Source organism: Phycodurus eques, chromosome 6 (genome assembly GCF_024500275.1).
Source record: "Phycodurus eques isolate BA_2022a chromosome 6, UOR_Pequ_1.1, whole genome shotgun sequence".
In the NCBI taxonomy this organism is placed as follows: Eukaryota; Metazoa; Chordata; class Actinopteri; order Syngnathiformes; family Syngnathidae; genus Phycodurus; species Phycodurus eques.
The window spans coordinates 30,525,339-31,050,447 of record NC_084530.1 but is presented as its reverse complement, the minus strand read 5'-3'; the positions used below and the strand labels follow the sequence as shown (position 1 = coordinate 31,050,447).

The 525,109-nt window shown below is 46.2% G+C and overlaps 23 protein-coding genes, 2 long non-coding RNA genes and 1 other non-coding gene across 63 annotated transcripts; 13 read left to right on the top strand and 13 right to left on the bottom strand.

Annotated features, from left to right (window-relative positions):
• The first annotated feature begins 2,762 nt into the window (after positions 1-2,762).
• On the top strand, positions 2,763-18,822 carry ncapg (non-SMC condensin I complex, subunit G). Its single transcript, XM_061679221.1, is given in 22 exon segments — positions 2,763-3,117; positions 3,215-3,397; positions 3,400-3,459; positions 3,829-4,057; positions 5,472-5,617; positions 5,714-5,798; positions 5,865-6,057; positions 6,124-6,273; positions 6,580-6,720; positions 6,799-6,922; positions 8,000-8,089; positions 8,561-8,749; positions 10,539-10,649; positions 10,835-10,954; positions 12,621-12,854; positions 13,481-13,662; positions 16,250-16,415; positions 17,459-17,632; positions 17,709-17,832; positions 18,025-18,072; positions 18,145-18,214; positions 18,288-18,822. Coding segments are annotated over 22 exon segments (3,027 nt in total). The 5' UTR covers positions 2,763-3,027; the 3' UTR covers positions 18,406-18,822.
• A 2,219-nt stretch (positions 18,823-21,041) lies between these two features.
• On the bottom strand, positions 21,042-34,154 carry lcorl (ligand dependent nuclear receptor corepressor-like). 3 transcript variants are annotated; one of them, XM_061679218.1, is made up of 8 exons: positions 33,930-34,154; positions 33,106-33,171; positions 32,182-32,270; positions 31,963-32,089; positions 31,215-31,442; positions 30,972-31,056; positions 21,227-26,199; positions 21,042-21,131 (listed from the first exon to the last, which is right to left on the bottom strand). In XM_061679218.1, the coding sequence occupies exons 1-8, from the start codon at positions 34,021-34,023 to the stop codon at positions 21,124-21,126; spliced, it is 5,670 nt and encodes a 1,889-aa protein (XP_061535202.1). In that variant the 5' UTR covers positions 34,024-34,154; the 3' UTR covers positions 21,042-21,123. The 3 variants fall into 3 exon arrangements, with proteins under 3 accessions (XP_061535202.1, XP_061535203.1, XP_061535204.1); XM_061679219.1 differs by having other exon boundaries at positions 30,972-31,053; XM_061679220.1 differs by lacking the exons at positions 21,042-21,131; positions 21,227-26,199 and adding an exon at positions 28,359-30,220.
• A 57,268-nt stretch (positions 34,155-91,422) lies between these two features.
• slit2 (slit homolog 2 (Drosophila)) lies at positions 91,423-188,627 on the top strand. 9 transcript variants are annotated; one of them, XM_061679203.1, is made up of 40 exons: positions 103,374-104,109; positions 104,479-104,550; positions 105,190-105,261; positions 112,517-112,588; positions 153,778-153,849; positions 154,515-154,586; positions 155,970-156,041; positions 156,175-156,338; positions 158,055-158,190; positions 161,305-161,376; positions 161,506-161,577; positions 166,607-166,678; positions 166,848-166,991; positions 167,865-168,028; positions 169,858-169,875; positions 171,918-172,068; positions 172,165-172,239; positions 172,386-172,529; positions 173,188-173,331; positions 173,412-173,578; positions 174,086-174,218; positions 174,612-174,680; positions 174,956-175,027; positions 175,207-175,278; positions 175,349-175,420; positions 176,946-177,109; positions 177,952-177,984; positions 178,260-178,384; positions 178,482-178,579; positions 180,026-180,165; positions 181,460-181,483; positions 182,779-182,872; positions 183,004-183,141; positions 184,390-184,630; positions 184,706-184,836; positions 184,897-185,051; positions 185,706-186,039; positions 186,207-186,421; positions 186,613-186,656; positions 187,183-187,367. In XM_061679203.1, the coding sequence occupies exons 1-40, from the start codon at positions 103,919-103,921 to the stop codon at positions 187,273-187,275; spliced, it is 4,593 nt and encodes a 1,530-aa protein (XP_061535187.1). In that variant the 5' UTR covers positions 103,374-103,918; the 3' UTR covers positions 187,276-187,367. The 9 variants fall into 9 exon arrangements, with proteins under 9 accessions (XP_061535188.1, XP_061535187.1, XP_061535179.1 ...); XM_061679204.1 differs by lacking the exons at positions 103,374-104,109; positions 186,613-186,656 and adding an exon at positions 91,423-91,478 and having other exon boundaries at positions 187,183-188,627; XM_061679195.1 differs by lacking the exon at positions 186,613-186,656 and having other exon boundaries at positions 187,183-188,627.
• A 490-nt stretch (positions 188,628-189,117) lies between these two features.
• Positions 189,118-191,952, bottom strand: LOC133403771 (GTPase IMAP family member 9-like). Its single transcript, XM_061678979.1, has 3 exons — positions 191,878-191,952; positions 190,588-190,645; positions 189,118-190,502 (listed from the first exon to the last, which is right to left on the bottom strand). The coding sequence occupies exons 1-3, from the start codon at positions 191,950-191,952 to the stop codon at positions 189,283-189,285; spliced, it is 1,353 nt and encodes a 450-aa protein (XP_061534963.1). The 3' UTR covers positions 189,118-189,282.
• Positions 191,953-194,880: 2,928 nt separating this feature from the next.
• rhoh (ras homolog family member H) lies at positions 194,881-197,086 on the bottom strand. Its single transcript, XM_061679857.1, has 2 exons — positions 196,827-197,086; positions 194,881-196,224 (listed from the first exon to the last, which is right to left on the bottom strand). Exon 2 carries the CDS (start codon positions 196,059-196,061, stop codon positions 195,447-195,449), a length of 615 nt encoding a protein of 204 aa, XP_061535841.1. The 5' UTR covers positions 196,062-196,224; positions 196,827-197,086; the 3' UTR covers positions 194,881-195,446.
• Positions 197,087-198,805: 1,719 nt separating this feature from the next.
• On the bottom strand, positions 198,806-218,473 carry n4bp2 (NEDD4 binding protein 2). Of its 2 annotated transcripts, XM_061679563.1 has the most exons (16): positions 217,966-218,473; positions 216,368-217,346; positions 212,556-212,680; positions 212,371-212,459; positions 212,212-212,288; positions 211,936-212,076; positions 208,613-211,095; positions 208,419-208,504; positions 208,259-208,304; positions 203,902-204,005; positions 203,703-203,827; positions 203,474-203,600; positions 201,198-201,383; positions 199,801-199,969; positions 199,551-199,674; positions 198,806-199,464 (listed from the first exon to the last, which is right to left on the bottom strand). In XM_061679563.1, exons 1-16 carry the CDS (start codon positions 218,198-218,200, stop codon positions 199,419-199,421), a joined length of 5,142 nt encoding a protein of 1,713 aa, XP_061535547.1. In that variant the 5' UTR covers positions 218,201-218,473; the 3' UTR covers positions 198,806-199,418. The 2 variants fall into 2 exon arrangements, with proteins under 2 accessions (XP_061535547.1, XP_061535548.1); XM_061679564.1 differs by lacking the exons at positions 198,806-199,464; positions 199,551-199,674; positions 199,801-199,969; ... (2 more) ...; positions 203,703-203,827; positions 203,902-204,005 and adding an exon at positions 204,018-206,419.
• Positions 218,474-219,232: 759 nt separating this feature from the next.
• Positions 219,233-245,090, top strand: pds5a (PDS5 cohesin associated factor A). Of its 3 annotated transcripts, none has more exons than XM_061679167.1 (33): positions 219,233-219,340; positions 220,200-220,355; positions 229,673-229,876; positions 229,979-230,065; positions 230,148-230,245; positions 230,707-230,833; positions 230,956-231,036; positions 231,181-231,321; positions 231,525-231,640; positions 232,146-232,240; positions 232,352-232,497; positions 232,665-232,816; positions 233,012-233,125; positions 233,276-233,357; positions 233,451-233,499; positions 233,592-233,731; positions 234,050-234,165; positions 234,618-234,723; positions 234,818-234,978; positions 235,060-235,183; positions 235,267-235,425; positions 235,544-235,612; positions 235,995-236,131; positions 236,348-236,471; positions 239,116-239,320; positions 239,397-239,511; positions 239,598-239,730; positions 239,816-239,935; positions 240,143-240,205; positions 241,947-242,092; positions 243,313-243,400; positions 243,481-243,734; positions 244,736-245,090. In XM_061679167.1, exons 2-33 carry the CDS (start codon positions 220,242-220,244, stop codon positions 244,737-244,739), a joined length of 3,870 nt encoding a protein of 1,289 aa, XP_061535151.1. In that variant the 5' UTR covers positions 219,233-219,340; positions 220,200-220,241; the 3' UTR covers positions 244,740-245,090. The 3 variants fall into 3 exon arrangements, with proteins under 3 accessions (XP_061535151.1, XP_061535148.1, XP_061535149.1); XM_061679164.1 differs by having other exon boundaries at positions 240,140-240,205; XM_061679165.1 differs by having other exon boundaries at positions 219,233-219,550; positions 240,140-240,205.
• Positions 245,091-251,184: 6,094 nt separating this feature from the next.
• Positions 251,185-257,822, top strand: smim14 (small integral membrane protein 14). 3 transcript variants are annotated; one of them, XM_061680037.1, is made up of 4 exons: positions 251,185-251,261; positions 251,694-251,828; positions 253,242-253,343; positions 255,075-256,196. In XM_061680037.1, exons 3-4 carry the CDS (start codon positions 253,269-253,271, stop codon positions 255,531-255,533), a joined length of 534 nt encoding a protein of 177 aa, XP_061536021.1. In that variant the 5' UTR covers positions 251,185-251,261; positions 251,694-251,828; positions 253,242-253,268; the 3' UTR covers positions 255,534-256,196. The 3 variants fall into 3 exon arrangements, with proteins under 3 accessions (XP_061536021.1, XP_061536022.1, XP_061536020.1); XM_061680038.1 differs by lacking the exons at positions 251,185-251,261; positions 251,694-251,828; positions 255,075-256,196 and adding exons at positions 256,203-256,251; positions 256,335-256,492; positions 257,246-257,822 and having other exon boundaries at positions 253,147-253,343; XM_061680036.1 differs by lacking the exons at positions 251,185-251,261; positions 251,694-251,828 and having other exon boundaries at positions 253,147-253,343.
• Positions 257,823-259,194: 1,372 nt separating this feature from the next.
• map9 (microtubule-associated protein 9) lies at positions 259,195-264,524 on the top strand. Its single transcript, XM_061680035.1, has 13 exons — positions 259,195-259,468; positions 259,529-259,601; positions 260,183-260,653; positions 260,732-260,904; positions 261,168-261,204; positions 261,287-261,378; positions 261,448-261,509; positions 261,632-261,782; positions 261,904-261,981; positions 262,114-262,275; positions 263,291-263,436; positions 263,773-263,908; positions 263,995-264,524. Exons 1-13 carry the CDS (start codon positions 259,397-259,399, stop codon positions 264,112-264,114), a joined length of 1,773 nt encoding a protein of 590 aa, XP_061536019.1. The 5' UTR covers positions 259,195-259,396; the 3' UTR covers positions 264,115-264,524.
• Positions 264,525-265,551: 1,027 nt separating this feature from the next.
• On the top strand, positions 265,552-272,867 carry ugdh (UDP-glucose 6-dehydrogenase). 2 transcript variants are annotated; one of them, XM_061679160.1, is made up of 12 exons: positions 265,552-265,642; positions 267,112-267,273; positions 268,588-268,689; positions 268,763-268,963; positions 269,034-269,231; positions 269,693-269,840; positions 270,783-270,877; positions 270,965-271,095; positions 271,229-271,368; positions 271,520-271,611; positions 271,710-271,820; positions 272,368-272,867. In XM_061679160.1, the coding sequence occupies exons 2-12, from the start codon at positions 267,112-267,114 to the stop codon at positions 272,476-272,478; spliced, it is 1,491 nt and encodes a 496-aa protein (XP_061535144.1). In that variant the 5' UTR covers positions 265,552-265,642; the 3' UTR covers positions 272,479-272,867. The 2 variants fall into 2 exon arrangements, with proteins under 2 accessions (XP_061535144.1, XP_061535145.1); XM_061679161.1 differs by lacking the exon at positions 265,552-265,642 and adding an exon at positions 266,295-266,444.
• Positions 272,868-272,910: 43 nt separating this feature from the next.
• On the bottom strand, positions 272,911-279,861 carry lias (lipoic acid synthetase). Its single transcript, XM_061679162.1, has 11 exons — positions 279,706-279,861; positions 279,380-279,534; positions 278,763-278,856; positions 278,574-278,654; positions 277,293-277,449; positions 276,454-276,511; positions 275,785-275,913; positions 274,218-274,363; positions 274,075-274,145; positions 273,889-274,000; positions 272,911-273,779 (listed from the first exon to the last, which is right to left on the bottom strand). Exons 1-11 carry the CDS (start codon positions 279,853-279,855, stop codon positions 273,718-273,720), a joined length of 1,215 nt encoding a protein of 404 aa, XP_061535146.1. The 5' UTR covers positions 279,856-279,861; the 3' UTR covers positions 272,911-273,717.
• A 453-nt stretch (positions 279,862-280,314) lies between these two features.
• rpl9 (ribosomal protein L9) lies at positions 280,315-287,323 on the top strand. Its single transcript, XM_061679163.1, has 7 exons — positions 280,315-280,370; positions 280,895-280,941; positions 281,006-281,121; positions 282,993-283,088; positions 283,262-283,394; positions 286,130-286,210; positions 287,009-287,323. The coding sequence occupies exons 2-7, from the start codon at positions 280,896-280,898 to the stop codon at positions 287,113-287,115; spliced, it is 579 nt and encodes a 192-aa protein (XP_061535147.1). The 5' UTR covers positions 280,315-280,370; position 280,895; the 3' UTR covers positions 287,116-287,323.
• A 1,287-nt stretch (positions 287,324-288,610) lies between these two features.
• Positions 288,611-292,666, bottom strand: LOC133403833 (type-2 ice-structuring protein-like). 4 transcript variants are annotated; one of them, XM_061679154.1, is made up of 6 exons: positions 290,383-290,411; positions 290,198-290,298; positions 290,021-290,100; positions 289,820-289,936; positions 289,630-289,738; positions 288,611-289,473 (listed from the first exon to the last, which is right to left on the bottom strand). In XM_061679154.1, exons 2-6 carry the CDS (start codon positions 290,250-290,252, stop codon positions 289,406-289,408), a joined length of 429 nt encoding a protein of 142 aa, XP_061535138.1. In that variant the 5' UTR covers positions 290,253-290,298; positions 290,383-290,411; the 3' UTR covers positions 288,611-289,405. The 4 variants fall into 4 exon arrangements, with proteins under 4 accessions (XP_061535138.1, XP_061535137.1, XP_061535136.1 ...); XM_061679153.1 differs by having other exon boundaries at positions 288,611-289,080; positions 289,397-289,473; positions 290,198-290,396; XM_061679152.1 differs by having other exon boundaries at positions 290,198-290,396.
• A 2,290-nt stretch (positions 292,667-294,956) lies between these two features.
• Positions 294,957-296,298, bottom strand: LOC133403832 (type-2 ice-structuring protein-like). Its single transcript, XM_061679151.1, has 7 exons — positions 296,215-296,298; positions 296,041-296,140; positions 295,848-295,960; positions 295,649-295,765; positions 295,456-295,564; positions 295,176-295,253; positions 294,957-295,094 (listed from the first exon to the last, which is right to left on the bottom strand). The coding sequence occupies exons 2-6, from the start codon at positions 296,093-296,095 to the stop codon at positions 295,186-295,188; spliced, it is 462 nt and encodes a 153-aa protein (XP_061535135.1). The 5' UTR covers positions 296,096-296,140; positions 296,215-296,298; the 3' UTR covers positions 294,957-295,094; positions 295,176-295,185.
• Positions 296,299-299,438: 3,140 nt separating this feature from the next.
• Positions 299,439-300,764, top strand: LOC133403831 (type-2 ice-structuring protein-like). 2 transcript variants are annotated; one of them, XM_061679150.1, is made up of 6 exons: positions 299,439-299,522; positions 299,597-299,848; positions 299,931-300,047; positions 300,132-300,240; positions 300,443-300,520; positions 300,604-300,764. In XM_061679150.1, exons 2-6 carry the CDS (start codon positions 299,642-299,644, stop codon positions 300,699-300,701), a joined length of 609 nt encoding a protein of 202 aa, XP_061535134.1. In that variant the 5' UTR covers positions 299,439-299,522; positions 299,597-299,641; the 3' UTR covers positions 300,702-300,764. The 2 variants fall into 2 exon arrangements, with proteins under 2 accessions (XP_061535134.1, XP_061535133.1); XM_061679149.1 differs by having other exon boundaries at positions 299,479-299,848.
• A 2,280-nt stretch (positions 300,765-303,044) lies between these two features.
• rfc1 (replication factor C (activator 1) 1) lies at positions 303,045-321,007 on the top strand. Of its 4 annotated transcripts, none has more exons than XM_061679143.1 (23): positions 303,045-303,142; positions 303,528-303,647; positions 303,732-303,807; positions 306,199-306,300; positions 308,106-308,398; positions 308,513-308,575; positions 310,031-310,108; positions 310,190-310,519; positions 312,882-312,989; positions 313,069-313,248; positions 313,515-313,619; positions 314,772-315,189; positions 315,299-315,414; positions 315,515-315,629; positions 315,963-316,051; positions 316,131-316,268; positions 316,956-317,051; positions 317,134-317,387; positions 317,493-317,610; positions 318,817-318,962; positions 319,040-319,253; positions 320,455-320,643; positions 320,728-321,007. In XM_061679143.1, the coding sequence occupies exons 1-23, from the start codon at positions 303,140-303,142 to the stop codon at positions 320,767-320,769; spliced, it is 3,393 nt and encodes a 1,130-aa protein (XP_061535127.1). In that variant the 5' UTR covers positions 303,045-303,139; the 3' UTR covers positions 320,770-321,007. The 4 variants fall into 4 exon arrangements, with proteins under 4 accessions (XP_061535127.1, XP_061535126.1, XP_061535125.1 ...); XM_061679142.1 differs by having other exon boundaries at positions 308,504-308,575; positions 320,731-321,007; XM_061679141.1 differs by having other exon boundaries at positions 308,504-308,575.
• A 284-nt stretch (positions 321,008-321,291) lies between these two features.
• Positions 321,292-338,090, bottom strand: klhl5 (kelch-like family member 5). 3 transcript variants are annotated; one of them, XM_061679146.1, is made up of 13 exons: positions 337,502-338,090; positions 334,299-334,487; positions 332,773-332,909; positions 331,572-331,768; positions 330,725-330,937; positions 328,044-328,230; positions 327,070-327,294; positions 325,577-325,652; positions 324,792-324,878; positions 324,572-324,646; positions 324,359-324,496; positions 323,380-323,551; positions 321,292-322,852 (listed from the first exon to the last, which is right to left on the bottom strand). In XM_061679146.1, exons 1-13 carry the CDS (start codon positions 338,029-338,031, stop codon positions 322,796-322,798), a joined length of 2,283 nt encoding a protein of 760 aa, XP_061535130.1. In that variant the 5' UTR covers positions 338,032-338,090; the 3' UTR covers positions 321,292-322,795. The 3 variants fall into 3 exon arrangements, with proteins under 3 accessions (XP_061535130.1, XP_061535131.1, XP_061535132.1); XM_061679147.1 differs by having other exon boundaries at positions 337,374-337,593; XM_061679148.1 differs by lacking the exon at positions 337,502-338,090 and adding an exon at positions 335,422-336,742.
• Positions 338,091-347,230: 9,140 nt separating this feature from the next.
• On the top strand, positions 347,231-350,612 carry LOC133403825 (uncharacterized). 2 transcript variants are annotated; one of them, XR_009768737.1, is made up of 5 exons: positions 347,231-347,280; positions 349,791-349,955; positions 350,302-350,337; positions 350,417-350,458; positions 350,550-350,612. It is a non-coding gene; the product is annotated as an uncharacterized LOC133403825 (long non-coding RNA). The 2 variants fall into 2 exon arrangements; XR_009768736.1 differs by lacking the exon at positions 347,231-347,280 and adding an exon at positions 347,976-348,121.
• Positions 348,607-358,675, bottom strand: fam114a1 (family with sequence similarity 114 member A1). 2 transcript variants are annotated; one of them, XM_061679126.1, is made up of 13 exons: positions 358,376-358,638; positions 356,993-357,235; positions 356,736-356,820; positions 356,467-356,654; positions 355,754-355,888; positions 355,509-355,661; positions 355,299-355,434; positions 354,031-354,113; positions 353,677-353,862; positions 353,470-353,609; positions 353,049-353,121; positions 352,913-352,966; positions 351,193-352,045 (listed from the first exon to the last, which is right to left on the bottom strand). In XM_061679126.1, the coding sequence occupies exons 2-13, from the start codon at positions 357,227-357,229 to the stop codon at positions 351,926-351,928; spliced, it is 1,590 nt and encodes a 529-aa protein (XP_061535110.1). In that variant the 5' UTR covers positions 357,230-357,235; positions 358,376-358,638; the 3' UTR covers positions 351,193-351,925. The 2 variants fall into 2 exon arrangements, with proteins under 2 accessions (XP_061535111.1, XP_061535110.1); XM_061679127.1 differs by lacking the exons at positions 351,193-352,045; positions 352,913-352,966; positions 353,049-353,121 and adding an exon at positions 348,607-349,169 and having other exon boundaries at positions 358,376-358,675.
• A 17-nt stretch (positions 358,676-358,692) lies between these two features.
• Positions 358,693-365,834, top strand: LOC133403824 (uncharacterized). The gene is made up of 2 exons (XR_009768735.1): positions 358,693-358,861; positions 363,836-365,834. It is a non-coding gene; the product is annotated as an uncharacterized LOC133403824 (long non-coding RNA).
• On the top strand, positions 359,101-359,172 carry trnap-agg (transfer RNA proline (anticodon AGG)). The gene has a single exon. It is a non-coding gene; the product is annotated as a tRNA-Pro (tRNA).
• Positions 359,404-373,832, bottom strand: klf3 (Kruppel like factor 3 (basic)). 5 transcript variants are annotated; one of them, XM_061679130.1, is made up of 7 exons: positions 373,675-373,832; positions 369,968-370,141; positions 366,625-366,685; positions 365,648-366,218; positions 364,360-364,507; positions 363,027-363,193; positions 359,404-362,068 (listed from the first exon to the last, which is right to left on the bottom strand). In XM_061679130.1, the coding sequence occupies exons 3-7, from the start codon at positions 366,664-366,666 to the stop codon at positions 361,887-361,889; spliced, it is 1,110 nt and encodes a 369-aa protein (XP_061535114.1). In that variant the 5' UTR covers positions 366,667-366,685; positions 369,968-370,141; positions 373,675-373,832; the 3' UTR covers positions 359,404-361,886. The 5 variants fall into 5 exon arrangements, with proteins under 5 accessions (XP_061535114.1, XP_061535113.1, XP_061535116.1 ...); XM_061679129.1 differs by lacking the exon at positions 369,968-370,141; XM_061679132.1 differs by lacking the exons at positions 369,968-370,141; positions 373,675-373,832 and adding an exon at positions 371,264-373,668.
• Positions 373,833-382,989: 9,157 nt separating this feature from the next.
• On the bottom strand, positions 382,990-423,356 carry tbc1d1 (TBC1 (tre-2/USP6, BUB2, cdc16) domain family, member 1). Of its 4 annotated transcripts, none has more exons than XM_061679125.1 (22): positions 422,886-423,356; positions 412,491-413,093; positions 411,253-411,342; positions 411,068-411,172; positions 410,011-410,143; positions 409,792-409,883; positions 408,954-409,070; positions 408,685-408,807; positions 408,435-408,580; positions 406,936-407,202; positions 406,059-406,169; positions 403,550-403,663; positions 403,279-403,412; positions 399,026-399,223; positions 393,954-394,115; positions 393,205-393,363; positions 391,393-391,493; positions 391,143-391,286; positions 389,494-389,653; positions 388,279-388,448; positions 385,142-385,318; positions 382,990-384,008 (listed from the first exon to the last, which is right to left on the bottom strand). In XM_061679125.1, the coding sequence occupies exons 1-22, from the start codon at positions 423,339-423,341 to the stop codon at positions 383,673-383,675; spliced, it is 4,098 nt and encodes a 1,365-aa protein (XP_061535109.1). In that variant the 5' UTR covers positions 423,342-423,356; the 3' UTR covers positions 382,990-383,672. The 4 variants fall into 4 exon arrangements, with proteins under 4 accessions (XP_061535109.1, XP_061535107.1, XP_061535106.1 ...); XM_061679123.1 differs by lacking the exon at positions 422,886-423,356 and adding an exon at positions 419,957-420,236; XM_061679122.1 differs by lacking the exon at positions 422,886-423,356 and adding an exon at positions 419,667-419,932.
• Positions 423,357-425,273: 1,917 nt separating this feature from the next.
• On the bottom strand, positions 425,274-433,200 carry pgm2 (phosphoglucomutase 2). 2 transcript variants are annotated; one of them, XM_061679451.1, is made up of 13 exons: positions 432,989-433,149; positions 431,046-431,213; positions 430,578-430,769; positions 430,151-430,234; positions 429,877-430,070; positions 429,375-429,564; positions 429,190-429,287; positions 428,226-428,406; positions 428,041-428,134; positions 427,003-427,132; positions 425,928-426,123; positions 425,681-425,807; positions 425,274-425,592 (listed from the first exon to the last, which is right to left on the bottom strand). In XM_061679451.1, exons 1-13 carry the CDS (start codon positions 433,061-433,063, stop codon positions 425,576-425,578), a joined length of 1,746 nt encoding a protein of 581 aa, XP_061535435.1. In that variant the 5' UTR covers positions 433,064-433,149; the 3' UTR covers positions 425,274-425,575. The 2 variants fall into 2 exon arrangements, with proteins under 2 accessions (XP_061535435.1, XP_061535436.1); XM_061679452.1 differs by having other exon boundaries at positions 425,276-425,592; positions 425,674-425,807; positions 432,989-433,200.
• Positions 433,201-433,968: 768 nt separating this feature from the next.
• zcchc7 (zinc finger, CCHC domain containing 7) lies at positions 433,969-479,420 on the bottom strand. Of its 3 annotated transcripts, none has more exons than XM_061679863.1 (10): positions 479,315-479,420; positions 477,561-478,142; positions 476,227-476,422; positions 449,466-449,518; positions 449,246-449,383; positions 448,973-449,143; positions 446,321-446,356; positions 436,468-436,563; positions 435,314-435,464; positions 433,969-435,123 (listed from the first exon to the last, which is right to left on the bottom strand). In XM_061679863.1, exons 2-10 carry the CDS (start codon positions 478,065-478,067, stop codon positions 434,558-434,560), a joined length of 1,914 nt encoding a protein of 637 aa, XP_061535847.1. In that variant the 5' UTR covers positions 478,068-478,142; positions 479,315-479,420; the 3' UTR covers positions 433,969-434,557. The 3 variants fall into 3 exon arrangements, with proteins under 3 accessions (XP_061535847.1, XP_061535848.1, XP_061535849.1); XM_061679864.1 differs by lacking the exon at positions 479,315-479,420 and adding an exon at positions 478,218-479,263; XM_061679865.1 differs by having other exon boundaries at positions 433,970-435,123; positions 435,347-435,464.
• Positions 479,421-491,403: 11,983 nt separating this feature from the next.
• Positions 491,404-524,262, top strand: pax5 (paired box 5). Its single transcript, XM_061679468.1, has 12 exons — positions 491,404-491,446; positions 494,810-494,827; positions 497,122-497,287; positions 500,516-500,713; positions 501,185-501,249; positions 504,207-504,332; positions 510,964-511,148; positions 516,290-516,298; positions 516,751-516,883; positions 521,475-521,576; positions 523,130-523,216; positions 524,186-524,262. Exons 1-12 carry the CDS (start codon positions 491,404-491,406, stop codon positions 524,260-524,262), a joined length of 1,209 nt encoding a protein of 402 aa, XP_061535452.1.
• The last annotated feature ends 847 nt before the right edge of the window (positions 524,263-525,109 follow it).

The following is a 525,109-nucleotide window of genomic DNA, read 5'->3' as shown; positions in this document are numbered from 1 at the left end:
GTATTTGACACTTTCGTAATGCGCCTGCGCACATTTTCATACGGCGGTAAAAGTCTTGAACATTTGTTCAAGATCTCGACGTTGACGAGGTCACAAATGCAGAAGTTTGACATTTAGGTGTCCGAGTTGTCGCCCACACACGATGGGTGATTAATTGACCTGAAGCTTCGAACCGTCTAGCAGACTAGCATATCTCCGACGAGTTGCCATTTTACGTCTTTTTTTTTGGGTCTCGCGAGCCTCAAATTGCGACCTCCTGGTTCCGAAGCCCAAATCCGTCGCAGACGAGACCGGATGATGCTGCTCTACTTCGTGGAAGCAGAGCCCCGGGGGCGGAAAAAAAGTCTTTTTAACTCCCGGAGGCAGCGGTTCATATAGAGTGCAACCTCGGGCGCCGAGGAATTTTGTTTACGAACGATGTACAAAATGTTCATCGAAAACGTACCTCTCGTTACATATTATTCGGGGTTTGCGCACAGCCTTGCTCTGGAAGAACGGAAGGATCTGTGTTGTGCTTCTCCTCACGCTGTGTTTCGATCGTTGACTCTGCGCGCAGGGGAAGAGCGCGCCCCAAAACCGAAGGGTCACCGGTTCATATCCCCGCTGAGCGTTGTCGTCGTGTCCCCGGGCAAGTCAATATTACTCGGGCCAAACTTCATTCCTCTCCTTTCCAGCACCTGTAGATCACAATGTCATCATCCAGTCTAACCTCATCTGTCAGCCTATCCGTCGCCACTGCAAACAGGAAGGGGCTCAGGACACATCCCTGATGCACTCCCATCTTCACCTTAAATTCGTCTGTCACACCTACAGCACGCCTCACCGCTGTCCTGCCGCCCTCGTACGTGTCCGGTGTTATTCTAACATACTTCTCTGCCACTCCGGACTTCCGTATGCAGTACCGCAGCTCTTCTCTGGGTACTCTGTCAGAGGCTTTCTCTAGATCTACAAAGACACAACGTAGCTCCTTCTGACCTCCTCTGTACTTCTCCATCAACATCGTCAAGGCAAACAATGCATGTGTGGTACTCTTTCTTGCCATCAAAGCATACTATACTATTGATCTCAAATGCTTCTGTCCTGAGTCTCGCCTCCACCACTCTTTCCCATAACTCCTTTGTGTGGCTCATCAACTTTATTCTTCGATAGTTCCCACAGCTCTGCACATCACCCTTGTTCTCAGCCACCTCTTCTAGATGCTTCCATACCTCCGCACGAATGTCATCAGGACCAACTGCCTTTCTATTTTTCATCCTCTTTCGTGCCTTTCCAACTCCCCCCTTACTAATCACTGCAACGTCCTGGTCCAACACACTTGCCTCTCCTACCCTTCCTTCTCTCTCGTTTTCCTCATTCATCAAAGTCTTTTCTTCATCTATCCAGCACGCGACTGCCACCAGTCAACGCATTTCCATCTCTATCCTCAATCACCCTAAGCTGCTGCACATCCTTCCCATCTCGAGCCCTCTGTCTGACCGACATGTATAGATCCTTTTCTCCTTCTTCAGTGTCCAACCTGGCATACGTGTCATCATATGCCTCTTGTTTGACCTTTGCCACTTCTACCTTTGCCCTATGTCGCATCTCAATGTATTCCTTTCTCCTCTCCTCGGTCCTCTCAGTGTCCCACTTCTTCTTAGCTGACCTCTTTCCTTGTATGGTTTCCTGTACCTTAAGGTTCCACCACCAAGTCTCCTTCTCTCCTTTCCTACCAGAAGACACACCAAGTACTCTCCTGCCTGTCTCTGATCGGCTGTAGTGGTCCAGTCTTCTGCAAGATCCTCCTGTCCTGAGCCTGTCTCACCTCTTCTCAAAAAGCCAAACAACATGCTTCCTTTCTCAGCTTCCACCACGTGGTTCCCTGCTCTGCCTTTGTCTTCTTCATCTTCCTCCCCCACCGCCAGAGTCTTCTTCTATGCTGTCTAGCCACACTCTCCCCTACCACTACCTTACGGTCGGTCACCTCCTTCAGATGACGTCGTCCGCACAAGACGTAATCCACCTGCGTGCTTCTACCTCCGCTCTTGTAGGTCACCCTATGTTCCTGCCTCTTCTGGAAAAAAAGTTGTCTCTAGAAAGACAGTAACGGCCGCTTTTGATTGACAATGTCAGAGGTGTTGGTTGGAGAAGTTGGAGTTTGTTGTGGCGTAGCACTGTTTCTACAAGGGAAATTCACTTATTCAAAATATGTTCACAACTGCATAACTCCCCCCAAAATAATAAATGCATACTGTATAACAATATCCACCCATCCATTTTCTTGACTGCTTATCCTCACGCGGGCCGCGGGCTGCTGGAGCCCATCCCAGCTCTCTTCTTGGTACGCCCTGAACCGGTTGCCAGCCAATCGCAGGGCACATACAAACAAACAACCACTCGCACATACATTCACACCTACGGGCAATTGAGAGTCTTCAATTAACCTAGCCTGCATGTTTTGGGGACGTGGGAGGAAACCGGAGTGTCCGGAGAAAAGCCACGCAGGCACGGGGAGAACATGCAAACTCCACACAGGCGGGGCCGGGGATTGAACCCCGGTCCCCAGAACTCGGCGGCAGATGTCGGTCACCGTGCCGGCTGTATACCAACACATAAATAAAAGTTACGAACATAAAAAACGCCTAGAAAGTACTACATTCATTCAACTGTTGCAAAACGTTTGCGGGTTATTCCTTGAGTCTGTGCGCCTGCGAGACTAAAATGAGGGCACAATGAGTTCACGTCAAAGAGCGTCTGTTTTCCAGTTGTCGCGAGATTAGCACCGGATTTGAAAACAGGCGGCAGAGTCGCGTTCGCGAACAAGCCGGAAAAGTAGTTGACCTCACTTGGAATCACCACACGCGCGTTTATTGGACTGTGTGTATTATGCATGTTGCAGCTGTGTAGCGTCTCGTCAGAGCGAAGACGTTCATTTACGCGGTGTATTTCTCCCGGGGTTTTGTGAGGAGTGGCTTTGCTACATTTGCTAACGACGACAGAGAGGAAAGTGCCATTTCGACGCGCGCCGTCGTCGCCTTTCAAGGAAACATGGCCGTCAAGGAGGCGTTTCAATGCGCCCAGAAGGGCCACAACAACAAGGCCAAGCTGGTGGCGAGCCTGAACAACCGCTACAACGCTGTGAGTGTTTCTTGTTACACTTCCATCTGTTGCGGAAGGTTCGGGATACATTTGGGACTATTCGCTGTTGTCTGTCTCTCATTCCTCTCGCTATCAGCTGGAGGACAAGACCTCGTTCCATGAGGAGTTTGTCAGCAATCTGAAACACGCCATGATTGTTTACAAGCGGGAGCCCGCTGTGGAAAATGTCATCGAGTTTGCGGCGAGATTCGCCACAAGTCTCCAGTGTCCACCTAACGCAGCAGCAGCAGAAGCAGAAGCAGAACAACAGGAGGAGGAGGAGAGGAGGAGGAGGAGGAGGATCATCCATTTTTGAGTTTCCTTTTCAACTTCTTGCTGGAGGTGTGTGTGTGTGTGTGTGTCCGCGCGCATGCGCATATTACCCTTATACACTTATACAACTCAAAGTTTGTATGTACACTTCTGACTTTGAAGAACGTAATGAACAATTGCCTAAAAGCCCTTCTCATTATTCAGGCATTTAGCCAATGGAAATCATTTTCGATGAAACATTTCGGGTTTAGCTACACTTTTATTTAAAAAAAAAAAAAAAGTCTCCAAATTCTGAGCTCTGCTCCAGCATACATTAATGAGGACAAGAACTATAGAAAATAGAGACAATGCATGTACAAAACGTTCTTAGTTTTAATTTCATACAAAATGTCCCATTTGTCTGTTGTCTGAACCGACGCGTTCTCTCCGTCGTCTCAGTCTCACAAGGCGAGCAGCCACGCAGTGCGCTTCCGCGTGTGCCAGCTCATCAACAAGCTGCTCGGCAGCATGGCGGAGAACGCTCGGATCGACGACGACCTCTTCGACGGCATCCATCGAGCCATGCTGGTCCGTGTCACCGACAGGTTTCCCAACGTGCGCATCCAGGCCGCCTTGGCCATGACTCGACTGCAGCAGCCGAGCGATCCCGACTGTCCCACAGTCAATGGTGTGTGTGTGTATTCCCCCGTGCAGCATCTTTTCATGATATTTGAGAGAAAACATTGAACAGAGGGTCTTAAATGTTTTAGGTTAGAATACAGAATTCTTAAAGTACTCTTTTAATTTGTGGCTTAAAGGTATACTGCAAAGGTCTTGGCTAGGGTTGCTGTTTAATTACCTTTTTATGTAGTCATTTTGAAATAGTAACGCAGTAAATAATAGGATGGATGCATTTACCAGGGTTGCAAAAAAAAAAAAAACGAAACTATTTCCGTGAAACTTTGCTGAGGAATGTTGTACGGCTAAAGGAAGAACCCTCTTTCATTTTTTTTCCCCCATTTGTTTTGGCGCATTTGGACAAAGGTGCCCATACAGGAATTTATTTGAGCCGTTTAAGGTCGACATGGAAATTTGGCTTCTTTGCGTCTATGCCATGATAAGCAGCACAATCTCAGTGAAGTGGCTCACCTGGTAGAGGTGTTTCGGCCGCGTGTGCCGCATGCACAGTTTCGACTTCCCAAGTGAAAAGGAAACCCTTCCATCAAGCCATTTTCTTCCGTTTATCCGGGTTTGTGTGGCGGGGGGCGGAATCTTAAGCAGATAAGCCTGGACTTTCTCCCCAGCCACTTCGTCCAGCTCTTCCTGGAGGATCCGGAGGTGTTCCCAGGCAAGCCGGGCGGCATCGTGCTGAGCGTTTGTCCCGGTGGGACGTGCCCGGAACACACCCGCAGGTAGGCATCCTAATCAGATGCCCGAGCCACCCGGTGTGGCTCCTCTCGATGCGGAGGAGCAACGGCTCTGCTCTGAGCTCCTCCCGGAACACCGAGCTTCTCACCCTATCTCAAAGGGAGAGCCCGGACAATCTGCGGAGGAAACTCATTTCGGCCGCTTGTGTCCGTGATCTCGTTCTTTCGGTGATGACCCAGACCTCGTCACCAGAGGTGAGGGTGGCAACCTATTGCAGATTGACTGATGAATGGAGAGCTTCGCCTTTGGGTCCAGCGGATCCTTCTTCACCACATTAGACCAACACAGAGTCCGCATCACAGCAGACCAATCCATCCGCCTGTCGATCTCCAGCTCCGTTCTTCCCTCACTCGTGAACAAGATTCTGAGATCCTTGAACTCCTCCACCTGGCGCAGGAGCCCATCCCTGACCTGGAGAGGGCACGCCACGCCTTTTCTGACTTTTTCTCCTTGAAGTCCATGGCATTAATGGAACCCATCCAAAATTGAAATGGCACCCCACATATGTTTTTTTGTCATCCTCCATCAACAAGTAAGCCATTAACTAACAAAATGATGGACAATGACAGATAGAACATTGAAGTTATGTATAGAGGTGAAAGAACAAAGCTTCAAGCCCTTTTGTACAGTACTGTTCCTCCTAATATTTGTTTGTCTCTCTCTTCTTTGCTCAGCCTTCATGCAGATTCTGGAAAATGACACCAATGCTGAGGTGCGCCGGGCTGTCCTCTCTTGCATTGCCATGTCTCCTCGCACCCTCCCGAGAGTACTCAAACGCACCCGTGATGTGAAAGAAAATGTCCGCAAACTAGCCTACCAGGTAGCCACTTATGTAGTGGTGTATTGTAGCATTTTGCTATATTGTAATATATATTTTTTTCATTTGAGAACTCAGTGCGTGACTGTTGTTTGAAAGGTTCTGTCTGACAAGGTTCATTTTAAAGCTCTGTCCATTGCACAAAGAGTGAGTCTGCTGGAGCAGGGACTCCACGACACATCAGGTAACGGTGGTTTCGGCCTGCTTTCGGTTCATACGGAGCTTTAAAATGGTTTTGCGTGTGTTGCAGAAGTAGTAAAGGAGATGGTGTGCTCCCGTCTACTGCCTGCCTGGCTTTTTCGACTGGATGGAAATATCCTGGAGCTTCTCCACAGGCTTGATGTGGAGAACTGTGCCCAAACAGCTTTGGACATGCTGAAAGCTATTTTCAAAGGCTTGGACGCTGATGAGTTGCTGCAGAACAGATTGCAGTTGAACAGCAGGTACACTTATACGGGTTATTATATTTGAATTGGTAACCGTGATTGAATTTCTGTGTGTTTGAACAGGAAGCTCATCCCGGCGGAGGCACTGACATGCGAGAATGTGCTTTACTGGCGAGCTCTGTGCAAGTTCATCAAGGACAAAGGCGATGGCGGTGACGAAATGTTGGAGCAGGTCTTGCCGGACGCTGCCACTTACGCCGACTACCTCTATGGGTAGGAGAGACCGTACGCACACACACAAGTGCGTGTCAAGACACGAAGAGAAAAGCAACATGCTGAACAAAGTGTAGCATTTATTAATCAGGCGCCTCATGATTTAAAAAAAAAAAAAAAAAAAAAAAAAAAAGCTCATTTGTTTTGAATGTTTTTCTTTCATTTGCAGAAATTGTTGTAAGTTAGTTGGGCGCCATTCGTAATACTATAACCAAGGGCATGTGGAGACCTTTGGAAGGTCTCCACGAGGTATAGCTGCTTTTGTCCTCGTTTTAATTATCCTCTTGTTGTTCTGACGCGGCGCAGGTATTTGAAGGCGGTTCCGGTGCTGTCTGAGGAGCAGAGAGCAGACTTCAGCCAGCTGGAATTGGTTATGACCAAGGATTTTATCTCACAGCAGCTCATCCATCTCATTGGCTGCCTGGACACCAACGAGGAAGGCGGGAGGTAAGAGAGAGACGCCTCAGTGGAATGGTTCTATTTTTGTTTTCTCTTCTCGTGTGTGATATTTGTTCGTCTTTACAGGAAGCGTGTTCTGGCTGTGCTGCAGGAGATGTTGACTTTGCCACAGACGCCGTCCTCGCTGGTCGTCTTGCTCACTGAGAAGCTCCTCACACTCGTGCCCGATGACCACCGACGCATTCAGACCGTGAGATGCATTTCTCTCGTCTCTTTAAGGATACATAACGCTTACCCCAACATAATCAAATGAGATGAATTTGCTTTAGTTTTTCATCATGCATCCATTCATTTTTGAAGTGGCTTTAATAGTTCCCAGAGGATGTAACTGCTTCCACTTACGAAATGGTTGCAAACAGAGTCAGTGCTTTACTGCTATATTTAGGGAGTTTTGCAACCCTGTAGTGGCTATTAAAAATAAAATAAAATGCAATTAAAAAAGTGACTAGCACACTAATTCCAGCTAAGAAACTGACAACATGAGCAAAATCATTTTCACCGGAGACTGGTGGAAGGCAGTTGCAGAGTAAATCACGCTGAACGTTGCCAAAGATGATATTTTGCCAAGCAGTGAATTATTTTCACGTTGGAAGCTTTTTGACCCGAGGTGTGTGTGTCCAAGCCAATATTTTACCGAGGTCGCCTTGCCTCGCCTGTGCAACTCGACATGAGAAAAAACAGAGGCTCTCCCACGTGGGGGTGTGCCGTTATTCATGGCAACGGACAAATGGACCAGCCGAGCACTTTGGAAGCTCAATTGATTGTGTCAAATTGTTGAACATTTGAAATGTTGATTTTAGGAAGATTCGTGTTTACATGTTTTGTCAAGCAGGTCATTTTTTTCCAACAGAAAAAGCAGATGATCATCACATGATCATTATCTAATTACAAAAATATTTTCTGTGGAAAGTAGATTAAAATGTTAAAGCTTTTATTTCAAGGTCATATTGCCCAGCCCTAAAACAGAGTGTCGAAATTACATCTTCAAAACACTGATGAAGCGCAAATAAATTGGGAAATGTGCTAATTAACAGCCAGATTATTTATACAGCCCTGGAACTATGCAGTTGTCCCTAATGTTGTGGCCAGTGAGTGTATATTGCTGACCTTATGCATTACTTTTCCAGAAGTTGATCTTTGGGGGGAAAAAATAGGACAGACCTGCTTATCATCCAGGAACAACTGGCTAACACTGTTCTCAGGTGGCATGAAATGCAACGGGATGTCTGTCACTAAGCGTGAACCTATTTTGATTATTTGTCTCCAGGTGGCAGAAATCATCTCGGACGTGCGGGCACCAATCACGGAAGCGAGTCAGCCGGTGGACGAGAACGCCAGCCGCCGCCAGCAGGTTCAGGTCGGAGCATGCCGACAATCCTCCTCCAAATGTTCTCCCTCCAACCGGCAGATGGCTGTTATTTATTTTAGCAGGCAAAGTGTGTGTGTCTGAGTGATGAAAGGTGCATATATTCTGATTGCTGAGCTGCTCTCCGCCTGCTTGAATAAATAGAAAGTCATGGTTTTTCCTGTTTTTCCATCAGTGAGAACCTCTCTCAGCATTTATACTTCTTCCTTTCATCTTAATCTGAATACCCATCTTTCGTTCTCATCTGCTCCATGCACCTGTCCCCTCGGCATCCCTTTTATCAATTCTTCAGACAGTACTGTCTCCAGACAGCGGCAGCCCGGCCCAGAGCAGTAGCTGTTGCTGTTGGTGTTGGTGGTGGTGGTGGTGGTGCATGTCGTTGGCTCCTGTCAAGAATCCTCTGGAGTGCTCAGATGAGGAATAACCTCCCCTCCTCTCCTTGCTTTTCCATCTCCAATTCAGCTAGCAGAGGTGAAGGTGCGCATTATGGAGGCCAAACACGCCCTAGAGGAGTGCATCGCCGCTCAGGACTTCACCCGCGCCGCAGAATTGAAGGAGATCATCTCAGAGCAGGAGAACCAGCGCAACAAGGTCCTCCAGGAGATCGCAGCGAGCGTTCAGACGATCGACAATGAGATTCGCACTGAGAAGGTACTTGACGTTTCGGGCACCGCGTCAGGCTGTGTCTACACTACGCATACGTCATTTGTACAGATGCGTTCAGTTATAGGGTCTGGCTTGAATAGCGAAAAATGTGATTATTATATTTGTGATGCAAAAGCAAACAAACGCGTCAGATAATATCACCAATAACACTCACTATAAATAAACGGAAACAATTTACAGCTAATCCATATGATCGTATCGGCAGTGATGGGCAGATCTCACTCATGGGTTATCTGTACCGGAATCGGCAGCATAAAACCCTGATCGGAGCACTCCTAATTATACATAGTGTGCACAAGATCAAGACACAAAATAAAGCATTGTTGGAATGTCAGTGCTAAGTAAATATTTTAATCATTTTGTAATTGTTGATTTTAAGCATTATTATTCAGTTGTGCAATTGAAATGGTTAGTTAGTACAGTGTCACCGCCATGAAGGCATTTTGTACTAGTAGTTTATTAAATGGGGTTCAAATAAATTCAGTATAGAGAAATAATCACTAAAACCTAACATATAATATCATGAATATACGGCGCCAGTTCTGACAGCGACTGACTTTACATGGTGAATATTGCACCGCCAGCTTATTTTGAAGAAAATTGCGAATCTCCTAGAAAAATCGCAATTTCTTTTTTCCCCCTAAAATCGTTGGCCCTAGTAATGCTGACTTGCCTTTAATTTTGTTTCTTGGGGGGAGGGGGGGAGGGGGGTGTCTGTTTGAGGCGAGGCCTTTATTTCATCAAGTGGACAATGCACCCAGAGCTGAATTGAGTTCATGGCGTCTTTTTCGAGCAGAGGCCACTGTCAAATGAAATGTGGTATATGCAGAAGAAAAAGCAGGTAAAATATAAAGACCCCCAAAACAGACAAAAATAATGTCTTGTAAATTTGACGTCAGACAATGAATGAATGGATTAAGAAAATCGCTAAGTATGGTATGTGAAATCAAGCTTCAAAATGGTCAAGAATTGAGACATTCTTTCAGCTTTCCAGATGCTGTGGGCGTGTCTCTGAAAATCCCGCCTCCCCCTGTCAATCATTGACGTGCACTGATTTCCGGCGCCGCTGCCTCGCAACACAACGTGGCAGACACAAGACACGTCGCCCAAATAACACAAAACACATGATGCTTGAGGGAAGATCAACTTTTTCAAGTTGTGGGCATAGTTTCATGGCCAATTGCACGCTATACTGGTAGAACTAGGTGAAGTTAGTTATGAACAAGGAAGTGGCAATTTGGGGGCGAGGAGGCCCCCCCCCCCGTCATGCGGCAGGCAACTGTGAGGCTGACTGCTGCCTGTAAGGCTTCTCCGCCGCCTTCTCTAATTGCTGTCCGGCTTGCGATGGGTTCGGTTACCCGCTGCTACGCAACACAACAGAAGAAATGTCGCTCAAATGACGCAAAACACGTTACGCTTCAGGGTATTTGTTTGAGTTGTGGGCATAGTTTCATGGCCAGTTGCATGCTATACTGCTCGAACTGGGTTTATGAAAAAGGAAGTGGCAATTCCGCTGAATGGCCACTGCATGGAATATGGCTGTTTGCCGCATCGCGAGGTCACGAGGATACGCTTTAGCCCTGCCCACAAACTAAGGAGATTTTACAAGGTGAAAAGGGAGTTTTAAGCTGTATCTCAACAATTCAGTACCATATTGTTGTCAGTGTTTCCACAGGTTTTTCAGCACTTCTCTTCAAACATATTGAATGTGTTTCGAAACAAAACCCGCATTTATGGTTTGGGGGTCTTGAACAGATCCATTTTGTGTGTTTAGAATGACCCGGAGACGCTGCTGAGGTGTCTGACAATGTGCGCTGAGCTGCTCAAGCAGATGGACGTCAAGAATCGAAGCAGCCCGACAATAAGCGCTTTAATGTCCTCACTGGTAAAATCTACCACCTCAATGGCATTTTCACCAATAGAGTATCACCCATGTGACTCTTGGACAGCACATCTAATTCGTTGTGTCAAAACAACTAGCCTTGAGCATGTGTCGCTTAATGAATGCGTGGCCGTTATTTTTGAGGAGTTTCATAGATTGCTGGTTGAATGGAATTCTTTTCCCGTCAGATCCTGCCCAGCATCGCAAGCGCTCACCCCACTGTCCGAAGTATGGCTGTGGTATGTCTGGGTATATGTGCTCTGCACAACAGGGAGGTTGCCAAAATCCACATGGTCCTTCTGCTACAGGTAATGTTCTGCACATGTTTCCGTTATCTGAATGATGCATGAAACTCTCCAAGACACTCTAGAACAGACCTCCAACAAGGCTGCACAATCTAATTTGCATCAGCACCAAATTGTCTTGATAAATAGATTGCCACATGATTATTTATTTTGGTCTCTGACATTATTCGGTCAAAATATACAAAGGATAAAGAACTACAGCACACTCAATAGTAGGGCTGTCACTATTCTCCTGTTGATTATTGGTTGAATAATAATGCCCCGCCACTATTATTATTATTTTTTTTTAACTGCTACCATGCATTTTATTCTTATTTATGATCGATGGACTTCGATCCTTAAACTGCTTGAATTGATGAGTGTATGCTATAAATTTGGTGTACAGACTTTCAGACAGCAAAATGCTAAGAGCAATCGCCATTAGCGCTAGCGCTTACCAATTTAGGTTAAAAAAAATAAATTAAAAAATCAGCACATTATTAAATCATGTTATATGTACATTACACATCTAACAGAGTCTTAAAAATCACTCCTGTCATTTTTGGCAATGTTTATTAGTGGCCCAACACTGCGCCTGTCTGCAATAAATGTCCGTGTGAAACGTTGATTCCGACGCAAACATGTTTCCGAGCAGTTTTTTTTTTTTTTTTTTTTTTTTTGTCCCGGCGGAGCTTCGAGGCATAAATTTTGCGTCAACCTGTTTTTGAAGTCGACTTAGCCAAGTTGTTACCATGACCACTGGGGCAGAGCTAGAACAGGCGACAGAGCGGCTACTCAATGTTGTCTCCTTGGCGCCTTTTTTGGCCCCTCTTGTGATTTTAAGAAAAGAAAATGCGCACACACACAAACAATGGGCATCAAATCTAGCAAGTTCTTATAGTATAATTGGAGACTCTAGGACTCCCCTCCGGAGCAGGAGATATTCACAACTCCGCTTTCAGACTGCAAAAGACCGGTTCCACAGAGCCCCTGAACTGCACTAAGTCACCCCCAGCTCCTGTGAGCGCCACTAACATTGAGTGTTTTCATTTGTGTGCTCGCTTAAAAATGCAAATATCATGAATGTGCACGTGTTCATGAAAGTAAGGATGATTCCTCTTCGCGTCTTAACGTTTGGCTTTGACATGATACTGGATTCTGGTTGTCTCTTGACAATGGAGAATCTAGGAGCCTGTCAGCCCAATATGGGGCAGAGAAGCTCTGTGTGGGGTAGTTATTATTAAATTAAATTAGCCCGCTGTTAAGTAACAATAAGCTTGCTTAAATTTTCCAAAATAGGCAGATACCAAAAGATTGGCTTGGTTCTTCAATTCGCAGATACTCCAGAGACCCAACTACAGTGTTGCCTTGACTTTCTGAGTTGAATTAAATGACTACTTAGTTTATTTACGATTTTCTAATGTTGTGAGTGAGACCTGGGATGCCACAAATTTTGGAACACTCGTAAGTCAAGGTACGACAGTATTTGTCTACAAATGATTAAAAAGTCAAATTTCCATCTCTGACTCCATCTTGGGTGGTTTAATCTATTTCTTCCGTTCTGGCTATAATGCAGCAATTTTACTGGCTCTCTGTAAAAGCGGCTTGAACAAAAAAAATCCATTACGAGCTATTGGTAAAACAACTGCATTTTTATTCCCTTTTTTTTTTTTTTTTATATATATAAAAGATCGCTCAGCTGGACGAGGTCAAGATTCGCATCAGCGCTCTGCGAGCAGTCATCGACCAGCTGCTGCTGTTTGGCTTCCAGCTGCTCTCTGACACCGGCAGCGGTCAGAAGCCTCAGCCGCCGGGATCGCCAGACCAGGAGGCGGCGGAGGAAACGGCGGCACAGGCTGAAGTGAAGGGAGAGGACACCGCTCAGAGCATTTTGGTGATGCTGTCAGAGCTTCTGGACAGTGAGGTCCGCTTGCACACATCATGTCATAACTCTCACTATTCTTGCGACAAATTCCAACATACAATGGAGAGGATTGTCAAACGGGGGAGTATGTAGTATCTTTAGAGGGCTGTGGTACAGATGGGTGTGTTCAAGTTAAGGAACACAGATGCTGTTGGACTCATTTATTTAGCCGTGGTCTGTAATAATGTGAAGAATCATCAGGAAGCAAAAATAATCACGAAACTAAGTTTCATAAAGGAATGCTTAGTAGTCACCTTTTTCCACAACATAAGCCACCTTCACGTGAAGTTTATTTGGATTAGTATTCTAGCTTAAACAACACTCTAGCACAAATTAACGCTACGTTAATACATGAACGGACAAATATGCGCACTTGGCACAACCGGAATAATGTCAGCAGTATGTCCTTTTTCTCATTTACATGCCGCTATAAACTTTGGGAATATTGTACAGACTAATGGTGAAAGCAAAGGAAATTGTGAAGTGCGTTTAAGAACTATCAATAAAGTAGGACACCTCAAATTAAGATGGAAAACGCACAGTCAATGCAAGAATTGCAATGACAGCAACCATGTGAACAGTGTGGGCTTTCTAACACGACACACGTTTTTAAATGTTGCACGCAGGTGTCGGAACTGCGCACGGTGACGGCTGAGGGTCTGGCCAAACTGATGTACACGGGCCGAATGTCCAGTGCTAAGATCCTGTCACGTCTGGTTCTGCTGTGGTACAACCCGCTCACTGAGGACGACGTCCATCTCCGACACTGCCTGGGCGTTTTTTTCCAGCTCTATGCCAGGGAGAGCAGGTCCGGGGAAAAAAATACCTTCACTAATTTTACTCGTGCAGTCGAACCTCGGTTTTCATACGGTTTGATTTTCGATGTTTGTTGAAATGTTGTCCCAGGCTTCGTTCATTTGCTTTGTTTTTTTTCATACTAAAACCGCATTACCCCACATGTTCCTCCGAAAGCAATTGCACATTTTTTTTGGTGCTTATTTATTTCCTGCGACTGCTGGCGGGGCACAGAAAGTTGCGAGTGGCAGCCCTTGGATTAAAGAAGGTGACAAATATAATACCATAGAACTGAAGAAAGAACTCTTTGCGAAGTACAATCCCAATTCCAAGCAGAATACAATGATTTGCAAATCATGTTCAACCTATATTTAATTGCAGACGCTACAAAGACAAGATATTTAATGTTCAAACCGATAAACTTTGTTTTTGGCAAATAATCATGAACTTAGAATTTGATGGCTGCAACACGTTCCCAAAAAGCTGGGACAGGGTCATGTTTACCACGGTGTTACATCACCTTTTCTTTTAACAACATTCGATAAATGTTTGGGAACTGAGGACACTCATTGTTGAAGCTTTGTAGGTGGAATTCTTTCCCGTTCTTGCTCGATGTACAGCTTCAGCCGTTCAACAGTCCGGGGTCTCCGTTGTGGTATTTTACGCTTCATAATGCGTCACACATTTTCAATGGGAGACAGGTCTGGACTGCAGGCGGGCCCGTCTCGTACCCGCACTCTTTTACTACGATGCCACGCTGTTGTAACACGTGCAGAATGTGGTTTGGCATTGTCTTGCTGAAATAAGCAGGGGCGTCCATTAAAAAGACGTCGCTTGGATGGCAGCGTGTTTCTCCAAAACCTGTATGTACCTTTCAGCATGAATGGTGCCTTCACAGATGTGTAAGTCACCCATGCCATTGTCACTAACACAGCCCCATCCCATCACAGATGCTGGCTTTTGAACTTTTTGTCCATAACGGTCCGGATGGTTCTTTTCCTCTTTGGCCCGGAGGACACGACATCCACAATTTCCAAAAACAATTTGAAATGTGGACTCGTCGGACCACGGAACACTTTTCCGCTTTGCGTCGGTCCATCTTAGAAGAGATCGGGCCCAGAGAAGCCGGCGGCGTTTCTGGGTGTTGTTGATAAATGGCTTTTGCTTTGCATAGTAGAGTTTCAAGTTGCACTTCCGGATGTAGCGCCAAACTGTATTGACTGACATTGGTTTTCTGAAGTGTTCCTGAGCCCACGCGGTGATATCTTTTACACATCGATGTCGGTTTTGGATGCCGTGCCGCCTGAGGGATCGAAGGAAGGTCACGGGCATTCAATGTCTGTTTTGGGCCTCGCCGCTTCCATGCAGTGATTTCTCCAGATTCTCTGAACCTTTTGATGACGATATTATGGACCGTAGATGATGAAATCCCTAAATTCCTTGCAATTGTACGTTGAGGAACATTGTGTTTGATGAGCATTCCTCAACTTTCTCAGTCTTTTAGTTAACTGTGTCACGTGTGCGTATACACACACACACACACAGCGTGCCTCTTTCACAGAGACTTAAGGCTGCGTTCACACTGCAGGGCATGATGCCCAATTCTGATATATTTTTTTTTTTGTTAAATCCCATTTTTATGCAGTCGTTCACACTACAAAACCAAGTGTGTCATATTGTGGACGGAACACATCCGTGACGTCACACGCAGTGCGCAAAACCGGAAGTCATATTGTCCACGCGCACAACTGCGAGAACAGAAGTAAAGGCGCCCCCTCGCAGAAGTCTGGTCATGACGCATTTTGTGGCGATTTTAAGGAGTTTGTGCAACCAAAGCCTACATTTTCTTACATCAGTTCTAAAGCGTCTTCTTTTCGCCACTGATTGTTATTTCTGCTGGTTTGTCCGTCATTGGCGTTTTGCGTCGTGTCTGTTTTGTCAAACAATTTTGACGTTGGTTGCCCTTTGACGTATAAGCCGGATGCGCGCCCCGCCCTGTCAGCGTCCATACTGCACTCGCGTCAGATACATATTCGATTTCTATATCCTTGAAAGAGGCCTGGGTCGGATATGAAAAAAATCAGAACTGTACTGTTCGCGTTGATATGAAAAAAGCAGGTACGTGTCACATTGGGCAAAACAAATCATAATTGACCTGCTGTTTCTGTTCCATTTGGCGAGATCTCTGTACCTGTGGATTTAAAATGAATTAAACCGTTAGGAAATCACGCAGTCTGCCCCGATTTTCGATCACGTGATTGGATCGGGACATCCCTAGTTATTATTATCATCACCATTACTGTTATTATTTTCCGCTATTATCCATCCATTTTCTATGGCTCCTTATTAGGGTCACGGATAGAGCTGCAACTAATGATTATTTTAATAATCGTTTAATCTGTTTTTTCTTTTTTCCCATGAAACTGATTTGAAAAAACGTTTTCAATTTCCATCCCTTTCCGGTCGCCCAAAGTCAGCCGGAAAGCTGATGGGTTCCAGCACACCCAGTGGGCATGGGCGGCATAGAAGATGGATGGATGGATGGATTCTTGTTGTTGTTCTGATGTGAATGAACACGGCCCGCTGTCTTTGTGTCTCAGGGCCCACCAGGAAGTTGTGGAGGAGAGTTTCCTGCCGACTGTGCGCACGCTGATGAACGCACCCGCCACTTCTCCGTTGGCCCAGGTGGACATTAACAATGTGGTGGAGCTCTTCGTGGAGTTGACCCGTTCGAGTGCGCTCGTGAAGCCTTCCGTCAACACGGAGGTTAGCTGGCCCCCCCGCTCACATTAACTGTGAGATCAAACGCCATCTGTTCAAGAATCAAAGAGACTTAACTTCATTTGAATAATTTGAAGCATGTTTATTAAACAGCTTTTCAGATTTACAAAATATGGATGTTCATCAATAGACATTGTTTTCAAATTCTAAAAACTGCAGGATGAAAAAAACCAAAACAAGCAAGAAATGCACAAGAACCCACCCATCCCATCCCCACTTAAAAAGCACAGCACACAGTGATTAATAGTGCAAGGCACTGAGTAGTCTGTATTATTTTTATTGTTGTTGTTATAGGGAACAAATGTATTTTTGACTGCATATTAGATAGGTCTAGGTTTTTTTTTTTTTTTTTTTTTTTTTTTTTAATAGTTGCTTTTGTTTTGCTAGTCGCGTTCGATCTTTTTTTCTTCAAATAATCCTGTATTGCCGTTACCCGTGGTGTAATACTTTTAGGATGATAAGGAAGTAGAGGTGTAAGAGTAAATACGTTTTACTTCTTCCTACACCTTTTCGAATATGAATAATTTAACAATTTTTATTTCTTTATTGTTTTTGTTACTTTTCCAAGTTTGAAATAAGAGATTTTGTCAAATTAAATTTCTTTATCTAGCTGTCAAAAATATGTCGATGCGTCGAAATGCCGAGTACCGATCCCGACTTTTAACGTGTAGGTCTAGGAGGTGTCTCTCTTCACGTGAAGACGAAACGCTACAGTCCGGTCCTACATCTGCCGGACATTACTTGGGTTCGGTTTGGAACCTCGGTTCTGGCCTTTGCATATTTTCCCCCGAGCTAGTGTTGTTTTTTGCGGCTACTTGGGATTTATCCTCCATTTCAAAAACATGCTGCTTAGGTTACTGTAATTTGTGGACTTAAGATCAGGAGTGAACAAACTTTTGTCATCACTGTACTCTTCAGTGGTGCATCGCAAAAAGGCAAAGTGTTCACGGGCCTTTGAAGCGTCTTATCTGTGCCGCACTGCATCAGGTGCAGTGAGACCCTGACCGAATTGATGTGCGTTTGCGCAGCTCCAGGAAGTGAGCGTCCACGACTATTTGGCGGTGCGCGTGTGCGGCGAGATGCTGAGGGACCCGACCGCCCCCGAGGTGCGTCTCTACGCCAAAACCCTGAGCTACCTGGACGTGAGCGGGGACCAGACGGTCAAGAAAGACCTGCTGTCCCTTTTGCAGCAGCTCGTCCAGGTAGGCTACATCCTCGCGTACAAAAGCACGGCTGTCGACGACTTCTGCGTCAAGTTTCAACTTCCCCGTTCCTCAGGTGGTGAAGGACCGCGTGTGTCTTCGCGCTCTGGACAAGATGATTTCTCAACTAGCAGATTCTAGAGAGCAAGCAGAGCTCCTTGGCGCATCCCCGCTGCGGCCGCTGGATGTCAACGCAGACGGTACAATGTGCAAACGCAGACAATTTGTTTCCGCTGTGTGCGTTCGTCTCGTTCATGACAACAATTCTTGTATGAGCGTTATGCTTTTATTACCAACATGTTGATATGCAGATGAAACAAATGCATTGCCACACAGCAAGTGAAGGGGACTGACACATTGAACGCTACAGAATAACAATGTTGTTTCTCCAGAAACCGTAGCAGACGAGCCATCAAAATCATCCACAAGAGGCAAAAGAGGTAATACGGACTGTAATTATGACGCATTGCACAACTTGTATAGTCTCGGCATTAAAATGAGAGTGCGCGCAGGTCAAAGGAAGGCCAGCACGGTCAAAGGAGGCAGAAAGCCAAGCAAGAGGACAGAGTCCTCCGAGGAGAGGTGAGACCTGACTTTATTGCTTCAGATAGTCACGTCAATCTCCAATGTATTTTCCTATTATTCCTTTTGAAAGCAGTGATGGGGAAAATGTTCCTGCGGTGCGACCTTCTCGCAGAGCCAAAATTGCAGCTATAGAGAAGACAAAACTGGATCTCAATCCCCTCCTCAACCAGGAGGCCAACTTGTCTTGAAAGTATGTTCACTGAAGTTTGCTTCCGTCATCGTTTGTGCTGTCAAATATATTTTAACCATTTTAACAATAAAGATGTGGCCTGTGTAGATTGCCTCCTATATCTAGAATGATGGTTGTTGTGTTTTTTTCAAAACAAATATTGATTAAAATGCATTAGAAAAACAATGAACATTTAAGCAGTCTCGTTGGATGTTTCTCTTGGATCTGCGGCTAATGGTAAAGCAATTTCAATAGAACAGCATCTTTTATGTTTGCATTTTTTTTTTTAATACGTTTACACAGTGACTTAAGTGTAAGTGTGTTTAAAACACGGATCTGGGAGGAGTGCAACTACAAGGTCTTTTTTTTTTTTTTTTTGGTCTCACTGATTTTACCCATGGAAGGTGGTTCTGCTGTATTAAAATTGTGAAGCTCATGGGGTATTTAGGGGAAAACATCTTTATTTCTCCAAACACAGCCATCTATTGCATCTGTAAAGGACAGTATAAAACCACAAGAAAATATACAACATAAGTTTAGCACCAAGTCTTTTGAGTGGGTTATTTTTACTCAAAAATGGATCACGCCCCCTAAAATGTGACCGCAGTGACATAAATATATGGGTAGCCAGACACATGATGTTTTTACACAGAGAAAGTTAAAAAAAAAAAAAAACACTCACGAGATAGGAGGGCAGGGACAAACTTGAGCTTCATCCAAGATTAGTGTCAATTTATCATTCATACATCTTGGAGAAACAAATATAAGGCAAAATAAACAAGAACTTAAGAGCAACAGATCTCTCAACTGCATTTAAACCGGATATAATGCTAGAACATTCATTGAACACAAAACATTTAATGCTATAATGTGTATATTTTTCTGCTTTAGTTTGACTAGGGATGGGCATACTGATCTAAAATAAAAAAGAATGTGAAACTCAAGTTCAAAATGGAGTGCGCTGGTTGATTTATGCTGTCTGAAAGCGTTCACTCACTCACTACTCCCTACATAGCATTCCTGAGTTCCAGACGTTTTTCTGCCGAGAAGCCTGTCATCAGCTCAGTGGAATTTCTCCAGCTTATCTACGTCACTAGCGAAGATCTCCGCCTACCTCTGCGCTGTCGAAATGACAAACTCGTGCTCAAATGGCTCTTCTACACTGAGGAAAGGGGGCGGGCGGTCTTAGCCAAATCTGGAAAAAGCAGATATAAAACTGTCACAGAAGTAGCTGTCAGAGCCAAAAAAACTTTTTTTTTTTTTTTTAAATGTACAGTTTATTACTAAGTCCATGTGAGAGAGTCACTCTATGAAGGTCGAAATAGCCAAAATGAGAGGATTTTGTAACTGAATACTTGTCATGTTTTGTTTTTTTCCTTTGTTGGAAAGTTAAATTCGTACAAAAAATTCACTCCCATCTGCGACGCATGTCGCCCCGCCATTATTTTCTTCTCTGAAGACTCAATGCATTACGGCATATCACGACTCTGTGAGTGACCAGCTGTTGGTCACTACTTTTTGCTATGCTTTGTGGGAAATTTTGAGTGCACTATACAGGGCATTGAATTTGATCACTAAGCATTCAGATACCATTACAAAATGGCGTAACCACTACATAGTGATTTCGGACATAGACTTAGTCTACAACACGGACAACTGCCAGGCAGCATTATTCTACTCAACACTGGCATTGGGGAAAAAAAGATTAGAACATTCAGACAGCACTTCTTCCATTCCTTTAAAATAATTTGAGTCAGCCTAGGAAATCTTGTTCCAATGCCCATCGAGAGTCTAGTCAACTTGTAGGGCTACATGGAGACTTAAAGTGACATCCCGGGTCATTGTGTACATCCATCTCTCACTTACAAAATAATGACTAAATACTGATAGAAACCATCTGGGTTTGTATTGCACCACATTTGATTCTCTCGTTGTACAGTAGGTGTTGGTAGTGGAACATAGGATGTGCAAAATATGGGGGAGGAATTTTTGTGGGATTCTAAATCTCAAATAGTGCAACAAGTACATCTGATGCTGGCGGTGTTCCATTTGTAACAGTAAATGCTTTGGGTGAAAACGACAACACTTAAAAGAAAAAAAGTCTATACGCAAAAAAAAAAAAAACTGCATTCCGCCAATTCCGTCAAGTATTTTTCTTTTTTGCCAATTGTGGTTTGATGACGAAACCTACTAATTGTGTTTGACCTTCATTCACACAACAATTCCTCAGTTCCAAGTTGTGACCTGCCATCAGCAAACATAAAACTTTGGACAGTAGGAAAGTTTTTTTCCATTTCAATTGAGCTCAATTTAAATGATTTAAGAAAAAAATACAATAAGCATGTGTGCGCATCTAAGCAGTGCTACATTAACATTTCTATTTATTGTGTCGGAGGCATTTTTTTTTAAAACTATTTCAAGTTTGTTTGCAGAGTCTGAGGGGGAAGAGGTATGTCGAGGGCAGAGTACTGTGTTTATGCAATCGACCTTTGTCTTACAAACACGGCTCTTCAGACAAGGCTTGCTTTATGAAGGAAGGGTATTTCCAAAAAGTCTAATCTCTACATATAAAAATAGTGCAACATCAATATTTTCTTAAGTTAGACTGCTACATAATTGCTGAGGGCAAGACTGAACCGTAGTGTAATGATCAGTCCACACGGTCAGCTCAGTGTCCAAAGGCACCACAAAACACCACAGTCCATTTCCCACGAAGGATGGAGGCCTTCTGCGTCATCTAGCTTCCTGCCAGAGAAGAAAGACAATTCCAAATGACTTTGTTTGGCTTACAATTACAGTTCTGTTAAGTGAGATTCAGTAAAAGGAAGGAAGGCAGTTACCCAGCACAAAGTCACACCACCTTGGTCCACTTAAGCCCTTCATCCGCGATTGTCGTAGCTTTTTTGCAGGTGGTGGTTCAGCAGACACAAGGCCAGGACATTTGCCCTTCTGCCTCCCCAAAGGCATTTCATCCAGCTTCTGGAGTGATTTACGTGCCGAATCGGTCGGTTTTGTAGACGCAGCCATGCCATTTGTGCACCGTTTTCTTTTCACAGCTTGAACAACTCCAACCAGTTGCCTCTTCTTTCCAGCAAACACAAATGCAGAGGCTGACTTATCATCCAGTGTCACGGTACAGGAGTCCCACTCTTGGGCTGATTTGTTGTCTGGGGAGTTAATCTTTTTCAAAAATACCCGGCATTCCTTAATGGTCTCAGGACTCCAGGCTTTGGAGCAGATGTTTTGCTCTTTTGGTGTACCCACAGGCTCCTCGGATTGGGCTAAAGAACTAATCTTCGAACCTTCAGACAACTCCTCTTTAAACAGTTTCAAAGCTTTCCGTTTTGGTTTAAGTCCAATTAACATTTCTGGCCTACATGCGGTTACTTGGGTGTTTCTTACATTTGCCCACTTCCTTTCTTTTAGGGTTTGGAAGAGTCTCCTCACCCGGAGTAGTGTGGCCTTGTATTTGCTTAAGGGGCGCCTCCATGTAGTTCCTTGGTGGAGGCTACCCCTTACATTCTTGTGAACGAGGAGTTGTTGCCTAATGTTTTGGATTGATGGAGCTTCCTTAATTACCATCAACCTTTTTTGGGCTTTTTCATGTTGGAGGGGGCTCTTTGGCAAAGTTTTGGCAAACTTCTTGAGATGTCTGCGAAGTCGTTCTGCCTGAGGACTTTGGCACTTGCCACCTTGTTTGTTGACAGAGCGAGGGAAGTGCATAACTTCATAATGATTGCGAGAGCTTGTCTTCTTGACAATAGCCAGTGACTGTGTCTCTGTTGTCTCCATAAACCAGGAGCTGAGTTGCTGCATGCTACAGGATCTGGGTTTAGTAGGGGGGCAGCTGAACAATGTTTGAATTACTGAAGAATGTTTGGACTTGGTGAACGATGAACTACTTCCAGTGTTTACTTGGAATTGGAGGTCTACCCTCCGGTTCTCCACAGTGTCCGAGACCCAGGTGTCAGAGATGAGCTGAATGCGTCTGGCAAACTCTTGGTTCAAGGTCTTTTCTTCAGCCGATGCTGCCCACCAACAGAGTGTCTCTTTTGGAGCAAATCTTGAGTCTAAAGAAATACCTGCTATTCGAGTGAGATCCTGAGAGATGTTCTCGCTCTCCTGTTCACAACAGTGCCTTTTCAAGACCGAATGTTCTATCCTGTTCTGTTTTTCTTGTTTTCTTTGATTGCAGGCCTTGTTCAGCAGAAGTTGTTTGGAGCGTCGTAAGAGCGCATTACTGTGACTGTATGTTGGAGTTCTGGAGGTGGCAACGGCATGCAAAAAATACACTGAGGGCTTACTCACTCTCTTTGAATGACGTACAGCTAAAGGCTGATTTTGCACTTTACTGTTTTTACTCTGGGATTCTTTTTGTTCCTCTGGTTGCAGGTTTTCACAAACAGAGGGACAACTAACTGTTCTGGGCTCTTTGGCATGTTGAAATTGTGGCAGGAGTGCTTTCTTGTTCATTTTTCTTTTGGGAGAGTCCTTCTCAATCAAAATTTTACGTTGCTTTGGTGACACTGTGGTCACAGTGACTGAGATTCCAGAGATTTTAACTTTTGCTGGTCTACCTGGTTTCCTTGAGGGTAACACATTCTCGCTTTTCTGGCATTTGATCTTACTGCTAGGGTGGAGTGCGGCCTCTTTTATAGGGTTGGCATAATGTAAACCCTCAGGGAATTCTGGTGAATCCATTTTGGGATGACCTAAATTGATTTTATGGTTTTGTGTTACATTCAGGTCGTTTTTAAGACCTACTGCTCGACAGGCATCTCTAAACTCTGTTTGGAGCTGATCAAAGCTCTCCGATACCATTCGTTTGTTTCTTCTTGAACGGCCGTAGACTACAGTTATTTTGAGGTTCTTGTTGACTTTCTCCTCCATGTCTGTTGGTACATTTGCCATGCTTGTCCCTGTTGCTGCATGCTCAGGCTTCTGTTTACGTGGTCGACCAATTGGTCTCTTCACTTTTTGCTCCAGATGTGGCCCCAGCTTCTTTGGCCGGCCTGGGCGTCTTTTCAGGGGAGTGATTTCATGGAATGACTCCAAGTCCCCAGGTGATCTTTGATTCTCCGTTCCGAATGGATTCTTAGGTGGAGTAACTTCACCTGATCTCTTAGAGGCTATTTTGGGGGATGAAGACTTGGGCGAAGAAGTGGATTTTCGAGATGACTTGGGTGATGAGGAAGGGGACTTAGCTGGTGAAGAACCCGACTTAAATGGAGCAGGAGCTGACTCAGCTGATGAAGAACCTGACGTAAGTGATGAGAAAACCGTGGCAGGTGAAGAACCAGACTTTGGTGTTAAAGGTGGCTTGGTTGGTGAAGAACCAGACTTTAGTCTATGTGAAGGAGAAGACTTTATGTACCGTGAAGATTTATCAAATGAGGTAGTGGATTTGCAATTAGGCCTGATAAGTGGCACGGCACATTCAGTGATCTGGATTCGCTTCTTCTCAGGTGTCCCTCCCCATGAGGACTCTTTGCATGGGTCAAAAAGTTCCTCTGCTTGTGCATTTGAGCCAGACCTTGCTGATTTAAGACTATATATGACACCTTCTTTTAATGGTGATACAAACATTAACTTAATTGGGCTTGTGTACTGGAATAGAGAGGTACAAGTATTCTTAGCACAGGTAGCAGACCTGGTCATAACCCTGACATTTGGGTATTGGAGCCTTCTTGACGCAGTGTTCAAGAATGATGGTCTTTTTGGATATGGCCGTGTTTCTTCCGAAGGTTTGAAAGTGCACACAGTCTCTTTGACTGCTAGAGTTTGTTGCACATCCTGGTTTTGCTCTTTTGATTCTGTATGAAATGAACTGTGTCCTTCTCTACTGGTTAATGCAAAGGTGTCTGGGAGATCAGACGAATTGGTTTTTGATTCAAACTGAGCATTCTCAACATCTACATTTTGAAATAAGGCATCTGAGGTGGTAGACGTGACGGCATTTGTATTAGGAGTTCTCTGGTTAAATATACTTTCAGAGAAACAAGCTGCAAAGAACATCTTCCTGGTTTCTGTGACGTAAGAGGAGAATCTTTGTGGAGGGACAATGTTTCTCCGTGACCTCCTTGACTCAATGCTCTGGTTTTCTTGACCTGGATGACAGTCTGTAATGATAGTTTGTCTTTGATTTTCAACTGACCCATAATCACACTCAGGAGTGCCACAGCGTTGACCTGACGGGGCATATTCAAGAATCATGGCATCACAATTTGCACTAACCTTGTCCTTTTGGCAACGTCTGTCACACTGAGTCTTCACCTGTGGCAGTTCATTTGTATCTTGAGAACAATGGTTACAAAATTTGCTTTGCAAATCATGGGACATTGCTTGGCTCAGGTCTTTTTCCCTTTCCTCCCCCCCCCCCGTTTCATCATTTCTGTTACTTGCGGGAGTGATACTGAGTGGTACCCCGTTAACGCTTTGATAGTCCGTATTCAACTCAGTTTCTCTTTCCTCTTCTGGCATTATGTTTAAGTCAAACAAAGTGCTAGATGTATTTACAGCACCATTAGCATCGTTTAATTGTGATCTCTTTGCATGTGATGACTTTCTTCTATTGTATGACGCATCAAACATTGCAAGCTCTCGTTTAATTTTCAAACTTTGCCTTCGGGTTGTAGCACCATCAGCCTTTCTCGCCATTGCAGCAAGCACTTCCTGGCGACGACGGAAGCGTGTATTAGGCAACCTGGACTCTTTGCTATCATGTCGATTAAACAGCTCACTGAGGTTATAGTCACTGGGACTGCGTGTATGAAGCACAGTGGTGATAATTTCAGTCAGATGGGCATCAGCAGGAAATTGCAGGTTTTGGCTGGTTAAGGACTGTAGCTGCTCCTGTTCAGAAACAACGGCCGAAGAGGCCAGAGCTGGATCTTTCTCTGAAGGTCTGATGGTATCAAGTTTCTCACTAAAGCGGTTCACAACATCTTGCAGTAAAGTCCCACTTTGGTTCTTCTCAGCTAGACTACTTCTTGGAGTCCAAGACTCAAGTGCCTCTCTTTTTGCTGCATCTACAATTACCTCCTGGTGCATACTTGGAAGATCTTTAACCATGCGGGCAGCTTCTTCCTCTTGCTTATGGTGAAGCAGGGAAGGTGGCATTTCATCAGTTAATTTATGAATATCTGAGAGGATTGGCGAAAGCGGTGGAGGAGAAGGGCTCTGTTCTCTTTTCAGGACAGGAGGAGGAGGCTCACAATCTCCTGTTGCGTTCTTAAGCTGGGTCACACAGGTGTGATTTGTAACACATAAATAAGGGTGCGGATGTTGCTTACAGCAGATTGATGTGCAAGGACCAAAGGAACACATTATGTTCTTGATTTGATCTGCAGGCAGACCTTGACTAGACGTACAGTGGAGCCTCTTGGGGCAAATCAGAGTGTAAGTGTCCATCCTACAACTTTGCATACAGTGGTTGTTAAGGTCCAAGGGAGCTACACCTTTACAACCTTTTAGAGGCAAGTCTCTGGGATGGCACGTTGTGCTTCCGCAGCCTTGATGACCACAATCAGACGAAGGGTATAATGAACTGCTGTTACGAGCGCTACACTTATGAAGGATAACATTATCATCTGCATACAATCCACAATGACAGCAGTGAGCTTCTGTTGGAAAAACAGGTTTGTGGGCAGGGGAGGAGAGCAATTTTTCCTTGTGTGCCAACTTTAGCATCTGGTAGAGTAAGGAACGATGTGCTGGGCAGAGAGAGCTAAGGACAACATCCAGCGCAGATTGCTGGTGATGTGTCCCCTTTTCTATATTTCCCAATTCTTCTTTATCTGAAGGAGGTGGGCAGCTAGAGGCAAAATACAAAGAACTGAGTTAATAGTCTTGTTTTCTTGGCTGAGTAAAGTTTTGATTAGCAAAAGTATTAGTACAGAGAGTACGTAGAAAGTCTGACTATACTTACTGACTATAGGGTTTGTATTTGACATTTACTGTACATCTTTTTTTATTATTATTTTCATCCACCAGGAACAGATCTGAAACCTGAATAACATGCAACAGATTTTCTCTATCAGCTTTTCATTTACTTTTCACTAAGCTATTTTGAAAAAGTGTCAAACAGAAATGGATGATCGTTTTGTAAAATCATAACAGCATTTTCCCACTTAACTGTTCTTAAGTTGACGAACAAGTTGATCCTTTGTCGAACCACCGAACAATTAGTTGCACACAGGTGTAAATGGCACACAAATATATCACAAACCCAGACCCGCTCTCAAATTGAAAAGGTAAGATTGTGACAACTTGGCAATTTGTTGAGAGCTGTTTTATTGAGTCGCAGCAGGAATGATTGTAGAAACGCTCAAACCTCTTTTCTCTGTGAACAACACTTTCACAAACAATCTTTACAGATCAACGAAAGTCAACAATTAAATCAGGTCATGACAGTTTTAACAATAAACAACATGTTTGAAATGTGATGCCATTTCCAAAATCTTAGGTTGTGTTTAAATCAAGAACTTCTCTAAGTGTTGGGACTAACAAATAAATAAATAAATGTGTCACCACAAAAACCATGGGGCATAGTGGATTCACATGGTCTATTTCAACCAAAAGGTTTGATTCTAGTATTCCTTTTGATTATTATTATATATTTTTTAAACTAATCATGAAATAATCACAACATTCATGGGTGTCGTTTTAGGATTAAATTAAATATAGTGGGTTAAAATTTCAAAGCATTCATGCAATTTTCACATTACACATTATACATAGCATTTAAGTGCTCAATTACAAGTCAACAAGTACAACAGGCAAACCAGTAAAACTCAGCTTTGAAGCACAATAAATTAATTTGTACCACATAATATAGGTTTCCAAAGACACAATTTGAATAACTCTTAGTGCAATAACACTTATGCATTAACAGCAGAATTCTGATAGGATTAAAATATTTACCAGCAAGGAAGTGGGAAATAATTAAACTGGTGACCTAAAATATACTGAAATCAATCAATCAATCAATCAATCAGCTTTCTGTTTCTCAAGGTGTTTAGGCTTGTTTACAAAAAGAGCTAAGTAAATCTAAAAAAAAGAGACATCTTGTTGCAGCACTGTGCAGCCACAGCCACTGATGTTGAAGAAACATCAAAATTCAAGAATGGACACATTCGGTACCAGAGTATTTCATCATGCTTAATAACTTCAAATTTTAAGCACATTGAGAGATTAACAAGAATGTAAACCTTGTCACAAAACTAAGGCAGATCTGTAAATGCCACAATGCCCAATAAAACCAACAAATATTAGTTCATGTCAATGAGACACAAAACTCACGAAAGAGCGAGTTTATACCGCATGACACAGATTTTGGAGGGAGTGTGACACTGGGCTCCAGGCAAATGAAGTTCCGAGGTATGTACAGGTATATGTGGCTATGAGGTTAGATCGAGACACGTGCAGGCTGACATCGCAGCAAATAGTCATTTAGAAACCGCTTGTTGTTGGTAACCCTGAACTGCTGCTTTGGTATTAGCGCTGTTGGAATGGTTGTTGGAGATCAGTCCATCTCAAGGACAGACACAACAACAACCATTTCAGTGAAGCCATTTCCAAGACAGAAGCCTGTGGGCCCTTTGCATTGAGCCAAGCCACTGTCACACTGCCAGCCATCAACCACCACAATCAACTGTTAAGACTATTGATTTATACACAATACACGTACAGTCATTTTGTCTTTGCATGCCATCTCCAAATCACCTTTGTTGAAATAAACGCCACCATTTTATGGAACAAACATGTCCCGTAAAATAGACATTTCAAGCAGCAGTCATCTATGAGGTTGTACAGTAATGCAGATAAAGTAGCAACATTAGTAAATATCTGAGGTCATAAAACATCTTTAACAATACATACACAATAACATAGTACCCAAGTTGGAGTGCACATTTGAAAACATGCTACACAGATGCATTCCCGCTACAAATGGGGGAAATCAAAACTAAGGACAACAGATGGCTTTTTTTTTTTTTTTCTCCATATACTATTCAACAAAAATTCACATTAAAATAGTTATCACTGTAGTTAACAATAGACAATCTTCCTGTTTGCAGAGGTATATAACAATAATTACAATGAGAGTTTATTGTTATGATGGCTCTAAGTCACTTCAATGGCCTTGGTCAGATACCCAGAGAGATAGAAAGCTGCAAATGACAATCATCTTTGCTTCATGAAAAAGGAGTTTTAAGAATTAAGTCAAACCTGAAGAAACTATTTTCCTAACAGCTCACTAACACTGGAGTCATCTTTACTTTTTCACTGTGTTTCAATCATTTCATCCTGGGAAATCTAAGGTCATATTTTGTTGCTTGGTGGTTTTAGGACCCGAGTACCATAACCAAAGAAGACCTAGAAGATCAGCATTTCAGGTGATTGTAAAAGAGTTCCGAGTAATACAAAACATTGGAGTTACACAGATTCAAAATATGTTTCAGATCTAAAGCCAATCATTTATTACATCATAAATAGCTTTTTAAGAAATGGCTTAAGACATTACCAAAGAATAATACAAACCAATGGACTATATTGAAAACACCAGTCCCTGTAGACCTGCCCCTGCCTCTTGGTGATTCAATTGAAGTCCCGGACCAAATCAGAGAAACACAGCAGAGCGTATGACTATCAAATAGCGACTCACAGTTTAACCTGAATAATATAACCATATCATTGTAAAGGCATGTGTTGTGTTTTAACAAGATTCCACGAAAACCATCTTGTAAGAGGTGGTGGGTTCAAGAGTTGAGTTCTGGAGGTTTTGCTTTGTCTAGAACATGTTTGCAGCAGCAGGTGAGGCAAGAGGCCCTGAGTTAGTGGAACCTGTAACGGTTCCACAACCAGACAAATTGGAACTGGGCGAGCAAAAGCTGGCAGATTTCTTCTTGGGAGGATTTTTCAGCGTTCCAGTGCGCTCTTTGACTTTGTATTCCAGTGTGCTATGGGGTACCCCGTAAACTCCTTGGGCCTTCGATACGCTCATCTGGCCGCCCATCACCATAGCGATGGCTTCCTCCATCAGTTCGTGGTCATACTGGCGGTATCTTCCACGTTTCTTTCTCGGCGGCTTGTCTTTGTCACGGTGGTCTGCTCCCTCCTCTGAATCATCCAATGAGGAGCTGCGTTGTACCAGGCGAAGAGGTGACTGGTTGGCACTTCCTGCACAGCCACGTGCCAGGAAAGGTGATCTGAGTTTGAAGAAAGGCGAAGGTCTGGCAGTAGCTGTCATTAAATTGGCAGGCCCTTCTGTCGGTGAGGTACGGCGGTTTTCGGCGGTTCTGTGAATCTCTGCTGGGGCTAACCTGCTATGATTGGACATGGAACGGACCTGAGGAATACGGAGGGGCGTGGGGGCCTCAAGACTGAGAGTGGGGCTTGGCGGGGGCTGGGGAGCATCCCTGAGCTGGGGAGAAGAGTGGGGAAGGGTCTTTTGTGAATCGCTTGGCTGATAAAAGGGAAGGGAGGAGGGCGGGAAACCGAGCTCTCCGCTCTCCTCTGCATGTCCTCCTACTTCCGCCCGCTCGGCCCACGCCGCCACTTTCTGCAGAACGAGCCGGGCTTCCCCGCCCAGCGTCGATGACGTCATCTCCTCCCTGAAATCTCTGTTGCTTTGTGACGCTTGATGCGGCATCCCCAACCTTCCTCCTGACCAGTCTTCCAGGCCGTGCCTCAGGGTATGAAGGGGAATTCCATAAAGCAATGCAGCTCGCTGCTCTTGCAGCCTTCCTGAGTGAATATCCTTCAAGGCCTTGGACAGCAGCCCCTCAGACAGCTCCAAACTCCTCTCAATGTACTCCTTCTGCCTGAGCTGCCTCCTAGGGATGGGAGGACCAAACAGCAAGGTCAGGATGGAGGTGATGGAGAGGGTGTGATTTGGGCATAGGGGAGAAGGGGGTGTAGAGGGGTCCACTCCTTTATGCCTTGTTGGTAACATCACTGCCCGTTATTGCATGCCTGCATTCAGCCTCTGTCTGGACCCTCACACACAGTTGTGCATCTCTTACACACACTCATTCAATGTGTTGGGGCGATAAAGCCTTTTCACGTCCAGGTTGGACTGTCTGTGAATGGCTGGCGTTACTCACAAACAACCGCTGTAGTTTTTTTATTATCCTTCAGTGACAGTCTGATGTACATGTTAAGTGGAGTAACTGTATTCATAACTGGATCGGTCGAAAAGAAAATGAATTCATGATGGGATATTGCAATTCAATTCTTGTCAGCGTGCAATGCTGAGCTTTCGACATTTGTTAAAATACGGTGCCAATCCTGTGACGTTACTGCTCAAGAGATAGAAGAGTCAACCCCACTCAATCAAAATCCAAAAATGAAATGAGCAACAATCCACTCATCCTAAACACCGTTAGCTGCACAACCATAATGAACATGAGGAAATTGGGATTCTCTCACTTAGTTTTGGACATGGTATGAATCAACAAAATACATGTGTATTTTCATAGTAACTGTAATGTAATAGCAGAGCCTCTGCTGGTCTTTCACCACAAGGCTCCCCAATACCACCAGTTAAGCAGAAATAAGTAGTCTGATCTGTAATAAACTTCTTACCCTGAGGCTTTGACATTCGATGACAATGTTGATGAAGCCGTTGAGCTGACGCCGCTCTTTTTGGAGAGGTCAAGCACACCATCTGCTGCAGGAAGATTCAAGTTCAATTGGGATGGGATTACATATATTATACACAGCAGAGTGGTTTCATAGAGTTGATTTAAAAAGCCAAAGAATTCAAAATCTATAAAAGTGACACCCAGAATCACATCTCAAGTTTAATTTGTAAAGATCGCCGCTAACCTGTATCAGATTCCCTTTCCGTCTCCTCCGGAGTTCGGCTTACGGTTAGGTCCAAGGGGACATCTGATGTTTCAGAAGAAAAAGGCGAAGATGTTCTTATTGTAATATCCATCGAAGTGGTGTGGAGTAGGCACTTGGACGCATACTCCATGGCGAACTGGTGTATCATCTTCTTCATCAGCTCCTGGGCAATCCGAGGAATGTTGGCATCACAGCGTAGAGACGCGTCTGACAAAGGGAATGTAAAGCCGTACATTCATGTTTCCACAGTTGCACAGAACTGTCAAAGGTCAAACTGCCGTAGTGTGAGACTTCTGTAACTATTGTGAAACTTAAGCTCTGTGATCATCTACGTTAACTCCACAAATGTTTTGCTTTTTGGGCATGTTTTTATGATGCCACGCAAAGAGCAAGTGTGTGAGGATGATGACCAACAAACAGGAAATGTAATTTAAAATTCACACACTGACAGTTATTGTTAAAATGTTGCTTGAACAGTTCATACATTTTGCACAGTCTGACTCTGGGACACAACAAAATATTATTTTTTTTAAGGGTAAAAAAAAAAATGATCTTTAGTTTTTTGTTGTTGTTTTACTTTTACATGTAATCCTATGTCAGCACCATTTTGTCTGATCTAACCTTGGTAGGGCCAAACAATACACCAAAAGTCCAAAGGCACACACTATATATAAACTAAAATTTGGCTAGTTTATTTCTAATAATTGAATGAGAACGTAGGACTCACCTTTCTTGTGGAACACAGCTTGAAGGAACTTGTGAGCTGTCTGGCTGCTCTCAGAGATGGTTGGAACTTGACATAGAGAGAAAACCGAGGGTGAGGGGAGGGGTGAGGTGGTTGCAGGTGCAAGATCCTGTCCAGAAATAAAATAAAATAAAAATAAATAGTGGAAAATGTTGTATGAGAGCACAATAGTTCCAAACAAGACTCCCATCCGTTTCTTACACCGAGTTTATCCAGAGGAAGGCTGCAGAATGAGCAGTGGGAGCAGTTTGCCTCCGGAGACCAGTCAGCCACCTCTTTGGGTTCACAGTCTGAAAGGAACAACAACCCAAAAAGACAGAGGGCTTCATCTAACCATCTCCGCAGAGTTTCCCAACCTTTATTGAGCCACGGCAAATATTTACATTATAGAAAATCACAAAAACTGAAATGATGATCGTGGCTCAATTGAACCACTAATTTTAGATAATTATGTACCTTCTGTCATCGAGTGTAAGAAAATTAAATTGTTCTGCCTACCACTATACAGTACATCGCTGGGATCGATAGATGAACCAAGACATTACTTGTCCAATTAAGTAAAATTGGATACTTTCCAGTGGCACACCTGATGGATGACAGCTCTCTCAAGACACTAATGTGAGCGTTCGCAACAGACAACTAGGAGTATGACACAATTGTGTGCAATGCGCATGAAATTGGTTGGCAGAAACCCCGAATGCTTCCTATAACGGTGGTTGAGGAAGGCGCATTATCACCAAGTATTTGTGTCTTTTTAATCGCAGTGTGCAAGTTTGTGCCAGCTGATGCCAAGCAAAGATAGTGCAGCAATGTTTCTGTGCAACAGTGGCACCAAGGTTTTGCCTCATCAGTATACTTGCAGACATATGGGACCGAAATCAAAGTGTAAATACCCTGATGACTCCTGGTCCGTGGTTAATTGAAGACTTTTTGCCAACCAACACATCGCGTGACCATTTGGTGACGACACGGCGAACTCTCCTATAGGGTTGACTCCACAAGTGTTATTTTTCTTTGACAGATTGCGACATAAGAGTGTCTCGACCAAACTTGTACACAGTTTTAAAAGAATTACAACAGTTTGTTTGTGACAGAAATCATTTTCAAGTCAAACAAAGAACCCACCATCAAATAAGTTAAGGTCTCTTGTCAGCATACAACCATATATTCCCTCCAGGATGCTTTCAAATCCTGCAAGATAAAAACACACACTTCAAGGCCTCGTATAACTGACGAACAATCCGGTGCAACACCACTGCTAGTTTTCACTTAAACAATTTAACCAAGTCTTAATCAATTACATTTTCCCGTTTGTGAAACGACCCTGTTAAAAATTGAATATACTTATTGTCCTTAAACATTAAAAGTACCAAACCGCTAACAGGCGATGCATCGTTGCCAGCTTCCGATTTTTTTTCCCCCGAACAACTTTTTCAAAACGCTACAAGCCACGGACAACAACTGGCGTTGTCTTCACGTGCACCGATGATATCTTTTGCTGTTTCATCTCAGCCGTAATCCCCTCCCCCAAACTGCCTTAATAATTAGCAGTGTTCGCCATTTGATTGTTTATGTGCACAACGCCGCAATTAGTACATAGAGCTAATGGCACATTTGTCGCCACACATTAAAGCTGTCGTCTGTATAGCGTCCTCTCAAATATTTTAACAGGTCGAAAAGAAGCCGTGTTCAAGATGTTGTTGAGGGGGCACAAAGAGAATGTGTCAACTAACCACCTGGTTAATCCTAACCTGTCACTTTGGGCTGGAGTTGGACCTAGCTTGCTAGCCAGCTAGCTAGCTAGGTACTAGCTACCGAGTAACATAGCCGGGTGGAGCAAACCTCTTCATGTCGGACTAACGCTCCGTGGAGTGTGTTCATTGATTTTTTATGTGATGCTTTTTTATTTTATTTTAAAAGAAAGCAAGCAAACGAGCCCCGAATCATACCGACGCAGTGTATCAGCTTGTATCGCCAAGAGTCAAGTTCCCGCCGAAAGCCCTTTCTTTCTGCCGTGCATTTGGAGCACGGCACGGCCGCCATTCTGCGTCCTTCCCCTCTCGCTCGGTCGCTCGCTCTCTGTCTCTCTCCGTCGTTCCGTCGACTGTGTTAACAAGTGGACGCCGGAGCCTCCGGGACCGAAAAGGCAAGCTCGGCGCTGAGGTAGGTGGCTTCTTCTCACAGCTGCATTCTTTCACAATGCCACTTGGAGGCGACAGATACAAGCCTTTTGGTCCACTGGGAGGTGCGTCTGTGTCTGTGTTTGTCTTCGTGTGTGTTTGTATTCGTCTGTGTCTGTCTGTCTGTGAAATTGCAACAATTTATTGATTTCCACATAATTTTCCCGAGACAAATATTAAAGTTTTGACCCGTTTTGAAACCCGTGAAAATGCACCAATGGTTGGCCAACGTCTTAATGCAAAGAAGCTTGAGATTTTACATGACTTTTTGGCTCGGGGGTAGTTGCTAACGGAGGTTTGCCTCCTCCTCCCGAACCCCCTGATACGGGCTGTTCGGTCCCTGTACGACCGGTGTCAGACTTTGGTCTGCATTGTCGGCAGTAGTAAGTCGGGCTCGTTTCCGGTGAGGGTTGGACTCCGCCAAGGCTGCCCTTTGTCACCGATTCAGTTCATAACTTTTATGGACAGAATTTCTAGGCGGAGCCGAGGCATAGAGGGGGTCCGGTTCGGGGGCCTCAGTATTGCATCTCTGCTTTTTGCAGATGTTGTGGTTCTGTTGGCTTATCTCCAACTATCACTGGAGCGGTTCGCAGCCGAGTGTGAAGCGGTTGGGATGAAAATCAGCACCTCCAAATCTGAGACCATGGTCCTCAGTCGGGTCGGGGATGAGATCCTGCCCCAAGTGGAGGAGTTCAAGTATCTTGGGATCGTGCTAAAGAGTGAGGGAAGAATGGAACGGGAGATCGACAGGCAGATCGTCTGCAATGACGGTCCGTTGTGGTGAAGAAGGAGCTGAGCCGAAAGGCGAAGCTCTCGATTTACCGGTCGAGTCAAGCCGCTGTTCCTCCGCATCGAGAGGTGGCTGGGGCATCCTTGTAGGATGCTCCCCAGACGCCTCCCCGGTGAGATGTTCTGGGCACGTCCCACTGGGAGGAGACCTCAGGACGACCCAGGAGACGCTGGCTGGACAATACCTCTTTCGGCTGCCCTGGGAACGCCTCGGTATCTCCCCGGAAGAGTCGGACGAAGTGACCGGGGAGAGGGAAGTCCTGGGCGTCCCTGCTTAAGCTTGCTGCCCCCGCGAACCGACCTCGGATAAGCGGAAGAAGGTGGATGGATGGATGGATGAATTTTTCAGCAAGAAGATCCAGGGTCACATGCAGGCTTTTAGTCTTACGGTAGATTTTACATCTGCTTTTAACTCTTTTCAGCCACATATTTTAACAAATAAACTTATATTACATATTTTAATCGGCACGTTTTGTAGCTTGGATCATTGACTTTTTAAAAAAAGTAGGGCACTGAGTATAAGAGTAAATGGCTGTTTGTCTATCACTGCATTTCCTCAGGGCTGTGTGTCGTCCCCCTTGTTGTACATTCTTTATTTAGACGACTAGAAGCTTGTACAACAGTACTGTACAAGAACAGGTACATTATACAATTTGCTGATGACACAGTGATTATCCGTCTACTCGACAAAAACGAATCTCGGCATGGACCATTTTGTGAAATGCTGAGATGATGCTTTCCTTTTCCTAAATATCTCAAAAACAAGAGACATGATCATTGATTTCTGGGAGAATCCAAGTTGCTCACCTACTGTAAATGGAACCACATGCAATATGCAATAATGATCTGGGAACTGTAATTGACAGCAAGCTGAGGTTTGAGGTTAATACAAGAGCTGGCAGTTTTATAATATAAACTGAATTCAATTAGATGTCATCATTTTAAGATGATTTCCATCAGTGGGACTGCGGATGGTTGTTGTTGCCCTGCGATTGTCTGGCAACCAGTCCGGGGTGTACCCCACCCCCCACTCGCCCAGTCTGCTGGTACAGGCTCCACAGCTCACCCGCCACCCTAACGAGGACCGGCGCTCTTGAAAATAGATGGATTTGTTTCAAATTCATGCTAAAAAATCAAAAGCGAGAGATGCACAATTCAGAAGTGTGCCTGCTTTCAATGTGCCTCAATAAACCTCTTGCCAGTGCGTAAAACAAGCACATGGGGGCAGCAGAACACTTCAGGTTGTATTGCCAGAATAAACAACAATGAAGTTTGGGACGTCCACGGGAACATTGTTCGTCACACTTTTCAATAGGGCTTGGAACATACAACAGCACCCCGGTCGATCGCAGAACGTTCCACAGGAGGAAACAGCCAGCGAAAGCTCGCATGCTACTGAGAGGCTTCGTTTTCTCAAGGGCATAGAGGTGCTTGCTGCGGAGACGATCATGAAAAATCACTGCCGAGAACCATGCCGCTGATGTACCCTGTGGAAAGAGGGGTTAAAGGTCGCATCGGCAGAACGTGCACGTGTTCGTGTCCGTTGTGTGGACAGCGATATAGTGCCGTGGTGGTGGGCCACCGACTGCATCTGCTGCAGCCCACAGGAACATTGAACACCTCACCACTAGCATCACGCTTTGAAAAACTCCACAAAGTCCTGCTCGGGTGCAGGGACATCCAAAGTGTGTGTGTGTGTGTGTGTGCCCACACCTCGATCTTGTTGTGTAGTTAAAAAGGGAGAAACACATTGACATTTTCTTCATTTCCACTGCCTCGTCAAATGGGCGCGCTAAATCCTTGTCCACCTTCGAATTCGAATAGTGCTGAGTGTACGCACAGGACGTATACTGTATAGACAAATAAACATCCACACTCACATTCACAGCTAGAGACAATTTTAGTCTTCAATGACAATAGCATGCACGTTTTGGAATGTGGGAGGAAGCCCGACTACCGAGAGAAAAGTCACACGAGCACAGAAAGAACACGCAAACGCCACCCAGAACTTCAGAAATGTGAGGCAGACAGACATGCTAACCACGAGATCACAATGCTGCCCATGAAAGTACAGTGGACGCTCCGCTCTTCGCGGGGGATGGGGACCTGCAAATAGCTAAAATCTGCATTGACGGGAGAGTGACGGCAAGCTCAGCGTGTGTGGGCATGTGCGTCCATGTGTGAGTGAGACGGACTGAGAGGAGGAAGGAGTGTGTACAGTGGCAAGTGTAGTGACGGCGACCGGGGGAGAGGAGCGATTAGCGGAGGACCCGTGGACGTCGAATGTGCAGAGGAGCTAAGAAAGCCATTCGAGCAGCTTCGTGCCTTTATTGTTGCCGCCACCCAGCTCAGCTGTGCAACGAGAGATGGGAGTTAACTCCGAGGAGGACAACCTCGGCCCTGCAGAAGGCGTCTCGGGTGACCGTGGCAGGGAAGGTTAACACTATTCATTAAAAAAGAAAACACACGATCTTGAATAAGCGGGGATAAACTGCCAACAAGTGTTTTCATAATTGCCCCCCCCCCCCCTCAAAAAAAATAAAATCAAAAAGAAAAACGAAGAAAAAAAAAAACACCTAGAAATTGAAACAAAAATTGGAATAAAAGAAAAGTAATTGGAAAAAAAAATCTGTGAGGAGGTGAATCCGTGGGTGCTGAACCGCGAATATGCGAGGGTCCACTGTAATATATACAAATAAAATACAATGATAAAAAGGATTGAGGTTTGCTGAAGGCAGCCTTCTGAAGTCAACCACTTTCAATTTGATAAGATAAAAACAGTTCAAGGTGTATTGCAGGCTGCTCCACGTGAATATGGATGCAAATAATTGGCAATGTTTCTCTTTTCTCGAATGTGATGACGCATGATGAGGATGTGGATGCGCGCCGCATTGATGGAACATGCGCGGGGAGATTTCTGGGAGACTGGAAGGTGTTATTTTATTTTTTTTCTCCCAAAGAAACCTTTGGTGGCTTTTGGAGGACATTCTGATTTGGAGGTTCCACAGTCATCCCCTTAGAATGAAGTATTGATGATCGCTATCATTACAGGAGGAATTGTCCGGACATGAACAAGCCAACGAGCAAAACGTCCATCTTATTCAGCTCAGCAAATGCCCGTTTGTCAGCAGCACCATTCAAAAATCCTCTCTCGGGCTTTAACGGGCCTGTCGGCTGAAGGCCGTCAGGAAAGGGGCGTTTCATTCTTTTCCATTTGCAGGTGCATTCCATTGGTTTTTGAGATGATTACATCCAGATCTCCCTGTACTGTACCGTAAAAGAAACACCTCACACATTTCATCTAAACAGGATTCAGTGGCTTTAATTGGCTTTTTATGGCCCAATTGAACAATTAAAGTGGCTGAGTATGAAGCCTTCGCGCTCCCTGACTGTGACACGTTTGCGTTTGTTTTATTCTGCTTTCAATTAGTACGTAGTTTTACTTCAAGGCGCCTTGCTGATGTATACTGATACAATATTTTCACCTCCTCCGCCATGCAGCCAAATAAATGTCCCAGTTAAATGTAATTCACTGCGGTGCGTCGAAAGCAGCAGGGACCATGTTTAATCAGATGAAGCATGTTCCATTTGAAAAATGAGCCAGTAAAATTAAAAGCTCTAGATTACACCAGGGGTCTGGCTGTTTTGCAATGTATTTTTAGTTTTTGCAATTTTTTGAAAGGTGTTGATTGATGACACTTGATGGATTATGTATGATATTCATAATAATGATTGGAGCCAGTGTGTTTCATCATTTGTGTATCTCGTGAATCGAAATAAGCTTTTTCTGGAGTGTCGCCTCAGCCGCGGCACACTGAGCGAGTCCAAGGTCTCCTGTGTTTTTTGCGAGTGAATCCTTTCGAGTTGAGTCTCTGACATGATGCAGGCGCCCTTCACCCTTTCAGCGGGGCCTTTTAAAGGAGGTGTCCAAAAATGACTTAGTTCACTTAAATGGAAAGTTTGGCAATCATTTTATGCAACAAATGGATGGGACAGTAACATGAAAGAAGAGAAAAATAAATCGAATGATTACGTGAGTGTAGTATGTAAAGTGCATTGTGAGATCTTGGGGATGACTGTAATTGTTGAATTTTGGCCATAGTCTAGATAGGATTTTATCATCTCAGGAGAATTCGGTGTGTATGTTTTGCTCATATGAAACTATTTGATGGGACTCAAAGCACTTGAGCAGGCTTGATACCAAGAAAAGTCTCTCTTAATTCATTTTGTTTCCTGAAAACTTTCAGTGCACAGTATTTTCAAACAGGAATACAGTATACCACACAAACAGTACAAAACTCCTAAAATACAATTACAGGTACAGTTGCCCTGTTCATGTCACATATTTGACATCTGCCCCAAGGCCCTACATACGTAAAACGTCGTGCTATACTAGTCTCCCTTCTGGTTATCTTGGAAACCCTGTAAACAAATTGAAAGGTCCTGTATTTGGGCTATTTCGATCTCCTTAGAGTGACTGTCTAACATGGACTTAGTATGGAAGAGTCAATTTCCTTTCAAACAACGCCTTGGTTGTATCGTACATGTGTTCCGAAAAGGCCCCTCTGACAGCTACTTCCGTTTGACCCACTTTTGCATCCGCTTTGGCTGAGATCGCCCCCTTTCCTCTGATTGGCTGGCTCAGGAGCAGAGAGATAGACGGAGATCTTCGCTAGTGACGTAGACAAACTCGAGAAATTCCAATGAGCTGATTTAAGGCCTCTCGGCAGAAACATGTCGGCAACTCAGGAATGAGTGGACCATTTCAATTCATATTTCACGTTTACTGGGGCACCATAGAGACCATTACATCCCAAATATGAGAAAAAGATGGTTTGGTAAAATATGCCCCCTTTAAAATAAGAGTACAGTATTTGTATCTTTACTTAAATGTACCATATTTCCTCAAATGGCGTGAGAGAATGTTGATTTACTCAGCTGCAAAGAGACAGAGACTGACATGCTTTTTTGAATAAAGTATAATTCAATATACTGTGATGGGCGGCACGGTGCACGACTGGTTAGCACGTCTGCCTCACAGTTCTGAGGTTGCGGGTTCATCAGCGGGGATTGGCTCCAGCTTGCCCGGGAGCACAAGCGGTATAGAAAATGAATGATGTAAGTGCCATTTGCATAATAAAGCTTATTTGCGATCGCTACTTTTTGCTACACACCTTCATAAAGGACATACAGTACACCAACTACCCACAACATTATCACTCCTTTGACCGCTTAGGACTCTATTTTGTGACTTGCGTAAATCCGGCGACCGGGTGTGAAAAAGGGGCGGTCTGTGTCGTTGTGGGCGTGAACACAGCCGCCTTAATTAGCCGCCAATCAAAGCGGTTCCTCTCATTCCCTTTAAATGTGGCACAAGAAGTCTCAGATGGAAACGTCTCTGTGCGGAAGAGCGATCCGTGCGTGCCCGTGTGGCAACAGACAACATGAGCGGGTACCTTTAATAAACGAGCGAGCACGAGCTGGTGATGATAACCGCTGTGACTTAAATATGTCCCTGAACCTATGCCACCCTCGATCGGGCGTCTATTAGATGGCAGGAAGTAAATACGGTAATTAATGTATCCACTTTTTGTGACGTTGTTGTTTGTTGGTGTGCTGTGAGATTTTTCAATTGTAAAATATGTTCCTTGGCTCCATAAAAGTAGGAAATCACTCAATCTAGTCAGATCGTGTATTCTAATCAGTCAGGTCAAAGCAACATTACATGACAGAAATAATGGGTGCTAACTGACTGTAATTAAATGACTTTATTTTTAATGAAATTACTTGACCTACACCGAAGCTTTAGAGCATGATTCGACAGAAGGGCGCATGTTTACGCACAATCGTTAGCACTTCCACTAGCTTGCTAGGCTACATAACGTTTTGCTGCCTGCTTGCGAGCCGTATCGTATTCAAAGTACGTGAACGTACCTCAAGCGAGCCTTAAACGAACGTCCTCTCCTGTCCTGAGCCCCGGTGACTACCAACACACGTTTTCCCCCATTTTGTCCTTATAATACAAAGTCGGCGCACTCCACTCTTGTTGTCGTCGCCACGGTGACGAGTGTATCCGGTCGCATTTGAGTTGACAAGATACAGCCCAATGATCGTAAAAAACGGGATGCGGTGGTATCGGAATACAAGATTTTATTGCAATAGTCTGACTGTGCAATCGTGAAAGAGCAAATTTGTCTTGTAGTCTGATCCGGGCATTACGTGCTGTCTGTCTCAGACGTGTTGTCTGTTCTACATCGCCGACATGTTTTTTTTAAATAACTTTATTGGCCGTCAAATATTTACAGCACTACGCCAAAAGACACGCGACAAGGCTAAAAATAAACTAGCTTTTGGATTCAAATATACTGTACGCGCGGCGACGCGGCGTATATGTCTTTTGCGAAGTCGATCAATGACGTCATTGATCGGATCGCCGAATTATGACATTGAAGCCGATCAGCATAAAATCGGTGTAAAGTCTAACGATAACGCTTCGTTTTGATTGACACTCTCAGAGAGGTAATCATTTAACGTTTATTATTGTGCTTGTAGTTTACAGTGTTAAACGGCAGCCACTGCAGTTTCGAACATTATTTCTTCTCCGATTGCGAAAGATGCAAAACTGGCATGAGAAGGGCAAGTAAAGTGAGGAGAAAGCCCAGGTCCATTTGTGTGATGCATGTGCATTACACTGCTGTGCAGAGACGCACCAATCTAAAGAAAATTCTCATGAAGTCTCAGAAGTTGAGCTGCAACGGGCTGGTTTCTGCTGACCCCCTTCCTTCTCACTCTCTAAGATGTCTGTCTTTTGTGAATCTGGACAGCGTGAAGGTAATCCGGCGGGCTGAGGCTGACGTGTGTTCTGGTCCTTAATGGTGAAAAGGAGCTTGAGGGGCTTATGAGGCACAGTAGGACTTTGGAGGATTAGCATTATTTCTACACGCAATAACGCACGTGATGATCTCGCACGCACGCGCACATAGTAGTACCACGCGGGGATCGAGGTGTAGGAATGTACGCCGTGAAACTGTGGAGGCCGGATGGGAGGTGCAGGCTCATTTGAAGTGAGGGTGAACGGGGGCCAGACGTCACCCGAGGGAGCGCGGAGGAGGGTGGAAAGAGCTGAACTGAAAACACGCGCAAGGTCAAGCGCACGCAGGAGCAAAGTCCAATACGGCCACGCTGTTTTCTTTTATTAAGTCTGCTTATCGTAAGTATAAATAGTAAGTTTGAACAAGTTTTCTACTCCTTAGCTTAGAAATTGAACTCCAATCAATATGCGGAGCGACTTGATTGGTAGCATTCTTCCTATAAACTCTGACAATATTAATCATGACTTAAGGTGGAACTAGTAAACCTGTGGAGCAGATGTGGCATAGTTTGCTTTACTCCCCAAGCTTAACAATTGCTCTATAAGTAAAACTCTTTGTGTTCCGTTCTTCTTTGGATCAGCACCGAACTGTACGTCTTCATACGAGATATAGTATTACCTCCTGCGTATGCCTGAAACATCACTATGATTCATTATCGACTAACCTAGATAAATACAAAAATGGCCTCATCTTGACAGTAAGTGAAAGGTTTGACTACAACTACACAGTCATAGATGCCCACTTACTGCATGTTTGTATTTTATCATTCAGGTTATTAGGTCATTGAGAAACGAAGGTGACATTTTGCCGTCATACAAAAGATTATGGTGCTTCCTCACTTGTACCAATCCGCACCAAAATCGAATGATTTCCTCGTTCGCGCGTGCACCACCCCTCCACAACCCAACCCAAATCAAATAAATCAGCCATCCATCCGTCCATTTTCTGAGCCGCTTCTCCTCACTAGGGTCGCGGGCGGGCCGGAGCCTATCCCAGCTATCATCGGGCAGGAGGCGGGGTACACCCTGAACTGGTTGCCAGCCAATCGCAGGGCACATACAAACAAACAACCATTCACACTCACGTTCACACCTATGGGCAATTTTGAGTCTTCAATGAAGCTACCCTGCATGTTTTTGGGATGTGGGAGGAAACCGGAGTGCCCGGAGAAAAGCCACGCAGGCACGGGGAGAACATGCAAACGCCACACAGGCGGGGCCGGGGATTGAACCCGGGTCCTCAGAACTGTGAGGCTGACGCTCTAACCAGTCGCCCACCGTGCCGCCTCAAATAAATCACTTTTGCTTAATCCTTGCATACTAACAGATGAACAGAATCTCTCGTCTGGATTTAAAAAAAAAAATTATTACAGGTGGCAGGGGGAAAATATAGAATGCCACCAAGAATTTTCTCAATTTGTGCCAGCATTCCTGTTTTTGCTTGGCATCCAAAATATGGCAGAGGATTAGAACATATTCTTATGAAATTTAGAGAAAAAGAAAATAATCGGTGCCACTGTACCCAATAAAGACTTGGCATCCCTCAGCGTGGAAAATAAAGGCCTTAGCGCTATTTCAGGAAATGGAGTAATCAGCATTTGGGGCCGGTATCTGCTGAGAGAAAGGTGATAAATCTGGAAACAACGCAATAGCGGTTGCTACTGACAACACCGCGCAACTCACACCTACTGAAGTGCTCGCAGCAGAACAATATCCATCACTTTGTATAAGTGTGTCGTAAAACACCCTTGACATGTGTGTGCTGTTGCCGGTCTTGTATCTTTGTTCCACTAGCTGAGTGAAAGTTGTGTATGTCACGTAACAACCAGCTCTGCTTCAGCTGTGCAAGATCACTGTCACAGCTGACCGAATTTCTCACACGCTAGAAATGATTCCGATGGTTGCGAGCTTCCAATTGCTCCTCGTTCGGACAGACTTGAAATTGACCCAAAATCAAAAGTGAATCAGCAAGCTTTATGTGCTCGCTGTTCACTCAGTATTTCAGAATCTGAATCATCTTTATTTACCAATATATATATATATATATATATATATATATATATATATAGAAAGAGTTGCTTAAGTAACAGCTGTGTTTTGGAGCCTGAAAATGAGATAATTAAAAAAACGTTACCAAAATAACCGCATGCTTAAGATACAGTAATTAGCTAGATAAGACTTCTCCAGCTAAGTGTGTCCAACACTGTGACCAACCGACATTAGTTATGTCAAATTTTAAACCCACATCGTACATGCAGACAAAGGATAAAGCAACAGGTGCACATCTGTGGAGTTTTTCTTTGTAAAGGGGCATCGCCAGTTACTGCATTAGCCTGACTTGTGTTCTTTCCAGGTGTGTCTGGACAACATCTAATTGCCTGGACCGTGGACCCCCGCTATCCGCGGGGCATAGGGGCCGGGCTGGACCGTGAACAGCGAAAAGTCGCGGATGATTGACACCCATCGTATTTGCATTGAAAAGAAACCCCCCCCCAAAAACCTTGAATAAGCGCGGATGAACTGCCGATAGGTGTTTTCGGGCTTGGTTCCCCCCCAATAAGAAAAAACAACACACAAAAAAGGTACAATTTAAAAAAAAACTGGAAAAACAATTTAAAAAATGCAGATAGGTGAATCTGCGGGTGGTGGACTGTGAGTATGCAGGGGTCCACTGTACATGAAACTTCTTCATGTGTCTTTACGAAGTTGTAGTGTAAATGTAAGTAAAATACCCATAATGCACTGCTCCACCAGGTACTCACCTCAGACCTCCCACAACGAAAGTTGGGCCACACATGTGCACACATGGAAACACCTACTAAGCCTTTTTTTTTTTTTTAATACTAACAATCAAGTGGAGGTAAGATGAATTGAACAGATTTTTATTCATATAGAGTTATTTGGTGAACTGGGCCCATACACGTTAAATACGCTTTTGTGACTTAATGCGATACATGTGCACAAGTAGGCTTTTTTTCTTTGTCAAATAATATGTGTAACCATGCAGTATGTTGCCGTTTGTGGTGCACTTCTATGAAATCTATTTACCCTCTTACTACACTTGGACTGTATGTAAGGGTTGCTTGGAAGTGTCCGTGTTGTTGTTGTTGATGGAAACTTGCACCATCTCTTCCTGTCTTCCTTCCTTCCCTTTCTCAGCTCAAAACTCCTTCAATGTCTCTCTTGCTCTGTGTTTAAGAACAATGGTTACATGCTCAGCAGGCCTGGCTAATCTAACCCACATGCCAACAGTGCTGTGTCTGTTCTCTCATCTGTTCTGATGAAACGGTCTCCAAACTCTTTGTGTGTGCGTGCGTGTGTGTGTGTGTGTGTGAGAATACCAGACCTGCCAAAAGAAATTCTACCTTCGTCTGGTCCAACAATGAGATACCGCAGGGAGGGAAAGGAGAATTTTCTCACTGTAAATCGATTATGACTTACACACCCACATGTTTGCGCACTCACATACTCAAGCTCATCCATGCGCGCACACACGCACAGATGTTTCATCTAATTGGTTGTGAGCGCACGGCGGATAGACTCGACGGCTCACAGCGTATTCTTGGCTAAATAGACTGCAGCGTAGCACTTTCCTCTTTTCCGACCGGCAGTATATGCATTGACAAGACACTCACAAGTTGAATTTGACAGCAGCACCAGCAAGAATGTGTGTGAGCTTCATACAGGCAGCGTCTTTTCACACGTTGGTGAATAGCAGGAAGTGAGATCCAGGAAGGAGTGCAACAGCCAAGCGCAGTGTAGATGTACGTGTCAGTTCAAGAGTGACATGACACTTTCACCAGAGGAAGTGAGAGAAAAGGTTTCTGTGGAGATTACTCTGTCGGAAACAATATAGCAGCATGTGTAGCATTATTGTATGTATTATACTGTATGTCTGTGCGTGTGTAGGTGTGACAACTGCTGCATGTTTTTGAGCTGGCGTGACTTCCTCTTAGGATGGCCTACACGGTATACCGTACTCTATAGGGGAAATGTTTCAGAATACGAAACCTTTCCACAACATTTTGCACCGTGAACGTGGGATTTTCTTTTTTTTATGCGACCGGAGGTCACTGATGTTGAACCTGAGAGAAAATCTGTTTTCAAAAAGTCTTTCATGGGGTTGAGGTCAGGGCTCAAGTCAAGTTCTTCCACACCAAACTCCTCCAAGCATGCCTTTAAAAACCCAAATTGTTCCCACAAACTTGGAAGCGTAGAATTGTCAAAAAGACTGTGGTAAGATGAAGAATCTTAGACACAGCACAACCTTTGAAGGAGAAATGAATCGAGCCATCAGTATTATTAGTATTGTATGTGTGTAGTGGAGTGAATGTACAGGATTCATTTTTTGTCATGCCTTCTCATTTCCTAGACTGCTGATATGATCCTGAGATGTGACAAATCCTGTGGACACTATAAAGGTCATTAAAATCCATCACGTCTTGCTGGAAATAATCCGCATCCCCCACATGGACTACACAGTCTTCATCAGATAATAAAAGGATAAGAAGTTAGGACATCGGGTGCGTCACCCCTTGGAGCTTAGAAACAGTAGTTGACAGAATGATTTAGCCAAAAGAACTTTACCTTTATTCAGCACGGAGTTGTCACGGCAAGCCGATTTATGATCGCCAGTTTTTCTAAAGCACCTTGGCCACGTTAATGTAAAAAGAGGGACATAAAGTTAATTCTTAACCTTCCTTTGTAGCAATTTCTTGAAGAGTTGAGCAGAGACTGCAGTGAGATCCATTCCGAGGTCTGGTTTCACTGTCTATCACATACACACACAAAACATACTCTACAACCATCACGTTTCTCAGTAAAGTAGTCCAATGATCTCATCCTTTCTTTCATAGTAAAAGTGAGAAATATGTGAACATTACAGCAGGCGTACCATGAATTCTCATTTCAGCATCTGCTTACTTATTAACTTTTGCAAGATTGGATTTGCAGAGTCCTTTAAATTGGTTTTACTTTTGTTGGCCAATCCCAATTTGTGCAGGAAAGAGCCTGAGCTAGTTGAAGTGCCAATGAAAGCAAAGCTGTGAATGCAGCGAGCATATACGCACAGTACGGCAGCGGTTATAAAAAAATAAAAAATAATTCTTCGCTCTCCAAGTGCCACCATAATCACAACATAAAAATACAGAAACATAGTCGGCGCAGGTGTTCATAAAAAATGATGCAGAGGTTTATTCCTGTATTTATTAATGTAAGCCCACTCATAACAGTACGCACAGTTTGAACATGAACACTGTGCTTAAACATTAATTCATTCATTTTCCGAACCGCTTATCCTCACTAGGGTCGCGGGTGTGCTGGAGCCTATCCCAGCTATCTTCGGGCGAGAGCCGGGGTACACCCTGAACTGGTCGCCAACTAATTGCAGGGCACATGGAAACAAACAATCATGCACAGTTTTACCTACGGGCAATTTAGAGTCTTCGATCAACCGACCACGCATGTTTTTGGGATGTGGGAGGAGTGCCCGGAGAAAAGCCACACTGGCGCGGGGAGAACATGCAAACTCCACACAGGCGGGGCCGGGATTTGAACCCGAGTCCTCAGAACTGTGAGGCAGATGTGCTAACCAGTCGCCCACTGTGTCACCAGTACAGGATATACTGAATGCAAATATTCAATAAGATTTTTTTGTCTTACTCCTCAGGTAACCTGCTGATTGTCCTGCATTTGAATGTGTCTTGGAGGTCCGATTGAACGTGTGCTTCTACTAATATCCATATGGAACTCGAACTGCCTTCATCTGAAAAGAAGATAAGATGAAAAAGAGGGGGAAACATGCTTTTCAACCAGGACCAAGGACCCAAATCACAAAGGCAACCTCGAGCGTTGACACTGAAGCCTTCTCAATTCTCGTGTGACCATTTGCAGTGTCGGCATGTTTGCTTGTCTGTCCGGTTGTGTATTTAGTGGATGCGGCAGCGTGGGTTATTGATTCGCAAAGGGCGTGTTGAAACTCAAGATGGCTTTTCCCTCTCTGTCTTCTGTCTAACAGAGAACGTTGGTCTGTTTGCTCTCCATCCATCCATCCATCCATCCATGCATTTTTTTGTACCCATATGGTCTCAAATTCATTATCTGCCATGGGTGGAAGCGGCCGGGGAAGCAATGTCACCGGCAATGTCACCGACACAATGCAGCGTATTAAATGCCGTATTCCGCCTTTTTCCACGATTGAACCATGGAACATTTATTTTTGTTCACGTCCCAGATAGAATTTCCCTGTACCGATTTGGTGTTAGGTAATTAAAATCTTACACAAACATTCAATGAAGCTTGGGTTGTGAAAAGGTTAGGTCGATACTTCATCTCCCACAGGGATGACTTGTAACAACTTTGATGAGCCAGGGTCTTTCCAGCCAACAAAATTAACATTTGGCTCCAGGCACAGCTCCGTAAAGACTCACACAGCAGTCAACATGGCTGTAAATTCTTACCATTGTGTAATTGCCTGACCATCAACTATCCACATCAAGTGTTCACTGTTCATGTGAACTTGGCCTTCAATGATACCCCGAATTCCCATTTGACAACACAACTGCGTGCCAGATGAACGTCTTGCACTTTCTCTTAGTCAGCTGGATACATTTGTTGCGTGTTAAACCCCCCAAAAAAGCCGGATGAGGTCATAGTGGAAGGGACAGAATTAGCGGGTCTTATTGTTTGTCTATGATGTGACTCCACAATCTGAGATGGAACAAAAAAACAACCGAGTCCACTTGTGAGAAACCTCTTTGTATTGAATCGCAATCCATGGACTGTTTTGACTGCAGTGTAAAATTAATATATTCTCCAGCACGAATCTTAAAATTAAATGTGATCTAATCACACTGATTAAAACAAAATTAAGGGAGCACATATATCACATGTTCCATAGTTCAATGAATTCGATATTGCAGTTAAAAATCTTAGTACAATTCAATGACAAGAAAATAATGTAAGGAAAATCAGAAACGAAAAATAAATCACGACTCCCAATCAAGTCTGGGCATGTTCCTGATGGGACAGCGAATTATCCCCCGATCCCAAACGTGGATCCGAGCATCAGGCGGGTCTGTGTAAGGCAACGATCCATGATGTGTGCTCGATGGGATTCAGATCTGGGGAACCGGCGGCCAGTCAGTTACGTCAAGGCCTGTCTCGTATAAGAGCAGAACGTTCTCCGCAGCCTCTCTCGATTGGTCACGTGATCAGCGCTGACTTGTTTTCTCTGGGATCGAATGGAGCCCTGTTCTTAATCACCCTGTGATTGACTGGCAACCGGTTCAGGGCGTAGTCTGTCTTTTGCTCGTGTAATGGGTGGATGGAAGTGAGAATACCCAAAGTCATGTAACAGTTAATGAAAAAGAAACTCAAAGAGAACGCCATGAGTTGAAATCGACTGCCCAGCATTTAAGACAGTATAAATACATCTTATTCCGTTTGGTATGGTCAATTGTTCCGTCATTCTTGCAACAGATTCCAAAACCATCATTTTTATTCTGTTCTAGATGAAAATCAACATGGCACTGAGTTAAGAACACACGCCTGGAGCTGTTATAGCCTAATAGACTCAAGATTACTCTATAAGCTCTTTCAAGTGACACCAAACTTGAAAATGTTACAATGCCCAAGGGAAGTTGTAGCTCAACTTTGCCCAGAAATGTAGTCACTGAGCTCAAGGGCTTCGGGCGTGGAGCATCACACAGTGGTTGGATGAGATTTTGCAAGAAATGGAAGGAGCAAGCTCTGGACCAGTGGTTCTTAACCTGGGTTCGATGGAACCCCCGGGGTTCGGTGAAGCATTCGCAGGGGTTCGACTGAGGACAATGTATGTAAGTGTACTGAAAAGAAATCATAACCGATTTTCATGGTTCACTTTTTTGTCAACATCAAAGCATGTGCTATTAATGCAGAACATTTGAAAAAAAGACCTTCAAAATTACTCTTAATTGTGAACCCTTTTTAAGGATTGTAGAAATAACACAAAGTAAAGGAACAGACCTATTGTGAAAATGATATGAGTGGCACTTGCCAAGGGGAAACGCAACAGTAAAATTCACATTAATTTACAGTACATTTTCATTGAATTGAAATATCAGTTTTGTTTTCTTGTTTGAAATTCATGTTTTTTGGTTTTGTTCATTGAACACAGTGATTTTGTGTACAACTAATGCGTGGTTCATTTTGTGCACAAATAATATATATATCTGTATGTACCTGTTTTGAATTTGAAATAAACCATTCTAATTAGGAAGGGTTCAGTGAATGTGCGTATGAAACGTGCATATGAAACCTCCAACAAGGTTAAGAACCACTGCTCTGGACCAAAGATAAATAGGATCCTCAAAACTGTAAAGTCCAGAAGCCAAAATCTGTCACAGTGTGGGTTTGTGTCAGGGCCCTTGACAATATGAACATATAATTCTGTGATGGCACAATTAATGCTTATTATAAAATGAGATGAGAGCAATTTGGTGTACTGTATGTGTCACACCTTCATAAAGATGACTTTCTCATTGGTTCCCATACGCAGGCATGACAAACGTCATTTGGCTGCCACTGCAAAACACACAGTTGCTCTGGCTGTGGGTGCTGGACTGTCAAATTTCAATTCTTTTTTTCTTTTGGGGGGTCCCCTCCTTGAGCTGTCACCTTATCGTGGTGGAGGGGTTCGTGTGTCCCAATGATCCTAGGAGCTAAGTTGTCTGGGGCTTTATGCTCCTGGCAGGGTCACCCATGGCAAACAGGTCCTAGGTGAGGGACCAGACGAAGCACAGCTGCAAAAACCCCTATGATGACAGGAAGACGTTTTCCCTTGCCTGGACGCGGGAACGCCCCCCCCCCCCCCGATCACAACCCGAGCGGTGTTCTGTTATTGGAGTTCTATGTTCATCACGGATTGTCCACAACAAACACCATGTTCAAGCATAAGGGCGTCCACACGTGCACCTGGCACCAGGACACCCTAGGTCACAGTTCGATGATCGACTTTGCGGTCGTGTCATCGGACTTGCGGCCGCATGTCTTGGACACTCGGGCGAAGAGATGGGGCGGAGCTGTCAACTGATCATCACCTGGTGGTGAGTTGGCTCCGATGGTGGGGGAAGATGCCGGTCCGACGTGGCAGGCCCAAACGTATTGTGGGACTCTGCTGGGAACTTCTGGCAGAATCCCCTGTCAGAAAGAGTTTCAACTCACACCTCCGACAGAACTTTGCTCACGTTCCGGGGGAGGCGGGGGACATCGAGTCCGTGTGGACCGTGTTCCGCGCCTCCATTGTTGAGGCGGCCGACCAGAGCTGTGGTCGTAAGGTGGTCGGTGCCTGTCGTGACGGCAATCCCCGAACCCGTTGGTGGACACCAACGGTGAGGGATGCCGTCAAGCTGAAGAAGGAGTCCTATCGGGCCTTTTTGGCCTGTGGGACTCCTGAGGCAGGTGATGGGTACCGGCTGGCCAAGCGAAATGCAGCTTTGGTGGTCGCTGAGGCAAAAACTCGGGCGTGGGAGGAGTTCAGTGAGGCCATGGAGAAAGACTTCCGGACGGCTTTGAGGAAATTCTGGTCTACTATCCGGCGTCTCAGGAGGGGAAAGCAGTGGACCAACAACACTGTGTATTGTGGGGATGGGGCGCTGCTTACCTTGACTGGGGAGTATTCGAAGACCTCCTCAATTCCACCGACACACCTTCCCATGAGGAAGCAGAGTCTGGGTTCTCTGTCTGGGAAGCAGAGTCCGGGCTCTCTTATCTCTGGGGTTGAGGTCACCGAGGTGGTTAAAAATCTCCTCGGTGGCAAGGCCCCGGGGGTGGATGAGATACGCCCGGAGTTCCTAAAGGCTCCGGATGTCGTGGGGCTGTCCTGGTTGACACGCCTCTGCAACATCGCTTGGACATCGGGGACAGTGCCTCTGGATTGGCAGAAGGGGGTGGTGAAGCATGAAGGGGGACCGGAGGGTGTGTTCCAACTACAGGGGGATCACACTCTTCAGCCTCTTTGGTAAGGTCTATTCAGGGGTGCTGGAGAGGTTGGTCCGTTGGGAATTCAAATATCAGATTCAGGAGCAGCAGTGTGGTTTTCGTGCTGGCCGTGGAACAGTGGACCATCTCTACACCCTCGGCAGGGTCCTCGTGGGTGCATGGGAGTTCGCCCAACCAGCCAACAGGGTTTTGTGCCGAAATAAGTTTCCTCCGCAGTGTGTCCGTGCTCTCCTTTAGAGATAGGGTGAATAGCTCTGTCATCCGGGAGGATCTCAGAGTCGAACCGATGCTCCTCCACATTGAGAGGAGCCAGATGAAGTGGCTGATTCGGATGCTTCCCGGACGCCTCCCCGGTGAGGTGTTCCGGGCACGTTCCACCGGGACGAGACCCCGGGGACGACCCAGGACACGCCCGAAAGACTACGTCTCTCGGCTGGCCTCAAAACGCCTCTGGATCCCCTCGGAAGAGATGGAGGAAGTGCCCGGGGAGAGGGAAATCTGGCCGTCCCTGCTTAAGCTACTGCCCCCGCGACCCGACCTCGGATAAGCGGTAGAAAATGGATGGATGGGGGGGGTAATTTAAAAAAAAAATCAAATTAAAGAAAGTTTGACACATTTTTTTTAAGTGCACCTCAAAGTACTGGCACACAATTATGCAACTTTGTTGATAATATTTTGTTACACATATTACATTCATGAAATGACGTCACACGGTAGAAACGAAGGATTTTGAACATAGTGTGCAGTGAAGGTTGAGCATTTCTTGCTAAGGGTCTCATGTTGTCTGTTGTCTGTGTGTACACACACACACACACACACACACACAGAGACAATAGTTGATGGTTCCCATGGTGAGTGTGTTCCATTGAGTCGAATTTTCCAGGCGGTGTTCGGAACAGAGGACACTGAAGAGTTTGTCCTGGAGGTTGGCTTTGATCTAAGTGGGTAGGTCAGTGACAAGGGAGGGCAAATCCTGACCTGTAGCTCCCACGCTTACATACACGCTCGCAAACACACTTTCTTACACACATGCACAAACAATCGTTTCCATCACATCAGTGAGCATAACGCTGTTTTACAGTTATTTTTCTAGGGACTGAACCCTTAACAAAGTTTCCATCCCTACATCGAATACAATACATTTGAATTTATGCATAATAAACATTAGCAGATTGTGCTCATAGAGGACAAAATGTAAAGCTTCGAACGAATGAGCGGCAATTCGGATTCGTTCGCGAGTCCGACTGAAAAAACAAATCCCCAATCATAATTTTCACATTTGAATGAAAACGAATCAAAGTACATATTTTACAGATGGCGTCCGATGGCCGTGAGGAGCTGCACGGATGTTCATGGCAGGCTGCGACTGTGCCATATGAAGCGGATAAAGGTATGCAACATTCATTCAACACCTTGTGGCAGATGATCGATGTGAGCTAACCAGGTAGCGCTAGCTAGCTGCCTTAGTAGAAGCAGATGTTACCAGCCAGCATGGATTCACGCATTTTACGCCGCTTGAACAGACCACGGCCACGATGCGGCGAGGCATCCTGGTTCAAGGACGTCATTTTCAACGAAAAAGAAGCGTTTTGGCAACCGGAAAAGCGGTTGCTAAAACGCACTAGCCAAAACGCGTCAGCTGTCTTTTTTATGGTGTTGTGACAAACTCTGTGACCCCCCCGTTTGTCCAAAATCTAATTGGACAAACGTCCTTATTTTGAAATAGTACAAACAGTCACGATTGGATTGTGATTCGCTAGTCATTCGTTACTGTCGAAGCAAATAGTGATTGGAAATTTAGAAGGCGAGTCCGAGCGCGAATAAATAGATTGCAAGTTTAAAACTCAAAATTACAAATTGGTCTCTCCATCACTCGCTCACTCACACGCACACACATTCTTGATGACGTCCTTGATTCAAGGGCAGACTTGACATGATTATGCAGCGTCTCTCTGTGGCTTTTGTGGGGCCTGGCTCTGCTGTGTATGTATTTGCGTGTTTGAGAGTGAAAGTGTGGGCCTGACAGCAGATGTAATTCAACTTAATATGTTGACTCGCATTTATTTATTATCAGTCTGCAAATCTGTGCTGAGAATGTCGGCTTACGAAGCGATACCAAATACATGTTCATAATTTGACACTTTTGGGCAGCATCAGCAAGTTGTGACATTGGATTGTTTTCTTTTGAGTTGACTTAAGTGACTAATGTGAGACTAATTAGTACAGTCGCTACTGAGAACTTCCTTTGAAAGAATTGTGATGAACGCCGGCCAAAAGGTGGTTGACTTGAAGTCCTCAGACCAAACATGGGTTTTCGCTTCGTACATGTGGAAGGTGCACAGCGAGTCAATGCTCAGTTGGCACACAGACAGGACTCGGCTGGCGTATGACGTTTTCTACAACGGCTGTGGGGAAACACCCTATCAATGAAGCAACAAGAAACCTAATGAACATCTGGAAAAGAAAACATGAGCTGTTTGTCAACACTACCACCACTCAACTAACGGAAAGTTGTAGTCATAACATGCTTACAATTTCCCCTCGTTTGCAGTTTGTCATTAATCATTTCACCGTACGGAGGTCACGCCATTTCGCCAGACTCGACCAATGCAGACAATGGGATGAAGCCTATCACTGTATGTGGGCCCTACGTCATGCTTACACATAATCTTATAACGCTCACGCATTGTGAACATGTAGTCTGTTTACACTGGCACGTTACTATTGTGTTGGTCTGTTGTGTGTCAAGACAGGTGTCGCACAAGGCGTGAATCACACTTGAGTGCAGACTAAATACTTTGGTTTCTCACATTATTCTCAAACAGCATTCATATTGCTATGTGGCCTTTGCGCATTTAATGTTTGCATGCTTAGCCGATCGGTCTTGCAAGCAAGCCACCGTGAAGATCAATTGCTACAGTATATACCCCGCCTCTTGCTCGAAGTCAGCTGGGATAGGCTGCAGCAAGCCCGCGACCCAAATGAGGACAATTCATGGATGGCTAATAGGTATACTGAGGCATGGACGTACGGATGTGTTGACAGCATGAACACGCATCAATATCAGACGAAACTTCACAGCTGACATGAAAGTCTTCAATGCTACGTACGGCATGAACGTTCTACCCCCGAGTCAGTCTTTTAAAACTGAGACGCTAGGTTTGCTCTGCGACCCATCTCAGTCTGCTTCTTCCTTCCTGTTCTCACAACATTGGCAGAAGCAGATGTAATTAGAACGAACGTCTGAACGACTTTCGATCTTTCCATTATAGAGTGGAACTTCTTTCTGTTTTCTTTTGCTGTCATTGCGACACTAATTAGAACAGAAGCAACCTCAGCAAAGGGTATGAAGAGAAGAATCCTGTAAATAAAATAATAATAATACAAACATAAATAACCAAAGAAAATCTTAAAATACTCCATAGCTCCCTTCACATTGGCACGTCTCATACAGGAGGTGCCAAGTTTGATTCCCTTTTGTTGTCTGAAGCTGTTCGAGATGAGAGCGTAGCCAGCTAAAGACAACAGATTCACATTAAAGCAGTACCACTCCACCGCCATCACCTGTTGTCATAGTTACGGCGTTTTTATTGTTTTTACATTGTACTGTTATCAGCGCTTACCTTTTTTTCATTTGTCTGGATATTAAAATTGACTTAAAACGTTCCCTGTAAAAATGATAAAGCTTTAATAATCACAAGAGTTTGGAATGGATTTTTTCCATGTCCATGATTTCAAACTCTTTTGAAGGCATCCAAAGTCTTGTAGCGTTACAGAATGGACTGCATTTGACCTTAAAAATTCCATTATGTTTGTTTCACCCCATTTATCTATATATGCGTAAAACAGCACCACCCCTCCCAAAAAAACCATCTAATTACAGTATGCAAATTCATTTTTTGTCAGCGTTCCCTCCACCATAGTTGTTTATGTTTTGCAGTTGCTCAGAGAGCTGTCCCGCAGATTTATGGCTAAGAGGTGGCACTGAGAATACTTCAATTCAGAGTGTTCCAGACACTGTTTGAAGGCATCTCGGCAGACAGGAAATCGGCGTGTGGTTGCTTTCTGAGCCTCGTTAGACACCCTCATGAGAAATGCACCCGCCAGTATGTTTGTACTGGCAACATCATTTATAACCACTTTGGATACGGTGGTTTATCTATGACGAACTCTCCGGATATATGCGCAGAAAAAAAGACTAGTGTGCACAAAAATTTGCCACTTGGCATGTCAAGTTGTTCATGGGTCACAAGAGCTGCACAGTGTCCGATTCAACCTCCGTTTTCAACACTTTTAAGCATTGATTGACCATCTCCATGTATTGGTCATGACCACCAGTCGTTAGGTTATGCCAATAAATTCGACCTTTGACTGCGCTCACTCTCTTTTTGTTTACAACCGGTGACAGCCTTTATTTGTGTACAGCAAGCAAAAGGGGCGTGTTCACGTTTGAGTATTGTACTGGCACTTGTGTACGTGTCATAACCTCACCGTCTTTGTGAGAAACGAAGGGGAAATTTCCTGTAACGTTATCCAGAAAAACACACGTGACGTCTGGGAAAGGTTTTCCAAATGTCACTATTGCGGCTCGCTAGAGAAACAATTTCAACAACTGGAAATAAGAAAAGTCATACGATGGAAATGATAGAGCAGGAGGTCAGCGTCTATCTTTGTCCGTCTGTCCGCCTCGCCCACTTTCCCCCGTTGTTCAGAGAAAACAGATTCCTCTCATTCTGCAAGTGGTCATTTCCTCGTTGCTGACGGATGTTTGGACAAAAGAGCCTGCGAACACACAGTCACCTGGGCTGGCTGGGTGGGGGGAGGGCGGGAGGTTGGCTGTCACTCACTCACGCACGCGCACGCACACGCACACACACAGGCCAATGAGGAGGTGAACCAAAGGTTTCGCTGATTGTTTCTAGAAGATGGATTTGGTCAACAGACTTCTAAAAAGCCATACAGATTGTCTCAATTTCACTGTTTCACTGAAAAGTGAGTTAATTCAACAAATAGTTGTAATTTGATCTGAAAATAACAGTTTTAAAATATGATGGGCGGGCTGGCTTGCGATAGGGAGACTCGTGCATTTGTCACCGGCATAGCAACAAGGGACAGACGTAACGGATGGATTGACGGTAAAGACTTGGAATTGACTGAGTGCGCGACTTGGCTGCAACCAGTAAAGGCACTGTTGATTCGAGCTGAACTCGTTTGCTGTGTAAAGAAGTCAACATGACATCAGCTACAGTATGCCAACTTGATCCAAATCCACACAAACATTCAAATAACAAATATTGAAGCCATAATATAGTCATGATTACAACTGTAGAGTAATGATTATGTTGCACAATTGAACAGTATGCAGAATTATTTGTATCCTATTGCACAATATGCAGCAATAACTGTCCCGCAGTAATGTTCTTGACTTAATGAAAAAAATATGGAAATTCTGACAAATTGTTCTGGAAGTGAATTTCTATCGTTCAGCAGCTGTACAGTCATCGCCATAAATGGAATTTTACTAATAATAATGACATAATCATTAATCATCACTTGGGTTTCTCATTTTCTCAGTTTTTTTGGTATGTTTGTTTCGGTCAAGAATCAAGAATCGCTAATTTTAGGATTATTATTTTTCTAAATACCCGCAGGGAAACATTATTTCTTTGTGATGTTTATAATTATTAAATAAACCTTCTGCTTTCTAATGTAAATCAATTTGGTCTGGTCCAGTTTTATACATTTATAAACTATAATAATACAATAAATAATAAATAAATAATATATAATACAATAAATATCGAGTCATATCGAGTATTGACATTGAGGAAAAAAATCGCCCAACACTAATGACGCCCATTAGGATTGCATTGAGGGGGGGGAACAACAAACAAAAAGAACAACAAAAAAAAATATATATATATAAAAAACTGTAACCAATGAACTTTTGAATAAGGTAAAGCACCGACAAGTGTTTTTGAGATTGGTTCTCCCCCCCCCCCACAGAATAAACAAATTATAAAAAGGAAAAAAAAAAAGTTTTTTAAAAAACTGCAAGTCGGTGAATCTGCGTTTGCTAAACCGTGAGTATGCGGGGTCTACAACTTGATTTTGGATATTGGTAGGGCAGCAGAAGTTTTTATGATTGAATGGCTTGATTATGTTGTGTAAACTATTATTTCATGATCTCAGATTATTGTTCACTTTTGTCCAACTTTTAGCTCGTCTTTCCAATTTGAAATGGTTGATAAAAAGCATGAAGACTTGAACATGTTTTTCCGCTTAATTTGGCAGCAAAGTCCTGGCTCACATTTCCATCTATCCATCCATTTTCTGAACTGCTTTTCCTCACGAGAGTCGCGGGTGTGCCGGCGCCTATCCCAGCTGACTCCGGGCGAGAGGCGGGGTAGACCTTGAACTGGTCGCCGTCCAAGGCAGGGCTCACAGAAACAAACAACCATTCACACTCACATTCACAACTCCCGGCAAGTTGGAGTCTTCACTTAACCTAGCATGCTTGTTTTGGGGATGTGGGAGGAAACCGGAGTACCCGGAGAAAACCCACGCAGGCACGGGGAGAACATGCAAACTCCACACAGGTGAGGCCGGATTTGAACCCGCAACCACAGAACTATGAGGCAGGTGTGCTAACCAGTCATCCACCGTGCCGCGACTCAAATTTGCATGAATTAAAAAAAAAAAAAGACTTCTTGAACTAGAGAACTGATTCTCTGTGGAGAAGTGGGAATATGAGTATCCAAACTTTCTACAGAACTTCTACAAACTTTCTCTGCTGAGAATTATTATTATTACTATTGTTCTTTCTTAGGCCTGTCACGAAATTTTATATATATTTTCCCCAAAACTATCAAGGTAAACGATAATATTGTTGTTGTTTTTTCACCCCTCTGACATCATGAAAAATAAGGCCCGCCCTCGAGCTGCAAGATTGTGCGGCTGGTCCGCTGAAAGGGAGCCCTGTCGATCAAATAAAGGTTGACGTCCGCTCTAGTCAACTATTGGCTGAATAATGTGTGCCACTGAGATTATGCTTAATAATAAACAGTTAACGTTCCCGTGTTTGTGTTAATTGTGGAGAAACAGACACAACAATTCAGAGAGGTGCTGACATTATAAACAATGTTGTCGCGGTGGAGTTTCTTAGCTCGCTAGCTCGTTAGCTTGGGGCTAGCGAACATAATAACTGTTGTGTGAAACTACGCGCTGTACACGGGGCAAGGCTGCGGAGTATTGGACAGAGCCAACAACGTCAAGAGCTTACCGCGTTCCATGAGCCCGCTAGCGGCTAAATGACACAGCCGTCCACCTCTGTCGGCTCACGACAACAATGACAATGACAATTATCGAGTCTGGTAAAAGTAGCGTGTCCATTTTATTTATCGAACAATGAGTCGATGTAGTAATTATCGTGACAGGCCTCCTCTATCTCCTCAAGCTGGTATGAAAATCCACTTGTTGGACACGTGAGATCTTCCAGATATTTAACAGCTGTTTCATACAGTGATTTTCTTATGAACCAGATTCCTCATTTGTGGAACGAAACTAAGCATATAAATCCAACAACAACTCGATATGGACACGTACTTGCATGTTCTCATCATGTCTTAGTAGTTTTGAGTCAGGCGTGGATGTTATGAAGGTAACAGGAGATGGAGTCCCAGCGGTTTCTTATCACAGCTATCAGCAGGTGGGCTCTTACTTTTATATACCGAAACCTGTGCACAGATACCCCCAAGTTAAGTACCCGAGCGCAAAAGATTGCAATTTCAGCCCCCACCCCAACTCACACTCAAACACACAAATTGGCTCTCACATTCCTCGGAGTAAAGCGAGCGTAGCAGAGCACGCTGCCTTTCCCGGCTGAATCTGATTCCACATCAACAAATGCGGGATCAAACACACGTCACACGTATTCATATTCATGCGCACGTCCACTTCACATACGTACACAGAGGACGCGTCGGGTTGAAATGTTGAAGCCTTGCCTAAGTAACTGCCGCTAATCTTGAGATGAAACGGAACCTGCCCTCACTATTCTTTTCAGGTTGTTTTAAGCCTCGTTACCCCCGGGCAGTAGACCTTTTTGGGCATTGCCATTGTAAAATGTCAAGATATGCCGGTTTCATCCCACTGCTCAGCGGGCTTTCATTGGGGGGCAAGGCTGGCAGACTGTTGTTTGGGTGGCATGTAAGCGTAGAACAGGCGAACAAAACATTTTGAAAATGTGTATGAAAATGTACATGTTCAGTGTTTAGTGTAGACCATTGTGTGAGTATGTCACAACCAAAATAACAACGATGTACCGCAGTACTGGGTTGTTTTTGTGTTGCTCATTCTAGTAAGCGCAATGACTCTTCTCCAGCAAAGGCTGCATTTTCTACAGTGACATTGGCATCTCCTTGCGAGTCAAATTGTGGTTTCAGACCAGAGCCGAGATGCCAAGCAGTCAGAATGCATGTGCGCAGTGTTTCTCAACAAAGTAACATTGCCAACTACTAGCCTGGCATGCATATTGCAGCCTTGTAATTTGCCGGTCATTGTCAGAGGGGTGTAGTCACGCGCTTTTTACTCCGTTACGTTTACTCAAGTAGCATTTTCCATAAACTCTACTTGTCAGAGTACTTTAAATGCACCGTACCTTTTACTTTTACTTGTGTATTTATGTGAAGAAGTATCGATACTTTTACTCCGTTACAATGATCGACATGCCGTTCGCTACTTTTATTTATTCATTCCGTCGTGTGCGGGTCTGTTTTTAGACTCCATCTTGCACCAATCAAATGTGAACGCTAATGTCTTTTGACGCCAATTCACCAATCAGTCGAGACACATTACTGCGCGCATAGCCTTCGCGAGCCAATCAAAATGACTCATTTTGGGCGGAGAAACAGCTGCACGACTGTTTATTTTACAGATTCCAAAAAACAGCTTTGTCATGCGGCTCTTTAATTGTGACTTCCCAAACTTGGATAATTCACCCCACTTCTAACTTGAGAAAACATCTTGCGGTAAGTTGCAGATGTTTCTATTGTTGTTTTGGCAGTGGATATGGCAAAAATTAGCACTTATCCCTATGGTGTCGCACCCGCACACACAATCGCAAATAATGTTTCTGCCGGGCCCAATGTACGTGTTGTTGGTTTTTGGGCAGTGAAAAATTGAAATGGCGTCGACTCCCATATGTTATTATTTATTTTATTTTATTTGATTTGATGTTCATCTTCTGATTTAAAAAAATATATATCAGAAGTTACTCACAAGTTACTCTTTAGTTGAGTAGTTTTTTCATCGAGTACTTTCTTACTTAAGTAAATATTTGGATGACTACTTTTGACTTTGACTTGATATTATTCTAAAGTAACAGTACTCTTACTTGAGTACAATATTTGGCTACTCTACCCACCGCCGGTCGTTGTGAACAGGGTTAGTTTGAACAATGTTGTTGTCCGCAATTTCATGATTTCATCATTTGTACTAGGTTTCTGCTCTACGCTCTCAGGCTTCATTTTATGTTTAGCTCCTGTGCAAACTCAGGGATTTAAACGAGGCGCCACGTCATTGTTACGCATCATTCTGTGCCGCTACCTAACCCTCAAAGGAACTTGTGCTACCGCACAGGATGTAGGGTGGGGATTTTCTGCAGTGGCTACCACAAAAGCCCAGAGGCCGTGATTACAATAAAAGCTGATTTCATGCTCTGCATGGCCGTATTCCCGGCCTTCGGTTCACCAAAAGTATCTTAGAGCTCCTGGTTGTGGGGATATCTGAATATTGTGACACTCTTCAGTGATCTTACCTCTATCGAGTAGAATTACAACCCAAGAAGACCATGCAGTCGCTTTATCAAAATTTTGCCGTTACATAATGCTCAGTTTCGATTGACGCTGGCAGAGAGGCGTTCATTTATCATTTTTATTCCTGCGGTTGTAATTTTCTGTATTTTGGAGCTGCACTGCATCAAAATTAGAGAATTAATTTCACTACATATGGGGGCCAAAACAATACATTTCTAACAGGAAAAAGTCTGGCACTATTGTATTGCCTATTTGGACGATCCGGTATTTTGCGCAGAAAATTTGCAAGTATTATATGATGATAGATATACTGTATCGACATTTTACATATGCAGAGAATATTACTATATACTATATTTTTTTGGAAAATACATTTTTTATCTGGTCTGACATCGTCCTCACGAGTAAATGAATCTCGTGTGCATATTTAGCTTGACCAATCAGAGCGGTGAACAGTGTATTTATCAGAGGACAGAAAAATGCGGTTGTCGCTCAGCCTTCGTAAAGTGCAAAGTGGTTAAAATCTGATTGGTTCAAAAAAATAAATGACCATGATTTCATGATGACTGATGTGTATGTGTGTGTGTGTGTGTGTGTGTGTGTGTGTCCTCCCTCTAACTAATTTGAACTAATTTCATTTAGTGCTCTGGCCGCTACTGACCGCTACTACTGAAACATGGCGTACGCTCAAATCCAGAAAACAAAAATATCCAGATGTATGAATCTGTGCGTACGCATGAATCCAAGCACATTTCCTCCGTACATCCCAATCAACGTGGAAATGAGCGCACATGTTGGAGTAGCCGACCACTCCCTGTACACGTACGCATTTAAATATGCAAATCATATTTAAATGAACGCTGCACCTGAGATCCCGATCTCTGCACGTTCAGAAAAAAAAGGAAAATGAGCAAGGTAATATAGAGCACCCGCTCCTAATGTGAGCCACGCTAGCCGCGATGATCTCGCGACTGACCAAATTATTTTACAGCCTTTTCAGTGGAAAAAAGTGCTCATTTGTTTGTGCTTGTGCCACAAAGGAGACTGGCTTGAGCACAGCATGAAGGCCGATGCTGCATTTTGTTTCTGCTGTTGACACCTTTGCACCCAAAGGAAATATCAAGATGCTTTTGTAGCCAGTGGTTATCGGAACTGGAAGAAGAACGCGATGGAAAGAGGTCGGGGTTTTCAGAAAGACAATTCGCCAGATGAGCATCTGAAGTGTTGCGCACTGTGGAACGAGCGTGAGAAGCGTGGCTGGACCGGTAAAGAGACCAATTAAGAAAGATCACATACTACATTTTGACGCTCGTTGATGTAATTGGATTTTTGGTGGGAAAGCATTGCCTTTACGGGGAGAGATTGAGGCTTTTGACAACATGTCGGACGGGAGAAGTGGTCTTTCCTGATCCATTACTGGATTGTACAATTGAAAAAACGGACCCTGAACTGGTGGATATTGTTCCGCACAACGACATAGAAAACAAAGTGATAAATACACTCAGCGGCGTGGTGACCGATGCTGTAGTGGAAGACGTCAGTGGCTCATATTTCAAGCTGAAAGTTGATGGGAAATGAGGTATATCGATTATCATAAGATATGTAAATGATTCGTATGAGGTGGCAGAGCGCCTGCTAACGATCGCAACAGCTGATGGAGGTGAGGCACATACGCTGACTTTGATGGGTCGACTGATGTTTGGGAAATGATGTGTGATGTTGAACAGGAGCTTCCTTTTGGGGTTCCACATTGAGCAGCAGCACATACAATTGCTCTGGGAGGGCTCAACAATTAACATGAATTTTTACACATCTCTGCGATTTCCTTTGCCACCGTCTCCAGCTGCGCGCTTTGAATCTCGTTTTGTTCCGCTGCATGATCTGACAATTGCGGGGCATCTTTCTTTTAAAACCGCAATATAGCGGGACATCCTCATATATTTCGATGCACAAGTGTCACAGGAGAAGCTCTTGCTTTGAGCACCTTGTTGAGGTCACGATGTGCGTCTCGCCTTCAGCAACAATCTACAAGTGTCCGTCCCTTTCCTTGCACTCTCCTTGTCACTAGTTATCGGCCTTCACGTCCAGCTGTGGCCTTTTTCTGCTGGGAGCTGTCACACGCATGTCACACACGTGTCATGCCCATGTGACACTTCACGGGCTGGCTGGCAAATGTGCAACTTCATCCTGAGCGCTAATAAATCATTTAGCCTGGCACATGCAGGCAAACACGTTATTTCACCATAGATCTGAATTTTGCAGCTGCAACTGTTCACACTCGAAAATGTTTAATAATGACTCTTTAACAAGCCCGCAGCTGTTTGCTTTGTCAACTTTAATTTCAAATTTCAATGCTGACATTTCCACGTAATTCTTTTTTTTACCAGCCAAAAAATAATGCGGCTCACCACTGGTAACTTTCATATTTTCTCTTTTAATGAAGTTGGCCGTCAATAAATGGTCTTCATATCAGAGAGGAAACCGGAGTGCCCGGAGAAAACCCACGCAGGCACGGGGAGAACATGGAAACTCCACACAGGCGGGGCCGGGGATTGAACCCGGCCGGGTCCTCAGAGCAACTCCAGAGCGAAATAGAGTCCAACCCCTCTGTGTGTGGAGGTGAGCCCGACTATATCTGGTTGGAATGTCTCAACCTCACACACCAGCTCAGGCTCCTTCCCTGCACACTATTCAACTGCAGAGCTATAACTGAGTCTTCAGTAGATCAAAAATGCAACCTGAAAAGAACGTTAAGGGATTACCTTGTCTGTTTTATTTCAGTCCACCATTGTCACGTGTCACACGGACGGGACTGTCTGTCCATATGTGGCTGTCAGATTTATGGACTATAGTGCTCGTTTTGATTTTGATAGCGTCACTCAATGCATGCAAGCATGCCACAGTAAGAGCAGAGCAGAGTGCCAGTTTGACCTTGTGGATTCTTAGCTGCGCTTCCTATGGGCTGTGAAGCCCTTTGAGACTCTTTTGTTATTAAAGGCTATAAAAATAAACCTGACTTGACTTGAATAATGCTCAGTTTTGATTGACACTGTTAGAGAAATGCTTACTGAACAATTGTTGTAGTTTTCTGTTCTGTATCTGTTTGCGTGAAAAAGGTAGGTCAGCCACCTGGCGGTAATACGACGGTAACTACATTTCTCTCTCTCTGCCCATTCATCCATTTTCTATAACCCTTACTCTGTTCAGGGTTTGGGGAACTGAAGGCTATCCCACTTGACTACAGGAAACAGGCAAGTTACACCCTGGACTGGTCTCCATTCAATGCCCCCTATCCCCCACACACAAAGAAACACAGTCCATTTGATTCACTCGCAAACTTCACAAATGCAATCATGGCTTTTTCCTGGTCACTTTACATATTTTCGTGGCCAGTTCGTTGCTATGCAGGATTCCGAGCAAAATAGTAATTACTAGACTTTACACCGAATTTATCGGTCTGATCGGTATCGGACGATAATTAGCATTCTATGCCGATCGGCTTTAATCTCATAATTTGCCGATCCGATCAATAACGTCATCGATCGGCTCTGCAAAAGACTTTGACTCCACGTCGCCATCGAGCACAGTATATTTGAATCCAAAAGCTAGTTTATTTTTAGTCTTGTCGCGTGTCTTTTGACGTAGTACTGTAAATATCTGACGGCCAATAAAGTTATTTAAAAAAAAAAAAAACGTTAGCGGTGTGGCACAGACAGCACGTAATGCCCGGATCAGACTACAAGACAATTTTGCTATTTCACGATTGCACTATGTCAGACTGCTGCAATAAAATCTTGTATTCCGATACCACCGTATCCTGTTTTTTACGATCATTGGGCTTTATCTTGTCAACTCAAATGCGACCAGATGCACTCGTTACCGTGGCCACGACAACAAGAGTGGAGCGTGCTGACTTTGTATAATAAAGACAAAATGGGGAAAAACATATGTTGGTGGTCACCGGGGCTCAGGACAGGAGAGGACGTTCGTTTAAGGCTCGCTTGAGGTACGTTCACGTACTTGGAATACGATACGGCTCGCAAGCAGGCAACAAAAATGTTATGTAGCCTATCGAGCTACTGCTAGCACTGACGGTTGTACGTAAAGATGCCGCCGTTCTGTCGGATCGTGCTCTAGAGCAGTGATTTCCAACCTTTACGGAGCCAAGGAACATATTTTACAATTGAAAAATCTGACGGCACGCCAACAAGCAAAAATGTCACAAAAGGTGGATACATGAATTACTGTATGTACTTCCTGCCATCTAATAGCAGACCATTCATTGTTCTGTCTGTCACTATGCCTCACTGGCATAAATGGAGGAACAACGATACATTCTTTATTGTAAATATATTTTTTGGAGCAATTAAGTACACAAGTATATTCAGTAAACGAACAGGTCATTTACATAGACACCTTGCTCCATCTTGTGATCGGATCGGTGATCGATCATCGGTTTTTAAACTCGCTGATCGGTGATCGGCCTCAAAAATCCTGATCGTGTAAAGCCTAGTAATTATACTCACAATGCTATTTACCGCTGCCCTAGAAATGAAAGTGCGTGTGCATACCAGAGGTGGAAAAATAATATAAGTAATGATTTAACTGCTTTACTTAGGCAAAAGTAAAAACGTACAGGCTGAAATATATTTACAGTAAGTACAAAAGTAAAAATTAAGATCATTTGTACTGTACAGTGTACAATGCCCGGTTCTCTAACTTGGCACACAAAATAGTTTCCCTCTTTTATTGACTTAAATAGTGCTTTGTGCTGAGAAAAAATACATAAATCACTGGGCACAGCTTTGCTGCAAGCTAAATGCGGACAGAATAACCCGGACTGAACTGACCATGTCTTGCATGAGCACCTGGATATGTTTTAACAGCATTCTATCAGTCAATTAGCTAATAACAACTGAAAAAAATACACCTTACCTATACGTGTTTGCTGGTGGGTTTTAGGCTGGCACAAGACGTATTTGTCACAATTCGTTCTTGGAGCTGACAACATCAAACAACCTCTATCCACGAATCAATCAAGAGTTCAACCCCGGTTAACGTTACCTTATCATCCGCACAGGCTGAAAAAAGTAACGACCTTATCGTGACAAAGTAGGTTGGAGAAGCAGATTTTCAAATGTACCCAGGAAAAGTAAAAAAAAAAAAAAAAAGTGGGAAAAAAATACTCCAGTAAAGTACAGTCATATACCTGAAAAATCTACTTGAATACAGTCACACAGTGCATGCACCACACACATGCCACAGCCAGCTGTAGAAATTCAATCAGTGGGAATCAGCATCAAAGCGAATAAAAACAGCAGTCACCATGCCACCGCAAGCCCTTGGTCTCCAGCCTTCATAACTTCACACACCCCTTTTTCAAATGTCATCCTGATCAAAGGCATGCATCTGACAGAAGTTTTGGGTGGCGAAGCAGGCGGCTGGCGCTGCGTGTCTGTCGAGGCAACCCCGTAGCTGCACCGCTCCGCATGAAATGAAGTGCGGAGAAGGCTGTAACCTCACACGCTCGTACCGACACCCTCCCGACAAGAGGAAATCCTGTGAGCAATCAACCGAGTATTCTGATCACACTTCCTCGCCAAATGAAATTTTGGATTTGTATATTAAAAACAAGGCTGGCTGTAATTTTCAAAAATTACCCCTTTTCTTGGTTTCCAGACAAATTGATGTGAGGCAGGTTGTTGGCCCCAAACTGCCTCATGGGTGAGTCATCAGCACAGCCAAACTCCCAAATATCACTTGTGATTCATTTCGCTATTTCAGGATTCATCAATATTGTTCTTGCGGACACTCCAAGGAACATTGACTGAGTTGCTCTGATTCCCTTTTCTGGTCTTGTCATATGCTTGTTGCTAGGCAGGATTGGATGAATTTTACAACTGAATTCTTTCTCTTTTTACAACCCCAATTCCAATGAAGTTGGGACGTTGTGTTAAACATCAATAAAAACAGAATACAATGATTTGCAAATCATGTTCGACCTATATTTCATTGAATACACTACAAAGACAAGATATTTCATGTTCAAACTGATAAACTTGATTGTTTTCAGCAAATAATCATGAACTTAGAGTTTTATGGCTGCAACATGTTCCCAAAGAGCTGGCACGGGCTCATGTTTACCGCTGTGTTGTGTTACGTTACGTTTTCTTTGAACAACATTCAGTAAACGTTTGGGAACTGAGGACACTCATTGTGGAAGCTTTGCAGGTGGAATTATTTCCCATTCTTGCTCGATGTACAGCTTCAGCTGTTCAACAGTCCGGGGTCTCCGGTGTCGTATTTTACGCTTCATAATGCGCCACACATTTTCAATGGGAGACAGGTCTGGACTGCAGGCAGGCTCGTCTAGTACCCGCACTCTTTTACTACCAAGCCACACTGTTGTAACACGTGCACAATGTGGTTTGGCATTGTCTTGCTGAAATAAGCAGGGGCGTCCATGAAAAAGACGTCGCTTGGATGGCAGCATGTGTTTCTCCAAAACCTGTATTTACCTTTCGGCATTAATGGTGCCTTCGCAGTGCCATTGGCACTAACACAGCCCCGTACCATCACAGATGCGTCCATAGCAGTCCGAATGGTTCTTTTCCTCTTTGGCCCGGAGGACACGACGTCCACAATTTCCCAAAACAACTTGAAATGCGGACTCGTCAGACCACAGAACACTTTTCCACTTTGCATCAGTCTATCTTAGATGAGCTGGGGCCCAGAGAAGCTGGCGCCGTTTGTGGGTGGTAAATGGCTTTTGCTTTTCATAGTAGAGTTTCAAGTTGCACTTACGGATGTAGCGGCGAACTATATTTACTGACATTGGTTTTCTGAAGTCTTCCTGAGCCCATGCGGTGATATCCTTTACACATCGATGTCGGTTTTTGATGCAGTGCCGCCTGAGGGATCGAAGGTCACGGGCATTCATTGTTGGTTTTCGGCCTCGCCGATTAGATGCAGTGATTTCTCCAGATTCGCTGAACCTTTTGATGACATTCTGGACCGTAGATGATGAAATCCGTAAATTCCTTGCAATTGTACATTGAGGCACATTGTCCTTAAACTGTTCGACTGTTTTCTCACGCACTTGCTCACAAAGAGGTGAACCTCGCCCCAGCTTTGCTTGTGAATGACTGAGCAATTCAGGGAAGCTCCTTTTCAACCCAATCATGTCACCCACCTGTTCCCAATGAGCCTGTTCACCTGTGGGATGATCCAAACAGGTGTTTGATGAGCATTCCTCAACTTTCTCACTCTTTTTTGCCCCCTCTCCCAGCTTTATTGGAACGTGTTGCAGCCATAAAATTCTAAGTTCATGATTATTTGCTAAAAACAATCAAGTTGATCAATTTGAACATTAAATATCTTGTCTTTGTAGTGTATTCAATTAAATATAGTTTGAACATGATTTGCAAATCATTGTATTCTGCTTTTGTTTATGTTCAACACAACGTCCCAACTTCATTGGAATTGGGGTTGTAAAATACATACAGTATTACAAAGCTTTCATGCCGTTAAAATATATCCACATCCATTATGATAATGATGATACGTGTAATGTTTGGCATGTATTATGGACAAGCAAATTATTCACAGCTTTGGGGTAATGTGAAATGTTTTAATTTCTGTCTGTTAAGAAGTTATGTTAAAGATATCAATGAAATGCATTTGGACCCTTGTTCAAATTTCTAATCTTAGTGGACAATTTTGAGGAAATACAATCTTTTGCACCGTTTTAAAGGACCTTGGTGACTTCTGGCACAATCTAAAATTCTACTCATCTGTAAATTTAGAACATTCGAGACACATGAGGAAGGGTATGAATCATTTTGGATGTGGAACAATGCAACACAATTTTTGAAAAGGTAAAACAACAATTAAAATAGCCACACTTACCGAAATTTCTCGTGTATAATGCGCACCCATGTATAATACGCACCCCCAAAGTTGACCTCAAAATCCTGGAAAACCCTTCTACCTATGTATAATGCATTTTTACAATGCATGAATTTGCGTTTACCCATATGATCAAAACGTATTATCTGTATTTTTTCAAAGTGTTCAAATAAAGTGCTTAACTTCAGAATAAAAGTTAAGCACTTTATTTGAACACGTAATCCTTTTGTTTTATTTACTTATTTATTTATTTTGAAATTCACAGCCCTACTTTTATTTAGTAAATTAGAAAACACACAGTTGTGCTCAAATGTTTGAATACCCAGGCAGAATTTGTAAAACGGGTACAATTCTTTAAAGAAAACACAAAGGACCAGGCAAAACACATTTAATTTTATTTTAATGGGATTCAAATTAAAATGTCAAGCATTTCAGAAAAGCATTATCATTAAACAAAACATAACACAAAATAAATGAATGATGGTGGTTGTTCAGTCATATTTAAAAAAACAAAACAATATTTCACACTGCCATAAAATCTTGCCGTTTCTCGGGAAGACAATGGCATCGCTGCACGACATTTATTCTGATAGCACCGTATCCCATCTTTTACGATCTCTGGGCTTTATCTTGTCAAATCAAACACTGTTGGAGAGGCGGAACCAGAAAACGTGTCAACGGTCAACGGATACACCCATTACTATGGTGACGATTATAACAATCGTATGTATTGTATTGTGTTGTGGGGGAAAAAAAACAAAATTAGGAAAAGCGTGTCGTTGTCACAGGTGCTCCCGAGTGGGCTGTCCGTTCAAGAAGACTCGTGAGGTGTTCCGGGCACGTTCCCACCGGTGGAGTGACGTCCGTCTGCCGACTGGCGTGTGAACGCCTCGGGATCCCCCTGGGAAAAGCTGGATGAAGTGGCTGGGGAGAATGTCAGAGCTTCCCTGCTTAAGATGCTGCCTCCACGACCCGACCTCAGATGAGCAAAAGAAAATGGATGGCAGTACTTTTTGCTGTACTCAAAAGTTGGAAATGTGAATTCAAAAGTTTAAGGAAGGTCAAATTCAGTTCACCTGTGAAGACTCTGTCACGTGTTGAGTCTTGCGTCATTTCCAGCAATCATATACCTTTCCATACGTTCTACAAGTTTTAAAAAAAATAATAATAATAATAAAAAAAAAAATCACATGGCCAGGATATGAATCATTTTGGACTTAACTGTACATACAATGTTATTGGCCAACCCCGCTCCCTGATGTTTGAAGTTGACAATGACCTGGCCATTATGGCATCTGTGTCTTTGTGTGTGTGTGCGACTGTGTGTGTGCGTGTGTGCGTGCGTCCGCATGCTCATGCAAGGACATTATTTTGTCAGGCAACACACAATTGTTGTAAGTTAGTGTGAGTGTGCTGGTATTTACTTTTCCCAAGGAGTTCCACACCTCACACAGCCTCACTTCATCAGCTGACCTTTACGAGAGGGTGGGACTGGATGAGAAGGTTTTGGGCGATGAGCTGTGAATGGTGGTTAGGGGGCGTGGCCAGTGGATGATTCGTCTCATAATATGAATGCAAGTATGTTGAGAGAGCATTGGAAGGCTGCTGCTAGGTGTGGATATTATGAATGCATTACTGTATGACAAGCATGGTCTCACAACCACACGCGCGTGCGCACGCACTCACACACACACACACACACACACACACGCGCACGCACACGATGGTGGATGACGCTATATTGGCAGAGATCGCAGTGACATAAGCAGTATGAACCGGGAGTGTCTCTGTCAGTTTAACTATAAGATGTTATGCGGGCCTGACCAACATTTGGCTTGGCTGGAAGCCTGGAAGCTTTTTAAACAGACAACTTTTAATTATGTGTCAAGTGTCATTTTGCAGCAAATTTCAAATGATTCATTTTACAACACAGAATCTGGCTTTTACATCAAAAATATACTTTATATGTAATGTGTTCGTCACTTTCTTGTCTTTCTCAGGAATTAAACAGGGCTGAGGGTGGAGCTTTGAGCAGTTCCCAAGCCTTTGACATTGGAACATTTTCTACTGGATGAGGTAAGGCTTTTAAATTTAATTATGATATTTAATTAAATCAAAATGTTCTGTTTGGATTGCATACCTTAGCCAAGACCCCAAAAATCCTAATTAGGCTCATCTCCAAATAGTGTGATACATTTGCATAGATATGCACTTCTTCATGTGCCCGAATTTCGTCATTTTAACCTTAAAATTCATGCATTGCGCAATGAAAAAGAAGCAATTTTTTTTTTTCCCTGCTTCGTGGAAAACATGGAAAAGATGATAATCGTAGGGCTAGTATTTCAATGTTTTGTGGCATCTTAAACATCTGGGTGCACGGTCCTATGTAAGCAATTGATGTCAATTAGATATCAATTACATACAAAAATGTATTTGACTAGATGCTAATGTAAAATAATTTAGCCGAAAGTATCATGGGTACTGCCTAGCATAAAACTGACCAGAGAAACCTTTTTTGCTATGTAGAAAACTGCAGCTGGATATACTAAGAGGAAGTGGAAGAGTCAATGCAGGCCAAACTAAAGAATATTTAGAATATTGCTTATTTACTTTAATGTTATATGTTACCACTTATACAGTGAACCCGCGTGATAACCGGGGGATAAATTCCACACCCACCCGAGATCTACAAAAATATACAATACAAAGAGATCAAAAACATGTTTTTAAAATGTTTTTTTAAATGAGAAATTAGTTATAACCCCCCATGCTTGAAACACATTTAAACTTATTCACACACACATGAACATATTAAAACAGAATAAGAATAATATTCCTGAGCACCTGTTCTCACTCTCTCGCTGTCATGAAATGGAAGACTTCCGTATAACATCACGGTGAGGAAATGAAAAGAAGACTCTCGTTCACAGTTCTCCAATAGGAGCTTGCTTCAAGCTGAATATTTGTCACTCCCAGTTGTAGATTACTGTTAAACTGACACATAAACATTGCATATTTAAACACCATAATGTTCAACCAAACCATATAATTTTCATGAATGTCTGCTATCTTAGGGCTAACCTGTACAGTCAAATGCCATAGACGTGCTAAGGAAAATCAGCACACACATTTTGATCATTGTAAACCTTCAAACAACTGTGACTCTAATACACATGGAGCAGCAATGCATATAAACGGAGTGCCCGACACTTGGGATATATTTTCTCTGCTCAACAACAACTATTACAACGGTATTATATTGAAGCGGTGTCCTTTTCTTCTTGCTCACACTGAATCTCTTCCAGTTGACCTCAGCGTGTTGTTGCACAACGCGGTACGCCACTGTAGGTGTGCAAGTGTAAATTTGGACTTGCCCCTATATTGTAAAAACTCGTGTAAGATGACGGCTTCCTGTTCGATATAGCAGGGGTGCAAACGATGTATGGCGATACAATGGTCTACCGCTTCAGTAAATGTTAACACAGTGATGTCGGAGATGGGTCGCTTGAAATTAAATATACATTTTTTTAGACACTAGATCAGAATTGGGCCTGGGGACACGTAGTTAAAATGCCACCCGTGTGTGTTTATGAATGTAGCCGTAGTGCTGTTCTTTCTGCAGCTGTGGCCTCAAGTTGCTATCACTGCGACTCAATTAACACTTTGCCGAGCAACACTTTGCACCTCTGAGCTGCCCGCAGGGTGACAAGACACGTCTGCATGCACACACGCCTGATTTATACGTGCGCAACCACACATGCTGGATTCCTACCGGCACCACCAGGCGAGCGTGTTGTGTGTGTGTGTGTGTGTTTGTGTTTGTGTGGGTGTCTGGAGTAGTTTCAGCTTGATGTGAGCGAAGCAAGCCCTATGCACCCTGACAGATGACACGGTCGGGCGTGTGTGTCCCTGAGTGCGGGATTGATGGGAGAATGGGCGCTGTCAGGACGGCTTTTTGTAAGCAAAGAGCCGCGAGGGCAACACAAGCGTGTGGCCACTCACAGAGCAAAGTGACATCGGGGAACAATCTCAGTGGCAGGGATTCCGTCCAACCCTGAAAGAGTACAACTACCCAGTGAATCATTTTGGATTCACTGAACGCAGCCGTGCACATGTTTACACCTTTATTTATAGCGCCTTAAATACATGAAACACAGCAAGGTTTTTTGCAATACTGTAAGCCACGGAATCTTTATGAAACAATTGCTGTGTCAATTTGAATGTTATTAGTTCGTGCTCCATGTGACACATTCGATTGTCTTTTAAAACATGTAGTTGCTTTTATTTTCCACTTTGAATAATCTGTGGAATAACCGACATTTATACTCAAAATACTATAATTCTGTTTAGGGAAATTTCATCAGCTGTCATACAAAATGTAAGTACATGGAATAGCTTTTTTTTTTTATATAAAAGGTCACATGACATGCTCCCAAACACTTATCACTACGACGGGCCTGACCAACATTGAGCTTGGCTGGATGCCTGGAAGCCTTTTAAACAGACAACTTTTAATAATGTGCCAAGTTTCATTCTGAAGCAAATTTCAGAACACTTCATTTTACAACACAAAAACTGAAAGCATACAAAAAAATGTATATGTGATTTGTTCATCTTTCTCAGAAATTAAATGAGGCCGAGGGTGGAGCTTTGAGCAGTTCCCAAGCCTTTGACATTGGAACCTGTTCTACTGCATGAGGTAAAACATTTAAATTAAATTAAATTAAATACATTAGTAAATTAAGACTCCTATGATGAAAAATATAAGTGAATGGAGGTTTCCCTTGCCCGGATGCGGGTCACCAGGGCCCCCCCTCTGGAGCCAGGCCTGGAGGTGGGGCTCGAAAGTGAGCGCCCGGTGGCCAGTCCTGCACAGCCCGAAAGGGTAACGTGGGGCCCATTTCACACTGGGTGCAGTGTGAAATGGGCGGTGCCCGAAGGCAGGGACCTTGGCGATCCGATCCCTGGGTACAGAAGCTCTAGGTACGTGGAATGTCACCTCTCTGGCAGGGAAGGAGTCCGAGCTGGTGTGTGAGGTCGAGAAGTTCCGACTAGATATCGTAGGACTTGCCTCCACGCACAGCGTGGGCTCTGGTACCAGTCCTCTCGAGAGGGGTTAGACTCTCATCCAATCTGGAGTTGCCCACGGTGAGAGGCACCGAGCGGGTGTGGGTATACTTATTGCACCCCGGCTCAGCGCCCGTACGTTGGGGTTCACCCCTGTGGACGAGAGGGTAGCCTCCCTCCGCCTTCGGGTGGGGGAACGGGTCCTGACTGTTGTTTGTGCCCTTTTTGGAATCCTTGGAGGGGGTTCTGGAGAGCGCTCCGGCTGGGGACTCCATCGTTCTGCTGGGGTACTTCAATGCTCACGTGGGAAATGACAGTGAGACCTGGAAGGGCGTGATTAGAACCTGAGCAGTGTTCTGTTATTGGACTTCTGTGCTCATCACGGATTGTCCATAACAAACACCATGTTCAAGCATAAGGGTGTTCACACGTGCACTTGGCACCAGGACACCCTAGCTTGCAGTTCGATGATCGACTTTGCGGTCGTGTCATCGGACTTGTGGCCGCATGTCTTGGACACTCGGGCGAAGAGAGGGACGGAGCTGTCAACTGATCACCACCTGGTGGTGAGTTGGCTCCTATGGTGGGGGAAGATGCCGGTCCAACATGGCAGGCCCAAACGTATTGTGAGGGTCTGCTGGGAACGTATGGCGGAATCCCCTGTCAGAAGGAGTTTCAACTCCCACCTCCGACAGAACTTTGCTCAGTTCCGAGGGGTGGCGGGGGACATCGAGTCCGAGTGGACCGTGTTCCGTGCCTCTATTGCTGAGGCGGCCGACCGGAGCTGTGGCCATAAGGTGGCCGGTGCCTGTCGTGGCGGCAATCCCCGAACCCGTTGGTGGACACCAACAGTGAGGGATGCCGTCAAGCTGAAGAAGGAGTCCTATCGGGCCTTTTTGGCCTGTCGGACTCCTGAGGCAGCTGATGGGTACCGGCTGGCCGAGCGGAATGCAGCTTTGGTGGTCGCTGAAGCAAAAACTCGGGTGTGGGAGGAGTTCAGTGAGGCCATGGAGAACGACTTCCGGACGGCTTCGAGGAAATTCTGGTCCACCATCCGGCGTCTCAGGAGGGGAAAGCAGTGCACCATCAACACTGTGTATAGTGGGGACGGTGCGCTGCTGACCTCGACTCGGGACGTTGTGAGCCGGTGGGGAGAATACTTCGAAGACCTCCTCAATTCCACCGACACGCCTTCCCATGAGGGAGCAGAGTCGGGGTTCTCTGAGGCGGGCTCTCCTATCTCTGGGGTTGAGGTCATCGAGGTGGTTAAAATCTCCTCGGTGGCAAGGCACCGGGGGTGGATGAGATTTGCCCGGAGTTCCTAAAGGCTATGGATGTTGTGGGGCTGTCCTGGCAGTGTGGTTTTTGTCCTGGCCCTGGAACATGGTCCAGCTCTGCACTCTCGGCAAAGTCCTCGAGGGTGCATGGGAGTTCGCCCAACCAGTCTACATGCGTTTTGTTGACTTGAAAAAGGTGTTCGTCCGTGTCCCTCGGGGAGTCCTGTGGGGGGGGGTGCTTCGGCAGTATGGGGTACCGGACCCCCTGATACGGGCTGTTCGGTCCCTGTACGATCAGAGTCAGAGTTTGATCCGCATTGCCGGCAGTAAGTCAGACTCGTTCCCGGTGAGGGTTGGACTCCGCCAAGGCTGCCCTTTGTCACCGATTCTGTTCATAACAGAATTTCTAGGCGCAGCCGAGCCGTAGAGGGGGTCCGGTCTCAGTATTGCATCTCTGCTTTTTGCAGACGATGTGGTACTGTTGGCTTCATCAAGCCGTGATCTCCAACTGTCGCCGGAGCGTTTCGCAGCCGATTGTGAAGCGGCCGGGATGAGAATCGGCACCTCCAAACTTAAGACCATGGTGCTCAGTTGGAAAAGGATGGCATGCCCTCTCCAGGTCGGGGATGGGATCCTGCCCCAAGTGGAGGAGTTCAATTATCTCGGGGTCTTGTTCACGAGCGAGGGAAGAACGGAACGGGAGATCGACAGGCGGACCGGTGCGGCGTCTGCAGTGATGCGGACTTTGTATCGGTCCGTTGTAGTGAAGAAGGAGCTAAGCCGATAGGCGAAGCTCTCGATTTACCGGTCGATTTACGGTCCTACCTTCACCTATGGTCACGAGCTGTGGGTCGTGACTAAAAGAACAAGATCCCGAATACAAGCGGCCCAAATGAGTTTCCTCCGCAGGGTGTCCGGGCTCTCCCTTGGAGATAGGGTGAGAAGCTCAGTCCTCCGGGAGGAGCCCAGAGTCGAGCCGCTGCTCCTCCGCATCGAGAGGAGTCAGATGAGGTGGCTGGGGCATCTGATTCGGATTTTAAATAACGACCATTCATATTTAAAGCAAGTCTTTTCTGGGGGATTTTTATCAGATCGCATACAAAATGTAATTGTAATAGAGTAACTTGGAATAGCTTTCTAGAAAAATACAACATAACAGCATGCAATTGTGCCACATCTATCATCTGGAGCAGTTCAGAATCCATCTATTCCATTTTCTGGGCCGCTTATCCTCTCGCGGGTCACGGGCGTGCTGAAGCCTACCCCAGCTATCTTCGGGCGTAGACCCTGAACTGGTCGCCAGCCAATCGCAAGGCACACAGAAACAAGCAACCATTGGCACTCACATTCACACCTCCGGGCAATGTAGATTTTGAAATTAACCTACCAAGCATGTTTTTGGGATGTGGGAGGACCCGGAGAAAACCCACGCAGGCACGGGGAGAACATGCAGACTCCACACAGGCGGGGTCGGGGATTGAACCCCGGACCTCAGAACTGTGAGGCAAATGTGCTGACCAGTCGCCCACCGTGCCGCTGAGTTCAGAATTATGACAAATAAAAAAAAAGAACAAATCTTCATACTCACCATCGATCATCAAATGTACATACAGTATTGATTGATGTGTGCAGATTGCTACAGATGTGTTTGACTAGTTAAGGTTGATTGCATCAAGTCCCGTTTTGACCAACTAAGAGGTCAGAAACATGCTGACGTCGTTGAGGACCAGCTGACTGCGGACAAATTGGAAATTTGATTGGATCAAGAAACAGTCCCATTGCTGATACAGCTTTACTTCCATTAGCCAGCACGACTGATTGCGAAGGCGCTGGGCAGATTAGATTGACACGGCAACACACACAGTCGAAGCTCAAATCTGATTGGACAAAACAAGCTCACATTCACGTGTGCTTTAATCAAGTGCAGCCAAGAGAACGACTCCAAAGTGAAGCAAACAGAGTGTTGGGAATAATACATGAATATGATTTCATGGAAGAATTCTTAGAATTTAAGTTGTAAATTTCGGTCAATGCTTCTCGAGAAAGCCTTGTCGGCCCTGACCGTTTACTACTGTGTCGTACGATGATTTTGAATGTTGTACTTTGGTTTTGCTCTTGATAGCGACCCTAATACTCCTTCATACTATACTACATGTGCACCATGTTTTCTTTTTGTCTGCGCACAGCTGCAGGGCCTCTCGTGTTGCCGCAAAACGTGTCAAGTGACGACTACATATGTCGTGCAGATCCTTTGCTACACTTTCCTCGTCATTTCTCAAGAGAACGCGTTGCCACGGTTTTATATCCATCACCAGATGTCCATCAATAGTGGCAACGCAAAGGAGTTTATGATGCCGGGAAAAAGAGCTCTGTGTGTGTGTTGGAACTTGCCAGAGAAAAGGTGCGTTTCACTCGAGTTGTGTGGAAGTACAAAGTGGAAGTGTTAAAAGACGAGCGGTGTTTGACATGCGACGCCCAAGGTCGCAGGAGTCGTGCGTTCTCAGCAGATGTGCCCATTGTGTTTTGGCGACGGACGGCGAAAGTGGGGAAACGGCTACACTAATGCCACATGACAAGGTTATATCGAGTTGACCTGATCTCCAACTTTCTCTCTTTTTTCACATCGCTCTGTGAGTTCGGTTGACAGCGTTTGCGCTGAGGGAAAAGACCCCGCGGCGGTGTTCTTGCGTGTCACTTTGAAGCGTCGTCATTTAGCCTCAGACGCTTGTGCCAAATGTTGTCAGCGTGGATTCTTTGACCAAGTGTTTGTTTGGACGGCGTTCTACACATTGTAGCTACATTACGGGATACATTTTCAGGGGAAATGAGACAATTAGAGCAGAGTGACCAAGGTGTTCAAACACGGCTGCCACATGGCAGATTGGGGGTTTAAATCTTGCTTACAGTCTTTCTGTTGGAAGTCTGCACCCTAACCCTTCAGTCACAGTTGAAATATCGTCGACTAAACAGACAAATAAATAAGTCAATGTACTTTTGGCCTTTTCGTGGCCTGCAGAGGATCTGAATGACGCAACGTCCGGTGGACCATGTGACTTGTGGAATCAGAGGCGGTAATACAGTATAAGAAAATGTTGATTCTCGAAATTGACGCAAATGTGTTATGACGAGACCTACGAGAGGGCGGGGCCGTATTTTCTTCCGTAAGCACACGGCGCCCCGCGTTTGCGCAACGTGATGACGTCCTGTTTTGTGCGCATGCGTGCGACGTCACCGACTCGTTCCGTCCGCAGTCGAAGTCACGTTTATGTTTGCAATGTGAACGACTACATAAAAAGATCAGATTGAACAAAAACATCCAGGTTGGGCATCGTGCCCCGCAGTGCGAATGGAGCCCTAGAGACCACCAACAAGCACCAGCACAAAATAGTTTTGATGCTCACCGAACCGAGGTTTCATGAGGTACATTGAGATGTGTTAAACTGACGGCATGCATAAAACAGTACATTTCTTGATAAACCTCCAAAATATGGCGTGGCTCCGGTGGTCGATTTGGTCATCTGCCAATCCGAAGGTTGTGGGTTTTTAACCTCAGCCTTTGTGTCCTTGATTGGTATCCAAACTGCTTCTCGAAAATCCGGGTCAGATTAACTGCCTCAAAAAAATGGGTGATGTTCCATTCTTCTGTGTTTGTGTGATTGGTCGGAGTACATTGTGTGCGTGTACTTCACCTTGCTACTGGCGCGACATTACTGCGAGGTGACGCGCATGCCCGCTCCCCAAACTTTACCTCCAGGCATCTCCAAGTCAGCTTCCTTTTCTCCGTTTTCTGCCAAGTGATGCGTAAAATTTGACGTCGACTTTGAGGAGACGAGGGCCGAAGAGGAGACGTTTGAGGTTGTGAAGGAGCCACAATCGATAGCTGAACTTTTTCACTGTTGGTTGGAGGCAGAAAATTGTTTCGATTCCAGTGGGAACAGCTATCAAATTTTAGGAGTTAACGAAGAAGGTGCTATTAATCTTGCCGCCGTCTCACACGCTTAATATGAATTCCGTATTTTGACTCCCAACAGCTGTAGATGTGTGATTTATTTAACTGGAATCAAAACATGTTGGATTCTTTTTTTGTGACATCTGAAACCGCCTCACAGCCTGCGAGGTCAGAATGGGGATGATGGAGTATTTTGGAATTTCAACAAGGAAGACGACCTTTTGGCTTGGCCGACTTCAACATTTGAAGACGCGGGCAAGCGGGGAAAAAGGCTCCGAAAACACACAATCGACAAGGAAAATACAGCGGCTAATTGTTAGCGTGACTCCCAACTCGCAGATTGCAAATCATTTTTGTTAGGGTGCGCACACACAACCAACCGCACGTTCAAAACGAATTGCTCATTTGTTATGTGTGATAACAATAAATTCATCAATAATAAAATAAAGAAATCAAGGTTCCCAGTTACTGTAAATATCCGTTTAAAACAGTACATTTCTTGCTTTAATAATCACTGAAGAAGATAAACGATAAAATTAAGAAAAGAAAAAGAGAAAATACGGCGTGGCTCCGGTGGTAGATCGGTCACCTCCCGATCCGAAGGTTGTGGGATTTTACCCTTGTGTCCTTGAGCAAGGAGAAAATACCGAATGAAGAGACAGCACAAAAGCGCTTCGAGCACCTCGAAGGTCCTTAAAAGCTGCAACACGAGCGAAGCCCTTTTCTTTGCTTCGATAATGAGTGAAGAAGATCATCGATGAATCGACATGCTGATGGTTTCATGTCTCGCTAAAGGAGACGCTGTGCGTTTTCCTCACCATTTAAAAGTTGACAACCTCCTCAAAACGGTCAACGGCGGTCCGGTATTTCCGCACGATAGTGTTCAGATCGTGTAGCCCAGACGACTGCCGTCGCTTGAAAGTGGCTCTGGATCTTCGCCCCGGCCCGACTGATGATCCCTACGACGTATTTCAGCAATACACGAGTAACTCTACGATAGATTTGAGCGGCTGTCCAAACAGTTTTGTTTCTTTTCCCTTTTTTTCTTGTTTGACGGCTTGACTTGAGAATTCCTCACCTGGCTGTGCTCCCCCCCCCCCCCCCCCGCCTCTCGTCTGCCGATCTGCTTTCTCCATCTGCCACTGAGGGAATCTGTCCAGGATATTATTCACGTGATAAAGATTTTTGGCTTCCTGCTCTGCTGGCCTGTAATAAAACCTCCATGTAAACACAGCAGAGACACGACGCTGCAGACACGACGTTCCCTCATCAACATTTCGGGCTCGTTCGCCGCGATGGAACCGCGCGGAACAGCAACAGGAAATGTGGATCAACAATCATCTTCTCCATCTATTGGCGTGTCCGTCAGTCTGTCTGTCTGTCCAGAATTTACCGGGTGGAGTGCAGAAGCGTCAACATTCCTCCTGTCATACCTTTTCCAGACTTTCACATCCTTTCTTCCCTTCTAAAAACTGTCACACGTGGACAACATTGCTGGGGAACAAGCTGCTTTCCCAATGACGCGCTAAGATAATGACCCCTGCCCCTGAAATTCCAGATCAGCTTACCGGTCGCACTTGCTCCTGTCATTTTGTTTCAATGGGTCATTCCCGAGTGTCGTTCCATCGCTGCTCTTGTATGGGAGAGCGCGTGCAAGAGCATATCGCAGAGAAGCTTTGTTGATGCAGAGGCAGGAATGGAACGGAACGGGGTGTGTGTATGTATGTGTGTGTGTGCAAAGGGGGGGTGGGGGGGGGGGGCGTGATTAATGGGACACATTTTGGGCAGTTTCAAGTCGTCTCTAAACACATTTCTATTTATTTGAACATGCGCGTGCTTTCTTTGATTTGTGGGAACTTTCATAGAACTTCTTTTCCCTTCGCTCGCTCGCTCTAGCGGCTGGAGGGCAACTCAGCCCTTTCACTTGAATTCCATCCATCCATTTTCTGAGCCGCTTCTCCTCACGCGGGTCGCGGGCGTGCCGGAGCCTATCCCGGCTGTCATCGGGCAGGAGGCGGGGTACGCCCTCAACCGGTTGCCAGCCAATCGCAGGGCACGTACAAACAGACAAGCGTTCGCACTCACATTCACACCTACGGGCAATTTAGAGTCTCCAATGAATGCATGTTTTGGGGATGCGGGAGGAAACCGGAGTGCCCGGAGAAAACCCACGCAGGCACGGGGAGAACATGCAAACTCCACACAGGCGGGGCCCCGCGGGGATTGAACCCGGGTCCTCAGAACTGTGAGGCTGACGCTCTAACCAGTCGGCCACCGTGCCGCCCACTTGAATTTCAATTGAACTGCAATTGTCTTTTGCCAATTGGCCAATACATTCACGTGGTTTGCTTTGAGCTTTGGCTTGTTGTCAGTATGTATGTTTGCAATCTCATTAAAAACAACGAATAATGAACAACAATGTTTTCAATCCAGCACGGTGGCACAATTTTGTGGAGTTTGCTCGCGTGTTCGCATGTTAGCTTCCCACGGACATGAATTTGAGCGTGAACAGTTTTGTTCGACCCCCCCCCCCCCCCCCCACCCACATGCCATGCGAACGACTGGCACCCAGTCCAAGAAAAAAATGGAAAATGGATGCATGTCACAAACTATAAATAATACCTCAATGTAAGGTGCTGGAGTCCAGTCGCCTGACTGGCGTGGAGGCGGCGCGGCTTCGCGGAGCCCGCCTTTCGCCAAACGCCAGACGGGGGAGCTTTCAGTTTGCCCAAAGGACGAGCACGAAAAAAGAGACCATGGATGCGACGTGCTCCAATAACTTTTAGGGTCCACAATGTATGAAATACAAAACAAAAAACATACAAATTGGCATGTAACTGCTTAGTTATAATACATTTAGATTTATCAAAGAAAAAAACCATTGGCAGCGAAAAGAAGCTTGAAATGTGACGCACTAAAAGGATTGATGAATACAATTGCAATATGAGAACAATTATTTCCCCAAACCATTTTGAATAATCCAAATAAAGTGTCAATTGCAAGAATCTTGGGTTCGGGGGGAAAAAACACTCGTCATTTCCGTTTTCTACTTGTCAAATGACACGCTTATATGCATATGTATACAGCCCAATAAATTAGAATAGTGTCAAAAGCTTCATTTCCTTAGGTAGGTCGCTCTATTCAAAAAAGTGCGATTCATATTATAGCGCTGCAATACACACACTCAGAGTGAAATATTTCCTCATTTTAAAAAAAACGATATATGTATCATTTGGATGACTATAGCTCACGGCAAAGGAAAAGCCCAAATTCACCCTCCCAGGAAACAACGAAAATGTTGTTCAATGTCGAAATTAGGCAGGGATTGTGTCCAATGAATCCTTCCAATGTAGGAGTGGTGGAATAAATGTTACCCACACAATTCCCGAGAGTTCACGGGCCCGGGCCACATACGCGACCCCACGAGGACCTTTGCCAGACAAAGACGAGTCGCCCTCCACGCTACAAAAGCACTCTCGCTGCCGTTCGCATTGGGAACGCTCCTCGGAGAAAGCGCCGGGGTCGCACTTGCACGCGGTTTAGGGGAGCAAAAGGCATGAGCCCACTCCAGTTTATTTTCCTCGCCCCAGACCGATTGAAATGTTAATACGGCAAAGAGAAGCGCTCTCCGTGCAGGTCAGATGCGCTGTGCAGAGAGCGCGGGAAGGAAAAAAAAGAGAGAGAGTGCGAGTGGGAAGAAGTGGGACAAATAGGCTGGAATGTGGGAACGAGCAGTCAAAACACGGCGGGCCTGCAGCCCGCGTCATCGCCGCAGTGACCCTTGAAAAACAACCGGGAAAATAGCAGCGCAAATATCACTTTCCTTGATATTGAATTGTTTGTCATGGGGGCGTGCTTCCATTTTCTTGGCGTTGAATCGTTTTAGAAGAGCAAAACGAACAAACAAAATCAGGGCGAGAGTCTCGTCGAGGGACTCGGCAACCTTTCTGAAACTCCTCGGCCGCTTATTCGCGCCAAGGGCTGCGCACGCCCTTCCAAAATAACACATTTGCTCCAATCACCTCGTCGTTATGATGACTTATGAATGCTATTTATTTATGTGAAGGCAGTGATCATGTTAATAATTGATCACAGTAATTGGGAAACAGATCAAAATCAATATGCAGCACTTTATTGCTATTTTCAAAGGTGTGCTTTGACTAAATGCGAGAGTGGAGAAACACTGCAAGTCTGAAGTGGACGTTGAATCATTTCTACAGAGGGAGCTGCCGCGGAGTACCGGAGGCCCTACGACTTGCGGACGTCTTGTTTCAGCAGATCATCTCCGAGAGCATCAAAGTGGACAAAGTCATCTGTCGCTCCCGGAAATACCGTCTTTCTTAATTCACGCGACACCGGGCCTGTCTAACTCGAGGCCTGGGGGCTAAATCCGGCCCACCGCATTATTTGATGTGGCCCGTGAAAGCGTGGCCCATTTGCATCAACTTCCTGACTCTTGCTAAAATCTGTACCAACATTTCAAATCTTCATATGTCACGAACAATAACATTGAGAGATTGCAAGCGTTTTGTTCCCGTGACCAAAGCCCTTTTTACAGTAACTTGACGAGGTTTACCGGTCACCCTGTTTAACGTTAAAGGGCGCTGTGAGCCAGTGACCGACTGCGCATTTAAGAGTCGACGAGAAACCACGGATGCGCCCTAAAACGGAAGTTGCGTCGTACAATGAGACCACCTGCGATCAACCAATCAATTTGACTCATCATTAACTGTATACTCTTCAACCTACTCCTAGTCTAAAAATAGAAAATAGATCTTCTTGACATATCATTTGTAATATTTGCATGATTTGACTTTTGTCCTTTTCAAGGTGAGGCGGCGGCGGAGGGGCTGCGCCCTAGCGCCCTCTATCGACCAAATACAATGGAGAAAGGAGAAAATCTGGCTCTGCAGCATTAATAGGACGAGCGTCCGCATTCCAGCCTCGATCAATGTTGCTCTTGTTGTCTCTCTGCGCCTTTGAGCGTCATGTGGAACCGCCACACAATGCGTCCACGCACACACTGACGCGCATCTCTAACGTGAACGCAAACAAACATTTTCGTGGGAGTGTTAATCATGCGCCAATGGCCGCGTGCGTGCACAATCATGCGCCCGCGCCGCGCCTCTGCGTCGTCAAGCAAAGGAATTAGGCCAACGTTCAATAGGCGCTCGGCTCGAACGAGCAGCGCCATCCGAATGAACGAGGGACGGCGGGACGTGCGGCTTCTCGGATGGCCGACGCTCACAGATTTGAAAAAGGCGATCGTTTCTGAACTTGTGATCGTCCCTGCTGCGAAGACCCGTGCGCTTCAAAACAATGACACATTCGTATTCGTGAGACGGGAAAGGATTGTTTAAACTAATGCTTTGCCATCCCAATGAGGATTGTTCACAACACCGTCGTCATCAGGTCAAAACGTTCAATCGAATAAAAAGAAAGAAATCAATGCAAATACACATTGAAATTAGGCTCTTTGTTCACGGTTCAACTGGCACACGTGTGGCGATATTTGAGCGGAACATCAAAACATGATGTTTGGAAAGTCCCTTTTTCAGTGAAACAATGCCAGAAGGTTCAGGGGGTGAGGAAGCGCGAGTACCCGAAAAGTGATTTCCCTCGGATGGTGACTTGGCTTACTTTAACGTTCGCAAAGGATCATGATTGAAGGTTTCCCAAGTGGGACAATAAGGAATGTTCTCTTCTTAATTCGCCCCGATACTCAGATGAGAGAACTCAACTTTCAGTTCTCATCTTGCACACTGTCGGGCAGAAACATGCACTTCCGTTTCATTTCATGTTCCATGTTTTCCCTCCGTGCTACGACCGATAGCAAACAAAACAAACCGAAACAAAAGGCCTTACATACCTTCGTGCATGATGGTCGCCGATTGCGACTTTCAAGGCAGATCTTAACCAAATTTGGTCAAATTCCAAACTGTATGACTGTCAGGGTGTTTCACTTCAGCGGCTCTAAAACGAGCGACTGAGCGTTGTCTTTCTCCTACCCGTGTTCATCTGACGTTGCGGGGGTGTCGTACGGAGAGAACAATAATGCGAGATTAATAACTGGCAGTTATCTGGCACACGTAGGCGTAGGACGTCTTGTGTAGAAGACTCCCTCCCGGAAGCCGTCACCTTATCGTGGCGAAGGGGTTTTTGTGTCCCAGTGATCCGTGGAGCTAAGTTCTCTGGGGCTTGGTGGGGTCACCCATGGCAAACAGGTCCTAGGCGAGGGACCAGACAAAGCACGGCTCCAAAAACCCCTATGAAGAAAGAAACAAACGGATCGAGGTTTCCCTTGCCCGGACGCGGGTCACCGGGGCCCCCCTCTGGAGCCAGGCCCGGAGGCGGGGCTCGAAGGAGAGCGCCCGGTGGCCGTGCGCAGCCCGAAAGGGTAACGTGGGTCCCCCCCCTCCCCTGGGCTCACCACCCATCGGGACGCTGGGCGGCGGCCGAAGGCGGGGACCTCGGCGATCCCATCCCCGGCCGGCTACAGAAGCTGGCTCTAGGGGCGTGGAATGTCACCTCTCTGGCAGGGAAGGAGCCCGAGCCGGTGTGCGAGGTCGAGAAGTTCCCACGAGCTATAGTCGGACGCGCCTCCACACAAGGCGCGGGCTCTGGTACCAGTCCTCTCCAGAGGGGTTGGACTCTCTTCCACTCTGGAGTTGCCCGCGGTGCGAGGCGCAAAACAGCCAATGTATCGCTGTACCTACTGCGCTTCCTGGTGGAAGCACCGGGCATTGCAGGACAAGGTCAAAAGAATGTAGTCATGACTTTCATATGATTTGGGGCGATTCCGTACCAATCTTTGGCGGGCCGCTGCCTTGCGGTCCTATTTGGCGGCGCGATTTTGGGAGGCATCGACTGCACTCGAACGTATCGGCGCTCGCCGCCGTCAGCCGAGAACGTCAGCCAGCCTCCTCGCCGTTCTTCCTACGCTTCTCCGCGATGTGATGTCACAGCTGCTGCGGCTTGCCGAAAGAGAAGCTGCGCTTTTGTCTCATCTGCCCGAAGGATATTGTCCCGTATTTTTTAATATTGTCAGTATGCATCGGGGAAAATTGCACTCTCGGCACTTCGAAGTCGATTCGGTAACTGTTGCGGATTCTTATTCAATGGGAGGATACCACCAATTGTGCCCGTGAATGGAACAATGTCTGACAAAAATCTTCACTTTATTATAATTGAACGTAATTATCTGACGATAATCCATTTAAAAAAGTACATTTGCTGAAAACACACCACCACATCCTTCCAAGCTGAGGAGAACATAACGGACTCCTAAATACCAATTTGTTGTGCAGAGGCGTTATTACGTGGATGGCAATGCGACTCGAATATCCCATTCGGTTATGGTTGTAAAGTTGTTTGTTGTTGTTGTCCTCCAGCCCTTTTTTCAGTGGACAAAGACGGTTTTCATCGGACAGCCTTCGAATGAGCTCTTTTCTCTCGCCGCTTCAGCTCGCATGATTTATTCTTCTTGTTTCTCGACAGTTTTGGAACTGGGAAGAAGACGGACAAGGCGGGCCCCCCTTCGTGTCACTCAGTGGGAAAGTGCAGGCGTGCGGCCCGTGACCTTTTTGTGGGTTTTTTCCCGACGCGGACGTGGCGTGCTCCTTTGTTTGTGTACGTGAAGTGTGCGCGTGCGCTGGAGACATGTCCGAGCAACGTGTGGTTCACATTAGTCGTGTTTGATGTCTCCATCCGAGTCCTCCATCCTCCATCCTCCCACTTCAACACGACTGTTTGATCTGCACCAATCTGCTCCTGATCATTCTGCCTTTGTGGACGCTCAGAGACACTTTCCCTTTCTCCGTGTTTCACGAAGCCCCGCTCACCCGTCACCTCAGCACGCGTTTCGATGCCTTTTTGTTCTGCCTGCAGATGCGCCCGACTAAAATGCAGAAAAGTCAAGGTTGTCTTCGTCATGCGTGTCGCTTTCCTTGTGGCGTGGGCCTTTCCCCTCTTTTCCTGGAATTTCATTTGAATAAAGTTGAGGGAAAACATGATGTATACACTGGGCCTTTTTTTTTGTGTGATCCTGATCGGATTTACCAGAAGCACACTGTTGAGAGTCAACAAAAAATATGGACGTGCACTTTTATCCCTTGTTTGATGAAGTCTTTGTAATTCCAGTATCTTGCGAGTGCGCTGTTTGTCCGTTACTGCATCGAGTCTGCATGCGTTGCGTAGACCGCAAGATGGATCGTCCAAGCGAATGGAATCCAACGTAAGCGCTGCACAAAGATAATAATGTCGGGTTCTGATTGATGCTGTCCGAGTTGTAGTCATTGAACAATATTTCAAATATTTTGGCTGCCTTATCCTTGTCAGGATCCAACGATCCCATCGAAGGGTTGTGTATCTGATGAAGTGTTCGGTGATTGGACAGTATATATTTGTAACTTCAAATTGTGTTCAGGACTAAGTTTTGTTTTTTATTATCCAGCGTTGTCCCATCCAAACCGCACATTTCCGATCGATCCCGCTGACCGCTGAGGTCATTCTTGCATCTTGTTTCACTTATAAGTCAAATGTAAGAAGACCTGAAACGAAGACGGAAAAAGTCGAGCTTGTCTCGTAGGTGAAAAAACAATGATGCTATATTGTATACTATGTGTATACTGAGAGTTCCTGGGAACAACTGTAGCATATGCAGTGCTTATTCTAATAGTAACGGCGACGACAAAGCCTAATTGTTGTTTCGGCTGGACAGCTTCTGTCCGCGAGAGATTTGGTGGTGAAGCTGTTGTCACGGTAACACGTGTGGCTCAGTGCGTTACTTGCTTTAAGGCTCGATCAAACTGTGGAATTTGTGAACGCCGTTGGTTCCTCGGAGCCTTTTCCTCCAGGGAGATGTCAGCAATTAAGAAACCAATTAAGCACGCCAACACGGACCAGTTGCGGCCGGCCACCAGCAGGGGGCGTACGTGCTCGCCCTCTCTGCTGCCTCAGACCTTGGAATTCGAGGTTGGACCGGAATCACAACGATGGCGGTGGACTGGGACACGGGCCACTTTGTGCTGATTAGCTGGGACGCGATGATCGTTCTCATGGAGCTTTAGCTCGCGGTTCCTGTGGCACTGAAAAGAGCCTTGGGAAATGTCATCAGTGCAAGCGGACTTGTAGGGCCCACGAGACGCAGACCTCCAGAGAGCCACAAACACGACAACGGCAACAGGCTGCAGCCGTGGAGCTGTCGGGGAATGCGGTCTTGTCTTTTGCCGTGCGGACGTAAATGAAGCATATGCAGTCAACCTCCGCTATGTCGCGGTTCACGCTTCGCGGTCCCGCTGTTTCGTGGGGTTTCCATTGTTGCGCAATTGATAGCACAGGTAGTCTCGCCGGGATGCAAGCGCCTTCTTTTTTGGAACTGTATTTTTGATTTTGATTTTTGATCCATTGCTCATGCTCTCTCTCTCTCTATACATATATATATATATATATATATATATATCCTGTCTTTAAATGTGTGTGTATTGTTTTAAAAGTGTGTTTGAAGACCCTAATATTAAAAAAAAAAATGACGTTATATATACGTTATATCTTTCATTTACACCTATGGAGGGGGGGGGGGGGGGGAATCTGGAATGTAAACTCCGCGATAGAGGGGGGTTAACGGTATACATATACGTTTACTTTCATTTTCGACTGATAATCTCATTTTGCGTACCTATATCATCGAATCCTATTTGTACGTGTCGCAGTGAAGAGTCGATTTCAAACAGTACCGTAGTAACAGTAAGGTGGATGAAGCTTTTAAGTCGTCGGGTCCGATCACCACCGGTAAAATGGGTCGTGCGACCAAATTAGTAGGAAGACAATCAAGATGCGGAAAAATCAGTCATTTACGATATTTCCCAGCGTAAAAGCAAAAAAGAGTTTTGATCATCACTTTTTTCTTTCATTTTTTTTTAACTCATTCAGCTTTTAATAAGAATCCGGAGCAGTTTTGAAAAAGTGAAGTTTTCATGTAATACAAGATATTATAGTTTAGTTTTACAATTTCACATATTGATACATATAGTTACTGTGTTTGTAGATGTACGATCGTATTTTTATACAGTACACCTCTGTAAAAAAAAAAAAAATAAGACCCAGAAAGCTTATTGGGTATTTTGACCGTTTTTCATTTTCCGCAAACAAATGCTCCAAATGAAATGTGCTTGGGATCGGGGAGTTGAACAATGTGAATACAAGCAACATTTGACACAAACATATACAGTAGCCGACCTAGAAATAGTCAAATCCATCGGAGAAACTGCTAATTATGTAGTGATCTTTTCTTGAATTGTATTTTTCCATTATTGCGAGATCCTCCCTCGCGCCGTCGTCACGGCCATCTTGATGTCATCCACGTCTTCGTCCTGTCCTGAGCGTCGTCTTCGTAAAGTCGGACATTTTGGTGCGGGTGTCGCGTCGCGTCGCGTCGCGTCGCGTCCTGCGAACGTCCTGTGAGCTCGAGAGATTGTAATAATTCGAGTCGAATTGCGGCGAAGCGGCTTCGGATCGGCTGCGGATGTCTCCGATGCGATCGGTCGGCCTCGCGTCCATATTGCGGATCCGGTCGTTGTCGGTCTTTTCCCGGCGTCCCGCAGGAAGAAAGCCACGCTGCGCTGATAGAAAGCAAAGTGAAAACGCTTCAAAGCGGAGTCCTGCTCGTCGTCTGCCGATGCCATTTTGAACATCGTCAGTGTGTCACCGCCGCTCAGATGACAAGCGGCAACATCTGAAGACCCAAAGAACCGAATACGTCCGAAGTATCCGTGCGTTTACGGTTGCCAGTTGTGTGAGTCGGCGGTCTGCGTACTCAAAGGCCAATAACGCTCCTCAGCGCCGTCTGACCGGTATCGCTCCCCACGCTGGCTGGCCCTGATCTGGAAATAATCATTTCCTGTGATTTGGGAATTTCGTGTCACGGCCATTCCACTCTTGCCTGTTTTCATTCATCGCGTGTTTGTGTGTCTTTTCCATTCACCTCGAATGACGTGCAGCTGCCTTGCAGCGGGACCGTCTTCTGCTTCATTCTGATGTGTTCGACCTGCACGGGGGCGAACTTTCTTCTTTGTCCGCCTCTCCGTCTTAACGCTTTCCAGATTGTTTGTTTGGAAATGTGTCGAGTTCTCCGCCGCACACGAGCGGGATTGCGGCCAAGGCATTCCCTCCCGAGACCCGACGCACACGTGCAGGCGCACACAAAAGGCCAGGTTAAGTGCGTTACTCCTTCCATCCATCTGTGATGTCTTCACTATGGCCCTGTTCACCGCGTGCATGTGCGTTGCTGCTTAAAAATACATATTTAGGGGGTTGTAAATTGTTCCGAAGAATATTCGCTTGGAATCGCGTCCGCCTCTCGACGAGTGCGTCTCAACTGTTGTCGACCAGGGACGCGCAGAGGAATGTTGTTCAAAACGGCCTTTGAAAACGCATTCATCACGTTTTGAAACATTCCCGTTTCAAATGCCATTGTGGGCCTCTCATCAAGTGCAACAGCAACAGTTTGCCTTCTTTTTTTAGGAAATGAAGGATGCAGACCAAAGCGACTGGAACACTTTGAAAAGTACGGATTCCTATGCTGGAGAAACACCGATGGCATTGTCCAATGTTTCCGATGCGCGTTTGGCATTTCCGAGAAGAAGGACGGCGAGTGCGGGATGTACGGTGAGTATTACGGTGTGACGCGACCCAAATTTGCATGCGGGTCATCGCTAGCCTATGCTAACAGGGTACCAAAACCATCACGTCAGTAAAAACACTTCTCGGCCACAAATATAAAGCGGTCCAATGAAAAGCAGTGAAGACGCGTTTCCAGGTCCTCCGCGACCTCCACGTCGTCCCATCGGAAGGAGCCCTTTTTTTACAACCGCAGATCCCGCGTCGGAATATGGGAGCAACGCGGTGGCGTCGGGCCTATGGACTCCACAAACAAGCGCGTCGTGACGTGCCCGCTTTATTCGTTTCTTTTTTTCCGATAACCCCGGCGGCGATCGAACAGTCACGGAAGACCGACGATGCTCAAAAGGTTTGACAGAATTGAGCTGAAGAATTTCTCCCAACAATTTTCAAATATGTCTGATTTTGCATGATTTGCAATGGAGATATTGCACAGATGAGCGCTTGTCCTTGTCAGTTCTGCAATTTTCAATGATATTTCTGACTTCTGGATTCCAAAAGACTTGAAAGTTGTCAGAAAGTGAGGATGCCCCGTTCAATTCCACACACGCGCACACACACGGCCACGGTAAAGCCCATTCGGACGTTTGTTTGCGTTGTCATGGCGACGCCCGGGCTTTTCCTGCCACAGTGAGACGAAAGGTGAGGGCGGCACCCTTCCCTTTCCATTTCATCTTTTTCTCTCGTCTGTCTCTTCGTGTTTCTCTGGCGGTCTCCTGTATTTTCCTCCCAGCCTTTCTTTTGTGACACACTGGCACTTTCTCCTTCTCCTTCTCTCACCCTGCAGCAGCCACACCGAGACTCCAAAATATCGGCCTTCCTTTCATCCAACTGCGCGGGCCCTCGTCGTGTTTCACCGAGGTCGCGTCAGACGCTCGCAGCGGGAACTTCGTTTCCCATCGTCCGCCGCTTTAGCCAGACGTGACGCGTGGCGGACGAGGAAGGAGACGCGTCGAGACGTATGGACGCCGTCGGCGCCGTGAGCAGTATGCGGCCGCGTGGTCGGCCAGCTACGAGGGCCTTGCCTGACGATCGTCTATTTCCGGTCAGGAAAACATGCGCTCTGCTCTGAGTTTGTTTTGGAAAAAAGACGGGCGAGGTCGCGCAGTCGTTGCCCGTATTTGCGTGCGTATGATTTACGCGACTATAAACGTGACACGAAGAGAATTATTTCATAAGCTCGTCGGCTGAAGGCAGCACGTCTAATGGTGGATACGAGGCGATTTCGTGTATCTAGATGAGGCTTTTCCCAAATCTTTTATCATGCCGACTCCTCACCTGCTTTCAGTGGAGGTGGAAACCAATGGACATCTTTTCTCATTTAATTTTGGTTATGTTGCCGCTTCATACCACATTGCTCTCTTCCCACACCTTTTTTTTTTTTCTTAGTTGGCCCCAGTTAAGGCCAAGAAAACCCCACGCGCATGTGCTTGTTGATGACGGGGCTTGTGCACGCATGGAATTTCATCAAAAACACAATACCTAGCTCAGTTGTCTTCGATTTTCCACCTTAGTTTGGCGGTGAATTTCGATGCATAATCTACATTCAATTTGCACGGTTCAGACATTGTCACAGAGGTGAGATTAAGTCTTTGTCACAAGCGACACATGCGAGTCCCGAGTCGAGTCGCAAGGCCTACACTTTGAGTTTCGACTCCTTTCGAGTCATTTTACCGACAAGATGAAAATATATCTTGAATACATCTAATATTTCGTATTTAGATCACTTTAAAGTGACTTAATTGTGCAGTGATCTGGTACAGTGACGATTGTGCAAATGGCGCAGCGAGTTCTCAAATACACAAATATAGTGACCAGTACTAATCAACAACAGTATGCTAATAGCGCAGCGTGATAAAACAGTGAGCGTACGAATAATGTAGAAGTGTCCCGACGGAGATGTGCAAAATCTGCAGCATGTTGCAATGAAATGGCGGTCCTCAGTGGTGTGGGGTGTGACAAGGGTCCTTTCCAAATGTGCAGTGGAAGGTATTCAAGTCATCCACCAGTCCTTTATTGTTCTCCGCTTGGGGGGGGGGGGGGGGGATGATCGCTTGTAGCTGGTTAGCGATTGTAATCCTCGCCAAACTGACGCGGAGTCGTTAGTAGCAAACGGTTTTCCCAGATTTTCTGCATAATCGCGACGTCGATTTCTTTTGTCAGCCGGCTTCTGGCCCGATTGGACAGGGCTCCGATAGGCCTCCTCTTTCGCCTGGCCGAGGTGGCGAAGTCTGGCAGCGAACCACGGCTTGTTGTTATTGAACGTGCAAAATGTCTTATGAAGCTCGTCCATTTTGTCGGGCAGAGAGCGTCGAGTTGCGAGGCGAATGGACGGAAGTGGCGTTGGAAATCCTCGCCGTCAGAGCTCGCACTCCGGCACGCTGTCCTCTGTGGCGCCGTCTTCGTCTTCTCCATGTGCGACAGAGCGCAGTCGCTCCGCTCGTGAGCAACTCAGCGACTTGTGAAAGTTGGCGAACGAGGATTCGGAGTAGACTCCCGAATGTTTAGCAAGTCCTCCCTCGTGTAAGTAAGCCGCGTAATGTTTCCAAAGACAAACGGAAAAGACAGAAACGTGGACAATACTGGAGCGTGCGTTACCGAGGCGTCTACCGAGATGCCCTGGCTGGTCCACTGATCTTATAGCCCACTAAAGCAGGTAGCGTTGGGCCATCAGTGAGCAAACTACGGTTCCGCAATTACATCAAGGTGAAAATAAAGCTTCCGCTTCTTCAAGCGACAATATTTTGTAGCTTTGTGCTTAGAACGCCGCAATGTCAGACCAGAGAGCATCGACTGTTGTGCGAGCAAAGTGCTGAGGTGGCACATTGGAAGTGATTTCATCATTTTACGACTTGAAGGCAGTCGACTGTGATGTTGGGAGACGAGATAAGTCAACCTCAGGAGCGTACTATCGTTCGGTGAGCGGCATTAAGATGAATCCTGAGGATGACTCACTCGAATAGCACAGCACGAGGAGCATTTCGGAGAGCACGTGAAAACTTCCCCAGATGTTAAAAGACGAGCAGGCTTGATGATGAGATATGGCGTTCCCCCAAAGGTACTTTTTTGCTTTCTATCAAAACTATTGGATATCATATCAAAAATCCTTGGCCTCAGAATTCATTTCCTCCCGGGAGCGGAGCTGATTCGTGTGCGACTTTCAGTTAATATTTCTCCTCGTCACGTTATTCCTAGTAATCCGTCATTTACAATCGTCCTCATTGACAGTTCAAAAAACGACCTTTGGATTTCACCGTGTCCGTGCGTCAAGCTCACGAATGATTCAGACGGAGACCCCGGGGTGTAAATGTGCTTGGGGAGCTGTAATCGGTGATGCTCAATGGCCACGTTAACTCATGCAGTACAATATCTTCATTAGCTATCCGATGCATTGGTCTTTTTTCTGAACGTGTGTGTGTGTCAAACAGGAGATTCTGAAATGGGAAATGTGTCACTCTTCGATGCAACGCTTCTCACCCGCCACGCAACTGCACCTTCAATCGTCATCTTGACTGCAAACCACATTCACAGGCACACGCACGCACACACTAGCTATGTGACCAACAAAATGTCCTCCTTGTTTTCACATCCAATCTTAACGCCAATGCAGCCGCAGCAAAAGCATCATGACTGCAGCACAACCCAAAAGCTCAAGTGCCCGTGCCACGAGAAAAGACAAGTCAGGTGCCCCTTTTCTTCAGCTGCGTTGCGCTGAGAATATTGCCCCGCCGGTATGCCGCGCCGCTCGGTGTCCGTGCGCGCACGCGGAATATTTCAACGTGTAAAGCAGAAGCTGAGCCAGCAACATTGGGAGAAAAAAACCAGGATGTCTGCTCAGATGAGACAGACGCTGTTGTCCAAACATTGGAACGCTAGCTAACGTGTGCGTGCGGTGGCGGGATTCCTAATTCCTAATCCTTTTTTTGGTGCCAGCATTAATCGAAATACGGTACTCTGATTCATATTGCGTTCGTGGAATACGAATGAAAAAGAATGAATCAACGTGGAGGGGCGCGCGGACCGGAGGTGACGTCAACGCTAACGCGGCTGACGGATCGCGGACGCCGACGGTTTTGCACGTGGACGGCAAACGTGCGGCGGTCCCAAGAGTCAAAACGTCCAGGTCGGCTACCAACCGGCCAAGTGCATGTAGATGATGACTTTTTAGCAGCTGGCTTTATCATCCACGTTTTGTACTTAATGTAACGAAAGGTCGCCGTGGCTGAATATCGATTCATTCCGTATGCTTTTCTTATCGTTTTACACCTCGTTCTCACGAATTTGCACTCTTGCACTTTCCGAAGGAGAAAAGAATTTGCGCTAGTGGTGATTCATTTGAAATATCACTGTCTTCCTATTTACCCACAAAAAAAGGCTTTTGGTTTTGTTCCCTCACCGTAGCCGACGTGAACCAAACCGTGAAGTCAAAACTACAATATGTACTGAGCCGTCCTTTTGTGTGGTTTCAGCGCTCCAACTTTCCTCCCGAGGCCAAACACGACCACGATGCGGCCCGTTATCAGAACAAGTTTGAGCCCCGGAGTTCAGCAAAGGGGCTCGATGCTGGACCCGTTGCACAAAGTTGGGAGTTACATTGGTTTGGCGTACTTGTCTTTCCCGCTGGGTTCGTCGTTTCGTCGGTTCTGGGAGCTCCTTCCCAAAGAGAGCAACTGAATCTGACATCGCCACATCACTCCCCACCCACGCACGCACGCATCTGCATTCGTCACATGGGACTTGTTTCTTTGCGACAATCTGGCAAAGATGGGCTTTGTTTGTGCGCCGTAATCGCCCTCCCGCTGTCCGGACCTCAACTGACCCGAAACCTTCACAGCAGAGCACCGAAGCAGGCGTCTCCTTGGAGGGACGGGAAACGGAAGAGCGGTGATCGGATGACTCGGAGATGGTCGGGGACCTTCCGTCATCGGCGCTCGGGGCCGGGTGGGGGAACCGGATTCGCCAGCTGGATTGGGACAATGGCGGGCCGAGCCGGCTTTACACAACCGCCGAGCGGACGGTGTGCGAAAGCCACGAGCCTGGAGCTGCGCTAAGGTACGACACGTCTCTGAAGAGAGGGACATTTGACAAAAGTAGAACGTGTGTCCCTCGGCCTCCTTCGGTGGCAGTGACAAGGAGCAAGTCGGGAAGGGAAGCAAGTGGAAGCCCTATCGAACGCATTAGCTGCTCTAAAAGCCTTCTTCTTTCGTCTGTCCTTTCGCCGAATGCTGACGAGGGAAGCGAGTGAAATTTGATCCCGTTAGTTTGCTGCCATCATCCCGCAGCATTGACTCGAATATATTGCAATTATCATTCCATATTATTATTCATAAAAATACAAGCATATACTCTATATTTATATCCAGTAAATATCTCCTATACCTTGACAAGGGTCACAACACGAAGTCGCAGTTTATGACGAGCGAAAGCAAAACAGCGCTGCGACATGCTACCTGGTCGCGTCTGCAATAAAACGACCCGTCTTGACTTTGCGCTGATCATCCGCGGCAACGCTAGCGTCAACTTTGAAAGAAGCGCGAGGTCGCGCTGCCTCAAGCTAGCACGCGCTTCAGCTTAGCAAATACGCCGAAGCTTTGGGACACCCCATGACAGGTCTTCACCAAACTGTTACAATGCATACAATTGTCTTTGGTGAGATTAAAAGCAACAATAGTAGTCAGGATTATTATTATTATGATTGATGACCTGATTGGACATATGTCCAAATAGTTTTGTCTCGATATTATCGCGTGTGATTAAATATTGAGTCTCCTCAGAGTCCAAATCAAAGTGCAAATATGTTATTTCCCCCCCGTGTGCCCGTATTAGCGGCGGGTCAGGCAGGCGTCGTCGCCTGTTTCTGTTGATTTTTCCCACACTCGTCTTTCTCGCTCCCTCGCCTCCCGTGTTTCCCTCCATATTTTCCTTCCCCTCGTTACCTCTCCACCGTCGTTGCCATCTCGTCTCCCGGATCTCTTTCTCCCGCCGCTATCTCCTTTCCTCCGACCGTCCCGCTGTTTGTCGGTCGAGCCCTTGCGGTGCGCTTCACGTGCGTCGAATGATTTGCCGTATTTGCACGTGAACGACTCGCACTCTCTCTCGAGACCGGGACCGCGCACATCATCCTTCACGTCGTCCGACAGAAAAGAGTCGTCTCGTATGAACACTCGTCGGCAGGAGAGCTGTGATTTATACAGCGCGTCAGAAGTTAAGACCCGTGTCTTCACCGCAGCTTACAAGTGCAATAACTCACTCCCGCACTCCCTTCTGCTGCTCGCGACTCTCCGAGGTCAGCATGGAAGATGGAAAATAGACTCAACGCGTCAGTGAGGAATAATTGCTTTTCTCCTGTTCACACTGCTGCACGGTAGGTGCAAAACAACTGCGGCGAATGTTGCCTAACTTTTAAACAAACTAAGCTCAGAAGTACCCAACACATTAGCCCCGGTGGCGGGCCGTGCATTTGCTACCTGGGCCTTCAGTGGGAATTTCCCCGACCTAATCCGGCTCTCATCACCGCCGCTAACACGTCGCGATCTTAGAAACCATCAATACTTCTTCTTTTCCTTCGGGGTCGCCACAGCGCCTCGTCCTTTTCCACGTAAGCCACTCTCCTGCATCCTCCTCTCCAACACCAGCTGCCCTCATGTCTTCCCTCACGACGTCCATCGACCTTCTCTTTGGTCTTCCTCTCGCTCTCTTGCCTGGCAGCTCCGTCCTCATCCTCCTTCCACCAATATGCTCACTATTTCTCCGCTGGACGTGTCCAAACCATCCAAGTCCGCTCTCTCGAACTTTGTCTCCAAAACATCGAACCTCGGCCGTCCCTCTGATGAGCTCCTTTCTAATTTGAGCCAACCCGGTCACTCCGAGAGCGAACCTCAACATCTTCATTTCCACGACCTCCAGCTCTGCTTCCTGTTGTCCCTTCAGTGCCACTGTCTCGAATCCGTACATCGTGGCTGGCCGGCCTCACCACTGTTTTATGAACTGTGCCCTTCCTCGTAGCAGAGACTCTTCTGTCACATAACCCACCTGACACCTTCCTCCGCCCGTTCCAACCCGCTTGGACCCGTTTCTTCACTTCCTGACCACACTCCCCATTGCTCCGGACGGTTGACCCCAAGTATTTCAAGTCCTCTACCCTCGCTATCTCTTGTCCCTGTAGCCTCACTCTTCCCCCACCGCCCCTCTCATTCATGCACATATATTCTGTCTTTCTTCGGCTCATCTTCATTCCTCTGCTTTCCAGTGCACGCCTCCATCTTTCTAACTGTTCCTCCAGCTGCTCCCTGCTTTCACTGCAGATCACAATGTCATCTGCAAACATCACGGTCCACGGGGATTCCAGTCTAAGCCTATCCATCACCGCTGCAAACAGGAAGGGGCTCAGGGCTGACCCCTGATGCAGTCCCACCTCCACCTTAAATTCGTCTGTCACACCTCCAGCACACCTCACCGCTGTTCTGCCGCCCTCGTACTCGTCCTCTATTATTCTAACATACTTCTCTGCCACTCCAGACGTCCGCATGCAGTACCACAGTTCCTCTCTGGGTACTCTTGTCATAGGGTTTCTCTAGATCTACAAAGACACAATGGAGCTCCTTCTGACCTTCTCTGTACTTGTCCATCAACATCCTCAAGGCAAACAATGCATCTGTGGTGCTCTTTCTAGGCATGAAACCATACTGTTGCTCGCAAATACTCACTTCTGTCCTGATCGTAGCCTCCACTACACTTTCCCATAACGTCATTGTGTGGCTCATCCACTTTATTCCTTTACAATTCCCACAGCTCTGCACATCACCCTTGTTCTTAAAAATGGGCACCAGAATGGGCACCACTTTTCCTCCATTCCTCAGGCATCTTCTCACTCACTAGAATTCTATTGAACAAGCTGTTCAAAAACTCCACAGCCACCTCCCCTAGATCAGAATGCGAATCAGAATCATCTTTATTTGCCAAGTACGTCCAAAAAACACACAAGGAATTTGTCTCCGGTCGTCGGAGCCGCTCGAGTACGACAACGGACGGTCGATTGGCGGAGAACACTTTGGAGACAGAAAGACATTGACGAAAAAACAGTCACTGAGCAATAAAGGGTTGCTAGTTGTCTGCTAATGCCGGTACAATTATGATGATGATGATTATTATTATTATTTTTATTTTGATAATTATGAAAAAAAGATGCAGGCTTCTCTCGCAACGAGAGCAGTTTGAATGATGCTTCCAGACCTCCACAGGAATGTCATCAGGACCAACTGCCTTTCCATTTTTCATCCTCTTGAACGCCTTTCTAACTTCCCCCTTGCTAATCATTGCCACGTCCTGGTCCACCACACTTGCCTCTATAACATAAATACAAATATTAAATATGCCATTGTGTCATTTCAATGATCGCAGTTGTTGTAATACTCCAACGGCTTGCTTTTCACGGCCGGCTGCTAGCACCACGTTTAAAGCCGAAGCGCGCCTCGTAGTCAGCTAGCGCCGATGTTCTTCACCAGTAAATATTGCGACTAAAATGCTGTAAAAGTCGACTCACAACCCCTCTTTGGTCAGCGCAATCAAATATATGCGTTTCGGTATTTCTCCATACATTTTCTTTCTCGAAGTTGCGTACAATGTGTGGCCATGTAACGGAATTCAAACTTCACGTGCAATACCGTGTTTGTCCTTCACGGGGCGCTGGACTTACTACGGCCTCTGGTGGGCCTCAGAGGAAAAGTGCTGAAGCAGACTGGAGAATGCACGCGAGGCCAGATCGGACAGGGAACGCCCACATTTCAGGGCCGCGCCACCCAGAGTGCCACGACGAGGGCATCGTCCGCTACGAAGGCAGTGGGGTAAGCGTACGGCCTGCGACTGGAGGTTCGTCGGTTCGCGTCCCCGCCCGAGCGCCTGTCGCCGTCGCGTCCCCGGGGAAGACAATTAACCCACATTGCCTACGAATGAATGCGGTCGGATATTTGCCGGCGGTGATCGGAGGGGCCGTCGGCGCGGAATGGCGGCCACGCTTCGGTCAGACTGCCCCCCGCGGGGCGGATGTGGCTACGCAAGTAGCTCGTGACTGAGGAGCGAATGAACAATGCACGAAACCGAAAAGCGTCTTTGAGTGCCGAGAAAAGCGCGATATAAGCGTAATGCGTTATTATTATTATCATCATTATTATTATAGCGCTGGGCTTGACTGAGTGCCATCCTAGTGTACATACAGTACGATACGTGCTTGTCCGTCTGCAGGATAAGGCTCCAACAAGGCCCGTCCGGATCGCCGACGCGGGCTGAAGAAGAACACGTTCCGTTCCAGTGCTCGCCGGGAAACATTGCAAAGGGTTCATTCTTCCAACAATTCCGACCACAGGAGAAGGAGGTTCTTGCTTGACCAATGGTCTCCTGCGCGGCGGTGGTTGCGTCCCTGATGGAGCCACGCCCCTGGTCCATTATTTACATCGTGGTGCTTTGTCCACATTGTTTCGCATTCGTAACCGAAAAAACCTGACGGCGGCACTACAGGGAAAGTAAAGGGCGCCGCTTCATCAAAGTGTTCAGTTGAGACTTTGAACGCCAGTCACTGTAGCACTCGTGTGGCGCTTCGGGACTGACGGACGTTGCGATAAGTAGTCACAATGCGCGTGTCACTCACCGAATCAAGCGTACCCTTTCTGTTCCCGAGGGGAAGCTAGCCGCCATCTGCTTCATCTGCGCAATTCCGACAGTTGTTGACGTGTGTTTCAGGTGTGTACAGGGGTTAGGACAGGTCACGTCGGGGTATGTGCAATCAAGTCTCGGCCCCTGCGGCACGACGACGTCACTTTCTTTCTTCTTTTGCTCTTCTCTCCCTCCGCGGGTGAATTACTGCCGTCGGCGACCTCTCCTGTCACAGCCTCCCCACGACCGTCGCAGTTGCGCACCTTCAAGTGGGCGTGTCGACCCGGACGCACAACTCCCAAGAGAGGGAAGTCGAGCATTTTTAAATATTCCTCGAAAGAGCGGCTGCCTCCGCGGAGCCGTCCGCCTCTCGCCTCCCAAATTATCGGAATGAAATCATTTGGTTCGGGATATACGAATAAGAGACAAGAGGTCGACTCTTCCTTCCGCTTTGATTTCCTGGCGTTTACATTTGTATCTGATATTGGTGATAAAAAGTACGTTTTTTGTTGTTGTTTTTGTTTGGTTGCGATGACTGACTTTAACGATGAGACAGGTCCAGGACGAGGTGTCCGCGCGCGTGTCGCCCAAAGTTGGCCTTTATATACTCAAATGATGACGATTGTCTTGATGAACTCCCGAATTGTTGTTAATGAGGTACCTTGTGCCATCTGCATCACTCCGTTGTGGCTGCACCGCATGTTGCCGGCATGCAAAAGAAAGATAAGACACATTATTAGCTGTGAGAAAAATCCAGCGAAATTGGATCGATTCCCGTGGCCCGTCGGGAATCGCCGGCGGCGAGCGACATACGGCTAACGTACTTCGTCTAACGTGACTTTTGCAGCATAATACCCAGAGGTGTATTTCCAATTTGCTTGCTCGGCGCCGCTATTTCCGATGTAGTCTGGAAATAGTTCATCGTTTTATTGAAGAGGCCTGTTTTGAAAATAGAGCAAACGGGAATGCGACTTCTTCTTCTCCTTCTTTCTGGTAATCGAATGTTAAAAGCCAAGTGTAAACCCTCCCACGGTCCTGTGAATGTGTCCTGCAAACGAGACACCGACGCCCCTCGCGTGCTAAAAAAGCAACACGGCCTCTCGGTGTCTCAGATGCGCCGCACGATTATCGGGCTACTCGGAAGTCCTGCAACTCAAGCCCGGCGTCGGACGGGTGTTCCCCGTTTTGTCGCCTTGCTGAGGTCGACTAAATAAAGCATCGGCTGAGGCGTTGCGCGTGTGTCGTCTCTCTGTCCGTGCCTCGAAAAGTGCTCTCTGCAAATGTGCGCGTGTCTCGTTCGCTCCCGAAGTGCCCTTTTTTCTCTCGTCGTGTCTCAGTGGCGGGAAGTGGTGTGGTACGAACACTTAATCACTGCACTTCGGTACCTTTTGGGGGGACTTTTTTCCCCGGACGGCTTCTGACTCGTACTCCCTGCATTTGAATGCCTTACTGTTACCGTGCAAGTTTTTGGTATGAACGTACATGCAAAACAAAAGTTTTGGGACCACCGACGGGACACGCAGCCTTCCTGCACAACGGAAGCGGACACACACACAAACACACGCACACGCAAATGACACTTTCATAAAACCAGTTAATATCCTTACATTCTCTTCTATTATGTTTTTTTTAATGACTATATGTTACAACATGTCTTTTTTTTAAAACATGTTTAAAGAAATGGCGGCGTCTTTCGAGCGACTGGAACGGATTCATTCCGTTTCCATTCATTTGAACGGAGAAGTCCGTTTTGAGATGCGAGTGGGCGAGAGCACGGCCGCCGAAGACATCCAGCTCGCATCTCAAGGCAGCGCCGTGTCTTCAGTTCATTGTCACGATCGACCAGAAACAATGAACGCATGTCGGGCTTTGATTTGTTCTGAGTTGCATCAGCATCCACCTTACAAATCGATTTCCTAAATGTTCGTGCCGAACCGCAGCAATTGTCTCCGATGTCATCTCGAGCCGCATTTTGTTCTGTTGCCAAATGGTGGCTTTGCCTGTTTCTTTGTGGCCAGCGCGGCGACTCCTTCTTTTTTTCTGTGGCAGAAAGAAAGAAAGAAAGATTGTGTGAGAGTTGCTTTCCCACCGCTTTTCCCCTTTTTCTATTTGATGTTCTTAAGTGAAGGAGTCACTTTTTTGTCTTCAACGCGAGCACGTTCGCCCTCCTCTGCTCAGCTGCTTCTCTCTCTCTCTCGCTCTGGTGTCACGCGCGCGCACGCAGGCAGGCGGGCACGCGCACGCAGGGGGCCGGTGGGCTGCAGCGGGCTCACTTGACTCCCCGGAGTTGGATCGTCGCGCCGCGCGCAGCTGTCCGGCAGACGTTCGGAACCAGAACGTCCACGTCAGCTCTGCTACGACCGTTTTTTGTTTTGGTTTGTTTTGTTTTGTTTAGTTTTGTGTGTGTGCGCGCGCGCGCGCGCTTTGTTTGCTTTTGTGTGGGGGAAGCGGACGACGACTCGCTTCGCTTGCCGTGCACGAAAAAGCCCGAGAACGGCTCACGGCTCACGGCTCACCTGGAGCATGCGCGCGTGAGGGCGCGTGAGGGCGCAGCTCGAGTGGCTTCCGTGGATCCGCACAAGACGGATTTGCGCGGACATGTGGAAGTTCGCGGCGCTGTAGCGCGGCCAGAGAGTCCGAGCCCCCCTTCGGCGGTTGTTAATCCGTCCCGCGTTCAGGAGCTGCCCGCGATGTAAATTTGGGACGTGCGGTTTCTGGAGGACGCTATCCCGCTGAGTTCGCTGCGCGCTTCTGTTTCGGCTTTCTTTGGCCTCGCCGCAATGCTGGGAGCCCTCCTGAAGCCCGCGGTGCTGATCCTGGTCCTGGTCCTGGTCCCGGTCCCGGTCCCGGTCCTGGGCGCAGCCGGACAGCCGTGCCCGGCCCCGTGCTCCTGCACCGGGACGGCGGTGGACTGTCACGGCCAAGGGCTCCGCGGCGTGCCCCGGAACGTTCCCCGCAGCACCGAGAGACTGTAAGCGCCCGTTCGGACTTCACTTTGCACGCACTCGAACTCCGAACGCATTTTCGTTCGCATCCGATTGACAAAGGTCGCGCGCGGTGCAACGACGCGATTGATTGATTGATTGATTGATTGGTTTGAAAGCACAAGCTCCGTTCTCACCGAACGAGTGTGGATTCTTTGGGAATAGATGCCCTCAACTCACTTTCGAGGTTGAACCGCATTTGAATTCGTCGCGTCGGTTTTCGACTTGGATTTGGATTTTGCAATTGAAATTGGCCCCGCAGCGCTCGAATGACTTTCGCACAAGTTTCCCTGCAAAACGAGCATCGGACAGGCTCGAATCTGACGTCTTTCTTCATTTGACTTTTTCTCTTTCAGGGATCTGAACGCGAACAACCTGACGAAAATCACCAAGGCCGATTTTGCTGGATTGAGGAATCTGCGCGTGTTGTAAGTGGCTTTTTATGGGGGTCACCCCCCCCCTCCTCTCTTTTGTTACACTCTCCACTTCCTTCTCTGCAAAAAGCGTTTGTCGTTGCCCGCTTTGCTCGATGCCACGGTCTCGTCGCATGTGCATTTTGCGCCTCAATTGGCACCTGTTAATGTGCCAGTGCAAGTGTCGGTCGGGTGGGGGTGATGAAGAGAAAGAAGGTTCTCATTATACGCGCAACCGCCAATCGAGTGATGGATGGATGAAAGAAAGGCGGAGTCAAGTCACCGCAGGTTGCTGACCCGAGTGTGTGCGTGAATGGCAGCGGATGCGCGTTGTTCGAATTCCTCAGGAGATCGTGTCCTTATTGAGTGCCCGCGTGTTCTCGTAACGCGCGTTTCCGCTCTTGCGGCCGTTTGTATTTCACGCGATGGCCTGAAGATGAGCGACGAGAAGGTTAGACGACGATCGCCGAGTGTGCGTTCCTCGCTCTCTTCTCGTCCGTTTCGACGATCTGTCTCCTTTCGTCTCCGTCGAACTTTCATCTCAGACGGCAATGTCGTGTCCAAATCCTTTTTTCTGACTCCATTAAGACACGCTAACCCCCTCTGACGTGTCGTCGAGGCCTTCCGCTCACCGTTTGCCGCTTCTCCTTACAGGCAGCTTATGGAGAACAAAATCAGCACAATCGAGCGAGGGGCTTTCCAGGACCTGAAGGAACTGGAGAGACTGTGAGTCACCTTCTTTTCTGCCAAATTGTACACCTCCATCAACGCAAACGCAGACCTTGGTTTCTCAATACATTTGACATGTTTGAAGATTTGTATTGGCTGACAACTTGCAAGTACTGTTCACTGCGTCGTACTCACTTGTGGCGATCTAGCCTTCGAATGTTTTACGTACATTTCCGTTTGGTTGTCCGGCGTCCGGCATTTAGTCGCCCCTCCCCCAACGATATCGCTACTCGAGCGCCTTCATTCAACATGCGCTCAGCTAGCTAGCTATGCTTATACTCCGGAAAATGCGTCTTTCTTTCGGCTAGTTCGCTGGCGTGCCGGCGCTAGAGCGCCTCGTTGTCGGCGAGAAGCGCACGCACGTTGCTAAGAGAAGGTGGAAGGGGTAAGGGCGGAAAAAGGTCCCGGCCGACAGCCGGCGCGCTGCCGTGGCCGCTTTTGAGCACCTTGTTGGTGTGGCGTGGGAAAGCCCCGCGACAACCTGGTCAGATGTATTCCAGCTTCAAGCCGACAAAATATCGTGGCTCCGACATGTAGTTGTGTGTCGGCATAAGAAAGATGCTAGCTGTAGTGGCATGCTTTTTTCCAGGTTGTCTCAGTGGTATTTGATTGACGGTTTAGCGGGGGGGGGTGATTTTAGCACATTCAGCCGACGCGCCCGCAGCATTTGAGAGCGAAGACAACGGCTTGATTCTTCATGATTTTCAACACTTGGAGATTTCGATTTTTTTTACGATTTAAAAAAAGAAATTCACATATTTGAAGGATCATTTCTTACACTTGGCGATTTCGATTTTTTTTACGATTTAAAAAAAGAAAGAAATTTCACATATTTGAAGGATCATTTCTTACACTTGGCGATTTCGATTTTTGTACGATTTAAAAAAAAATAATAATAATTTCACATTTTTGAAGCATCATTTCATACACTTGGCAATTTGGATCGTATATTCTTGGCGATTTAGATTCTTCACGATTTTGAAGCCTCATATTATTGACTTGCCGATTGCGATTTTTCACGATTCTGAAGACTCATTTGATATATTTTGGCGATTTTTTTTAATCATTCAAATTTGGCAGGGCTTTTAACAACACCTTCCTGCTCGGTGTGTCAAATGTATTATATTTTCAATCTACAGGGTCTCGGATTCTTTATTGTGTGAAGACGTTTTGGACAATCGCGTACTTTCAACTTTGTGGGAGGAGTTACGGGAAGACATGTTTGGGCGAAGGAATTTTGGTGTGTACCCCAGAATCCAATCAAACACATTTGGAACGAACTGTTTTGAGCCATCCACAACATTGGTGACCGACCTTTGACCTCCCAAATGGCAGACTCCAGAATTTTGTAGACAGTCTGTCCAGAAGAGTGGAAGCCGTAATTGGGTTAAAAAAACAAAACAAAAAAATCCTCATAGTTACCTTTGTCAAACTCAAGGCCTGGGGGCCAGATCCGGCCCACTGTACCATTTCATGTGGCCCACCAAAGAAATGTTAGTGTTTCCACTTCATGTTTCATGCTAAATAGGTTTGTTCTTTTCATGCAATTTTTCTTCACTTTTAAGAGATATTACAAGCATTTTTTCCACCAAATATGTTTTTAACCAAAAGTGAATAATAGTTGTATTCCTAATATTTGTGTGCCACAATTTTCCATGTGGCGGCACGGTGGACGACCGATGAGCACATCTGCCTCACAGTTGAGAGGTTGCCGGTTCAAATCCGGCCTGGCCTGTGCGGAGTTTGCATGCTCTCCCCGTGCCTGCGTGGCTTTTCTCCGGGCGCTCCGGTTTCTTCCCACATCCCAAAAACATGCAAGCGAGGTTAATTGACGACTCTAAATTGCCCGTAGGCGCGAATGCGAGTGCGAATGGTTGTTTGTTTCTATGCGCCCCGCGATTGGCCGGCGACCGGTTCGGGGGGCGTACCCCGCCTCCCGCCCGAAGATAGCCGGGATAGGCACCCCTGGGAGGAATACGCGGTACGGAAAATGGGTGGGTTATTTTTCTATGACTTCTGATTTCAAATTCAATCTGTTGCCAGGGCAACTGTGTATATGAAATAATTAAGACATAAGGAAAGGGGAACCATAACTATGATGTGGCCTGTGACAAAAACGAGTTTGACACTTGTGTTTTATGCGAGCAGTGCACAGGCTGACTTCAAAATGAGTAGTACAAAGTAGGCATCATGTTGTGGCCACCGTGCCTTTTTCCGTATTCAAACTGCTCTTTGTCAAAGACTCTCGATCGTGTGCTTGCGTTTGGGGTTAGGGTCAGCGAGCAACGCCAGCCTCTATCCAGCTAAATGGTTGCCCGCCCGTGGCCGAAGACAAAGAGGGAAATAATGAAGTGTGTTGACGCTTTGACAGGAGCCTTCGACGCGCTGATGAAATGATCACAGCTGAACGAAAACCATTCCAAATCGACCGTACCTGGAGTTAAAGTAGACCGACCTCTTTTACGTACTAGAGTAGAAAGCGGTCTAATCCGGATTACACCGTGCCTCTCAGCTATGCTAAACAGTATACGAGTTTGTGGGCTAGCTTGTTTTGTTCCTTGGGGTGCAACGTGGACAAGCGCAGGAGTGTGCAAGAGGTTAGTCCGCTTGAGTAGGTTATGTCCAGGGTTCGCGTGACCTGCTACACTCACTTCAACACTCAAAAGAGACAACTGAACAAAGAGTATCGCAATTTGGTCTCGTCCGACGGGACGCGCTCGTTTCTTTGTTTGTTTTGTCTCTGAACAGCTTTGACGCTAGCTAACTTTCTGACACAACACGGCTCTTTCTTTAGTCCTCCGAAAGGGTCTCCGACTGCGGCTCGCCGCGTTTGGCGTTGCATGTTCACGAACACAAAGACGGAGCCAGTCGTCGATGCCCCCTGCGGCTGCCGGACAACGGCGCATCTCCCGAGTCTGGAGTCTGCGGCTGATTTCAAAGGCCTCCGTCCTCCGGGTGGCTGCAGGGAGCCCGCCGGGCAGCGCTGCCCATAGGAGAGGCTCCTAAGCTGGGCTGATGGATCCGCAGCGACTGCCCCCCACCGGGTTAGAAAACGGTTCCTCCCCCCTCTCTTGTCCTTTTTTTTGGGGGGGTTGTTTTTTTCCACGATAGTCCCTGCAGTGCCGTCCCGGGTGAGGTCAGGTGTGGGTCAGTAGCCGGAGGGTGTGGAGGTGGGGCGGGCATGTCACAACGTACACGTGCGCAGGTTTGGATACACTCGCGCATGTGCATTCTCTTTCGCGAGTGCTGCGCCGTCACGAGCAGTTGGATTCTGCCCCCTCCAAAGCACACGCGCACTTTCTTTTCCCCCTTCTTGTGTTATGTTGTCCTTCTCCCCCCTCTCCTGCCATTGTCCTGCGCATATTGGAATGTCATACATTCTTCCCTGTGGCTCGAAGAAGAAGGCGACCACTTGATCCTCTGAGCACGATCTAACGTTTGAATAGTTTACAGTGGACATCCAAAATCTGTGAACAGCCACACAGGAAGTCTAATTATGGGATTTTGTAGCACGTCTGAGATAAAGCATCAGCTAATTAGCCGCTAATTGAGCGGTCACATGTCCAAGATCAAATTGATGGCGGCCTTGAGTTTTGTAATCTCTGGCAGCAGAGATTACCAAAAAAAAGACTGAATGCAAGTGTTTATGTTGTAGTGCGTAAATAGCGCAAAACCATCTGTCGGTCCTAGAAAGAATAATTTCAAAATGCCGTACTGTTCTTGAAATCATTAGCTGGAGCCGTGAGCGATAGCAACGCTGCGGTTGATCACCTCTGAGCAAAGTTCGTGTGCGTGTGTGTAATTTGTTTATCGGGCAACAGAGCCTGAAATTACTTGCGCTGTGCGCTCCCTTCCAAAAAGGCATCGGAGAAAGATTGCGCCATCGGGTGCACGGCGGCAGCCGAGCTTTTTCCTTCGGGTGGCGAAACACTCGCTTGCCCATATCAGGGAAGACCCAATGAATGTGGATGACGCTCGCTGCGGAATTCTCAATTCCGAGATGTTATCTGTCCTTCGTTGCGAGATCGCATAAGAGTGGCTGACGCTCGAGCGTAATGAAGGATCTTTTGCGATGTAAACCCGACGCGTTGCTGTCAGACCGACACGCGCGCACACGCGGCAGACATTTACGGTGCGTTCGTCGGCCACATTATTAGGGACACCGACACAATCCGAAGACGGCCAGTACAAGAGTTGCTCCGGAAATTTGCCTTTCGCCGAAGACAATCGTGTTCAATTTTACGAGACAGTAAAAATATGATGAAAAAAGGTTGTTGCGCACAACAATAAATGCAAGTGTACTTTTGTGAGAATGCCATACAATTTTTAGTAGCTTATAGGAAGGAGCCCAAGAGGACATTCAGAAAAAGTACCAAAGAAATCCAATAAAAAAATGCCGGCGCTCCTCCGTGTGTTGCGCCAAAACAACACACAAAGAAAGGGGCGAGACACAGCTTACGTCGCGCGTCGTGCGGAGACGACGAGGTTGCCCACATGGCGCGTGGGGGGCGGACACCTTGGCCTCACAGAATGCGGACGGCCGCTCCTTGCGACAAATACAACAGCTTACTTCTTTTTTAACAAGGAACTTTCAAAGTGTGTGTTTCCGCACCTGAAAAAGAACACAATTGTGTGTGTATATATATTGTAAATGGGCTTCCGTCGTAAAAGATATGTTTTCGTCTGAAAAAGTTGTTTTCATCTTACGTGAATAAAGTTGTAATTTGCCATTCGTCATTGGGGTCACAAAATTTAGGAATTTGAGATGATAACTTTTTCCTTTTTCCGTGTGACCTTATTAGTTTTTGAACATGATCTTATTTTTGCAACACTATGATTCTGTGTTATTTGACTTGATTGACGACTCCTTATTATGGCCACAGAGCGCATATACGTACACGTTGACATTCCGAGAAACGTTTCGTCAAGGGCTTAGGCAATAACTGGCTTGTGTGTAGGTGTGATATATTGTGTTTGTTGGTACAAAATATGTGTTAACAACGCTACTACTGGTGTTGGCGGTGTAATAATTGCTTTCTGGGGGGGGGCTTCCTTGCCAGCCACAGACTGCAACTCAAACTACTTCATATCAGCGAGGCTCTGAGGTGTGAAAACTAAGTGAGCGCGCGCGTGTGTGTTGAATATGTTTTTGAATGCTCGGCGGCACAAAATGCCACAGTGTGTTGGCAGAAACGCGTAGGTGCGAGCTAGTGGCTATTGACTGCGAAGTTTGTGTCCCTCTAGCATCTGTTTATGACTGCGGAGATTATCGCCACGCTGCAGCGAGGCATTCGCTAGTTGCAGAGACTCTCACACCTCCGACTTCTCTGTCTTCATCCTCTTTAGGACAAACGTGGCCTCATCGCCCACAGCTCGCGAGGTGCCATTCTGTGCGCATACATGCGCCACAACATTAGGTGTTTCTGTGTGTGTGTGTGTGTATATCTATATAGATATATATATCCATACAAAATGCCCACCCAAACTTGTTTCGATACTCCCCTAAATTGGATGCCTGAAGCAGCCCCCCAGCCCCCCTCCCCCCCTCGGTCCCTCCCCGCTTTCCACACCGCTGCTAAACATATTGTCAAATTACCACAACAGTCCAATTGCGATGGATTTAACGTGCCGAAAACTGTTGCGTGAAAACCTCCGTGATCGGCGCCATCGGGATCCAGCGCAGCCGTTCCCCGACCCACGGCTTCTTCAAGTCATGAGCCGTTGCTCGGTCGGCTTTTTTGCTTTGTTTTCTGAGACGAAATGTAAATGACGAGCAATCTTCGGATAGGCCGCTCAAGTGAACCAAAAAAAAAAGATGTCCATTTCGAAACATCACTTCTGCTGCATGTGAAATATTCCTCACAGGCCTCTGACGGAAGGGTGAAGGCGAACCTGTGCGCGTGCGCGTGGCGACATTTTGCGTGCGGAGGGCTGAACGCCGGCAGGAAATATGTGAAATCAAACAGTTTTGCACTTTTCGAATGAGCAGCGGAGGTCTGGCGAAACCCGATCGGGAGCGTTGACGTGATATTTTTTTTGTCCGATCAGATTTCAGCCACTGCGTGCCGGCTGATGTCATTTAAAGTATTTGAGCGATTGGACCGGATCGTTAACTGATGTCTTCATTCTGATTGGTTGGTCAGGGCGAACAATCTGTAGCAATCCGTGCGCATGAATCCAGTTTAGAATCAGCACCGACGTGCGTTTCATGTGTTTGATTCAAAGTTTTTCTCCGCCTGTTTTATTGCATTTCTGTCGGCGGCGCGACTCAGGCGGTAGGTTGCGGGTTCGACCCCCGGCCCTCGCGACCGCGCCGAAGTGTCCTTGAGCGAGATGCCGAACCCTCGGTTGCTCCCGATGCTGCCTCGATGGTGGAAAAGCCCCTCGAGCACGAAAAGCCACTCTGTAATTGCCAGCTCAATCCCCACGAAGGCCCAGGTACCTATTAGTTTGAGGTCAGCATTTTCCGTGGATTCCTAATTTCCTTTCTCCCTCGCGGTCCCAGCATGCGTTGCTCGCCAATGTGTGTGGAGGTTAAACAGTTTCAGCAGCCTTTCACGCATTGTGCCACTCCGTCGCCTCACTCTCCCCTGACTCGCATCAGGAAACATCGGCACACAAACCTCTTCACTCCACTCAAGCGGGGTTAAATGATTGCAGCCGCGTTATTAAACTCACCCGAGCTCTCTCGACACTTCTATTTGTGTGTGCGTGATGACGGCCCCTTGTGAGTTCTTCCCCTGCGAGAGGCGTATTGACTCAGCGGGGTCCCTTTCACACATTCGGTAGCCCGGCCAGACCGCCTGTTTGTTTTTCCCACATCGTCTTCTCCTCTCTCCTTTTGTGCTTCACAAGAAAATCTCCCCCTCGCCCGCATCGGAACTTCCGCCTTTCTCCTCCAGCCTTGCCTGCCTTCCACCTTCTCCGCTCCACTATTTGCCTGGCAGCCATGTTGCCGTCAAGAGTAACCTGGAGTCGTTTGTGTGCGTGTGTGTGTGTGTGTGTGTGTGTGTGTGTGTGTGCGTTTGTGTGCGCTGTCACCAAATAACATTCGGTAGACCCCCGCAAGTTTTATGGTAATCGGTTGTGTGGTTTTGATAAGCCGGCGAATTGCAACTTAATTCTTGAACTGTGAGTACAAGCTAATGAAAATGCATCTAAAACGATCACCTCTTCCCTCATCTCCCTTTTAGTGGCAGGCATGAAACATTCAACAGCTCATTTTGCTTTCCTGCTTTTGTTTTTTCTTCAGGCGCCTGAATCGGAATAATCTGGCTGTGTTTCCCGAGCTTCTCTTCCTGGGCACCACGAAGCTTCACAGACTGTAAGTGTCGCTTTCCTTCCCCGCTCCCTGCCGAACGATCGCTCAGCTGCTCCGTTTTGCCGTTTCGGAGGAACGACGTCACGGCCGGGCGGCATCGTTTTGGACGCCGTGCGCCCGAGACAATTCCTCACCCGTCACCGATAGGTTCCATTAAGAATCCATTATGTTCCGCAGGAGTACACTTCAAATAATAATCATTAGAATGAATAAATAAAGGAATGTCTCGTGGGTTAGACTTCAACTGCTTCGGCAACTCTTTCCAGGGCTTGAAAATGTTGAGGATTTTGGATATTGGCGCATAAATCTGTCTGCGCCTTTATTGGACTCATGACCTGCGATGGATATCGAGGCCGCTTCGACCTTTTACAAATAAATTCTAATCAGTGTAAACTTGCTGCAGATGTGTTCAAATGATCTCTCAACAATCCAATGACAAAGATTTGGGCCTAACCTTCTTCATCGTGCTAATAATCAACGATTGCGTGGACTGAAGCCTTTAGCCCCGCTCCAATCTTGATTATTTTTCATCTCATCTCATGAAGGCTTTTGGGCTAATTCATTACTTCGGACTTTGTGGAACTGAACCCACGCCAGCCGAGTGGAACGCCGCGAGCGTCGCTAACCCCAACTTTTTAAAAGCCATGAAATAATCCGCATATGGTGCATACTGTATACCTCGCGTGAAAACGAGCAACTAGAAAACCAGAAGGGTCGGTTTGATCCGGTGCTGCTGTGGAGGGTTAGCAACAAGGATGTGGTGGAAGACGGACGCGTGGGAAGGCCGTGTGTGATTTTCAGCGGCGCTCCGTCGAGGCCCGTTCAGTAGCTAATGGAGATTAGCACCCCGACAGCTGCTGCTCACCGCCAGCGTGTTTGTGTGTGTTCATAGTGCATCGGGTTTCTCCTCTTAAGTTACATTTGGCCTTTCGTGGGTAGCAAATAGTTTTAGTCACAGAAAATCAACAGTCGCATTCAAAGACGTGGGCCGCCGATTGTTCCGGCACCTTCCAGCTCAGTGCGCCGTCGCGGCGTTTAGCGTCAAACGTTCTCAGACTGTGGGAACCGACTTCTCGTCACGCTTGTTTGTGGTCTCGGGGAATAATTATGGTGGCGGATATACTATGTATATATCTATATCTATACCGTATATATATTTTGTTGATATATATATATATATATATATAAAAATGTGGCAGAATATATTTATCTAAAACAATATTGACATGCTCAGATGATTCACATTGTGCAAAAGTTGTTTATGTTGCGCGGCTGCTCCGGCGGTCGGCCGGGCTCGACCTGTCATGTCTGAGGTTGTGTGTGTGTGTGTGTGTGTGTGTGTGTGTGTGTGTGTGTGTGTGCGTGCGTGCGTGCGCGCGCGCGCTGCTCAAGGCCAAGTCTTGGCATTTTGCTCAGCGTGCGGGCCAAAGATAAAAATACATCCCGGCTCGACTTCTCTCCACTCAGCTGTCATAGACGAACGCGAACACCCGTTTGTGTGCCGGCGGCCGTGTGCGTCCGGACCCCCCCCGCCGGCGGCACATCTTGGGGAAACAACCCGCCTCGTCCATCTTGACACCATTCATTGCGTGGTGCTACGGACTATGATAAGCGCGTCAGCATAAAATAGATGATAGAGAGACAAGAAGCGTGCCGGTTGACAGCGAGAAAGGCCGTTGCCTCGGCGGCCGCAAAGCTTCGAGCGCATTTGTCAGACGTATGGAAGTCGTTTAGTATGCGTTTCAACCGCAAAGCTCGAGTCAATATTAATTCTTTTGTGTGTGCCTTCACCCCGTGCGGTGCCTTATTATATTTTGGGAAAACATAACATGAAATCCTCGGTCATCGCTACGGGAAAGTGGAACCGTGTTAAGATTTCTCTTGAGGTCAGATGGTATGTGCGAACTCGGCGCTTCTTGCAACAGTGCTGCTATATATAAGAACACTTACTCAACCTGCTATTATCAACATTTTTGTTTTCACTCTTTTAGAGCTTAAAACTGTGTGTGTGTGTGTGTGCGCGTGCGTGCATTTTAATCTTTGCTTCGTTCAGTTCGTGAAGGCTTCAAGTCCTCAATCGTCCTGTGAAATACGTGCCATATTCTCAGTTTTCTTTTTTCTCACGTTCACGCAGTTTTTGACATATTGCTGAATAATAAAGGAATTATTGCTCCATACCCATAGCATCACAAATTCAATTTCCAAACGGTTAGCACATCCGCCTCACAGTTCTGAGGACCCGGGTTCAAATCTGTGTGGAGTTTGCGTGTTCTCCCCGTGCCTTCTTTTGAACGTATTGCCGCAATATACCAACGTGCTTGGTGAAAATGTTTTTTTTGCCTTCCTTTGTCTGTGTAGCTCGTCAGTCATCCGGGTGATGGTAATCTGCAGAGGTTACATTGAGGATTTTTCTTTAGTTTTTCCTCAAACGTTCAAGACTGACTAAGGCAACTCTGCTATTGGCTGACGATATTTAGGAAAAGCTCTGTATAGAACATATTGATTAGTAGTAGTTGTCAGGGGCGTGACACCGATGGGGGAAGCGGGTGTCACAACCCCCCTCTTTTTCGACACCGACACTTTTCACACTGCTCCCCCGCCTTTTTGACTTATTTGTTTGAAAATAGCGATATCGAAGGATTGCATTCATCCCGGCTGCTCACCCGCCGAAAATCTTCCGAGCTTGAATGAACCGAGCAAAGTTGTGTTGATTCCTTCGCGAGCGCGGCTTTATAATAACAACGGCGAAAGTCTTGATTGGTTGCACTTCTCCGGCAAGCCTCTGCAAACACAAATCGACACAATTGGGGCAAAATCTCGACAGCTTGTTTGCACACACACATTTACAGAAATGCACTCAGTCGTGTAATTTCACAATTTCTGTTTGTATACAAGCAATTAAAAAGTCTGTTTTGCATAATATATCCCTTTTTAAAACACCTGCGTCCTCGACACGCACATGTGGCCGATTCCGCGGGGCACAGACTGCATTAGGGTACGCGCATCTGGAGACGCCCCAACAGCCACGCCTCCGTGTATTTGCCCCTGACACACGCACACGCATGTGCAAACAGACATGCACAGACATGCGCGCGCGCACACACGGGCACGTGCACGTGCGCACGCGCTCTGCCCCCGCTTTCTATTGTGCGTCTGAGAAGCACAGCTGCGACCGTTCGCGCCGAGAGACGGAAAGCGATCGGCCGAGCCGGTCGATGAGATGGACTCTGTAAAAACACGCCGGCCCAGTAAAAGATCAGAAGCTTTGCCGAGAACCCCGACAACCGCCGTGTGTGTGTGATCGTGGACTTTATGACCACTGAACTGACAGGATTTGACTTCTGGCGCCTTTTACGGCGACGTGCTTTTCTTAAAAGTGTCAACTAAAAGCTCGTGGCTTGATGAAAGGATGTTGTGCTCGGTGAAACGGGAACAGTCTGTAATTCCACAAGTCTGGTTTTGTTTCAGCGCGAGTGACTTCAGATTGATGCGATGTTTGGATTTGATTGAGCGCTTGTTATTTTCCTGTCTCCCTCCTTTCGAGCTTATCTCAGATTTCGCTTATTTCCGTTAAGAAAGAGATGAAACAAAATGTGGTTTGATTTGAAGAGTCCCATCGATTCTCACTGTCACTTTTCACAGTATTAGGACCACACAGATTTATTTTTTTTTTTTTCTTGAGTACTTTTGGTAATTTGAAGAGCTGTCGCCGTGCATTTCCTGCGGCGTGCGTCCCGCGCCGTCCCAGTTGGACTTTGGGCAGGGCCGACCGCAGGGCAGGGCACATAGACACCGACGACATTCACACCGGTGGAAAATATAGCCTTCAGTGAACCTAACATGCGCGTTTTGGGAATCCGGGAGGAAGTCCGAGTATCCTAAGAACATAAACCCTCCGCGCGGGAAGGCCGGAGCCCAGATTTGAACCCTGAACCCTGAACCTCAGAACTGAGAGGCAGACATGCTCCCCACTAGGGGACCCCGCCGCTTTACCGGAATACATTTGCATCAAACAGTCCGAATATGTCGATAATATAAATCCTACTTTTGGCAACTGACATATCATTACTTCCAACTTGTTTGACGCCAGCCGTCACTGACTTTCTCTTCAGATCTTCCATAACTAGGTCACATCGTTGAATGGTTGTTTGAAACACTCACACAAATGATTGCACAAAAACACAACAAAAGAGGTGATTTCTTTCTTTCTTTCTTTCTTTCTTTTTTTAACTCTTCAGACTAATAATGGCGTCGATGTGAGAAAATGTACATTTCATTATTTCCCAAGTTACGCTAAAGCAAAACCTGACGGTGGCACATCACTATTGTCAGAAAACCGTCACTTTCATTTGGGCCCACACGCTAACGTCAGACTTAAAACTGGAATGGGGTTTGATGACGTGACATTTAGAGTTTGTGCGTGTAATAGCGGTTAATCCTCAGCTCAACTGCGCCGTGATGAGGCTTTACCAGGCGGCATCGTCGCTTAGCAGCCTAGTAGGTTGTGCTTTTGTCTTTTGTAAACTCTGACACACACGCGCACAGGCACACGGGCACGCACTCGCCACCTCCGTCGAGACGACGAGCTCTGCACAACGGTCCGACGAGCGCAAGCGTTCGGGAGCGAGCGGCTCGTCCCGGCGTGTCGACGGGTTAACGAGCGCGACGCGGGAACATGAGGAGAAATTAAAAAAGAAGGCGGAGGTCAGAGGTCGAGGAAATCGCACTTTTCTCTTGGTAAATCATATTCTTTCAGAAAGAGAAAAGACATTCAGTGCCTTTAGTTGCCATAGTGACGATGACCTCTTGGCTCCCAGAGAGGTGAAAGGTGAAGAATGGCCCAGTCGGGAGATCAAAGCTGGATGTGGAATGTTCTTCTACACATGAACAATGATCGGTGGCAAAATGACGCAGAAAGAAATCCACTTCACTTGTTTGGCCCTCAAAGAGCATTTGATACTCAACTCGGATGCTACCTGACGCCAACGTGCACTGTTTCCATTTTTCCCCTTAAAGATATCAATCCGTTCCGTTTGTCTCGCTCTTGTCGTCGTTCCATTTCTGCCTGCTGAACATGATTGAGAAGGCGCTCATTCTGGCGCCAAAGACCGGTTTTCGAACCAAAGAGTGCCCGTTTTGTGAGGGACCCAACCCGTCTGGACACGCTACATACGAGCCTTCGCGCGTCGGGGAGAAACGCCGTATTTGGCAACCGCCGTTCGAGTTTACATCCGGCGGGCACGACACAGCAGCGTGCGTCCGCGAGGTGCGTTCGGGGACGCTACGTCAATAGGAGTAAATATCTTCTTTTGTCATGCGGTGCAGCAGCGTAAAAATGGATCACTTGGAAAATTATTATTTGTATCAGAATGCTACATTAAAAAACTGCACGATCACACTCATGATATGGAATTTATTTTCTTTTGTAATATAAGAATAGATATTTGGTTGGGATAGTCAGCCGGGATACAACGTCGTCGATGTCCTTTCACCGGCGTTCCTGTCATACTGTGTTTTTGTTCGCACATTAACGACAAAAGTCCTGCTTGAAAAGGAGACTTTTCAAGCAGCGCGTTTTTCCTCATGTTTTTGAGATTGCAGGGTGAAAGGCTGCAACTGTGGCTACTAGTGCGGACTGAAGGGCTGGCAGCAAAGGGTCAATGAAATGCCAGTATTTGGAGGGAAGTAGCCCGTCTGCAACATACTGGGGGAAAAAAAAAGAAAAGAAAAGAACTATCAACTAGTTTGTTTTTAGAACAGTGGACTTAGTTCAAAATGCTGAATTCGAATTATGAACTCAACTAGTTCATTTTGAACTTTGAACTCGTTTGGGTAGAACGCGAACTTTCCCAACACTGTTTGGTAGCGGTTAATAAGAGTGCGGGGAGGTTCATGCAGCTTTGAAATACGGATCGACAATTCGGGGGGGACAAAGTCAGGGCCAATTGCGGGGGGGGGGGGTCCGGAACCTAAAGCCCACAGTAAACGAGGGATTAATGTACACTAATTTAGCTTGGAACTACTATTACTAATGTTCCTCAGTGTGGCGCATGAAGATGTATGTGCACGATGAGTACGATGCAGTATTTACTGTCAATATATGTCATCGTGTGCGTCCGAGGGAACGCCGTCGATCATCTCGGTGTCCCTCCCGTTGCGAACGAACCAACGCGCACGCGCCACTCCAGCGTTCGGCCCGGTTTCCTGCCCGCTCCCGTTTCTCTGAATGCACTTTCACATTTGGAAGGCTTTTCCGTGTGCCGCGTTCTCACTCGAGGACTCGCCTTTGGTGTCAGTGAGTCGCTCGTTCGCCTTTGCACGAGCGGCGCGGTCGACGTGCGAATTGCTCGAGGCCGCTCATTCCCGAGACGGGATTTTACCGCGCGGATGGCGGCGCGTTGCTGCAATTCATTCGGGGAGTACAAAAGATGACGTTATTGCGGACGGGTTGGAAAGGTGAAATGAAAACCGGCTGCTGTTGATTCAATTTGAAAAACAAAAAGACAGCTTGCACGCAAAAAGTCACGTAATTGGCATTATCTTGTCACTTTATTAAGTACGGTCAAAGAAATTTAGGGGGAGTCTAATGAGACGACAAACGAGTCTCGCAGTCAGCTGCCGCAAAGCGCTTGACTACTTCTCCCGTGGGGATAATGGAAATAGTCTGTTCCAGAGTCAAACCGCGTCACCATCACACATTTAACTCTGCGGGCACTGTTGTAAGTAACATTTTACCATTCTTAACCGCCAAGTGTACATGTAAGTTAACTGCTGTTGAAAACGACACGTTGAAATCATTTGTCTACATTCTCTTCTTCTACGACATTTTGTCCATTTCCTGTTCCGTGATCACCGTTATGTTATGTTATGATCATTATGTTACTTCTTTTTCCTCAAAGGCATGGCAAAAACATCCATCCATCCGTCCATCCCTCCATTTTCGGAGCCGCTTCTCCTCACGAGGGTCGCTGGCGTGCCGGAGCCTATCCCAGCTGTCATCCGGCAGGAGGCCTGAACTGGTCGCCAGCCAATCGCAGGGCACATACAAACAAACAACCATTGGCACTCACATTCACACCTACGGGCAATTTAGAGTTGTCAATGAACCTACCGCGCATGCTTTTGGGATGTGGGAGGAAAGCGGAGTGGGCACGTTTTTCCCCATTTTGTCCTTATAATGCAAATACAAAGTCAGGGCACTCCACTCTTCTTGTCGTCGCCACGGTAACGAGTGTATCCGGTCGCATTCGAGTTGACAAGGTAAAGCCCAAAGATCGTAAAAAACGGGATGCGGTGGTATCGGAATCCAAGATTTGATTGCAGTGGTCTGGCATTTGTCAGCAAATTTGCCTTGTGGTCTGATCAGGGCGGGCGTTACGTGTTGTCTGTCTCCGACGTGTTGTCTGTTCCACACTGCCGACGTGTTTTTTTTGTTTCTTTGTTTTTTTTTATCAATAACTTCATTGGCCGTCAGATATTGACAGTACTACGTCAAAAGACACGCGACAAGGCTAAAAATAAACTAGCGTTTGGATTCAAATTTACTGCGCACGCGGCGACGCGGAGTTCATGTCTGTTGCGGAGCCATTGATCGGATCGGCGAATTATGACATTAAAGCCGATCAGCATAAAATGCTAAATATCCGGTATCGGCCGATAGGAATCGGTGTAAAGTCTAGTTATTAAGGTTGCCAAGTGTCTAAATCATGTTTCTGCTTCATGTCGAGTTGCTCTTTGACACCGGACGTTAGTGATTCAGCACATTTGTGCCCCGCGGGAAATGATCTAATTCCTCTTGATTGTTCTGAAAATCATTTATTACTCATTTTGTATGTTCGTTTGATTTGGAAGGAAAAAGAGACAAGTTTAGTCGTTTATTCACGAGCTTCTTTCTTTCCGTATACCGTGGCACCTTCGCTGACAGTACGAGTGCCCCAATTTACAGTATTTGTTTTTCCATTGAGGTGCAGTCGCTTTGTTGATTTTTGGTTTCGATTTTATTTTTTTCGAAGTTGCAAGCCAAAACTCAAGTTACAAGCAAGTCTCAGGGACGCCGCCGCTGGAGTGGCGTCGGGGGGGGGGGGGGGCGTCACAGATGTACTTTCAGCCCTTCATTGACAGGGAATAAACAGTCAACACACAAATAGAAAACGAACACACTCGGAAGGAGCATGGAGCAAAAACGGCAGCTTCCCATGTCACTCACTCGGACACGCCCCTTAAAGGCACGTGTGTGACTTTTGGCTTAATTACATTTGATATAATCAGTTTGTTTTTTCTTTCAAAAGCTACCAAAGAATGTGGTGGCTTTGGGGAGCTGTAAAGGATTTCTTTTCATTTCAAAGGGGAAACTTGCTCATGGTTCCGTCAAGGTTGGAAAAAAAATAAAAGTCAGACATTTGACAAACCACAGAGAAAAGTATGGTTACAAGCCTGCCAAATTTGAATCCATCAAAAAAGTAGACATAATGAAAAACTGGGCATGTCCGCATATATGTTTTTATGTATTATTATTATTATTATTATATATTTTTTTTTTTAACCCAAAACGTTTTTGAATAAGCACGGATAAACCATGTTAAAAATAAAAACGAAAAACAACCAAAAAAATAGAAAAAAAAACAATTTGAAATGAATGCGGCGGCACGGTGGACGACTGGTTAGAGCGTCAGCCTCACGGTTCTGAGGACCCGGGTTCAATCCCCGGCCCCGACTGTGTGGAGTTTGCGCGTTCTCCCCGTGCCTGCGTGGCTTTTCTCCGGGCACTCCGGTTTCCTCCCGCATCCCAAAAATATGCATTCATTGGAGACTCTAAATTGCCCGTAGGCGTGACTGCGAGTGCGAATGGTTGTTTGTTTCTATGTGGACCCCGCCTCCTGCCCGATGACAGCTGGGATAGGCTCCGGCACGCCCGCGACCCGCGCGACAGAAAATGGATGGATGGAATTTGAAATGAAAAAAAGCCATCCGCTAATACGTGACTCCACTGGTGCTGAACGGCGAGTATGCGGCGGAGGGCCGACGCACTCTTGATTCACCGCCGCTTTCAGCCTTCAGCTCCTCACGCACGCCGCCGCTACACGGCAGCAGGCGGGATGTGTGCGTCTTCCTCTCCGGCCACCCTCGGCCTCCCGCGGGCTTTCCGCAGGTACGGATCCATGCGCGCCGCGTCTCGGCGGATGCGTCGGTCATGGCCGGGATTGCGAAGCGTTCGGGACAGTTTAGCACGCGCGGCTTCTCCGCTCGCCCCGATCGCATCCACTCAGCGGTATCGACCTCGCCGTTATGGCTCCAGCGCGCTCATAAAGTGTCAAGTTTCTTTGAAATGAGCGACTAATCAGCGTGCAATTCGTCATAAGCAACAACGGTGAAAGCTTTTGCCTTGTGCGAAGCTCGTACGAGCACTCAACCTCGCAGCCGTGCCGTGAAACTGAACTAAGCTAAGTTAGCGAGCGCTAACATTTTTTGCCGAACACTGCTAATGTTTGTTCCAACATTCAAACACGGTCCAGGTGAAGTAAAAACTTTCAGGATACAGTAAATGAATCATTTTCGTTGAAACAAAGCTTAAGTATTAAGTGTGACTGACTGAGTTTTCATTTTTAATTATGCAGTATTTTTTTTCCCCGTGGACAGCACAGGTGTCAAACTCAAGGCCGCATTCTTTTATGTGGCCCGCGAAAGCAAATGCTTTGCGCCAATAATGTTGGCAAGAGATATTGCAACCATTTTTTTTTTTAACCAATCCCTTTTAAAAGAAAATAATATTGTAATAATATGAGGCGATTATGGATACTGTACATTTATATGGTTTTACAGTCATAACTACGACGTGGCCGCCGTAAAAAGGACGAACGAGGGCGGACAAAAAAGAAAAGTTTGGGTTGATGTCAATCAGTCAGCACACCTAACATGGCCGTCTCTCTCTCTCTCTCTCTCTCTCTCTCTCCCTCTCCCTCCGCCTGCGGGCGCCGGCCTCCTCCCTCGCCTCCAATCCTCCATCTTGGCTACATGTCAAGCCGCCTTGTCCGGTTGCACAATATCCCCCCTCCGGGGCAGGCAAGTGCATCGCCTCTCCGGCTCCATTAGCGCCACTCCACAAGCATAGTCGGCATTCTCCAGCGAGACCGTCATCGCTGGCCGTTGGCCCCCCGTCGCTCTCAAAAGCTCCCTCCTCCTCCTCCTCCTCCTCCTCCTCCTTCTCCTTCTCGGTCACCCTCGTCTTCTTCCTTTCCATCGCTCTTCTTCATCCCTCTCTCATCTTTCATCCAACACGTTGGCGTGGAGAGGCTTACGCAAGGCCCTCATGCATGCTAACAATGCAAACGAGGAACCTGGAAGCTGATCAGTGATTCTTCTCGGCGAGTTTCAAGTCTCTGACGTTATTTCGCCCCGAAAGCCGAGTGCGTTTTGGCTTGACCGCGGCGACCCGGCCTCATTAAAACGCTTCGTGAGGCCACAATGAGAGCCGCAGCGCATCGCCTCCTGCCTTTTACAATGGGAAGCGTTTGAATAGGAAAGAGAAGATCAATGCTGGGAGCAGAGAAAGGCTAACTGCCACCGTAGCCGTCACCTGCGTCTAATGACAGCTTCCGAGGCAGAAGCGTTATTATTATATATATTATATTTATTATTATATTATTATATTATTATTATTATTATATTATTATATTATTATTATTATTATGCCGTTCTCTGTCATTTCTATGCTAGCGCCACCGAGAACGCCCCCGTAATTGAACGGATTGCTCTTGAACGACCGTTTTTTTTTTTTTTTTAATCTAACATATACTTGAATACGTGGGGCAAATAAATGAATCAACAAATAAAATAAACAAACAGAAAGATGAAGAGCATTAAAAATTGGGGGAAAAATGTGAAAAAGATTGAAAGTTCCTGAAAAACATGCTTATGTCCATCCTTCCTTCTTTCACTTTATGCATGGACACACACCATGAAACAGGAGCTGGGCTCATTGACTTATAGTTGTCATCAGTAGATAATAATAACAGTAATAATAATCACTCCTCTGCCCATATTGAACTTCAGGAATCAGGACAGATAAAGTAGAGAGAGGAAGAAGTGGGGGGCGTCGACTGGAAATGGGAGTGGAAAAGATATCACCAAATAAAGCCATTTGGGACGCCGTCGAGGGATCATAGGGAACTCAGTATGGCTGTGAAATACGAAACATTTTAGTCGAGGAGCATCATATAATACTTATTTAACTTGAAATTTTATTCAGCAGAGTAATCATTAGAACGCGGAGATCGATATAAGCCACATTAACCTGTTACACATATTTCAAGGCTGTTTTAATATCATTTAAACTTAATTGAGTACTATTTTTTTTGTTTTAGTCACATATGCGCTCAAAATATAATTTCTGCAAGTTCAAAAGTATTTTTGTCCAGTTATTAATGAACTGTGTTTCAATGTATCTTGATGGGGAGGAATTCACAGTCGTGCAGAAATGTCCATCGAAAAAAGACATCTGAGTCACAACAGAGTGATACACTGATTTGTCACCATTAAAAACAGACGGCATCGGTTGATGCTTCCGCTCACCAAGTAACCGCCGATAGCAGCTGTTAATTGGAGGTTTTAAATGACATTGGTAACTCCGCGAAGACAAGTTATTCAATGTAATTGTATAACCTTTTTTTTTTTTTTTTTTTTTTTTTGCCTACGGTTTTGCATACACTGTAACACTGTTATTTTCTTTTTTTGTGGATAATGCTGTAAACGTACTTCCCGTGCTTGTGTACCGTATTCCAAAAAAAAAAAAAAACAGACTGAAATAACAATACAAATCTAATGGTGACTTTAAACTTTTACCCAGTATTGTATCGTTTGAAAATGTGTCCAAAAGATATTAAAAGTCTTCGTTAGCCGTTTATGATGTTTGGCGCTCGTGCGCTACAACAGCTTACATCCTGTTCATCTGCTGGGGGGCTAAGTCCCCCTTACGCATAAAACCCAATGACGCCGCTGCTGCGAGTGCTCGGCACAAAGTGCTCTCTTAACACGCACGCGCGCACACGTGCACGCATGTGCGCTCACGCACCAACACACATGCCAACAAGATTGGGTAATGGCGAATGAAACAGATGCTATCGCAACGAGCGAGCCAGTAAACTATGCAAGACAAGTTAGGACTCTGATCATTCGTCGCGTTCGCTCTCCAACACCGTCATCTAATAATAAGAGTCTATTAGAACGGATTGTTTTATTCCTTACAAAAACAATACCGCAACAGTACCGAGAAATAGTCGAATAGGATGCCAATATTATTCAACTCATACAATATTAAAGTTCTGTTTTCAAGAGAATGAAGTCGTAATGTTATGAGAATGTATACAAATATGAAAACTCAAGTACTGTAATTACGAAAAATATTGTACAAGGGAAAAGTCATTCGGACAGAAAATATATTCATTTTACAGGGAAAATGTATTCATTTGCTAAGAATAGAATTATGAGAAAACAACAGTCGCATGTCATATGAGATTTATTATTTATGATTATGTTTTTTTTTATCATTTCCTGAAAATTAAGTCACAGAATTGTGAGGAATAGTTGTAATTTTACGAGAACAAAGTACACAAAATACATCCATCACAATAAGGTCCTGATGTTACAAGACAAGACCAAGAAGGATTGCGGACGGCTGTAACGGTCTGGCCAATCTGAACATCGAAGTCACGTCTTGTGCTTGCTGAACCGTTTAGTAGCATTCAACAGTTTTGGGGGAAAAAAAGTCCAAACCAGGTATTCCCTCGAGCCCACTTGGCCTAGGAAACATTTAAGGCACGCACGCACGCACACACGCACACCACAGTGGACTTCACTCATTCTCCCACCCTGGTTTTAACGACAGACTTTCAACTTTACGACTTTCAGCGCGATGGAAACACAAAGACGGATTCTCATCCTTCGGGGAAATTCAATTATGGACAATTGGCAGGCGTGCAGAGACACACAGGAAGGGGATTGGAGGGAGGGAGGAAAGAAAGTGTGTGTGCGTGTGTGCGTATGTGTGCGCAGGTCTCTTCCTGTTCCTGGGTCAGATACTGAGAGCTGCATCCTGACAGCTCATTGGCAGACTCTCTCGTTAGCACACAAAGAGGAATTCTTACAATCCGTTCTTCTTAGCTGAAGATAAATAAATGACAAATTCCATTTTTGGTCATAATTAAAGCTGTCAAAACGAGTGGCTGTGGCATTTGACCTCCATCGCTCTTATTTTGCAGCTGCGGAAATAGTTTTATTCAGCTGTAATTATTAGTTGTTTGTATTGTAACTTGGACTGCCCAATCTCATTTTGGAGCAGCAACTGCAGAAAAAGTCATAATCATGATGTTTATGCTTTCCTATTTGGGTTCTCCTTCAGTTCAGTCTTTGTTCCGTTCCGTCTCCTTTCTTTATTCTTCAAATGTGCGTGTGTACAAAAGCTGAGTGTTTTGTTGACTTTACCCAGGCAAATAAAAAAAGAAAGATGAATGCTTGAGTGCAATGCGGAGGGTGGGCTCTTCCGGTGTGACTCAAGTCAGCAGTGCGATTGACACACCTGCACTTAAATAAATAAGTACACCACTTTTACTGTAATGTGCTTGAAAAAGAGACGCAGCAATGATGTCAGTCTCATAATTATAGAATATAGTTACTGTCAAGGTATGTGTGTGTGTGTGTGTGTGCACGCGCGCATGTTTGTGTGCCATTGTAACTTGCAAGGTAGCATTTGTTTTTGGAGGATGGCGATTCGTGTTGTCCAATTAATATATCGATCTGTGGAGGAACTCGGTCTGGAATGGTGCTGTGCGTGAATGTTCAAAGTTCCGTTCTATGAATCTATGTATGTATGCATCTCGTTGCTTGACTGGGTTTGCATGGTTCCCCTGCCCAATATTGAAACCATATCACCATATCCAATCCACCGGCGTTTGAAAGCTCTCTTCACTGAAATATTCACGGCATAAAACACGTGAGAAAAGTGTTTCTCTTTTTTTGACAAAGCGGCACATGTGTTTCACATTCGGCGTCGCACAATAACTTTCTCAGCATCGGCAACTTTTGTCTCCCGTCCGGTTAAATAGGTCATCAAATGATAACAACTGGGGAAGAATAAGGCCATGTGAGAATTGTTCTTGTTTCAAGACAGACACATTTGACGATTATTTTTCAAGATGACTTGAATTTTTGTTCTATTGTATCTCTAATGTGTGTATGTCTCCACAAAATACCAACATTATAAATACCCTGGGAGCATTTCTTCAAGTCAATTTTTATTTATTGAATGGATATTTGTTGGAGTCAATGTAACCATTTGCACACATTTGAATAAACATGAAACGTGTCTGTATTCAGAAAGAATATGAAAGATTCTGGACATGGATTGTTTTTGTCAAAATGTAAAAAATAAGAAAATAGCAAAGTCACGGTCTGATTGAACATTTTCCCCAACACAATACAACACATTGGCGTGATCTATGGTTGTTATCGTCGCCATGGTAACGTTTCCCGTTAATATAAGATAAAGCCCAGCGATCGTAAAAGACGGGATGCGGCGCTATCGGAATACATCGCGTAGTGTTGCTTGATGAAGGTTGAGGGGTCGATGGGGGCGCTTGACTTGAGGCCACGAGAGGAAAAACGTATTAGGCGCATTATCGCCTGACAACCTGCATGTGCAGACAAAAGTCACACAGGTAATAGCCGGCTCGCTCGGTGTGTGTGTGTGTGTGTGTGTGTAGAGAGAGGTTCAGAAGTTTCGGGATGCGGGCACGACAAGGCTGATTTGAACCGAATGCGTACGTGTGCGTGCGCGTTGCATATTTGAAGTCACGTTTTAAAATGTCTTCCATCATCCGCTGCTTTATTTCCCCCGGTCGTCGTGGCCCCACAATCATCTGATGGGGGAGATGGAGGCCATCGGTCTGGCTTGGCTGCTTCCTCTTTCTTTCCGCGGCCAACCTTCAGCTTCCCTTCTTCCAATGTCCATTTCAAGGACGACAATCTTGAGCTCTTGTGACACGTGACGCCTCCCCTGCCTTCCCAAAGGTGGTGTGTTGATGCTAATGACGGCTGCTAGTCAAGCAGAATGGATGCTTCTCATTGAAGTGCAGGAGATGGGGGGGGGGGGGGGGGGAGCTGATGCCAGAACAGCCGTTTCCATGGCAGCAATTAAGGACTGTGAGGTTTCAGGTCAATCTTAATTAGCATGCAAAGATGAAAGACAGACAGATGAGCGTGACTGGACCAGACCATTAGTTTGTGTGCGTGTGGGTGTGCGTGTGTGTGCGTGTGTGTGTGTGTGTGTGTGTGTGTGTGCATCATGCGTGCTTGTGTGTGTCCAGGTTTCTTCAACAACAATGTACAATAAAAATATCGAGGACGGGTTAAATTACTGCTAGAAATTGTAATTGCCTATTCCATTCCAGTGGAAGGCTGAGAGAATATTGAAGGATTTGAAATGTCGACTAAATAACACCGAGTAAATTTGCTAAGTGTAAGGATGATGTCCCAAACATTTCCCATCCATCCGTCCATTTTCTGAGCCGTTTCTCCGGGCGTGCCGGAGCCCATCCCGGCTATCATCGGGCAGGAGGCGGGGTACGCCCCGAACCGGTCGCCAGCCAATCGCAGGGCACATACGAACAAACAACCATTCGCGCTCACAGTCACACCTACGGGCAGTTTAGAGTCGTCAATGAACCTACCGGTCCTCAGAACTGTGAGGCAGACGCTCTAACCAGTCGCCCACCGTGCCGCCCAAACATTTCCCGTAAAGTTGAAATCAGAATACATTTTCCAGTGTTCCAAGTTCACTGCACAACCTTTGTTGCTGTGTTTGATTGTACTGATTGGACTTGATTAGGAAAGCCACACCCCTGTCCATATAAGACCTTGCAGCTCACAGTGCTTGTCAGTGCAATTGAGAATCGTGAGGTCAAAGGAACTGCCTGAAGAGCTCTGAGACAGAATTGTGGCAAGGCACAGTTCTGACCAAGGTTACAAAAACGATTTTAGGTTCCTAAGAGCACAGTGGCCTCCATAATCCTTAAATGGAATACGTTTGGGACGAGCGGAGAGCTGCCCGTCCGGGCAAAGTGAGCCATCGGGGGAGCAGAGCCTCGGTGAGAGAGGTCAAGAAGAACCCAAAGATCACTGTGGCTGAGCTCCAGAGATGCAGTCGGGAGATGGGGGAAAGTTCTAGAAAGTCAACCATCACTGCAGCCCTCCACCAGTCGGGGCTTTATGGCGGAGTGGCCCGACGGAAGGAAGCCTCTCCTCTGTGCGAGACGCGTGAAAGCTTGCTAAAAAACACCTGAAGGACTCCAAGATGGTGCAAAAAATAAGATTCTCTGGTCTGATGAGACCAAGATAGAACTCGTTGGCCTTAATTCTAAGCGGTATGTGTGGAGAAAGTGGTGGCAGCATCATGCTGTGGGCGTGTTTTTCAGCTGCAGGGACAGGACGGCCGGTTGCAATCGAAGGAAAAGATGAATGCGACCAAGTACGGGGATATCCTGGACCAAAACCAAAACCTTCTCCAGAGTGCTCGGGACCTCAGACTGGTCCGAAGGTTCAGCTTCCAACAAGACAGTGACCCTAAGCACACAGCTAAAATACTGAAGGAGTGGCTTCAGAACAACTCTGACTGTTTTTGAATGGCCCAGCCAGAGCCCTGACTTCAACCCAATTGAGTATCTCTGGAAAGACCTGAAAATGGCTCCCATCCCTCTGCTTTCTTTCTAGGCGCTAACAGCTCAATAGTCCCCGCAGACGAGGCCGTCAGCTCAGTTATTCACAGCGCGACGACAGAAAACCCGCCGTCCGTGTGTGTGTGAGCGCGCACGCGTGTTTACGCCGATTGATATGTATAACTGATGTAAGCTTGGAAACTGTGAGGGCAGCTTTGAGCTGCGACGATGAGTCTGAAAGTTTCCGGTGTTGGCAAAACGCGAGGGAGTGGCGAGGCAGCCCGTCGTGAGAAGTGTGCATGTGTGTGAGGACAAACAGTAGCAGGTGGTAAGTTTTCTTCACCCCGGTGGCCCGCGCTCGGCCCCTCGTGGGGAATTGCGCAGCCGTCGGAAGCTCAGCTGTTCTTGTGGTGTAACTGCACGTGTGAGCGGCACCGGGACACCTTTCGCAAGAACTTCCAAGTTAGATTCAAACACGCTCAGAAATAGCTCGTCGCCGTGAAATGCTTTGAAACTACCTTTCGTGAATCTCAGTCGTCGTCTCATCTTGTTAGGCTGAGGCATTTGCAAAGTGATACGCGTGTAATCGCACAAGTCCGTATTTGCGAGATGAGACATAACTCACCTCTCTTCGGCCGGTGAGGAAATACAGATCACGGGACGCCGCCGAGTGAGCATATTTTGTCTTTTTTGGAACACATTTCCTCATGAAATAAGAGCGTCGAACAAACGAGCTATTGGAGCTTGTGTTATGCGTTTTACTCTTATATACGTGATGGATATTGGCAAAGCAGCCATTGCGCCTGTAGGAAGCCAAAAGTGGCAAAATACGGACTTAGTCATTTCAGAGCGTGAATGGAGGATTTTCTTGTCCCGTCACACTGAGGTCAGGTTGTCATCCGAGCATGCGTCATTGGTTCTTGCTTTTGGGGGGCGCGGTCCTGCTGAAACACAAAAGGGCCTTCCACAAACTGTTCCTAAATATGATCAACTGAATTAGGATATTGAAGGGAACAAAATGAGAAAAAGCTCTCTCACTCAACAACCGTCTCAGACATTTTTGTCCACATTCTGACTTTTGCCCGACCTTGTCCAAACGGTCCTTTGGCTCTTTTGACGCCAGCAACCATCTGGCATGTCAGTTCTGCTTGAGCTGCTCCTAAATGGTCGCCAAATCGATTTTTGTCAGCTTTTTGAGCCAATCGCTAGCACGCGTCCACCCAGCCGCCGCCAAGCCAAACGGATACGAGGTTCCCAAAGCGGCGGCCCGGCAGGGCGGGTTTGCCGAGCCCGACGTGGGACGCTCCGGGGAGGATGAAAGATGGCCGTTGGTGAAGTGAGAAGGATGGGTGCAAAAATAGAAAAAGGAGAGATTGTTTGTTATTCAATTCTCTTCTTGAGGTCAGTGACACTGAGGCTTTTAGCGGCTTCCGGGACCACTCTCCTGTAATAACCCCGTCTAATTGCATAACGCCATTTTTCATAACGCGACGCCGCCGTCCTTCATTCCTCGCTTCGTGTCGTTTGCCTCTCTCCGTTTCCCGAGAGAAGCCTTCCTGTTGCCGCTGTGTACTCAATTCCTCTTCCTTGGCCTTCAGCTTATCTTTCGCTTGAGATGAGTATTGATTGAGGGAAGGCAAAACAATCAGTCTCCCTCTGCCTTTGTTCCTTTGAGAGATCAATACGCGTGTGATTGTTTAAAGTCCCCCCGTATTTGCTTTTGATGAATATCACAAACACTTTCGAGTCATCGCAATCCTTCGTTCAAGGCGAGGACCTCAATGAAGGCAAAAAATAGCGTTCATTCGGTTTTCTTCACTGTAGGTTCGTTTGTTTGTGGGCAGGATTTGATTTCCATCAAACGAAGTTGGGGAGTTGGCCGTGGCCCAAAGAAGAGCCCCATCAAGATTCGGTGCGTATTTGGAAGTATCAGTACCAGCACCGAGTATTAAAGGAGACATATTAGGCAACTTTTTCACAGATCAAATCATTTCCCAGCTGTCTTCCTAGAACAGGAGTGTCAAACTCGTTTTTGTCGCGGGCAACAAAGTTACGACTGTGAAATCAAATGACCTGACTTATTATGATATAGACACAACAAATTGATGGATAACTAGTTTTGAAATCAGACGTCAAGGATAATAGTTGAACTATTCTTGGAGTTATTGTTTTTGCTACAAAATGTTATCTTTTACACTTGGAAATATGAATTTTGGCAAGAACCATGAACGTTCACGCTCATGATTCGTTTTCGCAGACCACATAAAATGACGCGGCGGGCCGGATTTGGCCCCCGGGCCTTGGGTTTGACACCTGCGTCACGGAACGTCTGCAACATACTTCGGTCAAAATATCCCAACGATCAAGAATAATAGAAAACGAATCATCCTTTTTTAACAGGCCTCTTGAAAGCAGACGTTTTTGGGGGGCGGTCCCGTCCCCCTCGACCGCTGCGTTGGCCGACACGAGAGCGCCTTTGTGCTGCCATGACGGCCAGTGGCAGAACTCTTTTGAGACCCGATCGGAATTTTCCTTTGGAAGAAGAGTAACCCAAGCGTCTGAAAAGTATCAATTGTACTTTCACTCACGGCAGCAGCACTTCATAGCCGAGCCGAGGAAATGCTCGGATAGGGACCGGGCCGGACCGGACCGGACAACGGGCTTGGTCGCCGTGTCTCGCCTTCATCTTAAACGAACATCTCGAACGGTACCGTGTCTTGTCACCAAGTAGACGGCAATGCCGCGACAACCTCGGCTCGCCTTCTTTAGTCGTCCGTAATATCGGTGGACCGGGCAGGACGCGGATCGTGTTCCGTAAGCGCTCGCCTTACTGTCGGGAGCCTGCGATTAGTTCTCGGACAAACTAAAACCGCTCGGGGGCTGAAAGTTTCCGCTCGTGCAAGTGTGTCCGTGTGTCTGTCTGGCCTTCGGTTACCCAAGAAGCCCGCACCGAAAATAACAGCACCCCATCAGGCCTCTTGCGGCCCCCGTCTCACGTTGCCCATAAACTTAACAGCTCGCCGCTCTGCCTGCGCACACCAGGACCAAAGCGCTTCGGCTCGAGTTTTTGGGGAGCCCCTTTGCTCCACGTAAATGCACTTCACTCACGAGCGACTCGCCGCAGCGCAAGTTAACAGCTTGTCGGTGGAAAGCTCAGTGGTTTTTGGTTGCCGTGCTGATTTAACACGAATTACCAATATATCGCACACACACACACACACACACACACACACACACGCCCCTCCCCCTCCCTGAAAGACGAGTCTGAGAACCCTTGGGGCCGGCAGCGGTGACCCATTTGTGGCGCGAAGCATCGGAAATACATCTGAACCCCTCCGACCCAGTCTACACCCACTCGCGCGCGCGCGCACGCATGGATGATATAAAAGGGACTAATGGCGTTAGCGCAGCCGAGCCTCATATATGTCATAATCTTGTCATGATACTTACCTAATCCTCCTCTAATCCACTTCCCCACTGGAAAAATAAAATTGGGATTAGCTCGCTCCGCGTCTCGGTCACACAAGCGTCTTTCTTCTCTGGCTTTGTGTGCTGCAGCGTTCCCTGGAATATGCTCCTCTCGCTCTCTGTAAACGCATCACAGTCAATGTCAACAAAGAAGCGTTTCTTTCTTCCCTAAACAGACACGCACAAATAAGCACGCACGCACGCACGCACACTCGCGTGTTGGAGCAGATGGCCGCTTTCTGTGTTCGTTTGCACTCTGGTGATCATTCACATGCGCAGTGAAAACGAAAGCTCCGCGGTGGGACGGGGGCCGGATGGGAGCGCACTTGGCGAGTGTGTTGTTACCGTAGGCTCCACTGGCGGCCACGTGAAGACGCAACCCGCCGTCTTGTGCGCGCAAGAAGCCCAGTCGGCTCCCCGCGGATATTGTGTCGGGGCGAGCTACTCCTTGAATGCAATTTGTTAGATATCACGAGTTGCTGTCATTTTAAAGTCCCGAGTTGTATTTGGATTTATTATGTTCTGCTATGCCACTGGCAACTTTTGTCTTTTGTCCAAATCGTGCCCGCCGCTATGACGATGCCCTCGAATGCGGGAAAGGGAAGTCGGTCGCCGATGCGCTTTCAGCAGTTGATTGAATGTCAGGAGAACAGAAAAACACGCAATGAGCACACTCACACGGGCGCTGCTGTCTGCCGCAGCTCACACCCGAGCTCGCACAGACGCCACCCCACCGGGCCCCGCCTCTTAAAGGCACAAGCAAGGCCACAGACACTACAGTGCAGTGTTTTCTCTCCGTTTTATGTTTGCTATTTATCCTTTTATGTTCAAATACATTTTGGGTTTTTATACGTTTGTTGAAAGCATGTGGGCCGAGCAAAGCTATTTTCAAAATATTTCTTGCACTTGGCGGCGCGGTGGTCGACCGGTTAGCACGTCTGCCTCGCCGTTGCGAGGTCGCGTGTTCAAATGCGGGTTCGCCTGTGTGGAGTTTGCATGTTCTCCCCGTACCCGCCTGGGTTTTCTCCGGGTGCTCCGTCTTCTTCCCGCATCCCAAAAACACGCACCGAGGACGGTGTTCGGACGCAAGCCAGACCGCTGTGGACGAATACTACATGCCAAATTGAGGCTTTTTTTCCAAATCAATCAGAATTTGGTCACGCTCGTGTTAAAATTCACTGAGATCGTAACCGATATATTTTCAATTTGTACGATGATTGCCTGACATTCGTGTTACAGAGCCGAGTCGTACGTCACTGTACGTACGTTATTGAGGATCGGGGGTGACGTTAAAAAGTTTTGTCAAGGCCGTGGAAACGAGGAAATGAGGTTAAGGAGGAGCGCGGTGTAATGGATGGCGAGACAAAGAGGTTAAGATGGGAGAGGAGGCGTACAATGCAGCAGCATGAAAAGGCTGCCGGGATGTTTTTGCGCGGTGATCTCAAAGGACGCGCAAAGCTGGATGTGTGTCGAAATAGGTGAGAGTGCGCGTTTGCGCTCCTGCCCCGCAGCTCCGGGCCGCTAATGGCCGCACGCGTCTTTGTTCCCGATTAGCGTGGCTTTCGAGCGCCGCAACGAGCGCGGGTTTGGACTTTGTGTATCAGCTTGTGGCGCTTGATTGCCGTCGCTCGGAGGCGGACTCTTGCAGGTCATTGGCTAACTGTCGCCCCGGGAGACGACTCAGCGGGCCGTGATTGGCGGTTGACGCTAACGCGCTCTGACGGCCTTGTTAGTGCGACCTGATTGGTCAATTATTAACATCGCTAAAACCCCAGAGAGCTCGAAAGAAAAAATTCAATTGGATACGTTACCACAGCAAGTCATTTTGTTTTTTGGCTTGGTTGTTTGACGAGCTGCAAAAGGGAGGATGAAATTAATTTGGTGGCGACAGTCGCAACGTCTCTTAATTGCGGCTCTGAAAGGAATCCAACCGTCTAATTGCGATTGTGGCAGAGCGAGAGAGAGAAAGAGAGTGTATCGGTCCCAAACGTTTACTGACGCTTGTATTTTTTTTTTCTTCCATGTTTCACCAATTTGGAATTTTGTGGAATTTTCTTGCGCAGCTTCGACGCAGCGACAGCTGCTGCCCTCTTGTCTGGCACGGTCGCCTTGAATCAAGTTGATTTATTTTGAAGGTCATCGGCCACTTAATGAGCTTGCGATGCGGTCGGCCCGAACTGCGCCGGCGGGCCGGCCGATGAACGTCTTTGACGGGGCTGACAGGTGGCCTGCTGTTTGCGCACAAACGCCGCACTGCGTGTGAGTAAATGAAGTTGTGCGTGTGCGTCAAACGGCTGGAGTGCGGTCGTTTACTACAGCGGGCTTGTTGATCGTCAGGGCGACGTGAGCGATTGCGCTATATTTTCTTGCGAATGTGGGAATTTGCTCAACACTTCCGAATGGCAGATGGAATTTTGGTTGAATGAAATGAAACAATCAAAAAACAGTGTCATATTTCAGACTCCACTTGAACTACACTCTCAGTCCAAAAGTCAGCTTTTCCTTGATTCTCTAGTCTTCTTTGTGCGCCTTTTACGGAAGTAACTTTCTTCAAAATGGCCTTATGATTTGGAGTTATAGCGCCAACTGTTGCTTTGGCATACGCTTGACAGCCTGCGACATTGTTTTTGTTTGACTTTTTGCACCGTGGAAAGAGGCGGAACTGTTCCAGCGATCCCATTGCTGCACAGAGTTTGCATTCTTCAATGCAGAAACAATCCCGCAACTTCCGGAAACATGCACACGCACGTCGTGCCGTTCGTGACGAATTCGACCCTTCGGAGCTTTCCATAGATTTTATCATCCTAAACTAAGACAATGGTAGAAATTCTGTGTTTCCAGTCGATGTGTGTCTGCAATGTCGCACCGTGCGACTTTGGGCGAGCGTTTACATGTTAACACTGCTGCTCTGATTTGTGCAAACTTTGTGGGAAAGTTGATTGCGACCTCATATTGCGCGTGCGTGCCTGTGTGTGTGTGTGCGTGTGTGTAGCGAGAGAGAGGGAGTAAGAGCTGATGGATGAACTTGCAGTCTGGTAAGCAGGGACATTCCCCTCTCTGTTCCCTCTCTGCGCCATGGAAACCAGACGGGAGGGCGATGGTGGCCCACAGGAGCCAAATGAGGCGGCAATAATGCGCCGCTTAACCCCACATTGAAAAATGACTTCATTCTCTCATCGGTGGAGCGGCGCCCAACGCCCCGCCACGCTTATGCATGCACATACACACACAAACACACAAACGTGGATGCACAAGTAGTTGAAACGTGCCGCGGGTATTTCCCGTGATTAAGCTGTGATGCAGTTTGCTGTTGTGTGATTCACACGCACACACGTACACAAATGTAGCCTGTCGTGCACACATCCAATGCAATATGCTGCAGTGCTGGCAAACGTCTTTTTCGGAAGGAAGGAAGGAAGGAAGGAAGCAGTTCAATCTCCCTGCAGTTTGTGTCTTAACGAGGCTACTCCCTAATATCGTTATTCGTTTTTGCACATTGCCTTTTATTCATCTCATCAAGGAAGTTAATATACCCACTACTGTTTTGTTTTGTTTTAAATCCGTGCATGTCCTTGAGTGTGTCTATGTAAAGTTAAAGTATGTGTAAAATTGTTCACACCTAATAGCGACATTTTATTTTTAACCGGAAAGTGTCAACAGACGAACAAGTTGTGTTAGATATTGTCCATCCATTTTGTACCGCTTATCCGAGGTCGGGTCGCCGGGGCAGTAGCTTTAGCAGGGACGCCCAGACTTCCCTCTCCGTGAAACTGTATTGAATTTTGCATCTCTTGACATGACTTCTTTCAGCCTTTTGCTCCTTTCTTGTCATTTGCGGCCATTTCACAAAAATAACTGCAACTTTGTCCCGGCTGTGGGTTACTTACGGTAACTGAATGCGTACGTACGTGTGTCCGGGAGAGACACGCAAACGAGCACAAAGAAAAGAGCTTCTTTAAGAGGTCGCTTCTTTTCCCGTCCTCTGGCTCTTTGCTCACTTTGAGCCGCTATTGTCGTTGATTCTTCCATTTGTGTCACGCGGTGTACTGTCTGTTTGTGTCCGTGTGTTTACGGGGCTCAGAGAGACTCGAAGGGTGCCGTAATATAATAAGTTGAGCCCTGAGGGTAACTCGGAGCTTTTAGCGAAAGAGCAACAGGGACTGTTGACAATATGGCAGACAGACGAAAAGAGAAGTCAATGAGAAGGAGAGGAAGGAAAAGGTCATTTGAAAAATAATCTTATTTGTATGGAGCAAACAAACAAACTTTGGGGTTTCCCATTCCCTGCTGTTTATGTATGTGTGTGTTTGTGTGTGTGCACGCAATTACAGAGAGATGCCACTTAGTGTGTGTATATTTACCTGAGTAAAAAGAAGGTATGTTTTCTTTCCTCCCAAAACCACTTTGCTCAATAATCTGTCAAGTTTGTCTACGCTGGCGTGCACGTTCCCCATTTTGCGTGTGTGCGCCCCAGGGCAGCCTCTTTGTGCTGTCTCCTGCGTGGAGGCTCCAAGCGAAAAGCTTTTGAAATGATGAGCTCGAGTTATCGGCGGTTGCGCACGGCAGATTACGGAGACAATGCAGCGAATTTCAGCAAGCACGCAATAGAGAGGTCTAGTGATAAAGTTCACACTTCATCTGAAGGCAGATAGCTCCTGGGAACAACACAGCTGGTTTGATGTTGTAATTGTTTTTTTTGTACAATCAATTGGAAATATCAGAGAGGTGATCCACTCACCTGACGACTCGGTGAGAACGCCGACATTGGCCGTGGTAGTTTTCCAAGCTCAGCCGCGCGGCCGTCCGCGTTCAGGACGCGCACCACCGGTATTTATCTTCGACAGCTGTCCATTTCCTTCTTTTTTGAACTTTCGTTGCCCCCCCCCCCGTTAAGTTCAAAACGAGTTAAATAATCCAGGGAGAGAGGCTGCGGTGCGTCCCCGTGAGCGCGAGGTGCACGCGAGCAAAAGGCTGACAGGCTATTCGGTCACGTCTCCTGTCACGACACTTTCTGATTGGCTATTCTTGTCGCGCCGTGCCCAGTTGTAAAATGTGAATTGGAGGCATTAGATGGGTGATTTTACTGTTTTTAACCAGTAGCAAAAAGGGTTTAGTTTATTTTTTCCCCCGAAAAGTGCAAACCTCACCTTGAATTTCGGTGCGAGGGTAACGTGTAACGAGCGAAGCGGCCTGTATCCCCACGGATGCGGGGTCGGCCGACGTAGGCGAGCTCGCGCGAGAGCAAAGTGATGACAAGGGTTCCGACGCCGGTGTCGCGTCTTGTTAGCCTGCGTGAGAAGTGACAATTGCTCAGCGGGAGCCCCGCAAATGCTGCAGGCCACGACTTGGAATGTTCCCTTTTTAGTCGGGCGCCTCCAGCGTGGCCTCCAAAGACCCCGTGGGACAAAGAACCAACACAAGCTTCTCCACCGACACACATCAGTTCGCACGAGCACTTTAGTGAGAGTTGTACACGTTTGCTCCTAATGGTCACGTCCGCGCTGCACTTCCTGGTGCGGGCTGTCAATCAAGCTGTCCGGAAGGCGGTACGGCGGCACCTTTGCGTCGCGTCCCCTCAAGTGAACACAAACGCAGTCAGCCGGATCTCCTCCCAGACGCTCGGACGTGTTTTTACCACGTTGCGACCTGGCAAACTGGCAGCTCGCGCAATTTTGTCTGTCGCCAGCCGCGGTGGTTAGAGTGCGTACTCCAAGCAAACCGCCATTCCTGCTGCTGGAAACATTAAGCGTATCACTTCCGCAGCAGTTTTTGTTTTTTTTTCCTGGAAATATGTATGTCACTTTCAAATAGGACTCATGAGGTTGTTTTGTGGGGACGTTGACCGCACAACATGAAAATAAAGCAAAGTTACCAAGCAACTTGCTTATAAGGAAAAGGATGTAAATTGACAATTTTCTCCTTGGAGGAACATTTACGCAATCGTGCGGTTTTCTTCACTTTTAACTTCATTCTCACGGACAGCCAAATAACAGATGACCAAGACCACAGAGTCATGTTCACCAAGTGCACGATCACCTGATACCCTGCAGATTGCCCGTGGCACGAAAATGGAAATGAATTTTCCTCTGTTAATGTTGCGTTTACTCAAGCACATTTTAAGGATCACTTTGTCTCCAGCGGTTATGATGTAGTGCGTTCGGAATAGACTGGTGTTGCATCGAGGCAATTCTCCACATGGGCAAACTTGGGGTCTCGCTTACATGCCAAATGTTTCGCCATCGTGGCAGTGTAGAATTCCAAGTGGCTGAAAGGTTGTTGCTTTGATATGTTGGGAAAACTGCTGTTTGTTCACCAAATATATGTTGGGAGAACGGGGTGACGGAGGATACCGCTTTACCTCAGAACCGACAAGTGCCGGCATGCTCGTGTTGTCCATTTGTGTATCTTTCTGTGCAATTTCATTGAGAAATAAAGCAATATTAACTGCGGCGTAACCTCAAAAGTTGAATATCCCTGATGTGGATTATCAGCAAGAAACTGCAACTCGTGGGCACTTTAACAGAAGGAGAGCTACGTCGCACCCCTCGTCAGCTGCTTTCAATTTTGGAACCGTGACGGCGCAAATGCTTACGAACTAGCAACCGCCACCGGGGGACATTTTGACCTCAGGGGAAATTCATTCTATTTGAATCTCTGTACTTTGGCTTCCCTCCCAAATAAGTGTGAGCCTCAGTGTCAAAAAATAAATTCCTCACCTCACAAAACAACATTGAAGGAAGCGTGCTCGCCCTCCTTGGTAGTCACCAGCCTACTGAGGGAGGGGTTGGGGTAGAAAGCTGACAATGGAGGGGTTAGGAAAGAGGAAAAGAAGGAAGGAGCGAGGAGGCAATAAAGTCGCCGTTGACAGGAAGTGGAGAAGAATGCAGGAAGAAGAAACAGGAAAGGACATCAAGACAAAGAAAGCGAAGTCATTCCATTGTGTTAAGGAAATGAAGAGAGGGGGAATGACTGGTAGAATTTGAACAGGAAGGAACTATCGGGGAAATATCTGTGGCGAGATCAGGAACATAAAAATGGAGCAACCAGCGCGAACACCCGAGGGAAACGGGCAGAACCCAGGAAGGAAGTGTAACCCAAAGTGTGTGAGAGAGAGCGAGAGAGAGAGAGAGGTCAGTGTCTGTCTTCAGCAGGATTAAGCTTCAGACTTATTACAGCTTCATTACATCAGTCCACGTTATCCATTACACGCACGCACACGGAATATAGAAGGCGGTATAGACTCCGCGCTTGCACAAACACATCCCCTCGTTCTCAGAGGCATCAGACCTCGCGCTGAGGTATCATGTTAATCACTTTAAATGCGTGCTCCAATGCTCGTGTATGTGTGTGCTTCACAGCTGTTCAATGCATTAGCCACCCACTCGTGGACACTGCTAATCTAATTTCGCTAACAGCTCTCAAAAAGCAGCCTGTGAGCTTAACTAGCGCTGGAATGTAGCCTGTCAAAAGTCGCTCGTCAAGCTGGGACTGGCGCATATTAGCTATATTTGGAAGAGCCCGTACGCAGGTGGCTGGCGTTTCGGCGGCGGCGCTGAGCTGTGCGGCCGCCCGCCTCGAATGTCTCCGCTCGTGCTGCGGAAATGCTCCATCGGCCTTGACCGCACGCGATTTATGGCTCGCAGCAGAAAGACATTTTGTGAAAAGAAAACTGTTTTATATATATATTGCCACAACATCAAGATACAGTGGACCTAAATGAATGCTCAAGACCGCAACCTACATGAATTCGTCACACCAGATAGTTTGCCACAAATTGTGTGCCTGCTTGACAATCACGAAATTAGTTTACAGTGTTTTGCTCTGGCAATCCGTATGCCCATCAAAGTTGACTCGCCATCTATTTTGGGCCCTCACCCTGAACCTAAGATGGCCAACAACAGCGTGAGAACACACAATCGGCTCTTTGTCAGCATTGAGAACTTAAAGATGATGACATCTGCAATAATTCATGTTTGAATTGGTCATTTGGAAATAACTGGAAGGAATAATAAATCATCATCAAGGGTACCAGACAGCAGAGAGAAAATATTGAAGACTTGGCCATTTATCGAAGATTCCGGAGGGTTCGATGAGTGGCGTGACATGATTGATTTTAGCTTGAATTCCAGCCTGCTTTTCTTTTCCTGGGCTCTCCAAATGTGAGGTAAACTTACAACGAGTAAGAAAAAGGCACTGATGTCACACGTGGACGCAACGGCTTACAAACGGGAAACTCGTAACAAATTACATCCGATTCAAATTGTAACTTTTGACGATTTGAATATTGACTCTGCCGGTGGAGCTAAATAATGGAAACAACACAAAGAGCTCGTCTATCGGATCACCTTACATTGTCCTGGTGTGTTGGCGGAAGAAGTTGGCATCAAAGATTGGTTGGAAAAAAAAAAAAAAAAAAAACCAACCCAGAACCGAATTGTCGAATGTAAAGTCTGTGTGCGCGTGTGTCGTCGTGTGTGTCGTCTGGCCGGAGCCCAGGAGACGAGGCCCGTCTTTCCAACCTGCCGCTCGCAGGAATGCAACGCACAGGCAAACGCACTTAGACGCACACACGCGGTAGTTCTGCTCAGCTCATCGTGCTAAAATGTCGTGCAAACATAGAAAAAGCCTCAACGAGCAAGCGCGTCCAGCTCACGCCTCGACTTTTTGGGCTTTTTTTGGTCGCCTCTTCGCCCCTCGCTCGTTGTCTCCCTCCCGTAATCTCCACGTGTTGTGTTTGTTTTGACACAGCCCAATGAACACAAATTGTTCTCAGGCGTGGGCCTGTGCCAGGAAGCTCCGCCTCGGAGTGCCACGGGGCTGCGGCGCGGGCCTGCGGACAGATGGTGCGGGACAGCTGCTCCGGGGTGACAAGTGCGCGCGACCCGAGCCTCTTGCGGCGCTGAAAGAAAGAAAGAGACAACATTGACGGAGAGAAACTATTTGAAGAGGATTGCCGGGAGCTGGCAAACAGAGGCGAGGCGGTGGCTCGGGGCTCTGTGCAGACATCTTGAATACGTTCGGAGCGAGAGAAAGACAAAGAGGTGGAGTCGTGATCAAAGGCAGCACAAACTTTCAGCCATTTCTTTCCAACGGCCACAAACGCTCCACGTTTTTGTCCGCCTCCGCGGCCCCGCCCCCTCGTCCGTCCGTGTCCGCTCCAACGGACCCGACGCCCGTAAACTCTCGTGGGCTAATCGGCTCGTTCGGCTAAACTCTCCCGAGCGGACGACTGACGAGTGGCTCATTTTCAAGCGAGCGTCCTCCGGAGAAGAAAGCGCGACGCGGCGTCCCGACGTGAGCTCCTTCTGCTCCGGTGCTGAAACCTCAACGACCGCCTCTCGTTAGGTCTGCAAATGTGTCTCCACCCGGCAACTGGACATTTGCATGCAGAGATGCGGCCTGCGAACGGGACACGACACCTCAAACGTGGACGATGTTTTTATCGGCGTCATCGTCTTTGCAAGCAGACTGATGGGAACACATGCTTGGAATAAATGGGCCAAAAACCCACTCCTCACTTTCATTCCTGCAAAGACACTCCACATTTCAAAGAAATCAACTCCAAATGTTCCCTACTGGTGACAAGCAGCCCACGGCGTACTTCTCCTCTCGCCCGAAGTCAGCGAGGCCCCAGCGAGGGCCCCGACCCGAATGAGGACCAAACGGATGGTTGGACGCATTTCACGTGTTGAAAAACAACATCGAGCGTCAAGCAAGTACTCTCAGTAGATAAAAATCAAATCCTGTTCAGACACTCCCTTGAGCGGTGAGTCTCCAACTGGTGGGTCGGGACCCAAAAGTGGAACACGGACCCATTTTGGGAGGGGCGCCGAAAGCTCGAGAAAGAAATGACATACATTCCTATTTAGATTTGTGGGGATACAGTACAAAGGCGTACTAAGTTCCACACAGTTGGAACATCGTAGGAAAGTGACAAGAAATTGGACTTTCTTGCCCAGAGCCACTCGTTTACTCTGTAAACAAATACAGTGCAGCTCACCCTCTGGCTGGCGGACGTCATGGCAAGGATTATGCCTTGGGCACTACAGCCCAAAATCATTTCGAATGGCATTTAAAAATAGAATATACTTGTTTTTAGAGGCTTTTTTTAAACAAAACCAAAAATCTTCAAAGTTCTTAACTTCTACCAAAGTGGGTTGCGACTTTGCAACAACAGGAAAATGCGAGTCCCAGTGGAGAATTGCTGTCTTCGAGGCTCAGATCGATCACTAATGTAAAACTCAGCTGGTTACCCGTTAGCCAGTGTTGCTCAAGTACCGTATTCCAGATTCCAAGCCAATGTACCAAATAGTGGCCATAAATCTTTCTCCGATAAAAGGGGTCCACGTCGTGTCTGTGACGTTGAATGTTTGCTCGCCTTTAAAAGGCGGGCCTGGCCGGTTGAGTGATGCGGAAGTGAGCGAACAAAGACGTGCAGTTGGCCGGCTCTTAACGGGTTTTAGCGTAGAGTGACGGCGTCGGGCGAGGCCATCGGCAGGTTGGCTAAGAATGTGTTCGTGTTGTTACCGTTTGTTCAATAAAGCAATTGAAAGAGCACCAGTGGCTGTTGCCGTCCTCCCTCTAGCCTAACCACCTGTTATGGATTACAAAAAAAACAATATCCCTCCGTCTTCTGTACCGCTTCTCCTCACTCGGGTCGCAGGCGTGCTGCAGTCTGGGAAAATAATCAGGGCAATATAGCAAATAATCTGATTTAAGTATGATTTAAAAAATATATATATGCGCCGCACTGAACCTGCAAAAAAAAGTGAACTGCAATATAGTGTGGGATGACTGTAAAGTGCAATAAGGAAATTCTACCTCATAAGAACATGTCAAAGATTAATAACGGATGGTGTAAAGTGAAAATCCACTTCAGTAAAATGAAAAGAAAAAAGTTCAACTACATACTTGGAAAAGTACAAGTAGACATTTTGAGACTTAACTTTTGGGGAATATACTACTTTACATGTACATTTTGGCCCTGAAAAGGTACATTTACCATGAAGTGCCACAATTGTCCTTTTGGGGATACATTAGTGCAGAGTGCACTTTTATGCGTGGATGTACAGTAAACACCTTCCTATGCTTATTGTGTCATTTCGCTGCATGTTTGAAAATGAGTTGACATTTTTCTCAGGGCGAATGTTGAACTATTGTAAGCAAGAGCTTCTGTGGTTGGAAAATGTGAACTCCAAGTGCTGCAAATAGACAGTTTGAATCATGAAGCCTCATGACGCGCGCGCGCGTGCGTGTGTGTGTGTGTGTGTGTGTTTATCCTTGTGTGATTATTTACCAGTTTTTAAGGTTTATTTATAAGTATGTACAAAACATGACAGGTTTCCCACACAAACGCACACGCAGAGGTGGGTGGAATAAGAGTAAGTCAGAGTACTGTTACTTTAGAACAAAATGACTCAGTAAAAGGTAGTCCTCCAAATAATGACTTGAGTACAAAACTACTCAAGTACTCAGTAAGTAGAGTAACTTCTGATTATTAATTTTTTTTTTTTAAATCAGAGCGTGAACATCAAATAAAATAAAAATAAATCAAATCCGAATGTGCAAATTCAGATCTTTCTGAAATATATCGCTTAATCTAAAACATTCATTCGTTCATTCATCTTCCGTTCGGCTTCTCCTCACGCCGGTCGCGGGCTGGATACACCCTGAACCGGTCTCCAGCCAATCGCAGGGCACACAGAAACAAACGACCATTGGCGCACACGTTCACACCTACGGCCAATTTAGAGTCGTGTTTTTGGGATGCGGGAGGAAAGCGGAGTGCCCGGAGAAAAGCCACGCAGGCACGGGGACGACATGCAAACGCATGTTGTACTATATTGCTTCCACTTTGGAAACCGCACAATACTGTAGGCAGATTGCAAAAACAGGAACAAGGCTGCACTGGATATAAAAAGTATACACACCCCTCTTCAAATGACAGGTTTTTGTGTTGGAAAAGATTTTTGACCAAGATAAATCATTTAAAAACTTTTTCCACCATTAATGTCACGTAGAATTTGTACAACTCGGCTGATTTTTGAGAGGGGAGGTAAAAATAAACAACTGAAATAAACTTGAATGTGATTGACTCGGACTTGACTTTTAACTTTCCGCCTTCTTGGCCAGGTCACCATTGCAAAAGAGATGTTCTGTTTTAACTGGTCTTTGACTGAAGTTTAAATAAAATAAATCTGCAACCAAGGATGCACTCCCTCTTGTGTGTTCAGAAGTAGTGGATCACATTCAAACTCATGTTCAATGGGAGTCCACACACACCTGCCACCATTTCAATTTTGAAGTACGTGCACAAGGTCTTACAGAAACATAATTTGCATTATCCACTAAAATGACTGAATGAACAAGCTGTTTGCTGACCAGACATATTAAGTCTGTGTGCATGTGAGAGAGAGAGAGAGAGAGAGAGAGAGAACATGTTTTACAGTTACTTGGGACCATAAACTAGTGCTAATGCTGCCATATGACAGCCAAAACATGTGCAACTTAGTGGAAGGTGTTTTCTCAAGTTAGAAGTGGGCTGAAATTTCAAAGTTTGGGCAGTGATAAAGCTACGCTGCACGTTAAAGCTGTTGTTTTTTGTAGTCTTTAACATAAACACGAGTTGTCACGACTCACTTTGATTGGCCCGCGAAGCCCAATCGAAGACTTTGTGTGCGGACATGTGACTTTCTTGTGTTGTCGAAAACAAAAGTCTCAAAATCGATCACGCAAGCCATTATTGTTGCATGAAAGTAAGCGAGCGGCATGTAGATTATTGGAACAGAGTCAAAGTATAGTTTCTTCTTAACATACATACTCGAGCATGCCTCATTAAAACTACTCCGACCCGTCCAATTGATCCAAAATGTTACTTGAGTGAATGTAACGGAGTAAATGCCTCGCGCTCCTCCGCACCTTTGGCTCCACGCACACACACTGCGGTTATGCCACTACGATGCTACTTTGCCCTTCATTCCTGACAAATTCCCCTGAACCGCAAAGGCTCTCTTCCAGAGCTCAGCTGTCAATCACACTGAGAACGCTCCAGGGAAATTCTTCTTATTTGGTATTGGTTAAATGATTGAAATCCCTTTTTAAGCCTTAAGGCTTGTTTACAGATCCCGCCCGAAAGAGCATAAAGACTCTGAATGTGATTCAGCGCTCCAAGATGAACGTGAGGACACCATCGACTGGATTCCCTCTCACCGTCTTCAAATTTCAGCCGCTGCAACTGTCATCTTCATTCTTTGGGTCTGGCGCTTGAGCAGGAAGCAGGATGACGTCGGAAGAGAATGAGGGGATGACTGATGGATGACACGAGTGAGTGAGGGGCAGGATGCTTGCTGCCTTTGGGATTGATAGATGAAACTAATCGCACGGGAAGAAAACGGATATTTGTAGGTAGTGCAACAATACGTCGAAGGCAGTGAGACACTGGCATCGTCTCAGTCATTGTCTGCCGTGTACAATGGGAATGATGGGAGCTCCGTTTTTTTGGGTCATGGAGTTTGTGACAGATCAGGTCAAAGATGCGGCTGCAAAACACACGCACGCACGCACTTCGCCTAACACGCGAATGGTCAGCCGTGTGTCTGTGCGCCGTCACAAACAATTTCTCTCTTCGAGGTAGTATAGAGCATCTCAAAGGCAAACAGGAAAAGGATATGATGTCATGTGGCCACCAAGTGGTCTGGCAGGCCGTGCAGCCGTGGCTCTTTTAGCTGCGGTGCGTCGCTCGGTGTCTACATCCTTTGTGTGTTTTGGACACTCAACCAGGCAGAGGCCGCAGTACATTGGCTTTTAGTGCTGAGCTGGTTCTTTAAATTCACACACACACACACACACACACACACACACACACACCCTATCATAGTCAGCGTGTAGGTTTGAGATTGAGCGCCGTTGACTCATAAAGGCGGACGGCAGCAGTGGAATGCCATCATTAACCTCGTCGGGCTCATTACACAGGGAAGCGGCCGCGAGCCGGCGGTGACGATGAGGCAAAGTAGGGCCCAAAGTGAAGGATGCATCCAAGGACAGCGAGGGACTGACACGTGAGGACTTGTCAATTTACTGGACCTTTCATGAGGTACACCTGCACGATCCAAAGTGATTCAAAAGAAGATCTTTATCAAGAATTTGCCCACTGACTGCATTAACATCGGGATGCGTGATGTCTACAAAAGGAAAGCACTCCAGAATTCTTAATGATCACTCGTTGAAGTGATTATTACGTCCATCCTTAGCGCTGGGTGTAAAAACCTCTGTCTCCTTTTTCTATTCTGGGAGCCAAAAACTCCCAAGTTATCTACTGTGCAAGTGTGGTTGTTTCATTTTTATTGACGTATTCCACACACACACACACACACACACACACACAAAAGTGTTTGCACAGGGCATAGTTCCCATGCTTCCCACACAATAAAAATGTCATAGAAATCTTTATGGTGTCATAAAGCCGAACTTATTTAAGACCGTCAGCTCCACCACTCGCACTTCCTTTATTGTCGGAGAAACTTCATGGAGACTCTCCCTCCCTCCCTCCATCCCGTCCATCCCTCCATCCGTCCATCCATCCATCCATTCTCTGTAGCGTTGACCTTGTTGAGGGTCGCCAAGATGCTGGAGCGCTCCCCATCTGGAAAACTGATGACGGGACATTTTCCGGGTGGTGCTGATTCTGCAGGTGCCTGCAGAAGCCGACGTGTGCGTACAGTAAATGTCGTCATTAGAAGTTCGTAGCATGGCCATGTAATTACTGCGCATCCGTCCGTTAGTCGTGTGTGCGCAAACGACAGATGTATTCCTCACTCGTCTGTAATTATATGTGCAAACATTTGGTGTGATGTCATGCTCTCAGACCGCTGACTAACGTGTCCTCTGCGCTGAAAAGAAAGTGTCCACGTGCTGCAGCGCACGCTATACAAGATCTATTTTTCACAGCCCTACTTTTATTTCGTAAATGAGAAAACACACAGTTGTGCTCATATTTTTGTTGCAACTTATGAGCACAACTGTACATATATGCAGTCATACGTACCCGTCATATTGGAATGAAAGTGTAGGCTACACTTTTTTTATAACCACTTGGTGGCGGTGGCATTTTGGAATGAAAGTGTACAGCTTTTTCATAACTACTAGATGGCGGCATACATTTATAAAATGTGATTCCCCCACCCACCACCACCCCATTTACCCCTATACCTATGTATAATGCGCACTATTGACGGCCAAGCGTTCATAGCAATGTCGCGTTTGCTTCGTTGGATGTGGCGTCTGTCTTACGATCATTGTAAAGCAGAATCCGCCAAGCGTTTACGGGATTGTTGGCAACGCGACCTGCAAGGGGTCGCGGGTGAACAGGAGGTTCTGCCAGCTCGCCGCCTCGTCCTCCGCTTCATTCGCTCCAACATAACCGCTGCACGACGTTCATCGCACATTTTGCCCACAGTGATATTTCCTCCGCAGTGTCGTGAAAAAGATAGCTCATTATTTTTGTAAAACACGACAAGTGTATACTTAATAGGCTGTATTTGCACGGCTCGTGCTTGCTTAAAACCCGCTTATGCCGTGTTGGCGTTCATCTGAGTTGAGTGGGTGGGTACCAACCACCAGGTGGGCGGGTACGTGAATAATTGGCGACTATCTCGGAAATCCGATCGGGTCGTTTTGCAAGCCTTACGCCGTTTATTGCCTTTGCATTCAATCGACAAGCTGCATTGATGTCCAACTTAAACCACGTCACGCGCTCATTTTGACCTACGTTATGTACGTTAACTGTACGTTAAAACAAGATTTGGGTGGCATGGGACCTTTGTCTACTTCAGCATTTTCATTTGATTTTTTTTTTGCTTTTACTCTGTGGTATCTTGTTAGTTAAGAACAATAACGGCAACATTTTTGATCGTAACAAACTGCAAATGGTTATAATCAAATATGAATTCAAGTCAGGTATCGTTTCAAATGGGTGTAAAGTTAAGATCCATTTAAATATAATAATAGATGAATGTGAGGATATTTCTATGATTATTATTATTATGATATGATTATTATTTCAGGGTTTATTCGTCACAGCGATGAAGTCACCGCAAATGTGTCTGTTGCCAGATGACGCTTAAAGACGTACAAGAGCATGGCGCAATACGCACACGCGCACATTTTTCACACGATTAGGGCGGGTCGCCAGGCGCAGGGGGCACTAGGACCCCCACAAGGTGTCCAGCCTGGGTGCAGTAGCCATGGCAACCGTCACACCTATGAATGCGATGCATGACGGCAAATGAGAGATGCAGACGACGACGTGGGCGCATCCGTCGTTCGACAAACAAGTCGATATTTTCGTTGAGAAGGGGACGGTGTGCGCGCGCGTGCATTTGTGCATAACAACTGGTTGACGGTAGAAAGACGTTTTTTCGCACCTGTTTTTTTGGGTCGTGTTGTGTTTAAGAGTGATCCCCTATGATGGTGCACGCGCTTAGAGAGCAACTTTCCACAATATCAGTTTGTCTCCTCCCTTTTCTTTGGGAGTCCTTCTCCTCCTAATTGCTGACACTAGTGTGATCTTTGGGGGTCCGCTTCATGCAGATTCTCTCCGAATTAGCTGAAGGACACGCACGCGCATACACACTCGCACAAATGCTGGTTGGTCTCGCAGGCCATCCCGACGTGTACAAGTGCCCAAAGCTCTCCATCCCAATGTCACCGTCCTCTTTTCTCCTCCTTTTACTCTTTACAGCTCTGCTCTTTGCCCATTCACACATTCTTACACTTAATAGGATTAAGGTCTCCCAAAGGGATTTGAACAAGATGATTAGTTTCCTGCTCTGCCAACTTCCACCTGCACTCCGCCACACACGGGAATCCTCATGGGAAGAAGCTCGTGACAGTGAGGTCGCAGACAAAAGAGTTTCAGAAACTGCCGAACAGTAAGCACGAGGGCCCGTGCGTGCGAGTTGTGTCCAGTGTGAGAGAGGAAGCGGGGGAGCGGGGGCGATGATGAGGGGTGCATGTGTGAGAACTGAGTGGCGCTCTTTCATCGCCGGGTCTCTTCGAAGACACACAGGGCGTCGAAAGCCCCTCTCACGCTCAAAAGACTCAAAAGACAAGAAAAGCAGCACTAAGCTCCAAGCAGGGGAGACCTGACTCTGACACACACACACAAGCATGCATGCATGCACACACACACACCAAAGATGAGAAAAACATACTCAAAGGGGAGAAAAAAAGTCAATATACAGTAACAATCACATTAATCCGCAGGAGGATTGTTTATTATTACAATCAATCAAGATCGAAAGATTACTCAAGCAATAAGTAAGCATCGTTTGACAAAGTAAGGAGTGGATTAGCAGAACATGCAGAAGATATCCCTTTTCAAATATCAGGAGTAAAAGTGAAAGGTCGGCAGAGAAATACCTGAAAAGTATAATGACAAAGCATTTGTAATTGGTTACTTCCCACCACCGACGCAGACTATCGAGCAGTTGATCAGATCCCGATTCGAGTCGAACGTGCCGAGCACGATCCGTTCCCTCGCGCTTTGAACGTGCCCCCTCTTCCCAAAGCTGGCTCCGTCGTAGGGCCGGCGGGAAAAAGAGCCAATCACCTAATAATTGCCTAAGTTGACTCCAGAGATCAGTCAACGCAGTATTTCGGCCTCGAAGCTCCGCCGGGGGAAAAAAAGAAAAGAAAAGAAAAACAAAGTTCTGCCGGAACCAGTTTGACACGGACATTTATTCCAGACGGGCGCAGTGTTGAGCCGCTGATAAACTTGGCCAAAAACGACAGAGGAGCAAATGTAAGTGAGTTTGAAGACCCGATGAGATGTGCGATGTACATGTAACGTGGTGTTTGAGTGAGCCGAATGGTAGTTTGCATTTCTTACGTCTTTTGACCTGCTTTTTAGTTGTACAAACAAAATCGGGGGTGGCGATTACTCGGAGAACTATCGATAGGATAATCGAGTCGAAAAAGATTCGATCTTGACAGCCCTACTCCATCATCAATCATGAACTCTCCGACAATGTTTTGAAATAACATTTCTGAACATTCTGAACTGTCTTGCTAGTTTGGAGTGAGTTAACCAATGGATAATGAGAGTCAATCCTTTTGGGTGAAATTGAAATGATTCAAACTCGGTGGGATGTGGCCGAGGTTGACGACAGAAACACGCTGGCGACGAGAGACAATTGCTGAAGACGAGTCAACAAATTCACCAAATTAATTCACCCGCTTTGCGCTGTTGATTCCCTTTCCTTTTGTTGTTTTTGAACAATGTCAGCTTTCCCGCTTTTATGGTGTTTTACTGAGGGTCCAGGACAGAAACGTGCGCTGTTTTTTTTCCTTCTGCGATCGTCAGCGTCACATTTGTTTCTCTTTGCCGTCCGTTTTGTAATGTTGAAAACCGATCCCTGCAGCGTGGACGTGTGCGGTGGGGAAAGCGTGCGCAAGTCTGTTTTAGCAACGTACGCTGTGTCCATGCGTACGTGCGCGCCGGGGGGAGCGCTTCCACTTTCCGAGGGGGTTCCTAGCTTGGCAGCGTGATCTAGTTCCTGTGTGGCTTTCATACCTCCGGTTTGATCAAACAAAAAACCACACACACACCCTGGGCTCAGTTGGAGCCTCTTTTAATGAAGGTAACCTCCCAGTTTAGGCACATGGGGGGGCAGGGGTTAGGGGTTAAACCTCGGGGAAGTCTTAAAAAACAGGCCAAATTAGGAGAAAGAGGAAGAGTGGGGTGAAAAAAAGGAGAATGTGGAGGCGAGAGAGGTGAAAGAAAAAGAAGCCACCGAGTGTGAGTGAGGAAAAGTTGTGCTTTTGACATTCCCCCAAAAATGTTTTCAAAGAAGGCAAACTGAGGAGGAAAATCCACCCTTCAAACCCGAAGAAGTCCTTTTCCTAACTGGGCTGAAAGTGGCTTCATTCCTGCGGACTCCGACTCAATCAATCACATGCTTCGGCTCCTTCGGCTCGCCGCGTGCCCGTCGGCAGTGTCTTCGTGTTCGGGTGTGACAACCGGCGATTTCCTAACGTTTCCAAACATCTTCATTTGTGCCGTCATCATGAGTGTCTTGGACTATTGATTTCATTTTGAAATCAATTCAAGTGCTGCACAATCCCCAAAGGCAAGCAGCGCATGAGGAGCCCGCGGGCCTGTTCCAAACATAACTCACCGGTGACGGGACGTTGTGATTTCCTTGCAATGTGCTAGAAGTGATCCTTTACAAATGTAAAATCGATTTCACTGACAATTATTGTGAGAAATCACAAACATTAGCAGTGCCTAAACCGAGATGAGCATCATTATTCATGAATGTTGAGGAATTTTGTCATTTCAGGAGAACTGGTAGCCCATTTATGAATACGCAAGACGGTTGTTGACGCCGGATGTCACTGCTGCGGTTTTGCGTCTCATTCTTCAGTCACGGAACGTTGGTTTATTTCCTTAAAGCGTGTCAAATCTGCCGGAGTTATCTGAGAAAGTTGTGCTTGTCTCATCTGTCAATCAACATCCTGAAGTCTCACGGCGGCTTTACTTTTCGGTTGACGCGCTTGACTTTAAGCGGACCCACATTCGCTCTTAGGCGTTCTGAATCCTACGTTATTTTCGCGACGTTTGTGCTCATGCTTCAAAAACGCAGCCGGAGCGGCAGGCGCACGAGTGGGATGATGCCCGACTGCCTAATTGTAAAACCGCAGACTCGAGAATGGAAGGAATGTCACTGGGCATTCGCCGTTAGCCGATTAGCACGCCAGAGGTCGTAGGGGTCGAGAGCTGGGGGTCAGCGGTGCGGTGAAAGGTCAAATAGTCTGTCTGGAACGCGGCGCGGATTATCCCGACGGCTGACGACGTCAACGCAGGGCGAGGCGCTTCTCGGGCCTTTTTTTCCTCCACTTTGGCCCGACTCCACGCAGCCGCGTCCGTTCTCGGCGGCACGAGGTCACTGACGGGGGATTTATTCGCATCTGCATCCGCGTGCCATAGACACTGACCACGACACGAGGTACGTCTGCACAATCTATCGCTACGGTTCCCGGCCAGCGAGTGCTGTGACAGATTATCAGGGGTGCCGCAGGAAATTGTTTCATTTAACTTCAAGTAAATATGCAGGTTTTCAAAATGCTAGCAAGATTTCGTTTTCCGCCTCCCGTCACTACACTCTCTGATTGGCTATTACTGTCCTGGTCTGACAAGTTTGAAAATAATAATTGAAATGAAATTTGAGTCATTCGATGGGGCGACAGAGGGATGTTTTTTTCAAAACATCATTTTAATAATATCCTGCAGTCAGGTGGCAGTTTTAACCTTTTTTTTTTTTTTTTTTTTTTTTTAAACTGCAGATTTCAGCTGTAATTGATCTTTCAATTCTTTATTGAATACCACCAATGCATCTTTGTCCTTCTAACTAAAGCAACATATAGCGACAGGCCGAAGCATTAAATTCTCTTGCACTAGACGGCAATTAGCCCGTCCCGTTTTTGTGTTTCCAATCGATGAGAAGGGAGATTTCATAGACGGAATTATATCCGATCAGATATATTAGATCACCGCATGGACTTAGATCGCTCTCGTGTGTGTCCCTGACTGCACTAAATGGAATGTTTTTATCAAGCGTAGTTAAAGTGGCTTAAAAAAACCAAAAACCAAACTTGTTCACACGTATGCCCCCGTTCGCACATCGGTCGGTCTGAAGGCAGCACGGAAAGCTTCCCGCAGGTGATCGGAGGTCGCTAGCGCCCCCTCAAGGTGGTCTGAACATTTACTGTTGTTGACCTGATGTTGGATTTTCAGAGCCAAATAACATTTATGTGTGTGTCCAAATGCAGATGGTGTACTGACTAACACCCCCACCCCTGCTTTTGGAAAGGAGTCTTTTGTATTCTCTGCAGCTTTCCTGCTGCATTTGCCAGAGCTAGCGCGATAAACGAGGGTCTCCGAGACGGCTCGGCATTAATAACCCTGCGGCCCGTTTTGTCGTCCTCTCTCCGTCTCCCCGCCTGACCTTTCGCTCTCACCAGTGACCTCAGCGAGAACCAGATTCAAGGGGTGCCCAGGAAAGCCTTCAGGGGAGCTGTGGAAATAAAGAATCTGTAAGTTGGCGCCGCTTGGCAAAAATGTTTGCATGTTCTCGTGCGTGCGTGCGTGCGTGCGTGCGTGCGTGTGTGCGTGCGTGCGTGTGTGTGTGCCTTGCGCATGTCGCCCCCATGTTTACAAATGTGCCTGTGCATCAATATTTAATCGCCTCAAATGTCATGTGCCTCCTGCTTGCTGTATTGACTGATCGTTAAATGTGTGTGTGTATCTCACTGGCATTGCCGCAGTTGTTTTATCTCTGTTTTGCCTCAATCAGAGTTCTGATGATTAAAGATAATTGTTGTCGATTTTGCAGGTAAAGTCATTTGCACAGCGGTGTTTTTGTAAATGTGGATTGTTCAACATCAGATAATTCTCTTGAAAGGTTCTGCAATTATAATAAATAGACAGGCAATTGTCTGTCTGTGTGTATATAAAGAAAGAGGGGGAGAGAGAGAGAGAGAGAGAGAGAGAGAGAGAGAGAGAGAGAGGAAAAGGCTGAGGCGTACAAATGAAGCATCATATCGAAGGAATAACGCCTGCAAAAAACAAAGAGCTGTGGAGACAAAAGAAACTGTATTTCCATTTGGAACAAACATACGCACTTCCTCTCTGCGAGAGGCATCTTAGCACTGAAGAAAACAAAGCGTCTCTTCTGTCTTTTGTGTGCGCATGCGTACAGCCAGCTGGACTACAACCACATCGGCTGCATCGAGGACGGCGCCTTCAGAGCCTTACGCGACCTGGAAGTGCTGTGAGTAACGCTTTATCTCGTTCGGATAAGCGGCACAAAAACACAATTATTAGAAACATATTTAGAATCGACACTCATTATCCTCTTGACATTATATATATATATATATATATATATATATATATATATATAGTCATGATAATAATGACAATGATCATTGATATTGTAAATTAGCAGACACAGAGTGAGTATACATTTTCCAGAATTATTTCTTGAAGCATTTCTTTCCGGAAGTACTGCAGACGGAATCAGAAGATTTGACCTTTTTAGTGGCGTTGCAGGACAATTCATGTTACTGGAGGCAAATGATATGCTTTATATTCTGTCTAGATCATATTCGAATTGTGGAAATGGAGACAAATGGTCCAATAATATTTGTTCAATGAAATTCTAATGGCTTTGCTCTCTGCCCCAACTATGGCTCGGGGGCCATTGGCGGCCCGCCTTCCATTTCTTAGCGGCCCACGCTATGGAGTAAAAATCACATTTGACATGGTGTGAAAAGTGTCGGTGTCAAAAAAGTGAGGAGTTGTGACCCTCACATTCCCCGTGGCTGCGACGACCCTGACCACTACGACGACGACCGCGACCGTTTTTTTATAGAGCCATTTTCTAGCTATGCAAAGAAACTAATTCACGACTAAAATAGGAGCATCTTTCTTCATAACAGCGAATAAAGATCATTCTGATTCAGAAGCAAAAGATGCCTTCCTCCACTTTCTCCATCTTCTGATTTGTGAACATATCATCTTAATGTTCCTCAAAAACCCGGTCAACTTCCGAAAGATTGCGAAAGGTTTCGCTTCAGAATGTGGAGCTCTACTCAGTACGAGGCCAGATCTGTTCCAGTGGTGAAGCTGTGATGTGCAGTGGGTATAAGAACCCGACACACCCCTGTGCAAAGGCCAGATTTTTGTATATATCTATATATAGATATATAAAAATGAGACCAAGATCAAACATTTGCAAACATTTTTCACTATTACAGTAACGTGACCAAGAGGCTGTACATATGAATTGTGGGGTGAATCAGTTACAAGAGGGTGTGCACAGTTGTGCTACCACATGATCTCAGTTTTGTGTCTAAATTGAGTAATAGGTAACACGGTAAAAAAAAAAGGATTTGTCTTTGTTTCATTTTTTTTTTTTTTTTTTTAATCCCCAAACCTGGCCTCTGAACTGTGGTTTCAACTTTTTATATTCACTCTGGATGAATTTTTGCATGTTTGATCAATTCAAGTCAAAAAGTGTCAAAGTGGCCCTTGCGTCCATCCTTCCTCCATTTTCCTCGTTTGGGCGGACCGGGAAGCGTAACGAGGCTGGATTTTATGACGGTGACGAGGAAATGGGAACGACAGTGACGTTGTCCTCCTCTCTCCTCAGCACCCTCAACAACAACAACATCAGCCGGCTGTCGGTGGCCAGTTTCAACCACATGCCCAAGCTTCGGACCTTGTAAGTCACCCGCCCCCGGCCCCCCGAGGCGGAGCGCTCACCTCGGCCTGCTTGTTTGTGCAATTGATCTCCGCCCCCGTGTTCCCGCACATGCTCAAATCCGTTGCCCCCCCACCCCCCACCGTTCCCTCAGTCGCCTGCACTCCAACAACCTGCAATGTGACTGCCACGTGGCCTGGCTGTCGGAGTGGCTGCGGCAGCGCCCCCGTCTGGGACTCTACACGCAATGCATGTCCCCGCCGCACTTGAGGGGCCACAATGTCGCAGAAGTGCAGAAGAAGGAGTTTGTCTGCACCGGTGAGTCGGACCATTAGTCACGCAGGCTCGATTGGGACGTCTCGACTGTAATAATCGATAATATACGAAGAATTTGCTTGTTTAATTGATCGTTGGTGAATCGGGTCTCGAAGCCTCTGCTGGTTGAACTTGGGTTCAACCAGCAGAGGCGCTGCTTACCGACACTATGGCAGAGATATTTAGCTCCGTACAATACTGGCTGGGAAACAGGAGTTCAGAACATCCGCAGAGACATCATTTTTGTCACGGGCCACGTTCCCTCGACCGTGTACCTGTATCGATGAATTATCACCTCATATAATTACACATACGCGACAAATTGACGGATAATTACTTTTGAAATCAGAAACCTATAAAAACACGTTTTCCAACTATTATTACATTTCTTTTTAAAAGTGTGCTTGGTAATAGAAGATGCTTGCAATATGGCAACGTTATTACAAGTGAAGACAATCTGCAATTTTGATATTTTCGCAAGAAAGGAAGTCGACGCACGTGCTGTGAATTTGCGGGCCACATAAAATGATGTGGCGGGCTGCAAGTGGCCCCCGGGCCTTGAGTCTGACACCAGCGCTCATTTCCCGACCGCTTGTCGTCATGAGGGTCGCGGCTGAGCTGCAGCCTATCACGGTTGACATTTCGACCACACCGCCGTCGGGTTTGTCATATTCCAAACATCATTTGCAATCTCTGGCCAGCATATTGGCGGAGCGCTTCGGATGTGCGCCTCACACAGTTCGGAGGTTCGCGGTTCGACTCTCGGCTCCTTCCGTTGGTGTGCGGGCTCAGCGGGTTGCGCCCGTGCTTGCGCGGGGTTTTTCCCCAGGTTGTCCGGCTTCCTTGCCACAATCACCCCCCGAAACGTTTCTCAGGTTGTACATTTTCACTTGGTGTGCGATCGCGAGTGGAAATGTTTGTTATCGCGTGCGGTATTGTGCAATTGATCTCCGCCCCCGTGTTCCCATATTGATCCCAAATATTCTTCGAAATGGAGCGGAGGAAATGTATTGGAATGTGCTGACTTTTTGCCGGCTGTATTGACCGTTCCATGCTTTGCGAACCATTTGTGTGTTCTTTGTTCTCCCTTACCGTCTCTGGCTCATCGTTTTCAAGATGCGGATGAAGGCGAGTATTCCGCTTTGGCTTTACGCACACACTTTGCGCGTGTTCGTGGACCGAAGAGAAGCAAACGTGTTTTTGCTCCTTCTCTCCGGTTTCCCTTTTTCATTCTCTTCACTGAATTCTATCCGCTTGATTTTCCACTGCGGGATTTATTTATGGCAGCAAAGCATAACAGGGATGCAACTCGCAATTATTTTGAATCATTGATTCATCTGTTGTTAATTTTTTCTTCAATTATTCAATGAATAGGATGGATGCTTTTTATATTTTTCTTTCATTTCCATTCCTTTATTCAAAATGTGGACATTATTTGAGATTGACAGTGCAGAAAATGCAAAAAGATAAACCGGTCTAGTCTGAAACGTCAGAAAATATTGATTGTTGTCTTCCAAAGTAAAAAAAAAAAGATGTTTGCAAATTGTATTTTGATGAAACATAAAGACTGTTGAGAGTGTGAAATTCCAAGGATTTGGACAATTGAAAGTTAAACAAGGTCTCCGAACCATCCGTCGCTATTGATGAATTTGACAATGAATGAGATCACTGAACGGTTGCGCCTCTAAAGCGTAATGTTGACCATGCGTCTCCGCGCAGGTTACCAGTCGTCGTCCTCGTCCTGCAGCGTGTTGCAGTGCCCCGAGTCGTGCACCTGCAGCAACAACATTGTGGACTGCAGAGGCAAGAGTCTGACAGAAATACCCACCAACCTCCCCGAAACCATCACCGAGATGTAAGACGCACTTCACTTTCCATCGACGCACGCATAAACGCGGACGCGGCAACGGGGTCGATCGGCTGCTCGTCGGCTGCGTTGTCGCACCGTCCGTGGTACGCCGTTCTCGTTCACGACGCGTCTCTCTCGCCGCAGTGGAGTAAAACCACGGAGCTGTGAAATGAGAAATCCCGGTCACGCGGCTCGTCTCTGATTAAAGACGGTAATGACGGGATGAGGGGCGAAGAATTAAAAGAGATCCCGTCTTTGTCTGAAAGCACGGCCGCTGGATTTCAAGTGGCACGCGGACTCGGTAGACCGACGGAGCTGTGGGCAGAAATCTCCTCGCATGTGTGAATGACATGACGATGATGAATTCTGTTGGAATAAATGTAAAAAAAAATTCAGGCTTAATCCTGGTTGAAGTGAGGCTGATGTCACTTCAAACTCCAACGTTTTGTGCGACCAAATACTTTTCCTGAAAGTGACGGTTGTCCTTGAAATTGTTCAATCTCTGGCGCGTTCAACATCAGATGTTGACCCTAATATATTTTCAGGGATTGAATAATTTATCGGCATCCCATCTGACTCGCAGCCATAAAAGACGTCACCACACTTACCTCGTCATATTGGTTTATTAACGCTAATGCTCCGAATGTACTTTGGGATTTATCTTCACAGATTAGGTTTGAGTCAACACATTTGAAAAAGCAATCTGTCTGTGACTTCTCTGGGAATTGGAAACTACAAAACCCCCGTTCCAGTGAAGTTGGGATGTTGTGTTAAACATCAATAAAAACAGATTACAATCATGTGCAAATCATGTTCAAACTATATTTCATTGAATACACTACAAAGACAAGATATTTCATGTTCAAACTGATCCACTTGATTGTTTTTAGCAAATAATCATGAAGTTAGAATTTGATGGCTGCAACACGTTCCCAAAAAGCTGGGACAGGTGGCAAGAAAGAGTGCGAACGTTGAGGAATGCTCCTCAAACACGTGTTTGGAACATCCCACAGGTGAACAGGCGAATTGGGAACAGGCGGGTGCCGTGATTGGGTAGAAAAGGCTCAGTCATTCACAAGCAAAGATGGGGCGTGAGAAAATAGTCCAACAGTTTCAGGACAATGTGCCTCAACGTGCAATTGCAAGGAATTTAGGGATTTCAAAAGGTTCAGAGAATCTGGAGAAATCACTGCATGTAAGCGGCAAGGTCGAAAACCGACATTGAATGCCCGTGACCTTCGATCCCTCGGGCGGCGCTGCATCTAAAACCGACATCGATGTGTAAAGGATATCACCGCGTGGGCTCAGGACCACTTCAGAAAACCAATGTCAGTCAATACAGTTCGCCGCTACGTCCGTAAGTGCAACTTGAAACTCTACTACGCAAAGCAAAAGCTATTTATCAACAACACCCAGAAACGCCGCCGGCTTCTCTGGGCCCGAGCTCATCTCAGATGGAAGATGAAAAGTGTTCTGTGGTCCCACGAGTCCGCATTTCAAATTGTTTTTGGAAATTGTGGACGTCGTGTCCTCCGGGCCAAAGAGGAAAAGAACCATCCGGACCGTTATGGACGCAAAGTTCAAAAGCCAGCATCTGTGATGGTACGGGGCTGTGTTAGTGCCAATGGCATGGGTCACTTACACATCTGTGAAGGCACCATCAATGCTGAAAGGTACACACAGGTTTTGGAGAAACATATGCTGCCATCCAAGCTGCCAGTCTTTTTCACGGACGCCCCTGCTTATTTCAGCAAGACAACGCCAAACCACATTCAGCACGTGTTACAACAGCGTGGCTTTGTAGTAAAAGAGTGCGGGTACTAGACTGGCCTGACTGCAGTCCAGACGTGTCTCCCGTTGAAAATGTGCGGCGCATTATGGAGCGTGAAATACGACAACGGAGACCCCGGACTGTTGAACGGCCGAAGCTGTACATCGAGCAAGAATGGGAAAGAATTCCACCTGCGAAGCTTCAACAATTCGTGTCCTCAGTTCCCGAACGTTTCTTGAATGTTGTTAAAAATAAAAAAAGGTGATGCAACACAATGGTAAACATGACCCTGTCCCAGCTTTTTGGAAACGCGTTGCAGCCATCAAATTCTAAGTTCATGATTATTTGCTAAGAACAATCGAGTGGATCAGTTTGAACATGAAATATCTTGTCTTTGTAGTCTATTCGATTAAATATAGGTCTAACATGATTTGCAAATCAAATGTACTCTGTTTTGATTTACGTTTAACACAACGTGCCAACTTCATTGGAAGTGGGGTTGGACTCGAACGGGCCTGACTTCAACTGATTTTATATCCCAGTTGACTTCTGAGACATCACTGCCGCCACAAAATACGATTAGACAAACAACCTTCTCTTGTGGACAGCTGTGAAACCCCAAAACCCATTTTTACATACTGTGACATGATGTGGTCTCAGACATGTCTCCAGCGATTTTGTACTAATACTAAGTTATTGTTGTAACTCAATACAAAATAAAAGAACTCATACTTTGGTTATGACAGGCGACCGCTAATATTATAGTGCTCTGACTATACGCACACATTTGGCGACTTAAAACAAACCACTGGTGTTTTGGAGCCGTCGTTTTACCACTAATAGTCGAGGTGGTCGAAATGAATGAATATGGATCTAATAATGATGATGTATGTGCTAAAAATAATGATGAAAATATGAGCTGATTCCTGGCTTTTTGGGGATGAACTGGTTTCCTGGATCCCTGTCAAAATCCAATCACGGCCCCCCTGCTGCACTAGAATATCATCAAAACCCTCCACAAAGCGGATTCTACCACACAAAACGCTGTTGAACCTCCGCGGTGGAGGCACAACAGCGCTGTGAACACACAGCAGTGCAACGCCGCCTAGCCCAGAAGTGCAAATGGAAAACAAACTCGCACACTCCGACGGTTGGCTTGCAAACGGTCGCTCTAATCACAGTGATGTGAAATGTTTTGAAAATGACTGTCTGCTCTGTCATTTGAGGCCCTTCCGAGAATTTGGCAGCTGTCATCAAAGGGACTCGTTGCACGTTGTCGGAGGCCTCCGAAGCACGCGCCCTAATTAACGATTTGAACGTTAAATTCAATTACCGATGTTTGGTTCCAGACGACTGGAGCAGAACGCCATCAAGGTGATTCCAGCCGGGGCTTTTTCTTCCTATAAGAAACTGCGACGAATGTGAGTAGATGGGAAGATGTGATAATCACGCTGACCAGTTTTGTAGTCATACGCCATGGACTGCTCGCTACAGAATGTGTTTTTTCAATATGAATTGCACTTTTCTTTTCACTGTTTTGCTTTCTCCAGAGACTTGAGCAACAATCAGATTTCAGAGTTGGCTCCGGATGCCTTCCAAGGTCTGCGGTCCCTCAACTCGCTGTAAGTACTCGCCGTGGCGCTTTTTAAAAAGCCAGTGACGTTGCGCTCGTTGGCATACGTGCGATGTCGATCAATAAATGCCGCCCGGTGCGTCGCAGCACACTAGTGCGCAGTGAGAGTTCGTAACGTGCGCTGCGGGAAATGATCCAATTCCACGTCATCGGTGAGAGAGATTTGATTTATTGACGGCAAATAACGTATCTTTCTTACTATCGCTGCCGTCGTGACAGGCTGAATAATGAAATGCTCTTCCGCTGGATGGCCGAAGGTACAAATAACTCGTTGCCATTCAGACAACAGAGTGGTCGCCTTGTGTTCTACAAAGCAAGGCCACATTTCACACTAAGTGCATTTGTAAGTAATTCCAGATGAGCGCATCGTCTCTTCTATACACAGTACAGACTTTTTGTGACGTTATTGTTTGGTGGCTTACTGTGAGATTTTTCCAATGTAAAATATGTGCATTAGCACAATTAACATTACACAGCAGGGCTCAATTGCTGGGGCTAATGTCGCAGTTTATAGCCCCAACGTTCTGGTAATTCCTCCAGTGCCTTCACTCTCACATTTTACCATGACAATTGTGCGCTTCTAACATGGTGGGAAAGCTTTAAGTTCGGGAATGCCTTTTGCTGTTCCCAGTACACGAATCAAGGCGCATCGAGGCATACTTGGAAAAGTTTGTTGTGGAAGAACTTCGAATCTAGCCCTGATTTCGACATCAAACTTTCAGATGAACTTGAACAGCGAGTCCCAATGGGCCAGAATTCCCACAGACACACTTCAAGATTGGCAAAACGGGGAAAACAACTCCGGATTTCCATATTCCATTTTACCGAGTCCAAAAGGGTATCAGTGTATTTTGGCCAATCCAACAGCCTCGCAAGGGTTAGCCCATCTGTCAAAAACCCCAAGAAATATGCAAAAGTGTTTGACAAACACGCACTAATAAATAGAGAAGCAAGTTGTGGATGAGTCACAGGCAAGCTGATTGAACCCAGCAGCAAAAGTTTATACGATCTGTCTGACTGGAGCCCAGTGCGACCTGGAACTGTCTTGTAAACATTTGCAGTCGAGACGGGAAGACTTCTGCCGAATGTGTCGGCGTGTCAAATAAATGCGATCGAAGCAGACATTTGATGGCTAATCGGTGTAATCTCTCTTTTGAGACGAACGACCTCACCGCCGACCCAACGGTCAACTTTGCGTGTGTGGTTATCGTGTGAAGGACTTATGTTAAGATCTCGCCTCTCCACAATCAATCATTTATAAATGCCGAATTGCTGAATGGAGGCTTCTGCCACCTCATTACACGTTCACCGCCCAGCCAACCTTCTTGCTGACGCATCACTTGCAGTACGACTCCTACATTCGGCGGCAGTGCGCGTGCATTGCATCTTATGTCCATTTAAAATGAGTCTGCTTGTGTGTGTGTGTGTGTGTGTGTGTGTTTCCCGGGGGTCGCCATTCAGCACAATCAAATAAAAGACAAATGGAAACACATGTCCGCGCACACGCAGACGCACTCGGCATGCGGCGTAGCAATGAACAGTAATTGCATTTGTGCGCAAAGGTATTTTGTTGAGAAAGGAGTTTGGGTTCTTGACCTGTGTGTGAAGTAAGCGTGAAGAGTTTTTTTTTTCCGATAACAGACTACATTCCTCGCGGCTGGTGACTGGCGGATTTATGGAGGCTTTTGTTTCCCCACTCGCTGTACTTTATGTCTTAAATATGGTGACGTGAATGGATTGGTTGGCACCTTGTTAGATCTTAAAATTTGTGACATGGAAAGAACGGCCAACTATTATTATCATTATTAAGGGCCTGGTTTTGTTCCCTGCTGCGTGGTTTTGGTCATGGTACAGTACTGTGAAGGGATAGTTGGTACACACTGATAAGAAAAACATAAACCCCAATTCCAGTGAAGTTTGGACGTTGTATAAAATGTAAATAAAAACAGAATACATGCATTTTCTAATCCTTTCAATTGAACACACTACAAAGACAAGATTTTCAATGTTCAAACCGATGAACGTTATGTTTTTTTTTGCAAATATTGTCTCATTCAATGTGATGCCTGCAACACGCTCCATAAAAAGCTGGGGCAGCGGCAACAAAATACTGGGAAAGTTGAGGAATGCTCAAAAAACATCTGTTTTGAAACATTCCACAGGTGAACAGGTTCATTGGAAAGCGCTGAGTGTCATGATTGGAGCATCCCCGAAAGGCTCAGTTGTTCACGAGCAAGGACGGGGCGAGCCAAATTCACCATTTTGCGAACAACTGCGTGAGCAAAAAGTCCAACAGTTTCACAACAATGTTTTTCAATGTACAATTGCGAGGAATTTAGGGATTTCAGCATCCTCGCTCCATGATCTCGTCAAATGATTCAGGAGAAATTTCGGCCCCTGAACAGCAAGGCGGAAAACCAGCCTTGAGTGCCCGTGACCTTTGACCCTTCAGGCGGCACAGCATTAAAAAGCGCCGATCATGTGAGAAGTTTGACATTCGCTCACCACAATTGCAACTATATTCGGGCTATACTATGACTTTTTTAAATTTATAAATTTAAAGTACCGTAATTTCTCGTGTATAATACGCATTCCCCCCCCCCCAAAAAAAAAGTCAACAGTGCGCATTATACATGGATATAGGGGTAAATGGGGGGGGGGGAATTGCATTTTATAAATGTATGCCGCCATCCAGTGGTTATGAAAAAGCTGTGCACTTTCATTCCAAAATGCCACCGCCACCTAGTGGTTATACATTCCAATATTTTCATTCATAAGTTTACATACCCTGGCAGAATTTATAATTTATGTATTTTTTATTTTATTTTTTTAAATATGACTGATGACTGAACAGCAACCATCATCATTAATTTATTTATGGTTATGTTTTGTTTTATGCTAATGCTTTTCTGAAATGCTTGACCGTTTAATTTGAATACCAGTAAAATCAAATTTGATGTGTTTCGCCTGGTCCTTCGTGTTTTCTTAAAAGAATTGTACCCGTCTTCTTAATTCTGCCTGGCTAATCAAACATATGAGCACAACTGTGTGTTTACTCATTTACTAAATAAAAGTAGGGCTGTGAATTTCAAAATAAGAGCCAAGTCAATCAAAAAGAAAGTATTACGTGTTCAAATAAAGTGCTTAACTAATAATAATTCTTTGAAAAAAAAACCTAACAAAACACAGATAATACTACGTTTTGATCATATGGGGAGACGCAAAATCATGCATTGTAAAAATGCATTATACATAGGAAGAAGGGTTTTCCAGCATGTTGAGGTCAACTTTGGGGGTGCGTATTATACATGGGTGCACGTTATACACGAGAAATGACGGGATAACGTTATACTCTTCGGATTACATTTCTTACAAGTCTTCTGTCCACTTGTAGAGACAGATCAAGCCGGATGATGACTTTCATATAACCTCTATCAAAGAGAGCTTTTGCAAGCTTTTAGTAATAGATGGATGTAAATGGAAAATATGAAAGTATTTAACTAAAAATATGGTAAACAAAAATGTCTGATATGCTACTAAGGAATGCATGTAAGTGAATCTGCCAGAAATAAACTAAACGTTCTGGACAAGATCACATCTGTTGTTATGATTTGCTTTGGATTTGGAAAGACCAATTCATACTCGTGACGTTAAGTGTTGTATAAGGAACCCAAAAAAATATTTTTTGAGACATATCAAGTGATATTTCTGTATTTTGTATACGATGTCTGGCAATGGACAGAAAAAGGTTGTTGATGCCCATCGTGACAGCAAAATTATCATCAGTTAAATCAAACGGACCTTTTCACCATGGCTCGGTAACTCCGAGACTCGCAGCTTGTTGTGTCATTTGTTGAATTTTAGCTGGAATATTCAGAAAGAGCATGAATAATAATAATAATCATCATCATAGGTTTTGTTCAAATGTAACACATTTTTTGGTTTTGATTGCAGGTATCTCTTAAGACAAGGTCTTTTCCACTTTTCTGCTAAAAGAATCACCAAATACATAAAGATTGTCAAGCATCATTTTGTGCCTAACAGTATAAAAGTTCTTTTTTTTTCACTGGATATGAAAACCTCCATTCAAATGCCAGGTTTTTGCGATTTGAAAAAAAAAAACTTCATTTCACCTTCAACCCATTGAAAGAAAACTTTGAAAAACACGCGGATGGATGACAGCGATACAGTCAACATCATTTGTCGAATGTGTATGTGAGACAGTAGAGTGAGATTACAAAGAACTGGGGGGGTCCCTTCAAAATGGATGAAAAGTCAAGGAGCTGCAAGAATTTCTGGCCAGTCCCGGCTGCTTAGCACGTGTGACAACAATCTCGTGTTCTTCACGTGACCGGGCTATGTGGCAGGGAGGCAAGACGGAAGGAAGCCTCATCTTACAAAGGAGGGGGGAAAAACACTTGAAATCTCCCAAACGCTTGGGAAGATGCATTCTGGTCCCATGAAAGCAAGTTTGGGCATAATTGCAAAAGGTATGTTGGGGGCAGCGCGGCAAGCGCAACAGGGAGGAGCATCGCTGCAGTGAAGCACGGCGGCGGCACGGGCGGGCTGTTTCTCTTCAGCTGGCCTGAGTCAAGGCGGAAGGAATTCGAACCCGCTGGCAACAGCCGTCGGTGTTCGTAGAAAATCTTCAGGCCTCTGCTCGAAAAACTTTATTTGGGCGCTTGAACTGCTGGCAACTGTCTGCTGCTTCCCATTTAACCCAAATTTGAATGTGATTGGATATTTCCCAGTTCAACATATTATGTGAGTTGTTTATTCTTACTTGCCCTCTCTAAAGATGTCGTGTTTTTGTTTTGTTTTTCTAATGGAGTTGCACAGTTTTAACCGTGTAAAGACCTTCCAAGGGATCTATCTTGGTCTCATTTTTAATTTCACAAACCTGGCATTTCAACAAGGGTGTGCAGACTTTTTAGATCATTTGTCGAGATAATTGACATCCTACCCTGATGAAGCATACGACTACTAATCATTTTTGAACGTGTGTTTGTTTTGCACAGAGTTCTGTACGGCAACAAAATAACGGAGATCTCCAAAGGGCTGCTCGAAGGGCTCTTTTCTCTGCAGCTGTTGTGAGTCGACACACAGGCACACGTTTTCCTTTGCAAACACTTTGCAATTGATGTTCAGCTGAAAAGTGGTCACTGTGATGAAAAGAAAACACCGCTCGGAGAACGAGAAGAGGAAAGGCCGTGATTGTCGTCATTGGCCAACCTTCGATGCGCCTTTTCTGCCCTTCAGGTTGCTGAACGCGAATAAGATCGCGTGTCTGCGCGTGGACGCCTTTCAGGACCTCCACAATCTCAACCTTCTCTCGCTGTATGACAACAAGCTCCAGACCATCGCCAAGGGAACCTTCTCATCGCTGAGGGCCATACAGACGCTGTATGTAAACGCCGCATACTCGACGCCGGCAATGATCGAAAGCGGATTGGTTTTGTCACGTCTTATATTCGGCTCGTTGAAGATTGTCAATTGTTTGGGGAGTGAACGTGAGTGTGAACGCTTGTTGCTCCGTATGCGCCTCGTGATTGGCTGGCGGCCAGTCGAGCGCGCGCGCCGGCTCTCGCCGAAAGTCAGCTGACCCGCGACCCAACGGAACAGAAGTGCGATCGAAAACGGACGGATGATCGCGATACAATATTCCATACCGTCCAAAATGATCTGATGAAATCAATGATAGGAAAGGGGAATCTTTCATTCATTACATTTACAAATTAGCGGGATTTCATATTTATTGAATAATGATTTTTTTAAAATATGATTTGAGGCTCCTTATTGTGAGTATTACTGTTTATTTCTCTCAGAATTCAAATGCGGACGATTATGTCACACGTCACTCGCAGAACGAACTTGTTCTAAATATTTAGATAAATAAATGGTGCGTCTATTATACATACCAAGAAAACTACATCATCCTTTTTTTGCTGGCAGAAGTGTTTTTCAATTTTTTTTAAAAAAGACAACGTTATGGATAGCTCAAGCAACACAAACCATATCAGTACCGATGAAATTGAACACAGGATGCGCACACAATCATTTTCGAAATCGATCTCTCCTCTGTATTGAGCATCAAACAAGTATTAGCACGCCGTTATTAAAGAGGCGCCGTCCAATCATTGGCGCTTGTTCAATGCAACACGAATACACGATATGACGATGCTTCACACATCTCGGCAGATGATCGTCCTGACAGATTCCGTGTGTTGTGCGTGCGTGTGCGCGCTCTGTGTGTGTGTGTGTACCTGCGTGCCGCAGTCATTTAGCGCAAAACCCGTTCATCTGCGACTGCCACCTGAAGTGGTTGGCGGACTACCTGCAGGACAATCCCATCGAGACCAGCGGCGCCCGCTGCACCAGCCCTCGGCGCCTCGCCAACAAACGAATCGGGCAAATCAAGAGCAAGAAGTTCCGCTGCTCAGGTACGACGCGACGCGACGCGACGCGCGTCGTTATTCCGCTGACTGAACGTCGGCCCGCCCACGCGCCGCGTAATCGTCACATGCTCCCGTCTCGCTCTCATTTTGTGTCTTCCTGCTTGCTGGTTTCCCTCGGATTTGTTTCTCTTTGCATGCACACACAAACACACACAGAATCAAAGAGTACGCTCTTGAAATCCAGTATTTGATTTGTTGTGTTGTTTCCTTCACTGTCACTCTCTCTTTGTTTCCCTACAATAGCTAGAGAACAGTATTTCATTGCAGGTATTGTACATCCAGCATGTGTGTGCGTGTGTGCGTGCGTGCGTGTGTGTGTCCATCACAGCCACCGGGAATATGCGCTCACAGTTTGGAGTGCCATGCTGTCTTTCACTGACACCTTTGGCATTCTTCACACAAGCGTCACAAGTTTTCGCACCGCCGTCTAACGTATGCAAAGTCCGCACGGACAAGGCTCCGGTTCAAAAACAGCGTTCCGTGCTCACTCTGCGGTCCACAGATTGCGAGGCATCCTCTCCGCTCGACGGCCACGTCAGTTGTGACCTTGCTGTTTCCAGCAGTCTGATGCGATTTAGCCAATCAGAAGCCTGAAGAAGCAACGCTGACGCTTCTGTTTCTTAATGAAGTGACGGATAAGATTTGACGAGTTCGCCGAACTTCCGCAATTCGCGAGGATTAGGCCGGACCGCGATTAGTGAAAAATGACTGTTCACTATTCCAACCTATCACTGTACATTATTGGTTATGTTTCGCATTCAAATAATATATCGTGCAGTGTACAGTAAATACTCCATATCATATTAGGAATTTGAAGAATTTAGAGTCGAATGCATAACTGGGAGGATGGCCACATATTCAAGAATCAAACAAAATGCTTCCTTTCATGGGATTGTTTCATCGTCTAAACAGAGCTGTTTTAAAAAGATTTATTTCACCTGATGGTTTTATGTCACTTGTTAAAGTTTCTTCACTTAAGATTTTTTGACAAAGTCACATGTCATTCTCCCGATGTTAATACTTGATCCTCGTAACGTCCATCCCGGAGCCGATCCCGGCTGACTTGGATTTCTTCTAGCGTTCCAATTTTACTACCACGACGTGGTGATTTCTTCAAATATTCTTTTTTCCCCATCAGCGTGCAGATGTTAAAAATGTAGTTTTAGAAAGTCTCCCCCCAGTTTAGTTTTCAGCGCCCTGTCTCAACGCATGGAAATGTGTGCGTTGAAAAAATGCACGAGGAGATGATCGCGAACACTCGTTCTAACGAGGATGGTGACAATTGCATTCGCAAGCTTTGCACGACGGACCTGCGGCGCAATTAGCGACTTTTTTAGCCAGCGGTCCTGTTCGCACGCGCAAACGATCGGACGGTCACGGCCGCGTGTCCGCCGGCGGCTTTGCGTGCGAGCGTGCGTGTTCACCGCAGTCGTTAAGTCTGAAGCTCACCGGGGGTCAAAGGTGTTTCAAAGCCCAGATACCACATGCGGAGAAAAGCTGCACGTTTTAAGAACATCGTCCTTTTAAAAGTTGACAAAACATTCAGACAGATCATTAGGTCTCCAATCCTTACACGAGGCGCCGTAGTTGAGATTCTATTGCTTGCTAACGGTCGGAATAGTTGAAAGTTTGGATGATTTGACCCATTTGGTGCTGGTAGCTTGTTAAAAGTCGAATGTTGTACATGACTTGCACAAAATGTTCGGTACATCTCATGAGAAGTATTTCAAAAATGTGCTTTTGTCAAATTGTCAGTTTTGAGTAAAGTCGAGTCCCTTCTTGTCTCCCTTGTCCCGGCTCGCTCACACACTCAGGAGTGCACCGTGTCGGCTGTAAGTAGCACGCGCGCCACAAACCGCGTCAAAAACCAAACCTCGCCCTCCTGAACTCACCTCTGCCCTTTGACCTGACCCCCGTGCCTCCCCGTGTACGTTTATGCAGGACGACAAAATGGCCGCGGCCTTGACACCCAACGGTCGCCATCTTTCCCTGCGTGTGCGTGCGCTGCGTGCGTGCGTGTTCCTGGAAGTCCGAGCTCGTGTTGGTTTCATCTGTGCCGTAACTCTCCTCCCACTCCTTCAAATGGTTCTTGCATCCCGTTTCTTGCGTCCGTGAATGCGGCCGTCTTCCGCTCCTCCAGCGTCTCCTTCTCGTGCCCGCTTTTTAGTGACCCTTCCCGGTTTCGGCTTCCTTCTTTCGTCCCATTCCCATTCCCCTCCCTGTGTTTTTCAATGATCTGCTCCCCAGCCCCGAGTTTCACGTCCCTCACTGTCCTCCCCTCCCCCTTCCCTGACGCATCCTTCCCTTTTCATTTCTACCAAACTGACTGACATCTCCTCCCATCGCTCGCTCTATGAGACCTTTCCCACAAGTTTGGTCTGAAAACAAAAACGTGGAGATGACGGTGAGATCTCATTGCCGTCGTCCATGGCTGAGAATCATTGGACGCTGGCTGAGCTGCAGGATTCATCAGGGGGCGTTCCGTGATTTTGGGGGCTAGGCAAACATTAGTGCTTTTTTTCAAATCGACAAATAGGCCAGGCCATTCCGAGATGAGAGGTTAAAAAAAAAAAAAAAAAAAAAAAAAATCGTTTTTTAAACGTGTCCAATAGTTTGATTTAATCATAGAATAGTCATTCATTCTGATTTTTTAAATTGTATTATTTATGATTAATTTCATTATGAATTCACCACTTATTAAATAAAAAAAAAATCTATCTAAAAAAAGTGTTTATTTTGATCATGAAATAATTCATTATTTTTTTTATTGTATTATATTGTCATTAATTTAACTGTAATTATTTTACCATGTTTAATAGATTCATTAAATAATATGTAATGTGGAAATGTTTTAATGAGTAAAATCATTTCTTGTCTTTTTATTCAATTCAATTATTTCATGTCATGAATTACTCAGTTATTCCTTAAAACTAAATCAGATTGTTAAACGTATATGAAAAAATGGTTTATTTTCCTTCTTATTTGATCAATATGTAATTTATAAATCAACCAGTTAAGAATGAGACCAATTCAAATACATGAGTATGATGAAGAAAGAAACAAGCAACAGGCTCCGGCGCAGCCGCGACCGGAGTGAGGATAAGCGGAACGGAAGATGAAACAAACAAACAAACAAACAAACAATCCCAATTTTTCAGGGGGAAAACTAGAACAGGGCTCCCGACGAAGTTCATGCTTGGTGGGCCGGAATAAAGGACAGAGCAGGCCTTTTGTTGCCCGCGGGCCATATTTTGCGCACCGCAGCCTCGGAGGCCCATTTCCCATGCGACGCTCAACTCCCGAGGTGCCAGCGTACATGTTGGCTTTGTCGCTTGTCCGCTAACGTCCGCCTTGCGAAGCCGGTTGGAAACGACCTCTCGCCCTTGCAGCAGCCGCCCTCAGGGGTCATCAAAATTGGCCTTGTGACGCGCATTTCTGTCACGAAGATTAGGGCAACTTTGTGGGAAATGACTTATAGGCGCTTCCTTCTATCGTCCCTCGCTCGCAGCCGCAACCCCTTCGCCCCTCCCCGTATTCCAGCGGAGGAGCAGTCAGTCCGCAGGTTGTTCCTTTGTGCTTGATCTAACCATGTGGCTGCCAGGTTCCTAAAAGTGGAACATGGTTCTGTCAAGCACCATGGAACGGCCCTGCCAATCGCTGCAGCATGGCCAAGACGCAAGACGCAGCGGCCTGTGTAGCGTCCGCGTGCGTGTGCGTGTGTTTGCAGTACGAGTGCCAGGGTGTGAGAGCATTTTCACCCGAATCTCCTATATGTGTTGGCCAGGATGAAAAAAGCCCGTATGGACGTTTTTGTCGGCTCGGCGGGCGATTCGCGCTCGACGCCGAGTGACGCTGCGCTTGTGATTGTGACCAGGTACGGAGGATCACCGCAGCAAGCTGGGAGGGGACTGCTTCGCCGACCTGGCCTGCCCGGAGAAGTGCCGCTGCGAGGGCACCACGGTGGACTGCTCCAACCAGAAGCTGACCAAAATACCAGACCGCATCCCTCAATACGCCGCCGAACTGTGAGTCACGTCGTCGTCGTCGTCGTCGTCTGAGAAGAAATCGCGTCAGCTTTCGTCTCTGCGGTTGTCCTCCGAACACATTTTCTCTCTCCTCAGGCGCCTGAACAACAATGAATTTACTGTGCTTGAGGCGACAGGGATCTTCAAAAAGTTACCCCAGCTGAGGAAGATGTGAGTCAGACGAGTAGTGAGCCAAACTGGAACTAGTAGCCGCACACGAGTCACCAAAACGTCATCCTCGCAGAGGGTTACTTCCTCGTTTCTCTCGGATCTTTGCGCCCTCAAACTCTTCTTTGCTCTTCTTCCTCCTGCACTAGTAACCTGAGTAATAACCGCATCGCCGACATAGAGGAGGGCACTTTCGAAGGAGCCTCCGGGGTCAATGAGCTCATTTTGACCTCCAACAGATTGGAAAATGTACATCAGCGCATGCTGAAGGGACTCAGCGGCCTGCGCACACTGTGGGTACACGCACACACACACATGCATATGCAAATACGCCATCTGGATAAAGGTCGCGACACGTAACTCTTCATCAATTCGACAATTATGAAAGGACGGCCTCTAGTTCTGTCATGTTTGTGGAGCCCTCAAAAACAAGCGGGTTAGCCTCATCAAAATGTTTCAACCCAAAAGACATTTTGCGCAATTCTATACTTCCAACTTTGTGGGAACAGTTTGGACAAGGCCCTTTTCTGTTCCGGGCACAAAGCGAGGCCCGGGTTAGAGCCCTGACCTCAACCCCATCAAATGCACGACTTGCAAAAAAGTACATTCGGCTTTCGGGCGAAACTTGAACGGCGCTACTGTATAACTTAATCTGATCTTCTCTGAAATGTTGCTAATGCGCGTCTGGTCAGAGGACAGCAAGTTGTGCAAAAAGTGCAGAAACATCGAACGGTTGCACGCGTGCATTCAAACGTTGAAGGGGGGCAAATTCATTTTAGGCAAACAAAGAGGCCAAAACTCACGGCTGCAATATCGCTATGGGATCAGGAGTGAAAAAAGTTGGACGGGGACATCCCCGAAGGACACGGGTTAGGTCCCGAAACCAGTCGGCGCCTTTCTTCGGCGGCTAAATTCAACGGCGTGTACGTGTGTGCGTGTGCGTGTGCGTAGCATGCTCCGGAGCAACCGCATCAGCTGCGTGAGCAACGGCAGCTTCGTGGGTCTGAGCTCCGTGCGTCTGCTGTCGCTCTACGACAACCAGATCACCTCCATGAACCCCGGCGCCTTCGACACGCTGCATTCGCTCTCCACGCTGTGAGTAACCGAGCGGACCAGACGTTCGCGGGCCCGCGTTCGCCGCGGGCAAATTAACGTTCCCGTCCGTCGTCGTCTAGCAACCTTCTGGCCAATCCCTTCGACTGTAACTGTCATCTGGCCTGGCTCGGCGATTGGCTGAGGAGGAAGCGCATCGTCACGGGCAACCCTCGCTGCCAGAGTCCTTACTTCCTGAAGGAGATCCCCATCCAGGACGTGGCCGTCCAGGACTTTGCTTGCGAAGACGGTAGGATCTGGAAAAATGACGCATCTCCGGCTGATGTTTTCCTTGACTTACGAGCGTTTCAAGTTGCGCTGTTGTTGTAATGCAGAATTACAGCCTATAGGAGGCGACAGAAGCGATGCGCTGCAGCTTTCGAACGCTCACCCTCCTTTCACATACGATTCATTTTTAATGATGACTCACATCACACTTGACTTTATCAAAGCATGTTGTTGTTGCTGCGCTCGTGGTTTAAAAAAAACAAAAGTGTTCTGATGAATTCCAGCTGAGCATTATTATTGTGTGGCGCTTTCACCTGTCCCCCGTTTGTGTTTGTGATATCTCCACATGTTGTTTCCATTCGGATAAAGCTGTGATGCACTTTTGCCAATAAGAGATTTACTACATAGCTATAATAGAAGTATCAACAATAAGAGTCCGGTAGTTGCAGCGGCAGGTTAGTATTGAATAAATCTGTCGTCGTTCCTGCCGTCTCCGCGGCCGTCCCCGACTGGCACCCGTCGGCGCCAGGGCGCGAGGACAACAGCTGCTCTCCGGCGCTGAGGTGCCCGGCGGAGTGCTCGTGCCTGGACACGGTGGTGCGCTGCAGCAACAAGGGACTCGCCGCTCTGCCCAGAGGCCTGCCCAAAGAAACCACTGAGCTGTGAGTGATTTCCTTGAATGTTTCTATTGAGCGGGCTTTGCAAAAGTCGCCTTTCTCATCAGTCGGCCCGTTCACGCCGCGTGAGCGCACTTCGGATCTTGTGGCTTTCAGTTCGGTCCGTGCCGTGCTGCCCCGTCCAAATTATCAGCACAAATATTGGGCAGAAACGTTGAGGCATTTCATCGCGCAATCTCTCATTATTAACGTACTCCATGAATATATCGGATTGATAACAGCAGCGCAGGATGTCAGCCCAACTCCCAAAGGATGCCCGTGGGAATATTCGACTCCGGTGTTTATTACGGCTCGTTGCTGAACTGACTGCGCGCTCTGTCGGAGATGAGGAATTTCCCACATGATCAAATAACACTTTTCTGTGCGTCCACCTGTCAGGTATCTGGATGGGAACCACTTCACGCAGGTTCCTGTGGAGCTCTCCGATTACAAGCACTTGACACTCATGTAAGTGTCAGCGCTCACAAGTTACATGGCGAGAAATAACGTTTATAATCCGGAGCGTGCCTCGGCCCTGTGTCCGTCGCGCTCTGCCGAAACTAACCTCACGGCATCTTGTCACAGACCTGTGCTGTGTGCCTCGAAATGCGTGTGCAACGGCAAAAAGGGCATTATGTTCTGCATTAGGATCGTGCGTTTGCACGAGGCACGTGTTGACCCCGACGACCTGCGTGTGCGTGCGTGCGTGCGCGTTGATGTACCCGTTATTGTTTCCTTTTCAGTGATTTGAGTAACAACCAGATCAGCACGTTGTCCAACCACAGCCTCAGTAACATGTCCGAGCTGCTGACCCTGTGAGTCTGGCTTTACATCAGTCCCTTTGCTGCGTGCGTGTATTTGTAAGGCATTCATACTTGCATCTGTCCGGACCAACGTGTGACCATGCGAGCGTTTGAACGCAAATAATGACAAACGCTAACTTCCCGGTGCCACTGTATGTCTCCATGACGACGTGTTTAATTTGTGTCGAAAGAATCCTGAGCTACAACCGTTTGCGGTGCATTCCGGTGGGGGCGTTCGACGGGCTGGAGTCTCTGCGTTTGCTGTGAGTGTCGTCGAAGTGGAGCCGAAACACGGAAAGCGAGCCAGACTTTTCTCACTCAACTCTTTGTCAGGTCTCTGCATGGAAATGATATATCGCTGATACCAGAAGGAGCCTTCAAAGATCTGTCATCACTGTCACACTTGTAAGGAATACACACGCACACGCACTGACTACTTCTTTAGGTGCACAAGTTCACGAGTTACAATACGAGGGCTGTGGCAAAAATTGTTGACCACATATTCATCGGGTGCAACCAATGCACCTCATCGAATCAAGTACCTTTTCCGGCGTAACTGGGTCCATCATCGTCACATTATCATATTTGATCCTATTTCGAAGTCTGCTGTTTACCACACAATTGTATTTTATGAAGGTCTATTACAGGCACAATGAAAAGAAAATTAAAAAATTAGGAGGGGGAATACAAGAGAGTAATAATATGTCTAAATTCCTGCAGGCATGTAAGCACAACAGTGAGACCCTTCTAAGCATACGTATACAATGTGTATTCCAAAAACTCGTTCATTGGCAGCATTTTCAACAACGCGAGCACATGAAACCAGTTGAACAAACGCATACTGAAAAATAGAACCTGCTATTTTGCAATTGCGGATCTCAAAAGATTCTGGCAGGCGGCAAATGTCGTCTTTCCCCGCCGTTCGACTCGTGACTTCTCGCGGCGAGAAAGGACGACAATGAGTTTCTCGTTGCACAAAAAGCCAACCCGATGAGCACATTGCAGCAACTTGTCGTTCATTTTGATTTATAGCCTTTCTTTGGTCCTAACTTGTATTCCAAATATTTGTGAAATTCCTGCGTCGCGCGCTCCGTCTAAATAGTGCCATGAAATCCTTTTCACTGTTAGAACAAAGCATTAACACTTGCGACAGCCCACAATCAATCGTACAATAGAAAGTGAACCCAAAATCAATTTGTTGCAATTGTATTCAAACGCTTTTAAGACGATTTTCAAATCAGGGCTCATTTTGTCAAAACACGATACACGATTCACACAAACGCACACGCAAGTGGCAGAATACCTCAGATACGTTGTAAAAGGAAACACTCATGTAAAACAACTATACGCTCGTTTATAAGAAAAAACAAAACCAAGAAAAACATGAAACACGCATTTCGTACGACTTGATTTTGTTTCAAGCATTTACGACACGCTACTGTCGCTAAGCTAAAAGACTTTTCGCAATTCTACTTCTCGCTGATTGGAGTACTGTAAGTCAAGTACACGGAGGGAGTACGAATATACAATGCGTACATTTACCAAGACCAAGACTGCAGACTGATGAAAAGATTATTGACAGTATTTATTATTTCTCTCCATCTAGCCGAATCAGTGGACATGGAGAATCGCGAGAAAACACGTCCCTGTTTTCTAAGCGACGACACACACAAACAATCGCTCTGAAAATTCAGTCCGCCAATAAGCTTTTCTTCCGTGTCGAATGTATTCGAGTGCGTTTCGTGTTTTGCAAAAAGGGTGAGGCTGACATTGTGCTGAAAGTGGTGCAAACCTGAGCTGATGTTTTGCTCCTTGAATGGGAGATTTTGATCATTGTGTAATGCTTTTCATTTGAGTGTTTATCCGGTGGAAAAAAACAAAAGAAAAAGTGTAACACGACGAGCGTGCGTGCGTGCGTGCTTGCGCGCAGGGCTCTGGGCGCCAACCCGCTGCACTGCGACTGCCGCATGCAGTGGTTGTCCGACTGGGTGAAGAGCGGCTACAAGGAGCCCGGCATCGCCCGCTGCGCCGGGCCCGGCGACATGATCGACAAACTGCTGCTCACCACGCCGTCCAAGAAGTTCACCTGCACAGGTACGCGGCCCAGCGGCCCCGCATGCACGTCACGCAAAGACGAACCGCAGGAAACGCCGACCTCCAATGATTTGGCATTTCCTTCGAAATCATCCAAATAATCTACTCGAGAGACGACAACGTCGAAAGGATATTCACTGTCAAAACGCTCATACATAAAAACAATCAAATAGCATCTGGACAGCCGCACGTTTCATCACAGATGCGCTTGACGCTTTGCTTTCTTCTCTGTAACGCAAGCGAAAAGAGAAGCGCACCCGTGAATCGGAACAAGTTGAAGCGGGAAGGTTTTTCTTGATGATATGTGCAGCAAAGTTAGTCTGACGCCGCTTCAACGCGACTTGTCCTCGTCAAACGCCTCGTCGTCTCGCTCCTCGTCCTCGATGAGCTTCGGTCCGTGAGGTACGCTGAGGCCTTACCATATTGGCCCGGTTGGATTTTGGAAGGTTCGTGCGACTTTAATGGCGTTAATGGCCTTTTCCCGCAAATGCCGCTTAACGCTCCGGATGGCGCAACTCACATGTTCCGCCGTGCTCGTCTGTAACGTGTGTTCAGACTTCTCAGAAGTGCGAACGAGGAAACCGCCAGTCGAAGATTCCAATTGAGCTCTGCCCAGAAAAGATTTAGAGAAAACTCTATTCTTGTTTTGTCTGAAGCCAATTTGCGTGGAAATGTTACGTCGGGCAAATGCGCTCGCGTGAGCGTGCTTTTCGCTTGAATCTCATCTCGAGCGATCGAATGCAACTGAATGTGAACTGAACTGTGAACTTTTCTGAATGGCTCTTGGCAAAGATCACATGACTGAATCCTATTTTTGACCTAATCTAACTGACGCACTGTAGAAGTCCCGGGGCCTTGTGGTTTTCTGGTGCCAGGTAAAGTAGCCCATCGCATATTCCTCCTAAGTCCTCAGTGGCGCCTCCCCGACTTGCTCGAAGTTGTCCCGGCCCGGTTCCCTTCTTGTCTTGACCCCCGTGACTCTTTTTCCTTTTCAAGCCCAATGTTTCAACCTTTGTCGTGTATCGTTCTGACCGCTAAAAGCAAACGTCATTCGCGACGAGCACGTCAGCGTCTGTCTGTGTGCGCGCGCGCGTTGGCGCAGCCTATCTTGCCGTTCCTCTCATCCGCGCGGCGCGTTCGCTTCCCACAGGCCCGGTCGACATCGGCATCCGGGCGAAATGCGAGCCGTGCCTGTCCGGCCCGTGCGAGAACGACGGCACGTGCTTCGACGACCCGGTGCGCTACTACCGCTGCACCTGCCCCTACGGCTTCAAGGTACACGCGGGGTCTCGACGAGCCACAGCGGCGAAGTGTTTGTGCGGCAGTGACGATGTTTCATTTTGAAAGACTGCTTTTGGGCTGCTTTATTTAGGGCCAGAACTGCGAGGAACCCATCCATGCTTGCATCAGTGACCCCTGCCAGAATGGAGGAACTTGTCACCTCAAGGAAGGCCAAGGCCCCACGTTTTGGTGAGGGGATTCTTTTCAAATACACATTTGAGTCCATATTAATGCAAGAATTCCAAAGGCTTTTTTTTTTAAATGTTTTACTCCTTTACAGGAAGTTATTGTCAGCCCTCAGTGTCCCAAAAATCATATGCAAAAAAAAAATAAAAAATATATATATATATATCTTTAAAATGTAACTCACAAGGTGATCTGATTTCAATGTGTATATTTTTTTAATGACAATAATAGGATAATAATAATAATAATAATATTAATAGTAAATGTTATATATATATTTTATTGTTATGATGATGATGATGATGATGACATGTAGCCGCCTTTCTGGGTACCTAATAGTCGGGAAATAGTGATGTAGCAAAGTCAAAACAATAACCGATGGGCTTAAGGGGTGAAAAATATCTGAGTTCGTTTTGATGCGACTACGGCTTGAATCAAATCAAAATATGATGTGACACAAAGACGATTTATCACTTGACTGACTTTCAATTGGAATTAGCTTCTGAGCACGTATTCATTGCTTTTGTTTCCCTCACTTTGAAGTTATATTCATATTGTGTGCAATGATTTTGCCCCCCTACATTTATATCACAAGGAGTTTGTATTTGTTGCAATGATTTTAAAACACACGCCTACGGGATAGTTGGATTATGTTTTCCCAAACAAAAGCTATTATTTACCGATTCATCGTCGCATGCATGTACACACCACACGGATGATGCGCTTGTATCTCATCGACATTTCAAACTTGTCGGTAGTTTAACGCGCACTTATGTAATGTGGTGATTTACAATTAATTACGTGTTACAAGTCATTCAAACACACGAGCTATTTTTCAAATCATTTTCTTGATTATTGACGATACAACAGCATGAACAGAAAACAAATCGACTGTCTGTCTCCGCGCTAAATAGACGAAATAGACTTTGTCTTCGTCGGGCTGTTTCATATGAAGGTTCATAGCCATATTATAATATTTCATATTAGCAGGCGCGATGCTAATTGCCGTCTCGTCTCCGTCAGGGAATCGAGTCCCTGCGCAGGCAATTAAAGCGCACGCGGCTCACATCGGCATCACAATCTCTCCCTCACCTTCTTTCCTGACTTTTCGGGATGAAAATATGTTAAACGTCTCTTTGCATTTGTAGTTTCATTTTTGTTGTACGGTGACTTTTCCCTCCACGGCATGGGGGGAGGGGGCGGGGGGGGGGGGGCGGCGGCTGCGGGTCGTCACAGCGAGGAGCTGCTTTTGACAACAAAATGAGATATTAATTCATCCATGCCACATGAGAGCTTTGATTTAATATACCGCCGCGACCGCGTGCGTGCACACGCTAGCAGTAATTACAGACTCGAGGCACGCTCGTGTCAACAGAATAATGACTTTGTACCGCAAATATGTAGATGATGCTGACGATGCGGTGTGCGCGCGTGTGCGTTTGCTCCCAGGTGCGTGTGTCCCGAGGGCTTCGAGGGCGACTCTTGTGAGTTCAACATCGACGACTGCGAAGACAACGACTGCGAGAACAACTCGACGTGCGTGGATGGCGTCAACAACTACACGTGCATGTGCTCGCCGGAATACACAGGTAACGCGCCGCTGACGCCGTCTCCTTGGCGACATGCAAACCCACGTCAGCGGGGGGGGGGGGGTCAGGACCGAGCGCTGCGGCAAATTGCCAAAGAAAAAAAACACCGCGAGTTGACGCCCACCCCCCAAAAATGTTGAGTGCGGCCTATGTTACCGTAATCGTTGAAACTAGGGATGTTCAATACCGATGCCCGATACCTTGAAATAAGGCCGGTAACGGTACTTGCTCATCCCTAGTTTAAAACAGAAATATACCACAAACTATAATCCCAAAACAGGTTCATATCCTTTTAAACTCATCTTAAGGTCAGTACGCACGGAAAGACAATCGGCCTGTTTTTGCGCCGTCACACTCGTAAGACTTAGGAGATGATCCTACAAGATTGTCCTTAGGTCGGGTGTGTCTTCAGAGTGGATTTGTCTCCATTTTAGGCTCCGAAACTTCTTCAATCTTAACTCATGAACGCATTCGATATTTACGACCCAAAGTCTTCGCGTGCCGAGCCGTCACGCCAATAACGGCGGCGTGGGACGGGCCGCGGCCCGTCGAGAAGCTCAGCAAAAAAACGAAACAAAGGTCGAAGGCAAAGGTCGGCGCAAACCCGGAAGCGTTTGCTCGTCTTCGTTTTTGTGAGACGGCGTGTGATCGGGCGAGACTCCGAGATTGGCGGCGGAACCGAATCTTCGCGTGCGAGAAGATCCGAGCGCGCCACACCCAATGCGACCAAAGCTGTCAATTGCCACATTTTGCAAACATTTAGTTGTTTGTTCACGTGTGGCCTCTGTCACAGACAAATCATCTTTTGAATTGAAATCTTCTTTTAAGATTTGAAAGCTCTTGGCGCGCACCAGGCTTAACGGGGTTTCCCAGGCGAGATGCGTCACCGCAACGTGCTTCCTGTTTATTCGGGGCTTTGGCGGCATCTCTCGGAAAGAGCGCAAACAATGCAAATAAGTGCGTTTTTCAGTGAATAATGCATTCCGCGGGGGGGGGGGGGGGGGAATTTGTGAATTGCAAATCTGGATGACTGTACGCCCCCAAAAACGAACACGAAACTGTTGTTGTTTGAATAACGTAACTCATTGGGTCTTCTGTCGCGACTCAATGGCACTCACTGTATGTGAAATCGGAGCATCTGCGGCCACAGCCGAGGCGGTTGGGAATCGCAGCTCTCTTTAGCGCGGCGCTCGTGCCGTCCGAGCGCCGGTGTTCTTTCTCTGTGTCGCTGTCATTTGTCCTTCTCTCATCTCGCTCTGCTTTCCGCCATCCGCCGTCTTTCCTGCGGTCGCAGCTGCTACCAATGAGGTGGAGAGAGGTTAGTCGCTTCTTCTCGCTGTCCCTCTCTCCATGCTTCCTTCCTTCCTTCCTTCCTTCCTTCCTTCCTCCCTGCTTTCCTTCCTTTGCAGTGGTTTAACAGTGCAAAGTGGAAATTGGACGTTCATTCAGGCATGTTATGTTTGTGTTCCAAATGCATGCCCTCAGTGTTGGACTGTTCTTATTGTAGCACTTCAGTGTTATTTGATGTTTGCTTGCTGTCGAATGAGCGCACCGTACAGCGGCGATTCTCAACTGGTGGGTCGGGACCGCAAAGTGGGCCGTGAAGCCATTTCGGGTGGGTCGCGCAGAGGTCGTAAAAAGTGTACCTGTTCAAAGCGTTCAGTTGCTTCGGTCTGCAGCATTCGGTTCCGAAAAAGAAGACAAACTATTGATGTCGCACTCTGTCAAAAAGAAGAGATCGGTGCCGAGATGTACGTTTTTGTGAATGCAGTTAAGCTCATCCTCTTAAGTTTCTTAAGAAGGTGTTCCGAAAGGAACATTAAACATGTACGCGTGAGTCGTACATGTTGCTTTTTTTTATGGCTAATTTTGACGATACATGTTCATTATTGTTCCTAACGTCTGCCAAAGTGGCTAATAATAATAATAATAATAATAATAATAATAATAATAATAAAAGAAATGCAGGTCCCAGGGAGACAACATTTGAGAACCACTGCTGTCCAGTTGATTATCGCTATTCGAAGAACTAGCGTTTTGATCATGCCGTGGAAATCATTACAGGATTGCATGACATTTTTACTTCTGTTCCACGAATTGTGACTTTTCACGAACATTGCAGAGTCGGCGCTAATTGTTCAACTTTGCAGAAAGGCGAAATGAAGGTTTAGATAATTGGTCAAAAGGAGAAGATTCCGCACTGAAGAAACGCGTGTGAATGTGCGAAGTACCCCACGTCTTTTGGGGCAGACTTCTTTCCTGTTTACTACTTCGAAAACGCCGCTCTATCACCTTAGACGACACTTTTTAACACTGAATGCTGCAAACGGGCGTAAATATCACACATCGCCACACATATGACAGACAGATCCCCAAGTGATTTTATAATTGTCCCCGCTGCGGACGCTGTGCTGCGTTTTTATTCCTTCATGAGATCTTTTAACAATTTCAAGTTGTGAGTCTCAGGAGCGCCCGGACGCGCCTGAGAACATCGTCGGTGACGTGACGTGACATTCCCAGAGTCCATCAAACGCGCGCGCGCAGGCTCCAGGCGCATCTGTATCGGGGTTGCGGGAGCTGAAAGTTTGCTTGTTTTTGTGTGTTTGTTTCCAGGGGAGCTATGTGAAGAGAAACTCGATTTCTGTGCTCCCGAATTGAACCCGTGTCAGCACGATTCAAAGTGCATTCTGACCCCTCAGGGATACAAGTGAGTAGACACACACACACACACACACACACGCGCCCGATGATTGGCACAGCTGGCATTGCTGTCCCGCTCCTCGCCCACCGTACTTGAGTGATAGCATGTCTCATACTTGTGTGTGCGCGCGCGCACAGGTGTGAGTGCACCCCAGGTTACGTCGGCGAGCACTGCGAGCTGGACTACAACGACTGTGATGAAAACAAGTGTCAGAATGGCGCTCAGTGCATTGACGCCGTCAACGGGTACACCTGCGTGTGTCCGGAGGGCTACAGGTGAGCAACGCAAATTCCATGACAACGTTCTCTTCTGCAGCCACCAGCTGACATATTAAGTATACTAAATATACAATAATTCAATGGGTTATTTCCATTTTGGATTCTCTGATTAACTACAGATTTGTTACCAGGTCCTTTTTCCCGATCGGAGGAGGAGGGCTCCCCCTTGTGTTCATTCAGTAGTTGTAGCATCGCAACACTTTCTGACACACTATTTGCATTCTATTGAGTCACACCTGGCGGCACGGTGGGAACACTGGTTAGAGGGTCCTGCCTCGCAGTTCTGAGGACCGGGGTTCAAATCCCCGGCCCCGCCCGTGTGGAGTTTGCACGTTCTCCCCGCGCCTGCGTGGCTTTTCTCCGGGCACTCCGCTTTCCTCCCACATTCCCAAAAACATGCGTGCTAGGTTGATTGAAGACTTTGAAATTGCCCGTAGGTGTGAATGTGAGCGCCAATGGTCGTTTGTTTATGTGCGCCCTGCGACTGGCTGGCGACCAGTTCGGGGTGCGCCCCGCCTCCTGCCCGAAGGTAGCCGGGACGGGCTAAGGCAGGCCCGCGACCCACGTGAGGAGAAAGCGGCTCAGAGAACGGACGGACGGGTGGACGCGTTAATCACACCTCTTAATCGCTTGGCGGAGGTGCTAAAAATACTCACAGTCTGCACTTAAGTAAAAGTGCAAAAAATACTGATTCAACTTCTTTTCTAAGTAAAAGTAAAAAAGTGTGAACATGACAATGAAAACAAAATTGACTGCACACAAAATAGTCTCTCTCTTTTACGAACTATAAACTTTTATGCTGCCAACACAACACGTTCCCAAAGCGCTGCTAACCTTGTGAACAGACGAACAAAAAAGCTCAACGAGCTAAAAAAAAAAAGGTACATTTTACCTGCATGTTTTTTTCCCCAGATTTGATGGAGAAGCTTGCGGTTTGGCTGGCACGAGACACAATGCATTTGCCACAAATCAAAGAATTCTTTGATATAAAATCAAATCAAATCAAAATGCTCGGCCGAATCTGTCGCGTCATCATCATTACGGTTCGCGCGTGTCGCCGCTCTCGCCGTTTTGTCCACCTTGTAAGTCTTCAGATCTCGACCCGCGTGAAACATTTGGGATCAGCCCCATAAAGCGCTTGAACGGCCACGTTTTGCTCTCATAGCGATTTGTTATCGTCAGCGTGCAGTTCCTAAACATGCGCGCACACGACCGCGTGTGCGTGCGTGCGCGCGTGTGTTGCAGCGGGTTATTCTGCGACTCGTCCCCGCCGATGGTCCTCCCTCGCACCAGCCCGTGCGACACCCACGACTGCCTCAACGGGGCGCAGTGCGTCGTCATGGGAACAGACCCCCGCTGCCAGTGTCTCCGAGGCTACGAGGGGCAGCGCTGCGAGACGCTCGCCAGCGTCCGCTTCGTCGACCGCCGGTCTTACCTGCAGCTTCCCTCCGATCCGATCTCACCGCGGACCAACATCAGCCTGCAGGTGCGAATTTCGTTTCCGTCGATCCGGATCGTACGCGCCGATAAATTCTCATTGATATCGTTGTTATCTTTTCAGATGGCTACAGACGAGGACAGCGGAGTGTTGTTATATAAGGGGGATAACGATCACATCGCTGTGGAGCTTTATCGGGGACGCCTTCGGGTCAGCTACGATACGGGCTCTTACCCTCCCTCGGCCATCTACAGGTACGCGCGCTCGCCGACGCGGTTCTCACGTGATCGACGACGGCGCGCTTTGTCCCTCAGTGTGGAGACAGTGAACGACGGCGGTTTCCACGCGGTGGAGTTGCTCGCGGCGGAGCAGACTTTGTCTCTGTCCATCGACGGCGGGGCGCCCAAATCCATCAACTCCGTCAGCAAACAGTCCACGCTCAACATGGATTCCCCGCTTTACCTGGGCGGTAAGAACGCAACCTGCAGTGCGGGACCGACGCACACTCGCCGCTCACGTTCAGAGAGGTCGTGATGCTCTCGTTTCATTGGCACCGTGTCCAGTCGAGCCTTGCGTACTCGCGGTTCAGCACTCCATTTTTTTTTTTACAATTGGCTTCCAATTTTTTTCCATTTTTTAAAAGTTTTTCTTTTTTGTTTTTTTATTTTCTTTTTTTTGGGGGGGGGGAGGGGAGTCCCGTTTATTGGCCGTTTATCTCCACATATTCAAGAATTTTATGGGTTTTTTAAAAAAAAACAAAAAAACAATGATATTTTTTTTGGGGGGTTTTTTTTTTCCCCAATGCAATTATATAATTGGTGAAAATGATCTGCAGATTTTTGCTATTCGCAGTCCGAATCTGCGTGACTTAGTTCCCCTTGTTGAAGCAAAGACAACACAACAAGCGCTCTTTACTGCTCATCTATAGCATAGCGCTCCAAAGAAACAAAGCAATTCTGGCCCAAAGCGACTTTGCACGTGTGAGATTCGATCATTTGACTCAAGCCCCCCGTTGTGCTGCTGACATGCGTGAATCCGGCAAAAATCATTGGTACGAAAAGCAATGATGGGTTGCATTTTTAGTTTGAGTTCTCAACGGAGCACGCTCTACTCGTCGTCGCAGGGATGCCGGAGCGCGCCTCGCCGTCCGGGGGGCTGTCGGCCTCGCAGCACAGCTCGGGCGGACCGAACGGCAGCAGCTTCCACGGCTGCCTCCGGAACCTCTACATCAACGGCGAGCTGCGGGACCTCGGAGCGGGCGCCGGGCCCGCGCGGAGCCCCTCTCGACGGTGGCTCGGTCGAGGGGTGGAGCCCGGGTGCCGGCCCTGCCAGAGCGGCGCCTGCGTCCAGGGGGACTGCCGCCCGACGGGACATCGGGGCTTTACCTGCGCCTGCCGCCCGGGCTGGACCGGCCCGCTCTGCGACCGGCGAGTCGACGACCCGTGCGACGGCAACAAGTGAGTCGGAGGGTCCCAGAACGGACCCGTCGCATTTCATTTCTCTCAACTTGCAACATTGTCCTGAAAAATTCATCGATGACTGATGATTTGAGTTTAAAAAAAAAAAAAAACATTCTATATAATATTCTACGATCGCGCGTTTGATGGCGTTTTTGCATCCGCAGGTGTATTCACGGAACGTGCCTGGCCATCAACTCCTACTCGTACTCCTGCCGCTGCCAGGCCGGATTCGGCGGCGTCCTCTGTGACCAGCGGGACCGGGAAGCGGCCGATCCCTGCGGCCCGTCTCGCTGTAAACACGGCAAATGTCGAGTGTCGGGACTGGGCAAAGTGTACTGCGAGTGTGACAGCGGATACGCCGGAGAGGCTTGCGATAAAGGTGCCGTTCAAGATAGATATGCGATGTGTAGTGAGCTTTCGCAATGTCAGACTCATCTAATTGCAATTGCTTGGAGAGAAAATGTCTTCTAAAGAGCTGCTCGGGTCCTCGTTTGTCGTGGGTGTGCGTCTAACGAGGTCTGTTGTTTCTGCACTAGCACTCCTATCTAACCACTTGCTTTTCCAAATCAGCCGCACCCGAGCTTCCGCTTAATCCCGCACGAGGGGTCGCACAGGTGAGACTACGCGGTCCGACTTAGTTTTCCTTCCTTGCATCCACTGCATTTATTTACCATGTTTTACTTTTGAAACAAAGAGAAAAAAAAGACAAATGGAATTTTCCTTTGACCACATTTGCTTTGGACTTTGTGCCCCGTTATCCGATCTGAGTTTCCAGATCGCAGAACCCGACTGGGTTTCTTTCAGGGCCGAAACCATTTAGTGATTTGTAGGGGATATTTTTCGAAGATGAACATTTGTCCTTATTTTGTCCGAGACAACTTTTCCAAAAATGCTTTAGGTCCATTTTGATTATTCTTTGGAGAAAAAAAAAAATGTTAAAAAAATCTTCATTTCCGGAAACCTGCAAATTTTTCTAGCATGAAATGAACCAATTCTTGTTTGGCGAAATCGATCTCATTTTGTCAATGTCATCTTCTCCGGTTTTTCTTTGTGTTCTCATTGAAAACTCTCCTCGCCTCTTCCTGTCCTCCGCGTCGTTTCAAATCTTTTTTTGTGTGTTTTTTTTTTTTTTTTTCGCAGAGGTGGCCTGCAGAGGGGAACGGGTCCGAGATGTCTACCAGCGACAGCGAGGCTACGCGGCGTGCCAAACCCAGGAGAAGGTCTCCCGTCTAGAGTGCAGGGGCAGCTGCCCGGAGGCGGCGGACGGACACGGGGCCTGCTGCACCCCACTCCGCAGCAAACGCAGGAAATACACCTTCCAGTGCACTGACGGCTCCTCTTTTGTTCAGGAAGTGGAGAAACTCGTTAAGTGTGGCTGTACAAAGTGTTCCGCGTAATAAAAAAAAAAAAACAAGAAAAAAAAGAAAACAAACAAAAAAAAAGACTTTACTCTTTGCAAGATATGTTTTGTGTACCCGCCCGCCTTACTTGCTTCCCATCTCCTTCTTTGAGATCCTGACAAAACCCCCCATCAGTTTTTTAAAAAAAAGAAACCACAGTTTCTTACCTCGGACTGATGATCGACGCTTCCTCGGTGGGGATGTTGAATTGTATTGTAAAGTACAAAAACAGACTTATTTTTTATTAAGAAGTGGAGAAAAAGAGCAAAAAAACAACAACAACAACAAGAACAACAAAAAGGAGTTGACTTTTTCCTCGCATCCGCTCGCTTCGGTCGCTCACGATGACTCGGACGACTCGTCCGTCGACCGGAAGACTCGCCGAGCGTCCTCGGAGAGTCGAAGAGAAACCCGAATCGCTCGAGGTGCACAAAAGAGACTGGACGCAATCCTCCGAACAATTTCATACAGCTACTGAACGACACTTCCCCCCCCCCGCTATTTGTCACCTTCCAGGTTCAATACTCCCCGCTCATGAGTATTTATTGTACCATAAATACCTGTACTTATTAAGTCGATTCTCCCCCATGTATCAATTCTGATTCTTTTAATATATATTAATTTATATTTCTCCTTATTTTTGTATTAAAAAGACATCATAATCTGTCAAGATAGTTGAACTAACATAACGGTGTCCTTTATTGTTTGTCCGTCCGTTTGTGTGATTGGAACGTTTTGTTGTGCTTGCCAGAGACCTCGGTTCCATTTTGATCTGCAAATGTGATGTATATTTTTTTTGCTCACGTTTCTTGAGAGTTTGTACTGTGCCATTACCAGAAGGTCTTTATATTAGAGTATACGAACCGTAGCGTTGACCCTAGCGGATGCCTAGAACAGTTTTTACCTTTTTAACAACTGGATGCTTCGAGGATACTGTGACTTTTTCTAAACGAAACTACTTTGTTAGCCCCTCGGTCTCCGATGTTTAACATGTCGCTGCTATGTTTTTGTACCGTAGACTTGGACCCGATCCGTACGTTCTCTAGAGTCTCCTGCTCCGACACCTTGTGGAACAGATAAATATGTCCCCCACTGCTCCACGTGTGCATTGTGCTTTTTAGCTCCTGTCTCTGCCCCAGACTAATGTCAGTTCCCTTGACTGATGTTTGTTCATTAAAACCAATATTTACCTCACACGCTGTACCTCTGCCTTTTTGTCATGTTGATAAACGCTGGCCTGAAACGTTCGAGAAAGCAATTGGACTTTCAGCAGGGCGTTGCCCTTTCACATTCATCCTTAGCCAGGAAGTAGCTTTTAAAAAGCTTTATTTTACGACGAATTGAGGATTGAAATCGATTGCGAATCTGCACGGAAAGACGCTTTTATTCAATTGTTTCAAGGTAAACACACAAGGAAACATGCTCATCCACAATCTGACGCTGATGGAACTCAACTTTAATCAAATACATTTCAAAGACAACAATTCGATATTCGATATTTCTTTCCGTGTGCCGAGATTCGACCGGCGCGTCGAAGCGGAAGTTAACCGGATCGCATGGAACCAAACATTCGGAACGATCGCCGTAAGTCCATCGGCTGGATGGTGTTTTTCCAGCCGATGGACTTAAGCATTTGTCATCCAAAGGGCGCTTAACTTTCATCGAGATCCCGAATTACTACTCTTCGACCCAAAGGAACACAAATGTTGGCTGGGCATTTCGGATCTTTTATTGATCCTTGTCATGACTTGATCAATGTGAAGGTGCTGAGCGAAGGCTTTCAATGAAGAAGAACAAAACGCAGGCAGGAGGGAGGTTGCCGAATGATGAACTTGCGCTGTTACTGCACGGAACATTTGGTCCCGGCGTGCTGCAAGGACGCGTTGAGCCCCATCAGCGCCATCTCCTGCACAAATCCGCTCAGATGTTTGGCAGCGCTGCGCGGCGACTCCTCGCGTTCCTTCCTGATTTTCTTGAGCAAATCCTGCGTTTGCTTCTTCTGCTCCTCGGAACTCTGCGAGAGTTTAGCCAGCTCTCGTTGCATTTCTTCCCTCTGCCTGATGTCCTTTTCCTTCCTTTCATTTTCCGCTGTATGTACTTTGACGATCTCTTCCATAACTTGTCTTAGAATCTTCTCCGTCGCAGCTGCTTCCTCAAGTATTTTGTTAATGTGTTCCAACTTGTGTCGGAGCGCTTCTCCGGCCTCCTCCTCCGTATGGACGGGCATCTCTCTGGCCATCTCCCGAAACGCTTCCCCCTCCAAATCTGCCAGCTTCTCCTCCTCCGTCTCATGTTGTTTCTTCAGCTCCTCAGTCTCCCGCTCCCTTTTTTGCACAAGCTCTCTTTCATACCTGGCTTTCATTTCTGCCTCCCGCTTCTTTTTTCGCTCGTTGTCTTCGTAATTCGGCGGGCGCCGCCGGTCCGGTTCCTCCCCCGCTCTCTGGAGCGTCTCGCCGGCGTAGCGGGTTCCTCCGTGATCCGGCCGCATCATGCGGTCCACAATGGCGAGCAGCTCAGATGTCTGCTCCTTGCTGCCGGAACTCTGGTTGTCGAAGACGCAGTACCTCCCCCCACATTGTGTCACCAGTTCCCGCAGGTCCGGGGACATGTCTAGCATACGCTGCTTCACAGAGACGCCTTCTTCCAGGCAGTCTCCGTGGGTGAAAACCACAATGGACAATCGTAGAGCATGGAAACCGAGGGCCTGTTTGAAGTGACGCACCACCTCTTTGTCCTCCCGGGCGAACCCCGAGATCTGGATAATGAGGAGAAAGACGTGCGGCCCCGGGGAGAGGAGACTAACGGTCTTCCTTAACGCTTTCTGCACATCCTGGGGCGTCTGCGTAGGGTCCAGAATTCCCGGAGTGTCCAAGAGCACCAGGTGCCTCCCGCGGATTTCTCCGCAGGCTCTCCGAGACCGCCGGGTACCCGAAGAGCTGCCGACCTTTGCGTCAAAGAGTTTTCGGCCCAGGATGGAGTTGGCGGTGGAGCTTTTCCCGCTGCCGGTCTTCCCCAGCAGAACCAGTCTGATCTCTGCTAAGGAGGAAGATGAACTTCTGCCTGCATTTACAAATTCATTTGAGAGTGTTTTTGTTTTATTTTTTGAGCTGTTAAAAGTTGAGGACGAGAGAGACAAAATGCTTACCTGTCCCCGACTTGGGAGAGGGTGGCTTGCTCGAGGACGCCATTCCGTTTCTGGCTCTCTGCGAATACGAATGAGGCACAGCAACACGTTCCTATAAAGGTCTGCGTACTGACCATGCGTCGGGTCAGTGACACGACGCATACCTCTCGACTTGCTGTCATCAGCACAATTCGGACGTCTTTAGCAAGCGTGTCTGTGTCCGGATAGTCCGTAAAGTTTACGCTTCTTATCATCCGGATTACAGCTGAGGGTCGCGGTCCGCCCGAAGCCGAGATCGAGTAAGGTCACAGTTCGATGGGAGCTCGCGTGATTCGCCTGCCGTCAATGGGATCGAAGTCCCGCAGTCTACTACTGTACTTTGATTTGTTTTTTAACTTCTGTAAAAGCAAGGCGACTGGTTTTTCCAGAAAGCGCCAGGGTGCCTTCATCTTGATTCATAATCAATCATAATAAATAAGCAAATGCTACTAATAGCACTTTTTTCGGTTTACCTCTTATTACATTCAGGAACACGGATAGGAGACGAGGAGACAACTCCAGGAAGCGACGGAGCGGAAGTGTTGTGCAGACCAAGTGAAAAGTGTCGCAGAGCGTGATTGTCACGAGACTGTGCAGGTGTACCTAATGAGGTGGCCAAGAAGCTTCAGGACCGTCGTGTCTTCGAGTCCAACGATAATGGAGAGTCTGTGCGCACGTCAAAGCAAAACCCCGTACGTCGGGGTTCACCCCCGTGGACGAGAGGGTAGCCTCCCTCCGCTTTCGGGTGGGGGGGACGGGTCCTGACTGTTGTTTGTGCCAATGCACCAAACAGCAGTTCAGAGTACCCACCCTTTTTGGAGTCCTTGGAGGGGGTGCTGGTGACCGATCCAGCTGGGAGCGGTCACCCCCCAGCAGACCTGGAAGGGCGTGATCGGGAGGAACGGCCCCCCCCCCCCGATCAGAACCCGAGCGGTGTTCTGTTATTGGACTTCTGCGCTCGTCACGGATTGTCCATAACGAACACCGTGTTCAAGCATAAGGGTGTCCGCACGTGCACTCGGCACCAGGACACCCGTGGTCGCAGTTCGATGATCGACTTTGCGGTCGTGTCATCGGACTTGCGACCGCATGTCTTGGACACTCGGGCGAAGAGAGGGGCGGAGCCGTCAAGCGATCGCCACCCGGTGGTGAGTTGGCTCCGATGGCGGGGGAAGATGCCGGTCCGACGTGGCGGGCCCAAACGTATCGTGGGGCCTGCTGGCAACGTCTGGCAGAATCCCTAACCCTGTCAGAAGGATTTTCAACTCCCACCTCCAACAGAACTTTGCTCGCGTTCCTCCACTGCTGAGGCGTAGCCGTGGTCGTAAAGTAGTCGGTGCCTGTCATGGCGGCAATCCCCGAACCCGTTGGCGGACACCAACGGTGATGCTGAAGAAGGAGTCCTATCGGGCCATGAGGGAGCAGAGTCAGGGTTCTCTGAGGCAGGCTCTCCTTTCTCTGGGGTTGAGGTCACCGAGGTGGTTCAAAAGCTCCTCGGTGGCAAAGCCCCGGGGGTGGATGAGATTCGCCCGGAGTTGCTAAAGGCTCGGGAACAGTCCCGTGGACATCGGGGACGGTGCCCTCCGGATCGGCAGACTGAAGCGTCAGTGTCCACGACAGGCGTCAGAGCGTCGGAGTAGTCCTCCATCAGGTCACGGAGAAGTTTGCGAGCGTATCGCCCCCGGGCACCCTGAGACACTGAGACGGCCGGCAGGACGGAAGAAGTCAAAGAAACCGCTTTCATAATGCGTCACTCAAACGGGGTCCCTCGTGCAAAAGTGACCTTGCACGAGAAGGCTGACCATCCGAGCAATCGGCGCCGCCTGTTTCATTTTCGACAAGATGAGGCCGTGACCTCAGCGACGCGTGCGTTGGGACGACCTGTGTCGTCACTTTTCTCTGAACGCCGTTCTGGCCTGCGCAGGCTGACGGCGACTGGCGACCGCGTGCATTCGCTTCTCCCAACTTGCCTCTCGTCAAAGCCGTCAACGCTTCGCTTAGTCGACGGTCTCTGTCAGTGTGCATTGAACACACGTGTGGCGGCTGCTGTGTAACGAGAGATCAAACACAGAGACAGTACGCACACCCCCGCGGGGTACGATGGCGCGATCGCATATCACAGACAGTATGTGACACGTGACGCTCGCTGCAACCGGCTGCGTGACGCGCCGAAGACCGCGCTGTGCCTCGGTGTCGCACGCGCACACACCGACCGACCCTGCGTGTTCGCAGGTCAGTCAGCAACAGCGCACGTCAGGGAGCATGTGACGCACGTCACGCGCACCGATGGGTGAACACAGATCCGGGATCGGATTTCAGCTCCCGGTGGGAAACGAGACAGCAAGAAGAGGAAGAGAGCTCGTAATGTAGACTTCAGTCGTCAGAGGGAAGCCCAAATTCGACCTTAATGAACATTCCGTTGGCGCCTCGGTTGACCTCCAACTTGTTTCGAAACTATTATTCTCACGGGAAACATAAAGTGTAAAAATGTCATTACTGTGAAATGAAGGAAATAGGAACGAAGAAATAATCTGTTACAGGCAAAATTGTTGCCACTGCTGCAGGCAAATGTAAATAAAACCGTTTTAAAATGAATGTACTCACCCTTTAAAAATGCCTGGCATACAGGCATTTTACATTTTTCTGAAATCACATGCATCATAATTAGTGCCCACCAGCATGTTTTCAGTATATTTAGGGTCGATTGAGACGGGTTCCCTCACAAAACAGCAAACGAGGTCAATGTCAGTAAGAAATGCTGCTTGCAGATCCCAGGTGTTTCCTGTGCGTGTACAAAAACGAACGTTGCGGCCTCGTGGCTAATAAGGATGCACACCACGGGACTACGTGGAGACTTTCTATGCAGCTGTTGTTTGTATCATCTATTCGATTCCCCATTAACACCGACTAATAAAACAAGCGTCGAGTCGCACTCGGAAAGCACAGCTGAAAGGTCAGAATGCTAAAAGTAATTGGTAAATTGTTTTTTTTTGTGTGAGTGGCAGGGGTGCCACCAAGGATTTGGGGGCCCACAAAAAAAATATCCCTCATGACCCTACCACTTCAATAGTGGAAATTGAAAATACTATTTGAAGTCACGGGACCTTCCGATTGTTCTCGGTTTTCTTCGCCTTACGGCAGCCCTCAGCACAGCTACACTCAATTTCAATGTGTTTGAACGACATGCATACCATTTGGAAACTAACTTTAAGATGGGAATTGTGTCATGATCGTCCTCTGATTCTGAGGCTCGTCAGACAGTGACATCGCTCGGTTTGGAAGTTTGGGGGAGCTTGGAAACAAAATGGTATTTTAGGCGCTGCTGAACATCGTTTTTTTTATGGGGTTACCACAATAAAACTTGGTCGCCAAAAGACATACTACCAAATCGTTTTGGTCGACGTTTGTTCTTTTCAGACCTTTTTAGAAAATAGGCCGAGCAGATATGATGTCTGCACACAGAAGATTTACGGACACGGTATCGTTTGTGTTACACCTTCGCTTTTACCATATTGTCAACATTTCACATGGAGCCGCACATCTGATTAAAGGGGACAAATCATGATTTACGTCAACCGCAAAGTGGCTAATTCACTTGCATTAGTTCATAACACGACCTGTATGCGTATGTGTGCGCGTGCGTGTATGTGTGTGTGTGTGTGTGTGTGCGTTCGGGGAATTAGGCGTTGCGTGTGAGAACAACGGCAGTAAAAAAAAAAAAAAGACCATCACAGATAAATATCTTATAGTTTCGAATGCCTGCAATTGAATTCTACTCCATATAAATAATATAACTATAAATAACTGGCTGGCCTCATTTACGTAGCGACCCCATTCCAAACGCTTCTCGGTGTGCCGAGGCTGTGTGTATTTACATGTGGATGATCAATGCATGCAATTTTAGTTTTTCACTTACTGAATATATACAATACGACCATGTCTATAACTACACATTGTTAAATGAATACGTCCCCGACGTGAACAGTGAGCATTATCTTTGTAAAGGCACATTATTTCAGCTCTTCGATTGGCTCTCATAATTAGATTAGAATGACGTGTCAGCTTTATTAAAAATGTAAGACTTGCGCTCGAATTTTGTATTTGTTGCTTTATCAAAACGCACTTTGCACATTTATCCCGAAAGCTTCCAGATGTAGTACTACAATTTGCTTTTAGCAAAACGGATTGGAGAAACAACATTAAAAAAAAATCCATGATAAATGAAAAAGTAGAATCTTGAAGGGTTGCGGTTGAATCAAGTCTTTGAAGGGACAACATTTGAATAGTTTATTATTGTTAGACACACATTACATGTAACGGCATCAAAACAATACCATGATGATAAACAGCTAAATTCCTATTTTTGGCAGTGTCAATAAACATTGCGCACTAGGATACTGGTAAAGGTAGAATTTGGTCATTTTGTATTGAATATTTCTTGTATCTCACGAGATTCTCCTGGTGCACCTCCTGTCAAATCATTTTCAATTTGAGCGATATTGCCTTCATTGTTGCAACACTCGTTTAGGAGTTTTATTTATGCATTCGTTTTTGAATGTAAACTGCAGAATCCCGAAAGCCACGCCGACTTTCAAAGGTAAGCGCAACCCCGAGTTAAGGTGGTTCGATCCTTGTGAAGACGTCCATCCGTCCAGTTTCTATTCCACTCCGAATGTTCAGCGTCGTTGGGAGCAGCTGACGTCAGGAAAAAGGCGATACTGAGATGATTTGCATGTAATGATGTCAAGATCTGTTTCAAATCTTCAGCCACGTAAGTCGTATGTACTCAAACAGTCGCCTGTGGTCGAAGTCTCTAAATTCTTGCTATTTTTGGACGAGGGTCAAAAGACCTCGCAGCGGTCCATGCTGAACATACGTCGCGCGGCCCGCTTCCTGTCGTGGCTGACGGCGGTCCGCACGGCGCACTCGAACACTTGCTGGACTCCTCGCTTGGTCAAGGACGAACACTCCAGGTAGCCTTTGGCGCGCACCTCCTGAGCCACGCGCCTCCCGTCCGCCGCGGACACGCAGCCGCCCCGATGCGAAGCCGACTCCCGCAGGTCCGTCTGGGTGCCCACCACCAGCACCGGCGCCGTGGGCAAGTTCTCCCGAACCTCCGCCATCCACTTGCTCCGCACGTTAGCCAGAGAGTTGGGATTGGCCACGGAGTAGCAGACGAGCACCACGTCGGCCTGCTGGTAGGATCGGGGTCGGATCTGCCTGAAGCTGTCCCGGCCCGCCGTGTCCCACAGGCCCAGACTGATCAAAGCACCGTCCGTGTACACCTCCACCCCGGTGTTGTCGAACACCGTGGGCTTGTAGGTGTCGGGGAAGGTTCCTGAAGCGAAGCTGACCAGGAGGGCCGTCTTTCCCACCGCGCAGTCCCCGACCAAGACGCACTTGACAGACATTTGGTCTGATGGGTTCTCTTCTGCTCCGGAGAAGCGCGACAGCATCAACCTCGTCAAAGCCGCCGCACGGCGTTCTTAAAGTTTGGGCTTTTCCGTCATTTTGACGCGTCGTGGCCGATCGCTCCGTCTCCCGTAGCAAGCTTTTTCGAGGTCACCTTTGTCTTTGTTCAGGGGACCTCGTCGGCACTGCCAGCAGGTGACAAATGTTCTGAGGAAGGCGTGAAGAACAGATATGACCCGTTTGTACAGCATGTTGCAGTAACGCATTCGGAAGCCGGGCCCTGCGTGTCACAAAATCGCTCAGTACCATCATTAGCGTTTCCCCAAGAGTCTTAGGGTCACACTGGAAATGAATGACAGACGAAATGTGTCAATTTCACACAGAAAGAGTCAATACAAGGAAATGCTGCTCTTTTACAGGACTTCAATCTTAACATGCGCGCTTTAAGGTGAGGCCTAAGCATGCTGGGAAGTTTTTTTGGTTTTTTTGTTTGGTCTCTTCAGTTTCTTAATTATGCCATTGAGTTTTTGGACTTCGGCCTTACCGCTGCCCATGAGGGGACACCTTAATACGTACAAGAAAAAAAATAACTAAGTGCGTAGTAAAACCTTTCTTTTTTTTGTTTTGTTTTTTTTTACATTTTTCTTTGCCAGACAAAACATTTCTACTGACTTGAGCTTTTATCACAGGAACAACGCATTGAAAACCCACACGCGCCCTAGTGTAATGCATTAGTTATCACATTTCATTATGGCAGTACCGAAATAATATAAAAACCAACTAAATGTAGGAATACTTTCAAAACTTACCATTCCTCAGTCTTTTCAATCATGTCAGTCGCTTCTTCGCAGATAGCCGGATGTCTCTTATCAACTGGGCCACAGTTTCCGTATATCGATTTATTTCCTTACTTCCTGACTCATCCCACAAGCAAGCAGAAGTGCATATACTTTGTATTTCAGCACTTGTCAGGTGACGTTCAGACAAGCAGCTGAAAAAAGGTGGCAAGAAATGACAAGCACAGCACATCCGCTTGCTGGTGAGGCGAGAGGAGGGTCACACGTCCCTCCCCCACCGGCAGCGACGTTCCACAATACCGTCCAGCGCACGTTCACTTTTCTGCATTTCAATTTGGGGGGAGGGGGTGGGGGGAACTCACGTGTACGTTTTCACACGTGCAGTCGGTTGCGTTATTTGCTCGTCCTTTTCAAATCGGTGGACATTTTCTTCTTTCCAAAACATGAGCAAGTGACTGATTCTTTAGTTTTGCATTCTAACGCACACACACACACAAAACAATTTCAATTTTCAGCTCAGATCAAAAATACAAAATAGAACTTTCAATATTGAGGCCAAATTGGTTTAGTAGTGGCCATGATGCCAGACACGGACCAGTCCGGACTACGGTCCGTCAGCCCTATCATAACAAGGGCAAACATTACTGTGATGGGCTTCGCGCATTACTTGTGCCACGGAAGATACGCTTTCACCGCTGTTCGTCCAATCGCATTGTTTTCAGCTCTTTCGCGTCAACTCGGACACTGCATGTGGGCCAAGATCCTTGGGGAAAAACACTTCAACAACGCCGCCATTTTCGTTCGTCTTTCAACCATTGTGCCATGACGTGCGAGGAACTTCAAAGGTGTACAGTGGATCTCAAAAGACAAAAAGCAAACACAGACTTTTTCAAAAGCCAGGTTTTTGCGATACAGAAAAATGAGTCCAAGATAAATCATTTGAAAACTTTTCCCACCAATAATGTGGCCTATAACCTGTACAAAACAAAACAAAAATCTTTTCAAGAGGGGTAATCCAAATAACCTGGTTGCACAAATTTACACACCCTCATAATATGAGGTGCTGTATGGCTGTGAACAAAACTCCCAAGCGCGTGGTCAAATGTGTTATGGTCTGACGAAACCAAGGTTGAACATTTTGGCCATAATTCCAAAAGGTATGTTTTGCTGCCAGTGGCGGTAATTGGCACAGGGCGGCACTTCATTTTACATCCGGAAAAGTTGCAAAAAATATATTCTTTTGAGTTGTCCAGGTTATACAGTAGGTCACGTTAATGGTGGAAAAAGTTTGAAATGATTTATCTTGGTCTTGTTTTTTCATATTACGAGAACCTGTCATTTTACCCGGGGTGTGTAGACTTTTTATCACCACCGTAAGTCTTTGTTGGGGGATGTTTTTCCCAGAGTCAATACTGTACACTGTGGTGCAAACAGACAAATGTTGGTAGAGTTGACTGGTTTTATTGGCCTTTCGGTGTGGCAGACAACATCCAGGTAAATATCCTTGTGAAAATCATATTTCAGTCATCCCCAGTCAATATTCATTTTGAAAGTGCCACTGGCCATTTGCTACTTTCGCCAAGTCAAAGGTAATAATTATGCTTAGACCTCGAGGCACTACATTTAGACCAAAGAAATGCATTTTTGAAATGAATACATTTATTGGGTGTTCAATCAACGTATGACCGTAATACAGCTCAGACTACACACACACACACACACACACACACACACACACTCATTTCCTGGTATTCATTATAACTCATAAGAAATGTTCCCGGCAATTCATTCAGCTTTAGCAATTTCATGATGCGTCAATCTTAATCATTCAAAAGCATAGCTATCGATATCCGCCATTGACTCGGTATCATACGAATGAATACGGAATCTTTCAGTATCGCACACCACTACTGCAAAGATCAGCGGGGGCCGCTCTTGTCCCTGCATGTACTTTGTTGTTAGCCAGCAAGAAATGAACTGAAGGTGTCAAATTGAATTCAAAACAACAACAACAACATTTATTCCTTTATACAACTATCCCATTTCAACAACGAGTATACATTGAATACAAAAATCTCTTTACAATTTTTAGGATACATTGCAGAATTAAGTAGCTACTATAAATTCTCATTTGGTATTTCTCAACCTTAAACATTGAATAAAAAGTCATCAGTAAAACATGCAAGTAACAGAATGTACGTTGCAAACTGAGCATATCATCTGAAACCATCAACAACCTAAAAGCAAGCATTCATTTAAGATTTGTTCGGATTTTCGGGTGATTTTAAATATCTTAAAAGACACGGAGAAAACTACAACCGGAACAGTGCCACACTTTAAAAAAGAATTAAAATATAAAAATCGCATCCATTCTTAGTTTACAGATGCATAAAAATAATCAATTCCATAGTGAAACAGTGACAGAAAACTACGAACCTTGGGATCAATATTAACATCAATTTCACAAATATTCTTTGCTTTTTGGCTGTTTTAAGACAAGAAGGTGAAGGAGGTAGAGTGTACCAAGCTGATCTGTGTCTATGCATTCATTAGCATCGCTCCTTGTCGTGGCTTTTACGCGAATGCTCTGCACCAGCTTCTTTTCTACCTCAAAGAGACCACCACGAGACCCGGCTTTGGCTCTGTAAACCTGCGAGATAAGGAAATATGACGACGAGTGCGACTTTGAGACAAACGTGTGTGTACGTGTGTGTTTGTGCGTGTGTGTTTGTGTACCTGTAGCGTGTGCTCTTGAGGTAGTTTATAACGGCAGGGCGAATGCGGGCCACGCCCCCCTGGCTGTGGTTACCTCTTCCTGTGATGACAGAGAGCTGCGGTCGACACAGACCTTGTTCGCAGTCTGCACACAAGCAGTTAAAAGAATACATTTTAAAAGAAGCAGCATGCACAAGTACACAAATGTTGAAATTCAACTTCATCCCTTCTTTCAAATCAAGCTCCCATACTCCGCTTCTCTTCTTAGTACCTGCTGTCTTGTCGTGGAGGATGCGGCCCAGATGCTCCAGGGCCTCGTCCACGTGCAGCCCATGGAGGTTCACGATGTTCTTGGGTAGAAGCGAGGAGTTGGCTCTCTCAAAGATCTGAACTGCTGCACGGTGGTTGGCCTCACGCATCCGCTGCCCGTGTAAGTGTCCCTATCAGACAAGGGGACACAAATGATGTTTTCTTAGAGCAGCACATATTTGCTCCTAACTGGATGAGTTATGGCGGCACGGTGGTGGACTGGTTAGCACATGTGCCTGACAGTTCTGAGGACGGGAGTTCAAATCCCGGCCTCACCTGTATGGAGTTAGCGTGACATGTCCTGTGCCTGCGTGGGTTTGCTCCAGGGACTCCGGTTTGCTCTCACATCCCAAAAACATGCGTGGTAGGTTAATTGAAGACTCTAAATTGGGAGTGCGAATGGTTGTTTGTTTATATGTGCCCTGTGATTGGCTAGCGACCAGTTCACTTACACTATTGCTAACGCAACAGTAAAGTCCTTGTTATAGTAAATATTTGCAAGAAAAATACTTGTAGGCCATAAATATAAAACAATGACATGAAAATCAGTGAAGATCCTTACGCAGTGCACTTGGCTTTCGCGATGCAGGACAACGTGCATATTTGGTGCTGGTTGCTAAGCGGCTAAATAGAAGGTAGCCTGATGCCTTTTACCGTTGGTTTGGATGCACAGTAGGCCGCAGCTTGGCAATATGTATTCGTCACTGTTACAATGAAAAGGTCTGGCTTTGCTGGTCCACAAGTGAAGCACGTGTGGCTATGCTGTACTTTATTAGAAGCTTAGATTTTTATTGTTAGAAATGCAAGGGACTCACCCATTCTACCACTTTCGACTGACTCGATACATCCAAGACAGTGAAGATTTCCCAACATCGCTGTGAACCCCCAACCCCCCCCACCACCACCACCACCACGGTACTTCATCCGTCTTGTGTCGCAGAGGTCACAACACCGGGACATTGCTTTACATATTGATTCCTCCATTTTCTCCTCTGCTGTTTTCACTGTAGAACCCCGCCAAATCTCTTGCCGTTGTCACTCTGAAATCACTCAGCCACTATCATTCCTGCCGAGGCAGTAACCGCCCACTTCGTGCACCGCCAGCCCCCGCGGCACCAGGAACTACGGCGATAACCGAGTGCCCATCATGGGCTGCGGTACGGCGTATTCTTAAACCGCTGCGCAAAAATGGTTTCATTGCACGCCATTTGTAACTTCGTACTGTATGTCGGTACCATCGTAAACTGAGGACTCCCTGTAATCATCAATCAATCCCACACACCCAATAGAATTCTTAACAATGAATTATTATGCTCATACCTACGGAGAACGGCAGAAGAAAAAGATTCAGCTCCTGACCTGGTTTGCATAAAATGAAGCCACCTCTTTGAGCCCTTGCTTGTAAGCTTCTGCAGCTTTGGAAAAACTCTCGAGCTGCCGACTTCTTTGAAGACTGGCTTCGGCCCTGAAGTCCTTATACTCGGGATCCTCGATGTCCTGATAGTTCTGGGAGTCAGCCACGGCAGGGTCTGGAAGTGTCTGCCTCTGGCAAAGCAAAGGAAAATAAGAACTAGGGCCAGTGAAACTACAAGTAGGACACAAAGGCTGCTTTACCAGACACCACCAGATCGGCACAATACAAATCTTATAAGGCCCAGTGCGCACACATACAGACAATCGGCCTGTTTTTGTGCCAATTTTGCCTCTTCCTGACCAAGCGCCTCAAACGACAGACACAAACTTAAGTCTTACCAAGATTATGCTCTAAGATTGTCCTGAGGTCTGATGTGTGTTAAGGCTATTCGTCCTGGTTTTAGGGTTTAAAATAGGTCGGGACCGACAATCTTAATGAACGCGTTCAATATTTGCGACCAAAACTCTTCAAGTGTGTGGAGATGCTGAGTGATGCTGGTAACGCGTTACAAAGTAAAAGTAAGTAACGCGTTACCCAAAAAACGTGGTCCGGTGAGGTCATGAGGACTCTAACGCGTTACTTTTTATATTAGAGTAGTCAGACGACAGTTACTTTGATTTATCTGCCAATAGTTACTTTTTTTGCTCACAAGAACCAGAGCTTGATGTGCTTTTGAATAATAATAATAATATGCTATTTATGCTCAGGCAATAGATATTTATCATCAACAAACTACAGTGCTTGGGAACATGAGGCAAGTCGGTAACCAAGACACTTGATTCAGTCACGGTGCATGTCATAAGTGGAAACCGATTTTCAGCCTTTGTTTTAGTCATGACTAATAAAACAGACAAAACACACTCTATTCTTAACTATCCAGAACTAAAATGCACACGACGACTAACTACAATATCGAAGAACGGTGAAATATTTATAAACGGAGCCGTCTGGGGCAGTGACGTCACGTGACGTGTTCCGCACGTTTTCCGCACATCGTCAACTCACGTGTGCCCAAGCAGCCAGCGGCGCAAACACAACGGACGCTGACGAGGGATTGACATACTTAAACTGGAAATACAGTCACGACTTCAGAGTTTCTCTAAAGAGGACAATACCAAGGTTCGTTGTACATTATGTGCACGCACAGACACAGTTGCCTTCATGGACCCCCACACAATCGGCAGGGTTGCTACAGTCTGTGTCTCTGTCTGTCTGTCTGTCTATCAGTTAAGAGTCTTTAGAGAATGAGAGTGTACTGAGAATGGTGTGCTTGTGTATATTTAGGTGGCTATTTGGCATGTCAAGTCTGCTCTAGGTTGCTCATTTAATGTGGCTTCAACTACACTCACATTTAAGTTATTTTTTCATGTTGATGACATCATTCTGTAACTTGTGTGGCGTACATTACCTAACTTGGTTACCTTTGAAATCCAGTAATCAGTGAAGTCAGTAACAAAATGTACCCAATCATAGAAGAGCCAAAAAATGACGAACACGGAAGCGACCGTAAATGAAAACAAAAATGTCTTGCCCAATGTCGTTTTATGCATAAAAGTGGCTGGGGAAATGAGTTTTCTCCGCAGGGTGTCCGTGCTCTCCCTTAGAGATAGGGTGAGAAGCTCGGTCATCCGGGAGGATCTCAGAGAAGAGCTGCTGCTCCTCCGCATCGAGAGGAGCCAGATGAGGTGGCTGGGATATCTGATTCGGGTGCCTCCCGGATGCCTCCCCGGTGAGGTGCTCCGGGAACGTCCCACCGGGAGGAGACCCCGGGGACGACCCAGGACACGCTAGAGAGACTACATCCTTCGGCTGGCCTGGGAACGCCTCGGGATCCCCCCGGAAGAGCTGGATGAAGTGGCCGGGGAGAGCGAAGTCTGGGCGTCCCTGCTAAAGCTACTGCCCCCGCGACCTGAGCTCGGATAAGCGGTAGAAAATGGATGGATAGGTGTTAACAACTTAGGAGACCTGAACTTTAAGCTCATCAGACACATTCGGGATGAACAACAGCAGCGATTGCGAGCCATACCTTCTCTCATGTCAGAAATTAGTGACCTCTGACCTCAATGTTCTTCTGGATTAAAAGACAAAAATTCCCCCAGACACGCGCCAACATCTTGTACAAAGTCTTCCATTCTATAGTTAGCACATGTAGGCACCAGATGTCCCAATACCTTTGTTCATATGGTGGATCTCTTTGGCTGGGTTTGTAAACAACAGGTACCTTTTCCCTCTCTTTGCTGGTAGTTCTGTGGTGGTCTGATTGAGGCAGTTCTGGAGCGACGACGGTCTTGACAGGGTCCTGGTCTAGGAGAGAGTTCAGAAAGAGCTCCGTCTGGCTGAGACAGTAGCTGCAGGTTTAATAAACATGCAAACTCATTAGTCATGTTGACTCGAAGGATTTCATTGGTGATTAACAGTTGATTCAAATGAATGCAACAATTGAGTCTTACTTATGATCCCTGAAAATATCCTGGAGAAAAAGTCTGTCAATGGAGGGGAAGCAGGAGTAGAGCTGATCCTCTTTTAGCACGGAGGCCCCATCACGTCTGCTGAGGTCTGCTCGATTTTGTCTTGACTGAATAAAAATGGGGTCAGAGGGAATTCACAAAGAGAGATCAATGACAAGTGTCAAATTAAAGAGTGTATTACCTTCTCCATGTTCTCCTGCATAGCCAGCTCCTCTTTTATAATGTCCCGTAGGGAGACACATGGCTGGGAGACATTCCAGTGGTCCATCATAGGCATCCCTGCATCTTTGTGGCAAAAATAACAAAAAAGGAAAAACAATGTCAGTTTGCCCAGCTGAGGTTCACTCACGGCACTATACCAAATGAAGTGGGTCAATGTACAAAAATTTTTCTTCGTTCAAGTTAAAATACAAATCAGTATGATCGCCGTGGCATTCATAAAGCAGCATTAAATACACTGCTTTTTCCCCCCCTCCTTTCTAAGGCGCTACCTGGATTTCAAGTAAATAAATGGGAGCCTTCCACTGGATATTCCTGCTGTGAATTGCATGTTTCAGTGGGCATTAGGTTATCAGAAAAGTGCCTTGCTAATTTGTAACCAACCTTGTAAGAAATCCCATTTGGGTAGAAAAGATAGTTTACTACTGTTTATGTGCCCTGTGATTGACTGGCCACCAGTGCGGGGTGCGGCCCTCTCTCACCCAAGGTCGGCCGGGATCGGCTCCTGTGAGCCGAACGAGGACAAGCATTAAAGAAAATGGATGGACGGATGCGCTCCTCACTACAGAAAAGCTACATTCTTGCACCCGCAGCTGACTAATAAGACAAAAGAACATCACGTGGTTTTGTTGTGACGCATTTTGGTTCACTTGAAAGTCTGAGCACATGAAAAGGAAACGCACAAAGTTTAGAAACCTATCATCTTACCTAGACCAGATTAAATACACTGTAGACGTGACAAAGGTGATGTGGCCCAGATTACCACTGGTGAATGCTGTGCATAATACAAACGATTGCCAAAGTAAGTATCATGTCGAGTGCCTATCAAACAAGCTCGTCAGGGAAGTGTTACGACCCGGGCTTAATTTTGTCAGGCTGCCCCACACTGAGCGACGTGGCCGACCCGGACTGAACTGTCACGCGGCAACTGTTGTCAGGAGTGGACCTTCAGTTGGCCACTGGCATTGCCATGATACAAATTTGAATCGCCAGCACACGCTGTGACAACGTTGCAGATTACAACCAATCAAATTGCACAGAAGGTTTCACTGACAGCCAAAAGACATTTCCAGGTTTTAAGCCAGCAGGACAGCAAACGGCTGCTGCACCGCCCACCACCCATATAGTGTGTACTATAAAGCATCAAATATTGTGTTTTACATCAATACTTAACTATATTCATCATGTATAATGTGCCTGTGGTTGAAAAAGCGAAGCTTGTGACCAAAATGTATGTGAGCGGTACCTACCTCAATGGGTACATTCAAAGGAATGGAGTGAGCAACATTCCTTTAAAATATCTACACTCTCGCTATTATTCTCGCTTACGTCCTCTCTTTTTAGCAACCTGCTTCTTCCCTTCTTCTTTTCCTTTGGGCTTGTCCCGTTAGGGGTCGCCACAACGTGCCATCCTTTTCCATGTAAGCCTATCTCCTGCATCCTCCTCTCTAACACCAACTGCCTTCATGTCTTCACTCACGACATCCATCAACCTTCTCTTTAGTCTTCCTCTTGCCTAGCAGCTCCATCCTCATCATCCTTCTACAGATATACTCACTCTCTCTCCTCTGGATGTGTCCAAACCATCCAAGTCTGCTCTCTCTAACTTTGTCTCCAAAACATCAAATCGTGGCTGTCCCTCTTATTAGCTTATTTCTAATTCTATCCAAGCTGGTCACTCCGAGAGGAAACCTCAACATCTTCATTTCCACGACCTCCAGCTCTGGTTCCTGTTGTCTCCTCAGTGCCATGTCTCTAATCCGTACATCATGGCTGGCTTCACCACGGTCTTCTAAACTTTGCCCTTCATCCTAGCAGAGACTCTTCTGTCACTTAACACACCTGCCACCTTCCAACCTGCTTGTTTCTTCACTTCCTGACCACACTCCCCATTGCTCTGGATGGTTGACCCCAAGTATTTCAAGTGCTCCACCCTCGGTATCTCTTCTCCCTGTAGCCTCACTCTTCCCCCACCACCCCTCTCATTCATGCACATATATTCTGTTTTACTTGGGCTAATCTTCATTCCTCTCCTTTCCAGTGCACGCCTTCATCTTTCTAACTGTTCCTCCACCTGCTCCTTGCTTTCACTGCAGATCACAATATCATCTGAAAACATTGTGGTCCACGGAGATTCCAGTCTAACCTCATCTGTCAGCCAATCCATCACCACTGCAAACAGGAAGGGGCTCAGGGCTGATCCCTGATGCAGTCCCACCTCCACCTTAAATTCCTCTGTCACACCTAAAGCACACGTCACCACTGTTCTGCTGCCCTCGTACATGTCCTGTAATATTCATTTTTTTGTTTTTGTCCTGTTTGGCTGTTAGGTCAAGCAGAATGGAAAATCTGTATCCCTTTTATGCCAGAACAGTTTTACTGTGTCACAGTGCAGTTTTTAAGCTTCCGCTGTGGTTTCTTAGTATTATAATTTAGGCTTATTGAGAATCAGACTTGATCAGTCGAAGAGAACAAAGTTTCTAGAAGGGAGAGAGAGAAACAAAGACAAAAGACAAAGCACTCATTGTAAACAGGATGAGAGAAGTAAATCATGACATTATCTACAACAATGAAACATTAAATACGAGTGTTGCATGGGGATGTAGTGATACATCCTGTGAGGGAAGGACAGGACAAGATAGAACAGGACAAGGACAGGAGAAGAAGCATGCGGGACCAGGGTCGTGAACCCGGCTGTACAACTGAAGTGCGGTGGGATTAATTATGCAAAATAGAAAAGTCTACAGGACGAGAGTATAAGTGAGGGGATACACGAGCGATTTGCATATTCATGAGTTATTTGTCGCAGTAAGTGCGTGACCCCACACCCGGTGAAAGAGTCCCAGGGGTGTGTGCCTGCGGACACGTGCAAGTGAATTGACACCGTTTTACATGCGCAAAGACCGACACGAGTGTCCTGCAATTGCTGTGGCCGCACCGCAGAGGCTGAGGACCCCACCCAATCAATCCATCGAGGGGCGGGATCGGGCCCAGGGGTCCACCAGAGAGCAGCCCGGCGGACGCTACACGTCCCACAGACGTCCGCCGGCCTCGCCGAGGAGCCCAGACCACTGGCCACCCAGTGGGGCTCGCAGAGACCCAATGACACCCCCCCAGGCAACCCCCCCACACCCCCCACCGCCCCACAAGCCCCGCCAACCACACCATGAGAGGTCAGCCCCAAAACCAAGCAGTCATCCAGCCCAGGGGAGGGCACGGCCTCAGGAGCACCGCCATGCAACTAAGTGAGACCCACCTCCCCCCCGTTACTATGACTGCCAAACCCTGACTGGCAGTCATTGGCCCTACCCAGTGTATCAGTGCCACCCCGAGTGGTGTGGTGCATTAAAATCTGGAGAGGTCAGTGAGCCGAGGGGGTTAGTGAGTGGGGCGGGGGGGGGGCTCCCAGGCACTACTGCCTAACAGCTGATTTTTTTTTTGTTTTTAATTCTAACGCAATATAGTATATGATGAGATTTAGCCATTGATTGATGTTAATATGTTGTTTGTTTTTCCAGTTTAATAGAATCAGAATCATCTTTCATCTTTCATCAATCAATCATCTTTCATCTTTCATCAATCATCTTTAGAATTGTTAACTTAGCGGTAGCTAATGTGACAAGTAATGATTGTGAATATTTATTAGGGAGGTCAATTACTTCTGTCCTGATCGTAGCCTCCACTACTCTGTCCCGACCTGCTTCTGCCCTAACTATTACAAATGTGATAAAGTAGAATATACTGTATATACAGCATCAAAGACCTATACGGCTCACTGTTCTGGGCGACTCTATATCCAATCTCTCAATGAGCGGGCTGCGTCAGCAACTATTATTCTTATGCGATGGTCTGGTCCAATTGGGCTCGACCGCATCGCCCAGCGTGTGGCAGGCTTTAACATTCAGGCCTCCCAGCTGACTACTGAATCTGAACATACTGAATGGGATTTTTCTTACATTTCTTAATCTCACAGCGCATTTCAAGATGCTCATTACAGAATTCATTGAGTGATCATATCTCATGTCATTAAGACAGGAACTTTGCGAAAAAATTATTGGAACTACAGACAAAAATAAATGTTAATTTTGTAAAAGCTTATCCAAACAATGGCATACTGAATGTAGGCGATATTCAAAGGTGCAACATATAATCGAGACTGACTATTTTTTTGGTCCCAGTCTGTGCGTTCTGCAGTACGAACTAACGCAGATGTAAATTATTTTTGGCATATCGTTTTTTTGTGTTTTATTTGTTTCAACTGTATTGAACAACTCATCTTGAGGTCAGTTGAGTTTGTCCATGAGTGTGTTTTAACTTACCGTCCAGAAACAATTGGTGGGAAAGAGTTGCTTTTTTCTGTCGTTCCTGTGAAACAATATGTTTAACTTGTACAGATCCACTCAGATTGACCCATAAAATAGTGAAGATTTTCTAGCACATATCACTTCCACTGGCTATTTGCAAGGGTTTGCAGTTCACCTGGATAGTTTCTTTCCACTTGTGGTGGAGAAGTTTAGCCAGGTTCATGTCCATCTGCACTGCATAGTCTTCAGAAGCACATATACCTGAATATTGTGGGAACTTATGCTTATTATCATAAATCATAAGAGTGGTTATTTTGATTGCTTTTCCAAGTCATTGATTAGAATAACATTTTTAGTTTGCAATGTTACCTGGTTCGACTCCCACAGGTCCAAACAGTTCAGTTAGTTGCAGTGCCAGTTCAGTGGGTAGTCTCAGCTCTACGCTCTGAATGTTCACGACTTGGTTGACTCTCTTTTCGTTGGCCCTCCAATTCTTCTTTTGTCTCTCTTCTCTCTCCATGTCCTCCAGCTCAACCTGCAGCAGCCGGTGGACCTCTTCCAAACTAGCAATGTCATCTGGAGTCGCAAAACTTGACTCCTCGATTATCATTTTGTGTTCAATGTCATCACATTTTTCCAAAGTACTGGTTGTTACGGTGTGTGAATGTGTATCCGGCTGATTTTTGGTTCTGATTGGCGAAGCCGTGCCTCCAAATCTTGATGAGTCAGTATCGGAGGTTCCACCAATTTCGTTAACTACCTCATTTGCAGATTGTTGAACTGCACTGACAACAGCAGTTGGCTCTGGAGATGGAAGATCATCCCCCAAATTGGTTTCTAATACTGTTACTAATAGTGAAGTGTTCTGTTCAACTTTAACTGCTTCGTCCTCTTGTATCTCCTCTAAAACATCCTCGTCTCTGAAGAGGCTTTCTCCAGAGTCTAGTAACAGGTTGGTTGTCCATTCCAAGTCTTGGTGGCATTTGTCAAACAAGTCCTCCAATGTATCCAAACTAACTAGTTTAAAATGACGACTGAGGATGCTCAGGCTCTCAAGACGGCTTTGAACTGCCCCTAATTCTTTGTCCTCCACCTGTGTGCTTTTCTCGTGCACCATGCGGTATGGTACTGTATTGTGAGTGGACGGGTGAACTGCAATTGCAGCAGAAACTGCTGATGCAACCTCTGGCACGAATCGTGAGGAGACGCCACATAGGATTGTGACGTCGCTCGAGTAGCTGCAAGCAGCGACAAGAGTATCTGCCGGGCCGTCTTGACGATTAAGACGCCAAAGAAGCGCGAAGTCCTGAGGTTCAGTCTGGGTGGGACAACCTCTATCCGAAGAGACAGGCGAGTCAGTTCGCAGATGGACCTCTTCTTTGAGCTTGGGGAACAGTTTAGGCATGAGGATGGAGTCACAGTCAGGATAAGCGGTGTTGCTACTCTGAGCATTGTCAAGAATTTGGGAAGTGGTAATGGGACATTCGGGTGCTTCGAGTGAAGGAGCCAGACAGTTTTGAGAGAAGGTGAGGGCTAGCTTACATTGCTTCCCTGATCTGCGACCGTGGCGCTGCTTTCGCTCTAGACTGCTTCCACTGAGAACACAACTCTCTGGTTCCACAGAGTCCCTGGCAACAGGACCATGGCATAAGTCACTAGAATGTCTGCTATCAGGCTGCACTGTCATTTCATTGTCTGTCTGCTCTTTGCATTTATTTGTGTCCCTCTGGGTATTGCTGGCAGATGCAAACTCTGTATGATAGTCATGCTCAATGCTATGGCTTTCTTTCGGCTCTGTCGATTCAGATGTGCTAATAGCCAGCCGAGTATCTGCAGCAGCATCTGATTCCGTTTCGCAACCAATGTCCAAAACTGTGGCTCTACTTGTTTCATTTTCACTTTTTACAATCTCCTCATTACCCTTGTAAGATTCAGACGCTTTCCAGTCCAACACACAATCTGGTAAATCAACTCTGCCACTCTTCGCTGCGTTCATCTTCTGTTCTTTTTCCTCAAGCTCAGACCTACAGCTAAGGGATTCTTCAATCTTGTCATCTTTCTCCAAATCCTGCCCTAGGGAAAGACAAACAGGTGATGCACAAGGAGAACCAGACTGGCAAGTAACTACACCAGTCTGAATGAGATCAAGAAGTTTCTGGAACTCAGTCAGATTAGTTCCAGACTGTACTTTGCCTGTGTCATTGTTGACGTCTTTAGACACCCTTCTGTCTTCACTTCCATCACTGTCTTCAGATCTTTCTTTTCTCCTTTCCTGCCGCTGCTCAAGGGGCCCTTCAGCTGGCCAGTCACCTACAAAATGCAACATCTTGGACATCTCTCCCTCTTTGCTAGCTACCACTGATGCCGCCTCTTTATTATTCTGTTCTCTCTCCATTGCCAAGCCATTTGAATGGTTCATATCTTTCACCAGATTTGCTGAATCAAACTTCCTAGTGGGTCTTTCTCTTGGCACCCTTTGTTTAATAGACTCAGAGAAAGCCACCGGGAGTTCATTACTGCGGTGGCCTGCGTTCATCACTGATTCTACAATACAATCAGGTACCCCCTGTTCTCCTCCAGATTGAGTTAGGGCATCCAGGTCAGAATCCAAAGCCCACAGGTCCAGGTTAACATTCTCGTATAAACGTTCTGAGAGTCTCCCAATTGGCTGGAACACAAGCGAATCTGTTGATTTGTGTTCGTCGTCTTCCAACTGCCGCAACTCACTTGGATGACGATTAGATGACACGTCAGGAAGCGAGGAAAAGAGATGAGGCTGGGAATGCTTACGTTGGTCCATCAGTCCAGGTTCACTGACAAGGTCAGGACATTTGGCTTCAGGAGTCACACACCTGATGGATGGAAAAAAAGTATGATCTATACAGTGACACCCAATGAAAGAACGTGTACAGAGGACAGACATCTTTGTATATGCCAAATTTATTGCAAAGCACAGCACTTGACCTTAATTAATTTTATGCAGTTAATGTCTACTTAAGTGGCTTCCCAAGTTCAAAACACATCCCTGCTGACGTGCACTGTTTCCACTAACAACAGTCTCAAACAGAGAGCAGGCGAGTAGTGGTGGGCGAATCGATATAAATATCAATAATATCGATACCAACATTTGTATTGATATTGATCGATATCAGTGTCATGAGATCGATGCTTGAGTTTGTTTTGCTCCTGCATGCCGTGTGTTCCTCGGTACTATTTTGCACCATAGAGTGCTGAGTTTAAATTTTGGGTTTTTAGATCTGCACAATAAATGTTCTAACAATTATACTATATCTTTGTTTTATCCATCCATCCATTTTTGTACTGCTTTTCTTCACTAGGGTGGCGGGCGTGCTGGAGCCTATCCCAGCTATCTTCGGGCGAGAGGCAGGGTACACCCTGAACTGATCGCCAGCCAATCGCAGGGCTCTTTGTTTTATGTTGTTTTAAGTTTTTTACGAATTTAGCTTTAGCCAGGGGACTATATCCCAAAGCAGAGGAACAACGATACACGAGCCGCACACCAATATTGGCAGACAGAAGGCCGTCCATTTCCGTGAATATTGTATGATTAGGTTTGTACTCCATTTTCAGCTGCAAGGATATTTCAAAGTATTTGATTATGAAATAAAGGACATAATCTGCCAGAAAATCTACAGAAAAGACTTGTCCTTTCGTTTGTGATTGACACTTACTGCAAGTTTTTGTTGTCCAAGTGGAGGCGCTGTTTCAAATTAGGGACCACTGCGCCCATGATGGACTTGACTGTTACAAAGCGCTCATAGCCATTTAGCATGCGCCGAATCGTTTCCGCAGTCACACCATGTTTGCTGCGTCTGCACAGGGACACGGACACACATAAAAAAAAGACACAAAACATAAAGATTCAATTGCATTTCTGTCTTGACGAGTGACATTTTGGCAATCTTGAAGGAAAGCTAATCGTGTTATACTTCCTAGATCTTGCTCACCTCTCTAGCTCTCTGGGCTTGTTCTTCCACCAAGTGTCCGTCTCACGAAACAGCACTTTGTAATAGTGTTTCAATGCCTAACAAGTAGAACCCATCAAATCAATCTACAACCTGTCCATTTTTCAGAAGCACCAACAACATTGAAAGCAGGTGACTGACCTGGGCCACATAGGGCTTCATCTCCCAACCTTGCATGTTTGTATTGTCAATTACGATAGGGTTGGCACCTCGCTCAAAAGCTTCTTTGGCTATTGGGTGACGGTGAAATAACAGATAAAGAAAGTGCACTCAAAATAGAGTTCTCTCTTTCTATTACAACTACCTACTGAAAGATCTGTGCTTACCCATCTTGTGGTTCCACTCGTGAGCTTCCCCCAGAGCAGCGGGATCAAAGTGATAGCGTCCTTGAAGAGTGAAGTAGTCATCAGTGCTTAGTGCAACTCCACCTGGATTGTGTTCTAGAAAAGCTCTGCAGAGATGAATTAAGTTTTTCTTAGAACCATTTTTAATGAGCATTATCAGAGAACAAATGTATCAGACCACCAGCATCTATATCCAGACTCTTCGCATTTCTGTGACCCTGGGAGATGTTACGATTTGGACCATCCATCCATTCATTTTTTTGTACCGCTTTTTTTCACTAGGGTGACGGGTGTGGTAGAGCCTATCCCAGCCATCTTCGGGCGAGAGGCAGGGTGCACCCTGAACTGGTCGCCAGCCAATCACAGACCATTTGGAACAGCAATGAGAAATGGCAAAGTCAATTCGCCTTTTCATACCCAAATTTTATCTGGTTCACTGGTCTTCTCTGCTAAATCACAAATTATTCAAACATAACTTTCAACCAGTAAAACTTTTTTGTCTGTTTAGGAATGTAAGTTACAATAACTTTTCATTTCACATCTTTATTTATTTAGATTTATTTAACCTTTATTTATCCATAAAAGGCAATTGAGAACAGATTGTCATTTGCAAATAATCAAGAAATAATAATGTGCTTTTCCTTTTTTTGTGGAAAAGTAATAATGCCGTGAAATACAAGTTGACTGTTCCGTGGCCGTCCTCGTAACTCAAAATACTCATCGCAAACCATCCTTTCCCATTGAAATAATAAGAAGAAAAAGAAGTAGTTAAAGAAGTGTTTGAAAATAATGATAATAAGAAGAAGAAAAAGAACCACAAGGTGAAGAAGTTGAAGATGAAGAAAAAGAACAGGAAGAATGGAAATGATGGAAATCCCATTAATTCGTTGCAGCCCTACCCCCCACGCCCCAAAAAAAATTGTAATGTGAAAAAGGAAAAAAGGAACTAGACCAGTATAGAATATTGTACTAAACATACAGTCATGACACATTAAATTGAATCTAAAGAATTATTTAAATTCAATGGACATTGTGATGCTTCTTCTGGTGTTTGCGACTCAGCCAACTGAGGAAGATACAGTATTGATATAGATGTCAGGATTTACAACCCCAATTTCAATAAAGTTGGGATGTTGTGTTAAACATAAATAAAAACAGAATACAATGATTGGCAAATCATGTTCAACCTAAATGTAATTGAATACACTTCAAAGAAAACAATTTTCATGTTCAAACTGATCATCTTGATTGTTTTTAGCAAATAATCATTAACTTAGAATTTTATGGCTGCAACACGTTCCAAAAAAGCTGAGACAGGGTCATGTTTACCGCTGTGTTACATCACCTTTTCTTGAACTGAGGACACTCATTGTTGAAGTTTTGTAGGTGGAATTGTTTCCCATTCTTGCTTGATGTACAAGCTTCAGCTGTTCAACAGTCCGAGGTCTCCGCTTCGTAATGCACCACACATTTTCAATGGGAAACAGGTCTGGACTGCAGGCAGGCCTTTTACTACGAAGCCACGCTGTTGTAACACGTGCAGAATGTGGTTTGGCATTGTCTTACTGAAATAAGCAGGGGCGTCCACGAAATAGACGTCGCTTGGATGGCAGCATATGTTTCTCCAAAACCTGTATGTACCTTTCAGCATTGATGGTGCCTTCACAGATGTGTAAGTTACCCATGCCATTGGCACTAACACAGCCCCATACCATCACAGATGCTGGCTTTTGAACATTGCGTCCATAACAGTCCGGATGGTTCTTTTCCGCTTTGGCCCGGAGAACACGACGTCCACAATTTCCAAAAATTGGACTCGTCGGACCACAGAACACTTTTCCACTTTGCGTCAGTGCATCTTAGATGAGCTCGGGCCCAGAGAAGCCGGCGGCGTTTCTGGGTGTTGTTGATAAATAGCTTTTGCTTTGCATAGTAGAGTTTCAAGTTGCACTTACGGATTTAGCGCCAAACTGTATTTACTGATCTTGGTTTTCTGAAGTGGCGGCACGGTGGACGACTAGTTAGAGCGTCAGCCTCACAGTTCTGAGGACCGGGGTTCAATCCCCGGCCCCGCCTGTGTGGAGTTTGCATGTTCTCCCCGTGCCTGCGTAGGTTTTCTCCGGGCACTCTGGTTTCTTCCCACATCCCAAAAACATGCATGAATTGGTGACTCTAAATTGCCCGTAGGTGTGAATGTGAGTGTGAATGGTTGTTTGTTTGTATGTGCCCTACGATTGGCTGGCAACCAGTTCAGGGTGTACCCCGCCTCCTGCCCGATGATAGCTGGGATAGGCTCCAGCACGCCTGCGACCCTAGTGAGGAGAAGCGGCTCAGAAAATGGATGGATGGTTTTCTGAAGTGTTGCTGAGCCCGTGCGGTGATATCCTTTACACATTGTCGGTTTTTGATGCAGTGCCGCCTGAGGCATCGAAGGTCACGGGCATTCAATGTTGGTTTTCGGCCTTGCTACTTCAACGCAGTGATTTCTCCAGATTCTCTGAACCTTTTGATGATATTCTGGACCATAGATGATGAAATCCCTAAATTCCTTGCAATTGTACGTTGAGGAACATTGTCCTTAAACTGTTGGACTATTTTCTCACGCACTTGTTGACAAAGAGGTGAACCTCTCCCCATCTTTGCTTATGAATGACTGAGCAATTCAGGGAAGCTCCTTTTCTACCTGATCATGGCACCCACCTGTTCCCAATTAGCCTGTTCACCTGTGGGATGTTCCAAACAGGTGTTTCCTCAACTTTCTCACTCTTTTTTGCCACCTGTGCCAGCTTTTTTGGAACGTGTTGCAGACACAAATTCTAAGTTCATGATTATTTGCTAAAAACAATCAAGATTATCAGTTTGAACATTAAACATTTTTCTTTGAAGTGTATTCAATTAAATTTAGGTTGAACATGAATGGCCAATCATTGTATTCTGTTTTTATTTATGTTTAACACAATGTCCCAACTTCATTGGAATTGGGGTTGTACATGGAGGCAGTCAAAACTCTTCCGTAAACCTCAGTAATATTAGTCGTTCTTTGCAAAGAAAAAATAATATATGCCTGTGAGTACTGTTATATTATTGGTCTACGTGTTGCTCCACCATTTGTATTCAAATATGTTGCTTAAAGGGTTAAAACACCATGCCACCAACCATCTATGGCCTTTTGCTTTGTTTGTTAGCATTATGCTAAACAGATTTATCTAAGCATGTGTAATGTGTAATTGTCTTTGTTTTATGTTGAATTTGATGGTAAACCTCCACTGTGAGTGGCAGTAAAGTTTGAGAAGTTGTTGTTTTTTTTTGGGGGGGGGGGGGGGGGGGGTTGTTCAATGTCTGTTAAACTGCAGCTTGTTGAGGAGAGGGTTAAGTTCACTGACACCACATAAAGTTCTTGTATCTCAAATTTTTGCTTGCGAGTAAAATCTGCCGACCGACGACTCTTGTCTTGAAAAACTCATAAGTCGGGTCGGCTGTATCTTAAGGTATCAGTGTAGTAAATGTTTAAATTAATGGATGACAATATATTTAAGCATCCAAAATATCCATTTGGTTATAGAGCTCCAACTACCGGAGACAAATTCCTTGTGTTTTTTGGACATACTTGGCAAATAAAGATGATTCTGATTCTGATTCAACACCGGTGTACTATTAGCCCTTAGAGAAATGTAAAAACATATTTTGGTAACGACTAATGCTGTTAGTTTTGGGCAAGGGTGACAGAAACCTTACATCGGGTGGCGGTCTAATACATTTGTGAAACATTGTTAGCGATATTGTTGATTTCGTACCGAGCCAAAGTGGACTTCCCAGATCCCGGTGGACCACGAAGCAACACAAGCACCTTGCCTTCCAAACAAAGCTCGCTAGACAGAGCAGGTGCGACGCCAACCGGATTATGTGCAGTAGCAGCCATAGTCCAGGATTTGGGAATGGTAGCAGAATGTCTCAGAGGTGCTCGAGGGACAGCGCCCTGGCCTTCCCAGGGAGTGGGATGCCCAATTGGACGGTGTGAAGGGGCAATCGGGGTGATAAAGCACGGTCCTTGGCTTCCATGTAAACGGGCAGGGAAAGCAGGTGAATGAAGCTTCCACTGTCCTGTGGTCACTGGAGAACTAAGTCCTCTGACTTTATTTTCAGAGGGCATGGGGCCAGGCTGTTCTAGAAGGATTTGGGATGACTCCTTCTTATACATCTGGAAGGCGGACGGACGTCGTGAAGCGAGGAGATCTAACGGAGGTTTTGGTCTGTCCGCAGGCTCTTCCGTCATCAGATGTGTGAAATCCACAACCGATTTCTGACCCTCGCCGCTGCCACCTTCCCAAGTGTTGAGCCGGTCAAATGGAGGGGGAGGTCCGAAACGCACTGAGCCCTCTTCAAGATATGGCCGTCCGGCAGAACCCCGCCCGCACTCAGGCTCCCGGTCGAACTGAAGCAGCTCAGGGAAGATCTGCTCTGGAAACTGTGGCGGAGGTAACGAGGAACGGGTCACGGCAGCAGACAAATAGTGGCCGTTAGCCCGATCTTCCAGGTTTTGTAGCTCCTGATCGACTTGAAGGTCCACCTCTTCGGTCAGGAGACTGGTAGACAACGGAGAGGTGAGCCGCTGGGACGCTTCCGAAGAGTCGCCGTCGGGTGCAGGTTGAGAAACACGCCCAGGACTAAGCAGGGCTGCGGCAGTGCTCTCAAAGCCAGACACTGGAGATCCAACGGGGGCTGCGAGTTCTGCAGCAATTGACAGTTCCAAGAGGGAATCCGTGGCGTTTTCCACTGCAACGCAGAAACCTCAAGTTAGGTTATCGTGGTGATTATTGCAATCTAACCAGCCCGCTATTAATCGTGTTTGTTTTCCTTTCGATTGACCGATTTACGAGGAATTGCTGCTCAGGTGCTATTGAAAGTGTTGACCGATACCGGCCACTCGTGCCAGAGTAGCATCTGCTTCATTTGCACATTGATTGAGGAGTATCTGCAACATTTGCACAATCAACAGATTATCGCACTACTCGCTTGAAGTCTCGGCGCCCTTTGCACAACGGTCGTTGCGGCGGACTATTGCAATATTACTCTTTCGAACTGCTCTAAGTCCTGGAGGACTCTGCATCTTTTTGCACAATTGTCCCAAAACAATTTACCGGCATTACCAGACAACTAGCAACCCTTTATTGCTCAGTGACTGTTTTTTTTTTTTTTTTGTCAATGTCTTTATGTCTCCAAAGTGTCAATTGACTGTCTGTTGTCGTACTCGAGCGGCTCCAACTACCGGAGACAAATTCCTTGTGTGTTTTTTGGACATACTTGGCAAAATAAAGGTGATTCTGATTTAAGCGCTTTTAAGGAACTCCCAGCAATTACGCTAAGCACAGAAAACGAAATGCTTTAGTTGTACCTTTAAAGTCAACCTCAGACAGGACGATGTGAATAACTTCGGGGTCCAAGTGGGGGAATATCTCTTGCATCTCTTGGGTGATTTTCTGCCTGTGGGAGCCTCCTTCGCTGGGTGAAAGGTTGGACGCCAATGCGACACTGTAACCCTGAAGTGGTCCGAGACCGACATTTTGCCCCGGCAGCGGCCCGCCGGAGACTCCCGTCGGGGTCTGTTCGCTTTTCTTTCTCCGGGGCATGGTGGCACGATTGGGGTAAATCGGTTTCTTGTTCTCGTTAGCAGCTAACTGCGAAGCTGGCCACAAACATTGATTTTGTGTAGACAGACATTCGTGGCAGCAAAAAAAACTAAAACAATAATAATAATAACGGCTTCGGAACGGACTCCATCGTTCCTCCGTATCATAAAGCGTGAACAAAGTTGAGTTACTCAAGGTTACAATGTTTACAGCATACAAAGTACTCAGGAACTACAACAGGAAACTAAAGCCACTATGCAGTCGGCACCACGGTCGTAAGTGGCCGACCCGGAAGTCAATACGCCGATTCCAAAATAAAAGCTTCCGTGTTTGCATACTGTGGATTTAGTGCATTAGCCAGCCACACAAGGCCCGGGGGCTACATCTGGCCCGCCACTGCATTTTATGTGGCCCACGAAAGCACATGATGTGTGTCAACTTCTGTACCAAAGTTTAAAATTGTCATATTTGATAAATAACAGCACTGAGCTATTACAAGCATTTTTTTTGTTAGCAAACCCATTTTTATAGTCACTTGAACAATACTGTAGTTGAACAAACTATTATCCTTGACTTCTCATTTCATAAGTAGTTATCCATGAATTAGTTGTGTATATGTAATAACATGATATGGTTCCACAGTCACAACAGCCCACTGTGGGAAACCGTAACCAACTAAAATGTGGCCTGTGACAAAAGTGTGCTCATTAAACAAAAATAGAATGAAAAGATACACAAAAAGGGCTTTGATTTTTCCAATTCTTCCATCTAATCCTGTTGTGCTATTTTGTTTAAAACATATTTCCTGCTAATAACAAATATGACAATGATATATATATATATATATATATATATATATATATAATTATTATTATTTTTTTTAAATATGTTAAATGAATATGGAACACAGTTAAGGTTAGCATGCTGGTGTTTTATTGGAGTTTGTCATGAAAATCGGCCGGCCCCCCTGTCCTGTGTCCCGCCAGGTATTTGGTCCTGTAGTACTCAGTGAAGACAAAGGGGGGCGCGCTACACTCAGCCGTCACACACACACAGAGCGGGCTGAACCGACAGAGCTTTGTGCCGAAAACTAAACCCAACCTGTATCAGACTAATGAATTAAATCGGCCCACTCGAAAGGTAAATATAAATACCTGCAAACGGATGCCCTGCACTTGAGCTCGCGCTGTTTGGAAACATCCGCGTGTATAGCATTCGTTCGGGAGCTTACAATCGTCCGTGGAAGCAAGTTAGTGGTGTGGTGTGGTGTGAGTGGCGAGCTCAGGGCAACGGTAGCAGCCCTTCGCATGTTAACTAGCGGCAGATGCGTCGAAGTGCAAAAAGACAGTCGTAAGTACATTTGCTTCCTTTTGAAACTTGTTAAAGTTGTTGCATTTGTTGGGAAGCTCGGGATGTGGCCGGCGGTGCTGATGTTTTATGCTCGGGCGATAGCATACTTTACTTGCGCTGTGGCTGTCTTGTCTGTGGAGGGAGATGTGACGGGCACCCGAATAGTTTGCGGCCTTGTAGCCGCTACTAGCACTTAGCTGCTAACCGTGTTTGCCTTCCCGCTAAATACTAGCCGCTAGCCGATGCTGTGTGCCCCACAACTCCCTCGCTAGCGAATCTGAGAACCCGTGTGACAGTGGCGAAACACGGGCGACCCGTGAACACCCAGTCCGAACGGATGTGACCTCCTTTGTAAATGCGCTGCTCTAATGAGCTACAAAATGCTTTCGCGTGTCTTTTACGGAAATCTGGGACTGAGATACATCTGGGGCATTAGCATGTAAGCTCATAATGTCCATGTATCTGGTTGAGTGTTGGCTTTGTCACTTAAAACCACTCGTCATCTCGCAACCTTAAATACCCACACGCCGTACGAGCAGTTTGTGTTGGGAATTGAACGATTAGAGAGAGAAGTAGTGCTCAAAAGGATTTTTTGGGGGGGGAAGTGTGGTAGCATGGCGGTGTTGAACTTTTGTTTTCCGGCCCATAGAGGCCAGTAGAAGACCGCTTGGATCGTCAGACGTCTACGAGCATGGAGTTCCCGCAACAGCAGAAACCGGCGGGCGACGGGAAGGTCTGCTATCCTCCTGGAGTCAAAGAGATTACGGACAAAATCAGCAACGATGAGGTGGTCAAACGGTTGAAGGTATGCAGATGGCTTTTCTTTCGCTTACTTCCACTTCGCCTTGCCTGTCCTCAGGCACCATGCCAAAACCCGCTCACTCACTGCTACAAGAGTGGAAACCTGTTTTCCCGTCAAGTCCTCCCAGGGCCATACTACATTTCGGAAAGATTGTGACAGCGATTTCGCAAATATTCTTTTTTAGATTTTTCGAATTGTGTGGCTGCCCAGCTTGCACCCATGTGCTGTCGGTTCCCCAACCCCGGTCGATCTACGTTCCTCCCCTCACGACCCACAGCTCGTGAGGGGAGGAACGTAGATCGACCGGTAAATCGAGAGCTTCGCCTTTCGGCTTAGCTCCTTCTTTACCACAACGGACCGATACAAAGTCCGCATCGCTGCGGACGCCGCACCGATCCGCCTGTCATTCTCCCGTTCCATTCTTCCCTCGCTCGTGAACAAGACCCCAAGATACTTGAACTCCTCCACTTGGGGCAGGATCTCATCCCCGATCTGGAGAGGGCACGCCACCCTTTTCCGACTGAGGACCATGGTCTCATATTAGGAGGTGCCGATTCTCGTCCCAGCCTCTTCATACTCGGCTGCGAACCGCTCCAGTGAGAGTTGGAGGTCACGGCTTGATGAAGCCAACAGAACCACATCATCTGCAAAAAGCAGAGATGCAATACTGAGGCCACCAAACCGGTCCCCCTCTACGCCTCGGCTGCACCTAGAAAAGTTATGAACAGAATCGGTGACAAAGAACAGCCTTGGCGGAGTCCAACCCTCACTGGGAACGAGTCAGAGTTACTGCCGGATATGCGGACCAAACTCCGACTCCAGTCGTACAGGGACCGAACAGCCCGTATCAGGGGGCTCGGTACCCCATACTCACGAAGCACCCTCCACAGGACCCCCCGAGTGACACGGTCAAACGCCTTCTCCAAGTCCACAAAACACACGTAGACTGGTTGGGCGAACTCCCATGCACCCTCGAGGACGCTGCAGAGGGTGTAGAGCTCGTCCACTGTTCCACGGCCAGGACGAAAACCGCACTGCTCCTCCTGAATCTGAGATTCGACTTCCCGACGCACCCTCCTCTCCAGCACCCCTGAAAAGACTTTACCAGGGAGACTGAGGAGTGTGATCCCCCTGTAGTTGGAACACACCCTCCGGTCCCCCTTCTTAAAAAGGGGGACCACCACCCCAGTCTGCCAATCCAGAGGCACTGTCTTCGATGTCCACGCGTTGCCTCAAAGAACCCACACTCTGCTTCCTCATGGGAAGGCGTGTCGATGGAATTGAGGAGGTCTTCGAAGTATTCTCCCAACGTCCCGAGTCGAGGTCAATCCATTTTCGAGTAATTGGTGGATAACTAATTGCCCTGGGAACACCCCTTTTCATTGCCAAAATCGATATGCTGCCATCTCTTGGCGTGACATCAACAGAACTGATGACGCATAGCAGGTGTGGGCCAAGGAATGTAAGCAAAGCAAAGCAAATTTATTTATATAGCGCATTTCGTACACAAGGTAACTCGATGTGCTTTACATGATTAAAAGCATTTAAAACAAAGAAAAAAACTGATTTTAACATTTAAAACAAAGAGAGAGAAAAATAAATAAAATAAAAATACAATTAAAACGACATACAGTGAAAGAAATATAATTTAAAAGTGGAAATGCTCTAAAAAGCATGGTGGGGAAAAGAAGAGTTTTTAACCTGGACTTAAAAACATGCACACTTGGGGCTGACGTCACTTCTGTTGGCAACTTCTTCCATTTGTATGCAGCATAATATCTAAATGCTGCTTCACCATGTTTGCTTTGGACTCTGTACTCCACTGTTAAACCTGAGTCTGTCGATCTCAGAGCCCTACTGGGTTTATATTCCACTAGCATTTCATTAATGTATTCAGGACTTAAACCGTTTAGTGATTTATAGACCAGTACCAGAACTTTAAAATCTATTCTAAAGCTGACTTGAAGCCAGTGTAAAGACTTTAGAATTGGAGTAATATGCTCTGACCTCTTTGTTCTGGTCAGAATTCGAGCCGCAGCATTCTGAATGAGCTGCAGCTGTTTAATGCTCTTTTTAGGGAGTCCAGTTAGAAGACCATTACAAAAGTCAAGTCTACTTCAGCACTTCCAATGGGACCTGAACCATTTAAGGACTGTTCCATTTAGTCCTACCCAGGTTTCCAACCTTTTCAGCAGTATATTATGATCTACCGTATCAAAAGCCGCACTGAGGTCCAACAGGACCATAATTGACACCTTTCCCGAGGAAGTATTCAACCTTCTATCATGTAGCACTTTGATAAGAGCAGATTCTGTACTGTGATGAATTCGGAACCCTGATTGAAATTTGTCAAAAAGTCCATTTAAGTTCAAGAAATTGCTGAGTTGATTAAAAATAACTTTCTCAACAATCTTGGCTATGAACGGGAGATTTGAGATGGGTCTGTAGCTTGCTAACATGGAAGCGTCCAGCGCTCTATTTTTTAGCAGAGGCTTAAGGGCAGCTATGTTATGAGCTTTAGGAAACTCGCTTGACGGAAGTGAGCAATTGATTAATTGCTGCAAATCAGCTAGCACAGACTTTGCAATATCTTTGAAAAAGTCAGATGGTATTGAGTCAAGACATCTCGTTGATGGTTTCAGCTGCTGAACTGTGTTTTTTGGTATTAATCGTATGTAATTCTGACATGGTAACAGAGTTTTTCCCGGGTGGCTTCAGATGTAATATCATTTTATAATTTTGCTGATTTGTGCTGATATTTAACCTGATTGTATTTTTTTCACTAAAATAACAAGCAAATTCATTGCATTTGTCTGCTGTTCGGAGTTCTGGAGCTATCTGATTCCGGGGGGGTGGGGTGGGGTGGGGGGTTGTGAGCTTGTCAACCACAGCAAACAGAGTGCGAGTGTTGTTGAAGTTCTTTCTGATGATTTCAGAAAAGTGTTGTCTAGCCCTGACGAACGCTTGGTTAAAATTACAAAGACTTTGTCTGTAAAGGTCAAAGTCAATTTGGAGTTTAGTTTTTCTCCACTTACGTTCTGCGTTACTACACTTTGATTTAATACTCCTAACCATCATTGTGGTCCTCCACGGTGTTCTAGGTCCGCCTCAAGATTGTCTTAGTTTTAATAGGAGCGACAGCATTCATGGCATTTGAGATTTTACAGATGAAATTATCCAAAAGTTCATCAACTGTCTCAGCATTGACAGTTTGTGGCACAGCAACGGTCTCCATAAACTTAGTGGCGGTGCTCTCATTTATGTACCTTTTCTTAATAGACATGGAGGTTGTCTGAACTTTTGGAAGAATCTGTAATTCAAATAATGCACAAAAATGATCAGAAATACCCATATACGTAATGTCAATTGATAGAATTTCAACATCTTTATAGATGACCAGGTCTAAGATGTGACCTTGAGTGTGGGTTGGACTCTTAATATGTTGAGAGAGGTCAAATGTGTCTAATAGAGCAGCGATTTCTTTAGATTTTTTTTCCATGTTATTGTCAACATGAATTTTAAAGTCTCCCGTTATGACAAAATAGTGCAAATAACTGACAAAATAGTGCAAATAACTGACAGCAGTTCTGAGAAGTCCTCCATAATTTTCTGTTGTATCTTGGAGGCCGATAAATTATTAAAACAATAACCTTTGGGTCACCTTTAACTAAAAAACAAGAGATATTCAAAAGAGCTAAAATCACCCAGTATAATTTCTTTACACTGAAATAATGACTTAAAAAAAAAAAACGCAAAACCATGGCCTTTTTCTCCTCTTCCACACTTTTTCATAAAATAAAAATTTGCTGGTGTTGCCTCATTTAAAATGACATTACAGCTCCTTTCTGTTAACCACATTTCATTTAGTAACAAAAAGTCCAGCTCATAGGTTGTAATGATGTCATTAATCAACATTGATTTATTACCCAGTGACCTGATATTGAAAAGAGCTAGTCTCGCAGAGATAACTGGAGATAATGGTTTGATGCATTCACATTTTATCCTCACAAAGTTTGTAGTTCTACTTTGTTTGTGCCATATTTCGTTGGCCAACTTTCTGTCCCTTGTAATTACAGGGTTAAAAAAATGCCTGATCTCCGTAGGGGTCTGACTTATTCTGGAAAAGACCCCACAGATCAGATCAGTCAGATTCACAGATAAGGTTCTTCATGGGTGGAGGAGTGGCCCTCCGCATCTTAGTGGATGGTGGTTTCAGGCGAGGGGGGGATGGGAGGAAGATCTTGGCGTGGTGTGCGTTGGATTCCAATATTGACAATCGTCTTCATCCTGTCCGTCACACCAAGCAGAGAATTTAGGCTAGTAGAGAGTGAGTTTTGCGTTGGGCTTTGCGCCATTGGGGCAGGGAGGGGTGTGGGAGATTCAACGTGCTGGCTCATCTCATTTGTCATTCGCTCCTCAGATTGTTTGGATGACCCTGATGAATCCATCTGCGCCCCGTGTCGCCTTATCTCCTGTTCCTCCAATTGTTTGGGAACAAGTACATCACCAAGGCCAGTGTTTTCTTTTTGGGCCGTTGAATGACGTACACAGTAAAAAGTGTTTGCAGCCAATAACGTAACCCTTTGTCTATTTAGACAGAAACAGTCTACCTTGTAAAGATGTCTGCGCTCCCCAAAAATGCAGAAATTGTCACTGAAACTCCCGGATAGTGCCGTACACACTTTTTTGAGCCACATATTTCATTGACTGAACCAACCCTCAAAACGCTTATTGGCGGTTCATCTCCATTTATTCTAGAATGTTTCGGGTTAAAAAAAAATCCAGTGCAGTTATAATGGACACCAATTATCCACAGATTTTTGCTACTCGCAGTTCGGCCCGGTCCCTACCCCCCGTGGATAGCGGTGGTCCACTGTATACTATAAATTGACAGTAATTGCTCATTTTATATATCGTCGCTGTAGAGCAAAATCCTTGCACCTCCAAAATGCCAACTTTTCATGAAATGGGGGGGAAAAAAAACAAAAAACATGATGGTTGGGTTTCCAAACAAAGCTTTGTTGAAGTTGGTATTATACTTTATATTGCTATCATATATCACTGCACACTCACATCAACCAACAGATCCTCAAAATTATGTTCAGTTGCTAATTTAGTGTGTATAAAAAAAATAAAAAAAAAACGCTGTCATTAATTAAAATGGTAGAATACAGCGCTGGGCGCCAGCCATCCTCGTCTCAAGCGTCGCTCAGGCCAAGAGGCTGACTGTAAAAAAAAAAAAGCCTTTAACTTCACAACAGCAAATGCCAGTGTTATCTCATCTTCCCAAACACTTTTTCAAGGGTCTTCAGGGCTCGAAGTTAACTTTTTAGGGCGTAGCAAACTTGCCCTGTTCGGTAAAGTGCACTCAAGCGTTTGCTATATCTCACGGTTCTGTTTTATCAAATACCGGCCAGTTCACCGCTGTGTCCGGCCAATGTGACGAAATTTCACCATATTGTTTCAAAAAGAGGGGAAAAAAGTTGCTTGGGGGCTTGCTATTTCATTATGCCTTATCCAGTTCAGTCGGTCAGCAATGTTATTTGTTTGTTTGCAAAATAGATTGCTGAGTTTTAATTGACTTTTGAGATCTGTTTAATAGATGTGTTTTTGTGGGTTTTTTTTAAACCAAGGTTGAAAACAGAGTTGGCAAAGGCGAATTAATTCAGACATTTTTGATGATGGCATGTCAAAATCTCTTTAATTCTCTTTATATTTACTTTAATTTAGACTGCGTCTGCCATTACAAGGTTGATTGAAATAAAAACAAAATAAATACTGAAGCCATAATTTATTAACAGTTAAGATTATGGAGTGTTGTGTAATTAAACAGTATGTATAATTATTTTTATCCTATTATATAATGTACTGCAATAACTGTCCGGTGGTAATGTTCTTGACATAATTTTGGAAAATATGTAAATTCAGACATGTTTGGACAAATTGTTGTGGAAGTGAATTGAGGTTGGCAGCTCGTATGTTCTTTATCCTATGGGAAGTACGATTATATTACTGCTGTACTGAGAATTGGGAAGAGGAGTTGTGGCTCCGGTACAGTCCATACTTATGGTTGTCTTATCCTGCCCCCAGATAGCCAAGGTAAGCACACCAGAATGAGCGGCACAATTGAAGGAGAAAGTGTGGCAGCAAATATGTGATTATTTTGAATTGTATTTAGTTATGTTAATACCGTATGTCTTTATAAAGTGCAATATTATAGAGTGATTTTAAAAAGATTTGAACACATTTTTTGGGGGGGTAGGCTTGAATGGCTTCATGACATTTTCAGTCATTTCAATTGCGAAAGAAGAGTTAATGAGATAAGTTGGTTAGGATTTCCTCTTGAAGGACAAAATGTATTCATTTTCCCATCCCTTAATGGATTGCCTTCACTTCATTTAGATTTTTCTCTTCTGACTTTTTTCCTTAAACTCATCTTCTCTTAAGAAATGACATTTTGTAAAGACAGAAGAACACACTGCTCAACACTTCCATTCTATTTAGCGACTGAATGTCATCTATGCACGTCACAAAATCAACATGCATTGTGGGGGTTTGTCAACTTCTGGGGCAGCATGCATTATAGAGTGCAGTTTTCAGTTGTTTTTGCAGGTAGATGTATTTGTCTAATTTACAGACCATCGTTGTGAACAAACACGAGAGCATCCTTTTCTCTTCTCAGTATTGCAATCTAGCGCAGCCATGTGAAAATGTTGACTATATATCTGAGAGAGTGCTGTATAATTTGCATAATACAGCCATCCATTGCCCACATAATTCCTCAGTGTTGGCAGCAGGCAGCTTGTGACTGCTTGTGCTAAAATGCATGCAAGTGGTGCTGTGCACTCTGTTTGCCCATCCCCCACGCCCTCAAATGCCTTGTTGTGTGTCTGCCTCATTTCTCTCTCATACTAAACAGTACTTAACCGCTGCCGGGTCAGCGTTACATTCGACTTTTGTATTCTGAGCTCTCACAGCTGGTGTGTCTTGGGACAGGAATGATTTGAAATGATTCGTAAATGCCAAATGATTACAAACTGATTAGTGTTCAACAACTATTATCCAAGCTCCTTGTATAAAGCAGCCTTGTTTCGAATGGCTTTGTGTACCCTATGTGAATTTGTGTTTGTTTGCGTGATGCGTTATTGCTCATCCAACATTTCTCCATTCACTGCCACTGCATGTTTAGCACCCGGTGAAGTCATCGTTGGCTGCAGCATGACGATTATGGATGCTTTTTACGTGTCGCTTGGACCATATGGAGTATAGGATCAATAGCAAACAAAAATAGGCCAGTATCTTATCAGACACTTGCCACTTGATCACTGACTTTCTAGCAAAGGGTTAGGTTCACTTGGTTCACCTGGCCCCTCAGAGAGAACTGATCAACACGGGACTTTGCTCTGTTCAAAATATGCGTTTACAAAGCTCTTTGGCTTTGGGTCTTAAAATAATTAAATGCGTGGCGACATAAGCGCCAGGTTCTGGGACACCGGCAATTTCTTTCAACACGATGAATGGGTCATGGGCTGTGAGCTTAACTCTGCACTGTACACAAGGTTCGAGAATGCAACCGAAATGGTCTCACATGCGACCTTTTCATAGCAGTACAAATGTGCGAGTGCTTATGTTTTAGTGCTCCCTTGAACAGAGGCGCTTTCAAACACAATGACTAACAGTGTTCGAACTCTTCCATAGTTTCCGTATTTTGCGTATACACAGACCGCTTTGGACTTGCACGTGGTTCAGTTCCATTGATTCATACATTTTAGGGTTTAGGTCGACATGCATTCCACACATGCGCAATGGCCCACGCATCCCCGTCGATAAACACGCTCGCTGTATGCTTGCACATTTATAGTCATTTATCGTACAAATGGTGACGCAGTGAAATCGAGAAGAAACAGCGCTCCTGTTTGTTGTAATGTTGGATCTGCGCTTACAAGCGTTCCTCAAAGCAAGTTCTCCATTGTTGCGCTTGTTCGTGATCATTACGACCATACTTAGCATTTTGTTGTAATTTTGGGCAAATCTTGTCATGATAATGGAGGACCAAGAGTGCCAAAATTAAATGAACAAATGTGCCGAAGTATTTCAGGATTTCAGTATTTACATTTTATTGTAGTAATTAACATTTTATGTTTTTAAATATTTCATTATTTCAATGTTTATTTCATTGTCAATATTTGTTTAAATCTTATTAACATTGAAAAATATTGACCCAAAAATTTTATTTCAATATTTTTGTGATGTTGCCACTCCTGTTCCCCTGCGCATCATGAAATAATTTTATCTTGCCCATCAAACTCAGTGGGTGGGCACTGAGTGGTACAAGCGGTTATTCAGCTCCAATCAAATTGCTTGTTCTTGCATAAGTTAACCACAGACATTTTAATAAGTCTTTGACTAAACGGTGAATACTTAGGCCAGTATGTTTCATGCGTGAGTTAATAACAGACATTTTAGATCTAGCAGAAAATATTTGTCTAATTAGCTTCCGATCGAGAAAGTCTGTCAGAACACCCTGCTAACAGTCAAGCATGGTGGCGGATCCATAATGCTGTGGGGAGAGCTGCGCGATTATGGCTAAAATAATAATCAGTTATTTTGATCAATATTGTAATCATGATTTTTTAATCTCATGTTAGGGGAAGAATCTTTTTATTTTTTATTGTACTACTTTTTAACAAACAATATGTAAGAGTTTTCAGTTCAAAATGAATCTTTAAATAAGAACAAATGATAGATGATGAGCCAAAAAATTCTACTTGAGCAAGGGCTAACTGAATAAATGTGCTATTACAAAGTGCAATCATGAATTGGAACTTAATGGAAGCAAATACAGTTAATGCATAGAAGGCAATATTTAGGCTGGAAGCACCGACCTTTCATTTGAAAATCCCCGTCGTTAATATAGTGAATTTCAACGACCGTGTGCAACCAACTATTAAGGAGGGGTGCCATTAATGCGGCAGTGGCTGTGTTCTGTTTTTATCTTTTGAAATTACAATCTCAGTTGGGAAGAAAAAAAAACATTTTCATCCTCTAGTTAAAAAAAATCCTGATGATAGAAGTGTAGTTTATTACCATTTACTTCTGAAGATATTATCTGGGTTATGCAAAACAAAGGAAGGGGTGCTTATAATGGTGAGCACGGCTGTACACCTCCACCCCAAAAAAAGAAAATAACGCCTTACCCCTAATTGAGTCATGGTACGCTGTAGTTTAAGCAAAAAAAATAAATAAAATAAATCCCACCTCAAAAGAAAAAGGGGAGAAAAAAACACCACATTTTCTCGCTATTGTTCTCCGCGACACAGATGGTGGTGAAAACCTACATGGACATGGATCAAGATTCTGAAGAGGAGAAGCAGCAGTATCTTGGCCTAGCACTCCACCTTGCCTCAGAGTTCTTCCTCAGGAACCCCAATAAAGATGTGCGGCTGCTCGTGGCCTGCTGTCTAGCTGACATCTTCAGGATCTATGCCCCCGAGGCCCCTTACACCTCGCATGAAAAACTCAAGGCAAGGATCCCACATTTGAGACCGGTTATAGTATTGCACAGCGAAGATCATTGGTGAATTTTGGCTTCACGAGGAATTTGTGATTTGTGCTTCGCTCTGCAGGATATCTTCCTTTTCATCACTAGACAGTTGAAGGGACTGGAAGACACCAAGAGCCCTCAGTTTAACAGATACTTTTATCTTCTGGAGGTGATTTATTGAAAACCGGTACAGGCTAAAATACACAAATGTTTCATATGGGCATTTATTGATGACTTGTGTGTTCTTGTAGAATTTGGCGTGGGTTAAATCATATAACATATGCTTTGAACTCGAGGACTGCAATGAGATCTTCACCCAGCTTTTCAAAACACTCTTCTCTGTGATCAAGTAAGATCTCTGTTGTTTTTTGTTTTTGTATTTTTTTTTGCATTCAGGGTGCATTTTCAGCACAGGAACATGCCATGCATTTTGGCACATTAATTTGTCTTTGATTATAATGTTTTTATGATCAAGAGAAACCAAAATTGAAATCAAGATTAAATTTCGCCCAGACATACAAGGTGCCATTACAAAACTTAAAAAAAAAAAAAAAAAGTGTGCTGCACTGAAATCACAGTTGTGGTATATCTATGGTTTAAACTATGAATATAGGCAATTCTAATCACTTTTAAACGAGTGTCAATTATTTGTGGAAATTCACTAGTTGCGGTTGGGCTCTGCCCCTATTCCCTGCCAAAAGCCGGGACACATCGTAGTCATTCAATTTATGTTAAACCTCTGAGTAACTTCCAAAATGGTTTATTTATGGTCCCCTCAACTGTGCCTGTGTTCCTCTCTCCTCCCCGCAGTAACAGCCACAATCAGAAAGTGCAGATGCACATGATGGACCTGATGTGTTCCATCATCTTGGAGGGGGATGGAGTCACGCAGGAACTGTTGGATAGCATCCTCATTAACCTCATTCCAGCACACAAGGTGAGAGCTATTACATTTGAAATTATTGTGAAGATTTATTTCAATGTCTTCATTTATCTAACGAGTAGAAGCAAAAGGCAAAGTTGTTTTAATTCTCACCAGTATGCAACGTTTTTGTCCAGAATCTGAACAAACAAGCGTACGATCTTGCGAGGACTATCCTGAAGAGAACAGTCCAGACGATAGAAACATGCATTGCAAATGTATGTGGCTACGGGTACACTATACTTAATGTCTATTTATTTTGACTGTTACCCTTGTGGTATTGATTAGTTTCCTCTGCTCTTTCGAAATGAATATTTTATGGCATATTAATCTACTATGTTGTTTTTTTAATTTTTCTTCAGTTCTTTAATCAGGTTTTAGTGATGGGCAAATCCTCTGTCAGTGACCTGTCGGAGCACGTTTTTGACCTCATCCAAGAACTCTTTGCCATCGATCCTTTGTTACTTACCTCTGTTATGCCACAGCTGGAATTCAAACTTAAGGTTAATGCCGTGCACGCCCACACACACACACAACCTCCTGCAACCAAGTTCACATGATTTCTTGAAAGAATAATGACATTCAGATATGACAATCATTCAGAATTTTTAAATTACTTGTCTAGTAAAATGCTGTTTTATATGGATACAGTATAGATTAAGTATGGATATATATCACCCAACATACATCTTTTTGTTATTTGCAGAGCAATGACGGGGAAGAGCGTTTGGCTGTTGTACGCTTACTAGCAAAGTTGTTTGGGGCCAAAGACTCTGAGCTGGCCTCACATAACCGACCTCTGTGGCAGTGCTTCTTAGGAAGGTGAGTTGCAAGGACCTGATGCAGACATGAGTCGTACCACTGAACTGCTTCTACTCGACAGTGTAAATACAGTATTGGAATTTAATGTATTTGAAACATTCTAATTTCGGTGCACTGGAATACACAGGTGGAGTATGTATTTTTTTAAATGCCCATTGTAGCCTCTCCTCTTTTTTCTTTTTCTTTTCTTTCTTTATTCCCTCAAGGTCTCAAATGCTTGTACGGTGTCTGCATAAGAGGCTCTGCATCATGCTGGGTAGCATAGCAAGCAATCAGCAAAGTATATCTATCTGTTAATGTTTATTCTTTATTAATATACTCTTGCGGGCATCACAATGACTGTGGTTTTTGCCACATTTTGCTGTGATGCCAGGAGTTGTTGCAAGTACTGTTCTGAAAAAATGACCACCGTATTGGAAGAGATGCCAAGTCAAATATTTCACCATTTACATTGTGCTTTGTTTCTGTTTCATTTAGTTCTGAGTGTCTTGTGTTTTCCATCTAGGTTCAATGACATCCATGTTCCGGTGAGGTTAGAGTGTGTGAAGTTTGCCAGCCACTGTCTCATGAACCACCCAGACCTGGCGAGAGACCTTACAGGTTTGCACATGCTTTGATGTTGTTTTTACGTACACAGTGGCTTACTTTGGTTTACTTCTCCGTCCAATTCAAACTACTTCTCATATCTATTCGCCAAACTCCTGACTCAAGAGTTTTTGAAAGTGCGTTCCCATGACCCTGAGGAAGCCATTCGTCATGATGTCATAGTCACCATCATCAACGCTGGGAAGAAGGATCTTAATTTGGTCAATGACCAGCTATTGGGCTTTGTAAGAGAGAGGACGCTGGACAAGCGGGTGAGATAAATGTGGTGTAACGTGTCGGTTGCAAGCATGTACAATATAATGTTACAAGGCAAGGTCGCATTATTCCTGAATTACCTTTCTCCCATTTATACTCCCACACCACACGTGAACATGAAACGGAGTATATTGATCACGTGTCACGTGTATGTTCCTGCCAGTGGCGAGTGCGCAAAGAGGCGATGATGGGCCTGGCTCAGCTTTATAAAAAATACTGTTTGCACCACGAGGCGGGGAAGGAGTCTGCCCTGATGATCAGCTGGATCAAAGACAAGCTGCTGCACATCTACTACCAGAACAGCATCGATGACAAGTAAGAAGGCACATTTTCAAACGAAATGAAAGCGTGTGTAATGTACCGTTATGTAGGGTGACTTGATAGTGAGTGATGAGGAAGATTGGACTTCCTTTAAAATGGACATCAAAATCTTGGTTTGAGTTACTTGGTAAAGAAATGTAACACGAATCTCCAGTTAATCCACTGAAGTGCTTAATCTGTGCTCTGCAGGTTATTAGTGGAAAAGATCTTTGCCCAGTTCATGGTCCCCCACAGCCTTGAAACAGAAGAAAAGATGAAGTGTCTCTACTACCTGTATGCTTGCCTGGACACCAATGCCGTCAAGTCAGTAATTGGAGCTGGAAAGATACTCTTTATTGCACATTATTATTACACATGAGACAACCTAACTATGAGCAAATGTAAATGACTAAGCAAAGGCTGTAACTGTCTAACATTGTGGCTCACTTGATCCTCGTTGTTCATTGCTCCTAGGGCTTTGAATGAGATGTGGAAGTGTCAGAATATGCTGAGAGGCCTGGTTAAAGAGCTGCTTGACCTTCACAAACTGCCGGTGGTATGTTGACTTAAAAGATCCTCTTCTTGCTTCGAACTTGGATGTAGATGTCATAACATACTGTATGTGACCATATTTGCCTCCCTCCTTTAGTCTGAGGCCAATAACACTGCCATGTTTGGAAAGCTGATGAATATTGCAAGTCAGTCACCCGTTTACTTAACAGCTTTAGCTTTCTTTTAAGTCACTAATTCCAAATAAAATCAACACTACTTTTATTCTGTGTATTTTCAGAGAACTTGCCAGATGCAGGAAAAGCTCAAGATTTCATGAAGAAGTTCAACCAGGTTCTTGGGGAAGATGAGAAGCTCAGAGCCCAACTCGAGATGCTCATCAGTCCGACTTGCTCCTGCAAACAAGCCGAGATCTGCGTGGTGAGAGAACATTAAATGCTGCATCTTACACATACGTTACTGCTTGGTGGTCGACTGCAAAGGTGCATGGTGAGCTCATCAAAACGGGAGTGTACTAATTGGAAGCTTAAAAAAATAGGTAACGCCTAATCAATACACAAGAGCTTAATGTTTCCCTTCTCGTTTATGTATGTCACTAGTATAAATAGTGTCATATAAACAGTCAAACCAGGAGAAAACAGGTTGTCTCATATGTATTGAAAAATATCTTCTCCTTAATCTAGAAGCTGGTAAATGTACACAATTGGAAAACACTATTACAATTTGTTGTCTCTGCAGAGGGAGATCACTCGGAAGTTAACGTTTCCCAAACAACCGACCAACCCTTTCTTGGAGATGGTCAAGTTCCTGCTTGAACGCATCGCCCCTGTCCACATCGACTCTGAAGCCATCAGGTGTGAAAAGTTCCCATTATTTAATAAAACAGTCAATTGAGTGTCATCTCCTGTGGAAATTCTCTGGGGTGCGCAAACAGAAATGCACTGTAAGTAGCACAGTTGTTGAACCCCTGTGACTTGGATTTAACAGCTGCATGCTCATGTTTACCATTGTGTAACACCATCGACCGGCTTTTCTCATTCAGTGAGACACCGTGAGGTTGTGAGGTGTAACTGCAGTATCAGCTTGGTTTGAAGTGTAACCCTTTCTGCACCATTTGGGCAGACAACACTGTGGATAACGTGATTATCTTTTAATATTACTTCATGATTATTGTTTTTAGTCTGAAGAATAAAAAACAGACTTTAAACTTTTGATAACCAGGGCAGATGGAAAAGGGTGACATGCTGTGGCGACAAGCCCAAAAGAGGAAGAAGATAACCAAGACTGTTTGTGTATTATATTTTAGTGCTTTGGTAAAGCTGCTCAACAAGTCAATTGAAGGCACAGCAGATGACGATGAGGAGGGTGTTACCCCTGATACAGCCATCCGCTCAGGCTTGGAACTACTCAAGGTACATGATACCAGAAAGTCATCCCATTTCATTTTTTGTGTGTTTGCGGCGTTTTCCCAACTGTTATGTAACCATTCGCATTTACTCTGTTTAGGTTCTGTCGTTCACCCACCCCACAGCATTCCACTCATCAGAGACCTACGAGTCTCTTCTCCAGTGTCTGAAAATGGAGGATGACAAGGTGGCAGAGGCAGCGATCCAGATATTCAGAAATACCGGACAGAAAATTGAGACAGAACTACCGCAGATAAGATCGTACGTGTCACTTGACATAACCAACGTGTACCAATGTTAAATTATCTCCTTAACCTATAATTGATCCTATTCATCCACCAGGACTCTAATTCCCATTCTACATCAGAAAGCTAAGAGGGGGACACCTCACCAGGCCAAACAGGCCGTGCACTGTATACACGCCATCTTCAACAACAAGGAAGTGCAGTTGGCTCAGATTTTTGAGGTAGAGGGAAACCATCCATGTTTTAGATGCACCTTCCTGGACAAAAAACATCTTGATGTATTATGTGTTCTCCATACTTGCAGCCTCTATCACGGAGTCTAAACGCAGACATTCCTGAGCAGCTCATCACACCCCTCGTGTCACTGGGCCACATCTCCATGCTGGCACCAGATCAGTTTGCCTCGCCAATGAAGTCCATAGTGGCTAACTTCATCGTCAAAGACCTGCTAATGAATGACAGGGTGTGTGCAAATGTACTCCCATCTTTCAATGGTTGATTAGGGATAATTGATTTAAAGAGGAGGTAGTATTACCGTTAAAAAAATAGTTTGTGTCTATATTGTGCTTCTACGTGTCTAGTCGGTGGGAAACAAGAATGGTAAGCTGTGGACCACTGATGAAGAAGTTTCACCTGAAGTTCTGGCTAAGGTGGGACAGACACACACACACACACACACACACACACACACACCTATACCTTAAAGGATTTGTCAGCTAACATCTTGGGCAAGTTCTACCTCATGCATAAGAGACTCCACTCAGTACGATGGAGTGCAGTTGTACGCCACTACACTACTTCGACAGTGGAAGTCAAAAGGCATAAAATATCTTTATCATGTCTGTCTCATATTAGATCATTTTGGGTTGTGTTCCTAACGAATGGGATTTGTTTTGTAATTGCTCTACATTAATTTCTGACTTCATTGAATAAATGAGACCTTTTAGGTCAAAGTGGCATGTATTGCGCAAATAGAAAGGCACATTAAACCAATGCATGTGCCCCACTATTCATCTAATTATTCATCTTCAGGTCCAGGCAATCAAGCTGCTGGTGCGTTGGTTACTAGGAATGAAGAACAACCAATCCAAGTCAGCAAATTCCACATTACGCTTGCTGTCAGCCATGCTAGTTAGTGAGGGAGACCTCACAGAGCAAAAAAAAATCAGGTAATTGAGGTAGAAAACAACTGTTAGCAGTAGTAGATAAGCATGACTTATGACAAAATTTGATTTATGGCAGATTACTGCAGTCTGCTGTTTTCATGCAATGTTGAAACAAGTTTTCTCAAGATCTAAAAAAAAAAAAAAAACAACAACTACTCTAGCGTATGTTTAAAGTAATTAACAGCTTGATTTTGTCTTACCATTTCTTTCTCCCTGCAGTAAATCAGACATGTCTCGCCTAAGGCTGGCCGCAGGTGGTGCCATTATGAAGCTGGCCCAGGAGCCCTGTTACCATGAAATCATCACACCTGAACAGTTCCAGCTGTGTGGCCTCGTTATCAATGTCAGTCTCTCCGAATTGGTCTGAAAATGATCTTTGTTCATCTATCTATGCCAGCGCCATATTGTGACAAACAATTAAATGCTCCTCCACTAGAAGGAAGAAAATTATAATTAACCTGTGTATTCACCTGCTGTCAAATTTCACACTAAGAACATTTGTCATAGTCCTGAAGCTAGCGGAGATTTATATCACATCTTGAGTACAAAAGGTTTGGTGCTGTTTTTTTGTCAGTTGGAGTGATGGTGACTGCAAAATAGCCATTCTTAGTTTATTTTCTGGTGCATTTACAACAGGGGGCGCTGCCTGATTTGTACATTTTAAGTACAGTAATCAAACCAAATCAACTTTTCAGAACTATTCTTCACACCTTACTGAACTAGGGTAGGTCATTCTTAAGTGTGAAAACACATTTAAGAACAACCAAAAGAGGACTCTAATTTGCAAATTTAAAGTACGCACAATGTGCCTTTTTGTGCCCAAATTAGGTATCAGTAATTCTTAAGTGGAATTTGTTTGTACAAAACGCACTTGAGAAGGAGTGAAAGGTCTGTGGTAGTTGAGTTCAGTGGCCCTTAATTGAAAAAAGTACAGTAGCCATCGTCTAATCATCATCATCATCATCATCCGAACTGCGGTTGTTTTCATCTGAAGACGCGATGCCCGTGTCATCTTTGCCATCCCGGTCGAGGACTTCCATGTCATTTTCTTCTAAGACGAGGATTTCTGGGACTTGCAGCCCTTCAAACCAACTTGGTTTGTAATGACCGTCTTCCAATTGCCAGCCTTTCACCTCAGTCGGCTGCCGCTCACTGTCAGTGTTGTGGGCAGCAAAGGATGCACATTTTATGTGAGCCAAAACAAGAGCTCAAGAATATAGCAAATTATGTGAATCGTTGCTTCACACATGACATGTCTTGCCTGGATGCTGTGTAGTCTTCAATTAAGTGCCACTGTATTGGGATTTTCCTCAACTCAATTTTAAATTTGCCAATTACAGAGTCCTCTTTAGGTTCTTAAATGTGTTTTGCGCCAAGATTCACATTTAAGAATTGCGCATCCAAGTTGAGTAAGGTATAAAGAATATTTCTGCAAAGTTTCATTGATGTACTCTGTGTGATATAAATCTAATTGCACCGCCGCCACCTTCTTAATTTACCATTTAAAATGCATTCACTGCTATTGATGGCTGTTGAATTGAAATATCCATGTCAGCATGGAGTACTTCCAGTGATTATGAATCCTGAAACTGGGGTCAATATGCCCGAACACAACTCAAAATGTAATTTTAATCGATTTTTGGGGGTAAATCTGGCAGCACCCCATTTGTAAATGCACTAGCAAAAAAGAGTGGCTATTTTGAGGTCACCGTCACTCCAACTAACTAGACTTTACACCGATCTGATCGGTGTTATCGGTATCGGCCGATAATTAGCATTTTATGCTGATTGGGTAACCGGCTTCCATGTCATAAGTCGCCGATCCGATCCATGACGTCATCGATCGGCTCCGCACAAGACCTTTAACTCCGCGTCTTTGTCACGTATGAATACAAAAGCTTGTTTATTTTTAGCCCTGTTACGTGTCTTGTTGTGCAGTACTGTAACTACCTGACGGCCAATCACATTTTTCTCAATCTTTTTTGGTGAAAAAACACGTCATCGGTGTGGGACTATTTTGCGGTCTCAGACAAACAACACGAAAGTTATTTGCTGTCTGTGCACAACTGAAGTACGTCGTGGGGAACGTCGTCTAAACGCTTCAGCACGACAAATTTGATCAAGCAACTGAAGAATGTACACGAGGAGCATGTCGGGGGCGGGGGGTCAAACGGACTCGAACTCTGGACAACAGCCGTCCAGCACGCCCGCAACCCTTGTGAGGATAAGCTAGCTGTATAGAAAATGGATGAATACAGTATACAGTACACAAGTATATACAATAAATGAACAAGTCATGTAAATAGACTCATTGCTCCATCTGGTGATCGGTTATCGTTTTTTTAAACTTGGTGATCGGCCCCAAAAATCCTGACCGTGTAAAGCCTACAACTAACCAAAAATAACACCAAACCTTTTATACTCAAAATATGATTTAAGTCCCCGCTACCTCCCGCATTATCAGTAACTGGAGACCAGATCATTATTATAACCAATTTTTATTTATTTATTTTTTTAATTTCATAGTTTTTTGTACACTTTAATTTGGTGGTGTGCCATTAGATTTACCTAATGTAAAATATGTCCTTTGGCTTCAAGGTTAGGAAACAATGTTATTAGGTACACTTGCTAAATGTCATGTTTGAATACGAGCCGTATCAAAATTATAATATACTGCTTGTCAATAATTGACACCATTCAAGAGGTATTTTGAACAGTATGTTCATATTTGCAGCAGTGTAGAACTGAACTGCATCAGAATTGCCGTTTGTAATATTCTAACTGCCATGTACTTACATAAGGTAACCAAATATCTTTTGTGATACAGTTTTCACCAGCACTAAAAACGACTGTCCCCATAACAAACATTTTTTGGGGTATTAATTCCTCTTTGGCAATGTCAATCAAAACTGAGCCTTACTTGTAACGGCATTGATTTTGGTACAGCTCTGAAAAGTGACTTTCCCTTCGTTCCCTTCTGTATGCAGGACGAGTGCTACCAAGTGCGTCAGATCTTTGCTCAGAAGTTGCACTTGGCTCTCGCTAAACTGTCCCTGCCACTGGAGTACCTGGCTGTCTTCGCCCTGTGTGCCAAGGACCCGGTGAAGGAGCGCCGTGCCCACGCCCGACAGTGCCTACTCAAGAACATCTCAGTGCGCAGAGAGTACATCAAGCAGAACTCAATCGCTCAGGGTAAACGTGGTCACGTGTCAAAAACATGGTCTGAAAGATGACTTGGATCAATAATCTGATCTCTTCCTTCTCACAGAAAAAATGGTCTCCTTCCTCCCGGAGTATGTTGTTCCTTTCATGATCCACCTGCTGACTCATGACCCGGACTTCACGAAACCGCAGGAGTACGACCAGCTCAAAGACATTAAAGAGTGAGTGGCGGCTAATGTATTTTTATATCGTTGGTTTACAAGTGACTGCTACTGCAGCCTTGTTTTTGTTTGTTTGTTGCACTCAGGTGTCTGTGGTTCATGCTGGAGGTGCTGATGACCAAGAATGAGAATAACAGTCATGCCTTCCTGAGGAAGATGGTGGAGAACATCAAACGGACCAAAGATGCACAATGTCCTGAAGACACGAAAGCCAATGAGGTACACACAGCAACAAATGTGAATGGATCAACTCTAAAGAAGTTATTTTGTAGTCTGCCCTCATGGTATGTTGTTGCATTTTCAGAAGCTGTATATCGTGTGTGACGTGGCGCTCTTCGTCATCGCTAACAAGAGCACCGCATGTCACCTGGACTGCCCAAGCGAGCCCGATATATGCCCCAAATTCTTCCTAGCACTAGATAAGGCAATAAAACACACGTCATTTCTACACCTTTGAATATCATCATGTTGATTTTGGTGTGACCAGGCTTCACATTTCATTGTCATGCTCAAAAACGGTGCACACTGTCGTTTACTCTTTGACTCACTAATGCAGAAAGACCGTTTAAAAATAAACTCTCGAACCTCATTTTATACGGTTTTCTTTTTCCTTTTTTTTTTTTTCCAGCAGGACTTCAAAAATGACAAAGACTATCTGGCAGCAGACATGCGACAAATGCTGCTCACCGGAAAGGTAAACGTTGCAAAACATTGCTTCAGCTATGTAAAAAAAGTTCAAATGGGATGTCCACTGCTACAATGGGCCATATAAAAGGCTAATGTATCACACACAATTAAATCGAGGCAACTGGACCCTTTCTAGAATTCAAAATTTAAGGTGTGGAGTCCTCCCATTTAGTCTTTGTCTCTGGAGGGTGTTCACGTGACGGTTGTTGGTGCCACGTGTGGCCATGGAATGACCGTTCTGCATGACAACCAGTTGTTCACCTGCCAGGTGGCTCAATGGCTTATTAGTGGGCACTTTACGAGACACTCTTTTGGAGAGCGATGTCAGGACAGTGTTTTGTATGTAGTGAAGCAGACGATAAGAGGAGATTTCTAATTTGACATAGATGGATATCGTTGTCGTCAAAAGACTCACTTCTTTTAAAGATGCTAATGAACTGGTGTTCCTGGACCTGAAGAAGGTGCGCCTCCTATATTGTGTTGTGCATTTGTGTAGGGGTTGTTTGCTCACTCCATTTTAGAGGTTCCCTGAACTTCTCACGACGCTGCACTGCATAAACAACATTGCTGAGTCTTCGTCCAGGGTTTTTCTTTTTTCAGGTGAACCGGCTTTTGTCCGATGTCTGTTGCTGGGTTTGAAGTGTATCGGTATGTTATGTTTGCAGAAAACCCTTCTGAGTTTCTCTGACAAACCAGCCAACTTGGGGATCACCACATTCCGCTTCCCGTTTTTGTCCTCCGGATTGGGCGTAGTGGCCCAGTGAGGATACCTATAGTTAGTAGACCAAAAAGATTTTGCAAATTTCCAACCTGGACGACTGAGAATGTACACAGACGTACCACAGTACAGAATTTAAAGTCTGCGTTTTCCTATTGTCTCTAAGTTGCAACCTACTTGCATAGAAGTTAAGAACAATTTTTAAAAAAATGTATTCTTCTAAAACATCTTCAAAGTGCCTTTCAGAGCACCTAAGTAGGAAAAGGAGGATGAACATGACAACTGCATGTGCAAGCATGAATATAGTAAAGTGAAAGCAGAGTGACGTGTGCATTACCGGGTCCTTGGTTTCAATCCCGTACCAATATGGTCTAACGCTAACCTCCGCTAACGCCATATGTAAACTCACAATTACAGAAAATATTTACAACAAACCCCCGCTATATCGGAGTTGACGCTTCACGGTTCCCGCTATTTTGTGGTTGTTTATTTATTACCAGGTAAGGCAATTGATAATACTGTAGTCTCTCTGGGATCCAAACACATTATTTTTTGTAATCATTTAATTTTGATATTATGCATATTTTTTTTATGCTGTTTGTACAATATTATTTTTATCCATTGCTCTTGGTTTCTCTCTCGATATAATTTGTTTAAATGTTTGTATTGTAAGTGTTTAAAGACTTTTTTAAAAAAAAACACACACACTAAGTACAGCGCTAACCGAACTCTTCTGTGACTACATTTTTTTCCGCCGCTGCTCATTCATTGCATGCTGTTTGTAAGCGTCATATGTTGATGCGTCTAGAACCCACTTTTGGGTCCCGCCCCACAAGTTGAGAATCGCTGCTGTCGATGATGTACAGGAAGACCTTTTTTAAAAAATGTTTAATATAATTTTCACAAGGTGCAAACCTTTGAACCTTTCATTGTGAAGTTATACCTCATTTGGGTGTTGGATGTCATCTGTTTTTCTGAACAAGCTTAACCTCCAAAGTATGTTAACTGTAGCCGACTTTGTTTTCTGCAGCCTAAATCCGCTCCGGTGTTGGTGACTGTCAACAAAACGCTAACTGTACCGGGCAGGAAGATCTTTAAGACTCAGGCAGTCTCAGATACAAGTAATGCCAGCACCAACTCCTCGCCGCTAAGCTCCTCCACTGTCAACAAGAACAGGTACACACTCCCAACTATCGTGTTCCCCCGCTATATTGCGGTTCTCGTGACATCAGGGGCTTTTTTTGTACAGAACGTATCTACTTGTCTATCATGTAAATCCCCGCCATATTGTTAAGTCTGCAATTTATGGGGATTGTTTTTCTGGGTTTTTACATTACGTACTTTAATGGCCTTGCTTGTGGAAAAGCAGAGCCACAGTCACCGATACTCTTTTCAGCCACGTCGGCAGAACAGTAAACACAAACACTGCACACACTCCCACTTAGCGCTTGACCACAGCTCGTACATTCGCCGAGGTCACACGCCACCCCAGTAGACGCCGCCTCTTGAAAGGCACAGACGGTGGATATGAATTTGGGGTTAATCAGACACACTTTCAATGGTGGCAGGTGTATGCTGACTCATTTAGGAGTTTGAATGTGATCGGTTCATTCTCACAGCCACATCTCCAGTTATGAGGGTGTGCATACTTGTGCAACCACATTATGTTGCTTATTTTTACTTGTCCTCTCAAAGTTTTCTCCCACCCCCAATTGAGCTTTACAAGATATAGATCAAATTAAAGGTGGAAAAAAATTGTGAAATGATTTACCTTGGTCCCATTTTTCTCAGCACAAAAACCTGGCAGTTGAACAGGGGGTGTGTTGGTTTTTTATATCCACTATCTCAGACACAGACGCTAGCTACAATGTATACAATATTTTCTATACTTTGTTCAAATACATTTATAATGTTTAAAAACTCAGTTTTAAATGTGTTGAAAGCGTGTGGGAGTGGTCAAAAGTATAGATGGGCGAGTACCGATAATGGCCCTATTTCAGCGTATCTGTACTCACGAAGGCAAAACAAATCTGACATTGAGTAAGTCCTCCTCGCCACTATTTGACGCTACACATTGGCCAATCATCCTGTGAGTCGGACAGAAAGAGAGAGCGGAAAAAGCTCTTTCTTCACAGTTATGTCATTGTGTTAATTGAAATTTTATGTATTAAAAGTACTAGTGGTATCTGTTCTCGTCATCAGTATCAGTGAGTGCTCGAGTGAATACTCACACTGGTATCGGTTGTCTGAAAGAAAGTGGCATCGAACACCCCTTGGTGAAACTATAGGGGGGAAAAACAATATACTTGTGATGAACAGCGGTTCACTGTAGTCCAACATAAACGCACGCCGGCAAAAAAGCTGTGCGCGTTTCATCTGTGCTTTTTAACTTGCAGTAAAACCATCACAGCCACAGAGTCCGCAGAGAGCCGAACGCAAGAAAATAACGAGAATCCGGTCATCAAGAAGGAAGACGTCAAGAAGGTACGCTCAGCTGGAGGGATCCGTTGTCGTCAAGATCAGCGCATACTGCCTATTCACACAGCTTGCTTCCGCCGCTTCAGGTGGAGCCGAGTAAGAACGTGAGCGCCGACGCCGGAACGGAAGCGCAGCCCGTAAAACGGCGCGGCCGGCCACCCAAAACGGGCACGGGCGCTTCTCCCGCGGCGGCCAGCAAAGAGACGGCGTCGACGGGCGGCGGAGCCGGAAGAGGCAGGAAGAGAGGAGCGGAGCCCAACTCCAACCCGTCGGCGGAGCCCGTCAAGATGTCAAAGCAGCAGAACGACGAGGGGACAAATCGACAGATTGACCTGCAGAGGTAAGCGACAAGCCGACGTTGTACGTTCATGTACAATGGTTAACTGGACTGACATTTTCAATGGCAAGTCAAGTTTATGGGTATAGTCCTTCATCACAAAAGCGTCTCAAAGGGCTTCAAAGGCCCACAGTTGACAAAGATGGAGGCATGGAAGTGGCATATTGTCCATGTCTGATGAAAATATGGCCAGGAGGAATGAACTCAGTTAACCTGTTTGCCACCAGAAATGTCAATCTATCTTTTTAAAGTCTTGCAAGATGGTCTGGTGGTTAGCAAGGTTATTATAGTACAATACTACAATTGGGAAACAAAAAAAAGATGACTGTTTTGTCTGTTCATGAAATTAATTCAAACAAACTACAATTATTATAATTACAATTTGTTTTGGTCTATTTCCTACATGGGCTTTTTGGGTTGTTTTGAAAGCTGTTTATTTTGGCTCTGCTGGTTTTCTATTTGATTTATGGATTGTTGTTAATCTGTCCTTATTCTACCCCTATTGCAATTAGTATTTATTTTTTTGGGCAAAAGTTGGAAAGACGAGCAATTTAAACAGGACAACACATCTAATATTACATAGATTAAAGTTTGATTCTGCAATAAAATGGAATTTCCAAATAGTGTTTGAATAACTGTTGAGTGCAAATGTAGGATATTGTTTTTTGTAAAAATACATTTGTGTACCTTGCAATAAATGCCTAACCTAACGAAAATAACCACTAGATTTCCTGGTTTTCTCTGCAGATGAGTAATATTGATCGCAGCTATTATTGATGCAAATTAGGTCAACTATACACGGTTATTGGCGCAACCAGATTTTGAGTTTCATGTTCTTGTTGACGGGGATCCAAGTTAAAAGCGGGAAGGACTTCAGCCTGACGGGCATGGATAAAGAACATGTTCAAAGTCAAAGTTGTCATGCAGCGATTGTGTCAGTGTATCGTGCGGTCGCCGTTCCAACAGGACGACTGACATTTCTTCTTCTGCTTGTTTCATTCCAGGTAAAGAGTGGAGCCGCCATAGAATTATTCACAGCCTCCCGCGCCGTCGTACACGTTCCTCTTGCTGACGTCCTCCTGGACACTTACGGACCTCTTCCTAAATCCATCACACAGATCTCCATTTTCCCGGCACGTGGACTATCATGACATCCTAGAAGGTTTCTAAACTCTCTGTAGTTATCATTTGAAGCTCATTGTATGTAGGTCTTAAACTTATATTTTTTTGTGTGTGTTTGTCACGCTATGCTTCTTTTGTGGAGACATTTTTAAGAAAAGAAAAAAAATCATGGACATTTTACAGAAATTTTAATCCGGTATGACTATTGCTTATTAAATTCCCTGGTAAAAATCCTCCTATGCGACTCCTGGCCTCTTCCTCAATATTTGATATACAGTGGTACCTTGACTTAAGACTCACCTAACTTTCGAGTTTTTCCAGACATGATGTTGTCACTCGGATGATTTTTCGCTGGATAGCGGCAGCAAACTCGACTGCATTGAAATGCAGCAGTTTGGCAGATGCTTGATGCTAACACACAATGTAAAAAGCCCTCGACGGGCTAACGAATAGCATCTATGTGGCGGTGTTACGCTTTAGCCAACGGATATTTTGACAAATAGGTGCGACATTACACAAAGGCATATATTCAAATGACCTTTATTTAACCAGATTAACATCCTTGAGATTAAAACCTATTATACAAGAGCGACGTGGCCAAGACAGCAAAAAACATTTACAGCAGGTTCAGATTACAGGCAAGTTATCAGAGTTGCAACATCTGAATGAGCCGTTTTTATCTTTTAGAATAGTTTTAAATTATTTTAGCGTAATTAGTGCTGGTAATTTGAGGTCTTTTTTGTTTTTTGTATTTTTTTATATCTTGTTTAAGGCTGAAGGACCGGCATAGATAAATGCCCCTTTCCCTAGGTCAGTTCACACTCTAGGGATCGAAGGGCATGCTGGTACTGCTTAATGCAAAAAAATACACTTCATAGTGTACCAATCGAGTTTGCTCCGCAGGGTGTCCGGCCGGGCTCTCCCTTCGATAACAGGTGAGAAGCTCGGTCATCCGGGAGGGGCTCAGAGTCGAGCCGCTGCTCCTCCGAGTACGAGAGGAGCCAGATGAGGCGGCTGGGGCTTCTGATTCGGATGCCTCCCGGACGGTGAGGTGTTCCGGGCACGTCCAACCGGGAGGAGACCCCGGGGACGACCCAGGACACGCTGGAGCGACTACGTCCTTCGGCTGTCCTGGGAACGCCTCGGGATCCCCCCGGAAGAGGTGGACGAAGTGGCTGGGGAGAGGGAGGTCTTGGCGTCCCTGCTAAAGCTACTGCCCCCGCGACCCGACCCGGATAAGCAGTAGAATATGGATGGATGGATTGATATTATTGTAAATGACTTGTCAGTTTTAACTTGAGCAAATAATACATAAAGAGAACTTGTGGAGAGGAGCCAGATGAGGTGGCTCGGGCATCTGGTTAGGATGGCCCCGGACGCCTCCCCGGTGAGGTGTTCCGGGCACGACCCAGGTCACGCTGGCAAGGCTACGTCTCCCGGCTGCCCCGGGAACGCCACCTGTGGGCTTCCCCGCTTAAGTTGCTGCCCCCGTAACTCGGCCGAGCCCGGAGAAGCGGAAGAGGAGGGATGGATGGGTAGCAGCCCAATCGGAGCGTTGCGCAAGAGCGCGATGCTTCGTGTCAGTCTGCATACGGGAAAAGAGTGGCACTTTGCGCTCGCATACAGGGTGCAATAGTGCAATAGTTTATGCCCTGTGAAAAGCGACTAATATTACTGCACCTGACTGAGTCACTTAGTTGTGAAACTCTGTATTACACTACCCCTGGTGGCCAATGTGTGCATAACAGAGGGCGCATGCTGTGGGACTGGAACGGAATCATTTTATGTTTCCATGGAGAAGGATTTGAGCTACGAGTGGGTTGCGTTCCAAGAGTGCTTGTGGAAGGAATCAAACTCGTAAGTCAAGGCACCAGTGTACTGAACATGATCGGATGTCTCCCAATTACGAGCTCAAACACACCACTTTGTACATAGTAACGGACAGCTTGAAATGTCAGTCTGTATATAACGCTCGCTAAGATTTGTCTGAACTTGTGTTTTGGTGACGAGCTTCATGTGTCTTGGGTGCCTCGGCTTGGACCAAATGAAACGACAATTATGAATTCTGACCTGCTCCACCAAGCCTGGCCAGGACTTCTGAAAGAAACCGTTTCGTTTGAATTTACCTTTTGGTTTGTCTCTAAGTGTGTGACTTGACTTCATCCTAGAGTGCATAAATTGTATACTATCATGGAAGTATTTTTCAGTCTTCGTCCTGTTTTATAATTAAATGTAGTTTGTACCTTTTTTGTCGATTATTTGTCCAGGCACTACTTCTCCTGAGCCACTGCAGATGGAAGATTTTAGCATAACATGCATATCCGCGGCGGCACGGTGGACGACTGGTTAGAGCGTCAGTCTCACAGTTCTGAGGAGGAGGAGTTTGCATGTTCTCCCCGTGTCTGCGTGGGTTCTCTCCGGTTTCCTCCCACGTCCCAAAAACATGCATCAATTGTGGAGACTCTAAATTGCCCGTAGGTGTGAATCTGAGTGCCATTGTATGTGCCCTGCGATTGGCTGGCGACCAGTTCAGGGTGTGTCAGTTTAGATGCGCCAGTCTGTGGCATCAAAAATAATTGTCTGACAGCAACTATCTGGTTTATGCGTTAACTTCCGTACTGGGTAAAAGCACCTCCTCGCTCCAGAGAATGGTGAAGGGGAGACATCAGCACCTATAGGAACTTAAAACAGCCATCAAATATGACAATATACCATTTTTTTGGCTTGGTTAGTGTGTAAATATAACATTTGTATCAATAAATGATATACATTTAACTTTTGTCCAAAGACACCAGCCATAAAGAAAAATTGTTAGCAAGTTCAGCTTCATACAATCATGTCATCTAACCAAGCTATGCTCGTTAGCGTAGCAGCCACGTGAAGTTTGCTATTCCGCGTTGGTCATGTGACTTTCCGCATGCATCGGTTTTGCTTTCAACACCTTTTGTAGCAGCAGTTGCCCTCTTGACCTGGCCTCTTTAGTAAAGTAATTTTCAAAAGTCCACTTTAAATTGTGCTTAAATGAGTAAATAATGAAAAATAGGAAATCCGTACATTTTACTGTATTTTGCCTTTGAATTGACCTTTTAAGACAAAAAATGGCACGGTCCACAAATAATGCTCGTCATGTGCGTCCTTATTTCCAAAGAAACAAAGGAGAAAACAAGCCTGAGAGCAAATGGAAAATGTCTTTTTTTTGCATAACCGTGCAGACTGGTGGAGCCTCGTCATTTTAGCAACATTTTTAATGGCCACCTTTGCTGCACTGTGCAGGAGACTCTTCGTCAAGTATGTGATGTGCGCTCGACACACCATCTGCTTGAGACTTTTTGGCTGCAGTTATCCATCAGTCACAAATGCGTTGATAAATCTTTGGTTCGGCAAGAAAAAAAATTGCACTTAAACAGCAGAGTACCTCCAATGTCATATCTACAGGCCTGCCTGTTTATTCGCAATTCCATTTCCATTGTGTGTGTGTGTGTGTGTGTGTGTGTGTGTGTGTGTGTGTGTGTGTGTGTGTGTGCGCGCACATGATGGGATGCCCGTGCGATTCAAGTAGCTCCTCTGCAACAAACAAAACGAAAGCATCTTTGAGGTATTCATGCAACTCTTTTCCATCAAATGCACAATCGACATCTGCTTACAGTAGTTGTAGGACATGTGAATGGTAGCACAAGGCTTCCTCTTCTGTAGCAAATGCTGTTTAAACAAAAAGAAAAGAAAAGCAGCAGAGAAACGGTACAGTGATGACGAGAGTCTGAGGTCGTGGCGCGTGCTCTGCTTACAGTAGCAAAGGAGCATTTCTATTGTTGTTTCCCTAACCCAGGATTTGGAAGATAAGGCTGCTATTATTGCTGCATTCGGTGTGGAAATTAAAACAATGGGGGGGGGGGGGGAAACTTTATTGATTAGCGGTGAATCATGTCCATTCTTAGTTTATGTAGAGTGGACCACAGCATTTGAATGGTACCAGTGTCCCATAAAGGGATTGTGGGAAAGGTGAATAAATAATAATCAGGAGGCGCGTCTGACCTTCTCAAACCCCATGTCACACATCCATCCATCCATCCATTTTCTGAGCCGCTTCTCCTCACGTGGGTCGCGGGCGTGCCGGAGCCTATCCCAGCTGTCATCGGGCAGGAGGCGGGCTACACCCTGAACTGGTTGCCAGCCAATCGCAGGGCACATAGAAACAAACAACCATTCGCACTCGCAGTCATGCCTACGGGCAATTTAGAGTCTCCAATGAATGCATGTTTTTGGAATGTGGGAGTAAACCGGAGTGCCCGGAGAAAAGCCCACGCAGGCACGGGGAGAACATGCAAACTCCACACAGGCGGGGCCGGGGATTGAACCCGGGTCCTCAGAACTGTGAGGCTGACGCTCTAACCAGTCGACCACCGTGCCGCCCCATGTCACACAGTTTGTCTGTATTTCCCCATCAAAATCAGAATCATCTTTATTTGCCAAGTATGTCCAAAACACACAAGGAATTTGTCTCCGGTCGTTGGAGCCGCTCTAGTACAACAAACAGTCAATTTACAGAACACTTTGGGGACATAAAGACATTGACAAAAAACAATTGTGCAAAAAGATGCAGAGTCCTCTAGCACTTAGAGCAGTTCGAACGACTAATATTGCAATAGTCCGGCGCAATGACCATCGTGCAAAGGCCGCCGAGACTTCAAGGAGCGGATGCGGTTTCAAGTGACGAGTAGTGCGATCATCTGGGACAATGACGGTTGTGCAAATGTTACAGATACTCCTCGATCCGTGTGCAAATGGAGCAGATGCTACTCTGGCACGAGTGGCCGGTATATGCAAATAGTGCAGCGTGGCGAAACAACTACAGTGAGTGCACGAGTCATACATAATTGGCCCCACAGAAATGTGACAACCAACTCAAGTCAAAAAATTGCCAGCTTGTTGTCATGGAATTATAGGTTAGGTGTTTAAGAAGTTGATCCCAAGAGGGAAGAAGCTGTCGGAATGTCTACTAGTTCTAGTTTGCGTCGATCGGTAGCGCCTACCTGAGGGAAGGAGCCGGAAGAGCCGGTGACCGGGGTGCTGACGGTCCGAGAGGATTTTGCACGCCCTTGTCTTAGTTCTGGCAGCGTGCAAGTCCTCAATGGTGGGTAGGGGGGTACCGACAATCCTTTCATGTGGTCCGGGCTGAGGACGGGAGCGCCTGCGTTTATGTGAGACCAGATCCTGGTGGTCTCTTTGAACATGTCCGAGTTGTGCTTGTATTGCGGAGGGACAAAGAAAAGGCCGTGAGCGCTCATGGACAACCCACGTAACTGCTTTTAATCGCCCGAACACACAATGGCTTAAGGACTTCGGGTGCGGTCAGGAAATTCAATCTGCCGCCCCAACTCTCCTCCGAGAGTTCAGAGAGGCAGGATGAACGAGGTCGTTGACATCCCCCGTCAGCAGACCACCCTCGCATCTTGCCTGCCGGTCCTGACAGCCAGAGCGAAGCGCTCGGAATAACCCGACAGCACGTCGCGACGACCTTGAGCCGCCCGACGGCCCGTTTCCCAACGCACCCAAAGTACGCTGGAAACAATCGCACGTGTTCATCTTCACCTGGTTCGCTACGACGACATCCTCTGGGTCGTCGGGTTCTGAGGAAGCGAGGAGAGCTTGTTCGGACGACAACACGGTCCGCAGGGTCATCGCGGCCTCCCTGATTGATATGCGGCAAAGGTCAAGGCGGAGAGAGCAGCGCAATCTTGTCTGTTTCATTGTATTATTATTCCTTAAAGAGCACTGACCGCCGGTCTTTTAAAATATCCAGACATATCGCTCCTGTCACAGAGCTGATATTTGGATGCCAGATCTTGGTGATGAATCGCCCCTACAGACAGAGGCGCGACATCCGTCTTTTTTTATGTGCAGTCGATACCCGCCCGTTCACAAATCACCATTTGTACACTCTATGTTGAACCTAACTAACAAATAGTCACGGTCTGACGAAGCTTTGCACGCGATTGGCTCACAAAAAGTATATATATATATATATATATATATATACACACACATATATATACATATATATATATATATATATACACAGATATATATATATACATATATACATATATATATACATATATATACATATATATATACACACACACACACACAGTTCTTGGTAAATAATGGAAGTTGGTCAGGTTATGCGATGCGCCCCCGCCGTTCCCATAAGAGTCTCGGCGCTCAACTCCCATTTTGGACGGAGCCTGATGAGGTCAAAAGCCGAACAAGGTCAAGGGCGGTCTGACCCGAAGACGGCTGTCGGCGAACGAGCGGCTTCGCGGGGTCGCAATGACGTCAGAAGCTCGCCATCCTCCCATTGGACGGTCAGAGCAGGTCACATCTGCGCGCACCAATTTATCGGAGCTGGTGAGTATGACGTCTTTTATCGTTGGAAATGTTTGATTGTGAACTGCGCCGGATGTTGTGTGCACATGCTGCTCAATTGTGTTTTTGTTAAGTATCGATGGCTTCTATAATTGCGACGCGATCTTAGTGTTTTCTGAACAATCGCCTGCCACTACTCGAACTTTAGAATTTCCCATCTTGGCCATTGGCTGCAACACAGCTGTGCATTCACAAATAAAGCATATTTCAGTTCATATTTCTTTTGATTCATTATATATTACAGATCATTTGAATATGAAAAAGCACTTTTCATGGATGTTGTTTACTCTTCACTGTCCACTCGTGCTCTCTTATGATTGGACGAGCGTGCCTACGTCAAGCTCAATTGACCAATCGGATGCTTTTTGCTCTCAACCTTCTCCCCCTTTGCTGTGCCCGTGTTCCCGGATGTAGGTGGTAAAGAATGACAAGTTTGCTCACGTGCGGCAAAGGCAAACCCTTCTTCTTCTTCTTCTTCTGCCGCCGCCGTGTGAGGCATCAACGTCGTCGGTTTGGTTGCTCGGCGTTCCAGCGCGCATCCTCCTCCAAGTAAGTTGCCGCTGGCGTTTTTCTTTCACGCGAAAGCTCATTTCGCGTCGTCCGGCTAGGCTAGCAAGAAGCAAAACGAACGTGCAGTGAGTGATTTTGGCGGAGCGAGCGTGACTCCCTCGTCCTGTGTCGCGTCGCACACGGACGCCTGCTTTTGACCGTCGCCGGCCTCCCTTGGATGTGTTAACGTGTCACTTTCAAAACCAAACCAAACGAAACGTTCGCCCTCATCGGAGCTGATGGGCGGTGGCTGTGTGATGTGATCGAGTACAACGGCTACGCCCCCGTTTGAAACGTTCAAATGCGAGGTTTGTGTGATATTACACAAATAACACAGGTAAAAAAATACAAATCGAAACTCTCCCCACTATTAATGTGACTTATATCCTGGATGTTTTTTTCTCTCCCTCAAATCTTGTGGAGATGGGATGTAAAATTAAACAAAACCCCCTCTTTTTAAAGTGTGGCTGTGTGTTCAGAATGAATCATTCACAGTCAATCTGGTCTTAAAATGCAGTCAGCACACACCCGCCATGCTCGAAAGTGCCTCTGATTCAGCCCAAATGGACTTCACATGTTCTAGTGGGCTTTCCGGGACCTGATGGTTTTGTGCTCACGACTGACTTCAACTATCAACTGCTTGGAAACCCTATTTAAACACAACGCGAAGTCGTACAGTTTGGTGTCGAGGAAGCATGTTGGAGTTCTACACCTCAACTCCGAGACAACCTTTGTATGTCAGGGAGGTGCCACGTTTAGCTGGGATCGTTCGCGCCCCGTTGCGTCGACGCTATCGTCACAGTGGACGCCGACGTCGTCTTGCGTGTAATTATTATCGGCTAGCTTTTCACACAGAGTTCAGGCTCTGTGTAAAAGGCAAAGGCAGAGAAATCCTGCTGCTTTGTTACACCCGTTTTGCTGTGCTCTGTGTAAAATGGGCTATTATCTTGGGAAAAAGTTCACAACAAATTTAGTGTCATGCATCGTGCAGTCATCTGGCCAAAGATAAAGCTTCCATCTTCTTCTTACACGTCAAAGCGTTAGCGCGTAATAGTGCCATTTAACGAGCGACGGTACATCTGCTGTCTTCTTCGTCTTCGTTTTCTGTTTTTGCTTGGGGCCTTAATACAAAGACCTTGAAAAAGATAAGTAACGGAATTAGTTTCCTGCTGGTTACTCCAAGATCACACTGAATAAAAAGTGAAGAATGGCATTGTTCAACTATGTGATTAAGAATCTGAAAATTGTTGCACAAGATTGATTATACAGCGTGCTGACGCTTCCTCGCTGAGCAGCCTCCTCCCCCGATCTTTGTGTGTGTGTGTGTGAGTGTGAGACAGTTGGAGTGCACCGCACCGGTGAGCAGGAGTTTTGTTTTTCCCCTCGCTTATGTTTGTCCTGTTTGGTTCTCAGGTCACAAGTCGCATCGCCTTAAAAGACATGGCCGAAGGGGGTTTTGACCCTTGTGAATGCATCTGCAGCCACGAGTACGCGATGAGGCGCCTCATCAACCTGGTGAGTGATGGAACTTGATGTGGCAGATTGGATTAGCGCAGAGCGAAAGGGCTTGCAACAGAGCAGAAGTAAAGAAGAGAGGTTAGTTTCTGCTATGAGCTAAATGGAATCGGGAGAAACAAATGGGACGGTGCCAGGTCACACTGAGCCAACATCCTGCTTCCTGCTCAGTGATTATGTCGAGCGCTGTGGCGTTTACCTTGTGTTTGCAAACATTCGTTTTTCGCGGAAAGTATATGGGATAGGATGTTGTTGGAGCACGTCAACTCATTGCATTGGCAAATATTTACTAATTAACAGTGTGACCTCATCGGGCTGTACAGGTGTAACTTGTATGGCAAGATGCAGCTGGCTTGGAGAAGGCACTCCCCGAAGGCTGTTTGTGTTGCCCAAATATTATCGGCAGTGGAAACTTTTGAGAGGAAACGGTCCATTCAAGAATGAAAACTGTCCCCCACATGAAACATTTGAACATTCTTCACCGACATACAAGTGTAAAAAAAGACTTGAGCACTCTAATATTGATGCGATAGAATCTGTCAAGTCCAAAAATGTTTCGGGAAAATACTGCACGATATGTCTCAAAAGTCAAAGCAGACTTCCACGTTGAGTTCAAAACGTCATCACGTGAGAAATCAATAAGCTTTACACGATCAGGATTTTTGGGGCCAATCGCCGAGTTAAAAAAAAAAAAAACGATAACCGATCACCGATCCGATCACAAGATGGAGGAATGTGTCTATTTAAATGACCTGTTCATTTACTGTTTATACTTGTGTACTTAATTGCTCCAAAAATGATATGTACAATAAATAATCTATCTCTGATCATCTATTTATACCAGTGAGGCATAGTGACAGACAGAACAAATAAATGCTATCGTATTCGCTGGCAGGAAGTACATACAATAATTGATGCATCCACTTTGTGACATTTTTGTTTGTTGGTGTGCCGTGAGATTTTGCAATTGTAAAATATTTGTCTTGGCTCCATAAAGGTTGGAAATCACTGCTCTCGTCACATCGTGAATTCTAATCAGTCAGGTCAAACCAACATTACAATGTGACAAAAATAATGGGTGCTAACTTACTGTAATTAAATTACTTTATTGTGATAAAATGACTTCACCCACACCGAAACTTTAGAGCATGATTCGACAGAACGGCGGAACAACCGTCAGTGCTAGCACTAGCTTGCGAGCCGTATCGTATTCAAAGTACGTGAACGTACCTCAAGCGAGCCTTAAACGAACGTGACATAAAGACCACGGCTAATGGCAAGCACAGAAATCCAAAGTTTTCTGTCGTCATCCTTGCGTCTGGCACTCAACTTCAATGGTGAGGCGTTTTTCTTTGTTTTAGCGTTATACAAAAGAGTGGCTGACTTTTCTGTATGTATGGCAGTTAATAATGTTAAAATTAAGTTTAACAAAAAAAATGGGCTGGCGACGAGTCAAGCGTATACCCCGTTTCTCACCCGAAGTCCGCAGTCCAGCCCATTCGTGACCCTAACGACAACAAGTGATGGAGAAAATTGATGACTCTGCATTGGCTGTACAGTTGATAAGGCTTTTGTGATGTTAACCGTTCATTTACTTTATGGGAAGAACGCATACAACCAGTGTGTCAACCAGCATCATAGAATGGTTCGCGGTTTGACTGTAGGTGACCACACTAAAGGCACTCTTAACTTTGACATTTTTTTTTCCCATTTTCCTTCCATTATCCGAAGGTGCCGATTCTCATCCCAGCCGCTTCACACTCAGCTGCGAACCGCTCTAGTGAGAGTTGGAGGTCACGACTTGATGAAGCCAACAGAACCACATCATCTGCAAAAAGCAGAGATGCAATACTGAGGCCACCAAACTGGAACCCCTCTATGCCTCGGCTGCGCCTTGAAATTCTGTCGGTGGAGGTCTTCAAAATATTCTCCCCACCGACTCACAACGTCCCGAGTCGAAGTCAGCAGCTCCCCATCCCCACTATACCCCTCCTGAGACGCCGGATGGTGGACCGGAATTTCCTCGAAGCCGTCCGGAAGTCTTTCTCCATGGCCTCACCGAACTCCTCCCATGCCCGAGTTTTTGCTTCGGCGACCACCAAAGCCGCATTCCGCTCGGCCAGCCGGTACCCATCAGCTGCATCGGGAGTCCCACAGGCCAAAAAGCCTGATAGGGCTCCTTCAGCTTGACGGCATCCCTCACCGCTGGTGTCCACCGACGGGTTCGGGATTTCCGCCGCGACAGGCACCGACCACCTTACGGCCACAGCCTCGGCCTCAGGAATGGAGGTGCGGAACATGGTCCCCGACCCCTATGGCCCCTCCCGCAGGTGGTGAGCCCACGGGAAGGGGGAAACCACGCTACCGTTTCGGGCTGTGCCCGGCCCGGCCACCGGGCGCTCGCCTTAGAGCCCCACCTCCGGGCCTGGCTCCAGAGGGGGGCCCCGGTGACCCGCGTCCGGGCAAGGGAAAACGCAAACTTTTTCTCGTCACGGCCGTCTTTGGATCCGTGCTTTGTCTGGTCCCTCACCTCAGACCTGTTTGCCATGGGTGACCCTGCCAGGGGCATAAAGGCCCAGACAACTTAGCTCTTAGGATCATCGGGACACACGAACCTCTCCGCCACGATAAGGTGACGGCTCAAGGAGGGGAACTTTGAAATGTATATACAATAACATGCTACCTTTTGATTTGATAAGTGGCAACACGTATAGCTGCTCGCTAGCTAGCGGGCATTTTGAAACCGGCCGCGGGCCAATTATTTGCAGAGTTACAAAACGTTGTCTCTGCAGGGGTCATCCAAGTGAATAGTCTTGCTGTTCCACTGAATAAAACAGAAAACTTTCTTTTGTCTTCCAGCTCAGACAGTCTCAGTCCTACTGCACGGACACAGAGTGCCCTTTGGAACGTGCGTAAGACATGTTAATGCGGGCGTATTTCCATGTTGGTGTGCAGAATAGCGGCAGAGCAGCGTTGTTTGTCTGTGTGCAGCGCCCGGACCGAGCGGAGGGTCCCTCGGTGGTGGCGGAGAGCTGACCCTCCCCGTTCTGATGATGGGATGGATGCTACTCGCTGTGATCCTGTTCCTGCTGCGCCCTTCCACTCTCCGAGGTTCCTCCTCCACTGGAAAACCCACCGAAGCCCACAATGTACGTTTCACTAGTTGGCTTCTCATTGAGTTGATCTCGCAATTTCACAGGCAGCGGGAGTGTGCAAATCTGGTTCGTGTCATTGAAAGTCTGTTTTACCAAGTAACATTGGATGGAAATTGATTTAAGGGGGAAGCAACATTTCCCAACCTTTTATTGAGCCACGTTGAAAAAGAGAGAAATAAATACAGACAAAAATATCACAAAAAGTGTCAACAATATACTGAAATAATGTCGTCGATATGGTCTCAAATTGCTCACAGATTTACTTGGTCAGTGTAGAACCGTGGCCTGTTTAGTTGAACACGAAAGCACATTTTCTGTTGTATGAATAGTGAAGGGTGGAGACAATTATTCATTGTATTTTCTGACATGTCGTGGAAGAGCTTTTAGTTGTTCCGCCTGTTACTATACGTTACCCAGAATTACAAAAATAGATCATGATTTGTAGTCCATAAAAAATGTTGAAGTACAAAAATGCTTGGGCATCACTGGATTACACCATGCTGCCCGTGTGTACCATGCCAACAAGGATGAAGAATGTTTCCAATCAAAAAAGAACTCGAAACGTAAAGGTTTGCAACAGCTCAGCCAGAGCCCAGACCTAAATCCAATGAATTGAGCAGTTGCTCGTGTTGATACTGCGAAAGTGACACAAGCTCTGAATCCAGAGTGCATACGTGAGCACGATGCCGTGCACCACATTCCCGGCCACCCTGACTGATATTGGCCATTTGTGTTGTCCTGCTGCAGAGAGGTGGGAGAGCGCCACCAGCGCCACCTGTTGACTAGGAGAGGAAGTTGTTGCACGCTGTCTGAAAGTGTGTTGCTACTGCAGCACAGATAATACCTGCCCCGTGTCAGCCTTCATTCAAAGATATTTTCCTACTTTGAACTCTGTTCTAATGCCAATCTATCTTGGAGTAATATCTTTTTTGAGCTCCCCAACTGAAGCATATATTTTGAGGTCAGTGATGTATTGTATATACTGTATGAACTATATACACATAATTACTTGTGTGATGATCAGTTTTTGAAGGTGTACATTTTTTTTTTTTTTTTTTTTGGAAGATAAATTGACTTCCTCAAAGTGAATTACATACTGTATTTATGCTGCTCACTGAAAGCAAGGCATAAAGAAGGAACGTATCAGGCGAGATATTTGTCTTGGACAAAGAGGATTCTTGCATATTTACAGCTAATGCAGCTTTAAGAGGTGCTGTTTGCACAATGTATTTTAGTTGTATAATTAAATCAAGATACAGCAGATAATCTTCATGCATGATTTTCATTGTAAATGTTTCATTAACAATTAAATGCATCAGCCTCATATGTAAGTAGTAGCTTGACTTATTGCTTTGCAAGCCTGACTGACGAGACAAGTTTGAGTTGTTACTCAAGAAAAAGGACAAAATTAACTCCGTCGTCGAGTTAATTTTGTCTTTTCCTTGTAATTGTATTTAGTTGTTCCAACGACAGGGGGAGCACACTCCTCAGCCTCCCTGGTAAGGTCTATTGAGGGGTGCGGGAGAGGAAGTGGAATCTCGGATTCAGGAGGAGCAGTGTGGTTTTCGTCCCGGCCGTGGAACAGTGGACCAGCTCTTCGTCCTCGAGGGTGCAACCAGTCTACATGTGTTTTGCGGACTTGGAGAAGGACAGAATTTCAAGGCGTTAGAGGGGGTCCGGTTTGGTGGCCTCAGTATTGCGTCTCTGCTTTTTGCAGATGACGTGGTTCTGCTGGCTTCATTAAGCCGCGACCTCCGACTCTCACTGGAGCGGTTCGCAGCAGAGTGCGAAGCGGCCCGGGACGAGAATCGCCACCTCCGAATCTGAGACCGTGGTGTCCTCAGTCGGAAAAGGGTGCCGCGCTCTCTCCGGGTCGGGGATGAGATCCTGTTCCAAGTGGAGGAGTTCAAGCATCTTGGGGTTTTGAGCCGGATGAGGTGGCTCGGGCATCTCTGTAGTTCTCAATGCATTTTTAATCCAAATAAATGACCAGAATCTGATCATTTATTCAGTATTGCACATTTTACATGAACTAATGTCTTTCCGGGTTGTCTTTCTAAACCAAATCGACACATGCACTAAATGAAAGAAATGTATAAGAGACGGCAGGTTCAATGTCTCTCGGACTTTTCAAATGGGAATCGGAATCTTTTGTTGCAGCCAATTGACGGGGGACAGCGGTCGATGCCCCCCCCCCAGGCAGAAGAAACAGACGCTTCTCATTTTGCGCTGAAGAGCGGGGGCATCAAATGATCGCTAGTGGCTCCTATCGGCCTCGCAGTCGAAAGGTTCTGGGTTGAAATCTCGGCTCGGGCCCTCCAGCGTGGAGTGGAGTTTGCGTGCTCTTCCTTTGCTTTCCCGAGTCTTCTCGATGATCTGAATGTGATTGGCCGGGGACCAGGCCACGGTCCAGAGCGTCGGCCGCCTCTCGCCCAAAGTCAGCCGGGAGTGGCTCCAGCGCCGTGGGAAACGGATGGAAGGGTGCACGGAGGTGGTTTTATTTCAAACACCGCACCCAAGTATCGCAGAAAAGCGACATCGCCAGCTCGCCATTCAAAAGGGTTAGGGTTTGTCACACTTGGCTGGGCGTTAAAAGGGAGCTTTGAGGTCATTCCGCCGTCATGAAGGAGATTCCCCGAATTTGGGTCATACGCGTGACGTCACTCCCGCGTTTCCAAACAAGCGGCCATGGAAAATGCAACGCGCGTGCGCATCAGGAAACCGGAAGCTGCGTGTCCCTAGGTTACGGTCAACAAAATGACATTTCCACCGTCGTTGTGGGGCAACGCCGCGTTTCATGAAGTCGCACAACTATCTGATATTCGCGCTCATGTAGATGAGCACTTCTAGCGCTCCGTGGTTGTCTGTTGCTGCTAGCATGCTAAATCGTAGCCAGGAATGACGAAGCAAGCGTTCGCCATGCTTGCTTACTCGCAAAGTACCAAAGCAACAAAAAGAACAACGTTCCAGGTAAATTGTTGATTTCCGATGACCTCGCAGGGCGACTTCACCTAGTTGGTGTCTTTGCAGGACGAACTTGAAGCTGCTCTCGCCGTCAGAGCTGGAAAAACCACTTCCGAACATTTGGATGACGATGGCTTCGGTAAGACGGGTTGACGACAACGACAGCTCAGAACTTTGCTTTTTATGAACTAGGCAGGACCGTGTCTCCGCGTTATGTCGTGAAATGAGCGGAAAGTGGTGCGATTTGAGCAACGTGACACGATTTCCCCCAAATGTCATCCTGTGGTTGGAAGGGCCACTTCAACCACAACTCTGATGATGGCTTCCGGGGAAATTGAGTTTTTTTTTTTTTTTGGGTATTTTCGGGAGGGGGGGGGGGGTAATGTTTCTGTGTGATATTGCCTGTAGAAATTCTGGTTCAAAATGTTTTCAAAGGAGAGTCCAACAGAATATCTTGATTATTTTATTTTATTACAGTTCTCCTCGACCCTTTGCTTTTGTCTGCTACTCGGGGAACGCCTTCTCCGATTGGCTGATGAGTTCATTTCGAATGACGTCACGCTCCCTAAAAACTCGACTGAAATAGCTCCTTCCGTGTTTGTAGAAAACTTGTCACGTTGCTATTCTCGGTATGCCGTCGTTATGCCTAAAGTATGTGAGTTACTTATAGAGATGAAATAATTGGAAAGAAAAACATTTGTAATTTTCTATATGCCACAGATTTTTTGGACAACCTCCTTAAATCAAGGAAAAACAGGTCTGATGCTTTCAAAGCCAGCAGGACTAAAAGCAAAATCAATGACTTTGACTTCTCTGATGATGATGATGAAAAGCAAGGAACAAAAAAGAGGACTTCCTTCTTGAAATCGCCTAAAAGAATTTCCGTGGAAGGAGATGCGATTGCGCCGCAGCGTGAACACGATGCTGCGAACAGTTTCCAGTTATCCGGTGAAGACGATAAAAACGATGGCGTCAAATTGACAAGCCGTCGGCCCGCCGACGACAACTCCGCGACATCGCCGCTGTACCGGTCAGACGAGGCTCCTCCGGACCTGCCGTTACCTTTCCACAGCAGCAACTCTCCAGCGCCCGTCGAGCCCGAAAGGAGAGTCGACGCGAGTGGACAGACGGTTTGTGAGGAAAGCTCCCAGACTTCATCGGACGCTGATCTTAAATGCGTGACGACCTCTGGTCAGCTTACACCTTTATAGAAGAACGATGTTACCTTTAAGTACACACACGCTCACCTCTCCCATGATGCATATGTAGGTATCGAGAAGGAGACGCCCAAACCCAAACCCAGACAAAGGACTGCGGGACTGAAGCTCGGTGTGACAGAGAAAAGCCAAGCTTCTCCATCAGCTCCCCTCGCCACCGATACCCGCAACATCACTGACGGGTCACCTCTCGAAAGGATCGCGACAAGGCGCTGCAGTCCCCACGTGTGTCATTTTACATTTTAAATTGACATATTATACAATTGTATCTATCATCAAGGAGTACGTTGGGAAATTATGTGATAATTGATGAATAATACTCAATGAATGGTCCTTTGTTTCTATCAAAATGCTGATCACTAACATATTGTTAAATAAACCCAGACATAGACTAATGTTACGCCAGGCAAAAGTATGATCACAGTATTTCATATCATTAAATGTGCATGTCAAGAATCTGTAACCGTCACGTGTGCTGTATGTTTTAGTTGACAGATGGACGCTGTGGTGATTCTTGCGCTTCGAGTGAGTAGTTGCACATCTTCACCATGTTTACAGTTGACTGTGCATCAAGCGGCATTTTGTTATTTGTATCTGTTGGTTGTAGATGGCTTGACTTTAGGTGACACCAAAGAACAACAGAGCGCGTACTCCACATCATTGGAAGATTCGAATGTAATCTGTGATTTTGTGCCTTTGGTGAGGATCACTCTCGATGTACTTTGATTTGTTTCTGTTGAATGTAATATATTGTCTCTTCTTTTTCAGCGAGAGTCAGAACAACACTCTGTTGCTCAAGTCACTCATGTCCAAAACAAAAGTGATGTCAGGTCAGTAGTCAGTAATGTTATCCAATCTACTGCATGCCTACAGTATTTATTTGCGATAAGGCTTTTGGACTTCAGTGGCTTTCTTGAGTTTTTTTTTTTTTTTTTTTTTAAATCTCATTCAGGGCATCCAGTTCTCAGTCTAAGAGACCCAACACTGTGTGCACCAAGAAGGTGGAATCAAAGTATCTGGGAACTCTCAAAATTCTGGATTGTAAAGTTTCCCAAGATTGTCAACCAGCATCTGCCGATTCCCTCAGGGCCACTGTTTACCAGGTCAGTGGGACAGTGACCATTCGAGAAAAGCGCACGAGTGTACGGTGTGTGTTGGTTTCAGAAGAAGGCACCGGAGTATTTGATGACAATCAGTTCAAATCTTACTTGTTACTCCTCCAAGGAATGGCTCAAAAAGAAAATGGAAAAGTCCTCAGAGAACGTGAACAAACAGAAGATTGCGGAAGACCAAAAGAAAAAGGTGAGCAGCTGAGAAGATAAGAACCTCTCAGCACAGTGGACCATCTCCACCAGACTACGGTAAAACAAAATGGTGGGGAATGTTTTCATTTTGTCCGAGCAGCTCACTTTGTTCTCCCCCAAACCAAAACAGATAGAAGAAGAGAAAAAGAAAGTTGCTGCCGCTTCATATGAAGCTTGGAAAGAAAAGAAAGATGAGATGGTCAAAGCAAAAACAAAGGAAGAGAAACATAGGATGAGGGAAGAGCAAACGGCGGTGGAAAAGGGCGAGGAAAAAAGGAAAGCAGCTGAACAGGTACTGTGACCCTTTAATGCCCGTCCACCGTATGAGCGAATACAGTTTGGCCGCAATTGATAGGAAAATGAAACAACAAAACATGAAATCTTCAATCTGGCCGAAATGTAGAATTTCAGGTTTGATTGCATCCATCATTTAGGGATGACCATTTTAGTATCTCAATTTTCGGGGGATCCCAAGTCTTTTCCATTTGCAAACAAATGTTATTATTTGCAAGACAATCATTTGCAGTCACTGCAAAGCATTTGTGATTATCGACTTGAGCCGTCGGAGTATTTCAAATGGTTTCTGTTTCCAATTGCAGTGTCCAAATACCTTTGAGCCCAATTCAATCCTGCGTTGAGTGTTTATAAAAAATAAAAATAAAAATAAAAAACACTGAAGAAAATGTTTTGTTAAAATAGCCTCTGAAAACACATTTACAGTATATTATTGTCAAACGCCATTTGAAATCAGCTTGACGTACCGCCCAAAGTATATTGCTAGCCGTGACGTCCACCAGCGAGGGGCTGAGCTGCACTGTTTACGTTTGCAGAGCAAACTAGTAGCTAGAGTGCGAGGCAGTTACAGTTCCTGTCGCTAACTCTGTGCTGGAACTCGGTACACATCCGTACTGCACGGGGAAAAATCAAAATATGAATACAAAATGTGTCCGCGACCCACCAGTTGAGAATCACCGGTCTCGGTCTATTAGATGTCGTTTGTATTTGTCTGAAAAAAAATCCTCCTCTTATTATTCTGGCATTCGTCAGATGGAAATAATTTGGGTGATCCTAATCGACCTAAAACAGGAAAAGTTTAGTCTGAGTTCATGTCAGACAACCAGGAAAAAAGACAAAGCTTCCGATACTGTCATGGCTACAAATATTGTATTTTTATTGTACTGTATTACATCTGTTGTATTTTTGATTTATTTAGCATGGCTGTATTTTACATCAATTTGTGGTGCTGTGAAAAGGCCCAAAAAATATCCAAATGATTCTGAATCTAACTGTAAGAGTTGTCACGGCAGATGTTTTACCAATGGAAGCGTGAACATGATCACTTACTCAGAGAAAAGTCTCGACAGCAGAGAGAGACGGAGAGGAAACTCGCGCTGAAGAAACGAGAGGAGGAGGAAGAAAGAAGGCGAGACAGCAAATCAGCGTTTTCGAATTGGTGAGTTTCAAAGCGTTGCCCTTGTCAAGTATCGCTGTGGAAGGAAGCGAAGGAAACTTCCCGGAGAGCCGTCGTTGCTTGAGGGTGCAGAGCTGGGTCGACAAATCATGTTTGGAAAGGGGGGAAAAAAGGCGGTTCAAGCTGGCGATTGGAGGTTGGGGTTGGGGTTGGATGGACTTTTTCTGCCGCCGAACCTCTTGTTTGACTTTGCCGCCGTCTAATATAAGCGACGGTGACTTCGGAAGGGTGGCCACGCCCCCTGCGCATCGGGCCTTCCCCTGACAGAACGTGCCAACTCGACATCATTAACTGTCAACTGTGCGATTCTTTTCCCAGGTGTGAAAAGAAATCAGATGCCCTGTACAAAAAAATCTCGACAGAACGGCAGGAGAGCGAGAATAAAGCAGAGGAGTATCGATATATTCAAGAGGAGAAAGATAAACTGGCGTTCGAGATGTTTGAAGAGTGGCTGGTAAGAACAGTTGCTTACCTGCACAAAATCAACTTTTGGCAAGACGTGTCACATGATTCAAGGATTGATTTTCGATTTCAAAACAGGAAAAGAAGGATCTACAACAAAAGCGACAGAGAGAAGATAGGCGGATACAAGTGATACTGCGAGACAGTCCGCCCCCGCCGTGGAGCCCTCCGAATAAAACCGTTCCATTTCGAAAATAACATTTGAGATGTGGGATGTCTGCGAAAGCTGACTTTTGTGCAACGGCCTTAGGATCAATGCGTTGCGACCGGTTGGGGAGCAGTCAAGCGTGTTGCATTTGTATTCATGTGTCGGGCTGTTTTGAACGTTTACATAAATCAGGAAGGAAATTGTTGCTTGCTTTTAGAGTTAGCCGTTTTGTAAATGCGTGGTTGTTTATTGGCCTTACCAAAGTCCAAGAAGTTATATCCCAAAAGGAAAATGTCTCAGCTTAGGACAGTCGGCTATTGAGATGACAAACGTGTGTTTTTGTTTTTCTACTCCCTCAGAATGAACTTTGCGCCGTGAATGCTAAATGCTGAGCTGCCCGCTCTCGTCCGCGTGATGCCGCATGTTTACGCTGAGATGCTATTAAACTATTTTACACGTCGAGACTCGAAAGTTTCTCGGCGAACATCTACATCCCAAACATATCGACGGGCGCGGGGGGGCTGGAGCGTATCCGGGCGGAGTACGCCCTGGACTGGTCGCCGGCTACGGACAAACGGCTACGGACGGACGATATAAGTCTTCAATGAAACCTAACGCGCGGGAGAAGCCGGACTACGTGAAGCAAATCTCCGCGAACACGGATTCGAACCCCCAACCGCAGAACTGTGAGGCGGATTTGCTAACAGTCGAGTTTGACAGTGAATTCCTTTGCAAAGGAGCAGAGGGAAGCCATCACAGCAACCTGCTAAGTGTCAGGGTTTTCCAGACACGCCAATAGGAAGGTTGTGTCACATATGGGTCGACCTCAGGCCAATCATGTTGGTTGAGTCAAAACGTCCGGTGATCGGTGCACTGAAGAACAAACCGAGAGAACATTTGGACATTGGGAAGGGCGAGGCAACATCAGGGGGGAAAACGTCACACTGGTAAGGCGACGGGAAAGGAAGTGGGAAGTTTCACACAATTCAAAGCAGATGTGAGACATTGTGGACATATTCCGCAGTAAAATGGCACGTATCGCTCATATGACAAACGTAGTCGGCCCCACCAATTTGACTCATCTACTGTCGTTAGCCAGGTTGTCATTTCTTCTATCAGAAGATATCATTTTGTAACCTAAAACGGTCTGTGTTTGCATCGTGTATAGGTTAAATGGTACATCATTGATTGATTTATATATATATATAATTTTTTATTTTTTTTTCCTTCAAAATGTTAGCATGAAAGGCTTGTTCGTGCCAATGGCTGCGCGAGCTCAAATGTCAGCGAGTGTCGTCGGCGCCGTTTGTTCCTTGCGGGAACACACTCAAGCAAGCCCAGCAAATATGCTTTCTTTCAGTGTCGGTAGTGATCTGACACGTCAATGATTTAATCAGACACATTTGTTTGTACACTTTTGTTTTCGCGAGGCTCAAGGAAACTATCGCGCTCTTAAATTGAAAATCCTCAAACCGGAAGCTGGCGCGCGTCACACGTGCGTCAAGTCGAACGCCTTGTCGGTGCACTGACTTAAGTGGAACCATTCAAGCCGTCAGTTTGCGAAAGAACTCGTTTAAGGTAAGCTTACTCGTCGAATTGTCAAGACTTAATTATTTGTATTTTATTTTATTTTTATTGTTTTAAAAACGAGTGAGTGTTGAGGTGAGCAGCTCTCGTGGCTCCTCCTCCTGGCCTTGAAGAAACATTCCAGGAGATTTTCTTGAAGTTGGCCGTCGCGTTGGCACAGGTCAAATAAGGTGGCCTCGGGCAAGCGAGACGGCGAGCCACCATTCAGTGTCAATGTGACGAATACTCCCAAATTTGTCAGGTGTCGCTACGGTGTGCTGCTGCTTGGAGACAAAGGTCGCGTCGCGACCGCGGGCGGGCGGGCGGGCGGGCGGGACGTGGCTCAAGTGGAATGAAAGGCTCTTTTATCGCCGTCGGCCCCCGGCTGTCGCGGCTCGACTGGCGCGGTTGCGCGCAAGTGGGACTCGATCGCATCTGTCGCGAGCGTTAATCGCGAAGTCTCAAAATTGGGAGTCCCAAGTTAGTGTTGTATATTATATTGTTATTATATTTAAACATTCTTATTTTAATAATAATAATTAAATAATACTAATTTAATAATGTACTATTATAATATAATAATTTTTATATACTTATTATATTATATTAAAATGTCTTTCCGCTGATTATAAAAGCACGTGTACACTTATTTAAAAAAAAAAAAAAGTCATCAAGTGGAGAAACACAATGACGCAAGAGTGCCATGAGCAAGAACGTGACGTCTCTCCAAAAGTGAAGAAAGACGGGAAAGTGGTCAGGGAGTCTGCCGAGAGGCCCACCGACCGCCACGCTGAAGTAACTGCAGGAATTTCTGGCAAGTACTAGCGGTTAGCCCGTGTGACAACAATCGGCTGCCTTCGTCATGTATTTGGGCGTATTACCGTCTCATCTGCGCTCAAATGACAAATACACGGTATGGACAAAAGTCTTGGGACAACCCTCCTCTCCGAAGTCACCCACCCTTCCATCCAGCCATTTTCTGTAGCGCTTCTTCGGGCGAGGGGTGGGGTACGCCCTGAACTGGTCGCCAGCCAATCGCAGGGCACAGTCTAAACCACCGTTCGCACTCACGTTCACAACTGCGGGCAATTTAGAGTCTTCAATCAACCAAGCACGCATGTTTTTGGGATGCGGGAGGAAAGCGGAGTGCCCGGCGAAAAGCCACGCAGGCGCGAGGAGAACATGCAAACTCTACACAGGCCGGGCCGGGATTTGAACTCTCAACCTCACAGCTGTGAGGCAGATGTGCTCGCCGGTCGTCCACCGTGCCGCCCACTTTCTCATATTGTTCTCACAAAGTTGTACAAAAGTTGTTTACAATTAGAATGACCGTTTTGGAGAAAAGAACCCAATTTCGTCTTGATTATGACGGAAGGCGCGTCCTGATATTTTCCCCATATTTTCACCTCATCGGATGGCTAGAAAACGAAATGCTGAGCCTTTCGGCCTTTTGTGTTGTGTTGTGCTGTGCGTGTTCACAGATGTTCCAAATAAAGAGGATCTGTTGCATTGGCGCCGGCTACGTGGGAGGCCCAACGTGCAGCGTGATTGCCCAAATGTGTCCGGAGATCACGGTGACCGTCGTCGACGTGAACGAGTCCCGAATCAAAGCCTGGAACTCCGCCGCGCTTCCCATCTATGAGGTATTGCCGCAACTTGATTTCATAGTACTGTGCAACCGGCAAAGTTGTTTATCAGTCTATTTGTCATTTTATCTGTCTCAATGGTACAATGCACATTTATGAAAACCAGCGCAATACTGAGTTGCTCATTTACATTCGTAGTCCTTTGGCGGGCGATCATTCAATAAATCACACATTTCGCATTAAAACCGGGTCAAAAATGCCCAACCTCATAAAGTGTAAGTGTAAAGAATTTCCATTTCCAGTTCTAAGATCATGACATTGTTGGCGTCTTTCTTTGGCTGGATAACACACAAAGCCATTAGAAAGTAATCCTTTCGAGCGGTCTTTCTCAAACTTTTTACGCAAAGCGCTCGCTCAAAAATACTCGGCTCTCCAAGTACCAGCAGAATGACAAACATTAAAATACAGCGGCGCAGTGCGCCCAAGGTTGTATTCCTAAAAATGATCTTTTTTAACATTACGTCATTTCAACGCTGACACTGCGCGAGAGTATAAGAAAATCAAAACGCTGCAGTTGAATTATTCAATTCAATTCAAATCACATCAATTGTACCAAAGTAGATGTTTGAAAACAAATCATTCTAATTGACTAAATGCTGATGTATTTGAAAGTTAAATATGATTGAACTGTATTTAACAAATGTACTGCTCTGGGAAAAGAAGTTAAAGCCACTGTAACGTTACGCAGTTTGAACATTTAATTAAGCGATTCTTTGGCATACCACAAGAGGGAGCTTGCATAACCACGAGTGGTACTCGTAACAAACTTTGAGAATGACTGCTTTTGATGCTCACTGAGCTGAAGTTGCCCACGATGAGGTTTGGACTGCACCTTTTCCTTTTTTTTTTTTTATATAAATAAAAGCTTTTGTTGACAATTTTGGTCAAACTCCAAATTTGCACCACTTCTGGAGTGTTGGAGTGTGATAGGTGAAGGGTGTGGTTTTACGTTTGCATTAGAATAACCTGCTTGGCGAGATTAGTTTTATCATTAACCATCCAGATACGTGGAACGCACGTCCCCTGGAGATAAGGAGCAGCAGCACGCCAAGCTTCCTCACTGCCTTGCCCAATTGGAAAGGTTTCAGCTCATTGTGGTTGCCGGGTGTGGTCAGAAATGTTGAGCTGTACAGAATTTGAGAGGGGCTTCAGTTGAGTAATTGTACACACGCAACCATTTGTATTTCAACACCGGGGGCGGGGTTTAGGGGAAGACTTCCAGATGGCTCATTGTTGCAATTACATCATCACGATGAGCGCGGGGTTACGAAGCCCCATTCGCCGAAATGATGGCCGTTCCTCTGCCCGCAGCCCGGCCTGAAAGATGTGGTTGAATCATGCAGAGGGAGGAACTTATTTTTCTCCACAGACATTGACTCAGCCATCAGGGAGGCCGACCTTGTTTTTATCTCCGTGAGTTTTCCAGTCACACCCACAATTCTCAGCCACTTTACTTCACTTCAAACTAAAAAGGAAGCCAATGTAGGTAAACACGCCCACCAAGACCTACGGCATGGGGAAGGGCCGTGCCGCAGACCTCAAGTTCATCGAAGCGTGCGCTCGGAGGATCGTGGAGGTGTCCGATGGCTACAAGATTGTCACGGAGAAGAGCACCGTCCCGGTGCGAGCTGCCGAGAGTATTCGGCGCATCTTCGACGCCAACAACAAGCCCAGCCTCAACTTACATGTGTGTATTAATTCGTATTCAGCGTGGCTCTTCCGCTCCTCTACGTTCTCACGATGCTCCTCTGCTTCAGGTGCTGTCCAACCCGGAGTTCCTTGCAGAAGGAACGGCGGTGAAGGATCTGAAGGAGCCTGACCGCGTCCTGATTGGTGGCGATGAGACGGCAGAGGGTCAAAGGGCAATCAGAGCGTTATGTGCCGTGTATGAACGCTGGGTGCCCAAGGCCAGAATCATCACCACCAACACGTGGTCGTCTGAGCTGTCCAAACTGGTGCGTGTCGGGCAAAGAATCATCCATCCGGCTTCCGTACCGCTTATCCTCACGTGGGTCGCGGGAGGGCTGGCGCCTATCCCAGCTGACTCCGGGCGACCCCGAACCTTTCGCCAGCCAATCGCAGGGCACATACACACAAACAAGCATTCACATTCACACCTACGGGCAATTTAGAGTCTTCAGGTCAACCTGCCACGCATGTTTTTGGGATGTGGGAGGAAACCGGAGTGCCTGGAGAAAAGCCACGCAGGCGTTTTTTTTTTTTTTTTACATTTTTTTTATATCAAATCTGACCACTGTAAAAGGCAGACCAAGGGCAAAATTGGAATGTTAATTCAAAATGGTGGCTTCTTGTTATGGCTGCAAGAGACCTTTTTGGAGATCTTGGGCTGTTACAAATCACTTAAAATCTCGATAAGAAGTGCTACTTCCACCTTCAAATAACTTTGTGTATGCAGGCGGCCAATGCATTCCTGGCGCAGCGAATCAGCAGCATCAACAGCATCAGCGCGCTATGCGAGGCCACCGGCGCCGACGTGGAGGAGGTCGCCAAGGCCATTGGCATGGACCAGCGAATTGGAAGCAAGTTTCTCAAAGCCAGCGTGGGTAAGAGACGTGAATTATAAAAACGCTGGTGCTCTATGTGGAACTTCAAAATTCCAACACGAGTTTCGTTAAATGTTGGAGGTCGAACCATCGGCATGCGTAACTTTACGTGTTCGACTTTTTCGTTGGCATTTTTGCAACTCTGAACAGGGCCAAACGAGCGCGACATACACGTGAAGTGAAGTCAGCACGTCCAGCGTTTATTTCGGTGTCACGCTAGCCGAGACGATGTGACGCTAACCGAACACATTGAACAATCGCTGAACAAACCGATTTTCTTTGGCTTCTGGTTTCAAAACTGCTGTAGTTATCCATCAATTTGTTGTTTATTTGTAACCGTGTAATAAAGCAAATCTACATTTGTATGGTTTCACAGTCCTAATGACCCTCTACGGCAGGGGTGTCGGACTCATTTTTGTCACGGGCCACACCGCAGTTGTGACTTCCCTCCGAGGGCCGCTACAACTGTGAACCCATATAGGTAAATGAAAGATGACCTCCTATACTGGAATTACACACAGTATACATAACACACTGATGAATAGCCAGTTTTGGAATCAGAAGCCTATAAAAACATCTTTTTAAAGGGGAAGGGGTAACAAAAAAAGTGCTTGTAAATATCTCAATGGTATTAACACCAGAACACCATGAGCAATTTTGATTTACTTTTGCGGGCCACATAAAATGATGTGGCGGGCCGGATCTGGGCCCCGGGCCACCAGTTTGACACCAGTGCTCGAAGGGAAAGCATATTTACAATGTAGCCCGTGACAAAAATGAGTTTGACGAGGCCTGCTCTAAGGTCTACCGCAATCTGTTCCGGGTTGTGTGATGCTGGCTGAAGTTCTTCTCATTTGGAAAGAAGAAGAAATAATGTGCCCAGTGACATTGTCCCGGGCTCTAAGTGTTGCAATCAAATTAGCACTGTTGACTGTCTTCCAGGTTTTGGTGGAAGCTGTTTCCAGAAGGATGTGCTCAATCTCGTCTATCTGTGCGAGGCCCTCAACCTGCCTGAAGTGGCCTCCTACTGGCAACAGGCGAGGACAGCGTCGCTTTGAATTGTGTACCCTATACTCATCTTGGAGGTACTTTGATTCTTGTATTCCCCCTCCCCCCCCCGTCAGGTGATCGATATGAACGAGTACCAAAGGCGGCGGTTTGCCTGCAGGATCATCGACTGCCTCTTCAACACGGTGACGGGCAAAAAAATCGCTCTGCTGGGCTTCTCTTTCAAAAAAGACACAGGTGACACAAGGTCGGTTCCCTTGTAAACATTCGTATGTTAATCATAAACCTGCCATTGTGTGTTGTGTGTGGAGAAGTCAGCGGTTCTTTCAACGTCATTACGAGGCCTTCCCTGATCACTTCCTGCTGTGTTTGTATCCCAGAGAGTCGTCCAGTATTTACATCTCCAAATATCTGATGGATGAAGGGGCCAAACTGTTCATCTATGACCCTAAAGTTCTTAAAGAGCAAATCATTCAGGACCTTTCTCAGCCCAGCATCTCCGAGGACAAGCCAGAAAGAGGTAGCGTCTGTGACCGTTGCGTCGCGTACTGGATTAATCCAGTCCTTCAGTCGGAATTGTGGGATCAAATCTTGGCTCCTCCTCCTGCGTGCACTAAAGCGTTGGTTTACACTAATAACTTGGAAAAACTAACTGGAAAACGCTGACTCAGTTTCAGAGCTGGTGACAGTGACCACTGACCCTTACGAGGCTTGCCAGAGCGCACACGCGTTAGTCATCTGTACCGAGTGGGACATGTTTAAGGTCACTAATCAGTTTTTTTTTTTTTTTTTACTTCCTCCCTCTAATTTGAGGGGAAAAAGAAAAAAAAAAGTTTAATCACCCCTCCCATGTCACCGCAGGAGCTGGACTATGAGAAGATTTACAAAAAGATGCTGAAGCCGGCCTTTATATTTGATGGTCGCAGAGTGCTGGACCACCTCCACGCTCACCTCCAGGACATCGGCTTCCAGGTGACAAACCAGGTTGACCTCTGAGGTTCAACGCAATTCACGATGGGACATTTGTCAGGAACTAATGGGAACCATTCGATTCAAAACTCGACGTATGAACAAAATGTTGGCGATATTCGGCTTTCTGCTGTGAAGTTTTGCGACGCGCAGGCTAAGCATACGCCCTGCAACCGCAGGGTTGCCGGTTCGTATCCCCACCCGAGCGCATGTCGGCGTCGCGTCCCTGGATAAGACGATCGAAATTGCCGATGAACGGATGAGCGGTGGCGGCCAGAGGGGCTGTAGGCGCGGAACGGCAGCCGCGCTTCCTTCCGTCAGATACCCCAGGGCGGCGATGGCGACACAAGTCGCTTACCTCCACCAAGTGTGACTGTGGAGTGAATGAACAATGTGTGCAATCGGAAACCATCTTTGAGTATCACGAAAATTGCTATACAAGTGTAATTAGTATTTCCAAATGTCCGGGTGTCAAGAATGGGAAGCACCACTGTCACTACAACTGAATCTCAATGTCTTTTTTCTCTCTCTCTCTCTCTCCTCTGGGCAGATTGAGACCATTGGGAAGAAAGTGGCAGCAACACGAATCCCTTACACCCCCGCTGCTGTGTGTCCTCGCATCAGTGCCAGCGAGCCTCCTGCCAAAAAAGCTAAAATCTGAAACTGTTGGCACGCAACACATTCCTCCCTCAACCTTTTAATTGGACGTTGCTGTCAAATCCTACTTTATAATCCAAAGAGAGCCGGACCAGCCATGTGATTTATGATTCCGTCGTCGTGGGTGGACGAGTCCAAGCTTCGTTTCCAAATTTTGGCTGACCTCGCACGTTTGTTGTGGTTGAAACTATCCACGCACAAAAATGGTTTATAGAATTCAGGAGTATTTATCAAGCCTATTTTACATGTAGTCAAGCGAGTCTTGAGATAATCTAGTTTTTTTACAGTCACATTCCAACAGTTTTATATATTTTTTATAAATCATAATGCTGCATGTGTCCGCTGTATCTGTGACTCCATGGGCCAATGCAATAAAATGGAACAAGTCCTGAATGTGTGATTGTTAAATTCCCCAAATAAGTGTTTACAATACAACACCGCTTCAGACTTTAATTGATCACAAGAAATTGGATTTAAAAGGTGCAATTACAAGCGTATACATCTGAAATAGGAGACACTTGTTTACAGTAATCCCCCGCTATATCACTTTTTTTTTTTTTTTTTAAATATATAAACTCTTTTTACAATATTTTTGTGTTATCCATTGTGCTTGCTCTCTCAGTACATTTAAATGTGGTTGTATTATTTAAGGTGTGTTTAAAAAAAAAAAAAAAATGACAAGCGGTAAATGCTAAAGAAGTGTATAGGGGGTATTTCTGTACGATGGAGTTCACCTATTGAGGGGGTGGTCTGGAACATCTTCAGCGATAGAGAGGGGGACTACTGTACAATCCATACCAAAAAGTGAGCGCAGGCATTGGTGTGTGTGTGTGTGTGTGTGTGTGTGTGTAGGTACAATCAATAATTTGTGTTGTGTGTCCCAAAGCAACTTCATGCAATAACCGCACCAAACCTCTTCAAAAGCAAAGGTCAGGGGTCCCTGAGGGGTGGGGACGGGATGTGATTCGATAAGGCTTTGAGGTGCAAAGAATGCAGCGGCGTGGACAGCCGGCATCCAGAGCCAGGTGGTTATCCGGATACCTGCTGGCCTCTTTCCGCTCGCCTTCTCTTTAATCATCGCTCGAAAACGTCAATGGTGGATGGTCCCTCTTTTTATGCCTTCCCCCTTCTCCTTTTTTTTTTTTACTTCCCGCCAGTGTGCTGTAGCTTTGTTGTGCTGCGGCTTAAAGCGATGCATTATGGTATTAGTGTAGAGTGAGAGAGCCGCTGGGTTTGTCGCTATTCATTCTGCCGTGACAGCTGCTGCTTTTTTCTTCTTCAGCAAATTCTTCAGGAAGAACTCTCCTGTCGAGAGCGAAGATAAATTCATCTAAACCTGGGGGTGGGCAAACCTTTGTGCTCAAAAGTCAAATTGGACTTTCAAAAAAATGTTGTATGCGTTGTCGGTTCTCACCTGCTTTGTAGGACGATCGAACCAGCGGACCGCTGGCGGTGTAGACAAAACCCATCTCATTCCCAACTTTCTCCCAGTGTGCAAACTTCTCCGGAGTGATATATTCCTCCACCTAATCCCCCACACAAATGCCCACCGTTGCTATGAAGTCGAACGCGGTTTCGAGTTGTTGTGGGCTACGCTTACCTTGAGGTGGCGCTTAGTGGGTTGCATGTACTGTCCCAGTGTCAGACAGTCCACGGCAGCCTCCCGCAGCTCTGCAACGTCACCAAAACGGTGTCGTGACCTCACGTCATGGCAAATATACTGCATACTCTCAGTGCACATACCAGTCAGTGTATTTTGTATTTGTTGGTCAGTCTCTCCCAATCCCAGCATGATGGACGTCTTGGTAAGTAGAGTAGGATTGGCCTTTTTGGCGTGCTTCAGAACGCTCAGAGATTGGTCAAAGTTGGCTCTGGTGTCTCGGACATGCCTAGAATTAGAAGGGAAAAAAAAAAAAAAAAACTCTAAAAGGCATCCGAGTAGGCATTTCTGAAAAGTAATTATTTTAACCCTTATTCTCTTTTGCTCTACCTTGTGTTTAAATGAGAAATTACATGACAAAAATAGAAAGAAAAAAAATGAATGAAGAATGATTCATGGCCGACTGGTTCGCACATCTGCCTCACAGTTCTGAGAACCGGGGTTCAAATCCCGGTCCCGCCTGTGTGGAGTTTGCATGTTCTCCCCGTGCCTGCGCGGCTTTGCTCCGGGCACTCCGCTTTCCTCTTCACATCCCAAAAACATGCATGCCGGGTTGATTGGCGACTCTAAATTGCCCGCAGGTGTAAATGGTTGTTTGTTTCTATGTGCCATGCGATTGGCATGGCGACCGGTTCAGGGTGGACCCCGCCTCCCGCCCGAAGATAGCTGGGATAGGCTCCAGCAGCCCGAAGATCCTTGTGAGGAGAAGCGGCGAAGAAAATGGATGGATGGATTCATGGTGAAGACGTCCCGTGCCAAGCTTCTGGCGTTACAAAATTCCATCCATCCATTTTCCATTCCGCTTTATCCTCACGCGGGTCGCGGTCGTCCTGGAGCCTATCCCCGGCTAACTTTGGGAGAGAGGTAGGGAACACCCTGAACTGGTCGCCAGCCAATCGCAGGGCACATAGAAACAAACAACCATTCACACCTACGGGCAATTTAGAGTTGTCAATGAACCTAGCATGCATGTTTTTGGGATGCGGGAGGAAACCGGAGTGCCCGGAGAAAAGCCGCACAGGGAGAACGTGCAAATTCCCACACAGGCGAGGCCGGATTTGAACCCGCGGCCTCAGAACTGTGAGGCAGAGGTGCTAACCAGTCGCCCACTGTGCCACCCAGTAAAAAAGATTCTCCGTCTAATTTGAAGAAACACATGAAGGTAAGGTCTACTTTTCCGTTCTTAGCTCGTTTAGCGGTCATGCAGGACATGTCGTTAATTCCTGATTACCCTGTCAGAACGGATCATGCACAAATCCAGATGAATTTTTGTCTTCTCAGTACGAGCACTCTACAAGTTCATAAAATAAACGAATGTTGACTTTTGTACATTTCAGTGTGTACCGTTTTACTCGAGTATAGCTATTTTTTTCCCACAAGTACCTGTACTTCTACTTAAGTACAACGTGTGAGTAATTATGTCACCTCTGTAAATGTCAACATAAACCGCAACAGGGGTCAGCGTCCTCTGTTTCGGCACGAAAAGAGCGCTCATCCTGCACGACTAAGCGGCTGCAGAAGTCCGCTTTCAAAAATGAATTGACTTCTATTGTGAGATGAAAAAATGCTTCTGTCTGGCACCAACCCGTACGAAATATTTAGCAAACATTTGCTTGACAGTGCGGCGTCAAGTCCATCCCATTGTGCTACCTTTGCAGCTCACGGACCGTCTCCACGTTGTGCGCGTACACATCCAGACCCGACAGGGCGATCTTCTCCACCGCTGCGAGGTCGCCCCGAAAATCAGGCGTCAGACATTCGACCAGGATCTGAGGGTTCCTACATGAAGGTAACGGCATAGACGCTTTGATCGACAAACACCAGTAGGTTGACATCCATCAAATTGGTTTTTGGTTTTTCATGGAACGGGAGAATCTCTCTCTGCATATCCTACAAGAAAGCCATCTTTCAGCTTCCCAAAGCTGCTGGCGTGATGACGTTCTTTCGACTGTACACTAGTCGAGACTGAAAAAACCTGCGCCTCACCTGGTTGCAGCTTGGTATCACCATTTTTACGATGCCCATTCCGAGTACTTGGTAAAATGAGTGGCATAAAAACAAGAATTGGTGGCGTCTAATTTCTGGAAATTGAAAAATGTGGTTTTAGGCTTCAATAAAGGAATACATTAGCGAGAAGACAAAGAGTACAAAGTCGAACGCTTCGGCAATCTAAATGTCTAATGTTTTTGCTAGAAAGAGAGTCATTTTCATCACACGACAAAAATGTTACGTGGAAAAATATAGCGCTGTTGAAAAAATGAGTGTTTCTTCTCCGCAGTTTGGAAAGCGAGATGAAGAAGGTCAAACGAGTTGATTTACCTTTCCTTCAGGTGAGAAACAGTCCTGGCAAAATGCTCCGCCCCTCCATCGGCAATATCTAAAAAAAAAATAAGGAGCGGCTTTGAATACCGAGGGGACCATCGCGATGTAGCCCAATTCCAGTCTGCGTGTCATTTGTCAAGCTGAATCGACCTTCTGTTCTAACTGCGGAGTACATCACGTTTGGACTAGGATGTTTCCCCCCGGCTTATTTGCCGACGTTCTCGTCTATTCTTAGCATCCCTTTAACTCAACCTGTTGATGAATTTTTTGGATGAGTTAACTGTTCACCGTTTTCAATCAAAAGTTGCAGTATTTTTGCTCCTGGTCGGCAGCTGCCGTTTCCTCTCGTACTTGCACGCATAATATGTTCAGCTTATGTTTGCTAACCTTCTATAGCAGTACAATCAATAGACTGACTTTGGCAGCATACACCCTGGCTTGATAGCTGCCTTACCTCTGTTGATTCTTTTTAGTGACACAGTATTATAACGTGCTAGTTAATTGGACAACGTTGGGGACCATCACATTGAAAAGCAGCGACATTTTATTCCTCACCAACCTCTCTCGGTCATGGAAGGCGCCCGTGCTTCGAGAGGTGAAGCCAATAACGGAATCCCCCCCCACCCCCCACCCAGCGGCGGCAGACGACAGCCCCGCAATGAGTCTCGCCTGTTTTCCTCGAACTCTCTCACTGAATCACATCGTCGAATGATTGTACGGTGCCAAACGGATAAGAGAAGACTTGTCTGTTCCGCAAACTTCCACGCAGTCGACGAGCTTTGGCATCGGCGTCTCGGATCCCTCGCGGTCTTCGGGAATTGAGGAGCCCCTCTTACCATCTCTGTCCACGGAGGTGAGCACCACGTAGTCCAGCCCCCAGGCTGCGATAGCCTTTGCCGTGTTGTAGGGCTCTTCGGGGTCCAGAGGCGGCGGCGCACGGGCAGTCTTCACAGAACAAAAGCGGCATCCGCGGGTGCACGTGTCTCCCATCAGCTAGCCACGAGGAGAGAGAAGAGAATTTGCAGCGTTCTGTACTGTTGCATAACAGATCAAAATGCTCCTGAAAATGTCAACATTTGATCCCGGGCGTCGAAAGTAAAATGACAACGTGCGACGACAGCGCCGCTCCAGATGGTGAATGAGTTTGCTCACGTTTACGACGACAACAACAACTGCGCGTGCGGAGAGGAGACCCTTTACTTGCGTACATCAAATCGGAAGCCCATGTGCACGCTGACAAAAGCGTATTCAAAAGATGGTTTAGTTCGAGAGGACTAGAAGAGTTTGTGTATCCGTGTGCGGTACTCATCAAAGTTGTAAAATATACAGTGCTACATCGTGGCTCATCCAGTTTTTTGTGGAACTCAACTGTCTGTCTGTCGCGGAAATCTGCAGTCGATAGCAACGGGACTAGTGCTCGCCATGGGATGTGCTCGCCATCATTTTCTAAAACTCATGGGATGTGCACTTCAAACGCCTCGAAAATCGGCCATAGCAAATACATTCACGAAAAAACACGATCGTGGCAGTTACGTGCGCTTTTCTCCTGGCCACACCGCTCTCCTCGCTATTAACGTTACATTTGCGCTAGTTAAGTCGAGCTTTTCGGGCAAATGACAGCGTTAGAAATGTTAGTTCATACGAATGATTGGTGGATATTTTGGAATGAAACTTGTCAGCCAATTGGAGGAGGGGTTTCTTTCCACAGTTTTGTGCGTGTCCAAATAAGTTGTCAAGGTGTTCCAAAAGTTAGTTTTCCTTAGTTTAAATGTGCGGGAGTGGTCAAATGACAAGAAATCCGTTTTTGTTATCGCAGATTTTCGCCTTTCGCGGGGGGGGGGTTGCGAGGGGACACTGCACTTCAAAAGCACATCATCATCCCTGAAGTGAGCTCATTTCATCTTGCGGCGTAATAGAAAAGTCATTTTGACGATGTCGAACATTTCCGCACACGTAAATATAGATATTTTGTCTCAAGAAGCATCAGTGTGCCGTTTCTGTTGCTTTTACTAGCTTCAGATCGGCAGCGGGTGACCCGTTTTCATTGTGGGGAAGATGTCTTCTTTTCAAAAATAAAAACATGAACGTGGGGCCGATGCCGCGTGTCCCAGACTGACCATGATGGTGGCTGTGGCTGTCGAGTACTCCCCTCCTCCCCAGCATTCGCCGACGTTAGGACACCGGGCTTCCTCACACACCTGATGGAACACACCGTCGACTCGCGCTTTGAACTTACTCCTCGGCTACGTGACGCTCCTCCAGCACGTTGATGCCGTTTTTCTTTTGTTACAATTTGTATAGCTTACAGTGTGAAGGTTGAGCTCTCTCAGCGAGTTCTTCAGCCTGTTGTAGTTCTTCCCAATAGGAATTTCTGTCTTCAGCCAAGGAGGCAGCCGAAGCCTGCAAAAAAAAAAAAATTATAATAATAATAATAATAAAAAAATAAAAAGCACTTTTATAACACTGAGACAAGATTCCACACTCTTGTGCACCTAATAACAGCACAATCTTTCAGTGGAGTCTGACTTGAGAAAACTAAATAAATAAGAATCCCAAAAAAACAAAACAAAAACTGTCTTAAAGAAGGGCGAGCACTGTCACTTTCTTCAGCACACACACAAATAATAATAATAATAATAATAATAATAATAATAATAATAATTTGTCGTGTATCGTGGAAAACAGTACGGTGCCGTATTTGTTCCAAAATATTGCACTTTTCCATGGACGGAAAAGTAACATTGTACAAGATGTCTGCGGGAAATCGCTCCGTGACGCGGCGCATTTGCACTTCCACTCGGTAACGGCCGAACATCCCCACTCGAGGACTTGACGGCATGTTGGGGGCCACTGTCGACATAGCGTCGCTTCCAGTGGGATCTTTGAACGCTTGCGAAATGAGAGCAGCGCCGCCCGAACACACCTGTCGCCCTTCTGCCTCTTCAAGTTGCCTCTGTACTCGGCCCAGTTGCTTTTCTCGGCCAGTTGTCCAGAAATGAAGTCGTGCAGCGTGAGGCCGCCATCGTCGCTCAGCGCCTCTCTTTCTTTGCTCGGAGAGGAGACGCAGCTCGTGTAGCTCTGCAGGGAAAAGAAGAATGGATAGCTCACGTTTTCATTTCAACCTGGTCCTCTCTCGACCGCGTCGGCAGCCAATGGTTCCGTCGTGAACTTTGCCCTCGCTCAGGCCAGTGAGCACGCTTGTATCCAATGGAACAACACACAGAAATGATTTGCCAATGAAAGACTGACGTGTGAGATACTTGTCGCTCCCAGCCATGGGCGCCTTGAGGACAAACGGCCGACGACGACGCCGCAGCTTTGCTTGAGTAACGCCATGACACTGGCTTGTTCGGCTAGCAACTTCCAGGCCCAGCTAGACATCGATCGAACAACACGCATCGAAGAGTGATTGCTCCGGTCTGGTGTTGCGTTCATGTGACGGCGCCACAATTGGAAGAGCGGGAACACTTTAGGTTTTGGTGTTGCATTTTACTCCTTCGATGTTCATATACAGTACATACATTTTGTTGTTATTATTATTAGTTACTGTAGTTCAAGTATTTAGTGTCACTGTAAATACTGTGGTGCTTTTTCACTTCGATTTTTCACTTCCACCAGAGTAAATAATATCAACGTCATTAATATCGTCTGAAGAAACAAAATGAGAAGTCAGACCGAGTCGTTTCCTGTCAGTTTCTTTTTTTAGTTTTATGTAACAATTTAGACGATACAACATGGCGACAAGTCTTCATAACATCATGACATAACCGTTTCGTGTCAGTTTCGGCTGTCTTGGACAGTGGGAAAGTGTCATTTCGCTGAGCTCCATTGCTTCCGTCTGATGACGTAAATTAACGGACGTTACAACAGCGCGGTGACGTATTTCCTCCTTCCTTTCCTCTACGAGAAGCGAGGTGAGGATGTCCGAAAATTATTTTCGTCGGACTTAAATCAAAGTCCATCGTCCTGAATTTCACATTAGGCTCACTTCCAACTTGGGGGTTTCTACGCGACTACGAATACTGTTTAGCGAGAAGGCATTATTTTGTGTGGCCGCCGCGTCAGCAGGGGACTATATGGACTCGTTTGCTATGTGATCGGGGTTGGCCGGTTTAGGCCGACAGTTGAGCGCCGTCGGTGCCGAGTAGCGTAGCGAGCAAACCCGCTTCCGCTCTCGATACGTAACAAATGTTCTGCTATATTGACGACTACAAATGCGTGGCTTGAATGGGCGCTATTGCGTATGGCAAATTGCAGCTTGTCATTCGCATTAGCCTCCCGGCTACTTGTGCGGGTTCCACCTCGAAATGAGTCCGAACTCAGCGGCAGCGTTATTAAAATGAAGTCGTGCTGGGGTACCTCCTGGGTCTCAGACTAAAGGCATGGACTTTAAAGTCAACTTCTAACTTTGGCTGATCACTTGCCATTCCAATTACAGAATGAAGACCATTCTCAGCAGCCAGACAGTCGACATCCCCAAAAATGGTAAGAAAAGGGCTGCTTGCTGTTGCTGTGTGCCCGCGCTCACTTTGTGCGCGCTGCGTTGCAGTCGAGGTGAAGCTGAAGGGGCGGACAGTGACTGTCAAGGGTCCCCGCGGCAAACTCATCAGGGAGTTCAACCACATCAACCTGGAGCTCAGACTGCTCGGCAAGAAAAATAAGAAGGTATGCGTGCGAGATCGAGGCTCAAAAGGTTTTTCAGCCTAAAGTTTCAGCCTAAAATGCACGATAGCCTTTGCAGGGGAACTTAAATTGGCCAACTGTGTACAGCTTGCTGTTTGCTGAATGGCAAAATTCGCACCAAGCGTTTGATCCATGAATCGACTGCAACGTTTCCAAGAAAGTCTGCTCCGGTGCCTTTCTGTGACTCTTCCAGTCTCTCTCTTTCAACCTGCTGATCACACGCGAAGCGCAGTTGCCAGTTCTCTTTCAGAATGTCCTGTTTGCAGTTTCACAATGGCGCAGTACTGTCGATCCATTGTTCGCTGTTGTCTTGGTCGTCACACGGTGTTGAAATGGGAACGGCGCGATGAAGATGACTTTTTAAATACCAATTCTAATTGTATCGGGAACTGTTGGAACGGTCGGCAGGCGAAACCCGGGCTGCGGCTTTTCTTTTTTCTCTTCTTCAACCTCTGACAATCCCTGCATGGGTCAAACACTTGTTGGCAATTTTGCTGTTCGGCTCCTCGTTCGAGAAGAGCAAGGAAAACACCGAAGACTTGGATATGTGCATTCAAAGCTTTAGCGAAGGTAAAATTAAGCTCACCTTTTAAAGGTTATAATGCATTTGCAGTTCATCCTGAAATTCTGCCGGAAAGCTGAACATCCTGAACTTTTTGAGTAGTGCGTTTACTGATGATTATTTCTTTCATGGTGGTCTAAAGCTGCTCGCTTTAACAGCATTTCAATGAAGTGTATTTGGGTGGAACCTCTGGATTTGAAATCCCCCAAGGTGATTGTTTGTAAATGGTGCGTTTCAGGGTCAAGTGCTGTATGTCTCAAAAGTCACACAAACAAACGTCAAGCGTAACATCACAGCGACTCAACCGAGCATCAAAGTACTACTGGACGCCAGGCCTGCACCGTTAATCGGGTGTATTAGACCTTAATTGTCAGGAAGATTTTGTTAAATGATCCAATCCAGTTACTGCCGCATGAGCTCACAGTGCTATCAAATTGAATACAATGAAAATGATACTTTAAGAAAATGAAGATTCATTTCTTCAGCAAGCCTGCGACCATGTCATGTGACTACATTTTTCAGTGACGGGCCTCTGACTGGGGTGAGCAAAACTAGCTACCGCTAATGCTTGTTCAACTAGCGTTATTTTGAGAGCAGAGCGGAGGGAACACGGCTAGTCAGACCCGACAAGCTCGTTTAGATCAGCGTTTGGGGTGGCCGGGGGCGCCCTTTGGCTAGCCCGTTGGCGACAGATGGAAATCGCATAGTTGACAAGACCCCGACTATTTGTGCTAGAAGTGCTTCAAAAAAAACTTCCCCAAGTCACTTCCGACGTGTTAATAATGCGCCTTTGAAGACTCATCCCGAAATTTATTTTGAGTGAAAACGAAAGGCACGGCCTGATTGGACACGTTTATGCCAATATATATATATATATTGTTATAAACAAATGACTATTATAATACATGTAAAAATATGAGCTATTTTCAGCTGGCATTTTTCAAGTTGTGGTGGTAGTGAAGATTTGTTTTAGCACCCCACAAGAAGAAAAGGATTTGTTGAAGCCCTGTTTTCTCCATCCTTCTGGTGTGGTCAAATGACAAGGGAGGCTTTGTTTACTACGAGTGCTCTGTTTTCGTATTGTGCACTCACTCAGTAAACTTTTAGAACTTAAAAAAAAATTGCAAATGTTGAACCGAATGCTTGACAAAATGCGTTCGGTATTCCAACTGAGTTTGACACCTGCGATAGTGGCCTCTATTGAAATGTTCCTTTGTATACAATCAGCAAATTACTTTGTTCCTTCAATTGGATCGTTTGGACTTGCTTGACTGTACTGTTTTTTTTTCAGCTGCGTGTAGACAAATGGTGGGGGAACCGAAAGGAGCTGGCAACAGTTCGCACTATCTGCAGTCATGTCCAGAACATGATCAAGGGAGTCACTTTGGTAAGATTGGCACTCCATTTCTCCAGTTCTTCGGACTGGCTGCAGATATAGTCCTTCACACTTTACGACACTGGCGTTTCGCCACCTCTTTACAAGTCGCCTTCTTTTGTGCTGGTGTACCTATCCAATCACTGACAACGTTCCAATGTCTCGACCCTCCTGTCTCACTGCAGGGTTTCCGTTACAAAATGCGTTCGGTGTATGCCCACTTCCCCATCAATGTTGTCATGCAAGAGAACGGGACTCTGGTGGAGATCCGAAATTTCCTGGGTGAGAAATACATCCGTCGTGTCAGAATGAGGACAGGTGAGTTCGTTGTCACTTTACGTGTTGAGCAGCATTTGTTGACTGACCACAATTTTTCATCAGATCTATGACAAAAATGACATTTTAAATATGGACAAAATATGTGCGTCGCTGTTTTTATTGACTCAATATACATCACAGTAATGTAAAAAAATTGAAGCAATTTAAAAAAAAAAAAGGGCTCACTTACACTTAAAATACTTTTAAAAGATGGCACAAAACTGATGAACAGCAAAACAATATTAAGTGCAAGAACTCATTTTGTATATTGTTTCACAACAATCAACTCACTCAAAGATTTTATTACAACGGATCCCCGCATAAGCATACTTCGGCATATTCCCTAATGTTTTTATTTCTCTCCATTTGTTAGTTTTTGGGGGCACTGGAATCAATTATTGGTGGTTTATCCCCACTTTTTTTTAAAACAACCCTTTTTTCCCCCAATTCAATTATAAGTGGGTTTTTCCTCACGGACCGGCTGGGTCCCCATCCCCCGCGAATACCGTGGGTCCACTATATATATATATATATATATATATATATATATATATATATATTTTTTTTTTTTTTCCCCCCTGCATGTCATTCACAATCTCCAAATGATTAGGCTGACCCACTCACCTGTATGATAAATGCAGAATGTGGCAAGAAAGTTCACTCTGCAAAGCTGGTGCGTCTCCCCGGCATTGTCCGTCACAAGATTTTTGGAAGACGCGTAGGACAACTCATGCACTTTAAACAAACTGTCAATGGTTCTTGTAAAGCAAAATAAAAAAAAATCACTGTACTTTTGAAATTGGCCACTCTTTGGTTCCCAGCATGCATTACGGTATGCAGTGCCCAACTTTATTTCCGTAATAAGGATGTTGATCATTATCGTTGAAGTATGTTACCAAGTATGGTGAATGTGTGTCTTAATTAACTGTTGGGTGAAATTTATGTTGCTTGTTGTTAACATGAAACGGTGACTTTGGCGTGGTGTGTGATAAAGTAACATCCCGGTCAGTTCTGTTGGATGGTAAGCGTTACTTGACATCTCACTAGGATATGCTAGCGTGCTTTTCCTGGTAATTGCGCGATAAATCGTCCTTTGTCTCCATGTTGAAAGAGTCTCCGTTTACTTGTGCGACATAATAATAATCATGGCTGCCAGCGTTTCTCTATTATTCTCGAACGGAGACAAACCGGTGGAAGCGCTACTAAACGATGTCTGCCATCTAGTGGTGCACATTGTACAACTTGAAACTGATCAGGTGAAGCATTTTTATAATGTTATGTGGACCGCTAGTTGCCCATCCCTGTTCAGGATGTTTCTTTCCAGCTTTGTGGACTTTTCTTTGCAGTTATAAATGTGGATTGGTGAAAGTGGTGGACCATTGACTGAGACTTGCTAGCTTTTTGTGAACTCTACCTCACTTGCGTGTGAACACACTGCGTGGATGTTCTGAAGGGTCGGCATGCTGAGTTTTTGGAGCAGTTCTTGCCGAAGTGCTCAGTCACACGGCTGTTGTGGCTTGGGGCATTCAGATGATCGGAAACATGGATTGCGTTTAACACAAAGGGGCTGGAGCAGTTCGCAGCCGAGAGTGAAACGGCTGGGATGAGAATCAGCACCTCCAAATCTGAGACCGTGGTCCTCAGTCGGAAAAGGGTGGCGTGCCCTCTCCGCGTCGGGGATGACATCCTGCCCCAAGTGGAGGAGTTCAAGTATCATGGGGTCTTGTTCACGAGTGAGGGAAGAATGGAACGGGAGATCGGCAGGCGGATCGGTGCAATGATGCGGACTTTGTATCGGCCCGTTGTGGTAAAGAAGGAGCTAAGTAGAAAGGCGAAAGCTCTCGATTTACCGGTCGATCTACGTTGCTACCCTCACCTTTGGTCACGAGCTGGGGGTCGTGACCCAAAGAACGAGATCCCGGATACTAGCGGCCGAAAAGAGTTTCCTCCGCAGGGTGTCCGGGCTCTCCCTTTGAGAAGCTCGGTCATCCGGGAGGATCTCAGAGTAGAGCCGCTGCTCCTCCACATCGAGAGGAGCCAGATGAGGTGGCCGGGGCATCTGATTCGGATGCCTCCCGGACGCCTCCCTGGTGAGGTGTTCCCGGCACGTCCCACCGGAATGTGACCCCGGGGACGACCCAGGACACGCCGGAGAGACTGTCTTTCGGCTGCCCCGGGAACTCCTTGGGATCCCCCCCAGAAGAGCTGGACGAAGTGGCTGGGGAGAGGGAAGTCTGGGTGTCCCTGCAAAAGGTACTGCCCCCGTGACCCGACTTCGGATAAGCAGTAGAAAATAGATGGATGGATGGACAAAGGGGCGTGGCCAGTGAGTCACAATTGCAAGCAGTCTTCAACGCCCACGCCACATCGGGTAGATCGAGCTGGAAAAGTGGGCTTTGGTGGTCTGCGGGAACACAACTTCACTCTATTTAGTGAAGTTGTGTCACTCTATTTAGTGAAGTTGTGTTCCTGCTGGGCTTCAGTGGTTATCGTAGACGTTCCGCTGCAGCCGATCGATCAACTTAAGCGGTGTTGGGTGCAATTGAAAAAGTACAAAGTATGCCCAGCAAGAGGACAACTTGTCTTTTCAGCGTCCACGCTCAACCGGGTTTCTAGTTTTCATTTTTGTTTGATGAAAACTAACTGCTTAAAGTACCATGAAAGCTGTTCATGGCTGTGTTTTGATTCATCTTTCTAGCTCAAATAAAACGATCGCCCTGTTATGCTTCTCCCAGGTGTGATGTGCACAGTCTCAGCAGCCCAGAAGGACGAGCTGGTGCTGGAGGGCAACAATATTGAGCTGGTGTCAAATTCCGGTACGTTGGGGTCCTGGTCCCGCAGCGGTCCTTGTGTGCACACATTATAGTATTTAGAATTGATCAGTCAAATAAACTAAACTGACTACGAATAACAGCAAGCGATAATTTCGAATCACCAGGCTGCTTCGAGTAAAGACGCTGAGCAGTTTCTATTTTTGTGATCTGGAAAATAGATTTTTGAACATTTCTCACCATACAGGGGTGTCAAACTCATTTTTGTCTCGGGCCGCATTGTAGTTATGATTTCCCTCAGAGGGCCGTTAGAATAGTAAAACCAGATAAATGTTTCATCGCTCAATCATATTATTACCATGACACAACAAATTGAGGGATAACGAGTTTTGAAATCAGAAGACAAGGGAAATGTATTGTTTAAGTTACTGTAGAAGGAGGGTTTGGTAACAGAAAAATGCAATATCGCAACAGTGTTTATTATTATGACAATTTGGAATTTGGGTAGATTTGTGAGATTAGTAGGGCAGATTGGAGCAAAAATCACGGAAGTTGCCGAGCATGATTTGTTTTCGCGGGCCACATAAAATGATGTGGCGGGCCGCATCTGGCCCCCGGGCCTTGAGTTTGACACCTATGCCATAGAATATTTCTAATGCATTCTGCAATGAGACCATAAAAAAAAAGCGTTCACTCATAACAAAACAATCTTCTGTAAATCAATTGAAACGGAATATTTCACTCTGAGCGCAAATGTAACATTTTTCTGAGTTGTCGTAATATTCTGCTCATATTCGATGATGTTTGCCATCCCAATTTTTCACCCAAACTTTGTTCTTCCAGCTGCTCTCATCCAGCAGGCCACCACAGTCAAAAACAAGGACATCAGAAAGTTCTTGGATGGCATTTACGTGTCTGAGAAAGGAACAGTCGTGGAATCGGATAAGTAAAGTTGGAATCTGAACTCCGGGTCAGAAAAGCAAGATTTTCTGCGCTTGAAATGAAACCTCAAGCTGTTGCTTTGTAAACATTCTGAAATGATGTCAACGGTGGCCCAAATGAACCAACACGTCTTCCCTGATACACACCAGAAACGTCCTTTTGAAATCCATCAGTATATTCTCTGAAGACCAATAAAGTTGGAAGATTGTTTCATCACCTTTGCTTTGTTTTCTTTAATCATTCTTTTCAAACTCTTTGCAACTTAAACAAGCGCAGGCTTGTCGCCTTTAGTCCAAAACTGAATACACACCAAAAAGGGGGTTTACATTTTTCACCCCCCAAAAACTGTCATGTTTCTCAAAACAGTCGGTATGACCCGATAGTGGTACGTGAGTAAAATGGTTTGGGGGGGAGAAAAAAATCTGCTCAATCTTGTGCTTCTAATAATTTGATTGGCAAGAAACCAGCACGCTCAAGGAAAAGCAAGCAGAGAAGAAGGCATGACTGAGGAGTCAATCATATCGCATAAACTGGGACAAAAATGGTATTTAGTCAGCCACCAATTGTGCAAATTCTCCCAGTTAAAAAGAGGAGAGGCCTAGAATTTTCATCATAGGTATACCTCACCTATGAGAGACAAATTGAGAAAAAGAATCCAGAAAATCATATGGTCTGATTTTTAAAGCATTTATGGTGGAAAGTAAGAATTTGGTCACCTCCAAACAAGCAAGGTTTCTGGCTCTCACAGACCTGTAACAACTTTAAGAGGCTCCTCTGTCCTCCGCTCGTTACCTGTACTAATGGCACCGGTTTGAACCCGTTATCAGTATAAAAGACCTCAAACGGTAACACTCCAAACTCCACTATTGCTGAAACCAAAGGGCTGTCCAAGGACACCATAAACAAAATTGTAGATCTGCAACGGGCTGGGAAGACTGAATCTGCAATAGGTAAGCGGCTTGGTGTAAAGAAATCACCTGTTGGAGCAATTATTAGAAAATGGAAGACGTACAAGACCACTGATGATCTCTCTCGATCAAAAATTCCAGGACCTCGTGAATGACCTGCAGAGAGCTGGGACCAAAGTAAGAAAGGCTGCCATCAGTAACACACCACGCCGCCGGGGACTCAAATCCTGCAGTGCCATATGTGTCCCCCTGCTGCGGCCAGTACATGTCCAGGCCCGTCTGAAGTTTGCTAAAGAGCATTTGGATGATCCAGAAGAGGATTGGGAGAATGTCAGATGAAACCAAAAGAGAACTTTTTGGTAAAAACTCGACTTGTTGTGTTTGGAGGAGAAAGAATGCTGCATTGCATCCAAAGAACACCATAGCTACTGTGAAGCATGGGGGTGGAAACATCATGCTTTTAAAAAAAAACAGTTCTTCGATCATTTTGCTTGTGCGCTACCATCAGCTCACAGCTTAAACAAGTGTTAGTGATTTATTGTATTTTTTTTTTCATTTAAAAAAAAAAAAAAAAATCATTTTAACTGAGCAGACGTGCCCTGGTGTTCACGATTTGATGCTGGCCAAAATGTGAGCAAGCCATGTCAACTAGAAAGGACAAACCTGGAGCATTACAGTTCGAGCTTCAGATTTTGTATTTTTTTTTTTTTTTTTTTACTCCTATCATACTGTTAAGTGCATAACATGAAATGATGAATCAGTTCCATCTCGTTTCTGTGTAAGCTAAAAACGGAGATGACAATCTAAATCAGAAGGGGCGATGCGTGTCCATGTAGTCCAATATGACTCCAGATCTTGCTCGGATTTTGGATTCACCGTCCTCGATTTATTAACTAACAATTGCAAAATGTATCATTAAGCTATAGCAAAAGTAAGAGTCTGGAGTCTGCAACGGGTTCGGATCCTGGTCTTGCTTTCCTCTCCGATCTGGTCTCCTTTGCCTCCACGGGCGTGTCTTCCGGTGACGTCACCGCATCCTCTGCTCTCATCCGTTGCGTTTTCCTCCTGCAAACAAACACAGATGCGCCTGCGACCTGATACAATCTTTTTTTCGCGCAATAAAACCCTTGACTGCGCCTGAACTCGTATAATTCATTCCATCAACCGTTGTACTCTTCTTGCGAATGGAACTGGAGTGCGCGTGGAATTATATTTAACATGAGCAACATCAAGTGGAAACAAAAAATCCCTGCTACACGTCTCATCGCAGCATGTTGAGCTTCAGCCTCGATCATTCCTTTCCTTCAACGCCATCAAAGGCCTGTTTGTGTGTTACTGAGACGTTATTTCCTCGAACAAGAGTCGGGCTGGATGTACATACCCGGAATCCCTAAAGAGGCCTTGCACACACAAACGGAAGGGCAGAGCTACAGGGCACATCATCCCAGCATTTGTTCACTGGAAACAAAATGAAACAGTCATCTCTTATGCACAGTCGAGGAAATCAAGTTGAACATTTTGGATTTAAAGCCCAAATACTTCACACCCGCAAGAAGAAGAATGAGGCAAGATTTCACCAGGAAAGCTTTGTGCTGTGCGCCAACACTGACTTACCGCCAGTGTTCGTCTGTAGACAGCACTGTGTCAGGTCATTGTCTGGTTTTAGTGGACACCAAAATCTGAACAGCATCTGTGTACCGTCCATCCAGAGCCAAGCTCCCGTCTGTAAAAGTCATGTTCAAGTAAGCCATCTTTTTAAAAAAAAAAAAAAAAAAGCAAAATGAACTCGAGAATGATGAATTACCATTTGGCAATTTGAGCCTCCAAGCCACGCGGTTCCCTGGGTTAGCGTCCGAATGAATGCATTTTCATCGTCACTGTGTACAGATGCGAGGTTCCCTCCGAACAACTGGCAACGTGCCTGCACACAAACGCGCCTCTTTCACACACGTGCAAGCCGACACCTTCCGACAACTACGCGAGCCATCTAAAAAGCGACAATGACCTGAGCCTCAACCCAGGTCTTGACTGTCGCATCGTAGTAGAAACACCGCTTGTCGTATTCGGTCCAGGCAGGTGGACAATCTGCCGCAAACGCGTCGGTGTGGTTCGCATGGGGCCCAGCAGAAAATGCTTCATTGCTACGGATGGATTCACCAACCACGTGCACGCTAATACTCACCTTGAGCTGTAGCCAGTGCCGCAATGGCACACAAAACTACACTCGCAGTCAGCATTTTAGAGAGGAATTCAGATGTCGAAGGCAACGGACCTGACGACAAACTATTAAAATGAAATGACTCAAAAGGCTCACTGAATCATAGCGATCTGGGTGAGAGAGACGATGAAAAGAATGTGAGCGCAAACCTGCAGATGAGAGCTCCTCCTCACTCTGGTGTTCTGTGAACAAGACCTGCTCTTATATCCTGGAAGGTCGCCTGCAAAAGCTTGCCAGCCAAACATTCGTGGGTCTCATTGCACGACAGTTGCTTCATATTTGTCAAAGTGTCACTGCTACTGATTTTCCGGTATCACAAGTTCACCGAACGACACAAATGCTACTCTTACACTTGCATTTACATCGCGGCAAACAGTTTCCAATAAATAAAAAGGATAGGCTTTCTGTTGTAAAAAAAACAAAAACAAATGTAATCTTTATTTAAATGCGAACCAAGAGTCCAATGGCATCATTCAGATATCGGATAAAAAGGGAAACGTAAACCGTGCAAACATGACAAAGTCATTGGATATCAAGTACAGATCAGAGAGAGGGAGTCTTGACATTATGTCAACACGTTTGATGGATTACCGATCTCGGCGGCACGGTGGACGACTGGTTAGAGCGTCTGCCTCACAGTTCTGAGTACCGGGGTTCAATCCCCGGTACCCCGCCTGTGTGGCGTTTGCATGTTCTCCGCGTGCCTGCCTGGGTTTTCTCCGGGCACTCCGGTTTCCTCCCGCATCCTCAAAAACATGCATGCTAGGTTCATCGAGGACTCTTAATTTGCACGTCGGTGGGAATGTGAGTGCGAATGGTTGTTTGTTCGTATGTGTCCTGCGATCGGCTGGCGACCAGTTCCGGGTGTACCCCGCCTCCTGCCCGATGATAGCCGGGGTAGGCTCCAGCGCTCCCGCGACCCTGGTGAGGATAAACGGCTCGGAAAATGGATGGATGGATGGATTACCTATCGCATCCGGTGGACACAACATGACGCCACATTCGGTGAAAACAATGAGATCATGTTCCTTGGCGTTTTTGTCCCTTGACATCGTGTTCGGGGACACCTGTAGGAACAAAGGAAAGTAAGGGGCGTCATATCGGCAACAAAAAAAAGGTCATTTGTGATCGTACCTGCGAATATGGTCCTTTCCGGCCCCGTCCCGCGTCGACGGTGCCTCCCGAGGGCTTCGGCGAGACAGCTGCAAAGAATGAGGTCGTCGCGTGACTTGTGCAGAAGACACGGTCTGAGATGTTAGGGGTCATGCCCGGAGGTCACACAGCATCGGCAACGAATGGGGGTACTCAGGTGGCTTCAGCATGTGACATCGGGTGTCCGAGATGTTAGAAGATCTGGAAAAAAAAAAGAGTATTTAGCCAAGAAAAAGTGTTTTCTCTGACCACAGGGTTTTGCAAAATGCTGAGCGGTCCATCGGTCTGGAAAAAAAAATCCCTTTCAGTCAACATGCCTAAACATGTTGTTGTTGTCGTTTTCAAGGCTCTCATCAAAATACATGTCCAGGTGTCATGCGTTATTCCAGCCTTCGAAACCATAAACATGTCCGTCTTACATTTCATTAGGGACTTTCCGAGGTTCTTATCAAAGACATGCCCAGACATGTATCTTTTTATTTTATTTTATTGTTACACGTGTGTGTGTGTGTGTGTGTCTCTCGTTTTCTTTTTTAAAATGTTGAAACGTGGAGGAACAAGTTGTTTTATGTATCGAGTTAAGATACATCCCAGAGATTAAAAGTATACGTTGTTGTTTTTTTTTCATGAAGCAGGTGGCTTTTTTTTTTTTTTTTTTTTTTTAAATTGCACAAGCAGGAGTACTCAAAGTCTCCAAACATGACAGACATGAAAGTATAGTTTGATCTTGATCATATCTTCCTTCCTTGGCGGAAATGTACATGAGACAAGTGTAACCTTGAGAGATATTTCCAGACAGGTTATAGATAGGTCAGACTGATGCTTAAGATGTTTGAGTTTTATGAATATGACATTATAAGACTGAAAAGACTATTCCGTCGTCTAAACGTGCATCCGCAATTTAGAATACGGGCAGAGATGTCGCAACTTGTTTTCAGGAAGGCCGTATTTCATATTTTCCTGCCATGTGCAAGCAAGCCATATATACGTAGTTGATACTGATTTTCGACACACCTTACATTCCCGTAAGGCCATTCCCAAGTTCGAGCTTTTCAAAAAGGAGGAAACAGATGGAAATATAAAGAAATAGTTCATGAGAAAATGTACTCACATGACCTCAACTGTCTCCTGCATCCTCCTCTCTCTCCTCTCGAACACCAACTGGCCTCGTGTCTTCCCTCACTCCATCTATGGACCTTCTCTCTGGTCTTCTTGGAGTTCTCCCTCCTCATCGCCCTTCCGACAATATACTCACTCTCCCTCCTCCGGATGCGTCCGAACCATCCAAGTCTGCTCTGTCTAACTTTCTCAGAATCAGAATCAGAATCAGAATCATCTTTATTTGCCAAGTGTGTCCAAAAAACACACAAAGAATTTGTCTGCGGTAGTTGGAGCCGCTCTCGTAGGACAACAGGCGGTCAATTGACAGAGAACAATTTTGAGACAAAAAGACATTGACAAAAAAAAAAAAAACAGTCACTGAGCAATAAAGGGTTAATAGCTATCTGGTAATGCCGGTACATTTTTCAAATGTTTAAATTTTTGTTCTTTTTGACAATTGTGCCAAAGATGCAGAGTCCTCTAGCACTTAGAGCAGTTCGAATGACTAATATAGCAATAGTCCGGTGCAAAGAGCGCCGACACTTCAAGCGAGTGTATGCGGTTTAAAGTCATGTGAGAGCTTGTCCATGCAAAATATTTGTTCTTCTGGTGATTTGCTCAAGTGCCGCATGTGATAAGAAAATGACGTTTGATTCGTCGCCAAGTCATATTTTGACATCAGTCACATTCCATGATGAGGTTCTTCACTTGGACTCAATAGCTGTACTATATTTACTTACCATCACTTTATTTTGTTTCACAACAGATGTTTTTTCATGAACTTCATAAGAGTAGAGCAGTTTGAATAAATATCAACGGTATGTGTTGAAAGCATCAGCATGTTTCAATCACAATGACAAAAGGTCTGCATGTAAACCTGATGACCCATTAAGGTTCAAAATACGGCTTCTGAAAATAACCAACAAAAGAGGGTCTTTACCTCCATCTTGATAGTAAGGTGTGTGCATGTGTGTGCGTGTGCGCGCGCACGTATGTGTCAGTTTTAGGGGTTAAGACTTGGTTTTATCGGTCTCAGTGTTTTTTTTTCCTCTTCCGTTTATACACATCCTTAACTTATATCGCTCAAAGCTTCAAAAACCGATGACAAGATTGCCAACTGCAAAGAAAGCAGTTTTCACAGCAGCGTTTCAATATTCCAAACTGTATTGCTGATGAACAAATGTCAAGAATGGAGCTAAAATCGTTCGAATTTGAATTTATGATTATGTGTTACGAGTAGTGGCACGGTGGTCGACTGGTTAGAGCGTCTGCCTCACAGTTCTGAGGACCGGGGTTCAAATCCCGGCCCCGCCTGTGTGGCGTTTCTCCGGGCACTCCGGTTTCCTCCCACATCCCAAAAACATGCGCGGTAGGTAGATTGAAGACTCTAAATTGCCCGTCGGTGTGAATGTGAGTGCATGAATGGTTGTTTGTTTCTATGTGCCCTGCGATTGGCTGGCGACCCGTTCGCCCGAAGAAAGCTGGGATAGGCTCCGGTAGGCCCGCGACCCGCGTGAGGATAAAGCGGTCCAGAAAATGGATGGATGGATGGATGGATGTTACTCGTAATAGAATTGGATAGATCACAATAAAATGGGGTGAGGACCTCGGTCATCTGGGACGGAATCCGAGTCGAGTCGCTGCTCCTCCGCATCGAGAGGAGTCAGATGAGGTGCCTCGGGCATTTGGTTACGATGCCCCGAGAGCTGATATACCTTTTGGAGGATAGAACCCATAAAACAAAGACCTGATTAGTCACAACTCCTTTCAGCATCTCAACTTGGCTGAAGAACTTAAGCATAGCAGAAACTATTTGCCTCGCAACATTGTCAATAAAGACATAATTGGGCCATTCTTTGGAAATAAATAAAGAAAAACATGAATTAAAAACATCGCACATATTCCTGACACGAGCATCACAAACACACAATTAGGACAGCTACAGATAGACAGCCCTCGCAGAGGTCGGCAAGTCAGAAGCGGCTGCAGCGTATCTCGACCCACGTAGTTCCCAACACGCGAAGATTCAATCGTTACGTAACGAGATCACAGAGTCATCGTGCAAGTGCAATCGACAGTGCAACAAAGAACAATATCTGAGCTCCGAGAAAGGAAATGTTTCTTCAATACAGGCAGAATCACAGTAATGACTCACTTTGTTCATTTGTTCGAACGGAATATCGAATGATCAAATGATAACAGATTGCGCAACTTGGTGTGCGCTCACAGCCTCCGAGAGCTCCGGAGCCAAGAAACCAATGCGCATTCATCACAGGCAGCGTTCAGCGCAGACCTCGTGCGTCGATCTCCATCTGTAAACTCCTTCCGCTTTGTCTTTTGTGTGTCAGTAGGACCAAATGCATGTTTTTCATCTGGCAGCGGCACCCCCGTGTACAATTTGCAGGTGCAGTGCAATGTTGTTTGTCGCAACACTTTGATTGAAAACAGACCCGAGATGCAGTTTGTTTCAAGGCTTCAGATTTTATTTCTGCTCAACACACGAAAGGATGAACGAGTTCCATCTCAATCGCTGCAGCCCAACTCCAGTGGGTCACCATCCACGGTCAATATTGACAATATTGATCGTACACGTGCAGTTACTCCATTGCTGAAAGAGAGTCATTCGTGCGTTATCAAGCTGCCATTTTCAACGTGGGGCAGCAACCACAGTGGAGCTGGGCATACGTACTTGGATTCCCCTAAAGAGACCTCGCGCACACAAACGGAAGGGTGGAGCTACAGGGCACATCGTCCCAGCATTTATCCCCTGCAGACAAAAGTAAACTGTCATCTCGTCGTCACAGTCAGGCGAATCGCATTGAGCATTTTTCATTGAGAGCGGGAAGACTTCCCACCCGCATAAAGAACAATGTAAAGATACTGAATAACAATGAAGTGGAGTAAGAATTCACCAGTACCGTTCGTCGTCATCACCATCAAACGTTCAGTCGTCAAAGAGTGTGACTTACCGCCAGCATTCATCTGCATGCAGCACTGTGACAGCTCGTTGTCTGGTTTTAGTGGACACCAGAATCTCCACTTCATTTGGTTACCATCCATCCAAAACCAGGCCCCGGCCTGGAAAAGCGATGATCAAGTTGGACATTTACCGGAGTCCCGGCATAAATATGTGTTTGTTTCATCGACAGCGGGATTTATTACCGTTTGACAATCTGAGCCTCCGAGCCACGTGGGAGTCTGAGTCAGCGTCTGAATGAATGCATATTCGTCATCGCTCGCTACAGATGCGAGGTTCCCTCCGATGGCCTGGCAACGCGCCTGCAGTGGGCACAGCCAGAAAAACGTCTCGCACACGCTTTCAAACATGTCGACAAGCGATCTGGAAACAGCGTAGAATGACCTCGGCCTGAACCCAGGTCTTTTGTGTCGCATCAAAGAAGAAACAGCGGTTCTTGTGTTGGGTCCAGCCAGCCGGACAAGCGGCTGCTGCCAGCGATCTCGTGTGGTTGCCGCCTGGCCAAACAGAAAAGAACGGGTGAGAACACGCGCGGTCGATACCGATGGATTCACCGACCGCGTCTCCCGATCCTCACCCTGAGCTGTTGCCAGCGCCACAATGGCACACAAAAGTAAAGAGAGGGGCAGCATCTCGGTGAAGAAGTCAGATGTTGAAGACAACGGACTGAGAAAAACCTTTTGAATAGAGGCAGACAAAAGGCTGAGTGAATCCCATCAATTTGGAAGAGCAAAAGAATGCGAGCGCAAACCTGCAGATGAGAGCTCCTCTGCTGTCCGGTGAACAACTTGTGAACACAAGTTGCCCTTATATGTCGTCAGTCGACCTTCAAAAGTTTGCCAGCCGTTAGCATTTCACAAGAGTTGGGGCAAACAAATCAAAGGACAACACTCACTCTTGCTTCATATCGCGTGCCGTTATGTATGTTACTCTTGACTTTCCATGGACATTAATATCGAGGTAAACAGTGTTAGTCAAAAGACAGAAAAGGATGTTGTCAATGTTTGGGTTAAAAAAGAAAAAATTAAGTGGGTGTAAGTAAAATGTGCAAACGTGACAAAGTAATTGGATATCAAGTGCAGATACAGATATAAGCACACGTGAGTGATATGCAAACGACATAACACGACAATCATCCATTTTTCTAGCTGCCTAACTTGTTTCCAGATGGAATCTATCCCAGCTGACTTGAGCTATATTTACGCACCAACAATTGACTTTTTTGCAAAGATTCTCAAACTGAAGACGACAATCCCACCAACGCATGTGCTGTAATATGTTTACGAGGCCGGTGGTTGAGGATGTAGAGTGACAGGCCACAACACGCATGACGCCAGAATCCAGTACAAAAGATGAATGAATGTCAAATTGATTTATCGGAGGAGGAGGATTTTGTACAGATATGTTTTTCCAAACTCACCAAAGAATAAACGGTAGCGGTTGCGTGTACGCGCACTGGACGAGAAGTCACCCGAATCGGCAGATAAATGTCGGAGGGAGCGCAAGTCAACTTCCGTCGACGCCTTCAGAAATGCTGCAATCAAAACGGACACCACGTGATGAATGTTGTTTTCCGCACTTGATTGTGTCAAATGCTATTTCAATACGAAGGCAATGATGTCATTAAAATGTGCCTTTGGTACAAATATATACAGTATTTGATCCTCGATCTATACCGGGGATGTTTTTTTTCGAGTGACAGGCAGAATACAGGAAGTGCAGCCTGTGGGGGGCTCCACCTGGTTCCATTCAAACAGCAGAATAGGTCTTGGGTTTCCTACAAGTACTGGGTATCAGCTTATAGGATAGACGCGATAGGACAGCCCAAAATAAACACCACCACCCAGAGTCAACATTCAAAGAGATTTACTGTAATTTCTCTTCAGGTCGCAGTTCAATGTCAGCACTTTGTACATTTGACACAAACAAAAGGGCAATGCACCATCCATGCCATCCCATGACTGGAAGAGGTCGGCGGCCTGCGAGCAGACTGGTCGGTTGACCGCAAGGTTAACAAAATCATTCTTGAACTTCCACGAGGACAAACAAACAAAGCCAAAGCATCAGAACTCTCAAATTCAGCCGCCACTCAGCTGACACTTGAAAATGTCCTACTTTGGCGGACAAGCGCAGTGAGCACCGAGACGATGACAGCGCCACGTTAGCTGTGACATCCTCACAAGTGTTCGTGTTCGACTTGGAGCGTCAGGAGCGCTAACGCTATTGCTTTCCAAAACTAAGGGCCCGTTTACATTTGACAATTATTTGGGGCGCTCGTTAGGGATTCAAGGTGGCGCCTACAAATACAGAAAGAAATGAATTGATATGAAAGTAACATTGTGGTGATAGGGAAATATCATCTCGGCGCTACATTTGATGACTCAGCAGGACGCATAGCAGGATACAGGATGATGTAGAAGGGTCAGAAATGCTGGCGGAGGTGGGCTCCCTCTCTATAGTCCAGATAGCGGACATGTAAAAGTAAGAATGCGCCTCGAAACCACATCGCTCGTGGAAAAGCCCTTTTCTTTTCAAACACAAAGTCGGCTCTGTGCGTGTATGTGCGAGCGAGTCACGTTCATTCAAGTGGTGGCGCGTGAGGCCGTCGTGGTGTGCGCGCCGCTCGACATAATGCGCTCGATTACAAAGTTGACATTGACTGCGACAAGTGAAGACGGATGACTCCCGGAACGCCAACCGTCGTCCCAAATATATGCTGAGTAGACAATAAAAAGTCGACTTTGAGAGAAGACCGAGAGGATGCTGGACATGAAACTTCTCCAAAACGCAAGCCAAAGTCAGTTGCGATATGCTCCAGTAACACGAAAAAGTGGAAGATCGCGCTCAGCGATATTACGTTTATGGCGGCGGCTGTTAACCTTGGCGTTCTTGACGCTCAGTCCGGGCTTTTCGAAGTACACCGCATCGAAGAGCTCAAAGTCCAGCAGCAAAGGTAGGTATCACAAAAATCCTCGATCCAGTTGGTTATTACGTGTCTCCCAAATGTTCTCGAGTGATACGTGTTCTATGATAGGCCTCATCCATCGGTTGATATCGGAAGCTTGTTTCTCTTCGGAGTCAAGCGCAATTGCTTTCTTCGTGAAGGCTAACGTTAGGAGTACAAGTTGGGAATGTTCATTTGGGAGGTGGAGATAGTGGAATCCTGCAGTTCAAGATTGAGGAGAGTTTTTGTAGAACTCGTGACCAGAAGGGCTGAACAGGGGAGCATAACCAAAAGGGATGAACAAAAATGGCGATTTTGCGCACGTAAACTACATCTCTTGCGTCGGATGCGGCCGACATCGGTGTTGCGCTTGGCCAGTGTACATCAACTCCCGAAACCGAAACATCAACTATTGGCCTTTGCTGACATATTACATCAGTTTTATTCCTGGGAATTTCGTCGTATGTTTGAGAAACCTTTCAAAGCCGAAACGTGAAAAGCGTCCCTGTTTGATGAAATAGTTGCCAGGTCAACATAGCTCAAGCCCGCCGAAAACAATTCCTGCGTACCTTGATGTTAATGTATGTGTAATGTAACGTGACCAGTGAAATTGTGAAATGCGAAAAGTACACTGTCATCAAATTATGAAGCATCAAAGCGCCTCAAACTCCAGTGAAATCAAGCCCACAAAGAAACGTTCACTGACGATAACACGGACGAGCTGGTCTTGTTGTGTTCTTTCCGTTCCACTCAAATGCGATTATATCAGTAATTGTACTCGACATCCATGACCAATGTTATGTTTGCACATTTCGCTTTTTGTCAAACAGCTGAACAAACATGTGAAACTACTATTTGTTCTTATGTTTCAAATCTGTTTCATTTTGCTAACACTATACATGTTGTCATTTGATGTAATGTAAAATTGTGAAATCTGGAAACGGCAATACTTGGACAAATATGAAGCAAGAGTGAGTGTTGTCCTTTGATTTGTTTGCCCCAACTCTTGTGAAATGCTAACGGCTGGCAAACTTTTGAAGGTCGACTGACGACATATAAGGGCAACTTGTGTTCACAAGTTGTTCACCGGACAGCAGAGGAGCTCTCATCTGCAGGTTTGCGCTCGCATTCTTTTGCTCTTCCAAATTGCTGGGATTCACTCAGCCTTTTGTCTGCCTCTATTCAAAAGGTTTTTCTCAGTCCGTTGTCTTCAACATCTGACTTCTTCACCGAGATGCTGCCCCTCTCTTTACTTTTGTGTGCCATTGTGGCGCTGGCAACAGCTCAGGGTGAGGATCGGCAATCGGTATCGACCGCGCGTGTTCTCACCCGCAACCACACGAGATCGCTGGCAGCAGGCGCTTGTCCGCCTGGCTGGACCCAACACAAGAACCGCTGTTTCTTCTTTGATGCGACACAAAAGACCTGGGTTCAGGCCGAGGTCATTCTACGCTGTTTCCAGATCGCTTGTCGACATGTTTGAAAGCGTGTGCGAGACGTTTTTCTGGCTGTGCCCACTGCAGGCGCGTTGCCAGGCCATCGGAGGGAACCTCGCATCTGTAGTGAGCGATGACGAATATGCATTCATTAAGACGCTGACTCAGACTCCCACGTGGCTCGGAGGCTCAGATTGTCAAACGGTAATAAATCCCGCTGTCGATGAAACAAACACATATTTATGCCGGGACTCCGGTAAATGTCCAACTTGATCATCGCTTTTCCAGGCCGGGGCCTGGTTTTGGATCGATGGTATCCAAATGAAGTGGAGATTCTGGTGTCCACTAAAACCAGACAACGAGCTGTCACAGTGCTGCATGCAGATGAATGCTGGCGGTAAGTCACACTCTTTGACGACTGAACGTTTGATGGTGATGACGACGAACGGTACTGGTGAATTCTTACTCCACTTCATTGTTATTCAGTATCTTTACATTGTTCTTTATGCGGGTGGGAAGTCTTCCCGCTCTCAATGAAAAATGCTCAATGCGATTCGCCTGACTGTGACGACGAGATGACAGTTTACTTTTGTCTGCAGGGGATACATGCTGGGACGATGTGCCCTGTAGCTCCACCCTTCCGTTTGTGTGCGCGAGGTTTCTTCAGGAGAATCCAAGTACGTATGCCCAGCTCCACTGTGGTTGCTGCCCCACGTAGAAAACTTAACAATACACAAATAACTTTTTTTCACCATTTAAGTACGTCATCTAGCAAGGGAGCTCGTGCCTGGACCGATACCTCAGGATGACAGACTGATACGTCAGGATGACGAACTGATGCTGGACTCCATTGATTGAGATGGAACTGATTCATACTGTCATATGTTGAGCAGAAATAAAAGCTGAGGCTTTTTAAACAAACTGCATCTTGAGTCTTCTGTCAAGTCCAAGTGAAACAACCTAAGAAACAACCAGCGGCAGGCCGTGCATTTGGTACCCGACGTCAGTGGGGACTGGACCGATTTAATCCGTGTCTTCGTACCACCTTGTTTCTGGTACTGATTTGCAGTTACGTCATTATTTATTTGCCTGACATTTTCTCATTTATTTGATTTGATGCTGTTTTTGCACATTTGAGTTATTTTTGTATATTTAAGTGATTTCATTTGTTCTTGCACTTTATCGTTGTTCTTTAGAACCAGAATAATGAGACGGATGACACTTTCACAGTACAGTAAATGCTTTGTATGCTGGTTTAGTTTTGTTACTTTTAATCGGCTCCCACTTAATTCTTTATCACTTGAAATGTTTTGTAACTCAACACCGGTCTTTTTTTTCATTCATCCTTCTCATTATAATCCAAGGCTCCGGCACACCCGTGACCCTAATGAGGACTGGCGGTATACAAAATGGGTGGATGGATATTCCCTCAAAGGGAAATTCGGCAACGACCGATCAATGTTCAACATTATGGCGGAAGTCGAGGGCTTTTTCTTCGGGCCGGCGTCGAAGTTGTCGCTCCGTCTCCGAGCAGCAAACGAATGACGTGGCGACGTCTGCGTCGCCTCTCTCGGGGCGGCCGCCGTATTGTGGCCGTCGGGTCAAGTGCGTGTTCAAAAGTCGGAGTGACAGCAATGTGTTTCCTAGGAAATAGTACGTTGCCATTCGGAGATGGGCGCATTCAGTGATTTCCAGTGATGGACGCAGCGTATTAATCATAGCAATCGTGCTCCAAAAGGTCAGCACATTGAATGGTGACACTGCAGTAGGGCGCAGTCTTCTTTTGAAGCAGTTAGTCCATGACAAAATCCATCCATCCATTTTCTGAGCCGCTTCTCCTCACGCGGGTCGCGGGCGTGCCGGAGCCTATCCCGGCTGTCATCGGGCAGGAGGCGGCGTACGCCCCGAACCGGTTGCCAGCCAATCGCAGGGCACATCCGAACAAACAACCATTCGCACTCACAGTCACGCCTACGGGCAATTTAGAGTCTCCAATGAATGCATGTTTTTGGGATGTGGGAGGAAACCGGAGTGCCCGGAGAAAAGCCACGCAGGCACGGGGAGAACATGGCAAACTCCACACAGGCGGGGCCGGGGATTGAACCCGGGTCCTCAGAACGCTGACGCTCTAACCAGTCGGCCACCGTGCCGCCCATGACAAAATAATAATAATTAAAAAAAAAAATTTCTTTACGTACGATGTTACCTTTACGCAATGGCGTACAGTCTGGGCCTTCAAGGCCTTCTCCGCTGGCTTATATGCATTGACCTCCATTTACAAATGACAAGAAACTGTATGAATAGACTTCTTTGTTGAACACAATGAAGACTTGCATGTCATTCTGTCCACTAACAAAGTGTTTGGTGGGACTTCAGGGAGAATACAGAATCATCGGATGAATGCTATTATTGGTGACATGATGATAAAAGAGGGGGGGGGGGGAAGGCAGGTTCGCAAGGCCCCCTTTGTCACTCTTATGGCGGATGAGACGATAAATGCGAGTAATGCAGCGCAGCTCGCACCGGTCCGACTATTGCGTTATGTGACAGCGGCACGTGTAAAGGAACGGTTGTTGGGATTGGAGGAACGCAAATGTTCATCAAGTAGTGCCGCTGTTTTGATGGTGCAGTCAACTCGCAGCCTACAGAGAAGGACTTTCCAATGGAAATGAAACGCACAGATCACCTCGATGATCGATGTCATCGAGGTCCTCCTGCGCAAACATTTTTTTTTGAATGTGATTTGTTTTGGTCAGCAGCATCCTGAATCATAAATCACACAATCAAGAACATACACACAAAAGAATGAATCCCTGGGCGAAAAGGGTTACGGCTGAAGCACATTTTATAATTCCCGCACCTTTGGATTATTTTTCTTCAAATCAGAGAAATCAGGTTTTTATGTTTTGTTTTTTTTGTCATGTTATTCGAAGAAATATTGATTGTGAACTGCTCCAAATGATATTGCAATGCAGCGGTTTGTAGTTGTGAGGAGATGATGTGTTGGAATCTCAAGGCTTAATGATGTTTCTTGCTTTGCTAATACAGGTAATTGTTTTCGTCCCCAAATCCCAAACACGCAAATGCGCGCCACTCCCTCCGCACATCCAATATGGCGGTGATGTCGACGCACGCGTAAGACTTCAGGCGTTATAGATGTCTAGTGGTCTATGGGCAAGTGTGTCCTGACGTCATCTTGGGGCGACAACAGAGTCCGACTTGGCGCCAAGTAGCTGCGCGTTTTTGCTCTTTCTGTGACACCAAACGTGAAACTACGCTGCGGGGACGTGTTTACAATGGTAACCGTCTACTTGGGACATTTTCCGAAACCACGAGCTGTCCGCCACAAAGTGCTCACTTTCAGGAGAACAAAACGCTAAATCCGAGCAAAGCCGTCGCAACGTCAACTGTGGAGCCGTTAGCTTCAGTGATTAACATGAATGACGTTGAAGGCTTTTATGTCAGTAAAAAACAAAAAAGCCGTTTTATGTCCAGGGCGTTTGGAAAACTTGTGTAACGACGCCACGCACTCAGTGACCAGTTAGCGTGGAGCAAATTGTGTGCGTTTCATTGCATGTCGGTCAATCGGCAGCGTCTCGTTGTCAAGTGAGTTGACGTTTGGTCGAGGTGCTGCTGCTCATTTTGTTTGTTTGTTTGTTTGTTTGTTTGCTCGCTCGCTCGCAGGACATCCGGCGGTTCTTTGCGCCATCGGCACACAAAGCGACAACTAATGGAAACATTGGAAGCACGAAGAGGAATCCTCTTTCCTCAGACGAAGAGGTGAAAAAGAAGAGAGAGTCCAAGGCAAGAAAAGAACAATTTCAGTTGAAGAACCCTTGGAATGGCATCTCTTCATTGTCTCATGTATTATTTTGCTTTGTGCCTCAGATGAAAAAACAAGAAGCAGAAGTGAAACATACGCGTGACCGAAAAAAATGGAAAAAACGTGCCGTCATAGACTCAGGTAATTTTGCGGCTGAGATCTGCACATGCTTTTTTCTGTGTCATGTATGCAACGTTGACATTGGGAACTTTGTTTTGCAACACTAAAGTTGCAATGGCAGTTTGAAGCTGATAAGTCTCGATCGACTATCTACTGCTACGGCTTCTCTTAAACAAAACAGCAACGCAAAATAGCTTGTGTGTTTGAATGACTTGTAACACGGAATTAATTGTAAATCACCACATTACATAGGTGCGCGTTAAACTACCGACAAGTTTGAAATGACGATGAGATACAAGCGCATCATCCCTGTGGTGTGTACATGTGTGTGACGAGCAATCGGTAAGTAAGAGCCGTTGTTGAGAGGAAAGAATCCAACTATCCCGTTAAAATCATTGTAACAAATACAAACTCCCTGTGATATATATGTATGGGGGCAACATCATTGCACACAATAGGAATAGAACTTCAAAGTGAGGGAAATAAAGGCAATGAATACATGCTCAGAAGCTAATTCCAATTGAAAGTCAGTCAAAGTGATAAATGTACAAGACAGTACTCGCCTTTGGCGGGACGTCATATTTGGATTTGATTCAAGCCACGGTAGCATCAAAATGAACTCCCGTAACTCTCATATTAGCTACTCATATAGGTGTATATATATATATATATATATGATATGATATATATATGACTAATATCTCACAGAGGCATATCAGTCATAGACAGTGGGTACAAAAAGTATTCAGACCCCCTGAAATTTTTCACACTGTTATATTGCAGCCATTTGCTAAAATCATTTGTTCATTTGTTTTCCTCATTAATGTGCACACGGCACCCCATATTGATAGAAGAAAAACTGAATTGTTGACATTTTTGCTGATTGATTCAAAAAGAAAAACTGAAATATCACACATCAACACAAGTGTTCGGACCCTTTCCTGTGACACTCTTACATTGAACTCGGGTGCTGTCCGTTTCTTCTGATCATCGGTTCTACACCTTCATCGGAGTCCAGCTGTGTTTGATTATACTGATGGGACTTGATTAGGAAAGCCACACCCCTGTCCATATAAAACCTTGCAGCATGTCAGTGCAATTGAGAATCGTGAGGTCAAAGGAACTGCCTGAAGAGCTCAGAGACAGAATTGTGGCAAGGCACAGATCTGGCCAAGGTTACAAAAAAACAATTATGCTGCACTTAAGGTTCCTAAGAGCACAGCGGCCTCCGTAATCCTGAAATGGAAGACGTTTGGGACGACCACAACCCTTCCTCGAGCTGGCCATCCAGCCAAACTGAGCGATCGGGGGAGAAGAGCCTCGGTGAGAGAGGTCAAGAAGGAACCCAAAGATCACCGTGGCTGAGCTCCAGAGATGCAGTCGGGAGATGGGAGAAAGTTCTCGAAAGTCAACCGTCACTGCAGCCCTCCACCGGTCGGGGCTTTATGGCGGAGTGGCCCGACGGAAGGAAGCGAGACGCGTGAAAGCCCGCATGGAGGTTGCTAAAAAACACCTGAAGGACTCCAAGATGGTGCAAAAAATAAGATTCTCTGGTCTGATCAGACCAAGCTCGAACTTGTTGGCCTTAATTCTAAGCGCTATGTGTGGAGAGAACCAGGCACTGCTCATCACCTGTCCAATACAGTCCCAACAATGAAGCACGGTGGTGGCAGTATCATGCTGTGGGCGTGTTTTTCAGCTGCAGGGACAGGACGACCGGTTGCAATCGAAGGAAAGATGAATGCGGCCAAGTACGGGGATATCCTGGACCAAAACCTCCAGAGTGCTCGGGACCTCAGACTGAGCCGAAGGTCCACCTTCCAATAAGACGATGAGCCGAAGCGCACAGCTAAAATAATGATGTGGCTCCAGAACAACACCGTGACTGTTCTTGAATGGGCCGACCAGAGCCCTGACTTAAACCCAATTGAGCATCTCTGGAAAGACCCAAATCCAGGTGTGAAAAACTTGTTGCATCATTCCCAAAAAGACTCATGGCTGTATTAGGCCAAAAGGTGCTTCTGCTAAATACTGAGCAAAGGGTCTGAATAATTATGGCTGTGTGCTTTTTCAATCTTTCTTTTTTAATAAATTTGTAAAAATTGCATCAAATCTATTTTTTTTCTGTCCATATGGGGTGCTGTGTGTACATTAATGAGGGGGGAAAAATAACTTAAATGATTTTAGCAAATGGCTGCAATATAACAGAGTGGCAAATTTAAGGGGGTCTTAATACTTCCTGTCCCCACTGGAGGTCGACAGTTAACGCTGATAAATAAATCTTTTACTTCATACTTAAGAGTATGAAGTAAAACAAAGACCTATCAGCACCATGGCATATTTTCTTATTTCTTCTTCTTTCACCAATGAGCATTTGGTTTGGCTGTCATGCTGGTTTTTGGGTCTCCTCAGACTCTGACTCAGAGGAGCGAGACCGGAAGTCCAAGAAGTCGCCAGGGAAGAAACAGAAGCTGAGCAAGAAGAACGAGCCTGTTCACTGCGTCTTGGAAACAGGTCAGACGGCTGTCGGGATGATGAAAACGTATCCTCGGTTAACCTCCTTGCACCTGGGGAACAATGAATTCATTTTTAATCAGACTTCTGCACTCATTGATCTGCAGGTATAGTGGATATGAAAAGTCTACACACCCCCTTTTTAAATGCCAGTTACTTTTTGCTTTTGAAAACTGAGACCAAGATAAATAAATTCAAAACACTTTCCATCGTTAATGGGAACTATAACCTGCACAAGTCAATTCAATGTTTGTTTGTTTATTATTATTAAAAAATAAAAGCAGTGAGATAATGTGGACATAAGTGGGGCTGTCTTCAGAATAAACCAATCGCATTCAATCTCCTGCTCAATGGGAGTCGGGACACGCCTGCCGCCGTTTGATGTGCATGTGATCGATTCCCAAATAAAGTTCAGCTCTTCTAATAGGCTTTTCCTGACATTTTTTTTTTTTGGCTTGCTAGCAGAAGCCTGAAGGCTTTGTGCTAACGCTGACCTCTGCGTCAAACTCGTCCTAATTCCTTCCGTCTTTCTAACGGCCCACTTGTCGCCGAAGAGGGAATGCTTCCCTGGTCGTGATGCTGCCGCCACCGCGCTTCACTTGGCCTACAGTCTTTGGCTGATAAGCTGTGTTGTGTTTGCAACTTGGCGCCAAACACACCTTGTGGAATTTTGGCCAGAGAATTCAATCTAGGTGTCATTGGACTTTATTTGGGGTTAATGAGACGCACTGTAAATGGTGGCAGGTGTGTTGGTGGGCGTGTAGACTTTTCCACTGGAGATGGTGTCCTGGGCTGTTCCAATCTTTGTTCCTCCTCATGTAGGCTCATTTTTGTTCATTCAAGATTAGAAATGCGTTCTCAGTGCTCACAGAACATAACTGGCTGTATGTTGACAGCAGTTTTTGGTTTATCGTGTTTCCCTCTTGGGTTTTTATGGAGTGGAGGCCGTTATTTGTAAAAATGCTTTTCTTCAACTTTAAATAATGTATTTTTGTCACTCCCCCACAAAAGAATAATGGCGTAAGTATAAAATAGTCCCCTCCACAAGTATTTTTGTTGTATACTGAAGACATTTGGGGTTCAGATCAAAAGATTCATATGAGACAAAAGTTCAGGTTGCCAGCTTTTATTTTGTGGTATTTACATCGAGATGTGTTCAACAACTCAGGACAGAGCACCTTTTGTTTGAAGCCACCCACTTTTCAAGTGAGCACAAGTATTGGAACAGACACTGTGAAATAAACTGAAAGTGAATAACATTTAATATTTGACGGTTGTCATAACCCTTACTTGCAATAACTGCATCAAAAAACATGCTGTCCTTCAAAGTGTAATTGGTACCGTGAGCCCGAGCGGTCCGCACGTCCCGCCTGGCCAGCTACACATCTGCCGGTGAGGCGTATTTTCAAATTTACTGTATAGTCTGCTCGATATTTGTCACGGTTTTGAATGACATTCCCAAGTCTCAGGAAATATTTTTCCATTTTCCATGATTTGAAGCCAGCGTCAGCTTTCACCGAAACACGCCTCTTGGTGTTTCGGCAATAAATCCCATTTCACGTGTGCTCGGTGTGCCCGAAGTCTTGACGGGAGAATGCGTGCAGATGAAAAGTGCACAATCCAAGGCATGTTTAAAAAAAAAAAAAAGACCGAATGTGACCCCATAGAGCAGAGGCCACAATTTGAGGAAATGGTGCTTGAACGTTTTGAAAGCATTGCAAAGGATTGTTCTACGTTTGAAGATGTGGAATGGTGTTCAGTTAAAGAAGAAATGGTTATTTTACAACATGCTTTTGTGATTGTAGACTCAGACAGTGACAGCTTTGAATCCCTGAAGAAGGCCTCCATAAACAAGCAAAATGGGACCTCCCAAAAGAGCAGGTCGAGTCCAAGTGTGAAAGAGGCTGCAAAGTCCCTCATCAAGTCGTCCTCTGTTCACTTGCAAATTGGAGCCAAATGTCCCAGCACGCCCGTCACGCCAAAGACGGCGCCGCCACCTCAGGCCAAACAAACCCCCACCTCTGTATTTGACTACTTCGGCAACGGAAGCATCCAGCGCTCGGACAAGAAGCTGGTCGCCAGCACGAAACGAAAGACCGTGAGTACTGACCGACATTTCCTCCTGTCTCACTTCGACGGTCTGCTGTTTGATGTTTAGCTGTCGAAGATAACCGAGCCTACTGACAATTCTTCTCGTCCTCAGCCCGTCCAGGACACGGATGAAGTGAGCGATGAGCAGATTGCTAGACATCTGCAAATGGTTGAGGATGCTGAGGTAAACTGTTAGACCAAACCATCCGTTGAGTAAAAGGCTCCTCTGTTAAGGCGGAGTTCCGCTCTTCCCGCGGAAACTTGACTCAAATTTGTACGCAAATGATTTTGATTTACGGAACGCGTAGTGAAATCCTAGTTGTGGTAAATATTTGTGTGGAAGGCGGCACGTTGACCTAGTGGATAGCACAGCTGCCTCCCAGTTACGCGGTTGGGGTTCGAATGCAGGCTTTCCTGTGTGGAGTTTGCCTGTTCGTTCTGTGCTTGCATGCGTTTTCTTCAGGTTTTCCGGTTGACTCCCGCATCCCCAAAACATGCACGCTAGATTCTTTGAAGACTTCAAATTGTCCTCTCGTGTGGATGCATGTGAGTGACCAGTCCAGGGTGTAGCCTTCCCCTCGCCCAAAGTCAGCCGGGATGGGTTCCAGCACACCCGGGACCCCCAGTGAGAATAAGCGCTATAGAAGATTTGTATGGAAAACACTTAAAGGCCATGAATATAAAACAATCGGGTGAAAAACACGGGGGGGTTGTAACTAGTTTTCATCAGTTGCCGACCATCTGCAACTAGTTTGGCTGTGATTCCAAGTGTCGGATCGCAAGTGAATGCCGTTCACGGCCGGGTTATATCGCATGATCTTTCACAACCGAACTTATGTTGGTGGGTACCAACCAATGGACATCTACATAAATACGCATCGTGTTTTTTAAAAGACAGTCAAGCTGTTTACAATGTAATTCTGCCGCTGACATTGATGCGTAATTTGTGTTGAGTGCGGTCAACGATGGGGCCGTCATGTCCAGCAGTCTCTGCAGTATCCACAGTCGCGTCTTTCTTCTCGGCCGCTTCCTCTTTGTGTCGCCGCAGATGGAGAAACACACCAGCGCTACAGGGCCCAGGGCAGTCTGCATTTTCCTCGACATTCACACGCTGTGTTATTTGTATTTCAGTAACATTAAATAGGTGGCGCTTGATAACGTCTCCAAAGAAGAAAACAAGGGGTTGCTTTGTTTTTTATTTTTTTTTTGTCGTCGTCGCAGCGAGCGATGGTGTCAGCCGTCAACTGATCTGTTCAGTTCCGCCCCGTCGCTGGTCACAAATCGAGTTCATTGGGCTCTGTTTATAAACTCAAAGCGCATGTAGGTACCGTCGTAAACCGAGGACCCGTCCGTGTAAGTGGCTAAACTGTCATGGTCTAGCTTTATCCTTTTTTCCTGAGAAAATTCTCTCTCGTAGTCTACTCTGCCTGCCAATATAGATCCTTAAAGACTCAACACATTTCAAAAGCTCAACAAATGTTCTTTTGAAAAGCTGCAAATCTGTATGAATCTACATTTGACATTCATTTCTGTTTGTTTGAATATAACCCACTGGAAATGTGAAAAGAACTGTTGTATTTAATCTTCAGCTTCTGATACTTTACGATGAATATAAAATGTTTTCTGAATTGGGCCTTAGCTGGAGAAGCAGATCCACGAAGATGAAGACTTTGGACGAACACTTGCCATGCTGGACGCGGAACCACATGCGAAGAAGGTGATAACAATTTCAAGCACGAGTTACTGTTTCACGTCGGCATTTGTTGATATCCAACTTTTGTTTCGTGTTCTCTTCCAGGTGCGTAAAGGCTCGGACAAAAAAGAGGATCTTGAGGCCTTCCCCAGGAAGAGGACTGCACTCAGCCGTTCAAAGGCCAACAGAAATGACAGCACGTCAGAGGACGTCAGAGGTCCTTCGCCCAAGAAAAACCCTGCTCTAGTCAAACCCAGTTCCAAACTGGGGATGATGAAGAAAAGGGATGAGGAACAAGAAGACGTGACCCCTGGCCAAGCACAGACACATTTGAAAGTCTCGCCCAAAAAGGAGCCAATCACAGTTTCATGCCGAGAAAAGCTGCAGGCATCCAAAATAGGAGCTCCACTTAAAACATCTCCCACTGAGGCAGCGGTGAGTTGCAATTCATTCTGTACAATTGGTAGGTAGAGCCCATAAATGAGTACACACGAATGAAAAATAACCTTTTTATCCAGTTGTTACAGAAAAACAGCAAATAACAATTTTCCGAATTATGGCTTGACTTATCTGTGGTGGGATTCTTGTGTTAACTGAGCTCTGCTGGACGTTCATTAGTGTGTGTACTAGGGGTTGAACTGACTGACTAGTAGACATGTCAACCTTACCACTTTGCCACGGCGGTTATAGGTTGAAGTTGATTGATCACCAATTAGGTGTTTTGGCATTGGATGCCCCGGTGAAATCGACAGGTCTGGGGTTCGCGCAGCCACCTAGCAGAGGTGCCGCAAGGGTGTGGAAATATTTGACAAAGCATGAGATCAGTAGCACGGTCACTTTCAAATTATGCAAGTCTGTCCTCAAATATAATAAATGCACGGCCATTGGAAAAGGCACCCGCTAATGCTAGCTGTCGAACAGCGTTAGATCCTCATGTTGGCCGTCAGCAAATTTATCAGATGCCCTCCGCTAATGGTGAAAAGACACAAAACAAAGCCATGCCGTGGTCGATCGATAAGCCTTTTTTTTTTTTCGTGTGGAATTGAATGAATGTTTTTGTCCTCCCAAAAACATTCAACTAGTGTTTCTGTCAACCATTAGCCTTCATCCGGCAGACCCGCTCACATTCCTCTTCCTTCTTCCACTGGCGCCACCCCCGACTCACTCTTCCAATCACGGACAGTCGGATCCTAGAAAACTCTTGCAGCGATCCATGGAACACAATTGCAAGTTTGCTACAAACTACTTTTTGAAAATTCTGTTACTATTAGGGTTGGGCATCATTTGAATTGGAGCGATTCCGGTTCCAAACAAGTCTCGGTTCAGATTCTTTTAGGGGGCTGGGTCAAAAAAGTTTGCATGGTTTAAATAAGAGGGTCTCCAAATTATGAACATCCATTTTCTTAGCAGCCCGCAGCATAGACTAAAATGAACATTTGAGTCCGGCTTCTTTATAACCAGTATCACTATCAAACCTAAGCACTAAAAGGCAATGTGTGTGGCACTAACCCAATTGACTTAATATTCATGAATTAATGTTTCAGCTAAAGGTTAATTATAGCATTGTTCAAATAGTTATTTGGGACAGTTTCATCACGTCAAATGGTTTATATGTGCAAGTTTTAACTTGACTTCCTGTTTTAAGCCTGTAGCCTTACGGTACACCGCACCGGAACTCGGCATTTTGGCACAAAAAGTAACTTCACACGGCACTGGCTATTTATTTATGTATTTATTTTTTTAATGGCTGGAACAAAATGCTGTAAAAGGCTGCTTCCTTACCCTACGCACCGATGAGGCGCAAGGTTAGTGTTTGTGATACTGTGAGACGTTTATGTGAATTTTGTCCCAATTCATTGTAGTGTAAAGTTGCTACGGTGAAGTTTTAGCTCAATGTTAAGCTTTTTTTTTTTTTTTTTTTTTTTCTGTCATCAGCTCTTACGTTGGTTTGAAGACTACAATATACGCTAAAAACCATCAGTGCAAAAGTGCAAGCAACCGTTGACCTTATTAGCTGTCTCAATGTTGGCATCGACTTATTTTATTGTTTCACTCACCCAATTGACTTGAGAGTTGACTTGACTGAAGCCCCGCGCCGTGTAGGCTGAGGCTCGGAGCGCGTCAGACGCTACACGTCGGAAAAAACTCCTTTGCACACTATCATCTTATGCCAAGTGGCGCACTGAGGCGAGTGGTCATTCATTTGAACAAACTTAAGACACACTTTTGTTTGCCGCCACCGTTGGGCACAAGCACGTCTTCGTGCGCGTTCTCCGTTGGTTTTCGCCACTTCGTCTTCAGGGTGGGCGGACTGTAGGCGCCTATCACCGCTGACTTCGGGCGAGAGGCGGCGCACGCCCTGAACCGGTCGCCGGCCAATCGCAGGGCACATAGAAACAAACAACCATTTGCGCTGACAACCATTTAGAGTCTTCAATCAACCCACCACGCATGTTTTTGGGATGTGGGAGGAAACCGGAGTGCCCGAAGAAAATCCACGCGGGCACGGGGCGAACATGCAAACTCCACACAGGCGGGGCCGGGATTTGAACCACGGTCCTCAGAACAGTGAGGCAGTTGTGTTAACCAGTCGTTCACCGTGCCGGCAAGCGATTCATCAATCATAAAAAATTACAAGGATTTGGACAAAAATTAAACAAGATCACTAAGCGATGAATCATTTATCAAAAATCTTTATCGATTTATTAGATGATCAATTAGTCCTTGCCCCTCTATTCCCAGATTTTTAAAATAAATAAATAAATAAATAAAATTTCAGTTCTCTCCATCCTATTAGAGCACAAGGACTGATGAGGCAGAGAAGAAGAAGCTCAACACTTCGGCTTACCGGAATTACCTCAACAGAGATGGACCACGAGCACTGGGCTCCAAAGAAATCCCCACGGTACGGCATCCAGGTCGTCAGCCCTCAGACGCGAGTTTTGCGTTGCGTTGCTCATCGCCAGCTGTTGCGGGTCTTCCAGGGCGCAGATAACTGTCTGGAGGGTTGCGCGTTTGTGCTGACGGGTGTTCTGGAGTCACTGGAGAGAGACGACACCAAATCCCTCATCGAGCGCCACGGCGGCAAAGTGACGGGCAACGTCAGCAAGAAGACCACCTACCTGGTGCGGGGCCGAGACAGCGGCGTCTCCAAGCTGGAGAAGGTGGCTCGCAGCTCGCCTTTTACACGTCGTGCTCATTGCAAGTGCACTTATATCAGTTCCAGTGGCTAAAGAAGTGGTTATGAACTATTTTTAATATGCAATAGATGATGTGTAATTCATTGTAACACGACTGATTTATAGAATATAGCCCAGCTTTACTGTTTATGATGGCATCTCAAGTAGAACGCGCACATGTGTATAATGCAATGCAATTGAAGCAGGAGTAATAACTGTCTTCATTTTTTTGTGATTCTGATGCTGCTCAGGCGGAGAGTTTTGGTACCAAAATCCTTAGTGAAGATGATCTGTTGGAGCTGATTAGGACGAAGCCAGGGAAGAAATCCAAGTATGAGATCGCTGCAGAGGCTGAGGTCAGCACTCACTTGATTCGTAATTGTATTTTTTTTTTTTTTTTGCTAACTGTTTCTAACTAACTTACCGTATTTTCCGCACCATAAGGCGCATTCTCAATTACGGGGTCTATCTCTGTACATAAGGCGCAGCGTATTATTCGGCGCATGCTAAAACACGGTAACGGAAACAAAACGGACTTTGATTGAACTTTATTTTACTACGTATTGAAAAATACACTCGCATTATTTTTTGATCAATCTTTTGTCACAAATCCATCGAAGTCCTCATTTTCTGTATCTGAATTGAACAGCTGGGCAATTTCGCCATCAAACATGGCGGGTTCCCTCTCGTCATTGTCGGAGTCAGTCTCGTTGCCGGGCGGCTGTTCGGGAACGACGGCGGCGGCTTTCTCGAAAGCTTGGACAAAGCGGATACCTTAGCCCAGGCATCCGCAATCCATTCACATATGGCGGCGCTGCCTCCCAGTCTTAGTGAAGGTGTGTTCGCCGTCTCTCGGTCATCCTTGGGCGGATGGCGAGATGGCGCCTTTTCATAAAAGGAAAGCACCAAGGCAAGGCGGACCTCCTCGAAAGTGTTCGATCTTCATATCTGGCGCTAGCGTTATTGCCTTCGGTCAAATTGTGACTGTAGAAACGCTTCTCCCGGCTGTTCTTGTGCTTGATTTATTTATTTTTAAAATTCTCGCGCGGTTGCTCTATTCCCGTTTACAACCGCGTCACTGATAGCCTGTATTTTGAATTGTGCCTCGTCAGCATGTCTCTTCGCTGCTGCCATTTTCGGGGGTCCTTGGCCAAACAAATGTTGTTTTGCACCACCTACCGGAGGCATGGCGGGGGTAAGCGTACGTACTGTACGTAGCTTTACGTAATGTTCTATAATCGGTTTATCGCTGCCAGCGTACTTAGTGTACGCATAACGTCCCTATGTCGCCGGGAAATGGTCCGACAGTCAACGAAGCGGAGAGCTTACCAAAATCGCACAACAACATTTTTACAGATTTTGGAACACGGTGCACACATAAGGCGCACCGCGTTAAAAGGCGCACCGTCGATTTTTGAGAAAATGAAAGGCTTTTAAGTGCGCCTTATAGCGCGGAAAATACGGTATATATTTTGCTGATTTCCTGTTTTATGAATCTCTTCATCCAGAGCAAAGCCTCTAAGACCAGGACTCCTCCGGGCCTGGCTTCAAAGATCGCATCTAAAGCTTCAAAGATGTCTCCCTCCAAAGGCAACTCCAAATCCCCTCACACGCCGAGTCCCTCCAAGACTGGACAGACAACCAGCCGCCGTGCCAAAACCACAGATGGCGGAACCCCATCCGGAAGAGGCTCCGTTCGTAGGGACTTGGGCCTTTCTTCGTCCGCCTCCTCCTCTGCTGGCCCACACCCAAGAACGAAATCAGTAAATGAGGAAGGTGCCACTCTGCTGTGGGTGGACAAATACCGCCCGTGCTCGCTGAAGGCTGTGATAGGGCAGCAAGGGGACCAGAGCTGCGCCAGTAAGCTGCTGCGCTGGCTGCAAAACTGGTACAAGCATCACAGCGGCGGCGCCTCCAGACCACCAGGTAACGTGCCGCCTTGTTGGCCTTGTTGGCCTTGTTGGTCTTGTTGGGAGATATTTGTGCATTTTCCTGGAAGAGAGTGCACATTTCCCTTTTATTTTCTGCTGTGTAGTTGCCAGATTTGGAAAGTTTGGGGCAGGAAAAGATGACGGATCCGGATACAAAGCTGCTCTGCTCTCCGGACCACCGGGTGTGGGGAAGACCACTACGGCAGCGCTGGTCTGCGAGGTGCGTCAGACAGTATAGCGTCGCGTTGGGCATGGTCGCGGCTGAGAATGAATGCGCGTTTTCTTCCCTGTATTTTGTTCCACTGCGGGCGGACCAATAGGAGTTGGGCTTCAGCTACGTGGAGATGAATGCGAGTTGCACACGCAGCAAAACCAACCTGAAGGAAGTGGTTGCAGAGTCCCTTAACAACACCAGCATTGAGAGCTTCTACAAAGGTGGCCACTTGAAACACAAATATAGCCCTCAATGAAAAATCAAATAAATCCATAAAGAAACATTTAGCATATTTACCGCCACGGTTTTCATTGTTTCAACTGTGACTACTGTTCCACAACAAACAATGGTCCCAAAAGTAACGTTTAGATTGTTTTCCCCAAAAAATCATGCACACACACTTGTGGAATTGATACTGAACACGTTCACTGTGCAGAAGTCCCGTCAGATTAGTAATCCATACATGCAGCATTGACTCAATGATAACGTGAAGCGAGTTGTGTCGAGTGGACAGTGGACATTCCGTGTTTCACGGCTGTGTGATTGGTTGGTAGGCACTTCCCAGAAAGTCAGCACTAAACACGTCTTGATCATGGACGAGGTGGACGGCATGGCGGGCAACGAGGATCGTGGCGGCGTGCAGGTGGACGCGCCGCTTCGCGCTTTATTGCCTTTTCGACCCCCTCTCTCGGGTGCTGACGAGCATTAGTGTCGTCCCGCAGGAATTGATCGGCCTCATCAAAACTTCCAAGATTCCCATCATCTGCATGTGCAACGATCGGAACCACCAGAAGATCAGATCGTTGGCCAATTACTGCTTTGATCTGCGCTTTCAGAGGCCACGGATGGAGCAGATCAAGGTGAGGAGAGCACATCCTGTTTCGGCCTCTGCAGCGAGAGACTTGATAGTGGAAGCATGAAGACTGAGAAACGCAAACATTGGGAAACATGTCTCGCTGTGGGGGTTTTTGTTTTAGAAATAGACTACGTCAAGGTTTACAAGCTGAAAATGGTCATCACTGAAAACTGAGAAGAATTCAGCAGAATCTACTTGTAGTCATTGGAGTTCAGGGGCCACATAAAGCCTCAAATTTAGGACCACGAAAATCTTACCATAACTGATATAAAAAATATTTTCTCTTCCCTTCGTTTGAATGCAAAACAAATTAGGAAAATCTTTACATTTAATGAACACCTATTTGAAACGGATAAATGTACTATTGCAGTAGTATATGTCAACTTTTTTTTACAGGAGCATAATTCTCAAAATGATCCTTAGTTCCCACCACCACAATGTCTTTTGTATTATTTCAGTCTCAATTTCATCCTGCGGGCCTGATTGTACCCCCTAGCGGCCTGGTTTTGGCCCCTGGGCCGTACGTTTAACACCGCCGAAGGTCACGCGGAAGCGACGGTTTCTGATGTTGTAATACCGAACTCCGAACTCCAGCCTCCCAAGTTTTTTTGTGTTTTCTAACTTTGTAACCCTTTTGAATTTTCACCTGTTGAGCCTGCATAACTGCCCCGCCACCCTTTTCTTTTTTCAGTCCGCTATGATGTCCATCGCGTTCAAGGAAGGAATCAAGATGCCGCCTCCCGCACTTAACGAGATTATCTTGGCGGCCAATCAAGACATCAGACAGGTTTAAAAGCGAAACAATCGCGACAGATGGTAAGGGTTGGGATCATTCGCGGCTAAAAGTGCGCTGGGGGCGTTTTCCTCAGGTGATCCATAACCTCAGCATGTGGTCGGCCAAAGACAAGGTGATGACCTACGACCAGTGCAAGTCTGACGCCGCCGGCGCCCGCAAGGACCTGAAGATGGGGCCCTTTGACGTCTGCCGGAAGGTGTTCGCCGCCGGCGAGGAGACGGCGCACATGAGCCTCATCGACAAGTCCGATCTCTTCTTCCACGACTACTCGCTAGCGCCCCTCTTTGTCCAGGAGAATTACCTTCACGTTCGGCCCGCCGCCGCCGGGTGAGGGACGCCGCCCGCTCCGTCCTCTCGCTCACGTCGAAACGTTGAGCGCTCGCTCGCACGTCGTACAGTTCGTGGCGATTGACACGGCTGCGCTCTTTCCAGCGGCGACGTCAAGTCCCACCTCGTGCTGCTCAGCAAGACGGCCGACGCCATCAGCGACGGAGACCTGGTGGACCGACGCATCCGCTCTGGCCAGAACTGGTCTTTGCTGCCCACGCAGGTACCACACACAGTCCTTTGGAATTTGGAATCAAATTCACGGAGGGCCAAAATTCCAAAGTCGCAGGCTAAACGCTATATTTATAGGAAATTGTGCATCAGATTCAGAATCATCTTTATTTGCCAAGTGTGTCCAAAACACACAAGGAATTTGTCTCCGGTCGTTGGAGCCGCTCTAGTACGACAGAACAGTCAATTTACAGAACACTTTGGAGACATAAAGACATTGACAAAAAAACAATTGTGCAAAAAGATGCAGAGTCCTCGAGCACTTAGAGCAGTTCGAACGACTCATATTGCAATAGTCCGGCGCAATGACCGTTGAGCAAAGGGCGCCGAGACTTCAAGGAGCTGGATGCGGTTTCAAGTGACGAGTAGTGCGATCATCTGGGACAATGTCGGTTGTGCAAATGTTGCAGATACTCCTCGATCCGTGTGCAAATGGAGCAGATGCTACTCTGGCACGAGTGGCCGGTATATGCAAATAGTGCAGCGTGGCGAGACAACTACAGTGAGTGCACGAGTCATACATCATTGGCCCCACACAAATGTGACAACCAACTCAAGTCAAAAAAATTCCAGCTTGTTGTAATAGAATTATTATGTTTCCCTTCTCTCCGGATGTGTAATGCTAAACCGTATCATCTGAGAATTACAAAAAGAAAAAAATCTGAAACAAGAAAACTTTTAAGATTATAAACACGAGAAATCAAATGTGCAATAAAAGACAGATCAGTGTATTTATTTAAATCTTTATCAAATCTGTAGATCTGAAATCTGTCATGAACAGACGATCTGCCTCCCGCTTGTCTCGCTGTTTTCCATCTTTTGTTAGGCCATTTTTGGGAAGAGGAGGTATAAATTTGGCCGAGGGGACTGGTCGCAACAGAAAAGGACTGCCGTGCCGACACACGAGCAAAGCATTCTGGGATTTGTAGTATCAGCGGTGCATGCACTGTAGACTGGCAGGCCAGCTCTCGTACACATTGCATATGGACTCGCGGGCCAAAGGGAATTACATCTGGCCCGCGGGCCTGAGTTTGACATTTGTGGTCGAGCCACTTCCTTTATGACAACAAATAAAATCATTTTACACCATTTATTATGGAAACCATTTCTAAGTCTGAACAAATGTGAGGTTGACCCGCGTCGTGTATGTTTACCATGTGCTCAGATGATGATGACGATGTATCGCATTTGTTTGTAGGCCATCTACGCCAGTGTAATCCCAGGCGAACTCATGAGAGGTTACATGAGTCAGTTCCCATCTTTCCCGAGCTGGCTGGGCAAACATTCGTCGGCGGGCAAACATTCGCGCATCATCCAGGAGCTGGCATCGCACATGGCTTTGAAGTGAGCGCCGCACGCCGCGCCATTGACCTCAGCGGGGCTTTTTTCCCGGGGCGCTAAAGGTGTCCTGTCGGGTGCAGGACGATGAGCGGCGGGCGGGCGGTCAACTTGGACTACCTGCACTTCCTGCGGCAGGCCCTGCTCAGCCCGCTCCAGAAACTGGCGGCGGAGGGCGCCGGTCGCGCCGTGCGGCTGCTGGACGATTACCAGCTGGTCAGGGAGGACGTGGACGGCATGATGGAGATGGCCTCGTGGGGCGGACGGCCTGACCCCTACTCCAAACTGGACTCCAAGGTCAGCGCCGGAGGCTTTGGTCGGGTTTCGCCCGACATCGGCGATTCTCAAAAGTGTGGCGCTCGGTCCGCTTGGGTGGCACCCGAAAGAGTCACCGCCTAGGTACAGTTCAGTCGTATTGAAGACGCTTTTCAGAGCCTAGCGATGCACCGGAATTTCGGCCACCGAAATATTTCGGCTGAAAATGGCCCAGGAGTCCGGGCCCAAAGACTTTTGTCACCGAAACGACATGTTGGACACGGGACGCTGTTATGACGCAAGCAAAAACCGCTGCCAGGGCGCGGGACCAGACTGTTTCAAAACAGTTAGGGTATCAAAGTAGGGTTTCAAAACGGGGTGAGGGATTCAAAGTAGGCTTTCAAAACAGGGTTAGGTTTTCAAAACGGGGTTAGGATTTCAAAGTAGTGTTTCAAAACGGGGTTTGGTTGTAAATTAGGGCTTCCAAACTGAGTTTGGATTTCACAGTCGGGTTTGAAAGTGGGATTCGGGTTTCAAAACAGTGTTATGGTTTCAAATGAGACTTTCGAGACTGACTTAACTAAAGTCGATGTCGACTTTGTGTGAGAAGTTTGACATGTCCAACTTGGCGGCAAATGACAAAAGTCGTCTTGTCATCTGGGTTTGCAACATTCCTCGCTTGAAGTGATTTGGCCACATCATGAAATATCGCAATGAAAGACATCTGCTTACTAAATGTTGTCTTTGACGTTTGGAGATTAGTCTGGCAAAAGTATGACATTTTGAAATCTCAAATATGTAGGATGTTGAAATGAAACAGGATCTTACACTATATTGTTTAGGGAAAAAAAAGAGGCCCAACCTCACTGCTTTCCGTTGTTGGGTTACCAAAGGGAATGCTTTTTGCGCGTCATTTTTTGCCACCCGAGCTACGTACGAGCTACATTTGTCACGGGCGCAATACTACGCCGAGCCGCACGGGCCAGCGTTCGCTTCGCTCTGTAGATCTTGAAACTTGTTACTACATTTCAATCAATGTTTCTGTTTTCAATACTGTACGGCATTAATATTAACGTCAAATGCTGTAAAAACGGGATTGCGATATAGCGCAGATTTCCACGACGGGCAAGTGGTTATGTTCCAGGCCCCCTAAAAAACTGCGCTATTTCTGGGGCCGCCGTAGGTGAACGCCGATATAATCGCGAGGGAAGACTATTTGTCAACGTTGTTTTCTCCCTTCCAGGTGAAAGCAGCGTTCACGCGAGCGTACAACAAGGAGGTTCATCTGACGCCGTACTCCCTGCAAGCCGTCAAGAAGGGGCGGCGCGCCGGCGGCCAAGAGTCCGAACTGGGAGCGCACGACGCCGAAAAGGACGGCGCGGCGTCCGACGACGAGGAAGGGGACGGCCTCAGCGCGGATGCTATGATCAAAGTGAGTTACGTAAAAAAAACTAAATGTTCGCATGCTCAATTGATCCCATCCAATATTCTGTCTGCGTGCGTTTCCCTCCTACAGCAGAAGAAGACCAAAGCCAGCAAGAAGGAGAAGAAAAAGTGACTGCTGTTCCAAAACCCAGCGCTGCGTCGTGCATCCTGAACATGACCACTTCCTGCCTGTTTTTCCATTTTTAAAAACATCATGTCTGGAAAGTATGGAACTGCTGCCTAAAGACTTGTACAACATTGCAGTAACACTTGCAACTCATCTTGTAAATTGCTTTTTTTGTAAAATAGAAAGATGTGCCACTTGTGTTTTTTTTGTTTTTGTGTCTTCTTTATAAAACACGGTTTGGTCATTTTCCTTATTTTTTTAGCTTTAATATAGAGTATAAATATGGACTAACTATATTGTTGGAATAATAACTTCTGATGAAACAAGGTTGGGTAAATCATTCTTTCCAAGTTTGCACACAAAAGATGTCAGGCTCAACCAAGATCTGGGATTCATCCTGCGTTCAACACATCAGCAGTCATTCACACCTCTGAGTTGCAGTCGTAGTTCAACATTTCCACAGCATGTCATAATATATATATATATATATATATATATATATAATTATATAAAAATAAGCAGAGTCGGCCGGCGCTCTTCTCGTCCAGTTCGCTATGACGCTTCATGCTCACAGCAATCCAGAATTTTAATGCGGAATAACATTGAGTCAAGTCCACGACAGCCTGCAACCTGTTCATGCCGCTGGCCGGAGCCGCCAAAAGCATCCACCCCCTTGCTCGTCTTGTGTTTAATGGCTAAACGTGTCCGACAAATGGAAACTGCCTGGACCGTAAACGTGATGGAGTGCAGTTTTACAGAGTTGACCAAAGTGCTTGTGACTCTACTTTTATTTTAATGAAAGAAATAAGAGCATGTTAAAGCATACATGTATGTACAGGCACATACATGATTGATGTCAAATATGAGGTGCCTTGCTATATGGTACCAAAAAAAAAAAGGCAGCGTAGTAAATGTTGGTTAAACTTGTGAAGTTTAAACAAATGCATTCATTCTCAACTATGTTTGAGTCACTGAAAATAAAGTTGCAATGTTATTCAGTTGTAATTGAATAAATTTAATTTTGCACACAAAAAAAAAGTTGGGACATGGTGGGAAAATAATTTTGTTTGCCATTGATGTCGATTGTTGTCTGACTTGCAAAATGGATGGAATATTATGGGGGCCATACCGTTGCGAATATATACAATATTGTATGTAGATTATGACAGTACATTTTTCTTTTCACTGTGTCATTCGTAAGTTCAATATTTGCTGCTGTGTACTTTGACATTTACATACATGACTTAGATTTGATGAAGCAGAGCCATCCCAATGTTACGTCGAGTTGTTACTGACCCTCTGCTACATGAGAAAAATAATACATTATTATTATAGAGCAGCAGTCCCCAAAATTAGACTTGTTGGATCATCGGTTAAAATGCTGAATGTGTTTTTTTTTTTTTTTTTTTTAAAATCAGTTTCTTGGCAAAATTTGATTCGTTAGGTGTCAACAGCAACAAAAAAGCATGCCGTTTGACTGCTTCCTTATTGTCACTAGTGCACTAGCAATATATGATGCGTTGTAAAAAAAAAAAAACGGTCCTTGTGCTGAAATTGTTAGTCCTGATAATTGATTTTTCAATAACAATACAGATACTTTGTCTTTCATTTGATGCAATTTAAAAGAAAGACTGCAGCAGGAGGAGGAGGAGGAGGTTTATGGTTCCTTCAGGTTGTGCTGATTGTTTTATGTTGTGGGTGAGAAAGAAAGGAACGCTCTTTGCCAATGAAGACGTTAAAACGACTGCTACAAATCAAGAGTGTAACTTTCTTCGTGGGCAGAAATGTACAAGTGTGTGTGTGTGTGTGTATACGTTTTCTGCCTGAACTGGAGGAGCAAAAATAATAATAAAAAGGGACTGTCATGCTGAAACAAGGCCAGCCGCAGAATGCCTTTCATCACGACTGTCGCTGCTGGAGGAGATCGCGATGTCGGAGGCTGACAATTATCGTTCACGTCGTAGAAGCCCGCTCGCGCTTCTAGTTGGCTTTGCTCCTTTGCAGCTCGCCCCATGGGCCTTCTCGTGCGTTGTCACATTTTGACCACCACCACACTCGCTCCGGCCCGCCCCAGACACAGCGGCGCTACCTGGTGAACACAAGAACCACATCATCGGCACTCAATCACACAACTCTAAATGTAGGCACACAGTCCGTAGTTGTGCCAAGACGTTGTTATTTCAGCTTGACGTATTTACACCTCGCTGTGAGCAATCAACAAGATGCTCGACTGGTTTTGTGCGATGTTAGGCGGAGTTCAAAAGCGTCAGTCTGCTGGCGTCGTTTACATCTTAAACCCGCCCTCACGTTATGTGTCTAGCGCGCGGCAGGATGACGTGACAGGAGAGGAGGGGAACACGTCATTCGCACAGCTTGTCCTCATCCTCCCCTCCGCTCCGCCCGCTGCGCATCTGCAAAACATCCACTTTGGTCGGAGGCCCTCTGATGCTGCGCCGCTCGAAAATGACTAGCGGATGAGGCGCGGAGACGAGCGCCTTCGCATTCACGCCGCCGTACTAACGACAACACTAGCGGGAGGAAAAGGTCACATCTGCGTAACAAGGAAAGCACGGCGAGCCGCACGACAGGTGCCGGCGGACGCACGCGCGCGCGCACCTGAGTCCACTCGTCGGTCTGCGGGTCGTAGGCCTCCACCGTACTGAGGTAGACTTGGCCGTCGTAGCCGCCGACGGCGTACAGACGGTCGCCAAGGAGACAAACCCCCACCGCGTCTCTGCTGAGGCTCATGGGGGCCACGGCCGTCCACACGTCAGTCTGAGGGTCATACCTGTACGCGCGCGGGGCAAAACACAGGTGAAGAATAGCATTTGTATTGTGAAGATCAACAGCATTACTACTCTCCTGCTTGTGCTTTTCTTTTGAGGTGATTCTTTCATGTGGGATGAATCCCCTCCTCCAACTCTCAACAAGGAATATTTGCAGTCAAAAACAAGAGGCGACAGTAGCGGAGGGTTTCTTAGCGGTTTCAATCAAACAACCTTGGTTGCAAATTGCCCTTTTTATTGGTCAAACTGCAATTCAGGTAGAAACGCTTTCATCGACATCTCTCGCTGCTTCCCTGCGGTGATGTAGCGCCCGCTGGCGATTCACAATGTTGTTCTTGCAACAAACTAGCCTTTAGTTTCACAAGAACAGATCTTTTGGAGATCAGATGTTTTTTTTTTGCAAAATCTTTTCTTTTGTCATGAAGGGATGACACCAATTGAGCATCGTGCATCACCGGAAGAACATAATGACATAACAGTCGCGGTTAGCGCGGCAGCCTCACAACTTCGGAGATTTGGGGTCGAATCTCAGCCTTCCCGTCTTGTTTGCACGTTGCAAAATTTAGCATGTTGGGTTAAACGGAGACTCGAAATTGTTCATTCAAGTGACGTAGTGATGATTCGCGCTACAGGAGGTGGTGATGGATGGATATGTATATAAATCTTTCTTTCTTTCTTTCTTTCTTTCCAGGTGCATTTTCCATGTTAGAAATGTCTTGATTTTTGATTTTTCTTTTTACGCAGATGTGTTTCTTTTGTATGTCCAGTGCAGCAATCGGAGCAAATGTGTGTTTGACGCTCAGCGTTACCGCTCCACACAGTCACTCAGCCGCGACGCCAGAGACGAGGCGGGGGCATCGTGACCGCCGATGGCGTACAGGAAGCCGTGCCACGTGGCCACGCCCACGCCGCCGCGCCGTTTCGCCATGGGAGCGCAAGCGGTCCACCTGGAGACGGAGGTCGGCGGCACGAAAGGGTCAGAAGAGCAGAAACGAGCCGAGCGGCGGCAAATGGGGAACGACCTGTCGGTGTGCGGGTCGAAACACTCCACGGAGCGCAGGCAGGAGGAACCGTCGCGACCTCCGACTGCGTACAACCTGAGAAGCAAAAATACTTCGATCATAGGGGGACCGAACTGGAGTAACAGGGTTGCCGTCTTGCATCACTTTCCACAAATGAAATGAAAACATCGTGCTTGTGTGCTTCAGACAGGATCGGCTCCTATTTGACACAACAACTTACTTGCTGTGGAGTACTGCCACTCCCGCGGTGCTTCTGGGAGTGGCCATGCTGGCAACGAAGCTCCACTGGCGAGCTTGAGGATCCCACCTAATAAGTCAATAAATCAAAGAGGAACAACTTCTCAGTCATTTCATGCCCTCGTCCAACAAAGTTCTCATTTCCTTGAGACGCATTGGAACCAGGAATGAGCTTGTATGAGGTCTTCTGTCTTTCTCCATGAAGCATAAAGTTGGCTGCTGACTGACATACACAATGGTAGAAAACTAAGATAGTACACTTCCCCCATTTGTTCGAAAAATGTACAATCTTTTCTTTTGTCTTCCTTTATTTGAAGTGTTCTCCCATCCCAGGACAAAAATGCCGTGAGGGTTACGACACGTTACGACGCGTGCCGTCGAGTTAGGCTTCGGTCGCTAACTGGCCGCTAGCGGGACAGCGACGACTTTTCGTCTTTGTCTTCCGTGCGGCTCACCAATCGAGGCCTTCCGTCGTCACCTACCGTTTACCCGCCGCTCACCGAATGTGCAAGTGTACCTAATAAAGTGTGAACAGGTCGTCGCACAGGCGGGTAGATACTCGCGTCACACTATGAGGAATACTTATGCCTTAGCATTGTGACTTTTCGATGACTGTCGTCATGTGGTGGTCCGGTCCCGCTTAACACACCGAGTCTCAGACCGAGCACTTGACGGCGCCAGCAGATGCGCCCGAAGCGCATCCTCCTTGATCGTGAGATGTTCCGAGCGCTATTCCTTATCCCCGAGGAGCGTGAAACGCCGGCTGACCTTTCTACTGTGCTGAGGTAGCTCCAGCCGTCGTGTCCTCCTACGGCGTACATCGGCCCCTCCAGGACGGCGACGCCTGTAACAGACATCGCGTACGGTTTGTGTTCCACAGACTTGCGGCAGGTCACCAAAGCGTTCGTACAAGCTCGAAAACCTACGGCGGTATGGTTTGATTGCTTTTGGAGGTGTCAACAGCGCGTTGACACCTCCGCACTTACGAGATTTACACGTCGGAACATCTGTTGTGCCAGATGGGCCCTCGACCTCTTCTCCTCGCGCTCCCCCGAGCACTCGTCAAAGAAAACCGCGGCCGCATGCCTTATTCTACGTTTCATTGTTATGTGGGCTTGCAGGCTCGGTTTAACCCACCCTGCGGGAGTGTCCTTGAACACGCCGCCGACTGCTGAGGCGCGACGCAGAGCCCGAAGCCATCTTCCATTGTGACGAGAACGAAAGACAATTTCCCAGCAGGTGATAAATGTCTGAGACACGTGCACAAATGTTAAAACAGTACACCGATGCCCTGATGCAGGAGCCGTGGTCCCGGCAAACGCAGCAGGACTGAACAAAAGCCTTTTGGGCGGATCGTTAAGAGTTTGAAGGTTCGATTTTGAAAATCGGCCGCATCCGCCCGTGCCTGTTTACAAGTCAAAGCGCTCGTCTCGCTCACATGATAATACGGTAATGTCTGGCTATATCGCGCGTATCGCTGTAATGCTTTTCCTGGCTCAAAGTCGCCATCCCCTTCAACTTCAATGCTGAGCATCCTGATATAATTTGACACGTTGTTAACATTAGATATGTTTAAGTGTATAGGAAATGTGTTGGTAATAAGAGCGTGGGAAAGATTAAAAAGTGGGGGATTGACATTCATGCAGCTTTAAAATATGTAAACAAATGCCCGCCACTTCGCTGATTTCACCTATTGCGGAGTGGTCCAGTGTGCATAACTGTGCTTGCATTAATAAAGCAAAAAAAGAGTCAAACAACAAACGTCTTCGTAAACGACAGCCGACAGAGGAAGCGGAAGAAGAGGCAACAACTGCTAAGAAAAAGAAATTCTTCAGTGAGGAGACAAGATCAGCAGCCCCGGCGGACACGGTTTAGCGCCACACGGGGTTTCCACGCGGCGAGGCTCGAAAGGCTTCCGAGCCGACGGCAACCACAGCAAGGAAGCGCCGAATACTTTGCTTTCATTTGCAACATCCGACGGCCACCGGAACAGAATTCGAGAGCAGACTTGCCGTGAGCGACGCTTAGGATGATGACGTCATTGTCTCTCATTGGCCCGACTCGGGAGCCATCGTAGAAGAGGAACAAGCGTGGGGCTCCCGCTAATTGGAACGTCTACTTGTGCATTCAGCATCATACTCAGTTATATTCGGAATTTCTTTTCCATCTGTTGCGTACGAATATTGTTTTCTGTAAAAGCGCTCCAAAAAGCGGAGGACGGCTTAACGAGTTTACTTTGAGAAGTCGTTTGGCTTCCTCACCGAGGCCGTGTCTGTGCGTGGAAATGGGCGGCATGGCACTCCAGCTCTTGCAGCGAGGGTTGTAACACTCCACCGTGTTGAGGGTCTTGAGTCCGTCTCGGCCCCCCACCACGTAGAGGCGACCCTCCAGGACGGCCGCGCCGAACTGGAGCCTCCGACCGCTCACGGCCGCCACCTGCTTCCACGTGTCCCGCCGTAGACAGTACTGCTCGATGCTGGTGGCACCTGCAGGAAGCCAGATTTAAAATGACACGACAGTAGAAGGTCCAAAAGCTATAATATACAGTTAGACAAGAATGAGTGCATGAGTGCGAGTGAGTGAAACTGTACACAAGGCCAAAGGTTTGCTGGTCAGTAACATCAAGCTCGAGCACTTATTCCAACCCTGCTGTCGTTGTCATAAGGTCTTAGATGAGCTCTGAAGAATTCCTTCAATTGAGAACATTAACTGGCAGGGAGGTGATCAAACACCACGCATCGCATCGACCTTCTGTTTTTAATTTCAAATGTGAAAAGTCGCACAACGGTCAGATCCTGTTCAAATGGTCCGAAAAACGAAAAACGGTGTTCTTGCTTTCCCCAAAACAACAGGATTCGAAGTGAGCGCGGGTCGATCGATGATACGGTAGACAGACAGACAAGTACAACACACTAAGGAAGGCTACTTGATACCAGATTAACGAACGGACTTGATATCGCACATCTGACAAAATATTGTCCGATGTAATGAAAACGAGCCATCTGCGACACAACACAGATTTGATTCGACTGCATGAGCGGAAATCGAGAGCGCAAAAGCGTTGTGACGTGTGATGATTCACTTTGTGCGCGCATAACATAGTTTTGGGGAAGATCGAGGGTTAGCGTGTCCCATGGTAGAGCTTTCCAAATGTGCCGTAAACAAAACTTCAGAAAGAACAGACTCATCAATCATCAAACAAAAGGAAGGATCCGTACTGCGTTGCGTTTGCTACCTTTTGTGGCGTCCGTTCCGCCAACGGCCAACATGGCGCCGACGGTGGCCTTGCGGGGCCGCGTGCGCGGGCTCTGAAGCAGGGGCCGACGCTGCGGCAGGAGGTGGTACTTCATTCCCTCCAGCAACAGCCGCTGGCAGTCGGCGCTGTCTCGGAGCGCGGGGCTGGCCTCCAGGTCTGCTAGAAACTACAAAAACAACACACGCGGTACAGTACAGCAGACCGCACCAAATAATTGCACGCGTGCTCGACGCGAGCGTCGGCCGGTGCGATTGCTGCTTGCGTGGGAACTCGGGTCGAACGGAAGCAGCTGTCATCGGGTTGAAAGAGGAGATCACAAACGCACACGAGAATCAAACACGTCTCGTATCTGAGCATCTTCCTCCTCTTCGTCTCTCTCTCTCTTAAAAACACACACAAGCGTCAATGCATCGATCTGGAAACAAAACAACCACTTGCGTGTACCCTGCAGCCGACGATCACATTTAAATCTAAGTAGATGGGGCTGTGATTGAACATTATTGCGTACATACGGTCAACACACAGAGCAGCAGGTGTGTGTGTGCGTGTGTGTGTGTGTGTGTGTGTGTGTTGGATATGAGCAACAGTAAAATCCTCAATATTTTTGCACTTGGTTTTTTTCCCCTTACTCTGCAATCCCATTGGCGCAGAAAAGAAAGACGCCAGCCAAATGACTTGAACACGCTCACTGAATAGAATCAATTTCCGCAGCGTACAGCGAGGCAAGCAAACTGGATAAGCAGGCTTACAGGCCGCGCACAAACCTGCAAGCGCTCACACACACGTTGCGGTGAGCCACGTGGAGGACACGGACACACACACACACACACACACACACACACACACGCAATCCTGACAGATGACATGTTTGAGTCGATGCTAAATTTGATGCATAATTACATCCCGGCGGCACGGTGGGCGACCAGTTAGAGCGTCAGCCTCGCAGTTCCGAGGACCCGGGTTCAATCCCCGGCCCCGCCTGTGTGGAGTTTGCATGTTCTCCCCGTGCCTGCGTGGCTTTTCTCCAGGGTACTCCGGTTTCCTCCCACATCCTAAAAACATGCATGGTAGGTTGATGGACAACTCTAAATTGGCCGTAGGTGTGAATATGAATGTGAGTGCGAATGGTTGTTTGTTTCTATGCGCCCTGCGATTGACTGGCGACCAGTTCAGGGTGTACCCCGCCCGCCTCCTGCCCGATGACAGCCGGGATAGGCTCCGGCACGCCCGCCACCCGCGTGAGGAGAAGCGGCTCAGAAAACGGATGGATGGAATTCCATCCTGTAGCCTGCTCGACACTTCCTGACATTGACTAAAAAAAAAAGAAAAATACAAGCCCAAGATTGTGTGCGTGTGCATGAGGTGATGTCAACGAGTGTATTAATCAGTAAATCGGCGTCCTCTTGATGACTAAATCCAGACTCCCTGCTAATGGCGTGATGAATATTTATATCCGCAAGTGGTTCATTTCATAGTTCATTTTTATTGCCGAGGTCAGTCCGTTTGTCACTTTAACGTGACGACGGCTTCCGTGAAAAGGCTCTGGCGCTACCGCTTACTCTGAAGCCGTGGCCGTTTCCTGCCTGCCATCCGTCTCGCCGCCGATTACACGTTACGGCGACTCGTGACCGGGGCATTTATCTGAGGTGAGGTGAGACGGAGGCACGCATACTGCAAAGAGAGCGCAGGGCCACACAGGAGTGGTTGGTGTCTGCTGCAGAGATTTGATCATTTATTTGCGCTGGACAGCGATATCACTCGTCATGAAGGTTTCCAAAGTGTTTGTGCATCCAACGCCCTGGGCTGCAACCGCATCTAAACGTCTGCCACATTAGCCGAGGAGGAGCGAGAGAACATCAGGAAAAAGATGAATAGTCATTTGAAATAGAAACGGATTGTTACAGCAACCATATACACAATACAGCGGAAAGAAAAAACAAAAAACAAACATAGGAGCAGCATTTGAGCGGGACCGAAGGTAAATTGACATTTATTCTAAGCAGGAAGAAAAGGAGACCGAGTGTGAAGGTGTCGCCTGTTGGGCCGCTGGCAAATAATAAATGACAAAAGTAGACATTACGCCATACCAACAGTGCCAAGGCAAAGCATCAAAACGACAAGTGTCCTAAGGACATAACTGATGAATCATACGCCCAGAATGTATTTTGCATGCAAGAAAAAACTGTCAATATGCATGTTTATGTATGCATGATATTGTACATAGAAGTCAGTTTCAACACCGAGTACAGTGCAGGACTCATGAATACGAACATAGGTGGTGTCAACAGTGTGTAGTATCGCGTCTATGTCAATATGCATAATATTGAGATGGACGGGGACCGTGAGCGCTGTGTACAAAGTGAGCCTAACCTCACGAAGGCTGACAAAAGGGCTCACAACACTGGCACAGATATTTAAATACTCTGAACAAAGTAAACACTGTTTCGTAATCGCAAGAGAGATGCTTCCATCCCGGCAGACCGAGTTGCCATTTGACGAGATTTCATTTCACCTTGCACTGGAACGGCGCCCCACTCGGATGCAACGGTTTTTCTTCCTTTCCAGGAAACCGCAATTTCCCTCATGAGATGAAAAAACTGTTTCTAAAGATTTCCTATTTCATTGTAATCACATGACAGCACGTAGGGCGCAGCGCTCACCTGCGGCTGCAGCAGCGGCAATCTGACATGAGCGAGAAGCTGCGGCAGGTCACGTTGTCGCGCCGCCGCGTCGTGACGCACCCACGTCAGCAAAGCGGTTACGACCGTCTCCTCGTCCGGCACGTTGATGTCGTCGGACGTGAGCAGCCTCTCCATCTCGTCCGCCGGAAGCAGCGTGAACTCTTGGGCCCCGACCACCTCCGCAAAGTGTTCCTGGTGGGCCCAGAGAGAAAACAGGGGCCTGGATGAAGGCATCGGGCGGGGTCAAAAGTGTGCTATAATCCTTGATCCTGCCCCTCGGGGCATTTTAATGCAAGCATGCCACAAACGTGTTATCACGCGTTATTGTTTCGTGTAACGTGTTCACCCGCCGCACACCGCGCGATGCGCTCGAACCCGATTGGACGGCACCGTCGCATAAGAAAAGGGGTTAGCAACGTGATGGCGCACGTTGGGCGACGGCGAACGCATGCTCGCCCTGAACAGCGAGCATGTGTTTGCCGTTTGATGCTAGAGTGACAGTACAGCCACAGGCGCGTGACACATTACGAATATAGTCAAGTATTGATGTAAAACACAATAGTTGATGCTTTATATACACCAATTATTTGGCTCGGGGCGGTGAAAACACAGAAATGTATTTTCAGCGTGCGTGCATTTCGATCGGCTGTAAGCTGCGGTGCTACGACGACGCGATTCAAATTTTGAATCGCGGCAAAATCGGTCGGCCGCTGCTTTTGCCAGTTGCCAAAGTACGCACGCAGCGCGACAGTTCAGTCGGGTTCGGCCCCGTGGCAGCCTTAAGACACGTACAATCATTTGGGATCGAAACGTAGCGGGCACCCACCATAGCGTAGGTGTGAGCGACCCTCCGCAGGTCGTGGCAGCCCTGAGCGTTGGCGTAGGAGCTGATGCCGAGGCAATTGGAAGGGTGGAGCTGCTTCACGAGGAAGGAACAGCAAGCTTGCGCCGCGGAAGACAACTGCAGCAGACAAGAGGCGGACAGCAGAGACTCGACGGTGTCCTCCCTCAACTCCAGACGCCCTGGAGGAAAACGTGACAAAAGGAGAGGGGACTGACACACAACATATGCATAGTGGATGATGTGTTATTCTTTAAGCTTAAACCCGAAAGTTCCCATCAAAACAAAGCCTCCCTCACAGTGGCGTGCAGACAGGCAGTGGCCCTCACGATTGCCGTCGGAATTGTTTTAGACAAGTGAAAGTAGTTAGCTGAGACACATTTAAGTCGTTGCGGATCGCGACGACGCTTCGGTCGGAACTGCGACTGCGTCAGCGGAGGTAAGCGTGCCCGTCCTTTTTCGGGCATTCGCCTGCTCGTCAGACGTGCGGCGGCGAGCTGCCGTTCGTATGATACAATTGGAATCAACGACTGCGCAATTAGCGATCGTTTGGCATATTCATATTAGCTTTGTGATGTCGGCGCGCAACGGTACGTGACGGCGACTTGAACACCGCGACAAGAGCTAGCTGCCGTTGCCAGCCAGCCGGGGGTCGCGACTGAATATCTACGTCTGGTTTTCTCACTATATAAAGCTGCAGAATAAGCTGGAACTGGTGAATACACATCACATTCTCACAAATTCCCAGTCTTGTGAGAAAATGGCGGCCTCCATCATCAACTAGATGCAACTAAATACTTGGACTTAAGTCAACAACAGCCGATAAAGAAGACATGCACATTTAACTATGTACCGAAACGTTTTGACGTCTTGGGTTTAGTTCCCTTTTAATCCAGTCCTTATACGACATACTTTACACTATATCTAACTGCAAACTAACACCAAATAATCATTTGTTGAGAAAGAAAGTACAAGCACTTGATTTAAAATGGAACAACCTGTGAAAGCATAACATTACATTTCAAGAACCTGAACAAAAGTCTACTGAGAGGTGAATGCAAAATTTGGCTCACGACGAAGGTCCAGCAATAGTGCTATCGAAGTTAAACCAAAAACTATGACAAAGCGGGACACTGCAATGTGTGAAAACCACGGGCGGCCCGGCTGCGATATAAAACAATCATACCCGTGTAAGCGTACTGCACCAGGACCCACAATGCATCTGGGTCAACACCCTCCATCTTCACCTCGTCCCGCTTGGCCTCCCGCACGTCGCTGGTGAACATGGCCGCAAAGTAGTCGGACACGGACGAGAGAACCAGCCTGTGACAGCGGAGACTTGATATCGTTAGTCCGGAACCGGCGAGGAGCTCCCTCGTTAGCGTCAATCCGTTGCCATCATTAACTGTGCTCGTTTTTCTCATTGTGATACAACTCTCGAGCGAGTTCCAAATTCTGAAAGTCATTTCATAAATTCAGGTCAAAGCATTTCAAAGTGGCCCTCGCATGCTTCCATTTTGCTTCAACTTTCCTCGGAGGAAAATGTACGGGTGTTACTACTGAACGATGACAATCGACGGCCTTTTAATTGCCAAAGCGTCGGCTGTAACTGTGCCAAAAACAAAACTCCCAGCTAATGTTGCGCTCAAGCCGCCCTCCCGCGGACACGCCCCTTTTCCTCCTTCCGGTCCCCTTACTCTCTCTCGTCCGATCACAAATCCCACTCAAACACATTCGCGGCCTCACAGAATTGATCGAACTCCGGCGCAAGCATATATTATCGCAAGTATTCCCTCGTCTCGTGACTTTTCCTTTTTTAATTCCAGCGCCGTAGCGAGCAGCGATCCCGCAGGTGTCGTTACACGAATTGGCCTTTGACATTTCAGACGGCCTGTGACGAAGCGGAGGTGTCCGAATGTGATCGGATGAGTGAGTCAGGGGCTTGGGGCGAATGCATCCGCAGATGGCGGGGAACATATCGTCACGGCCGGGTGGAAACCTCCTCGCTCCAGATGTGGGAAATTTCATATTGCGTCCCAAATGGATACGATTTCGCAAATCGTCTGTTATTTTGACTAATTATCGACCGATCTAAAGTGTTGAAAATGGCTGGCGGTCTTTTGACGATGCAACATTAATGGCTCAATGATGCCTGTTTTTTTTCCAGTTTCCTGAAAAGCGATGGTTTGGGAGGTGCGAGGATTCGGGCCGACGTCCGAGGACGTCTACGCCGGGGAGCGTGAGGCAGCTCGTATTTGGAGGCTGGAGGCAACTTTTGACAACTTCGAAAATATCAACGATGTCGTCGATGAGTCGACTTTGACTCGACTATCATCGACGAACGCGAAGTTGTTCAACCCCTGCCGTTGAGACAATAAAATCAGAACCATTGACCATTTTACACAAGGTGGACGCCCAAAGCGGGGGAATTACACGCAAGCGTGTTCGTGCATGACTCCCAGATTTAGATGCGGTAGGGGGAAAAAAAACAATAAAAAGGAATTTCACAAATTTGAGGACACCTATATTTGGAATAATGTTAAACAGTGCTGCGCTAATGTATTAGACCAGGTGCCCTAAAATAATAGCTGTGTTTTGATAACGGTTAATGCGGCAAAATGTATAAAAGTGTGTCAAATGAAAACGAAGTCCTTGTTTTTGTCAATGATTGTTATATTCTTGTCTTTCCGTGCCCTTCCTTTTTTGGCGTACCTGTGCGCGGGGATCCGCCGGTCGCCGGCCACCAGCGTGACGTCGCACAGCCGTCGACTCCTCAAGTAGCCCTCCATCTTGCGGAAGGTGACGTCAGCGTGCGACGGTGCGGTGAAGGCGCCGTCCTCCGGACACACGCACGGCTCCATCGACGCGCACGAGGACAGCGTGGCGCTGCTGTTGGACGTCCTGCGGCCGCATCAATTCACACACGCGCACGCAAACATATTTGAGGTCACGAGTCGAGGCCTTGTGAGGAAAAGCTGTGCCAGCTGCCGCATTTGATCTTTTTGCCACGCTGGTGCTTCATAGAAGCGGACTAATGAAGCAGAGGCTGACAAAAGCTGTTCGGCGGTCAAACTGTGGAGGGTAAAAGTCCGGATAAATGTATAAAAGTTCAACTGAGGGGGAAAACAAAAGGAAACCCTGCTGCGCTCCTTCAATTCACCCCACTTTTGTTTGGGAAAGGAAGCAACCGAGTCGACTTGAGTGAAAAGGACGAAGCCCAGAGCGGGTCCGCCTCCGGGTGAATTGATGAGAAAGATGCGTTTCGGTCACAGATAAGCAACGAAGTCGAGCTAGCAGGTGGATCATCGGCCATCACGGCTCCCGAGGCAGCATTTCATCGAGGAAAGTCTTTGGAATTCAGCGGCCCCAGTACACAGCGGTGCGAAAACAACTCGGGTCACCTCTCGGGATAATTGCCATCCAAAATCTGAGACGAAAGCGCCCGACATTACAACTGGATTCGATCCGAATCATTCTGGGGAGACGGATCCTACGTTTTCCAGGTCTTTGCGTCCCGCTCGTCCGCAGTCGGTAGCCACGCTTTCCCAAAATCTGCTATTCCAAATGCGCTCATCCTCGCTCGGGCGGCGAGTGTGCTACCCCGACATACGAAACCTCCATTGCGCATCGCTTAGCCTCTTACATCAATATGTGCACATTTAGCACAGAGACAAGAGAGCCGCCAGCATTCAACGGCATTTCCCCACCGAGATTTATCGCCCCCCCCCAATTACAGAAGCTTTCAGGGAATCGCTTGAACTTGACTGCTTCGTTTCAAAGGCAGCATCTGGCGCGTACGTTAGCGCCTTTTCTTCGCTCGTCTTGATTTGTCTACCTTGAGCGTCGCTCCTCCGTTATTCACTCCTTTCCAGCTCAGCAGGTTTTCGTCTCTCATCTTTCGGTGCACTTTCCTCCCGCTCCCGTTTCCGGGCTCAATCTCTCGGGGAGACTCGGCCTCGCCTTCTCGCGCGTGCGCGGACGGATCGTGCGGCGAAAGACTGCCCCGGGAGATGCTTCGAAGTGGGCAAAGGCCGCCATCATGGAGCCTGGCAGGCACTCGGGATGAACAGGCAGAGGAGTCTGTGGCAAATCGAAAGCATTCCAGAACCCGGACTGACGGCAACTACTGCGAGCGAACAGCTGTTCCACATTCCGCTCGCGCCACATGGGTGAACCACTGCCGGTTAATTGGTTACTGGTCAAGATGATTCACCGCGAGAGCAGCATCATTTTAACATTTGAGGATCCACAAACAAAACTAACAAGAACTAAGTTCTCTCTCTTCTTCAGAGGGCCGGGCATTCGAATCAATTCCTTGGCAGCTATCCGTCGACGCTACAAAAGCGATTGTGTCGTGGCACAACGGAGGCAAAATGCACCGGAACCAGCGGAGGCACTTCGGATTCGCGTCAGTCTCACCTCGTTGGCTGGCGAAACTAGGTTCACTTGATTTCCATCCACGCCGAGCTCTGCACTTGCTTTACTTTTTGGGCGTACTTTAGAATTATTCCCGATTCGATACAACGATAGTGTGGAAACAGGAGTGCGGAACATTTCAAGAGAACCTTTCATCCCATGCAAAATCATCCTCGCCACGCCTCTGTTCTTGTTCAGCCTACTTCGCAGAGACCGATGTGTTTAATGAGGTTTTTGGGCTCTCGCGGTATCCCCCGACGACGACCGTGAAGCGGAAAACGTACTGGCTCCGAACCGAGGAGAACGGAGCCACGCTGGTACGGTGCCGTGGAAAAGGGCAGCATCGGGCCAGAGCGAGTGAAAATGGAAGACCCGCTCCAAAATGTTGGAGCGCCTTTGTGGAAAACCTCTGTCCGTTTATCCCGACGAACAATTGCGAGGTCAGAAGTCGCTGACGTGTCACGAGGGCAATGCTTCCCAAAACGCTGTTACGATAGGATTGTCCAAAATATCTTGGTAGGATACAGAATGAAGCCTCCTGAGGATCATAAAGATCGCCGAGGTGCGCCTCGATACAGTACCTCTTTATAGTACTTGGAATATAGTACAACGGAATTTGAGGAAACTTTCACGGTCATATTATAACGCCAGTCAAATCGAATTGATCCATAGGATCCCTTGTGCCAAACAGCAGGCTGCTCTCTCCCAGGTGAAGGAACGCAGGTGATGGAATGAGAACGTACGAGTGTTTATAAAAAAAAAAAAAAAAAAAGAAAAAAGCACTTTTACGGTTAGACGTTCAAACTAAAGCGCTCAACGGCACCGGTGCAATCGTATCGCCCAAACCGTCGTAGCTTCGGGGATACCGACGCCGAGCCGCCTCCACGGCATCTCGCCGTCGGTATGGCAACCGCGACCTGCGCCGCAAGGAACAAGGCCACAGCATAAACCTCGAGTCACGGTCCCGTCGTGATTTCCTTCTCCTCTGCTGCGGCCTCGTATCAATAGCACATTTCTCCATCCTTTTCGTCGATCCAAAAACATGAACGCCAGAGTGTGCCGGAGTCAGTCATAGGACTTGTTCGGCAGTTTTGTCGCGCGCGCGCGCGCGCGCGGCTCCGTTATCTCGCGTACAATCAAATTTCCCATGCAAAAAAATTTCAAATTTTCAAATTGCTTGGTTGCGCCGTCGGAAAGTGCGAGACGCGTGGCGTCATACAAACGAGCAGTCGGGGACCTCTCGCGGTCTTTGGAGACTGACGTCACTGCGTCGACGTCTCGTGTGAATGAGCAATTCGTTGCGAATTGGGCGTGTGCCTCGTCAGGAGGGATCACCGAATCATCACCCAATTCCGGGTCCAGCAGACTCACCTGTTCTCACGGGTGCTGAATTCTACAACGACCACAAGTACAGCACACAACTCTCGTCCGTGACCCAACAAAACAAAGTCACTTGTCCCGCACGTTGCTCCCAATAAGAAGCACGCGCCGCCTCCTACCTGCAGGAGCTCGAGTCGGTATCCGGGGGGTCGCTGTCCTCCCCGCCTGCGCCCCCCCGGGCGGAGGGCTCCCCTCCCAGCCGCGGCACCGGGGCCGGGGCCTCGCCGGGGGGCTCCGTGTTCGATACCGGCCGAGAACGGCGACGCGGCGGCGGCGAAGGCCACGCCGCGAGGGAGCCGCTCCGCTCCGGCCGGCTCTCCGAGCGAGAGCGGGAGCGGGAGCTCCCGTCCGACGAAGCCGCAAACTTTGTGCCGTTGCACAGGTTAGACCCGGCGCCGGCGCCGCCGCCGCTCGTCACCGGCCCGCCGACGCCGGCCGCAGTCGAGCTGCGCCCGCTGAAATTAGAAGAAGGAGGAGGCGGAGGTCCCGCTGAGGAGGAGCGGCCGCCCGTGCCCGTTCGCCTCCCGGCTAAGTCGTCTCGCGGCGGCGGAGGCACCGCCGGGTGACCGAACCACCTCCATCGGATCCTGAGGATCTGCTTGACATCGAACTCCTTCCGCGAGGAAGGGTCGGAGCCGCCGGTCGACATGGCGGCCGCCAGGCCGCCGTTCCGCTCGAGCTCTCCGCCGCTCGGATGGTTCGCGGCCGTCAGACGCGGCGGAGGGACGGACAGAGGGACGGAGGCGGAGGGAGGCGTTCTCCCGGGCCGGTGGCGAGCACGTAATGCAGGGAAGCCGCGAACATTGGCCAAGTGTCTTCGAGCTGCTGCTGCTGCTGCTGCTGCTGCTGCTGCTGCGTTCCCCACACGTCTTACAATCGAAAAATGGCAAATCGTCTCAACGTGAGCGGTACGGCGGTGCAATTCTGCCCGTCTCTCAACTGGACGTCAATGGCATACCGGAGATGGAGGGATGCATTGTCTGGTGTAAAGAAATCGTCGTTTTAGGGCAAATTGGATCCTACTCCGTCATCACAGAGGTGACCTAAACAATCGACAACCGCTCAGATGATGGAGACATTTGAAACGCACTTGTTCGAAAGGCCTACCCTTCGATTCTTTAGACGTTAAAACACAGAATCCTGTGCGTGAATCTATTTTGATTGTATTTTTGTGTGCGTGTGGCTGTTTATCATGTCACTCACTCCTCAGCCACAACATGAGAACTGGCCACAATGTCCGTCCTTACGAACAGCAAGCTCGCTTTCGAGGCCTCTACGCTGCAACCGCGATATTCAAATGTGGCTTAAATCCATCGCTATCGCCCTGAGGAAGGAGAATGCAGTTCACACCTGAGTCGTGTGCCGTTGCAGTTTAAAAACGACTGAAAGTGTTCCAGGGTTATCTGGATAACGTCAGAAGCATGCCTTTTGACATTTGCTGTCCCGCACAAGCGCGCACACACACACAAAACCATTTACCGTCAGCAAACTGCAGTTGCTCAATAGTCCAGGGTCTCAGTTGGGGTATTTTGTGCTTCATAATGAGCCTGTACACATTTTCAATGGGAGACAGGTTTGGACTGCTGGCAGGCCAGTCTATTACTCACGCTCTTTTACTAGCAAGCCACGCTGCCGTAACATGTGCAGAATGCGGCTTGGCATAGTCTTGCTGAAGTAAGCACGGACGTCCCTAAAAACGACATTGCTTGGATGGCAGCAGATGCCGGCCTTTTAACTTTGCGCTGATCACAAATGTTTTCACTTCCGTTCGAGCACGGGCCCAGAGAAGCCGTTTCTGGAAGTTGTTGATATATGTGTGTATATATATGTGTGCGCTTTGCGACACATATATATATATATATATATGTGTCGCTTTGCGTTGTAGAGTTTTAAATGGCATTTGTAGATGTAACGAAGAACTGCGTTAGCTGTCAAGGATTCTGAAGTGTGCCCGAGCCCACGTGCAGGCAATATCATCGACACAATGATGCGGTTTTTCTTAAAGCAGGTCACGGGCATTCAGTGTTGCTTTTCGGCCTTGCTGCTTACGTGCAGAGATGTCTCCAGATTCACGGAATCTTTTTGATGATGTGATGGACCATAGATGATGCAATCCCTCAATTCTTTGCAACTGTACGTGAAGAAACTGCGCTGGACTATTTGCTCATGCGGTTGTTCACAAAGTGGTGAACCTCATCCTAAACCGAGCCTTTTCGGGGATGCTCCTTTTATACGCGATCGTAACACTGAGCGGTTTCCAATGAACCTGTTCACCCGCGGAAGGTTCCAAACGGATGTTTTTTGAGCATTCCTCAACTCTCCCAGCCTTTTGTCACCCCTGTCCCGGCCTTTTTTGGGAAATTGTTACAGGCATCAAATTCGAAATGAGAGAATATTTGCAAAAAACTAACAACATTCATCAATTTGAACATTAAATAGCTCGTCTTGGCAGTGTATTCAATGGAATATAGGTTGAAAAGGATTTGCACATCATTGTGTTCTGTGTTTACAGTTGCCACCATGTCCCAACTTCATTGGCAATGGCTTTTGAATTATGGGTCTCTTGGCTGTATTGTGCCGTCATCCAGGCTGAAAAGTCAAAATGGACGTATTTACGACACGTGCGGTGCACGCGCACGTCTAGAACAATGACACGGCGAAATCCCATTCACGCGTTTCACACTTGATAATCATCCCGTTTGTGTGCAGTCAGCCACGCGCATACAGTACACAAGCGACACACTTAATTAGCGCAGAACAACACCAAGAGCATACACACAGTAAGGTGTGCTTTCATGCATCAGTGTTCTCTTTCCCTCTTTCTGTATTCTTCGCCATCCTCCTGCTTTGCTCCCAGCCAACTCTCCGCCTCCCGATTTCAGTTGCGGCGTTCTCGCTGCGATGCCGTGAGCGTCGATTCCTTCAGGTGCGGACCCGCAGGGACAACCGAGTCATTTTCCGACACCAATCACCCTATGCCGCTCGCGTACACAAACGACCGGCTACGTATACAATGTATACGAACGCGTGCCGCAACACAAAGTGCACGACTAGATTCTTTTATTCTTACAAAATGCACAGTAGATGTACCACGTCGTCATTATTGATCACGTCGGGGTACAGATACAAATAGCTATATTGTCGCTGCCTGCTATCAAATTACGCACACTTGGTGATCCTCCGCATATTCGAAGCCATCATTGACTTTGCCCCTCAATATATCGCCAAGCAGAGTTGGCAGGTTACAAGGAAAAAAACAGTTATCCAGTGCAGTGAAAAAGCATTTCCCACTTCTCAAATTCAGTTGCCCCACTTGAATGTTGAACATCGTCAGACGATAAATATCGCACGCGCTCGGTGCCTACTTGCGTTGCGCGATCGGACAATACGTCCGTCGGTATGCAGACAGGCCCGTCCTGGGGGGGGACTCGATCGTTCCTCAACATTGGCAGCCACAGATGGAGGAGTGTGCGCGTGTCTGAATTATAATGACGCTGATATCTGGTGGCGCGCGAATAAGCAGTAAATGACATTTAGACACACGCCATTTCATTTGATCGTTTCCCTATTATCCTCCCTGACGTCGGTCGATGCGGAAGGAACCCGGGTCGAGGACGGCATCCTCGGTGCTCTTCATCTGCATGCACGGCGTGCGCGTCTTAGCTCCGGGTCGTCGTCCTCCGAAAAGAGGAGAACGAAGCGCGCGCTTCACGTCGGTCGAGCAGTCAGCATATTGGCGAACGGTATTTAAGACGACGAGCGTCTCGGCCTGATGATCAGTGGAGCAGCGAGTCCGTCTCCACGTTTTGATGAGCCCCTCTCATGACCTCCTCAATCCTGCCGCGGATTTCCTCACTCGCTTCTGTCCATTCCATTTCCGAAGCTTCTGCGAAAGGTTGGCCTGACAGAGAATATTGTGAGAAGGTCGCCGAACATAAATGTGATCCGAGAGACGGCTAGACAGCTGGGAGAGGTCAGGGGTTGAATTCGCTCCCGTGTTTTATTCCGCGCGAGTGTTGCGAACGCGCAGCCGGGAAACGGGCAGCACGGCGAGCGTGGCACAGACTGCGGCCATTTTTACCATAATCGTTAGTGGCGGTGAACGCTCTAATTAAAGGACAGACACGTCCGTCCGAAGAAACAGCTCATCCTGCCATTTCTTTATTTTCCATTTCTGTAGGAGACGATACAATTCATCTTATCCAGCGTCAGACTGTCAGCGACATATATCGCAAAATTTAAAATGATGAATTGTTTTCTCCCGTGAAATCCATCGAAGGACCCGTGACTCAGGGAGATGGTAAATGTTCTTGACCAAAATAACAAGTAAGAGTCATGGCTCGAAAAAGTCTCTCTCTCGTTCATAAAGACACAAGGCTTCACAGGTTGGAATGTTATATAGGGGGAAAATCATGGAAAGCACACACACACTGACACGCACGAATGCACATAACAGCTCTACTCAGGCTCTCGAGCTGTTGTCCCTTAATGGTCCGTGAGGGAAACGGGAGAAGAAAAGCTGGGAGTGCAAGCAGAGAATGCAAACTGCCACATTTTAACCACTTTTGGTGTCTCTGCTCATCTGTTCGCCTCTTCCACGGGAAGAGAAGAAAAGAAAAGAGCAGCACTATCAAAGTTCGGGCCCCAGCCGGACACTGTGTCCCATTCGCTGCTGAACACACACACACACACACACACACACACATTCTCATCTCTTCTTCCAATTTCCCCAGCTGAAAAAAAACAGCTATGGTATCTGTGTTATTTCCCTGCTTTTTTTTTTCCCCCCATACTGCTGCAGTGTCCTCTTTTCCTGTTCCCTCTCTCTGTAAATGGGCGGAGAGAGGAGAGGAAGTGGAATGCATGAGACTGAGCAAGAGATGGAAAATGAGAGAGCGAGAGAGCATTCACAGCCAAATAAAGAGCAGGCCTTAACAATTGAATCTGCCCCCAAGCGGCGAACCAATCGCGGACAGCCCATCGCCGCCGCGGAAATGAGAACGAGACGACGGCTCCTCCGTACTGTGATCAATTATTCGAGGTCAAAAGCTGGTCTGAAGACGCCTAAATGTTCAACGTCAAACGTTGGAACCAAAGAGAGCGAATCAAACGCGTGAGCGGAAAGGAACAAAACTCTACAGTCAGTGTTGCCACGACGACCGGTACTTTTGGAAATGTAGTTGGTTACAATTACAAGTTGCCCTGTTGATGTAACTGGTAATAATAGTGTAACGATTTCAATCACTTGCTCAAATTAATATACCTAATTACAATTGATTACATTTTGCTGACTTCTTAATTTTGAATGGATGCGTCAGCAGGACCCTTGGATGTTTCTTTCAAAAAATGAATTAAAACCATAGATAATTATTTTGGAACGAACCAAATTCTTATAATATAGTATAATCATTATTATTATATAATTATAACAAATTGGAATTATTTGTTCTCTACACAAATACTCAACTGAAAACAAAGCATGATGAAGTTTAAATACATAAGAAATGTGTTTGTTGCATTACACGTGGACTGCATGTGGAAAACCACCATACTATAGCATGTTGACCTAATGGCAAATGTGCACAATGTAGACAATATCACTTCGTATGACAAACCGCATCAGTGAATGTTCCATAAAAAAAAGTCCAAAATTGTGAAGATGAAACTGTTCATTTTTTCATTTTGTCATTTAATTAGATCATCCAGTTGCATGCGATTAGTTACTCCCCAACGCTGTGTACAGTACTGAAAAGGTAAACGTTGAAATATTCAACGACAGCGGATGACTACAAAGTCAAAACAAGTCTGCTGGATCACTTTGATGTTCTTGCCACACATTTGTTTCCCCACGACAGAAAATGTCAATTAATTAGTTTGTTCCAGACTCAAAATAGATAGCATGTAGCCAAATGCTATTTAGTACGTTAGCATCCGCCTGGTAAAAGATATTTTGTACATGCAATATCAACTGTGAATTGATACTTATCATGATTCATTATATTTCTCTTATTGTACACAGCCGACGTCCGATCAATTTCTCGATCCGAGGTTATCGTCGCGCATTCCGTCTGTGCCGTCGATGGTAGCTTCTGGCGACAGAACTGCTGCTGCATCCGCCACAGCGAAATGAGCACGTCGTGCCTGAGGATCATTTGGAATGTGTGGATGCGGCATTCTAAGTGAAACAAACTGCATCCGCGAGCTCGTCTATTGTTTGGCCTGAGGAAAGTCACCCCCAAACATAAACCTAAGAGAGAAAGGGAGAGAGAGGCAGGCTGGAATATGGATGCAATGGAATTGTCGTAGGAACAAAGAGAATATTTTCGACGAGAACACAAACGAGGGGGGCTGCCATCGGGGTGGCCAAAACGTACCTCCGCCCCTGTATACAAGCAATTCAAAAGTCTGTTTTCCATCGAATGTCCCCTTTAAAATACGTTCGCAATGTTGTTACTGACATTAGGACGTCGGAATAACAAGTTCAAACATGAATAAATTGCTGACATTCAATGTAAAAGCACAGTAAATTCAAGTCAAGTCGTCCTTTGGCGAGCAAAAACGTGAGTGAGAAAGTCACAGGCGGTTTCTTTTATTGCACTGATGATGAAAAAAAGAAAAATCGTCGTCGGGCTCAGGCACGGACGGGCGTAAAATGGCCAATCTGGCCTCCGAGCGCCAAAAGGCGCTTTGTGGCCAAGTGCAGGATAAAAGAAAACATGCTGAGAATACAAATGAGCACATGGTTAGCTTTCAGCCAGAGATAGTGACTCAGCATTAATCGGCACTCTGTGGGATCATTCCAGGAGGGGTCATTTCAAGGACATCGGCCGCCGACGCGGGGAGCTTTTAGCTTTCACCTTGTTTGCCGAATGAATTCCATCAACAGATGAGAGAGTCGATGGAAAACAGTTAACGGAACAACGCGATCGCTTGCTCTGTATTATATTTCGCATGAAACTACCAGCTCGACACGCTTGTTTTACAGCGAGAACACGGATAAAACGAGCCAGAAAGAAAAATGTGTTTGATGTTTTTTCTCCCCAAACATCAGCGCGAAGGCCCATTGTAGTCGCGCGGGTGAAAGTAGTCGAGACGCTTCGCAGCGGTTTTATGGCACGGAAATGCTGCGCTCATCTTTCATCATCCTTTTCCAAGCGCTCTACGTATAGCGCTCACACACACACACACACACACACATTTATCTAGCCATCTTCAGTGGACATAAAAGTCTACACACCCCTCTTTTTTGTGTGATATAAAAACACCTGCCACCATTTAGATTGCCTCTCATTCATCCCAACTCAATGTCAACTGTTCTAGTAGGCTTTTCCTGACATTTGTTGCTTTCTAGCAGAAGCCTGAAGTTTTTGGGCTAACACTTTGACGGCTCCAGCTGAAGAGAAACGGCGCCGCTCGTGCGCCGATGCAGCGTCGGCGTTCTTTCGGGGGGGTGAGCAGCGTTGTGTTTGCGCCAAACAGTTCAACTTTGGTTTTAGCGGACCTGAACACATTTTTCCCATGTGTGTTTGCGGTATTTCAACAATGAAAAAGTTGCAAAATGATTTTTTTTAAATCACAAGACCAAGCATTATAATATTAGCTTGTATTCTTTTTTTTTAGATCCACGCTAGCGACCAATCTGTAGCTCTCTATCGCTTGTTCGTCAGCTAGCTATTTGTCATGCTGCGTTGAATGTGTTGGTTTGCGGTTTGATTGTGTTAATGATCCATTTTTATTGAAAGCGCTGCAGGCAAAAAAGTATTTTCCCAAGAGGCCTGTAAAATTTGATGGTGCAAATGGAGACCAATAAAGCCCTTTTAAGTGTAAATGTTTATGTTGAGTCATAAAAACACAACGAGATATTCTCAGGTACCTTGACAAGCATGCGGATTTTCACCCAGTCAGTTGAGAGAGTGAAGACACATTTTTATCGTTTGCGCTCAGAGTTGTATTTTTGGGGGGGGGGGGGGGGGGGGGGGGTGCACTTAGAGCTCATTGACTTAAAAAGATTTTATTGACGTGGCACTTTCACACCCCGAAAGGTTACAGACAGCAGAGGGGAGAGCCAGAAAGTCAGACAAAGGGGATGGATGCAATTCTCACTCGTCGGCAAAGGAGTGACCTTGAAGGCCCGTGAAGGACAATAAAACAGGATTATTCCAAGATGGTGGAGGAGGGAAGAGAAAGAAAGGAAAAGATTCCAAGCAACAATAAGTGGCCATCTTTCTGCGCAAAGACAGAAAGAGAGCAAGATTCATCTCAACTGAAGGAGGGCAACGTTCATCTCCGTGTCATTTCTGCACAATGATTCCTAAAGCCTGAGAGGCGACGCCTTACTGCTTACACAGCACTAAATCATCGTGCATTCCCATCCGCTTCTCACAGGAAACTTGCTTTCATTTCCCAATGAAATGTCACTGATTCTTCTCTTAAATCACAGCGATTCAATCAAATGTCCAGGAAAAGATCTTGCCTATAGGCCCAGATCAGCAAAATGTCTCACATTTAGTCCCACGTATTTTCACAGGCGGCCCGGCGGGCGACCGGTTAGCACGTCTGCCTCACAGTTCTGAGGTTGCGGGTTCAAATCCGGCCTCGCCTGTGTGGACTTTGCACGTTCTCCCCGTGCTTGTGCGGGTTTTCTCCGGGCACTCCGCTTTCCTCCCGCAGCCCGAAAACATGCGCGCTAGGTTGATTGAAGACTCAAAATTGCCCGTAGGTGTGAATGTGATTGCCAATGTTTTTTTTTTGCCTATATGCGCCCTGCGATCGGCTGGCGACCGGCGCAGGGCGTGCCCCGCCTCTCGCCCCGAGTCAGCTGTGATTGGCGCCAGCACGCCCGCGAGCCGCGTGACGTGAAGCGCTACGGAAAAATGGATGAATGGATGTCTTCACATACGTAGCTAGCTGTTTTTGTGCCTAGCAAAAAAAGGAAACAATTCTATAATAGTATTGTACGTATTGTAGTTTTCCGACATATTGAGAAGATCAAGATTCTCATACAAACCTAGGCACAACAGCACGACGTCTCTCTTCGAGAAACTCCATATTTGGATCTTTGAATACTCGTCAAGAGTACGTGACGGGTCTGGGTATTTTCTGTGTGGAAACATTTACGACTGTAATGACCTGAAAGGTTGCACAGGTTGTACAAAAAGAACCTCAATGTGTTTCGGCTATTTTGGGATAGCTTATTTTGCTCCCAGTGTGATATGGTGCACTTGTACAACACAGTTGTAAGCTAGCATCACATTTTGGACGCTATCAGCTGAAACCAGACGACGCGCGTGTCGGCGGGCGCCGCCAACCGAGTCAACCGCGCGACCGATGGGTCTGACGCGGTTATCGTTCGGGATCGCAGCTCGCGACGTGTTCAGCGGCGTAGCGGAGATGAGGCCGCTATCGTTATGGCTTCGGTAATACTGCTTGCCGCCATTTGATTTGGCATTCGCAACAGGACTCTCGAAACAAATACGATGTTTTTGCTTCACAAATGAGTCCAAACTGAAATTCTTCGAGCGCATGCCATCGCTCCCCGCATACGCGTCACAAAACCTCCCGACACACTCGCTCAGGCGCAAAACCTCACATTGCGGCGAAACATCCGTTTGTGCCTGAAGGCGGCAGGAAGTTCGAGTGGAAGCGAAGCGTCGCGCTGCGGCGAGGGTCGAGGGCCTCGTTGCTTCGCCGCCTGCCTCGTCTTCGACTGAGAGGCGAAACGGAGACGCGGCCGAAGAGGAACACGCGAGGGAGGCAGATTAGCGCAAGTTGAGAGTCACACGAGAGAGGAGTGCGCGCGCGCCTGCGAGCGTGACGAGGACAGTCGCGGCGAAGATTCTCGTCCTTGTGATTTTCATCTTCGTCGTCTGCCTTCCAGAATTTTGGACTTCGTACAGAGGTGAGCCGCTGAACGTGTGTGCGTATAGCGTGTGAAAACCTTCGACAGGAAGTGCTTCTTCGTTTGCTCCAGCTGACATTTGAGCATTTCACTCCGTATCCCGTTGAGCCGTCTTTCCCAATTGTTCTTTCCCCCCTCTCACGCGTGTAAATTTGTTTGATGCAATGTGAACGTGCTCGACGCGTGGTCATATTGTTTTGGCTTTCCCAGCCGCCGTAACGCAGGGTCGGGCAGGTCAGCCGAGTCAAATCCTTGAAGCTCTTTTCTTTATAATCAAATGGCGGGCACGTATTTGTTCTTGCCAAAAAGCTTTTGGATTCGTGTCGGTTGCAACGCATTTGTTTGACATGATTTTGTCAGCTCAAAAATGATTAGAAAATCTAAATAGATGTAAAGTATCCAAAGACCGTTGAGAAATGGTGCTCAACCGCATCTCAGGCCGCTTTTGTCATCGGCGCCACTCGTCGTCGACCATTTCCGCCTCGCCGAACTTTGAAAAGACAATTTGCTCACACGCGGTGGTTTCCTCGCTTCCCGTTTGTCTTGTGAGAGACGTTCCATTTTTCAACGTGACCCCGCTTCCTTCCGGTCGTTTACTCCCAAATCAAGCTGCTGTGTTTGCCGTGCGAACGGGACAAGCGAGGGAGGAGGACGGACGACGGCTCCGCAGATGCCGAGGTGAGGAGAAAGAGGTCACGTGACCCCCCTCGCATCCCGGGGGGGCGAGAGCCGGCGGGAGGCCTGCGACGAGACGGACGCCGACGGCGGCGCGGGAGTTGCTACACGTGCCAAACGCTCGGGAGCGGGCCGCAATTACAAAGCGACAACCGCTCCACTTCGGGTAACGCGCAACACAATATGTTGCTGGTCGCACTACATCTCTAAAAGACACTCTCGGGACATAACACTAGGTACGCCCGCACAAACTAGGAATCAAAATTGCTTAAAAGGTTAACCGAAATACTAGTAGTCTCGCCATGCTACACTTCCGGTTAAAACAAGACCTTTCTTGCAAATATGGAATTTTTACACAGCTCCTTACTGCGTACGTGGACTTCACGAAGAGTCCAATGAGCGTCAATCTATGAATGATGCGCAATTCAAAGATTTGCAACAATTTGCAAAAAGAGGAAACAAAGAAGGATTTTTTTTTTTTTTTATTATTCCATTTACATTTTGTTTATACAAATTAAAAATATACAATTTGAAAGGTAATTTTCTCTCTCTACACACACATTTTTAATTGAATACAAAAAAATGAATACAATACAAATTAAATGCAAAACCCTTTCCTTCTATATATTTGCCAGTTATTATGCCCCCCCCCCCCCCCCCCCGCCTCCACTCTATCAGCTGCTATTATCTGATTGGCCGGTAGAAATCACATGGTTACCCTGCCTTTTGACGACAGTTTAAAACCGTTGTGTGGTCGGCGCTACACAAAAAGGCAAATGCTTGACAGAGGACGCCACGCAATGTGTTGACCACGTTGGAACATTTCCTGTCAAGTGGCAATTTGTTGGGGGGGAATGGTCTGAAACAAACGTAGTAAGCACCGTAAAGTTAGGAACGTTATTAAAAAGGGTTACCTTGGCATCTAAAGAGTGGCTAGTTTTTCCCTTTGAAACATTTTCCCATTTCCCGCAGCAAAGGTTCACATTGAGATGTCGGTGAAGCTTCCAGCCGGAGATGCGAACTTCCTGAAGCTCGCCTTCTACGGCCACCAAACCGGCAGCCGGCTGCACCTTCGGCCAGCCGAGGACGAGACGGGCGACGGCGGTCAGGCGGCGGCGTCTTCGCGCTGCCGGCCGGCGCCGTCCGATCGTGTCGTCTGTCCGCTGACGCTTTCAAATCGCACCGTTTGGAGTGCCGCCCAAAACGAGAAGTTTCTGCAGACACAAGAAGGCTTGTGTGAGAATTTACCACGAAGACGTTCTGTCGGCATTGTACAGCTTTGCCGAAATAGTGTTCAGTTTGTATCGACGCCGGCAAAGAGGTTGAGTTTTTGTGCTTGTAGTTTTAAAAGGTCCCGTATTTTGAAACTCTCTAGAGTGACTCTCGAACACGGACTTCGGTTCAAAATGCCAATTTCACTTCAAACGACACCTTGATTGTGTCATACACGTGAAAATGAGAAAAGGCCCCTCTGACAGCTACTTCTGTTTGACCCAGTTTTGTATCCGCTCAGTCCATATTTGGCTAAGACGCCCCCTTTCCTCCGCTCGAAAAAGTAGGTTTGTCAAAATAGGGGACCTTTAAGGAGGTGTCCAACTGTACTAGATCGTGAGATGCGGCAGTATCTTCTGATCAAAAAGGCAGAAACCTTTCACGCGGCTCTCGTATTTGCGCTCGCCGGCTTGTGCGAACGTTGTCGAGTCCGCTGGCAAATTGTCGCGCGCGTCGTGTCTTTGCTGCCTCTGGCCCAGACGAGTGGGGCGGTGCGTTCAGGATCCTCTGGCTGGTTCTCTCGCGCGCGCGGTATTGCTGACTTTGACCTGGGCTTTCCTCAGACAAATGAAGCGGAACGGACGCCGCTGGAGAAAGACACCCGCCCATTGGGACACTTTTTGTTGACGTCAGTGCACACAAAGCATCCAAAGCAGAAAATGGAATTTTCTGTCCGTCAGAGAAAGTGCATCCTCTCGGTTATGGCTTCGCTGAGCAGCGGTTCAAAGGTGAATATAGTATCCAGTCTCTCTCTCTCTCTCTCACTTACTTTGCAGCTCGCGTTCGTGTTTCTAATTCACATTGACTCAAGTTTGTTCCAAAGAGCAATTTCCATATTGGCAAAAAACATCGGCGCGTCAGAGCGAATTCCAGAAGGGTCAACATCGGCAATTCTGATCTTTTGCTCAAAACGTTGTGTTTTTTTTTCTTCCCAAGACTGCAAAAGTCTTTTGAAATTCAGAACATGTTGATTGCATTTCAGTACCAAAACAGACAAATTACCAATAATCTGTAAAAATGCCGAACCACCGTCACGAATAACATAAGACCGTACCTGATGTGCCTCTTGATTAGATGGACGCAAAGACACCGAGATCAGCATTCTAAAAGGTAACTTGTATCACATTTAAAATTCATGTGCGGGGATTTCAAATGACATGACTTTAATTATTAATTGAACTGCTTTAAGGGAGAAACATTCATCATCAAGAGCCTCGTCCGACATGCGCCGGTGAGTCAGAAAATACGACAACGTTATTGGCATTTCCCGGAAAAAAGGTGAACCGATTCACTAACGATGAGTTGAATTTTTTTTACGGCAGGACTATCGTCCATCGAAGAGATCGAAGTCGCTGGTAGGAAATCATAAGACGCACATCTGGATGGATGAAACTAATTTAATTCATTTGAACTTCTGAGAAATAGGAAGTTCCCCATGTAAAATGCACGACACATTTCATTCGTACTAGCAACCATCGCCAACGTGCGTCTGGCGGCACAGCGGCGAGGAGATTTCTTTTTTCTTCCGGCTAATCTTCATCACCGTCCAACAGTGAGTTTCGCTCACAGAGGAGCTGAGCCGCTGATTGACAGAACGCAGCTTTAATCTCACAAAGAAAAATCAGCATCATCGTCATCGTCATCGTCATCATCATCATCATCATCCGTCCACAACTCAAATGGGAATAAATATCTGCAACGCAAAGAAGCTCTAAGGTGTCTTCATTTTTTTTTTTTTTTTTTTTCCAAAAACTTGACATCCACAAATGTTCATACATGAATTAGTTTGCAGAACGGATGAAGGGAAAACAATATTCTTTTTTTTTGTGGCTCTCTAAGTGTTGACGCCACAGGGGATGGTTAAAAGGACACTAAAAATGTTGATTTAAAAATAATAATAATCAAATCAAATCAAATCTTGGTTCCCGGCAACTAAAACAACAAAAACCGAGCCCATAGCCGACATCTCATCGGAGCATTTATTTCGTAGTTACACATTTCCGCTCTACATTTGCATTGCAGCGGAGTAGCGCGAATGTTGGGCAAATACATTCGCGTCAGGGTCGTATCGGTTGGAGGGCTACGATGTCAAAAATCGTGAATGCTGGCGTTTTTAAGAAAAACATATTTCTAGTGTCAGTCAGTGCAAAGAGTGCTGAGCATATTTTTTAAATACACGAATGTAAACGCCGACACATTTTGGTTATGCTGGGTTTTTGGAGACGGTTACGCTGGTCAACAACAAATTGAATGGCGACGATTTTGCTTTCCCGCCAATTTCAAACAATTTGGACGTGCTGAATCCAAATATCGCATCGGTGTTGCTCAATCGGGTGAACTTTTTGAATTACGCCCACGTTTTACAGGTACTTACAACTTTCATCGAGGTCTAGTATTCAAAGTTTGTAACATTTGATTAATACACTTACCGACCTGACCTGAACAAGAGAAACGGATGTCATTTCCCGATTCAGCCATGCAAAACGGTCCTAAATCGGTTTTTTCTTAAGCCGGTGTCATCTTTGCATTCAGCACTTGGCGAGACGCGTCCGAGTCAAAACAAAAACAGGGTCAGCGACACATGCGAGCCGCCTGCCGACCAGGATAACTTTGCATTATACACATCAACAAACGGCTTCGAAGCTCTTAGTTTGGAAGTTCTGAGCGTTTCTGTACAATAAAATTCCTTGCGTGTGTGTTAGTGCTGCACGTGCGGTTCTGCGCAGGTTCCGTCGCGTTGGCTCTGAATGTGGGAAATCTGCAAGACGGGCAGCAGAAGCCGGAAGGCGTTCTGGATGTAGTTGGTGCTGTTGGAGGCCTGAGGACACAACAGACCCGAGACCTTCAAGTCACCGCCGTCACGTCACATCACGGAACAATTCAAAACGGAGAAACAGTTGGCGAGCGGGAGAGATTTGGAGTCGGTTTCAGAAAGTCATCGCGAACGTTGTTTTTTTTTTTGGGATGGGGGCAGCGATTACGGTCACGCTCGACGGCGGTCGGCGAGATTCCCGCATCGTCGCCTTTTCTTGCAAAAGCGGTGTTGTTTTTATTCTTCACTATTAACAGCGGTTAACTTCTTTTTACAGAAAACGGATTTGTGACGTAGCTTCAGTGTTTGACAAAAACACGAACACGGTTTCTTACGCTTGAACTGATACCGTAGGACCATAGTGAGCGTCAAAGGTTTTATGATGGTTGATATGATATTGATGACTGTATTTATAGAATTTTGATAAAAGATCAAATGGAAATTTACAAAAATACGACCAATTGTGAGGTCATCCCAAAACAGTCAAACCTCAATCCATTGCAGGATGGTGCTCAGCCTCTGATTGGTCCAGATTTCAAAACTATATTTATATATCAGCATAATATGCTTATATGCTATGTCGGGGAGTAACTCTGCATCCATCCCTTTTCTGTAGCGCTTCTCCTCACGCGGGTTGCGGGCGCGCAGGCGCCCATCCCGACTGACTTTGGGCGCGAGGCGGGGTACACCCTGAACCGGTCGCGGGGCAGATAGAAACATAGCGACCATTCGTTTGTGGTTAATACCAAAATAGTGATCTATGGTTTTGATCCACTTTTTTGGGGGGATAGAAGAAAAGAAATCCAAATGTAGAGCGCGCACGCAACAGTGCTTATAACGTCTGTACCGCCGCCTGCGAGGCGCAGCTCTCACCTCCAGCAGAACACCGTCCACCAGCGGGCTCAGCTCCTCGGCTCTCCTCCGACACTGAAAGTGACGGGCGACAATGTGGAGGAATTCACAACGGATTTGAAATCTCCTCTTCCGCACCGGATCGGCTCTCGCTTACCCCGACGAGGAGCAGCGCGTCCGAGAACATTCCGGCCAAACGCTCCACCTCCTCGCACATGGCGCGCGTCAACCTGCCGGCGAGGCGGACAACACCTCGCTGATGTCACTCACACTTTATGCCAATCTTCGTCATTGACATGCTTACACTTTAGATGGGGCCATTTTTGATATGCCGTAACGTACATATTCAATTACTTATGAAGCACTTTCATAGAAGAACTTCATAAATGGAGTTGCACAAATACAGGCGATGCTGATTCAGTAAGCGTGCGCGCAGAAACACACAAAACAGACAAAAATGCATACACGCACATGCATGCATGTGCACACACACACACACACACACACACAAACACACTCATTCACTTTCTCTCACAAAAACTCGCATGTATACACTTGCTTTGGCCGCCCACACGCACCTGGCGAGGACGCGCGCCCGCTCCCCGGCCGCTTTCTCCCGCTCGCGCCCGTGGAGGACGAGTTCGGCCACCTTGTGGAGCTGCTCGATGCTTCGGGCCGTCACTTCCGCCAGACTGCCGACGGACGACGCGTAGACGGCCTGCGGGACGAACGGCGATTGAAAGACGGTTCCGGTTCGGCGTCCCGCCGCGCCCGTGAGCCCTGACCTCCGCAGATTTCAGCCCGTCCTCCTCCTCCTTCGTCTTTGCCTCCTCTTCCTCCCTCTTCTCTTCCTGCGCCGCGCCATCGTCGCCGCCCTCCTCCTCCTCCTCCTCCCGCGTCTCCCTGCCAACCGTCTCCGTGGCGACAGGCCGCGCCACCTCGCCGACCCAACGGCGGGCGCTCATCCGAGCCTGGAGATGCACAATTAGGAGCCTAACCCTCTTTCCCCCCCAACTTTATTTACAAAAGACCCGGCCAATGCGACCGGTTTGCCCGCATGTGCCTGCCGCAGATCCTGCGAAGGTGAAGTTTCTTCTGTGGCCCAAAATCCAAATGCTCGCGCCGTGCGCGTCTTTTACCTTATTGAGTTTGTCCGGTGTGGCGGCGACGTGAAGCTCAAACAGCAACTCCGTGACGACACTCACAAACTCTTCATCAGCTTCTGCAAGAGTACACGAACAAACGCAAACGTGCAGCGCAAACCGGGTCAGCCACTTTTCGGAAAGTGAGAGTTACTTCCCGGGTACCGATTGACGGCGACCAGTTTGAAATCGCAAACGTGCTCAAATTTCATTCCATCGTTTTCTTCATGTTAATGACTTGTCACAATAATTGTCAACGATGATTTAACCGAGTAGGAAACAGATCGATACCAAGATGCAAAACTTTATTTCTATCAATCGCTGACATCTACAACTTTTTCTTTTGTTTTTTTTAGGAAATCACAATTTTCAGCTATTTTTAGACCAGACCCCGGGGTTATTCGTGCGGTCCTCGGGGGCACCGGGTCGGTGAGCCCTGTGCGTCTATTCGGGCACCTTTGAAAAGGTATATTATATAATGATTCGTGCGTATAACGGAAGCACGCATAACGGGTACATAATAAACCTTTCCAAAGACGCCTTAGTTGTCGTGCGATGTCACGCGTGACATCGGCCCATCAATCTTCAGCAACACTGACGCGACGCACCATCTTGAAAACCCAAAGCCGCGAATGTCGCCGTTGAGGGGAAAAACGCGCATGTCGCGCAGAACGACGAAAGAGTTCTTCACCGACTGCGCGTGCAGACGTTCGCCACATTTTATTTGCAGAGGTCGGGAGAGCGGCCAAATAGTCGACTCGACTTGAACCACTGCGAGTCAACAGAAAAATGCTCGTACAAGTAAAAGTGAGTGAGTACTCCGTGACAAAAACCACTTCAGTACCGAGTTAGCAGTTACTATTTCTTGGTGAATTGATGTGTTTCCCGAGTTGTTTCATGACTGTAAAACAAGACGCGCGTGTCTTCGGTGCCGTGCAAACATCGAGGACTGCTTTTCGATGCGCACGAGCCGTTCTACGGTGCACAACAGAACCCGCTCAAGTGTCTGAGTGGGTGGGGAAAGGAATAAACGAAAGTATGTTGCATTACGAGTACGCTGACAACAGAGTCAATGTCGTTGGCTACGGCCTGCCTCCGGTCGGCCGTCATTAAAGTGACCGGATTTTTTATTTTTTATAGTTTGCAAATAATCGAGATTAAGAGCGGTAAACTTCTTTTTACACTTGTGCAATAGCTGGCAATGTTCTCGTCGCTTCAAAATCGCCGGCAAGATATTCTTTGAAATCCCGATTGCCCCCAGTTACCCTTCGCCGGCTCTCCGTCGCCACTCTCCTCGTCCTTTTCTTCCTCGCGGCTGATGAAGACTTCCTTGATGCCAATCAGCTCCTTCTTCACCTCCTCCTGCTCGTCCTCCTCCAGGGAGGAGAGGAACGCTTGGACCTGCAGGGCGCGCCGGGCTTTCTTTAGCAACGCGCCCGATATTCCGTCGGTCTTTCTCAAAGGTATCGGCCGACCTCGCCCTCGCTCTCGTTGGACAGGATCTCGAGGGCCTCCAGGTGGGACAAGCCCTGGTAGTCGTCGAAAAGAATCCCATAGTGGGCCGTCGGGGCGCTCACGGGCTGCTCGCTCAGGCGTGCTCGCTCCTTCTCCTTGGCTTCCTTCAACATCTACAAAAAACCAACAAGAGTGAAGACGAGAGGCGGGAGCCTCGCGCCGGACGGCGCGCCGCCCCTGCCCGCGACGGAGCGCCGCCACATGCCTGACTCAGCGTGGCCGTCTTCTGCATCAGCGTCTTGGTCCTTTTGAAACCGGGGTCGCTCTCAGCCAGAACGGTCATGGTCTTCTTCCCGATGAATTCCAAGGCGTCGAGACCGCCGCTGATCACAGATTTACCCTGAGAGTCCCGGTGTGACAGAACATTCTATACATATATTTCTTTGTCAGGGAAATATCCAAATAGTGGGCATTTAAAGGGGGGGGGGGTTACCGTTTTGGGCAAAAAAAAGTTCAAGCTGTTGGTACGACCTGACGGAAGTACATGTGGAAAATGATCATTGAAAACAAATCTTGACGAGCGGACACCCGCATACTTACGCTTCAACACCCGCAGATTCCTCCCGTCCGTTGGCCGTTTCTTGCACATTTTGGGGTTTTGGGTTTTATTTTTTATTTTGGGAGGGAACCACCTCAAAAAGAAGTACTGGCAGTTACTCCTACTCAAGAATTTTTTTGGGGGGGGGGCGGGGGGTTAAAAACAAACAAAAAAAAGTGTTCAATAATGGGGTTGACTGTTAAGAAACCACTGAAGGAAAACAACCGATCTGAGAAAGACGGAGTGACCGCGGAGGTGTCAAGATTCCCGGAAAAGAAATTTGAATCAAATGTGGACGGGGGGCATCCAAATAATGACGCCCACAACTTCTTTGGCAGAGGCAACGACAGGAAAGACTTTTCTTGATGATGTTTCCTCACCGTGTTCTGCACAACATTGGAGATGGCAGAGAAGACGCCCCTGTTGGAGGCGGACTCTCGGAGGCCCGTCAGCCGGACGCTTTCCCCTGCGCCCTCCGGCTCGTCCTCTCCGGCCTCCTCCCCCAGCGACGTCCCGCGGAGACGCAGAGCTTCTCCCGCCTTCGCCTTCGCCGACGTCAAACCGTGACCTGCCGCGCGCAAAGAGCGGAAGGTGACGACGCCCAGAAGAAGGCGGAGCGCGCGCGGACGAGCTCGGGTGTGCGACGTACCCACTGTGGAGGTGGCGCTGCTCAGAAGGGATTTGCCCCACGAACCCCAACCTCCCCACGCTCGATCGCTGCCCGGACGCGAGCTCTGCGCACAACAACGCACGTCGTCACACGGCACATCCGCGATCCGCTCTTCACGTTCACAAATTCAAAACAATGATGTGTAAATTCCGTGGTATAGCCTCATCGCACACTATATCATTAGTTTGTTTTTCGTTGAACTTCACATTTCTCAAAAGGAATCGAGTGTCTCGTACATCTTTGTCGTCCTCCGCAGCGTCTGGCTCCAGGCTCACCGATTGGTCACATTCGGTCAGCTGACCCTCAGGTCGGGCCGGACTCTCGGAGGACGTCGGGGTCTCTCCGGTGAGGTCGCTCGGCCCCTCGGGGGTCTCCGGAGGCCGGCGATCTTCGGCGGGGGCTCCGGGGACGCAGCTGAGGTCGGAGTGGTGCGGCGGGGGGGTCTCCGCTTCAGAGGGGGCGGACTGGGACATGGTGGTCTGGAAGCGGAGATCGCGACAGTTTGGAATCAACGGAAACCGGCGGCCGTTTCCATTCGCGCGTCAGGCCGCTTGAAATAAACGAATCCCGAATTTCAATCATCGTTTAGACAAAATGGCCCACAGGTGGCTGATGGGAAACTGCAAAATGCAAAATGCAAAATGGCTCCCCTGGATTTCGAGGGCCCGTTTCTTTTTTTTTAAATTTCGCTTCTTTCGTATGGTTTGTGTTCCATGGCTACTTGTTGTCCTGGACCGAGACACTCTTCTTGCTCAAGAGATTTTTAATCTCAGCGAGGTTATCCTGGTCAAACAAATTCAAAGAAACAACCAAACAAATCAAAACGTTAACCGTGTTGGCGATTTTCAGTGTGTCAGCAGGCCTGGCTGCTGATCCAAAACGCTTGAATGGATTTGTCACTAAATGCAGAGGAACAAAAGCACGCGACGAGAACAATTTTCAGCTTGATATTAGTTTCAAGTCATCCTTAATTATGAGCAAAAGGAAATAATAAAAGTCCAATTGACAAAGCCTACATATGAAACGAAGTTCTCTCTCCAGTTACAGCAAAACAAACGAACAGAAAACATGAGTTCATGTTTGAATTTCGAGTTGCCGTATCGGCGTGATTGGTTGGAATCCAACGGGCAAAAAAGATGCCGCGCAACAGCGACGCCTGCTGGTTAACAGCCGCACATATGCACAGCGCTCTGTCATCCTGTCTTGTTGAAACTTTGATGACTTTTTTTTTTTCTTTTTTTTTTTTTAAACGGTTTTGACGTCAAGCAGTGTACCCAAGATGAACCTCGTACAGTAGAGAGAGAAAATATATAGATGACTCGCATGCATTATTTCTTAAGCTACCCAAAGCATCCATTTCAATGTATGACAGCCTTTTCCGCGTGTCAAAAAGTTCTCTTAATTATTTATCCGACGAATATCGAGGAGAACTTCCAAACAATGGCAAATCCACAAGAGCGCGCACGCTGGCAAACGTGACGATCGCGCTCCAGTTGACTGTATGATTGCCCCAAAACGCTTTGAGTTGTGCGGATATTTTCTTGAAAGATGCTCGTCGCGGGCTGCAACAACAACTTAGTGTTGTTCGGGTGTGTGAAAGTAGCGACAGCGTAACTCACCGGTTGGGTGCCAGTAACCGGCCGGCGGCGCCTCCGAGTTCCGCTCCGCCACGTCGGCAGGCGCCCGAGACCAACAACGACGGCCGAGAGGCTTCCCCGCGCCTCCCTCAAAGCGTCGTCTCCGGCTGCAGGAAGCGAAGATTATCACACGTGGCGAGATGTTGACCTCCTTCGCATCTTCAACGACAACTGTACGGATTGACGAAGAGCAAAAAGTGTCAAGATGACGACATGCGCCTCCGTGGAACGATCACAAGCTGATCCAGTTTCCTGCGCTGTCATTGGTGAAATCGGTGTCACATGGCTTCCGGCCACCATCTTGTTAGAGCCGCACTTCCAATTTGGAATGTTCGCCCAAATGTTTCATTTTTGTCTGTGGCCGAAGGCTGCACGGATGCTTCGATTCCCGAGAAACCCACAAAGACCACCTCTTCATTCAAAACCAAAATAATCACTTCCTAACACGAGGCTAATTGTGTCGTTATGGTAAGTAGTAGTTAGTCGCTGTCAAATATTGCTCACATCCAATTGTTTTACATCGTTTTAGTGTGGCAATAAACTGGTCCGACCAAGTACAGCATACGAAAGCCGTATGAAAAGGGCATGTATTAAATATATGCTTGTATATTCAGTTAACATTAATCAATATTCAACACAATGAAGTTCCTTGGTAACTTCCGTGTTCTGACTTACGCTGATGAGCTACACGGGTTGAACCATGACGTGGCTCGTTGGTCTAGGGGTATGATTCTCGCTTAGGGTGCGAGAGGTCCCGGGTTCAAATCCCGGACGAGCCCGGGTTTTTTTTTTTTTTTTTTTTCTTCTTCTTCTTCTTCTCCCTTCAAATTTCAACACCTTCAAAGCGAATTCCACTGATGAACAATGAAGACGCGAAGGTACGAAACCTTGTAAACGACAGTAGAACTTTTCAGATTCTTCTTTCGGAACATTGGATTCCATGTGAATAACTTTATGATTGTTTTGATGTGCTGCAGAGCAAAGAAACAGAAAGCGCACAATTCTGAAAATAGTATCAATAAGTTTATTAAGTGGTAGGAATATTGTTTTAAAATAAATGCAAAATTGCAGACAAGACCTGTACAGTTATGTTCACAGTTTAACACATTCCCTTTGAATTACCAACATAGATTAAAAGGCGATAAGGTTCATGAATGGCAGACACATTGCAGAAATGTGTATATATTTGTCATTATTGAGTATCAAAATCGTGCTTAATAAAAACCTGTAATTGCCCTTTCAGTCTAACAATTAATTATAAAATATATATGAATATAATATATATTACAACTTATATTTGCAAAACCTTGACAAGCAAAAACAGGGAAAAGCTGATCTGTTGAGCCACTAGATTTGCCTGTTTAGTTTATATGTGGTTAAATGTCTAACTTTGGAAAGGCTGTTTTGAATCTTACCTATAAAGTGCACACTGCATGGAGACATGGACACAAACAAGTTTTGCTTTGGTCTCCGGAGGCCGTAAAGAAGGGGTCGCTGAATAATGGAAATTTGATTGGCATTCTGTCTGCATACATTGAAATATCGAAAGCAAATGATTCGCGTCCAGTCGCTCGCCAAGAATGCTGACAGTGACGTGTGTCAAGATTCGAGCGTTGGCTTTGCAACACAACCGGCCTCCCCCGAGACGGATATCATATCAGAGAGATTCTGTGTCAGCTTGATAGAAGAAATGCGACGTTTTGCTGCAATTTGCAATCCTTACGCAAGCCCTCACTGAAACAATAATGCCCCGCGTGCAGCAACGTTCACATTTCTGAATATAAACATCCAAAATACTCGAAGTCCCGCTTTCTGACCCCGATTTCCTTAAGTGCATTTTTTCCTGCGTGGCGTCCCGTTCAAAGTGGACACATAAGCGAACGCGTCGTTCCGGCTTTTCGACGCAGATGAGGTGTGCGCTGTTCCAATTTGAGGATTAGCGTTAGCCCGGCTAGCCGCGCTGCCGACAAGCGCGCCGCTACGCTGTGACGTGATACAATGTGGAAAAGTTCACATTTCATTGGCCCTCGCCAGCAATTAAGAAACAAAAGCGGTTCCTTTCAATCAACAGTTGGTTCGTGGCGCATTTGTGGATGCAAGCGATGTCAACATTTATTCCAAATCTTTGGAATGCGGCTCACGCGGGTCCGTGCACTCGTACGTACGCTCGTTGTCCTCACTAGTAAGACAACAACAAGTGCACCAGTAGGATATCAAATAAATGCTCAAACTGTTTGGATTAGATAGCATTTCTGGCCAGTTAGCTACTAGTACTAGTTGACAACTGCTTGCTCGTACTAGTACTACTAGTGGCATTATAACATTCTCCAAGTTAATATCAAGCACTTCACTGGTAGTACTAGTTGCATGCAGATGTCAGCTAGATCACAGTTTTGCTTTACTAGTAACATGAAGTTGTCCTGCTAGTATGCCAAACTTGTCCTGCACATGAGTGAGGACAAGGTGTCTACTAGTACGTGGACCTTAATCCAATATCGATGAAATACTCAAACGGCTTTACATAAACACGCGCCATTAAAAAAAAAGTGTGGCAAAGAAAATACTTTTTTTATTGCCTCAATTGACTTTCCATAAAACCATTTGAACATTGAATAGAATCCTTGATAAGGAGGCGACTAGTGCGTGACACATGCCTACTAATTGGGCCCATTAATGTTACTAGTGCAGCTGAGTAGTTTACTACTGAGGTGTAATTTCATACGAGTAGGCCAAAAATGGGACGAGTCGTGAAAAAACTTACAAGTAAGACACAGTCGTGCTACTTGTGCACCCTAGTCTTTCTACTAGTGCGCCAGTGCTAGTAAATGGACCTAAAGCTGGATATCAAGGATTCTGGAATCCTGTAAAGCATAGGTGTCAAACTCAAGGCCCGGGGGCCAGATGCGGCCCGCCACATCATTTTATGTGGCCCGCGAAAGCAAATCATGCTCGTCAACGTCCGTGATTTTTGCTCAAATCTGGACCCAAATCCCAAATTGTCATAATCATAAAGAATAATGTTGAGAAATTGCACTTTTCTGTTACCAAACCCTTCTTCTACAGTAACTTAAACAATACTTGAACAAACTATTGTCCTTGGTCTTCTGATTTCAAAAGTATTTATCCCTCAATTTGTTGTGTCATGGTAAGAATGTGATTTGGTGATGAAACATTTCACTGTTCTAACGGCCCTCTGAGGGAAATCATAGCTACAATGCGGCCCGAGACAAAAAAAAATGAGTTTGACACGCCTGCTGTAACAGCTCAAACAGTTTTCCATCCATATGCGGTTCTTTGTTAGGCCACAAGGGGGCAGCACTCTCAAACCAGCTGAGACGTCGCAAGCCCTTTGAAAAGAGAAATTCCCCAATTGCGCTGAAGACGAAATACGCTCAACCATTAGGAGGTTCGCACGAGTAGCAGTAAGAGGTGAAGGCGTCAACGGTCCAATGTCGAACCCTGCGTGCGGCAGGACTCGTCCTGTGCTGAGGATTCACACCAGCAGGTGGCGCTTCTTGTGCAAGGCCAGGTGGTCGGAGCGAGAAAAGCTGCGCTCGCAGTCGGGGCACTGGAAGGGTTTGACGCCCGTGTGCTTGCGGAAGTGTCGCGTGAGCTCGTCCGAGCGGGCGAACTTCCACGTGCAGCCTTCCCACATGCACTTGTACGGCTTCTCACCTGCGCGGGCGCACAAACACAAAATGCCGCAACGTGAGCTACGCAAAAGCAGTGCAGTGTTGCTTTCGCAAGCGCACCCACACACCCAATGCCCCAAAAAGTGTTCCCTTGCCGTACTGTCGTTGGGGAACGGATCGATTTTTATGGGTTTACTTGACTGGGAAATTGTCTATTTAATGACCTTCTGTAATGCCCCCGCATGTGGGAAAGGAGAGCCACAACCGCCGATGGACTTTTCAGCTGTTGACGAAATGTCGCAAAGCTCTTCGGCCATCACATCGATATCTGATACGCCTTTTGCCATATTAACTTTGATTGATTCCAAACACTGTGTAATGCATTATATGTGGACACGAGAGGGGTGGCTTTTGTAATATTTCCTGCTACGGATTTTAATTGTCTGTTTTTATCTGTGTGAAGCACTTCGAGTTGCAATTTTTAATGTGTTAAAAAGCGTTATATGGGTGTTTACTTGATTTCGGGCACTTTTGATTTTCGTTTTCCTCCCAAAACTATATACACCGACCTTAGCTTAATTGTCATCTTTCTGTGACTCGGAATCTGCTCATGTGCATCTATATTGATTTAAAAAAAAAAAAAAAAAGAAAATGTAATTTACTTTTTTTGTCAGATACCCTAGAGAAATGTCATGACCGCCACGATGGCATATTGATTAAAAATCTTGTGATGGTAATGACATTGCAGAGTTTTGAGCTAACTCTGCTACGCTGGTAGAGTTAGCATGTTTTACTCGAACGATAGAGCTTCCTATATCCAAACCCTGTGCTAGGGACAGGCTGAAAACTGTCAAATACCTTGTTTACTGTCTACTTGAATTTACGTGGCCGCGTTCAGTGTGACGTCGTGCGGGTCGGTAGCGCACGCTCGCTCTCGTATTGTATTGTGCGCGCGCGCCGAACGGGGAAGTCGGGGAAGTAGCGAAGCGCCCCCATCTTACCGGTGTGCGTCCTGCGGTGCGCTTTGAGGTGCGAACTCTTCGTGTAGACTTTGTTGCAGCCGGAGAAATCGCAGCGGTGGATTCTTCTCTTCTTCAGCGAGTCCGGAGAGTCGGCGGCGAGGGGATGTTGAGCGGCCGAGTGGACGATCACGGACGGGTTGTTGCCCCTAAACGCGCGGCGACAAGACAGCGGAAGATGTGAGCGCCGGTGTCGCGTGTAACAGCAGCCCGAAAATCCCACCAGCGTTTTTGTCATTTGGCGTCTGCCTGGCAGGAGGTTGAAAAACCCCTCCCGCCTTGAGCACAATGCAGAAGAAAGCAACTGTTTTTGAATTGTTTCAAAAGAAGAGGACGAGTGGTCTCTCCACACGAACACTCGCAGACAAACACGGGAAGCGAAAAGGGAGGGCGCGGTTGCGAAAGACAGAACAGGAAGCGCAAGAGCGGTCACGGCAGGATTCGGATGGCCGACGCAGACTCGTAAGGCCGGCTCGTCGCGTGCAGACTCGCAGCCGCGGAGAAGAAAAGAAGAAAGCGAAGGAATTTGGAATGGAGATGGTATCAAACGTACCTCCTGTTCTCATCAAGCGTAGCTTTTCTTTTTCCGTTTACCATAAAAGTCTTTATTATCAAGTACAATATTACTGTAGCAAAATAAAAACGACGTTTATTCATGAACACATACTAACATGCGACATCTTCATTTTGTTTCTTTTGTTGTTTTTAGATTGAAAACATCCACAATGCTGCGCTTTGTATTTGTTTTGATCTATTTGTCTGCGTATTTCACATTATTATGACACTTGCAGTTCTCCTCCAAGTCGGGGGTGTCGCTACGGCTGCTATCGGCTCGGACGCCGCAGGGTGCGGTTTCCGGCAGCCGTTTTTCCTTTCCTTTCCGGAACAAGGAACGAAGCAACGACAATGGCGACCGTGGAACACCGTCTGCTAGAACAAATGGACCTAGATGACCAGATGGTACGTTTCATGATGTAGTTCAACTCCACTCATATTTAAGTTATTGGTTCATGTGGATGTAACTGTAACGTGTGCGGTGTGCATTACCAAGTATTGGGTACGGTTAAGCGAATGCTTTTTTTGTACTGTGGATAAGTGATATTCCTGCCACTTGGCAGCTGCTGAAAGAAGCTAAAAAGTTACTCGCTTCTAACTTGGTTACTTTTGAAATCAAGTAATCAGTAAAGCAAGTAAGTTACTTTTCCAAGGTAACTGCGGCAACACTGCCCGCCAGCGTCAGCTATGTGAAACACGAGATGAGCAAAGGACAGCTAACGACGCACCGGGGGGAGCTGCTCGCCGTGCGTCGACTTACTCGTATTCGTGCGGTATCCTGATGACCGGCGACTTCATGTCGTGGCCGCCGTGGCGCTCGTGAACGAGTTCGGGACGAGGCTCGCTTTTGATTCGCTCGTGCACGTCGAAGGCGTCGCCTCGCCCGTCTGATGATTTTGGAGATTGAACTGAGAGGCAACAAAGAAAAAGATGTGAGCCGCCGGTCGCGCTTTGCGTTCGGTCACATTCAAACATGAGTTTCAAATGGGTACGCGCCATCTTGTACGGTAATGAGAGATCTCGATTTACTCAAGTAACTTTGTGAAGTCTTTGTGATTACTTTGAACTGCAACCGCATTTGGTACAAACGTTTGTATTTTGCTCGCTGGCTGGTCGTGCTCAGGAAGTTCGCCTTCCCTACCTTCGCGTGACTTTTGAGTATACAGTGGGTACGGAAGGGAAGAAATGAATGCGGCCAAGTACGGGGATGTCCTGGACCGAAACCTTCTCCAGAGTGCTCAGGACCTCCGATTGGGCCGAAGGTTCACCTTCCAACAAGACAACGGCCCGAAGCGCACAGCTAAAATACCGAAGGAGTGGCTTCAGAACAACTCAGTGACTGTTCTTGACTGGCCCGGCCAGAGCCCTGACTTAAACCCAATTGAGCATCTCTGGAGAGACCTGAAAATGGCTGCCCACCGACGTTCAGCATCCAACCTGACAGAACTGGAGAAGGATCTGCAAGGAGGAACGGCGGAGGATCCCCAAATCCAGTTATGAAGAACTTGTTGCATCATTCCCAAAAAGACTCGTGGCTGGATTAGCTCAAAAGGGGCTTCTGCTAAATACTCAGTAAAGGGTCTGAATACTTATGGCTGTGGGATATTTCAGTTTTTCTTTTTTAATAAATCAGCAAAAATGTCAACAATTCCGTTTTTTTTCCTGTCAATACGGGGTGCTGTGTGGACATGAATGGGGGGGGGGGGGACTTCAATGATATTAGCAAAGTTGAAGGGGGTCTGAATACTTTCCGTAGCCACCGTATGCTGCATGCTCGTTGTTCAGCACAATTTGGCTTTTGGCATGCTGACAACAACATTAGCATTAGCTACCGCTGCTTTTGCGGCAGCTGATTTCTGCTGACGATGACTGCAAAAAAAAAAGAGATCGATTTGAAAAGGTTTTTATCTTTTTCAATGGAATGTTTGAAATGGATTTTTCGATAAAATGATTTCAATATGATTTTCACGGAACAATGACAAATACGAATGTGTGCGTTTTGTTTTGGGGTTTGCTGAAGTAAATAAAAGCAAGAAATGAGGACGCACCTGTCTTGTGCTCTCTGCTTCGATGATGATGATGATGATGATGATGATGGTGACGATGATGGTCGTCGTCCGCAGTAACAGGCGGGCTCACCATGATGGGCTGGCGCAGGTGGAGAGGGGAGGGGTACAGGACCGACAGAGGCACCATGACCGGAGACACCATGACCCCCGAGCTCTGAATGACCCCCGACCCCGCGCCCATCAGAGGAGCCACCACGGCGGGGTACGCCAACGAGGCGGCGGGCGGCGGGAGAGCGCCGGACGGCGAGGGGTGCCGCCGGGCCAGCTGGGGGGAGCGGCGCGGGGAGGCGTGGCCGCCGTAAGGCGACGGCGGGGTGCCGCGCGACGACGCCGGGGAGGAGGCGGACGAGCAGTGAGGGGACGAGGAGGAGGACGAGGAGCGCTTGCTTAGGGACAGGTCGACAGGCTCCAGCTGGCTGTGCGACAGGTCGCCGGAGCCCGCGTGCGACTGGGCGAGGGCCTGTGCGTGGCCGCGGCAGTAGAGGTGGGCCGGATGGGAGAAGATGACTCCGTACGACTCCGGGCCTTTCACCAGCGATGAATAGAAGGACTGCGAAAGCGAGGAGAGGATGCGAGAGGAGGGAAAGGGAACAAAAGAGCAGAGTTGAACATTTCCGCTCAGCACGGAACAGCGGCGAAAACAAGCTTCTAGCTCGCCAACAAATGGCAGCGCAGCTCGGCTCGGGAATGTCGCTCTCACGCGCGGGTCGATTAGCTTGCTGTACGGCGCCGTGTGTGACCATTGTATGCAAATGTCCACACCGGAATGTCCAGGAAGAGTCGGAATGTGGGAACCGGGAATCGGGCCGTCTCGACACGTAGCATGAGTGCGGCTCGCTCTGCGCGCGCTACGGTGTGGCGTCGAAAACATGGCTCGGGCATGACGCTAGCGCGCGCGCGTGAGCGCTCGGTACGCTACGCTACACCACACACACACACACACACACACGTCTTACCGTTTCCATGTCTGTCTTCAGAGGGTAATCATACATCAGCATGGCTGCAAAGGCCGAACTCCTGCAACGTACACACAAACAGCCATTGAGACACTCTGGGCGCATGATTTGGTTTCACCGAAGGAAGCCAAAAGGGTACAATGTCCTAAGCTATCATGTGGGCAGCACGAGCGGTTAGCGATTGCGGCGTTGGGGGTTGAAATGTGGGCTGTGGCATCCCTGTGTGGACCATTATTTTGGAAAAGATTCAACTCTAAATTGATTCAGATTGAAAAATCAGAAACTGATGATGATTCATTGACTGTTTTTGTCCGTTACATCCGTCAGAAATGAAAACGTTGATTGTTTTCCAAAGTAAAAGCAGACGTTTGCAAATGTCTTAATTTGGTTTAACGCCCCAAAAAATAATCAATCGAAATCAGGATTTGGACAATTTAAAGTTAAACGATGACTCTAAACAAGGAATTTTAGCAGCTGTTGATACACTTGAGGATTGATGAGTTGTGGCACCTCAAGTTTTCTCCACCTGCGCTCATTGTAAAGGTGATTAATTGCACCCCCAAAAACACCGCAAATAGTGAAAATCTGCAGATAATTCACGTTATTATAATTCCGTTGAAATCAAGTTTTTTTTTTAATGTTGTTGTTTTTTTAAACCAAGAAATTCTTGAAAAAGCAGGGAGGAATTCCCACTTAGCGTTTTTCGGGACGTTTTCGGGTTCGCCACAAAAAAAAGAAAAGAAAAGGGCCGAAGCGCGAGTATGCGAGTCCTAAACAAGTGTGCGCGCGTGTTTGCGACAGCATTTAGTCAACACGAATAAAAGTGCTAATAACACGAAAGTTATCCCTAACATGCAAGAACGGGTGTGTGTGCGTGACCTGATTCAAGTCAACAGTCAGGAGACAAGTTCGCCTTTAATTATTAACAAACGGGCAAGAACACAGGCCATCACACCCTTCCAAAACAGACACACACACACACACACACACACACACATGCTGGGAGTCCAGACGGAGAACGGACCAATGGGAGAGCGGCACGCTTTGCTCGCTGGGTCAGGAAAGCTGCCGACACGACGACAGAGGCGTCGGCCGTCGCGCGGCTCCGGAGAAACAAAGCGGCGGCAGTCGGGCGTGGCCCGTGCGTGCGTGCGTGCGTGCGTGGGTGGGTCTGCGTTGTAAAGCGGCTTTGTGTTGTGCTGCGGTTCACGCGGAGGTCAAGCGGCCTGCCGATCGGGTGACGGCAAGAGCGCAAACAGACGTTTCTTCACCACGTCTGTGACAACACGTTCGACAGCTTCTCCCCTCCCGACTGTTCGGGCGGCGCTCGGCCCCGCGTCCGACTTCAACAATGAGAAAACTGTTTCTGCGTTCGAAACAACATTTTTACCACCGTTTTTCCCCTGAATTTGCTGATTGCAATCCGGATCGTTCAGCTACACTTCTTTCCGCATTTCTTCTTCCACTTTTCCTAAGCACCTTTCTACAGTTGCAGGCTTAAATATTGGGACACCTTGAAACTTCCCCAACAAGACGACAGCAAAAAGCCACCAAATATTGAAGACTTCTGGGAAGACTTTAGAGAAGATTTTGGAAACTGGACCTGATGAAGGGTCGCTGTTGTGGTTCATCCCGAAGTTGTTCGATGGCCTCCGGATAGCTTCCGACCTAACGATCACATGTTACATAAATCCCAACGGGACTTTTTTGTGGCAAGCTGTTGTGAAATTGAAACAGATTGCAAAAAATAACAGTCAGTCACAAGATCCCTCCCAAGTTCTGTGCATTCGTGTAACTCCTCGAAAGATAATTGTCGAACATTTCATGTCCTTCCTCAAAGGTTGATTTCTGCTCGGAGGGTTCGAGCTTCTTGTCTGAACAGGCGACACGCAGCGCAAGTCGACAGATGCGAGGCCACACACACACACACACACACGCACACGCACGCATGCAGTCGCTCACTTTTCTGCATATTATCGTCTTTACATTATTCATTTGGTGAGCCCGAGACAATAAAGCTACATAAAAGTAAATTGCTATGATGATCAATTATGATTATGTTTTCATCTGCAAGGAAGTCGAGACCAAGTAGATTACGGCATGGCAAGAGACAAACCTGATGTATCACAATCGGAGCAGTCTGAAAGGGGAAGTGACCAAAAAACGTTAAAAAGATTTGAAAGATGCAAAATGAAGCGGAAGTGACAGCGAGCCAGGAAAGGCGACAAAATAATAAGAAACAGATTTTGCCAGTCCGACTTCAATCGAGTGGGATTGAGATATTCCATCTCGTTTGCTAATCAGAATCAGAATCACCTTTATTTTGCCAAGTATGTCCAAAAACACACAAGGGATTTTGTCTCCGGTAGTTGGAGCCGCTCGAGTACGACATCGGACGGTCAATTGACAGAGAAAGACATTGCGGAAAACAGTCCCGGAGCAATAAAAGGTTGCTAGTAATCTGGTAATGCCGGGACAATTATTATTATTATTATTATTATTTTTTTTTGTCCTCTAGCACTTTGAATGACTAATATTGCAATAGTCCGGTCCAATGAGCATCGTGCAAAGGGTGCCGAGACTTCAAGGAGTGTATGCAAGTTTAAAGTGACGAGTTGTGCGATCATCTGGGACAATGTCGATTGTGCAAATGTTGCAGATACTCCTCGGTCGATTGTGCAAATGGTACCGATGCTACTCTGGCACGAGTGGCCAGTATTGGTCAACAACAGCAATATGCAAATAGTGCAGCGCGGCGAGACGACTACAGTGAGTGCACGAGTGATGTATCATTGGCCCCACAGAAATGTGACAACAAACTCGAGACCAAAAAAAAAAAAATGGCGGCATGTTGCAACGGAATTGTAGGTTAGCTGTTTAAGAAGTTGATGGCAAGAGGGAAGAAGCTGTCGGAATGTCTGCTAGTTCTAGTTTGCACCTGAGGGAAGGAGACGGAAGACCGGGATGCGGAGGGTCCGAGAGGATTTTGCACGCTCTTGTCTGAGTTCTGGCAGCGTTCTGGCAGTCCTCAAGGGCGGCTAGGGGGGTACCGACAATCCCTTCGGCAGTTTTGATTGTTGCAGTCGGAGTTGTAGCGCACACAAAAAACTACAACCACACTAAGCAAAATATTGCTGGACGGGTGCCAACAAAAGCTGAGCACGATTTGGGACGTTGCAGATCGCTGCCTTCGCGCCTGATGTGCTCGCTTGAGCTCCTTTTGTTGTCACGCTTTGAAGAAAACAACTTTTTTTTGCTATTGGCTCAAATTGACCTGCTGGAAATGACACAACAGCGCGCACGCGCTTGTGTGCTGCGCCCACTTTGTCAATAAGTAGCCTACCTGTGCACTCTTCGTGTGTGCGCGTGTGGTCTGCAAATATTGTCCTTTTCGGTCAGCGGCGCTACTGTGTGCTCAACCCCGTGTGACACCTCCCACTGGAACCTCCTCTCCCCCCGAACACATCGTCGTCATCTCCTTGGTCTTCCTCACCCGTCCTCGGCCGCTCGCCCTCATCTCTCTCCGTGGATGATAAAGCACAACATGACTGAGGGAGGAAAATATTGCGGCTCGGAGTCCCTGGCCGCTGACTTAACCGCACGCGCACGCACACACGCGGTTGTTCAGTGCACACAGCCACACGCTACGTTTCTGCTTGCTCAACAGAATACACACATTAAATCACTAAAGGCCTAAATTATAACAGACACGGACACATGCTCATACGTGCACGCACGCACGCGCGCGCACAGAGGCTTGTGTGCGCGTGTGTGCGCACACTCTAATGGCAAAACTACTGGAGATGATGAGATCACCAGAGAGCGCACAAACCTCCAGACGACAGCTTTGTCCAAGAAACACGCCACAACTCACATTTCTCCACATTCTTTTTGGTCTTCTCGGTCTTTACGGACTCATTTCCACTGTGAGCTCATTCCTACTTTACCCCCATCCGCCCCTCTTACCCTTCAGGGACGGAACTGATTAGCGCTGACTGATTAGCATGCTAACTGCATGACTCATCAAGGCGGTGAGCTAATATCGGCGCGTACCGTCAGCGGGGCCGCTTTTATTTGCGCCCCCGAATAGGTGAGAACTTTTATGTTTGCTGTATGTGACAACAACCGAGTGAACTTTTTTACTTCGCACACACACACACAACAGTGTTGCCAAAACGATCCCCGTTGACAAGGACCGAACAGCAGCCGAAGACACTGTGATTTGCATGCCAGGCCAGTAGGTGGCGTGCTGTACAAATCTGTATCAACGCACAAAAAACATGAAAGTATCTTTGAAAAACCCTACGTCTGCGCCCATATCGAAGACGTTTGCTGCGCCCGACTCACCCCATTCAACGGGGCTCTACTCGCAACTTTCCGCAAGCAAAAACTGGTCCTATTGTACCAGGTACTTTTTACCTGGTCAGTCGGCGTTCCACGCACACGGAGGCAATACCAAACAGATAAAACAACTTCTGGTCACTCATTGCCAAGACCAAAATAAACAAACGCACATGCTAACGCTAGCTTCCCCTGTTGCTGTGGATGCTGCAGGATTGTCGTCCACAGTCTCCAGCTCGCTGCAGCGGCCCGTTTTTCAGTTGCCCACGTTCGCCTCGAACAAAATCGGTCTCCTTACCGACTGCCGCGAGTGAATATGGCCGACCGTTCTCCCCCCCGCCGTCGTCGCGTGTTAGCGTCTCACTCCGAGCGTTGTCAGTTTGCCGCGGTACAATTCGGAAATACCAAACGGAGCCCAGCCGTTACCGCGCTGTGTCGTAGTTGGAACCAAAGTCTGCTGGATGCGGGAGCTGTGAAGTAAACGCGCGCTTTTCCGGCGGCTACGACGGCGGCGTGTTCCGCCATTATTGTGCCGATGGTGACGTGCTTCCGCGTGGCCAAGCGCAACACTTATCGGGTGGATGTTTTTAGCACAAAAAAGATTCACTTTAAAAAAGCTTTTTTAAAAGTCACGGATGCGTTTTCACGTTCCGAAATGCCACCGCCACGTAAACCAACAACATTTGATCCGTTTTCAGCTAACAACGGCCACTTCACGCTTCATCTCCGACAGACGAGCTCAACGTCCGCCGGTGAGCTTCGTCTCCATCGTGATGATGAACGTCTCGCTGAGCGAACCCTCGCCGGCGGAGACCGTCACTCGCGCGTCCACTCGGGAGTTTCCGCAGAGTCCGACGCAAGACGGGCATCGCCCGGGAAGGATCGAGCCCGATCCGGCATCGCCCGCACGCGCACGCGCACGCACTTGAAGACGCGCCGCAGCTGACACTTGCGTGCTCTTCAAGTCGTGCGCTCGGCAGAGAGGTGAAGCTTTCCAGAGAGCGGCGGAAGCTCTCGCACTGTTATTATTTCCACACGGCGTGATGGGTTGAAGAGAGGGAAGCCAGAGAAAGAAAGGGAAGAAGGGGGGCGGACGGACGGGGGGGCTGCTGGGGGGCTGTGGTTTCCTGTCTCACTCCCCCCCCCCCCAACAAAAACACTTCACCTCCCTACCTAAATAATAGGAGAGGGGGAATGGAAGAAAAACAGAAAACAGCCACTCTGACCTAAACTATGTCAAACTGGGACAAACCAGGAAGCAAATATGACAAAACTGACAATCAACCTCAAACAAGGGCAGGCGCTGTGCGCGTGCGCGCGCGTGCGTGCGTGCGCGTGGGAGGCGGGAAGAGACAGATCCGGTGGTTTGAGACGCAGGGGTTGTGTAACAGCTTGTGTGCGTTTGGTTTTACGGGCCGCGCGCGCTCGCTTCGTCCGATTCTTCACCAAACGTTCGGCAGCCGCCAGTTTAATGTTTAGCTCTTATGTTCCGCAAGACGTGCCCTTTGAGCAGCGCGCGCGCGCGCGCGCGTGCGCGTGCACTCTTACGCATTTTGTTCCAGCAGATAACATCAGCATGTTGATTCAGGGAAAGAGGCGCAGAGACGGGAGGGGTAATGGGGGCGTGTGCGGGGGGGGTGTTAGCCCCTGAGACAAACTTGTGTCCAAATAATCCTAAATAATTTTCCTTAAAGGTCCAGCAGCGCACACAAAGGACTATGAAGTCAGACAAAGAGGCTGCGGTTTACCCCCCCTCGCCGGTCGCTGTTCGGTCTCTAAACAGGATGAGGGCTTCATATGCCGAGAGGAATGCGTGACGCAAGCCTCGGCCTTGAAACAAAGCACAGGAAACGCGCAGACACCCACGACGAGGAGGAGACGGAGGGACGCGCCCGGCCGGGAGGACGCGGCGGGCGCATCGCGTCACTCGCGCACCTGCGCCCCTCCGCACGCGCCGCCGGCTTTGGCGACATTTCAAACTTTGCGCTTCCCAGCCACGACTTGCCGCCTCGCGAGGGATCGAACGTGCAAACCTTTAGTCGCGGGACGCAGTTGCAACCACTTGGCTCAACACCGAGCCAATTCCTCCCAGACAGACCGCCCGGATGTGCGGGGAGTCGAACCTGAACTCTTCGGTCGCCTCGTGCACTTGAAATCACATGGCGCATGTGCACGCGTGGAATTGGACTTGGACCCTTCAGTTGCGGGCCGCCGTCGCAAACGCTGGTCTGCAGACGAGACTGCTTGTCCTTGTTCAAATTGAAGCACACCCCTCCGCCCCCAATCTGAATAAATTGCATCGCGCGCACACACGAGCACAAGAAGATCGCCCGGTATATCCTTGGGAATCGAACCACCGACTCTCCACCTGCGGTGCGCATTGACAACCACTTTCGCACAGGCGGCACATTCGAGTTGCGTTTCCGACTACATGGACGGAATTGAAGCGACGATGCTTTGTCCGAAAAGAATCGAAATGTTAGTTAGGTGCATTTCTTTTTCGTTGCAATATTCAAGAGGACTTTTCAACGGTGACGAGATGAAAAGATCCTTCGAATGTCGCCCACAGATCAATAAATGTCACAATATATGAAACGAAACTTTCTCCAATCTCTCAACGAGCCAAAACAACACACCGAAGTGTTTTGTTGTTGTTGTCGTTGTTGTTGTCGTTGTTTCCGAACGACTTCAGACAAAGGTCAGACTGACCTTTGAGATGGAGCAGGGGCCGTCTACTTGCCGGACAACGACTCGGAAGCACTTCCCGGACGCGCTTTAGTCCGCCGCGACGCGACTCCGCTTCGGCGTCTCTGGCATCAGAACGGCCGTCGAAGCTGCGAACTTGCCGGGGTCGCGCGTCCTCCGCAAAAAGCAAAACTGCTGCTGTCACATGATCCGCTCGCGCTTTTCTCCCTGGGGGCGGGGCCGGGGCGGGGCGGGGGCGGGGGCGGGGCTCATTAACCAAACACGACTTATGGGAAATGATCTCTATTTCAGTTTATTATTTCATATATTCTTGAAATTATTTCTTTTTTATATTACACACACACACACACACACACACACACACACATATATATATATATATATATATACAGACACACACATCAGGGTCAACACGCAGAGGAATTTAGGTAAGGGAGCGGAAGTGTCATTGCCTTCTGCTCCCGCCGCTCAACTCGTCCGTAAACAAACACTGTGCAGCTCAGCTTCTGGCAAGCGACGTTTCAAAAACAAAAAGAAAACCGAGCGGTACAAAGGCGAGTGTCGGAAAACCTCTTCAAATGGACTCAAAGTAATTCATCAAATCCTGATTTGTGTTTTTATGGAATCCTGTTTCCCAGCAGTCAAACTGTCGTCTGCGTCGTTCATTTCCTCTCAAGAAGACAAAAGTGTTGCTGTCGCACGTTTCCGAAAACGAAACGATTGCCGCTCTTGCGCTTTCGTTCTTTCAACGCCATTAAATCTGTCCCCCGCGTAAACGGGAGATTTGCGCTTCGCTTTGCATTTTGTTGCCTTACTTCATCCAACTGTGACCTTAAAAACAAGGTCGTAGCAAACTGTGATTTTGGGCGCCTTCTTCCGCTGTTAGCAATTATACTTCGAAACGATGACACCACCGAAAGCAACCCCAACGAGGACGATGAAAACAAGTTTGACGCCGCTTAATACCGACGTACAAGTTCTCGCTTGTACGTCGGTATTAAGTGAATGAAGCAGCGATCGGACGAGCCCGGGGCTGCGCGAGGTACAGCACGGTATGCGTTTTTTACCGTCGTGTAGCAGTTTTCTAAAGTCTTATTTTCCCTGGTAGGACAGTCGATGTGCCGCTTGTATTTAGGGAGTTGGTGGTCGAGTTTAGCTTTGTTCAAGTCCCCGAGAATAACGAGGCGTGAGTCCGGGTGTTTTTTTTCAATTTCGTTGACTTGTTCGGCGAGCGCTAGCAACGCGGCGTTCGTGTTAGCTTGCGGCGTAATATAGACTCCGGCCAGTACGAACGATGCGAACTCACGTGGCGAGTAGAATGGTTTACAGTTTTAAGAACAGCGATTCCAAATGCGGGCTGCAGTGTGTGCTGAGCACCGTGAATGATGTTTCAAAATGACACGTGTGCGCGTGTGTAAAGCTCCAGCTCTTTTGCCGCCTTTCACTTCTCACAACAAACAGTCGGTGACGCGGAAAGGGTTCGAAACGCTGTCGCGAAGCGAGCCAGTACATCGAATTTCTCTCCCGAGATGAATAATGCATCCATCGGCCACGTGCGGCCGAAACGGCCGTTAGCGCGTCTGCCTCGCAGTTCGCGGGTTTTATTTCGGATTTCGCTTTTCTCCGGCATTCCAAAAGCCAACGTATCGAACATTCGTAAAACGGGAGGGGACCAGATACATATATTGTATTGACGTTTCAATTCTTTGTGTCTTTTTTTGTATCGTATTTGGTATTAAAGTCATCCAAAAGTAATTGCAACTAATCAATTACATTAGTTTGATGACACTTGGATTACATGACTCATTACATATTTGTATATAGTTAACCGTATAACTGTACGGGAGTTCATTTTCACAGTTACCCTAACGCAACGCTGGTGGTCGCCATCGAATGTTTCCTCTTTGCCGTAAATGTACGCTTCAGTTACTCACCGGCGCAAAAAGACAAAGAAAAAGCAAAACACACAAGGATTGTTTGAGCGACAATGTCAGTGCGTTGCCAAAGTTCTAACGGCAAAGTTTTGATCCACATTTGTATCGTGAAATGGCGAAACTCCAAATCGGAGCCTCCGCCGTACGGTCATCGGATTAAACAATCATCCGAAAGCACGGAGCCATATTACAATGGGATGGCAGAAAACACAAAAATCATCGTGCAGGAACTGAATATGCGTTGCGGATTCCTGATTCGAAGTCCCGATGGCAGTTCGAGGGTCAAAGTGAGGATTTTCTGATTGAAGTTTAAGATTCAGCCTAACTTTGTGTTTTCTAGCTGGGTGAGCCCTGACGAAGATGGACGCCCGCGTGTGCGTGTGCGTGTGCGTGTGCGTGTGTACTGGGCGGTGTCTCGATGCGACGCGACGCCTCCCCGCCACTTCCTCCTCGGGCTTCAGAAATAACCAACAGACAGCTTTATTGTTCGACAAAACCGCCCGCTGTCACTCACACGCAAACACGCACACGCCTCTCTGTTATTACCACAACAGTACACGTACTGATTTCAACGTACAAACGTAAAAAAAGGAAAAAGGAATTTGGGAAGATCACTTTTGTCCAAGTTTGTCTGAATTTCCATATTTGCAAAACTTTGCCGAGTACGTTGCCCTGCGACAGTCTCAGTCATAATCGCGAATGAATTACGGCTCGAATCGCGGCCGCTTGAATGTTTTTCATCGCGTCGACCTTGTCATGGCGGGCGCAGTGGCGGTCTGCATCAAAGTGGCCGCGGATGAGCTTCTGGCCTTCCGCCATCAAAAACATCAAACGGCTCCAGCAGATTAATCAGAGCTCGAACATCAAATTTTAAAACTCAGCATTCTATTTTGCATACAAACAAACGACATCGTTGAGAGACCGAATTGCATCGTTGACGTGCGGACAATCGTGTTGGTTCCATTTTTCCCGGCTAATCATAATCATCATCATAACAATGTACTTTGAACCTGGCCATTCGTGACGCATTCGTCACAAATCTTTCTCGTAGGCCAAGCACGTGCACACACATTTTGGGTGGCGGGTGCTCGAGCGCCAAAAAAAGGGCACCTTTTGCCCAAATTATCGGAAATCTCTGGCACAAGGCCGATTCGATACATATCTAGATACACGATAAACGATATCTTTAAGGGCGGAACGATACGATACGGTACCCATATTCAATACGCTTCGATTCGGCGTGAACATTTGTTGATGTAGAAGTTAATCATAAAGAACCTTGAGTTGACTTAACCCAATTCTACAAACTGTCTAACCCTTTTTTCGAACACGTAAATGACCACGCCGCTGTAAAAATCAAATATATATCTAGATTTTCGGAGAAACTCGTGATTTAAACAGACCACAAGAATGAATCTATTTTTAAAAAACATCGATACTGCTCGCTGAACGCTGACTGACTTTTTGAACTCGAAGTCATGATGGCGATCGGTTTCTTTGCGTCCTCTCACTAGTTTCTTCTCGGGGTCGCAAAGTACCAAAACCGGAACGCAGAAGTGGACTGCACGGGCTCGGGAAGAAGCAGTAGTTCGCCGGGGCGGATCGCCCGCGGGAATTGTCGAGATGTAACTAACTACCTTCGCCATATTGTCTGCACGCTTGCAATCTGCGGCGCACCTTTCGCCGTGTCGAAGGCGGACTTGAGATAAGGCACGTAACGTGACGTGGCGTCTGTGACCGCTACTTTGCTATCGCTGTGACCACTAAAGTAGCTTAACGACTGAAAAGCGACTTGATGTTGAAATCGCGACGCGCCCACCGCTGCTGTTCTTGGTTTTAAGCGTCACGTTACGTGGACGGCGCACAGCGTCGGAGCGCTCGTGCTTCTTTTAAGAAATGAAAACTGTGAAGCCTCAGGCAACCGATTGCTAGCCTCGCGATATCCGCTCCGCAGCCCGAGAACCGATGTACAGTATCTAAGGATTTTGTATCGATTACGGAGTCCGCCACCGATACGGTCGTATCTCTCGCCTTACGAACGAATATCCGGTCGCACCGGTTTATCGTTCTCAACACTAATAAAAGGTCTACACACCCCCGATCAAAGCGGCAGCGGCACCATTTTCACAAAAACTCCAATAAATTCCCATTGGATATCAAATCAGTTTGGGCGGAAGTGATGACTGAGGATGTATTCAAAAAGAAATGACATACGGATTACAAAAACGGTCCGCGGCAAAGGGCACTTTTCACTTTTCTCATCCAGGGCGAAAAGGGGCTGGTGCTCGAACACCGCTTGGGGTCTATCCTGCACGTGCCTGCTGAATTCTCTTCAATAAGCACACGGATGGGGAATATTTTGCTTGAATCTGTTGCACGATTGCCCGGAGGTGGGGCTCGCAGGGGCACAGCTCGAAAGGGTAACGTGGGTCCCCCTTCCCGTGGGCTCACCACCTGTGGGAGGGGCCGTAGGGGTCGGGTGCAGCGCGAGACGGGCGGCGGCCGAAGGCGGGGACCTCGCCGATCCCATCCCCGGCTACAGAAGCTGGCTCTAGGGCCGTGGAACGTCACCTCTCTGGCAGAGAAGGAGCCCGAGCTGGGCGTGCGAGGTCGAGAACCTCCGACTCGATAAGGTCGGACTGGGCTCCGCGCACGGCTTGGGCTCTGGTACCGGTCCCCTCGAGAGGGGTCGGACTCTCTTCCGCTCTGGAGTGAGAGGCGCCGAGCAGGTTCGGGTATCCTTATCGCCCCCCCGGCTCGGCGCCCGTACGTCGGGGTTCGCCCCGGCGGCCTTCGGGTGGGGGGACGATGGCGGGGCAAGATGCCGGTCCGACGTGGCGGGCCCAAGCGTATCGTGAGGGTCTGCTGGGAACGTCTGGCGGAATCCCCCGTCAGAAGGAGTTTCAACTCCCACCTCCGACAGAACTTTGCTCACGTTCCGGGGGAGGCGGGGGGCATCGACAAGGAGTAGAAAGTATGGATCGATGTTTTCAGATGTAGGGAGTAAAAATAAAAAGGAGTCCGAAAAATAAATACTCAACTCAATTACTAATCTCGTTAACTACAGTAATGGAGTACTTTTGTACTATTTGTAAATATAGGTTCAGGTTCAGTGCCTCCGGGAAACTGGTCTACACGAAGCGTCAAATATTTTTAAGTTGGTGGACCCGCTGGATGGGAAAGCACACACACAAAGAGACCCCCCCCCCCTCCCACAGCCCCTTGGTGGCTAGTTAACAGATGTGAATAAGTGACAAGTGGAGTCCCGGTTACGCCCTGGCTCTGAGGAAGGGAGGAGAAGAAAGAGAGAGACATTTTGTGGACGCTGGATGTGCTGACAGGACACAGGCGGTCGCGCCCAAACTGTGGCGCCTGACCTTCCCCGACAAACAGTAACACCCTGACACACAAACATGTATTAAGCGCACACGCATGCGTGTACAAGCTCATTCCTGCCCGCGGCCATTCGTCTGCGTGCGCGTGACTCGGCAAGACGGCTGCAGCGCGCCCGCGTGTCCACCTCTTGGCCGCATGCTTAACGTTTGTCGCCATGACGACCGCAGTCACGTGTCCGTGTGGAAGTTGTAAGCGGAGTCTAGTTCACGGCAAAGGTGGACGAGTCGGCAATGGGAAAGCGTGGCGGAGGCCTCGTCGACACAATCGAGCGAGTCGAGGTGCGAGCCGTAGGCCGACAAAGATTACAATCCGTTTTGCTGGATTTTCTTTTTCTCTTTCTCTTTCATAACATTTTCCTAACAATAACGCGCTCTAAATTTTAGGAGGAACGCTCTCATATCCTAAAAAAAAACATTCCCTCCTTTTCTCCCTAATTGTTCGTGTCGTACGACACTGCACACGTGTACCTAATGTTGTGGCCAGTGAGAGCAGATTCACTTCATTTTCAAGCTCAAGAAAACTGATGCCCGGCTCCTTAGCGCCTAAAAGTCTTTCACAAATACCCTCTTGACCCGCAAAACTGACATGACACTGAGACGGGACAGTCTGGACAATTGGCCAAAAGTGAGAATCATCCTTGGCGCTTTTTACAGCCAATTTATTGGGCTGAGTAAAAATCTAACCGTGTCAAATTCAAAATGTGCAGCATGCTCATTCCTGTGGAATGATGAAAAAGTGCACGTGTGTTAATGTTTCCAGTTGCCAATCATTTTGTGGCAGCGTATCTCAGTTGTTGAGGGACTTGGCCTTGTTATTGTTTCTCACGGTTTCTCTCGGACGGGAGCAAGAATCATTTCCTCGAGCGCATATTCGTCCAATTTCACTTGATTGGTCAGGAAAAGATGATTTATTTCATACAAATAATGTACCTCTGTTCATCTACGTACTGTATGCCAGCAGCGTGTCGTGACGGGCAGAACAATGACATTTTCTTCTACCGGATGACAGATTTAGCAGAATTAACCCGTGTATGCGCCTGTTCATAGCTTTCAGCTTAACAGGCCCAAATGTCACACTGAGTAAATAATAGTCAAAATAATAATATATATAATAATAATAATAATAATAATATATGTAATAATAATAATAAACAAAGTTCACGAGCGTTTGATCCATGAAAATGTCGAAAGGCGTCCACGCGTTTGCCTTTCTGTGACTCTTCCAGTCTCCCCGTTGCAACCTGCTGTTGACACTCGACATTGCCGCTGTGGCATGCGTGGCGACCAGGAAACGGTCACGTCAGTCAAAAATCAAACGCACTCTGTTCGTACACGCATCTGCATTTGAGCGGCACGTAGGCATCAATCAGCGTTGCGCAAGGGCAACATGTTAACTAGCAGTTTGGGCATGTGAGCGATTGCAACTTGCAAGTATGAGGAAACATGCGCTTACGCAGCTGTGGTGAAACGCCCTGGCGTTGCGCGCACGCACACGCACGAAGCACTTCCCCGCCAAGATATTTCTTATCATCACCTCAAGCCCAACATCAGTCATGCATCCAAGCTGAAATAAGTTCACGCATTTGTTGTCTGAAACCCACGAAAGGCCATTTTCATGCACTGCGCAAACGCCGACCAACATTCATTCGCTTTATAGCCGCACACGTGTGCAAAATTGAATTGGAAAATTAGGATAAGACCACAATAGTCGCCAATAACTAATAACCTCATACACATTTACTGTAAATTGAATAAATTGATATCAGGCATTGCTTTTGAATTGTGGGCCAGCAGAATCATTGAATATAAAACAACAAATACAAATATGAAACTCGGTGCAGAGAGTCACAACCTGCAGAAAATGTGCACTCAACATTGGAAGAGAATGGCAGAAAAGTCCAAAACATTTCAGACAATTTCACACTTGAGTTTGGGAACCCCTTTCTGATTTTAGCTCATAAAGACAGATCCACAAAGGAAAGCTTAGATGAGGTTGTTGTGGAAGAACGTGACCCGCCAAAATCCTTTTGGAGGAATTGCAACAGGGCGCCCCAGCGGTGAGCCCTCAGGTCCAGGATGGCCTCGCCACTATCGGAAGCACTGACCGACATTTACAACCTACATGATAATATTTGTTCCACGAAACTGTATTCATTTATTCTTAGCAGCCCCCCGACCCCGAGCCGTCACATATCGTGGCGGAGGGTCCGGGGAGTGCCTATGATGCGAGGAGCGACAGTACGTCGTCAAGGGCTTTATGCCCCCGATAAGGTCAATCAGGGCGGACAGGTCCGAGGTGAGCGACCGGACAAACCAAAACATTGGACTCGAAACGGAAACGACTTGGATGAAAATCAGCGCCTCCAAACCACGGTCTTCACTCGGAGAAGTGTGGAGTGCCCTCTTCAAGTCGGAGCAGGGACCCTGCCCCAGTTCAAGCGTGTCGGGGTCTCGTCGACGAGTGAGAGATCGGTGCAGCGTTTGCAGTGATGCGGACTCTGTATCGGTCTGTCGCGGTCAAGGACGAGTCTAGATTTAGCGCTCAATCTCCGTTCCAAGCCTCACCTACGGTCACGAGCGGGGGGCCGTGACCCAACGAACAAGATGGTGGATACAAGCGGCCGAAATGGGTTTCCTCCCTGGGAACGGCCGAGAAGCTCGGTCATCCGGGAGGGGCTCAGAGTCGAGTGGCCAACGGTCTGAGTTTGAAGCCCGTTTCCTAGACAGCGGTACCCCGAGATACGAGTTTTTTTTTCTCGAGATGCGAGCCGTCGATTGGCCGAGTTTTTGTTTTGACTGGCGAGCCCAAACGAGCCACGCGGGCTAAACATTAACATAATGCAAAAATAAAATGCAATAACGGCAGCCGGGTGTTAAAAACAATTTAAAGCTTGTGGACAAGAGATGGCCAGAAACGTTACGGAGATACGTCTGCAGATGGCACGCAAAACATTATTAAAGATCTGAATGTCACGTGGGGTGCAAATGTTGTTACTCTGTGTTTGTACACAAAGCCGTACTGATTTTTTGGGATGAAAAGAGGTCAAACTAAAGTTTTGTTCAGCCTTCCTGCACAACGGAAGCAGAGAGGGCGTGGGGCGAGCGGAGACACACACACACACACACACGCACACGCACGGCGCATTTAAAAGAACAGGCACGCAAATGAAACCACCATGTGTGACTTTTGGTTTGATCGCACTTCATAAAACCAGTTAATATATTTAGTCTCTTCGATTATGTTTTTTTAAGGACTATATTTTACAATATACTGCCACCTGTCCCTCTTAAAAACATGTTTAAAAAAAAAGGGGGGTGTATTCTGGGGGACTGGAACAGATTAATTGCATTTCCATTCATTTGAATTGAAAAGTATGTTTTGAGATAAGTTTTTTGGAGAGCATGGTCACGCAACGAATTCAACTCATATCTCAAGGCACCATTGTACTTGTTTTTGTTGTTTTTAAATGATGAAAATTTGTCAGGGTTGTTCACAACGCTCTCGTTGATGGCGTGTCAAACTCGGAAGACAAAGATTTGAATTTTGCAGGGACTTTGAGGACTGTGACAGAGAAGGCGCTGCAGGTGCTGTTATTTTAGAAAATATTTTATGATTTTTGCATTTTAGGTCCAATCTATATTATTTACAGCGCTTTTGTTACAGCTGTGGTACTTTTTAAAAAGTGCTCTAGAAATAAAGTTGAGCGCTCCCTTGCAATTCTAACAATCTCAGTTGTATTCTTTGCTGGTGGAGTCGTGCGACGCGCAGGCACGTCCGCCCGCTAAGCTAACAAAGACACAAACTTGCCCTGACGCGCTTTTTGTGCCCCTCCCTTCAACCACGAGGAATTCCTGGAAACAAGTGTGCGTTTCTTCTTTAAATGTTGTGCCCTATATATATTACTATATGTTCAATTATTATATGAAAGAAATGGTGTTTAAAGAGTTGTCGTGTTTAGACAAGAGGCGCACACACAAAAAAAGATGAGTTGAAATGATATGGAATATATTTTAAGTACAGATTGGCAAAAACAGAAAAATAATTTCAAATAAAACAAACAGAAGCATGGGATAAAATGTTTACAGTGTAACTCAAATTGATTGTTGCAACCATTGCACGTGCACGTGCACGCACACGCGCACGCACACGCACACGCAGTCGTATTCATGACTTGGGAGGCTGAAGCTGTGGGGGAAGGAATACAGTGTAACCGTTACAGTACGGGTTCATACTCAAGAGGTCATTTAAATTTAAAACAAAACAAAAAAAGTGACCGACTGGAGGCACAACTCCAGACCTTTGTTGTTCCTCTTGTAACACAAATGAAATAGGAAACGCAGGAGCCACCACGGTTTATTAAGCTTGCGTCTTTCTGGGCTTTTCAATCGGTTTTACTTGCGAAATGTCCTCGGTCGTACGCATGCTCTCGTTTGGGTTCTTTGGGAACAAACTGCTGCACGGTGTGCTGGCTCCTTGTAGCTGCTCACAGAAACGAGTACAAGTGCCGCTGTGAGGCCCGTGGGTGGCAGTGCCATCTTTGGGACAGGCTGGTCAAATCACACGCTTGTTTATCACACAAGAGCTTTCATAATGATTCTCCCTCTCTCCGTCCCGCTCCTCGTTTAATTAAAGAAGCCTGCAGGTGAAACGAAGGACAAAAGACGTCGAGAATCAAGTCTCCCCTTGTCCGTTGACCACCTTCTCCGTTACACGCGCGGGTTTGCGCGGGGACTCCAAAGTCCGATCCCCCTGCGCCACTCGTGTGCCGATCGCAGCGCCCGCCGTGACTTCGGGCGCATGTATCCCCACATCAGACGGGGACAGTCTGCAGCCATCGGGAGTCGTTCGGACGCCCAGGGCGGCGAGTAGGTTGCCGAGGCGCGCGGCCGTGCTCGCCAGCTGCTGCTTCTCCAGCTCCAGAGAAGAAACCCGCTCCTTCAGCCGGCTCTCTGACTGCGCCAGCGCCGCCACTCGACTCTCGAGGCTGCGCACCCGAGCGTACGACACCTGCACGGGAAAGGGCGGGCGGATGGAGGTCACCGGTATCGAGGAAAAACACAGAATCGTGTTCTAATAGTGGGCGGCACACTGGCGCATGTGGATAGCATGTCTGCCTCGGTCTAAGGTTCTGGGTTGAAGAGGCCAAACCATTTTGGGTGGGTTTTTTTTCAGTACAGTACCGAGGCGTACCAGCCAAGCTCCCACACTGAACATAATAAGTAAGCGACAGGAAATGTTACACCCATGCGCGCTAGCTACTCGTAGATGCCGTCAGCAAACACAGTGTAGCTCAGCTCCTGGCTAGCGGACGTCGTGGCTAGCAATATGCTAATGCGGCAAGTCAGGCAACGGTTTTTCAAAATATAATATACTCTGTATCATGTCTTCGTAGGCTATTTTTAAAATCTTCTTAATGTTCTTAACTTCTATAAGAGTGGGTCGCGACTTTGCAACCGTAGCAAAATGCGGCTTGGAGGGTGACAAGTTGAAAGCGCTTGAATTGGTCGTTTGTCTACATGGGCCCTGTCATTTACTGGCGACCGGTCCGGGGTGTAACGCGACTCGACGTGATATTGAAAAGATTTGTTTAACATTAACTCCACGTTCACGACAACTGCATGTACAAAAATGAAACCAGTCAAATTCAATATCACTTTAAATTTCAGGTAGGCAAGCGGATTTCAGGCAGCACACTGTAAATCGACTCGCAAAGTAAATATTGACATTTCCCTCTTATCTTCGCGGACATTCATCACGAAAAGAGAATTTCTTGCCTTTTTCGATTCGAACTCGTGATCGGGATCCTCTGGCACACGAGCTTTATTGGGGAGCAAGGAAGCGCTGACAGTCCTCTTCGCCATTGTTTGTCGTTTACAGGAGTTATGTGAAATCTTGAGATTCGCACGATAACCCCACACACAAAAGCCACAGTCGGGCTGGGCGCTACGGCCTTCAATTAATTTCCCTTCCCTTGCATCTTGGCACTGAGCTCTTCTTTTTAGGAAAGTGCTGAATCAAGACACTGTTTACCTTTGAGGAGATGAAGGATGCAGACATGCGGAACTATAACAGCTGAGTGAGAATCCCTGCGGTAGAGAATGGACGAATGAATGTTAAAGTGCCGAGTGTACTGTATGGACCTGCAGCTCCTCGAGGAGATCGAGGTTCTGCTGTCTCAGGCTCTGATTGGTCCTCTCCAGCTGCGCGGCGCGCTGGTGTTGATTGAGGGTCGGGGGCGTGTCCAGGAGTTCATCCTGCAAGACGTGGTACTCCACCTCGTACGCCTGGAGCTGCTTGGAGACATCCATCTCACAAACCTGCAATCAGGCACAACATTTGTGCTACTACCTCAACTAATGTTAGCTGAGAGCGATAACCGATGAGCTGCTGACTGGCTTGCTGCCATGCGTGTCGTCACTCGGGAGGGTTTTGTTGTTTCAAAGCTCCCCTTCAATCAAAATCCATTTTTTTCTGTTTTACGCAGAACGCAAGTCAAAATGAGTCTGTGACCTGGTTTTAGTTTGACATCTTATGCGGTTTGTCGATTGAATTCAAAAGGCAATAAGGGCGTAAGGCCGGCCGACAGTGTGACAGTTTTTTAAAAAAAATTTTTTTTTATTACTATCAAGTTTTATTTTTGTATTACTATTAATGAGCCCACAATCCTTCCCATTGATACTAACAGGGGACGGGCATCCCGCTGGCCGGCCGCCGTGGCTGCTCACAGCGTACCGTCGGCAGATGGGAGGGTCACAGGGCGAATGTAAAATAAATAAATAAATAAATAAAGGAACCAGCCTGTCTTTTAGTCTGATCCAGGCATTATATGTCGCATATCAAGGAGAAATCTGGCCTTCTCAAATGCCAGCTTGAAAAAGGACATTTTGGGCATTTCCAACCCAAACCCTACAAAAGGACACAAAAGATGCTCAAATAAAATGAAAAAAATGGATGGTAGGGGACCATTAAATGTGTTTGTATTGCAGTGTTTCACTTGCAAAGCCATTAAGAATGTGATTTAAAGTGTAACTTCAAATATCGCATGGACAATAGATAAGGAGTCTCCGAAAAGAAAGCACCATTTGTACCCTTGAAAAGAGGCCCATGTTTGTACCCGTAACTGAATGCTAACAAGTACTGGAGAGAGAAACGCATTGAACCTTTGGTGACAATTTTGAACACATTTGTATTTTTTACAGCAAGTATTTTAGTATGTACTGTAGATGTAGGCGACTTGACCTTCCAGATCTCTTAGAAAAGGTCCAATCATATATCTTATGGGATAAATATGTATACATTAGATTATACTGTCAGGGACAAATATGGACCGCAACTGTACATTAGTTTGACCCCGAAACTGACTTATTCAATTTGTATTTTCAATTGTTTTGAAATCCAAACAAATAAGAGGTCAAGACAGCATATTGTGTTCCACTGTTGTTGTTGTTTTTTTTTTTTTGTACGTGTATTTCTTTTAAAAGCATCGCTTGAGCCACTTTGTCACTCTTGCACCATCTTTGAAACCCACTGGCGTACAGTTGAGCTGAGGAGGAAATGTGAGTCACACATCAGGCTCCCTTTAGGCAACATGATGTGTGACCAGATGGTACCGAAGGGAAATTACCTGCAAGCTACTGCATGTCAATTGCCACTACTTTGTATTTTATTTCAAATTATAAAGTCAACGCATACTTCCGGAGCTACCCGATAACATGTCTGACTCATACAAGGGTACAAATTACCATCACACTACGTATTAGTCAAAATGATGACAAGGAGGACAAATAAGGGCTGAAGGGGTAAATAATGAGTCATTCAACTCTCTTAGAGCGCAATACTGATGATTTTCAGTGTTTTTCTAGTTCCTTTCACACTACTAATGCAGGAGGCTAAATGAGCTCCACCCATTAGCGGCTCACATCGTCACAAGACGCGAAGAATTTTCTTTCCCTGTGTTGTTATGATGTAATGTTACTGGCAAGAAATGCAAAATCACACCTGTGGACTGAACCGCAGGGGACTGCGAGCATTTCGTCTGTGCATTTAACACGAAAGAAAAAGGTGCACACATCTACGGTTATTCGCCATCAGACCCCGAAGTAGAAATGTATAATAGACGCCCACTAATTCTCATCAATTAAAACAAAAGTAAATAAAAATACACTTGAGACCATTTTATACTGTATTTTTTGTCATCTTATAAGGTAAAAGCCAGCTACACCGCACAGCGAGAAATGGAAACAATTTATGGAATGTTCACACTGTCCGACGGAACATACGTCGGATCTTGGTTTTGACCGTGTGACTATTGGGCTCCAAAGGCAGCGTCATTCATGTCGTTATGATACAAATGTTGCATTTGGGGTTTTTCTGCGCACAGGGAAAAAAGTACAGAAAAGGAGGTTTAACCAGCTAAAATGAGCACAACACACCTGTGAGTCTCTTGATTCGCCATCTATTTTGCGTTTGGCGCTAATGGTAGCGCTTGTGAAACAAGCGTTAGGGTATGTTTTCATTAACAGCAAAGATGAAAACAACGTAACTTTTTACATAGTCCTTAAAACAGTAGGTGTTGTACCAATGATACGATACATTTCCTATGAGAACTTGCTCATCAGTGTCAACACATCTGGCTGAGAGATTACGTTTTGGCCATGGAGTGACTTCCGGGCTCCGGGCCTTAAAAGGCAATACTGCCATAGCCAGCCAGGCTAGATGTAAGGTGTGCTTATTGACCTGAAGCGAGAAATTAAACAAAAAGATGTATAAAACAAAAAAAAGTGCTGTTCAGATATTTATAACCTTCCTCGGATCCTTTAAATTTGACCTATCAAGCAGATAACTGCAGCCTCGACAAAAAAGCGGCCTGTCCACGGACTGGGTGGAAGTGGCTTTGAGACCGCAGCGAGTTCAAACAAGCTTGCGAGAGCAGGAAAGAGACGAAGCGCAGCTCTCACAGCTGAGCGACCACACCGAGCGCTCACACTCGAAAGCCGAGCCACCGCTGTCAACACCGCAGTTCCATTTCACAAAAACGCTCGCACTTTATGGAAAGGACGCACCCGTCACTACGGTAACCAAGAAATCGGAGGAGCTTGTGGCAGCGTCGTTGACACGAGGAGATGAGTGTCCCTTCAGCCCAAATGTTTGAAACTTCTTGTTGGCTGCTGCAGACACTCCTTTGTTAACATATTCATCAACAGCAAAAAACTTTCTGAATGATGCAAGTCAAGAAACGAAGAGGAAAGAGTGAGGTGCTTGCTTTCGTCGCTCTCACCTGATTGATTGTTTTCTCCATCTGCACCAGGCCCAGGTTAGGCAGCGTGGTCTTGATGAAGTCCACAATGGACTCCAGGCTGTCATGTTGCAAGATCAAAGGTTTGTGGCTCCCTAAGAGACTCAAGGCCACCTTGAAGATGACCTCTGGCCCCTGGAGGAACAACATATCTGACAAGGGGAAGAAAACAGAAAAGGCCAAAACGTGACCGGTCGAATGTAAAAAATGCACAACATGGGCCGATTGGAGACGCAAGATTTTCCTCTTTAAACAATTCATCAATTCATTGGCGTCAATAACTTGTGGCAAGGTAAGGTTGGCCAGAGTCGGTGTGTGAATGCATGCTTTGAATGTATAAGGGTGTGGTGAGAGTTACATGAGAACGTACAAACATTTACAAGAAATGGGAGTGGAGGCATCAAGCCCAACATACAAAACCAACGCGCGCACACACACACACGCACACGCACACCACACACACACACACACACACACACACACACACTCAGATGAGCCTGAGGAGACACTGAGTCTCATTCAGTAATTGAGCACCATCTAAGAAAGCGGGCGTGAAAAAAAGGAGATGAAGTAACAAGGGAAAGTACAGACAAGACACAGGAGTGTGGGTGTGACGGCGCCATTTACATACAGAAAAAAAAAGATCACACATGACGAAATCACCAGCTTGTAAACAACCTACAGTTGGATAAGATTTGATCGCCTGATGACTTGGCATGGAGGACAACAATAAAAAACAAAACAAAAAAGAAATGCATATAAATGAGAAAGGGTGTTGCGACCCGATCTTGGATAAGTGGACAAAAATGACGGCTGGATGGCATGCGCACAGTATCCAACATGCAGATGATTTAGCGGAATTGAAGTTTTCCATCCATCCATTTTTTGTAGCGTCGCAGGTGAGCTGGAGCCGATCCTTTGATCGAGAGGCGGGGCACACCCTGGACTGGTCACTAGCCAATCGCGGGGCACATAAAGAAGAGCGACCACTCACATTCGCGTCCTCGGACACCACAGACTTCATAGAACCTCTTTTTGGGAGTGTGAAGAAGCCGGAGTACCCAAAGAAAAATGCAAACTCCACACAGGAGGACCCGCGCCCGTACTCAAACCTCGGACCTCTCGAATGCGAGGCAGACGTGCCGACGACTACTCCACCACGTTGCTTCTCCATCAGAACAGAAGAATAAATCTTACCAAAGACTCTGGCCACGAAGCCGAGGGGGAAGTGTGAGGCGAAGGCGGTGAGGAACCACGGCGTGGCGTACAGGCTGGGCCCGATCTCCTGTTGCTCCAGGTGGCTGTAGAGATCCCGGTGATAGTCATGAAGCAGACGAGACAACTGGTACATCTGAATCTTGGAGGAAGCACACATGAAACACAGGTTGAACACATTTCGCTCACTTCACTGAGATATTTACTTGTTGCCAAGACTTTACACCGATTTGATCGGGCTGATCGGTATCGGCCGATATTTAGCATTTTATGCAGATCGGCTTCAATGTCATAATGCACCGATCCGATCAATGGCGTCCTTGATCGGCTCCGCAAAAGACTAACTCCGCGTCGCGCGTGCACAGTATATTTGAACCCAAAAGCTAGTTTATTTGTAGCCTTGTCGCGTGTTTTTTGACGTAGTACTGTAAGTATCGGACCGCCAAAGAAGTTATTTAAAAAAAATAATAATGGAAAAAAATAAACCTCGGCAGTGTGGAACAGACAACACGTCTGAGACGGACAACACGTAACAACAAGACAAATTTGCTCTTGCACGATTGCACTGTCAGACTACTGCAATAAAATCTTGTATTCCGATACCACCGCATCCCGTTTTTTACGATCATTGGGCTTTATCGTGTCAACTCAAATGCGACCAGATACACTCGTTACCGTGGCGACGAGGACAAGAGCGGAGCACGCCGACTTTGTATTATAAGGACAAAATGGAGGAAAACGTGTGTTGGTGGTCACCGGGGCTCAAGACAGGAGAGGACGTTCGTTTAAGGCTCGCTTGAGGTACGTTCACGTACTTCGAATACGATACGGCTCGCAAGCAGGCAACAAAATGTTATGTAGCCTAGCAAGCTAGCGGTACCACGAACGGTTGGACGTAAACCTGCCGCCGTTCTGTCGAATCATGCTCTACAGTTTCAGTGTGGGTGCAGTCATTTAATTAAAAATAAAGTAATTACAGTAAATTAGCACCCATTATTTCTGTTACGTTGTAATGTTTGTTTGACCTGACTGATTAGAATACACGCTCTGACTAGAGCAGTAATTGCCAACCTTTATGGAGCCAAAGAACATATTTTACAATTGAAAAATCTGACGGCACACCAACAAACAAGAATGTCACAAAAAGTGGATACATGAATTACTGTATTTACTTCCTACCATCTGATAGAACACCATTCATCTGTCACTATGCCTCAATGGCATAACTAGAGAAACAATGATAACATTATTTATCGTAAATATACTTTTTTGAGCAATTAAGTACACAAGTATGTATATACAGTAAATGAACAGGTCATTTAAATAGACAGTGAGAATAAAGTCAATCAAATTTGCATGTCTGATTTTAAACCAACATAGGTTACTTATGGTGCGGCTAAGCTTTATTAAAATCGTTTAGCTTTGTTCGGAGCAGACTAACATAATCCCTCTAATATTGGCATCGGAATGGGATCAATACACTTTCTTCACAGTGATTTTATCACCAAGACGGCGAGATGAGTGTGAATAAATAGTGGCCTGCAGTCACATCTATTGTGCAATCATAAATAAGTGATCCAATAATCCCTTAATTATAGAAAAAATAAGTATGGATTGCTTGTTCATTTTACCTGCAGGATAATCATATCGGGCCTGTACTGTTTGCGGAGGCCGACGTCATACATGAGAAATCTAAGCATGTTGAATGCGTCTTCTTCCCCCATGTGTAAAAGCAAAACTCCAGCGATGAAGGACAAGCCCTGGCAGTACCCAACCTAAAGCGCAGGATCGACAAGACAAACGTGACATTTATGCAGAGAAGGGGAAAATATTAAAGGGACAGTTGATGATTCGGTTATGTGTACAGAAGCCATTTTCTACCTCAGGGTCCAACAGCGAGTATGCCTTCAGGATATTATACAGAGACAGTTGTCCTGCCCCCAGCTGGGTTTGGAAATAGGGATGAGTGGGAAAAGTGCGACCTGAGAGAGGGGACAAAAGTCACATAACACTTACCCTGCGAGACGTGGTTACCCGAGATTAATGGACGAAATAGAAACAGCGTTCACGCCATTTACTGGATATCAAACGCAGACTCAGATCCCAAAGCCTTTCGGTGTGCGCATGAATTACCTCACCTTCACTTTTTGTGTTAACCCATTCCACAGTGTCATGCTTACAAACATGTTCAAAAAAAAACGTGCATGAATGCGGCTTTGTGCAGTGCGGATACCGTCCTTCAAAAGGCTTCATGTGAACCGTGACATGTCTCCTTTGAAAAAAATGACAACATAATGAGGACTGCTAAAAGTCATCCCGAGGTGGATGCGTTTATAATTGGCAGGTGTGTGGGGTTTGCGGCGGACGACTTCTTCACTTACAGTGAGAGACGGCAAAGACAATGGCAACTGTGTGAGCACGAATGTGTGGAATGTGCTGTGGGGGCTTTTTTCTTTTTTTGTTTGCTTGTGACTACGCCACGACTCCCTCCCCTGCCTGAAGGAAAAGTGTGCGCGTGTATCGTGCATAGTAGGCTGGTGCAGGAGGGCTGCACCTTACAGTGGTAAATTGTACATCTTCCTCATCTTTCTTTGGGCTACATGTATTCACGGTAAACTGCTGTAGGTGATTACGCGTAGGTTAGGGAGGATATTAGGTGGGGTGGATGCCACGACGCGTGTGTGGGTTTGGGGTGAAAAGTTTAAAAAAAAAGGAGGAGGTTAAAAACAATAGCCCTATCAAAGACGTTGACATGAATATGTGTAAGATATAGGGCGAAAGCTCAACAAAGGACATTTATTCACACGTACTGGAAACGTCAGGTACACATGCACAACCTTATCGAAATTCTGAATTAAGACTTATCTAATGTATGTAAACATGCCCGACATATGTAGAAATACTACAGACACATTTTGCAGTGCAGTTTTACATATGCAAACTGGTACCACAACAATTAACATTGTGAAAGCAATATCTTTGCTGTCAGTCGAAGACAGACTTATTATCTCGTGTTGGATGTCATTACTTGTGCAGGATTACCTGACGTTGAGGTCTCTTTCTAACTAGACTGCATATCGTACAGGAGAACCTCAGTTTTCGTCTCATGTCTCGTCTTCGTATGATCTGGGTTTTGACTATTTTGTCCCAGTTTTCATACCGTTTCGTATCCGCTCAGATTGGTACAAAAAATAAATAAATAAAACATTTTAAAATAAAAAGTGTGACTCGGCCATTCATTTCCCAGAATTGATGCGCCATGCCATGTGCTTGGGACTCAGTCTGCCTTTGTTTCTTGTCGAGTTGAGCATCATCCTTCGCATTTATGCGAAGCATTTCGCAAATTGTGTTCAACTGACGGCACGGCGTATTCCACAGTGCTAGCTTTCACTCGGGCAACATCGACGTAACATATACTGTCAAAAGTCGGGGCTTCAAAATAAACGGGCCAAAGAAAGTTTGGTATAACTGTTAATATAGTGGCAGTGCTTTAATTTTGAAGGCAAAAACAAGATATTCTCTATAAAATAGATTTTTGGTTAATTCTTTGGGTGTCTGGAACACAATTGGATTGACATTATTTTCTCTGGGAAATATTGCTTTCGGTTTTAATGGGATCTGGTTTTAGTCAGACTTTCTGGAATGGATTAATGGCAAAAACCTGAGGTTCCACTAGTTAGTGTACTGGGTTACCCAAATCTATGAGGATGGCGTGCTGTTGCGAGGTGAGCTGTTTGAGCAGCTCTTTGTATGGCGCGTCATTGGCCGGTGGTCGAGAGGCGACCGTCTGCTTGAGCAAGTACTGTTCAGAGAGGAACTTCCAGATCTCGCCTCGATGCTGCCTCGGCACCCCTGTAGGCAGTAGAACAAAAGTTGGACAGAATGTGGAGGAAGTTTGATTGACAGCAGCTTCTGCTTCCCTCAAAAAATACCTGTTGTCAGTTGAGAAAAACTAGTGAAAGGATGTTACATTTCCCCATGAGAATATCTAGAAATGTCTTTTTCACACATTTATTCTGAAAATCCAGACTTCCATTTATTCTCACAGAATTGTTTGACAAATTGGTCAAATAATAGCAGCAGGAATTACATCCATCCTATACATTCTAACTAGAATAACTAGAATTTGTTGCATGGTGCAGAACAACCAGGATGCAGTTAGGTATTAACTCAAGTAGTAGCAGACGAGAGTCCCCCTGTTCTCGGTGCAAAACATGTATGCTCGACAAAAGAATTGGAATGGGAGAAAAAAACAAAAAGTAGTTCAAAGGGAAACGAACGGGATCAACTCGGATTCCTTTGCAGTGCTGGGAGAAAGGGCCAGAGCTGATAAGAAGAGACGCTGAATTACACAGTTCCAGTCAGGAGCATTATACATTAAGCTTTGGTCAATATTTGCAGATAGCGGCAAAGCCACTACTGATATACAAAGGTAAACACACCTTGAGCAACTGACGCATGTATGGTTTCGCCGTCAAATTTGACCTTTGCCCTTCCAGGACTTCCCAGCATCTTCTCCCAAACCAGTGTTATCTCCTTCAGACACGGAGTGATTTCCTCATAGTCCAGCTTGAGACGCTTGTTCTGCAAATCGCTCTCAGAAGCTGAAAACATCAACACACACACGCACATCAGTCACGTGACTTGGCAGGTGCCACTTGCATCTGGGTGACTGGGAACACCTGGCATCATCGCCAAATAGCAGCACAAGGGGCTCATCGGTTAACGACAGAATTCCGTTCCTACGGCGGCAACGTAACACGTTTTTTCTTGCCTTTCTGTGCCGCGTGAGGTATCGTTATAACTAAATTGAACAGAAATCAACGTCTTTTGCTCCCATTTTTATGAGCCGAACTCAAAGTACACTATAAGTTTTTCTATGTACATAAAAGATCCATTTCCCTCTCTGATTACTTGATGGTTTAAACCAAACTTGCTAAAATGTTGTTCAATCCATCATGTAATTAACCAGTAGTTCTGCTAGTTATCGCAACAAAAACCTAATTTCTGTGTTTGGTCACATGACATTCGCAACGCAAGTACTTGTGAGGTTAATTTTAATCGACAGCAGAAGGTAATATTACGGCTGCCCCCTGGGATTGGTGAAAATTAATTTATTTATCCGTTTAATTCTTACTCGACAAACACAATGTTAATCGGAATACTAGTTGAGACTAGTGGGAGCACATAGAATGTATTCTTGCCCCCAAACCTTGGGTGTTTCCTTCCCCTTTAAAGCACGTGGCATTGTGCTGTGTGATAGGACATCACATTTTCGAGTGGCCTTTTATTGTGGGCAGCCTAAAGCATACCTGCGCAATAACCGTGCTGCCTAATCAGCATCTTGATATGCCACACCTGTGAACTGCTCACTAACAGAGACAGACAGATTTGTGGACAATATTGAAGAGCCATTTTTTGTGTACAAAGCAAAATTCTCAGATCTTGGGGGTTTGGCTCATGAAAAATGGAAGCAAAAAAAAACAAAGTGCTACGTTTATATTTTTATGCAGTGTAGTTCATGAAGCGCAAACCGCAACCTTGGTATTTCATTATTAGAGTAAAACATTTGTATGAAAAAACATTCTAGGCCATAAATATAAAACAATCAAATGACATTAAATACAGTAGCAAGTGAGCGTGCATTCTTGTGTTGCGTGACCACATAATTCATATGCTGCTGCTGTTCGACTAAAAAAGTACCACCATTTCATTCGGCATTTGTCTTTAGGTTGTTCGACTTTCTACTTGATCAAATGTATTTTAATGACTTCAACGCAATAAAGTCCATGCACAATCGCAACTCAGAGGAAAAAAACATCAGGAAATATTAGAGGAAATGTTTGCCAATAACCCTGACACAGAAAGAACATCTGAAGCAAGATAAGGAGCATGTTTTTCCTACCATCAATAAACCTTTATTTACAGTAGGAATCACAGCTCTTACAACATCCTGTGGTGGGAATTCACCATAGACCACAGGCATAAAAGTGGATAATCAATCATATCCCAATATGGATTTTTGCACCAGGTCACAGCTTATTTATTAAGAAGGTTGCATTTTTCAAGGAAGTTGTCTTTGCAGCCATTGACTCTGACTGAACTATCACACAGTTAAAAATAAAACAAATACAAAATAACTGAAATGGACAACTTGTAAGTTTCCGTGAACAGCCATCATCAAAGAAGGTGAGGGCACACCCACAGACCCTAATCTGTTCCTGTTTTTGACAACACCCTTCCTCTCGCTGCCTCCCCAATCTCTTAACTCACGGCTCCATTCTTCTCTTGTCGTTGTCGTGTTGAAACTCAACTCGTTTCTCTATTTGTCTTGTCTGTCAAATGCTTTCTCACTCTCCTTTTCTCCCTCCATGGTCTTCACTAAGTGACCAGCTGCAACTTGGCAGATGTGCTGAGAATGACATCATCACTACAGGAGAGAGGAAGAGCGAAAAAGGCCACAGCCTTATCCAAAAATGTTTTCATAAACCCCCAGGAAAAGATGGGATTATGAGGTGTTAAGCAACCAAAGTGATTACAAGAAATCCCCCACACGAAAAGAATTGGCAAGAAGTGTTGTGATGTCATTGTAATAATAGCCCAGCTGTAACAAGCTGAAGTGTGAGTGACAATGTTTGACTGATTGTTGAATGACAGTAAAACAGTCCTAAAGCTCATAAAATATTTTTGGCACTTCACTTGCCATAATGAATAAAGTCATGCGAGCCTTCATTCACTGCACTGCACTCGTGCCATCCATCCATCCATTTTCCGTACCACTTATCCTCACGTGGGTCGCAGGCGTGCTGGAGTGGAGCCTGTTCCAGCTGACTTCGGGCGAGAGGCGGGGTACACCCTGAACTGGTCGCCAGCCAATCGCAGGGCACATTTAAACAAACAACCATTCGCACTCACATTCACACATATGGGCAATTTAGAGTCCTCAATCAAACTACCATGCATGTTTTCAGGATGTGGGAGGAAAGCGGAGTGCCTGGAGAAAATCCACGCAGGCACAGGGAGAACATGCAAACTCCACACAGGCGAGGCCGGATTTGAACCCGGGTCCTCAGAACTGTGAGGTAGATTTGCTAACCAGTCATCCAACGTGCTGCTAACGAACTTGGACATTTTTTTCATGCAACAAGGTTTACTGTAATTTCTCGTGTATAATGCACACCCATGTATAATACGCAGCCCCAAGTTCTGGAAAACCCTTCTATGTATAATTTTTACAATGCATGATTTTGCTTCGACCCATATAATCAAAATATGAAGTATTATCTGTATTTTGTTAGTTTTTTTTCAAATAATTATTATGAAGTTAAGCACTTTATTTGAACACGTAATACTTTTTTTTTTTCTTTACTTGCTCTTATCTTGAAATTCACAGCGCTACTCCTATTTAGTAAATGAGAAAACACACAGTTGTGCTCATATGTTTCATTACCCAAGCAGAATTTGTAAGATGGGTACAATTCTTTCAAGAAAACATGAAGGGCTAGGCGAAACATTTAATTTTATTTTAATGGGATTTAAACTGTCAAGCATTTCAGACAAGCATAATCATTAAACAAAACCATAAATAAATTAATGATGATTGTTGTTTAGTCATCAGTGATATTTATAAAAAAAATTCACAAATTCTGCCAGGGTATGTAAACTTATGAGCACAACTGTACATATATGCAGTCATATGCATCCCTGTCATATTGGACTGAAAGTGAAAGCTACACCTTTTTCATAACCTCTAGGTGGCGGTGGCATATTAGAATAAAAAGTGTACACGTCTCATAACCTCTAGGTGGCAGTGGCATATTGGAATGAAAGTGTATAGATTTCTCATAACTTCTAGATGGCGGCATACATTTATAAAATGTGAGGTTTTTTCCCTCCATTTCCCCCTATACCCGTGTATAATGCACACTACTGACTTCTGCCAATTTTTTCATCATTGTGTCAGTATTTATACTCGGTGATATACTTGTTTGGTGGTGTGTCATGAGATTTTTCAAATGTACAGTAAATGTGCCTTGACTCAATAAAGGTTGTAAACACTAATAAGTAAAAGAGGAAAGTTTTTGGACAGAGAAGATAGCTGTCACACACAGTAAGAATAGACACTTTTGTTCTTACCAGGAGGCTGGGGTCAAGTTCATTAGAACACGCTCCCTGGTTTAAGCCCAACTTGTGGTCAAGCCGGCACATCCCTATCGCCTCTTATACCAGAGCTGCCTTTCTCTGGAAAACTCCTCCCTTGATAACACGCGAAAAGCACTGTGGACACTCCACCCAGGATCTGACTGACGCATGCACAGATGGATGCACGCACACACACAAACACAAAGAGTTGACCCATAAAGTAGACGAGACAGACATAGGTTTCTGCTTTTCCACCAAGTTTACTGTAAATGACTCAACTTGTTCCACATCAGGCAAAGTTTGTGCTTCAATCCATCTGTAATGAGCTCATTTTATATGAACGGTGATAGGTGAGAATGACCCACACTTTTTTCTATTTCGTACATATCTCAATTGAACAGGTAGTCTTTAAATAAGTACTGATTTTGGAAAATAATCTAACCTCAGTGTGTTTTGTTTTTTACAGTGGTTCATTTACAACTTTATGCCAATTAGGGATTTAAAAATGCACCTTCAAAAAATTGCCTCACAGTTAATAATGGTTTTATGATGGTGGCAGTTGGATAGTTGAATGTATAATTTCTATTGCCATTATTTCCGATGTGGGGAAATACAAACAAAGATCGAACAGCTTCCCGAAACCTTTTCTTTTCGACTTTAAATGCCTGACTGTACTTTGGTGGTTCCGAGGAGGTACTGTGTCAGTCGTTGGAATTAAATGTTATTCCACAGAGTAATACGTGGTGGAAAAATGGTTAGAAAACAGCGACAGGGAACCAAGTTCCACGCAGACACACAACTGCCATAAAGGCATTTCTCACCCTCACAGAGGAAAAAAAACAACTGAAGAATTTGTGTTCAGCATGTGCGTGTGATGGAGATAGGAAAAGTTAAATAAGAGAGTGGTCAAAGATCAGACTTGATTTTCTTACATCACACTTGACCCACATCTAATATCATCACCTTCCTGAGCAGGCAATAAAGCCGTCAGGGGTGTGGCAAAAAGTTAGCTGTGTGTTGATACAAGCCAACTAGGTCAGGAAATGGGTGGGGCATTTAACACACCCTTGGATGTGCCAAGTGCCAACAAAAAACACAAACAAAACGTAAAAAACGCCTCTATATGCCTATAATGTGTTAGTTTGAGGTGAGTTTAAAAAATAAAAAAAAACAGATGTGCACTTAATCACTAATTATGCATGTGTAAGCATATCTCGGAAGGCCTGACTGCCAGAGATGAGGATAAGAGTTGTGTAACATTTATTATTAGCACAACATCATAAATACTGTTGTATACACTGTACTTGTGTGCACAAATACTTGTTGGGAAAGTGTTTTGTCAGTTCTACCACCCTTCATTCGTTCAACTCACCCTGTAGTTTCTGGTTCTCTCGTTCCATCCTCTGCAGGAGGATCTGTTGCAGGATGGCTGTCCTCCATAGTTCCCTCAGCTCCTCTTTGCTCCTTCTGGTTCTCACTTCGGGCAGCGCCCTCTTGGACAAGTCCACACTTCCTGCACCGACAGCTTGGCCCCCACATGCCCGACCCCCATCTAGACCGTCTCCACGCTCTGAAAGACAAGATTTTACGGCATGATATCAGGTCAGAAAACATTGAGACCAACTTAGGTGTTTGCTACGGCAATTACCAGGGAAATGTTTGAATGAAGACTATTATAAAAGTGCTCATTGCAAATACACGTCTCACATCGTTAATCGATACAAATTTAATAACATACGGTCTGTCAATACTGCGGAATCCCGAAGTTGAATAACCCTCGTACAATCTGGAGTTCAACCAACTTTTCCAGGAGCTTATAGGTCAAAATTCAGAACTTGGGAGTTGATCATCATGATGTAAGATGTCAAATGTGACGTTTTTTTAGGATGGCAAAAAGGAAAAGTGTGATGAACTACAGAACGAATAATGGACCTTAATCAAGTAAATGCCCTAGAACTTATAACAATAATGGCTAATGACTTGCTGAAATGACAAGAGAAACTTGTCAATAAATTGCTCTCCATTTTGTGTATGTCAGACATCTTCAAAGGGTGAGTAGTTTTACTTGAGTGTACTTTTATCATATAGCAATTACGGTAACCTCTCTTAACCCATGTATAACAGTGAGTACTATGCTACTAAAATGTTCTGTATTCTGTATAGTCAATAAAGCTGTTATGATGGTGATAGCTTGTGCACAAAACTTCATCCATCCATCCATTTTCTGAGCCGCTTCTCCTCACTAGGGACGCGGGGGTGCTGGAGCCAATCCCTGCTGTCATCGGGCAGGAGGCGGTGTACACCCTGAACTGGTTGCCAGCCAATTGCAGGGCACATACAAACAAATAACCAATCGCACTCACATTCACACCTACGGGCAATTTAGAGTCTCCAATTCATGCATGTTTTTGGGATGTGGGAGGAAAGCGGAGTGCCCGGAGAAAAGCCACGCAGGCACGGGGAGAACATGCAAACTCCACACAGGCGGGGCCGGGGATTGAACCCCGGTCATCAGAACTGTGAGGCAGACGCTCTAACCAGTCGTCCGCCCTGGCCGCCCAGCCCAAAACTGATTATAGATTATTTCATAAGGGTCAATTTATTTTGAAATTAGAATGAGCATCTCTGAAAGGATCCAAAAAAGGTCAACAAATTTAGAATTTCCACTACTCCAAGCAATACAAATTGAAAATGATCACCAAATTGACAAATGATAAATCATCCAATAAAAATACATTAATAAATGCTCAATCATCGTCAGACATACAGTCATGGCTAAAAACGGTGCCAATTTATTTTAGCCATGACTGTCTTAAAAGAAATATGCTTTCCCCCCCCCGACATGAAATCAGACTAAACGTTTCTTGTTTTAGGTCAATTAGAAGAAGAAAAAAAATGTGCTAAATGCCAGAATAATGAGAAAATGATTTTATTTTATTTTTTTTAAATACAAATATATGATAGTCAATCCAGTCATGGCTGGCGTGCCAATGTTTTTAGCTGTGACAGTACGAATCACAGCATTGTTTACAAATCTCACAAGCTTCACAAAAAACGAAAACAAAAAACAATGTGTGTATATATACATATATATACACACATATATATATACATACATATTTATATACTGTGCATACACACACACACACACACACACACACACACACACGTGTGGTGAAAAACAATGTGCAGTATCAATAAATAAATACAATCATCATAACCTAGCTCTAATGTAAGTGTTCCTTTGATACTTGAACACAACTGGCATAGCTCTTCTTCTCTCAAACCTTTGAGACACTCATGGAAAATAAAAAAATAAAGCTAAACATAGATAAGTATATTTTGACAGAGATGGGTGCAACACACACCAAGAATACAAAACAAAAAAAAAAATGGTGTGAGACTCCACCCTAAAGTACAGGGTGGATCCCAAACCTCAAAATACCCTGTGTTGTCTGGAAGAAGGACATCCGGTGACAACTAGCCAGATGGTACTTCACCTACAAATAGGGTACTTCAATACAATACACACACGATGACAATACTGTTCTTTGTGTGACATGAGGGCAACGTCGATGTGGACCTTCTGTCTGTGTCAGGGAGGCTTGCAAAGATGTGCTGAAACATTCACCACAGTCACTCAACAAACGTGAGGCACTCAACACACGAGCACATACGTCTCAGAGAGACATGTATTTGTTAGACAAACACAGACTGCTCTACCACTTCTACAAAAGTCTTCAGCAGTGCGTGTGTCACAATAAATGTGCGCACACACTCACAGTCTTCATAAGACAATACCTCCCAAGGCCCTTACTCCAATCATACACTTGCATTTGTATATACGCACTAGGTACAATTAAACTGATGTTTCTTCCTTTTTGCAACCAGCCTCCCCTACGTTGATGTACTGTAAAGCTGCTGTGTTAAATACAAATGGACAGAGCAAGCGTGCGGACGGTAAAGAAATGGTCAGAAGGCAAATAAGAAGCTATGAATGTAGATGCTCTAGACTACTAAAAGATGGTACGACACGCCACACAACAGTGAATATAAAGGTTGGTGCTATCATTGAGCGATACAACTGAATTATATGGGTTTGTCATGGCTATACTAAGAACGCTACTGTCCTTAGAAACCAGGGTACCATCAACATGATTTCAAATCTGGCATTATGAAATGCTGCTTTGAGAAAACTGCAGTAAGGGCACAACCTTGAATAAACACTCCAACTTATAACTTCATCTCTCCCTTACATACAAACACACCATGCAAAGTGTGTCAACAAGGCTGGCGCTTTCCTTTGACGCTGTCGATGTGGACAGTCACCACAACCTTGAGACACCGCTGCCCTCCCTAACACATAAATACAGTGACACACCCACGATCTCATGTGTGTATGCACACGCATAAATTAATACACACACAATCCAAGCAGCTGATACAAAGTCCATCACATTGAAGGTTTGTCCACCTTCCATGACACTTGAACAAATGTAAGTCAATACCACCATATTCGAGTCTTGAATCAACCTAGCATGCATGTTTTTGGGATGTGGGAGGAAACCGGAGTAGCCAGAGAAAAGCCAGGCAGGCACAGGGAAAACATGCAAACTTCACACAGGCGAGGCCGGATTTGAACCCGCAACCTCAGAACTGTGAGGTAGCTAACCAGTCGTCCACTGTGCCGACCCAGAAATGAACTGGCAAAATGTGTCAATTTAAATAAGTCTACACTTTTTATTTTTTGGACTTTTTGCTTGTCTGATGTGGCGACCCCTGGCAGGAAAAAGCTGAAAGTCACTTCTTTTTCTTACAGTATACAAAAAAAAAAACACACCAATATGATACCTTTACTTTTTTGTGAGCCAGATAATAAGTAATAGGAGCTTTTGTTGTCTGTGGAACATTTTTCTCTAGGTTAATTTTTAACAGTCAAGTTTTCATACCGATGGGACAGCGTGACATACTAAACAAGCTCATCTGTCAACAACTCAATGTCACACACACACTCACAAAGCTACACAAATGGTACATGCAGTATAATTATCACAACACAGGATCTGAAGACGGGCAGGCACAAGCATGATTCCCACTAGTGAGTAAGAAGGACATTTGTGTGTGTACAGAAGATCTGCTGAGATTAGAATGACTGAAGTTATCAGTCAAGTTTAAAACCTACAGAAATGTTTCTCGATGCATTCATGATGCATGTTTATTGATTAAGCAATTTAAACAGTAGGAAAAAATATTGCATTTTAATATGCAGGCAATCCATACTGGCTGTGACAATTATGAAATAATGATCTCACAACAAGGAGGACAATCCTCTTTGTACCTGTACACAACTCCTTCCACTCCTCTTACTGCATGTCAACATCATTTGAAACAAAAGAGTGACACAAAGTGGTAAGACTCTATTACTGCATGCAGGTTTATGTTTTATGAGAAAACCTTTTTTAATCTTGCATTGTCTTTATTGTGTAGGTTTGACCTGGCTCATAAATAAAACAGTTGTCACATTTTATTTTGTCCCACTATTTCCATTCTTTTCCGGTGATGGATGAAAAAACTGTAAATATCTCCGTTCAAGGCCGAACTTCACCAGTTGCTCAGGATTCTTACCATTGACATCTGTGTTTTTCTGAGGGGTTGCGACTCGCAGGAAGATCTGCTGCCTCCAAGAGTGTCGGTGACTGCGCAAAGGGCTTTCTCCAACATCATATTCTGCACTTGATACATAGAGGGCTGCTACATCTCTAAAAAGAAGGTGACACAATGGTCTGTCGTGAAAATACACATAAACTACACTAAATGTACCGAAGAAGTTTGAGGAGCCTATGAAGCACATATCTTCACACAGACATTGGTATGATTATTTGATATACATCTGTACCTGCTCTTTGTTTCTGGGCAGTCGTTTTCTTTGACAGGGGCCAGGAATTGAAATTTCAAAAAGTTAGGAACAGAGGATGAGGAGTGGAGTCGAGCACGCAGTCCACTCAGCGGACTGATGTAGACGGTGTGAGAGGAAGCGGGTGAAAAGACAGACAAGGGACCCGTTCACGCACGGACACATTGCAAGAAGTACAACCCCAATTCCAATGAAGTTGGGACGTATTGTTAAACATAAATAAAAACAATACAATGATTTGCAAATCATGTTCAACCTATATTTAATTGAATACACTACAAAGACAAAATATGTAATGTTCAAACTGATAAACTTGATTGTTTTTAGCAAATAATCATTAACTTAGAATTTGATGGCTGCAACACGTTCCCAAAAAGCTGGGACAGGGTGATGTTTACCACTGTGTTGCATCACCTTGTCTTTGAACAACATTCAAGAAACGTTTGGGAACTGAGGAGACTAATTGTTGAAGCTTCCCAGGTGGAATTATTTCCCATTCTTGCTTGATGTGCAGCTTCAGCTGTTCAACAGTCCGGGGTCTCCGTTGTCGTATTTCACGCTTCATAATGCGCCGCACATTTTCAATGGGAGACAGGTCTGGACTCCAGGCAGGCCAGTCTAGTACCCGCACTCTTTTACTACCAAGCCACTCTGTTGTAACACGTGCAGAATGTGGTTTGGCATTGTCTTGCTGAAATAAGCAGGGGCGTCCATGAAAAAGACGTTGCTTGGATGGCAGCATATGTTTCTCCAAAACCTGTATGTACCTTTCAGCATGAATGGTGCCTTCACAGATGTGTAAGTTACCCATGCCATTGGCACTAACACAGCCCCGTACCATCACAGATGCATCCATAACAGTCCGCATGGTTCTTTTCCTCTTTGGCCCGGAGGACACGACGTCCACAATTTCCAATGCGGACTCTTCGGACCACAGAACACTTTTCCACTTTGCGTCAGTCCATCTTAAATGAGATCGAGCCCAGAGAAGCCGACGCCGTTTCTAGGTGTTGTTGATAAATGGCTTTTGCTCTGCATAGTAGAGTTTCAAGTGCAGTGCCGCCTGCGGGATTGAAGGTCACGGGCATTCAATGTTGGTTTTCGGCCTCGCCGCTTGCATGCAGTGATTTCTATAGATTCTCTGAACCTTTTGATGATGTTATGGACTGTAGATGATAAAATCCCTAAATTCCTTGCAATTGTACGTTGAGGAACATTGTCCTTAAACTGTTCGACTATTTTCTCACGCACTTGTTCACAAAGAGGTGAACCTCGCCCCATCTTTGCTTGTGAATGACTAAGCCTTTTATACCCTATCATGGCATCCACTTGTTCCCGATTAGCCTGTTCACCTGTGGGATGTTCGAAAGAGGTGTTTGATGAGCATTCCTCAACTTTCTCACTCTTTTATGTCACCTGTCCTAGCTTTTCTTAGAACCTGTTGCAGCCATAAAATTCTAAGTTAATGATTATTTGCTAAAAACAATCGTGCATCAGTTTGAACATTAAATACCTTGTCTTTGTAGTGTATACAATTAAATATAGGTTGAACATGATTTGCAAATCATTGTATTCTGTTTTGATTTGTTTAACACAACATCCCAACTTCATTGGAATTGGGGTTATATATTATTGTCGCTGTCAGGCAGAAACCTCGTATGTCCAAACATGGTCAATTCAATTCTTGTATATATATTTTTGTACAAATTGATAGCGATTGTCGGTCCACATGTGGTCTGTTATTTTCACAAGTTATTCACCAATTTAAGTGTTGAAAATAGCTCGAGGAAAACTATTAACTCTCTTGAACACTTCAACAGTCCGAGAAATGTCGTATAACTCCACCTACCTCTTCTTGACTCTGCGGGAGCCTCACGGCGTTATGTCGCCTCAAGATTCAAAGTCTATGTTTTTTTTGTTTCTTTTAGACAAAAATGAGTGAAATTAGTTAGATGAGATATATTTGAGTAGGCCCATGTCATAAAAAAATGATAGCTGTAATGCTTCATTGCACATTATCAGCTCATTGTTTTTTAATTGCTTTACTCATGGCTCTTAGACCTTTGAAATAGTGTTTGACAAGATGACTTCTCTACAGTTTGCCTTTGTTAAGTATTTAAGCCTTTTCTCTTGTCAGGGGCTCAGCATGAGCGTAAACTTTGACGGGCAAGGCTGACAGCGGCAACGTGCCTGCAACATTGCAATCAATGACAGCTTAATCAAAGTAATTGTTTTAGAGATGCAAGGATTCTGCACGACCGCGAGTTTATGCTTGATGGAATGCTGCATTTTGGCTTGCTAATAGTGAGGAAAACTTTTTTAATGTTTTAAGATGCCAGCTGATGCAAATCATTCCATCTCTTCCTGCATGTGTCTGTGTGAACAGGGCCTCACATGAATATACAGAAAACAAGTAAAGAAGAAGCCATGAAAAATGTTACAAATCGGAAGACAGAAATTCACACTGTATGCAACAGCGCAACATTCTCACCGTCTTTTACTGAGCCTTGCTCCGGTTGAAGGAGAGGAAGGAGGGAGCAGAGGAGAGGAGGATGAGGAGCAGTTAGGAACGGGAGGAAGAGCGGTGTCGGATGGAAGACGTCTGAGAAGTGGTGCAAATGTGGAGAGTCAAAAAGGAGAAGTAGTCAAGGACATGTGTGAACACCGACTAAAGGGAGAGGCAGAAGTCAAGGGAAACAATGCAAGCGCTTAACTCTATGTGATTTCCACATTTTTAGAAGGTGATATTTTGTATTTTGAGTCTTTTATCGAGCTTGCCAAATGTATTTCAAGTCACATAAATTAGACTTGGAAATTCCACTACTGCCTGATTAGTCCTTGTTCTTGTGCATCCTTTGAAAGTGATTATAGTATTAGAAGTTGACACCTTACTGGATTGCTTTATAATGTACTTGACAGCCTATAAATGCGTTTTGAATGACTGGTTGGTAGTGATCCAAGTTAGGCTTTTTTGTCATCTTTTTTGTCTGCTAAAAAAATCTAACAACACTGAAAATGTGTTGTGTTGATAAATAATAATAACAGAAGAGTATGTCTTTCAAATACTGAAAGATAAGCCACATGATCAGGTTTCAACATCCTTGTGTCATTGTGAAAGCGGATATGAAAAGTTGTGTGTCCTTGTTGCCACCTGAGGGACGCTAAAGGCAGCTATTCTAAAACACAACCCTCGTCCATGCCACTGACAAGTTTCTTTAATGATTTTTCAGCTCAATGCAAAGACTCATGGGAGTGAGTGGGATGTGAGTAACTTTTCCCGTTTATTTTTTTACCCAGCAGATGCACTATAAACCCCAAGTCCTCATGCCACCACCCAGAGGTGACAACGATGATTGTGTGTTTCTTACTTGCTCTGGTGTGGCGTGTCCGTGCTGACAGAGTAGTGTCGTAAGAGCTTGGGCTTTGAAGCAGCCGCAGGGTCCTGCCGTGGCGTGTAGGTTAAAGTGCGCGCCGGTGAATCATCCGCTGAGGAGGGAGTACGGGGGTGGCTGAAGGTGCTGGCCCGTCTACGGAAGCCCTGCGGCTGACTGTCACCTGGTAGAGAGGAGGAGGGGGAGGGAGATGGGGAAGCAAAGGGGTCAAGCCGCTTCAGGTCTCCTGTAGAGTTGTGGCACCTGAGGAGGAAAAACGGCTTCCAGTTAAGTAGTTTAACTTTACAATATAAAATGTGCTCTGTCGGTGGAATTCAGGAAGACTCTGGCATGAGATGACTCTTTGGGGCTCATACGTGAGCCAAACTTTCACAACTCAAGATTTTTTTCTCTCATCAGTTTGCACTAGTCACCACCAGGTATAAGCAAAACACTATGCAAATGACTTGTTTCTGTGACTATTACTTCAAAAAAATAAATGCAAGTCACTTCAAAATATCAGTAAAAGCATGGAAACACACATTCATGTAATTTAGAAGCACCCACAAAGAGAATTGGACCAGATTAAGCCATCTGTCCATCTTGAAACAAGTTTTAATTGACATCACTTCAAGTGGCCCCTCACTCCCTGAGTGAACGCAAGGCTGGTCATACTTGCAATTGATACAGCGGAACCCCAATTTACAAACTCCTCAATGTTTGAACTATTCCATTTACGAACCACAGACCGAACAAAAATAGTGCCAGATGGGCAAACCCTATCGCAGTGTGCAAACGTTTCCTTCAACCATTTTGTGCCGGGCGCCGCGGGGAAGCGGATTGCTTTCGGCCGTTCCGACGTCGCGGTCGGTCACTACTTTAGTGCGTCATTGTGTGCCTTTTCTGTCTTTTTCTCCTTCAGTTTAACATTTTGCTAGCTCAATATGGGTCAAAGAAAAGCAACGGACAACGACAAGCCAAGAAGTCAAGTTCAGGTAGATTTCATAATTTCCTAATAATTGCAGCAACCTGCTCCTTAAAGTCAAAGGGGTTTTGTGATTTTCGACCTGCTGTGAATGCGCCAGAGGGACTGGTGACGCGACACAGTTTGCGTGTCGGCAGGACAGCCGCATTACAATGAGGACGACGGTTCCACTTGCTGTTGTTAACTTGGTTAATAGAGATTTTTGATCCAACACCTTTTGTCATGTTTGATTTACAGGACTGTATAGCTTTATATTGTGTTCAAAGTGTACACTCTTACTAAAATAGGGACTTCTGCTGAGGCTGGAACTAATCATGTTTAAATGATTTCTTATGAGAAAATTATGTTCAATTTATAAACTCTGTTCAAGAACCCATTCAGTTTGTAAATCAAGGTTCCACGGTATTTGAGAAGCCACTACAGCTGACACCACCTTCTCAAGAATGAACGGGTCGCAGGGGTATCGGAAGCTGTATATGGGCAAAGGGTCGCTTTATTCAGATGTGTTTACCTGAGCGGGCTGGTGGGTTTCAATTGGGAAGCGTTAGCTAGGGGGTCATCTGAGCGGGACTGGTCCTGGCTATTGACAGTAGAAATGGAGGAGGCACTATGGCTTCTTTCACTGTTGCCCCTTTGAGCAATGGCCTTGCTGCTTCCCTGCCAAGAACAAATAAGTGCATCCAAAGTTGGAATGTCGCTCCCTGCTGTATGCACAATATGACTTTAAAATGAGGAGTCAAGTTTAAAGAGAATACTCGTACCTTCCATATGCCCTCTAAGGACTCCGTGAGAGAGCGCTTCGCTCGACTCTTGAACTGCTCAAGACGCTGTCGACTGCTACTTTGTTGCTGCACCTCAACTGCAGCGGCCGCCGCCTCCTCATTCTGCATATACACACAGAGAAACAACGGCGAATGCCAGAGGAGCAGATCGTATCAGATATGATAGCCAGGTTTTGGAGTGGCGCGCATTTCTCATCATTTAACACAATCAAATGACCATTTAAAAAAATACACAATACACAAATTACCTGTTTGGTGTCCTTTGGCAGAGGGTGATGATGGAGCTTCTGCCTCTCCTCATACAAGTTTCTCAAAGACGCCATAATAAGCTCATTTTCTTCCTGTTCACTCTTCGGACGAGACTTCTACAAGACACACGACATTGTTAGAAATATTGACATATGACGCAGCCTTACTGTCCAAATTTGTTTCTGTGGGAGTTCCCAGTAGTTTAAAAGTGTATTTGATGTCAAGACATTTCCTGTAATGGCCGAAGCCAAGTTTGAATAGTTTAAGAAATCCGTTATATTACATCTGATTTTTGTTTTGTTTTTCGGGGTTAAGAGAAATGTACACAGCAGTATTGCAGTACAGAAACATCACCAGCAGATGTCAGGCAAAGCATATTTCTACACGGAAATTTCTGTCAAGCGACTACATCAAAAGTGATGATCCCAACAAAATATGTCGGGTCAGATCTGGGAAATCACCCACAATAGCTAATCGGGCCAATGCCCGGGCTAAATTCCTGTAGTCTGATCGAGGCGTTACAAGCTTCATTTGTTTCATGACCACGCTAGTAACTCAAATCAACTTTCTGCTTTGAAATGGATGGAAATGCCATTAATCCATCACAGCCTCACCCCCCCCCCACCGAAAAAAAAATAAATGTTTTTAATAACGAAAAATAGCACCGTATTTGAAAATACAAATATCAAAACATAAAAGAAAATGTCAAGAAATAAAGTGGTTTTATGAAAATCTCACACCCACAAGCACGCGCCAACATGCGCACGCACCCACACGTGCCCGCACACACACACACAGTGGTTGAAGGAATTGACTCCCTTGGCAGGTCTACATTACCATAGTACTCTCAAAGACTGTAGCTTGATCCTGGTTGTCCAGAGTAGCCAGGTGTCTCTGAAGCTCTAGTTTGGTTTTCGAAGCATTTAAACCTAAGGAGACGTCAAGAATGAAGAAACTGTCAGTGATTTGTGCTTAGGTTAGGCAGAAACAGGATGAAAAGTCATGTCAAATGTGACATTTCCTGGCTAAAATGGACAGCAAATCGTTTTTTCTTACCTTCTATTCTCTCACACAGCTTGTGGAGCTGCAGCATGGGGCAGCTGTCGCACTGTTGGCTCTGGTTCTTTGCATTCTGCTGCACAGCTGCTACGGAGAACGCCTGCTTCAAGGTCAGCATGATCTCGTCCACCTACAAGATCAAAACACAAGCTTCTTTTCAAGACATACAATAGGTTTGCCTGCGGAGTTCAGCTGTTCTCTATGTAAATTTATCATCAATCAACATACAATATGTATCCATTGAAAAGCATACATACTGTACATGCAATACATGCATGCATGCATGCATGGTAAATGACTACTCTCGCTCACTACAGTAAAGAGCTGAATTAAAAGTTCTCCTTTTGCAAACATAATAATGCTTAGTCTTAATTGTTACTGTCAAAGAGGTATTCAACAGTTTTCTTAGTGGTTTCTCTGACAGTGTTAATAAAATCTGAGTATTATCTTTGTAAGGTCAGAACCTCCTCCTAAAATATTGATGGAGTGAGCAAATGTACTCATTGAAGAGGCCTTTGGGTGTATGCATATTCCAACACAGGAGTAAGTGACACAAAACTGAGGATACAAACATACCGTTTTGTTCAATCATGTACAGTATATTTATCATTTATTTGGTGCCTTGCTCAGAGGCTAGAATCTCTCTCACAACTAGTACAAATCTCTCCCCCCCCCCCCCCCCCTTACAGTCGAGCGACCCTCACCCCAAATTTAAATATCACACCTACACAATGTAGCAGAACCCACCATCTACAAAGATTGTTTACTTTTCAAAGTGTATATTTGTACTTTCTCCAAATGGAAATTGCCTGTAAGGTCACTGAAAAATAGTCTTCTCAGAATACTCTGACCGGCAAAGAGATTTTCCACAACTCTATTTTCAGTGTTGTTTTTTCTGTTGATTGTTTTGTTAACTCGGTTTCCAAGCCATACATGTGACCGTGATCTCAATCTAATGGCTGAGGGATTTTAAGCTCCACAACATTCCATTCACCCGACTCAGGGTAAAACACACATTTAGCACATTTGAGTGCCTCGAAAAACACCATCTCACCAGCGATTCGTCCGTACACTGAAAGATATAGCAAACAAAGTGGCAGCTTCCTCTTTCCACAGTCTCCCTGCAAATGAAGCCAAAGTGGTCCACATGGCGAATACCCTACAAAGAGATCAGCAAGACCGTAAGTGACACTGGACAGATGCTAACATTACAATGGCTAGAAAATCAAAGGCACATACTTGTGAGCAGAAAGAGATTTCACGGAAACTCTTTTCGATGGCAACCTTCTTAGTGTCCGGACTAACCAAAAAGATCTGCGACCTGCCCACCTACAAGAGAAAGAGGACGCTTTTCACTGCAATGCATGCGTATTATTTAAAAAATGACACTTTGTATACAAACATTATTAATGAGACACCTCACCCATATCCCATTTTCAGTGGGTGTAATGAAACCTAGGGGCCTTTGGTCACATGTCATATTCTCAAACATTTATAATGAATCACAGAGTAAGAAGAGCGCACTGATAACACAGACGGGGAATCTTGCAGCAAAGGGTGAACCAGGCCATTGCATTAAGGTCTGATGAATGGCTACATGACAAATATAATCTTTTACATTTCTTTAAAAACCTGTTAAATGAGAGTTTCATTTCTTGTCTGCTCAGATAGTTCCGCTCCAGGGAATGTCCCCCATTCAAAACATAATGAGGAGAACAGTCACTATCACTGCTGAGCCTCACGAGGGGATTGGATGGTTCGCAATGAGCTAGCGATCTCATGTCTGCGAGTCCTCGGAATCAGAGGTCAATCTTGTCTGGAGTTCCCCTTCACGGCTCTGCATGAGCTTGAATCAAGCACAAGACATGGGTTTAACGTGTCTTCGCGGGAAAGGGAACAAACGCGAGGTGATGATATCACCACAACGAGCTCACCGTCTCCATCCGGAGAGTGAGTAATAATAAAAAAAAAAAAAAAAAAAAAAAAAAAAAAAAAACATTTGCAATCAGTTCTGCTGGTTTCCTGTGTCAGTGGTGACCATTTCCTTTATAATAGGTAAACAGGAAAACTTGTGCTGGCAGGGGGGTGACAGAGGTCAAATAAAGGTCAATGAGGGCAGTGTGACCTGGCTCATGTTCAGCAGCAGTCAGCGTTCGTCGAGCGGAGTCATGCCAGTATCTGTCTTTTTTCCTTTCCCACTTTTGTCCACCACATAACTTATTTATGTATGCACAGCTTCACACTATTGCCGTGCATTAGCTTTTCTTACACCCACCAAAAGGCGCTACGTCCGATACAAATCATCACACATGCGCAAATATTGTGGTGCAATTTGTGTATCATATGTAAAATAAGACTTTTTATCCCCTTAAAGCACCTCATGAAAATATACATTGGAGCCACCCACTTGTCATGTTGTGTCATTGGGGTCAATTCAATTCTAGGAGGCTCGTAATGGATATCTTTCAGGTCATTACCGTAAACAGCATGGTCCTGTTCTCCTGCAGGCTGGTGGGCCGCACCCCGGGCGAGTGAGCGCGCGCGTCTGTAGTGTTGGCGTGAGAGATCTCTGGTGAGAGTCCATTCTCATCCAGGGCCTGCAGAGAAGGGAAGCTGGGGTCCCGTTGAAACAGCAGCGGGCGTTTCCCGTCGGCGGGGCTCCCACTAGCACCGTTACCTAAAGTCGGACTCCCCGGCCCATTCGACTGGAAGGCTAATGCCCTCCTCAGTCCACCCACTAACCCGCCGCCGTTTGACCCCCTTCTAGTGCTCCCTGAGGCTCGAGCTAACTGGCTGAACTTCTCAATGCACTCGTCTATCAGCGCAGGGGGGGCCTTCTTGTGAGCTACGGTCACACGGCCGCAGAAGAGCACCTCAAACTTTTTGGAAAAGGATGCGGGTGACAGGGCAGGGTTGTTCACCACAGAACCTGCTGCGGGAAGAAAAGAAAAGCTGATGTGCGTTTCCAAGGGCTTGGTGTCTCCGGGATCTGCCAAAGTCTTGTTGGGAACGGTGAGGACGTCATCGCTGCGTGCAGAGCTTTTGCCAGCTTGCCGGAGCGTACTGATGATCTCAGGGACCTGAAACGCACACACGTGCATGATGAATGGTGAGCTGTGTGTCCCAATTTGAGATGCATGCGGAAAGGGAACTTTTTCCTTTAAATACTACCACATATATCTTCTAAGCATGTGCAACCATGCGTCCCATCGGTCAATTGAACTTAATGTCATTCTTCCGTTGACGATAAACAGACCTCCGAGTCGAGCATAGGGGGTAACGGACTTGCTTGAACGTTCCGAATGGTTGTCGGGGTGTAGACGGCCTAACGTTAAGGCACTTGATTGATGCCGCAATATTGTGCAAGCGCCCCACATTGATCCTCGTTACATCTCGAGTAATTCCGCAAGTTACCATATTAATTGTGTAATTTTAATTCAACTACAATCACGACTTGAATTTGTCTGGTCACCTAAATAAGAGTGTGCAATCATGTGTAGCGGAAGTGTGATATCAGGTCTTCTTTTTTTTCCGGCATGCTACGCAGTACACATTACAACTACATTTAGTTCGACTTGAGTACTTTTATTTTGAGGTACAAGTCGCACCAGCATACGTAGAGGTAAACGTGCATAACTGCTACTCAAAATAGAGAGAGCTTGGTAGCTCTGTTGAAACCTAACCTATAATTCCATTACAACAAGCTGGCAATTTTTTGACTTGAGTTGGTTGTCACATTTCTGTGGGGCCAATTATGTATGACTCGTGCACTCACTGTAGTTGTCTCGCCATGCTGCACTATTTGCATATACCGGCCACTCGTGCCAGAGTAGCATCTGCTCCATTTGCACACTGATTGAGGAGTATCTGTAACATTTGCACAACCAACAATTGTCCCAGATGATCGCACTACTCGTCACTTGAAACCGCATACACTCCTTGAAGTCTCAGCGGCCTTTGCACAATGGTCATTGCACCAGGACTATTGCAATATTAGTCGTTCGAACTGCTCTAAGTGCTAGAGGACTCTGCATCTTTTTGCACAATTGCTTTTTGTCAATGTCTTGATGTCCCCAAAGTGTTCTGTAAATTGACTGTCTTGTTGTACTAGAGCGGCTCCAACGACCGGAGACAAATTCCTTGTGTGTTTTGGACATACTTGGCAAATAAAGATGATTCTGATGTTTTTGGAGAATTATTTTGAACCACACACACACACACACACACACACACACACACACACACCTCTGTGACTTTTCTTTCTTTACGTTATGAATTATAAAAGCAATCAACATCAGATGTGTGTATTGAAAATGCACCCTTGTCTCCGCCGAGGTCATATATTGACCTCGTCTAGAAATACAGCCGATGAACACACACGTTCAAATGTGATACGCATGTCACAAGAGCCTTCTGGACAACAGGATGACGAGTCACGAGGAAACCTTTGGTCGTCACATGCCTGCGCAGGTCGACTTTGCAATACTGCACCAACGGCGCAAGGAGGTTTATTTGCTTGAGTCACATGCGAGATGTCATCAATGCGAGCTACCTGAGCAGCAACTACAACTGCTGACGTCTTTCTTGCCAGATCCTGCTGCGTCTTGTCTGGGCAAGGAAGTTTATGAAGCTGTATTCAGAACAATAGCCTTCCAGATTTAGCTCCACAAACACACTTTATTTTCATGTTTAGCTGGTATTATTCGCTGAATGCCTGAGGTAAAATGGCTAGTTTGGACCTAAAAGGAAATGTGCATGTTTTTCAGTTTTAGGTTTTTAAATTCTCTATTCACTGCCCGCACTTTGTAGAAAGAAAGAACATGCCTGAATTCCTGATAGATGCCTGATAGAAAGAACATGCCTGAATTCTGCTTATTTTTAACTCATCCTGGCATGCTTGTGGCGTCACCTCTCTGTCCAACAACAAACCTCTTAAAATCCCTATTTCTAATCTAGAACGTCAGAAACACTGCCTCAAAAAACAAAACAGCATGTGCATTTTTTTGCAATGAAAAGAAGTCTAGATGCTTCCAGTAGTGCCACCCACCCAAAAAACAAATTGTATCACACACACAGGGTGCTGAAGCTCTTGACTACTCGGACTGATAAAAAAAAAAAAAAAAAAGGATGCCATCAGCTACTTCTTATCATTGAACAGCTTATCTATTGTCCATTAGACCAATCACATATTCACTTCTGAGATGAAAAACACAACAGCAAACTGTTTTGTCAGCAGTCTTTAAGGTTGAACATTTTGATTTCGAACGGGACGGGTGAGAAATCACTGCACCCGTGCAAACAAACTGCAAAACGACAAATCCTGTTGCAACATAATAGACATAAATGTCACAACAGTCTTTTGTATAAAGCAAGCTTTTCTCAAGTAACCAAAATTATGTCACCGTTGAAAGTGGAGCTGATTATCTGTAGTGTGCTGCATTCTCGTGAGTCCAGGCTTAACACGGACGACAGTAAATGAATTGAATGTTTTGGTTTGTTTTTAACATTGTTGTTCTGCACTGATAATAAAATGGCTTTAGTGTTTGCTTTGGTCACTACTAGAACAATCAGTATATTTACATGGTGTTAAAGAGAAAATTAAACGATTAGGTCAGCGACAGTGCGGGAAACCACACTTTAAAAACATACCGAAGAGTGGCTGCTCAAGGTGACAATAGTTCCAAAACAAAATCGCATTCACGAGAGCGCCACCGATCACAAACAAATTCAAGGTAACTTTATTATTAACACGGTCTGGAAACAAACGTTTGCAAGCAGCTACGAGAGTTAGCATGTATATAGTTGGTCAAGTAAATACTATGCATTTGCTACCGAGGCAGCTAACGTGGCTAACTAGCATGGCTGTTGGCTAACATCAGCTTGTTTCCACTCTGACATTATTTAGAGCAAAGAAGCTACTCATTTTCCGCAAAATAAGTACTTTTACTGTTGGATGAAATTTTTATTTTAGTAAGAAAAAATATGTTGCTTATTGTCAATACTAATGTACCCAATATTTTATATGCTGTTAAGAATAAAATAGCATTCAATGGAGGATAAAGGTTATTTACTGAAACACTTCAAAATAATACATTGTAGAGCTGTCATCGTATTACCGTCACACAGAAACATTTTTGCTCAGTCAGAATATGATATCGGCCTATGCGTACTAATACTCCGAGATGTAGTTCCACCTAAGGCCACGGAGGCGGACATACTAGCTAATGTGCACATTTTTAGACCCCTGCAAAATTCTAAAAGATCCAGTGAGAGTGAAGAGAAGGCTTCCCTCTCCAAGGGTTACCTTGGCTCCAGGAGCCACATGTTCAACAAACATGTCCATGAAGGGGGATCAGTAACAGGAAGACAGCTGCACACAGCCCGAGTGTGTCCATACACAGTCGTGGGCGCTCACAGAGCAGCAGAACTGAAAAAAACACAGTCTCTCACGAAGCCAGCATTAAATAGAGCTACTGTAGTTGCGAGCTCAAAAGAAGGAAGTTACACAAGTACCACCCGGTGAAAGCGAAGCTGCAAGACTGGCCGGCAAACAACAAATGTTTCAGTGTTTGTCGAAGGTTGAGAAAACCGTGTAACAGACATTCCTCAACTTTTTCAGCTCAAGTAGGAAATGTTGTTCCTGAAAGCCCAACATGTATTGCCATAACATCGATTTATGGATGTCAAACTCATTTACGTCGCGGGCCACATTGTAGTTACGCGTTTCCTCAGAGGGCCGTTATGACTGAAACCATATTAATGTTTAACTGCCTAATAATATAATTACATAGACAGAAAAACTTGATGGATAAATAACGTTTTGAAAATCAGAAATCAAGAGTAATAGTTTGTTCAACTATTGTTCAAGTTACCGTAAAAAGGGGTTTGGTTAAAAAAAACACGCTTGCAATAGCTCAACCTTATTATTTATTACAAGAATTGTGGAGGTTCACGCACATGATTTGCTTTCACGGGCCACATAAAATGACGTGGCGGCCCACATCTGGCCGGGGAGGCGTCCGGGGGCCGCCTAACCATAACCATATGCCCGAGCCACCGCACCTGGCTCCTCTCGATGCAGAGGAGCAGCGGCTCGACTCTGACCCTCTCTCGGGCGACCGAGCTTCTCACCCTATCTTTAAGGGGGAGCCCGGACACCCTCGTGACCAGAGGTGAGGAAAGGAACGAAGATCGCCTGCTAAATCGAGAGCTTGGCCTGCTGGCTCAGCTCCTTCTTCACCAATAAAGACCGCCGTATTGTCCCACTTGTGAACCTCCCAAAAGTCACGTGCCTTGTGGAGCACAGCCAAAGCCCACACCGCCTCAAAGTTCAGGACGCGCATAGCACGCAGGACAGCAAGAGGGAGACGTGAGAGCAGGAAACGTCACTGAAATGCTTCGCCACTGGAGAGCAACACACTGACGTCACTCTTTCGACAGAGGAGCCAGTTTAGGACACAAAAAAAGACGAGCAGATAAAGAAGGCATTGTAATGCGTCAATAGTGGCACAATGTGTTGGCAATTCGACTGTCTGCTGATTCCCAATTAACTCTTGAAGAAGAAGAAACAAGACCACAAAGGCTCAATGCTAACCACAATGCCCTCATCCAGCAGCGGCTTAAAATGCTAACGATGACCACTAACAACAGGAAGTTTACAATTAGATGCGGATGTAAAAAAACAGGAAGGCGCTGCTAGTTAGCTGCCTTGTTTTTATTACAGTTCTTGGCATGTGTCGTATGAAGGAAAGCCGAGATGGAGGGATTACGAGAAGACTATGGGAAAAGATGGACTATTTAGACATTCCAGTTATAAATATCTCGACAGTTATTCACAACAGGAAATTTCCTGCAACTACCTGCACAAGTCCACCCAACCAAACACTTCATAAAATTCAACAGCAGTACGTGGAACCGCTCATGTCCGACACTTTCGGGTCAAACGCATGTCGGAAGTCACACAAAAACTGAAAGCGGAGACTCAGCGTAAGCTCACGGGAGCTCACTTCGGCCAACATATAAGCATTTACGAAGCATTAGTTTGTGTCTTCTCGCTTTCTTTTGGCATTTTGTGGCGTGTGCTTTGTACACAAATCCAAAGTCATCGGAGACGTCGGCCGTTTTGACGAGACGTCAGCTCAGTGAGCAACAAAATGAAAATGTTATTTTAGACATTGCCTGTACAGTTAATAAGTGATGGCAGCATTTTCCACCTGGATTCATTACATTACTTACATTACTCTATTATCTAATCTGTTTGGTCAAATTGTTGGTAAATTGGAGGTTGACTGCATCCCAGAAACTATGAAGTTGGAGCTTCCAATATTTTATTGTATTTATTTATTTATTTATTTATTTTTTAAATGGTGGTTCTTCGGCGACAGCGACTAATGAAGCGCAGAAAAACGGCAAAGGAGGAGTGAAATGCTGGCATTTGCGCAATGTCTGGAGGTGATAGCACCATGAACCTCGCGTGGGTTCATCGTCCGACACTTGCATCTGGCTTTTGCACAGTGGATTTTCACCGGCTCAGACTGGTAACAGTTCTATTTTCTATTTCCGGGTTAGACTTTATACGTATCAATAGTATGTTTCCGTACCTCCGAACCGCTTTCCCACCGCAGCAAAGTTTGTTCGGAAATTTACGGGTCGCCTACGTGCAGTGCATGCGGCACATACAGTACAGTGGACCTTTGCTAATCACTATCGTTACGGACCAAGCCCTGATGTGACAAGTGAAAATTTGCAAGTAATGGATGGCCCCCACCCAAAACTTTTTTTTTTTTTTTTTTTTTTTACATTTGACTAAAGTAATATTTTAAACCCTAAATAATCCCCCTTTTTCCATCTCGGCAGATGGTGACAGGATGCAAAAAAAGTAATTGGAGAGCAGTAAAGTCAAGTGAGATCTTAATTGACTGAGATCTTTAGCATTTTTAGATGGGAGGGAAAAAAAACAGAAACAGCAACTACATGAAGGAACATGAACCAGGGAGCATAACGATGACGGCGACAGAGAAGCAAGATATTCCCCATCCGTGGCCTTATTTAAGAGAATTGTTGAATGTTGTTGGCTGCTTTGCAACATGTTACACTGTTTTGTTTCTTCGCAGCATTAGCACTGTTAATAAAAGAGGCATACTATTTTGTTTAGTTTTTTCCGTGGTGCCAAGTTATCAAAACGGCTATTGTGTATAACTGACTGTACTTCTGTACTGAAGCACATTACGGAGACTGTACTTTCTTTTGTTTGACTTGAGTTGAATGAGCACTTCTACCTTTGCCAGTCTTTTGTTTATATGCGCGGATTTGGGAGTACTTTTGCCGCCAGCGGAAACCGCAAAGCACAGACGTAAAGTTCCGTCCCCAAACTTTTGCTCATTGGTGGTTTGCTCCATGCCAGCTAACAATGTCAAGTTAGCCATCACGCTAATGGAGTAGTCAAGATGGAAACAAGATGCAGCGGCCAATATTACAGTCACGCCACAAAGTCGCGCCTGGTTGACTTTTCAACCCGAACGAGCACAAATGGACACAAATGTCAAACTGGGCGAATTTGCCACTCGATGCGCACAAGCGGCGTCGTCCACTGTTAGCTTGGGCGTCCACTTATTAGCCATGTCCCATCAAGTTGAGCCAAAAGCTCCACTTACATCTTTGTCGGGTCCCTGCTTGGGGTTGAACAGGTTGAACCGCTGGAGTCGCGCTTTCATCCCATTCGCCATAAAACTGTCGCGCGCGGTGACTCTTGTTAAAGTGTTCGCAGGCAAAGAGTCGCGCTCCGATATGATTTCATTGCAAAGTTGGTCTCGCTCCCGAACTACTTGGAGCCTGAGATTGAGCGTCAAGCGAGCCCACCCGTGACGACGCAACATCCGTGTTTTGCCTTCCAAATTAAAACACTTCCGGTCGGTTGTTGCGCCCTCTCCTTCGCACGACTCACCTTGTATATTTTTGTTTTGTACATAAAGCGGAGTAACTTCCGTCTCTAGTCCGAGTACCGCAAAAACGATAAATCCGCCAACAAGTGGAAAGACACCCAAGTGTCGCTCCTCTGAACTTCACCAACGCACAGTTAGTTAACAGTCGGCTCGTCATTTTTCGCACTTTCAGACGTCACTCCGGCACTCGAAGTACACGCCGAGCTTAAGTTCAGTTTGGGACGCACACTCAAAGTCCTGTCGTGGGAAAGAAGCCGACACAAAAGCACCAGTTTTGGGCTGTTCGGGCAGCGGACTTCATTGCACCACAACACTGAATGAATTGGCCAATGAATGGGTGTAAAACATTTTCAGAGTAGAACACGCCCAATCAGGAGGGAGCAAACCGCGCCTCCATGGGATGTACAGTTGTAATTACTTACCAAATGAACAACTTGCACTTACTTGATGTCCAACAAATTTTTTTCATGCATTCTTTTAGAAAAAAAAATGGAGGCGGTTGGTCAGCTTTGATTTAAAACATTTCATATGTTCATACCTCCATGTGGAGTTCCACAGGTGTCTGTTCTTAGAGCCCCCTTTTTCCAATTCAGTCTAGAAATAACCGTTCTGTAATCTTGATCACGTTATTATTATTGGGTAGGACAAATCTGGGCTGCGGCTTTCCTGTGCGGAGTTTGCATGTTCTGCGTGCTTGCGTGGTTTTTCTCCAGCCTTCCGCTACATGACGAAAACATGCAAATTGGTATCATTTAAGATTCTAAGTTGTCCATAGGTCTGATTGTGTGTGAATGCTTGTTTGTCTGCATGTGCCCTGCAATGGACTGGCGACCAGTCCAGGGTGTCCCCCCGCCTCCTCCAGTTCATCCATCAAGCAGCACAGAAATTGGACCGATGGAAAAATACAATCATGCAATAATGAATGTTTGCATGATTCAATATAAGTGACGTCCAATAATAAGCGAGGGTTGTTTCCTGCAGAACATTTTCACACATCTAAGTGTGTGGAGTTTTTTTTTTTTTTTTTTTTTTTAAATCTGACACGACTTTGTTGCTGCTGCTTAAATTTTAGGTAAGAGTTCAAAGCCTCACAGCTGCAGCCAACGACCGCACGCATAAGCTCCGCGCGTGTACGTGCGTTTCTGTCTTTGTGTGCGCGTGTGACCAAAAACCAATGTCAGTGTTGAGTGACAGGTGGTCAGCCGCCCACACACCCGCTACCAAACTCCACGACACAGAGATCACACAAGCCGCAAGGGCCGCACGAAATCCTGCTCGGTACAAACTGTTCTGAGCTCGCACTAAACACAAATAATCACTTCGCAGTGAAATACAAGCTAACACAAGACATGCCGCCAATAATATCATTACAATATGTCGTCGGTATTAATATCGCATGGCAGGCGAAGGGCCAATAGTATACTATAGATACCTGGTATTGCTTAACTCCCAAGTAGCCATTATAGTGACACAACACAGAGGTAAGTTGCTGATGTCCGTGCATCCATTTTGTGTAATGCTTATATGGAGCGCGGTACACCCCGAACTGGTCGCCAGTCAATCGCAGGGCACATTTAGACAAACGACCAGTCACACCTACCGGACGATTTACCTCAATTAACCTCAGGAGCATGTTTTGGGAATGTGGGCGGAAGCCGGAGTGCCCGCAGAAAACCGCGCAAGCACAGGCAGAACAGAACTATTTCTTATATATTGAAGGAGGTCTGAGTACAGACACCTGTGGAACACCAAATGGAAGTACTCTGCATACAATGGGCCTAATTCCCAAATGGTAACTAGCATATTTTTATGAAATCTCTTAAATCCAAGTTGAATATCTACACTTTAATCACATCTTGGTTGTTGTATTTTAAATATATTGTGTTGTTTTCGTGACTTTTGGCAAAGCTGAGGTGGAGTATACCAAATAAAGGAAAAGCTGGTGACACTGTTTATGGATACACACTGGCAGGCGTTTACAGTGCACCACACAGGTCACGTTCGTGCTGGCCGCGAGTTCTTGGTCACACGAGTGCGTTAGGCGTCAATCGACATAATACAGAATTGCTCACAACCTAATAGCATGGAATCTTCACCCCTGGTATTTAGCCAAATTTCTTTGATAGATGAAAAGAAACATTGGCTATTGTTTTAAATATTATTTGAATGAATTTTAATGGGATGGAAGAATGCTGCACAGTGGACAAGTGGTTAACGTCGACTCTAAAGTTCTGAGATTTTGGGTTGAACCCCGGCTCTCGCTTTCCTGTGTGGAGTTTGTTGTTCTTTCCGTGCTTCGGATGAGATGGAAGGATCCCTCGCTAAGTGTTCTGATTTCCTGTTTCCAAGCTCCCTTTTTCTTAACAAGCTGTTAAATCAAGGGCGTCAAACTCATTTTTCGTCGCGGTCTACGTTGTAGTTACGGCTTCCATCAGACAGGCCATTAAGGACTGTGAAACCGTATAAAAAGTTAATTGCCTCATATTATTGCCGATACACAACAAATTCATGGGTAACTCATTTTGAAATCAGAAGTCAAGCATAATCGGTTGCTCTGTTACTGTAAAGAAAAAGGGGCTCGGTAACAAAAAGTGCTTGCGATATTTGAACATTATTAATACGTATGACAAGATGAAATTTGGGACATATTTTGGGAAGAACAATGGACATAATTTGCTTTCGCGGGCCACATAAAATGATGTGGCGGGCCAGATCCGGCCCCCGGTCCTTGAGTTTGACATTCATTTGTGAGTTAAATGATGAATATGGCCTGTAAAATATCTGTCTGTGTGTGCTCCCTGCGATTGACTGGCACCTGTATGAGTATATGAGTACTAAACCCCCGACTCGCGGGGGATAGGGACTGAGTAATTAGCATCGCCCCAAAATATTTGTAACTGCCTATATCGATACCTACACAGGCACGCTTACCTCGGCGCTATCCTGGCACTTGAAGACGTAGCAGGCACAGCGCGCCGCATCTCTGAGCAGGCATCCGAAGCTGCCGGGCTCCTGGCTGTTGCGGATGAGCTTGGCCACCCGGTGGGCTCGGCACTCGAACAGCTCCGTGTGCGTCAGGGGGTCCCACGGCAGCCCTTCGGCCCGCACGCAAACACACCGCACCCGCGACGCCGACACGCACAGAGACACGGCGGACCCCGGCTCCCGGGACCCGCTGATCTCGGCCACCACCCAGGGCAGCATCGCCGCGGTGGTCATGCGGTGGACCGGGAGGGAACCGATTAATGTCAGCTTGTATCGCACCTCCTCCGCCGTCAAATCGCCGCAAGTCGTCTCAGAGGGACCCGAGGGAGTGATCTCCAAAGTTAAAGGAGCGCCACGGGACCTATCGCTCGTGGGCTTCACCTCAAAATAAAGTCCCTCCATGGCTCCTCCTGCAAAACACACAAAAATGGGGGGAAATGACACTGTCAAGGAGACAGCCATCCATCCATCCATTTTCTGGAGTGCGGGTCCTCGATAGGGAGCCTAGCAGAGGTGCTACGATTGGATTCAGAAAACAAACACATTGTAACTTTTTCAACCAGTACTGTATGGTGATGCACTCGACGAGTGGCTATTTGGGAGCGGAGGAGTACGAAGGGTGCTCCTCGTCACCGCAACTTTGCCAAGGACACGCGCGCACATGATCCGGGATCATGTTCGGACAAAGATGGAACCAGGCGATGATCGATCATCTCCCCTGCAACAGTGACTAAATATCGATACGATTACGTCATAGATCACCACAGAAACACAAAATCCCATCAATTAGGAAATGATCTTGGACAGCCCCGTGAAAGTCACACAGCAAATACTTTTGAAGCATGACAACAGCAAATCATATAAAAATGATGCGAATCAGCAGTAGAGTTGTAGTACCGAAACTTCTATTTGGCGCACGTTTTCGAAATCTGCGATAGCGTCCTTCTCCGCTCTCCTTGCTTGTTTGGTTTAGAAGCGGAACCAAGACCGGCTCACTGGTCACGAGCAGACGGAGGCGGGAGAGCGCGGGCTCGCTGTTGCGGCCTGGTCATCAGTTGCAGTTAAATTTAGAAGAGAGCCGCTTCCGCGCCAGCATGACGCCTGCGTGGGGCCTGCGTGCACAATAGGCGGGGCACGCCCACCCGGGGCCACAACACAGCAAACACAACGCCAAGCGTGGCAAAGCTTTTTCGACCAGGGCCCAAGTCACATTTGATTCATTTTGAAAAGGTCCCCTGGGGGCCACGGCAAACTTAGGATGAACAAAATCATGCAATGAATGACTAAATATTAGGGCCATTTGCGGGTTCAATGTTTGGACACTTTGTATAACAGCTTAGGGTTTATTTCTTGTTTATAGAACTGCCTGGCAGCCGCGAGATGAGCCAAAGTTGTACGTTCCCATACATTCATCGTCCATCCTAAATCAGTTTCCCAACCTTTGAGCCAAGGCACACATTCGACCTTGGAAAAATGTCACAAAACATAAATACTGAAATGACGACCTCATCTCAATGCCGTCAGAAATGGAGGTTTGTGAGAACTGGGCCCGTTGAGTTCAACGCAAATCCAATAGCAAGTTCATTGTACCTTCTGCCATCTAGTGGACGGCAATTTAATTGTTCTCCTTATCACTATAAACCGGCTACATGGATGCACAAAGATGCATTATTTGTATGAAATGATTTTGACACCAATTCAGTGAAATTGGACAATTCCTCTCAGCTCATGTGACGACCTCTCGCGGCACACTGATCGGGAATCGTTGCTCCAGAGGATGTTACAAACGACCAGGATTCTTTAGAATATTTCGAAAAATTGCACTTCCTAAAATGTCTCCAGGATCGAAATCGTCTATTTTTCATTAATAATCAGCTGACAACATTCTTAAAGCGCTTGCTACTTCATGGCCAGAGAATTCAAAAATCACTGACTCCAAATTGGGAAGGGGTCACTTAGGTCGGAACTCTACGTAGGGTCACTGATAAAAGTACACGACTAATGGTTTCCCCAAACTTATTTTTGTATTTGTTTTTTTTTTTTTTTACAGTACTGTACTCTTCTCGGATCTAGTCTATGGAAAGAGACCACGATTACGCATACTGTTCTTGGTTACATTTGAGCTATTCCGCATGCATTTGGTTGCAAATTATCATCGTGCAGTCTAATGGATACGCTAGCTCTGTCGACTGTAAATAATTTGGGACCAATGAAATACAATGCGTTTATGACTACGGCGCTCAGAGAAATCAGGAATGAAAATCATTTCGACATGAAAGTACTCCCAACCGTAACAAAACTCAAAATGTACCGAGTGCATCAAGACAACCATCCAAAAAGCTCCAAAATCCATTTACAGTATGAAAATGAAGACTTTTTATTTTCAAAAAGAACCTCCTTAAATACCTTTTAAGATAATATTGCTTTTGATGCGATTCCAGACATACGGAACGCCGCTGTCGTTGCCACTGGTCCTCTGGTCTGTGCGATGCCGATTCTGAATGAAAAATCACGTGCATTTGACATATCGCGTGTTTTATCACATCAGTTCTATTCTGGCTTTGGCTGCAGTTTGTTCTTCTGTGGCTCAAAGAAGTTTTCAACGATGGCGTCGACCAGTTGGTCCAGTTCCTTCTTCAGCTGCTCCAAATCACTGTCGACGGAAAGGAGCACGATTTCAGAACGAGCACATTTCTCGGCCGTTAAATGGGCGCGATCGTCCTGCTTTTTGTACCCGTTACCAGGGGCTGCACACAGCTCGGTATAGTATTTGATTTTGGGTTCGGTGCCGCTGGTTCTCATGGTGGCCACGCCCCCGTTGGAGAAGGTGAACGTAATCATCTGACTGGAACGGGAGGTGGGAAGGACCTGAGGACCGCGCAATGCGGCGCAGAATAGACAGTGAAGAAAAAAAAGAAAAAGACATTCTACCTGCAGGTTTGTGATGATCAATGTAAGAAATGTTTGGGGGGAAAAAAATAAACGTACAGCCTTGTTATCGGACTGGTTACTGTCGAAGCCGGTGGTCAGGTCGCGGACAGCGGCGACGGAGAAGGCGCCGCATTTGCTCGGGTAGGAGTCCGCGCCGTCGCCGCTGTAGTTGCGCAGCCGCTCAAACAGGCCGCGGATCACATCCTGGTCATGGCAGATGAAGTAAGAGTTCTTGCTGAGGTGGTAGCCGTACCTGAGAAGTGACAGAAAGACAACCTATACTGTAGCGGCTTGCCAAATTCTGTCATTTGTGCATCTTTTGGTCATTTACGCACCCCGGATAATGGGGACTTTTTTTGTTTTCTTTTGTTTTTATTTGATCTTTGCAATTGTCAGTCGTGAAATCGGTGTTGCTAGCAATGTCGCTAGACAACGCTGATCAACAGCACTCACATTCCTATTGATGGACTTCCAAACATGCATTCACTCAGAAGCACAGTATTTTGATTAAATGACATTTATTCTATTTATTTAATAGAGACTACAAGAACACGTTCCTTCAAAGTAGCGCGTTAGGTTAGCGGTGCTCACTGACGCATCACTTGCGCTGCCTAACTTGCGGATCCGCTACGGGGTTTGATTTCATATTTAAAGTGTTGACGTATTTTCAAAATGGATTTCTATGGCAATCACGTGTCTCAGGGAAATCCCACAATCCGGGATTTACAGCCACCCGTGACGTCGATGAGTCACGCCTCTTGTGTCGTTGCGCACAACGGGAGAATGCAATACGATATACTCCGCTAATATGAAGGTGCATAAAAACCAGACTTACGCACGAGCGGGAGAACGTGACGCAATGTGACTGACAGGCCACATAAGCGTCATCATGGTCAAGGTTTTTTTGGGTTTTTTTTTTTAACTGTGCTTCGATGTTGAACAATTGATTTAATCTACCTCAGGTGGTAATGTGCATTGGAAAAATGTTGGCAGTTTGGCAGGCGGTCTTTCATGGTTTAGGTTTTTTACATACATTTTTGCATTTGATGCAAATGGATTAGTTTGTTGTTCTAGGCAACAGTGAGTAGAGCTTGGCAGGGGTAATATTCAGTGTGTAAACGTGTAATCTTACTCTTCACAGATGGTTGCGAGTTGCTGAGAAAGACTTTTATGTTTCGATGCCAGGTAGGAAACCATCTCTCCTGTTATTGCAGCAGCGCTCACTCCATCTTTGTCCAACACTGAGGGACTGCACATGTAGCCTGCCCCACACACACACACACACACACACAATGTGCAATGGAAAGCAATTTGATGACTGTTGCTGCTTTGACATCCACCACAATACCCAGAATAGTGCATTGTGCCGGCATAGACGTATGCAGTTTGATTAAGTGCTGAAAGTCATTATGTTGGTACAGCGGCGTGAAAAAGTATCGCCCCCGCCCCCCCCCATCTCAAATTCTTATATTTTTGCATCGTTTCCCCACTTCAATGTTTATGATCATCAAACAAATGTAAATATCAGACAAATATAACCCAAGCGAACTTAAAATGCTCCATTCATCGGCTATACTTTTAATCCTGATCAGGGTCTTGGGGAAGCTCAAAGCTTCAGCAGAACAAGTTTTTATTTTTAGAACAACAGTTTTTTTTTAGAACAACAGAACAACAATACAGCAGAACAAGTTTTTATTTTCTGTTGTGGACCTGACTCGATTGACTGGTTACCCTAACCTAACTTCCTAATTCCGATGTCGCCGTCGGTGTTTCTTAATGGCTGGCAGTCCAGTTTAGGTCTTGTCCAGCAGCAAAATCTAAACCACATGGCCACAATTGAAAGCACCTTGTGACATCAGGAGGATGATTAGAATTATTCTAATTGAATGCCACGAAGACTTAATCAGGAGATTCCTTCTATTATTTCATTACGCTAATGGGATAGCTGCCCAAGTCATTTTCAACTTACTGTCACGTCAACAAAAAATATCGATCTGTGCTCACTAAAAATGTGCTTTTCCCTTTATTTCTGTGTAGATTCTCAGTCATCCGCGAAGGTTGAATCAAGGAAAATGGACTCTTCTTGTTTTTCCCCTTGTTATCCAAAAGCGCTCAAAAAAAATGACTCGACAATTATGCTACTAGGCTAACGGTGTGCGTGTGTGTTTACCTATGGCCTCCTCAAAGGCAAACAGAACAGTCTTGCCTTGATCTAAAAGGTCTCTGGCTCGGTTTCCCATCCATTTGAACCCTGTCAGTGTTTCCTATTCAGAAAGTTCATCAAATGTAATCCGTATTTTGTAGTTACATTAGAGGTCATGCCAAAAAGTCACTTGTGAGTTGCGTAAGCGTTACCTCAAAGTGGAAGCCTTCCTTGAGGGCGATGGCTCGCAGAATCTTGGATGAGACGGTGCTGGCCAACATGTAGACGTTTTTCACAGCACCAACGTCAGGGCTTTGCTCTTTCCAGCAGTGGAACATCCACCAGCCTAGTAACGCTCCCAGCTCGTTCCCGCTGAAAACTCGCCACTGTCCGCTGGCCCGCAGAAATTTCACAATATACATCAGCGCATTTATGACATTTCAAAGAATTTCTCCTCTGAAAAGGAAAATTCATGCACATGCCGTGCGCCCATACAAAATGGTCGTCTTCATTTAAGATTTAACAATGTGAGGGTGAACCATATCTGTAAACGTTTACTTCGAAGTATAAATCCATCAATCCATTTTCGATACCGCTTATCCTGTTCAGCGTCCCAGCTGATTACCGGCAAAAGGAATCCTACACCCTGGAGTGGTTGCCAGCCAATCACAAAGCTCGAAACGTAAATGGAAAAATATTGGAAAAAGGCACGCAAAAGCTTCGCGTTCACATCGTGAGACTGACAGCGATGTTTTTTCTTCTGCGTTTTTGCGGCACTTTCAAAACGACGGACCAGCCTCATCAATTTCAAGTTGGGTAAGCAGCCGCCCATTCCAAGCATCAGCGCACACATCATCACTTTCTACATTTGTCTTGTTTTTCTAAGTTGTTCATTTTTCTACACTCGCGTGGCCACTGAGATTGTTCAAAAGTGACAAGTACGAGTTGCTTCTTTGACTTTATTCACTTTTCAAATTCATTTTAAGTGTCCTAATATTATCAGTTTTTTTATTATTATTTGTGTGACAGGTATCAATGTTCGAATGTTCTCGAAACAGTAAATGAAAATTAAGGAGGAACAGATGTTTTCATATTTCAATCATTTCCTACGAGAAAAATGGTTTAAAAAAAAAAAAAAGAAGCCAACAGTACAGTCTGTTAAAAATCTCGACACACCTCTCCTGCCTCTCGGCGATAGCCAGTCGATCCGCATCGGGATCGTTGGCCAGCACTACAGTGGCCCCCACCGTCGCAGCCAAAGAGAAGGAGAGGTTCTGCAAAACACGTCCTGCACATAAGCACCTGCACGACACGACACGACACGATTGTCCGCATCCCTGCGGTGTGTGTTGCGTGCATACCAGAACTCCCTCTCCCTCCTCAGGATTGGGGTATTTGACAGTGGGGAACTCGGGGTCCGGGTCTTTCTGTTCGGCCACAGCGTACGGCGGGCGAAGGTCGAAGGCCTCGAACGCAGACCGCACGAATGCGTGGCCGACGCCGTGCACCGACGTGTGTACGATTTTCACCTCGCAGCTCTTGTTTAATTCCCTGAACAAAGAAAGAACCGCACCGGTTGTAGCGTGGCATACCTTGCATATCGTGACAATCAATAAACGTCAGCAAACTTTGCAACAGAGGTTTAATGTGCAACACAGGCAATGTTCACGTGAAGACGGACGGATATTTGCAGAAGTGGGTTTCGGTAGTGATTGCTAGTGTGACGAAAGTTCATTCGGATCCCTTTCAAATCTTGTCCGATGGAAACAAATGTGCAAGCAGAGTCGGAAGCGGAAATGAAACATTTTAATGTGGACAACCTTTCGCTTAATGTTGTCCACTTGTTTGTATGTATGTGGCTACCTGTGAAGGCAGTGTTTCTGGATGGCTTTGAAGTAGTGTGTGTGGATGTCCTCAAGCGGGTCCTTGAGCAGGGGGCTCATCAGGGCCGCCTCTGTATTCCAGGCCTCTGACCAAGGCTCCAGATTCTCCTCTATGGCCTTTGAGATGCCTTTGTCGTGAGGGGACACAATCTGGGCACCGTTGTCCCAGTATACCTAAATCACAGGAGGCAGGTGTAAACTCTAAAAAAATCTTCAAATTAAAACAAAACAAAAACGAGTGAATGGAATGTTACCTTGTAGCCATTGTCTTCTTTGGGGTTGTGCGAGGCGGTCACCATGATACCAGCACACAGACCCAGGTGTGAAACTGTGAAAGGCTGCATAGCGAAAAGAAAAGAAAAGAAAAACACACACACACCAACAAAGATCACGCATGTGTTCTTCAACTGGATTCCACAGCCAAGAAGATGTGGATAAAACATTACGTGAAGGATGCAGGGAGGGAACTAACGGCATATGTGAAAGTTGATCATAAACATCTTATGTAACGTGTAGTCAATGGCGAGAAGTGTGTTTTGGGAATGGAATTTGCTCTGTAGCTTTTGTCCCACTATACCAGAAGTGAACTTGACCGCGCTGCCGTGATATCAACTACGTCGGCGGTGAACTCCTGAAGTCGTTAGAGCGGTTGTGAGACGTGAGGATGAAGCAGCACGTTACCACGAACGGAGTGGGGGTGATGTCAGAGAAGAGGTGCACAGGAACCCCTCGGCCGATGAACGCGGCGGCAGCCAGTCGGGCGAACCGCTTGCTGCTGCCCCCGCTGGGCGGGTGGGCTCGGGCGTCGTAGCCGATCGCCACTCCTCGCTCCTTCAGGTTCACAAAACTGTCCTCTAAGTAGCGACACAAACCCTATCGAGTAAGAACAATGACAAATAAGCTGAATACAAGCGGGCAGTGTGACTTCAAATAAAGGTTTATTCCTCCACGTAAACACACACAAAAAAAAAACTTAAAATTTGCACTAGTCTACCTACAACGAAGTTATTTTAATAATTGATTCATCTGTTGATTGTTTATTCCATTAATCGGATTTAAAAAACTTGTTTCGATTTCCATCGCGGCATTAAAAAAACATCACATTATTTCAAATTGACGTGCGTGTCGGCTGTTTATTTGCGCAGCGACCTGCGTCGTCTGGATGACGGTGAGGTCGTTCATGCGGGCCACCCCGGGGCCCATGGCTGCCCTCAGACCCGCCGTTCCGAACGCCATCCTGGATGAGAAACATTTCTTGAGCGTCTCCACCGCGCCGTCTTCCAGCAGCTTCTCCACCGCGCACACAGTCTTCGGATTCTTGGGTGTGAAAAGGCACACAAAACACAAAATGGTGGATGTAAAATGTCCACACACCCCAGTTCAATTGCTAGGTTTTTGTGGTATTTAAAAACAGACCAAGATAAGTCATGTCAAAATGCAACCTATAACCTGTAAAACGCAACTGACAAACAAGAAATCTTTCAGAGAGGGGAAATACAAATGAACTGAGAAAATGCCGTTCATTGGGAGTCGGCATGCACCTGCCATCATTTTAAAGTGCCGAAGACTCACCGCAAATCCATTTCCGTGTTCTTGTAGGCCTTTTCTTGACATTTTCTTTCTACCTAGGCCTGTCACGATAATTACTATATCGACTCATCAGTCGATATAGAAAACGGACACGATGATTTTGCCGGACTCGATAAATTGTCATTGTTGCGGTGAGCTGACAAGAGTTGGCCGGCTGTGTCATCAGCCGCTAGTGGGCTACAGACGGGACCGGACTTCCGGCAAAATATTTCTGCCGCCGCACGTACTTCCACAATCGCCATGGCGTCAGCGTTAGATTTTTGTAAACGTTATCTGCCAGTCAATGCAAAGGCATGCTCCCAGAGTGAAGTAAAACGGCTCAAGTTTCAGCAAACAAACAGCATTCGTCTTATTATTATTGTATTTAAAAATTGGTCTTTGTGTGAGGCATCAAATGAAGAGCGATGAGGAAACTTTTTCGAACTAAACTATTCCGACACGTTGCCGATTCTCTTTTGGAGCTTGTGGCCGATCGAAGGCCGACTTGGAGCCGGTCGTCCCGAAGTGTCGAGCCACGCTATGAAGTCACGCAAGTGGGCCGGAACTCCTTTCAACTGTGCTTTTGCCGGTCGGTGTACGGAATGCCCCAAGTTTTAATCAACTGATAAACAGGATGGGCAGATACGCTTGCTATGTTCTCAGGGCGAGTCAAACAAAACAATGACTCTTGTGCTGTTGCGGACTAACCCCCAAATCAGTTTTTTTTTGTTTGTTTTCTTGTTTTACATTCCTCAGTATTATATTTGTTAGCCTTACACAAACAAAGCGCAAACTGCTTTTTTTTTTTGTTTGTTTAATACGGGAGACGAGTTTCAGCGCACGTCGTCGTCGTCGTGCCCCCACATTGCCAACGCAAGAATGCGGTTGAATGTTTGGTGGTGGTCGGAGTGGCCTTAGGCGCAGAATGGCAGCCACGCTTTCGTCAGACTGCCCCCTGCAGGGCAGCTGTGGCTACGCAAGTAACTTACCACCACTAGGCTGTACGAATGACTCGTGTGCAACTCTCAAGCACTATAGAAGTGTAAAGCATTATAAAGTACAACACATTATAATGTAGACATACACGCCTCAGCAAACTACAACTGAAATAATGAAACAGAGCAGTAGTGTGTTTGCAAAGAAAGAATTCCTCAAACAACTCTTGCACCTCATGAAATGTCCGGTGAGTACACTTCTTTCCATTTGGGCCCCCGTTGTGCTTGTACCGTTACAGACAAGGAGAGTTTGACACGGAATTCGTTTAGAATTATTGTTTGTCCAGTGATGGAATCACAGCTCCGTAAAGTAAGACTTCTGTAGAGCTGCGTGTAAAATACACGGAGGTCAGTTGTGTTATGATTGGCAAAGAAGCGCCCTCGCGTCATTCCAAAGTCCGCTTCCTTCTTTCGTGACAATATATTTGCATAGCGATGCAAGATATACTAATGCCGCAAGGAGAGACTTCACGTGACCTTCGGGAACCATTTGCAAGCTAGCAGGCTAACAGCTAGCTGTCAGAATACCTTGTCATATCGCAACCATTGTGTGACAGCCCGGTCCACTTTGGCGTCCCCGCTTCTGGAAAAGCCGTCTTCCATGTTGCTTCTTCGGTCGATTACGGAGACTGTGCCTCTATTCAAGTGGAACTTCCATGCGAGGCGGGCGAAATGAAGCGAGTCGCTTCCCACAAGCGATTTTATAGTCGCACACGGAAAGCTAATACGGACTGCTGCGTTCGAGTTGTATGGGGAAATCCCAATTTCTTATTGGGCGGTGAAAAACGTCATATTACGGCAGACACTTGACAGCATTTGGAGTTGGTCACATTGGCCGCTTGAATGAATAGAACTAGTTTGCCTAAGCGGAGTAAGAAGGGAAGACACACAGAATTTCAGCAGCAGCAATTCGACACATTTCATCCGTTACATTCATTTTAAATCCATTATAGTACCCATGACTATTTACTTTGGAAAGTCGGGGTCATCGTTGAATTATCACGTATGTCCACTTGAGGCGCTGTAATATGAATGAACAAATGAATGTCACCTCGTGTTGCCTTCACGTTTTAATGAAAATGTGGTAATATCGATTACTACAGCTTCTTGTCAAATAGGAGAAAAGTTCTCAGAAATTTGGTGAAGGGAAAAATTATCAGTGGCATGCATACTTTCACATTTGATGTCCTTGTCCTACTAGTAGATTCGAGGTTTGTGTGGGGGGCTTGGAAGTTGGATCTTGTCAGCCGAAAATTTCGGCAGAATTGCTTCAGTCATTTTAAAACCAGGGGGAAAAAACAGCAAATTCAATAAACAAGAGTCCCTTTGCCTCACCTAAACCATTGCAGATGACCATGACCAAGATGACTGGGAAGCTACAGACAACGTTTTTTTTTTGTTTTTGCAATATATTCTACTTCAGCAGTTCAGTGAAGATGAATGATGAAACATGAGTGCGATATATTCTGCTTACATCTTTTAAGAATAAAGAATCAGGATTAAATCAAAGACCAGTTAATCATAGTGCTATTCTGTCATCTTTTATTGTGACATCTACATCATACACAATAAAGAATACAATATGAATTGTGTGGTCAATACTAAATGTAAAGGTTATCCAGGAAGGTAAAGCTGACTTTTCAGTGCTTCTAACAAGTTTTTGGTGAGGGAAACCACCCCGTCGTCTCTCCGGTCATGCTATTCGGGCTTTGTTACGTTGCAACCATTAACACCAACATTTCGTCAGGATAAACTTTAGATTGTAAGATTGAGCAACAGAGGTGTTTACGGCAATTCAAATTCGCAATTCTACAGCAATAAAAAGTGTTTGGATCCAATTCCTAGCAGCAGTTACCAATTTAAAATGTGTTCCAATCAGTGGCATAAAAAGACGTCACATTTGAACACTCCAAGAAGCATTGGGGGGGGGGGGTTGTGAATTGTACACTGATGCAAGAAAACAACCTATGCTAATTAGCAACAATTAATTTGATTGAGACAAAATTTGATCGAAAGACGATATGGAAGAAAAGAAAGGTTGATCTTTAATCAATGCCAATTCCATAGCAGCGCGCACACGCACGCACACACACAGTGCTATCGCTTGCGTTTCCTTTGCTTGATGTTAAACAGATTCTCATCTGTTGGATACATCTGTGCGGCCATTTTTGTATGCAGATGATTTCTCTTCTTTTCACGTTTGTCTTTCTTTGACTTCCCAGGTGCTGTCCTGAAAAGAGCATCTCTGAGCCCCGCTGATGAAACTTCTTTATTCTTCTTTCTTTGACTCTTTTTGTTGTTCTGCGCTGCTTTTTCTCCTCTGCCCCGCCCCCTGGGAAAGTCCCCGCCCTCATCCATGATGAGTTTGGCCGGAGCGGCGCGTTCTCTGGGCACCGCTCGCTTGGGCTTCCACCGTTTGCCGGCACTCTCTTGTTGTCTGTGCTTGTTCGACTTACTTTTTGGAAATACTGCAGCCTCTGGGTCATCTCTGTCACGAAAAAATATATGGCTGGCGCTGGCTTTGTGGTTGCTACAAGTCCTATCGAATTTATGGTTAAAGAGGTGGCCGTTGTTCGTACAGCTGACTTTGTGTTTCTTCTTCGGTGGTCCTGGAGTAAGCGGAGTCTGAGAATTGGCGGGCATAAGGCCATTTTCCTTCAGTTCTGGGGAAAAGAAGACAACAGTATTAATTTAACAGCAAGTTTATAATTGCGGTTGGGTTTGGCACTGCATCACACAGAGCATTTTTTGAAGCTACATGACAGGGGCCAGATTATTTTAATGTAGTAATATGCCCCTCGAGTATTGGCTGTCATTTTGTGCATCACATTAGCACATGATGCGTTCAAATACCTGAATGGTTTCTTCTTTTACTAGGTGACCAACCTTTAACCTTGAACTTCAGCCTGTGTTGTCTACGTTTGATGTCTTCCGTGGTGTCGTAATGGTTGATGAAGGGCGTGGTAGCGTACGTCCCCCTGAACATCCGCTGCTGGGTGCAGCCCTGAGGCGCGCACAAAAAGGAGCATGAGTTGGCATGTCAATGTTTTAATAATCATTTTGAAAACACAAATGTACTCCATCCAGCATCCCGGATCTCACTTGTCATTGCGACAAATTGTACGGTCGCCAGATATTTGAAGTACTGCAGGTGTCAGGGAAGTATTCATTTACCAACATTGTTTGTTTATGTGATTGACAATCACATACACGCAGTGCAGTTCTACATTGCTGCGGTTTACAACTGCAATCGTTAAAAACTGAAGGGAATAAAATTGGTCAGTCAGGAATAAATTGGTTGTTTTTTATACATTGTTGTGAACGAAGGTCTTTCACGAAAACGAGCACGCTTGGAACCACGGAAGTTAGGAGATTTTAAAACAGGTTCCTTCAAAACCTATCGTGAAACAAGAAGAAATGCATGTTTGTCGACTACCACATTGTATCCCGTGGCATATTGGATTTGATTGCGTTCCAATACACAAGGAGATTAAAAATATTAACAAATGAGATTGTTTTTTAAATCCATGTTGAGATCTTATGTACATCACTTGGTTCCAGCTGTGGTGGTTGAAATTCCCTATCAAGAAAGCGGAGTTCAATGTTCTAAAATTCTGTTGACAAATATTACATTCAATTTATCCCAGTAGGAGACAATTTCTCTACAGTGTCAATCAAAAGTCAGTATTATTAGCGTTCTCAAAGCAGATCTTTTGAATATGCATCTGGTGTTATTCCTGATGACGTGGCTGCACCTAACGTCGCGGCCAATGATTAAATGAACTCAGGATGGAAACTGAACTTTTCATTGGTGATTTTCATGAGGTATTTATAGAAGTATTCGATTTGGCAGAAGCTATGTACACTGAGTCAAGTGCCAGTTGAGTTTTGGAGACGTGTGTAAAGAGGCACATCCTTAATGTCAAGTCGGGCAAAGTCAAACACGACTACCACCAGGCACTGAAAGCAACAAAAAGACACTGGATATACACTCCAACATTACTCACATGGCCGAAGTGTCCTTTTTTGGAACAGTTGTAGCAGTAGGCGGGGCTTCGACCATTGTCCTCCCCTTTCTGCTTCAAAGGAGGGCCCGCCTTGGTCTAAGCACAGAGGGACATAATTGGAAAAAAAATAAATAAAAAATGACAAGAAGGTTTAACATAAAAGACTCTCTGGTTGGGATCATATATGTGCCTGCTCGATACAATGCGCTTTCATCTTTCACTTCTCTCCCATCATTCCCATGCTATTGATACGGTGAATACAGGCGCCGATATAAACTGCTGATTGCCGCGGCTATAGGTCGCCGCCTGTAATGACCCCCGTATGATAGGTGGGTATGTATGTGTGTGTGTGCGCGCGCGCGTGCGTCACGGGGTCCCGCCGTCCCTGATGGGCCGGGGCTCTGAAAGCCTCGCATGCTCCAGTAAGCACAGCAACTATACACTGATAAAGAGCAAGAGCAGAGACGCAGCGCAGATGTCTCGCACTGTCGCACGCCCGCCCGCACGCACACACACACTTAAACACGCGCACACACTCTTCAACACACGCCTCTAAAGATGCCCCGTCATTTTGTATGATTCCGAGATCACAAATCATTTGCGGCCCGTGTCACTTCTTGAACACAGCTTCGCTAATGTCAGTAGCCGCCTCCGAGCTTCCCTCTCTCCGCATCGCTCCATCCCCTCCCCCTCCCTCCTTTCCTCTTTTAACGCATGAGTAGTTTTGCGGTAGAAAGGATGAATGCTATTAGAGCGTCGCGTCATTATCGGGTCAGACCGGCCGGGCCCATCTCCATCACAAAGGCCAGGAGATCACAGACCTCTTGCACGCACAAGCACACACAGTGAACACGCGCGCGCGCACACACACACACACACACACACACACACACAGGCTAAAGAGATGACGGCTGTCGTCATCGCAGCCCCCTGACCTCCACCCCGGTCCTATTCATGGTTCATGTAAATTGGCCGCAGGTCTCCCTGTGTCGCGGCAACCCCGACCTTGGGCTCGTCTTATCTCAAGCTGCTCGGATCCGTGGAACCTCCCTATCGGGGGATCCAAACAGCTGACAGATTCTTTTTTTTCCCTTTCTTCCTTCCTGTGTAGAGTCTGAGTCGTCCAGGTCATAATCATGGAAAGGAGGAAAGGAGGGAGGAAGACTTTCCAAACAGCGCTGATTGAAAAGGTTAAAAAAAAAAAAAAAAAAAAAAATAATAATAATAATAATTTTAAAAAAATGAATTCCTCAGAAGTGGCGATTTCCGGACAGAGATGATGTAGCACAGAAATGCAGATCGGTATGCATCATGGAATATTGTTCAGGAATTTGGTAAAAGTCCTTGCAATTACAATAAAATGGTAAATCAAATCCATCCATCCAGTGTCACCGTTTGCTGAATTTTATAACAATTTGCTCATTTCTGGGACATCGGTTGAACTTTGATTCTTGCTGAATGAATCTGTTTGCTGGGTAAAACGTATCTTTTATCAACAGTATAGGCACTCTTTAAAGCATCATTTTACCATTGTTATACAAATTAAAAAGAGGTTAATCACCACGACAAGTAAAATTACAATTAAACACCGAAGGGGACAGAGTTTTGTCCACTTACTTCATTTGGCTTCTGGTGTAGATCCATTTTTAAAATTATATCTATCGTTGCTGTTGGGCGGAAAACTCTTGTCCAAATTTGGTCAATTTCATATTTGTTTTTGAAAATCTATAAGATTGGTCAGCCCCCACGTAGGTCTGCTATTTTCTACAAATTGACCGATTTCAAGAAGACTACACCAATCTGATCGGCTTGATCGGTATCTGCCCATAATTAGCATTTTATGCTGATCGGCTGCGCAGCGTTAATGTCATAATTCGCCGATCCGATCGATGACCGCAAAAGACATCGCCATCGTGTACAGTATATTTGAATCCAAAAGCCGGTTTATTTTTAGCCTCGTCGCGTGTCTTTTGACGTGGCACTGTAAATATCTGACAACCAACAAAGTTATATATTCAAAAAAAAAAAGTGGTGTGGGACAGATAACATGTAAAGCCCGGATCAGACGACAAGACAAATTTGGTCTTTCACGATTGCACTGTTCAGACTACCGCAATAAAATCTTGTATTCCGATACCGCCGCATCACGTTTTTTTTTTTTTTACGATCACTGGGCTTTAGCTTGTCAACTCAAATGCGACCGGATACACTCGATACCATGGCGATGACAACGACAATGTATCGCGCTGGGTGTATTATAAGAACAAAATGGGGGGGGAAAAAACGTGTGCTGGTGGTCACCGGTGCTCGGGAGAGGACTTTCATTCAAGGCTTGCTTGAGGTATGTTCACGTACTTTATTACGATACCGCTCGCAAGCAGGCAACAAAACGTTATGTAGCCTAGCACGCTAGTGCTAGCACTAACGGAACTTGCCAGTGTTATGTTGAATCACGCTCTAAAAGTTTTGGTGTGTGTGTGAAGTAATTTAATTACAGTAAGTTAGCACCCATTATTTCTGTCATGTCGTAATGTCGGTTTGACCTGACTGATAAGAATACATGACCCGAATAGAGAATACTTTTGAAGATACTCAGTATACAGAAAATAAACAAGTCGTTTAAATCGACACATTGCTCCATCTTGTGATCGTTTTTTTAATTCTGTGATCGGGCCCGAAAATCCTCACCGTGTAAAGTCTAATTCTCTTTCTCTCTTTGACGATGCAATATGAATGGCTCCACAAACATGCAGTTTGTTCGGCTTGCTGAAAAATTGCTTTTGGATGTGTGAGGATTCCACTTGACGCCTGCGATATGTTCGTCCCTTAACTGCCCTCGTTGAGGCTGCTTATTCAACAAATCCACAAAAAGCCAAAGAAACCGCAACTTCTCCTCGCTAATACTTGCTGAGATCTCGTGCGACGTTCAAACTGAAGTTTTGCGGAACTGCGCGTAGCCTCAGATCGGCCTACATTCAAACGAATCGGGCTTGAAACTGACTATATTTGGCTAAGGAGCTGTATAGAGCCCCACCTAAACTTGGAGTTTGTTGTTTGGAATGAAGATGGTACTTGGCCCATGCCCCACAACTAAAATGGTCCATTCCTAGAACCAGTCTAGCACCAACACATCCATTTCACAATATGTTTGCATTTTTGTGTTGCTTTTGATTAAGCTGGGGACAAATATTTTTGCAGATTGCATCGGCCTACCGTCCACGTTGTTGAGAATTGAACCGATCGATGACACCATCACCCGTTTGTAACATTTGACTTCATCCTCCATGAAGCCCATAAATGACAAGCGGCCCAAACTACCAGATGGGGACTAGTCCACATCACTCCGCATGAAAGCACAGATTCAGTCCGAGCGCAATGGCAGCAAGAACATCGTGATCCGCTTCCTGCTGAGATGACACGAGGACTTTGTGGAGCGGCCATACTTGAGGCGCTCGGTGAAAAGAGGAGAACGAACACGCGATGGAGGCCGGGCGGGGATGGAGGGCAGAACCAGAGGGTCCGAAAGGCTTCGCTGTGTCGACATAGCCGACCGGCCGACCGTGACCGCTCATGCGTGCGTGCGTGTGTACGCGCACGCACCCACGCACACACTCAAAACTGTGCGTTCCCAGAGTTGTCTGGACACTACGACACTCGGTCTTTTTAAGCCCCACTCTCCTCAGGTCCTTGCTTGGCTGCTGGTGGCAAAGCCGTGATAATCCTTCAGCCAACACAAAGCTTAGACTGTTACACACGACAATCAGAAGGAAACACACACAATCTGAGAAGCAAGCAGGCTTGTGTGTGCGGAAGGGGGGCGGGAACAAGCGGGCGCCGCTTTGCATATGTTATTGCAAAAGCGTTTGGGAGAGGTTTGCATACGTTACTGGGCCGACGAGGGAGCAACACTATCTGCTTTATCATAGACAACAGCTTCACGACAAGACTGCAGCTGGGTTCATACCAAAACATACAGGTCATTGGAGCGAGCGAGAAAGAGACGAACGTTACGGCGTCCGTGATCGTTGGACGGTTCATTCGAGCTGTGAATTATCCAGACAAACTTAAAGGAATAAAGATGTTCTGCAAAAGAGAAATAGCAGGCAAAAATATCCAAAATTTGAACTGCAGCAAATTCTAACGTGAAAGACAAATAAGCGCGGGTGTCCAAAAGAGGCTTCGACGCACATTGCCACGACGCGGTCCGCTGACATCGGGGAGAAAAGTGCACGTCGGCAACCGCCAGAGGACGTTCGGCAACACCGGAGACGGCAGGAACGACGTCAGCGGCTCAAATACACATCGAGCTACGGAATAACTGCCATCCTTACGGGGGGACACAACCGACGGACCTCGGCCCATATATCGTCCAGAAAATATGTCATTTTAACATCGAGCGGAACGGCAATAAACAGACCAAAGACATTGAGCCTACAAACGCTCATACTCGTAAACATCTGTTTGATGATGATCATACACTGAGCACTGAGCAGGGCATGCAAAAACACCTGTACCCAAGAAAAACAACCAACGCAGCACGGAAGCAAGATTCTCCAGCCGGAATAATGTATTCCCACTGCGTGATATTCTAAAAGCGCTGCGCTCATTCGTGGACGGTGTATTTCTTGCTTGGTTTGCTTCAACCGTTTCTTATTAACTTCAAAAGGAATATTCCCTGAAATTACGGCAGAATATCCCTTTTTAATGACTTGTAAACGGTCCATTTAAAAACACAACAACGCCTTCAAATAAATGGATTCAATGTAAAGACTCTGAAGATGGTTAACATTCATTGAAAGCAACCAGCGTGTACAATTAACGACTTTCAATGAACATCAGTGAAGCGCTTCCAGTTCTGAGTTTGACCACTTGGTGGCGCTCTAACACCGTGCAGTTTGAAAGCCCTGACGAAAAGGTTGGAGAAAGTCAATTGGCGTTTGGAAAAACAAGCATTGTTAAACTGTCAACACCGCTTCACACGGCGGTCATTTCGTGTATTGTTGATATGCTCCAGCTATTTCAAGAAGCCCAAACCTCAGAACTGACTAACACATGCTAACAGCTAGGCCAACCGTTAGCAATCTTTTTACACCAATTAAGGACCACCTTAAAAAAAAAAAAAAGTACATCATGACATGACGATATAATAGTGTAGTAGGCCTAAGTGTTCATCAAAAACGAGGCAGAGGTATATTTAATATTATTGCAAAACATTAACATTGCACCTTAATTGGGGAAAATGTATCTATATAATGATTCAATTAGAATGTATTGCGCATAACTAAAAAAAATTGACCTAAATAGAAGTTTGAAAACAGTTCATGGATTTTGAAATACAACTGAACTGTAATGAGGCAGTGATTTTTTTCTTTTTCTTTCCCACATAGCAGTTCAAAAAACATTGACTGCTTGGAGCGTCGTCCGCACTAAAGGAACATAATAACTCTTATCAATTTCTGAAATTGTATTCACGTGCTTGAACACCATCAGGACGAGAGACCGAATGAAGACGCACACGCACAGGCCGTCATTGCGAAGCCAACGGAAGCTGCCGGCTCACTCTCCTGCTTTTGCTTTTTCTTTGTCTTTTTCACCCCTTCCTTATGGCGCCTCCCTCCGAGACTCCGCCTTTGCCTTTCCGTGCCAAACACAGAATAGACGCCGAACAGGAAATTAGCGACCACTGACCCGTTTTCCAAAAGACGCGCTCACAGACGGCAGGACGAAGACAACGCGCTATATTGCCGTTATAATCCGCCACAGACACAAGGGGGCGCAGCAGTCTACGCACAACACAAAAAGGCTCAGAGCAGGAAGAGTTAAAGTGCTCGTAGTTTGTGTGCGTGTGTGTTTCTGCATGATTTGGACATGGATTCAAGCTGCCCTCTGCCTGTGCAGAAGGCAAGTAAGCCTTTCTGCTTTCCACCTGATCTTTCTCCATCCTCCCTTCACACTTCTTCACTGCTGGGCTCCAAAATTCCACCCCTTCTCTCCCTCAGCTATATTATCTCCTGTGTTTTCCCGGCGAATATTATGAGATTATTATCGTATTCCAAGTCCACCGTTTCCCAAATGTCTCGTTTCGTTGCAGTTACGTAAAGCTCTCACCTTTTGGCCTCCAGTGAAACGAAGTCCGGCCCTCGGAATGACGCTCCCCTCGTTCACCAACGTGTGCAGAAGCACGGAACGCAGAAACATTACGACCTCGAGCGGTGATTCTCAAAGCGCGGTACGGGTACCGCGAGCGGCACATGGGATCTCTCTAATGCAACTGAAAGAATCACTAAATTAAATACAAATACAATTTAAAACACGAAAGAAAGACAATCAGAATGAAGCTATGCATACAGCCTTGTTTCAACTTTTTCTTAGTCAGTACAGTACATTGACTTTCCAAGCACCATTCAGTTGTATTTAACTTTTAAGTGCAGTACTGTTACACTTATTTTTTAAGAACCGTTTGTTTTTCAATATTTGTCCCCAAATAAATGTGACTTGTGAAATAATACTTTTAATCATTTGACTTTTTTTTTTTTTAGTTTTCTATATTTAAGTGTAATGTTAATATACGATATAAATATACATTTCATACTCGTACTCACTCTGCTCTGCTCGCAATTGCTTGAGGACTGTGCATCATTTTCACAATTGTCATTGTATCAGCATGACCACGTGACTGGTGTAACCCTTCGTTGCTCAGTGACCCTCTGGAGTGGGTTTTTCATTCCCTAAAAGTATATTTTGTCCAACGACCTGAGACAAATTCCTTGTATATTTTTGACATACCGGGCAAATAAATATGATTCTGAATCTCTGCCTGATTTTTGAAGAACACTTACACCTACTCTGTTAGTGTATTTTAATGTTGGTCAGTATTATAGTGGTACTTGGAGAGCTAAGTCATATTTTGCATAAGTTGTAATTGGTGTAAAAAGCATGAGAACTGCTGAGGTAAAGGACACCAGCAGCTCGCAACGATAGCCACCACCATAAATTAAATTAAAATGCCTCTGGCAATGTCAATCAAAATTTAACATTTGTATCTTTATATATATATATATATATATATATATATATATACACACACACATACACACACACCAATCTTTAATTCGAAACTCAAGCCTTCCTTTAATTGTATGAGCATTCAGAATAAAATACCTATCTCCCTGCATGTTTGCGATTTTCTAATAGAAGATGGATCGTGTGCTAGCAGCACATGGCGTCTACAAAATAAATAAATAATAATGTTCGTGGATTTTCACAGAGAGAATTTGCAAAGCCCTTCAAAACAAGAATACTTTAAGAAAGATGGGGAGTCCAAATAGAAGAAAATGATTTTCTTGCGATGTTACGTAAGTAGGATTTCAAAGCAAATTTGAGACAAAGGCTGAAAATGTTCCGTTTGGATTAGTATCACTCGAATTGCCGCTCAAAATATTTGAGAGTGAAAAGATGTTCTCAGTAGGAAACCCCAGGGCATTGTGGGCAACACTGCGGTTTGAGGAGTTTGTTAGTTGAGGGCCAGGTGCACAGGCGCACGCGCACACACACACACACACACACACACACACACACACACACACACACAGGAAGGAGCAGTAGCAGCGAGGTCTGACAGAATGCCTTTTCACACCTGGCTGAGCCCAGCGGAAGGTGACAGAGTCACATCTCCCAAAGCGCGCGCGCACACACACACACACACCTTCTCACATTGGGGAGTTCAGGGTCATAAGCGGCATCATGAATAAAATGAGGCTGTCGCAAACAGGAGGAGGGCCCGTGTATGCATGCAGAGTGCGAGTGCGAGCGCGAGCGCTTTTATTTTGTTTATGCAGAGCCGGCTGAAGCCCAACGCCAGTTTGGCTGCGTAACGACCTTCTGTTCCCTACGCTTAAACGGCTTAAATGCTTCAATTAGACCCGGGTCATAATCCACCACCCGTTAAAACACGCCACCGCACAAACACGGTTGGCGGCAGCATCTTGTGAGGGGAAACTCATTCCTTCTCGCTTGGGCTTCCCAAGAAAGTGCACCAGAGCAAAGGACGGCCCACGCTAACACGCTAACGTCAACGTTCAACTCAAATCCTCCCCAGGAACGTCGCTGTCCCGCCGCCTCCGTGCTAGCCCGGCACTAACGATGCTGCCTTTTCACCAGACAGCTCCTGTTAATTAATCTCCACAGAGGAGAGTGACACACCTCCCCGAGCACGCACGTAACACACACACACACACAGTGCACGGCGAGATGTATGCAAATACACGCTCGTCTTGCCTCTTTCGCACTCGTTTTTCCCGTGTGGCGCTGGCAGCACATTTCATGCTTTATCACATCTTTTAATTGACAAACAAGCTGCTCTTTTCTCTTAGGCTGAGGTCTATATCACACCCCGTACACACACACACGCGCGCGCAAACACACAACTGAGAAAAAGTAGTTCTCTTTTTCCATTTTCGAACTGCACACCCACACATAAGCAAATATGGCTCCCTGTTGACATTGCCACTTTAACTGTCACGCATTTATACTGCAAAAGCCCCAGCACGCACACACGCACACACTCACAAATGTCACATTAAAGGCAAAATCGTTTATTTACTTAGCGCTTGATCCTCTGTATATCTTGAAATATTTTGGTTCTTATAAATTCCTCTTCAGGTCTTTCCTCCACTGGAATAAACACGTAGATGTCGTGCGGATGCCACACCTCAAATAACAGAAAAAAAAAAGACACGCGCTACCACTAGGCGGCTGTCATCACCTTTACTATGAGTGACACGTCTCTCACTAACTGAAGACTAGACATGGTATCTGTAAAGCTTAGGTTTAACAAATAGCAATTCAAAAGATTTACATTTTTTATTATTTTATTATGGATGGAGAAAGAAAACTAAAGAAAAATAAATTTTAAATTACGACAGTGTGATCGTACAGAGTTTGAACTAAAGCATTCTGGCACGAATAATAATTTTCCGACTAATCCATTTTTACAATGGTGTACTGCATTACAAAACAACCAATGAACATATTCGCTCCCCATTTACATAGCGTCCCTGAACGCGCCTTGCGCGCACAGGCTGCTGCAACGTAAACATGAGATAAACATGAATGGCGGTCGCCAAATACGGCGTTCATCCCCGACATACGAAGGCTCGTATGTAGCGTGTCCGGACGGCTTTTGTCCTGCAAGTCCCTGGCACTCTTCAATGAAAACGTCGTCGTTCCTTGACGCCAGAATGAGCACGCACGCTCGCAATACTGTTCATCAGGCAGAAATGAACTAAGTTCAGTTCACGTTCGCACATAATACGAACTCATTCATGAACTTCGGTTCATTGAACCCGTTCGGGTACAACACACGCATTCAATCGCATTCAAACAATGTTATTAATTAAATGTGAGTCCGCACACTCCTGCCACCATTTAAGTGCCCCCGACGAAGCGCAAATACATTTCAGCTGTTTTATTAGGCTTTGTTTTGCTTTCGGACAGAAATCTGAAAGTTTTGTGCCACCACTCGCCGCTATCTGGAAGCGTTCACAATCCCCCCCCCCCACCTTGACTAAGTCCCGAGTTCCAACTGACAACAAACAAATAACAACGCAGGATGCTGCCACCAAGATGCTCCGCTGTAGGTTTGCTGTTCTTTTGGTGATGAGCAGTGCTGTGTTTGCAACAAACAGACCTTTTGAAATGATTGGTTTAATTGGACCGTAACACATTTTCCCACATGTTTGGGAGAGTTCAAGTGTGTTTTGCAAAATTTTGAAAGCAAAAAGTGGCGGGTAGTGACAGCAGTGGCTTATGTAGCTCAGTATGGACGGTTGTGTGTTTGTTCCAAGACACTCACCGAGATGTGGTACTGTCTCCAGATCTCTGGACAGGCCTGCACAGGGCAAAAGGGAACAGTGAGTTTGTTGATTAAATTCACACAGAGAAAAACATTCGGAAAGTAGATGAATACATGTAGTAAGTGTTGTGACATAATGAGAAACAAAGCCAATCAGACTCATTTGAGGGAGAACAACAAGCGCAACAGCATGAGATGCGCTCAGTGGTGCTTTTATGTAAAAGGGCTCTTAACGTTTAAATGTGACACACAGGCTGTGGTGTCGCTGCCCGCAAACCAAAAACTGCCCTGCGCTCCTCGGCCGCATCGCTGCCGTCAGCGAATGGAAATCTCGACAGTCGGCCTTGCCTCGTCGCTCTGTCCTGGTGTGGTGAAAGAATTATCTCCGGGGCTTCGGCACGCCGTTTTCCCATCGCGTTCCGACATCCTCTTTCAAATGCCGGCACTTCCCACTGGGAAATTGAAAATGCCGCAGTTGCCGCCGGCAAGGTTTATCTACTTACACGCCCTGTGAGTAGAAGATACTGTGAGGAGGAAAAGTAGAAAAAAAACTCGCCGTAACATTATGACCACTTGTAACATATACATCACGAGATCCAATACAAAGATGATGAGGTTCAGTTTTGCCAGAAAGAGATTCATTTCACACATTCCGTTGATTATTGTGCTTGTCGTGTGGGCTGGTGAGCGACTGCACCGCATCATACTAAGAGCTGTTTTTTGGCCACACAAAGATGAAAAACAACTCGATGATACAGTCCGGTTATACGCCACCGGAAACGACAACCGTAACGAATTCATTCCTCAATGAGGGAGTCAATCCGAAGTCAAAATGATCAAATTCAATTTGGTCACATTGTCTATTAGAGCAGCGGGGCTTTTCACTTAAAGATATAAACAGAAAGATAAATATGAATTTCAACAGATGTGTCGTTCTCCATCTCATCACGTGTTCTTTTAAGGCCCCCAAACCCCCCCCCACACACGTTTTTTCCTCCCTCCAGACCGTCAGGGTGGCGTGTTGTTGTCGAGGGCGACAGGCGAGGCGAGCGACACACTTGCGCTCCGTCAACCGTCCGTCTTTAATGAGAGACACAGAAAGGCCCATGGGACAGAGACCTGACTCTCGCTTCTCCAAAAACGCGCGCACACGCCTTCAACGCAAACAATCACGCACACATGCCGAGAGCACAAAATAAAGTTTTGCCGCCCACGAAAACTAATTACAATTTGCACTTTTACACACAGAAAATGGAAACTGTGTTGCAGTCGGTGAGAAAAGGTTCTGAGAGAGAGAGAGAAGGGGATGGGCGGGGTGCCGCCCGTGTGCTGGTCTCCCTCTGGTGTTCACCTGCTTACTCATCCGTCGCGCGGGGCACAGTACATGACTGACTGACGGAGTGCGAAAAAGAAAGTGAGGCACAGCGAGACGCGCGCGGGCTGCTGACATCCGCGCAGGGTTTTCCAGCTACAGCATACGCATCTACGGCCGCCACGCTGTAGCGTCGCTGGCCACGATAATGGATGTCGCGGCGGGATAATTGTCATTGACGGTCATTAGATTCAACCTTCGGTGCGAGCAAACACACACACACACACACACACACACACATATATATTCGGCCCATACATGTAGCTCGGTGGAGACATAACTGAGCTGTAATTACTCAAGTGTATCAATTAATGTGAACAGCAGCGTGTGCTGACCCCCTTAGACTCGTTATTACTCGAAGAGGAGGTGTGGAGACACTTGCCAACACACGCCAAAAGTGAATATGTCGTCGTGCACATGCTGAGTGACTTTTTGGACAGTGGAATCTTGACAATATATTTCGGGACGCTGGTCGACATTTGATTTGAGGATAATTTTTTTTCATTCTTTTGTCATCTTTAATGAACTGAACGTGCCACATTTTAACTGACACTAACATTGACACTTAGCGTTTATATTTGAAAGGAATTTCAAGTGTAAAAATAACCCGCCAACTGTTCATTGTAAAACATGGCATTAAAGTGATGCGTTACACAACAAGTTAGACCCTTTAAAATGTAAAAACAACAATATGCTACACAGTGGCGCCTGGAGATAACGAGCGCCCTATTGCGGCAGGTGACTCAACTAACTTCCGGGCGAGCGGCAGTTTGGCAGAAAGAATGACTCAATCGTCTTCACAAAAAAAAAAAAAAAAAAAAAAAAAAAAAAAAAAAAAAAAAAAAAAAAAAAGAGGCTCCGAGCTGTTTATGACCACTCTCAGCTGACGGTTACTGTCAAACGACAAACCAGCCCCGCAACCTTAAGGCTAACATACAATTGGAAACTATCTGCACTTCAAATCAAATCCGTGCAAGCTATCGCACCCCTTCGACCCCGGCCGTTAACTAGCATCTGAATCTGACCGACGCTGTACCACGTGTGAGCGCAAGCTGCTGAGTATCTCCAGTTTTTGGATCTCTGACACTGTGTGTTTTTGTTTCTTTTTTTCCAATCATTACAAGCTGGACCTGATTCACGTGGCCTCCACCAACTCGGAAGACCGCACCGAGCGAGCCCGAGGGCCGCATGGGCTGCCACTCGCCCGAGCCTGGATGCTCGGTTAGTAATGTAACCGCAGCCTCCTGCTGCTTCCCGCCACAACAGGAAGCTGTACTCACGTCAAAGAAGTGGCCTGTCATGCCGCAGCGATGGCACCGTTTGTGATAGTAAGCCCTCTCGCTGCAGGAATCGTAAAGGTGCCCTGGAAGGCCGCAGTTGTTGCAGTGCTTAAAGGGACACTTGCTGGACATGTGGCCGGGATCGCCACAAAGGAAGCAAACGGGCAACTTCTGCAGTCACACGGGGGGAGAAAAGAAAAAGACAAATTCAAGCAGTTGTGCACACATGCTCATAAGCTGTACATGTTCAAGCAGACAAAAAGTACCACTGACTTTGGGATCGGGGCAGTTTTTGGACAGATGTCCAGTTTTATCGCAGTTCCGGCAATGGACATTCTTATCGGTGTAATATCTGTTGGCAACACGCGATATGGCTGTCCTGGCTCGCTTATCTTTGTTGAGGATTTGGGCCTGAAACACACACAGTAAATACATCATCAACATACACTTACATGGAACCACTCAGGGATTTGATTCAATTCTTCCCTCATACCTCCCTGTCCTTATCGGAAACCACCCAGCTGACATCTTTATCGTCTTCAAAATCTGGAAAAACAGAAAACATTCTCTACAACAGGCTGTACAATGTGCACCAACACAACATACAGAATTTTGAATTTTAAAGCAGCGACCAGAAGAAAAGGGAACGAACAAAAACATACGTACATCTAAATTTGTATTTATTCAAATAAAGGTAGTCCAACATGATACCTTTTTATATGGCTGTAAGTCTAGTGCAACAGTGGTTCAAATTGTATATAGCATACCTGTGGTGCGCAATAGAATAATGCGGCAAACAAATCTTAAAAAATAAAATACCAGAAAAAAGAATGTATTCTTAATTCAATTGCACAAAGTGCAACATTGTAGAAATACAACTAGAGTGCTTCACTTCAAAACGCTGAACAGCAACGTATTGCCTGGCTGATGTACTCCTCTCACTCTGTCTTGCTTAGAAAGGACGCATTTGATATACCGGTAGCTTTTGTTGATCAATTCACCACGTAATGCTAACAGCTAACATGTGGCCTCCTTTTTTGGGGCCCACGTATGAACAAATAGGTGCTGTACAAACAAACTCAAAAAGCTGCAACTTGAATAAACGACAAACGTTTTGGTGGAATGTGGTGGGAAAAGTTTTGAAATGATTATCCTAGTCTCCTTTTTTTAACGTCACAATAACCTTGCCTATGGGGGGCACAAGCCAGTGAAAACTGTAGGCAGGTCCCAAGCACGGATAAATGCAGAGGGATGCATCCGGCTTCAAACTTTGCCAAACAAATATGAGCGTTCCATACGGGTTCGGGTTAACGTCTTCCACCGGCGCTGGTGGAAATTCAGCTACTGTGGGTCGAAGACGAAGGAGAGGTGGAAAGCGGGTTCTTCGGCACAAAGAGAAGAGGAAAGCACAGAGCCGAGATCTGAATGTGGGGACTTCGAATGTTGGGACTACGACAGGAAAAGCTCAGGAGTTGGTTGACATGATGATTAGGAGAAAGCTTGATATATTGTGTGCCCATAAAGTGACCTCCAAGAGCGGAGGTAGAAGCACGCAGCTGGACTACATCTTGTGCAGACGACGTCGTCATCTGAAGGAGGTTACCGAGTGTGGCTAGACAGTGTCGGATGGTGGTGTGTAAGATGAGTCTGGTGGTGGGGAGGAAGATGAAGAAGACAAAGGCAGAGCAGGAAGAGTGTTGTGCGGGTTTTCGGGAAGAGATGAGACAGGAGGAGCTTCCAGAAGACTGGACCACTACAGCCGAGGTGATCAGAGAGAGACAGGCAGGAGAGTTCTTGGATGGTTTGGACACGTCCAGAGGAGAGATGGTGAGTATTTGGTAGAAGGACGATGAGGATGGAGCTGCCAGGCACGAGCGCTCGAGGAAGACCAAAGAGAAGGTCGATGGATGTCGGGAGGGAAGACACGAGGGCAGTTGGTGTTCGAGAGGAGGATGGATGCAGGAGATGGGCTGACGTGGAAAAGGAGGACGCGCTGTGGCCACCCCGTACGGGTCAAGCCCAAAGGAAAAGAAGAAGAACCTGGCATTTGAACAGGGGTGTGTTGAGTAGTTCTATATCTATTCTACATGGATGTCTGACCGCCACTGTATCGATTTCTAAAGTGCACCAATACTGTACCGTGAGAGATATGATGCAATCTACCGTATTGCGGTACAGCTATTTTGCCCTTCCGACTGATAGGGAAACACGAAGACCTTCGTTTCCCGTAAGAGTCGGATACGCACACACGGATGCACACAGAAAGCCATACCGGCAGCACGGCACATCTGTACGAGAGACGCTAACGGCGCCTCCGGGGAGATCAGCGTATTCTCCGAAGAGGCACAAAACACAAAGTGACATCCAGCAATTGTAACGGAAACACACACACACGCATGTTGTCGGCATTAATTACGTGCCGGTGGCAATGACCCGCCACGGGATCGCATGCTTCCACAAGCACACGCAGACACGGCCGCGCATCCGGCTCGGCGATTAGCTGCTTGATGGTCTTTAGCCTTTGGACAAACATGCAGCCTTGAGCCAAAATCAAATATTACGCTTTTCTCTCCCTCTTTATTTTCTGACTCGCTGTATCCGAGCCCTTATCGCTATTCTGCTCAGACCCGCTTTTTTGTCTCATTTTCTGCCCGTGTCCCGAAGTGCGGTGGCGGGAGGGGTTGCGGTGGTTTGGGTGCAGCGTTATCAGCCCTCATCCCTGCCAAACAAATTAAAATGGCTGCTGTTTGGATGGCACCTCCGCTCCCTCACGCAACATCCAACTCACTGACTCAAAAGCGATGCTTTAACTAAACGCGCACAACCACGGATGGCCGTGATATATCCTGCCGGACATCTTCCGCATATTCTCGAGCATTCCAAATTTTCCAATGTGCCAGCGGATCAAAGCAAAATGAGTGTGTTGCGCTCAGCCAGTGATTTCCGACCAGTGTGCCATGAAATTTGATCAGGTGTGCCATGGGAAATTATCCTCTCCAACTTAATTCCTCGAAAAATGATTGACTTCAAATAATGGATATTTTGCTGACCTACCTATGACAGTGACATATTGTGACAAGCAGACCATTAAATGTTCTTCCCCTAGATGGCAGACGGTACATCATTTGTGTCGACTTTTTTCTTTTTAACTATAGTTTGTCAAAATGAACAGATAATCTACATCATAACAATAATTGTTCTGAGATTGGGCCTTCAAAAGAAAACAAAAAAACAGGGAATCAGTATCCTATTCAACAAGGTCCGCGACTGATCTCCGTCTTCTTTCCAAGACACCGGTCTTCAGCTGTAATTGTTCCATTCAGTATATTTGTCCGATTTTTTTGTGTTTTTTTTATCCATTCTGCAACTGTTGGTGGTTCGGGTTTCAACAGCAAATTATCTTTTTTTTTTTTGCTAATATGCCTCTCAGTCCAAAAACTTTGTATAATGGGGCAGTCCCGAAATACCGTCTGTGGGTTTGAGCATCCGCACCTCGTGCGTCCCACCTTTTACTGACATTTTTGTTTGGTGATGTGCCTTGAGATTTTTTACAAAGTAAAACATGTGTCCTGGCTCAATAAAGTTTGGGAAACATTGCTCTCTCCCATAAGGCATGAATCCCAGTTTCACAAACCGCTTAATTTCAAAGAATATCGTAAAATGTTTCATGCTGAAGAATTCTTGTTGAGATCTTGCATCAATAGTTGTTTGCTTCGTTATTCAAGCAAAGAAGCTCAAAAGATAAGGAATTGTCGGACAAGTGCAAATCCTTGACTGAAACACTAGTCCCGAGGACGGAAACTTCGAGCCCAGCCCTTATGGAAAATGCCCTCTGTTATATCTTTAGTTTGAACAGCTTGAATGAGACCAGAGAGTTTTTCTACAGTCCCCTTTTAGGTGGCTTTTTACACGTATTGATTCTGTTTGTACCATCCGCATGCATCTCACTGAACTTGGTTTTGGTCAGTTTAGCACAGAGAAATGAACCGGGAAGCTCCGCAGTGCTCGCTCGCCTACTGCGAACAGGTTGGGGGGCCTCCGTGTGATGTGTGCGTGCATAGTTGCCATTAAACAACTGCTATTGAGTCAATGAGCGGTTTGTAAGAAGATAAAGGTTAAAGGTGTGTGCGTGGATGAAGAGGTAGGTGTGTGTGTGTGTGTGTGTGTGTGCGTGCGTGCACGTGTGTCAGCGTTGGGGACTCAGCGAAAGTCCTTCCAAAAGCGTCTCCCAGGGGGACTCCACAAATAAAGAGCAGGAAGCTTTCCCTTAATCTAAGGGCCTCCCATCTCAGCAACACACACGGATAAAGGGTGAAGCTCTTTGTCACGGCCGAGGAATCAAACGTGGCTGGGGGGAGAGAGGATTGGCGAAGAGAAAAGGTGTGTGGGGGTGGTGGTCTTTAAGCTAAGGGAAAAATATGCTAATCAACTCCGAGGCCCCGTTCAGACCCAGAATGATGCTCGCTGCTCGCTACATGCTAACCCAACACGTGAAGGAGCTGAAGAGGCAGACGGCGGCGGCTCCACTTGGCGGCTAAGCAGGCTCGAGAGACGCCGCCGCCATGTTGGCTGCATCTGACGAACCCTTCAGCAAGTCGGAACGGACGGCGCTGGCTAAAAGATAACTCCCCCTTCCGACAAAAGACAGCGATGGTGTGTTAAGAGTGAGTTTTCCTTTCCTACGCGAGCTGAAGCTTGCGCCGCTGCCGGAGTTCACAAATGGAGGACCAAGTAATTTGGTGTCTTTTACCAGTGTAGAAATCCTTGGGAGAAAGCTTGCAAGAAATTGTCAGCCCCAATGGAGCGAAGATGGCTACGAGCCTAACTTTCACCTCTTTCCTCTGCAATGCCTCAGGATACATTGGTCACTTGAGACTTCTGGTTTGAGGGACGAGATTAGCAACGCGTGCGGCGTGCTATGGCGCTCATCTCGAGTACCCCGCACTCGCATAAGAGCAGTAAGGACACAAGACGCTTTTATTTCCATGTGTGTACCTGGCTTTCAGATAAAAGCGGTCTCAAACTCGTCTGGAGAAAATCTCAAGTCGCTCCAAACCGATTTGACTTATAAGGGACAACGCTCCCGTGATCCCGTCAGTGCGCTGTCAAGGGACGTTCAAAACAATGGCGTGGAGGGATTGTAGGGGGGCCACACAGGAACAGAGGGAGGGAAGATCAAGAAAGAGAAGGCGACAGATGCTACCTGTCTCTCTCTTAGGTACTCTGATTACTCTGAGATGGAGAGGCGGGGGGGGGTAGGCTGTGTGCGAGTGTGTGTGCATGTGTGTGTGCGCGCGCTGCCACTGACTGCAGAACGGAAGTGTACGTGTGGCTAATGAACCATGAACTCTCCTGGGGTGACGCGCATACACACACACTCTAACGCACACGGCCGGGGCCATCCTCGCGGGAAGCGGCCCCCGCACAGCGGTTTCAAACAGATAACCGAAGGAGAAGATAAATAATGACAAGACACATAGCCACCCTTCAAAACGCTCTCATTTAATAAGCAATCCCAACTATTCTAAGTGACGGACGAAAGCCTTGAGGTGGTGCGCCATTTTTAATAAACCCCCTTCCCTGTCCAGACACTTAAACAGGAACCCCAAACCAGCCAGCCCATTGTACCAAACTGTTGACTGGGCCCATTAACACACCGAGCAGAGCACACACACACACACACACACACACACACACACACACACACACACACACACACACAACACCGGAATGAAAGAGGGGCCCCTCAAATGGAGGTTATGTTTGATACTGAAGCGACAGGGTCGGATTAGCGACACTATACATGACAATGGCGAGGGGTGGGAGGAGTGTGGAGGTTGTGAAAAGTGTTTCCTTTGTGACATCACCCTTGGCCCGCCACGCTGCCCGCTGCAAGGTTAAACAAGACGAAAGGTTGGCCAACGTGCGTGCGCACAGCTTTCACGCATTCTTCTTGTGGGCCTGAAAAGTCTGGCTGGCCAAGGATGTAAAAATACAATCGCAAAGGGATAGGAGAACAAGTGAACTGAGAAAGTACGTGAGGAGGCAATGCACGGACATGGCAACATGCCGACAGGAAGAAAGGTAAAGGGGTCACCAAATTAAGAAAAATAGTTCAACAACATCCAAAGAACAAGAAGTGTGTGGGCAGCTAACAGATGAATAGCGGTAAAGCAGATGATAGATTTTAGCATCAGATTTACATTGTGTTCAGTTCTTGCTCTTTCCATCGGAAGTCAACCTCTCGAGCTCTCTGCTGTGATGATTTCGGGGACATTGCACATTGGGCATTCTAGTTCTCAGTGAGAGCCTGGTTTTGCACAAAAAGCAAAAAAAAAAAAAAAAAAAAAGCTACCTTTTATTGTATTACAGTGGGGCCTCTAAGGTCTAATAAACCCCGTTCTGCAGGTTTCTAACTTTTGTGAACTAATCCGCAATAGTTTTTTTTTTTTTTTTTTTTTGCTTCAAAAGGCAAATTCAATCTTTGAATTTTAGGTACAGCTGCACTTAATTTCAGGAAAAAAGGCCCCCGGTTTCAACTTTTCTTCAATCAAAATGAACTAAGAGGTCTATAGAAACATTTTGTCTGCCAATTAAAGATGCAACCAAAATGATTGAGAAATCCTTCATCCTGCAAAATGTTAACGACTTAAACGCCCTGCCGAAACAGGAATCTTAGAATTGTCTTGACTCCGTCCCCCAGCCCCGCCTTATGGTGGCCCTGGTGAAACCGCTAAAGTCAGCGCCCCAGAGGAAAACGCATTCCCCCCCCCAAAAACAAAAAAAAGAAAATCCCTCTACAGCTGCGCTTCAAACCGTCGCACGAGGTACCGGAAAACGGGCAAGTACTCGGCATACGGAGCTGACATGAGCTCAGTTCAGTTCGCTTTGCACTGAGCGTGTTAGCAACTTTTCACCCGAAAGGAGGAGCCTCAACAACGGGCGTCTAAAGATGACCACTAGAAGAGAAGAATATACGTCGTTTTTTTTTTGGTTTTGGTTTTTTTAAACACACAGATAACATTCACAAAGATAACATTCGATATTTAGGTTTCGTTCATGTTTTTGTCCAAAAACACCAGCCATACAGAAAACAACAATCATTGAACCAAACCGCACTCATGCTCGTTAGCCTTAGCATACACAGGAAGTCCGCTATCCTGTTTTGTCACGTGAGGTCCGGCATTTTGCAGATTGTAATCTCGTGATCACAGCACGCATGATGACACTTGTGAGTTAGATTCTGCAACAGATTTACATTATTTCTCAAGCCTCCAAATTTGAGGTTTGCATACATTCCGTAACAGACGGAATGTATGCAAACAGGTTCGAGGTTCTACCGTACAAGCAGGTGCCACAACCCTGGTTGAGTCTCTTTCACTTTTCATCTGATTATCCACCTCAGCCCACCCCGCCCTCCTATTCATGACACGCTGACTGTTCACCCCCTGCCAGTCCATGCCACCGCCCCACCCGTCCCCATTTACACACCATGCTGGCAGCCAGGGCAGGGCAGGTGGCCAAAGCTGTCAGTCAAAGCCCCGTGGCCACGTGGCAACACCATAGACACCAATTACCACGCAGCGGGGGCGCGGTCTGGCAACCGCATGGCAACCGCATGGCCCAATCAGGGAGCTCATCAACAGGGACCAGAGAAGGCCAAGAAAACTGTGCTGGCACGTTAGTGTGCGTGGGCGTGTATACGGCAGGACCAAGTTATCCAAAAGCAGCCTGCGTGTCCGACGACAGGTAATCATTGTGTCGTTTTAATATCCGTTCCCTGACGGCAACGTGAATTTTTCTTTCAAAAGGCAACATTTATCTCCATCTATTGGACGATATCAACCACACAGCTGTGACTCTTGACAGCTTTTCACAAATCAAGCATGAGTGCTTCAAAAAAAATAAAAAATAAAAAAAAAAAATAAAAAAAAAAGGAACAGAACCCTGAATGACTCATGCCTAAAACATTGAATAAGAAATGGTGCCGGTTAAAAATGCCGCCCCCAAAAAACTCAAATTCATAGGATGGGAAGAGTTTCATTTGCATATATCCTGTATATGGATTTATAAGTCAGTTCCAGAAAGGAAGTATGACTTCACCAGAAGAATCTAAATGCTGATCCATTTGGCTTTTTCTAACACAATACTGACAATTGTTTATGACGACAGATGGACGAAAAGGGCTGTGAATGCAAGTGTGCATAACTTTTGTTAAGAAAACAATTGAGGCTTTAACTATTTTAGTTCAGAATAAGCTATTTTACTATGCACGCGCAGGATTAAAAAGCTATTACTGTCACTAAAGTGCCACAAACGTTTCTTTAAACGTCACTTTTCAAAGCAAAAGGCGGTCAAGTTAACAAGCGTGTGCATTTTACAACTGAAGATATATACAGTACATCTACCGGTACATTTTCCAGGCCTTCCTTATAGTCAACTGCAGCAAATAACACAAATACTGCAGCAAACAATGTCTGTAAGGGGTAAATAGATTTTAATAAAACCAGTGAGTTGCAACCTCAATTTCATTTTGATGAATTTCCTCCTGCGGGAGCGAGCCAGGCGGAGGGCGAGAGGGTGGAAAGCAGCACAAGCGGGTGTGGGAAGTGGGAGCAATGGGGGGGGGGAGGGGCTGGAAGGCACAGAGAATTTTCATGATTGTTATTTTTGTTATTATACAGAGCAAGTAGGTGGGGGGGATAAACGCCGGTGGTTAATCAGAGGCATTTTGGTGGAGCGCTCCATGATGGGCGCCGGTTGGGGACGTCGAGGGGTTATTTTCCAAGGATCTTTGGCCCCGGTAATTAAGCTCCATTCACTGGGCCCTGTTCCCCAAATTAAAAAAAATGTCATTAAGTGGAATTTACCATAATGCCTTTTTATCTGCAAGCTGTACAATGTGGGTGTGTGTGTGGAGGGGGAACAGAGGAAGAACCAATAACGGTCACGCACAAATACGCATCGTACACGTACACACACACACACACACACACACACACACACACACACACATTCAAAAGAGATGGGGCAAATTGAAAAACTGAAATAATCCAGGACGGCCGCATACATTTGTGTGCGCAAACACAACACAAACACACGTAGATAGACACGCACACGCACGCACTCACTCACACCGAGCTCCCATTTAGTCCTCCAAATCCACCGCCTCCGGGATAATTAAATAATGGTGCTTAAAAGTTTTAATTTACCCAGCGCACGCACACATACACACGCACCAGGAAGTCCGGTGAGATAGCCCTTGATGGAGGAAGGAGCAGAAAGCTGCATCTCCTTAGACTTTCTAAAACAATACAATTATTAGGCTTTAATTAGAGCGGCCCCTCTGCAGAGATGGGGGCAGCAGAACAAAAGAGGATTAGAAGAGGGGCTGCTAATACAGTCTTTTAATGCTTCATTCAAATACACTACATGAATGTCTCCAGCTGTTCTTTTCCACAAGCAACGTAGTGCTTTTCTTAGTTGCGTCATCTAGGGATCTGTATCTTCAGACTGTGCCAGTGCAACCCTACCCGACGGGTCTTGGGTCTTCAGGCTTAGAATACAAGAATACCAAAAACGGCTTTTGGAAAGCGGCTTGGAGTTCGGTGCCCTTCCTAAATTCACCTTTAGAAATGGCGCCATCTCTCAGGCTACGTTCACAGTGCAGGGGCATGATGCCCAATTCGGATTTTTTGTTAAATCCGATCTGTAGTCGTTAACATTGCAAAAACAAATGCGGCTTCTACTGTGGATGGAACGCGTCCGTGACATCGCACGCGTGCCCACAAATCAGGACGTCGCATTGCGCACGCGCACAAACACGAGTCGCCGTGTTGACGGAAGTAAATATGGCCCCTTGCGGGGGTCTCGTCGTGACGCAATTTCAAGGACTTTGTGTAACCGAAACCAATATTTCTTTGTATTTATCAGTGGTAAAGCATCTTCTTGTCATCACTGACCGTTTTCTGCTGCTTCGTCCAAATTGACAAAAAATAAATAATAATAATAATAATACAAATCTGATACATGTCATACTGGGCAAAAAAAATAAAAAATAAAATAAAAATCTGAATTGAGCTGGAGTGTGAACATAAACGTAGCTCTAACTTTGGGTGAACAGTTTCGGGAAGGAGGTCAGAAGAAGAATGTGGGCAAAAGGCAGAGGTTATGCACGTTCAAAACCTGAAAGGGGCAAGATGGAGGGAGAACATTAAAGGTCCCATATTTTGGCTATTTTCGACCTCTATAAAGTGGCTCTTGAACATGGACTTAGTATCAAAGTGTCAATTTCATTTCAAACCACACCTTGGTTTTTTTCATACGCGTGTTAAGAAAAGGCCCCTGTGGCAGCTACTTCTGTTTGACCCAGTTTTGCATCCACTTTGTCCAGATTTGGCTAAAACGTCCCCCTTTCCTCTGATTGGTTGCCTCCGTGCAGAAGATCCACTTCAGATTACACGCGTTTGTTATTTCGACAGCGTTGGCTGAGAGGTAGGCAGAGATCTTCGCTAGTGACGTAGATAAGATCAAGAATTTCCACTGAGCTGATTTTAGGCTTCTCAGCTGGAAAATGTTTGGAATTTAGGAATTTGTGGACCATTTTAATTCATATTTCACATTTACTGGGGCACCATAGAGGCCATTACATCCCAAATACTAGAAAAAGTTGGTTTGGTAAAATCCGGGACTTTTAAGGGCGTGTGTGCAGATCTAATTCTTATCCTACGCAAATACTAGTAATTAGCTTTTATCTTGATCAATCACTTAGTTAAACTATTTGTACAGCACTATTCATACATAAAATGAAACCCAAAGTACATGAATTAAAATCAACGCCTCACAGCACTTCATTTGGCAACAAGGACACAGACAGACACGCACGCACACACACACACACACAGATTATCCATCCATCCATTTTCTTTACCGCTTATCCACACTCGGGTCGCGGGCTGCAGGAACCTATCCCAGCTTTCTTCGGGCGGGAGGCGGGGTACACACTGAACCGGTCGCCAGCCTATCGGAGAGCACATAGAAACAAACAACCATTCGCACTCACATTCACACCTACGGCCAAATTTAGAGTCTTCAATCAACCTACCATATACAGATTAAAAACTCGTAAAGACCTAAAACATACACACTCACACACAAATACCGTAATTTCTCGTGTATAATGCGCAATTTCCCCCCTCCAAAAAATTGTCAAGTCAATAGTGCGCATTATACATAGGTATAGGGGCAAATGGGGGAAACGTTCGCATTTTATAAATGTATGCCGCCATCTAGTGGTTATAAAAAAAGCTGTACATGTTAATTCCAAAATGCCACCACCACCTAGAATTTATTAAAAACACGTACACTTTCATTCTCATATGCCACCGCCATCTAGTGGTTATAAAAAAGGTGTAGCCTACACTTTCATTCCAATATGACAAAGGTACGTATGACTGCATATATGTACAGTTGTGGTCATAAGTTTACATATCCTGGAAGAATTTGTGAAATTTTTTATTTTTTTTTAATATGACTGATGACTGAACAACAACCATCATTAATTTCTTACGGTTGTTGTTTTTTTTTTTTTTATGATAATGCTTTTCTGAAATACTTGACCGTTTAATTTGAATCCCATTAAAATAAAATGAAATGTGGTTCGCCTGGCCCTTCATGTTTTCTTTAAAGAATTGTACCCATCTTACAAATTCTGCCTGGGTAATCAAACATATGAGCACATCTGTGTGTTTTCTCATTTACTAAATAAAACTAGGGCTGTGAATTTCTAAATAAGAGCAAGTAAATTAAAAAAAAAAAGTATTACGTTTACAAATAAAGTGTTTAACTTCAGAATTATTCTTTTAAAAAAAAAAACTAACAACAAAACTAAAAAAAAAAAAAAAAAACTAACAACAAACAACTAACAAAATACAGATAATAGTTCATGTTTTAATCATATGGGTAGAAGCAAAATCATGCATTGTAAAAATGCATTATAAGGGTTTTCCAGAATTTTGAGGCCAACTTTAGGGGTGCATATTATACATGGGTGCGCATTATACACGAGAAATTACACTACTACTTAAAAACACATTTGTGAAAGTCCAGTATTAACGATTCCATCCATGATTTTATCATCTGCAGCTTTCAAATGTTTATGATTTCCTCTCACAGTCAGCTGGTTAAACTGAGAACCAAAAAAATAAATAAATTGAGAACCAAAGAAATACCTAGCAATTGAGAGTTAAAAAGCTTGTGCAGGTGACTTACAATGAGAGTCAAACAACAAGCTCCTGTCAAATCAGGAAATGTGTGTTTATATCAAGAGCAGGCGAGCAAGGGAGGCTGTCAGGAAAGGGGGGGGGGTCCTACTTTACTCTCGTTTAATTTGTTCCTCTCCGCTCAATCCATCCTCTTCCTCTTCTGACAGATCATAAAAAAGAAGAAGCCTTCCTGATGAGCCCGTTTGAATTTGGATTGAATAATACAACGATAGGGTCTCCCGCATAACGCTCATTCCGAGTGTGAGAACTTTGTGTGTGCGTGCAGTTATTTCAGTGGTGCTGATTGTGGCAAACACGCAGGGGCTGACATCATGCAAGAACATTGAGAGCAACTTAAAACCCTTAAAATGATTGGTGGGAATTCCGACACAATTGTTCCCAAAGGATAGGAAATAATGATAACTGATACCGTTATAAACCCTTAGTTAACTGTCCCAGCCATGTTTGAAGTAAAAAATTTTTTAACCATAAAAAAAAAAAAAATTTTAACCATAAAAATGAGTTGACCACAAGATTAGGTAATTAAATAAATAACTTCGACATCCAGACTCAACTTTACAAAGTTGTAATGAGTCACGTGGTAGATGAGCCTCACGCATCTCATTTTTTAACATCAACTGACACACGAACGTAAAATCAGAAAACCACTGTTAGGACTAAAACCTTAAAACAAAACACAGGTTGGTGTTGGTGGATACCAGTTGCAGACAAATAACCCCAAGTGGCTAAAAACAACATTCTGTATTTGCTGGCAGTAATTGGCCATGCCACTCCCATATTTATCGATGCAATCTTCAAGATCAGTACCCAAGCTCCCCTTCCGTCCTTCCTTCCTTCCTTCCTTCTTGCTTCCGTGATCCCTTCATCCCTCTTCGACCAAGCATGTTCACTCCCGTCACGTTCACGCGGTAGCTGCTGAAATCTCATCCCCTGTGGGACAGGCTCAATTGAAGCGCCGTTTATATGAACAGCAGGGCCTTTGCTTGATTATAACTTGGAGTTTTTGCCTAATATGCCTGCCTGCTAATGCCACCGGGCCCAACGTGCAGCATTTGTACATATGTCATTAAAGAGACCTAATATTGAGAGCGACACTGGTGAGAAAGATACTTGACAATACAACTACATCTACATTTTTTTTTTTATATCTTGTTGATTTTAACTAGAATTCTTCCAAGGATTTTGCCTTACAATAAAGAAATAAATATTTTGTAATGGGCTAAATGTTATCACCCATCATTTTATAATTGATTTTTTTCGTTTGCATGTCAAAAGCTGAAATGACACATCCAGATTTGATGCCTTTGGTAGCAATTTACATTGAAAATCAAAATTACATTTAACATGACACTAAAGGTTCTTATCGAGGACCCAAACGCACTAAAATATAATACTATAAAATATTTGACAGTAAATCAAAATGTATGGTTTACAATAACCACAAAAAAGCCTTTTGCCAAGATAATCTTGCTTGACGAATAAAATGTCAGACAGTGTTTTACTCTGCAACCTCATAAAAACTGACCCACGACTGATTGTGGGTCCTGAACACAAGATTGGAAAATCCCACTTGATGATATTCAACAAATTACCCTCGCACACTATTTCAGATTAGCGAGTAATGATAAATAAATACCCGGACGGTCATGCCCATCAACACATATGTTGGGCTTTATAATAGATGTATTATACACATGTACTGTAAGTAGAATACAGGCCCGCTATTTGGATCAGCGCTGGGGGAAAAACAAACAAACAAACAAACACACACACACCAAAAAAAAAATTAAAAAATAAAAATCCCCTTATTCAACCCCAAAAATTGGTGGATGCAAAAATGTCTGCCTCAAAGTAATACAAATTATGAATGAAAGCACATTTGCGGCGCCCGGAAACCTGTTTAGTTACTGTCCATGTTTTTGCACTGACTTTTGTTGCAGACCCCCGCAACGACAACATGGCCGCCGCGTAGGCACAACAGTCGAACGGCTACCGGGCGCTGGCGTATCTAGTCTTCGTATCTATGGTTGGGAACTTGGGACCACTGCTAGAATACAGTGCTGTAGACAGAGGACACCCAAGTTTTTGGAATCCCTTTAAACCGAAAAAGGACAAAAATCGAATGGGTGCAATTTGATAAAACCAGTGAGTTGCAACCTCAATTCCATTTTGATGAATTTCCTCCTCCGGAGGTGGCTTAACTCGCCAGCTTGGGATAGCACATTCACACGCGGGCTGGGCGGGCTTCATGGTGCCCTAAGATAACGTGTTGTTGTTTTTTTTTTTTTTTTTTTTTACTTTTTAGCAAATGTAATATACACTACAATCACTAGTTCTAACTTAGAATGTTCTGTAGCCCTACTATCGCTAGTTAGAACGTCCTGTTGTCTCGTCTTCGCCTGCAGACAATGACGCATATAACATGCAAGATATGTTCAGATAATAAGTAATAAGACTTCAATTCTCCACAATGCATTTATATTATACACAAAGGTTAGAAGTCCATCCTTCATAAGTGATTTTTTTTGGGGGGGGGGTTATGTTTGGTTTTATGTTCAAACGAAAATCAATCAATCAACCATCGTCCATCTCTATTCTGTCCAGCGCGTCGGCCTTCTTTTGTCTGACGCCCCTGCGCCTTTCCTCTCCTGGTCTTCTGACACAAAGGGCGCACAATCCAAAGGAGAGAAACAGGCCCGAGACACTCCAACCCAATTACTATTGATCAATCTGCACTAAGAGGACAGAAAATCCAGTCACATGACAAATGTTGTCCATCCAGACAGTCTTGGTGGATCCAAATGTGTTTCTTTGTTCACACTTGACTTAACAGTGACCACACAAGACAATTGCTGGACTCCATCATTTTGCCACTCCCTGATTGGTGGGCAGGAATGTACTAGAAAATTACTAAACTGGCGGTGTGTGGATGAAAACATTTTGTTTGGTGTTGCTGCCAGCCCAGAGAGGCTGACATAATTCGAACGTGGCCGCTATTTGGGTCACATTCTGCTATACAACCGCAGTTTGGCTTACAGACTCACCACAAACAGACCGGAGAGCCACAACGATATTAAGGTGGAGAGACAGGATAAATACTGCAAACCAAAGCTATAATGTGCCAGTAAGAATTTGTAGTTGTAAATGTAGATTACAAAAACCAGGTCAAGAAGTTGCGATGCACCACCGTCTTCCAACCCCTGAAAACACATTTGCAGAAGAAAGCCACATGAATGACATTTTTCATCCTCCAATAAGTATTGTTATTGTTGTACCTCTTTTGTTGTTTAGGTATAAGTTACAAAGTATTTATTTGCCATTTTTGTTAATTTTCCAAAATAGTCAATGCAATTCACAGTGAATGAAATGTTTTGATCATCAACAATTAACTTCTATAATATTTTTTTTACAGAACTACCATGAACACAACTGTATTTTTTATATTTTTTTTTAAATCAAATTAAAAATTACTGAAAATACAGTGTTCCAAAATATTATGCACAACAGTTTAAATCAAACAAATAGTTTGTAAACACTTTAAAAAAATAAATGGTGTTTCCATTCAAATACATCTTTAGCGATATCGCCTCAACACCACCCCTGTCATCCATTTAGAGCCATCCAACTTAGAATTTTAATTCTAAGTTCATGGACAGATTTGGCCGAGATCGGAGGATACAAGAATTTCATCACATTTTTGCAGTTTGGAGGCACAGTATACCAATGCGCAGCGATCTTCCTTTATGCTCCACGGGTTCTCAATAGGGTTGATGTCAGGGAATAGTGGTGGCCAAAACCATTACTTTTTCTCCCATTATACTCACAGCAGCTAAAGCTTCAATTATATTTTTTGCATCGTGGAATGGGGCCTTGTCTTGCATGAGAGTTATTTTATTTTAAGGAAAGAAACTTAGAAATGCCAGATATTTTGCAGTGGTCATTTTGACACCTTCAGGAAACCGAATGGGGCCTACCATCTCACGCTCTATGATTCCAGCCCAAAACAGCATTCCACCACTTCCTTGTTCCATGTCATTGACAGCCAAAAATCAAGTGGGAAATCTTGGTGTGATTATCGACTCAGACCTGAATCCATCTTAAAGCTGTGACTACGTCTTCTTATTACCACCAGAAGAACATCAAAAGCGTCCGAAACAAAACAGAGAAAAGCTGGTTCACCTGTTCGCTTTCAGTACATTAGACTATTCTAACAGGGTTTTTACATGTCTGATCAAAAACCCGACAGTTGCAACTGGTCCAGAACGCTGCTGCTGCGAGTTCTTACTGGTACCAGGAAACCGGATCACATCAAACCGGTCCTTAAAACACTACAGTGACTTCCTGTGAGTCAAAAGAATAGATTTTAAAATCTTACTGTTGGTCCAAAAAGCTGTGAATGCTCTTGGATCGAAATAGATTCAAGAGCTTACAGTTACCGATGAGACTTCCAGACCCCTCAAGTCGTCATGTGCAGAACTACTGAGGGTTTTCAGATCCAGAACTAAAAGTGAAGCAGCATTCTGTCTTTATGCACCTCAACTGCACAACAAACTTCCTGAACACTTGAGAGCTAGTCAAACTGTCGGTTTAAATCTGGCCCTGCTTCTGCTTCTTTTTTAATAAATCTAAAATATTTGTTTTCTTGTTATGTGATTTTAACTTGATAATGTTGTCTAATAGGAGGAGGGTTGGCGGAGTGATTTCAGAGCGCTAACAGCCATACGCATACCTGAATAGACGCCTTACTAGACACGCCAACACGCTGTAGAAGCCCAGCTGAGCGACATGCCTACGTGGCGGCCATGTTGTTCATTTCTCAAACGATTTTCATGTGGTTTTACTTTTTGTCGACGTCAATGCATGTGCTATTAATACAGAAAAAAACAGCCCAAAAATATTCTTACCTATGAACGGTTATTCCCAGTTCCCTTGTTGTGGTTGTACGGTGTTGTGAGCAATCATATGCAGCATAGTGTGCAAGCATCCTTGTTATTTTGGTTTTAGTGCCATCCACAAACAAGGAATTCGCTGACACTTTGCCCCTACTAGCTTGGCATTGCCGTCGCCCAGCAGTGCAAAGGGGCGTGTCGTATCCACCTGTTGTTCATATCTATGACAGCAATAGACCAACAAGTGGGAAAAGCATCCATGCTACTTCAACCACATCCAAATGTGGGCAAGCTTGCACAGGGCGTACCTTAGCGAACAATCATTTTCGAGGATTGTAGACATAAAAACAAAGAAAAGGAACAGACTGTTGTGAAAATGATGCAAGAGTGGCACTTTCCAAGTTGAAAGGCAACAGCAAAATTCCCATTCATTTATAGTAATCTTTTATTGAATTTAATTGGGATTTTCGTGGGTCTGAAAATTCATATTTTGTTGGTTTTGTTCTTTGAACACTGATTTTGTGTGAAAATGATGTATGGTTCATTTTGTGGACAAATAAAAAATATATATCTGCTTTGTATTTGAAATAAACCCCATTTTATTTTTCCAATTACGAAGGGTTCTGTGAATGCGCGTATGAAACTTACGGTAGGTTAGGAACTACTGCTGGAAAGCCTAACTGTGCTTTCAATTGAAGATGCCTCACCAAAATCTAAAGTGTGCAAAACCATGCATATACACATCACAGTGTCTCGTTCAAGCGCAATCTTCTGTGTGTGTGTGTGTTTGTCGAACAGTATGTTCAGAAATATCAATGACTAAACTCCCCAACAAGCAGGTAACTATCTCCTTGGCTTTGATTTTATCAACTATAATTAATTTTCTTTCCCTTGCGCCGACTTGGGCTTTATCAACCGCTGGCCGCCACAATCTCAGCATTTTATTTAACCATAATCCCTGGGATAAAGAGGCAGGCTCTGTGTTTTAATGCACTGGCGTGCGCACATGCGGTAGAGCGTGCACGAGTAAAGACTTGAATTCGAAAGACACAAAGCTTTAGAGGAATTGTGCCGCTGGGGCTACACAGACACTCCAACATGAAATGTGGCTTTCGAGTTTTGACATTCTTGACTTTCCTCAAACCATCCATCCCTTATTTGGAAGGATGAGACAAAACTATCTATTGGACATGTCACATCAGCTGTACATTTAACAACAACAAGAAAAACACTCTGGCAATACATGAAGAAGACTCAATTATATTTATGGCTGCTTTACTACATCCATTTCATGCTGTCTTGAATCTGTACAGGGTACAACGAAATCTCCAAACTATCAATGCATTCTGGAGCGAAATGTGCTGGTCAATGTCAGAAAGCTTGTCTTCCGGAGCGGGGCATGGGTCCTCCAACAATTTAAGACCCCAAAACAAAAACAAGAACTGCTAAAAACCCACAGTGGACTATTCTGCAGTGGCCTTCCCTGAGTGTTGCTCTGAATCCAATGGAATTATGGAAGGAGCTGAAATGCAGTCTGGAGAAGGCAGCCTTCAAACCTCAGACTGCTGAAGCAGTTCTGGGTTAAATTACGCCTCGCCAGGTGCGCGAGCCGCACTGAGAGTTACAGAAATGATAAGTGTTTGCCTCAAAACATTCGGCTAAACAATATAGTACCCGCATTTTTGTCTGAGCCACTTTCATTTCTTTTTAACATTGCTTGCATGCCTCTTTGCCATTAGCCAATTTTCAGTATTTTTAAGTTATTACTGATTTGGTCAGTTTTAGGGTACCAAGCATCTTGCACATCAATTGTAAAAGCAGAGCGTCATCTTCATCGTGGGGCGCTCAATTAGCTTGACTAAAGGCATCTGGACTCAGCATCTCCAAGCATTCACAGTGGCCGATACCAAAGTCAACTACAGCTCAGAAACAAGTCCTCTCAACCGAGCGGCCAAGACGGACTTGGAAATACCGCATTGCAATTAAAGCGAGTGCCAGTTAAGCCAGACCGGGCCCAGCTGCTCTGTGCCTGACGAGGGCCTTAATTAAGAGGCACCAGGAGAAGTCTCGGATTGGCCGACGAGCACGCGGCGAAGAGTCTCAGGAGAGGTTGCTGCTACACGGTGTGTGTGTGTGTGTGTTGATATTCTTGGCAGCAGTGTCACCCAACGACACACACGCGGGACCATGGTAAAAATATATATATTTCAACATTTATACATATAAAAAAAAAACAATCCAATGCAGAAGAAAGTCCAACAGTCGTGTGTGCGCTTGTGCGTGTCTGAACTTCTGATTACAACAAAACACTCCCCCTTTGCTGGTGCTGGTGGTCACACAAAATGAAGAAAATCGCGTTAAGGGATCCGTGACTGCTTTGCTCAGCGGCCAGCCCACAACTCAAATTCCTGTTCCTCATTTGAAACATGCATTAATATTAATACATAACCCTGTAAAGCCCCTCGACTTTGCTGCCACAACCCCGCCCCTAAAATATAACAACACCTAGGGCTACTAGTTAATAAAGCCCTCTTGACGACCCCTGCTGGCCCCACAAGACACACAATAAGGGGAAAGTTCTCCGGCCAAAATGTAAGAAGAGAAATTAATACAGTCTCTTGGGACAACCTCCTCAGTCCTAACGTCCCACTGCACCCACAAACATACACACACACAATAATTACATTTCCGATCACATGATTGCTTAATTATCATGATTATTATTAGATAATTGTAATTGACATTTCCACTTTTAGTCAAAGTGAGCCAAAAAGGTCAGAAAATGGTTTGTATAAGGCAGTAAACAGCGACAACAAATATACCGTACGCATCATGAATCACTGCATCCCAGATTCATATGATAAATTACCTATACAATTTCAAATATTTCTTTTAAATAGACTTTTTTTTTTTTTTTTTTTAATATGTTGTTTACATCTAAAGTACATTTACACTAAAATGTATAGTAAGTCATTCTTAATAGATTTTTTGTTGTTGTTACTGAAAATGTGGGATTAAGGCGTGAAGGTTTTTAACTTCCATTGAATCTTTTGTGTTTCTGCGTGGGTGTTCAAGTGTGTGTATTATCCGTTAGCTTTCGGGCATAATATCCGCTGAGGATCCGCTTAGGAGAGATCTCAGTGGGATATAATTTAGTTCAGTAAAAAGGTTACAAAACAGGCAGAAAAACTAAACTACAATTGGGATCCACAAGTCCCTAACGCATTACCGCTTCCTCCAGGCTACAGTAATAGCAACCAAATCTTTTTCGTAAAATAAAAAAAAATAAAAACTCACAGTGCCTTTGACTTGTTTAACTGTGCCTCACTAAAAATAATCGAGCATTTTTGACTGTATAAGGAACTGGTCACAGTGAAAGTTTGTTACAGTTGATGAGGGCACGCTTATTGGGCTCACGTCAGGCGTGCTAAGGGGGGCGCCGACTCACATTGCTATTTCTACAATATTTGCTCATGAACAAATAAGTTGATGTTCCAAATAAACAATTTGCATTCGACACAACATGCATTAGAAGACGTTTCAAGACAGCGGGCCAGCGCGGAAATACTTTCATCTACATTAAGATGCTGCTCTTTATAGTAAAGAACAAAAAGCCGCATAAATACAAATGAGCACCTGCAACCACAGCTGCAGATGTTTCTGGTTATTTTTAAGTTCCCATGCAAGAAAGAAAAAAAACGGACATTTTCATAGATTTGATAAATATTTCTTTTAAACAGGACGGTTTACGCCATCTAAATGTCAATTAATAGCAGCAACACATTTTGTAACAACTAATAGCGGGAATAATACATGCATTGAAAAAGAGTGCGAAGAGACGGGTACAATGATCAAGAGGAAATAATCTATTACTTTTGTGTGCATTTCTACACGATTATAGTAAATATCGTTATATTCACTAAGAGCTTTAACGACAGTACTGATAAATCTGAAAAATGTGAGGGGGAAAAAAAAAACTATTCTAATGTGACTGGGATATGTACGACAACAAATTGCTGCGTCACTTCAATTGCAGAAACGATTTGTACGCAAAGACGCAAAAGCATATTTGGCATTATGCTTGACTTGACATCACGAGCTTCACACACGGAAGCAAATCTCAGACTGGAGACAAAACGGATCTTTGCAAAAAATTGCCATTCCCACAAGAAGCAAACAATTACCCTTATTTCTATCAGACTCTACTTTTGGGTCCCGAACAATCAAGGATGACAATACACCCAAAAAATGCATTTCTAAGCCAAAGCCGTAACGGTTGTACAGATGTTTTTAATCAATGGGCAAAAACAGCAACAATCTTTGATTGCATAAGAAAAGAAAAATACCACAAGCAAGACAATATCTGCGCAATGACTGACATGTATAAAATATTCATAAATCCATTTAACAATAGTGTAAATAATTTGAAGCACCGTGTGCATTCATTACAATTGTTCGATAATAATATAAAGGATAACATCAAAATTCCAAAAGAGCTAAAAACTGGCACTCTTTGTTCTCAGCAGCCATGTTTTGTACTTAATCATCTTTTTAAACTGTAACTACATTTACACACGGGTGTTGGGCGTCCCAGGGGCTCCGAGACGGCGGGTGGCTGGGAGCAATGCGTTTGTCTCAACTTTTGTTCTGTGAAGCACTTGATGTTGTTGTTGTGTGTTTTTTTTTTTTTTTTTTTTTAAGTACCAAAGGTTTGAGCCATTGGTTTCATAGATTCTTTGATTGACAAATGTACATTCCTGTAGCCTAGTGCAACAATTTTCGTAATGTGTGTTTGTATTTAAAAACAACTTACAAATGAGTTGTTACCATTCAAATGTATAAATATGCATTTGCTCACATAATCTTGATAGATTACTCTCATTTGCATATGCTCTGTAAAAACTGGATAATAAAAATCGAACTGTGGCACAGCATTTTCATGTTGTGTATGTGTGTGTCTGTTCAAACACACTGTGTGGTAGTGTGGGTGTGGCGTTACACCTCGTGTGGCACTGGGCAGCCAAGATAAGCACTGATCCTAGCCATGCCTCCCTTCTGCTCTGCATGCCCACCCACCCACACACACACACACACACACCTCTTCACAATACCAGTTACGCGTTACTGTAATCTCATTTTAGAATACGAATGTCCAAAATATAATCCCTCACATTCAGAATGGCGGCAGCAAACAGAGCCAGGCCAGTTGTACCCGTTTGTGTCTGTATTTGCACTGCAACCTGGCACGCCCGTTACAACCCAGAAAGTTCCAAACACACAACAAGCCCACTACTGTAGATTGCGGCAAAAGAATAAATGCAAACGCATCTCTGAAGCATTGGCTCAAGTCAAAGATGACAAAACCAAAAATATGCTCCTTTCCTTTCCCTTCATAGCAGGCGCGAACGCACAATCTAAGCCTGGTACAAAGTTTGGTGAGCACTTACCACGACCGGAGGGGCAAAAGGAGACAAGCGAGTGTGACCACTGAGCGAGAGAGTTTAACCACTTCTTCAAAGTTTTGCTTCAGCACACTCCCCTCCTTGGCCCCAAATTCATTCAGGGGCATGCACACCTCTTCGGGTACGAGTCAGATTTTGGGGCGGTCCGGTTTTGTTCCCTCTGGGTGCCTTTGGGTGCAGCTGGGCCTCGCTCTTCCCACTTTTTCGGGGAGGTGAGGTGAAGTTAAGCCAATGTGATTTGACAGGCATGCAGAGATGACATTTAGGCATAAAAACACTATAAGGCACACTGTGCATACCTGTTACACGGACACACACACACACACACACACACACACAAACAAACAAAAGACCAGCAAAGAAACAGGTCATAACCAATGTGAGCACAAAAATCGGTTTCTGAAACCGACAACTGCAAACGTTAAGTCAGTAGCAATCGCTGATACAGCTTCTCAGTGACACAATGAAATACACAGCCAGCGCCACGGGTATTTTTGCATCGTTCGCCACGACGATACATCGCGTGCTCAGCGGCGGTCCTCACGAGACACCAACAGAAAACTATTTCACGTAGCATTTTGGGGGACACCACCATAAATGCCGCCCCGTGTACCTACACACATTGAACATAGCAGAAAACGCCACTGGATGGGCTTGAAAAAAGAAAAAAAATTATTATTATATTTACTGCCAGTGTTTTTGTTTTTTTGTTTTTTTATTGGAAATAAACACCCACACCAGAAAAACTCAAAAATATTTTTTTTTTTTTTTTTTTTTAAAGAAAACTTATCTTGTTTTTAGACAATTTTCACTTGTTTCAAGCTAATTCTTACTTGAAATAAGTAGACAAAACTTTACCGGGGAGTAAAGTATTTTTTTATACTCCAATGGCAATCTTTTATTTTTTTACATGATTTCTCTAATTTTAATTAGTTTTGACTAAAAATAAAATATTCTTGGTAAGATTTTTGACTTTTTGCAGACCAAAAAACAAAGCAAACAAAAACAAGAAAAAAACCCATGTATGAAAACGCCCTATTCATGGAGACATTTCATATTGCATCAGCTGCACTGGGTAAAAAGTATTGGCTAATCAATTAGCTAGCGATAGATCCAAGTGCCTAATTAGCTTATTAGCTAATAGCTACGCAGTACACACCATTACAAGCGCCTGCCGAGTCAGCGCCGACACATAACATCGAGCACATAACATCAATTCAATTCATAACACCAATTCAAGAGGCATTGAAGCATCGCCGTGTGGTCAAGTGTCAGTTCAAAGATTGTGTCAGGGTTGTAAATCAAGCATTGCCTGGTCATTAGCACGAAAACAGCTGGAAACGTGTGTAGCGGTTCTGACCGTAGATATGACGACTATACATCAGCGTGCTGTAGCAGCCCGGCTAAGCGACGTGCCTACGTGGCAGCCATGTTGGGAAGGTCGATGCTCCCTTCAAAGGCAATGCATGGACATTGAAATTCAGTCATAACTCAACAGAATTTTACGAGCTTTACTTTTTTTGGGTCAAAGCAAAAGCATGTGCTATCACCACAGAATTTTTTTTCTAAAAATAAATACTACTATTTTTTTTTTTCAAATTAATTTGAGGATAAATTCATGGGGTTGGGCTAAGGCAAGTTTTGGGTGGGCTTGAGCTCGACCCAATAGGGCTTTGGGTCATTGGTCGTCTAACTGTCGTCGGACTTAAAATAGCCATGTCTACTGCCTAACGAATTAAATCACCTTCCCTCTCGGCAACAATTTATTCAATAGTTTTTTTTTTTTCATCTCAGTGCATAGCGTTCTTTTTTTCTTTTGAAATAAGCTCAGACACATGATGGCGAAACATTCGATCAAAAAGCCTACTGGCAAAAAAGACGAGATTAGCGTGAGCTGTGGCGTACAGCAGCTCGTATGTTTGTGACGTTCCTGTGTTGCCGCGAGTTCAATAAAGCGACTGAAAGTCCACTGGCGACTCGGTTCCTCCTTGGCCACTTGCGAGGGCATTACAAAACATTGAAATGTTCCTCTACTTCCAGCTGGGCCTTGGCCAATCGGTGGCCGAGCAGGAAGCATGAGTGGACAGATCAGCGCCTGGTTTCTCTCTTTTTCTTTCTCCGCCCCCTCCGACCCCCAGCTTGCCGGCGGCGACGCCCGCGTGCTCGCCGGCCTACGAGAGTATCGATCTTCTATTCATTTATGCGGTTATAATGTTATGTCAAATATATACCTTTTGTGTGGCTAATGAAATCGTAATCATGTTAACATTTACAACTTCAAGCAAGTAGCTCACAGCCCTTTGCCGTGCGTTGACGCTAATATTAGCAGCTAACTAGTCAAATAATCAGAAATGGAATCAACCACAATGTACTTCCTTATTAGATGTGCGTGTATCACTGTTGTGCTGCCATAAAAGGCACGTTCCGTCTTGCAGGTTTTGCATCGCATCTTTGGTCAATACGTCAAACTTTAGCGGTCGTTGCTAATCAGAATCATCTTTATTTGTCAAGTATGTCCAATAAATACACAAGGAATTTGTCTCGGGTAGTTGGAGCCGCTGTAGTACGACAACACGCAGTCAATTGACAGTAATGCTAAACTTAACGGCTGATAGCTGTGTTTTTTCCAGGCACGTCACCGGATGACCACAAGAAGCGCGAGCAAGCGGGAGGAATGGAGAGAAAAACAAAGCTTAACAAAATAAGAAACTACGGCGACTATTAAAATAATTGTCAACGATTCTGATCGTCGTGATTAGTCGACTAATTGTGGCAGCCCTAGTTTTGCATCTTAAAGTAAATGCTCTGCATTTCAACTTGTGTTTTTCTACCTGGATTTGCAACAATGCCGACATGTAATCTGACGAATCCATCTTGCCAAGCTTCACATGAATTCGATCGTGGACGGCCACACCAATTTGCCGGCGGCAGACACACGTGGACACACTCAGATGCACCACAAGAAACAATGGATATATGGTTTTATCAGAATTGAACGTTTCTTCATTGAAAGAAAAGCAAAGCACATTTTTAAAAAACAGAACCTTCGCTCATGACTCTTCCAGCCGACCTTAGGGGACTTCAGCTCAGTGAGCAGCTCGAGGATTAACACAATAATAAGATGATTATAAAAAGGCCTAAATGTTGTTGAAATATTTTGTTACCCAAAGAAATTGTACTGAAGGAAAATGAGCCTCCTGGATCCGACATTTAATTTCATGATTAATATAGCATATAATGGCAAAAAGAGCAATTCTCCTGTGACAAATGCATCAGCTCAAGACAAATGAGGCTTGTCCATGGAATTTCTTCACTTTCATTTAATTTTTGGGGGGCAAAATACACCACCCCATCTCACTTACTTTAAGACCCCTTTTGAACCGCCACGCCCATGAACCCCCCCGCCCCACCATGTGCAGACACGAGGTCAAGCTCCAAAGATCACAGAGACCAGCCAGATGACACGGTGAGAAAAAACGGAGAAAAGGAGGGGGAGACCAGAGCTCTGAAACCCTCCTTTCCCCCAAAAAAGTCTCGGCTACAGGAGCGCGCCCGCCCGCGCGCCAGCCCACCCGCCTTTACAACGCCTGTGTGCGGAAGTCAGGGAGCACTCTTGCAGAAACATCAGCACGGGGAAATTGAAATGAGCTGCACAAGGGGCGGAGGGAGGGAGAATGCGGGAGACAGAGAGGGAGGACAATAGTGAGGAAATTGGATAAAAGAATGAGATGGAGGCGCTGTAGGTAGGAAGGGGGGGGGGGGGGGGGGGGGTTGACGGGGGCGGGGGTCTTGGAGGGGTTGCTGAGGCTGCAGGTTAAGATAATGTGGAGATCTGAAAAGATTTGTGCCAAACATTTTTATTCATTTTTTGATTACTCCCATCTCTCCGTACCTCCTCCTTTGATGCCCTTGTCTCTCCGTTTGTTTGTTTTAGGCATTAGTGTTACGTGTGTGTGTGTGTGTGTGTGTGTGTGCCACATGCATGCCGATGAGAGGTTGAATATTTTAGAAACACAAATTCGCACAAGCCATACACGTCCGTATCAATACATGATGCACACAAACAAACATATTTAAAGATGCAACAGAGAGGAGCGCAGCTGACCCGACAGTGTAGCAATTGTGGAGTGCTTACTAATTTGCAAAGATGCCACGAGCCTAAAAGCCAGTATTTTCCAGTGTCACTGTCCTGTATGATGAGCACAGACACAGAACGGGGGCAACGGAGCTGAGGCGGCAATTTTCCACGTTTGGAGGCGGTGTCAGAGTCGTACCAGAGGTGGGACGACCGCCACGCGTAAAGAAATTCTGCATTGAAACAGGAGCGTGACATTTAACGCCTGACACTCACCTTTCCCGTCCCGTTGTGTTGAAGTGTCGCTAGATGCATTTTATACGTCGCAGCGGACGGTGGCACTGATGTTGTCATGCATGATACTAAAATGAATCAATTCATTCATTTCATGCCCACCATTTGTCATGAGTGCTGTAGAAGGCTGTCATATTGTCTCAATGACGCATGTGACCAGAAACGGATCCAAAGCACAGATCCAGAAGAAACCGCCTACATGTAATCACTAATAATACACACACACACACACACACACACACACACACACCTGCATTGCTGTCGGTACCGCCTTCCAGGTTGAGTGAAATGGAATGGTCTCCATCTTGCTTGCCTTGACCCAGGATCATCCAGTTCTCCAGAACTTCCGAGTCGGACGAAAGGGATGATTCCCCATCAGATTCTGACTCTGAGCTGCTTGAATCCAAAGTCACGGGAGTAATATCATTCACCTTGTTATGGGGTGCCTAGACAAAAATGAAGACAAAGTTTTTTTTAAAAAAAACAAAAGAAAAAGAAAAATCTACCTGTTCTATATTTAGCAGAATGAAATCTTAGACTGACAAGCAGTCTTGGTTGAACTCCGCCTCTCGCCCAAATTCAGCTGGGAAAGGCTCCAGCTCAACCACGGCCCCAAAAAAGGACAAGCGCTATAAAATGGATGGATGGATGACATATTACACATACACGAACAGGTCATTACATTAGGTACACCTGCCCAATATACCACTCATAATAGAGTGTAACATGGCTATATTATAAACTCTGCCTCTATTTTTTAGTGTTATAAAAATGCGCTGCATCATTATTTTATATTTGTTATTCAGCAACAGATACATGAGATCTGCCTCTCAGTTCGACACCACTGCAAACTACAATAACAGACATTGGCGAAATTAATAAATCTGTGACAGTGTCCATCATCAACACTGAGCATGATCATCTACACAAATGTAAGTTTTGCTTCCACCTGCATTTGTATGTACTGTACTTTCCTCAAATAGTGGCCTCTACTCAAACTGACGCCGTTTTAATCAATTAGTGGACTTCACTCTCTTTCGATATCTAATCCAACAATACTTCACTACATCCAATTGACCAATTTACAGAGAACTTTCGACTGGCCCGTCTACTGCCATCGGCGGACTACGACGCAGCTTAATGTCCTGCCAACAAAGTGACGCAGTCTTCATACAGCCGCACGTGTCCCAAAGTACGAAAATAAGACGGTGGTAGGTGAGAGCAGCAGTTCACCACCTTACAACATGAACAGAATCCGCGACCGGCCGGCTCGTCGAAGAGAAGAGCATACTCACGGCTCCCACTCATTACAACAACAACATTTGGCATTATAGTGAGTTGTATTTTTTAATCCTTCTATTCCGGTCCTTGAACCTGCTCCAAGGCGCAAAACAATGTTGGGGACCCCTATACTATGCTGAAAAAATAACAACGTCATAGATTAAGTTCAACTTGACTTTCCTCACAATATAGTCGACTACAAAAAAATCTTGAGTCATTCAAGCCCTCGTGCGTCACCCGCTCGCATAACGAAGCGCCACACCCACACGTGCACTGAGCTTTAAAGCGGATGACTTTGTCTACCTTTTGGGGCGGGGTGGACGTCAACACTCGGTGTACAATGCCTCCCTTCGAGGCACAAACCCCTTCGCTGCCGCCATCATCGTCAGAAGGGGCGGAGGAAGAGCCGTCAGAGACGGTTATAACTTCTGGGCTGGAGTCAATGACGATGACCTCCTCAAATCCCGACGATGGTCTTTGGACTCGGGGGGGACTTTTTTCCTTCTCACTCTTGTCGTTCCATTGCTGCTGCAGCTTGACGGCATTCGACGATCGTGTTCGGTTTTTGGCAGACTCTTCAGATTCGACGTTAACGGACGTCTCCGCGGGCTCTTCAGTCACGCGGATCTCCCGACGAGACGGAGCCTCTCCATTTTGCTCCTCCAAATCCCCCTTGTTGGAAGAGTAGTGGAGCTGACTGTAGAGGCGAAACTCCAGCTCACTGGTGGCATCCGAGCCCTCGGATTCCCCCTCGTCTCCCCGGTAGAGATCATCCTCCAACTCCTGCCGGTCCTGATAGCGGCAGTACATCACCACAAAGGACGCGCCGCACACAAGCACTCAGATGAACACATGCAGACATGCGTGCAGCCAAGGCCGCTCACGCTAGGAACACAAAGAGAAAACCAGTGTGATAAATACCATGATTTCAAATCATCTTTGTTTAACGGCATGCCGCACCTTCGTGTTTTGCCTTTGCCATTCAAGTACACTGTTTTTATGTTTCACTAAAAGCAGCGGTTCACTTGTTTGTCCCACTTTTGAGGCCGATACATTTGTCATATTTTCCACGGGGTGGGGAAACACTAATCCAAAATGAGTTTCCACACTTTTAATTGATTTGAATGTACAAAAGAAACTTTTTCAAGTAGCTGAAACAATTGAAGGCATACTATATATAGGGCATTACTTTTGGGGCAAAACCTTACAACTTTAATGGGAGAACTAACTGACAAGAAACATTTGGAGAGGACAAGTAATGAATTTGACATAGAAGAATACACTTTGATTTCTCACAGTAATTGTTGGTATGGCCATTCATATTCACTATGAATCATAACTAGACTCTGAACTATGACCTCCAATACAGTAGGCTGCTTCAGCTGTTCGTCCGCAGTTGGCAATTTTCAGTGACCTCGGTAATTATTTTGAACGACTATTTCCAGCGCTTGGGAACAAGTGCTGAGAAGCTGACATCAATCACAGGACAAACTTTGGCGTTGGTTCTGAACTCCGTGTGGGCTTGTTAACCAAGCTGAGAAAGAACACAGTCCAGTAGTGTAGTAGTGTACTTGCCCTCCATTTGAATATTGCGACGTCGCGTATTGTTAAACAATGTGCGTATGTATAACTAATTGCACATTGTATACACGCACCCACCCTCGACATTGTTTGATTAGGAGTACAAACTAAAAGATTGGCCCTCAATGCTGAGGGCGTATGGCAGTAGCTTGGGCTAGCAACATGCTAACTAGCCGGTAGACGCATTGTGGCGCACGCTGGCTCTGCGCTTTAAGTCAAACCAACTTCACACAAAGCACAGTGCTGCTTGACGAATAATATATACGATGGATTTGAATTGAAAATGGATATGTATCGAGCGATCTGGCTAGCATGTGTCCCTTAAGTTGCGCCCACGTGCTCCGGGTAGCATAGCAGGATGTAAACAATAAGCGCATCCGTCGCGAAAACACGAAGAGAGGAAATATCAACGTCGGTACACGTCCTGCATCGCGGTGACGTGGCTGAATGTGTATCCGGTACATCCGCGACCTTACCTCCAAGCCCCCAAAGTGGCGCGTCTGTGCTCATATGTGACAAATGCCAAATCGTCCGCTTGCGAAGATGGACTTCCGGGTTTGCTCGCCGGAAAAGAGGTTGGCCAAGCGGAAAGTTGCACTCGCTTCGGCCGGCGCTCGACATTGCAGGGAGCGCTGCAAGGTAGCCACAGTTGACCGCGTGTTCATTTGGACATTTCAAACGTTGTTCTTGCTCGTTGTCGCTCGATATTTGAGGGGGGAGGGGCTGTCGTTCAGTCTCTGAAGTGTCTGGGAGCCGACGAAGTCGACAAACTAAACCACGTGCGATTAGACGCCATTTGTTTATGCATTCGATCCTCCTGCAGCGAGTTTGTCAAACTCAGGCAGGGGGGCCAAATTTGGCCCAGGATGTCATTATATTTGGCCCGCAAGACCATATCAAACGTGCCCGCCAGCATATAGCATAGTCCAAATCCCAGAATGCTTCGCTAGCGTGTCGGCCCATCAGTCCAGACCGGCGAGCGCCCCTTCCCTTTCTGTTGCGGTCGTTAGCGACTATGCTACGGGTCTCCGCGAGCAAACTTACACTTCCCCTTCCCAAAAATGGCCAAAGGAAAGATGGGAAACGGTTCACTTCCGAGACAGGTGGGAGGCAGATTGTCTGTTCACTAAAGTCAAGTTTGTCGTGTGCATCATTGATTCAACGTCATTGAATTTTTTTACATTTTTTTTTAATGTCCTTTATCCACTCCTAGGCAGGGACTGTTAATAGTTTAAACTTTGGATTCGTATTGAAGGACATTCTTATTTTTCGGGGTTGTTTTGTTGTTGGCCTTTGAAAAAAGATTTGCGTCGAAAAGAAAGGTCGTCGGAGAAAGATAAATAGAAGATGGAGAGACAGAAGAATTCATGTTATCTATTTAAATACAAAACAACAAACAAATACCACGGATGTCTTTTATTGCATTTTGATTTCTCGTGTAATAATAATATTAAAACTTGTTGATTCCAGATTCGGTGTTGAAGCAAAATTGAAGTTTGTTGTCGTGTGATAAAGTTTAACGCTACATTTCTGCAGAGAAGGGGAACATGCACATCGCAGTGAGTTTTCATTAAACGTCGCCTTTGGCCCGCAACATTGTCCCAATTTTTCATTTTGGCCCAGGTGCATTTGAGTTTGACACGCCTGTCCTGCAGCAAATACTCGGTTCATACGTTTAGCAGGGTTTTTTTTTGTGGGGGGGTGAATTATATAACTTTAAATTAGGTGCTTGTATAATGAACTAATTCCTCAGCGTTGGCTGTCAGGAGTACGGTATCTTCTAGATCGGGGTTTCCCCAACGTTTATTGAGCTCAGGCACCCTTTTAACATTCGAAAAATATCCTAGCACACACACGCGCGCACCAAAACAAAAATGTAACAGAAAGTATGAATACTAAAAATCCTGATGATCTGCTCTCAATGTACTCCCAAATTTGCCCCTTACTAGTGGGCAAATCAGGCCCTGTTCAATTGAACACAGCGCTCCTATACTGCAGGGAGCCACGACTGAAATTCTTTTGCATGAGTGGTAGCAGTTTTATTTTTGACCTTCCGCCATCAAATGGAAGACCGTTCCATTGTTCTGGCTGTCATGATACGTCGCTGGCACAGAACAACGATATGTTTGCAATCAATCGATCCTTTTCGGCAAATTAAGTGAAAATGGATCGTTTCCTGCTCCGGTGGTCGAGGCGCCGCTCTCTCTGTTGTTGTTGGTCAAGCGATTTCGGAAGGAGGCCGGCAGTCTGTCATTCTCTCCTAGTTTTACTCTCCGTATGTTTGTAAATCGGATAGCAGTCCAACTGAGACACAATCCGACCGACCTGACGCGTGCTTCTAGAGCGAGCAGGGCGTTCAAGTCCGCCCGGCGTATTTTCGGTCGCCGTTACAAATGTCGAGCCGCGCTGCCGATATAGCGCCGACGGCACGCAAAGTCACGTCGACTTCCGGCCGAACACATTTGTTCTGGCATCATTGTGAAGAACTTGATGATAGAAAGGACTCGATCCCAACCGATGATGTCATGTTTTGCGCTTGCCGCAGTCACAGCCCGCCCGGCCCCATTTCATCCTCCTTCAGCCCAAATGGGAAATGTCAGAATGCGCGCACGGCGACAGCCCAGAATCCTCAACTATTATTGCATGTTGATTGCAATGGAAATCTATATGTAAATGCACTTCAACAGACTCGCTATCACCATCAGTCATATTTATAACAAGTTGAATGCACGCCACCCTGACTTTCACGACCGCGTTGCATTCATATCGAGAAAATAATTGCGAAGTCTGCGTATCCAACTAAGGAAATCACTTTCATAATAGCAGCGGCGAATGCCGCTATAATAAGGATTCGGCGAGGGGAGGCCATCTGATTCTTCGGGAGTCTCCAAGCGTGTCAACACAGGAAAGGCCATCAGCGAGTTGGATTGTTTCCCTCCAAAGGTTAGACGGCACCCATATGCTCACTATCACTTCGCTCAGGCCGTACACATACACCCACTTTTAATCCTGCATCCGTTTTGTTTTTGGGTCTGCGCCTGTTCTGCTTCTCATATCTCCCTAAATTGGATGGCGGTCCGGGATGCCTGACTGCCTCGCTGAAATTGTGATGTGGCTGCCTGATTTGGACTTCCGTGCATTTGCTGGTATTTACTATTATTATTTTCGAAAAAGGTCGGGGAGCGGCTGAACGGAGGCATCCGGTTCACCGGTTCGTCTCTAAATGCGTGGACCGGCGGAGTGTTAAAGATGGATGGTGGGTCCGGGACGGGGATTTCAAACCCCCTTGATTTCCAATCAGACATTCCGGGAGCGTGGTTCTGCCTGACGAATGATCGTTATTGGAGGAAAGGCGTTAAAAGAAGCATGTCATTGCTCTCATTTGACGGGCTTTTTGCGCACCTTTCGCTGGACGGCTCCCGCAGAGGCACACAATGCGTCCTCCTGATTTATTGGCAATAGTCTGAAGCCGTCGGTCATTTCTTTCGACAAATACATCTGTCGGATGTCTGTGAAGTATCCGACTGGATCCGCGGCCGGCTGCGCTGTCGCTCCGAATCGTTTGTTCCGATGGAATGTTGATGGGTGTTTTTGCAGACGCTGTTCTCAAAATAACACGAAACAAGCCTTCCTTCCTCAATTTGGAGAAGCGGCTATTTCGACGCGTCGGAAATGATTGGACTGGGAGAATTGTAACAAGCGACAAGTTAGTTTGGCTGCACAGCTCCAGCGACTCAGTTTGGGTCAGTCGGTTTTCCGTTTCGAAAAAGTACAGCGAGCAACCGCGAAAGCCAAACGGCGTCGAACACAACCGTCCTCGGACAAACGGCGACAATGGAGGAGAATGCGTGTCCTGTATTTACTACTGGCTTTGCATTAGTCGTAGTGTTGTCATGATTTAGGGGAAAAGTTGCCTTTTAAAAGTCTTTGAATACATATTCTTTCAATGAGTGCCCTACATTTGCATATCCATCCACCACACGTTCGCCTGTGACAAAGGAAAATGCTATTTGCTGAACTTCTTTCCATGGTCAAAGCGACAGCGAGCAGCCTGAAAATGCTCCGAGCGGCAGAAGGAGCCCGCCAACGCTTGTTCCTGTTCATCCGCGGATGCGGGTGCCGATGGGGATTTGATCGACTTGTGAACAGCAGAGGCTGCGCACACACGCACGCGCACGCGCACGCGCACACACGCACTGGCTCCGCTTGGTGCCACAACACTTCCTTCCCGGCCTGCAGCAAATCTAAAACAACGTTGACAGCAGCCTTGTCGGCTCTTGTTGAACGGTCACGCTGAAACGTATACCTTTACATCCAAATCGTGTTGTGTCACCACATATTTCACGGGCAAACAATGCGTCCGATCGCTCAATCCGCCCGCCGCCCTTAAGCCGCCTCGGACGGAATAGCCGCAAAAGAACGGCAATCTTCTTGTATCGCCTGCGCACGAGTGCCGCTTTGAATTACACCCTGAGGATGTTGAGGTCATCGGGGCGGGGGGCAGCACACACAAGTCGCCACCGAGGGGTTGGAATCAAGTTGGGGTTTTTTTTTTTTCTTTTTCTTATACACATCAGGGGCAAAAATAGGATTATCAGACACAGAAGGGAGAGTATCTCTTTGTTACATTTACACTTAACGCTTCCAAAACTTCCACTTAAAGAAAGATTCAACATGAAGAATTGACTTGCTCCTTTACAAAAGCATCAAAAGCAAAGCAAACAAACAAACAAACAAAAAACACCTTTGTGCTGAAATGGAGCTCAAAATGGGAACGCTGGCCGAGCATGAAACTTTCGGTGACAATTGTGACATCTCTGCGCTTGCACTCCACAGCTCCACAGCCAAGTGGATAGAGCGTGTAGTCCAACAACTTTGGATACTAGTTTTGCACACACACGTGCACGGTTCCAAGCATTTCGACTATGGCGCCACATCAAAACATCATCACGTCGAGTTTTCAACTGCACGGAGGCAGAAGCGCGACTTATGACTGTTATTGACAAAAGTGGAGAAGAAGAAGCAACTCTCAGTATGATGCCGCGCAGTTTTACCTTGCAACCAACGACGACCCCAATAATCAACCTACTGTTAAAGAAGTATCCCAAAGACCCCCGGCAGCACCGCGCACCCCATTCATGACGTCCATTAGCGCACGGACGAAAGACAAACAAGTGCTTACTCGTGACTTCAAACGATGCCCGATTCTTATTTGAGGGGATTCTGCTCAAGCAACTCAAGAAGGCCGCTCAAATTCAAGCACTCACCTCAACATCAATACACTTGGGCTACAGAAAAAGGGATGCGTGCGTGCGTGCGTGCGTGCGTGCGTGGATGCATCCAAACATGAAATACCTTCGACTTATTCCTGCTCACTTTCATAATTGACGTGCTGTTATGAATTATTATTTCCTGAAAAGTACTTTTCTCAAGTGTCATGATAAAACCACGCTTATAACAATACAGCATATCGACATTAACAGTAATACACTGGATTCTTCCATTCAATATAATACCACTACTCATAATAATAATATAGCGAGGAGTAATAATGTACTGTGATTATTCTTCAATCATTTTAACTTCATTTTTAATGCTGTGGCAAAAAAATCATCATCATCAGCAAGAAGCGTTTCTGGTGAAATAATGACGTCATAGTCCAGCTCCCGCGAGATGAGGAAGTGCTCATGCACGCACTTTGAACCCGATCAAATGGTGCCGACAATTGCCGTTAACGTTTGATCCGCTCCTTGCAATAATGCACATGCGCTCAAATGATTTGACCGGCAAACTCGATGCCCAAAAATATTTGGACGTACCGAAACTCATATCACCGTGCACGTAGACATTGATGGTGAATTAGATCGATGACGAATAGCGTGACATTACATGTTTAAAAAAAAAAAAAAAAAAAAGTCAATGTTGATGCTGAAGAGAAGCGCTCGGTGTTGTTGGCAACGAAATGACGGACGCGCGTTTGTCGGCGCCACGCTCAATTGTTTTCGGTGCGTGCGTGAACCCTGACCCCACCCCGACAACCCATTTCTTTTTCAACCCGTTTGGACGATAAAGGCATAAATTGTGCACTTGTAATTTCCCCTCCAAAATGTTTTAATGAAAAATAAATACATTCGTCATGTGGCCTGAGGTTTGTTGCATGATGAAGGCCAGCATCTTCCTCTGGAGCTAAAAAAGCAAAAAGCAAAACAAAAAAAAAAAAAAAAAAAAAAGGCTTGATGCCCCAAAAAGTTCTTTGTTCGTTCTTCAATTATTCCTGGAAAATAATTGCATGCGCAACTGGACACTTGTGAAATTGTATAATAATTTGCTATTCTCGTAAAAAAATATAATCCAAGTTATAATACAGTAGGACATTTTTCACATTTTCACATTTCACATTACATTTTTCAATTGAGAAATAGAGTTATTCGACTGAAATACACTTTGTGTGCATTTGAACCGAGAAATTTATATGAAGTGGGAAATTAGCAGGATGGAACAACAATAATAATAATAATAATAATAATAATAATAATAATAATAATGGCAGAGATGAGAACGTGGAACTGTAAAGGAACAAGAGTAGTTTAGAAGAAAAGAAGGAACATCTGCAGTGAAGAATTTGGGGGGAAATATAATTTTCATTTTCATCGTAACTTCATGGAATAAGTGATGTCACATATCTGTGCTATTTTAACACCCCCCTTTTTTGGGGGGGGGTCATAATGGTAAACAATGTACAGTATGTGTGCCGAGCCAATCTACAAATTGTTTTTGGTTTTTTTAGCCAGCAACCAGCCAGCACGAACAAAACATGAACTGTATGGAAGACTGCATCGATCGATATGTTCATATATCGATCGATGCATTTGTACAGTCAGTTGGCCAATTGTGTCTTTGAGTAACGTTGTTTTATTCTTTTTTCTTGTGTTAATCAACAGTCAGAATGACTTTTGTAAATTAGAAGAAGTAAAAAAGGCGAGTGCGTGCCAATGCAGGAGTTCAGAAGAAAGCTTAGCATTGTAAATGCTGCCATCTGGCACTTATTCTCGAATAAAAGTCCTACATTCATACAATTGCTTTCTTTAGAATGAACATATAATATATATATTTTAAAAAAAAAAACGGAAGCAGTAAAGTTCGTGAAAGACCAAATCTGACTGCCACTGTATAAAATCAACTGTTGGAAGGAGGAAAAGTTTGCTGCGGCTGCGCAAGGCTGCTCAAGGCTGCGCAAGGCGCGGGCGCGTGTGCACTTTAGCGCCACGAAAGGGTCAGAGGCCACGAGCGCACATTGCGACAGCGGCTCTTCTTTTACTCCTTTCACGCCCCCCCCCCCAAAACAAAAAAAAAAAACCTCCTTTTTTTCTTTTCTTTTTTTCTTCCTCCCCCCCATCTAAAGCGTTTAGTTGCAGCTGAGTGAACACTTGCAGACAGCGCAATAAGGAGCGGAAGGGCCGAATTATTTTAACCTGCATTGCCCCCCCATCCTCCTCCTCTACTGTGCGCAGCTGCCGGAGAGAAAGTAGCGAGAGCGAGCAACAGTTTTCCAAAGTCAGAGAGCGAAAGAGCGAGAAATGTAGAGGGAGGACAGCAGCGACTTTTGACCCCCACCCCCCACCCCCCAATCCCCCTCCCCTTTGTCAGCGGCTCTCATGGAGCTGCAGGGGCCCGGGACTGGTGCAGTGCGGCCGGGGCGATCAGGTAGGCTGGCGCCGTCTGCATCTTTTCGTTTGCCGGGTGTCGACACGCAGCAGCGCGTTTTTGAAGTCGTTTTCCGACGTGAGCGAAGTGCGGCAAAGTTGTGGCGAGTCGTGGCAAAGGCCGCCGGCAAGGCAGGAAGACGTTTTTTTGTCGAGCACCTCCTTTTGCTGACATACGACTATTATTTTGCTCTGTATTGTGCGCTGCTGGTTCAATGTGTGGGAACGTCTTCTTCAATGTTATAAAGTACGAAAATGATTGCAAAAACGATGACGCAACTATCAGATGAACGTGATTGTATATTGTGAGCATTGATAGGTGAAATGTTTTGGGGCTTTCTGAGTTTTATTGCCTTGGCTAAGGTCTTCTTGAGGGCCATGTATGGCCCACGTGCCACAGGTTCTCCACCACTGATTTCATGACTATTTTCTTAGTGCGGTTATTATATTATTATGTTGGTCATTCCATCTTTGGGTGCCGATGGAAAAAAAGGGGCATTTGTGTTAGGAAAGTAGCACTTTCCAATGGCCGCCGGAGCCTAATTCAAAGACAGAAGAAGCACGTGATCCTTGCCAGCCAATCGGTGACGAAAGGTGAAGAGAGCGCATCCGAAGACGCTCATTAACTCGATGGGCGCAATGTTGAGAAATATTGCCAAAGTTTTACACTCGTCTGGAATTGGATTTGTGTGTAGGCTTGAAAAACATTTCCGTTTCAACGCTTTGATGAATTCTCAAAATGTGGCAAAAGTAGAAATTGGCCACACGCAAAAAAATTGTGCATACGTGTTACGTTACGCTATGTCCCATTATGTGCTGTTCAGTTGTATTTCGCTTTAAAGTACAATACATTTGCACTGAATTTTTTTATACCGGTTTGTTAACACGCAGATAGTTATTTAGGTACAAATTTGATGTCACTTTTATGTGCAATACATTTTATTGGAATCATTATTGAAGTTTTTTTTTTTTTTTAATGTTCCTATATTTAAGGACAGTGCATAGTGTTACAGTGGCATACGGTAATATTCAGTGTACTTTTTAGGGCTCAAACCGCATCCTCTGTGGATGAACTCTTAGGCCTAGCGCACCACCGTATTTGAAACGTGTTTTCGACTGTTTGATGTAAAAATTTGGAGAGCAGCGGCCGCTTGAAATCGTTGCTTGTCAAATGCCGTCACTGGTGCTTGTATTCCCGCCGAGGCGCGCGCGACTCACATTTACAGAAGTTTGGAAAAACAGCAAAGATGTCAACGAAGGCTGGAGACGAAAGCAACTGAAGCAGTTTTAACATTCGGAATGATTATTTGAACGACCTGTCCGAGACCCCCTTCCGCCCCTCCCCCGGTATGACTCCGCGACCCACTTGTGGCTCCCGACCCCCGAGTTGACGACCGCTGCTTTAAAGTGTTCCGAATGCGGGCTGCTGCTTCGGGGAAGCCATTTTGAAGCCTAACCACTTCGAAACGTCCGAAATAACTTCAGTAGCCGACGTCTGCTGTGAGTTTATTGGGAAAGAAACGCCTCATTCGTCTCCCTTTGAAAATGGACTTTGAGGGATTTCTGGGAACTGGAGAGGAAAGGAGAGTTTTTAGGAGGCGCGAGGGCCCGTGGGCGGCCTCAGCTTGCGAGACGTGCAAAGAATCCAAAGAGTCGTGCGTAAAAGGTCTGCCGTCCGTTCTCGAGATCGCGCAATTGAGCCAACTGCTTTTGAAGGGCAAAAAAAAAAAAAGATTCATGAGTTCCTTCGATGTTTTTTTTTTTTTTTTTGGGGGGGGGGGGGGGGGGGGGGGGAACTCATGTAGAAATGCGTTCATCAGTTACTCGAAATGTGATTTTGCGCTCATCGCGTCCCAACGAGACCAACGAGTGCAGCCAATCACCTTTCTTGCTGATTGTGTTGCTTTTTTTTTTTTTACAGTTACACGTTGATATTTCAAACATATCCTTCCTCAGCAAAATGAAATGTACGAGTTGAATGTGTCTTTGTCATTGGTTTGACGACCACGCGGGCGCGGAATCAACGAGCTTGCTGGAGTTAACATTCATTTTTCATTGCTTTTTTATTTATTTTTATTTTTTTTTTCCGTTTCGAGGCTCTCGCGCAAAGAGCCAAGCAATACATACCCCCCCCCCCCCAAAAAAAAAAAAAAAAAAAAAAAAAGTCAATCAAAATCAATCAATCAAAGTGTTTCACGCTGGGTGGAAGGAAGGAAGGAAGGAAGGAAGGAAGGAAGGAACTACAGCATCGCCTCCAATTTGCCTGCCAATGATTATCAGCAGCACATTTCTTCTTAGTAAAAAAGTCTAATCTGCACTTACTCCGATTTCCAACACTGAGAGGTAATGAAATATGCAAATGTGTCAGGAGCCCCGGATTAAAGTCGTCCCACCCTGATGGAAGTTTTCTCCAAATTTACAAGCCTAAAGCGACAACAATTTGTATACATGATTGCTTGTGTTGGCCTCTTTTTAATTGCTTGTGTATTTAATTTGCAAACGGGGCGAGGAAACGTTTTGTGGCTCGCAAACCTGGAACTCAAACGCAAGACGACATTTGGTAGTCTCATATATTTGATAGTCTCTTCATTCAAAGCCGCCGTTTTTCTTTCCTTATTATTTCTTTGAATGAAATTGCAATTGCAATGATTTAGCCGTAACCTTATTGATGTGAACGTTCACAAAGCATCATTAATGAACTGAAACATTTGGATATTAGTATTGTTATTATTATTATTCCATATATCCGTGTCTTCACGGAGCGCATGCAAATCACGTGTAAACGTCTCAATTGCATCCCCAACATTTTTACGATTCCCTTTCTATAAGAACTGCGGAACAGGCATTGTTCACCAATTGCGCAAACATATTTTATCATTCACACAGCCAAGAAAAACAATGCACGAAATGTATTTCATGCATGTCACGTTTGGATTTGAGCACATTCAAACTTTTGCGTCGTTTCCTTGTTAAAGACGCACAATTAGGTTGATTTTGGGGCCTAATCAGAGCAAGTACACGATGCAATGATCATAATGACAACTTGGAGTATTGACGAGGCACAATGAGCGCGTTTGGATCGAGGCTAACGTCGTGTTGTTGTTGTTGTTGTTGTTGTTTTTCGTACGTAGTGCACGAGCGTTTACTTGCTTGCGGGCATGCCCTTCACAGTCGAGCGCCCCCCGGTGGCTCATCTGTGAAACAAAAAAACAACCTCCACCTCAACTCCGAAAACGCATTTTGCTGCTTGTGTGTTTGATTCGACACCGTTTTGACGGAGATTTCTTTTTGTACAGACGGCAAATTGCTAAAACGCTGCACACCACCGAAGTGGGGATAAACATGGAGACACGTATTGATTGCGTAACATGAAATCTTCCATGAATCATACATTCCTTGACATTTGCTGGCTGTGTTGCCTTTTTGATGAAAATCAACATGATCAGAAGGTGTCTTGTTGTTTGTTGGCAATCACGATCGGGGCAAGTCACGTGCTTGTTTCAGTCGCGCACGTGCGGAGATGTTGCGCGTAATCGGCGAGAAAGTGAAGAGATGAGATGTTTCCGAGCACCGAGCATCATGCAAATGTGCTCGCGCGCTTCAACTCAGCGGGGACGAAAGCTTTATTGACTCTGGCGATGCTGGGAAATTGCACAAATGTGTCGAAATGATTTTGGTTTTCAGCGGGAAACTCGCAATCAACCGCCGAATGTGTTTTAAATGTCGGCGAATTGGACTTCGCTTTGAAATGCACATTTCATCTTGACACGGATAACTTCTTCGTGCTTAATTGAAATGAAAACCGAAGACGGGATGTGCCCCCCCCCCCAGTGGAGAGGGGCGCCGGCGTCGAGCTCACCCATTGGTAGGGAATGAAAACAAACGTTCAGCGTCATTGGTTCCGAGGATTGGCATCAGCCAATCGGGGCCAGGCAGAGCCCCGCCCTTTCAGTGCCCAGCGAGTAGTGACGCGGTAGCGGTTCCGGCCTCGCGATTGGCCGGCAAGCGGCTGAGTGACAGGCAGCTGGCCGGCCGGGGCGTGACGTCATCGGGCTTCAGGGGGTTGGCAGCGCGGTCGCTGTCCGCCAGAGAACGGGTCCTGAAACGCCAGAGGACGGCTCCTGAAGGGCCAGGGGCGCTCGCTGGCTTTCGCAACCCCCGGGCCCCCCACCCCACGCCCCCCATTTTCGGCACTTTCTCCCTCTTCGGCCAACTCGGCTGCAGTTGGGCAACGAATCGCTCGCTCCCAAAGGCGGCCCCGGCCGCGGTTCTGCTTCTGCGGATATGCCACTCGGACGCCGTCTCCGGTTTTATTTCGGGACGTCACGCAAGAGCGGAATGGACGCCCAGCGCAGCGAGTTGTGGATTTGCGCCATTTGTAGTTGCTGAAACAACAACTGATTTCGGATGTCTTGTCTTTTTGATTGCGAGCCTGATCGGAGAAAGTTGAGCCGGTAAAGGGGACCCGCCCCCCCCCCCCCCCCCCCCAGCGAACTGAGACTGTGCGGCGAGGTGTTCCTTTTGAAACATTTTGTAACCCTTTTGTTCGTTGTTTTTTTAAAATTTATTTTGAATGACACAACATTTCTCGAATGACACAACATTTGTCGTTGTCTGTGCTGTCACATCCGGGACACAATTTTGCCCCCCCTGATAGATATTTTGCAACCGCTCAATATTTGATTCCATTTCCTACCGGGAACACCGACGAGCGAACGAATCCACCTTGAAAAAAAGACTTTTTTTCGTATTCTCCCCCTCAACGGAACTACTTTGCATCATCCACTGGAGGTCTAGCAGTTTCGAGGTTGGCCCAAGACTGCACGCTTCCTTTTTTTGGTTGTTTTTGTTTCCGAGCCCGCATGGAGCTCCACTGCAAGCACGACCCGTTCGCGGCCATGCACAGTAAGTCTCCAGCTTTTCCGTTTGTCCCGCCGCACGCTGCCCGCACATCGAAATCGAGGCTGGCGAGCGAGGCCGACTTGTGCGCGGCTTGTGCCGTTTTCCGTTTCTCTTCTCATGTCCACCTTTACGTGATCTATACATATGTGTATCATATCTTGATCTACCGTTTTGAATTATTTAGTTATTGCGCGCAAGAAGTTTGAACCGATAAACGAACCTTTTATTGAATGACATTTTTTTTTGGGGGGGGGGGGGGGCGAGCCTGAACTTGCTTGACAAAGCTTGAAATTGCACGCTTGTTGTTTCAATTGTTGACTGCATTTTCCTCGCAAAGGAAAATACGTCGTCGTCGGGGGGCACAAAAGAGGGGGAGAGAAAGAGAGCGAGAGAGAGAGAGAGAGAGAGAGAGAGAGAAAGAGAGAAAAAGAGAAAGAGAGAACGAGAGAGCGAGTAGCTGTCGTCTGAGTCGAAAGAGGCTGCGGGCTGCAACCGAGAGTGCAAAAGACGGCTGATGCGGTCTCGGACTCCGAAGTGGACCCGAAGTCGTCGAGTCCACTTCGCGCGGGCTCAATGGCGCCAAGTCGCCCCAGCATGTCCAATCAAAAAGATTCGCTGTAGCTTTGCTTGTGCAAATGTCGCAAGCCCGCTATTTTGTCCTATTTTGTCCTATTTTGTCCTATTTTGTCCTATTTTGCTTGACCTCGTGGCTCTCGTTGGATGCGCAGGTGTACCTAATGAATTGTCCGGTGAGTGCATGCTGCTATCAATAGTCAAATAGAAATTAACTTGTCAAAACTTAAAGGTGGACTTTAATCAGGTGAACCTCTCGCGGGCCATGTGTGGGGGGGGGGGGGACTTTTATAAAATACACCAATGCTAATAATAATAGGTGCATCATTTTTCTATACTGTATAATTTATATATAAATGAAATTTAAACTGGGCTCGACAGCAGAATCCGTCTGATAGAAAAAAAACATTCAATACAATTTCGGCGGCAATTAACTTTATTTTCTAGTTGCACATACAAAGCGGACATCTTTTAAAATCATACGCGAGCTATCTCACAAATAAGCGGGCAAAAAAAAAAAAAGCATTTCATAGATCAGGAATTCATTCGTTCATTGTTACGAACCGGGAAATCCCAGGGAGAAAACGATGACGCACGCGCGCGCGCGCGCGCACACACACACATACACACACGCACGCACGCACGCACGGAAAGGGGTGAAGAAATCGCGTTTGTTCTCGCAGTCGTTGGGCCAACGTCGACGTTTGTTGGCGCTGGAAGGCGCCACGCGAGTTGCGGGCCGCTTTCAAACGATTCCACGTCCGAATGTCAGGAGGCAAAACTCGCGAGAAAGCTCGCAACGGAGCAACTTGCACGCGCGCAAATGCGGAGTGTGCGCGTGTCGATTTTCTTTTTGGGTCAAAGGAGTCTCGCCCGCTGCCTCCTTCCCCCCCCTCGCTAACACAATTCGAGCATCAATTTCATCCGGTGTGCTATTGTATAAAAATACAAAATCTGAAACCGTTCTTGAATTTCGAGCGGAAGAAAATGTGTTCCGGGTCATTGTGATGATAATGAGCCGAATATTGTGATGTTAATGCGGCTGGCGTGCTCGCGTCTTAAGTCAGGAGAAAAATACAATTCGATAAAATAACTCGTACGCAAAACTAAAGCCGTAACACATGGAAAATTTGGAAAGGACTTTTTTCCCCCCCCAAATGTTAATTTTTTTTCTCTACAGCGCGTTTGCTCTAAAAGCAGCCCGTCCATGACTCAATTGCATCTTCCCTTCACGGGAATGGATATGAAATGTATCAAAAGTGTGCGGACTCGCACTCCGCAATGTTTCGGCAAGCACATTCCCTCGATCGGCCTTCTCACCGACAACTTTGCAAACAGCTCGATTTGTAGTCGTTGTTCGTCGCAATTCCCCTTTTTTGTTCCCTTTGAAGGCTTCAGGCCGCGACGAGGCGACTCGGAGGAATGTTGCAGGAAAAGACAGCAGAGCCCCTCATGGACCCTCTTTTCTGCATGGAGGAGCTTGACCCATTCCTATTCTTCTTCTTCTTTTTTTCATGCGTATTTTTTTCCTCCTCCGGGAAGAGCGAATCAATGACAGATTTGAGGAGGCGCTTTGGTCCCGTCTCAAGGAGACCCGAACGAAACCCCACCGGGGACGCATGAGGACTCGTGGCCGCGCGCAGGCTCGCGCATGTCCCCTCGGATTCTTTTTCTCCAGGAGACAAAAAATGAAACTGCCGCACTTGCCACGCAAGAGTCGCCCGCTCTAGAGACTTTGTTTTTTGTTTTGTTTGTTTTTCTATCTAATTGCAACAAAATCTCCCCCCGCTGCCAGCTACGATTGGATTCGTGAAATGTGTTCGGTTGGTGGCTTGAAATGATGGAGCAAGTTGGGAACGTCAGCCCCAGCATTCTCACACTTTACGTGCGAATGATCATTTTGGAGGTTACGTGGAGAAAATATGGACGCAGGGATATTTCCCTTCCAAAACGCGAGCCTTAAAACACGCTCAACATTTGCAGTTTGAATCCGCCTTCACACATTCCCAGCGTCATTGTTTGGAACACGTCGGCAAGCTTTCAACTCGGCAAACATCGAACGATTCCAAGTCTGTTTTGCTTGTTCTTTGGCTTTAAAAAAAAAAAAACATTTTTTTTTTCAGGGTGCCAATGATGACCAATGGGAAAATTGCCATGATAACCATAGATGGACATGAGCACTCCAGTTAATGAACTATCATACGCAAAGTAATTGCCGCAAGCGAATGCCGGCCTTTTGTCCAGCGCCGGCTTGAAAAAGACATTTTCATCTCAACGAGACTTATTTGCATAAAACCCGGTTCAGTGAAAACTGCAACGATACAAAGGTAAAAGCAGGTGGCGACGTAACGAGCGTGTCGCTCAAGTTTGCCAACCGTTTGATATTCCCTCCCTGCATGGCTGACAGGCATCTTCAAATGCTCGGAATACTTTATTGAAAATTGGTACGATACAATAGTTACTTAAAACATGCTCGTGCCCTAAATTCCATTTTTAGGATGGCGACAGTTTCGGGCTACAGTAGATCAATTTGCTTTCTTGCTCTTGCAAATGGGAAAATGACTTTTGAAATGAAACCAGTGTCGCACGACAGCTCGTGTACAAATGAGGGTTCCGATGTTTTATTGTGTTTCGGTAATCGTCTCTATCCGTGTTCGTAGGCCGGGGAAATAACATTCGGACGTAATCCCAGGAGCTCCGCTCCGAGAATAGTCGAAGAGCAATTGGAAATGCGCAGATAAGTGAAAACACAGTGACGTGGAGTTTCTTCTTCTTCTCCATTTCCATCCGAAGCGAAGATAGCTCATGCAGGTGCGGCCCAGATAGGAAGCGCCGAAGAAACCTTTTCATTTGCTCTTATCTGCGAGTCGAGCAGAGCGAAGAGGCGGCGAAGACCTGGACACGCAAAAATCACGAGGACGCGAGGGCAATGCCGCTTTTTGCCGTGTTTTGGTTTGGCATCGAGCGGAACCTCTTCATATTCGCCGGTGTTTTGCGAGCCTTGATCCGTCGACACCGCAACGCGACGAAGCGAAATCGAGCTCATCAGGTCAAAGGCCAAAAAGTCACCGTTATAAAACTTGTCCTACGTGTACAAGCGTTTCGCATCACTGTCCATCATACGAAAAGAAAAAAGAGCAGAAGAAACACACAGCGAATATTTCGCCGCTTGCTGACATCTTGCGACTTCGCCGAGGTTTTGCCGCGCTTACGCTTGCGTCAGGTCGAGTCGTGCTGCAATAAATACATGCGAATAATCAGTTGCTATAGATCAGCGGGTCCAAAAAAAAGTAATCAGGTGAAATAGCGAAAGTTGTCGGCCTCTAAGGCAAATGTGTGTTCTAGGCCACGGATAAGAAACTATGACTATTGGGGCGACGACGACGACGGCGACGGCGACGGCGACGGCGACGGCGACGTATCCCCAGGCTTTCACAAATAGAAGCCAGCATACTGGCGGTGGTTTCAAACAGCACATTCAAAGAATGTTGTGGACTGACAGTTTGCATCGGTGACACAAGATTAAAGGCGGAAGTCCTCCGAGGAAATCTCGGCGCGAAAAGTGGCAGCACGCTTGTTTGGCTTATTCCGCTCATGCCAAAGTCAAGTCTTCCGTTACATCCATCCCTCCAAATTCCCAGTGGCAGCACAGACTAAATCGATTAATAATCAATCATTTTGTTGGGCCTTTATTGTTGTCCCGGAGGTTGAAGTTCCGTTGTTCCGCCTAATTTGGCCAGAACCCCCCCCCCCCCCTCCCTTCCCCCCCCACCCTTCTGTCGCTGACGTTGTCGCCGGTGTGCTTGAACACGAGCGGTCGGGCCGCGCCGGTCCCACGCGGCGTCGCCGAGCGCTCCCGGGCTCGGCCTCGGCCTCGGCGGCGCCTTACGTCGCTATCTTCGCCGAAAGTGATTGCTTTTTAAACGGCGGCGCCTCGCCGCCTGCATAATGAGTTTGCTTCGACGGAAAAAGAAATCAAATGGCTTTCGTTTGCCAGCGCGAGACTCTCCGGACTTTCTGCTTGTGCAGACGTCTTTTGTTTTGGAGCTGGAGGAGGCTCGCTGCGTTTGTGTGTTTTCTTTACAGGGATGCGGGAAGAAGAAAGAGACGGTCAGGTTCAGGGGAGATCCCTGCAGGGGTCACGTATTTAAAAATCTATTACCCTCACAGCTAGGATTAGTGTGTGTGTGTGTGTGTGTGTGTGCGCGCGCAGCGCTTCCCCTGAAGACACAATCACTATGGTAATACGAACGCAGTGGATTGCAGAGGCGCTGCATTGCCTTGGGTGCGACGTATACACCGCATAAACACGTTGTTGGCGAGCGACAGTGTCCGAAAACAGTCGCACGCTCGTTGCCGTGGCGACCTGAAGACAACACTTTTGTTTGAGGTGTAGACTTGAAGGTTTGACTTTTACTGACAGGTTAGCGTGCAATTCTTTTTTTTTAGGCGGTCGAGGTATTCAGTCGACGACTGCGCTTGTGTTTTGAACTGAGAGCCGTTTGGGACATTTCGGTCGGCGCTGCTCGACGACAGGCAAACTCCGAGCGACGGCTCGCCGAAGTCCGTTGACGAACTTGGTTCGCAATACAACTAACTTTTAAAAATGAAGCCCAAAGCTACAGGCCGGAGGGTTGGTCGACTCATTGGAATCCTCGGCGGCGGTCTGCCCTCTTCATCGGTTTGCTTTGGTCAGAAGGGAGCGTGTTCAAGGAAAACAAGATCTCTGTAAAGGTCAAATGTTGAGGGAGAGGACAGCAGTCGTGCGTTGTGTGGCCTCTCCGCATTTTTTTTATACGTTCGTTCCTCCCTCGGGGGAATATCAGTAGCGTCGCTCAGCCCCTCGGTGGGTCAATAATGAATTGCGATCCCTTCATTTGCTTGCGATCTTAGCTGAGCGTGTCCTGGCTCAGAGGACGGCCCCGCCGGTACGATGCCGGTAGGGAAGGCTTTCTTTTCTTTCAGATGTAGGCCGGGAGCGCGGGCGGTTTCGAGAAAGGACGTTTTGTCGCGACGCGGTACAGTTCGGCCCGGGGCGCCTCGGTCGCGCGTCGCTCGGAACGTCGGGGGAACCGGACCGGACTTGAACTGCTTTGTTTTCGCAGGGCACGGCGGCGTGAACCAGCTCGGGGGCGTTTTCGTGAACGGCCGACCTCTCCCGGACGTCGTGCGGCAGCGAATAGTGGAACTCGCCCACCAAGGCGTGCGCCCCTGCGACATCTCCCGCCAGCTACGCGTCAGCCACGGATGCGTCAGCAAGATCCTCGGCAGGTACGGGAGACGAGTACGCGCAGACACACGCGTGACCTTTGGACTCGCCGCGTAAGGGTAATGAAGTCAATAAGGGTTTTGCTTATCCAGGTACTCATCTGCAGGAGGTCATAAATCAGTAAAAAAAACAAAAAAAGTTGTCATTTCCAGCGCCACGATCATCATTTCTCTCAGTCTCGTTCCTTTCTTTGAGTCTGACTCACATTTCTCCTTTTCACCTTCCTTTCCTCTACTTTTCCCTTCACCTTTACAAAGCCAATTTCTAAAGTCAATCCCGGCCGCTTCCGTCTGCCGGAGAAGAAAAGGCCTCAAAGGGGGAAGAGATTCATCACTTTTTGGGAATTAGCATCAAAATGAAAGCGGCACCATATTTCAGCCGCGCAAAATATAGCCAACGGAGAATGGAGACAAGGATGGAGAAAGAGGAGGAGAAGGAGGGAGGAGAGGGGGGGGGGGGGGGGGGGCGTCGTGTTGAAGAAGAAGTCAGGAGAAGTAAAAAAAGAATCAGAAACGGAGAGAGCGTTTGTGGTGACGGCGGGGAAGGATTAGCCACAGCGGCCCTCAGCTATATCCCAGAAACGTGTTGCTCATTGTTCTCCCTTGCTTCTTTTCTCTCTCCTTCTCTCGGGCTCCCTCAATCCCTCTCTCCCCCCGTCCTGGCCGTTCAACGCACTCAAGCGTTGCGGCTAGAAGGGAGGAGGGAGCGAGGGAGCGAGGGATGCAAGGAAGGAGGGAGGCTTGTTTTATCCTCTTCTCTCTGTCTCTCCGCTGCCAGAACAAAAAACAGCAACTCTGCCTGCTTGTGTGTGTTTGTGTGTGTCTCTCTCTCTCTCTCTCTCTCTCTCTCTCTCTCTCTCCCTCTCTCACATCGGTGCAGATATCAATAACCACACTCATTTATTCGCCGATGATTTGCCCGTGAATAATTTAAATAGTTTGCCACTAGAAAATAGATTGTTGTTTTCCTTTTGAAGTGTTTAAAGTCCAGCTGTGTTGAGTGGAAATGGGCAGCACACACAGACACACACAGACACACACACACACACACACACACACACACCAGGGAAATACACGTTTACGGAAACAAACATGACGAAAGGGATTACTCCACCGTGCAGCCGCAGTGAGAGAGAGCGAGCAGCAGGTTTAAGACTGACTGACAGCTTGCATCCACACACTGCCCCCCTGCCCCCTCCCCCCCCCCTCCCCTTTTCTGCAAGCAGGGCAGTGCATTTGTTGCCCCCGCCCTCCCCACACAGCCCACCTGCCCCTTGCGCATGCAAATACATTCATGAAATCGCCACGCTGGAAAGCAAACTCCTGGATTCCTGCGTGAGCGCGTGTCTGTCAGTGTCACCCTCAGCTCGCATTTTGGATTTGCACTCACGTCAAATGCGGGCGAGTGACGTCATACAATTTAATGAGCATATCAAAAGAAAAAGAAAAAGAAAGTTGACGCACAGGTTTGCATATCAGTAACTGAAAAGGTGTGTCTTGCCTTATCTTAACTTTTCGCACAGAACGGATACATTAGCTGGGGAACTTTGCTCTGATGTAGATTTAACGTCGTTCACCGTCGTGGTTTTCTTTTGCAATGGTGAGCATGTCGCTCATCTGTCGATCTGCACCGCAGTGCGCGTCCTAAATGACAGCGCGTGTACGGTAAGACTGCGACAGCCGTTACAATCACTGATCAGACGGATGCTTTATAAAGTTTGGAGTTTTATTTTCCTCATCAGGTTCAGAGGACAGTCAGCAACAGAATTGACAGTACACAAAGACACTTGTGATATAAATGGAGGGATGCTTTGTGTAATGTAATATTTCTGCCCGGTCATAAAGCAAAGCACGCACTGACCGACAAGTGAAAAGTATGGCATCCCTTTTTTTCCCCCCTTTTCTACCCGAATCGTCACCATACACGAGATGATGAAGGATGAGGGAAATGGCGGTTACATTCGAAAAGTGGAGGTCTCGGGGAAGGGACGGCGGGACTGTCAAGGAAACGGTCCTAATGATCTAAATCGCCAGCCGCGGGGGGGGGGGGGGGGGGGGGGGGTGAACCTAAGTGCCAGGAAAAAGAACAGAATCGTTTGAAAGTCCGCTCCAGTGAGTCCGAGAATGAACCTTTCGGCGGTTCAGCTGAATTTTCTGGAACGGCTTCACCGTCTCGAAGCTCTTGCTGCCCCGCTAATTATGAACTGATCTCAGCAGTTCTTTTTTCCCTCTCTTTTCCGAAAATGTTTTAGGCTTACAAAGTATGTCAGAAAACGTACAGGCCTGGTGTCACAAAAGAAATATTTCAGACTACATTTTTTTCCCCCCCCTTCAAAGTAATCCCCCTGCAGTCTAACGCAGCCCCGGAAGGATTCTTCCCGGAACCGCCGCAGCGCCGTCGTCACGACGATGATGTCGTCCACATCATCAAAATGGGTCTCCTTGATTTACGCCATTCAGCTTGGGGAGGGGGGGGGGGGTGGGGGGAAGAGAAAAAAATTACAAATAAAATAAATCACACGTAGCCAGGTCGGGTGAGTAGGGAGGTCGCTCCAGCAGGGTGATGCTCTTCCTGGCCAGGAACTGCCAGATGCTCAGGGGCATTGCGAACAGGTGCGTTGCGTTGTCGAGAGGCCTGAAATCCGCTGCTGGGAATTTCTCCAGCTTATCGAGATCCCGAGCGAAGATCTCTGCCTACCTCTCCGCTCGCGAGCCGGGGCTGTCGACATAAACGCGTGTGGCTCTTCTGCGCTGAGCCAACCAATCAGAGGAAAGGGGGCGGTCTTTGCCAAATATGGACAAAGCGGATACAAAACTGGGTCAAACAGAAGTAGCGGTCAGAGGGGCCTTTTCTGGACACGCGTATGACAAAACCAATGTGTTCTTTCAAATGGATTTGACACCTTTATTCTCAGTCGGTGTTAGAGAGCCACTACGGAGCTTGAAGTAGCCAAAATACGCAACCTTTAACCGTATGTTCAAGTCAAAAGCAACACAAACAATACCATGAACATTGTTGTGCACATCGTCATTGCAAATCAACATTTTAAGCTACCGCAGAGTTCCCTGCGACGTGGAACTCACTCATGATTACGTGTATCGCTCTGCCCCAGAACTAGAAGAAATCGACTTGTTTCAAAAAAGGAATTTGGGCGACCTTGCAAGAGATTCATCGGACAGACTTGAAATCTTACACGGTGGCCAACGCGAGCATCCTCCGTGCTTTGCCAGGTACTACGAAACGGGCAGTATCCGCCCGGGTGTGATCGGGGGATCCAAACCAAAGGTCGCTACGCCCAAAGTGGTCGACAAGATCGCCGACTACAAGCGGCAGAACCCCACCATGTTCGCCTGGGAGATCCGGGACAGGCTCCTGGCCGAGAGAGTGTGCGACAACGACAGCGTGCCCAGCGTCAGCTCCATCAACAGGTACGAACGCCGAGCGCGTCAAGTGCCAACTTTACGTTGACAGGTGGGAGCCGTAAGGCAGAGCGCTGCGTCTTCGTATCTGTGGGAAGCGAGTAAGTCCGGTTAAGAGGCCCCATGCGGGCTCCGTATGTGTGAAGCGGTTGCAGCTCAGTGGTTCCACGCGATCACACAATGACAGGGCTCTCTCCCCTGAGCGCAGAAGCGGGAGGGACAGCGAAAGAGGAGAGAGAAAGGCAAAGGAAGCGAAGACGGAGGCGGGGTCGAGAGGCGTTAGGGAGGAAAGAAGAGAGAGGAAGAAAAGGCTTTGCATGAGCAGCCAAGCAGGAAGCGTGAGGCCCCTCTGCCGCCGTGCCGGCCGGACGCACGCTCACGCGCCGCGCGGCGGCTCCCGCGACGCTCACGTTCTCGCGTCCGCGACGCCGTCCTCTCTCTTTCGGAACACACGCTAACGTCTCCTCTCTCCTCCCGCAGGATCATCCGGACCAAGGTTCAGCAGCCACCGGGCCCAATGGGCTCAGTCGCGGCTCACAATTTAGGTAGGCCCCTTCCTCGTCCTCGGCAAAGCCGCGGCGCTCGCTCTGAAACAACGCCAGCGCACCTTCGTCATTTGTCTTTTTTCTCTCCTCTCAATTTTGCAACCGCCGTCTCGGCGCTCATCAGTCGCATCGGTGGCGTGAGCGCGTCGTGTCGCCACTGCCTGCTTCGGTCTGATTTGCAGCTTTTGCTTTTCGATGTGTTTTTGGATGCGCAAAATGCACATTTTGGCCTGCGAACGACGATGCGAGAGCGCCTAATTCGAGCCTTGCGCACATTCCTTGGTAGGCAATGTCGTGCGTCAGTAGGCGCACATTCGCAATGCTTTTTGAGTCTCTGATCATTTTTGTGCGTCAAGGACGCGGATCAAAGGAGATCCCCGAGTACGTGATGTTTTTAAACGGCGTTTGCTGCTCCGTCAAAGGCACATCGCTTGCCACGACGCCCCCCAGACAAAGGCCGAGCTGCTCTGTATTTGTTTACAGTGCAGACGAGTTAGCTCCAGAACAAGGAAGTGACACATCTTGTCACTTTCTTACTACGTCGTACTATGTGGGTCCTTCGTCTGCCCGTGCACGGCACTGAAGAACACAATCGGAATAGGAACACATTCGGTTTTCCGAGCTGTCTGCGACCCACCCAACATGGGTCCATAACCCACCAGTTGAGAACCAACGGTCTTCATTTTAAACGCGCTCCCTTCGCATCCATTCGGACGAACGCGCCCAAATCAAGCATCGGCGTGACAGCGCTTCGCGCAATGTCCCGTCTTTTACGACCCAAATCAGCGCGAACGTATTTTGGCCCTTTGGGGACCATTGGGGAGTTCATCTTCAATGACGCAGGAATGAAGGTAACATTATATGACGCGATACGTGCGAGTTATTGTGTCCCTATACCGCGCAAATATTGAGTAATGACAAAAATCGAAATCATCCCTTTATCGTGTCAAGTCACGCTCGCGACTGAAGCAATACATACTGTACCAGCAGCACGTTCATCCCTTTTATTGGACGATTATCTCACTTGAAAATAAATATGAGAGCTTTTCTTTGCCCTCCATGCTCGCTCTGGCGGGCGCTGGATTGGGTTTCACTCTCTCTCCTATCTTCGTAATCACGCGTCGTCTATGAATCTAAATTAATTTCATATGCGCTGTTTCCCGGCACTTCCTCTCTCTCACACACACACAGATTATCCAGATAAATGGCTCCTACTCCCAGGCGGAAAATTGAACATTTGAATAAAAGCATTACGTTGTGATTAAAAAAAAAAAACAACAACAGTGGAGAGAAAAAGAAAGGAACATCAGATAATTGAAGTGCTAAATCAACTGATAGGAAAAGGTGGGATATGCATTCATTATCTCCTCCTGGTTGTTGGCGAAGGTGTAACAGAGTGCGGGGGGCTCCATCCTCGTCTTTGTTGTGTGCGTTTTAAAATTTCCCCTCTCTCGTTCTTGTTCTTCTGTGTTGTTGGGGGTCGGGGGGGGGGGGGGGGGGGGGGGTCTGCCATGGGAGAGAGGATTAGGATGTCTGTCTCCTCACCTTTCCGTCCCTCATGGGAAGCCACACTGTCACTCAGCCCCTCGCTTGCTTATAAGGGCACAGATAAGGAGACCAGGCACGAGTGACTGCATGATGTGATGTGTGCGCCTCTAAAGGAACGACAAGTATGTTGCCGTGTCGCCCGGCGAGGAACTCGTCCCCCCCCCGGGGGGCTGAGATTAGAGGGTGAGACAAATACTGACAGTCCCACCCCCCTTCCGAGGCTTTTTCTCACTCCTGTTGAGTCTTTGTGGGCAAGTGAACTCGGTAAAGTGAGCTTACAAACAGAGACATAGGATCGGCAGGTGGCGAACAATTCTTCCAAAAAAAGAAACTGTGTTTGTGTTCATTGCCACTCCCGCATGAAGTAACGTAAAAGAAAGAATTACACGCTGGGGATTTAAAAGCAAATAGCTTTGCTTTGGGTGAGTCAGTTTTGCTCAATGCTAACAAACAATGTAAAATGCCATAGACGGGCTAACTAATAACATTGGTGTAACGCAGTCACGGCCCTTTGAGCAGCGGATATCAGAATCAGACTCATCTTTATTTGCCAAGTATGTCCAAAAAAACACAAGGAATTTGCCTCCGGTAGTTGGAGCCGCTCGAGTACGACAACGGAACACTTTTGAGACATCAAGACATTGAGAGAAAAAAAAACAGCCACTGAGCAATAAAGGGTTTGAAGACAAACTGTGGCGCAACACATGTAGACAGATGATATAACAATACATTGGAGCCTGGCTGTTCGCAGGGGGGATAGGGACCAGGCAGGACTGCGAATCGCAAAAATCGGCGGATAATTGATGCCCATTATAATTGCATTGGGAAAAAAAAGTTTTTGAGTTTTTTGTTGTTGTTTTTTTTAACCAAAAGACATTTTTTTTTTAAATAATTGGGCATCAATTGTAAGCGTTTTAGTTGTTGGTTCCGTCCCCTAAAAGAAAAACAAGAAAAAACAAACAAACAAAATATTTCCCCAAAATTGCATAACAAATATCCACGAAAAGGTGAATCCACAGGTGCCGAAGCATGACTTTGCCGGGCTCATTTTCTTGATCCTCTGTGAAGAACGACTAATATTACCGCAGCTTATTGAGGCGTTTGAACGGGCTCCCTGTATGTCCGTATGTCTGTATTATAGCGCCCCCGGAAGGAGCAGCACAATGTCTATTGAAGTGTGTAATTCGTCACTTTGTAGTGACGTCATCACTGTATATTCTTATAAAGTACAATATTATAGAGTGCTAAGCAGGAGGATTCAACAAGAGAGGATTCCCACAATTAGACACTTTGGAGAACTGTGTTGTTTTTTTTTGGGAAAACCTAAGTGCAACTTTGAAAGCGTTTTATGAAAATTCTGCAGAATTCCGATGAGATTTCGTTCACCTCCGAGCTTCGTTTGCCTACAGCGACGTCAGTGGCCGCCACGCAGGTCTCCGCGGTGACCGGCGACTCGGCCGGCTCGTCGTACTCCATCAGCGGCATTCTGGGGATCAGCTCGGCTGCCGATGTTGGGAAGAGGAAGAGGGATGAAGGTGAGCTTAAGAGAGGACGTCTCTGTGTGTGTGCGTGTTCATATGTTTCAACGTATTACGTCCACATGTGCGCGACAAACATCAACACGTTACAGATAGCTTCAGGACCCCCACCCCTTTTCCCATCGAATCGAAAGCTGTGAGCGTGACGATCAATGACAGACGCGTGTGCGAGCGCAACACCCGAACGCGACACCCGACATCTTCATTGACAAACTCTGCTGGAGCGCCATCGAAGAGGAAGTTTATTCACACGCTATTGATCTCAATCGTTTTCACTCTTGATCAATGGCGCACGTTCCGTACGCCGCCTTCACCAGCACGTGACTTTGAGAGCGCGTGTGCCGTTTCTGTCAGCGGCATTAAAAAGCCATCACTCGTACGGTAAATGAGACAGGACCAGATGTCTGAACAGGGGGGGTCGAGGGTTGGCAAACACCACTGGGGGCTGCCATCCAACATCCCCCCGCAAAACGCACGTACACAACATGCGCGCGCACACACTGGGAGAAAATGTGCTCCACCTGAATAATCTAATGAGGTCCAATACTCAAGCTTGATCAAAAAAGAAAAAAAATGCCAATGCCAACTTTGAAAGAAAGGTGCAAAGAAATGATGAAATATTCAATTCAGCATGATGCCGAATGACGTCGTCGCACGTTCCTCGCGTCGCCGAGCCGGCCGGTCTCATCTTGTGTTCGTTAGCGAAGCGTTTTGCAAGGCGCGACACCCTCGCCGGTCTCCGACAAAATCAAGCATTTCTTCAGTTTCGCATGTACTTTTGTTGTTTTCCAGTATAGACTTTCACATTTTGCCAGTGACTGCGCGACCAGTCCATTTTTGGGTCCAAAATGTTTTGGTCCCGCTGGTATGAATAGAATAGCCGAAGCTCGCGAGGCTAACTGCGATTATTTCCGTAAACTCCGACGAGAGCGTTGCCCGTCATCTGTCAATTGGTCGATTGGAAGACGAGATGCCGAAATCACGCCATTCGCGCTTCGTCGACTTTAGAATTTCAACGTCGACGCGTAGCAAACTCGGCTCGTGAGCCAGTCGACCGGTTGGTTCAAACCGTTGTGTAACCGAGAGCTTAAATGATTGTGGGCAAAGAAATGTGGATATTTTTTCAGACCATTTATCGTCATCGTAGTGTTTTCTTTAACACAGGCGGTATGCGCGAGTTTTTTTTTGCATGCCGTCGAACCGAAATCTTTTACAAGGAACAAAGTCATCCTCATTCCGGCACCAGTGAATAGCTGAGCTATTGTGGCGCTGACGAGTCCAAATATCTACGGTGAAAATGACCCGTAATTGGGATCCTTTATTTAGAGACTGTGTTTCTTTGACACGAACAATAAATGTCATGTTGTATGGATGAACTATGACGCGTGCCCTCACGACTGCGGCAAAGGCTCGAGTCATCGAAGTCGGGGCGTTATCGTCGCACGCGCTTCTTCACGTGTAACATTGCCGACCGTTCGACTGAACTTTCAAATAAATTCAAACGGCGCGTCTCACCGAAGCCCCCACGAAGCGTAAGACGCGCCACCGGCCTCGCTGCGGCGCCGGTCTGCCCGCTTGACTCTGCGGTCTAATTAACAGCATTGCTAATCACAGCTTCCATTAGAGCAACCCCCGCCGGATAATGACACGCGCGCACAGCGTGCGGCGACACGGAGGGACTTAGACAAAGGCAAACGGGACACAATGATTTAGTCTTGCGCCCGTGCGGGAGACATCCGAATGTACACGAACGGAGGCAAAAATGCCGAGCCGTCTCACAGTCACTCACAGTCTGACATGTAATTATATTTAAGGCGCCGGTTACACAAGGCTGTATGTACTTAGCGGAAACATTTGTTTGTCAACCGTGTTTTTGGAACTTCCAAAATATAATAGAGAAAAGAAGGCCCGTTGCCAAGTATTGGCCCACCACACAAATGTCTTTTTTTGTTGTTCGTGAACAGGAATATTTCAAACTTAAAAAATAAAAAAATAAAAAACAGCACCCTACTACCTTTGAATTGTCTGATACTCTTGAAAAAATATTTACAGGAGGGTGTCATTTGTTACTCCGTCGGAGCTTGGTTGAGCTCAAGCAGAACAATTCCAATTGGCATCTGCACAAAAGATATTTTATCACAAAGATGAAATAAGTCAACGAATCCACACGTGTCGACATCTCGACCAGAATTTGACAGGACTCCTCCTTGGCCAATGCGCTAGCCTTCCTCAAATTGATCAGAAAATCGATTGTGGCGTCCCCCCCCCCCCCGACCCCCTCATCAGGCTTGAGTCTTACTAATAGCGAGACTACTTTTTACAAGACATTCCATATGGTCATGAGCCTGTCCTATTTGTCGTGTCCACGGGCCCATCGCTTTGAGAGTGAGATAAACTTGTGCTCAGGAGATTCCAAAATGGCTTTTGTGTGTTGTTCCTGTGCGCCAAAGTTAATCTGCACCTGCTACTTCTGCACACAACAGCCAAAAGACAGAAAGTTGTATGCGTGTGTGCGTGAGGGCAAAGCCCTGCGATGACCTGCGTGACCTCAGCCGAAGCGAGGGGAAGTCGCCGCTTGTGGAGGGGGGCTTCGGGTGACGGGGAGCAGAATGGGGATCAATGGGGTTGAATGGGAGAACTTGACTTGTGGGGCCAAAAGGGGACAATTGTATCTTGACCTATCGTCTTAAAAGGGGTGCGTGTGCGTGCGTGTGCGTCTTGTGCGTGTGTTTTGTTGCTTCTCTTCAGAAAACACTTTAAACTACATCTTCTCGGAGAAGATTACATCCAGGTGTTGCTTAAAACAAAACTTTCAACCAAAGCATGTTCGCAGAAGTACTCAACCGGCGTGCTAGGTTGCCCTTTGACCCCCGCTGTGTGTCTACTGTGACGCGCGAGAGCTGATCGGATAAAAGATGCCGGGAATGAGCATGAGGCGGTGCGGTCGAGAAGGGACGATGGAGAAGGGGCGGGAGGGAATCTCTGCCCTTCACCCTGAATTCCTCCAGCCCCTGCGCCCCCCCCCCCCCCCCCCCCCCCCCAAAAAAAATCGCTTTGATCACTGGAGTTTCAAAAAGGGGCACCGTGAGGGCACATCCGCAGCCTCGGTGCCGTCTTTGTCAGCGATTCCCAACCGCCGTGTGTGTGCCACGGGTAACGGGAAACGATCCAGTTTCACCGACGACAAGATTTTAGCCTCGATATTGGCCCGATTTGCTATCGCGGACGATTTTCCAGATCGGGCTTGACATCGTTTGTCGGTAACGTCAAAACCCGTCGTCGTGTGACGCGATCCGCGATCGACAATTTGGCAATGGGAAGCCATCCGAAGCCAAAATGAAAAGTTTAGCATGTGTGACGTTTTGGGGATATGTTCAGCGTAGTGTGACATATCAACGAAAACAACACAGCCCCTTGACGTCAGCCAATAGGATTGTGTCTTGCAACGGCACCTCGCCTTCCTTTGGTCGCCGTTGTCAACATTTGTGGCGCGCGCCGTGGCGAGGAGAGAGGGCGAATCGCCAGAATGCCGTCTTGTTGTTTACAAACAAACATTAGCCCTATCTATCTAGCTAGCTAGCTACATAACGTTACGTTGCCTGCTTGCGAGCAGTATTAAAAGTACGTGAGTATCACTTCAAGCTCTCCCCGAAGAACGGACAGTCGCAACGTCCTCGTCAGAGCACCCCGGGACGACACCACGCGCATTTTTTCTTCTTTTGGTTCTTTTTTTTTTTTTGTTGAAGTACAAAACATTGGCGCAATCAAAACTAGCATCTCATCGTCCACGATTGTTGTTGTTGCGGTTATATCCGGTAGCGTTGACACGCTTTCCGATCTCGCCTCCCCCGTCAGCTCCATTTGACAAGATTAGCCCAATACTTGTAAAAGACGGAATACGGTGAATTTGTAACACACGTCATGCGGTGTCGCCAGTCTTCTGACTGACACGCGGCGGAATTTTATGGAAGTAGTCTGAAATTGCGTCATCGTGAGAGACTGAGCCAGCAGGCGTTATGTAGGCCAAAAATGACAATTTAAGATCTTCAGCTTTGCGTTCAACTAAACAGGCCCAGATTTAAAAAAATATATATATAAAATATATAATATATATATAGTCATAAAAATGAGATAAAAATCATCATTATTTGAGTATCGATGCATTTTGTGATGTTTTTGTTTGGCGATGTGCCGTGAGATTTTTTTTCTTGTGTCAAATATATCTTTGGGTTCTTTTAAGTTGGGAAGCTTCAGCCTATGTCAAGTGCACAAGGCTACCTGTCATCCCTGCAAACACGCGCACGCGCACGCGCTACCCGCGCCACACAACACTTGAACGTGATTTCTCCTCCTGCATGTATTCTCATTTGATGGGTTGTTAAAAAATGTCAACAGCGGTGAGATGAAAAGGATGACGAAGGGGGGAAAAGAGGGAGAGGAGGCGGAAGAGAGAGAGAGAGAGAGAGAGAGAGAGAGGAGAGAACAATAATGGCTCATTGTTTGTTTTGTTCTGCTCTGAAGAAGAGCGAAGAGAAACACTTCCCTTCTGAGACCGACTCAGAGATAGAGGCAGTTGTGTGTGCGTGTGTGCGTGTGTTTGTGTGCACGTCCAGCGGCGGATAGGATTTAACCCGTCACGGCAACGGGTTTTCTTCGCCCGTCCATGGAAACAATGAAAGCAGCCGGATGTCAAGCCACGCACGCGCGCGCACACACACGGACACACAAACACTTCTACGTACACGCTCATCCAGACGAACGGACAATGTTGATCATCATAAATACAAAGCTTTGTTCTTACTCGTAGTTTGTGTTGTTTGTCCAAGCTCTCCCTTTTGTGTGGGGCATTGCGGTCGGGTTGCACAATCTGAGCAAGCGCGGGTCCGACTTTGAGAGCGCGTGCGTGTGTGACGGAGAGAGACGGCAGAAAGCAATAAACTGGCTGAAATGGTGCCATCAGAGCTACACGATCGATCAATTGAATTCCATCACGGGGACCGGCCGGCAGGATTAAATGGGTCGCCGTGGGTTACCGGGCTAAAGCATCATACTGGCTTTATCTCCATCCCGATTGGTCTGTCACCGCCAGAGACCTGCCGACCTCACGCCCCCACGCCGCACCGAGCGTGTGTGTTTGTTAGAGGGAGTGGTCGCGGCGAAAGAGAGATTATGATCGAGAAGTGTGTTTGTCAGCGGGAGAGTAGATGAAAGCGGTTTTGTGCACTGAAGGCTTTTTAGCAGCACTCCTCATATATTGTGAAGGCGTGTGCAACTTTCAGACGCACCCTTGACACGGCCAAGCCGGCAGTTCATTGCAAATGAATCGTTGGCTGAGAAAGGCTTCCGTACTGAACAACGCAGCAGTAAATAAAAACCTTCGCTATAACCTTGTAAATGAACGCGTGGTTCGTCAAGACCACATCCTCTTTCGAGAAACTTGCCACGGATAGCGTAACTTGTACCACGCGCTGGGCCCTAAGGCGGAAAAACAGAAAAAACCTTTGCAGCACTGCTCCAATGTCAATTGGCGAGTGACGGGCAAGGGAACGGTAGCCTTAGAAAAAGCGCAAAGCCGAAGCCGTCCAACGCTGACGGAATCAGACTGACTCAAATCGAAAAAAAAAAGGCACTTTATGGAGACTTCAACTGGGGCACCCGCTAATGTCACAAATGTCACCAGAGTTGCATATGTTGGCGTTGACTGTCTTGGGTGTCTGTCAAGGGGACTTGGTGGGGTCAAAATATGAAATATTTCTTTCTTTGATTCGGACTGAAGATCATCATGACCAACAGAAATGTGTTTCGTCTCCCTTTTTCTTGATTGAACAACGCCACGCTCGATTGTTATTCTTCTCGATCAGACTGGCCAAATGCATGTGTATCTTCAGTCCAAATCAAAGGAAGACATATTTAAGGCCCCCCGCAGGCCCCCTTGACAGACAGGCAAGGCAGTCTGTCACGTCCGCTCCGAACACGCGTGCACGCACGCGCGCAGATGCGCGCGCGGTGACCCCAGGACTAAAATAGGCTCTCGGGAGCAGTTTGGAGCGACGAATTGGCTCTGCAGCGGCGGGGATTTTCACCCTCACCCCCCCCCACCTTTCCCCTTTTCCTCTTTATCTATTTCTCTGCTTCTCCCTTTTCTCATCATTTTGCGGGCTGCGACTTTGCAGAGTTCTTATAATTGTGTCATTGGGTCCTCCAGCCTTGCAATAACCGCAGGATACGAGAGCTCGCTGTCTAATACCGATAGCGCGGCGATATATATTTCGGTGTGGGGCTGCGTATGGCTGACGCGAGCAGAACGGTGGAGAATAAGAGAGACGGTGCGCTCCCGCCACATCAAAAAGGAGAGACAGCGCACGCCGGCTAATGGCTCGCATTTGTATGGCATTTTCGTCACGATCGACGCTTTTAAAGCAACCCGCTGAGCTTCGTTCAATTCTTTCGCAGAGATTTCTTTTATCAGCCAGCTCGCTCCACCAAGCGCCATCCAATTTCCCAATCTGATATCCACACCTGCAGAAGCACTAGCACCCTGCGCGTGTCCCTCTTGAATTCCCTTCTGTAAATAACTCACGTCTGCAAGGCTTCTCAACGTCGACATTTCCTCGGTCCCTTTTTTTAGGTCTGCAGGAGTCGCCGCTGGCCAATGGGCACAGCCACAGCGGGCGGGACTTCCTCAGGAAGCAGATGAGAGGGGAGCTGTTCTCGCCGCAGCAGATCGAGGTATTGGACCGCCTGTTTGACAGACAGCCGTCCTGTCCGATCCAATCCAGCTCTGACCTCTATGCGAGCCCAGACCCTGGCAAGGTAAGGGCGTAAGGGCGCAGTGTAGATTTGGGGCGCGGGCCAATAAGCCTGTGGCACCGCGCTTCCATCTTGGCATTTGGCTATTTGATCAACTATGGAGAGAGCTAACAGTCCATACTGGATTCGTTCATTTTGTCATGATTATTTGTGAAGGGGAGAGAATCTCCTTGAATGTTCAGAACGCTTGTTCAAATGTCTGATGATGATTTGAGGTGTTGTCAAAGTGCGGATGGAGCTCAGCTTGCCAGATCAGACCTCGTGATGTTTCTCTTTAGACGGCGCCTTAATTGCCTCAACACCATTAATCTACAGTTCGTCGGACATCATCAGCACAATTCTCATGTCAGTTGATCGATTGTCATGCCCATCTTCAATTTCTTCATTGACGTATTTGACAAAACTTCGGACATGGTTCGGATGATTTACACTATATTGCCAAAAGGCATCTCAGCGAGATAACGCATTACAGATTTTGAACAAACCTTGCGGGTGTCAGGCAAAGTATTCGTGCGGTATTATATCTTTAAGCCTGCCTGCTAGATCTCGCCGTGCCATTTTAACATAAGTACTTGGCATAAGTAGCTACTTTCATCCAGTTGAAAGTTAATGGCTGGCTAAGGTAATTCCGCCGATGATGTTAATCTCACTCTATTGCTGCTTATTCCCTTCATGCCGATGCATCTCGGGAATATCCAGCACGGAGACTCGACGAAAAGACACTGCGTCGGGCGGTGTCCGCGTCTCGCCGTTGCATTCAAATTGACCTCACGCCCTTTGCCAGCCGTACAATAACGTAAATGTGAGCGGAACGGACAAGTGTAATAACAAAACAACAAGAAGCTAGCATTTGTATTCCGTCAGCTGCTTCCGACGTGCACTCTGCAGGTTGATATGAAGGAAATACATTTGCCAAAGTCTCAAAATGACAATTATTTAAATACGTGCCTCTTTCACTTTTATTGACTTGATCGGTGTCAAGGGCAAGAGAACAAACACACACCGTCGGCGCGGTGGCATGTAGAAACACAGATGGGCTACAGCCTTGAGACCTTCAGGGCAGAGTTGGCCTTTTTAGCCCTTTCATTTGATTCCGACCAACACGGAGACTGGAGTGGCGCGGGGGCGAGAGGTCGTCAGGGATTGGCTGTTGCAGCGCCATAGACTTCCAGTCGAGAGTATAATAGCCCCTTGATTCATAGGTCGACGTCCTCTCTGGGCCAAGTCAAGCTCGCAGATCGGGCTGTTCAACTCTGGGTCGCCCTGGGGTCAGATTGGCTTTAGGAGCCGCGTTGTGATCACAAAGGGGCGCGAGCGCGCGCACACACATTCCGATCATCTGGTCTCATCAACTAAACCCCCCCCCCCCGCTCCTCATTTTTCCCCAGCCCGAATTGCCCAGAGCGAATGATTGACAGTCATACGCTGAACAGCGCTCAGCCTCTTTGCTCTTCGGACGCGGATCTTTGCGTGCGCGTGCGCGTGCGGGTGCGGGTTTGTGCCTTGTGCGCCGTGCTGGCGGTCGAGAAGGGTCATGCTGTATTGCGACGGACCTTGCTCAAAGATGCCGAGAAGACTTTGGACCTGCTGTTGATGTTGTGTGCAGTTTCTTGTTCTGCTGTCTTTGTGGGGATCATTTTGAAGGGCGCATAGTTAGGAAGGCCATTGAAATGGACAATTGAAATGGTTACAGGAGTATAGCTGAGCTTCATTTTTAAGTTTGTTTGGGATTTTACTGTGACCCTGACGCATGCATGTGTGCTTGCGTGCAAATAAGAGGAAGCGAGCGAACGTGTAGGACTGATACAGTATACGAGTGTCAGTTCTTGGCAACTGTGTGGACAATGTGCTATATCAGGGGTCACCCACTTTTTGGAAGGTGAACGCGACTTCTCGATGACTGATTCATGCCAATTACCGTGTTGAATTACACACTTCGAAATAACAAACTTGCTCAAATTACCTTTAAGTATGTTATTGATACAATATGTGAAGACACGTATGTAATTTGACAGCCGTGATGAACATCTTGAAATAAGAAAACGAAAATATGAATGTGCAACCCTATTTCTACCAATCTGCACCATCACGTCTACAACATTCCTAGGAAATCACAATGTGACCTATTTTATTTTCTATTTCTAAGGCAGGCACGTGGGCCACGCACGTGGTGCTTGGGGGCCACCTGGCGCCTGCAGTCAGCAGGTTGGTGACCCCTGTACTATACTTTAGCCTTTCAAGGAACATTTTTTTTGGAAACATTTGTATCCCGTTTGAGTCATTAAAATAACGATTTGTAAGCAAATCTTATTTTATCGGTCATCAGAACACAGCGGCCCGTCCTCCTCTTCATCTCCTGTCTGGCTCTCGTCGTCTCCGTCACCAGAGTCGATTAAGCCGCACAATTAATTTGTGTCTGCGTGTGCGCTTGTCAGAGAGAGTTGGTTTGAATTTCCCTTCAATCACTTCCCATTAGTCAGGTGATAAATCAGCTCAGATGATGGCACCTCCCACCCGTCTATACCACGCTGGGTCCCAAAGACTGTCGGCTTTCCAAAAAAACAAAACAAAAAAGTGAAAGGCAGAGTATGTTTTTTTTCCTTCTTTCTTTTCTGTCACGCTTTCCGTTCGGAAACCTTGAAAAGTGACTGTGAAGACAATTGTGCTTTTTTGTTTTTTCCCGTAAAGATTCCAAACAGTCGATTGAAAACATCCAAATTCCAACGTGCCCTTGTGACAGCCACGGCCATCAATTACGATACATTTCTGTCCGAGGATTAAAAACACTTGTCATTTTATTGAAGGACAAGGAACTCTTTAATAATGCGAAAATATATATTTATAAGCTTTTGGATATTAAATGTGTAGACTCAAATACGGCGATACATTTTCAAAGCCAGTACAAGAGGACTCTCAAAAATTCCTTTATAGAAATAATTCTTGTTTTTTATGGATACTGTCTAAGAGAACAAGCCATTGGGATTGTATTTCGCAATAATGTAGAACGTTGAGAGGTGTTTCTAATATTTTTTGATCCAAATTTTGAAGTAGATCTCATGGGCATATGTACCTAATGAAGTGTCCTGTGAGGGTAATTCAAAATGTCGGCGCCATTAGAGTTTGTCTGCAGATTCCCGTGCAGCCCCGTTGCGTTCCTTTTGACTGGGGATGATTCCCCCCCCCCCCCCCCCCCCAGGCCATCTGTGAGAATTTGTTTGTTTGCAGTCAAGCCTCTTTCCATCAGGAGAACACAAGACTGTGGCGAGAGGGAGCGACAAAGACAGAGCTGGAGATATGGGGGGCAATTTGGAGAATGGGGAAAAAGGGGAAATACCATTATGCAAATGCCCCGCTGCGACATGGCAAGGCGCACGTGTGTGTGTAGCGCAGGGTCGGTTAGGACTCATCACTTATTGATGCGAGATCTGCTCTGGACCAAAGCTTTCCCTCTCTGCCCGCACGTGGGGAGAAATGGTTGAACGGCTGCTGAGGAGGAAAAATGCCAAACAACCAAACATGCCACAGTTCTGTAAAAAATGAAAGTTTATTCACTTTCAAATAGTACGATATCATTTTGACCTGAGAAACGTTAGCAATGTTCGGCACTCACCAGACACAACGTTAGGGAGATCCAGAACAATAAAGATTACTGCCGACCCAACATAGCCGGGATCAGCCGGCAGCGCACCCGCAACCCGCGCGAGGAGATGAAAATGGGTGGAGGCGTGGCCATAGCGCGCAAACCAATGCGGTCGTGTGCATATATCTTATATTCCTCTCTAATGAGGATTACCGGATGCAAAAACTACCAAAGTGGTTTCCATAAAAGGTGGGGACGTAGGGACTTGGCTAAGGGAGAACATGGCACCTTTATTCTTATTATTAATTATTATTATTAGTAGTAGTAGTAGTAGTAGTAGCATTTTATTTTATTGATTTTGTTTTTAACATTACAAGTTTGAGTATTTTTGGGCACGTTCCTTTATTTCCCCACCGAATATTGCGAGAATTGGGAAATATGCATTTTGACCGTTATTTGTATTTGTCGCGAAGAATGCGAGATCTCGCCAAGGCGCCGAAAGGAATCGCCAGCCGCTCGTCTGAAACTTGAGCAGCCGATCCGGCGACTTCGTCTCCCTCGCCCGAAACGCATCCTCCCGTTCCTTTTGAGCCAGCGTCCCCCCCCCCCCCTCGCCCTCAACCCCTCAAATCCCCGCAGCTGCGTCCCTCCCCTTTGATGAGGGCCGACGGTGCCGTACGAGCGGCAGAATTGACAACGTTTACGGCGGCGAATGAGAATGATCCATCTTCCTTAGCGGGCCTGTCACCCCACCGGCCAAACTTCATCATGGACAATTACCACAGCAGTCCTCGTCTTCGCCACGGCTGCCTCTGCCCCCTCATCTACATGGATACGCGGACTCATTAGACACCGTTATAAGTAAGACCGATGGCAGCCAAGAAACGGGGGCGGCGGATAGTTGCCGGAATGAGGGGAAAAGAAATACGGGTGTGGTGGGAGTCATTAAAAGAGGAAGCTTAAAATGTGCATGAAGTCTTCAAAGAGCGCGAGAGCGAATGGCCGGTCAGGTGTGTGCGCGCGCGCGTGCGTGCGTGCGTGTACGGGGTAAGCTCTTATTTGGCAGGTCACAGTCCCTGCGGCCGTGATGTCGTGCGCTGACGAGCGCGGGGCCGTTCGAGAGGTCACCGAGCACAAACTCGCACTTTCGCACGCTCAAAACAAAATTCACACGCGGGTATTAAAAGGGTCACTGCAAAACGCTCACCTCATCACCGAAAGGAAATTCCGATCGCTGTCGTTGGTGTCCACCATCTGCAAACACGCGCGCGCGCGCACACGCACACGCGCACCTCTGACATCTGTGTTGGTACCTATGATCAGTGGCTGAGGAGAAATTGGTCCTGTGGGGTCAAACGCGGGTCAGGTTGAGGCCAAGGTGACATTCGTCTGCATTTTGGCAGCTCGGGCGACGTGCCGTCAGCGGCAGCTTTGACGTAGCAAACAGTTGATTTTGACGATCGATTGGTGTTGTACGTGAAAGGAGATGATCTCAAGGTCACGACCGAGGTCGTTTTTTTCGGGGTAGTTTTCGGCAAGCTAAGCGGGGAATGGTCAAATCTAGCCGCTTGAGGTGAGTGCGCAAAAGCGCCAATGATGTCAACGTTACGTTACAATCATTTATGTGAAGTTCAAAGAAGGTTTGAAATCTTTCGTAGAAATTGAAGCCAACTAAGTGAAAACTGTTGACATAAAAAAAAAAAAAGCTGTCACCACTATCGTGTGTGTGAGTGTGAGCGATGCGGGGTGGGGGTTTAGAGAAATAGAGATAAAGAAAAAGAGCAAGTTGCTCCAGTGGTTACAAACTGTTGGACTGGGTTGTACAGTCAATCCTTGTCTTTGTAAACAGATCACTCGACTCTCGCCGTATACGTGTGTGCGTGTGTGTTTGAAGATAAAACGTGAGTCCTCAAGAAGGAAGCGGTGGCATGCAGCAGGATGCCAACGTTGCATGTAACGCCTTCTGGTTATCAGACAACTTCCCGATGTTTTGAGCATCCTCCTCCACTTCCTGTTTCTACCCAGACATCGGATTACCCGTCCATGGCGTCGCTAGCCGGCGGACTGGACGACATGAAGAACGGTTTGGCCAATCCCGGCACCGGGGCGGAATTAGGAGCCGGCGTGGCCGGCCCGCAGTCCTATTCACTCGTTCCGGGTAAGGGAGACATCAGAACATTTCATTTCCTCCATTAAAAAAAAGAAATATATCACGCATGTCAAAAATACATTTGATACATTTCAGAATGATTTGGGATTGCGGTGTAGGTCATTTTCATATTAGGCCATAAAATTCCTTCCAATGATCCAACATCTTCCTTTGGACCATTGGCAAGAAATTGTGTTGCATTCGATGATTCATCGGTTTTCAGCAAGCGCGCAGATCGTCGCGATTGGGGAGGTCACACCAGTGGTGCGATGTCAACGTGGCACGGACTTGATTCTAATTTACAGCCATTTCAGAGATAGTCCACTTCCAAATGCATCATGTACCGCGTGTGTGCGTGCGTGCGTGCGTGTGTGTGCGTGTGTAGTTGTGTGTTATTGTGACAGTGTTTCTTGTGCAAATCTACATCGTATAAGCACAAAACCTTCACCGGCAATGTTTTTCAATCACGTTTACACCCCCCCCCCCCCCCCCCCCCCCAGTGCGCACGTTTAATCCACCGATTCGATGAAGAAATAAAGTCATTCATATGCCAAACGCTGTAATCCTTCTAAAGTCTACTTGAGCTGCGCCGTGGGCTCCACACTTGCAAAGTGTTTCAATGTGCTTTCCATCTCCAGAGAGAAAATGCCTGAAGGAAAGGGTGGCAAGAAAGATGGTCAGATAGAGATGCTGTGTATATACTCTCTCCATATATCGTTATGTATATATTCCAAAAAATAAATAAAGCTCGTCTCCATTTGGGGACACGGCGAGAGGCAGTTGTTAATTAAGAGCGGACCAGGCGGCGCTCGGACGAGGCTTCGGCGCTCCCCCCCCGGTAATGAGGGGAATCGTCGGGCTGGGAATTGGGGATATCTGGGAATCGGCGGTTTTCGGCCGGACGAGGCCACAGAGGGATATTAGAAAGGAATGTCCGTTTCTGCTTACGCATGCAAGCGTTCGAATCGGGGGCGTGACGCGCGACGCGCAGTGTTGAGACATCCCGGATAGCCGATGTTATTTCGTATCTTCTCGAATCTCGAGGGGGCTTCGTTTTGGCCCTCGGCGCTTGGGCGCGAACGCGTGCGAGAAAGCGAAGCACGCTGCCGTCGCCTCGGGCATGTTTTGCTCCGACGGGATGCCTTCGCACCCGCGGGAAGAATGCCCGTTGCCTCCTTGGAGCGCCGACCTGAGAGAGGTTCACCCCGAAAAGGTCACGGGGTCAGGAGCTCCAGCCTTCTTCCATTCACACTCCTCCAAAAATTGGAGTACGGTTATTTTAGAATAATATGACTCAAGCCAAAGGGAAAAGTAGTCCTCCAAAATTATTTTCCTAAGAGTGACTGAGTAGCTTCTGATTTTTTTTCTGATTTTTTTGTTTTTTCCTTAATCAGCGCATGAACGTCAACTGGACAAAAAATATGAAATAGGAATGTGCAAATGAAGATATTGCCCAACAATATCATTTGAACGAAAGCAAAAATAAATGAAAGGATTCTAAAATCATTCAGGCAAATCCAAGGAACTTCCTTTGTGTCCACTTCTGAACAGCGCAACAGGTTGATCAAGGGGCGATGACAAAGCAAACGGCAACATGTTTTGTCAAGTTTCAAGTGGGGTTGTTGTAAACACGGATAACAGCGCGTGACGTCGCGGTTGTTTTCCCTAATGTCTGACATACTGTAAATACAGATTTCAATATGAGGCCACGAGTGTTCCGCCTCTTCTAACTGCGAGTCGCACGCCGTTGTTCCCTCCGCTGTTTCCGCCGCGCTTCACGTAAATTTAGCCGCTGTGGCAAATTTCCCTTCCGCGCGGCGCCGCGGAGAGTTTTGAGTCGAACGTTGCCGGCGCTTCCGTCGGATTGGCGAAACGGTCGTGAGATCGCCCGAGCAAAAATAGAAAAAATGAAAAGTAGCGCACAGAATGTAGCGCAATGTCAAGGAGTAAAAGTAGCTTTTATTTTCGATCGAGTTTTCTATCGTGTTCGTCATAACATCGTGTGATCTCTGCTCTGGCGACAGTCGAACTTTCAATATGATCACAAAATCCGCCCGACGACATGTTTGGTGGACGGCGGTCGTGTCAAGCAGAAGATAGCGTCCTGCTCGCGTCTGAATTTCTGACTTCACTTCGGAAAAATAGTCGGGCCCGTCTCAGCAGCCGCCAACCTTGTTCTATTCCAACTCTGTCCTTGCACGCAAAACGTTTTGATTTGATTCCCTTCTCTCAAAGTGCTTGTCCTGCCTGTCCTCGATTGAGGGTGAGCCTTTTTTTTTTTCCCGTGACACATTTCTTCTTAAGAATATTCAAGTAAAAAGTATCTTGCAATAGAACTCTGACAATCGATTCCAAAACTCACGTGAGCAACACATGGCGCGCGTTACGACCGACCTCTGTTCACGGAACTCGCTTTGCGCCCGCCCCGGGAACGCGAAAGGTCGTTCCCAGACGGTTCCCACAAGTGCGGAAGAACAGAAGTGTCAGTTAGCGGCGTGTGTCCGCATCCTTTTGTCCATATAAGGCACACGCGTGAGGGAGTACTGGATATGAGCTCAGAGGGGACTCGCTCACGCCGCGCTGACCTCTACGGCGAAGCCGCGCACAACAGACACGTCGAGCAGCGCTGGCACGCGCACGCACACGCGTAGACACGCACCTCCGAGGATCTGGCCCCGTCTGCCCCCTCTGAGTCGGGCCGCAGAGAGTCCACCTCGGCTCTGTTTCAACCCCCCTCCTCTTGCCCTGTGCGCTGACCCCGAGCGGATGAGCGGCCCGCCTGCGCTAATGTCTCGCTGTCGCGTCAAACAGGCGGAAAAACTTTACGACAGTGGGACAGCAGAGATGAGGCGGCGAGGGACAGAGGAGACCGGAGCAGGAAGGGATCGGGCGGACGAGAAGCTCGCGCTCGCCGCGTGCAGGATTCGTGACCGAAAAAAAACTCCATTTCAAAGTTCTACCTCGACGCTCATTATTCCGCTTTTGTTCAGATCTGGTCATAATCAGAAAATGTATTTTGGGGGGCTATCGGCGACACGCAACGTAGAGCACTCGATGGCATCGTGCTCCGATTTGGAATTGCTTTGCACAACTGTTTGTTTTTATGCATTTGATTGTTTTCCCCTTTTCCCCCGAACACACCTTCTTCCTTCCCTTCTTCCCGTCTCCTCCCCCCTCGTCCTCTTCTCCCCGGTTAGTTGCGGTTGATGGTGTGAGCAAGTGAGCTGTTCAGGATGATGATAAATGCGTGTGCGGGAGGCTGCCGATGCGTGTGTATGTGCGCGTGTGTATGATGATGATGATGATGAAGAATGGAGGGCCGGGGTTCTCCACGCACGCACACGCCTACGCGCACACCCCGATGCACCATGCAAACGGAGAGAAATGATTCGGCCCCACACGCTGTCACGCGGTCTATCGCAGTTATTCGTACAGCCTGTCCAGCTACTGACAGACGGAGGGGGGCCGGGGGGGCTTTGGCTGTATTCAAAGGAAGGATGGGGTGAATCTGTGCATTAAAAGATGCCGGCAAATCAAAACGGAGTCAAGGAACAGTGCGAGCGCGTTTGGACCACGTAGCCGGGATGATTCAATATGATAATATGTCATTCATGCCGCTAATATGTGACCGGGCAGTCAGATTCCTTTTTGTTTGCGACGAAGATGGCGCCTGGCATCTTTTCTCTTCTCGTGCTTCTCCCCAACAAGCTGTCACCATTTCGGAAGCGCTTCGACGGGAAGGACGAACAAACACCAGCAGGTCGCAAAGACGGACAAGTTGGAGAGTAAAACAGAAAATGAACATCATTACTAGTATATATATAAAAAAAAAAAAAAAAAAAAAAAAAAAACAAGATTAAAGAAGTGACCGCTTCGTTGCACTTTTTTTTCCAGTGCGGGCGTGAGGCACCGATACCACTTTATACCGATACCGACTACCGATACTATCTCATGCCAATTTTGGTGAAAATGTTTGTTTTATTTTGTTCAAGAACAGAAAACACAAACTATTCTTGAACAATTCTGACTCAAAAATAACAACAATAATTGTTTTGATAACAGTCTTGCAAAGTATTTCTGTTACTGTTACAAAGTATTTCAGCTATAGTGGAACCTCAATTGACGAACTTAATTGATTCTTGAGCGCAGTTTGCGAATTGAAAAGTTTGGAAATTGAACATCATTTTCCCAGTCGAAAATGTAAACGTGAATAATTGGTTCCGGCCTCGACAAAAGTCGTATTTTAGTCAAAGGTTTGCACGCTTCGAACACAACATAAAGACACAATATAAAAACGGTACGTCAAACACGAAAAGGGGCGATCGATGACAAATCTGCACCGCGCGACGCCCACGCGCACCCAAACGGGGCCTTCGATGTCGGTCGGAAATCGCACGACGCCCTCGCTTTAACAAGCGGGATGCGACAATCGTGAAGAATCTTTCAAAAATGCAATCCACGTGACCTTCTTGGCTTGCGGCTCCTTCTTTTTTGGGACGACAAGTCTCGCTTCCTCGCAAATGTTCTCACTTATCCAAAGGAGCAACATCCTTCGAGCCGGGTATCGATGAAGGTGCGTGTGCGTTTTGGGTGATTGCAGGTCGAGACCTCGCCAGCACCACCCTGCCGGGCTACCCTCCTCATGTCCCCCCCGCGGGGCAGGGCAGCTACTCCGCCCCGTCCCTGGCCGGCATGGTACCAGGTACTCGCTTTCCACTACATCTCGTTTTCGGGCGGGTGTTCTTCGAGCGTGGCCGCTTCCGATGCTGCGGCTGACAGCGCTCCCAGTGGGGTGGCGCGCGTGCGTATCATTAGAGAGCAGCCGCAGTAGCACAGCTGTCCCTCCTCAACATTAGTAATTTGTTTTTAATGAGAATCACCAGTGACCCACGACTAATTCATTCATTCCCTTCCACTGTGCCTCCGTGGCCGCTTTTGTGTTTCAATCTCGGCCGCGTGCGCTCACGGAGCGACATGAAAGCCAAATGGTGAAAAGTGTTTGTCGCGCTGTAGTCCCAGTCGTTTAGTTTGTGCGCGCTCTCAGCGGACGTGTCTGAACAGCGCATCTCAAGATGGCTAACCCCGTCGCCCTGTCCCCGTGCGCTCACCTCTTCCCGTCCTCAGGTTTGACAGCATATTTGGGCGCGTCTTCACTCGCGCGTGTGCGTGTTTTGCTTTTGACAGCGTGCGTGTGCGACCTTGACACGGCGCTACACCCGCGGGAGAGCCGCGAGCCTCATCTCTCTTCCTTACCCATAACCCCCCCCCCAAACTCGCCCCCGCACCCTCGTCTCCTAAACAACCTGACACGCTGCCGTCACCGCGGTGATGACAAGGCGAGGATGTTTGCCACGGAGACCGCATCCCGACCCCACCTGACAGTTGCAGACAAACGCGCGCACGCGCGTGCGCTTGTGGGTCATGTGTGGCGCGCGACTTCGACCAACATTCCCCTCGCTGAAATCCGAGCGGAGATGAAGAGCACCTGCAGAGTTGATCTCCGCTAAACGATCCTCCTTTTCCGTCCGGCCCGTCTAATATCATACCTTCATTAAGTAAGCAGTTCTCTTCGGTTCTTCTCTGCCGCACGCTCTCTCTCTCTCTCTCTCTCTCTCGCTCTCTCGGTGCGGCGGGGGGGCTGACACTCAGAGGGGGGGTCGGAGAGCACTGAGGCAGAACCGACGGAGCGAGAGGGAGAGGAGGGATGGAGGGGGCGCGCCGGGGTCCGGGACTGTCAGCGACGGGAGAGGGATCCCCCGGGAGGAGAGCAAAGAAAAGATGGGGAAAAGAGCGAGTCAGCAGCGGGGTGAGGAGAGGGAGAAAAGGAAGAGAAGGAAGAAAGCAAGAATGCTGTTTGGATGGGGAGGAGGGGGGGGAGATGGAGGCAGGGGTTAGGGGGAGAGGCGAGAGAAGGAGAAAAGCCCAGACGCTCGGGAGGAAAGTCTCGCTTTGCCTCTTAAACCTTCGGCCGAATGTCAAATCTCGGCGTCCCTTTCGCTCGCTTTTAGGTTCCAAGTCGTATTTGAAAATCCTCAACACACTGAAAAGTGAGTTCGCGGTGAATCGTCGCCGTCCTTCGCCAATCCCTTTTTTTCTGCGCATTCTTCACGGTAATTCGTTTGAAAACAAGTGAACCACTGTGACACTTCGGAAGGACAAAACACGCAACTCGACGTCCGCTCTCGTCAATGCACGGTGCCGCAAAAAAAAAGCCAAAGAAAAAGTTTGTGCATCATCCTTTTTTCTCTTACTCAGGAGGAGATTTCTCCGGGAGCCCGTATTCCCATCCTCAGTATTCCACGTACAACGAATCCTGGAGATTTCCCAACCCGAGTTTATTAGGTAGGTTTCGACACGGGGAAGTTTCCCAACTTCTATTTTAGCGGGAATCGAGGGAAATCCAAAACGGGAACAGGTCGAACGTCTTCGCGAAAAGGTCGCGTTTGACTTCTCGGTCAAATAAGCTTTTGGACTTGTGATCTTATTTGTGGAAGAAACATCCACGATTGCCGTCCTTCGCTTGATCTCACCGCACGCATTTCAAGCCACAGACCTTTGCGCGTTCGAGACCGTCAATCGTCGAGATTTTCGCGACGGGTTCGGGCTCCGCTCGCTTACCGCGCCGCTCACTCCCTGCTCTCCCCTCCGCAGTCTTTCAGCAAGATTACGGTTCCCTCCTGGGGACGGAAATCGGCTGCTCCTCCGGTCTCTTCGCCAGCCAGGCGGGACAGATGCAAGGTAGGCGCAAAACACACACACACACACACACACACGCGCGCTCCGAAGTCACAGATCGCGACCGTCTCCGTGAAGCCCGCATCCCACCTGTTGGAATGCGGGCGGACGCCGGCGTCGCGGCTGCGGTGAAAACGCACACAAGCGCGGCGCCACACGCCGAGCTCGAGCTCGGATTTCAACCCTCGACCTCAGAACAGCCACGCGGAAGTGCTAACGAGTTGCGAGTCGCGTTGCGTTTGCGCCAAGCGTCACTTTTGCAATTACGGACAAACATTTTGACATTTTCCCGCAATTGAGTTGCACAGGTTATAGGTCAAGGTAATGATTGAAAATCATTGAGAAACTTATCTTGAATCTCATTTGTTTTTATATTACAAAAACGTACCATTTGAACAGGGGTGACTAGAGTAGGAGATAGATATATCTATCTATCTATCTATATCTATATATATATTTTGTTTTTTTTTACCTGAGAGGCATTCTGCTCGTTGCTGAGTTCAACTGGGCCTCCCGTCACGTGTCATTGCATGCGCGTGATAAGCAGGCGCGTTTGACGGCGTGCGCTTCCCTCAGGGTCACCGTACTACTACAGCGCGACGTCACGAGGGGCGGGGCCCGCCGCCACGGCCTCGGCGTACGACCGCCACTGACCGCCGAGGAGAGGAGGCGACGAGGGAAGGAGGGAAGGAAAGGAAAGCACCAGCACTGCTCACTTGAACGGGAACGCAAACCCCCCCCCCCGACCCCGATCCCCCCCCCCCCCGCCGCCGCGCAGGGACCGCTCGCGTTTGGACCGTGTTGAGCCCTTTTGGGACTGCCGTCGAGGGCGCCCGCCGCACTGCCCGCCCGTAAAAAGGCTTGCGCGAGGACGCTCGTGATGCAGTGCGACAGGTAGGCTCCATCCGTGCGCTTCGAGAACAGTTCGGAGAGAACGCTGAGGACTCTTCCACTATGCGCAAGATGGCTGCGGCGGCACGTCTGCGCACAATCAAACGCGTTGTGATCCTGCGGGCTAACCGGTCGGGATGATTGTTTTCTTTCTGATGACACGACGTGGCCTGGCGAGGGCAAAATCCCACCGCGCTTTTTTAAAACCTGACGTCAATCAATTCAAACTTCTATGCCACGCTACGGTAAAGTCAAGACAATCCAACTCGCATAACTTTAAACGACCAAACATTTTCAATGCCAGCCTCTTGGGTTACAACAGGGGCGGGGAACCATTTTTGATTTTAGTTAGCCCGCCGGCGAAGTCAAACTTCAGATCGGCTATTCGAAAAGGCTCCAAAACACCCGCGATTGCTCATAACCCATTTCTAGACCGCTTATCGCCATCGGGGTCGCCGCTGACCCCGGACCGGTCACCGGCCAATCGAAGAGGTCAGGGGTCAAACTCATTTTCATCGCAGGCCACGTAGTTATCATTTCCCTCGCACGTCCGTTCCGGCCGTCAAAATACGATTCTATTATTTATACACGATCACTATGGAAAATAGT

Coding starts and splice junctions, on each gene's coding strand:
- lcorl (XM_061679218.1), bottom strand. CDS start 34,023: ATGGCGGCCGTGCCGTGCTCCAAATGCACGGCAGAAAGAAAGGGCTTT. Junction 32,271..33,105: donor AGACCTTAACTTATTTGATG/GTGGGTTCTTTG, acceptor TGTTCCTTTCAG/ACTGTGAACCCAAAGAGGTG. Junction 31,443..31,962: donor AGCTGTGTTCCACAAGAAAG/GTGAGTCCTACG, acceptor TCCCTTTGTCAG/ACGCGTCTCTACGCTGTGAT.
- slit2 (XM_061679195.1), top strand. CDS start 103,919: ATGCTGGGAGCCCTCCTGAAGCCCGCGGTGCTGATCCTGGTCCTGGTC. Junction 172,069..172,164: donor CCTCAATACGCCGCCGAACT/GTGAGTCACGTC, acceptor CTCTCTCCTCAG/GCGCCTGAACAACAATGAAT. Junction 185,052..185,705: donor TTCCCCGCTTTACCTGGGCG/GTAAGAACGCAA, acceptor TCGTCGTCGCAG/GGATGCCGGAGCGCGCCTCG.
- LOC133403771 (XM_061678979.1), bottom strand. CDS start 191,952: ATGACAGGCACCGACTACTTTACGACCACGGCTACGCCTCAGCAGTGG. Junction 190,646..191,877: donor CGAGCAAAGTTCTGTTGGAG/GTGGGAGTTGAA, acceptor TCGTATTCGCAG/AGAGCCAGAAACGGAATGGC. Junction 190,503..190,587: donor CTCTCCCAAGTCGGGGACAG/GTAAGCATTTTG, acceptor TTGTAAATGCAG/GCAGAAGTTCATCTTCCTCC.
- rhoh (XM_061679857.1), bottom strand. CDS start 196,061: ATGCTGTCGCGCTTCTCCGGAGCAGAAGAGAACCCATCAGACCAAATG.
- n4bp2 (XM_061679563.1), bottom strand. CDS start 218,200: ATGCCCCGGAGAAAGAAAAGCGAACAGACCCCGACGGGAGTCTCCGGC. Junction 203,601..203,702: donor GATATTTTCAGGGATCATAA/GTAAGACTCAAT, acceptor TTAAACCTGCAG/CTACTGTCTCAGCCAGACGG. Junction 199,675..199,800: donor CCTCCACGACAAGACAGCAG/GTACTAAGAAGA, acceptor GCTTGTGTGCAG/ACTGCGAACAAGGTCTGTGT.
- pds5a (XM_061679164.1), top strand. CDS start 220,242: ATGGAGTTCCCGCAACAGCAGAAACCGGCGGGCGACGGGAAGGTCTGC. Junction 232,817..233,011: donor CAGAACAGCATCGATGACAA/GTAAGAAGGCAC, acceptor TGTGCTCTGCAG/GTTATTAGTGGAAAAGATCT. Junction 239,731..239,815: donor AAGACACGAAAGCCAATGAG/GTACACACAGCA, acceptor TTGCATTTTCAG/AAGCTGTATATCGTGTGTGA.
- smim14 (XM_061680036.1), top strand. CDS start 253,218: ATGTTTGTCCTGTTTGGTTCTCAGGTCACAAGTCGCATCGCCTTAAAA. Junction 253,344..255,074: donor TGAGGCGCCTCATCAACCTG/GTGAGTGATGGA, acceptor CATTATCCGAAG/GTGCCGATTCTCATCCCAGC.
- map9 (XM_061680035.1), top strand. CDS start 259,397: ATGACGAAGCAAGCGTTCGCCATGCTTGCTTACTCGCAAAGTACCAAA. Junction 259,469..259,528: donor CAAAAAGAACAACGTTCCAG/GTAAATTGTTGA, acceptor GTGTCTTTGCAG/GACGAACTTGAAGCTGCTCT. Junction 263,909..263,994: donor AGATGTTTGAAGAGTGGCTG/GTAAGAACAGTT, acceptor ATTTCAAAACAG/GAAAAGAAGGATCTACAACA.
- ugdh (XM_061679160.1), top strand. CDS start 267,112: ATGTTCCAAATAAAGAGGATCTGTTGCATTGGCGCCGGCTACGTGGGA. Junction 268,690..268,762: donor CCGACCTTGTTTTTATCTCC/GTGAGTTTTCCA, acceptor AAGCCAATGTAG/GTAAACACGCCCACCAAGAC. Junction 271,369..271,519: donor CGAGGACAAGCCAGAAAGAG/GTAGCGTCTGTG, acceptor ACGCTGACTCAG/TTTCAGAGCTGGTGACAGTG.
- lias (XM_061679162.1), bottom strand. CDS start 279,855: ATGCGTGTTGTTCGATCGATGTCTAGCTGGGCCTGGAAGTTGCTAGCC. Junction 277,450..278,573: donor CAGCCACAGCCACCATCATG/GTCAGTCTGGGA, acceptor CCTCGTGGCTAG/CTGATGGGAGACACGTGCAC. Junction 275,914..276,453: donor GTTTCTCACCTGAAGGAAAG/GTAAATCAACTC, acceptor ACCTTCATGTAG/GAACCCTCAGATCCTGGTCG.
- rpl9 (XM_061679163.1), top strand. CDS start 280,896: ATGAAGACCATTCTCAGCAGCCAGACAGTCGACATCCCCAAAAATG. Junction 281,122..282,992: donor TCGGCAAGAAAAATAAGAAG/GTATGCGTGCGA, acceptor TTTTTTTTTCAG/CTGCGTGTAGACAAATGGTG. Junction 283,089..283,261: donor TGATCAAGGGAGTCACTTTG/GTAAGATTGGCA, acceptor GTCTCACTGCAG/GGTTTCCGTTACAAAATGCG.
- LOC133403833 (XM_061679154.1), bottom strand. CDS start 290,252: ATGCTGACTGCGAGTGTAGTTTTGTGTGCCATTGCGGCACTGGCTACA. Junction 290,101..290,197: donor GGCACTGGCTACAGCTCAAG/GTGAGTATTAGC, acceptor CGTTTGCGGCAG/ATTGTCCACCTGCCTGGACC. Junction 289,474..289,629: donor TCTACAGACGAACACTGGCG/GTAAGTCAGTGT, acceptor TTTTGTTTCCAG/TGAACAAATGCTGGGATGAT.
- LOC133403832 (XM_061679151.1), bottom strand. CDS start 296,095: ATGCTGCCCCTCTCTTTACTTTTGTGTGCCATTGTGGCGCTGGCAACA. Junction 295,961..296,040: donor GGCGCTGGCAACAGCTCAGG/GTGAGGATCGGG, acceptor CTGTTTGGCCAG/GCGGCAACCACACGAGATCG. Junction 295,766..295,847: donor AGACCTGGGTTCAGGCCGAG/GTCATTCTACGC, acceptor TGCCCACTGCAG/GCGCGTTGCCAGGCCATCGG.
- LOC133403831 (XM_061679150.1), top strand. CDS start 299,642: ATGCTGCCCCTCTCTTTACTTTTGTGTGCCATTGTGGCGCTGGCAACA. Junction 299,849..299,930: donor AGACCTGGGTTCAGGCCGAG/GTCATTCTACGC, acceptor TGCCCACTGCAG/GCGCGTTGCCAGGCCATCGG. Junction 300,048..300,131: donor GAGGCTCAGATTGTCAAACG/GTAATAAATCCC, acceptor TCGCTTTTCCAG/GCCGGGGCCTGGTTTTGGAT.
- rfc1 (XM_061679141.1), top strand. Junction 310,520..312,881: donor CATCTCCCACTGAGGCAGCG/GTGAGTTGCAAT, acceptor CCATCCTATTAG/AGCACAAGGACTGATGAGGC. Junction 317,388..317,492: donor GTTCGGCCCGCCGCCGCCGG/GTGAGGGACGCC, acceptor CGCTCTTTCCAG/CGGCGACGTCAAGTCCCACC.
- klhl5 (XM_061679146.1), bottom strand. CDS start 338,031: ATGTCGACCGGCGGCTCCGACCCTTCCTCGCGGAAGGAGTTCGATGTC. Junction 328,231..330,724: donor TGCCGCTGCTGCAGCCGCAG/GTGAGCGCTGCG, acceptor TTGTTTTTGTAG/TTTCTAGCAGACCTGGAGGC. Junction 327,295..328,043: donor CGGAACGGACGCCACAAAAG/GTAGCAAACGCA, acceptor GGCTTCCTGCAG/GTGCCACCAGCATCGAGCAG.
- fam114a1 (XM_061679126.1), bottom strand. CDS start 357,229: ATGTCCCAGTCCGCCCCCTCTGAAGCGGAGACCCCCCCGCCGCACCAC. Junction 353,610..353,676: donor ACGGGCTGAAATCTGCGGAG/GTCAGGGCTCAC, acceptor TTCGTCCCGCAG/GCCGTCTACGCGTCGTCCGT. Junction 353,122..353,469: donor CGGGCGCGCGTCCTCGCCAG/GTGCGTGTGGGC, acceptor CCTCGCCGGCAG/GTTGACGCGCGCCATGTGCG.
- klf3 (XM_061679130.1), bottom strand. CDS start 366,666: ATGCTGATGTATGATTACCCTCTGAAGACAGACATGGAAACG. Junction 366,219..366,624: donor TGAAGACAGACATGGAAACG/GTAAGACGTGTG, acceptor TCGCTTTCGCAG/TCCTTCTATTCATCGCTGGT. Junction 362,069..363,026: donor GCACCGCAGGACGCACACCG/GTAAGATGGGGG, acceptor GCGCCCGCGCAG/GTGAGAAGCCGTACAAGTGC.
- tbc1d1 (XM_061679125.1), bottom strand. CDS start 423,341: ATGGAGGGACTTTATTTTGAGGTGAAGCCCACGAGCGATAGGTCCCGT. Junction 406,170..406,935: donor GACACGCCACACCAGAGCAA/GTAAGAAACACA, acceptor ACCACTTCTCAG/ACGTCTTCCATCCGACACCG. Junction 391,287..391,392: donor ACTCGCTGTTGGACCCTGAG/GTAGAAAATGGC, acceptor CCTGCGCTTTAG/GTTGGGTACTGCCAGGGCTT.
- pgm2 (XM_061679452.1), bottom strand. CDS start 433,063: ATGGAAGACGGCTTTTCCAGAAGCGGGGACGCCAAAGTGGACCGGGCT. Junction 430,071..430,150: donor AAGAAGACAATGGCTACAAG/GTAACATTCCAT, acceptor CCTGTGATTTAG/GTATACTGGGACAACGGTGC. Junction 429,565..429,876: donor CAGAAACACTGCCTTCACAG/GTAGCCACATAC, acceptor TTCTTTGTTCAG/GGAATTAAACAAGAGCTGCG.
- zcchc7 (XM_061679863.1), bottom strand. CDS start 478,067: ATGTACTGCCGCTATCAGGACCGGCAGGAGTTGGAGGATGATCTCTAC. Junction 476,423..477,560: donor CGTCCACCCCGCCCCAAAAG/GTAGACAAAGTC, acceptor ATTTTTGTCTAG/GCACCCCATAACAAGGTGAA. Junction 449,144..449,245: donor AAAACTGCCCCGATCCCAAA/GTCAGTGGTACT, acceptor GTGTGACTGCAG/AAGTTGCCCGTTTGCTTCCT.
- pax5 (XM_061679468.1), top strand. CDS start 491,404: ATGGAGCTCCACTGCAAGCACGACCCGTTCGCGGCCATGCACA. Junction 500,714..501,184: donor AGCGTCAGCTCCATCAACAG/GTACGAACGCCG, acceptor CTCCTCCCGCAG/GATCATCCGGACCAAGGTTC. Junction 521,577..523,129: donor CCTGGCCGGCATGGTACCAG/GTACTCGCTTTC, acceptor TCTCTTACTCAG/GAGGAGATTTCTCCGGGAGC.